Source organism: Dryobates pubescens, chromosome Z (assembly GCF_014839835.1).
Source record: "Dryobates pubescens isolate bDryPub1 chromosome Z, bDryPub1.pri, whole genome shotgun sequence".
In the NCBI taxonomy this organism is placed as follows: Eukaryota; Metazoa; Chordata; class Aves; order Piciformes; family Picidae; genus Dryobates; species Dryobates pubescens.
Window position 1 is genome coordinate 114,441,061 of NC_071657.1, and position 576,716 is coordinate 115,017,776.

The following is a 576,716-nucleotide window of genomic DNA, read 5'->3' on the forward strand; positions in this document are numbered from 1 at the left end:
TTGGAGAAATAAAACACACAAATTAAATTATTCAGGGAGTAAGACCCCAGTATTGTAGATGCTTCCTGAGCATGATGAATTTATGAAAGAGGGGGATGAAAAGCAACTTGAGACCTGCTTAGGAGTGCCTTTGGGAGGGAGTGGGGGATATGGTAGGTACAAAAGGGTTCTTTCATGTAGCAGCACTGAGCAGAGTTAGAACTAACAGAAAAAGCAGAAGCATGGGTAAGGGTCATCAGCATATTGTGCACCTCTGGGAAGCTATGGACTTTCACCTCATCTCCCAGTGGCTTAGAAATAAGACTGAAACCTTTTAGATGCATATTTGTTGACTCAGTCAAGCATGAGATGACGAGGAATCATGTCCTATATGTGAAAGGTGAGACTTGGTGACTGGTCCCCTTTAACTAGCCATTCAAAGGTATGGAGCTGCAAAACAAGCAGTTCAGGGAGCTGTTAAACCCACTGCTTTCTTTCCCACATATCTTCAGCTCTGGTTTTCTACTTCTTTCCAAAATCCCTCCTTCTAACACCTCTGTGGTCACCACCCTGCAGCACCACAAAATGTTTCCAGGCATTAGTCAGAGAGATGTGAGATAGAAAATTTTGCCTGGTATGTTCTCAGGCAGGTTTTTCAAAAGGGAAAATGTCAGCAAAACTTTGTAGCACAAGTTAGCCCACCTTCCACACTGACGCAGCCTCCGTTTGCTGGGAACTCAACAATTTATGCACATCCTGCCAGTGAGATGTCCCTGGAGCAGCCCAAGGAGGCTGGGACATCACTCCCTGAAGTACCATCCTCAGGAAGCAAGTCTCTAAGATTCAAATGCTTCTTTGTTTATGAAATAAAGTCCAACCAGACCTATCACCAATTGTTTATGCTAAAGAGCACACTCCCATTAATGTTAATGGTGCTTTGGAGCATAAATCCTTGCTAATTGATACAGGAATGTATCCCAGAAGAGTTTACTTTACTGCTGATTTAGCTGATAGATATAAATGTGTGAGAGGGAAATATTAGCATTCATGTAAAACAATTAGGTTATCAACAGGGGCGAATGATTCAGAAAATGACTGCAACTTTCCAGCTCCCTTTAATGGAAAAAAAAAGAAGGTCTGCTAATGAGGAAAATCAGAGGGAATACAAATATGAGCTAATTGTTGCTATTACTTAATATTTGTATTATAACAGCAGCCCTTGAAAACCAGAGCTGGGTGCCCACCTGAGCTCTGTGCTGATCCGGGATGGACAGAACCATCCTACCACCCACCAAGGTCAATGCTCTCCACAGTGTCTCTGGTGGAGCAGTATTTTGGGGTTACATGTCTAACAAACCTGGCTGCTGGCTGTTGAACTCAGTAACATTTGCTAAATCCGTATGAATAGCAGATAATGATACAAGCAGTGGATAGATTTACACAATTTAATTCTTTTTCTCCCCTTCCCCCCGCCCACCCCCCCCCCCGGATAATGGCATATGAAAAGTGAGGCAGTAATGCAGTTCAAATGAAAAAACAGAAAGCAACTCCCCCCCTTAACCCCCGGTCTGCTGGATCTTTCTGCCAAAGTTTGACATTATTGACAGTTTGGTAAGTACAAATATGGGTATTCCCATAAAAATCTGACCATTCAAAACCTGCAGTTTTGTGGCAAATGTACAGCCATTGAAGGAATATAATTTTTTTTCAGTGGATTCAACAATTTTATTCAATTATCCCATTTAATTCACAGGTTTTGATGTGAAAATGTTTTCCTATGAGAAGGCTCAGATACAGGAAATGTACAATAAGCCACACATTCACAAAAAGCAGCTTTGACCTCTAGTGCAGGATCTGTGATTTTGAGCATATGGGGTTTCATTTTTTGATTCTAAACCTATCTCAAATCTGGAGGAAAAAAAGTCACATACCAAAAAAGAAGTATAGGATTATTCGTGGAAGAAATAACCATGGTTTCATTGCATTTACTGATTACCACATTTTAGCTAATTCTTAGTGCCCAAGCAAGCACATTTGCTTTTGCAAGTTCATAAAAAAAGAGATGAATTTCTTCATTTTAGTCTTTTTTTTGCTGTGAGTCACTGAAAGGTAAGACTTTTTCTCCCCATACACTTCAGTAAGCCTAATTTTTCAAGTTCTCCATTATTAAGGAAGTATCAAATGAATTGTATATCATTTGCCTGGGCAGGGTTAGAGACCCTGTACCCAGTACATTTTCATGTAACAAAAAGTGCCCAACCCTAGAAACATGTTTGATTGTTTGTTTTCTTTCCTTGTTTTTTTTTTCTCCACTTAATGCTCATAAAATTTTACAGACAACAGAATCCTTTCTTAAGCTTTATTTAAGAAATCGAATACTATTATAGTTCAATATATATAAGACACATCCAGTATTGTGTTCCTGATAGCAAGTGCATAGATTTTGTTAAGATATCATTTTTTTTATATTTTAAAAATTTTTCTTTTTATTTGTTACTCAGTAGCACGTTTCATGATCACACAAAGGGATATTCCCAGTGATTTTGCTAAGAGCATGAGAGAAAAAAACAGAACACAGCAAAGTAGTGAAACTACAACAGAGATGAGGAACAAAAACAATCAGGCAAACTATCAGTACAGTCGATTCCTGATAAGTGAATAATCTGATTGCTTGGTCACAATGCTTTATTCACTTATCAGGAATGATTCACACTACATTTTGTTAAATTGTTTTCCTTAGCCTAATACCTAAGAGTCACACTGGGCAAAGGCACACACACTCTGGCAGGCTATTCTTTAATCAGTGAGTCTTGTGACAGTTTGGTAATTTCCCATGGCGATACACATATAGCTAACAAAGAGACATTTTGCTAACACTGCAAGGTGCCTTACATAATTGAAATTAAAAGCATGCATTTAAGCAGGACAAAGCATTCAGCTGCATTGCTTTAAGGAACTTATTTTTCCCTATTATTGAAATAAATAAATAAATAAATAAATAAATAAACCCCTGTATCTTTTAGCCCTGAGTATTTAAAAGACACACAACTAAGTCTTTCTTTTTTGTTTTTCAGTTGTATTTTTGGAAAAAAAAAGACCCTTCACAAAGCTCTACTTTCTTTCCTAAGACCAAGTTTTGGAGGGGGAAAAAAAAAAAAGAAAAGGAAAACAGCATCAAAATAAAAAAACATGCACAGAAAACAAACAAACAAAAAACCCAACAAAAAAAAAAACAACCCACACCAGAAAACAAAGACCAATTCTGATATTTCATTCATGCAAGTTAAGACTTAACTGGTATAAAAATTATTGAAATCAGGATCATAAACACTAGCGGTGTCAAGGCCCCAGGGGTATGGTCTGACCACTAGTTTCTGCTTTCCTGCCTGGGCTCTCCACTACAGGCTTCTGCTGTTTTTTGATTAAACTTAATGTTGCTTGGACCCCTGACAACAGATTCCTCAAGACAACATTTGAGCTTGTTTGGGACTCCAGACTCATTGCTTTGCCTTTCATGGAAACAGAAAAGAAAAAAAGAGAAAAAAGAGAGAGAAAATAATAATAAAAAGATAATCAACCTACAACAACCAGGCCAACTCATGAGCCAAAACTTGCAAAGGCAGGAGGCAATGTTGCTGCTGACACCACATGGAAACACCCAGAGCGCCATGACCTCATGAGACGTTACTTGAGGGTGTGTGTGTGTGTTAGTGTGTGTGAGCCAAAGCCAGAGTGCCAGAAACACCAAGTGAGAGGAGACAAGAGGGAGAAGTGTTTTTTGGGTCTCATAAGAGCACTTTTAAGTGGTCTTCGATTCCTGAGCATCACAGAAAGTGGGACAAAGGAAAGGGATGGGGGTGTATGGCTTGAATTCCAGACAGCACTTGCCAGTGCTGCTCTCTCCTCCTTAGGTTTGTTTTGGTTATTTTTTATTCCCCCTCTCCAAATGGTAAGGTTTGTATCTGTGATCAGACAGAGGAGAGAAGAAAGACTTTTTGTAAACCAGAACAACATAGATTTTTCTTTTGCAGTCTTTATTTCATCGTGGTAGACTCCAGTGGGGGGAGAACAGAGAGATTCTTGTGAGGAGTTAAAAATGATAGGAAATGAAAGAATAATAATAAAAAAAGCTAAAAGCAACTGTAAAAAATAACAATTAAAAAAGTGCTATAGTATTATTTTTGTCCCTTCTGAGATTTGTTAACACTATTAGCCAATGCTGCGAATGATCTCCTTTGTAAGCCCACAGCAAAAATATCACCCATCAGAACAAGTGGGGATTTATTTTATTACTATTTTTTTAATACTTTCACTGGCTTTAATAGAAAGTCTTCCTGTTCTCGCTTGGATTTGAGTTTTTAAGTTATTATATGTAGAGCTGCACATAACAAGCTTGATCACCTGGTAGGCCTTCGCAGGCTCTCACAGCCCTAGTTAAGATGTGATTAGTTTCTAAGGAGAGTTTGACTAACACCATATGCCATCAGATTACTGTGCAGTTTGGAAGAAATCCCAAGGCTATATCCTCCTTTTCTTGAATGTTTCATATGCTTCTGTGAAGTAGTGGCGGAGTATTTTTTTTTTTTAACAACTAGGAAGAATTGATCGCCATAATCCACATTTTCCAGGCTGCCTGAAATGTCACAGCGAAAAAAAAACATAATCTCTTCAGATGGCTTCTGTGTGTTTGTGTGCAGAAGCTTTTGCAGTCAGAAAGCTAACAAAAGCTACCTTCAATATGACTTTGCAGGAAACTCATTTAAAATGCTTCCTGCTCAGATAGATTATCAAAGTGATAAGGCATGACTAGGGGGAGGAAGAGAGAGAGGAAAAACAAAAACAAAGAAAACATAACATGTCTAAAATGTACAAATCCTCTTTTGCCCCCCCAATCAGATATTCACTTAGGTGGAATCGACTGTATCTTTTGTAGACAACCAACAAAGAGGAAAAAAAGAAAAAAAAAAAGAAAACAGGCACGTGAAACAGTGAGGTGTGCAGATGTATTACCAACACAGAATGACCACCAACAATACAACACACAAAGTAGAGAGACAAGTATTAGGAAAATGGTTTAATATTGGAGACAGAAGCAAAAAACTGCATCACACAATAACATACGTTACAAAAATAAGTCTGACTGTTTCAACTACACGGTTATGTTCACAATGAGGACAGAAGAATCAGAAAAAACTCTGATCTAAACAGCAAAAAAGCAAACCCCTAACGTTTTAACTAATACATTTATCCACGCAAAGTGACCGAGTACTCCTAATTCTAATTACCTTATTGTGTAACTGCACGATACAGAATAAAAAGTGAAACTTACCGCTTTTGTTAAGACAAAATTCTAAACACTAGATATAAGCAAAGGGAAAAAAGAAATCAAGCCAAAGTTTTGAATTCTCTAAACAAAACCAACTCTCTTTCTACTGTCCAGAAATCAAACTTGAAAATCAGTCATGATCGAGGGGGCCCACGAGAGTAAGCCACAAAAATTTCCATTTGTTTTTTAATCTCCAGTATAAAAAATTCCACTGGTACAAAATGCATAAGTACAATCAAGTTGTAGAAATAGGAAAGCCTTCTTTTTTTTTTTGTCTTTTTTTTTTTTGTTCTTTTTTTTTTTTTTTTTGGCTCAAATTCCATCAAACAACAAAATCCAAATGCATCAATAAAACAGAAACAATACTCAAATGGTCTTACAGTTTCCACTAGATTGCATTAACTTTGGCTTTTCTCAGACAATACTTAAAAACTAGTTTGTAATTCTAAACAAAATGATATTATTATTAATCTACAAACAACAATTCTCACAGCACAAAAAAAACACAAATACTTTTTTTTTTTTCCTTTTCTTTTGTATGACATTATCCAAAAAGGTAATGAAACTACAGCATATTTTTTTCCTTTTGTTAATTAGCACTTAAGATAATAAAAACAGAAACAGTAAAATGATTCCAGAGTAGCACAAGCCAAGGAACTGTAACCCCTATGGTGAAAGAAAGATGAACTTGTTACTCCTTTGAGGACTGCCATTTCGTAGCAATTAGCTAATTTGTTTGAAAAAACAACTAGTCTAGTCTTTTGATTAGAATTTTGTAAAGCAATTTCCCTTGTTTTTCTTCCTCTCTTATTAGGCCCTTGCACCCTTGCAGCTTTTTCCTTTCAATATTTTGAAAGAGAACTGGTAGATAATTTATCTCCAAGGAGGTGAATGTTTGGGGGTTTGGGTTTGGTTTTTTTTTTAATTTCATTTCAAGACAGACCCTTTTCTCAGCAATGACCCATTTCAGTTGCCTGGAAGTACAGAAACACTCCTCCTCTTCCACTGCTAAGCCAATGTCCCATGTAGTGTAACTTGGGGCAGCTCGACACCGAGTTACACTGCCTGAGGAGCAAAGGCATCACCGCTCTTAACTGCACTGACAAACCCACAGGACACACTAGGGCATCTAAAAAAGCTTTAGAAATTTATACGGTGGGTACAATGAGGAAAATTAGTGAAACAGTCTAAACAATCCAAATGATGATCTCATATTATATATATATGTACATATATATAATATAACGTATGTGAGATGATACTTTGAATATGCAAAATTGCTGCAAGTAGTACAAAATAGCCCTCAAAGGTGTAGGAAGGCCCCAGTAGTAGTAAAAACGTGTGAGAAAAGTATAGATCATTTATTTATAAGTGCATGTGCTATAAGAAGGAAACTTTTTTGCATCACTAGAGGCTAGTCCTTTCCATCCCAGGGCTCTACATAAAGAAGCATTTAAGTTGGGGATGAGTACACCACCTGATGTTCACATAGGGCTTTGCTTTTAATTTTAGGTGGCTTCAAATGTAACTGGATAGAAACAGGGAGTGGAAGAAGGTATGGCACTTTAGCATCAGTAGCAGGTACTGCTGCTCACACACATCGGATTGGCAATGGATTCTCTATACCGGTAGCAATGAATCAAATTTGGTTGTTGGTCACTACTTGTGCGGTAGAAATGCAATCTAATCAGACTTACAAGGCAGTGAAGAGGGCTACCAGCATCTCTTTTCTGGTTTCTTACACAGAGCTTCCTCCAGCAAACACTCACATCAGTTACACATATACTCCCATGGACTACTTGCATGAGCAAAGCTATTCCTCTCTCTGTGAGTGTCTGCAGGAGTAAGCCAAAATATTGCCGTTACAAATAATGGCAGATAACACCAAACATTACAGTGTATGTAAACTTTATCCATAAAAAGTAGTTCAACTGCAGTGCATGCTGAATTTTCACCCAGGAAGATCTAGTGCATCTGATTTAAGCAAAAGTTCATTTATTTAAATTACAAAAATATTTTTTCTTTTTTTTTTTTTTTTTTCCTTTTTCCTCCTCAAGGTTTTCAAATGGTGGATTTACCACTCCTGTCTGGGAGCAGCTCACACAATAGATAATTAAAGGATTGTTTTCATTTTCTTTTCTTTTATTAATACTGAATAGCATATCCCAGCAGCATATTAAAAGCTCTTTAAGAAAAGACAAAATCCCCAGAATCTAAAAAGGAAAACCACAAGTTAATTAGGTTTTAAATAATTTTAGTTATAGATACAGAAGAAATTTAGACAGCAGTAAAATATTTTTGTCCTTCAGATCTGCCCTGTGCATTGTTCTGATTTCAACCATGTATTAAATAAACCACAAAAAACTAAGTATATATATATTTATAGATATAGATATATATATAAAAATAAACAGCAAAATGGTGAATGTATAAAAGGTATTAACACTCAAGACAGCTCTGGGTGGAAAGGGTTAAAAGTTCAAAACTTTCTCACCTTAGAGGTTTCCATACAATATGAAGAAAATACATAGTGAGGTTTGCTTTCACAGCATTGATGTGTGCAGAGTGGTTAAAAAAGTGAAACATGGGCACTTATACAATGTTTTACAAAAGACATCAAAGAGAAATAACAAACAATAACAATTTCAGGCAACAAGACCACAGGATAGCAAGTTAACAAACTTTTTAACCTCTTTTTTTTTTTTTTTTCTTTAAATATTAGGGATTTATACAAAACACATAATAAAATACCCATGTTATCAAATTACTTCACACAAGAAACACACTGAAGCTCTAGGAAGGAAGTACCTTTGGAATTTGGCACTATAGTTTCACTGATTTTTTTTTTTTTTCTTTAAAAGAAAAACCGATCACATTTTGCTGAACACAAACACATCTAAATTGTTCACAATAAAAAAATGACATCAATGCGTCACAAGCCAACACAAACTTATTCTGGAATATTTTATCAGTTTTCACATGAATTTTTATTATTTTTTTTTTTAAGCAAACAACTTTTTTTTGTGTTTTTTTTTCCTTTTTTTTTTCTTTAAATTTTGTTGGTTTTTTTCTTGTTGTCGTTGTTCAAGTAAACCAATTTTAAACTTGTCCTTTATAAACATAGAACACTTAAGACCGTAAGACTCATGATGAAACCACAACTTAATTCACAGAAGCACCAACGTAACACATTTTACAGTAACCTTTCTTCTGTACATTGAAACAGTATAAAATATAGGTAATTTCATGTGCATTAAACCATGGATTGTCTAACTGTGAGTCAGTTCAGCAAAAGGTGACACAAGTAGGTAGCATTTGCCCTAAAACAGGGTAAATATTTTCTTATACTAATCTACAAAAAGTGGTTCTATATATATACTTTAATGAGAAAGTGAGCCACCTAAAATGGCCTTATCAAAAACTTTACACTGCCTGAAAAATGTAAAAACTATTACAGACCTCTAGAGACTTAAAATCAGACAGTTTTTTTTTTTTTCTCAAACTGTTTTGGAAGTAGTCTGTTAGAAACCAACATTCTGTGCCTCTGGACACATATTGCTATTGTCACCAGTGACCAGGCAGAATGCCAATCCCTGTATAATACTTTCAAGTCTGTTATTTTTTTTTTTTATTTTTTTTTTCATTTTATTTTTTACGAAATGAAAACAAATCAAAACAAAAAAACAAACCAAAAAAAAAAAAAGAGGAAAAAATTAAAAACAAACAGAGGAAAGAAAGAAAAGAAAATATTTTGCCACAGGTTGTTTTTATATCCTATCATTAATTTATCTAATAATAAATTTCAGTCTTGCATGAATGCAGCAATGTTTTTTCACATTGACTTCCCAGAATTCATAGCTAGATGAGGTCACATGCAAATTTCAAAGGTCAAACTAGATCAAAGGTCAGTAGGAGAACCAAATATGATGTGAGGTCAGAAAGACATCAGAAACAATGACAGGACGATGAAACTGTTTTTTGTTTTTTTGTTTTTGTTTTTTTTTTTTGAGACGCCACAGGGACATGCTAGGCAAACGATGGGCTAACGGGCATGGAGATGTCTAGGGAAAAAACAAGGAAGAGGAAAAAAGTTACACAGAATCTATGCAGCACAAACAAAATCACTTTTATGGGTGCAGGAGAAAACTAATGCAAATCTTTGTATCAGTCGAGTCTATGAGCCGTTCACATCATTTGCATTAACTCACAATACTTGTCAACAAGAGCACAATGGAACCCCAAAAGAATCCATCTCAAAGGAGTCAGGGAGAATGGATTTCTCTTTGGGGAGAAAGGAGAGGAAAGAACCAGTTTCTACAAATGTAACAGAAAGGTATGGGTGAGGGGGGGAAAAAAAAAAGGTCAGACAATTGAACTTTAAACTAGATAATGGAAACTACGAACAAAATAACCAGACAAATACAAACAAGAGGATAAAAGCATGAACTGTAAAGGGTGTAGGGTTCAACAGTGAAAAAGCGCCCATTCTTGGCACAATTACTCTAGAGACTACTTCAAAGGATCTAGCTAGCATAGAGAGCTGCTCTTTAGGTATCCAATAAGTTAACAATAGGCAATAAATAACTTCCATTATTTCTGAGGCAGTAAAAATTTTGTATAAAAATAGAAATGCTTTTTACAAATAAAATTTACAGGCCTGTGGCTTTCTTTTTTATTATTATTAAATTTATCTCTCAAGAAACATCAAGTATTGACACTCATTTTATTTTATTTTTTTTTTTATTTTAAACCCTGTAGCTTTAGAAACAGATCTCTAAATCTTTTTTACATTAATCCTTTCCAAAAAAAAAAAAAAAAAAAAAAAAAAAGCCCAAGAATTTAAAAAAAAAGAAAAAGAAAAGGTGAAATATAAAGACGACCAGTGTAAAATCAGACTCGGATAGAACGATACGCTGACTTGAACGGAAAAAAACCCATAATCAAATCTTCTCAAAAAACCAAGTTGACATAGTGGAAAGACTTGTTTCAATTTTTGTTGCAAAATAAGTGCTTCAACTGGCATGAGGCCATTTTGTTTAACCTATAAACTGCTGGTGCCACCCTGGTAAAATACGATCCATCCATAGAAAACAACTTTTATTGTGTGCTAATGGCACCAGGGTTCACAGAGTTAAATTGCACATTTTGTGTGTGTGTGTGTGTGTGTGTTGCTTTGAATTTCAAGACATTTATTTTTGTTTTAAAAAGGAGATAAATTATGCTGCAAAATAAAATACAGTAACACAACTCGGTAATTACTTGGCAAGGAAATGGGAGCCAAACGTAATAAGAACAAGTGGGGAAATGGAAGTGGTAACTGTAAAAACTGTCTCTTGGTGAAGGTTGGCTCTATGTTCTTTCTTAACCCCCCTGCAGAGGACAGGTTTGCTCATGGGACTTACCCTAAGAAAGCTAAAATAAGAGCAGTAAGCATCTGGGGTTAAGATCAGTAAGGTTTGCTGTCATTTTTGGAGCGTTTCAGCTGAACCTTCAAGCGTTTCATGCCAATCTGAAAGCCGTTCATAGCCTGGATAGCAGCTTGTGCAGAGACTGGATTGTCATAGCTAACAAAACCTACGAGATAGAATGGAGGCGGGAGAGAAAGTGAACTACAGGTTAGAACAAATGTCACAAGGTGTTTTGTTAGGATTTTAGTATTGCTATTTATTTGACACATGAACCTCACTTTTCTATTAGTTCTTTGATCACTTTTCATTTCCCATTTTCTCTGTGTTCCCTTTTACCTCCACAATATTTCTTTACTAGTTAGGATGCAGTTGGCTAGTTTTGGTGCAATGCAGCTTCCAATCTGTTGTTTATTTACCTACCTTAGAAACTGAAGATATTTATTACAGTGACACCCTTCAGTGTAATATCTACATACCTTTCAGTCTATTAGAAAGTATTATTAGGCCAGTCTACAGATGTGAAACTGAAAAAGCTTTGTTACAGAAACAACCCCCAAACTTATATGCCTGTATGTGTTTGCACATGTGGCCCTGAGCTCATGTGCCCTGGGTCCTGTGTGCTACAAAACAGTCATCTCCTTGGGCTTAGCCTTGGGCTCAGCCTAGGACAGTTGCAGTATTAATATCTGGTATTTTTACAGCTCCTTCCAGTTCAAGATCTCAAGGTACACAAAATGTTAATCAATTCAGACTCTTGGTCCCCAAAGGGGTATGCAAGCATCAAATTAAGCAGCATTGTAAAGACAATGGCAGGGCTTGACAAGAACTCCAGATCTGATCCTAGGTTGTGAGCACTAACTAGGGGGATAATGCTTGCTCTGGTAATTCAGAATGACTGGCCTGGCTTAGCTTTCTTTTCCTTGGGAGACTAAAAATGCTCTGTTCATAATGGACTCAAATCTCCCTGATTCTGGGAGCTCAAAATTCATTTTCATATCTGGGCCTCCCACTTGTAATTGCAAAGCTCGCCTAACTGCTGCTCTGCCTAATTACTTCTGTACTCAGCCTGCTATTATGCATCTGCTTTGAAATGCCCCCTCTTCTTTCCACTTGAATTTGCCATAACACGTATCCCTTCACTCTGTTAAAGCATGGATCCCACACACTTTGTTTTCAGGCCTAACACAAAGGCTTCTAAGCACCTCTCTGCTACTAGCATTCTTCACTTGTGCATCATGTCTGCATACTTTACCAGTTCATAACCACTTTTTGCCATCATTTTAACCTGTTCTATTACAGGTCTTGCTTCCCTTGCACTGTTGCCCTCTTCCATCTCCAGTATCAGAATGTCACTTTTCCCATTTTAAAAAACCCCACCCTTCTTATCAAGTCATCTGGTCCTTGTCCAGCTGCTTTCCTTCACAGAGCATCTCTGGTTTCACCTTAAATCAACTTCACCAAAGTAAATAAAGACTCTTCCCTGAAAATGAAGGCTCACATCTGTTCCTTCCACTCAAAAACACTTAAATCTCTGCAGACCTTCTCCTGGCCACAGTTAATATGCTCTATTCATGTTGTTTGGTGGTTGATTATTTATTACCTCCTTAAGGGATAATAAAAGTTCCTCTGTATGTTCCTTGATTTTTAGTAACTTTTTGTCACTTCCTTGCTTTCTTCACTAGATCACTTCCTCTTAATAGAATACATAGAATACATAGAATAAACCAGGTTGGAAGAGACCTTCAATATCATTGTGTCCAACCCATCAACCAATCCAACATCCCCTAAACAACTAACCCATGGTACCAAGCATCAAGTCTTCTCCTGAAAACCTCCAATGATGGCGACTCCACCACCTCCCCAGGCAGCCCATTCCAATGGGCAATCACTCTTTCTGTATAGAACTTTTTCCTAACATCTAGCCTGAACCTCCCCTGGCGCAGCCTGAGACTGTGTCCTCTTGTCCTGGTACTGGCTGCCTGGGAATAATAATAATATTACTGCCATATCCTGAGTTGCTTCATTACTGTCTTCCTTTCCTATATTTTCTTCTAGGAAATCTCATCTGTTTGCATGACTGCAATCATTGTATTAGCACAGTACTCCCATCAGCTCACAGATCTCAGCCTTGATCTCTAGGGATCCCCAGGGATAGAGTTGGAAGGCAGTTGTAGCACCTTGCAGGCAGGACTCCATACTGAGATGCCACTACTCTCTTACCTACCTTGACAATTCAGCATTTTCCTCTAATGCTTTCCTGACCTTCACTTTATTCTCTTATGTGCATTCAGAACAGCCTTCTGCTATGAACTTCTTAACACCTTATTTTGTTTTCTTCTTAGCTAGTTTTAGCCACCTGAAACTTAAGCAACTGATCTGAAGTAGTCATTTAGATAGCATCTATGCAGAAGTGGCTTTTCCATCCACCATTCAAGTCACTAATTTACACACCTCCCACTCTGGAGATTCAAACTGAGCTAAAACTAAAATTTAAAGTTGCATTCTACCAATGAAATTCATTTAGAATATATTTGTTTTCCTTTTCACACCAAAACATTCAGCCAGAGTGTTCCAGTAACTGCCCCTTTCTCAAAGGCATAGCCTAAAACGGTCACACCCACTGATGACAGAAGAACAGTTATCTCAGGCTCTCTTTACCTTACAGGGGAATGAGACAGGTCATCTCATTATATGTGTCTTTATCTCCTTCCTTGACTCAGCCAAAAATTCAAACATACAGTCTCTGTGCTGCATCAGTGGCCTCAGCCTTTATCATTCAGTTGTTACTCTGATTCACAACCTGTACCTTTAAACAGAATTCTAAATCTACGTTAGCCTGTTACACTTTCATCTTTTCCCTTATTGGGAACTTTCACTTATAAATCTGGGAGAGGAATCTGGCATTCTGCCACTTTATTTATCTTTTTCTGATTGCATCCTTTTTTGTTGTTGTTGTTTGTTTGTTTGTGGGTGGGTTTTTTTTTTTGGTCAGAATGTAAAACTGTCGGTTACATGAGCATGGGTTGATGTTTCTTATCTTGTTTTAAACCTCTGGCTATCTCTACAGTCAGGGTAAATATTTTTAATCATTTGAGTAGTGCTTTTGCTATGAGGTGGTCTGCATTTATGCATTGACGTCATGGGGTTCCATCTCCCCTGCATTACTTTACATCTCTCATTTCTGTTATTCTAAGGTTTATGAAAGGTGAGAGATAAGCCTGAAGTGTGAAACCCGTTGTCTGCTGAATCAATTTGAGCTCATGAGAAGTCATGGAAGAGCACTTTCATCTGTAAACAGCCTGTCTTGTCATCCTCATCACCGTTTAATCTTTTAAGCATTCATTTGAGGTGGACAAGAAAGCAAATAATGTCCAAGTACATTTTCTGAAAAGAAGAGTAATTTTTCATTAGAAAAGCAGGGTTACATAAAAGTGCATCACTGTGTATCGCTACCCTGCTACTCACTCAGAATGCACTTTCGTTCCCAATTATGCCAGTAGGCAGTATTGGATAATCTTTTTCACCTTTCTGGTATTTGACCTGTGCTCATCTGTAATTTGATTTGCTCCTCCTTTGGGCAGGAGATTAGAAACTACAGTAGAAAGCACCAGGCATATGCAAAACATTATTGCCATTATTATTATTTGGAAAAAAAGACCAAGCCCAAACTGTACCAAGAGCAATGAGCATTGAATATACAGGGGAGAAATGGATTCTTCAGATGCACTATTGTTCTGGTTTTTGGGTGTGAAGGCAGGGGAAAAGTAAAGCTTTTTAAAGCAAAAATAGATTATTCTTGCTAATAAATCTATGGAGGTACATACAGTGTACATGAATATGTTAAATTATCAGGATTTATTCTGGCCTTGCCTGTGATTAGAAACATAATCAATTAGTCATCTACTGAATCAGAAAATTTTAACTTCTCTGCCACTGCAGTACTTCTTGATTTTTTGGTGACAGAATATCTGAGGGCGAAGAATGAGAAACTGCAATATTAGTGAATGCTCAATAATGCTGAAAAGAAAGAGTTCTTCATCCATTAGGTGTTGACCCATCAATTTTCCCTCAAATAATGTAACTTTGGTACATTGCTAAATTAGGTAATTGTGTCCCATAAATCCAGGCAAATTTGTAAGTAGATCATCAAAGAGTAAAAAGAAACCCACAGAAACCAAGGGTGGGAAGCAAGCTGATGAATTGAGCCACCTGCCTAAACTAATCTACACTCTTTCAGCAGTCATCGCAATTGCTGCATTTCGATTAACGTAGCTTGATTCAACATTTCATCAAGATTCCTGGAGACCTCAACAATAATTTTGTCACCTCAACATACTAACTGAGTTGGCCCCAAATCAATGGGGAGTCCATTTCAATTACACTTTTCAAATTTTCGACAGCCTGAGGGGCTGTTTTAACCCACTGCAGAAACATGCTGGCCTATATTGGTCTAGATATGAACAATTTTTTTGCAAAGCTTGAAGAGGTCAATACTTCAAAAATGAACTGAAAGACTGGAAAAATGCAGAAAGAATGTCACACCTTTTCTCTGAACTGAATGAACTTTCCAAATACATCTTCAGGTGAAAAACAGCCACTTTGTGGCAAGGCTTGAATTCCAGCGCAGTAGGTTATTTCTGAGTAATTTAACGGTTTTTTGTTTTCATGTTGAGGCAGTGTTTGCTTAGATAAATACAAATCCTTTCAAGATGGGTTAAAGCCCAATAGGTGTCGAAACCCTGAATGGTCCTAGCAGAGACAAATCCTTAGACACATTTTAACAAAACCTAGATTTTAAAAAATTAATGATATGCAATGATGGTTAATGGGGACACTTCAAATGGGGACTTCTCAGATGGTGCTGGGCAAAGAGTAACACTTATCAGCACAGAGGTGGTTTGGAAACCAAGGGGTTGTCTGGACAAATTACTCTTTTGTCATACATACAATTGTATTCCTTTACTTTGAGAAAGAATTGTCACTTTTATGGAAGCTGAAGCATTTTAGGTAAAACTTTATAAAACTTATCTGTAAGAGATTCTTTCCATCTCCTAGACTTTCCTCATGTCTTGCAGAAGACCGACCAATTCTCTAACTGATCTCCACACTCTGTACTCCACTCCATTAAAGCACTGAACTGATGCATCTATGACATTCAAAAGACAGTAGCCCACTTATCAGCCCTAGAACTTGCTTTATACCAACACATCATCTTCCTGTTACAATATAATTTTCTGGAAGCTCAAAGTGCTCTCCGGGAAACTTGACACTGATCTTGTGAGGCTCCCTTCATCTCTGCCCTAAGCTAAGGTAAGGTAAGGGGAGATGCTACCTTCCATAATACACTGGAGCCCACCTGCAACAGCTCGAGCTGCATATGTAGACATGAACTGTCTGTAAAGCATTCTGCACTACATGTACACACCATTCAACTGCTAATTGCAAAATCTTGTACTTAATTCAGAAGACAGAAATTCCTGTAATGTAGAAGTAATGGGTTAAACACAGAGCCTTTTTAAGTGGCTCAGCTATACAATAGAGAATAATTAGGTATCCATAATAAGGCAGTTTAATAGTATACTAAATGACATTCTCCCACATAGGGTATAATTAGTTTTGTGTACTTGACACATTCATGTGAGATGTCAGACTGGCAGATGATCATTGTTTTGTTTTGTTTTTGGTTTTTTTTCCATATCAAATTTTTAGTTAGAACTAGTTTGTCTGTGCATCTTTCCATTCATTTGAGAATTAGCAGTCCGTTATTTTTGGAATGAGATTCCAGTATGACATTTCTCACAGTGTGGTTAATTTTCTTTCTTGGCCCCTTTTCAGTACAGTGCATGTGGTTTTTACTATTCAATTTATTAAATTTGACATACCAAAGCACTTGCTCAGATTGGTCTGTTTGTCAATGAAGACTTTAGCAGAGATAACATTTCCAAAAGGCATGAACATCTGTAGAATGTCCTGGTCTCCAAACTCTTGGGGGAGGTGGTAAATAAAGAGGTTTGCCCCTTCTGGACCTTTAGGAAAACAAACAAACAGACAAGTATGAAAACACCTACTAGATGTGCTATATTTAATCTATTTTTCCATACTTACTGAAGGTGATGTTCAGAAAGCATTTAGCTTTCCAACTTTGAAGGAACAAAAGCAAGCAGATCATCAATGGAATAGAGCTGTAATGCAGCTCTTCAGAGCATCCAATCTTGAAAAGCGTTTATTTGGTGAGTGCTACAGAAGAAGTTGAGCTGCAGCCTCTTTCTTCAATTATATGGGTGTCTTTCAGTATTATTAGGGTTAGGAAAAGAAATATAAATGCATTACTCTCTCACAATACCCTAAGAACCACACAAGGAGTCCTCTGCTGCCTTGAACATCTGCATGGGTTTGATGGTTTACTTCTAGCTGTGGAAGCTTATGGAAATGCCATGACCTGAGCTCAGATTCGAACAGCACAGCTGTAAACTCGAAGGGCAAGAAACTGGCGGGTATGAAAATAATATGACAAAGCAAACTTTGTGACTTGGCAATCAGTGATGTCAAAGACAGAAAGATGGTAAAAAATAAATATGTACTAATTTCAAAATAACATCTTTTTTTTTTTTTTTAATATAAATTTGCCATAAAAAGCTCTGTTTTCTGTTTAAAAAAGTTTAAAATAAAGTAGCTTTAGACAAGGTCAATTTTGTAAAGAATGGTGCAAACTCAAAGGTGCTTTGAATATTTTTCCTGCAGCCAAATACATGTATGGTGTTGGTTTAAACAGTCATCATTAGTAAGTTATTGGTTATTTTTATCTCTAGATCAATTCTTCTTTTACAACAACATACTAAAAATGAGCAATGGATGCCTGGAAGGACGGAGCCAGAAATGTGTCCTTCCAATGCAGACACCATAAGCATAAGTGATACGCAAAGAGAACAAACATTTCTGATAAGAAAAAAAATCTATGGTGATCTACTTAAGCATTGGCTTGCTTCATGGAACCTAACTCAGATGCCTCAGATGCGATGCCCTTGGCTTTCTGGAGAGGAAGAGGAAAGCATGCATCAGGCTCTTTGCTGATGGTCAGATGCAACGTGCAAACCCCAAACAAAACCAAAACAAATCAGTAACAAAAAATGTATTAACCAATCTCCTTTATCCTCAACCACTCCAGAGTCTTCATCATTCCATCAGAAAAGAAAAAAGACAGTTTGTTAAGAGACAAAAGACAGTTGTGATGGAATTAACTCATTTTGACTTAACCCATTACTAACAGAGACAAGATATATAACAAAAAAGACTGTGTTTTAAAAGAGACTGTGCCAACTCATAACAATAACCTGTAAGCCTACACTTCATATGAATGTTCATAATCAGAAAAAAAATAAAATAGTTAGAAAATAATCAAACTGTCTTCCAATGTGTATCTTACAAGTAAACAATTTCTTTCTGGTGTCAATCTGTTGCCACTGACCAAAAAGAGGGAAAAATGTAAGTCCTCTCACTTTAAATAATTCAAGCTGTCAGCAGTAAATGAAGTAAGGAATTCAGAGAAAATACACATATTAACACCAGTGGTATACAACAGCCAGCTGGGGGAATGCCAAATTTGTCTTCCTAGGAAACTCTTCCCATAACAATACAAGATACTATTTTAAAAGAGGATAACAATTTTTCTTTTGAGGATATTATACTAGGTTTATTTCCAAAGCTTAGCACTGGCAAGAACAGGAGTGACAACATAGATGTAATCTTAGAAAGCTTGCAATTTTTTTGTCCTTCGAACTAAGGATGAAAGAAAGCAATGAAAACAGAAGCAAACCCCCAAAATGCCTAGGAAGTGTGCAGAGGAACGGAAGAGGGGAAAAGGGTAACCTCATTTTCCTAAACATCTTGTAATTAGTATTCATTTATTCTTAGCAGTAACTTCCTGAGGCTTATTTGCTGTTGGCGCAGGGAGAGGGGGCAATCATTCACTTAGTTGCTTCCCCACAAGACCCACAATTAAGCAGAGAACCACTCAAAGAGAAAACGGATCTTGTCATTAACTCAAAATCTTAAATCTAATCAGATTAACTCCACTATCACAGAAAATGGAAACCAGAAGAGAGAATGGCACCCATAAAGGGATGATTTTTGTTAGCAGTGTCTTTTTACACAGTAGTTGATAAATAATTTTACATAAGAAAGGATGGTCAGTAAATATAACTGAAGGACAGATAGTTACAAAATAAATTACATAGAATCACAGAATTGTTTTGGTTGGAAGAAATCTTTTCAAACTTAACCGTTAACCCAGGACTACCAAGTCCACCACTACACCATGTTCTGCAGCATCACATCTACGTGCCTTTTAAATATCTCCAGGGATGATGACTCCACCACTTCCCTGGGCAGCCTGTTCCAACTCTTTCAGTGAAGAAATTTTTCCCAATATCTAACCTAAACCTTCCCTGGTACAATTTGAGGCTGTTTCCTCTCATCCTATCACTTGTAGCCTGGGAAAAGAGCCCGAGCCTCACCTTGCTACAACCTCCTTTCAGGTAGTTGTAAGGAGCTTTCAGGTCTCCCCTCAGCTGCCTTTTCCCTGGCCTAAACAATCCCCATTCCCTCAGCCACCACTCGTAAGACCTGTGCTCTAAATCTTTCACCAGTTTTGTTGCTTTTCTTTGGACATGCTCCAGCACCTCAGTGTCTTTCTTGCAGTAAGGAACCCATAACTGAACACACTGTTCAAGGTTTGCATTAGACAGTAGGGAAAATAGCAATACTAAACCAAAGAAATCCCAAAGATTAGGCCACTTGACTTCCTTTGTTAAGCCTCTGTGAAGAAATAAACCCGCACCACCACTTCCATTTGGCTGTACAATGTTTGCTTCTCTGGCCCTGGTGCTTACCTTCCTTCTGGCTGCCCGCAGCGCTTTGCTGCTGCAGCAGGCTCTGGCTGTATAAGGTGGGCAGCGCGGCGGCAGCATACTGCTGGATTCCTGAGTAGGCCTGGGTGAGCGCATCCATTGTGCCAGCTGTACCGTTCGTCAAGCCTGTTGCGCCGAGTCCTCCGTTCAGGGCAGCCATACCTGAGAGCATTTGAGCAACTTTACAAAAAACCCAACAATAGAGAAAAGAAATTGCACTTGTTCATTAGTGCTTTCCAAAAGTTTTTGGTGTATATGACACTGACAATGACAGCAGTGCATGCAGCTCGGCACTTCACCATATGGGACTGAAAACAAAGAAACACGATTCTGGCATCAGGATCACTTTAGCACAAGGGTTGCACAGTCAAACGGACTCACATGCAGCCTGCTACTGGCAAGTACTACAGCTTGGTGCTTCTGAGAGCCCCACTGCCCACCCTCCTTGACATCTGTGCTTCTACTAACAGTACCTGAAGCTGGGAGAGTGAGACCTATGTGCCCTGTATCCTTGCAAACTGGCACTGAAGAAAAAACAGTCTGTGAGGAAATCCACTCTTTCTGACCGAATTCTTTAGCAACAGGCCATGGTCACACCATATTAGAAGTGCTTTGCTTACACAGAGTTAGCAAAGAATCCCAATTAACGTAATTCTGAAGCAATTCTTTGTACAATTATGAGCTTCATCCCTTAGGTTTGTGGTAGGAAGATGAACTGTGATGACCTGTGCTTCCAACCCTCTTCCTCCAGTTACTCCAGAATAGATGGGACAGCAACACATCTAAAGTGACTAACAGTGCTTCATCCAGACTAGGCATCTTTCACAGAAACAAAAGCATCTGGTTCAAGCAACACCCTTCTTTTCACTGGAAGCAGTTTTGGGTTTTTTGTTTGTTTTGTTTTTTAAGTGATAATACATCCTGATAAATAACAGATTAATTAACTGGGATGACTGCCAAAGAGGAAATTTCAGACTGGATTGCTAGCTGTGCAGAAAATGGCATCCATCATCTGTGCAAACAGTGCAGTCTGAGTCTGCAGAAGTTTTACTACTCTTACTCGATGGTGAACACACTCTTGGGCAACAGACTCTCTCTGTTGCTCCTGTTCTTCATCATGGCTGAAGTTAACAGTGTTAAAAATTACTTTTTTTTCCCCCCAGAAATTCCTGAAAAAGTGAATTTTGTGTTAGAGCTACAGTCTCTTTGGCAAAGACGTGGCAGAGTCCAAAACCCTTCTCATTGCCCGTACCTCTGACTCACGTTAACTAGACTATTAAATGCTCATCAAGACTATGTTTTCTGCACAACTAGCTACCCTGTGCTCACAAACAACTCAAAAGGGCTCAATCAGGCCTCTCAAGGTACAGTAGATCAGTCACCAGGAAAATATGGCATCCAGAACTACCAGTGACCATTCCTTTGACATTGACTGTGCAGTGTTTTGGTTGGCAAAATGACAGGTGAAAAGGTGATAAGCAGACCCAAAAACTCGGAAAACTGAAGAGAAAGAAAAGGTTTAATTTCAGACCAATAATAAGGGGTGATAGCTAAATTGGAGAAAAGTGAGGAAATTAAGCAACAGACACTTATAGTGAGTTAACAATGAAATCTATTAGACTGGGAAACAATCTTCAATGAAAATGGTATAAGCCCCATCACGTGAGTAATTTAGAGACAGAAAGAATACTGCAGGGAATTATTCTGCATTGACAGAGGAGGATAAAGATGCTGACCTACTAGTTTTCTTCCAGCTCTTATGTAGATTTGAAAAGTGTATTCCTATGAGTCTCTGATAATCAGGACAATTGCTCAAGTGGCACCTTTCTGGCTCCACCGGAGTCTGTGCCAATTAAGAGAATTGTACTGAATAAATTATACCTTTTGATATTACTATAATTTGTGTGACTAAACACTTGACAGAGATGTGATATTCTTAAGCCTTTCCTTAATAAAATGTCTTGCACTTTGAAGATTTCTCTTTCCCTTCCACCCCACCTCAGAGTATCCTGATAGGAGGCATTGGCTGCCAGCACTTTGAACAAAAACCTCTGGCAGAGCACTAAAGAGCCAGCTATTTGTAGTGTAATGGTTATAAACCAAAACCCTGACAACCAAGATAGCTTGTGATCCATCTTATATCTAAGATAGAACATTTTGAAAATTAAGATCCAAAATTATAATAACTAGTAACACAATTAAATTATTATTATCATCCTGAGACTGACCTGAACCTGGTCTGATGTTTTTGTACTTAGATTTGTGTCACTGCTTGCATAGGTGTACACACAGCACTGTAAAGGCTCCTGATAAAGAAGCTCGTATCCCTCCTTTTATTATAGTGTTGAAATAACTTGATAATGGAGGAAGCATTAGGATAACATGTTATCTTTTGTGAGTCATCAGCCTATTAGATAAACATGCTTTGTATTGCAGTGGGCAGCACCCTCCCCCTTCTTTCGCCTAGAATCAATAGCTCCTTCCCACCAAATGATTTCAGATTAGCAAACAGCCAGACAGCCCAGGCTCACCCCACTGCTTCAGGGAAGGGCACAGCTACTGCTACTGCAGGGCACATATCTAAATATGCTTCCCTGTGAGCAGAACAGAGCTGCAGAAAGCTCTCCACATTTTTTCTATTCTCCCCTTTTTACATTTTTATGAAATCTACAAGGTCCAGATGCAGTTACACATCTCTGCCATCTCTTTATTATCTCTACCAATGCACCTCAGCCTGATATGGAACACTGGTCCCTTCCTCACTTCCGTGAAGTAACCTTTTGGAGTCTTTCATCTATGGCCTTCTACTTTTTTGAGTTACTCTACATAATACAGAAGTAACAATGCTTGGCAAATCCAAAAGTCTCTTAAAGTGCTTTCAAAGCACCTTCAAATCTGTCACAAATAGTTTTATCTCCATTTTACAAATTTAAATATGAGGGCAGAAAGGCTAAGTGCCTGACCTGGGTTCACACACAAATACTGTGCAAGTATCCTGAATCCATGGTCTTTCTTAATTGCAAATAATCTCTTCCTCTCTCTTTATTATTTTTTCCTCATTATTCATAATTCTTGTTGTTAGGTACATTATTTAAATTTATGTGCCAAAGGATACAGTCTAATGTTTTGTCATTTAAGGTTTTAGATGCTTCAAGTACAACTGAGGAAAGACTGAGTGAATCCCCACATGGATGTGCAAGGGTTTCCAAACCCTTGAAGACAGTTAAACTTACCACCCTCCACTTCTTTTAATTTTTAAAGCCTATAGACATCTTTCTACAATGCTGCTCTCTACAATGAGAGCACTATTGGTCTCCACAGCCCAGCTTCTTTTTCATGGAAACAGCCAGGATCCAGAAAATGGATAAAAGTTTTCTAGTGAGCTGAGTCTTGAATACATTCTCCTCGTGATTCTCATATACAGAGCAGGATGTGGCATCAACAGAAGAGTACCTCTTCCAACACCTCTGTCTAAATCAATGTCCAAGCCCAGTGCCATCTTTTAATTAATTTTTGGGTTAATCTCTGGTTGACTTGTTCTTGTGATCGCTCTTTTAATTTTCCCATTAGAAGCATGCCACTAAATTTCAACTTCTCTGCAATATTACTTCAGGAACCTCTCTGGTCAATGAATGATTTTACTGGAGTGCTTTATGACTGTGGCATAGTGTGAAACATCAGACTCACTGAACATGAGGCTTCCCAAAGGCAAACTCCTAGGCAGGTCTGAGTGTGTGTGACTGGATCAGACACAGTCACTAGAAAAAGCACTGGCTCACCATTATAATAGACATGGGAAGTGGCAGTAATTTGATCAATGCTTTGCTGTCATTAGCATCACAATTACCTGAAACTGATAAACAGTGTGACAACACTATGTTGTGTTGTGGGGAAGCAGTTTCCTCTCTTTAGATCTCTCTCACATATGTATATACACAGACAGACACAACCACATGTATTTTGTAAGTGCTATACACATACAGATATTCTAGGCACATACACTCTCTGTGTCCATAAAAACATCCACAAAGAAGTTTTGAGACTGAAGCCACTGTTAGTGCAAGACCACAGAAGTACTGGTGGCTTAAAACAAGCTGAAATTTGGTACTAGGTTATGAATACATAATTAATACTTTGAATGACACAAGCAGATAAGTTTGCACACACATCATCTCAAAATACTTGCTGAGAACGTAAACTCTTTGCTTGTAGCCTAACAAGAAGTGTTAAAACGAGTGCAACAGAAGGGTTCTCACACAGTCAAGAGCTCATAGGTGGTTTGTTCTTGCACAGCCTTGCTGAAGGGGACTGGAGTGCTCCAGTGTGCCTGGGTTCTCAGTACTTGTGAGAGGCAAGGAGTGAGATGCCATACTCTGCTCTTGATACTGTGACTTCTTACAACCCAAGTAAGGCACAATGACTATTTATTAGGAAAGGACAATTAATGATTTGTTACTTTCGACAGGGTAGCTCTCTTAACACAAGAGCTCATTAGAGGAGGTAAGTTAGCTTTTCATGCATGCCATTTTCAGCAGCTTGCTTTAATACTAATGAAATTATAAAAAACCCCTGCCATTTCAGGACCTAATATTTATTTTTCTTAAGTTGTTCTTGAGTCATATTTACTATGAAGTTGTTTGTGTGAAATACACATATCCTTGCCAGAAGCAAGACCTGTTTTACACAAGACCCCATGCAACCACTTGACATTCTTACATGGACATCCATTAACCCCTTCCTTCCCAACTCCCAACAATGACAACCAGAGATCACAGAACAAAAAGATTGAGTGAGCAGCCAAGTAACAGTGACAAAAAGGACATCATGCAGAGCATCAGAGTGAGCAAGAGATACTGAGGAGGACATCCATTCCTGGGGGTACGTTATGATGGGTCATGGGCTGGCAATGACCAAATAGATTCCTTGCATTGCAGAGGGAAATGCAAGGAGCAATAGCAGCTAAAAAAATGGAAGATGCAGCTGGACAATTCTCTTCCATTGCAGGCAAAGGTGAAGTCATCATAGCAGAAACAGTAATAAAGAAAAATTAAATCATTCTTCTTCTTCAGGGAAATCTTAACCACACTAAGAACAAGGAAGAATGTTCTAACAACTACTGGCATCTACTTAGCTGGAGATGCCAGGCTTTGTTTAAGATGTCATAGGATAGATGTGCATGCTCTGGTATTACAGATGACTGATTGCATCATTCTTTCATCCTTCCAATTAAATGCCAAAGACTTGCCTTCATTTTAAGTTATGTTGTTCTGAAGTCAATTTGATAATTCCTACAGACATTTTTAAAGGCCCGTCCCTGTGGCAAACATCTTTCGTATCACTACATTTCTGAGTGAGCTTTTGTAACATTGGGGTGATATACCTCTTGTCAGACTTCCTAAATGAAAAAAAGAGCCTCTTCTACAATCCAAATAACCCAAATCCTTGGTGACATTTCTTTTACCTTCTGTAAGTCCTCCAAGAAAAGGAGTCTTTGTGCACGGATCCAAGGGATTCCACTTTGCAGAGCAAGCTATGTGAAACTAATAGACTCCAGAACTGCATACATACCATAAACGGAACTAGATCAACTTAGCCCCTTATTTTGTACATAGATTAAAAATAATCATATAATTGCTTTACAATTGATAGATTTTGTGGCATAAATATTGGGGAAGGCTGTCCACCACAGCAATAAATACTCACTGTTTACGGTACCTGCTAGTGCATTAATATTATTCAGTCCAACAGTGGCTCCAGCTAATCCTTGGAGAGTACCCAGAGAAGTCAAAGAATTCATGGCCGCACCAGCTGTGGAATTAGCAGTTGATGCAGCCACTGAAATGAAAAAGGAAAAAAAAAAAGAAAGCAAAGCAAAATTAAGGCCACATTTTGCTTATTTCAGATGATCACAGAACAGCTGATGATAATGCTGAGCACAACAGGGCTAGGGGAAAAAAAAAAAGAAGAAGAAAATTATACCAACAGAATAGTCTTGTCCTGGATACTAATAGTGTGATTGCTCATGGAAAGTGTTGATGAGACTTGAACTGCAAAGACTGGATCGCAAAATTTAGCATTGTGCAAACACAACATAGAACATTTGCAAACATAACACAGAAACTGTAAGTATGGGATCACAGAATGGTAGGGGTTGGGAAAGGACCTCTAGAGATCATCGAGTCAGTCACTTCCTCTACAGTTTGTCAACCAGCCTAGGATCCCAGGCTTACCAGCTAACCAGACTACTAAGATTTTGCTGTATTTTAAACTCCATTACTGAAAAGACACAGACCTACTCATAGTAATTTCATCATTCAACAGCTTTCTGTTCTAGCCTCCAAGTGCTCCAAGAGAAATTTTAATTATTCTAAGTGAGACATTACACCATTATGGCTTTGCTCTAGGCCACTGTATGAGCATCATTTAACGCTTTGAAGTTTACAAAAAGAATGATCCACCAAATACAAAATGTAACTACCATCCATTCTATTGCAGGCTTTTAGACTGGCCTTTGTACATAACTAGTCAAGTATAGCATCCCATAAACAATGCTATTGGTATCCTCAAAGTCTCTGTCAGAAGATAAGCTGAGGCTCAGGTGGTGAAAAAGTCCTTGCTGCTACAATGCCAAGGGAACTGTAAGAGACTAAATCTTGTCTCTCTTAATGTGACTCAACAAAGATAAAATCGCCTTTGCTTCTTGCCCAGACAATAGCCGACATGTATTGGGCAGATGTCACTGGATAACAGCTCTCTGGAATGTGCATAGACAAGACCATCTCTACCCATCAGATGCCCTGTCAAGGGAGGATGGTGCTGTCCTGAAGGGGCAAAAAGCCTCAAAATGCTCTGAACCAGACAATGGGGCAGGAGCCAGCAGGTCTGGTTTTTCAGGAAAATGCCCACGTTGTACAGGCTTGCCTGAACATGCCCTGGCGTCCAAGTGGGCCAGGTGTGTGTGCCTTTGGCCACATTTGGAGAAAACCCCTTCTATAGGTTAGAGTGTCAGGGTTTTATCTCGCAGTCTTTGTTCTTTGTTGTCACTGGCCATTATTGTCTCAGGAAATCTATAAATACCAGCCCAAAGAGCCAGCACTTTGCCTTGCAATTGTCCATGCTCTAGGAGAAATCACAAGCCTCGCTTGGAATCTGAGCTGTGTTTCAGACCCCTTGCTGTATAGCATTGTAAAGCCCAGGAGCAGAATGGACGAATCTCGCCAGGCTGAGAGACGAACCCCAGGAGGAGCTGAGAGTCCCCAGGACAGTTTAGTTTTATTGGAAGAAGTAACGAGCACCGCTGCAAAGATTGCAGCTGAAGAATGTCCCCAAATAGGCAAAGCTACAAAGCCAACAAGCCCTGCAAGCGTCAGCAGCAACCTCTTTTCTACAAAGCTTTCAGCTACAAAGCCTTCAGAGATAAATCCTGAATGTGCCTCAGTGACAAGCTGCAGACGCCAACGGAAAGTGAATTGTTCCTGCAGCTTTCATGTGGTCAATGCCATTTTGATTTTGTCCAAATCCCAACACGTGCCGCGGGGTACCACCATCACTGAGTAATTATGAAATCTGATTTTTTTAAGCATCTATTACAGGTCAGTTGCCCTAGAGAACTCTAGAGTCCCTCCCCACCTTGTGGGCAATCTCCAGCTTTGTTGCCGATGTTCCCTTTTTTCTTTACAGTTTAAATTGTTGTTTGTTTTTTCTGGATTTTTGCTCATATTGCTTAAATAGTTACATGTTCCTGCTGATGAGATATCTGTTCCACAACTGAATATTTTGAACCAGTAAATAGGTTTTATTAATATAGTCCACAGGATTTTTTAATTAATAAAGTTATTAATATTTTTGTTAATTGTTCCACCTACTGAATATTAATAACCTCCTTATGATCACAACAGGTGCAAAGGACAATGGATTCACCACCTGGACACATACCTAAAAAACTGTATAAAAGACCTGAGCAACTACTGGTTCAAAAGAAGGAAAAGACCTGGGCAATGCTGCTCTGAAGAAAACTGAAGAAAATACCATGAGAGTAAAGGACAGACACATCACCATGTAGCCTGGAAGAAGCAGACCAGGAGGAACCCTCTCTGTCTGTCCTAAGTTCTGCCTGCTGCAACTCATGGAGCTGAAGAGGCTGCTCAGAGAAGGACTTGGACTTTGGGATCTTCTCCCTTCCCTCCTCCAGAGGAGGGGCAAGAAGGCAGCAGCACCCTTCCTCCACAGATCCAAACCATCTTGGGGGATGGAGGGTGGTAATATAATTCCTTTCATCTTCTCTCTCCCTCTTCTTCCTCTCTATTTTTCCCCTCTCTCTCTCTCCCTTCTTCTGTTCTGTCCACTTTATTCTGTTCATAAATAGCTTTGCTTTTGATATTTTGGCCTTGTTTGTGCCTCTAATTTCCCAACATGGGTATATTCAAAAGAACTGAGTCTCTTTCCCTCTCTGGACTGAGACAGAAACAATAAAGGTGGATGAGATGAATCCATCTAAACTACATACTTAGGAAGAGAAAGAGACTCAGTCTCTTGACATAGGAAAGTAATAAAGCACCTCACCAAGAGCTATCTTTAAAGATAGTTTGGATGAACTAGAAAAGTGTGCCTCTCTCACAGAAGGGCCTCGAATAACTAGTGCAGATTAAACACTGAATTTACAGGTAGGTAAAGTTATACCAGATGAATCATCCTCATAAAAGGTGCAATTAGGTTTTTAGCTTGTCTCCTGAGCCCTACTTTAGTGCATTAATCATTCCTTTCTTTTCCTCTAAAAAGTTGCATTATCTTCTGAAAAGTGAATGTTGAAAGTCAGCTTTGTTGATGATATATTGGAGACACATCATGTCTACATCATGCTTTTTTTCTTCTATTCATTGCCTAGCTGTGAAATGGTTAAGACCACTTTTATCCTGATGTTCTTTTGAGCTGTCAAACACTTCAGATTACTCAGTGAACCCTCAAGAAAGTGAAATCTTAACAGCTGGCAGGATCCAGTAAGAGAAGTAGGAGACAACTTTTTGTTGTCACTTTGTGGGTAATCCTGAAGGTTTTAACCTACAAATAACCCACCTTTACAAACTTAAGATCCACAAGTCTTCAAACTCAAGAGTCCTCAAAGTACAAAAGACTCTCCTGGCATGGGAGAGTCATCTGCAGTGTTAACATGAATAATTCTACATATTGCAGATAAAAACAGCTTTGAGTATTCAATCTCTCTCCACAATGCCTATAAGAAGCCAATAATGTCTTTGACTGAAAAAAACAGGTAATCAAAAAACCCAACTGGACAAAACCCACCATTGTCAGATAATATGAGCACCAACAGAGAAGAGAAAAAAAAAAAATCGAAGTAAATGAAAGTCAGTGAATTCCCTGTAACCAACACTTCTTGGTATTTCTGCTGATGTTCATTAATAGATCATTTCAATTAAGTATACAAACCTCAAAGCTGAAGGATCTGATTGGTTTTGACCGGGCTGAATTCCACCCATTTCTGTTTCAGAGGATTATTACCCTTTTCTCTTAAGAAAACATGTATTTAAGAAATGAGTGAAATGGGGGCTAGGAAACAGCCTGAATATTACATTATAGCTCTTGGGGGCAAATAACTTCTGTGACTGAGTTGTACTCTTATGGATTGTCAACATGTTTGCTGGAGAAGGCAGACAAACCTGATTAAAACCTTCCCTCTTGCACAGCCCACAGAGCATGCTGTGGTGGCACATACAGCCTCACAGCTCAAACACATACTTCAGGAATGGGCAGTATCCTGGGCCAACATCTCTTTTCTTCTTTTATTCAAATCAAGTTTCTCTGTTCCATCAGACAAATACAGAGCAGGTGCCTCAGTGATTCTACCATTTGAAGTTCTAGTTTGTGAAAATAATGACTTGGCATATAATCAATGTAAAATACTAGTTGGAGCACTGAAGCACCTCAGAAATCAGCTTTTTGTTGTTGCAGCTATTTCTTCTGCTTAGCAGTAATCTGTCTCACAGATCCACTGGGACAATGATTTTTTTCTCTTTGGCTTATTATTTCTTTGAGGAGAAAGAAACTGAACAAATTGTGTTGTTTCCATTATCTTATTGAACATAGGGTGAGGAGAAGTGAAGGGAGCTCCTTTTGTTAGGGCACTTGTAAAAGACAGATCCAGCACCTTGCTGCGTGAGGTTTCCTGAGAGACTCCACATTAGTTATCTCCTTCCCTTTGACTGAGACCTGCATGTCTGAAAGACACTGTCGTGAAGAGAGTGACGAGCTAAAATACTATCATACAGGGGCTATAAGAAGTCCCAGATATTGAGAGGTGAAAATTTCTCAGAAAATGCTGGGTGAAACCAACAGCTGAAGCAAGTGTTCCTTGTCTCCCCAAAATCTTAAAGTTACAAGATGTGTGGAAGTTTAGGCCAGCTGACATTTTTTACCTCTTATGCTTCTAGAATACACAAAATCTATCCAAAGACAAAGACTATCCTTCTCTTGCCCTTTGCCCTTTTCTAGTTTCTTTCAAGTAACAAATTGTAACATACATTGAACCAAAGGGAAAAAAAGAAAAATCAGTTGCCTTTTGGTAACAGTAGGTGACGATGCTACTTTGGGGGCACCTGTACAACTGTCTTATGTCAGTCCTTGGGCTCCATGACTATTCAGACTAATGGCAAAGAAAGTATAATTCACTGTTAGAATAGTGTTATTCTATATTTATGGCTTTTAGTTGTCCAGATGACAAAAATAGATTAGATACCTAAGGAATTTATAGATTGGGTTTTACCAGGTTCCCTTGCCACCACATAAATTAAAAGAAAACATTTACAACTTCCTTCGTACTCTACATCAGAACATTGCTGCTCCGCATCAAATTGTTTCATATTGCTGTTTAATAACCAGTAGGCATCTGTCTCCAGGTACTTAGCTTGATGCATGGAGCTGTACTGCCAACTAGGAATTGCCCATTCTGTGCTAGAAGTGCACCAGCACTTGGTGCAACAGAGAGGAAAATCAAAGCATACAAAAAAAGTGCAAATGACTAGGGTTGCTGCTATCCCTCTGTATAGTACATCCTGTATCCACGACATTTGGTGTATTATTTTTCTCTTTATACTAGGAATTTTACCTTTGCCTTCTTAAAAAGCTCTTTATGTCAGGGAATTGGTACATTTCTGGGGCAGTAGTAAGTGAGTTAGCTTATCCTGAAGCCAAGGGAAGAGATTCAACAGACCAGAGCTCCAGCCTGATGAATGTTGGCTGAATATACAATAGCCAGTGAAGAACAAAGATGGTTTTTACCAGCTGCACCAACTATTCCCTCACAGTGTTAAGCCCTGGATAAACATCAAAACATGATAGATAAGATTTTGTCTACTCAAAAGAAACTTCTAACATCAGTCATTGGAATAAGCTGACAGCTTTCTCAGAGGCTGTTGTTCTATCAGGGACTGCTGGCAGGAGCTACAGGGTTGAATCTTTTGGCTGTTGTTCCAAGAGTTCAGACAAGATGTTCATCATATTCCCCACTGACCTTAACAATGTATTAATATATAAAAATAATATTGCAGCACTGGATAAAGAAGTCAGTTTAGACTTGAAAGAGATGTCCAGTAACCTATAGAAAAATCTGCTCTCTTTCATGCAGGTACACACCAAGATAGTCACTTGTTTCTCCATCCAGGCCACATACAGACACTTTACAGAACACTTAAGCATCTCCAGCCATAAAAGGTGAGAAGAAAAATTAAAAAAAAAAAAAAAAATCCTATTTTACTATTAGTGACTTTACTGCTTCTTCTTCATTGACAATTCTATTCCCACTAAATCTGTGTCAGTCTCACAACCTTCATCCTCTTTCTTCCAAATGCAATTCAATTTTAATAAACACCCAGAAAACTTCCAATAATAAAATTAATACTATCAAGAAGCTGTAAAATGCAAAAAGGCATTCCCCAGAATCCTCTCAAATCATCCCAACCCCAGCCATTTGATCTTACTATATTTCCTACATTTAATTGACAAATTTTATTTCTATTACAGAATCACAGCATCACAGAACTGTAAGGGTTGGAAGGGACCTCAAGGATCATCCAGTTCCAACCCTCCTGCCATGGGCAGGGACACTTTCTACTAGATCATCTTGCCCACAGCCACATCCAGCCTGGCCTTAAAAACTTTCAGGGATGGAGCTTCCACCACCTCTTTGGGCAACATGTTCCTGTGGCAATGCCAGCGACGAGCAGTGTGAGCAATCTGGCAGTGCAGGCCTAGAGCCTGACATGGTGGCAGGCCATGCTCAGCATAAGTGCAGAGCCAGCTAGCAGTGTACCAAAACAGTGCTGTCTTGCAGCACTGTAACTAAAACAAGACGCTGGTAGCTATAAACATAGCAAGTTATCTTGGGACAACAGGACATGCACCTGCATCAACAAACCTCGTGTGTCATCAGTAGTTGGACCAATAATCTATAATAGTGTAATGTGTGGTCACTCACAGGGAACCAATGAGTCCACGCCAACAAGGCACTCCGAGTTTATATAAGTTGTAGCAATTCCCTTGCTACGCACTTCTGCCTGTCCTATCTCTTCTCCTTCCATGCTTTGCTTTACTGTGCTGTACTCTCACCATAGGCCTGAGCCATAGGCCTGCAATACTGGAACAATCAAGGATCAATACCTGATCATATTGGTCAGCCGTATTGATTCCAATCATCTTCGTCGCTAAATGTTCCAGTGTCTCACCATCACCTTTATGGTGAAGAACTTCTTCCTAATGTCTAATCTAAATACACCCTCCTCCACCTTGGATCCATTCCCCCTAGTCCTATCACTACCTGACATCCTAAGATGTCCCTCACCAGCTTTTTTGTAGGCCCCTTTCCTCCCCTTGTGGAAGGCCACAACAAGGTCTCCTCAGAGCCTTCTTTTCTCCAGACTGAACAATCCCAACTCTCCCAACTCTGTCCTCATAGGAGAGGCGCTCCAGCCCTCTGATCATCCTCATGGTCCTTCTCTGGACACGTGCCAGCACGTCCATATCTTTCTTGTAACAGGTGCTCCAGAACTGGACACAGTACTCCAGGTGGGGTCTCATGAGACTGGTGTAGAGGGGGAGAAAGAATCACCTTCCTCAACCTGCTGGCCACACTTCTCTTGATGCAGCCCAGGATATGATTGGCTTTCTGGGCTGCAAGAGTATGCTGGAGGCTCATATTGAGCTTCTCATCCACCAGCACCCCCAAGTCCTTTTCTTCAGGGCTGCTCTCAAGCCAGTCGCTGCCCAGCCTATATTGGTGCCTGGGATTGCCCCGACCCAGATGCAGGAACCTGTTCCTGGTCTTATTGACTTTGCCTGTGGTTAACAGATTCTTTAACAGAGCTCTCTTTGATACACAGGATACATTTTCATTTGGACTCATTGCTCTATAAAGTATAGGTATTTGTGTTTAGCTAATAATATTTCATTCATAGAGACTTTTAAGTCTGGAAGGAGCTGGCATTTTCAACTATTCTCCACATATTTATTGCTACTTGTAAAAGGTTATAGACCTTTTGGGACAGAGATTTTAAAAACAGAAATATAAATAAACTATCAAGAACTAATTTCCCTTTTAATTTAAATTACATTTCAACACAATTCCTAAACCCTATGCCAACCTAGAAAAACAACTGGTATTAGCATGGAAGCTTTTGGCTGTCTTTTTTGGCTGAAGTCATGATAACTTATTTCATCTGGACTTACTGTTAACTAGAAAACTAGGTTCAGAATAACAGCACCTAGGAAAAGTGACACTGTGTAAATGTTTCTTTGGCTTTGCTGTGCATACTGTGGATGGGACAGATTTCCCCATCTTTGCCAGCATCAGTGTTAGATTAAGCTAGTCCTGTTAAAACTGTTCTTTTGAACTGATTCTGACCTTCAACTCAGACACTCTACTTTTACATTTCCATCTCAGGATGGGATGATTGTCCTCTGGAAGTGTACCTCCTTCCACTAATTGAGATGGTAAACTCAGAGTAGATGTAGACCATTGAGAGAGGAAATGTGTTGTGGGTTGGATCTTGCCCTGTTGGTCACATGTGTTAACAAGCCAGTGATGTGAAATCGAGAGATCTGCTTTTATCCTGCATGCAGAACTGATGCCAAGCCATGCAAACTCAGGAATTTGAATGTTATTACTTCAATCAGATCTTGGTCTCAGGTGGGGCAACCGATGCTGGGCAATTTTGAGCTAATCTGCAGAGGATGTGCACTATTCTGCCAAACATAGCCCATCAGAGAAAGGACAGCAAAGACTCACCCAGTGTTACAGTATAGGTCAGACAAAGGAGGATGGCTTTGCGCAAAACATGCAGACTGAGCTAAACTACTACATGCTGTTGATGCCTTTCCTAGTTCTGCCTCAAACATCATGTGCTGTCCTGGATAAAGCACTTGCTATGGTGTGGGGTTTTTTTGCTGCAAGTCAGGGCTAATTCTGCTTCTCAGTTGCTGGCTTGTCTATTAGAAAGCCACATCTTGGAGGAACAGACATGTTTTTGTTATGCCTGTTTACTTCCTACACCTAAGACCAAAAAGTGCCCTTGATAGGCCTTCTAAGTATACAGAAGTAAGAAAATCACATACCTATGTTTGTCTGTAGTACAGCTGTGGGCAAATTGTACCTCTTTCATGTCTCAGGGCCAATTTATAAAACTAAGTCATTTCTCCAACTAGGGAGGTCAAGTGGACAGTCCAGTGAGGCTGCTTGAGCACTTGGTGATGAAACAACTACTAGGTAAACACTTGCTCTCATTGTCACTCTGAAGAAAAGGACTAATTCAGTTTATACACTGCTATGCCTTACCAGACAGATGGTTTGCAGCATGTTGTTGATCCTATTCGTTCTTTAATTTTCCTTGGCAAATGTCAAAGAACTTGAACGACTTCTCAACAAATCATATAGCACAGAAAAAAGTAAACGCCACCTTATATATGCTAACTTGCTGCTATTTTATGGGTGGGGATATGCAGTAGGCTATGCACTCTCCATTCTTCGTCTTGCCCTGTTCCCTTCCTCATATTATAGCATTGCTATACCATTTGAAAATGATACACAGTCACACTGAGGGCCTGGGTAAGTGAATGTGAAAGAGGCATTTCAAAGAATTTAGGTTAAGTTTCTTTTTAAAAACATTATGTTGGTTTTATGGAAGGACTAAAAGGAGAGAAGGGAAAAGAAAAGTAAGGACAGCTTCAGCTCTTTACCTGCACCCACTTCATCCTTGTGAAGAGCAGCTAGTCTTTCTGGAGCAGAATTGGATATCTGGTGCTGCAAGGCTTCATCGCAGCTCAAATACTAGCTTAACTATGCTGGGGCTTTCCACATAGAGATCCGCAACACTGACTGTGTCAGCTGTGCTGACAGCTTTCCTTTAGGCAGCTCTCGGTTACACTCCACAATTGCCTGTAACTACCTAATGCATGACACAACAGGGAACTCAACATTTACTTTGATACTAGCTACCTGCTTATCACTGATTGGCTGTGAACCGCAACTTTGTCCTTGTTTTACTTAATGGAGAGTTATTTAAACTCAGTGTTCAAAGTACATGTTTTACTCCATTTAAGACACAATAGTGCACAAGGAATTGATATTACCAACAAATTTAACATTCAATATCTCTATGACTTTAAGCATGAGAAGTTGCAGAGAAAGCATGTTTTCTTTTGGGAGAGACTCCTGTCAAAAATGTATTGGCAGTTGTCTCAGTTCAGAATCCTCCTCCTTTTACTGAATTTGGGTGTATTTCTGATTTTCTGCTACTTTCCTGAGCTCACCGATAAAATTGATCTGACTAAATGGCTGCCATTTAGAGGGATGCAGATAAGCAGATTTGACCAACTGGAACCTTATGAAATTTAGCAAAGACATATACAAAGCTGTGAAAGAACAATCCCTTTCAGGGGGGGATTGGGTGGGCTGGGAAGAAGCTCTGCTGAAAATGACATGGGGCCATCCTGGTGGGCAGTGACCATGAACCAGTAGAATGCACTGGCTGTTGGAACAGGAGAAGAGCTGGGAGATCAGGTGATGTTTCCTCTTTACTCATCGTTTGTTAAATTGTATCTACATGATACATTCAATTTTGGGCTCCTTATCACTGGGAAAGCATTGATCAGCTGGAGGGAGCTCAGTTTAAGGCCAGAAAGGTGGTCATCCATCGTGTAACAAACCAGGCTTGTTCAGGCTGGAGAAGACAGCTTCAAGTCGACCTAAAGCAGCCTCCAATACTTATGAGGAAGTCATCAGCTAGATAGAGTGCATATGAGAAGATGAGAGGTAAATTGAATCCAAAAATGTCTGTGTTTTCAAGACTTGGCTGGCTCAAGCCCTTAGCAACCTGATCTCACCTCACACCCTGATCCTGCTTTGAGCAAGGGGTTTACTATAGACTTTCTGAAGGGCCTTCCCACCTTGATTATACTATGAACCTATGAAAAGTAAGCAGTGTAGTAAGAAAGCAGAAAAACTCAGGTAACACTCAGGCAGAACGACAGAAAGCTGAAGTATGAACATGTGTTGGCAGAAAATTGAAGAGGAGATCTGGCTTTTGTTCTTTGGTCTGTTTCCATGAAGAGAGGTTGACACCAAATATGCCACTTAACTCTTGGCTGTGCTTCAGATTCTTGGCTGTCACAAATAGATTTCCCTGAGATTTCAGATTTCTCTTAGTTTCCTTTACATTTAGCAATGTGCAACAGAGAATAAAATTAAAGTAGATGAAGGGAAAGAAAGGACATAAAGAAAATTGTCAAAGAGAATAAATGCAGGAAGAAAAAAAAAATCTTAAAATTATTTTAATACTTCTAATATCTCCCCAGTCAGTGACATGGAAAAATATAAGAATTGGGGACAGGAAAAAAAAAGAAATATGAAACCCAAAGTAGAAATTTCTAATTTTAGCAGACTGATTTAAATTTTTTCTGTTTACTACCCGAAACCTCTGGGGTAAACAGAATATTCCATTGTCCATTTGTTAGTACAAGGCTAATAAAGGTAAGAGACAACACTGGTTACATTCTCTGTTTTCTTTCTAATCTTTAGCTGGAAAAAACAATGATGTTTTGAACAATGCCTTATAAACTGCATCTAAACAAAATGAACACCTGCTGGTCTGACTGGAAATCACCAGTCAGATACCACACAAAGTTTGGTTCTGTTAGACCAGGTCTATGCAAAACTTCCAATTTGAATCTGTTTTATAAGATCTTATTTCAGTTGTGGTATTCTTTTAAACAGAACAATGATATCCAATGGTAGGAGGATATCCTATGTAGTAGGAAATCTGGACCATCAACCTGACTTATGCAGGATACTGGCCAGATCTGATCTTACATGTTTAAAGTCAATTTATTAAGGTGTATTCTCTTTATGCAGCACTAAGAATAAATGGTTGTTTGAAAGAGATGGAGGTCTTTTCTGGAAAAGAAAAGTGATTCAAGTATAGCAGTGATGGAGTTTATGAAGTGAGGATTATAAACATGGATGTGGGGGAGAAGTGGGTAAGTCAATCACACCAACCATGTGACATTGCTCTCAGGAATTTGCAGTTGTGTTTCTGTCTGAAATGAGCACACTCTACGGGCTCTGACTGCATAAGGAACATTTTAAAGGGGAAGAATAATTAAGCGATGACAGAGGCATCATCATTATTAGATAATCACAACCCAGGGGCATTAACAAACATTGAGTGTCTCTAATCCCATGGGGTCTAATTATTCTGTGATAATAACCACACCTCCAAGTTTTAATTTATTCTTGTGGAGAATCTCGGGGCGGGGGGGGGGAGGGGGAGGTAGGGAAAAGGGGGTATTTTAATATTTTTGCTGAAAGAAGATGCAGTTGGCCTTTCAAAAGGGCTCATCAGTATTCTAATCTAACTAGCATGTGTGATTGGCATTAAATTGTCTGCCCTTTACAGTGATCTCCAGCCAATCTGAGTATTCACCCTTGCACAAACCTGTGGTCCCTCAGTCACTAACCTAGCACCAACATGCATTGGTTCTGTTTCTTGGGACAATTTTTAGCAAAGGACAGGTGGATTGTCCCTGGTGTAGGGTGGTTAATTCTGTGAGGTCCTCTGACAAACAACATTGTTGTGGAGAGAAGTAAAAACTTATTCATTCTCTGTCTGACATGTCAAAAAGGAAGATTTTAGTAAATTTAAGTGCTCTGCTTGTGCTTGGATGGAATAAAATAGAAGTGACAGACACACTCCAGGGAAAGAGCACCAGAAAAGCAAAAGAGAAAGAAAGAGTCAGGGGGAAACAAAAATGACAATACAGAAAGGCACATACTATTATCACAGCCTCTCAAATAAGTCAGTGTCCCTCTACTTCTTCATTACTCTCAAGTGAACAATTCCTGTAAAAGATTGTCCATATCTTAAGGTACAGTAAAAGAGAAGCACCAGTGAAGAAAAGAGGAAGAGAGAGCAGTATCCACTCGACATTTGACTGCTTCTGTGTGCATATGTGTGAAAATGAGACTAAGAAAGATAGAGGTAGAGGAAGAGGAGAGGAATCTTTCGCAATGGTGAGCCTGGTTGAAGCTGGCTCTCTGAAAATAGCTTTATATTTTACAAAATCCTTTGAGTACATTTGTTTATACTAGAAAAAAAAAGAAAATATAGAGAGGTGAAAAAATTCATTCAGACTCGATGCAAATTCAGAAGACGCCAAGGTCTCCAAGAACTCGAGACTAACTTTAGACTCACAAATACACACTCTTCAATACTACATAGGTCTTTGAGAGCTATGGAAACTGTGAGATTGGGACAAGTGAAAATCGGGGTCACTTATTTTACTCACTTATGTAATTTACTTTAATGCCTAACTTGACATTTCTGATTGCCCTGAAATTGCAGTTTCTACAGAAGTGTAAAGGAGGAGGAGGAAACGGAGCCTACAAAGGTACTACAGATGAGGCAGACAAACCTAGCAGCTGACTATTTCTGTAATTTTCTAGTCTTCTGTTCTGTAAATTTCCTCCAAACCTATCTATTTAACAGAAGGTATTTTAGAAAACAAGAGTTTATTGATTGGGCATTTCTCTTTGAATCTAGGCTATTGTGTTTAAGGGTACATTTTCCCATGAGATAATCAAGATGGAGCGAGAGGTAAAAAGCAAGTTAATATTCAGGGCAATTCCACACTGGTCTTTGTGGTTTGTTGAAATGCGTTGCTTGGTGAAGACCATCCACCTCTAGTGGAAACTGCTCAGCATGGTGCCTGCAACACGTTGTGCATCCTCCCCAGCAGACCACAATAAGAAATTGTTTTTTCTTTTGGGTGGGAACCAAATTGGCTGGGGAAAAGAATAGTAAGGCACAGCTGATTGGCTTGGATAAATTTCATAGCTGACCATTAGGCAATTTCAACTGCAACTCAAGCTGAAATAAAACTAAATTGAAAGGCCACTATATGAAGAAAACAAGGAATTGTTACTGAGCATTTATGACCCTGTTTTACTCAGTGGGGCCAAGGGCTGTGATCTGTGTTCATCAAAGCACCACTGAATTCACATAAAAACCAGAGTATTAGCACTACTACAGAGAACTTCCAGCTGTGCTCTCATGTTTATTACTGCTATCTCACACAATTCAGAGTGAACTATTGTTCAGGGACTCATGTCCTGATGCTGAAATGACCTCCATGTGGGGACACTTCAGTATACAACCACTTCTAAATCACTTTCCAAAGAATTTCTGATCTAGAATCAATAAGGCTCTACTCGAGGCAAGGATCTCCTACTTGGAGATCAGGTTCCTTCACACTGTGACCTATGGGGCTGCAACAATTTTGACATACTTTAACCACTATGCAATAACAAACAACAAGCAGTAGCATCTCTGTAAAAAGAATGTCTACTAGTAGAGTCCAAGTTTATAGCTCAAGTTAAACAATGCTATCCTGTTCTGAACAAAACTAATTTTGTTCAGTCATTTTGCTTTTCAGCTAAGTCTCTTCTGAGTCACTGCACTTTCTAAAGTTAACAGCGTAGTTTTTGCAGACAGTGTCTGCTTCTAGAAGCCTGATGTTGACAGTCATTACCAAGGATTAATGTGCAGAAAGGCTCTTGCTTATACTTGCTCCTGTGGAGAGCAAGGTCACTGCTAAATCTGGTATACCACAATGGGGATGCAGTAAGTAAGAGGTTGCACCTGTGACAGATGATCCTAAAATGACTGAGGAATGTTTTTGTTCCAAGAGTGCTGATCACACGCATATATTGCAATTCAGATTTTAGTACTTGGGAGAGCATGGCCTGATTAATTTTTGTTTTCACCTCTCTGATACCTCTGTCTTAACATCAGGTAAATAGTCCTTAGTAGGTGTTTGTCTTTTGTTTGCAGCAAGATGTCCCTAAAAGACTTGTTTACTTCAGACACATAGGAGTCCTACCCATGATATTTTAAAACAGTAATGACATAAACTATATACTGCATCTGTAGATAAAGGAGTTAGGAATCCAGAAAGAGCATGAATAATAATTTCCATGGAAGAAGGGATTTTAAGAGAAGTGTGCAAACACACTCTCATTGTAATAGCACACTGCAAGATATAGTCATTCACCTCTGTAAGCTGCAGAACTTGAGGGTTACCGTGTCTCATGTAAAATTACTCAGCCAGGTCTTTTGCAGACCATTTGTAAAGTCATACATAGTTCAACATGGCATAGCTTTCATTTGCTTCCAACTGAGTTGGTCTGGCAAAGTTAATGTTGGGGGGAAAATTCAACACACCACACACATTTTTATCTTAAGAACAGCAAAGGTAGTCAAGGGTTTTCTTTACTTGGTTTTAAACACATGCAGATGTTGAAGATATTTTTGTTTGGCCAATGCATAAAATAAATCACCAGCTTCATATTCAAACAACTAGCTTTTTTCAGGCAATGCTGAAACAATTAGGCTGAAAACCTTCATAAACTCTAATTCCCATTATGTTCCACAATTTATCAGGCTTTAAGAAAACAAACCAGGGGTATCCATGGATACCTGCACAACTCAGTCAGGTTGAAGGAGCAGCGTTGACAAGAGTGAACCTTAGATAGTTAAAAGCTCCCTCAAATGCATGAGTTTTCCTAAGGTTTACATTGTTTCCTGAATGTTGTGAACTGCAGCATTTTGTGGACTTGGAACTTCTTCTAAGGTATATAGCACATAAGCTCACATATCTACCTGTGTAGCCAAGCTGATAGTATCATGTTTCTTTTGTAGAAAACAACCCCAAATGAACTTGAACAGAAAGTTCAAATGAACTCCAGAAAGAACAGAACAGAAAGAAAAATAGCCTCTTTTAACCAACTGGAATTCTTGTGCCTTGAAACAGAGATCAAGAGTGGGGTAGAGAGACAAAATATAATGTATTATAAAGTGTTATTTGTATACTGAAAGCAAAGTAAATCCTGAAATGTGATAAGGAAATGGATTTAATACTTTAGGAAGATGCTAATATACTAATGGATCCTGTTGAATTAGACCCTACTAATCCATGGTTTAGTACTGTGCAATGTTTCCTAAAAAAACCCCCAAAACCCCAAAGAATTAACTAGCACAATGCTTCACAGAAAAAAATAGGCACTTATTTCTAGCCTTCAGCATACAACTTCAGTATTTATGCAGTTCTGAAGAAACAGAGATTTCTGTGCTAAAAATTCATCAATTAATAATGTTGATTCTAAAAAAGAGGCAAAATGTCTATTTGTGCAGTTATGGGGCAGTCTCACACTTCTTTACTGATGGGTTCTGCCCATCCTAAGCTCTACCATTAAGCAACAGAACCTCCCAAAGACCTTTTAGTCTGAACTGATACAGCTGTTCAGAAATCAATTTGCTGGGAGAACATACAAAGACTTTTTACATTTTAAGAGACAAATATGCAAAAGGTCATTCCTATTAATTGATGGCCTGTCTGCTGCCATTGTCATCCTTCGTCACACCACTGTCTTGTTTTTCCAAATGAGGAGACCAGGGAGAGACAGCTCTGTTGCAAGGAGGCTCTGTGGGGATTCATCACCCTTCAGCTCTCCTTTCACTGCATTCGGACTCTGGAAGATTTTCAGCCACAATTCCTACCCTTCTTTAGTCATTTAAGACATTTTGAAGCATTATTAAAAATACAAATGTAGGTTAAGAAAGCATGCAAAATTTCCTATTTTTGGCTCCAACATGTGTTTAGATGCCTGCTTAAGGGTAACCTAATTATTAGATGGGCTTACTACCAAGAAGTAGCATAATTTCTGGATACCAAGAGCCCAGCTGACACATGAGATTTTAGAAATAGGCCTCTCTCATCACAGATCTTTGTGAACTATGCAGTCGAGTGACAGGAACTGGGTGGTGGGCACGTCAAGGTAAGATTTGTTTCCATGGCCTCTGTGCAAACACATACTTTTAAAAAGTCAGTGCTGAGATCAGAGTTAAGGTGTTGTGCTGCTCTGTGCTCCAAGCACTAAAATAATGGTGTTAATAATATAAGTAACTCAAATATATAATTGAAAATAATGTATTTGGGTTAAGCATCCATGTATGTGTACTGTATAGGTACTGTATTTAAAAACCTTTTTTTAAAGATATGTGTTATATTTATCCACTGTAACTTTACCCTAAAAATCCCCAACATTATATTAGGGAAGTCCTCTATGTGCTGCAAAACTAACCAAGTTTATTTTACATGATTTTATAATAATGGAACCTGCATTAATTCCAGATGAAATGGTATAAAAATCATCAATTTGTACTACAGCATGAAGAGTGCCATTCTGCATTTTAAATGGATCTTTTCCAATGTGAACCATCTACTTCATTCTTTAGCAAACTGTCAGACCTTCCTCCTCACCTACTGGTAGGGTTATTTTTGGATCATCCTGGAAACAAATCACAGTCATCTCAGTGGGTGTACTGGCCTCTAACAAAATGTCACGGTGGCAGACTTGCACCACTGACTGGAAAAGAACGTATTGTACTAAGTGAACAAAAAGAGAATCTTCTAAAAATGATTATTTGAACATTCTTCACTGCTTCTCAGCTGAAGCATCTAGTATATCTTATAAAATCTCTAACATTTCAACAATTATGGTCACAACATGAGTATCTTCAACTAACAAAGACAATCTTCGTACTGTATTAGGGGGGAGAAAAAATAACGAATCATTGCCACTAACTGGAAGTTATAATTCTCTGCTATTAGCAGGGAGAAAAGATGAACTAATTCTTACAGGACAGGCATGGCAATAATTTTTTTTTCCTCTTTTCCAGTTTATTCTATACTTAACAGACTTCCTTTTTTGTGGGATGTTATTCTTCAACGTTGGCATCTGTCTGAAAATGAGTACTTTTAGACTTTTGTGCTTAGGAGAGATTTTTTTTTTTTCAACATAAGCATTAATGGCTGATTTCTGATATAATGTGGCAAAAGCTGGTCTGAATTTCAGAGGTCGTTAAAGAAAAAAGTCTTACTTTCCACACTGGCAGTAGTTTTTTGCAAAGATTTCCTCTTAGGTTTATGCAGCAGATAAACCTGAAGAGCATTTTTTATTGAAGCATGAATAGCTAGTTCAGCTGTGTGAATAAATAATAGTTTAGAGAATCAAATAATCATGAAAATGCCATGGAAAATCAAGACTCCTAAGTCTGAAACCAAATAGCTTCATGTTTAGCAATTCTATCCCCCTGCAGCTTAGAAGTTACATTGTCTATGTTTATGAAGATGAATTTGGATGTATAATTAGATGTTTTGTCTCTTCATTTGCACATAGAAGGGCTTTCCTACTGGCTACTGAAAAAAACCCCCATTTATTAATGAATTTTAAGAAACAAAATTTAAATGAGCTCAGAGAGGCTGTGGAATTCTTAGAGGTAGTAGAACTTTGACTTGACATAGCTTTCACCAACCTGCTCTGAGTGGTCCTGCTGCAAACAGGAGCCTAGAGTAGGGACCTTGCAGAGTGTCTACCAACTAACATGGTTGTGTGACTTTAATATCACAGCATTAAACAATAATAGTATGTGCAGTGATGTAGAAAGCCAACACGACAAAGTGAACTGGTGTTTGAAACCCAACTTCAATATTCTTCCTATGAGTACAAAACATTTTTCTGCTGTTGCAAAACTATCAGGAGCTTCACAGTTTCTGATAGCAGGAAAAGTTTTACAGTGCCCAGGACAGTGAGAGTAAACATCATTATCTTTGGGAAAACTAGGGCAGTGGATCAACTGAGGCAAATTATATGTCAGGCAGTGTTAGAGGTAGATACTCAGATCCTGAGCTTGTATGTCCCCTCATTCACATCCACCTCCAGGCCTTCCTACCATGCACTGAATTAGCCATAAATCTCTGTATGCTATGGAGCAGTAGCCTCCCTGTCAGCTCTTTGCTAGTCAATCCGCTTGAAGAACCTTTTCAAGGAAGAGACGACAATATCCTGACAGCCATCTGAGATTCATCCTGCCTAAATTGAGATATTTGCCTCCAGCTCAGGCAGTCCCCTCATAGTCCCTTCACAGTTAATGGGAAATGCAAACTTCAGGGGCCTAAATGAAAGGGAGTTGAGACAAACTGGTTCAGACAACCTGGAATCAGGCAAAGGCTATCCCAACTCAAATCCTTACATTGTGAAACACTACAGCTACCTGCCTTTAAACCAGGAAAATATTCTAAGTGAGCACAAGGAAAAGAAAGTGAAGAATTAATTAACTAAATAGAAGTGATTAAAGTAAATAAAGGAAACAATTATCATATCAAAATAAAAGACAAGAAAGATGATTAAATGAGTCTTCAAAAGACCCATGAGAAACTCATGAAAGACATAATATGCATCTACCTGGTTTTTATTCTTTCATGAGTTCATTTTCATTTCTATTCACTACCATCTGATAATTGCAAGAAACAGTTACTTTAACCATGGGCAATTTAAACCATTTTCATTTTTTTCCAGGGCCAAGAGACGAAAGAACCTATTTATTGCCTGAGGGGATTTTTACTAAAATGAAAGCTTAATCTTTCATGTTTTTTTAAGCAAAGGCTTTTAAAAAAATAATTTCTAACAATGCTGTAGGGAGACACTTCCATGGGTATGCAAAATTGAAATTATAAATTTACAATTATAAAAAAACTAATAGTTTGGGGGATTGCATTGTCTCTGTTCTTTCTGAATGAATACTGTTTCAAGCTTTAGAGAAAGCATTTAGGACATGGAGGCAAATGAGTGTTCTTTAGACCTATGCAGTCAAACCTATTTAGTAAGAATGTAAGAGAGAAAGACCATTTGGCGGTTGTTTGGAAATATGTGATTGTATGAACCTTAAAGAAGGACTTTCATACAGACTGAACAGTCACTGTTAGAGGCTAAATATTTTTCTCTGCTTTTTGAATATACTGCAAATAGAATACAGTAACAAAACTTGACATGCCCTATTGGTTTCTCACTCCCTGGGCTGTTTTTCTGTGTTATAGATGCATCAAAGTTGGCCTGGTCATCATGTCTTCCATAACAGTTTGATGTACTGAAAGCTGCTAAAGCTTATGTATGAAAAATTAAGCTGCAAGATGAATTTTAACCGTAACCACCTTTTAGGGCTTTTATGACATATTTCTATGAAGGACAGAGCAAGAGCTCTTAGTCAAAGACTGATTCAGGAGACAACTTCAGAAGAGATATAGATAAGGATGGGTGGAAACATGGATATTATGTGTCTGCCATGGTTTAAGGCATATTACAAGTACATGCTCATGTCTATCTCTGTTTCATGCAATATTTTGGTTTTAACATCAAGAAAAGGATTAAATTTAAGCAGGTGCCTTTGCACTTTCCTAAATTTGGGCAGCTTTCTGAACTGAGAAGTATTAATTTAATGCATTATCTGGAAAGACACAAACATTTCTTTCTGGACTTAGTGCAGGCTTTGAAATCAGACAAAATAATTTACACTTATGAAACATGACAAACCCAAGTGCTCTATTAAAAGAAAACTAGACTGAAAAAAAAATATCCTCAAGGCCTCCAAACATCCACACATTGAAAAGCACATTTAAATATTTTCTGCCAGCATATTTCAAGTTTTAATGGAAATACTTTGAGCTACTATGAAAAGCTTTATAGAACTAAATCCATTTTCCATACAGTAGGGAAGAATCATTGAAGATATTATTCAGGTTTACAAAATATTTAATAGGGTAGAGAATGTGGAACCAGATAAGAAAGGTTAAGCTGAAGGACATTTTAACAAGGCTTGATTTTAGGTTGGTTGTACAACATAAACAGGTCAGTGGACCTATTAGATACAGACTCTGACACATCAAGCTCTCTAATATTAGAAACACTTGTGTACCTGTACTTGTGCGTACATGTAAGACTTTCTAAGGACATTGTTGTTCTCTATACACTATTTCAAAGGCTAAGCATCCATCCAGAGTTTTTTGAGAAGAACATATATTTAATCTCTTTGGAAAAGCCTCGGTGTCTGCTCTAGAATACTACCCTGAGCAATACAAAGCTCTAGTTATTGCAAAGAAGTATCTGCTCACTCCAGCTGAAGGACTTTTCTAACCATGGTGCCCCTGTAGACTTGGACATCAGATGAAATCACCTTCCAGGTACTCAAGAAACCTCAAGACCCAAAAGAGGGAACAATAAGTCAGCCAGGCTGGATAAGAAGATGTGTTGGTGAGGGAGACAGGAAAATGTGAACTTCGAGAATAAATGTGAGTCCCGCGCCAGCAAGGCAAGACAAAGAGCATGGCAGAAACACACTGCTGCCTGAGGTTCTGGAGCCACTTCGCTGCAGAGCAGCAATAACAAAGAAAGTTAATTTCCAGCCCCTGTGCACCCCCTGTATTAATTTCCAACTTCTGTGCAGCTGAGTTGCCATGAGAAGTCAGTGTGGCTCAAGAAATGCTGAGCATGCTTTGGGAGGCCAGGCATTTAACAGCTAACGTGCAGAGATATTACAGACTATGTATGAAAGACAACATTTCTGTTGCTGAAAATGGGTGACATTTAGACAGGAGTACACATAAACATTGACAGTGAGACTACCCTTCTGCAAAACTCTAAGCCCCAGCTCAAGAATGGAGGGGAGAGATGGGCTCAGGTTTTAACAAAATAAAACTTCAGCAAACCAAAATTATTTTCACCCAGCCCACTTCTCAGAGGTGTTGTGAATATTATTTTTATGTTAAGACAAGGCTCATACCAGAAAGAGAAGAATTCTGCAGAGTATTAGCCAAGCTGCCTTCCATTTAATCTCTCCCACAAACCAAACAATTAAACTGTAATATATACAGGAAGCATTGGCCAGGTTTAACACCCGACACCATGCTCCATCCCCATTCTATTGTGCAGTGAAGACTGTTTTCCTTACTGATGAGCTCCAACCGTCTGCCATGAATTACTTTTTCATGGGGAATAAATACACACTTAAACAAGATTAAACACAAATGTTCTTTATTTGTGTCTCAAATAATATGAATGTTTTTCTGGAACAGCAATAAACACACTTCATGATGCAAATAATTGCACCCTGCAGCCTTTATGTAAAAATAAGTGGCTAGATTCTGGACTCAACTACAACACTGTAAATCCAGAGTAACTACAGTGAATCAACATCCCTCCTTGTAGATTTTGGAGATACTGAAGTGCTACTGAACTGTGGATTTGCCCTGATTTCTCTCTAGTGTTTTTCAGACATTCATGGCTTAAAGTCTACATGGTGGTCATAGAGGTACCATCACCACTTAGCCTGTCCCTTATTCCCCCATAAATCTGACTTCCGCTTTGTGTAATGAAGTCAGAATCTGGCTGTGTATTCTTTGGGCATTTGATATCACTTCCGTAATTGTATTCTCAGTTAAGACCAGAAGAAATCTTAACTGAGGCTACAGAAAGACAGAGTAGTGAAAAAGAGAGAAGGACTTCACGGAAATTCATGATGGGTGAACGCAGTATGTGCACTATTTTAGTTAACAAATTCCCATTTAATCTCATGTCTACAATTTGAAAGCAAACACTCTGCACTTACCGGGACTTGTGAGGGCTCCCAGAGCACCAGTCGTTGTGGAGAGAGGATTTGCATTGGTGGTGGTAGCTGAGGTTTGGGCGGCAGCTGCTGCGGCTGCTAAAGTTGCCAAATTCTGTAGTTGTAAAGCGTTCATACCTGTGTGGAGAAGCAACAGGGTTAATTAAAACATGGAGTAACAATTCTAAAAAGTTGTTTTTAATGGGCATGTAGCATGAGATGTACCTTGCCAAGAGATTTAAATTTTCTTTTCACTCCCGAGGATATCTATATTCTGGAAACTACATCTTACAGTCCCTAAATAGCATTTCTCACCTCTCTACCTTGGAGGTGAGAGAATACAACAAAGGTGTCAGCCTATAGTTCAGGAAAATCAAACCTGTTTTGTGACACTTCTATAAGAAAAGTGTAGAACTAAAAGTCATTTAAACTCTGTATGAAGCCTAAGTGCAAGACTATTACCTGACACAACAGGGAGTGTAAAGATAACTAACATTTAAAACACATCCAGGACAGACTCGTATAATGGGGATGAATGAAATTTCTTTCCTGTGTCTCCTCTGAATGTATCAACTAAGACTATACTGTGCAGTAGCCAATAGTTCTGCTGATTTTCCTTTTTATAGCTAATTTCTAAACACACATATGAATGAAGAACATCAAATTATATCAGTCTGATCAGAGAGTCATCACTGAGGTAGAGACTTTCAGGCCTTAAGCTCTAGACTGTGATACTAAGTTACTCAGTCATTGGTCACCTCATTACTTTAGAACATGTGGGAGAAATATACCTGCATTTCAAGAAATGGATCCATTTAAATAGTAAATTCTTTAATTTAGATGGCAAGTTAAAAAAGGGACAAACAATAAATATAATTAATATGAAATGGAAAAAACCTGCTTTAGTAAGTGACCAAAATGCAGAGATGTTAGATGCTTGTTTTAACCAGCCAGGATCCATCTCAGTGGTGATGAAAGAGATTGTTTGGATGGCAGTAAGAGATCATCCTTCTCGGTTTGGACAAAAGGAGGTGTGTGCATCTTGCTTGAGGCCTCAACAGAATTGGCAAAGTACACAAAGCCAAAATGCTAGAAGAGTTTTATTATGTCTTTGTGATCTTGATAATCTAAGTACACATAAAAGATCAGGTAGTAGGAAGAACAATACCTTTATTAGATCATGTGACAGTGCTGGGAAGACTGCATGAGTTTTGGGGAATGGCCAAAGAAGAGCTTGAGCACCTGCAAGTATGTCCATTTTTTTCCCTGAATGTTTGTCTAACAAGAGATATGACTTCTGCCAGCACACTTTGTTATTCAAACCAGAGAAACTTAGTATCAACTTGAAGATGATGAAAAAAGTTTTAAAAAGTGGTCAAACATGTTAACATATTTGAGAAGAAAAAAATGCAATGAAGGAAAGGTATTTTCTAGGAATTGAGAAGTCCTGCAATAATTAGAATAGAATAGAATAGAACAGAATTAACCAGGTTGGAAAAGACCTTTGAGAACATTGAGTCCAACCTATCATCCAACACTATCTAAGCAATTAAACCATGGCACCAAGTGTCCCATCCAGTCTCTTCTTAAACACCTCCAGTGATGGTGACTCCACCACCTCCCTGGGCAGCCCATTCCAATGGCAAATCACTCTTTCTGTGAAGAATTTCTTCCTAACATCCAGCCTAAACCTCCCCTGGCACAGCTTGAGACTGTGTCCTCTTGTTCTGGTTGCCTGGGAGAAGAGACCAACCCCCACCTGGCTACAACCTAAATGGAGAGTGATATTACTTTGAGAATCAACCCTCAAATTTAAATACAGCAGACAAGTCAAGTCTCAGCTGAGCACCTAGCTTGGATGAAGTTCTAACTTTGGTGACTCAGTCAAACATTCAAAGTCACCTCTTTGAGTCAAAGATGGTGCTTTTGAAAATGTGGCACAATGACAGTGTCAGGAGTAAGGTTTTAGTTGACTCAAGATTCACCACTTTGTAGTCTGTACAACACACTTGGAAGAATTACATGACCAAAAAGCTTTCAGGTTTATTTTGAAGGCTAATAACCATGTTAAAAAATAAGGCTTTTCTCAAACATGACTGATCCAAAACATTTTGCAAGACACAATCCTGCTACCCTCGTCACAAGTCATTATTAATCTAGATGATTAGGTATAACTACTAAACAAATGGGTCATTGTTGCAATTTGGTCAGTCTTCTAAACTACTTTTCACAAAATCCAAGTGCTTAAAATACAAAACTCTGAAATGGCAAAACTGTACTTTAATTACACGTATGTGATATAAATACTAAAGAATTGGATATTGGATAACCAAATGAACAGAAGGAAACTGTGTAAAACATCTAAACTCTTGAACAAAATTATATACTAAAGCAGCAATAGGTGACTTAATATTTTAAAATTGCTTTTATTTTTACTGGCAATCTAAAACTAAGTTCTGGAATCAGCATCATATTAACAAGTAATTTTCTGAAACCAGATGGTAACTGAATTCATAGAAATTTTCAAATCCTACTTTTGGTTTAACTTCAGAACTTTACAGTCAAAAAGTACAATTCAGACAGAAATTCAGATAAGAAAATGTAATTTTTTTTTAATTAATTGGTTGATCTACTTGTCTGCCTCAGGTGTAATTTTTATCTTATTTTATTTTAAAATCCTATTTTTTTGATAGATTCTGAAGATTATTTAAAACAAGATTTTAGGGACAGAAGAGACTTAAGCTGGGGTTCATCTCTTTGCAAACAAAGACGACAGTGGTTCTCAAAATGAGATCTAGACTCACTTCTCATCCTGGATTGATATTTGGTCCTCAAATATAATTTACCTTAATCTTTCATAAGAAGTGTAAGTAATTCAGCAAAGAATGTCCAGCAAACATTGCTGGCCTTCACTGAGGCCATATGCCATGCCATTCTGTAACAGAGATCTGTGAAAGCAGTGGGTTGCTCTCCACCATGGCAGCACAGTTTTCTATCACCCACTGGTTAGTTATTCATCAGAAGGATCAGTCATAATCAGCTTATATTTCTCCTGTGAGGAGGTTTCCATTTTGGACTTTTAAACAGCACACATGGTAGGCCTACATAATAGTAAAAACCCCACAGAAAGGTGCTAGAGGAGAAACTGCAAAACAGCTTTGCCTACATGAAATCCCAAATGTTTCTAGAAAATGCACGGACTTTGCTCCAAACCTCAGTTTAGAAGCAAATGGATTTGGAAGCAATTTAATACTGCTTCTTCTATTGCATTTTAATTTGCATGGCTTTGCCCATGCATGCAAGGCTTCAGAAGGCTATGAGTATAGCCTTGAAGCTTGAAGCCCTGAAGCCATGAAGGCAGCATACGTGCACTCTACAGTGCTCAAGGAGAAGTACACCAGGCGAGACGTCAACAGGCACTAGATCAGACTTTCTCTGGGCTCACAAACCACTGCTGTGGCTGTGTGCATGCAAAACAAATACCAGCATTGCCTCATCCCACAAAAATATTTTTTATAGTGGGACATTTCCTGTGGAAGCACAAGAGGAACTCATCAACTTGACGAAAGAGTTTCAATGCCAAATGAAGTTTAACAAACAAGTGTTAGGCAGTGACAAAGTTGTCTCCCCACCCAGTCTGTTTTACTGTAGAGGTGACTAAAAGACACTGGCCACAAACCAGCTCTGCAGATGTTATAGGGTGTCGGTTTTGGTACCTTCAGGGAAAGGACTGCTTGCTGTTGTCGCATGTGTAAGAGAAACAGCAAAGAGCTCCACTGACTTGCACACCCAAATGTGACTGTCAGCAAGGGCTCATGGCACATGCCATCATTTACCATGCTCTAGAGCTATTTATGTCAACAGGTTTACCACTTTATATGCATCCTACTTTGGATCCTCTGTATACTCAAACATATGTAAAAAAATCCTGTCATCACTGCCTCACATTCCCCAGGCATTTTACCATCTCTGATCCCTCTTTATTGGTCTCTCCCTTCAACTTGTCAAGTGTGTCAAAATCCCACTTGCTAGGACAAACCTGGAGAAGGGAAACCAAATGCTCCTAAGTCCCACACCCAGAAAATACTCTGCCTTCAAATGAGGATTTTTGGTTCAAACGAACTTCAGCTAAGGCATAGTTCTGTGGGACTAATCTGCTTTCTCATTCTCTCTCGTTTCACACGCTGTCTTCAGACACCTCACATCTTACAGTTTTTTTCAAAACAGCCCCAAATCCCGCAACAGAGCTGGACCACAAATGAGCAGATCATTTTTATTTGAAAGTGTTGCTCACTCAGCAAATGCACCTCTCTCTGAAGAAATGCAAATTGCTTAACACTGAAGAACAGCCTCATAGGCAAAGCTGCACATGAAAGATGAAAATTCCCCTGTAGAGGGGAAAAAAAAAATTCTGGGTAAGGAATAACTCTTGATCTTCATGATGGAGACGATGATGGGAATTAAAGGGAAATGATTATAAAAACCAGAATCACAATACAGTTTGATTCCATTTTTAATAACATGTATTTACCAACACGCTATCAGCTTGGCAAATATTCAAGATTGCAAGGAAATTCAACTTTCATTTTGTTATCTGGCAGATTAAAAAAAAACAATTAAATTATGTACAAAGCGGATGCAGAGTATGCCTTCCCTGAAATGTAAGATTTAAAAAAAAAATATTTATAAGGACAGGGGCATGAAAATTTAATTTAACGTTCACCTTAGGTAATTTTGTGTCTTATTGTTCACAGCAATTACCATAAATCTACATATCAATAAGTGAGAACAGATGTCAGTTGTTACAAGTGCTTGCCAATCAGGCCTGTTAAAAAGTGACAGATGGATGGTGATAGAACATTCTCATAAGGCCTATTAGCACATTCACAGGAAATTTTTGTAGTGCTGCATAGTCACAGATGCAGTTCTGTGAAAACACAGGGAAATTTGAGAGCACGAGATTTACATTTTACAGCTTCTTGTGCTGCCTTTGACACTAACTTTCATACAATGAAGCAATTTGCCTCATTTCAGTCACCACAGCTTCTCTCCTGTGATAACTGTAAATTCAGAATTATCAGGTATTTGTAGAAGCAGCAACAGTCATGAGCCGTTCCTGAAGACTTCTTAAGCCTCATCAGCTCTTGGGTTTCCAAAACCGATATAAAAGCACATTAAGAAACACCTAAGATTCACTTGCTGAGCAAATTCCGAATACAGATATGCGCTGGCTACACTTTAATGACATTATATGTAAGGACAGTTTCAAAGCCAATGGTGATTATTAGAGTCAAATCTGGGTAGCTCATAAACAGCTGCCACTAACTTGACTTCGTTGTCTTTGAAAATTTTTTTCCTTCACAGTTATTAGGATTTATTTCTTCTGAATGAAATCCTGACTGCAGCTTACAAATTGTGAATTTAGGTAAAAATTTTCCTCTCCAGGTGAAAAAGCAACTATTTACTAATACTGAAATCAGCCATTTTGGATGCTGATGCTAAGAATGGGAGAAAAACCTGTGCGTGCAAGACCCTGGTGTTATTCCAGCAATATTCTAAGAATTCAAATAGACAGAAGACCTGAGTGCTACCTCCATAAAATCATGTATACTCTGCACTTACCCTTAGAAAAGCTGCTTATCTGAATAGCGCTTAAGTTGCCCTGAACATTTAGTGTTTGATTTAGCAAAGTCCTTAACACAACTTTAAAGTCCACATTAGATTTTTCAAGAGTCTATGCTTAGATCCAACTGAAGGCTAGAGTTATTATTTGACTTGTAATATTTCAGCACATTTTCAAGTTATGCATGCTCTATAAAACCAGTCCTGGCAAGAACCATGCTTTTCTCAATTGAAAGTTCCTCAGTCCTAGTGGGAAGGATTCCTCTGATCTAATTTTATCTGAATAGAAGTTGCTCACCCAGGCTTTTGCAATTGTCAAAGCAGAGAGCGCAAGCAGATGATTCATCTGATCCTAAAATAGGTAGACTAACCCTAGCCCTTGGTAGGATGAACTGCAGCTTGTGAGTGAACTGCCTCTTCATTGACACTGCAGGGAGACTGGACACCTAATTTCCAAATGGCTGAGGTGCAGTGGGATAAATTCTATTCGCAGAGGAACCATGGCAATTAAAAACCCTTTCTTTTGCTGTTTATGGAAAGTCAATCCAGAGTTACAGGTTTCATGTCCAGACTTGGCCAAACTTCCACATGGACTTTTACCACCCAAACAAGCACACCTGACAGTTGTTGTTTTTTTCTCTCAAGATGGCTGTCCTTATCCTGTAAGCAGGAGTGATGTGTGGATTGAGAGCAGCCTCACTTGCTTCAAACTGCCTCTTCAAAAGATGTTAATTTTATGGATTAAATGAGACTTTCAATAGAATTACTGTTACAAAAGCTCAATGGTTTTAGTCCCTGAGCTCCATATTTTCAAAACTGGTAGTTATCTTTAAGAAACAGCTATCTGCCTTGGGTTGGAAACAATTTCCCAGTGACTTTTAATATGATATCCCTAAAGAGGTCATAGTTGGAGAAGCCTTCCTTCAGTATGGCTCTGCTGGAATTAAGCCACTAAGGAGTCAGAGGATATAAAGGATCTTTGGGCCAGTGTGAAAGTATAGAGCTTTTGTGCAGATGGTCCTGGCTTCCAACTGGTCCCAACAGATCCACTGAGCCAATCTAACAATTAGAGGAAAATATTCAGAAAGCAGAACCTCGCAGTTTCTCTAACCCATCTGCTCCTACAGACTCTGCAACAGGAGGAAATTTGGCTTGGGTAACTGAGGAAGGGTGAAATAGATTGAACAAGGCTCAGAAAGGGCCAGAAGTTCAACCTGAAATACAACCTAACCATGACAGAGTTTGGAAAGGACTGGAAAAAAACCCATACATTGGAAATCTATAAAAGGTACAGCTGCTGAGGGTTTAGGGATCTGAAAGCTAAAGAAAGAAAAGCCAAAAGCATGGTTTCTTCTCCTGCATGACTTCACAAAGCAAAATACACTGTTTGGTCAAGACTCTCTATGAGACTCTCTATGCGTCTTTTATGAGTGCTATACATGCTTATATGTCTTGGATAGTCATACACACAAAAATATTTCTGTGCAAGTGAGTATTTATTCCTGCCAAAACATTTTACATTAATGGACAAAAGAAGATCTTCGTAAGACTCTATATGTTTGAACATTTCCATTTTCTAAAATCACTGTATGCAGAATAAAACCTCACTCATACTGCCTCTACAGAGCTGTCCTGGTTTAAGACAGCCTGGCCCTCAATCTCTATTCCATTTATATGTCACATCCCTTACTTGATGGCCTGAAGTGAAAGTATTTTTCCAGGTTCTTCTTAAACAAGTAGGCTGGCTTAAAGAATGCAGCTTTTAGGACCTGATGCAGCTCCAGCCAAATTTAATATGAACAATCAAACAAGAACAATCTCCTTTGAACTAAGCTTTCTGTGTAATGCATGTATTTGAAGGAGGAATCCTTTTTGCTTGAAAGGTTACTAGTGCTTAATGTAGCTTGCATTGTCTTTTAAAGTAAGTCAATCAAATCACATAAAGTAATTAATTTCCAGTATTAGCCTTCCCCAAAGACAAAGTACAGGCTAGACACTGAGGCTTGAAAGGCATGTGAGAGGAAATACTGTCTATAAATTATCATTAGCATATACTAAGGGAGGGGAAGAAAAGAGAGGAAATGTTCACTATAAAACATACTTCATGATGGTGTGTATATGAAACAACGCTTGGCAAGGAAGGGTTACTCCTGTAATCAAGACCAGGGAATTACTGCAATATCAAAAACAGCGTTGCCATCTTTCCAACTTTACTGTCAGTTTCAACGTATTACACTGTTTTCTAAATCGTGGCTCCTGCCTGAAATAAAACAATTTCTTGAAAATATAAATTTTTCAATAAAAATGAGAAAAAACTAAACTGAGAAATAAATTACGGAACCTTAAAACTTGGAAAGTAAAATTGCAAGGTACTGCTTTTGTCCCTTAAATTTTAAGATCTCACACATTTTTGGTGAGATAGTTTCATGATTTGCTTGGACTTCACACATGGTTTATGAAAACAGTGCCAGTGGGCTGCTACAGCAAGGATAGCATTAAATTTTGGAGCTGGTGCCCAGCGTGTTTAACATCGGCACATTAGTGAGTTCTTGAGAAAAATCCTCATTTTCTTTTGGACTGATTCCCCAGCTCCCATACCAACAGACAAACAAACAAACAAACTTCAATTCTCTTCAAACAGAAATGCTTTAAACTCCCATTCTTTTTAATAAACCCAAGTAATCTTTATACATAAAAGCTACTTTAACCACACTAAGGCATGATATTAGGGAAAGAGAATTAAAAACTTCACCCTGAAGATCAGTGTCTTTGCTCTGCTAGCACAGAAAATTGTTTTGATATAAAAAATAATGCTGAGGACTGCATGGCAAATATTTCTCTACACATGCAGCAGGGAGCATGCTGTGTCCTTTCTGTTCAATACAGAGTCAACTTGAATTTTAGCAGTTCAAATAAATGCTTGGAGCTTTAGAGGTTCCTAATTTTGGACCAGGGCATGGCTGTATTAGAAGTCCTAATTTAGTAAACCATGACTTAGAATCATAAAATCATGTAGGTTGGAAAAGATCATTAAGAACATAAAGTCCAACTGTTAGCGCTGCCAAGTCCACCACTAAGCCATGTCCCAAAGCACCACATCTCTAGGGATGGTGACTCCACCACTTCCAGCCTGCTTTAATAACTTTCAGTGAAGACATTTTTCCTAATACCCAATATAAAACTTCCTTGGAGCAACTTGAGGCCATTTCTTTTAGTCTTACTGCTTGCTATCTGGGAAAAGAGAGTGACCCTTGCTTTGCTACAGCCTTCATCCAGGTAGTTGTAGAGAGCAATAAGCCTCCTCATCCGAAAGTTAACTGCAGCCTCAGCTGCTCCTCTGACAAGTCTTCTGACTTGTGCTCTAGACCCCTCACCAGCTTCATTGTCCTTTGGATAGGCTCCACCACTTCAATGTCCTTGTAGTGACAGGCCGAGAACTGAACACAGAATTCCAAGTGGGGCCCCAAAAATGCCCAGTACAAGAGGACAATCACTTCCCTAGTCCTTCAGACCACACTGTGTCTGATATAAGCCAAGATGCTGTTGGCCTTCTCAGCCAGCTGGGCACATTGCTGGTTCATATTCAGCTGGCTGTTGAACAAGACCCACACGCCCTTTTCTACTAAGCAGCTTTCTAGCTCTTACTTTTCTTCCCCAAGCCTGTAGCATTGCATGGGTTTGTTGTGACCCAAGTGCAGGACCTGGCAGATGGTTCTATTGAATATCATGCAATTGACCTCAGCCCATTGATCCAGCCTGTCCAGATGTCCTTGCTCATGCCCAGCTTGGTGCCTTCTACAAGCTTATTTAGGGTCTTCATTGAGTCTTAAGCACAAAAGAGATGCTAGACACCTGACATGTAAGTAAGAGCAAAATTTCAGTGGCTTATGTGGCTTTTGATCAAACTTTTACTGTCTGAATTCAATGATAAGTGCACCTATTAACTTCAAAGATAAAAGCTGGACTCTTCAAACTCAAGAGTTCAAAGAACTTGCAAGCTGCAATGACAGATCTTCTTCAGCACCTGAGTTATGCCTACATTCTATTCCTCACCTTGAAATATTGTACTAATAAGTAAGCTATACACATCTCTGAAATATGTATTAGATTCATTTTTGTAAAATGACTGTATAGAGCCTAAGATAAAAAAAACTTGCAAACATTCAAGGGTGGCTTCAGCAGGTAATTTTGAGACCTTGCTGTAGACACAGGGGCATTTTCTGCTCCTCTCATGAAACAGTAAACAGAACTTTAATACTAGATGCACAGCATAACAGTACCCAATGACTTCTGAGGAGACAACATGAACTCTCAGTCCTAATGATGAAATAATGCTTAGTCTTTGACACTTTCATGTAGGGCTGCAGCTCAGAGAGAAATCCCTAATTTGACCTTGAATATCAAGATTTAAGTCTTACATGTTTCAGGGGAAAAAGAGTAAACTTCCAGCTGTCTTGATAACAGTAATATAAGATAAAAAAAATTACATATTTTCCAGGAGAAACAGTCAATCATTAAATTATCCCATAGATGAGAGCATTTCCAACCTAATCTGTAGTCAAGTGGGCATATCTCCCTCAGGTAATAATGATGGTGCCACTACGATTTCTTAAGATGCCTTTCTACTAGTCTCAAGAACATATGATTTTCAGAGAATAAATCACATCTCAGACTGAGAGTCCATCCTAAAATTACTCGACTAAAATTCTTAGTTTTAACATGGTTCTTGGAAACAAAGTTCAATGTACACTAACAGTGATAAACAGGCCACAGAAAACTTCTGAGGTCCACATAATGCAATGGATACCACATAATTTTTCCTTGGTGTCTCAATTCCTTCATTTTCTAGACTTAACCAAATATGAAAACATTAAACACAATCTCTGAGCTCAAAGACATTTCCAAAACTGCCAAGCATAAAACTGTTACTGAATTGCTCTGTTCTGTTTATCATATTAAGATACATTTTTTTTGATGAAAAAATGCTAGATTGCAAGTGTAACATAATAGAGGCAGCAAGCAGTGCCAGCAGGTCTGAGGAATAGAGAATAATTCAGAGATATTGTCATCTGTAGGCCAATTTATATTGTCAGAGAGCAGGTTCACATTAGTCTCTGATGTCACTGCAATAATGGCATAATATAACAATTGAGCAAAGAATACCTGTGGGGTATAGCTATACGGTGCGGTATATCTGTACTTGTTAAAGTATTTCAGGATTCATTCAAAGCAGAACCACAAGCAGCAAAAGACCAGGATTAAAAGACGAGCGAGAAAATGGTGTTCATAAAGGCTTCTGAATATTTTAGTCCTTGTTTTGAGATGATGAAGCATGCAAAATGTTGTATTTCATTGATTCAGTGGGTTTTCATGATTAAAATAAACTAATGTAGCAATTTAGGGGTTTTGTGCTTCTTTTTTTTTTTTTCCCTCCTCCTCTAACAAGAAAAAAGCTTTTTAACAGTTTTTCACGGCAGGCATAATGTGCATCTGTGCTCTGATTTACTGCACATGCTGCCTTCCCTAGCATCATGTTAAGTTAGGGTATCAGCATGGTAGGTCACACAGTGGGAGTGACCTTTTGCTAATCACTACACATCAGTTACTACTGGCACACAGCTCATTACTAAGAAACCCTCCAACTAGCTGGCTTTCAAATCCACTCACACTTTGATTTTTTTTCTCCTTTCTTTTCTTTCTCTTGCCTCCAGAGTGAAGATTATACTTTTACATAAAATCTTCTGTTGTGTAATTTTGTCAACTAGGGTTCCAAAGTCAAAAAGGCACCCAGTTAATTTTCCATGATTATAAGAGAAGGCTGAAAACTCACATTGAAGGTAGGCCTGTAATCTTGGGTTTCATTAAAAAGGTCAGAACGTTTTTACTCACCACCTATTATTAAAATGTTTGAGGGCTACCATTAATTTGATTTTTCAGGACACAGAAATCTCACTGGAAATTAGAATGTAATCCTGCTGTTGTTTTACTGACACTTTTCATAGGGTAGGATACGGCTGCAGGGACTAGTAGCTCTCCTGCAATTTACAATTGGTTACTTTGGACAAATGGCAGGTGACTAATGCAAGACAAACTGTTTGCACAATCTGGGAGCACTGGGTTTAATTTCAGTTTCTGAAAAGAGGGGAGAAAGTGTTTCTATTGATGTTGAACCGTGAGCTGTCCCCTGCTAATAAATCTGCCACATTCAATACACAACACCTCCCCCCAACTCCAACAATGTGATTATTAGAGGTACAGAATTGAATAGCTTAAGAATACAAAACATAGCTGGAGCAAAACGAAATGGTTTTAAACTTACCGGCCATTTGCTGAATGCCGCTGAAGGCACCCAAGTTACTGGAGGAAGTTGCTTGCTGCAGAAGCTGCAAATTAACAACACAACACAGCAATCTATCTGACATTAATGTAACAAATGAAGATAAAACTAAAATGAGCCATCATTTCACATTTGGAGTATCTATGCTTTCCTTTACACTTATATAGTCTCTTGCTTCTGTCTATTGTTGGAATGAACATCCCTAGAGTCAATGCTGTAAATCCATATTAATGTCTAATCTCTATTAAGAAACACAGAGACACAAGGGAAACTCAGTAACATTGCTGCTTTAAAACAATTAATCAATTTATTCTTTTTAACAACCAGGTGTTAAATCTATTTAAACCAACATAGCGTGACTAATTACAACCCTCTGTAGTCTAGTAGTTACCATAACTCATCTCTGTCAATCATGGTCCATTCTCCCCCACCCTTTTGAATTCAGTTCTTTTCTTTAGTATCTTTATGAAATCAGTCACACAGATACTCATTAGACTGGTATTTATATATAACAATTTAGCTTACCTTGGTATTAATTAGCTTACCTTAATATATATATATTTAATTGCCAGGTAAATGGCTGTTTATTATCCTATCACTATACCAAAGCAACGCATGCATACAAAAGATGTATTTATCCATGTACGGACACAAATATTTGTCTGACTCTAAACCATCGGAACTCCTGAGTTATCTAAAAGCTGCACAAGTAGACCTCTAAACTCCAGAGCTGCAAAAAGCAGAAATCCTTTCTCAGCTGTGTTGCAGAGGAGATGCTCTTTGCCACCCAGGACCTAAGGCATGTGGCTGTGGATTTATACATGGGCAGAAGCTAACATCTCTTCCTCACCTTACAAATGGACCAAGGAAAAGACCATTTTAAATTTATGAGAAACAAATGGCTTTCTCCTGCCATCTTCACTTTCTTTATGAGGTAGTATGAACCACACGTGTTTAGCACTGACAAGATCACACATTAAAGTGAAAGTAATTTCCAAATGAAAATGCGGATGATTAGGGGACTGAACTACAACATTCTAGTGTACAAGCTGCACCGTGCAGATATGCCCCCTATAGTGTTCAGCTGCCTATCAGTCTTCCTCTCAGAAAGAACTTAAATTTTATTTTAGCTGTAAAAACCAGACTCCAGCATTCAAAAGAACAATAAAACTAATGGAATCAAATTTTATTTTGCAGCGTGAGTAAACTTTAAAGCTTGCCTTAGACAGAACTGACACATCTTGAAATATTTATTTGAATTCCATTCCTTGTTCACAGAACTGTCAGGGTTGGAAGGGACCTTAAAGATCATCCAGTTCCAACCTTACTGCCATGGGCAGGGGTACCTCAGGTTGCTCAGAGCCCCATCCCACTTGGCCTTAAAAACTTCCAGGGTTGGAAGTTTGTTGTTTATCACCACATGATAGACATACAGATTTTATTTTTTTTAACAAACAAGAAGATGTGCTACATTTCTGGGAGGACTTGGAAGTTAGGTGCAGGGAGATTACTGCAGCTGATTTACCAAGACTGTAAAATAAAGACAGTACAATATAGCCACCACCTCTGAACTTACAGCTAGGTATTGTGGTGTGAGTCCTCCAAGACCTGTGAGGTTTCCCCAAGTGGCAGTATTGAGCTGTTGCATCTGCTGTGCCAACTGCTGCTGCAAACGCCGCTGCTCCTTGTCCTTTTGGGTATCGGCAAACTTCACCACGATTGGCGAAGAGCAGCCCTGTGGTTAGACAGATTGGGAAAGACAGAAGTGTTACATCACACAGAGTCACCCTCATATTGTGAGCTCAGCCATGTCCCAGAGGGCCCTCAGCAAGGGCACAACCCGATCACTCACCCTGTATTTGCAACTGGCACACATAGGACTGCAAAGACTAAGAATTTCAGCTTCTTAGGCAAAGAAACTATGGAGAAATTATTGATTCTCCAGTTCTTTTTACAAAGCACCTCTCCTCAGGCTCTCTTTTCCTTCTAGCTATCAAAATTGCTGCCAGAGACAGCAAAGCATACCATTCCTCTAATTAAGCTTCACAGCTGATGAGATGGATGTGATGCTTTGTCTGCAGTCTGTTTTCAAGGCATGGCCAAAGGGAGAGGTGTCCAACCTCCCTGCTGCCAGGGACCACACAGCCAACGCCGTCCTGCCACCATGGTCTGGCTGTGCAGTCATGCTTGGTGCAGCTGGCTCGCATACTCCACGTAAACAGACTCTGAACAACAGATTTACTGCAAAATCCATCACCAGCAGGCCACTGGTTGTTTTCCTATCAAGGACCCCAAGTTCAAAGTGATCACAAAGGGTGACACTGCTAGGACAATTCACCCACCTGTGGTCTGCTCCCAGGCACGCTTTGTATTAAGCACCCTTCAGATGTGAACAAAGGGCAGGATGCAGACCAAAAGTGACTAGTTCTGGTGATAGCAGCCCACTCCTGGTGCCACCACATCTTCTATTGCTTCTATGAGCCTCTTGTGCACAATATGGGAAGGCTGTAAGATGCCTTAGGAAACAGGGAAGCCGTAGGAAAGCACTAGAGACCTGGTCTGCAGCCTACTCCTCACCTACAGTTGAGGGACCATCAAGAATAAGTATGAGGTCATGGACCAAATGGACTTTAGAGGTAAGCTGGATATTTCCCTCAGACTTCAGGTAGGATATTCCTTGGCAAAGTCCCTGAGAGAACAAGATGTGAATATGAAAGATGTTTCTGTTGCTTTTGCTCTATTTTTTCCCCTGTTAACAAATGTTTTCCTATTTTAACCTTTCAAGTCTTCATTTTTTCAAATCAAGGGACTAAACTATATGCTGCAACGATTCTTCAAATTCATTCATGCATTTTGTGCGTCACAGAAACCGTCAATCTGTTTCATACTGTTTTCCAATTTCATAGGATTCAATGAATAACTTCCCTCCATCCACCATGTTTTTTAATACTAAATTCTTGTCAAATTTCAATCTAAACACAAAGGTAGGAGTGAAAGGTTACTCAAATCAAAAAAGATACAGCAGTTCTTTAACCAAATTGTACACTATGGGATGTGGATTTTGATTATACTTAACTCTTCCCATTGCTGCTCTAACAACATTGTGAACATCTTCCAAAAATGTTCCTGTCCTCTATTATTTACAAAAAGCAGCCATGTACTTTTCTGTGAAGAGTCTCACACCAAGACAAATTATAAGAATATTCACAATCAACAGATAAAATGATGAAAATAATATCATCTCTTATATGAAGATCTCCCATCACTATTGTTCCTTAAGAACCATCTTTGAAAACCATGACTTGTGACTTATTATTCCACCTCCAACTCCTTTCCTGTGTTTAATTGTAAAACTGTCTTCAATATTTCCGTGAGGAAGAAAGGAGACATGTGCCACTCCAGCAATCAAATAAAGATTATGGAGTCAGCTTGCTACACAATTACTTCTTCCTAGTGATTTTTATACTAATATAAGAAAAATAAAGAAAAAGTGTAGAGGAGGTAGAGGGTGTGAGAGATTTTTCTGGTTTCACTAATAAAAACCAAGCTGTTTCTATTTAATATGCACTGAACTAAGACCAATCAGAACTTACTACCTTCTACCTAGAAGTACGGGAGAATTACATCTGTTTACTAAGAAACAGAAAAGAATTTTGAAGGAAGAAATAAATGGCTATTTCAGTTCTCAGTTCAGCAGCTCAGCATTCAACACTACAGCTGACATCATATTTATGAATGCTTAAATGTCACTAAATTGTATAAAAAAAAATCTGCAATTTATGAATCTATAATTATTTTTTTCACTGTCTGCTCTATATTTCATCACTTCATTTTCAAGAGAACAAGCATTCTGAAGACTGAAATTATACGTAGCAAGTGGCTTTATATGAGAAAAGGGTTGTTAATTGTGGCATCAAATTCGCTCCACGATAACAAATTGGTGTCTTCTACTGGTGCTGCATTTGAATGCCCAAAACCAACCAACCAAACTCCACAGAAATTAGAGAGAAAAATAAAATCTCCAGATGAGAAATTATGTTTTTAAAAATCAGTTGATTTAACTAAGTCAGAAAGTCAGGTGGAATGAATAGTTAGAGAATTCATTATGCCAGGAAACACACTTATCCGGACATTAACATCCCCATTGTTCTTTCTTAGCCCACTTTGAAAATTTATCTTGGTCAATGATGTGTGGCAAAGAACTAAAAATAATGAAATCAGAAAAGAAATTCTGTGGTAATTGGGCTGAAGTGTAAATGTGTACTACATATTGTTCGCCAATCCTGCTTTTATTTGCAAAAACCCAAGACACATAGGTGTCTAAGGACAACTGTTTCAGGCTGAGAGTCAAGATTTAACACTTGCTAAACCAAGTTAACTTTTTACTGCAAGAGTATCGGCAAAAGTAAGCAAAGTTTTTTGCATGAATAGTGACATCTCCTTTTTTATCCTCTTCCATTTTCTGTTTTGAGAGGAAGCTCCCAGCACACAGACAAGGTGAACTTCCCTTCCCCATTGAACGGCATGGAATGTTCACCCCATGTAGTGCTATTTTCTTCACAACAGCTGGTGCCACCTTCATATTTTTGTGTTGTTAAAACATTAGGTACAGATTCCTTTGAGTCCCTCACCTACGGAGCTGGTGTGTTTACCATTTCTCTCCAAGAAGGGACTCTCATCCTAGGTTAAACTGACACAAAGACTCAGATGTTCAAAGTGAAACAGATTTGGAATCACCTTGCCAATTTGGGGATGCCATTGATGACATTCTAAAGGTGTTGAGAGCCATTTTGATCCCAGGGTAACTATTCCATATAACTGTCAACAAGTGTATCACATCAAAAAGCAGCCTCTTTTGGAGTACTGCATACAACAGAAGAATGGGAGAATCTGTCTGGGAAGTACTATTTCTTTACTTATACCATTTTCTGAAGTGCAGATGGGTAAAACTAGTTTTGCTGGACAGAGAAATACATTAAAACACATGGATAATATAGGTAAACCAGAGTATTACCGATAAACATTTCCTTTTTACTTGGAGTCAAACCCAGTAAAACAAAGATTTGAATTAATGGAGTAGTACATCGCAGACAAATTACTACAAGTATTATTTCAGAGACTTGAAGTGGCAGTTTGTTCACGATATACTGTCAGACTGCATAGATTGTACAACAGCAGCTTTCTAGTAAAGATAATTTCAATTATTCTCATCTTATTGGCAGATTCTCATCTAAAACTGTATACTCAGAGTCTAAAAATGCATTGCACTGAAAAGAAAACACATAATTATAAAAGATGCTCAACCAAATTCAAATGTGATGTTTGGAAAGACAATAGCTTTGCAATGCTGATATCATTACTTGAAGTATACAGGAAACAATTAGTGATACTTTCATGCACTGGCTTGATTTTTCACATTGCTTCTCTGTCCACCCTCCCACCCCTGGTCTTCCCCCTCGCCTTGTTACACAAAGCAGCTCAATGACATGACGCAATAATGATTGTTTAGCACCCAGCATGCTTTGGGAGACTAGAGCATTGCAAAGAAAAATCGCTGAGAATTAAAAAAAAAGAAAAAGAATTGAAAGGTCTTGGTGGAAAAGTAAAAACAAAAAAAAAAAAAAGAAGAAGAAAAAAAAAGAAACAAGTGCACATAACATCAATGCCACCTCTGAGAAAAATCATCACTACACGAAGATACAGTATACATAATACAGTATAACATGCACTCTCCCATAAGCTAGAAGATCCAGAGTAAAGACTTCATACTTGTGCGGGTTTTTGTGCAAAATTCTGAAAGACCATGACAAAAATCACAGACTGAAAAAAGTTCTGAGATTGCCAGACAAGCCATGGCATTTGATAACCACTCCAGTGAATGGATTGTTAGCCTGCAAGTATGTTCACATTAAGTGAACAAGTTTAAAGTTTTGTGTTGCTCATCAGGATAAAATATGAGCCCATAGAGGCAGTTTGGAAGGAAATAAAAAGTGTTGCTTGAGAGAGGCCATCCATGAGGGTGCCGTGCAGGAAGTGCCACACTTTGATATGCTCTGTCATCTCTACCATGTTTATTTGCTACATGAAGAAGGAAAGATTAACTTAACTTAAAAGAGATTCTTCTTGTAGGAAAATACATGCACTAGTAACCCAGCGTAGCCAGGTTAGATCTCTTGAGCTTTTTCTCAGAGCAGCACAAACCACAACACTTATTAAAAATATTTTCAAGAAACAAAGATTTTTCATTGGGAGTGTGTGTATGTGTGTTAAAATGAAAGGTAATTTACTCATCAGATATACTTTGAGCATGACTGAGGAGTGGTATTCACAGCATTTTTACTTTCTACTGAATGCCGCTGAAAAGAAGATCAAGAGCTGTGTCTGGATACCACACAGCAGCCTTATTGTGAGCTTTCAGGTTATTAAGGAAAATAAGCTTCACAAAGACAGGTAGAGTGAGTTGATAAAAAGTTTAAATCTGTGATTGTCATGTGTCTGATCTGATCCAGGAGAGCATGGCTTTACCATTCGCAATCATTTGCACAAAGAAAACAAAGAAAGGGCAAATGATACAGTACTGTACCTCCATGGTCTGAGACTGGTGCATGGCTTTGATTGCATTCTGTGCCATTGCCCTTGTAGAAAATGTGACAAACGCACAGCCTGTGGGAACAAGGGGACAGGGAGCAGGAAAGACAAAAAACAACAAGACAAAAGGGTTGGACGCTTGTTAAACCAACACAGTCTACGAGAACGGCCACAAGACGACACTGTTCTCAGTAGTACATAAAAATAAACAACTTCTCTAGTTTATTTATTGACAGTGCTGACTTGCTAATCTGACCATAGATGAAAGAAAAAAAAAATCAGGTGGGGATGGGTGAGAAATGGGTTGTTTTCTTTAATTTTTGTTTGCTTGTTTGGTGGGGGGTTTTTTGTGTGTTGTTACTTTTGTTCTTTAGCCACAGGGTTTGAAATAAGTAAGGCTTTTTAATTAGACATTGGGTTGCCTAGTTTAGTCTGTTTGGACCGTGCATTAACAATTGCTTGCTATGGCTTTTGTGCAGGTAAATTTTGAATAGTGAAGAAATGACTGGCATCACTGGCAGCCAAACTGGGAATTTCATATAGTAGTCACATATTTATGTGATGCACCAAGAACAATCATACAAATAATAAATACTCTACTGTGTAGCCTGCAACTAAGTGTGAAAAGACTCAGACAAAATTCAGTAATGTGGGTGGAATCTCAACATTTAAGAAAATAGCATGCTTTAAAAAATGAAAACAAAAAACAAACTTAATCAGTTTTGTTTCCCTGCTTCCTGGGTACAAGTACAATTCTTTGATCAATGAAACCTACCACCAGCTTGAACATCTCTGAAGCTATGTGCATGAATAACTAAAAAAAAAATAATCACATTTTTCCCTTCTCAGCCTTTTAAATCATAATGAAAAGTCAGTAGGCTAATGCCTGGGCTATTTTTCCACCTTTTTACTATTGTCAGTCATACCTACACTGGGCATGGTACAGGTCAGCTTTTTAAGTGCCTGACTCACTGCCCTTTTGACTAATAAAAACATTGCCTTCTGAGACTTACATTTTATTCTTCATGCACCCTTGGGCATCTTAAAGAAAAAGACTGTGAAATTAATGCAGATTCAGGCTGATTTTGTAATAATACCATGGCATACTAAAAGCTTAGCTAAAGCAACACAGACTTATTTCACTTGTGATCTCTAATGACTTTAAAAGTGCATTGATTTTCAGCTCCCTTAGCCTTGCACAGTTTGAACTTAGGTTTCAGAGAATAATTTAGTGTTCCACTCAATTTCCTCAAAACATTATTATTATTACTACTTAAAAGATTTCCAAATGAAGCAAACCTAAGCACTGAGAGGCTAAAGCATATTGTCATTTTAGAGCTAATGCATGAAAGATACATTCTGGCACAAAAAAATACAATATTGTTGCCCCTGTGGCCAATGGGCAAAATAAACCATTTTGCAATCCAACAAGCAAGAAATTGTTTGGTTTATGTAAATCAATTTGAGGCATAAAATACATTTTCTTTTTTGCTCTGTGTGTACCTGGTAAGATTATCAAGTCAAGACTGTATTCACATTTTAATCAAACAACAGTAAGAGAAAGCAATGCCTGATTATTACCCAAAAGCACTACATCTAGTCATGAAGATAAAGTCAATGCATTTTTGCATCATGCAGCATTTTTTTTTTTTAAATGTAAAGGCCCTTGATACAAGAGAACCTAAGGTGGCTCCTGTATCTCTGACTGATAGGTGGCTATCACAAAATCAGAAGTCAGAATTTTCAAACGCACCTTCATGGCAGTGTTGTGACTACTTATTTCTTAGGTAACATAACAGCTGATGATGTCTTATCACTGTTTAGCCACACTACATATTGCTATACTATTCTCATTCAGCAACAAATTTCTGTCAAAGAAAACGATGTAACAAACCACCTTTGTATACAGCAATCTAGACAAAATATGCAGTAGAAGGGTAAACAAACTACAGTACCTCTACTAGATTCCATATTGCTGCTGTGCACTAAAATTAAAGAGGCCCAAATTTGCCATCAATCTCAAAGCAATCTCTCTTAACAAACATTTCTGTTATTATCATTAACAGGAGAAATAACATCCAGGTTTTTCATTTCTTGTCTTGCAAATTCAATGGGGGATGAGCACATACAGAGATATACTGCAGGGCAGGCAAGAAACCCCATACAGAGCCTTGAATAATATTGTTTATAATGGTCAAGAAACTGCTTCATTCACTTTTTTGCTCTCATTATCCATAAATGTGTACCATAGTGACAATTACTGAATGGAGGTTTAGAATGCATAAGAAGTATGTAAAATGTCAACAAAAATCAGTAAGACACAGTTTATGCATTTATCACAATTTCTACCCAGCAGTTTTGCTGTAAGTAACTTACTGAGAGATGTTGCAATTAGCAGGTCTTAAAAGAAATGTGAATCAGCAGACAAAAAAGCTATACTCCTCTCAAGATAAAACAGACTCTCATCCTTCCCATAAGCTTTTTCTCTTTTTAACCACAAAGCTCAGCTGTTGGGGACTTTCAGTGCCCAACACTACAACAGAACCTCCATCCTTGTTCCTCAGCCCAAATCCATTTACATTGATCCTGTTGCCTTTGTCTTGGAGCAAAAAGATCTTTGTAGCAGGTCTCTGTAAAGTGCCATATAGTGAGCTATCAATTTGAAAGAAACTTGTTCAGGGACAAGGGGAATGCCTGATGAATGAGGTTATGTGGCTTGAATGTGAGCGTTTGAAAACAGCATTCCAGAGACAAGACAGGCCTGCATATTAATTACGGTTTGCCAGCCAGAGGCTACAAGGTTAGGTCCCCTTGCTCCTTCCAGTTTCAGGCCATTTCCCACCAATGGACAGTCGTCATTTGCACAGTAAATACCCAATTTACCTCAATAACCATGGCAAAAAATTCAGTAGACAACTTTATTGCTGAATTCCAAAAGTTAGACTTTCAGCTGTTGCTATCAAGTACCTAATTTAAATGCTAGCTAATTGAACCTTCTTTCCAAACACTGCTACATTCAGGGGTTATTTTCAGCAACCAAACCTGGGCATTCAGATGCAAAATCTGTGTATTTATTACCTGTGTACACGTATTTTTGTCTGAAACATGAGGTTTTACATATTTTATTCTGTGTGAACCAAGAAAACCTTTCCTTCATGACCAGACTGAGACATTGGAGGGGAGCTAAGCCTGTATCATAGGACTGAGTCCACTTACCTCAGTCACTGGACTTGCACATATAATTTAGGCAGTCAGAAAAGCTGTTTTTCTGAGATGCTTGTATTCCTTGGCACAGTCAATGGCCATACCTTTATTTTCCTGTATGGGGTACATATGTACCTTAGAAGAACGGTTTTGCTGAGCACCTAGAATTTAATCAGAAGCTGGTGTCTAAGAACATTGCTCAAATCAGATGAGGTCTGCCTGAACTGCCCTGTTCTCTTGCTGCAGCAGTTTCTGAGGGGTTGGGAAAATCCTTTTCAGCATACTCTCCCTCACTGTATCTCATGGATGCAGGTGGTCTTTTGGGAACATACTGCCAGCTTGAGGACCGTAAATCACAATTATAAGAGGACAAGACTAACCAGATTTCATGCCTCGTGGTGCAAGGAAACAAGAAGGACTTCTGTGGCCTCTTACCTCATCCTATGAAACATCACATTGATTGTACTGCCATGGGCTGAGGTCTTCCAGACTAATAGCTACAAGCAAACAATTTTTGTTATACCATACTGTGACCTGATACTTAAATTATTCCCATCTTTTGGGAGGGAGAACTCTGCGACAGAAAACATGGAGAAGGGCTAATGCCTTGAAATGAGTTTGTTTTGTACCACCAGCTACCTAACCACCAAAGAAAAAAAAAATATTAAAAAATTGTAAATACAGCCAACCTGCAAGTCACCTTGCAATTATTTATCACCTCTGGTTCTAAAATGTCAGACATCACTAAGAGAAACAAAAAGGGAGGGAGAAAGGAAGTCTAAGAGGTTTAGTTGTTTCTCCAAGGCTGCTTTCTCACCTCCTACACCAGATAAATGATTGACTGGGGAAAGGCTGCTTGATGTAATTTCCTCCTGCAGGCAGAATCAGAGGGAGGCACCCAGCCCCTATGAAGAAGATATTTTGGAGCACATTATCACATTTGCCATCTCAGCTGAGAGAACATCTAAACTCACAGGCTTGGTTCTTAACCCCCTCTCACCCTGAACTGAAAGAGAATTTTGACGAGGCTGAGAAATTCAATAAGCTTCTTCCTCTACTCATGCAGTCCAAACACAGGGATTGATGCTTGAGCAAATGAATTGTTTGAAATATTTAAAATAGCTCTTCACTGGCCCATTTCAGCTCCTGCTTGACTCAATCCTTCTCATCTCAGGCTTTCATAGACTTATTTGAAATGTTCAGTCAGCAGCTCACGTATGGGCTAACATAACATCAAAACTTGCACATTGAAAGTGAAGTTGAACATTTTTATGTATGGAAGCCTCAAGGTAAGGGATCTGATTTTATATCTAAGTGAGAAACCTCCCACATAAAACTGCCATAGTCTATCAGAGTTTTTTTACCAAACCCTCAGTGAAGCCCAAGGAAGATGCAAAACCCCTAGACATTTTTGAATCAGGCCTAGAGTTAAAAATGGAAGTTTAAAACCATGGCTTTAAAGTTCTGCAGATGAAAGACAGGCAGATACAATCAATTAAAAGAAACCCAACATATATATACAATGAGCCCTCTGACAGAGAAGGCGGCTCAAGATATTTTCAGTCATCCAAGAAATCTGAGTACTATGTACGGTGGCTGCATAGCTGGAGGAGTAATCGTTTACTACAGCTTCCTAGCTCACCATAAATAAGGGTCTTCATTTTTTGTAAAGAAACTATAGTAAAAAGCTGCCAAAATGCTCCTGCAAGGAGTATTTGGGATCCTCTGAGATGAAAGCCCCTATTTTAAAGAGAAGATAAGGCTTGAATAAAAAGCTATGGAAATTGCAATGTGATAAAAACAAGCACTAGTTGTGTTAAAATATTTTTAGCTGGGATGGCAAAGTAGACTTTCCCTTTTCTGCACTGCTAATATAGCACAGCCTGAAGGGAGGAACAGCCTGGGAAACATCACACAAAACCCATAGTGGTTAAATTACATTTCAGCTACAAATTAAGACATCAGATTGTTCATTGTACAGACATTTGGTCATTAGGCATTGCTTAAGACACACAACAACAGGTCAGAGACCAAGTGCAACAATTCAGCCGAAAGTAAAGCATTTTGAAAAAGTCACAGTGAAGCTCTTTAGGTTATGCATATCAGGCACATAAAAGCAACAAGAGGCACGTCCCATAAATGTGTCTCATGTCTTTGACTTTACTGACTTCTCTTGACTATTGACCAGATGACAGATTATAGATTTTAAATTTCCTGAAGTTCGTGGTTCCCTTGAAGCATTTCTAATTAGACAGTTAATTAACCACCCTGCAAAGTACAGACTTCAGTAACTGAAATTTACACAAACCCAGAATCAAACGAGTACCAAAGACCACATTCTAGAACAGTGCCTAAATGACTGTCATTCTGTGACCCTATTGTTGGAATAAAAACTCTTGTAAATGATTTAATTTCAGACTTCCCTCTGGGGGTAGACTGCTGCAAAACTACCATAATGGAAATGTGAGATGAAGTTACTGGCCAGCAGAGACACTGGTCACTTGGATGTTTTTCACTTCTTTCCCAAAAGAGTTTCAGCAGGGGAAAAATAAATTAAATGTGTCATAATAATCAGAAAAAAATAATTACCACATTATGGCCAAAGAAATAAAGCACAGGGGTGCTTCTGAAGACCAGTTAAAAATATTGCACTTCCTCTATCCTCATTTCCCATCACCTACTGTACAGGCTGTTCCCTTGGCTGGCACGTCACATTACTTTAGCTCAAAAAGGAGCAGTATATATCCATATGGAAAACCAAACATAAAACCTCCTCACCTAGCCTTTGCTGCAATTAATTATGATGCAAATACTAATTTTCTTTTATTAATTTATCAAGAAAACCTCTGAATCTGAAAGTTATGAGTAGATTTTCATAAAATCAAATTGCCTAAACACAGTATAACTCTTCACACTATTTTTAACCTGCTCTTAAAGTGAACAAATAAAAGGAAAAATAAATCTTTATAATCAATGTCTGAAGAAATGTTCATTTGTCCCATGTGCCTGGTGATGTTTTGTTTAAAAAAAATCATAAAATTAGGAACCCACAAGATGTAGAAATATGCATTTTGAGCTTTTCCACAATTTTCATGGTATGTCCAATTGTCTGTACATGCTATGGGGTTTGGGGTTGGTTTTTTTTAGTGGATGCTATGAACTTCTTCCTGGTATCTGTTGCAATACAGCAGAATAATTTGCTGCATGGTGTTCCTTTGAGAAGGATAAGAGGATTTTTAAAAATCATTATTATGGATGGTAATAATTCCTTGAGTGATACAGAGAAATTGATCCACTGATCTAAAAAAAGCATTTTACAAAGGTAGAGGAGCATTGCTATCCATATTTTAAGAAATGGGATAACAGAGAGATGATGAAAGACCAACTCACCTACAGTCAATGCAACCCACCAGTGGCATAGCTACAATTCAAATGTGGATATTTCTGGCTGTTTTTGCACACTCCAGCTATCACTGCATGGCTGTCTCTGTTGGTATCTGTGGTCATGTACACATTACACAGTGCTAGGAGTCAGGAGGTCTGAAAGTTTCCTTAAGCCATTTACAATAAGTGATTTAAAATCTTAATCATCTGAGGCAGTTCACTTCTGCTTTTTCATGATAATGAAGCTTAGCACATGATATCACAATCATGAATTTTTGTAAAGCCTGCTTAGCTCTTCAGAAAAAATGCTGGATTAAACAACCCTGCAGGCTGAATCCTTCTCTTTGAATAACAGATATAGTACAGGCAGTGGCATGCTTCTTTAGATCCTCCAATGAACCCTGCTAAAGCGAAGGCCAGCCTCCATGTCTGCTGAGACCCTAGTTTCTTTATCTCCACACCCAACAGAGTATTTTTATATTTTAATACCTTTCACAGCTGGGAATTACTCTCTGCCAGCCAACTAATTTCACAGGGACTATCCTGGAGCCTTTGGAAGGCAATGCATTTTTGTTGTTGCCTATTTCATGTAATTGGCTGCAATATAAGTTAGTTATAGATATAAACAACAATTATTTCTTAAATGCAGGAGTGAACTACAGTAGGCAAATGATGACTGATGGGAAAAAAATATGTTTCTTTAAATTATAACTGCTCCACCACTGGAGCTTTGTATCATTACTTTAGTCTCATTTTACAGATGAGTTTCAAACTGACAATAGGAATTTGGAGTAGAAGTGCTGACGGTCCATTATCAGTAGTGACAGCAATGGGTGCGATGTTAATAAAGTTCTGTCAATTCTTGGCTAGAAGCTACAAAAGAAACAAGTAGTTCAATCTCCCTCTCTCTCTTTATCTTATGCCTTTTATCACACTCATCACAAAGTGTTACATTTTCCCTGATGCCGCAGGATGGGATTTCTCCTTGCTATTGGAGCCATGTGGTACACTACCACCCTACACCTCATCAACGTGAGTTGACAGCAGACAGTTACTGTACTACTAGTAAGGTTGCTGTAATAGTGTAGACATGGCCTGTAAGTCAACTGAGGCCTTTTTAAAAAACTTTTTATTAAGGAAAAAAAGCAGCACAAACCAAACCCATTCTGCCAAGCAGTGTAACTTTGCAACTATTTGCTGGTAATAAAGATGATTTGGCTTGGAGATGCCAAACAGAGTTTATTGGACCATATTTACATCTCACTGCTGTGAGCACTGTAAGTTCCAGAAGGTCCTAGCATAGTGAGAACAGCATTATCCTAAGACAATGACTATTTTTCATTCACTTTGCAGTGTCTAGGAGGGACACACATCCAGACAGGTGCTGGGAAAACAAATACAGTTTGTAGCAAAGGGAATTAACATCTCGGAAATGGTAACGTGAATTAAAAACTTGCTAAGTGTTGGAACTCGTTACACAGATTTAACTGTGTACATTCTCCCTGCTGCTCTAGTGAAGCAGCCTTTCACCCTGTGCTTTGTCAGCCAAGCTGCCTCCACTGCAAATCTCCTTTAGCACTTTTCATCTAGACTGCAATACCAACCATTTTCTCAACACTTTGCCTTCTCTCACGGAGTGGTGGTTTTGTGAACTTCATAAACATCTGCCTGAAAACCTGGTTGGCACAGCTGAACTCATTTTTAAGTGTCAACATGGGTGTGTAGAAAGCAATTCAAGTTTAACAAGGCATGATGCATGAGGGCATGATAGAATATGAGTTGTGATTGTGACCAAAATAAACTTGAGTGGCAGAGGGGATACAACTCTGCTATAGCTACTGGTGTGTGACCAACCTGGACTGAGATCTTCAGCTTCCAGAAAGAGAGTGCACCATATTAAACCTACGGCTCTGCTGCTCTGCTTGCTAGGTTGGTGACATGCCTTAAAAAAACTCAGCTTCAGATTATTGTGAGATTGATACTTAGGGCAGAATAAAACTAGCTCACCAAGCTCACTTACCCTCTTGGACTTCATAATTAGCATTTCCACGCTCAAACTATACCCAATGCCTGTTGAATAAAAGCAAGTATGCAGTGGGATTTCTGTAGATCCCAGTAAAGATCCATTTCTTTATTGGGTGATACTGCAGTCAATTACATCTTCCCTGTGCTACTTACAAAATGAAATCAGTGAAAATCAGAAATATTTGTTTTGACTCGATGTTGGGTGTAGAAACATAGTGACAGCACTCGACTCCATCAGTTGACATTCATTACTGAGCTGCAGGAACCAAACTCAGACCTTTCCCCTAGTCTTCCCCAAGGCAAAAGTCATGATCTGAGGCTTTGCAAGCCTGAAGGGACTGCTGCATCCCAGCCTTGAAAGTTTTGGGATTGCAGACTAATCATGTATAAATGTGTATAATTTTCTTACAGCTCCCTATTTATTGTCAGAGTGTCTTTTCAATGAGTACTCATTATTCAGAAGTAGAATATTAAGTACTGTCAAGTAGTGCCACAAAATAGAGAAATACCTGCAACTTCCCCTGCTGAAATGTGTTTTAAAGAAGCTGGGCTCCACACAAAACAAAAACCCCCCATGCACAAATTGTTGCACAAAACACTGATGATCCTATAGCCTATTGGAAACAAGAAAAATACCTTTATCTATGCCTATACCTATATGCAAAATGGGTACTATTAGTTTTTCTGTGCCTTTTGAAAATGTAATAAAATGCATAAACTGTGCTTTCTATGCAATTTTTTTTTCCCTGTGGAAACAAGTGATGTTTTCACAGCTCCACACTAAAAAATTACTTCTCTTCCTGTGCCATTAAATGGCCATGGCTGGTACCACAGCATCATTCTGCAGTGACAGACAGGACTATCACTATTTTCTTTTCCACTCAGCACCACCTGGCAATGACTTTTTGAGAAGGTTCACACTCTTGAGAATAATTTCAGGTCTATACACCACGGAGTTAATATGCAGCCTGAGTCATCAATATACAATTATTTTTCTTTTCAACATGTTTTCAGAAGGCCTTTCCACAAAAGGCACTTCACACTCAAAAGGCATCACCAGCTATTGAAGCCTGTGCTGCACTTCATTTCCGAAGTTCAGGTCAGACACTTGACCACTCTTGGTGGTGCTGCTTAACTCCTCTGCCCTGGATTTTGGGTTGTGATAGAGGCACAAGATTGAAAAGCTCTTTTTTACAAACTTTTGTCCAGACAAAGCTCTCAGGTTCAAGCTCACCTCTGTTTTTCAGTTACAGCAGATCTATGTTTTGCATATAGTTATAGAAAACACAGGAATAGAAGAGATAGAACTACAACATGGTCCCATTCCCATGACCCTGAATGCATTCAAGCAGCCATTTATAGTCTTTTTTAGGTTTTGGCCTTATGCTACAGAACAGAAATGGGGTCAGGGAAGGACCTTTGATTTTGTGAGAGCAGAGGATTGAGGGTGTTTTCTCAGGATGCAAAGGAACCTTTCCAGCTGACAAACAGGGCAATAACACAAGTTAATATGTTGGCACCAAGACCTTTTTGACACTGGAAATAAAAGGTGATAATTTCAGTCACTGTGAAAAGTTCACGTGGATACACTCATCATGTGGGATGCATTACAGCATAACGTCTAGCTGCAGACAGTGGCTATGCCTACCTTGGCTGTGACACATAGCTCCCAATTAGCACTTAAGGAAAGAGACTTTACAGACTGCACACTCACCTCTGCTCAGCCCATCCGGTCCCCGAAGGATTCGGCATTCTTCTATCTGGCCGAATGGAGAAAACATCACCCTGATATCATTCTCATTACACTTCTTCGAAACCATTCCTATGAACAATTTTCTGTCTTCCACAGCTAGAAGATAAAAATAATGAATGAGCAAAGGCCATTTCATCTTTTTCCTGTGATCAATGCTTCATTACCACATCAAACCAAGCTCCAGTCATGTGAGTCTGGCTCTGTAACTGAAGACAAGTCCTAAGGCAAACACTTTATACTTACAACCTCCCTTCCCCCGCTTCTTCCCCCACCCCAAATCTCTCATTTTTCTTTCTCTCTCTTTTTCTAGTGGTGCATGCTGTTTATATAACATATTAATTGGCTGCCTTAGTCATTCTGCATATACCTCCCCATCACAGCTTCTAAGCGAAAAGCATCCTCTGTTAGAGAGATTTTTAAAATATATCTTTGCATAGATTTTAATTCAGATAAATTCCCTCACCTCCCTCATGTGTGAAAGTAATCATGATGGGGTAAGGATGAAGAAGGGATTGTGTATGTAATGATACGAGCTAATGAAAAATATTCCTGAGAAATGTTTTGAGAGAGTGAATCCTATTTGAGCTTTCAATTTCAGCTAACTCAATGCATGGCCTCAAAAGGCAGATGTGTAACAACTGCTCTGGAAAAAGAATTCGTTACATTTTCCTGCTTTATTCCCCCCCACCCTCAGATTACCACAGCCCTCTCCCCTTCAGGAGCACACAAGGTAGATTTTGGGGCATCACTTTAACAAAGGGGTTGTTCAATGCTTTCCCAGAGCCCAACCCTTTGATTTTTAATGATGCTGAGTTTGCAAAAAGACATGAAAAAGGTGCTTTATCTGAATTATTGGTAGAATATTTCCTGACTGCATTGTCACCAATAGCAGCAAAAGCTTGACAGCTGCAGCAGGACACACAGAGCCATGTTAATCAAACTCAAATGTACTGGTCTAAAGCTGTAGACTCTTAAAAAAAAATAAACCCAATTCACTCTGGCAAGCCTTAAAAATGTTAACACACACTCTCATCGTTATTAAAACAAAAATCTGAGTATTTTTATATAGTATGTACACTAGTGCTTTCTTTTTTGAAATGGCATGTAAATCCAACTCACTGTTAATGAGCACACTGTCAGAGTTTGCAGGGAAGCAAAGAAAGAAGGAAAGCTTTATTCCAGAGAGTCTGCAGTGCACCTACTTATTTCTATTATTGTGCAAGTTATCTTTGTAATGAAAAAAACCCCAAACAAAAAAGCATCTTCCCTTACTTCCCAACTCTTTTGTATTAGTATGAGTCTGCTAAATGGAATAAATTGCAGGTGAAGAAGAAACTGCATCAATTTTCACAGGATTTTATTGGTGTTATGCTCAACAATTAAAGCACATTTAATAATTTCAACAACAAAAAGAAGTTCATGTTTATTGATCACAACAAGCATTTGAAGTTACTTTTTCCTTAGAATTGTTGACTTTAAAAAGAATTTGTAGCTTTTACACAAGCAAGCATCAAGAGAGTGCATTTTTCAGAGCCTGAAACAGAGACTAGCTCCTACAATCCCTACTTCTCACTCTACAAGCTTGCAAGAAAATTGGTGTGGATTTAACAGTTGGGAAAGCAGTTTTCCTCAGCAGAGATTCCTCAAGATGTGACATTTTCATTCACACCCTTTATATTGAGGTTCCATACGCAGGTTAACCTTCCAGAATATATGGGGAATATATGGGATGAGCCAGTTACCTACCTATTAGGTGCTGAATATGTGGGGTTGCAAATAAGACATGCAAGTTGGGATTTATAGATCTGTTTTTTCTGCTCTGTGTTATGAATCCCTTAACTCCTGCTTGTGGGTCAGCTAGTACCAGCCAATCTAAATTTGGGTTGATTTTAGGCTTAAAATAGCATGATAGTCTACCCTAAGGGTGACTAGATCACAACCCTCTTAAAAATAGCTGCCGGCTGAGTTGGACAAATACCTGCCAAGTCATCTCAAAGGAGGTCCCATGGGTCCTGCTTAGGATGAAGACTCAAACCGAAAAGATTCACATGGAGATTGAAAAGAAAAGAGATGCAGACAGAAAGGCTTTATTTTAATTTTCCAAAGAGTACCAGATGACAAACTCCCCACTGGCATCCTTCAGTTTCACTAGTAAACCTATGAATATGCCATTTAACTAACATGATTTGCAGGTTTTCAGCTTGAGGGTGATTTTATAGTAAATTAAACATCTAGCTCCCGTGTACTGTACATCTTAAAAATGCAGATTTCATGACAAACTTTCAGAGTACAGAAAACATATTGATATGATGACATGCTCTGCATTCAGGGCTATTAGTCAGTGCTGATCAGTGTTTAAGCTTAAGAAAATTGCTATTCTTTTTTTGGCTAGGGGCCCAGCATAAAAAACATTTAAAGGGACAATTGTCAGCATCAAAATGACACGTCTTTCACTGAAAGAGCTTTTAACGATATATTGTCATGCAGAGAGAGGAATTTTTCACCCCCATAAGACTTGCTGTCTGAATTTGCTTCTGCTTTTTTGGTCAGCTCTCTCTTTCTGAAAGGAATTCTTACCTGCTATGCAGGCATGGTTTGGGAAGCAAATAGTGGACTGCAAAAACTAAGGATCAAATGTATTGGTGACAGGTTGGACTTGATGATCTCTGAGGTCTTTTTCCAGCCTTATTGATTCTATGATTCTATTTAGAGGTTAGCAAACTTTCCTTTTAAGCAGCTAAGCCTGTGTCCGCTGGTTTGCTCCCACAGACTGTAAAATGAGGAGCCCAATGTTAAACACACAAAACCCAAAAGCACCGAGATCAGGAAAGGTGCTTTCTGCTGCTGGTTGATGGGGTTGCTGGTTAATTCTATTCTATTCTATTCTATTCTAACCCTAAAGGTTCAGTTATTAAAGTGATGACTATGTAAAAAAGATAAAGGAAATTAAAACAATATTAATATTTCATAGGTTAAATTCGGGTTATTGAGCTCATTCTCACTTTGGCCACATGTCTGACCACAGAAGAACTTCTGGATGGCAGTCTAAAGCCACTTTGATTAAGTTTATTTACTAGTTTATTCATTAGGTGTCCAGTTTTAGTCTCAGATAACATTATATCCGTTGTCTGTGGACAGCTCCAAGAGATCTGTTCCTCCAAAGTGTGACCTCACAACTCCCAGCAAGATGTGATGGCTTATGGGAGTCTCCCTGCCAGTTACTGACTGTAGATAGGGTTGTAACCTTCCAGACAAGTCCCAAAACTTGTCATCATGCTAACACACAGATGTCCTGAGCTCCAGCTGCAGGGATAGGAGGAATTAATGATCTCTCAGGGACTTGACAAAACTTTGGAGCTGAGTGCCCACTACAAGGACATATTTAGAATAGAATAGAATAGAATAAACCAGGTTGGAAGAGACCTTTGAGATCATCATGTCCAACCTATCATCCAACACTACCCAATCAACTAAACGGTGAGGTGGCTGAGTGCTCCTCATTGATGCACCAGAAGTAGCCAGAAGGTTACAGTGAACAAAGCCTGAAGTTCTAGTTACATGAAGAAGGTGTGAAACTGCACAGTATATTGGTTAATTAATTATAGGGTTGACCTCTAATCCATCCAAACATATTACAAACACAGATTAGCTATGCTGCCAGGACTGTTAGTGCCACACATTCAGTGCTAAGTGCTTGTTGAATCTCACAAGGTTCAACAAGGCCAAGTTCAAGGTCCTGCATCTGTGTTGGGGCAACCCCCAGTATCAAGACACACTGGGAGACAAAGGGATTGAGAGCAGCCCTGCGAAGGAGGCTTGGGGGTACTGGTGGATGAAAAGCTGGACATGAGCTGGCAATGTGCTCACAGACCAGAAAGTAAAGATATCCATGGCTACACCAAGAGAAGCATGGTCAGCAGGTTGCGAGAAGATCCCCTGTACTCTGCTCTGGTGAGACCCCACCTGCAGTACTGTGCCCAGGTCTGGAGTCTGACTACAGGCAAGACATGGATGTACTGGAGCGGCTCCAGAAGAGAGCCACAAAAATGGTCACAGGAATGGATGACCTCTCCTTTGAAGAAAGGCTGAGAGAGATAGGTTTGTTCAGCCTGGAGAAGGCTCTGAGGAGACCCTGTTGTGGCCTTTCTGTACATAAAAGAAAGATGGAGCAATTTCTTTGCCATAGGACAAGTGGTAATTGCTTTTAAACTAAAAGAGGGTGGTGAAGCAGTGGAAGAGGTTGTCCAGAGGGCTGGTAGAACTCCATTCCTGGAAACATTCATTCAAGTTCAGGCTGGATGGGGCTCTGAGCAACCTCAGTTATTTAAGGTGTCCCTGCTTATTGCTGTTGAGTTGGACTGCATGATCTTTGAAGCTCCCCTCCAACCCAAACAGAATCACAGAATGTTAGGGGTTGGGAGTGACCTTGAAAAATCATCTAGTCCAACCCCCCTTCTAGAGCAGGATCACCTATACCATGTCACACAGAAATGCATCCAGAGGGGTCTTGAGTATCTCCAGAGAGGGAGACTCCACAACTCCCCTAGGCAGCCTGTTCCAGTGTTCTGTCACCCTCACAGGGAAGTAATTTTTCCTTATGTTTACATGGAACTTCCTATGCCTCAACTTCCACCCATTGCCCCTTGTCCTGTCAGTGGGCATCACCTAGAGAAGCCTGACTCCATCCTCTTGGCAATCACCTTCATGTATTTATAAACATTAATGAGGTCACCTCTTAGTCTCCTCTTCTCCAAGCTAAAGAGCTCCAATGACCACATTCTCTCCTTGTAAGGAAGATGTTCCACTCCCTTAATCATTTTTGTGGGTCTGCGATGGACTCTTTCAAGCAATTCCCTGTCCTTGAACTGAAGAGCCCAGAACTGGACACAATACTCCAGATGCAGACTCACCAGGGCAGAGTAGAGGGGGAGGAGAACCTCCCTCGACCTACTAACCACAGCCCTTCTAATCCACCCCAGGATAGCATTGATCTTCTTGGCCAAAAGTGCACATTTCTGGATTATGGTCCACCTTCCATCCACTAGGACCCCCACTGCTCTTCAACAGGTCAGTACCCAACCTGTACTTATCCATGGGGATCTTCTTTGCCAGGTGCAAGACTCTACACTTGCCCTTGTTGAATTTCATTACATTTCTCCCTGCCCAACTCTCAGTCTAAGTCTTGCTGAATGGCAGCACAACCTTCTGGTGCGTCAGCCACTCCACCCAGTTTCTGTAATTCTAGCATTCTGTAATTCTGTGATTTTTAATGCTGCTGGACTTAGGGTGGGAATCTTTTTCCCAAATAGAGGGACCCAGTGTGACAAGGTGAGGTGTCTGTTTCAGAATGAGACAAGTTGTTCTCATAAATCCATTCATCACTAGCTCTCCAATCACTACCTCAGGTGCTCAGGTATTGTGTTTGAATCCAGAGTGCTACGTTAGCCATCAAACATTATCTGAGATAAATCTGACTCTGCTGGGGAAAGCTTTGCTCAAACTGAGCCTCTTGCCTTCTGACAGCAATACATCCAACTTGCAGAATAACATCCTGAAGGGTCTAATTTGTTAGCTTTACTCAATTTGCCTCGGTAATGAGTATTTCTTGCAGGCTGTATTAGATTGCTTGTGGTAACCCAAGAGAATAAAGGAGTAGAGATTATTTTCTCTATGCTACAAAAGAACTAAACCCTATAATAATCATGGGAAATCTCTCTGAAGATTCAACAAAATTTCCTTTTCTCTCCTCTAAACTCCCAAAATTATGTCCTGAAAAAATGAAAATTATATTCCTTATTATAAATTTTTTGAGCTGGTCAGTTAAAGAGTGAGTTTACCATCCAGAAGTTGCCTCCTTTGAGCAAATCAAGAGCAGTTAATTATGTATAAATGGGATTTTTTTTTTTTGGTTGCTTTTTCTTTTCATCCAGAAGGGAAGGGGGGGAAACAGGCATTTTTTTGTCCCTATTTGTAAGCCTGTGAAAAACCCTTGCATACAATCTGCCAAAGTCACACCTGAATCCAGAGCTGCCTGCATTAATTATCAACTTTACTAAGCGTTAGCGCTAACATATGGCATCTAATTACTCCTTCCAAGTGGGCAAAATTGTGATGCTTAGAATTTAAAAATTACTTTTACAAATTTCACTACAAAAATAAATACAAATAAATTTTAAGATCACAGTTATTCCCCCCGCCCCCCCCCCAAAAAACCAACCCCAAACATTTTTTTATTTTCCCTAAAGTGGTGATGTTTTGATCCATTTAAGAGCATACTGTCTCAGGATATGTGCCTGAAAGTATTGATTGTATTCAAATCCTGATCTAGAACACTTGAGTATTTGCTAAATTGTAGCACACTAGTGGCCACAGACAACTTGAAGTCAAGCATGTGTTTATGGGCTTTTATTAACTCTAGCTGCTGAAAGCTTGGTGGAAGAAGAGGCTGAGGAGGAGAGGCTGAGGGAGCTGGATTGTTTAGCCTGGAGAAGAGGAGGCTTAGGGGTGACCTCATTGTCCTCTACAACTACCTGAAAGGTGGTTGTAGCCAGGAAGGGTTTGGTCTCTTCTCCCAGGCAACCAGCACCAGAACAAGGGGATACAGTCTCAAGCTGCACCAGGGGAGGTTTAGACTCAAGGTGAGGAGAAAGTTCTTCACCGAGTGAGTCATTCATCATTGGAATGGGCTGCCCAGGGAGGTGGTGGAGTCACTGTCCCTGGAGGTATTCAAGAGGGGATTAGACGTGGCACTTGGTGCCATGGTCTAGTCATGAGGTCTGTGGAGACAGGTTGGACTCGATGATCCTTGAGGTCTCTTCCAACCTTAGTTATGCTGTGATACTGTGAAATTAATCTTCGCTTCATCTGCACGAGAGATGACTCAGACACATGAGCTACTGTACAAAGGGAAGGAATGAAGATGACTGCATAGATCTATCAGTCACCCAGTTCCTACAGAGAAGAAAACAGATCTTCAGGTTGCTAAAGTCCTAAACATGCAGAAGTGCCCACACACTATTCCATACCTATCTCTCAGCTTCCACAAGGTGAGTTTGACATTTTGTGCTATGGAACAGGTTCCTGAAGGGACACATAGAATCATAGAATCAGTCAGGGTTGGAAGAGACCACAAAGATCATCTAGTTCCAACTCCCCTGCCATGGGCAGGGACACCCCACATTAGATCACGCTGGCCAGAGCCTCATCCAGCCTGGTATGCACCTCCAGGCATGGGGCCTCAACCACCTTCCTGGACAACCCATTCCAGGGCTTCACCACTCTCATGGTGAAGAACTTCTTCCTCACGTCCAGCCTGAATCTCTCCACCTCAAGCTTCATTCCATTCCCCCTAGTCCTATCACTACCTGATATTCTTACTAAGAAGTCCCTCTCCAGCCTTCTTGTAAGGCCCCTTCAGATACTGGAAGGCCACAATAAGGTCACCTTCTTTTCTCTAGGCTGAACAGCCCCAAGTCTTTCAGTCTGTCCTCATAGGAGAGGTGCTCCAGCCCTCTGATCATCCTCATGGCCCTTCTCTGGACACATTCCAGCATGTCCATATCCCTCTTGTAATAGGGGCTCCAGAACTGGATGCAATACTTCAGGTGGGGTCTCACATACATTTAAGGATGGGAAGAGTGATAGAGAAGGAGGAGCATTTTATCCTGGTACTCCTGGACTTAGATGCTCATTTAAATGCTTTTTGCAAGGCACTCAAGATGGGGAGGTGACAGCTTATTGGACAGCAAATACTATTCTTTGAAAATTGTAAGATGACAGAAGAGATCCCTCTCCCTTCTTACCATGGAATGTGAACAGATCTCTCAAGTCTTCACAAATGTGCAAGCTCAGAAGAACTGTAAGGAGCGTTCTACTTTTCTTTCCACAAGCTATCATGAAATTTTTATCAAGAGAATTTCTTTAACCTCTTTGAAACTTGAGAAATATGACTTTACTGATAAAATGTGGGATCCTCCCACTACTCAGAAATCAAAGGGTTTCAATCATTCCTCAAAAACTCAAACAACATCATGAAATCCAAGATGCTCTGGCATGCCTTCTTTTTTTCCCCCTTTGAACTTAACCAATCTGGTCGAAGAGGTACAGTTTACACTTTGCTGTTGCCATAGATAGTATACCTCCTTGCATGGATAACCTGAAGAATTTGGGAAGCACATGCCAAACAGGCCTCCACATCCCCTATGCTGTTCTTTCTCTTTTTTTTTTTCTTTTCCTCCATGTTGCTTGCAAACTCTCACCTCTTCCATGTTTCCCATGTCTATGTCTCATCATTCAGGGGAGTTTTATCATTGTTACTATCATCATGATATTAGGTTGCCTTCTTTCCCCAGTAATTTAAAAAGAAGAGTTCACCACCTCCAGAACTTGCTGACCAGAAATACCTACGCTCTTCAGGAGTCTAAATGTAAAAAGGTATTTAATTTCACAATTACAACCTCTGATCTGTCAAAGTGTTTTCTCCAAAACATAAAGAAGGCAACAACAGCAAAAAACCCCTAAGCCCTCACAATTTTCATGCTAAGGATAGGTGAAAGAAATCATGAGACTATTCTCACAGTGCAGACAGGAATATCATGCAGGTAACCCCCCAGTCTAACAGCAGCAGCAAGGAGCTAACCTATCCTGGTTTCCAAGAAGATGCTACTTGCAGAGCCTACAGAATTTGCACAATTCCTCACAGAGCATTGCCAATATGTTCAACGTCCTTTAGGAAGAAAAACTTCAAGCAATAAATCAATTTTGGCCCACTACCTTATGTTTTTCTAATATGCCATGAAACTTGAGGTGAAATTAGTAAGAAGAACTCATTGAAGCTATACTTAGTTCAGAGGGTCCAGGCCAGTGTTCCTCTACTTAAGGGCAAATTGTGCTCACTTCAAACTCAATATAAGGGGAATGGAGTTTGGATTCCAATAGTGAAGTTCTCCTTGACCACAGTGGGGCCTGAAAAGTTCAGTCCTTCTGCCCATGCAGATGCCTTGGCCTTTCTTCTGAGTATTCAATGACAGCAAGAAATCAATATTAAGACTCAACCAAGGAAGAAGAACGCCACTCCACTATGAATGGGTAACAGCTCAAACTTCCTCTGTGGGTGGCCAGATTTGTTTTGAGAAGTTATCAAAATAGGAAACCTAGCATAATGTAAAGTTTTAATTTCCTTCCAAACTTTATAAATCCTTAGAGAAGCCTGAAAATGGGATGCACTACAATTAGTAAAAAAAGAAGTCTTAAAAAAGCCTTGCGGAGAGATTTAGAGCCCAATCATAATTTACATTTGCAGGTATGTAGATCTCTAAGTGCACGGCTTCTGCCCTGATTACTAATTAATGAGGTGCAAAGATGCCTGTTGGAGGAACCAGCTCTGATTATGTGGGCCTTATGGGAAAATGAAGCTCTTGCAATCTAAGAAGGCAGATGATATCTTTAACGTATATTTTAGAAAATTACAGGAACAAATCAAGGGGCAAAATATACACATGTATATATTTTTAAAGAATCACACACAGCCAGGTTGCGTTACCATCCAATTATCTTATTTCCTTGAATATACAAACCTGGCATCTTTAATAGATTTAGCATGCTGCCTATTTTGCATGTCATATACATCCACTTAGACAGTGCCCTAGTATTCTGAATGGATATTACTGTCTTTAGAGCATTCATTTTACAATCGTTGCGAGGAATAAATATACAGAGAGCTGCAAGGTGGTTTTCCCCATTCAGAACCAAGCGTATGATTGAAACCTAAATTTGGCTCTGATTCAAAACAGCATCATTCTATTAAAAGAGAGTTTAGGCAAATGTTCAAGGCCCAGCAGCTGCTTATACAGTTTGTTAACACAGGAATGGGTTTTGTTTCTCTTCTTTTTTCTTTTCACCATTAACATTTCATCTCTGTCTTATTAATATCGTGTGCTTTTGCACTTCCTCACTGCTAGGAGAATACAAGGGAAAAATGTGTGTAGTGAGGTAGGCTGCAACACAGAGAAGACAGTTTATCAGAGCATTTCCTTCTTTCTTTCGAGAAGAGAATAAATGGAAGTTCAGAGCAGGTCAACATCTTCCCCAGCATGTCAGGTGTAGGGAAAATACCTCATACAATTTTCACCACCCAAGGAGTAAAGCAAAATCTCTCATAATATTGTGTTTGCTTTAGAGAGAGTCATGTTTAAGTATATATAAATTAAATACATACCATTTGACTTTTCACTATCTGCAGGTTTCATCTGAATAGGATGATGCATCTAAAAACAAAGAGGAACAAACAGTAAGGCAGGTTGGATAGTCATTAAAAATAATAATCAAGAATCAGTTTTTTAATGAAGGGCTAGAAAGATACATGATTAATAGCCAACACTGAAATGCTATAAATTCAAAAGAACATTGTATTACAGGCTTTTAAGAAAAAATGAAATGGTAAAGAAGTATTTTATAACCAGGAAGATTAAAAGAACCCAGATCATTCAGCCCACAGGACTCATATAAAACTTTAATTTGCTGTACCTAGTTTCAGAAGACCTCTAAAGTTACAGTCCCTCATTAGTTTATGGCATGTTTGGTTTTTGTTTTACCAACTTTTTCTCCTTGAGCTCAACCACTGCCAAAACTGAGATGGAATTTTCAAGTAATTTAAGAGATATCGAGCATTTCAAATGTACTCAGAGGAGTTCAGTTTGACAAATGAACTATACTCACAACTAAAAAAACATGTGCTGATTCTTTCAGGACTAAAGAGGAAGAGACTTGTGCTTCCTGTAAGAGCTTCCTATAACTCTTTAGTAGTTTTTTTTTTCTCCCCAGGATATGTTATATATTCATTTATAAAGCTTCCATCACAACATGGCACAATTTGGGTTTCCATAAAAACTAATACTTTCTCCTTTTCAACCTCTTCCTCATTTCATATCCCTCCTACTGCAGTAAAGCCACAGAATCATAGAATTGTTTTGTTTGGAAAACAACTTTAAGATCATTGAGTCCAACCATTATTGAACATTACCAAGTCTGGTACTAAACCATGTCTTTTAGCACTGCATCTCTGCATCTTTTAAAGACTTTCAGGGATGGTGATTCAGTCACCTCCCTAGAGAGTCTAAACCAGTGTTTAAAAATCCTTGCAGTGAAGAAGTTTCTTCTAATGCCAAATCTTCTGGAAGTCCCCTGATGAAACTTGAGGCCATTTCTTCTTGTCCTATCACTTGTTACTAGGAGGAAGAGACCAACACTCACCTTGCTACAGCCTCCTCTCAGGTAGTTGTAGACAGTAATAATATGTCCCCTGAGGCTGCCTTTCTCCAGGCTAAGCACCTCAGTTCCCTCAGCTGTTCCTTGTAAGACCCGTTCTCCAGGTCTTGGCTGTTTCATTAGCTTCTTTACGTTTCTCTGGACTCACTCCAGAACCTCAATGTTCTTAAAGTGAGGGTCCCAAAACTGAGCCCAGTACTCCAGGTGTGGCCTCACTAATGACATGTACAGTGAAACAATCACTTCCCTGGTCCTGCTTGTCACACTATTTCTGATACAAGCCAGGATGCTGTTGACCTTCCTGGCCACCTGGGCACACTGGTGGATCATATTTAGCTGGCTGCTGATCAACACCCTCAGGTCTTTATGGGCAGGTTTCCAGCCACTCTTCCCCAAGTCTGTATTGTTGTATGGGGCTGTTTTGACTCAATCACAGCACCCAACACTTGGCCTTGTTGAATCTCATAGAAGTGGCCCATCAACCCAGTCTGTCCTGGCCCCTCTGTAGAGCCTACCCTCAAGCAGATCAACACTTCCTCCCAACTTAGTGTCACCTGCAAACATACTCAAGGTGCATTCAATCCTTTCATCCAGATCACTGATAAAGATACTAAAGAGAACTGGCCCTAGTACTGAGCCCTGAGGAACAACAGAAACCAAGCCTCGTGTGCATGCATGGCATCCTACATTGGCACACTTGCTATGGTGTATCCTCAGCTTCCCCAAATGATGCTCTCCCTTAAACTGTATTGTTGATAACTGCAACACAATTTTTATTAATGGTGATTTCTGATGTTTCAGGAATAACAGCACCACCACAGTGGAGCTCCTTCTGATCAGTGCATGTGGCTTTTCCACTAGACATTGGTTATAGCCAGCCAGGTGTCCACTGTGAGGGATTTGGGTAAATTTTGTTACAGCTTCTCCAAATCTCTCAGATCTGACCTCACATTGAGTTTCAATGTGGGAGACATTTAAGCTTGCTAACCCTCCACTTTTCTTTCACAGAGCTCTGCAGAATTTCTGCGATTTGATTGCACAACCCTTCTGGCAGCAGCAAGGCCACTGCCTTCTCTCTCCTCAGCAACTCCTCACCATTTCACGTGAGCAGGTGAAAAATTCATGCTTTTTCTGGTTTTGTATAGTTTTTCAGTACAGTAGAGCTGAATATTGACTGAAAATGTCAGAGGCAGTTCTATATTTTATAAGAAAAGGCTATTGTGGCAAACTTTGGGAAATAAAAACAGCTGAGCAGGAGAGAATATCCATGCACTCAAATGTGCTTTCAAAGCAGCACAGAAACCCAAATCTGCATTGCTTCTGGTGGAGCCACTTTTCCTCCAGGGACAGAGTTGCTAGCTTCTTCTGAAAAGCTAAAATATTGCTGTGAATGTTTCTGTAAGATTTGTTCAAAGTCCAGAGTGCTCCCTGGCCCTGGAAATCAATGCACTCCTTGTACAGCTTGCAGAACTCCCCACTGAGCCCCAAGGAAAAGGCAAAGCCACAAGGTGGATGTAGTCACCAGGATGCATAAATTTGCTTCGATTTTAACAATTCTGTTCTCTCTGAATCATTTGTTTCCCCATAGGGCTTTAATACCCCAGCACTTGTCTGCCACCGCTCTTATTCGATCTAATTTATATATAAAAAAGCAACTTCTGTTGTACTCTGCTTTAACTAGTGCTTTACACGTATTCTGGCATGAACAATGCATTGGACACTGCAGGTGACTTTAATTTCATGGGAATGTGATGCAGCATGTCTACTCAGTAAGTAAAAAGTGAAAGAATAAAAAAAGGTGTAACTTGCTCCATGAGCCTGTTGCAGATATTGACATTTTTGAACAGCAATGGAGTATTGAGAAAACAGAGGAAACAAAATTTAGTAATGGAAATTTGGGAATATGCAAGTTACAGATGAAAAACCCAAGTCAAATCCAGACCTTTTCTAGACAGACAATCTCTCTCTCTTTATAGCTGCCCCTAAGTGGAGATATTTTGAATAAAGGCAATTCCAACAATATTAAAAGCCTTACGCTTTTCAAACTGCTTGAACCAGTGAAACCAACTTTAAATCAAATTAATGTAAAAAAGCTATTTTTGCAGTACCACAGTCACAAAGATCAGTGTTACCTGACAAACACAGTTACCACATCAGAAACTTCCGTTGTATGCAATTACCCCGAGCTCATTAAGTCAGTAGTCTGTTATTTTCACAAAACATGAAGCAGGATTTAACAAAATGCTTCAATTGAGTTCTGACTTGATTTCAGAAGTTCCTGGTAAAAAACTGTGATGCAAATTTGCATCAGTAAGCTGAAGTCAGGAGTGATGCTGTTTTGCTTAACAAAATTATACCAATGCAAAACTAATAAAAGATTCAATCTGTCCTGGGGAGTTGAAACTCCAAAACACCCACAGTAAAATGGATGCAATACACAAACATGGCTTCAGTCAAGAGGAAGGTGGAAAAATACATTACTGACAGTTTCCCAACATGAGAGGGCTCATGTTGAAGCTTGTTTAACCCTGACCATCACCAACAGACACGTTAACAACCTTTAACACTAGATTCAATAAAACATGCCATTTATAACCTGAAATGGGTTTTACAGAGTCACTGGTTCGCATCTCATTATTAAACTCATTGCTGACCTCTAGAGACAACTACCGTGACAATACATATTATAAGCTCCCTACCCATAAAATATTTAAAAGTAGGTGTAAAAAAGAAAAGAAAAGAATGAATCTTAAAGAAGTGTGCGGTGAACAGGAAAATTAAAGGGCCAGAGACAAAGGCTAAATAGGTACTATCCTTTCACTCTACAATGAGCAAAAGAGAAAATAATCTATGCGTTTTATATCTTGCTTGTATAACTGCAGGCTATAAAATAATAAAATAGCTGTGCTACCCAAGGCTCTCCAAAAGATTATAGACGATATAAACCTTTTCTCAAATTAGATGCCACCCACTAGAATCATGTCATATACTGAAATGAAGGATTTCATGTCTTACTGGAAACCTGTTATTGTAGCTATACATCACAAAGCCATACACTTATGGATCTCAAGGTAAGCGATTCCTCAGTATGTCATATTGTTCACAGAAACCAGGAAACATTTTCTTCTGTGCCTGAAGAAAGCTTTGCTTATGAAAATATGGTATTTGTGAATGCACAGTTGTAACTAATAAATAGGCAAAAGCAAGAAAAACAAGCACAGTAAATAGTTTCAAGGCTTTACCATCTTCTTGTGCTCAGACCATATAGTAAAAATGAGCAACACAGCTCCCAGGAAAGATTTTTTGAATGTGAGCAGCTCCTCCTGTCAAGCACTGTGCATGAGGATATCAAAGCCAGACTGGAGTATGGGCTGTAAGGAACAACCTCTCTTTGGCAATATTTTGGAAAGCTCTACCAAACCTGTGCAACAAGTAACAGCATGACCTGCCATTTGTCTGCACAGTATCTATCCATAGGTCTCAAAACACACCATGCCACTGCTTTACAACCACAAGCAGGCAAAACACCTCTGGCCCCAGGTTGTGCGGTGCCTTGCGGCAGCGCTGGCAGCAACATGGAGGCTCCATCTGCCCGCTTCCTGTGCTGTCACGGAGGCCACACAAAGCCTGAGGCCAAGCATGTCACTGCTTCTCCTTGGGCACATCCCAAGCAGGGGTGCTGATGCAGTCCACAGGAGCCAAAACAGTTGTCAAACATGCAATTCTGAAAATCCCCCTGAAATCAATGAGAATTTGGCCACTGGCTATGCTGAGGGCAGCAGAAGGCCCAAGCCATGGCCTAGAATTACAATTGACTAGTTACATCTTTTTTTCCTCTGTCCTTCTCCTGAGTACATTCCACTGTATGTAAATATAACTTCATTAGAGAAAAAAACACATCAGAGCAACCCAGAGCAACCCAAAAATCTCTCAAAGGCATGCACCCTCTCCAGTTTTAAGAGTCTTAAAGTCATCTTTCCAACAATAATAATGCTACCTATTTACATTCTTGTCAAAGGCATGTGACATCTGCATGGGAGAAAACAAGCCGGCTAAGAGTCTATTTCTGGCAAAAATATTGCAAGGAAATTAGATTAACCTGGGTGGAATTCTATCTGGGAATTTGGAGTCTGTTGTGGTGATTAAGTCATCATTTCTGTCAGATTACTCTAATCGGCTGTCAAATATGATTCCACAACCCCATCTGTAACTTGGCATCCTAGTTATTCAGTCGATGTTACCTTCTGTATACAAAACAAAAACCAAACAAGGAGGTGTGTGCAGCCTAGCATTTAGCAGAGTCATTAGTTGTGATTACTATTGTGTGCTTGCACATTGCGCAAGGCGATCAGCTTATGGTGTGTTTTATTTTGTCTAGGGATGCTTCAAATCATGTGCAATCTTAAAATCTGAGTGCTAGGGGTGTACGGGAAAGAACTGTCTCCAGGCATGGCTGAGCATGGGATTGGCATGCTCTGATTCACCACCGTATCTCTGGCAATTGCTTAAACCTCATTTTAGAGCTGTCATCATATTTGGTAGAAAGGCTTTTGGGCACCTGCTTTCCATCCATTTTCTGAAGAGAAATGGGCACTCAGACACTAGGTAGGCAAAAGACTTCCTGCAAGCAGTAATTTCTGGGAGTGAAGCAATGTTTGTATGCTGAGGCAGTCAGCACTCTAAATGTTTGGTATTGGTTGGTTTAGTAAGAGGTGTTTTGTTACATATGCGAGTAAGTTTGTCTTATAGAGGACTTCAGTGATCAAAAAGCAGGAAATGCTTTTCAGTGAAGATGAAGGACTTGACTTCATCAATTTGTTGCAGCTGTGTTCAGTCTGTGGAATTTGGGTGCCCTCAGCACCTCTGGCCAAGTATTTACACTATGAAAAAATAATTATTTTACAGTCCATTGCAAAACCATCTTCATACATGATTACTAGATCTATTACCAGCTTATTCTCTGTTCCCACCACTGCAGACTGCATGTGCCTCACTCCTGCCATTCCTTGTGCCTTAAGGAAAGAAAACCACTTATCAAGAAAGGACCCTGAATGCACATAAACCTGCCTATGCCTTCACCCATCTCAGTATGTCAAAGACCATCACCTAAAAGTCCTGTAAAGTCAAGCAATGTCTGACTTTACACCATGGGAGTCTGCGGGATGTGTGTGGAGGATGTTATCTATGACGCCTCACTCCTTACCATTCCTCTCATGATTGCTCTACAACCCTTTAAAGCCATCAGCAGATATCTAGAGCTCTTAGCATTTTTAGACTTGTCCCCTTTCTCTCTTCCCTGTCATTTGCCACAGCTATAAGATTCTAGCCATGCCTCAGGTCAGTTTGTCCCTTACCTGTTACCCTTGCAGACTGCATTGTGGGGAAACACAGCACAGAATTGAGCTAAACCTTTCCTCAAACAAAGGGTAAATTTGAAGAAGTTGGGTTATTCACATAACATCCAAATCAAACTAACTGCAATAGGATAAAATGATGACAGCTTGCATATATCTTGTAATTTCAAGCACTTTTGGACTTGCTTCTTGCTAGCATTAATCATTGTTGAAACCAAATGGGACTTTGCCACATTTTGTACATCTCAGAATTGTAAAATGGCAGGAGATTACAAAGGAGAGAGAAAAAGAGATGTAAGACCTTAATGAAATTCTAATATTCTTGGGGAAGAATAATAAATCCATAGAACAAATAGGAAAACCAAAGAGCAACAGAGACAGGCTAAGGGTGTGGGAGAAGAAAAACATCTAAAGAATCAGCACTATGAAAAACAGTGGGAAAAATTTGCATTATTTGCCTAACTCTGGTCTGGAAATTAATGTAAAGTTTTCTTCTAGCTCCTGATCCAATTAGTGAGTGCAATTTAATTAGATCAGTAGCCTAAGGAAAAGAAGAACCCAAATCTGTACCCTCCAGATTCCTGAACACCTTCACTGAGTCTAAAAGTCCAGAAGGAATGTATTGACCCACCAGAAGAATGGGAGAAGAAGAGAAAATCATCCAGAAGTACCAGAGGATTAAGTGATTTTCATTGTCTTCAGAGATCAATTTTTTTCTGACTATTATGTGCAGACACCTCTACACACCTCCCCCAGCCTCCCATTTCAGCTTTCAGTTCCCATGTTTTTCAGTAAGATCCTTTTGGAGGAGCTTCTGAGCACAGTTCTCACATCACTTCAGAGCCAACTGATTTTGATTTTTTAAAGGCTTGCGACTCAGAAGTAATACAAGCTTCCTAGACATGAAAGAATTGTGTTTTCCTACCAAAGACAACTGTTTAGAACAACTTCTCTAGGGTCAAACTAACTTGAATTACACAGTCAATATCTGGCTACAGCTTCAGTGAACCTCTCTGGGAACCAGCATGGTCTCTGAGGCCAAATAAATACTAGTGAATAGCAGAGGCAAGGGACTGCTGTCTGGCTTTAAAGAGAAGTGGTGTGGCAGAGTTTGCATTTACAGAGCTATACTTCTCCTTTCAAAACAGGATGGTCTTGCCTGTACTTCCTGGTCAGAACAGTGTCTAGCCCATGTTATTCCCTTAAATATTCCCACACACCAGACAGGAAAGTGTTAACCAATGCCAAAAACAATGCTGCAGTTCTGTTTGCTTTGCGGTCATAGGCTGAACTTTGGATTCCCAGTATTGGTTTAAATAATATACCTTAGTTTATTCACAGGTACATCTACAATGTAGACTTCCACAAATAAATGCAAACCAGTAGCTGTAACTGCCTGAGTGATGACATAGCTAGAAGATTGTTTGCTGTCAACCTTTCATAAATCCCAATTTAAGGGACTTAAACTGTGTTAGGTATTCATGCAATTTTAGCAGTGGAAGAATGTGATCTGTTATTTGGACTCCTAGATTACTGTCAGACATATATATATATGTGCATGTATTTTGGAAAGAGAGGGAGGAAGGGAAGAAAGAAGAAAGAGAAGCAGAAGAAAATGAGCATTGCTCATGGGTGCTAAATATAGTTCAAGCAATAATGCATCACATCATTATTTTCTATTTAGAGCAGAGAAACAAGCATATAGCTTGCTTAAAACAAGTTGTTTCTTTCACTGGAGAACACTAAAACTGCTGAAATTCAACAACTTTTGGAAGCTTTCCAATTCAGTCATTTGTGATCCACTACACTCAAAGTGTTTTAAATTCAAGTTATATTGAACATTAGCCTGAGAGACTAAAAACAATGTTGTGCTTTAAAATAATAATAATGTTCTAGTGAACCCTTTCACAATCCCCCCCTGCATCCTGCTGTTCCTCCCATACATTTACTAATTAGGCTATGACACTTGGTTGCCTTTAAAAGTTGTACTCTTGTATAGAAATGAAAAAGTTACCGGTCTTAGAAGTGACAACTTCACTTCCTAATGTACAAATAACTACTGTTGCTCTGTTAGCAGTTCTAGTCCATTTATTTAATTTCTTCATTTCTTACCACCCACACAAATGGCAACAACTCCAGGACATATGCAAGCCAAACGGAGTGGATATAAGGATGGGAGGTATGACCAAATTTCTCTCTTCAAAATCACATGGAAACCAAAGCGATTAACTATCTTTTCTTCAAACAAATGAGCCTTTACAGAGCCTAGTCAATCCTAAAAATAGACATTAAGTGGGATTCTATATCTTGTTGGGAATAATGCCTTGGGGATATTTTGTATCATCCATGCTTAAAAAGCAAACCCATTAGACATCTGAGCAAGACATCAGATATTATTTTAACAGCAAGAGTTATCCATCTCATCTGGAGCGGCAATAACTTCTGTTGACATTTTGCCAATTGAAGTTTGCATGTCAGTGTGTTGGATTTTTCCCCTTTGCATTAAAATGATAAGGCACAGAAAGATAACAGAAGTCTCTCTGTGACATTAATTGACTCAGTTTTAGCACCCATTCAAGGTAACCGTGAACAGCAAAAATTGCTGCCTATGTTTCTGAGGAGAAAATGAAGCGTGGTGGAGCAGCCCAGTGTCATGCAGGGAAGGCACTGCGTTGCCCACAATGACTATCTGAAGGGAGGCAGCCGAGCTGTCCGCACCACAGCAGACCCTGAGGTCCTCACGCTCTAATTGATTTCTCCTCCTAACACGACTGTGAGGTGCTTACTGCTGCTATCTCTTTTTAGCAGAAAGGAAGATGATGAAGGAAAAAAGGCACAGAGTCTACATGTGATTCATCTGGAATTATTCTGCAATCAAAGCCAAGTCTCTCAAGCTGAAATCTTGCAGTTTTATCACCAGGTATAGGCAAGGCAGTAATGAGCCTTGTATTCCACACAAGCATTTTATTTTTATAGTCCTACTCCCCAGATACCTTACTCAAGAAATAATGTAAGAACCTGAAGCAATGATCCAGGATAGCTGCAGGAGCCAAATGCCAGCCAAGCCGTTGTGGATTTGGGATCTCAACTAATAATTCAATCTTGTGCTTCATCGGGTGGATTTGCCCAGCATGATCTAAGATGCCAAGACTCAGTTTCCAGCATGACACAAGCCTCACATTCAATGTCCCACTGGACATGACTCAAGTGTTCTGAAGCTGTATTTTCTTCCATCTCCCTAACTGGGCGTTGGGTTTCAGAAGTCATCAAAAGGCTGATACTTAAAAAGGAGTACTCTTCCTTCATATCTAAGAGAACCATCCCTTTCCACGCCTCATATTAATATTTGGAAAACAGCCAGAGCAATGTCAAAACATGCTGCCCAGCATCCTATCTTCTATGTAAAGTCTTCCCATCTCCCACAGGAATGGAACACTTTAGAAGGGGAAGACAGCAAAGTAGAGGCTTATGCTTACTTGAGTGATATGCAAAGGCACTTTTCACGTTCATTCTCCAAGCAAAAGTTCCTTGCTTAGGAAGCACTCTCAGTGCTTCCTGATGGCACACTCAGGGAAATTTGGTCCTCCTTCAGGATCTTTCCTGATGCCAAATGGAACTCTTCAAGTAGCTGAGGCTGTGGGCACCATTTTAGGATGTTAATGTTTGAAGCTGGTCCACATGAAAACTCCTCCTTTTCCATACAAATTCCTCTGATACCACATAAACATGTAGGATGACTTTTAGAAATTTATCAAAAAATGAATGCATCCCTCCTTCTTGTCCCCCAGAAGCACAATCTCAAATAAAACCAAGATAAATTATCTTTTAGGCAACTGATGACTGTGGGAAAAAAAAAAAAAGTTTAAATGAAAGGTTTTTAAAAGCCTGCAATGGCTTTTGTAATGCAAAACACAAACTTGGTTGTGACTGAGGGCATGGCTAGCAGGATATTAAATGCTTGCTTTGCAGAAGTTTTATTCTAAGATTTACGTTGTTCTGTGCTTGCATGTACTGTTTCCTCTGTGAACTATGCTCTGGGAAAAGACCACGTGATTATGCTCAGCAATATCCTCCACATTTGCCAAGCTGAAATTCAGGAAATAACCCTTTAAAGGGAATGATCAGCAACAGCAACATTTCAGAAAAACAGGAAAGCATAGTCAGGGGGCCTCCGTTTCACAACTCTATCTCATCAATACGTATCTTCTCCATTTTTGCCTTTCATTCAATAAGAGAAACAAGCCTCAACCACTCTTTCAGTTTCATGTAACAGATTTTTCTGTTCATTTACTGAGTGGATCTTCTGCCTGACTCTTTCTGCAGCATGGAAGGTCACCTTGATCCCACAACACACTTCATCTCCTCTTCTGACAGAAACTAGAGTCTATTATTTGGTATAAAACTCAAATTCTAGGCTATGGGATTTTTATTTTTTTATGCAAACCTTTTTTCCCCCTAAAGTTCCTGTTGGAAAGCTTTCATATTTGCATTACAATGTACCAGCAAGAACATCTTTTAGCTAAAAAGTGTGACTGAGGTAAGTCTAAAATAAGCCCCCTAAGCATCCAGATTATAACTTCTATTGAAATTCTACCTTTTGAATTAGAGCAAAGGCTACAATTTATAGAAAGAGTTGGCACTTATGATGTGAGGCTGCCGCCATTTTCATCTAGCAAAGCTGCAGAGCAGTTCTGAGTCCAGAATACTTGATTCACAATTCCTGTTTCTCCAGTAGTCAGTCAAATTCCTCCTTACTGCCAAACACAGGGTAATCTAGATTTTTTTTCCAAAGGTCAGATATGACCCCCAGACTACTTGTCAACATCCATGCCTCCATAAATATTGCACAGAATAGCCAAAGCATTCAGGTAGAAAAGGGTTTTTGAGTGAAGATGTCAAAACCCCTACTCTCCTGACTGAGATCAGCTGAGGTAAATAGTACAGTTCTTTTTGTTTAACCAGCAGAGCCATAACATTTTACACCAAATGAGGATATGGCTCATAAATTCTATTTAAGCTCTCCATGAGCTGAAGTTACAGGAATTTTCCACAAATAACCAGTATCAGCATCCAAATAAAAGCTCTCAGTGTTATGCCAATACTCTGCAGTGGCGAAATAATCTGGCTGTAGGGAGAGAATGAAAAAAAAGATAGCTTGATGTTCAATCAATCTATGAAAACAGAATGTTAGGGCAATCTCAAACCACAAACACATGCTGTCCACACAAAAATATGATTGTCCAGTAGTGTATACACACAAACAGCAGTAAGAATCTCAGTAAGGAACCATGTAATTTTTAACCACCTTTTGTATGAATGCCTTCTCCTTAAATCTTTTAGCACCTCTCTAGCTAATGTGTTCTGCCAGTATTTTCTTTGGGATAAAGAAAGCATTTTTTACTCATTCTCAACATGCAGTATACATTTATAATGCTCTTCTTAAAGGAATTGTAATGTATTTAAATATTTCCCTCAATAGGTGCTTGGGAAGCTAAACAAACAAAAACTCAAATGGGCAACATTAGTAAAACATGTATTTTTGAGGAATGAGTCAGTTCCAGCTGGCTATCGTGTTTGGACCAAACTGTGATTAAGCTTTCATTAGTGAAAGGGACCGTATCTGGACCAGTGAGGCCAAAATCAACCTCCCTCCACCCATCTGCAGAGCTCTGAACTAGTATCTGACCCCAAATAGGAACTTTAATGCATTTTTTTCCAGAGACTGGGCCTCTTGATTCCCTTGAAAAGAACAGCAACATGCTTCATCCAGTGACTATAAATGTCAGTATGAGAAAAGCTGTATTCTCTTACTTATTCTTTATATTGCTATTCTACTCAATTAGATGTTTTCTCTGTATTGTGCCCCATGAGTAACATCTTCATGCACAACTTGCCTAAAGGTCAAAGAAATCTCTTTGCAGAGATGGCTTCAGGTGGAACAGCTGGAGGCCACAGAAAGCTATCAGCAAAGTCCTCTGATAAAAACAGCTGAGCTCAAAGCTCTCACATTATTCATGCTATATGCTCCAAAGGTAACGTTTGGAGCTACTGGGAAGTCTTGAACTCTTGGTTTCTTGGCATATGCCATTTTTTCTGAGTGGGGCTAATGCAGCCTGAGGGCTGCTGCAGTTTTGGTGAAGCTAACAGAGGGCAATGAAAGCACAGGGGAGGATGGCATGGATGCAGAAAAGAAATTTTCACCAAGTCACACTCTCTACTTTTGGCTCTCATGTCAACAGGGAAGAAAACAAGTGCCAGACATGAAAGCTGTTAGCTATCAGGCTAGTTTTAAACTGGGACAAATCCATGTCATTCTTTGCAAAATGAATAGGGTTACAAGAGGCAAGGGACATGCCTGCCTGAGTAACCCTCAAAGCCTCCCAGACAAGTGCATAAGCACAGCATTTAAAATGTCCGTAGCTCTTCCGTACCAACATCTTTTGTGGTGGTTTGGGGTTTTTTTGTTTTGTTTTGTTTTGTTTGTGGTTAATCACATGTTTTTGTACAAATAGGAGGATTCCATATTCCCATAAGCATAGCAATTTCTTTCACTTCTTAGTAACTGCAGAAATAAGAGATGAAAAAAATCCAGTAGCTCATCTTGAATGACTTAATGCCAATACAGGATTACTGCCTATCATATATTTTCTAATTCTTTCCTACCCTAAATGCCCCTAAGGATTAGGATTTAACTTTGTTTCTTTTAGAAGATTATTCTAATTGGACGGAAACTGTTTTTATTTCCTGATACTTGCTCTACGTTTTGTTTCACCTCTTATGACGGTAAATCCTCAATTCTGTCTATAACAAAAAATAATTGTTATTTGTCACTGGCATTTGGGCCTGGAGGAAATAAATGCACCATCTACATCCATGGTGCCATGATGCTTGCCAAGGCACTCCTGCAACAGCCTTTATCCTTTCTGTATTCCTTGCAATATTTGAAATGAACATACTGTATAATAATACAGCACACTTTCCTCTAAGGGATTGTCATGAGTTAGACACAAAATAATATTAGTTGCTGTACTTGCTGAAGTGATGGTCTAGAACATAAACTTCCTTCAATTATTTGAGCCATTCACAGCTGAATAGAAATATAAAGATATCGCATACCTCACATCTCTGCATGAGGCTGTAATCCCATCAAGAGATTCTGGCCGTGGTAAGGAGCACAAGTATGTTTTGTTTATTTTCATGGTGGAATTACAAGCTTCACTTATGGAGGTACCTGATTTTCAGTTCTTAGTTTAAAACTAATCTTATCCTCTTATTAGAGTCTTATTTTCCACAATCTTATTTTAGTCATTCCAGAATCCTGTGTTCTCTATCTGGAAATCAGTGATAAGGCTCTATTCATACTTTCTTAAAGATCATTACAGACTTCAAATTACTCTTTTGAGAAATGAGCTTCTTTCTTTCTCAGTTTTTTTAACCTGTGTTTCTTCTTCAGAAGAGAAAATCTCCACTCGCTGTAATTTGTAATGGTTTGCAAGGGGGGTTGGGTGAGTGTTCCTAGGATGAATGAAAGAGGCAATGTATTCATGAGATTCCCTGATACATTGCAAATTCCATTTCCAAAGAAGCAAAGTTGCTTATTCTAACCCCTGCTTGTGTATCTCTTCCCCCTCCCTGCACCCCACTCTCTCCCCACAGTGGGAGATAGCCCATCTCTGAGTTACAATAGGGCAAGAGCTGGGATTGACTACAGACTGCTTTAATGCCATCTTTAATGACAACTTGTGAAGATTAGGAAGTTGTCAGAAACAGGTATCAGCTAAAGCTCCAGCTTGCTTTGTGAAGTCAGTCTGAATTAATTAATGGGTAGTTTGCCTTTGATATTGCTTTGATATTGGGCTGCAGCTGGATAAAAATCAACCACAAAGTAAGCTACATTTTGTTTACCACTGCTTAAGACTCTAGTTCAATGTGCTTTTTCTTCTGCAGTTTTAGCTTTTTTTAACTTCCCTGGCACAAGGCAGTAGAGACAGGTGCTTGCTAATAAATGGAGTTATGGTGGCATGTTTTTCAATGACTGCTTCTCTCCACTCCTGGAGATACTCAGGGTACATTCTGGGAGCAAAGCCATTACTGATTTCAACAAAGCTGTAAGTGAAAAAATGGACTGTTCCAAAAATTAGACAAGCATTATGCTTGCCCACTCTGGTACTGCTTTTCCTGTTAAAAAGTATTTAACACTTTAATGATATTTACTTTCTGTTTTAAAGGGTGCTGATCAATTGTTCCACACACTGAGAGCCTAAAATATAAGCTGTGCAAGTAGGGGTCTTCCTTAACTTTTCAGGGTGGGAATTTAAGGCCCCTTATAATGTCCCCAAAGAGGTGCATGCACCCAAATGAATCCCTGAACATTTCTAGCAGCCCCAGTGACCCTGATGGAAAAAAAGAAATAATTGCTCTGCACACCACTGGTGAACAGCAGACAAAGAAGTGGCTCTTCGAAGTAAACTGATGATCATTTCTTCCACAGAATGAGCAAAAAATCAATTATCTCTCTGGGTCTGCAAAGATTATTTTTAATTAGGCAGAATATAATTGGTCAAAGCATGTTATTAGAGTAGAAGGCTCAGTCAAGTCACCCAGTTCCACCTGGTTTTCCAGAACATATGGGGTTTCTAATGACCACAGAGAAGAAAGAACTTACGTTTTCTCTCAGTATGTATGTTGTCACATACCGCAGCATAGTGTATCTAAACAGTGTGGTTCATTACCTGACTGAGAGGGGAGAAAACTAGCTAGAGATGCCTCAGCTTCCTGCACCACCATGGGAGTACAAACACTAAATGAGACAACATCACATCCCTTTGATAGCAATGCACAGAGACATAGACCACCCAGCTGAGGTCTTTGTAAGAGGCAGCACAGCTCACAGGGCTGGACACAATGGCTGAAGGATGCTAAAGTCTCTCTGCCATAAACACAACATGAAGCCCAGGCTCTTTAGTTGTAACTCAGGTTTGTGGGTGCCAAACATTGCTATTCAAGCAGGTACATGGGATCCAAGGGCATCTCTAATGATGTTACTTCCAGAGGTTGTTTATGATTTGCCTTTCTAATTTCACTGTTTTCCTAACAGTCAGACAGTTAGGAAGGCTCCCTGAACTAGTTTCCATTATGAAAACAATTCTAACAGCTCATGTCATGGTGCTAATGAGACTGACTGAAGTACCTGTACTTTCTGTTCTGGATAACAGAAAACAGCTAACACTAGCAAGACGATAAATAGCTGTTTAAGAGAGTGCCTGGGCTATTACCCTTAGCTAAGCATCTCAACCTAAATCTTGGTGAGTTTTGCAATACCCTACAGTGCTCCAGTCATGGCCTCTCAGTTTTGTTCAGAGATTTCCATTCTGAAGTGCATAGGAAAAGGTTCTTCCATCAGTGATTTCTAGGTGCCCAGCTTGAAAGTAATATTCTGTGAACAGATCCTCCAGCCTCACTGAATAAGATGTTCTAAGTTGGATGCTAAATTCTGGAGGCATTTTGTGAAGTCATGACCTGAACTGTTTGGAATTATGGAAATCATAGGTAAAGCCCAATGCCACATGCCAGAATAGTTTAGGGATGGGCTTCATATTAGGGAACTTTTCTGAGGTTAAGCCAGTATTTTGTGTTATTTAGTTTCCATTCAATCAGGGAAGTGATGGAGTCACTGTCCTTCAGATGTTCAATAAACATGTGGGCATGACACTTTGGGACATGGTTTAATGGCCACGGTGGTCTTAGGTTGATAGTTGGACTCGATAACCTTTGAGGGCTTTTCCAACCAAAACAATTCTATAATTCCATTATACTATGAAGCTGTGCAAAATTAGCCCTGAACTACTCCAGAAAAGCTATCTAAAAGAGAGAGTGCATCTGACTGCATTTGCAGCTGGGCTAATGTGCCCTTGCCTCTCAGCAGATGTGCTGCAGCAGGGAAAAGCAGCAGTCTGATATAATTATCTGTGACCTGAAATAGTTTACTGATGCCCATAGCTGGTGCAGCTCTGCACCTTTCTGACATACCCCAGGGATCAGGCTGGGGCATTAGCCCTCCACCAAGTAAGGCAGATCAAGGTTTAGCCTCCTTCTCCCACTGTTTCAAGTCAATAGATCTTTCTGTAGTTTCCTGTTCTTGTCCAGTATCTTCCAAACATTTGAAGCTTTGCCAAGTAATAAAAGTACTTACGGGATCATGGACTGATATCCAGATATCACAGTTCTCGAGTCATTGCCCTCAGTGCTAGTCAACAAAGTCTTTTCCTTGCTTTCTCTCCATCCCACTGGAGCCTGATTATTTTCATACTCAGTGGAACAGAACATCATTGAGAGAAGAAATGGTGACCTCCATTCTCAACTAGGTCCACTGGTGAAGTTTGTTAGGTCTAGAGTTAAATCCTTACAAACAACAAGCCAGAGAGAACATGAACTGCATTCTCCTGCATGCCAGAACACTATCTTAACCAAATCTGCACTCCATCCTTCACTGAGAAAAAGGGACAACGTAATTATGGATTAAATGTTTTGCTTAATTTAGAGAAGTTATTTTCCATTATTCCCCCTCTCCCTATGCCTGTACAACATACATCGTTCTGTCATTAATCTGCAAGTTCAGCTATTTACAGAGATTTCACTGGGCTCCTAAGTCACTTTCCACTGTTTTATGAATTCATGGCTGGTGATCCATTCTGTGTTTCACAGTAACAGTAGATGCAAACCCATCTGAATTTAATGAAAACATTGATTTTTCATCTAAGTGATGAAGTCAGGGCAATGTTTTTTGAGGGGCAGAGATGGAAGTGGCATTTCTGCATAACTGAAAAAAACAACTTCTGAGCTGGACAAAATGTATCATTACATGGTTCCACTTGCATAGTATTCTACAGGAAGAAATGGGCCAGATGCACTTTCCCAACATCAGTCAATGTCTTATAGCTCAGTTCCTAGGAATAGGCACTCCCTGGGAATTCTCTGCTTTCCCATCTGGTTATTTTTATCATTTAAACAGTTCTAGAATATTCCAATCCTTCATTAAACAGCATTTGGCCATGCTATATGGGTACTGAATGAGTTTAATTTGTCATCATAAATCAATCACTCTAGTCTCTTAACTAACTTAATTGCTCTTTGAGCTCCCTTTCTGTTTGTCCAAGTCTAAGTCACTGATATCTCATATTCAGGCTATTATTGAAGTCATATTGGATGATTACCTTTTTATTACAGGTAATTTTTACATAATATTCATATAGTACTGACAACTCATAAGGCCTAAAGCAGAGAAGGATATGAAAATGTTACTTGAGAAAGGAATATGCCAGGATATTCATCAGGAATGAACTAATGAAATGAACACTTTGGGTTTTTTTGCTTCTTGTTGGGCAAACAGTATTTTATCAGAAAGTGAATGTGGTGACAACATTCACAACAGTATGTTGTCATGGATGCTTGCATTTTTAAACACATTATTCTGAAGGTTAAATAACCTGCTAAACTGATTCTGTACAGTGCTCCCATGTTACAGCCTCTTATGCCTTGTGCCCCTGAGAGGCTTTGGTGCTGCTTTGAGACATCAGACCAAATGTGGTTTACCCTCAATATGAAAGCTGAGCTGGGCTGTATGGGTGAAGGGAAGCCCCAAGGCAGACCAGCTTCATGCTTATGATTGTCAGTCTGGTGCAGGACAGAATAAACCTTACTGTGAATGAGCACCAAAAGATAGGAGTGATCCAAGTTCCTCTTAAAAAATCAGTTTTCATATTGAACACCCTTAGATGGAATCTAAAGTTTCTTTACAACCAGTGCACAATGCTTAAAGTTCCCTCTAAGCCAGTCCTGTTTCACTATCACACAAACAGCATTTCATTAAACCAGTAGTGACTGTTACAGTGTTAAAAAAATTGAAATATCTTTCCCTCAACTTTTCACAAAGCCGCTGATATTTTGGAAGGCAGATATATCCTACAAACTTCATCTTGCTGTTAAAATTTTAAGAGCTTTCTCAGAACTGTATGTCTCCATTGTTAAACCCTTAATTAAATATATTCATACAGCTAATGTTCTAATTTCATGCCAGAACTTCAATACAAAGGGTTTGCTGCAACTTGGAATATATATATCTCACTTGAAATAAGAACCACGTAAACCATTAGTCTGTTAACAGTGTAGGAGTGCTGTGGCCTAAATCAGTGCAGGCTGTTAATTATTTTCTGTGATAACCTTAGCCATGAGGATATATGCAAAATATAGAACCATAGAATGGTTTGGGTTGGAAAGGACCTTTAAAGATCATCTAGTTCCAACACCTTCCACCAAACCAGGTTGTTCAAAGCTGCATCCAGTCTGGCCTTGAACACTTCCAGCTATGAGACCTCCACCACTTCTCTCTCTTCTCACTGCAACTTGTTCCAGTGTCTCATTGCCCCCACATATACCCTCACACTATATACATATAGGCATAACCAATTGTGACCATGTCAGATCAGTTCAACTTCAAAGACAGAATAGACTCCAAAGATCTTTAGGTGGAGATTTTATAAACGGATTCCCATTTACTCTGACTTAAATAGCTTCTGCATGGGACTAAATGTATATTTATACATCTATAGAGAATCCAACCAACAAATAATGCTCTCATGTTACCTATCTGCACTTAACTCTTGCTAGGAAGTCCCACATGATTCATTAGTCAGCAAAACAGAGCACATCAGGCTTTTAAGCTAATGCATGTTAAAACTAAAATAAAAAGCATCAGTGCTAGAAAGGTGGCTAAAGCAGACTGTGCCTACAGCTCTTTGTGGTTTGCTCTCTATACAGAAGCCAATTTTCACTAAGTAGCAAATTAGAGTACAGAGGGACTAAGATTATTACATCTAACTGAAGGTACAGAACAAATTTAGATGAGTAGAATTTATTGGATTATTTTGTTTAGGGAATAGAAGTTAAACACCTCCAACAAAGCCAGGAGAGTCTTAATGAAGATGAGACTGGTTAAAGCCTCAGTTCTACATCTCATCCCAAGTAAGCACTTTGCAGATCATTATTACATTCAAATTGAGCTTTTCCTTTTTCTCCATTCCTCCTTTTAAAATAAAATCCAAACCACTGTTCCAAGACAACGTGACTGCAAGTTGAATAATACAAACTGCATCCCCATGAGCTAGGATCTGAGCTATGCGCTTGCATGTTATATTTGAAAAGACACATCTGGAAATTCATGTTGTTCATTTACAAGACATAAAAGCTACTTGTGATGCCAGCAGCAAGTAAACAGAAGACAACTGTCCCTATTTCATTGATATGTATCATATATACCAATATGCCTGTATTTCTCAAACACTCTGTATCTTTTTCTCTGCCTTGTAGCAATCCTACTACAACAAGTGATATCTAAAGACGTTTTTTGGGGAAAGATAAAAGCTCCATTATACGACAAGGAATAATGTGACTAACAGAGAGATTATACTAATCATGAGTAAAAAGATGTTTGATCCTACTTATACTGAAAGTTTTTAAAAATGGGGGAAAAAAAAGTTCTTTTGAATGAATTTTATCCTCAGGAAAAAAATGATTAAAACCAGAAAAGCCTTGAGATGTCAGCTGGTGACATGTTTTTCTCCTTTATCTTTTTTTGTTGTTGTTGCTGTGAAAAAAATATATCTGAGAGAATACAGCAAAGTGCATCATTAACTTCTTATTAATTTTATAATACAAAGGCAATTCACTTAAAATAGTGGTGCTGCAACTTTAAATTACAGAACTAGCTTGGTATTTAATGAGAGATTTAGCACAGCGGGGTTTCTGTTAAATTAAGTTGTGCCTTCACATCACAGTGGGAAAACAGGTGTATATTGGTTTAGAATTATGGAAATGTTGACTAATTTCAAGGCTTGTAATCAAACAGCAAGGCACCCTGCAATATTTTCTTCCAAGATTCTGAATTAATCATTTATGTCTGGTCTTATTTGCTTCATGTCCACTAAAAGGATACAGCTCAAAGGAAGAGATAAAGCGCTTCTGTTTTCATGTTTCTGTTAAGGTTGAGGCCCATGCAAATAGTAGAGATAGAGCACTGCAGGCTCAAATACCCACCTCAATCAAACTGAATGTGAGGTCTTAGAGGATAGATTTTACACTAAACTCCCACCTTTTTGGCTTCATGAATATTGATTCAAAACCTGCTTACCAAGCCAGGTGGAACGGGTCTGCACTTAAGAAATAAAGTGACTAAGCCCAGCAATAATTTGGCCCCTATCATTTAATGAACATAGAGGTCATTTAATGAATATACAGGCTCTTCTCACTTATTCTCTGTGATAGGACAAGGAGCAATGGATGTAAGCTGCAGCACAAGAGGTTCCACCTCAACACAAGGGGGAAGTTCTTTACTGTAAGGGTCACAGACCACTGGCACAGGCTCCCCAGAGAGGCTGTGGAGTCTCCTTCTCTGGAGACTTTCAAGGCCCATCTGGATGTGTTCCTCTGTGACCTGAGCTAGATTGTACAGTCCTGCTCTGGTAGGGAGGTTGGACTTGATAATCTCTTTGGGTCCCTTCTAACCCCTGACTTCCTGTGATACTGTTTCTATGACAGTGAGTTACATCTGTGCACAGGTAAAATGTAGGTGAGTTCCAAGCACTATAGCATCCCTGCAGCCCCCTGCTCCTGCATCTGCCATCTTTCCTTACCTCACACTAACAAATCACTTGCCTTTGCCTTTGATTTTCTTCCTGGGCCATTTAAGGATGATTCTTACCTGATGCATGGTGGTACTACAGTAAAGTGGAAGGCACAGATTCTTTTGTTTCCAGAGACCTCTTATTACTGAACCTCCTACATATCAGATCTTGCTTATTGGATGCAAGCTGACACTTGATGCCCAAATGAACTTGATCTTTATTCATCCCTTTTTTTTATAACTCTGCCAGAAGATTGCTTCCAATTTACTCCAAAACTGTTTCTCACGCAGATCTATCTACTACTGATCCCTGCTCACTCAGTGAAAACTGCTTAGTGGGCAAGAGCTAACAACAAGCAAATTGCTAAAATTCATATAAAGAAAATCCTGCTAACGTGAACAGTTTTCTGCATGTGTGTCACAACTTTACAGTGTGCTTAAATGTAATTAGTTTAGGAATACACAGATGCAGCATTCCAGTATCACCATATATGCTGAATGTCAGCATACAGCATGTACAAAACATAGACTATGTTGTATAATATATGGTAAATGGTTCCCAAAGAGAAGTAACAGATTTGTATTTGAGTCATGTGCCTTTGTTAGAGGTGTCCCTTTAAGAAGCTGGTATAACAACTCATCTCAAAGTAAGATCTTAACATCTCTGGCAGTATCAGGAATATTTTTAAAGCCCAGAACCCAGAGTCATGGCAATATAATTTTCACATTTCCTTAAAAGAAAAGTCTGTAACCTCACAGTTGGGACAGAAAAACATAGCTTGAAGAAAAAAAAAAGCTTTAAATGACAAAGAGCTGGAGACAGCATTAGAAAAAAATATTTGTGAGCTTTGTTTAAAAAAATCAAAAGATACAGTAGTCTCTTTAGCTGCTGCTTGCTTGTTAGCTGTTCAAAAGCAGAGGAGAAAATGATGCCCTGCTCAAATAAGATGCAATACAGAGCTGAGCCAGCTTTGTCACCTGTATATGGGGAGGTCATGGAAGGAATCTGCCCCTTTGAGTCACCTACTGGGATAACTAAAATCTCTCAGAACACAGCATCCAGCTCCTGGAGCTCAGGAAAGAACACAGGAGCAAATAAAAGGATCCTCTCTGCTTCTAAGTGGAGTGATGTATATAAATCTCACAGTAAAGTTTCATGGTAAGATCCCACACCCTACCTAGATCTGGAAATGCTGGCTGGGCAGGGGACTGCTCCAGGAGCTCAGGACCACCTCTGCTGGAGTGTTTACCCTTCCCAGCCAGTCAGCACAGCTATCTCACTTATAGCATGTTAGAAAGCAATTACACAACTCATTGGATTAAGTGCAACACTAGCTGAAATGGGTTAGAAAGCATTCTTCCAAGGGTTTGGCATTCTCTGGCACTGGGGATGGGAGCCAACAACTGAGGTAACAGAGCCATAGGATGACGAGATTCAACCTGAGCTCCAAAAGAGTATCAAAGGGAAGCGTCCCTGATAACCATCCTTTCTCTCTGAGGATTGCACACCAATTCTCTACAGTCTCAAAAGCCATGCGTGCCATTGTAGGGTCTTGACACTGTGCACTGCAAGGGCCAGTTGCTGGAAAACATAATTCAATCTGAAGTGCCACTATTTTCCTTTTTTACCCCTGTAGCTGGTTTACCTCTGCAGGTTTCCTACCACCTCTTCCAGCATTTTCACTTGCAAATGATCACATAACTACCCAACATACTTCTCTATGTTAGCCATTTCCATGACAGATGAGGTGGCTTTACTAACAGGAATTGCATAAACTCCTGGCCAGATGTGAATTCTGCAAACACACGTGTCCAATTTCACAGCATGTAGGAACTAAAGCAGATATAGGCCATACAACTGTCAGTCCAGTCAATGCAGTGTTGCATTTAGTTATTTATTTATTTATCTGCCTGTAACACTACATTCCAACCATACAGGTGAACACTTTCCCTATATCAGGAGGGAATACACCCTTAGTATTTTTCCCTTCCCATCCCAAATATATTTGGCTACATTCAGCAGAAGAAAGCATTAGAAAAAGATTTCAGATAATTCATGCAATTACCAGTGATAGACTTCTCTCTGTGACTTAAATCTGAACTACTGTATGATAATGCAAACTGCATTTTGTACAACAAAACCACAACTGTTTCAGCCACTGGTGTGAGCCATCAGTGAGAACAGACTGCTCAGGAAAGATGATGGCAAGGAACAGGATGACAGTGTACAAGCAGCTAAATGGCACCATGCTCTACAGTACCCTGATGTGCAGCCACCACAGCAATGCAGTCAGGTTGTTTAGAAACCACGCGGATAAAGGCTTAGTTTAACAAAGTTAGCTGTATTTTTGTCTTTTTCCCTTCTCTTCCTTTTCAAACTAGAAGCCCCAATGGTGCAATGTTTTTCTGCCATATGGTCTTTCCTCCTCCCCACCTTAAATTAGAAAAAGAAAAAAAGAAAAGAAAAAAAGTAGAATCTACCATGCACTTCAGTAACTGCCGCTAGTCAGCGGGAATCAGCACTGTTTCCAGCCAAAGGGCTTTCTACAAAAGAGCAACTGCCTTTTGAGATGATGCCATTGCTACAGCACTGGCACCGTTACAGGACAGATCATCAGGTTAGCCACCTTCCACGAAAAGATCAAGGTCATTTGAAGCACCAAGCAGCATCTTGAGCAAAAGGGCTATTTTTCTGTCAATAAAATACTTAGGATCAAAAAGTAAATGTACTCACCCCAGGTAAAGTTTTAATATTGTGCAGTGCATTCTGTGCCTCAAGAGCAGCTTTTCTTGTATAAAATGTTACGAAACAACAACCTATAGAGAGAAATGAAAAGCTTTCAGAAATTAGTGAGTATGATTTGTGAGAGTACAATAGGGAAGGAGAAAAAAGCAGTGATTGAACAACACGAGAGCTAGAAATGTGAATTATCATGAGGCTGCCTGAATAACATGAATAAAAGAAAGCTTGTATGGTTTAAAATAAAAAGTCACCCCCTGTGCATTGCGTCTATAGCACACCTACATTGTTAGCAAATTGTAATCACTTAGAAATTAGGTTAACCAAAATCCAATTGGCTTTGTACACTGCAAATAAGGTTGTATTTTTCTGAAGGCTTCCCATTATATGTTGAATATAAGCAACATGGCAAGCTCAAGCTGCAGAAATTCATTGTTGCACCCCAGGCAGAAAATCAGGTTAAAGCAGGACCTTATTTGAAAGGCCTTACATGTAAGAACTAAGATTTGTTCCCTCTGTTTGAAACCAGGTAGGACACTCATCTCTGTTGCAAGAATGAAACATAAGCTACAAGAAAATTCACCTCAACACTGGAGACTGCTCATGGTTGCCAGTGTTAAGTGAGGCTCTGCTCACTCTCTACGTCTACCTTCAGTAAAGCAGTTTTAGTTGTCTTAATTCCATGGTTTTTCCAATGGCAGCATGGTACAACTGGGTGGTCTGTGGGACAAAACACAGTTGCTGACACTTCCTCCACTGCAAACATCGAATGTAATTTTACCCACAGCATACACAACTTTGTCAGCTCAGCACAGCCTTGGGGTGAGGTCAAAGCTCACAGGACCAGGATTTGACTTACTGCAATCTGTAATATCCCACAGCAATGAATTCTGTTCCTAGGCACGCATGGGGCACATGCTTACTGCAGGAGGACCTTGCATCCAAGTTGCAGGTGGGATGCTCAATCCCAGCTTGTGACTTCAACTTAACTTCCAGTGGAGGAAAATTACTTTGAAAGCATCACTTACACACCGCTGTGCATAACACAAGATTGCAGGTATTGACAGAATGAAAATTCACACTTAAATAGCTCCCACCCAGCACAGTAAACTAATGATGTAGGAACACACTTAGAGACTAATCTGCTGCTAGTCTGTCCATGGGAGAAATACAGTGGGGCTTAATGAAACCTTTGTCCCATGGACATGGCTATCTCCTGCTTTGGAGCCATGTAACATTAAGAAGATCCCAAAATTCCTGCAGCAACAGACAGGGTATTCAATGACCCAGCCACTATGGGAAGAGGAAAAATGTGCTGGGTAATGCTGGCTGGGAGGCAGAAGTGGCTACTGAAGTAAAAACCTACTCTGTATCAAAGATGATGATGCAAATTTTGCTGATGAATCAGAAAACAATCCTATTCTCTTAAACACAGGCAGAGATTTGTTGCAACTCCAGGGAAATGTCAAAACCAAACAATAAATAGAAGAAACTCTGGCTCTTGAATCTCTGTGTTCCACTGGAGTGTGACACACAAAATAATCTGTCCTTTGGGCAGTAAGCACAGATATTGCTTGCATCAGCTCCCTAAAGCTGACCAAGATGAAACATTGCATCCTGCCTGCTATGCCTGCTTTTGTTCAACCTTGCAGCATGCCCGTAACAGCAAAGGAGAACTAGGAGAAAGCATGCACAGGAGAGTAAACACCTCAAGTAACTGTGTGGAGGGGGCCTTCACCACACCTTGGAAAGAAGGGCTGAATCAAGAAGGCCCCCTCCACTGCCTCTTGCTTGGTTCAAGCTGTGCATTACACTGTGAATGCTCCCTCTGGCTTCTCAGCTGGACCAGCAACGACCATTACCTTTATAACAAGCAAAGGCAATGATGTGTTCCCAGCTGGAATACAGTGAGGTTTTCCTTAATGCAGGAAAGTGTTGTCAGGCAACACAATATATGGGCAAGCAGGTAAAACAAGCAAACATAGCTGAGAGGAACGGTTTCCATACTGCCAAAATGTTCATTAAATTTCAGTTTATGATAGAGATTGTTTAATAATTATTTCAATGAGTCAAACGTTGTCTGGCAGAGATGAATGGCATTGTGGCAACCACAGCCTGTTAAAATTTGTGCTTCCTGTGTTCTTCTATTCCACTAGAAAATGGCGCAAATTTAAATTTTATTCCAGAGTGAAAAAGAGAAACACATCCAAGTTTGTGGCATTTACTAGTGTTACTTTGAGAAAATATTTTTCTATCCTGCCAGCCAGTTCCAAAGTCTGTCTTCTACCATTTCTTCATTAGTTTATTAGCTTTTTAATATAAAGCTTTTTAACCAGGAGAGAACATTCGGAGGGGAAAATATCAAGCAGTAGTCATGACTTTGCTATTACAATGTCCTTTACGATGGGTTTGAAGAGTTTCATTTTACATTTCAGCTCTCTGGGTTCATTCTGATAAGAAATTTGAAATCTATTGGTTTATCATTCTTGGCACTACTTGCAAGAACTGCATTTGAAAGATGAATATACTGTGGAATATCCTTTAACTAGTCATTTTTGGGAAGTAATAATGCAGGAGAGAAAAATGACTCTGTGAATGAGGACTGGGAGAATACAGCAGCTTAATGGTAAACGTGCAGATGTTTCAGGCAGGTCATTGGACCCTGAAAAAAAATGGAGGCTTCTAGGCCTGACAGACTGATACATCTGAAAATGTGTATGAATAATTTTTTTTCTCTTTTTTTTGCTCTTATCTTCTTTAAAAAACCCACAACAAAATGAGAAACGGCTTGCTGTGGTTAGAGGAGAGCATGGGCACCAGTTGTGGACACCTGACTCTGAAGCTATCTGCTGAAGAGGACAGGGCTGGATTGAAAAAAATGAAAGTAAGAAAACAGTGAAGAACAGAACAGGCAAAAGTGCACACAGTCCCAAAGGAAACACTACAGCTTTCCAGAGGTGCTCACTGCCAAGTTACGCAAACCACTATAGCTCCAACTTTGAAGATGCCTCCAGCACATGATCCCTCTGGCTCAGTACTACTATGTCCTGTGGGAGAAAATATCAAATTCAGTAAATTCTACCGAAATTTCAGAAGGGAAGACACCTGTATAAGAGGACAGGGCTAATCTGTGCTTTAGAAGTGGTAGCTGGCCCCTGCTAAAAGACAAGGAAATTACTTTCCTTCCTCCATTTTCCCTAAGAAAATGTAATATTGCCAAAGACAAACCAGTGACACCTCTGGAAAAGAAAAAGTAAGTTTCTGACTAAGAGAAAAGAAAGAAAAACAACTCTCCTCCCTTCAGCCCCTACCCCCCCCCCCCCCCCCTAGAATCTTGGCTTCATCACCAACAAATTTGACAACAGCTTGAACCACAACTAAACTTTTCTGACATCCAGTAACTTAAAGTCTGACAGTGATAACCTTCTCCTCTGTTAGACAGGACAACTAAAAAGGTGAATTGGTTTATGGGCACAGTTCTGCTGATCTTCAATAGCCTAAAATACAGTCCAATTTAACTCCACATGGGTTAGTACCTTCTTGAGCAAAGGAACAGGAGCTTGTGCTGCCAGTCAGTGCCTCCAAAGCAACAAATCTCCTGCGTTTTTGTAAGCTGGTTGTGCTCTACTTGGAACCGTTATTTACTACAGTGTAAGACATTTCTTCTTTGTACCTAGAAAAAATACTGAATGAATCATGCAGATCCCTACAGTCCCTTAAGGACACTGGCAACAACTTCATGGCTATTCTGCCAGATGCTTGAACAGACTGAATAAAACCTGCCACCCTGTGCTGCACAGCATCTAATAGCAACAAATGGGATGCCTGAGAAACAAAGGCAGAAACCAGCCCTACTTCCCAAAGCATCTGATGAAGAAACTCTGCAGTGTGTGCACTACAATGCTCAACTTTAACACCTCATTTTAAAAAAAGGAAAAGATCTCTTCTTTCAGCTTGTTTTCTCTTTTTTTTTTTTTTTTTCCTTTTTCTTTTTTATCAAAGGAAACTTAGTGCCAGAAAAAGACCTCAAGCTCCCAGCCATTGGGAGAGAGTTGACACATTCAATTCTCCATGACACATTCAATTCGCAAGTCCCTGCTCAGGCTGCCAAAGGCACCAATTAGCATCAGTGGTAGAGATTTTATTTATTTAATTTCAGCATAAAACTGTTTAGCAAGACACCGACAGGGGCAAACAGCCTTGTGTATGGCTAGAAACAGCTTTGCTGAAGTCACTGCCAAAGATGGCAGCAATGGATTACATGGCGATCACACAGCCACAGCGTCACTGAAGCAACCATTTACAAGTGAGGGATGGACAAGAGAAAAAAATAATAAAACGAAAGAGCTCACATACTGTGCTCAGAAATTTCTGCTGACAATGAACCTGGGTTTCCAGAGGACATTTGTGGTGCCATAGAATTAAGACAAACTGCACAGTTTTCATGATGAAGCTTCAAAAAAATGCCAATCCTGATATGAGCAAGATGATTTTTTCAGAGAGCTGTTAGTGATCTCTTTCAATGGGGCTTCTCCTCCCATGCGACTTCTGCTCTAGAATCCGCATTAGCCACCTGTGACACCCTTGCCCCCATCCACCCAGCAGCCCAGACGTGGCTTTTTTAGGCTGTCAGACGCAGCCATACAACATTGCTAGGAGCTCCATCATGTCATTATTTTTATCACTTCCTCCCATTTCAAACACATACTAATTACTCTGTGAGAGCTGTTTACACTCCTAATTATGAACAACTAACAAAAGGAAGCTCTCCCCCACTCAGAGATATGGCTTACACAGTCCTCACTGGCGTTTAACATCATTGGGATCTGTGTAAAAGGCTTAATCTCTCAACCAGGATTTCATGCTTGAATGAATGCAGCAACCTCCATCTTGCTTCAGGTGTGAAAAAGTCTCTTACAGTTCCCTAAACTGAATATACTATGTTAAACTGAATGCCTAGGTTAAAGTCACCAGGAACTCCACATGTGCATTGATGTATGAAACTAACTCTTGGATGTGGGTAGGAGTTAAAACATGGTGTTCTACAAGATGCTCTGAGGTTTTGATTTGCTTGCAGAAAAATGTGCTGCAGTTCCCTGGGCCTAAAATTTTAACTTTGGGAATTAACAAAAAGAGAAAAGATATAGGAAAAAGAAAAGTCACTCATATTTGTTTCTCTGATTGATGAGTTTCTATAGTTTTCAACTGTCAAAATTTGTCAGTTTGAATCTCTCCTGTGTTGTGCATATTATCACCTGCTGCCAGTATCTGAACCCTAACCACAGGGTATAGAAATACAAGAGCTTATCAGTGCGCCTCGCAAAGCCTGCAACAACTTAAAAGTATGAAATTTGCTTTACCTTCTAGACTAATAAAATAAACACTTCAAAACAGCTATAATGATTATCTGATGATTGAACTCTGTATTCTTTTAGCAAGTAATGGAATCCTGGCAGACAAATTCAATTCAAAATACATTCACATTCAGGACATCAACAAAGTCATCATGTTGTGAATTGAAAATTCCTTTAAAGGCTGTGTTTGAATTCTGAGGGGCTGACAGATCAAGGGACTGAAGGCCCTGGAAGGCTAAATGAGTGAAGTCCTGCTATGTTTCTTTCTTTCTGTGAATGAAGCTCACTTTCGTGTGTGCATTTGCAAGCAGAACAGGTGCTGGCTTCATGCAAGCTTGGAATCTCAATGGGGATAGTAGCTTCTTGTCAATCCAGCACAGTTCAAGCTAGTTTAAGTTAAGGAGGTTTTTTTCTTTTAAAATTATTTTTCCCCCTCTAAATGCTCCTCTCCTGATTTCCTCATTTGCTCTTCCACTACCAAAATTTAAGCATAAAACTGTGATCTAACAGGGTTGCCTTTTAAAAATATCTTGCATTCCAGCTGTTCACCCAAATGCTGAAATAAGTGCTCTGAAAATCACAGATTGCTGCTGCACAGTGAGATCTGAAACCAAACCCATCGCGATCTACACTATCATTTTCCAAAAGGCAATGAAGACATGAAAAAAAAAGCCACTGAAAAGACCTACTGCTACAGGAGTTCAGCAAGTGCATTGTTAGGCAACAAGTTTTTTCTCATTCATTAAATTTGGTGCAGTGCCATGGGAGCTTTGTCCAGCATTTCTTCTGCATCACAAATTTTAGTGCAATTAGGTATCTTGCATGGAAGACATCAGTCCAAAATTAGGTATTTCAAGTCTGAGGGATTTTGGTTGGTTTCCATACCAAAAACAGAGAAAAGCATGAACCATCTGAATAGCAAATACAGACATTCCTGACAAAGGAAAGCAGAAAAACCTGAATGTTTCCAGAAATAAGGATCCAACTATTTCTGTAATTCTGCTGGACAGAAAATGAAGGTGGCTAAGGCAGGGATGCATTTGATTCCTATCTGCACCATCCTCTTACTCTATTGTATATGGAATCACTTGAGAGTACAGCGTCAACGGTTCCCTCCCAGAGCAATCCCTGATAAAATTGCCATATACTGCAGAAATCAATCTTTAACGATGCTGCCTCCCAATTAGCTCAGGTTTGCTAATAGTTTGATATAATTGGCACCCTGATGGAAACCGTATTACCAATCCTGTCACCAGCCAGGAAATCGCACTGCCGCTCTAATGACAGCACATATTATAGTGATGCCACTTCTAATATTAATACATTAGCTGAATGCAGGCAGTGGCTCTCACATGAGAAGGTTTCACAACCAGGATGTGCCAAATCCCACCCTGTGCTTTATTTTGGCTCCTGGTTGTAACATCCAGGGTGGCCACACACCAGCCCCAGTGTGCCCCAAACCACCCCTGTCGCATTAAAGCACGAACGCTCCAGGCTGGTAACAACCCTGTAAATGGCCAGTGAAAAATGATCCCATGGAGCTCAATTTTTCCTCTCCATGCCTTGCAAGTTATGACGGCCTTTCTGTTAATTGGCCACAAGTCCTAGTTTGCTGTCAGCCTTCAGCTGCACTGGGGAGCTCTTTTGGAGGAGTCGTACTCTGTCATTCTCATACCCTTGTGAATACAAATGCTCTCTATAAATGTCCTCTGCCTACAAAATGGAATTTTTAAATTTTTTTTTTTTTGTGACCTAGATTAAATCTGCTGCATTTTCAAGCCTTTTGGGAAAGTAACTAAGAACTAATGCACTGGTTCATGTGCCACAACACTTTCCTACCCATTATTATGTAAATTTTGACTAAACTGCCACACAGATAGAAAAAGATAGCAAGGGCAAAACTGTCAGAACCTGCTTCTCTTGCTTTCTGAAATAAGCCACTTACAATGTACATTTATTCATATAGAATGATGACAGCTTCTGTAAATTCCTGAACTCTCCTGCTGACAGCATAATGACCAGGAAGTGAACAGCCAGCATGCTGGTATGCTCTGGTTTACTTTAGGAGAAAGGTGCCATGTTCCACATCTGCAGCTCGGTGATACTAATTTGATATTTGCACTAGATTGTGATCAAGGAGGAAAAACTAGCAGATGCAGAATCAGAACCATAGAACTGTGGAGGTTGGAAGAGACATTTGAGATCATCATAGAATCAATAAGGCTGGAAAAGACCTCACGACTACTAAACCATGGCTTCAAGTGCTACGTCCAATCCCTTTTTGAACACCTCCAGGGGCGGTGACTCCACCACCTGCCTGGGCAGCCAATGGCTAACAACTCTCTCTGTGACGATCCCACTACTACTGCTAAAACAGAGGTTATATATGTGGTGGCAGAGTAAATAAATACATAAAATCGTGTTTATAGCATCACGGCAATTTCATGTCATTACTAACTAATTTGTCCCTAAAGAAACCATCACTGCATGCTGGGATATAAGCTGACCTGTAATGGTCTGGGCTGACTAGTGGATGAGAAATGTTGCAACAAACTCAGAAAATGCTGTGAAGACAACAGGTGAGTAGTTGGTGGCATTGGACCTGTGCATCAGTACCGTGCCAACACCCTGATCTGCAGGTTGATGGAAAGAAAGCTGGCCTGGCATGTTCCTCCTCTGCCAGCCCCTCCAAGCACCCACCCAGTATAAATTCCCCGGGAGAGCCATTGCTTTCCCAGCCCCATGAGATGAAAGGTTGGCAGTGAGTCAACACCAGTGAGAAAAATCAAAGTGGCTGCTCAGCATCTCTTGAGGTCATTTTTGATCTGTTCACCTTTCTAGGTCTCAGAGGCACAGAATATTTGAGATGGACACAATGGTCCATACAGCTTGCAACAAAAACTGCCTGTGAGAGCTTTAAAAAAAGAATAAAAAAATTCTCAAGTACATGGGACAGCATGGCGAGCTGCTGCGGAGGTGATATTTCAGTTTCTGGGTTTTAGGAGTCTCCCAGTGGGAAGGCACAGTACTTAATACTTGCAAAATACAGGAAAGAGCACGCACAAAATACAGGTAAAACAAGAAATACATATATTTTTTAAAACTGGAAATAATTTGAAGCAAGGCGTGTCACTACATATATGCACTGTATCACAGAGAAACCTTAATTTGGGAAGACATCTATGTGAAACTACAACATAACTAATCACTTATTTCTCATGCTGCCTTCTCATTTCCCCTTTGCTATTTCATTCCTTGATTTCCTTCTTATTCTTACACTAATTCTCCTTAATCTTTAATTCATTTTCTTCTCCCATCATACAAACCCTTACTCTTTTCTTCCTAGCAGGTGGTTATTGTTTCCTTTTTCCTTGGTCAGGTAACAATTACTGAATTGAGTTTACTGTCTTTGAAATGAATTAACATGTACTTTGAGTTAATCCCGATGTTTGTCCATCTGCTCAACTCATCTTTGGATACAGTAGAGAAAGAGAGTTCAGAGCACACATCCCAAGAAAAAAAGAAAAAGAAAAAAAAAACCAAGACCTCCTTCCTTATTAATCAATTCCTACAGCAGAAAACTGTTGTGATAGTGTATTTCAATTCAAAAGGACTCTACAAAGATCATGTTTACATAAATTAATGTAGGCAGGGACAAATCTTTCCCTAATGGTATTTCAGAAGTTCTACAGTCTCCAACTGCAATATTCACTAGTAGCAAACCAACCTTCCTAGAACACTGGTCTTACAGTCCTGGATGTCCTTTTTTCCCCCTTTTGTGTTTCATTTTTTCCACTTGAAAGTTTGAGAAGGATCACTGAAGACTAGTTTTTCCTGGTAACACTTTCAGATCACCTCTCTGATGAAAACTCTAATTGCACTGCAACTCCTGAGAAGCTGCTCAAGTCCTAGTTCAACTAGGAGGCATCCTGTGGTGAAAAATACTCAGACTGGCATAGCTTTACCGTAAGATTATGAATTTAAAATAGTCAAATCATTGATTTTGAGAGTTAATTGCAATTTATAGGCCTCAAGTGTCAGTATGAAAAACCTATGTTTTGTACTGGAAATGATTTTCACTGGGTGAATGCCAATGGCATCCTGGGTTGCATCAGGCAGAGTGCTGTCAGGAGGGCAGTAGAGGTGATCCTTGCCCTCTCCTCAGCCTTGATGAGACATTTATAGGGTGCTGAGTCCTGTTCTGGTAATACCAGTACAAGAGAGGTGTGGACATACTGGAGGAAGTCCAGTGAATGGCCAGGAAGATGATGGACTGGTGTATCAGTCATATGAAATAAATGGGACTGTTGAGCCTGAAGAAGAAAAAGCTCAGGGGGATCTTATTTATGTGTATAAATACCTGATGGAAAGAAAATGAAGATAGAACCTTCTCCGAGGTGACAAAAGGCCATAGGCACAAATAGAAATGTGAGAAATTCCATTTAAAATTAAGAAAAAAAAAATATTGTAAAAGTGATAGAACATTGGCACAGTTTTCCCAGAGAGGCTGTGGACTCACCAGTTGTGGAGATATTTCAAATCCTTCCTGGATGCAGCCTTGAGCAGCCCGCTGTAGGTAACACTGCTTTGAGCATGGGATGGATGGGACTAATCCCAAAGGTCCCTTCCAACCTCAGCCAGCCTGTGATTTTGTGTAACTGCTGGAATTTAAGTAGCTTTTCCACAAGATCAAGATATTTATTAATTCAAAAGCTGTTATTATGATGCATTTTTAAAATTACTGCTTATCAGGTCCTGTTGTATCTGACATAATGAAGTTTTGTTCAAACCCTAGAGATTCCTTCAGTGTTAGAAGGCCACCAATCCAGCCACAGCTATGACAGATCTCAAACTGAGCTTGTGTCTGCTAAAGACAGCACAGGAAAAGCCGTATCTCGCAGTACAAAGAGATAAGAGGAGATTTAAAAACAAAAAAAAGAAAAAAGGAAAGCATAGGATGGAAAGATGGCTATTGCTAATGCTTAATGAAAACCCATTTAAGTTCTACTTACCTGGTAAGAATCTAGTATGTGTATCCACTTAACGGGATTTGGAAAAGTTACCCTTTTTTGCAAGAGAATCTAAAATTTGACCTTGGATAATTAATTTCTAGGAATAGGGTGTTGAAGTTCTTCTGAAAATAATGTTCAATGCCCATGCGAATCTTTCATTGCCTAACTGCTTTTGAACAATTTGGCCTTTAATCTCTTCATGGCCTAGCTTCTCCATGTGAAATGGAAAGAATAAAATGTCCTGACCTCAAAGGAATATTGTAAAGAAACTATTAAAAATAAAAAAGTGAGGCAAAAAGTTACTGCAATAATAGTGACCACAGTAATAGCAAAGAAATACTTGTAAGCACTGCTTCCATCTAATTCACTGCAGCCTGACATGCTTCCTCCACAAGTTTGCTTACAGGAGATAGAAGAAATCAATATAAGACATTTGAGCTAGCTTAAGAGGCACTTAAACAAGATGGGAAGAAAGCTAAGGTTAAATATTGCCTCAAAATGCCCTGAATTTGAATCAATGAAGACCTACTTGCCCCCTCAACCCTGTATTTTTTGCCTTTGACCAAACCATCTAATGTGGGTTTCCTTTCTCTGCTGGTCAAAGAGCTGACAAAACCTCCACTTTGAGTCCTGATTTTCTACAATATACACACTATTTTCAGAAAGCTAATTTTCATCTACAGGAAAACTATTTTTCTTAGAAATCTTTTACTTTTCCCCATCTTTACAACTTAGCTCTAAATCCATTGTCTGAATACATTAATACTCCCTGCTCCATTTGCCAAGATGCAGTCAATCACTTTCAATTCTTTCTTGACTTCAACATTATAAACTCTTACATATCTCATATTGATTTCCAGGCATTCACAGTTCCACTGTCACAGGGTCACAGCACATGTTAAATCTTTCCTACACTGTGTACATCTTCAAACAGTACTTCATCTAAGGAGCTTCACTTTCCCTGAACTTGTTAGCAGGGACATATTTATTCCTCAGTTAAGCTTTTTTAAATTTTATTATAATAGAAAAGAAAGAAGAAATTCCTGGCAACTCTTCTATATTACTATCTGGTTGAAACAATTTTATGCAGATGAAGATGCAACTCTGTAGAGCCTTTGAACTTCAGGCATCATCTTTACTTGGCTTTGAACTCTCAACAGGGTCCACGATCTTTCAAAGCAATATACTCTGCCTGTGGAAGCTTCAAACAAGGAGGGAAAAGGCATGGTTAGAAAAAAAAAAAATCAAAAGATTTTTTTTAAAAAATGTTTTGATATTCCTGGAAATTAAAAAAAAAAAAACCAACCACACAAAAAACCACACAACAAAAAACTGAGTGGTATCTGAAGAAGTGCATTCAGCACTCAAGTGTTTCCCTAATTAATTGTTTAGATGAGTGCTAAAATAAATGCAGCAGCAGCAAAGATAAACAAACCACTTTAGTAATAAAGCCATATATTTGTGCAGACACACAAAAATAAATAGCAGCATTTAATGAGCACAAGCAATGAGAATGAAGAGCACACTTAGTGTGTGGAATCCATGCTCAGAAAGCTCAAGCTCAAAGATATTTGAGAAGTATCTTGCAACAACCTCCAGCCTGAGTCATGTTCGCTCCTTGTACAGCATCTTATTTTGCACAGATGAACAGTGTAAAAATGAAAAGTGTCCTGATGGAGAATTACAGCTCATATTTCACCTTGCCTGGGCATCCTCATGGAAGCAAGGAAAGCACTTGTGGTAAAAGTTTATCATCCCTATTGTTTGTTAGGTGGTTTGTTTTGGTTTTTTTCCCCTGAAAAACTAATGAAAAAATCAATAAATGGACATGCAGAACAGATGTGCAACACATGTGCTTCCAAAACAAGAGATAAAAGCTAAGCCTTTGTGACTGGAAAACAATCTAATGAAGTATAAACATTCAGGGAAAGTGTTATCTTGCAAATCTAGGAATATAGTTTTAATGGAATTGTGAAACTATTAGAGGCAGGAAAATTCAGCTAAGTTCCCCTCCCAGAGAGGACAGTATTATCCTGTCACATAAAAGTCTTCCAAAACTTTATCTGTTTGTATCTGTAGATTTCCCAGAATCAGACCTTCCCATAATTTCCCAGGAAAACAATATCTCAGTCTCAAAACATTAAAGACACTTTTCACAGTAAACCCTTGCAGCTTTCCTTAATTTCTCATTGCTGTTTATTTCTTGAAAATATTTTAAAATAAAGCTACTACTTTCTATCTATAATTTGATAACTAAAGCAAATCAGTAAAATATCCATGTATGATACAACTAGATATGTTACTCATCCCAGAAGTCTTAATGAAATTGATGGTTTCTTTCCTGCTGCTATCAACTAGGTATGACCCGGAACACTGATTTTAAAAAGCCTTTTCTTCTTTAGGGAAGAGAATATCAAGAGTGTGTTGGACAACCCATAGGACAGATTTCAAGTCCTCTAATTAATACCTGTTCAGAGTAGTCCAAACAAGATAGAATCATTTTATTTATATGTATATATATGTATGTACATATATACATATGTGCATGTACATGTGTGTATATATCTAGGTCCATGGTTCTCCAAAGATCAAGTTGTGGCATTTAATCAGATCAAGATTTAAAATAAATCTCCAGCAGCCTATTTCCAAGCTATGACAAGAAAAATACTTGGCCAGAGAGGTATAGCCTTTAAGAAATGATTGGCATCTTATCAAGACAAGAAGAGAAAGAAGATGGATGATTGGCAACTTAATCAGGGGGAAAAGGAAAAATAGAGAAAAGGAGCACAATGAGTGCCTAAACAGCTGTGTGTTGGCTCCTGCAGTTGTCAAAGGTGGCCTTGAGCAGGCAATGGAAGGAGGGCTTATACTGAAGCTTGTCTACAAAGTAGATAAAACAATTCAGTGTTCCTTGGCATCACTAGCACATGGATCCTGAATGTATCTAATCACATTTGGAGTAGCATGATTATGTACAGTGCTGTCCACAGGTCACCATGGCAGCCAGAGAAACACATCCAACAACATATCACTGATGTGCAGCTTAACTGTGCTTCACTACCAAAAAACTCATAGAGGTTTAGCACAAAGTCTCCAGGCTTACCTAAAAGCTACAAAAACCCATGGAAAGAAAATAAACAGAGTCCTTACACAGTATTTTGTCTTCAGCCTCTGCTATTTTGTTTAATCGGTGTTCATTTCACGTGAAGCCCAACCCAAACAATCAAAATGGTTTTATAGCAGCATTCTTTAGTTAGTGTTACAGTGCACCCCTGTCTTTTATTCAACATGTTAGTATCACTTAAAATATCTACATTAAGCACAAATTATGCAAACCTTTCCTGAAGAAATGAGGACTTGTGGGTTAGGGGTTAGATTGTCAAATGAGCTTTTGTTCACTAATACCCCTGCCCATAGATGACTTGCATTCATCCACAGAGTGCAGTGGGTCAACAGAGAAACTGAAAAGTAATGCCTTAAAAATGCAAAATTTCTTTTTCCACTTGGGATGGGGGTTAGGGGAATAAGGATGTGCTTCAAGGGAAGTCCTGATGAGATAGAGACCCATATCTTCTACAATATTTGGCTCCTGCTAAGCCTTATTAGGGCAAATCTAAAGATATTTCCAAGTAATTTGAAATCCTCTATCAGACTGCAGCATTACTCACTCTTGCATTTTATATGCCAGAAAGATAAACCTTAATGTCTAGAAAAATTATTTCTGGAACTGCATATTGCACGTTTTCACTAGAATTCATATCATAAGCTTTGACACAGAGATAACTAAGCGATTACTTGTCAACCTCTTTTCATTTCATCAGTCTTAAAAGATAGGATAAAAAAAGCTTTTCATGTGCAACAACAGGCAATGTACTAGTCCTGCAGAGTTATCAAAAATGTGGAACTAAATATCAGACAAGCCCAATTTAAAATGATGAAACACTTCTGAATTCTAAAAAATTAGGCTGATTTGCAGCACATGGCCTGATACACTGTAGGTTTGAATCCCTTTTTTGCTTTTTGAAAGCACACACATTTTTTTCATGCTAGTCATAAATTAGTACAATTAAGATTTATTTGTGGGGGGTTTGCTTCATTTTTCTCCCCCCTGAACACCATTCAAGAGCAACTCTTACACCTCCCAGAGATGCTTGTAGAAGATTCATATTTTACCTGGGAAGAAGATATACACACAGGTGAGTTACAGACCTAGGAAAAGCAAATGATGACTATAGCTGAAGAACAGCAAAATCTCCTTTTTCTGTGGCTTTTCAGTAATGCTGTGCTGCAGATTTACTCAGTTTTCATTGCTAGGTGCCTCATTTCTGATTGTAAATCAAGGGCACTGGGGTGCTATGAAGATTAGTCAGGTGAGGCATGCAGTTTTCTCCTCTACTCTTCATGATGGTTGCTTCCAGAAAAAAAAAGTGCATCTACTTCTGATTCCACTGAGGTTGAGATTCAAAGTAAAACTGACACAGGCAATGAAACTCTGCTTCATTATGGTACTAAAAAGTCATTATCTGTGTTTCAATATCAATTTGATTATTACCTGTGTTCTAACACAAATAGAAGCCTGGAGAAACTCTTCTTTCAGTTACCACAAGACAATGCCAGTGATGGCAGTGACATTAGTCAAAACTACTCTGAAGAACGCTTTGGCTCCTCTTTTTACAGAACACTGGAATGTACAAGATAACACATAAACCAAAACGGCACAGAGCATCTACAACACTCTTCTAAGACTTTAACTTTTGCAACACATATGGACAATGTTTTTTTAAATGAAAGTTCTGTTTCTCTGTACTTAAGGGTATTAATATTTCAGTATGACTGCATCTGTGAATGAAGACATTCAAAAAGCCATTATGTTTTCAACTTAGGTTAATAATAAGGCTATTTTTCCACCCACTCTTTGGCACAGCTGTAATGTTCTTGGCCTCAAGTGGGAGGCAATGTGGAACAAGGATTAGCAAGATGGATGATATAAAACATACAGTGCCAGTTCATATAAAATATTACTAGATTGGAAATGACTGTTTACTGTCTCAGTGATTACATGACCACTTATTTTTTTCCCCATCCAAAGATCATACAGGATGTGGTGCTTCCCTATGCCAATAAAGCTTAGTGCATAGCACCTGGGTAATGGCAAATTAATTTTTGAGCTAAGCCTGGTGCAGGGGTCAGCCAAAATCTGAGGCAGAGTTTATCCTCAGTACCATTTTACATGACAGAAAACGCATCCCTCCCATTCATCAGTGATAGCGCAGAACAGGGATTACACAACAGAAAATAAGTGAAATGGGCAGACCAAAATACAAAAAAATAATTGTTTACAATATGATAATAAAACATTTAATCTTAGATGAGGGGGGAGTTGGAAACAGCACCCCATGGTCAATTTCCAAATAAAATTGGACAAAACGTTTAGGAATGCACTAAACAGAACAAGTGTGGATTTGGCAGGCAAAAAGCTGGATGAACTAGCAGGTCTTTCTTCAGTTAGGTTAGATTGCCAAACCTGAGACCTTTGTATCCTGGAACATGAGATCTCTTGCCTGATGTTGAGACCTGCCTCTCTTCACCCAGGCCATAGAAGCACAGACATTAGCAGCCAAGGACACTGAGGCCTGGCCTCCACCACATCCAGGTACAGGCATACCTCAAATCCAGAAAACCACATGGGTGCAAGTTTTATATCTTGTCCAAACATAAAACTTCTTTTACCACAAAGTCAACACAAGTTGTTTTAATTCTGAGTGCTCAACGATCCCCATAATTTGGACTACTGGCCACAATCACTGCCAAAATATCAGCAAGACCTCAGAGTTGAAAAATGTTTACTTTAACAATTTTAGTGAGAGAGCACTTTCATGTGGAAGAGAAACTGAAGTGTTTCAAAATGACAAAATAATTTCTTGTCCCTAAGCAAAGATTTTTCTGAAAGAGCTGTTTGAATCAATCCAGGTACCTCCCTTTTCATGTAAATTTATTGATTCAGTAAAACATATAAACGGGCTTATTTCATTATTCTCCCAGCTGCAAATGATTTGTATTCACTGAGCAATCCGTTCCCCCAAAAAATATTTTCACTGAAATTAATCTTAATGTTCACTCCTTCGCCACAAGCTAACATCTAGGCACTTTGAAATGCACATTAGCTACTTCAATAAGTTGAGCAATTTTTGGTTTTCTTAACCACATCGGGCATAAGTGGATGATCTCTTTACATGCCCTGGATGACAAAAAAGACAGTAAGTACTAGAATTTTTCCTGTTTGAGTAGCCCAGCGAGAGCAAGCCAAATTTGCTGCAAGTTGTCATTTCCAGAGTGTCAGAGTTTCCATGAGCAGTGCCTCCCACAGTCAGGTCACCAAAACCTCAGCCCTGTGCACCCCAGCATTTTTTTTGGGGTGGCGTTGCTCCAACAATGTGACCAACTACCCAGGCTCTGAAAGTCTGCTCCTTCTACACACTGAATTTGTCAAGTGTAGGAGAACTACTGTTAGATAAGAAGAAAAAAAAGAAGGGAGGGAAAAAAAAAAAAAAAAGAAGTAGGCACATGGAGAAGTAGGCACATTCCCTTCTCCTACTCACTCTTTAATGATCATTTTCTTTTAAATCTAACTTAAAGTTTCAGCCCTTTACAGTAAGATCTGCAAGAACAGCTTGTTGCTTCAATAAAGATGCACAAAGCCCTTTTTGTTGAGGACGTGGGTCCAAAACTCTGGCATCTGGGCTGTGCAGCTTTCAATCCTCCTTGTTCATCTATGCTGTCAGTGTTTCAGGACAAAGATCATTTTACCAATCTGTTTGTACAGCATATTGTACAATCTGCTATGCGCATCTGCAATACAAACAGCAAACGATAAACAAGAGCATGTGGACGAGACTGGAGCCTCAGATTTTGGGTCCCTTTGTTATCTGTGGTGCACAGACGCCAATCCACAGGGAGTGCGGCTGCACTCCCGACTTGCTGCACACACAATGTACCATGGGCACTCTCCATGAAATCTAAATGCTGTATATTCCCTATAAAACTATCCCAAAAGATTTCCCCCACGCTCTTTCTCCTATTTCAAGGGAGTAATTCAAAAGTTAAAACCATGACCATACAAATGGGAAAGAGACATCAAATTGCCTTTTGTAATATCCTCCTTAAATACAAAACAAAGCCATGAAACCTAGGGAGAAAGAACAGTTTGTGCCAGATGCCATCTAAGGAATATTCAGTCATAAATACTACATACAAATGTATGAAAAAAATGCCATGCTCTTAAACAGATGGTTCCTCAAAATCACATCTGACTGCAACAGTAATATGGTTTCTTATCCTTACTAAATATTTGTCCTTTTTTCATTTTAATATAGCAAGCACTTCTGACATTTGCTGTACAGAACATTGCACTCGGGCTTCTTGCAGCACAGATTGCTAGTCTGATGCTTTACATGCTGATTTCTCTTTTGTGAACTGAGACCTTGAGTATTTTCACGGGAGAAAAGCAGATCAATGATTTTTTAAGAGAGCTAAACAATTCTGTGTAATGAACATCAGTTGACGTGGGCAATTACTCTTTCTTTTTCCCCCCAAAAAGCCCAAACCACAAAAACAAAGAGCAGATTGTAACTCCTTTGAATGGCATGTGCCTTACTGATTGTACCAGAATGTCAGCTGCATGCATAAACACGGGTGGGTGAAGTCCAGGAGTGATATGTGGATCATTAAAATGTAAGATGCGTAGGTGAATAAAAACTTTTGCCATTTGATTTGGCCAACAATAAAGAAAGTTGCTGTAGAAACTATTCCACTGTTTCCCAATTTCCTAAGAGAGGGGTTCAAAATGCCATTTTTTTTTAGTTCATTTTTGTTGCTGAAAGGAGAATAAAAGATTTTTTTTTTTTTTGCTAGATTTCATGCATTCACTTTCTAAAGAATACATATGAAAGAAAAATACAATAATAGCAAACATAAAGGAGATGTATACTTCAACGGTATTTTTGACATTCAAACATACTCTGTAAAAACATCCAATATATCACATTTTCTGCTGAATGGTTAAAACATAAGAGCAATGTAGAGAACTGGGTATCTTCATCACTGGCTTTAAGCATGTCTCTGGCTATATCACTATGTTTCCATGTGTCTGACTTTTCTGTTTAGATAATGTGAATATGTTAAAGCAGCTTATTTGCATTTCTGCTTTTATGTAGGAAGTAACACAAAATACCTTCCTGGATCTTATTGTGCTATTTCCATATAGTGAGAGAGTGAGAATCCTGCATTGATAACAGCACTGAAAATACCACTAGGAACATTCACTGAAATCCCTCTGCCATCACCATTGGTTACTGCTTTTACTAGCGTAGGGCTCTGAAGCCCTAGAGCAGATCACCTCAACATCCCTCCTCTTGTACACCCAGACTTGAGCTCAGGCTGCCCTTCTCCATTGCTGGTGCATCCGTTATACGTACACTCCAACTGGGAAGGACACTTGTGCCAAAAATACACATTCATTAGACACTTGGAGAACCATCTGTAAGAGCAATCTCCATAAACAGCTTTCTTTAAGTCATTATGCATCGTGTACACAGGCCAACAACCTGTTCCTAGCTTCAAGCCTATCCCTGTCAGCAAAGCACTGAAGAACATGGTTTAACTTTAATAATTTGCCGAAGTCATCAGGACTGTGTGCTTAGTTGAACAAGGGTCTTTAGAAGCCAAATATTATTCTTAGTAATAAGGAGACCTGGCAATACACTAGATGGAGCATTTGATAGTCAGTAACATTAATTTAATTAAATCCTCCTACAGCATACACTCCCCAGCTAATGTAGTTTACAGTGAAATTTTCTCCAGCGCTCATTTAAATATAATTGCTGCACTTATCTTGTCGTGAGGAAATTTCTGAAGGTTACTTGTGCTGTGCATGTGTAAACCTACAAGCTATGCTGACCTTTAGTTGTGAGACTTTTTTTTTTTTAGCTACTTAAACTGCAGCATCTAAATAAGGATGATAATAATAATTATAATAATAATTCTTTACTTGCACACAGCACCTTTTAACTCAATATACACCCAAGTGAGAACTAGCACAGAACAAAGCACAGAAAGGCATTTCATGCTAACAGATCAGGACCGGACAGAAAAGCTAACACTGCTAGAAACATAAAGGCTGGGAGATAGTGCACTCACAAACCAGAATTTTGAGTGTTTTGCTCAATTCTTCTGAAAAACATAAAGGAGTGCTGTATGGAGATAATTTCATACCTACCTTTCATATATAAACTGAAATTATTAATAGCTATGGGGCACTGCAGCATCACACTGTGTTGTCAGAAGAGGTTCAAATCTATTGACCCAATTGTCTGGTTTTGGTGTAATTCCCAGGCACTTTCCTATGGGTAACCCAGTGATATACTGGAGAGCAGCCTAAATCATTTACCAAACTGGAAATGGGAAGGTGTCAGTCAAAAGATACTCCCCAACACCCCCTCACACCCCCCCACCCCCCTCCCCAAAATCAAACCTAAAGTAAAATTTTAGTATCCACAACTACTCACAGATCCAATGTCTTGGGAGTTTAATGAGATTGACACAGGTGTAGAGATAGGACAAGAAACCTGCTGAGCATGATGGAAACAAGCATTTTGGAAAGCCTCGCCTGTACACAGTGGACATTTTAGGTCCTTGTCTGTAGTAAACTTTCCTCTATGTCTCTATTGTAGGCTCTTTTTCTTGTCTTCTCTTTCATACAACAATTACAAGCACTCAAAGACCTGCTCCATTTTTTTGCCTTTATAAACAGGGAAGAAACAGTACATTTTGAACTGCTCAGACAGAGTGCAACCAACCAATCCACCTGAAACTGTCGAGGGCCATGGCAGGTGAGAATGCCAAACCTAAAGGGGAAAAAACAATTTTTCAGGCAAGTCAACCTCTGCCTAGGACCCACCACTGCAAAAGGAAACCCAGCTTCTTAGTTTTTATTTCTCTGTACATGTGCCTAGGTGAATGCTTGCAAGGGTGAGAAATTTTTGACATAATGTCTATTTGGCCATCAAGGCTTGAAAAGGTATTATTTTACTTTTCTTTCTGGAACTACTAAACAAATGAGGAAATCAAAGATCTTTCTCTTCCCATTTCCCCCCTCCTGCTCAAACTCAGATGCCTGTCACATTAAGAAACATCAAGTGATTTTGTTCAGCCCTTACGGCACACATTAGCAGACATTCAAGGGAGAATGTGGGACTGTGAAGCATTTTAAAACTCTTAAATAAAATGTGGGCTACAGGAGGCTCTCATTCAGAAATAACATTTTCCCTTCCACAGAGAGTTCCCCCACGCTCCAGTGAAGTGAATTAAAATTGACACTGAGAAAAATCTAATTGAGCCAGAGACAACACAATACTTTTCACTATAGAAACTGAAGCCCCAGTGGAATTACTCGGGTTAATATAGTCCATTTTAAATCTACAATGATTTTGATATCCCATGATCTGCAAATAATAAAGGAAGTCTGTTGTTTAATACTCATTCTTTTAATTAGGAGAGACATAGGAAGAGTGGGAGCTGATGTCTATTTGTCGGCTCTACACTCCTCCTCTAACTGCAGTCCTCATCAGATCCAATTAATACGTGAATAAACTAATGCAGATCTCACCTGGGCAGTGTTAACATAACAAAATCTTTGTGTCAGCTTGCTGAGGGATTCAAGCACTGCGAACGAAAGGAACAGATTTGATTTAGGCAACACAACAACAGCACAGACAGGACATTATTCTCTGCCTGCTCAAAGTCACTCGAAAATTTTAGGAAAAGTGCCCCCAGACATCTGTATCTCACTTCTTCTATCTAGTAAAAATTGAGTGATGATATTTGTCTCCCTTTGCAAAACATTTGGAGATCTATGGCTGAAGCAGCAATGCTGCTCCTTACAATGCCGCATTCATCCTTGCACCTGAAAAGTTTCATTTGTATTAATCTATGGCCTATTGTGGTACAGCTCCCTAAAATTGCAGTTGAAAGCATGACATCTTGAGCTACTAGGACAGTTTAATTATTGATTGAAGCATAAACTTTCCCAATTCAGTTAGGCAAATAATAGATGTGGTGTATTAAAAAACATCTTCCACCTCTTTACAGCTTGCCTTATTCTTCTAAGAAGAATGCATGACTCATATGTAGTAGTTATTTTAAATTAAAACCACAAGGTAGCAGACATCAAAATTTTTTTCTTCCACAAATAATAATGAATTTATGCACCACTGAGTTTAATCTGCAGAGTGAAAGTCTAACGTCCCACTTAAAACTGCATACTCATGGGCATAGATTAGACAGTAATTAGGTTCAGTGAAAACCTGAAAAACTCCACTGAAAACATTTACATTTAATTTATTCGCTGCCTTGTTTCAGAGTGTTTTTTATAAGCAAATAGAAATGCCTTCTTTCTAGAGGTAGATGCACCAGAAGACTTCTACTGCATATGCAGCCTTCCACCCATAGCTCACTGGCTTGAGTCAAGCTCACACTGAGCTCAGAAGTCACTATATTCTTCTCAAATATGCTGATGGTTACAGTGCCCAATGGAACTAATGTCTTAAAAATAAGTAATACCACAACTGGCACAGCACATCCTTTTCTGGCATCTGTAGAATAGATCTATTTCAAGATCATCACGTCCAACCCATCACCCAACACCATCTAATCAACTGAACCACGGCACCAAGCCCCCTATCAAGTCTCCTCCTAAACACCCCCAACGATGGCGACTCCACCACCCCCCCAGGCAGCCCATTCCAATGGCCAATCACTCTCTCTATGAAGAATTTCTTCCTAACATCCAATCTAAACCTCCCCTGGCACAGCTTGAGACTGTGTCCTCTTGTTCTGGTACTGGTTGCCTGGGAAAAGAGACCAGCCCCCATCTGCCTACAACCTCCCTTCAGGTAGTTGTAGAGAGCAAGAAGGTCTCCCCTGAGCCTCCTCTTCTCCAGGCTAAGCAACCCCAGCTCCCTCAGGGTTCCCCAGCTCCCATAGGGCTTGTGCTCCAAACCTCTCACCAACTTTGTTGCCCTTCTCTGGACATGTTCCAGCAACTCAACATCTTTCCTAAACTGAGGGGCCCAGAACTGGACACAGTACTCAAGGTGTGGCCTAACCAGTGCTGAGTACAGGGGCAGAATGACCTCCCTGCTCCTGCTGGTCACACTGTTCCTGATGCAGGCCAGGATGCCATTGGCCCTCCTGGCCACCTGGGCACACTACTGGCTCATGTTCAGCCTACTGTCAACCAGTACCCCCAGGTCCTTCTCTGCCTGGCTACTCTCCAGCCACTTTGACCCCATCCTGTAGCACTGCCTGGGGTTGTTGTGGCCAACGTGTAGAACCCAGCACTTAGATGTGTTAAATCTCATGCCGCTGGATTCTGCCCATCAGCCCAGCCTATCAAGGTCCCTCTGCAGAGCCCTTCTATTCTCTGACAGATCCTGCCCCCAGCTTGTATCACAGAAGTCTGACACTGAGCAGGTTGTGGAATCTACCAGACCCAAAGTATGGACAATACTGTCTTCTAGCTACTCTACTCCATCAGAAAAATACAGTGACAAGGTCTGGTGCAGGGAAGATGGAAGGAATGAACTAGTAATTAGTTTACACTGCAAATGCTACACATCTGTCCATTTCTTAACATATTTCAAAATTATAGAACAACAAGCATCCTTTCAAAGCTTTCCTGGGGTTTAAATTTCATGTTACGAAACAGCAAAACTACTGGCATATTTATGCTAAAACATTTTACATGGTCTTTTGGTTTTCATTGGGACCCATCACTGTAACATTTATGTGTCTCTTACATCCTACTACCTTTATTTATGAGCAAAACTTCTTACAGTGTAGGTTTTAATTTCAAGCTTTTATTTATTTGTGCATATGTGTGCACGTGCACTTACTCGTGATTTTATTGGGGTGACAGGAGCAGAAGATGAAAGCAATAAAACGCTGCTCTTGCCGTGGAAATGAAAGACTTGGAAGCTGCAGTGCAGCTGAAGTATGTGCTCATAAGGCTACTTCCCAATTACATTTCATTTTTGACATTGCTCAGTTGTCAAATGCTTTCTTCCTTTGAGCTCCATGCCAAAGCGTGTGAAGATTTCAGACAGGTTCTCAAATCCTTTGGAAAACCTCCTCCTATGTTATGAGCAAATGATTCAAACATTGGAACTGAATAGAATTAGAAACACTATATAGTAAGAGAAGGGTTTTGATTTTTTTTTCTTAAGTCATTGTTCTTTAAGAAAAACACACATCATTTTTTACGTGGCAAGCAGATAAATATTGTATATTTATTCATTTAATAGAAAATTGGAAGAGGAAAGTATTTCAGTGCCACAACAACATCATAAAAAGATCGAAACTCATTGATGTGGGCTTTAATATGCAACTGAAGAAATTGGATACCATAAATCTCAAACTGACAGTATCTGGCACTATTACAGAGGTATATATTTTAAATGTAGGCACACCAATCTTGAAAATACTTAAACATGCATGTAATTTTATGTCTGAGTATTATATCCATTGATTAATTGCTGTGTGCAAGTGCGTGCATGACTGGACTGAGATTTTTTTCATGCATTACAATTTTGTGCCTTTAAGATTACAGATTTGAGAGACTGAGGTTTAGCACATTATTCAGATTCAACAATGCAATTTGATTAGCTGCTCTTTTCCATTTTATTGAAAGTTCAGGCTGTTTTTACTGCCTGCCTATGTTGGTTCTGTTGATGTAATTGATGGCATTAGGAAAACACATTGCCCATTTATACTTCAAAAACATTTGGGATTTTTTCATAGAACCATAAAATGGCTTAGCTTGGAAGGGACCTTAGAGATCATCTACTCCAACCTCCCCGCCATGGGCAGGAACACCTTTCAACTAGACTATGCTGCTCAAGGCTTCATCCAGCCTGGCTTCAAACATGTCCAGGGAGGAGGCATTCACAACCTCCCTGGGCAGCCTATTCCAGAGTCTCACCATCCTTGCACTGAAGAACTTCTTCCCAAGATCCAGTCTAAACCTACTCTCCCTCAGCTTAAAACCATTCCCCCTTGTCCAGTCACTAGACATCCTAATGAAAAGTCCTTTTCCAGCCTTCTTGTAGGATCCTTTCAAGTGTTGGAAGGCAGTACAAGGTCCCCCCAGTCTTATCTTCCCTAGGTTGAACAAGCCCAGCTCCCTCAGGCTATCCTCATAGCAGAGGTGTTCCAGTCCTTGGATCATCTTTGTGGCCCTCCTGTTGACTTGCTCTGTGTTCTACTTATTTTGAGGACACTAGAACTGGATGCAGTATTTGAGGTCGGGTCTCAGAAGAGCCAAGTAAAAGTGAAGAATCACCTCTCTTGGCCTGCTGGCCACACTCCTCTTGATAGGCAGCTGCTGGACAGTGTGCTCAAGAAGTCAATATTATAGGAATGAATTGCCTGCCTTTTTTAAACAGTGTGCAAAATAGTCTTTTACTAAATTGTCATGACAAAACCCCACTATTGTTTAAGCTCCCTAATTCTCAATCATTAGCCTCCAATTAGTTTTAAATATAATTTGAAAGAAAACAACAACAACAAAACCCCAAAACAAACAACAACAACTAACCACAAACCACCACAAAACCAAACACAGACATCTTTTTTGTTTTCTTGGCTTTTCCTGAACAGTCTGGAATACCGACCCCATATTTGCACCTATATTCTTAGAGTGGTTGAAAACACCTGGAAAGCACTTGGGTTTATTTCATGCCTGAACTGAAGTTCAAAAATTCCTTTATGTAACTTGCCTTTTCCCCAAGCCTTTATCAGATACGACCATTAGAGATCACATTCCAGTTGTGGTTTTCTTAATTGAAGTCCTACTCTCCTAATGGCTAGACTGCATATAGTTTTTCTATCAGTTTAACTGAATCAATTCATGCAGTTAAAGTTTATTCACTCCTTCAGCATAGATGTAATTAGTAATGTTGCTTACACAGTCTTAGCTTAATTTTAAAACTCATATACAGTAGTAAATCATAGTTAAACTGCTACAAAACTGCAGCCAATGAGCCCCAAAGTGATCTACTTTAATCCCTTAGAAATGTGTTATTTTTTAAATTAATTTCTTGCAGCAACACCTAGAATCTTCACTTCTAGATGTAGCCCCCACAGTGAAGAATACTGTAAAAACATGGAGTGAAATGATGCCTAAAAAGAAAGCTTAATTCTGCTACAACTCCAGTCATTCACATGCTGTATATAGGAACTTCAGAAATGAGGGTAAGGAAGATTTTACATCATCTCCTTTTTTAAGTACTAAAACCAAAACCTACAACCTAATCACTCCAGCATCCTCCACTCGTCCTGTTTTGCAATCACAGACCCCTACTCCTGTTATAGTTTCTTCACAAATACTTTCCACTATTTCTGCATCATCTGGCTGGGTTTGCTGTGATACCTTTTTGGTATTCAAGAGCCTGACTTTCTTGTCATGGTTAATAATGGGAATATACAGTGAGACTGATTTATGTGGGCAACAGGTTTGCATTCAAGTATGCAATGGGACATTATCCTCATCTGCTCCCTCTTTTCAAAGCAACCCAAAAATATCAGGGGTCACCAGAAATCTCAGACCCTCTTCATGCTGGACATAGATGAGTCACTATCAGCTGTTGTCCTGTCCCGTCCCATCACCCTCCCTCCCCCCCTCCCCCCCGCAGTAGCCTTGGCACCTTGTCCTGTTTACAGGGTGAAACTGTACTGGGACAGGGGAAGCAGTCATGTCACATCCTGACACATTATTTCAAAAAAACAAATTGAAGGAAGAAAGAGAAAAGTTTCTTCAGGAACCTTTCTTATGGCTACTTCTGGAAAACTATTCTCTGCTCTTCAAGTGGAAGAAGAAAGCTTGACTTAAGAAGTTGCATTTTTTTTCCGTTGGCCTGCTGTTTCTCAGTGTTAAAGCCTATGCTGTGCAGTCCCTGGGTTTAATATTAATTGAAAGAGTTTATCTATTCCTGCCTTCGGTATGCACTTCAACATTCTGCAGAAACTTCAATTGTATCCTGTTATAACTTTTTCATTCCAAACCAAGGTACAGTCCTGTATTCTTCCTCAGCTTTTCCCCTTTTAGCTTTCTTGTAAGTCAATGCTGGAAGCCCTTTACAAGTGAACCTTCTTAGACCTTTTACCATGGCTTAACCCTTCCTGACTTCATATAAAATCATGCTGCTCTTCTCTGAACCTTTGCCCTTTTCTATAGAATGGTACTAAATATTGGTAACTGTAGTTTAAACATGATAAAAAAAAAAAATAAAAATCCCTCTTTAAGTGGTACAGTATTTCCTTGAAAGCTAGATTCAATGCTTCCATTTATACAGCTCCACATTTTCTGAGCCTTTTGATGGCATGGACATAAAACATCATACCAGTCTTTATGATATGCACACACCTCAAATTCTCTCCTGCTCTGAAATATTTGAAAAACCTACTCATTAAACATATGTGTTCACTCAAAACTCAGATTTAGTCCTCTTGCTCATGGTTCCTTTTACCCAGCTGAATGTATTGGATTGTTTTCTCCAAGTGATCAGGTGGCTTCACCCCTGTTGAGTCCCTTCTGCATGATCCAAAAAGTTGGATAACAAGTTGGTGGTTCATTCTGTCAAAGCCATTTACATAGAGAGTGAAAAATATTGATCTCCAATAACAGTTGCTGTTGCTCTCCAATCATCATTCCCTCTCTTCCCCTGGCCCCTAACCTTTCCCCATTGTAATCTGCCCTCGATCATCTACCTAGCTCCTTTCTCCATCTGAAAATGGGCCCTTCTCTGCTTCACCAGCAACTGTATGTATTAGTCTCCCGTGTGAAACCACGTGAAATGCCCCTGGGAAATCCAGCTTGATTATATACACAATTTCACACCTGTCCACTGTCAGAGAAACCTCTTGAAAAACTCCAGCAGATTTGTTGAATAAGAATTGCCTTTTATAAAAATCAGGTCACATCTATCATATATTTTATAATGCTACTTATAATCCACATAAAAATTATAGAATTAAAGTTCTTTAAGGTTTAAATTTAAACATCCTAAAGTCAGCAAGGGAAAGTTAACAAAGACTCAACTTCATCATTTGCTCTCCCTCTCCATTGCACTTGTACCTCACGGCAACATTTGACTTCTGCCAGCCTTTGTGGTGGGAAACTTTATACAGTGCACAAAGAACCTGCTAAAAAGAAAAATTATGCAAGGCACTTTTTCATTCAGTGCATGAAAGATTTCAAGTTTGTGATTGTAACAGAAGTTCTCTCAGTCATGACCACTACAACATAGCCTAAAACACACATGTATAATGACCGTGGTTCCAAGTCCTGCAGTTTCAACAGAACATGTGGTCATAATGCAATTCAAAAAGCTAAACATCCATGTGGACCTGGGAGAGCATTCAAAATGCAAAATAAGTAAAAATATATAAAGAAACCCTGACTTCTGGGGTACTGGCTGAAGGAAGTTTTTAAAGAACATCTAAGATAGCTTTGCAAACCACAATGTATTGAAACTGCAATCAGCAGTGATGCAAGAGCAGGCAAGGAGCAGTTGGTGTTTGCTGCTGATTAGAAGAGTCAGGATGGGTTTGTGTGACAATCAGAGTGCCACAGCTCTGCTCCTGTGTGGGACTGTCCAAGTTGCATTTCCTCCTCTGGCCACACAGGAAACTCGCACCCACAGCAGGGACCTTCTGAAGGAACATCCCTCTTGCTTTTCTGAAGGGCTAAACTGTGGCCAAAATGGTCCCCAAACAAGCCATATAACTTTTGTCTCCTATATGCCTTGCCCATCCAGTCTCTCCTGTATGCAGCAGATGAATGCCTCATTATCAGATTCCTCTGCTTGTTCCTGGTAGACTTAAATTACCATGTTAAATAGGATAATAATAAACACTGGCCTTTAACTACAGCACATCCTTGTTCACTCAGCAGCCTCCCTCTAATCTGATAAAGGGTCTGTGAAAGGCTACAAGGAAACACGGAGTTAGTTGTTAAACCAGATGCCTCTCTCCTGCTTTCCGCAGTGTGATTCTGATGGTAGAAGAAGCAGATAAGGTTCACAACGCTGGTGGAATCCTTGATCCCTATGAGAATTAATCAAAACAGGGGCAAGATAGCAAAAGAACATTCCAGATCTGGCCCAAGACACTTCTGTTGCATTTCAAAAAGCAAAAGTAGCCCTGTGCCATCTACTTGCTTCAGCACTCAGACTCCAAAACAAAAGCAACCAAGGAAAGCTTTCCATGTTAGGAGAAGAGTAGGAAAGAAGAGAGATTATTGGTGGCAGTGTATGCTGTCTTCTCATAAAGCTCACTGTGTGTGAGGCACTACAGTAGCCCTCTTTAACAACTGCTCTGAAAAAAGTCATCTCTTCACCCAGAATAAGTTATAGAACAGGAGCAGGCTGGATTGTGAACCGAGTGGGCTGTTCTCCCTAGACTTTGAATCCCCTTAGCCCCTTGAAGCTGTAAGTGCCATTTATTTCAGTGTTGCAGGATTTCCTTTATGCCTTTTCTTTTTTTTTAATAATATTTTATTTTTTTAAATTTAGTTTTCCTTATCAGAATTGCTCTTGTTTCAGAAAGAGGAACAAGCCTTATACAACAACAGAGGATAAACACAAAGTCAAATTACTTTGCTGAGCTCTTTCACACATCCCAAAAGAACTCTATAAACCATGAGGAGTTGCCTATCAACAGAGATTATTCTAACCTTCACCCATCGAAATACAGCCATTCCCATAATTCCAAATTTATAAATCCAAGTTCCAACATTTGTACTAGCAGTAATACCTGGAGAAGTAAAATATATATATATATATATATATATATGGTAGCAATGTATCTGTGGAAGTAAGATGGCTTTCCTCTAGTTTTCCAAAGTCAGTAAAACTTGGCTTTCTTCCTGCCTTCTTCCTTCTCTTCCTCCAGCTTCAGCTTTGCAGGGCTGGCAAGCAGTACAAAAAGGAGGACAGACATGAACTAGGCTGCCTGTCGTTGGAGGGTATGAAAGACACTCTTAATGACAGCAGGAGAGAAAGAAGCAGCCTATGGTTATTTTTGACAGAATCAGGAGACACTCAGATTGCAGCTTCATAAACAGCTCATCAGAGAAAAATTCTGTCCAAACTGAAGAAGCCCCTTTGGCCAAGCTAACAGAAATATACAACCTCTGTCTGGTAAGAGAGAAGTCTTTTGAAAATCCAAATGCCTGTCTTCAAAGAACAAAACCAAATTACCACCATCCCATGTGGTTTAGTAACACTAACCTGATGTTTGTCATTTGAATTTATGGCTAGCAGAATATTAAAAGAAAATTTCTGGGTGATACCAGCTTGCAAATGTTCATCAGGGCACACAGCCACAATCATGCAATGAAATGAAAAATGGACTTTTTCCAGTGTCACCTGACCACAAGGTCCCCTGGGTACACTGTTTGGCAAAACTAGATGGGATACAGAGAAGACAGCAGACAGGAAAATATCTGGCTCTACCAATCTACCCAGCTGAAATAAAAGAAAAATGGTTGTTTCATGTGGGTGCTTAAACAGAGAGAGCGAGAGCACACCTCCAAACATAAAGTCAAACTCGGCTTCATTATTAAATGCCAATTAGATAGCACAAGTATTTCCATGCACTCTGATCACAAGACTATGAGATATTTTTCAGGGCAATTTGTTTGTTTGTCTGCTTCTAACATTGTTGACTCTCTCTCACACAGATTAAGGAAATAAAGACCATTCTTAGCTGTTGTAGTGTGGTGAGTCACACTAGCCAAAGATATCCACAAGACCCTCAAGAGGTTTCTATGTCTAGCAACCTTGCTGGCAGACTAACCACGAGGAAGGGTAGAGCTATCATGGAGATACTCTTCTCCAAAGCTTCCAAGGGAAAAGTTGACCATCAGAAGAGTTTACTGCTGTTTCAGGGAAATGCAAGCCTTCAGGCTTGTCTTTCTTGAGGATTGATTTCACTTATTCATTAAAACATATAATGCCTGCAGTGACATAAAGGTATCATCTCTGCATGTCTGAAAAGAGCCCAAGTGAAAAAAAAACAACCAAAACCACCACCACCATGCAAATATCAACCACCTTTCAAAAGAGCAGTGGATACAGGGACTACAAGGGCTCATAATTAGTCAACAAAGATTTTCATGACCTGTGCTTAAGTCTCATGCCTTCCAGCAGCCTGACAGGTACAGTATAATGGAAAACTCTACAGAAATGGGAATCAATGGCTTTCTTCTGTCTAACCACAGTATCATTCTCACTTCATTTACTGCTTAGTGGGAAGGCATTTCTGTGGCCAGGGGATCAGCTCTTTCTAAATGGACGAGACTCAAGGTTCAGCATTTTAGTGGTTTAAACTAAGTAGGAGTTTGCTCATCCATAGCAGCCTGGACTGCAGAAAATCCAGTTGCTTGACCTCTTAATGCTGTCTTCTATCCAGCATTACAAGAAAAAGAAACGTGGTGAGGGCTCTGTGCTAACATGGCAGGGGGCTACATGCCACAATACATCAATACTGGTGAAAGAAGGGAGCTGGAAGCAGAACCACATTGAAACACTTCAACCAAAAATACCTTCTGCTACTGAAAGAAAAGAGTATGGGGACTTGATTAGCAGCAAAGTATGATGAGATGAATCCCCTTCTTGATGCTGGTATGACACCAATGCACCTAGCCTTTTAACCAGAAGTGATATATACAAGCAACCCAAAATGAACTATTATCACTCAAAGCACAAAATTGCTTAGATCACAGAAGCAAATAAGAGGGCCTCTGAGAGGATCCTCTGTCCTATACCCAGGGCAAGGAGGACATGCTGAGCCTTACCAGTGATTTGAACTAAAGCACAGGAGCACCAAAGTTGTGCTGAATGCCTCACATGACAGCAGTCACCTCTCACTGAACTGGAAATCTCAAGTGAGTGCTGTTTTGCACTGCTAGTTAGCTCCTAGCCCATAAAATAACTTTATGGTATTCTCCATAGCATGTGTGCTTTAAAGGTTCTTAGAAGCAATGGCAGGAGTGCAGTAAGAATGACTAACTATATAGTAACCGTACAGCCAGGCATACATGCATATCTAGTTATGCCTCTGAGCTGCACTAATTATTTACAATGCTAGCAACATTTTCATCTACCAAACCTAAGAGTCAATGAAAGTATACAGCTATTGAGGAAGAAAAATGTGTTCTGTGAAACAAAATCTTCATTTCCAGTCTATGTGTAAGCATGTGTTAATAGGTATAATAGAATTCTCACATGCCTAAATATGCATAGATGCACAGTGAAAAAGCAATATAGTTAAGGACAATGCATATACATGCATATAGGAAAAATGTATGAGGGAAAGCCAATCCTTTCTTTTCGAAAAAGGCCAAAAATTATTAAATAATCAATTCTATAACATGACTGCAGAAAAGAAATCAGATTTTGGAAAAAGGGCAGGGTGACTATTTTTTAATTTTTATTGTCTCTGGAGCAATGATGTAGCAAGAGCCCACTGCTATCAATTTTCCTCTTTTGTATACTTAAAATTATTCATTCCCACCTGGGGTGCAAAGTGACAAAACAAAAGGTAGTAGAAAGCTGTACTTTTCATGAATTAATCCTGGGCAAGTGACCGCTCAAGGTTTCCATGTTTCTTGGCAGTAATAATTTAAACAAGAACGGCAATCTTTTGTTATTTTTGCACAGTTCGAACGCATGTTTTCAGATAACAGACATTTAAACTGCAATTTAAGAAGAGGAGGAAGACAGTAATCGATAGGTATTCAGCAGTCCTTTCCTTTCAGGACTGCTGCATAGCTCAACACAGCATGCTTCAAAAGAGACAGCCTAGATGCAAACATCTTTAGCAATCCTGAATGCAGGCAAGAACATCAGAAAAAGAAACAACCAAACAAGCTGAAAGCAAAGAGAATATAACTACTGTACCTTTACTTTGGGGAGGGTTCTGGCTTCTGTCTCGGAGAACATTAATCTGGTAGACAGCTCCATAAGGCTCAAAAAGTTCTTTTAACTCTTTTTCTGACCATGAACGGGGAATCTGTCCAACAAACATCTTAATGGCATCTGGGTCTGGTTGGTCTGAATGATCCAAAGCTCCATTCATCTTGTTAGCTGTGCCGTTACTAGAAAGTGGAAAAGGAGATTAAAAAGAGAAGGCAAGTCAGGAGACTATGCAGTTTTCACGTGCACGAGATGCAGAAGATGATGTCAATTCGCAGAAAGAGGGGGAAAAAAAATCACTATTTAATTAATAGCATAAGTATTATGAAACAAAAGAAAGTGCAATTACATTTTTCATTGAGTCTGGTTTTCTCTGCAGGCTGCTGCTTAATGTCATTATATAAGAAAAGAGCAGCCCAACTCAAAACAGGACTTTTGCATTTTAAAGCAGAGGATAGTTGCAAATAAGTGCAGATTTCTCTCCATGGCTGTTGTAAACAGAACTGCAGTGAATTCTTACTAAACTGGCAGAAATAAGGCAGTGCGTGTGTGAGTGTGTTTTGCAATAAAGTCACATGAAAGGAATATGAAACACTTGGCAATCTGTCAGATGACTAATGCAAGATACCAGCGATGAATTTGCAGATTGTGTGAAGCATCCATGTGTGCATCAAATTAGTATGATATTGCCTAGAATGGAAAACACTCCAGCTATGTGGCTGTTTGCTGCCGATTAGTTGCCTATGCTCTTTAAAATGGAAAAGCAGTCCAGAGAAGCTCCAGTTTAAAGCACATTGCTTATTGCACCCTGGCATTAAAAAAAAAACCCAAACAACAAAACCAACCAACAAAACAACACAGAATTTTGAAAGAGAAGGCAGTGGCAAAACTGCCATTTTTGTTGCAGAAACGTGGCTTAAAAAAGTTTTCTTTAATCCTTGCAAAAAGACATCACATTTTTGGAATTCTTCACACGCTGTAATTGTTACCTATCTGATCTCCAGACGCACATCTAAGCTCAAAACAGCCAGGGGAAAAGACCTTATTAAAAAGATAACCTGCTCTGTGAGACAAATGGTATATAATAGTTTAGGAAATGTTGTAATCATAAGGAAAACAGGTAATTTTAAATGTTAAGTAAAAAAAACCCAACAAACCACAAACACAACCCCCAAAACCCCCCGCCTCACAGTCTTATTGATAATTAAGGACAAAAATTTCAACTGATTACTTGGCTAGAGACTCCATAAGTGGTGATAATTTCTGGATACTTCAGTTCCAAGAAAAAACAGTAATGAGATGCGACTTTTAGAGCATTGTCCCTATCTTTCTACAGTGGAAAGAGGGGAAGTGGTTTGCGTTCAGTAATGTTGAAAGTTGATCTTTGTAGGACTCAGGTATTTCAGAGCTACCTGCCAGTCTCAAAAAAGCTTGGCTTTAATTACAGTTTCTCCATTTGATGATTGTTCAGGAGAGAATGCCCACAGGAGGACTTAGAAGAGCTCAAAACATGCACAACCAGACAAAACCCGTATTTTGCATGTGAAAAAAAGAAGGAAAAAAAATCTAAGACTGGCAAGAAAAAATAAAACCCTGTGTAATTCCCCTGGCTCACAGCTATAACTTGTGCAAAGACAAATTATTTGGTTTCATGTCCTTCATCTCTTTGAAAGCATAATTCACCTGAACACATTAATATGTCCATATTAACTTCAGCACTTTCCCTGATTACAGTAGGAAGGAGAAAATTGTATGAAAGGCACATTTTAAATAAACAATGAGAAATATGATCACTCTTTGTGAAGTCTCTTCAACACAGATCAGCAGACAACAGGATTTTTCACACTCATTTATTAGACAAAATTCCTGTTGATTCTGCAAGTCTTGCCGGATTAAGAGACTGAAAGATTTGGTCTCTTTGTATCATGTTTCATTCACAAATACCCTTTCTTGCACAAATACCCTCTTCATTTTGAAGCTGTTCTACAGGTCACAAGCACACCTGGAAAAATAATTTCTCCTGGCCTTAGAAACTGCATTTTCCATATATATGTAACACTTAAGCCAAAGCAAAGAATTGACCCCCAAACATGTGAAAAAAACCCAGAAAACCCTTGACTGACTCAGCTTAAAATAACTAACTTACACATGGTTTTGGATCTGCAAAGAGAAGAGAAAGGGAAAAGCTTAGCTGTGCAGCCCCCAGCTTTGCCCTGGACTCAGACAACTATTTTATTTCAGAAACTGACTTTACTTTTTGCTTCGTTTATGCTCCACATTATTTACATTAAAAATGAATTGAGTTAATTTTTAAATGATGCCATTCACCTATTCTCTGTTGGATCCCTTCTTTAAGAAATCTGTAAATAATTGTCCCTTTAGCTCAAAATTACAGCTAATGCCATATTTAATAAAGAATAATGAGGTTGTTTGTTTGCTTTTTCCTTTACCCAAACCTCCTTTAGCACCAAGAGCACAACAATTTCCATGGCTAACAAGCCAATTTTAAGGAAACCACAAAACTGAACACTTGCACCCATTTTCTCAGGTTAATGACCTCATTAGCATCAAGTTCCTGATTCGAGCTAAAGGCTTAGGCATAGGCCAAGATCTCCTCTTATTTTACAAAATGCTTAAGCCCTTTCTTTATTTGGTGGAACTGAAGTTGAATTATGTTGATAATATTCCTGAAATACATCATCGGAAAAAATGGCTAAAGGCTCCGACTCCAGGAACAGGCTACTGTAACACTGACGCAAAGCTCTAGGGGACAGGTTTTATGAATCATTGCCAGAATTAATTGGGGTAGGTCATTAAAACATCTTCAGACTACATTCCACCATCCACTGATTGCTCTGCCAATCCACTAATTCCTGCAGATTTAGGAACAAAACCCGAGTGTAACTTACACTTTTCTTTATAATGCTTTCCTGCCACAAGGTAGAGGTTTCACTGAGCTGCTGATATTTTGGGGGTTGATAGGCAATTTCAGTCTGAAGAGGGGGTACTGGTTGGCTTCCTCTTGTAAACTGCATTTCCTTTGATGCCAGTGCAAGCTAAGGCTCTCTAGCACTATGGGAGAGGATCTCACTCTCACTGTCAGGGTTTTGAGGGACACATGAGCACTATTGCACCAATGGGACTTGCAGTAGCATCCTCACCCAGCTTCAGCCACAGCCATCAGACTAAAGTCTGTGCAGACAAACTGAACAAAGGAATAAAACAGTAGGAAGAGAACAACGGGACACCCCCTACCCACCCCCCCACCCCCACCCCCACCGGACCGGGTTTTTAGATTCTATGAATCTAATACCTGCACTGTGCTTGAAGGCTCCATTGAAGAACACAACCACATAGCACACCTGCCTGATAGTTCAGTTGTCACAAAGTTTGTTGAGTCAATACAAAATCCAGCCAGATACTCTTGATGCCTTGCAAATAATCTCTGCTAAAGATTAATTCCCTTATGTTCTCCCACCCTTCATCTTCACCCAAGGGACATTACAGCTCTGCATTGAGACCTCTTGGTTACCAGCAGTTGCAGGGCTTTTGGTTTGTTACTTCTCTTTGCCAACACGAGGGCTCTCAGAGGACATGGCTCCTTCCTTCCCCCATCTTTACCTTCTGCTGTACCAAAGAAATAACCAGGCAAAAAAGAAACCACGTGTGAAACTTTCCGAGAGGAAAGTTTGTAAAAGCTAAAGACTACTTCTTGAAAGTGGGAGCATACAGAAATAGCTGTGTGTAGGGGACACTAATGAGAATGGGATCCCTTAACACTTACTGTCAGTACCCAAATGATGACATAAATTAAAAAAAATAAATAAATTTAAAAGTTACATTATGTGGCTTTCTGTCTCTACACTGCAGCAATCCTTCCCTCCGTGGCCAATTTAGCCTATTGGACTCAGAGCTGACCCAGCACATCGTCTTCACTGACAAGGTGTCATCTGTATCGTAGAGAGCAGCCCGAGGGCAGAGATTAAGCTACTGAGTCGCTGGCAGCTTGTGGTTGCTGCCAGAGCATCCTCTCTCTCAATTTGTGCCAATTTTCCTTCTAATAACCTAACTACCATTCCATCATTTCAGCAAGTTGACAGGGCCACTCTTTGAGGAGCTAGAGATTGTTTTAATATCACTGCTGCTTAAGCAGGAACACCAGAAAAACCTACTAGATGCCTTCTCTGTTTCTCCCATTCATAGCTGTAATTACAGCAAGACTGCTAAAAGCGAACTGACCACTAAAGAAAGACTTCAGAAACAAAGTCGGGATCGAAAGGGACTCTCTTAAATTCATCACTGTTAATCCACATTCATTTCCATTAATGAACTAGGTGTCAAGCCAGGTACTGAAAATCAGCTCTTAATGAAGACCAAATGGGTTTACACGAGATCCACTTTAAAAAATTTGTTTTTAACTCTTCCCAGAGCCATTCTCACTATTCTGTTTTAGTTAATTCATATCTCAGCTTTCGCTTTATTTTAGTGCTTTTACCATTTTAAAGGAGATTTGCCTTTTCCATGTTCTATGGCAAAATACATCTGTAGGAGAACATGATAACAAACAGGTTCCAAGCATAAAGACTACTAAATCCATCCCAGTGCAGAGGCATTTACAGGCATCTGGGTTTTGCAGTAATAAATATTTACATCCAAGCTGGGGACTCGCTGCCAGGGTATCACACAAGCTGACGAAAGGGACAACACCCATTAGAAGGACTCCAACTGCTGTTGAGAGACAAACAAGCATCACCTTACAGTACTTGAAAGATCATAACTGCTGGTTTATGAGCAAATTCTATCTGAAAGGGCCCAAAAGGGCTCACTGTTTAGAGAGGAAAGACTTCATCGTAAGGTGACAGATGGCAGCTGTTTAATGACATGGAGCACAACAATTTCAGCCAGGAAGGGCAGAACAATACCATACTCAATTGAAAACTGCAGGGGGTTGCGATTTATAGGCACAGATCATAATTACCTAAATTGGAGTTTGGCCAGCAAAATAAAGGCTAGAACCTCTGGCAAACAAACCAACCAACCAACCCACCCAAACAAAAAAAACCCAACCAAACCAAACCACTAAAAGAAGCTGTTCCATATTTTTAAGCCATAAATGGTCAAGTCTGCGAGTGTTGGATGATGGGTTGGTCTTGATGATCTTGAAGGTCTTTTCCAACCTGGTTAATTCTATTATATCCTATCCTATCCTATCCTACTCTATTTTTTGCCTATCAGCGTTTTCATGGCAGCGTTGCTCAGAAACAGCTCAAAGGAAAGGTAATGTTTTAAAACTTATTAACTGCTCTCGCTGTAGTGCCTTGTACCGCTTTATGCACAACTTTTAATTGTACTAATATTAATAATTATTATTAAGTAGCACACAACAATAACAGCAATTGCTAAATGAACCTGCAATTATCCCCAATGAATAAAGTAGCATATTGACAGACGTTTGGTCCTATGCATGCAGAAAAACCCACAAAATCATTTTTTTCCAGGCTTCTCTGCACCCATCAGCGAGGCTGACAACTGAGGAGCTATAAGACTTGCAAAGCTGCTATTCTGCTACACTTGAAGGCCAACTGCAATTGCAGGAGAGATACTGAAACTCAGAGCTTACAAAACATCCTCCCTTACTCCATCTTAGTGCCGTTAACAAAGAGCTGAGCAATTCTTCAGCCATCCAGCAGAGAGCAACCACACTTGCGCTCACACGCACATGAACTACAGGAACAATTCTGATGGCTTTTAATACCTGACATCCAAGGTTCAGATTTTATTCTTCTCAGTAGCTAATAACACTCAAGTGCTCGTGTAAGCACTGAATGGTAAATGCAAAGATTTTTTTTCTTGCATTGCCTCCACGCTGGCAGAAATTACCTGTAAAAGCATAATGATTCTTGAGACAATGGAGTCCTTATTACTGCTCTGATAATTTAAAACTCACAGTAATTTTTCTGCTGGAATCAGTGATTAGCAGCAGCCCAGCTTTGGCAACTCTCTGTATATTAGATCATGCAAACCATTATTTCTATAAAGGATACTTCTTTTCTGACTAATTCCAGATTTAGTACCTATGACCACTTTAACACCTTAAATGCAAATTTTAAGGAAAGTAAGAAGGCAGCGTCCTATCACAGAGGACACATTATTTGAAAATCTGGGGGGAAAAATAACAAATCTTTTCCTACTAGATAATCTCCAGAGGTCTCTTCCAAACCCTGTCATTCTATGATTCTGTGAAAAATGTTTTGATGGAGAACAAATTTGAGTGAAGGAGCAGCAGAGAAAAGCTGCCTTTCAAGCAGGTAGGTCAGACTGTATGATACCAATAGATGTATGAACAGGGAAAACTATTGAGCAAACAGATACTGAAGAAACATAAGAAGACAGCTGAGCCTACCTCAGATAAAAACACCTAGTTTTTAGAGGTATAGATGGAGATTCTTCATTAGTATCATAGGAAGAAATCAAGGACACGAAAGGAAATCATAACAAGAACTAAGCTAAAATGCAATTACCCTTTCAGCTTGTAAAATTAGCCCTGAAAGTTCTTCTCACCAGAGCTAGTGAGGGAGGGGTCTGGGTCTATGTAGCCTCGTGGCTAAACATTCACCTCTAGAAGCTGGTGGCTCTTCAGGTGCTCAGCCTCTGTGTTGCTGCACCACCCCTGTTACAAACCACTTTGATTTAAGGCTGGGGTTTTAATCTAAACCCTGGATCTCTCTTGCATGCATGTTTAAAATTACAAAATGAAGTTATCTTTTGGTAATGTTTCCTACAACTGTAGAGTCAAGCAACAGTAACTTTGCAAAAGCTTTGCACATCTGTTACCTCACACCTTCAAAATGACATCCAAATACATCTTTTTCAAAAAAGAAATGTCCAATGCATCTCAGTGCTGTCTCAACTGCTACTGCTGATGTATTGACCTATTTTTAATCAAGCACATTATATTTTAGAACATGCTTAATGATGTGTATGTGCTGTACACAGACACAAGTGGAGTAACTCATACAAGCTAAAATCTGTGTAAACAAGAGAATGAAAAAGTGCAGAACTGAAGGCAAACAGGGAGATGAAGAGGTTTGGTTTAAGTACTCTAGTTTGGAAACCAATTAAATATGATTGTTAGTTCATTCAATAGTGGAAGTAAACAATTAAACACATCATCTGTACAGGTCTGAGGTGAATAGTGTCCTTTTTTATATGCTGATAAAATCCATAATGGTCTATTTTCAGTATGTTTAAGGATTTTCTTGCACTGGCCTGCAGATTTTACTAAAGTGAAATTAGTAGCAGCTCAACAGCCAGTGAGAGACCTCTGTCCTTTAACAGCTGAAGAAAGCCAAACACACCCCAACTCATCTCTTAATGTCAAGTTTATTTGCCCTCTTTAAGTATGGATGAGGATCATAAATTTATAGGGATACATGGTAAAAATTACTGAAGTGTGTGCTTGGAGATTTAAATTAACAGCCTCTGTATTAACCTGCAGCCTTGTTCTTCCAGACTCTCCTGTAGCGTTTAGGAACTAATCACTTGAATGCTAGGTGGAGGCCACCAATAAATAACTTTTTGTAACGTGAAGCTCTGCTTAGGCAACCACCCAATAAGCAATTTTTTCCTTTCTGGCAGATTTTGTTCTTAAATGCTCAAATGAGATGGGATCCATCTTCATCAGATGTAAGGTAGTTACCTTTCTAACTCTAAACAGCAGGAGAAAAGTGCCACAAGACTTAAGACATGTCCAATAAATACTAAAGTAATGAATTTTAAGTATCTGCTTTCTGTTGGCAGCTGCACATCTGGTTTTGACCCAGAGAGCTTAGCATTAAAAAAAGGTTTCTAATTTATAACCTGTCTCTAAACGAATCTTTTATGGTAGCAACAGAATCCTGACAGATCACTACAACTATGACGGTCATAGCTGTGCTTCTTGTGCTCCTCACCAACTTTGTCTTTTGTTGTAGTCTCTTTGAGACAGGGGTTATCCTTCTGCACATATATATGTGCTGCATCTAAAAAGTACTCAAACCGCAAAAGGTGTTCTCTCTGCATTATGGGACTGTAACAGGAGAGTGCACTTACGCACTTGCACAATATTACTATAGTTTTGGAGCACCAATTGATATAGTTCTTCCTGTGAAGTTGAATTTGAAGCAGCTGACTGCTCAGTATTAATGGTGTGGATTATTAATGCCTTGCTTTGCTGATTACACATATTTGCAATGAAGCACACTTCTTTCTGTGTGGCAGGAAACATTTATCGGTATTATTATTTAAAAAAAAAAAAAAAAAAAGAAAAAAGAAAAAAATAAGTATTTGATTATACCCAAATGCATATATATTTGTGACATGTCAACAACCAAATTATAATAGTACCAGGCTTTTAAAATTCAGGACACACAGGACCATCTGTTTTCTTGTCAACAACGTCAGTCTCTGTCTCTCTCTCTCCACATTCCAAACACTGCTCCAAATTTAGAAAATTGTTACTCAAGTCCCTTCTTCTCTGCTCTCCCCCATAAATCCTTCAAAGGCATTAATGAAAGCTTTTTTTTTTTTCCCCACTTGATAAATAATGACATGACTCTTCTATGAAGTTTCATGTCCAGGCTGGAAGTTATCTGTTAGTTCTTACGAGGTTTGCAAGGTCTTCCACAGTTCACAGCAATCTGTGTGCTGGAGCTGGCATTGTGGGGATGGAGAGCATGGAAAGGTGTCCTCCAAATATTTGTTTTAAAACACAGCCATTTCTGTGTGCTAAAGTCAGCCAGTTATTGCAAGAATTAATTTACAGCCTGATGCATTTTAACACTGGCACCCACGTGTGCACACACACACTCGGACCAGCTCCATGAAGTGCAGGGAGCTATTTTCACAGGGTCCAAAAGCATATGTCCAAAGAGAGGGAGGTCAACATCTTGTGTCTGACATGGCTGCTTTACCTAAATAGCTTCCATAAAAAGGGAATGGAAGATCACAGCATTGCTCATATTAAGGGCACAGTTAATTTCAGTTAGCTGCACTGAATTATGTGAGATCTCAAACATTTAAAGCAAGCTTTGACAATCAATTTTCTTACTTAAAACATTATATCAAGCTCCTCTGTACTCCTTCCTTTTACAAATCTGAATATAAAAAAAGATTATTGTCCAAAGTGTGATGCAATTGCAATTTTAACAAGTTGAGCATCGTTACAGCAAAATCCCCCTCAGCAGAGTTTTGTTGTTTTGTTTTTTTAAATCATTTCTTCATTTTTTTCACACCACATCTGGCATATAGAATACAGATGATCATTTGTTTATATATCTGTCTAAATGCCTTTTCCAAACACAGCCAGATGGAGCCTTTCAAAATCAAATTAATTTCAGATTAATTCACTCTGGACCCACTCCAGTTTCATGACTCTATGCTTTGAGGCACCATCTAAATTGATTTAGAGTCACGAACTTAGAAAGTCCTTAGGTACAGAGGAAAGGGCGGGGGGGGATCTTTCTTGCATACTGAGTCAGCAAATAAAAAGGGTCCATGATCACTGCTTTTGGCTGCTTCAAAAAAACCCCAAACCAATCTAAGAATGCCTCAGTCTACACAGTGCCAAAATTATATATTAAAATTTCATATCTCATCACAGAAAAGTCACTCTAGAATTTACATCTTCAATGCAGTCCTTGCTGAGTCCAATATAATTTATTGCTCTAATTAAAAAGCAAAATAAATAAAAAAACAAACCCCAAACATGTTCTAAACCCTGCAATAAGCAGCAGTCATAGAAAGAGAGGAGACAGGTAATAAAAATCTCCACTGCAATGGATTTATCTAAGGAACTATAAACAAATCTAGCCTGCAAACACTGTGGGCTTGCATACTGTCAATCCTCTATGGATGCCTTTATTATCTCACTTGTTTCAATTGCAATTTGTGTTTCCATGGAGATGTAACAGTCAACTCTGGAAAATTATAAGATAAATGTCAGGCAGTGATAACGGTGTTAATGAAGCTTCATTGACAAGCAGAACTATGCTTCAAATAATAGGCATATTTCTATTAGCATATGTATAACCTGTCCAGGAAAGAAAGGGAAAAAAATCCCAACAACAGGAAAAGACAATATTAAAAAAATTAAAATGAAATTGTGTATATAGATATGAGAAGATATGAGACACACAATGTTGCATCTGTGTGAAACGATGAATTCCTAACAAACAGAAGAGATGTGGGTTTGAAATTTAATTGCCTGATTCCTCTTGAAATTTTTGCACTCAGCTATCATGCTGAAAAAAACACTTTGCTGACACGCGCAGACACACTTTTACATGGTGTGACTCTTGTCTCCTTACAATGTGAGGCTGGAAGGATCTGCTTCACAAGGCACTTTAAAGCACGCTATTTTATAATGCGCAAATACAGCTGCAGTGAGCTGTTGAAAAGATGCAGACCTCAGTGGAAACACTAATAGCATATACACAAACACGGCGTACGCTACGAGAGCTCTCGGCTATCGTACGTGCTCAGATTAGGGTGGCCAATCCACCGCATCTTGGTACACCATCAGTTTAATATGATACTGCTGGGGTGACAAACATGAGTATGTCAGACTACGGCATGGTCTGGTCTTGACCTGCTTTCAGGCCAAGCAAGCCCATAGGAAGGATGCAGAAGCTGCCATCATCTCTGAAGGATGTAGCCAACTTTTTGCTTTCTGCACATGGCAAACTTCAAGTGAACTGGAGGTCAAAAAGATGACAAAGCTGATTTCTGCAGCACAGGTGAAAACACAGACTATCATGCTGTATTTCAGTGAATGGGCAAGTGGACTTACACCAGCAGCAGGAGGAAGGGGAAGGAGTTTGGTTATTCCAGTATCCAAGTTTCCATTTTGCCACACTATCAGAATCCAGGGTAGGGCAGGAGTGGAGCAATCCTATCCCAGAGGACTACATGGCAATTTTGCAGGTGGATAAGATGTGCTTACTCATTAGGCCACATTGCATCTGGAGAACCAGGAGGTGCTAACTGCAACTGCAGCGCACCGAGGCAGGACCCAGGCACCCACCACGTGGACCGGCATGTCCCCGCCCATCCAGCCAAGCCAGCTTTCCTCTCCCGAGAGCCCAGCGTGGCGTGGGCAGAGACTGCTGCAGCGGCGATGCTTTCACCAGAGGCAGGGAGGTGCTGAGTCACCTGGGCTCGTTCCTGAATTGCTCTCCAGTTGGGTCCCGTGGCCAGGGATAGGGATGGTTCTAACTCTCCACAAAGCTGTTTTCAAAAGATGTGTCGACCGAGACTGAGGTCGAACTTAAGCAGGCAGGTGTCCAGGCAACTGGCTGCAGAGAGTGCTGGAGCCTGGCACCTGAAATGGAGGGCAACGGAGATAACGCCTGCATTAGGTGTGAGCAGCTCGATTATCTGCTTAAGCTAGTGCCTGAACTGAAGGAAGAAGCTGCTAGACATAGGAATGTAAGGGAATGTGAAAGGGAGTTGGATTTGAGGACCCAGGCTCTGTAGAGGGAGATGACCCAAGATGCAGAAGGAAATGGATGCAGGTCCCTGTTAGGAGAGGCAAAGTAAAACCCTCACGGCTCACCTCACCTTCCCAGATGCCCTTGCAAAACAACTATGGGGCACTGGAAGTTGAGGGTGAGGTGAATAAGAGGACAGAAGACACACCATCTGAGGTGTGGCAGAAAAGGGAGTTTGTACATACATAGAATAAACCAGGTTGGAAAAGACCTTCAAGATCATCATGTCCAATCCATCAACCAATCCAACCCACCTAATCGACTAAACCATGGCACCAAGCACCCCATCAAGTCTCCTCTTGAACACCTTCAATGATGGCGACTCCACCACCTCCCCAGGCAACCCATTCCAATGGGCAATATTGAAAAAGTGCCCAGCCTTTCTGTAGAGCATGTTTCATATCTCATCAGATTTCTAGACAAAAACAAAATCCATAGAGGGTGGGATTTTAAAAGTTGTATTAGAAGCTTAAAAAGAAAAATTCAAAAGTTTCCCTTTTCTGAATCTTTTCTAATGACTCCTCAGTATAACATACTAGAAAAATCTAAGTACCTCATTAGATTACTACTAAAATGTCAATAGTTACAAAGTGATTTTCCCCTGTGAGTTTTAACATACTTCTATAACTCACTCTAGTGCTTTTGAGGGGAGGGGGAAAACCCTGGGAACCTAACATCACTGGTAATTGATTCTATGTTACAGCACAGGTACTTCTACCAGCTTCATAGCAGACAGGATAATGGGTTGCGCTGGAGCTGGCTTCAATGACTGCTGAGCAAGTGTTACATGATATTGCTAGAAAAATTTGGCAGAATCAGGTTCCACTAGAAGTATCACTACCAACACATGCAACCGTGATATGTAGATTACAGAAGAGAAATTTGCCATGAAGCCAGAATACAAAGCAATTCATAATGAAATAAACACTACATGTGCTAGATGGAAAGCATTGCCCTGCACACAACAAAATGGGCCATGTTGTCTCCATTCCACACTTGTTGAAATGTCTAAATCCCATTGCAATGTGTGGTCTAAGCTCTTCAAAGTAGTACTCATTTTCCTTTGTATTTTGGGTCACCAGCAGTTATATTGAGAAAGTAGTTACACAAACGGCTAAGTAGCACTGACACACGAACAGTCAACAACAAACCTAAGCCTTTGAAGTAAACTCTTATTATAGTACAAGAGCTTATTTAGTTTTTATTTTTACCCTATTATCGTAAGGAAGTTATTCTGCTTCACTAGTTATGCTGCTCTTTTGAGGCTCACAAGAAAATAAACAACTAGACAATTAGGAAAGGAACATTCCTCCTTCAAAGGCATCATTCCAAGAAAAAAAGAAACAAAGAATCAAACTGGTTTGAATTTTCTTAATAAACGTACCATGAAAAGCCCTGAGAAAACCACACCCCAACACACACCCTTCCCAAATCATATGGCAGTCATTTTTAGGGACACTTCTGACTTCAAAGACCTCCATCTTCTAGCTGTGAGTTTCCAGAGTGCTCTGTGCAAATGCAGCCTTGGGAAAACAGCAGAATGCTGCCATTCGGAACTCGTTTACCAACTGACAGGAACAGGTAAACACATCTTTAAAAACATAAGTTTTGCAAACTTTTCAAGTCATGGTAAATACTTGCAGCAAGAGAAATTTAAAAGGATGAGGTAACTTCTTAACTGTACATTTTGGGCAAAAACTTGTCCTTGTGGGCTGTTATTTGCTCTGGAGGACTTACTCACAAGTGAAAATAAACCCAGGTCTTGGCAACTTGTTGGCACTTTTCCAGGAGAAACAGGAAAGGAGGAGATGGGAAAAGTGGAAATGCCATTCCCATTCCTTTGGCCATCCGATGATGTACAAAACCTCTTAACTTTAATAGCATTATGCAACAGAGAAGGTACTAAAACACTGGTGGATGTATTTTTAAGTTCCCTGTAATGTACTCAACCAGTGGAAACTTGGCCAGGTCAGATTTGGCTGACTGTCAGAGGCAGTGTGAAACACAGTCTCTGTCATTGCACCACAGAGTTAATTTCTTTCCTTATTTTTCCTTTCCCTCCTCCCCCTGGAAGTGGAAAACTCTGATTTGTGATGACAAGTCTTTGGAAGGATTTGGAGGATTAGCAACACCGTGTGGTTCTCTAAGATCTCTAACTCTCTTTCAACTGTTTTTCCATATGACCCTTCTTTGTGCAGTCATCAGCACCTTTGCACAGGAGATGGAGAAAGGGAGGAAACCTACCCCTGGGCAGGTGGAGGAACCTGGATGTTGTTGATGGGAGAACACAGACTTGAAGCTCACAGGTCCCAATTGCTTGATAGGGGAAACAAGAGGGGAATCCAAGCATCAAATACAGAATTTTAATAATATGAACATTCATTTTAATTTTTTGAAAGCTGAACCTTACTGCACATGTCACTAAGTCAGAGATATGGATTAAAAATGCGAAGCCTGGATTTTCATTCTGACTGCCACCACTGGAGGACTGTGGACTTGTGCTCATTTTGGTTTAACACAAGGAAGGATCTCTCTACCTCATGCGCAGGCAATCATTCATGATAGACAGCAGCTAGCTGGGCAGCACATCAGCTATGAACACTGAAAGCAGAGCTTTGCTTGAGCAATTTCAAGTTCATTGAGAAGGATATTACTTACAGATTATTTTAAGGCACATCAGTTCTCTTGCTACAACCATTCTTCAGAGAAAACAAAATCCAACAAAAGAACAAAACTAGAAACTGTTTCTAACAGTAAAGAGCAGATGACTATGCAACCAAGAATGCCACTTCTCATCTCATAAGTCTCTTCCCTTTGCTGCACTTATCTTCCTTCACCTATGAATCAACACGCTATGTTCCCATCCCAACAAAGGACTCCAAAACACTCAGAGGAAAACACTAGAATAGAATAGAATAAACCAGGTTGGAAGAGACCTTCGAGATCATCATGTCCAACCTATCATCCAATCATCCAACACCACCCAATCAACTAAACCCTGCAACCAAGCGTCCTGTCAAGCCTCGCCCTGAACACCCCCAATGACGGCGACCCCACCACCTCCTCGGGCAGCCCATTGCAATGGGCAATCACTCTGTGTAAAACTTCATATATGTTGAACCATTTTATTATTAAAAACAGACAAAACCCTACCTTTTATGGTATACTTTTTCTCTTAGCTTGATGCAATTCTGATTTGTCTTTTAGAAACATTATTTTAAAATTATGCAATACAGCAGAAGTATTTTCCAAAGCCACTATTACCATTTGCATTGCAGGAGCATCTCTGAGGCCCCAAACAATGCCAGCTACATTTTAAATATCAGACATAATTTCATTTGTGAGTCCAGAAGTTTTCATGCATTAGGAAATACAACACACTCTCAGAGTATTTGAATAGGTCATTAAGACAATACAGCAGGTCCGAGTTCACTTAGCCTACAAAGTCAGGAAATTTTAGTCTATTGTTTTCTAACAAGTTCTTCATTAAGGAGGCCAAGATCGTGAATGCTTCTTTACTTGTCTGTGCTTCCGTCTTTCAATGATTGGACTGAATGTCACCACAGTTCACTGAAACAGTTAATGCTTTACAAAGAACAGTCAGGGAATCCTAAAGGGTCAGTATCAAGGCTTTCCTAGACAGAGTAGGAATGTATTTTGCGAAATTTCAAGACAGAAGGCAAGGCAGCTCTGATGAGTCTGCTCACATCTTGCTTCCCTCCATCTTTTCAATCACTTATCCAGTACCTCTTTTGCTATCCTTTCTCATTTAATTTGATGATGCATTCTTGGACAGTGTTGCATTAGAATCAGATGGTAATTAAAACTACCTTGAATTATTAGCAGCTATATAACATTTGATTGATAGAAGAAAAACAGCTGATTATGAAAACCAGTATTAGCTTTTATATAGAACAAATTATTATTTAATAAATTTTAATCACTAAGGGCATTTTTATGAACAAAAGGGATTAACAAATACAATGTCTATGATATACTTGTATATGCAACAAAGAGAAAAATCAAGCCTGATTTTTTCTTATTTCAGAACACATGCACAGCTCACATGGAAAAGGAAACAGATTACAAAATGCTTTTCCTTAGCCACATGGAGCTGTAAGAAGCTCAGTCGGAAACGACAGCGCACTTACAATTGCAGCGTACGCACCCCTGACAGTTAAATCAAACCAACATATCCTTGAGGAGTCATTCTGTCTAAATCACAGCTTGCGATTTCTCATCTTACCTGGTCAGTGGGTCTGCATTTCTTAACAATGGGAATATTGGTAGAGGTTGGATTGAGACTTCAGGAGAAGTGTTTTGCTAGCTCTGTTCTACGAGTGCTGCAGAAATGTACACAAAGCTTTACAAATGACCTCATTTTTACCAGGAAAGGACAGCTTAGCTATGTTCTATATTTTCCTGAACTGAAAGGAAGGCCCCACAGCCAAAATGTCATGTCTAATCATTGTTTTGTTTGAGAGTGTTTAAAACAAATAACTTCTTTTTTTTTTTTTTTAACTCATTTTTAAAAATAAAAAGCTATGGAGCAATTGTAGTGTTTTGAGAGAGCAGGAGCTGCAGTTTCTGCCACACAACCAATATCACAATAGAAGTTTAGCCCAGTTTAATGAATAAGACTTATAAGGATCAATTTTCACCTCATTAATGATCTGAGCTGATTATTCCCTCCCCCCACTTTTCCTTTTAGATCATGGATCAAATGTGACCCACTTTCCTTGAATGCTTTCCCACCATCTATTTTTCCCATTAAAGCAGAAAGCCAGTTGCTAAGGACACATTACAAAGCAACCATGCAACCACTAAACATCTGCCCCCCAAGCACATGCACACACACACACTTTTTTTGTTCCCTGCCTTTATGATATTCCCCCCCTCTCAGGATCTACTCTGAACAAGATCCTGCTTTACATTCCGGAAAGCCAGCAACAGAACTGCTTATAAGGACAAGCTTAGCACAAGAATAGGATTTTCTAATGACTACAGAGACTCCTGGGGCCCTTCATATCTAAAAAATATAAAGGCAGCGGCCTTGGTTTTTAATTACTCCTAATTCTAAATCTCATGGCCTTAAACACAATAGCTCTTTCAACTCAGAAAAAAAAAATGACACTAATCAGTAACAGAGTCCCCTGTGCAACCTGCTAGTTCTCTGATGGCATTGCAATGTTTGCACTGTTATGATTTTTCAAGGTTGACCAATGAGTCAGCAAAGCCAAAATGACTTAAAAGCATTAAATCATTCAAATAAAATGTTGGATTTTTTTTCCGCACACAGCATTGGATGGGTTGCAATTAGCAAGGGTAATCAGTACAAGGCAAATATTGTAAGAGCAGAGAGATACAAATAGGGAATTAAAGGCAATGGTGTTCATTTTGGAACAAGTGAGCCCCAGATGTTAAAGTATTTGTAGTTTAATACAGCCCATCTCACCAGCCAGGTAAGGAATGTAATTAAAAAGCATTAAAGTTCAGTTGCTGAGGCTCAACAGAAATGAAATGCAGATTTAATTTACCTGCCCTACTTCCTCCTGAGTAGTGTACTAGTACTGAGTAGTGTACTAGTACTTCATGCAAAGTCCTGTGGAATGGAAGACTTGTGTTTTTCTGCAATCCCTTCTGTGAAAATCCTTTTCTTTGTCATTTGTAAAAGAAGTCATTCCAAGTGTCTAGTTGAAAAATTAAACAGAAGCATGTAACACTGCAGCTACTTGGATCTCCCTGACCATTTCAGCTTTCCATGTCATTTATTAACTTCTTGTAGCACTGCTTTCTATAGTTAGCATCTCAGTTCCTCCAGTAATCAGAGGCACATTATTTGACTAAATTTCCTGTATATAGATTCTCATTTAAATTATAGCTGCAGAGTGGACAAGATTGATGGTTTGGTCACAACCTGCATTTCTACCTCATACTACACACACCCCTCCCTCCCCCCCCCCTTTTTTTTTCCTTTTTTTATTTTTTTCACAGCACACCCACAACATACGTTCTTCTAACTCTTTTACAGATGTTAGTAGCCATATCTGCAATAGGGTTTTCCAGTTAGAAGGACAGTGAACCTGTACACGACAGCTGAATTGCACCACTGACACTACAGGAAGATTGGAGCCACCAACATCCAAGCAAAATGAACCATAACTACAATTACTGTTGAACTATCAACGAGCAACCTAAGCATGGGTTTCTAGCTGTATCATTCTAAGTAACAGTCTCCAGAGGAAAAGAAGAAAAAAAAGGTGCAAAGTCCTGTTGATTGTACAATTTTGGATTAAAGGAACAATGCCATTAGTTTTCACTGAAAAATAGACTTTTACTCTCAATATGGACTGAGCTGCCCACAAGAAAGAGAATCTTGACATATCACCAAGGTTTCTTAGCACCCTAAAGAGAAGGTCCATTGAGCTCATTGGATGTGCACTGGAAGCCTGGATGGTGTCCCTTGAGGCAATCCAAGGGAAAAGGCACCATTTGTCCATCCGAAGCAGGCTACCAAACCTATTTTTCTGGGCATTCAGGTAATTTTCTGTAAATTTGACCATATTTTCTTCTTTACACTACCCCTATTCTTCTACTTCCCTTTGTATTCTTGTTTGTTTGTTTTCTGCCACACCTCTTTTCAGTTGTCCTTAACACATCTTTTATTTACATTTAGCTTATTTGCTCTTCACTAAACTCCTGATTCTACTAAAAATACACAAAATACATAAAAATAAGGAAGCTGTGTTAGCTGGCCCTCATTAGTGCTTTATTCCTGGATAGTATTCCAAAAGCAGAGCAAGTGACAGCAACTTCAAGGCACCTGAATACAGGGCTCCTAGCATCATGTGTCATCATTTTTGATCTTTTTCTTGATTACCAAAAGCTCTATTCCAGTCTGAATAACTATTCCACAACAATAAATGTGCTATACACTGCTGATCTCTTTTACCCTTTACTGTTTTGGCTAAATTGCTTTCAAGCATCTTTGATATCCTCCAGCTACTATTGCCTGTTGCTCCTTAACTTTGTGACAAGAAACACACAAGGCAGATGCAGGAAAAAGTCATCTTATCCTTCAGACTTTCCAGTAGCCAAGGCATAGCTGTCCTCTGGGGTGTGCTGGTTATCTGCTCACTTGATGAATTCTGAAAGATGCTTCACTTCCATTTTCCCCAATCCACAACAGTGGCTGAGCTCCATCAGAGCTCCTCTGCAAATCAGAGTACGGACAGGTGGGCATCAATTTTCCCATTCTGCCATATTGTGGAAAAGAGGTATCAGGTATCAGCATTCAACACTCCATTTTGATATTTAGTGCCTTCTCCATTTTGGTATTTAGTGCCTTGCATCGTCATTCCAGTGGTATATACAAGCAGAGACTGTTTTCCAAATGCAGACGTGAGAAGCCAGGTTACAATGCAGCAAATACTCATTGTTGTAAATTAAAATCCTTAAAGAAATCACCAACAGTGAAACAATCTCTGCTTCAATTACATGGGTAGCTAGCACATCAAGTCTTTTCTTGCTTTGGCCAGAAATACTGAAGTCATGATTGATCTAATCTGTAATCATGTTGTTTATTTCAAATCAGAGATAATATAAAAAGCCTAACAGTGTGTATGTATATATTCATTGTACCACTGCAGACATCCAAAAAGAACTCTATTTTATCTTTGCTGCTTTGCATTTTAGCCTCATTTCTTCCCCTTTTACAGTCTATGGTAAATACAATATTTGCTTTTAGAGTTTCTGACTCTCCAGGGATTATAAAGCAAAAGTACTTAACACAGAGATTATCTTTCTGCTGTTGCACTGTATGAATGAAAATTGTTACATTAATGGCACTATACAGTCATATTCAAACACCATTAAGTATCTCTCTAGAAACCCGAAGCAAAGGGAGTGATGAACTCCAGCGCAGTTGTGCTTGGACTGGCAAGTACATTTGTGTTTCTCCCTCCCTCACCATGCAAAGGATTCTCTGGAAAGGGATTTACAGGCTTTCTTTTTCTTTCATTAACACATGATAGCCTGTGTTCAGACTAGCAAGAAATATTAATACTAAGGAAGCACAGGCACTTCCGTAGTCAATACACTGAGCTTGCAAGGTCGATAGTTGGTACAAAACTTTCCATGAACGTCCTGCCCAAATACAGATACACATCAGCAGCTCAAATCACGACCCAGTTTCAAACCTACAAGCCCTAATCCTGAGTGTATCTGCCTACGGGTTTAAAGGCATGCAATAAACTGTTTTCAAACAGAGTAAAACTCACTACTTTGTTCTGTTATACATTCCTCTTCCATTATGGGTTTAAGACTTATTTTTAGCTGCTTTAAACTAGTAGAGGTCAGATGTATATCTACTAATGAGTATCGGTAATTAAGGTTTCAAACCACACAGCAGCAATCCAACACTTTCATGTTGCTGCTATCTCTCTAAGTTTGTGTATGTTTTCAGAGCAATTTCTGAGAGTCCTATTTGATTTAATTCCATTAAGTTCTTCAAGGCTAAAGGTACTACAAGAGCTCAAAACATCAGTAAGCATAGATTTTTCATGTCAGATTTTTGTCAACTTTATTCTTTGAAAACCTTTGCAATCATTCTGTATATTAGACTTCCACTTAACACAAAAATTTAAGACATATATGCTGAGATTATACCTTCCAGGATTTGGTATTTTGCCATGCATTAAAAAATGGAGAACATAAAAGCTGCCTAATAATAATTTATTATTTGACTGTTTAAAAAAATACTACAGTAAGAGCATTTACTCGTGCTGAAGACGCTTGATTAAAAAGCTCGGCAAAACTGATTGGAAAAGCTGTAATAATAGCTCAGTTACTTCTGGGAAACATTTAAGGAAAACTCAGCATCTCTAATTTATATGAGGGGAAAGTGAGATATATGTTTAGCTTTATCAAGTGCTTTGAAAGAGCATGTAAGAAAACCAGAAGTTTTACAGGCACAGAAAATGTGAAGGAATGTAGCAAGAAATGCACTACTTTCCCACAGGTTTCAGTTTAAGTCATTCACAGGAACTGGACAGGCCTACATGAGTAGGTCTGTTCAAACATAATTTCATTTGTCTGTTCTCTCCTGCACAGTGTAAAAAAATAAAGAAGAAAGGAAAGAAAGCCTCAGCATGATCCTGAAATTAATTTTCATGATAGGAGCAATTGAGTCCATCTACTAAGGTACTTATAATTACATTACACTGTTACTTGGAAGAAAAACTGCCAGCTATATTCTAAGAAAATATTAACCCCATCAGCCCAATCACAAATCACCACATTTAATGTATTCTTCCCTTTATTAACACCCACAAGGTGCCCATTAGAGGCACCTTCACTACTATCCTAAATCACTTCTAATTATTGGCCTAGCAAAAACATGATGGAAATGTTATTTCATGTCTCTGACTGAAAGGCTCTTTGCTGTCCAAAAGACATGTCAGCGCTGGATGATTTAGTCCATGATTTTGTTTACTGCTTTCAACTTTCATCAGTGTTAAAAGCACTAAGATTGTTTTCCTGGATGCTGAGATTTCCTAGGAGGGGAATACGGATCCACACAGATCAGTATCCACACAGACACTGAACTCTCCTCTGCCTGCCACAGGCCAGAAATGCAAGAAGGTCCTGGGGTGAGAGGCAGGGTGCAATCACTTGTGCCTTTGCTGTTTCAGGTTGTGTTACCACAGCAATGGCTTTCTAGAAATAGGAAGAGGAAAGGTAGAGGAGCTGTGCCTGGTTTCCCGTGCAGAGTTTGCAGAGGCTGCTATGTCTTACTCCTGCCTTGCCATCTCGCCCATCTCCTGAATCGACGTTGACTCCCTCAAGGTTTTCCATTAGTCCCACATTCCAGCCATCTCATAGCAAAATAAGCAGTAAATGTAAAGACATTAAGTGCCTGAACTGATTATTTCACTCCTGGTAAGCTGTCTCATTGAGGAATTTTGTTCGTCTAAAAAATTACTGAAATAAACTCTTGATTTTTTTTTTTTTTTGTAGAACATATATAATTCCCTGATTTTAGCTCTAAGCTTTTGACCAGGCCTTCAGAAAATACTAGCTGCATTTCACAGGAGTAAAACCTTCTAGCTGATGAAAACAACTGTTTCCTAAAATACCAGTCACCACATAGCTTATGCATGTTTAATCCCATTCAGACATATTAGTATCCTCTCAAACTAGAACAAAGAAGAAAAGTATGACAACAACATATCACTAAGAGGGAATTAGAATTTTTGTCTGTAAGACTACAAGAAGCCCCTGAGCAACCTAATCTCATCAGACTTGCTTCAGAGTTTGGAGGTGGAGCAGACGACTCTAGAGATCCAACCTTACACTACTCTGTGGTCTAGACATCAAGCCTCAGAGGAAAACACACTGGAACTGGAGGAAGCAGTTTAGGAAATAAAACATATTTCCTTAAGCAGAGTTATTTTAAATTTTTTTTTTCAATATACATTTGTCTTTGTAATTGCATTTATTCCCTAGAGGTGGCATTAAATCTGACTCCACAACTTTCACTTACCCTGTGAGGCGGGGAGGTGAGCCCTGAGGGGGCTCTTGCTTCTGGCACCAAGTGCCCGGCGGTACACCCGTCAAAGCGTAACGCAGGTGTCCTAAGGTGAGCTCAGGGAGGATGGAAACCTCCCATGGAGTAGAAGGGTAAAAGCTCACTTGATCTTGATTTTCAGTATGAATACAGATCGTGAAAGCAAGGCCTCGTGATCCTTCTGGCTTTTTGGGTTTTAAGCAGGAGGCGTCAGAAAAGTTACCACAGGGATAACTGGTTTGTGGTGGCCAAGCGTTCATAGCAATGTTGCTTTTTGATCCTTCAATGTCGGCTCTTCCTATCATTGTGAAGCAGAATTCACCAAGCATTGGATTGTTCACCCACTAATAGGGAATGTGAGCGGGGCTTAGACCGTCATGAGACAGGTTAGCTTTACCCTACTGATGATGTGTTGTTGCAATAGTAATCCTGCTCAGTACGAGAGGCACCGCAGGTTCAGACCCCTGATGCGTGCGCTGGGCTGAGGAGCCACTGGTGTGAGGCTACCATCTGCAGGCTTATGACTGAATGCCTCTAAGTCAGAATCCCACCTACATGTAGTGATACCTTTTTTTTTTTTTTTTTAGACCTTATTGCTGTCTCCAACTACCTGAAGGGAGGTTGTAGCCAGGTGGGGGCTGGTCTCTTCTCCCAGGCAACCAGCACCAGAACAAGAGGACACAGTCTCACGCTGCACCAGGGGAGGTTCAGGCTGGATGTTAGGAAGAAGTTCACTGGAGATGTTTAAGAAGCGACTGGATAGGGCACTTGGTGCCATGGTTTAGTTGATTAGATGGTGTTGGGTGATAGGTTGGACTCAAAGGTCTTTTCCAACCTTGTTAATTCTATTCTATTCTAATCCAGAAAAGGTGATATAGATAAATGTTCCCCTCACGGCCACCCCCCTCCCCCCCACATGCTTCAAACCTCCAGCACTGCGCATTTCAACTCCGACCACTGTTCACTCAGTACATACCATACATAGTGGACTATGCCCAGTGATGAGGGAGCCCATGGTACCCATTCAGTCATGGGAAGCAACAGCTAGAATTTCTGGAAATTCTAATAATTTTCTCAGACTTTGGATAAATCATAAGCCTTCTGTTTCTCAGGCTATCTATTCACATCACAGATATAACATAGACCTTCTGTTTAGAAGCTCCGTACTTGAATCATTACCATGACACACATAGAAAGAGATTCCATGGATTTTTTATACAGGAATTGGACTACAGCATTATGTTTTACTAGAGGAAATGCAAACATTATTCTGCTAAAAACTTCTCTGTGCCATTCCACAATGTTATTATTAACATGCACACACAACAATAAAAACTTATGGGCATTCACAAGCAGTTGTTATATCATTTATGAGACAATGACAAAGCTGTACACTATAATCGTAATCTGTCAAAATAGGAAAAAGGGTACAAATTAAACCAAAATCAATTATTTAAACTATGATGAGGTACCAGAAATGAAGTAGCTTGCTATCGAAATGATGCAACTGATGCATGTGGAAATCTTGATATCAAAAAGCCAAAAACTGAAGCCCATCAACCTGCATGTCCTCAGGCTATGTTGGAATGAATGATTATACTTGAGCCAACGTACTAAGAAAAGTATATTTAAAAAACCAACATTGCTAGTGCTTCCTCGTCTCACTACCCTGAAATTGGTGGGTCAGCAAAAGACGGAATCCAGATCCTCAAAGCCTCTCATTTTGATTGCAAATCAAAAATTTGACTTCCGCAACCTCCTTTTAGCTTTTGGTCACTTGTCAATACTTCGTAAGAAATGATAAATGATTTCTAGATGGAAATCATTCCTTGAAGCCAGCAAGTAACAACCTATGCAACTTAGTAACTCTCTTTCACCTCTGTTTCTCCAGGGCAGACCTGGAGCAGGGAATAAAGCAAGCTGCCAGAGAATGAATTCTTTTGGAGACTGTGTAGCATGTGCAATTCATAGGCCAGTCTATGCTTCAATCCTGAAACAGCACCGTAAGGAAACATTCCCTGGCCTGATCTTTTATTTGAGCAGCTTGGGAGCCAGGAAATACATTATGCTGGCTGTATTCCTTCTGCACACAAATAAAATAGACAACACTTAATGCATATATAAACAAAAGAAGGGTTTATAAAAAGTGTTCTCCAAATATAATTTTATAATCTGGTTCCACTTAGAACATAAAGTACACTCCAAAAGTGATTTACCTAATTTTTCAGAAGTGAAAGGCAGCGATAGTATTTAATCTGTTACATATGTTTTAGAAAGCCTTTCAGCATGGTATCCAAATAAGTATTTATCACAACAAACTTTCTCCTTGTTGTTGGCTAGGCTATAAAACCCAACTACAACTTAGAAAGATCTAAATAATAAACAAGCATCTCAGCAGTTTACTATGCACAGAAGCAAGCAAAGCTAAAACCAAAAGAAGTATCTCTCATATGAACAAAAAGCTGGTGCAATTCATGTTAAACATGCTTCTCTTTGGGCTTCTGAACCACCATTTTGCTATTCTCTTCTTGGTCCCTAACTGCCTCTTCACCAAACATAACACATACTCATAAGAGGTTGAAGGAAGAAATAAAACACTACCAGCAACCAAACAACCAACTTACTGCTGCATAAGGAGAAGGACAAATAGTGAAGTTAGATGTAGTAGCTTGCTTTTACTGTCTCCTTCCTCTTGAGAAAATCCAACAGTGGCTTCTGAATATTAATCAAAGAAGGAGCCATGCAAATTCCAGCTGTTGCCTGTGCAATTGGATCTGGAAGAAAGGCGTTTTCTTAGCCCTTGGTTTAATTTCCAGACCTTCAGAAACTCTGCACATATGTAGTCCTAAAAGTTGCACAATTTAATTCTGTAATCCACCTGTGAAACTCCAGTGGCATATCAACATTATGGGAACTGTGACTAGGGTTAGTTTACTGGACAAATGTCCTGCCCTTGATTTTCATGGGGATTGCTACTGAGTAACTTCAAAACGTTACCATTTCAATGCAAGTCAGCACTGTAGATGGCAGTCCTGTACTACCAGCACCCTGAAGCAGGAATGTCAACATAAAGGTTCACATGGGAAGTCTGTCACAACTGGGAAATACTTAATACCCAGACTCAGCTTGCAGGTGTCATACAAGAGGTAGCATGAATTTGGAACAAGTGCTCACCACATGGTTTTTGGAAAGAAGGCAAAAAATTAACCCCAAAGGGTCCCTTTTAGGTGTCCCATGCTGAGTCCTTGCACCACTGACCCATTCTGACCTTAAAGGACATGTGGAAATATAAAAAAGTACAATCAGAAAGGTCTTTAAAAAGACACTTCAAATGACTAGGGCCTTTATCCTGTCACATTTTCTGGGCACTAGTACCATTTAATTTGATTTTAAACTGTACTGTTTGATGAAATGTCCTGTTCTTTAGTTCGGTGAAGTCAAGACACAATAAATGGATTTTTAATGGATGAAAGTTCAATTTCTCTGGCAGCAGAGGCACATAAGGAAAAGAGACACAACGTACAAATGATGCACTCTATGCTGACTTTCGACCCCAACCATTTCATGACAGGTATAAAAATGAAATACTGGAGGAGAGGGAGAAGAGAAAGAAAAAGGAGAGTGCTTAGAATGGCAGCAATGGTAACAGCAAAACAGCATACAAATCATGTAGAATCAGAGGCTGGTTTTGGGGTACATCAATACAGACAAAATCAAGCTGGAAATGTTTTTTTTTTTTTTTTTCTCTCTCTCTTTAAAAAAAAAAAATTACATATGAGCTAATATTTGGCTTTCTACTGAAGGGTGTGTGGCTAAGTAAAGCCAAGTCATGTGTTCAGAAAGTGTTTGAAAGGGGGATAAATGATGTGGTATTATTAATCTCCATATTATGTGAATCCTTAGTAGACTACATGCAAGTAATGCTATTCTTCAGTGTTTTTATTCAGCAGGAAATGAGTTCACCATTAGCGATGTGGTTCAAGGCAGTATTTCCTCATTTTTGTTAGAGAAATAAATCAGGAAACAAAAATAGCTCTGATGGTGCCCATATTTATCAGGACTCGACTGAGCGACATTAATTAAATAATGATTCTTTAATTGAAAATATGATGCACTATATCTAAAGCTCGGAAAGGCTATTACAAATTATTTGGAAGCTCCAAAAATACTTCAAAAATCAATTAAATGATATTAAAATTGAATACAAATTAAAGACCAAAGCACCCATTCCTATCTATTTACTTCAGCTACTTCAACAATCTCCAGCCTCAAAACTTCTGCTCATCTGCCAGATACAGATTGTGGCTTTTAAAATATGATGTCAACAGATTGCAACTACTTACTTCTGCTTCGTGGCTATGGCCTAGAAAATGCTACTTTGAGTGTTTTCCCAGAGAGGAGAATACTAGCATTTAAAAGTATGCCCACAAAAGATTACATTTAAGCACTATCACTGGATCTTCACATGGCCTGACTTACTCATCACAAGGCAGTATTTATTTTCCATCTTCACCTGGGAGGAGTTACACTGCTCTTTCTGTCTTGGAACAGCTCTTACCAAGAGCATTAATGAAGTCCCTATCACCCATTGCTCTGGCCTGCCACTCTGCAGGTGTCCAGATGCCCCTAATCCTGCTGCTCTTTTTGATTTGAGCAGTTGTGGGGTTTGGGTTTTTCAAGCTCAGCAGCTCTACATGTAGATGGTGCCATTTCTGTCCCTCAAATGTGGATAATGCCTTCTTAGCAGAAAAGAGACAGGGCTTGCCCACCCTCAGAAAATCCAACCTGAGGGGCAAGCATTAGCATCTCATCAGCCACACAAGAGGCAACGGTGTCTCTTCCCATCTTCCATGGGTGTCAATGGCTTTAAGGCACATTTTTAATCAAAATATCTTGACAAGGGAGCAGATTTGCTGCTCTGAGAGTGTTGTGGATATCAGATATGGAACAAAATGAGACTTTCTACAGCAAACATCAATAGCACAAAGACAATTTGGTGGACTCTTCTCATTGCCTTATAGTCCTCTGACTCTTCAAGATCCTGTGGCCTTGCATGCACCCCAGTGTTCCTGTAAACCTATTTGTTTAGAGTCTTGTTTTTACTAATTGATTAAAACATTTTCAGATTTTTTTTTCCCAGCAAGAGTCATATTTAGCCTTAAACCTTCATTTCCCTAACTACTCCTTCAAATACATATTGCACTCGATTACAGTAAACCCACAAATAGAATGTTCCCTTTTCAGATGCATTCATTTGCATCTTGAGTTAAATGGTTTATAATGGAGCCATATCATTCAAATGTTAACTGAAAATTTAATTGTCTCACACCTTTATAAATATTTCAGGTCATCTCTCTTCCATTATGAAATGTAATCTGGGTATCTTGCTTTTATTTATAACCAACAAGGTTCAGAAAAGCTATGCATAAGCTCAGTCAATATTTTTATGAGACTTGGTGCCTCCCCTAAGAGAAATTACTGAAGCTCCTTTAATGTTTACAGCTAACTTCTTCACAGTAATGTCTTTTCCCCTGCAGTCACAGCCAAGAGCAACCTTTAAATTGCTGAGGGAAAAACATTTTGAGGCTTGAGAAACATCATGCAGAAGGCACAAATCACTGCCATCCTTAGAATATCTCAGTATATCCCAACCACAGGGAGTTCAATCCTAAGTTACTGCAAAAAGACTATTCCACCGACTCCCTCTGAACTTCTAGTCCAAAAATAAGTATGATCTTTAATGTGCACCTAAGAGTTCACAAACCAGGAGTGCTATGAATGTTGGGAGCAATGGTGATTCTTAGGGATGCTCTAGCAGTGTTGCGGTATCTCTGCTTTCAGGCAGAAATAGAGGGCTGCACAAAATGAAATAAAAAGAATCATTATCCTAAATTATGCAGCAGGTCCTAAGGCTGCTGTACCCAGTATTGTGCAGACCAGTGGCATTTCATATTAGTAACAAGTCTGAATAGATTCTAATGAATCTACACTTTCCAGCAAATGTGAAGATAATCAGGAGACAACAGAGCACTCAAGTGAGCTGCTATATTAATCAGAGAGTAAAACGCCCACTTTTGCTTTAGTGAAGCATTACTAAGAGCTCTGATCTTGGACAAGCTTATTATCAGGGGTCAATAGTAGACAGATGTAACCCCTGGACACCAGAGGAGGCCACAGTTTCTTAGAGGACCATGAGACTTTGCTGCCATCCTTGACGAAATGATCATCTAGGAGAAAAACTAAATAGCTTCCAAAAATCTGTATTTTCTCATATTTCTGGCTTAGAATTAACACTTCTCTATGCAGTTTCTCTTAAAAGATCATGACCATTTAATTTAATTTAATACATTTAATTTAGAAATGGCAAAAGTGTAACACTGTGTCCTAAATATTTCATCACCTTTAAAAAGTAAGAGATGAAAGAAAACATGCACTTCACTACTATGGACTTAAACAAAAAATATTTCCCGAAGAGTTTTAAACATCTTTTGCAATAGCATTATGTGTTTTGCTTTATTTCTTAAGCTCTCCAACCCTGAGTATGGGAATTGTATGTTCAGGAAAATGTAAGAGGAGGTATGCACATATGTGCCACAACTGAATTCAGTTCTTCCCTTTTAAGTGGGGAAGTGTTACTCTTAACATTAGCAAAAGCAGCAATTCCTAGAGACATTCTGTGAATGAGTGCATTCTCTGCTCCAAGTAAAAAGAAAATATGGATGAACATAAAATGTATTTTTCTCTTTATAAAGGCTGTATGTGTTCAGATCTTTAACATCTGTATTTGCCAAAAGGACTAATTTTCTCTGGACCATCAGATTTTGATTGTATGTTGTGCCACTTAAAACACAGTAGAGTGTATATTCCACAACTGGGTTCTCCAAGCAATCAGATGTAGTTCAGACATATTCTGCCAATTATAAATAAGTGTGCTTAACCAAATAGTACTGATGTGGCTAGCTGCTGGGAACAGAACCTCAGATCCCAAACCCGACAGATTTCAGAGCAAATAAGGAATAAGTTAAACTGGCATCCTTGTCATGGACCAGACAGTGATAAAAATTAATCTTAGGATTTCTGTCCAGATTAATTCTAAACCTCACTAGAGACAGCTGTCTATTGAAATATGTATCCAAGAAAGGAAATTAAACAGAGAGATCTGCTTCCAAATTGAAGTACAATGCCTATCCTAAATCAAATCTGTATCTGAATTTTGCCCAGTTGTCTTACTCCAGGCTCTGACATTTAATCCCAAAAGGTAGCTGAGTTAGTCTCCCCCTTGCCCAGACATTATATCTCAGAACACAAGTTGACAGCCTTCCATGCATGAGAAATATTAAACATTTTAGCTCAGGACATGATGTATGGAGCTTCTTAGAGGCAGTGAAAACTGGCTTTCGAGCTGCTAGCAGGAAGATGATGGAAAAGCAAGTGCAAATAGGAACCTTGATAAAGTCTTCAAAATTAAACTCATCAAATCTGAAGTGCTATGAATCCTAGACTCTCTCTCCTCCTCCTGCAATGCAGGGTAGGACAGAGCAGTTCAGAGTCAACACCTAGCATGTGATAAGCCTCCATGCAAAACCCACACACTTTAAAAAGCCAAGTGTCTACAGGTGACTGCCTTTTGGAATTACAATAGTGAAAACTGAGATTGAGGACATGCTCTCCTAGCACAACTTCTGTCAATAACTTACTGAGATTGGAAGTTGTTGGAAAGAAATTTGTGGAGCAATTGCTTTCTGGAGTCATCCTGAATTAATAAATAATAGGTACCTTTCTGAGATAGCTGTTTTAGAGCTGTGTACAGCTGGATGAAAACTAGCACTATGGTCCAATTTATTTACCATTAGTTTATTTATCTCTCTCTCTTTTTAAACTCTAGCACACAATTTCAGACTACTGTGAAAGCCTCCTTAATTTGCTTCTGTATTGTGTATAGCAGATGTCCTGCCTTCGCAAACTGATTAGTAAGTGGTTTATATTATTCCAGTAGTTGTCATCGTTATTGCAGCAATGTTGAGGAGGGCTGCCGTAGGCTGCTTTTGAAAATATCTAGAATAACAGACTGACTGTCTGTTTCAGAAGTGATACAGGTGTGCAAAACACACTTTTCTGAAGAAAATGGACCAAACAATACTCTATGAAAGAGCACATTGTGTTTCATGTTTCAGGTAGAGAGGTCTTCAGGGCCAAGGTAGACTGAGAAAAAAAAAATAACACAGGCAGTGGTAGGTGACTCAGAAGATGTGAATCTAATTCCAGGTCCTGGTACTATACTAAAAATTTAGTCTTTGACAAATACTTTTGTTGAGATAAATATAAGATGTGTTTCTCTGGTGGCATCTAAAACATTTGAGGCAGTCCTCTGTTGGACCCATTCTTTTTCCATTTGCTATAAAAAGCTCATGATTGATGAACACTTAAGACAGCTACAATTAAGTGGGGTGGGTCTTGTCATGAGTTGCACAGGAAGCTGAGCATTTCAATTAGTTGGTTTTGTTGGGGAGGGTGAAACAAAGTCTGCCTCTTATATGTATGTTCACCTAGCAATTGACCTTGATTGAGTTCTCTGAATACTACTGCAATAGAAATTAATGTTAATTATAGCTTGAAAAGATTAGATATATTCAATATGCTCCTAGATGTCCTGACAGTCTTAAAGAAGAAAGGTGGGCATTTAATTGATTCTATAGTCATACTTCACTATTAGCTCACCTCATTCTTTAGAGGATCCAAGTAATTCTTCCTTTTCCATATGCAACAACTCTCCAGCAAAATCAGAGTGCAACAGAGTGACTACAAATACTTATTTGCTGCAAGAACCATAAACTACTACTTCAGTCATTGCAAAAACATAGCTATGTGGTTACTGCTTCTGTAGAATGTAACACAAGAAGTTCTAACATGCCCACTTCTAGCCACAAGTTGTACAAAGTTCAAACTCACAACTGATAAACTTTGTTGTTGCTGTTGCTTAATTTCACACAAATGGTTCTTAAATCAGGAGGAACTGACCTTTTCCCTTTTGTCAGCATTAAAATTTCATGACTACATTGTTAAACAGAGAGAGCTTGTGTCAGCATAGATTCACAGAGTAATTTTGGTTGGAAGGGACATCTTGAGGTCACATGGTCAAGCCACCCTCAGAGGGGGGCCAACTAGATCAGGTTGTTCAAGGCTATGCTGATATTTCAGTATCTCCAAGGGCAGTCCCACTGGGTGCCTGTTACAGTGTTTGACCACCACCATGGTGAAGATACTTTTCTTTATACCTAATCAACATTTGTTTTCTATTCTAACAACTTGTGCCTGTTGCCCTTGAATGCTTCAAGGGTGCAATCTGACTGCTATGCAACTTACTGTCCAGCTAGACTCTCCGCAGGAGCCTTTTCTGCAAAGTAAATGATACCTACATCCCATGGAAAGACAGATGCACAGAAGTTTAGACTATTTGCAATCACTGTTAGAATCAAAATAAACCTACAAGCATTGTGGCTAAATGGTGGTATAATGAGACCAAGGGCAGATGAGGCAAGACAAAGCAAAGTATGTCAACCTGTATCAAGGCTCTAGATCATTACAAATTAAGAAAAAAAGAAAGAAAAAGAAGTGGACAATTTTTGCACCAGATCCCCCACCGTCATACACAAAAGACACCGTTCCATTTTATTGCCTTTGACTAGACTCAAAAATAGAGACTCTATTTTTTTCAGATTCAGTTGAGCACAATAGTGTCAGGTCAAATTATTATTTCTTAAGACAAAGCAAACGAGAATCTCCATCTCTTATACAGACTTGAATCAAAGGCCCAGATTCTGACACACTCTTCATCTCTGTAGATTTTTGGAGCACAAATACCGAGCCAATCTTAGCTTTTTACAGTGAGTCACTCATAGCCAGCAAACAGCATAAATTTTATCTTGAAGCCTTTCAGAAAAGAGAAAAAGTATTTTTCTAAAATAATTCAACACAGTTTTTATCTTGGTGGACTCAAAGAAAGCATAATGTAAAATCTCAGTTTTTCCACTGCTACAGACAATTCACCCCCCTCCCCCCATTTTAAAGGCAAACAAGCCTTCTAGTTACTGAAAAAACCCAGGAATAATTCTAGCTGCTAAATCAAATTTTTGATCGATAGGAATATAATCCTCCAAAAGTGTCAAAGAAAGCCAGCTGAACAGACTCCTGCCTGTAGAGCACTAGAAAACTTCCAGAGTACTGTTGTTTACTTCAAATTAGCAATTTTCTTTGGAAGATTAATTTCTCAATAAGAGTATGAAACTGCCTATTCACTAAAGATGCCAATATGAGTAAATATATATTTTGAAGCATTCCTTTCTCAATTGCATTTTTGGATGTTGGTTTTTGTTTTGATGCACATCAAAATTACATCTATGAACTATTTCGGCTTTTCGCTTGTTAGCGGATAACTTGAGCTAAGTCTCAGGACTGACAACAGAAGGCTGCTCCTAACGCTTCCCCTAATCCAACCTATTGGAAGATCAGCCTGTCTGCAGATGCACAGATGCAAGTGAGCATATATGTTATAAAATACACACAAACAGCCACCTCCACAAAGAGCATACACCTTCCTGGCAACCAGAATTCTGACCCTTTTCATTTAGGGCCAGCAGAAAGCAGCTTTTCCCCAGGCGACTTTCCACATTGAAACATGCTTTTATAAAAAATAAAATAAAATTAAAGACAGAAATTTAAAGACTACTATAAAAAAATTTGACTTTTCATTACCCTTTTGTTCCAAAAAGCACAAGTACCCACACTAGACATTTCAGTGCAGCCATTAAACAGAATGCCTTTTGAGGCAGAATTCTATGAATGCACTCTGGCTTATAAAAAATGTATTAGATGATAGCTCTGAAAAAGGCTCTGAGGCGTAACACGGTCTATCATGTTGTGCATGCATGAGTTAGCTTTTACAAGATCAGAACCAGAAGCAAAGATGAATGCTATTCATTGTAAGCCCAAAGCTTTGAAAGTTCAGTATCACAGTGCTTGGGGGTCAGTACCAGAGCTATTTAAGGGGGGGGGGGGGGGGGGGGGTGGGGGGGGGGGGAGGGGAGAAGACAAAAAAAAAAAAGAGTACATTCTTTAAAAATCGTCCCATTTTTAAATGTTTGGCACAAATGCCCATACTTGTTTCACAATGCCATGGAGCTGGGATTGTAACAGAATAGGCAAAAGACAACTGCTTGCTGCCTGCTTTTCCTTCCTCACCCAGCCCCATTCAGCACCAACTGAAATGGTTACGAGAAGGTCAGCAATGTTCTTGTTAGTGGGTTTTAAAAAGTCAAATATCACTTGGTGGAATAAAAGCAATGACTTCACACAGGGTGTAAAGAGGAACAATTCTGGCAAGGACTCATCCACTTACTGTCAAAGAAAATTACATACAATTTACTATTTTGACATTCTGGAGTGCGTTTGACGCATTATTAGGATTTGGAGGTCTTAAAGAGAAGCATTTCGAATGAACGCTAAACTAAATGGATTTTCTTTGATGAAATAATGATAACTAATAACACAGATAACTTTGGTTGTTTGCAAAATAGCTTATTCATCATCAGTTGCCCACACTATTTTGAAAATATCCCAAAGCTCAGGACAAACCTTTTTTTTTTTTTTTACAACCAGATGCATTATAGAACTGACAAAGTTCTGTTCTTATTATTCAAACTATTACATATCTTATGTGAGAACACGCTTGAGAAATATTGTACTGAATCCTAAAAAAATTTGTACATTTCAAAAATGATCTTTGCATTTTTTCCTCTTGACTCCCAAGTAACACAAGACCATGGTTGGCACGAGTCCCAATGTGGCAGTGTCCCTACTAATGTACTCTCATTGTATGCCTCCTCTGTGTTTTCCCTTCTAAGCCAATTGCTCTTCTTTGCCACCAACCTGAAGTGTCAGCTGTGACTTTCTGAGTAGCTCTGAGTAATGGGATCAGCTAATGTTCGGCACATGGAGAAATTCTGTATCATTCTCTCTAAAAATACCGCCTTCTGCCGCTAGAACCACTCAGTGGTGATGAATAGCTAAAGGGACAAGCAGGTCTCTAAATTTGCTACATATCTGACAGCCCTTCAGCAGAGATGGGTAATGGATCCCACTTACTCCAAACTACTGCTTACTGCAAGGCACTTTCCCACCGTGTGAATATATATACTCAGTATGGGCTTCCTAATGATTGCGATTTTTTTCTTCCCCATTAAGTCAAGCTGATTACACATTAAAAAGCTGTTAGTAAATTTTGAAACGTGTTACTAATTCAAGCAAAAAAGGCATGTCTGGTCTTCAAATGCACCTCCAAGCCTCTCTCAGAGAAGGTCTCAATTGAATTCTAGGGATTTGCCTCAAGTGTTGAAAGTGTGCACATCTTATAACTGCACACAGCTAATTACCCTCAATGACTCTAGCTGATTTGCTCACTTAATACACGGGTATGTCTTTTCGGGGTATACAGCATCGTAGACTTTTATTTCCTGAAGGTCATTTGATGACTTTATGTGGCTTGCTTCTATTTTCCTCTTCCCCTTTGTGTGTGTGCATTTTTAATAATGTCCCATTTCTGAACAGAGGAAAAGAGCCTTCGATGAGACAAAGGGTATTTACTGCATATCTAGGGATCTCTAGATTGGCAATTATATCATAATTGTTTTTAAATTCTAAAAAAGGGGATGGAACAGGGAGGTAAGAGATAATTAAGTCACATGAACAGGACCCAAATTGCATTTGCTCTCAGTTTTGCTGTTCACAATATCAGTTTAATTGAATCATCTGTAATTCTTCTCACTGATGGTTGGGGTTTTTTTTTGGTTGGGTGTTTTGGTTTTGTTTTGGTTTTTTTTTTCCCCCCCCAGCCTGCAGGAACGCACACAAGACATTATGAATGAGAGGCTGGCTGGCAAATTTCTTAAGAACAGACATCCCAAGTATGTATAAGATTTGCCAGAAAACAGTAGACAAGATTATATATATGTCAGTGTGTGTATGTGAGCACATAAATGTTCCAGGGAGGGTAGAGAAGAGGGATGGCCTCTGGCAAATTGATGTCTGTCAGCTAGCAAACCTTGATTTCACTACTAATGTCATGGTTCACAACACAGAAGCTTTCCGCATTGCATCAGCTGTGCTACACACATGCATGGGTGCTTACACAAACACACACATTTTATGTACATACACCGGCTGACTTCAATCAAACTATCTGTCGTAGTCATCGAATCACTGAAACAATGGAATGAGCAGAGTCTCTTCTAACAAAATTAGCACTTTTTGAACAAAGCACATTTTTGGCAACAGTGAATTTGAGTAACATTTGTTTGTGTTTTTAAAAGAGAAAATCTTTGGGGTAACTGAAAAGATACTTGTTTATGTGAAATCAAATCATGTTGCTTGCAGTTAACACTGGAATTACGTAAAACCACCTAGGGAACTAATAGCAGCACCTAATCCATAATCTTCCTAGCACAAAATGAAGGATTCCAGTGCATTTAGGGGCTTCATGAACTGAAACACCATCCATGAAAAAAAATGCAGTGCTCACACTTAAAGATATTTGCTCTAAGTTTTCTTTGATATGACTATTTTTCCTTTGCTGGTTACACCCCTGAAATCTTTGCACGCATCCATACAAAATGGCCTTTGTTAGAAGCAGTATTGGGGTAACCCATAAGCTTGATTCATTTACCTTGATGTTACCCTTCGAGACAGGAAAAGCATAATTCTTCTTTCACAGAATTAGTGTCCTGACCAAGATAATACTGTGGGTCTGTGGCAGAGGAGGGAAATTAACCTGGGTCAGCTAAATCTCTTAATAGCTCTATAACCACCAACACTCCTGTCCCTGTGTGTTTTCATTACTTTTCATCTCCAGCGCATGTATTCCGTTTCAGACTGTGGCATTCTCTGATCCCCAGACAGCAAGCAGCAACCCAATGAAATATTTAAAATAAAAAGCACATTTCCTTCCTTTCCCTTGAAGAGCAGTAAAGATTCGGGGAGTTTTTCATTTCCCTACCTAAGAGACTTTTAGGAAAATTTTGCCTGTTATTGGACTGTTTGGGGTTTTTTTTGCTGTTCGGTGATAAAGACATGAAGCCAAATTTTGTTCTCTTACACCCAGATAAATTTATAGTCACCCCACAGGTTTCAAAATTTGACCAGATTGAGCAATAGTCATTGGAGAAGTGGTAAGTGCTGCCAGCCTTACTGCCACCTCTGCCAGCCTTACTGCTACAGGTGGATTAACTTTGCTTCTGGCAGTCCTAGAAAACTCTGCAGAGAAAAGGTGCACAGCACAAATAGCTTCTGGGACAATGGCCTATTGTAAGTGATAATGATATGACTATTTACAGGTTTCAAACCTAGGGTAAATGATAGATTCCTTGCCAGCTGCTAATACTTGGCATTGCTTAGCGTATGGGGAAGGAGGAAGTGAAGTTCTCAGCACATTTTCACCTTTAGTCTCTGCTGTCAGCTACCGGGCAAGGACTAACCACTGAGCAGACTAATGGTGAACAGGATGACGTGCAAAGCCTAGAAGCCTGCCTGGTATGTGGACCGACAAGCTGCATTTGGAGAAGAGGAGATCCTGGAATGGATTTTCACTAGTGACAAGCACACACATCCCAAGCTAAATCAAACATGCTCAGCTCCCATCTGAAAGACAGAGTCAGGTCATCAGAAGTGTTCATCACAAACAATTCCAACAAGATCAATTGAGTCTGCTGGATGCCAAATGATTTGCAATACTAGATTGCTTATTTAGGTGCCTAAATGCAAACCCATCAAATAATGGGCTCTTTTGATGTCTAGCCTTTTGAGTTTCATTCTCCAAACCCTTGCACAGATACTCCAATATATCAATTCCCAACATAAAACTAGTGCTGTTCTCTTAAACGGATGTGCAGAAAATACTCCTCAACTTTCTACATTAGCAAATAATCTTTTGACTCATTAGACACGTCACAAAATAGCAAAACCTCCAAGCAAACACTCCTGAAATCATGGGATGGACAAATCTGGTCTTTGCAAGGAAAAACTACTGGAGTGAGTGGTACTTACAGAAGTTGCAAACCCAGGCATTAAGTCAGCTCTCTTGCAGTCAGAATGAACAAAGGCTTTTTGCTACACTCCAATACACATAGATAATATGACTAGCTTTATTAGAGTCTTTTGAAATCACGACCCTTCTAATAAGAGGCAACATTGCCCAGAAAGCAACATAGACAAGAGCTCAAAAACCACACAAGCATGCTTCTATGTCCTTCAACAGCCACAAATAATTTGCCATTTTACTCAGCTTAATGAATTTTACAGTGCCTAGGAGAATAGAAATGATGTGTTCTGAACTCAATGATATATTGACAGATTCTATTTAGAAGGGGAGATGTGGAATACTCTGTATATCCTGTGTTTATGTGCATGCATACATATATAAACACACATATATATATAATGTATGTATATGTATACAAATATATTTACATCAGGACCCACATTCTAAGTTATGACAATACAAACACTCTTTAAAATCACAGTCATCAAAATGTATTAGAGTGATATAAAATAAAAACAAATATAATAAAATAAATAAATAGTCATTAGACTTGGTTACCATGCTAGCTTGATCTACCTTAGATATTGAAAATCACCCTGAAACCCTCCAAACACCTAATAACATCATTCTTTTTAGTGCAATGCTTAAGGAAGAGTTGAAGCAGAGTTGTTCAGACAAACAGTTACAGTGGGCAGGAGCCCAAAGCATGTCAAAGTGAAACAGGAAAAGAAGTCATCCCATACAAAGCTCTGTTAATATTTGCTTTTGCCTTTTCTCCTGCAGGCTGAGGAGGATGCTGATACAGCTCATTAATGCTCTTAAATTGTCATCACATTAATGTCAGTAGTGGCATGTGTTCTTGTTTGATCATATCATGATCAAATGCTACTTAAATGTGCTGTATCTTTTTCATTTTTGGATGCCTGGTTTCATTCACCCTTGACCGTCTTTTTTTTTTTTACCAAATCATAACAGAGATGGATTGAGGGAGAATGAAACAAAGTCCAAGGTAGATCTGCTGCATCAGAGACTTGGACAGTGTTGAAGAGAATGCTCACAAAGGTGCTTTAATTGCAAAAAAAAAAATAATGACAAATACACTGAAGCCCCATGAACACCCTCTTGTTCCCCTTTTCTGTCCCTGAAAATGGGAAGTGATTCCTGAAAAAAACCTTTTGTCTGTGGTACCAGGGTTCCTGATGATTTATAAGCTTTGCAGATGGCTGAAAACTCTCCAAATCTTACCCAAGAAGAGAGTCAAGCCAAAGCACGACCACTGCCTACAGAGTACTTGGGGCTTGCACTGTGGCTGAAGCAAGAATACCTGACATGTTCAAGGAGCCAAAGAGGACAATTTCCCATGCAGAAGAGTGTTTAACACCTGCAACAGGCCACATCTTTGCTATCAGACTGCTGTGTTCCTGTGAACACACACACAGGAGATAGAACTCCCTGGGTGCAAAAGAGAATGCTTGGGAGAGACTCGCCTAGCTACTGTGGCAAGAGCATGATAGTCACAGCAAGGGACAAGAGGGACAGCAGCGGACAACTGGGAAGAGCAGGCTGCAGTAATGGTGGAAGGACAGACACACTGAGAACCAAAAGGATTCTGCAAAATTTCTAGTGACCCAGAAAGCTACTCTGTGTACTGAAAGGACTCAGCCCACAAGACTCATGGAGAAAAGTGAAGCTTGGTTTATATCTCCTGATGGTTTCTGGTCCATCTTTGCTTATATGATTTAAGAAAAACAAACAGCATGTAATATATATTCTAATAAAACATGAGGGCTTTAATGTAAAATTCAGAGTTTTGAGAATGCTTGCTTTAGACAGCCAGCAGACTCTGATTTACTTGAGCTCATATCAAGGCATTAGCTCAGTACTGAATCCACTTTGTGTCTATCAGCTGCCATCAGCAGATACATTTCACAGGTGTTTGGTTTTGCTCACCCACATCTAAGCAATTTCATTTGATTTGAAGTCAAAGCTGATTGACTGAACTAAAGTCTGAAAAGGTCTCATTTTTCAAGTTCATTGCAGAAAATTTCCTTGTCTTTCAGGAAGCAACTGCTAATATGCAAAAATAATTTCCCAGTTTCAGGAAAAGTTAAATCCCAAAGTGGTAAGAATTGCTTTTCATAATCCAGAAGACATACCTTCTAACCCCATACTCATTCATTATGGTAACTGTAAAAGCCTTAATATGTAAATCATCATAATTGTTGATTTTAACCTCATCCCTGAGGTGAGAATGCAAAAATAACATCAGATGGTTTCATCCAATGTCTAGGAATGCTTCTTCTCTACAATATGCTGTAATACACTTCACAACCATATTCATTCCCCATCTTTGATTTTAGAGATGGTCATGCTACCCTCTGTAAACCTAAGAAAAACCCATATTAAGACTAGCACTGCTACAATGAAATCTCAGAATCCCAGTAATACTGCATGCACATCTGTACCCCAAGGGTTGTTCCTAACTCTGACTAAACCTGGAGTTTTAAAGATGGTGAAGTTCTGTTATAACTTTGACAATCCCACCAGAGAAACATCCAGGCATTATCCAAAACCAAGTTAGTCCTTGCACACAGCTCTGTAGGTAGACACCCTCATCACAAATTCACTACTCGTGATGGTAATATCTGGTGTTCAGCACAAAGGGTTACGGAGTGTAGAAAAACATCTAAAGCAAAGACAGGGCAAAATAATATCAAATTTCCACCTGTCTGGTTAGTAGTTCTCAGAGGTTTAACCACGGCTTCATTACCAGTATGGGATACAGCAGAGTTGGAGTAAGTGATTTTTACACTGTTATTTACTTCTGGTACAGAATATTGCATGTAAATACTTTGTCTTAGCTGTAATGTTCTTATATGACTGGTATGATAACCACTGATGCAATTTCCTAGTTTGCTACTGACATTTCTCCCATCTCTACAGCCTCTAAGTTCATTACTCATTTTTCTTTTATTACTCCTGTTTCTTCTGCTGCCCAGGATTATCTGGGAGTAGTTATTTGGCTATAAGAAAGCAAATAAACTTGAATGAGAGGTCAAAGGCTACAACTGACAAAAGCTGTGACAAAACTCAACTTTATCTAGCTAACTGTTGCTCCAGAAATAAGTAGACACTGCATAGGTAGAGTCACCTTTTCTTCCTTGCCTCCTCTTCCCTTGAAGGCTAAGGTTTGCCAGACTACAGCAGAAACCATGTTATGTGTGCCAACTACAATAATAAGGGACTCTGTAGCTGTGACCAAACATGGGAAAAATTAACCTGAAAAAAATTATAACTGATGCTTTGATAAAGGCATAAAAATGGTTTTATTTGGATTGAGCTACTCTTCTCCAGATAAATTCTTCTGTCTCCTGGAAGTAGCCAATGAGTAACTCCTAGTACACAATAGCTCCTGACTGCAATGGAGCAAGAGCTTGATCTGATCAAGGTGGTTGAAGCAAAGCTGAAAGCCACCACACTTAGCAGCTAAGCACATAATTATTTCAGGCTTTCTTACTTAACCTCAAACTGTTAATTTTGCAAGAGCAGAATCACATGTGACTCTAGGTGGAGCCAGTAGAAAAATGTAACAGAAAATACAGCATCCAAACTTTGATGTATGTCACTCAGTACACATGTTTTCCTCTAGTATCAGTACTATTTCCAACAGCTCTGAATTTAACTCTTCCAGCTCCACCAAACTGACAGAAGAAATAATGGCCTTCCTCCAAAAGATTTATTCTTTACCCAGTTTAGTTGCCCCCTTTTGTGCACTCCGGAAGAATGTTCCCACTGTTGGCAGTCAAAGATTGACTGTGCTATACAATTGTTGTTTACTGCACACCATTTCTTAGCAGAGGAATGGGAAATATTCAGATTTAAAGAATCTGTGTGGATTATAGCATGTTATCTGTTCTTTGACCAATTGGCAGAGGATTAAAATGGTTTGTAGCAATATAAAAGATACAGTCAGATAAATGAGCACAGATGCTAGACTTAACTCCTTACATACCCTGAGCTTTCAGAACTCATTCATAAAACACTGAACACAACATTATCTGAACATAAATATAGCCTCAGCATACTTTGTTGGCAGTGATAGGCGAGATCAATATTGGAGACCAAAAGCCAACAGTAAAAGGGTATGTCAGTCAGTATTTCACTGACTAACTGCCCTTATCTGAAGCTCTCATGCTTCACTGGGTGAAAATACAGCCATTGATCTTAGTGTCACAACTCAAATTCTTCATATATCAACTGGGTGGTGTTTTTTTTTCCACCCCTTTTCAGCTGCATTTCTGGGCCACTACTTATTTTTATAATCAATATTTCAAGCACTCTCGCATGGACTACACTTTTCTTATATTAACCTTTGAGCACAATTTTTAACATATCTGTTTGGTATAATGTCATGTTTTAACTCAACATCTCCTTTACAAGTGTCAGAGCTACAGCTGAAATTCTGGTTTCTTAAAGCATGCACAGCAAAACTCTGATTAGTAGATAAATCCATCTGATGCAGCACTCTCAAGGAGTTCTCTGGGGCTGTGGAGCTGTGCTTTCAAGGTTTCTGTTTCTCTTTCCAGGAACACACAGCTTAGCTGTAAAAAATTTCCTCTGAAGAACAGTTTTTGCTAGCAATTGATCTAACTACTTTACCTTAAAGCATTTAAGTGCAAATTAGCATAACAAAAATCCATCCATGTAAACAGTCCTAGGTTTGTAACTGAAAGAGACATTTTTTTCTGGAGGGGGGTTAACATATATAGCATATAAAGATCAGGTCTCTGGCTTGCTTTATGGTCTTGGTGGAAGCACCTGAAGCTCTCCAAATTTCACTCTTCCTGTTGGTAAATTTGAGACAGGAAGGGCAACCTACTTTCATTAGTTTCTTTGGATATACAAATGAGACTGCTCATTACTAAACTACCTGAAGGTAAATGTTCTGAGTTTTTTAAATTAAAAAAAAGCATTAGATGGACAATAAAAAAAATACACAGATGTTGTAAAACACGTTACTATCATATGGAATAAGGCTTAAGCTAAGGATTTGAGGGAAATTATTAAAAATACACAATAAAACTCTGGCCTCTGTTAGCATAATGGAAATCTGTCTCACTGAGCTCATATATTTGGCTTAGTGAAAATTACAGAAAACCATCATTCATGTAATGTCAATCTTGGAACTAATACAAACAAGGTAATTCCTTGATTATTTGATTAGCAGAGACAGAATCCTTTACCTGTGTGTTTTACTGATCCAGAGCCCTTTTCAACTAAATTAGGTAGGAGACACTAAGTAATGCAGTCAAATACTGTATTTTTTTAAATTCTTATTAAAGATTCAGTGTATTATGCTATGACTACAATTTTAATACAAAAGTTGGTGTCTCCCAAAGGAAATTGTTCTACCCCAAAATGTTTCATCAACTATGGCATTGCTGCGTCATTATCCAAATTGTCAAAGCAATTTCATTATAAATCCCACATAAAATAGCACTAAGGGGTAATGGCAAAATGGCTTTGGTCCCAGTAGGACTATCGCAAGAAAAATAATTTCAGGCAAAGAGGAAACAATGCTTTGCTCTTGTGCTGTGGGAGGGAAGTTTGTCTTTCTTGGCTAAGGCTCCAAGACAAAACAAACAAACAAAAAAAACCCAGCCCATACCAAACCACCAAAAAAAACCCCCAAAACACAAATGGGGAGCACTTAATGCTGGGAAAGCAATGCATTGTACACAAGTTAGTTCATTTAGGCATCCCACAACATGAGTTTAATGATAAAGGGATTGACTAGAGCTAGATATATAATGGGACTTAATTTCTTAGAGAGAGCTCTTCAAGGCAAGTATGCAGTGGGAGGATGGGAGGGTAAAAGAGTGCTTGCCTGTGTGCACAGATGAGTAGGATGGTGGCGCCCAATTGTACATAAATAACTACACAATGACAGACAAAATTCCCCTCTAGCTGTCAGAAATTGTGTGTGCAGCATTAGTATATAGGCTTCAGATAGCAAGGTGTCAGGGCTGCTTTCTCCAAGAGAAGATAAAAAGGTATAAGGTTAGGACATTTTCTTCATAGGAGGGAGAAGTCACAAAAACATTTTTTTAAACTGTGTGCAAAATTAAAATACTCATTTCAGAGCATCGCTGCACATAAGTCCAAAGGACAAAACACATAGTCCTTATTTATGCTTAGAAACTTTGGTGGGGAGGAAAGGCAGAAAAGGGGGCAAAGTGGAAAGAAATAAATTTAAATAAAGGGAAATAGCACAGACCACAAAATATCTCCTCATAACTATACTATACACTAGATAATATAATTTCTAGAGAGCAAATGGTTCAGAAGAAGCTTAAAACATTTAGATTAAACAAAGAAAAAAAGCAATCATATTTTAACAGATGAACATAAAGAGTCAGTAAGAGGGTTGTGGGTTGGGGGGAATCTTGGTTCTATTTCTGATTCTTGTAGAAAGAAAATTACTTCATTTCCCTGTGCCGCTGCAGAGGAATGTGAAAAATGACTACAGAACTGCATAGAGAAATTTTTGAGGCTTACTTAACATTTAATGAAGGGTTTGAGATTCTTGTGTGAACACTACCACAACAGCAACTAGTATCATTAAAACTAATTAAAGAATAATTTTTATATGGCTGAATTATGATTTCATGCAACTACACTTAGTACAGTTTATTCCAAAGATATATACTGCCAAGTTTACAAGCTACTGAAGTTCACTCTCTTAAAACGTAGGATTTTATTAAAATGCACTAATTAAATGTGCCAGATTTTAGGCCATTACCACCAGTTACAAAGAAAAATTCATTTTATAGCAATGTTCCATGCTGTAAAAAAGCTCAAGGTAAAATGAAATTTTAAGTGACCGGATCAGTGAATTGTAGATTCTTAAACGTGTTCTGCAATTCTGAAATCTGTATGCCTTTCTGATTCAGTTTTTGTCCTTTTGCTGTATTCTTCTCTCATCAGGGAGACACAGTATTTAAATCTAAGAACAGGGGAATCACTATACTCTCAATATAAAATACAGCACTACCAATGACCACATCCATATACCAGCCTATCTCATCAGAAAGTATTATCCTAAATACCAAAATAAAAAAATGCCTAATACAGAGTGTAGAAAAAAACCCACCTAATTTGAGAAAGAAATTCTTAAATTTTATCTTCTATTCTGTTGCCCATCTTTGGATGCCAGTAGAGAAAATATCAAGGTCTTCAGCATACTGTCATTCAGTGCCTTGTTTCTGCCAAAAACAGCACCATCCCGATCAAGAGATATAGACAAAAGCTCTTATAGTACAGCTGCATCTTCCTGAAGAGTGACAAACTTTTCAGTCTTCCACCCAAGGAAGACAGACATTTCATTTTGGTACAGATAAAAATTTAAAACAAAACAAAGAAGACCAAAACCCTTCTTTACCCAAGTTGCACTGTTCAGTACAAGTTCTGTATCACTGTGCATGGAACTCACCTTTACACAGTCTCCCCTCACTTTGAAATTACAGAGAGAAACTTAACTCCAGATGCAAATCTTTTTCTTTTTTTTGGACTTGGATGTCAGAACCACATTCAACATTTGCAAGTCATCTTTCAGTTCACCTCTTGTTTTTCGAGTCATTAGGACTTTCCTGCCACTACGCTATCAGTTGGTCCACTCCAAACCACCATGACTACTATGTGGCTATGGATATATAACTGAAACTCTCCAAGAGGTCCATTTCTCTGGAATAGCTGAAAGCAACAGCCTGATGATCTCCATCATTTAAAGCAGCCAAAGCGCACCCTGATGAATATAGTTTAAATACAGAATCCATTGAGCAAGAAAGGAGAAGAAATAACTTACAACTAACCAGCTGACAGTGTTCATCAAGATACTTCACCTGATCCCTACAAGCATAATTTTAAATGAAAAAAGTAATGCATGCAGCAATTAGGTACCAAGTCACATGTGGCAGGTCACTAACCAAGAGCAGATTGTAGTGAAAAGGCAAGACAGATTACAAAACATCAATAAAACTAATGTGACTGTCATTGTTGATGGGATTAACTCTCTCAGCCCAACAGCAGCAGCAAAAGGGAAAGCTGATATTCTATTTACTGTCAGCTTCCTATCCGTACTTGTCATATGAAATGGTTGCTTTGCCGATTTTTTTTCCCCTACAAAGAAGGAACAAGAAACAATACTTCAAAGAGAAAACAAAAAAAATTCAATTCTGACAGTGGCAAGGACAGGTCTCTGTCACAGGTGATAAGAAAAGGGCATTAAAAATATCTGGATATTTATATCACATGACACAAAGCACTTTTATACAGACATGACCAATCTGAGTTCCTTTATTGCACAGTTAAGGTGATGGCATATATTATCATTTTTCCTGAACAGCAGAAAAGATACATTTCAGCCTGTGAAATAAGCTATCACCAAACAGGTTGGATGGAACCGTATTCAGTTTCTACAACCAGATGTTCACAAGTCTGCATTTCAAGCACCCTAAGCAAAGGCTGAGCACAGTGCATCTAGTTTCACTGCTTTGGTTACAGGTTTTCAAGTCTGTGGAAAAGAAGCCCGTAACACTGGTGCTAGATTTTGGTCAAAAGCGGGGCACAGAATTTGTTACACTTCCATTTTGAAATAAATGACCTTAAAACCTACCCTCTAAGCTCCTCTCTACCTTCCTGGAGTACTGGAATGTGGAGAATATACTCTGAAAATCCATTTCTAAATGCAAAGCATAGAGAGGAAAACAGAAATCCTTTTAATTAGTTCTTAACTTGCTTTTTTGAGCAACACATGTGCAGGGGTTTCAATTGTGTTTTCTCTCATTGTTAGTACTTCTGAACACTTGTGGTTCATTGACTGAGCCTCATTACCCCTGGAGATTGTTTGTTCATCTGTTTGTCAGAATTTAATTACTGGAGCACAACCACTGATATAAGGACATTCATGCAAGAGCCTAATACTTTTTTTCTCTTCTCCATCTACTGTAGGTAGCTTTATTTTCTCGCTAATAAATTGCTCTTAATCAGCTTGTCACTGTGCAGAACAACAAATTTCATAAGCAAAGGAGGGGGTTTATCAGAGGGACATGTATTGCTCTGCAGCCATCTCTGAAAATCTACTTTCAAAACCAAATGGATGAAGAGCTCCACAATTCCCAAACTTCTTATTTAGAAGCAGAAAAGGAATACGCTTACTGATTACAGATTCTGTTTTCCAGCTGCACCACTGAAAACCTCAAAAAATATATATGTAAAGCAACACTATAAGTGTCAGGAAGGAATCACAAACTGACTTCTTAGAAACAGAAGCAGTACACTAGCTTGCCCACTTGCTCTTCATCGGTAATCTCTGCCCATAGTCCCCAAAAGAAGATTTCTTAAAAACTGGGGGACACCTTCTGTACAGTTTTTGCCTATCTCTACAAAGATGACTCTGTATCATGCATATCTGTACCTTCAAACAACCATAAAACCATAAGCTCATAGCTTCTTTTTCCACCCAAGACAAACATCACAGGCTCACATTTCATCTAGCTGTTATGCAGTTTGAACTATTACCTGTGAATATATATGTCACAAAAAGGGCAAAATATGCGAGATCCTGCATAACAGGTTTCAACTGGTAGAATATCTTTAATGCCCAAATTTCCAGAGCTCGGACAAAGTATTTATATATATAGAAATATATATATATATATATACACACACACACATATATATATATACACATCTTTTTTTTTTTTATTAAACATCCCAAACCACTATTTTCAGATAACTCTTTCTTCATAAGCATGCATGTAATAAAAAGTATTTTATTAATTAGTTTTTTTTGGGGTGGTGGTCTTAAACACCCTCAACTAGCAAAACTGCTAAATCTTTAAAGAATCAATCAACAGAAAATTAATATTTCAAGTAAAGCAAAGCCATTCTTCAGCCACAATTCTGACTGTTTTCTGGTTGGGAAGATCCATTTTTACAAACATTTGCTGACACAGATTAACATAGGAAAGTCAGAGATGTTATCAATACGTCAACAGGGCAAAGGGAACATTTTGGTATCCAGAGACACTATTACTTTTGCATTTATTGTGGAAACATTTCTCTCAAACCGGATCCAAACTAGTGTCTTGTCCCTGTTTTACAATCTCCATAAATGAGAACAGTCTCCTAGCATTGCTGATTTAATGGCACTACTTAGCAGTAGCATTCAAGGGTGTAGAGTAGGACTCAAGAGGCTGAGAATCCCATTTGAATGCATAATAAAGAAGCTTCTGAAGTTTTACTAGGTTTATTAAATTGTTTATGGCTATTTCAGTAGCAGTTGTTAAATTAATCATCCTTAGGAAAAAAAAAGGAGAGACAAAATAATAGGTAACACTGGCTATTATGACAAATTCAACAAGAGTATAATTTTTGAAGTTTTGATTCTTGATATCCTATTTATATGGGTACCTTGACTTTCATTTTTCATACAAAATGGCCATTTAATAAAGCTTGGAGTGACACAAATTGTTAAGGTTCATATGTCAATAAGTAACTAAAAAGAATGCAGGTATTTAAAAAAAAAAGATTCTCACTTTCTAAGCCTCTGAAAATCTTGTGAAGGCTGATTCATGAATTTCAGAGTAGCTACACTGACATCACCACTTCAAAGCTTTCTTTTTCCCCCATATATCTAGAGTACAAAAATTAATTTCCTGAATCTTCTGAGTCATTTCATTTAACGATTTAAGATGACAACAATACAGACAGCCCTTCTACTGCCCACTGTGGCGAATAAAGTACAGATAAACAGAACAATTATCAGGACATGCAGGAGGGATAGAGTCAAAGAGCTGCTTTTACTGGTTTGTTAAAAACAATCAAATTAATGACTGAGTAGCTCCCTGCTCTACCTGGTCTCAGTGGCGATTTGCAAACACAAGGATACAATGTTATCCTCTGGAACTGGCCAGGCTGAAAAATTTCCTCTTCTGGTGCTGAGTGAAAAGGACACAGCATATTGCCTGCCTTGGCATGGGGCACAGAGTGAGTCAGAAGGGGATCATAGAATCACAGAATGGGTTGGGTGGGAAGGAACCTTGAAGATCATCTAGTCCAACTCTCCTGCCATGGGTAGGGACACCTTCTGTTAGATCAGGTTTTCCAAACCCCCATTCAGCATGACCCTGAATGTTTCCAGGGATAAGGCATCTACCCCCTCTCTGGGCAACCTCTTCCAGTGCTCATCATCCTCAATGTAAAGAAATTTCTTCCTAATCTAAATTTTCTTTCTTTTAATTTAAAACCATCACCCCTTGCCCTAGGCAAGGCCACGCTAAAAAAATCATTCCCATCTTTCTGTAGGCCTTAAATACTATAAGGCTGCAATAAGGTCTTCCTAGAGCATTCTCATCTTCATGCTGAACAGCTCCAACACTCTCAGCCTTTCTTCATAGGAGAAGTGTTCCAGCTCTCTGACCATCTTTGTAGCCTCCTCTGGATCTGCTCCACCAGGTCCAACAGGCCAATATCTTTCTTGTACTGAGGACTCCAGAGCTGGACACAGCACTGCAGGTGAGATGTCACCACAATGGAATAGAGAGGCAGAATCATTTTCCCTTGACCTGCTATCCTGTCTCAGGGTTATTGTGAATTTATCTTCTACCACAGAAGCAGTACAGCCACAGACAGGCAAAGGCTCATTGCAATAGCACAGATGTGTCCATCCACTTTTTGAAAGGTTTGGTCTTGGTGGTGGTTTTTTGTTTGTTTGTTTTGTTTTCCCCAGGAATCATGTGTTTTATTAATAATTCAAGCCACATATTCATGTTTCTTCCAAAACAAAATGATATAAACTGGAGGCATTTTAAAAAAATTCTCATCCTCAGCTAATTACTGATGCTGAGGATTAACATTCTATGGCACTTCAGCTTTAGTTATTTTCCTTAATTAATGTCATATTTGCAAAGTTCTATAAAAACACTGTTTAGATAAACGATATGCATTCATTAACTATTTAAAGCCTGCATAGTTTTAATTCTCCCCCCACCTTTTTTTTTTTTTTACAGTATTTGGAACGCCTCTTGTAATTCCTCCAAATAACTGTTAAGGCCTCAAGGATCTGTAGGTGCTTCACAAAAATGCCAAAAGTTCATTAACTGTCAGGAGAAAAGGTGCTTGTGTCAGGCACGTTGAGAGCCGCTAAAAACCACAATGTGTAGGTCATGATTTTCTAAATACTTACAAGTGAAAAATTTTACCATCGCATGCAAAGACAAAACTTACAGTGCGCCGCACAGTAATATCTAATTTGCACCATGCTGTAATAACATCTAAGCTGTTATTAATAGGACTGTGCGGCTAAGGGTGTTTTCCTTCCTCTGGGTATGCAGAGAAACCATCTCTCTTCCTGTACCATAGAACACAGCCCATAAACCGAACAACATCTTTTTGTGAAATGTGCTACACAGAGAATCATATTTAATGACAGCTAATTTTCTACAAACCAAAGCATAATGATATTGCTATCACAATGGAGTAAGATACGTTTTAAAAGAACGTCTATTTACAGCCCTAGTGTGGGCTTTGGCTGTTTCAGCATGTCAATAAGTCAGTCAGATAAATCACAGGAAACCCTCAGTATTTGTCCTTGCCTGTTCAACTTAAATGTCAATATTTATTTCAGTAAATACTTTTCTTGGGAAGGTTAATAAGTGGTATTGTTATGGTCCCATCAAAGTTAGGATGTTATGTCTCTATTTCCTTGGAGTTTTTATAGCAAGCTCGTCTTTTTTGGCCCCGTTTTTTTCTTGAAATGCAGTTTTGCTACTGCCACAGCAGACAGTGCTGCTTTGATAGTTAGGGACATACAAAGGGAGAGGATGTGCTGGGCATGAGGATGTAGGTGACAAACCCTAGCCATGAAAGACACCGTCAAATAGACTGGCTTTGAAGGCTGTGATGATATCAGCCGCCTTTGGGTGATGGAGCCAGACAACAACCACAGGCCCATGATGTACTTGTGAACACTGAAACGTGAGTGATGGGTTGAGCGCAGCATGTACTCAACTGTGTACAGCTTGCATTTTTGAAGTTTTTAGGGGGAAAAGCTGTGTGTGCTCCCCACCTCTGCCTGTGACATACACAAAGGAAGGAAGTCACACTACAAAAGATCCTCTGACTCCTTGATTTCTGCCTCATTGCAATGGTAAACAAAATTCTGTTACTGGCTGACAAGTAAGCAACTATTTTATAGATAAAATTTTAGGGTCAAATTCACACTCATTACTCTGACATTCAGAGCATAAACCCACTTAACCTCCTATGCTACCACCAAAGACAAGGACACCAACATGAGATTAAAGACATATTCCATCTCCTACAGATTAGAAATACCTTTTTTTCTTAATAGCTTGTAAAATAAACTTCACAGCAGGATGGCTTGGGAAACTGGAGTTAAATGCCCCTGTTGTCTACCCTCCAACATAATGCAAATCACTTCATCCTCTGAAGCTCCACCACCACGGCAGCTGTTTCTGCAGAGAAGCTCAGGTATCACTAGTAACTTGGTTTTGACATCCATGTTGGCCCTTGTATTGTTAAGTACCCATGTTCTTTTCCCAACCAGCCATCTACAAGCCAGTTACATCCACTCAATGTCAGGAGACTGCAACCAGTTTCCCTTTTCACCCCTTAATGCCCAATTCCCACTGTAGACCAAGCTTCAGCCCTCAGCAAGTGCACAGTATTATATGTAGCATATGTTGCAAAGTGAGTCTTATCGAGACTGCAAAAAACAATAGCAACAAAACCAGTTCTGCTGAGAAAAATGAGTTGCAGGCATATTTGTAGGGCAGGGTCCCAACAAAGTATAAGTTGCAGCTAAAAATTAAATAATATTAGTGAAAATATAAATTAATATAAGGTGCATAATTAGGAGAGAGAGCACTGTCATAATTTTCAACCTTTGGAAAATGTGGAAAATATTCTGTGGAGAATGGAACAATTTAGCACATTTTCAATTTTGAACGTGTTCCTTTACAGAAACAAAGGAAGAGCAATCACATTGAAGGGTATTTTAAAAGAAACAGAGTTTATGCCTGACCTTCCACTGCCTGTTAATCAAAGAGAACTGAATGAGAAAAAAGATAACTATGGGAATAAGGATAGATAGAATGAATAGCTTGAAAGATTAAAAGCAGATCAAATTCTGTTATTACTTTTGCATAGCATAATTATGCTGGTTTTACACACCTTTATTTGAATTTCTGATGAATTAAAATGACCACAATTAATAAACAGCAAGTCTTCAGTTAGAACACAAGCACAGGAAACCTTTCTACAATTGCAGCTAAATTGTTGCAGTGCTTTCTCCACCCTTATATATCATTTGTATCTTGAATATATTAGCTTTCAGTTAGGCATAAAGCATTATTGTCAGTCACATAAAAGCAGACTCTGTATAAATATGTTGGATCACACTGGCAGATACAAGATAGGCTGCAAAAATTCAAGTGCAGGGTACAGAATGGCATGAAGCACACTCCTTACAACATTCAACTCTCGATCACCATTTAATCATAGTGTCAGCTTGTTTTCCTTTTCTCTTTCCTTCTTCCATCCCTTCTACCAAGACCCTCAGTGCAACACAGACGTAATGGTTTTAGTGGTACATTAATTGACTTGGGGCCATTTCTAATGCAAACACTCAGCACACCAAGGGAGGTGATGTTCACCTGCTTCAACCAACTGCCAACACCATCACAGCATGACAAATAATGAACTGTGTAGAAATGACAACCCTGGGCTTCTGTTTATACCTTATCTGCCCACCAGAAAAAGCCAGTGATATATCTGACCACTATGCAAGGCATTTGCAAATTTTTTTTTTTTTTTTTAGTCCTTAAAGCATTCAAATTTACTGCTATAATTTGTAATATATATATATATATAAAATTTTAAGGTATCTTCCAGTATTATAATTGACCTCCCAATGACTTTAAATTAAACAGCCATCTGACAACTGCAAACGTACTTTTGTTTTTTAAAATGACTCACAAAGAAGGGGGAAAAATAGAAAGAAAAGGAAAGTAAAAAAGTTAAACCACCTCTATCTAAACTCCTTACAAATCTCTAAACACATTTTCTTCTGCTTACTGGTTCTACTTTCGAAAATCCCATTCTACTTTCTATGTACAATAATACTATCTTCTTGCCATTAATATTGTGTTCAGTGAAATGCTAATATTTTTCAGTGCACTGTCAGAGAGAACTAAATCTACAGCAAGCTAATCTGCCATAAAGTCATGTTTTATACACATGACTACAAATTGAGTTTTACACTCCATGGAAAGCAATCTTCCATCTTTAAGGGTATCATGAGACACAGAATTAGATCTATTCTTCTGGCATTACTAAATCATAAGATGAAATATAATTTGACGTGCAAATGATATTGTAAACCCAAGGCAATGAAGCACTGAGAATGTTTTTAGTACTAAACTTACTTGTTTGCTCAGTATTAAAGAGTCTTTTTGAGAAAATTAGTCTCTATTTATAATGGAAACAGCATTACATATATTTTTTTTTCACATAACACAGGTCCTAGTCTAGAGATTGAAAGCCTGTATGAATTTATTTCTAAATTGGGTATCTGAGTTTAAACATGTGTTTCTCATCTTTTAAGCACTGGAGATGTGAGCATAGGGAGTCTGTCACAACGACAACTTCTATTTCAGATACTCAGAGTAACATCTTTTGAATCTGGAGGTTGTTTAGAGCTGCTTTCACTTGTCAAATTTCCAAACAACTTAAAAATAAACCTGCTAATGCATTTTTTTTTTTTTGTTTACACTGGGAACAGCTTTTTGGTCACTTGATCTCAACAGTGCAAGCAGAAGAGTAACAGCTAAGTGCTTATGGAGATGTTTTCTCAGGTAAAACGAGAAAGCAACTGGAACAGTTGTTAAGTGCTGCCTCTTCACAATTCTAGATGTTACCTTGGAAGATGGAAATGTGCCCTCCAGCATCAGCCTGGACACTTATTTACTTGTATTTATAGTCCCATTTTAGCAAGGCCTGGAGGGAGATTGGTTTCTCCTTGTAAATCTTGTGTAATTAAACTCAAAATATCTTAATACAGTGCTGTCCTCTCTCTTTCCATTATCAATTAAAGAGGTGCAAAGATATCCCCATATTCATATTCTAGACTTGCTTAACTCTATTTTCTGGTACTTTAAACCTAGAAGTGTTAAGCCTAGTGTATGGTCTGACACTGGGGGCCAGATGCCCACCAAAGCCGCTCTATTATTCCCCTTCTTAGATGAACAGGGAAGATATGAGACCCGTAGGTCAAGATAGAAGTCGTTTAATAAGCCAAGAGCAAATACCTCACACTGAAGCAAGGGCAAACAAAAATATTATTCTCTATTTCCTATCAGCAGATTATGTCCACCTCCTCCTCAGGAAGCAAGGCTTCAATACACATAGCAGCTGCTCCAGAGGGCAAGTGCCATTAACAAATGCCCCAACACTTCCTTCTATAACTGAGCTAAAGTCATATTGTATGGAGTATCCCTTTGGTCAGTTTTGGTCAGCTGGCCCAGCCATGTCCCCTCCCAGGATCTCACCAACTCCTCAGTCTAATCTTGAGAGGGGCAATATTAGAAAAGCACATCCTTGGTGCTGTATGAGCACTGCTCAGCAGTAGCCAAAACACTGGTGTGTTACCAACACCTTATGAAAGATGCTATGGGGAGAACTAAGTCCATCTCAGCCCTTAGTTTAAACCAGAAGGGTCAGTGTTCCCTTTTACACCACTATATTAAAAAAAAAAAAAAAAAAAAAAAAAAAAAGAGAGAGAGAGAAGAGTCTTTCTAAAGCCTCTTCAAATGCAAAAACACAAGAGTATCAGTCAGACAGTTCAAACAACACAAATGCACAAATGTCCTTCAAGACTTATATTGTCCATGGTTACTATGAACATTCTTGGCATTTATTCCTTTTCAACCCAGATGAGTAAGTTATACCAGGGCCACCTTCTACTCTACTTGTAGAAGAGGCATCCATACTTGGAGCATATCTACAGGTGAAGTGGCACAGTCAACTTCCACAGTGGAGCAGACTCCCTGCTCAGAGGCAGTCACAGCACCTTGCAGATGTCAACAGGTGAAGGGGATGCCATGCTGCCAGTGCCCTTCCATTAACTACACAGTAGCTTCCAATGCAAAGAAGCTCTTCATTACCCATCTTCCTCCTCTTCTTCCAAATGCCTCCTAAAAAAATGCACTTAGGAAAGAGGTATTGACCTCTAACTTGCTGCACTGGGTAAATACAGAAATTGGTCAGACCGCACTCCGCAGTTTATCAGAGAGAGAAGAGACAGAGATCTGAGTTCATGTGGCCGAGTTGAGACTAGCCAGAGGTAGAAAATTTCAACAAGTGTGAGAAATACTAAAATATGTGTTAACCCATTTAAGAACATGCCACATTTTCCACTTGCTTAACATTTTTTTTTGTGTTGGTAGCCAGACAGTATCAATCATTACCTGAAAAAAAGCTTTTTACATTAACTTCTAAAGAAACAGTCCATAGATTTTGATAACCTGCTCCAACAAAAGATGACAGTACTCTCATTTTTTCAGGTGATTGCAAGCAGCATTATCTAAAGGCAAGTTCAACCATGAAAACCAGCCAGTCACAACCTGGACTGCAAAACTCAGTCTGCTCTCCAGCACTAGCACTGATTTCTGACTCTTTGGAGGAATCAGCCAGGAAGGGCAATGGAAGTAAAATTATCACAAGCAACTGCACATCACTTTGCATAGTAAATTATAGCCAATGGCAAACTGCACTTAGTTCTGCTGAACACATGGACGTTGATGGAGTTGTATCACATGGGAAGTAAATGAGAAAACATCACTGAGACACAGGAGCACCTTATGGCAGACTAACACAGTACAAACAGCCCTTCAATGTTTGCATAATGTATTTTTTCAAGAATAAGCACATTCATTCTTTCATTAAGAGTAACACTTTGAACTTAAAGTAACTCTTTTAATCAGAACACCGTGGAACATTTTGCAAAGATTGTAAAGTAAGGCCATGAGAGATTAAGGGAGTTACTTCAATTTTTTTACAGACAGTTTGGAATACAACTCATTTATCCTTATTCCAAAACTATGCTTCAGACCACCAGACTGTGCTGATATCAGAAGAATAATTTCAAGCCAAAATGCACTACTGTTTGACAGTGTCTTAGGAAATGCTTTGCTGAAGTTTGAAGAAAAATTGGTCTAAACACAAAAGCCAAATCTACAGGATCATGAATGTAAAACTTTTAAGATGGTGGTTTTCTTCAAATTTTTTCTTCCCTTTTGAGAACTCCTTGGAGGTAAGACCCATTTGTCACCTCTGTGCCAGAAGGTACTTTACCCATGGATATGATTAGTGTGTATGTATTTAGGAACAGAGATACATGTGCATTACAGACTACTAATGGACTGTGATATATTATAGATACGTTATTGCATTCATATGCAAAAGAATAAGGAAGCAGAATTGCCATAGTAATATGCACAATAATTCTTGGAAGAAGTAGATTCAAATTTCAAAGTTGTTCTTATTTCAATGCTGAAACAATGATACATGTTGTCTTTTCTATTAAATTTGAAGGAAAATTAATCCTGAGTACCTGCTACAAGGAGTGGAAGAGGAGCAGTGAACAAGAATAATAATTCCTTAAAGTAATTAATTTGTTACTCTTATAAATCTTTTCCACTAACACAAAACTACTATTTTAATGCCCCAGGTCACAGGTCAAAATCCTTGGGTTTTGAGAAGCTTTGGACACATGGAGAGAAGGCAAAGAAAGGCAGCAATATGGGGATGCAGGCAAAGATGAGGGCAATCAAATCTTGTGCTTTGTACTGTATCAGAGGAAGGATCATCTTTGAATGCAGCTTTACACTTCTGAAACTTCAATCAGCAAGCATCAAGCTAAGGTCCACTTCTATGGAAAAAACAAGTTCTTTTATTCCCCTCCTATATTTACTTCTGTCAGCACAATTAGCTCTAAGATAACCACAGTATTTGGTCTGCACATTTTGCAATCCAAGGTCTCTTCCAACCTGGCTTATTCTATGTATAGTCTATGTATATTCTATGTATTCTATGGGCATTACAGCATGTCTGTTGTTCTTACTGAAAGGTTCATAAACAATCTTACTGTAAATACCACATCATTTACAGATCTCTTACACTGCACTGGCATATTTAAGGTCTAGTTGAGAAAACCTGATAATCAGGTAAAGACCACATCAGATCAGAACTGTGCTTGTCTTTGACAGCTTTGGGTGCTTTCCAAAGGAAGGCTTTGAGAAGTGAAAAGAAGAAATCAGTAACATAAATTATAAATACTAAATGTTTGGAATTCATGATACTTCTCAGCTGCTCCTACTTTCCCCTGTCTACATTCCTTAAAGAGCATGCACGAAGGCTGCAGCTGCAAAGTCCTTTACCTCCCTGGCCAAAACTCTCAGGAAAAAAAAATTCCTATCTACTTTAGGCTATAAATAAATTAATTCCTTGATTCAAATAGAGACATCAGAAACGGGGAGATGAGGTAGAGGGAGAGAAAGACACACAACAAAACCCAAACCCCAGAAAAGATGCCACCACCTTTTTACAAGTCTCAGCCCCACCTGTTTCGGTCCAGTTCATTGTTATTCATACACATCCTTTTTCTATAAATATTTGTCTTGCATTTGTCAAGACTTGTATTTTTTAAATGAAATTCTATTTGGGGTTTTACAGTACGGGAGGCTATTATATATACATTATCCTTATGTGCACGAGTGGGGAGAATAGATGATTTGTGAAGTTATCTATTATGGGGAATAATCAAGATTAATGAGCCCTATGGCACTTGCTGAATGCCTCCAGAGATTTATTACTCAGGTTGTTCGTTTTTCTTGTTATGTTGGTGCTGTCAAGAGTCCTATAACAAATGCAAACACAGACGTGTATTAATTGCAAATGTGGAACAAGACTACTGTGATGTTGCTAAATACTTACAACTCTGCTGCTTGTACATCATCGGCACTGGCTCTAAGATTTCTTATCTGCCTGGCTTCTGATGAACTCTGTTTTGCAGTATAATGCCTCCTTTTTTTTCTCTTCTCTTTTTTTTTTTTTTTTTTTTTTTTTTTTATAATGTCTACAGTGATAAAGCAGGAGGGGACTCAAGAGGAAAGGGATTTCTGTTTCCATCTTACTCTAAGCAGAACTGAGTCACAGGCCCTGGGCTTTTCCTGAATGGCTGTGTAGACAGCTCTGGAAGACCTGGTTTTATCCTTGGTACCTTTCAAATCAAGACCTGAAAAATTCCACTAGTTGTAACATAAAATAACTGTCTTAAGAAACATAGGAGTTTTGGTTTACTTCTGAACCTGTCTAAAGATGCCATTATAACACACATCTGTCAAAATGCTAATGCTGCTTTCCTCAGCTGACATTGCTGCTTTTCTGCAAAGGTGTCAGCTACCAGAAAACTCCACAGTGTCAACAGGAGGATCACTGTGACCCCTGAGCCTATTAAATTTATTTACTAAAAACTCAGTGTGTTCTGCCAAGTTTAGGTAGACACACATCTCTGAATGCAAAAAATGTTCAAGGAGAGCACCTCATTTATTTTAAGTAATCTTTTTCCTGTATATAGTTTCTCTTCATCAATGCTGACCAGGAGCTGCCATGCTTTAACACAAACCATTCATGCTGACTGGACAAAGTAAAAAACTCTAAAACCAAAAAAAAAAAAAGGTAATTGAACAATAAATAAATCAGATGGGAAGGATCAATGTTACCTTAAATATTTCCTGTGCTGAATATTAAATTCAAGCAATGCAACACTGACCTAAATTAATGACAAAGTTGTTCATGAATTTTAATGAAATACACAGCATATGTGAATCACGGTGTCACAATATCAGTAGCTTTACTCTTGGAGGAAACAATTACTCTGCCAGTTTTCTTCTTTATTAACACTGATGTGGACAGACAACTTATCCCTTCCAACCTTCACACACAGGATCTGCACAAGGGCCAGTTCCCAACCACAGCCGTTCACAGGTCTCTCCTGTGCTCCCTGATGTGAGTTCAAATCAGAAGGTGTAGAGTTTTCATGTTTATGCATTCATACATAAAACCACACTTCTGCCTCCAAGGCAGATGTTTTTCTGATTCACCATGCTGGCATAAACTAAGAACGTGTGGGATGATGCTAACAGCTCAGCACTGTTAATGTACAGGAGGATATAATAATGTAGCAGACAACAGTGATACCATGAAAATATATTGAGCTCCTCTCTATCAAAATAGCACAGTGTGAGAGGACCTGGAATGATTCTTCCCCAGTGGAAAAGAAATCCAACAAAAGCTATTTAAGACAAATATGTAAGTGCAATTTCAGGTTCAGAAGTCACTGTTTTACAGTTTGAAAACATCTGGGAGAATTTAGGAGGGGAAAAAAAAAGTCCCTGAACACTGTCACCATTATCATGCTTAATTTTACTTACACATTTTCTATGGGCTTCTGTGGAAGACAGGCTGCTAGGTTAGATGGACATTTATTCTGGTCTTGTAAAGCTATTCATATGCTTTTACATAGCTAGTGTTAAAGTTTTAATAGCTTTTAAAAACATATATATAATCTTCTTTTTTTCCCAGTCATATCTTATGCTAAAAAACATTGTGGTTTGTCTACTAAGTATTGCTCCTGGAACAGAAATACTCTGTCTCACTTAGAAAATAATTTCCCATAAAGCCTCAAATCTTCCCCTTTCTCTGTTCCCCACTCCTTACTTTCATAACTCTCCAGATTCAGGAGATAAACTTGGGTTTGGATGAGAAATTGTTGTGTTTTTATGAAATCCTCAGGCATTCTTTGGAGGCATTGCAAGTAATATCAGCAATAGTAAGAAACAGCCCAAAATGAGAAATGCAGCAAAACCTTTGGAAGAACTGGAAAAGATATTATTTTCATTAAATAAATACATGTATTGGTTTTGCTTCTGATCAGAAATAAAATAGAGCAGACGATTGTTTTAGCTAGGTCTGCAGTTAATAGCTAAGTAACTTGCCACGGTGGGGCAACAAGGTAGTGTGAGATTTAGAGACACAAATTTCTAGAACTATTTCTGACTAGCAATTTGCTTTTATTTCTCTCTTAACATTATGGCAAAAATTTGCAAAAACCTGGAGATGCACAACAAGGAAATAACAACATAGTACCAAATGTGTTGTAGTTTTTGTTTGTTTGTTTTTCCTCTAAAAACACCAAACTCAAATAGTGTATTTATTTGCACTCTTTAAAATAAATTTAAAAAATAAAAGAAAATGTGTTACTAAATGGCTAGAAAACCCTCATTCTTTGCCTTTCGGTGCTACTCTGCCTCACAATGAGACAAGTTTTTGTATATACTTGCTAGCCAGACTGATAGGTACTGTCTGAACAAGAACCAATTTCCCCATTTCCTGAAGTGTTAACTATTTGTAGCAGTAACTTGTATAACTTCAGGCAGTAAATTAACAAGAGACAGCTAGTGGAGAGAAAATTCAGACATGCAAAAACTGAGACAACTGTTCCTGTAACGTAAGTGTTGGCAGTCAAGGGGAAAACTTGCTCTATCTGCTGAGAAAACCTGCAGCAAATGAAGTCTCACTGCATCTATTAGCAGACTGCCAATAGATTCTGGAAGCTCAAAAGACTAAGGCAATGCATGTAACTTCAGTCACAAGACAAGCAAAATATCATAGATACATTAAGTCAAACACCGATAGGAGAACCAAAATCCCTTAAATTCACACACATGGCCAACTGGCAAAAACTATCAGTAAAAACTATCAGTTTTCTTTAAAATGTCTTCTCCTGAAGACTTCTCAATGAGGGAACAACTCCAGACCAAGCTTCATTGACAAAATGGTACAGGAATGCCTACAAATTTGAGAGCTCCTCTGATGCCTCTCCAGGCTGAATGATACCAGGTCCTTTGAGTGGCACAACAGTGGGAAGACAACAAGCAATATATAGTGGTTAAAATAACAGAATTTTACTGGATGAAAAGGAAGATATTTTCCCCATGAGGATGCTCAGTCATTGGAACAGGATACCCAGAACTGCTATGCATTCTCCATCTTGGCAGGTTTGCAACACCCAATTGTATCAAGCCCTAAGCAACCTGGTCTGACCTCACAGCTGACCCAGCTCTGAGCAGGTACTTGGACTAGAGATCTCCAGAGGGACCTTCTAACCTGAGTTATCACATGATCTTATTACTACTAGCAGGAGGAGTACCTAGTAATACCATACAAAAAATGAGAAGTGACAATAGAAAGCCATCACATCATGAAGAAATGAAACTGATATATCAGAGAGTACAAAAAAAGGCAAATTCTTTTTCCAGGGGCAGCATAACCTTCTCTCTTGCGCCACAGCAGCAGCTCAGTTTTATGTGACAGGATAGAAAGTTTCAAAGTCTTTTGGTTCTGATAAATTATGAGCCACCTACTAGCAAAGAACAACTTTCTTGCAGAGGCTAAGCATCACCAGATCATCCGAGATTTCATTCAGAAGACCTGTTGCACTTTGCTACAAATTATAATTTGCAGCCAGAAGGGATTAAGAGTTTTGCTGTCTGCATATGACAACGTAGTGGATGTAGGAATGAGTGGTGGATAGTATGTAGAGCCTGATAACATCAGCATCCCAAGAAAGTAGCTCCTGAAAATAGAAGAGAAAGCTCTTCATATATCAAATCACAAACTCAACTCAGACTTTAAATACAGGAAAGTTATTCTAGAATAACTGGCATTATATAGATGCATGAAAAATCTATAAGAGAGAAAACTAAAAAAAAGATAATGCACATTTGAAGGGAAAGATTTGTACACAGTAGGAATAAAATTATAAAAGTAAGTAGTAATATGAAAGTAAGAGTCATCCAGAATGCTGCATCTCAATGGCTGAAGTCACAGAAGACTTTTAGCAGCCCCTAAGGAAGTGTTAAGTTGGTATTCAGTGCAGGATCTGTGAGCGCCAATGAGGTCATCCTTTACAGACCCTATAGTTCCGTTTCCATAGAAGTTACTGCAGACAAAAGGAAAAACCTCAAAAATGAGCACTAAATATGTAGTCCAGAACTGCTTCATGTGCACACAATTTGAAAAACAGAGGGTAAATTATAAACAACCTAAGGCAAAAGCTACTAACTTGTTTGATTTGAAAGGTTCGACTCCCCATGTTAAGTAGTTCAAAAAACAGGTAAGATGGTAAGACATCAACAGAATATCTGTGTAATGATGTGCTTCAAAGTCCAAGAACAATCAGTGAACAACTAAAACTTACAGCTCATCTCCAAGCTATGAGTCAATAGAGTAAAAAAAATAAATAATTTTTTAAATATACTGAAGAAGATATTCCCAAAATCTAATCACCATAATACTTGATCTTTTTTACTATCTTTTAACACTTTCACTATAATTCAAACCCTACAATGGGGTAACACATCTGGCAAGATGGACAAAGGAAAATGTAAGACATGTGGCACTGGAAGCATAAAAGGCTCGTACGTGTCAGAAGGGAGTTCTGTGTGATTCCAGAAAAAACCCAAATGACACAAAGATGTGGCTTATTCAGACAGGCTCCATTTCATACAGAGCTCTGAAGTTCAGAGATATGTCATTTGTTATAATACTTGCAAGAACAACTAGTAGTTGATTCTGCAGGCTGGCTAACTGTTGTCTGCTGACTGCTTAATGATGCCTAATAAAGTCATATAGCATACAGCTTTGCTGTATACATTTGAATGGATATTTCAAAGATTGACTGGAAACATTTCACTGCTTTCCAGATATGCCTAAGAATAACACCTAAAGACATCACTGCTCAAAGAAATATGGCTGATAACACATCTAGTGCTAATTTATTTTTCTGTGCTGCATTTTCATGCAGCATATGTCCACATATATGTCTGTGTTATACTCTCAGGCTGTACATTTCAGTTTATAGAGTAAATACCACACTGATCAGAATAGCACCTTGTCCTTTAATTTTGCCTTCTTTCTCCAGGCATTTTGAACACAGAAGTAGTAAGGATCATGAATGCACTGTGAAACATAACCTGTGTTTCACAGATGGAAAAATTAAGGCACTAATGCTCAGACAGATTTCACTGAGCTACAGAAACCTCAGTAAGTACCACATTAGTAACCCAGCCACTTTCCCTTCTTTCTACAGTCAATAATAAGAAACAAGGGGACCAGATGGCCCTGTCAAGGATTTTTAGGTAAAAGGACTCCTGTTTCATGTAGAACGTTAACCCTATTTTATACACTTGCTGTACATAGATGCCTCTAGGAGAACTGGTTAACATTACCCAGACATTTCTTTCACCTACCTAAAATCTGACGTAGCTCCTGTAAACTTTATCCACTGCCATAAATTAGGACAAAAAGACTATTAAATCTGTAAACATATCCCACAAGAAACAAAGTGCTAGGTTACTAGCAGATACAGGAACAAAAGGAGGATTCAACTCCCAGACTTCCGTTTCAAATGCCAGATCATGTATTTTTTAAATCCTCTTTAGCTTCTATATTCATCTTCATGCCAAATGGTACAGTCTGACTGACACTGACCTTTCATGTACAGGAAGACAGGTGGAGAGAAATGATAGAGACAGTCATTAAATACCTAGTTTTTAAAATTTTGGCTGGAATTGAGATTCAATATTAAATCAGTTAAACAAGATTGTCAAAAAGAATGAAACCCAGACTAATATCTATTGAAAATCAAGCCTTTTCTTCCACTTACTGGGAGAGCAAATTTTCCTGTCTGTTCTTGGATGTGGTAAACATAATTCTCAGTTTTCTCAGCAAAATATATAGTCTCTCTCACAATGTAGACAAAAGACATTTCGTCTTTCTTTCGGGTGGTTTGGTAGACTAAAGAAGAAAAATTACTGGAAAATGTCTGCCTGCTACTGACAGAGGGGAAGAAAAAATGTGGGCAGTCTGAAGAGGAAGAAAGTATCATGAAAGTGCTGCAGAGTCTTTAAAAGGCAATCGAAGGCTCAGAGCAAGAGTTTTGAGCCTGGTGCACACAGGTCAGTCAGCACTTTCCAAACTTGACAAAAGTATTTTAAGCAAGATGAAATAACTCTACCATGACACTGTAACAGGCACTATCTGTTTCGTTAGAGAAAGCTGAAAAAAATGTTTTGACCAAAATTGTTTCCTCTTTCTATACTTGCTATAGTTATTGAAACACAGAACAGAAGGGGAAGTAGTCCTGGCTTGCTCAAATATGCAACACTACAAAGCCGGCTTGAAGCATTAGTAAGTTCTGCTGTTTTGGGGTGCTTTTCTGTTACTTTGGTTTTTTGTCTTCAAGCATCAGATACTACCTCCATCCACAGTCTATGCCCAGTTTGAATGCAATTCAGCTGAATTCCATGGAGTAAAACATTTGGCTCTTAACATGTCTCAAAAGTACTGCAAAGTACACAAAAAACCCCTCACAAACATGAACTGAATAACTCTCAGAGGACCCTTGGGGCTTTTGCCACTGTCTCTAAGTAAACTGAGGCACAAACACACACAAAAAGCCCTCCCTAAAGCCTTGTGAAATCTGCAGGTGGAACTGCAGCTAGGGTGCACTGGCCATTTCTACTTACTATATCTCAGGTTTCACATTATAGGCTTTCCCAAAAAAATCATTCACAAAAGCATAAATTTTCTTAGCTTTCATTCATTTTCAGGCCAGAATTCTTTCTATACAACGACCAAGCCAGAAGACAGATTGGTAGCCTACCATATTGAGTGTTCACTGAAACAACAACAGAAGTATTCAGAAGCTGGACAAAGTGGGAAGCGCAGAACTGCAATCAGAATCTGTCCCAAGGCAGAGTGGAATAGACCCAAAGCACAGGAGATGCCAGGCCTGATTTTTAGTGCCTCACAAAGCAGGGTTATCATGGTCTTCCTCTTAATCCCATTTTTAAAATACATGCAGCTCAATTTATTAAATGCTCCATAACCTGTGACTTAATTTCTTTAGTGTAATGCTGGCCAACACAATAAGACCTCAGTGATCCCTTCTTGAAGCCCCTCAGAGCTATCATAAAACAACAGTTTTAATCTGTTTTATTGAGTTCTAGTGAATGAAGCATTAGAGGGTATTTTTTGCCTGCTCTGCCAACTAGATACTTCATAAAGTCAAATAGAATCTCTGCTTCCTTCAGGGCACCTGCTTTCAATTACAGGAAACATACGGCACCTTCAGATTTTTCAGCTTTCAACATCTGTGCTTTGCAGGTACAATTTGTTGCATTCAAATTACTGCTAAACCTGCAGAATGGTGTCGAGTTTTTGGGGGCATGCTTGAGAAACATGAGAGATGGACAGAAAGTAATGGCATTTGCAATTGCTTTTTAATGACTGATTAATGACTGGTCTGAATGAAATCCTTTAAGTTGTTTAGAAATCTCACCTCACGCTTCTTTGAAAGTCCATTTAGCCCCAGCTTGATTAGAAACATTACCTCTACCCTGTAGTAAACAAATGTACTGACCTTGCTATCCAGCCAAAACCACCAATCTCACACCTTCCTCTAAAAGATAACACTATAAATAATACCTTTAAAAAGGAAAAGAGCTTGTTACAAGCAGCCAGTCACAGCTGTTCACTATGCTGAGATGTGACAGTAACAGCTACAGGTTTAATTCCGATTTCTGCATTAGGTTAGACATGTCACCAAGGAGCACACATATGCACATGAACTTTTACTCTCCCACCTTTTCCAGACAGCACTGGTCCATACAAAACAGATCAGCACATCTGAATAACCCTTCAGGACTACTGCAGGCTGTCACAGTATGACACAAAACTGAGTGCCTGTTCCTAGACAGACGCCCAGGCACATTAATAGCAGCAATCTCAGTTTAACCATCACAGTGACATTCTCTGTTACTAGGTTCTTGCTGCTAGCCTACTGGCTCCCTATTTCATCTGTCACTGCATCATAGTTGCTACTCACCAAATCACGTAAGTTAAAATATAGCTTGCTTACTGCTTCTACTAGGTCTAGCTCAGGAAAAACTTGCTGGTTCTAGGGAACACAGACCAGCAGCCTCAAGGTCTAATCAGGAGATAGAAAGTGATAAGGAGAAGCAGCAGAGTGAACGATGAACACTACTGTTACAAGGTAAAATGGGGAAACATTTTCTAATTCTAGACCTGCATAGTGGGTTGTTTTTGTGTTTGTTTTTTTTATGGGTGGATGGATGAGACATCTGTGGTGGAACAGACTCATAGGAATACAGCCTAGAAAATACTCTCCAGGATTGAATCCAGTTGGTTTATTATGTAGTGATGGCTGCTAGAGTATTCAGGTATTTACACTATTATGTCTGTATTCTTTAGTTGACCATAACAATATTACTTCATATTTATTTATAAGGATATTCCTTCTGCTTAAGGTGAGTTCAGATCCAATGCTATTTCCCTTAACTGGCTTAAGATCACGTGAGACCTACTATGAAGAGATCTGCATTGAGTCCTCCTCCCTCACCTGTTTGCAGTATCATATACTGTGAGGGCCATACATGTGAGAGAAATTAAGAAGGTAGAAGAAATTAATGATTATGCTAAGAGAAATCAGGTCTTAAGAGGAGACTAAACTTAAAATAAGAAGCTAGAAATCAACATATTGTTTAGTTAATATAAGGAAAACATCCCAAATCAGTGCCATACCAACCTCCACAAGCTTTGGAGGCTTCCTTGCATTCCAGATGTCTTTTACCTCAAATCACAATTTTGTGCAAATCTATATCATACTAATGAGCACACCATTGTGATAACTAATAAGCTGCTTTACACCTCTTAACCTGGAGTCAGCTCTGAACTTCTGTATCCTACTGTTCTACTTCAGGAGAAAAACGGTAGGATGGGACCCAGGTTTGTCTTTGCATTTCAAGCAAAATACATCTCCTATGTTTGGTGCAGGGCTTTTTCTCATGTAATTATGCTTGCACTTGGATGTAAGTTAAGTCACAGCTCAACCATTAACCATGCCCTGCTATGCCATCCACCTCTCTATATTTGACTTTGCTAACCACTTAATGTTTTGCAGTAAGTTTTTGATAAGTATGTGTTTGCAGATTTTCATGACAGACTAATAACACCAAAGGAGGCTGCAGGCACGTTCTAAGTAAATATTATGTGTATATTTTCTCAACAGTGTCTGCCTACCAAAACTTTCAGAGCTTCATAATCTTATCCAGAATAGTTTGCATTCTATTTGCACTAACCAATGTGGTCCATACTACTAAGCAAACTGTTACTTGATTAAAACATTACGCATAACACAATCCCAGGACACAGTCATGTGGCTCTGAAGAGGTAGCAGTCTTGTAAAGTTATTCTAGCCATCAGTAAGCATTTCTTCATCAATCATAATGAAGAAAGAGTAGATGCAGGCTCTTACCTAGGCCAGGAACTTCTGAAAGTATTTTAAGAAACTATTTGTTCTGCTGTCTTTGTCTTCTCATCTATTGTTATTCCCTATTTAGGCCTAAAATTCACAAGAGGATGGATCCCTGGAATGTAGGTCCAGCTGCAAATTATTTGAATTTCCACAAACTTCAGAACAGGCATCTTCTCTTGCTCTGTCAAGAGATGACAGAACATCAATACAAGGAAGACGCTCAAGCTCGGTGGAGAGCAGATGTTACGCATCTTAACTTTTTCTAGTAATTTATTATATTGTCATCTTTTTGTCTGCCAGCAGCAGATGGTTTAACAGTTTGAAGTGGAGTCAAACTGAAAAGAATTCAGTAGTGCTGCTGACCACATTACATGGACAAGAACTCATTAGGGCATTATCTTCTCATCTGAAATATGAGAATTGAATTCTATGCTCAGCCATAGACTTCCTGTGGATATGCCTTGTTTGAGTCATAATAACAGTACAATCTAAACTACACCAGTCGCCTGTATAAAGCATATATGAAATAAATTTAAGCTAAGCTAGTTACTAGTAACAGCTGTGAAAGTACAGACTCTGAAACTCATCTGCTGCAGACAAATCTCTAATCTCTTTGGCTCAGATTTATTAAATCTATGTGTGCAGGATTTCCTGTTTAGTCCATGAAGAGATATAATCATTTTAGAGGGCAATTCATACTTCAGGTGGACAGAAATGGAGGCAGCAATTTTTTTCCACTGACTATAGAGGCATCCTAGGACAACTGCAGGTAAATACTGTCTACCTGTAAAGGGAGTAACAGCTTTTTCACAGCAGTGTCATGAGCAGAATATGTATGGCTTGGAATAATGACAGCAATTACCTACCTCATTTAGATCAAGTTTCTTGTTTTCTCTTCAACTTCTCTAATAGTATGCCAATACACATCTACTCTGTAAAGTATCCCCTTTTTATTTCAGCAGTTTAAGGTGTTGCTAGGGACCCAAGACCATCAAGGACATCCCACGTCACTGAATTTGTTTCTCAGTCAAAATGGGTCAACCCAAAGAATGACTTCACTCAAGCCCTGTAGCCCAGCCCAGTTGCTGGTGCCAGCAGTAGCCCACAAACTTTGTGCTGAGTCTGCACAGCCTCAGAACCCAAGCATATCAGACTTGCCTGTACTTGAGCTGCCCAGTCTGGAGCTTCATTTTAACTGCTTTAGCAGCATTTTTCCTAATGACCAGGTGGCTGCTGCCTAATTTACTTTACTTTTGCTTATCTTCACATAAAGATATGGTTTAAGTGTAACTTTTATATAGATAGTCACAACAGGTAGTTACTCTGAGTTGGTTGAAATATTTATGACACCAGGATAATGACAGTGTAGATGTTCACATACATAGTGTCATAGCAGAGGCCTCAGAGGCAATACATGCTGCAGTGCAGAGAAGCAGAAGCACAAGCTGATATCAGATGGGGCACAGAGTGACACTCAAGACCCCAGGGCTCTAAAAAGTCACCTATAGATGGCTAAAGAAATGCAGACCTGTGGTTTTGGATAAGAAAGAAAATGTATCAGACATATCTCAGACACTGGAAACACATTGATTCCAGGGCAATGTGGCGTTGCAACCCAATGAAGAAAGAACAAGGTATAAAAACATCTCAGAAAACATAAAAATAGCCAGAAGCACAGCCCAAAGCAAAGAGGAAGCAAACATCATCATCATCATGCTCCTCATGTCAAAGACTAAGAAACCTTCCACTACTAACATACCCCTCCCAGGAACGCCTTTGGTACCTTACAACTTTCTATAACTGCCCCTCAGTTCTAAAAATTAAAGAAAACAGCCTCACAACCTAAGGACTATGGGGTGAACAAAATACCTCAGGAAAGGATAGATACTCAGAAGCATGTGTATAGAAATTTAAAAGGTATAGCTGAAGCCTTTTCCCCCTTGCAGGTGTATTCTTTGTTTTCCCTTAACATGTAGATCTGGGCTAATGACCTAATCAAATAATTAATATTAAGATTTTAATTATGCTAACAATAAAATTTTGCCTTTACAGACTACACATTCCATCTCGCCTGTACAAAGACTCTGAGTGTAATGACTGTCCATACTACAGTTACTTATGCCTTTTGTCTTCATTCCTCCAAGACAGCCAGTTTAAAAAAAAAATAAAAAAGTCACAGCTTTGATCATGGGGGGAAAAAAAATATCTAATTTTTAGTGTGAATATGGCCAATTTGTGTACGCCACTGTCCTGTGCTCCTTTGTAGCATTTACTCTTTTCATACGTTCCTGTACATTGGTTACACTCATTTAGGTCATGCAAAGACTAATCACAATAGTCTTTCCAGCTTCACCTTGTGGGACAGTCATAGCCCCTCTCATCTTTTCTCACTGTAGAAATGACAGCAGAGACACACAGATTACTCAGGAAGCTTACAGTGAGACCTCACCCACCAGTTAAGTGGAATAACAAAAATGGAACAACTTTGTGCTAATTTCAAACATTGGGGTTTGCTACAGTAGTTTTTGAGTAGAAACACGACTGTATGTGTATGTGTTCTAAGAACAATAATGATAGTATGTTGATAGTTTTAATTGAAGTAATTCCTGTAGACTATAAGAATTATACTCTAATGTGTTAATTAATATGATTAGGAAACATTACAAAAAACTAATATGCAAAATGATATAACAGGATATCCAGAAAGGCATGTTTTACAGGGGATGGTTCCTCTGAGCTCTCCTCAGGGTGAGATTTATGGATGTTAACACACAAGGCTTCAGCAAGGTAAACAGCTGTTTCGATTTTAGTTATAATGAACATTAACTCTACATCCCTATTTCTGCTTAATTAAACCTCTGACTCTGCAACGAATCAAGAACAGAACCAGGAACAGGCACTAATTGGGCCCTGGGCAATTTCGGCCTCAGCTTCCAGCCAGAGTGGGCTACCTAAACTAAAAAACTCCCCCTAAAATAAGTTGCTCTTCTGCCAGCCCACCCAGCAATTTCTTCACTTCATCATATGAAAGCACTGCAAAATGTACAAAGTGAAAAATTAAATTAAATGCCTTTTTACTGTTGTCTGTGTAGTCACTTCCTTACAACAGTAAAAACCTCCAAAACAAACTAAGAAACTTGCAAAAGACTTTCATGAATCCTCCTGCAGGACAGATTGACAGCAAACTTCTGTGCTTTTTGATTTATCTTTACCGTCCCCTAAAGAGGATCATATTTGTGCCAGCACAGAGCTAAACAACAAACAAGCACACCGAAGAGAGAGTGAAAGAGCACACAACCTGCTTTATAAATGCACACATAAAGCCCACCAGATTCACCTACTAATAGAAAAAAACACCACAAACTTAAAACCCATAATGTGACCCAAACATGTCTTGAAGAGCACACACACTGCCTTTACAAAATGTCCCCCTTTCCTCCTCATGACATGTGTCTGAGAGAGCAGAGGCAGCTTCATCCGAGAGGAACCAAGGACTCGGTGTGACAGGGTGCAGACTTCTACTATGCTTACAGAGGAGGAAAAAATAAAACAAAGAGGAACTCATGCCCTAAAGGACACAAAGTAATTTCACATTATTCTGTTAATGAATCTTTAAGACAAGATAGGATAAGAGAATTGTTGAAATACCTCACAGCCCCTTAGATCTGGAACTGACAGCTGCAGCCTCTCTTGAACCGCCTCACTTCATGAGCATGCTCCTGAAGGTTTCTTTCTGACTTGCAACCTTTGTCTGAGCTTCCTTTGTGGCTTAGCAATATAAAAAGTGTCGCTTAATTGTTACGCTTAAACCATTCGCTCTGGTTAACTTTTTTTTTTTTTCCCCCCTGCAGCTGAAAGCTGCAAGTTCCTAAGTCTGCAGTAGGCAAAAGCTAGGAAAAATATCCTGCAGTTCACTATGAACACACAATAAACCTTAATATAAATACACATATTGGCTTGCGGTGCAGTAATAGTCAGTTGGGATTTACACACACAACTAGGTTCGTCTTCCAAAACCACCATTTTGTAGCTCACCAAGGAAGTGGTAAATAACTGTGCAGGCTCTTACCACTTCATGGGAGGCTGGCTACCTAAGCGCTGTAGTGAGAGCAGACCTTAAATATAAATCACTTAATTGCTCATTTTATTTGATACCTAAGTACTTCATGCTAATAAAGTTGAGCATTAAAGGATTACAATGTGACAAATTATACGCCCATCTCATAAAAAAATATTACTGAAACAGAGCTGGATCTGAAAGGCTCTCAATAACATACAGTGTACATCTAATTTTAGATGATTCCTCAATCACTGGAGAGTTTGCAGTGTACACAGCCAACCCAGTTCAATCAACTGACTTCTATCTCCATGACTCCGGGTCACATTATCTCATGAATGAACTGTTATATAGGTCAGTCAAGAGCCATCTTCTAATCTAATTCACATTTCAGCCTTGGCATTTATGCTCTACATATCAAGGCTGTAGACAATTGGATAAGTAAGAAAGAAAATATCGAGGATGGGGATGTAATAATTAGGCTTTGTTTCAGGCAACAAACCATGGGAAGAAATGCTAGCAGAAGCCTGCTTATAGCTGTTTTTTTTTTAACTGGATTTAATACAGGTGAAAAACACAGGAGCAACAGGCTCAGAGGAGAAAGGCTTTGTTGGGTCACAGATCAGATTTTAGCCACAAATCAAGCACTGCCCTGCTATTCTACCTCAGCTTGGCTGGGAGGCATATTGGTCTCTGCTGAGACATGTGCCAAATATGTGTCTGCTTACTTGCAGTAACTGATACCACCAACTCAATTCACATAGGCCCCCAAATGGTCATCAGGAAAGAATATTTTTGGTTGCTCTCAAATCCACCTTGATTTGAGACAACAACAGAACCGAAAGTTTCCATTCTTTCTTGCCAATCTCTTGAATCATACTTGTACTTACACATTTTACGGAGTAAAGTCTTTGGGGAGACTTCCCAAAATATAGTTCATGAACTGTTTATTTAACTTTGCAATAGGGAGGCTGATGTAAAAATGCACGATTTACAGCACTAGTAATATTTGGGTAAAATGAAGACTATCAGAGGGCAGATGCTGGATGAAACTAAAGCAAGAGAGTTATTGCTTTATAGAATACTTCTGATCAGCTTTTTTATTTTTTAATTTTTATTTTTTACTTCCTGCTCAATCTAAGCTATTCTAGTTTAGATGTAAAACCAAAATTGCAACTGATTAAAATTGGGTCACTGGTGTTTCCTGTACGAGGAAACACGTGGCTCACAATAAGATAAAGACAAGCTGTCTGAAAGCAGCGCTGCCTGTGGCTTATATAGGTGGCCCAGCAGCTAATTACTAGTCACTTTTTTAATTTTAGATTTTCAGAAATAACTCACAAAGATTTTGTCCTCCTTTCTGCTTCTCCAATTTAAAAATTGTTTCTGGTGTGTAAAGGGTTACAACCACTGAAGTGAAAGCAAAATGCCCAAGGCCAAGCTTTCCTTTAGCCTGTATACTTGGTTGCATTTTCATCTCCTGTGTCCTGACAGCTGTTACCTTCAAGTGTGCTTCGACATGCCCATTGCTGTTGTAGTAGTCTTTTTGTTCAACTCTGAGCTAACTTTTGAAGCTTTAAAACCTCAATGCATGCAGGATGGAGAAAGGGGATACAGGAAGCAGCATCTATTACATAGGAGATAACTTTTGCCATCTCATGCCCCACCTACTTCAAAACAGCTAGTTTTTAAAAAGATACCAAAAAAAACCCCCAAAAACAAAACCCAAACAACCTAATCACAAACTCCTCTATTTAACCCTCTCCCCACTCCAACATAGCCTTTGCTCTGCTGGTGTTCTCATCTCCCAGCAACAACTGCTTTGCATTCATGTAGTGCACAAGATGGATAATATACTAATTTTACAAGTGCGTACATGGAATCACACAACCCTGGATGAAGCACAAGTACATGAATGCAAGCTAGAAGAAGAGAAACTGCACTTTGCTGGTTCTGGCTACTATTTTTCTAAATAAAGTAAAGGCCATATAAGTGCATCCAAGATATCGATGGCTTTTATTTTGCAAAAGACAACAATTTTCCAGAAAATAAACACAGATATTCATACAGAAATCACAAACAAGTTATTGATTAATAATTGCATCAGGTCCAATTTGCAAGAAAGAATATTAATGTATTTTTAACAGCTGAGCCAAAGGAAGGTCACTATACAATGTTTTAATTGTAGTGCATTACCGTTGCACTTAACATGATAATGTCAAACTCTCCACTAATTGTAACATCATAAAAGTTGTTTTAGCATTTTTTTTCCCCCCAAAGAAAAGAGCTATTACTACGCTTCCCTACTACAGTCATTGGCAGAATGTTTAACTCCTATCAATTTTACATGCAAGGTGAAAACTATTATGGGAAGTCAACAGATGTGAAAAATGTAAATCTTTGGTAAAGTGCACAATCAACAAAGGCAAACAAGATTTTTGATGTTGGTTTTGAGTTGGGTTTTTTTTTTGCAAATGAAATCATTTTGATGCTCCTTGACCTGTAAGTGCCATTTTTAATGGAATGCAGAAAATAAACTAATAGATGAAGTGACAACATAAAAATAAATCTGAAAGTCAGCTTGGAGAAAGAGCGTTTTCAGCAGAGATGTTATTTTTTGATTCTTGAAAAGTCACAAGCAACAATCTGATGCTCAGCACTATTACAGTAGGTCAATGCTGCTCAAAGCTAATTTTGGGTAGGTCAAGAATAGAATTCAATGTGGTGTGTCCCATATGCGGACATTGTGTAAATCCTAGGAGGATACTTTGCCATTGGTGGATGAGCACTTAATAGAAATTGAGTGTTTTCCTGAGGATCACACCTAGAGCTTCCTTCATAAGACTTCTAAATTGAGATGGGTGTTTATCATGCTATTAAATTTGTGGTTTTAAATTTGTGGGGTTTTTTCCTCTCTTCCTCAGTCACGCTCTATAGATTAACATTTAGCAAAATGAAAATTTCCTGAAGGTAATTACCTGGCTGCAACTCAAAGCAATCAAAAAAAATTACAGTTCCCTTTGGCAAGAGGTTACAGAGGGGAGGAGGAACCATAACAGGGCAGCAAATCCGAATTTCAGAGCTTCCAGAAGTTGAAACTGTCACAGGGCTCCACCACAGCCCTTGCTCTGCTTTTGACCCACCTTGTTTCCTACAAGTGCATTTGCATTTGATTCACACAGAGGTTTTGCAGAGGCCCTGTGTTTCTCAGTAGTTAGGTGCTGCCTCTTGCATTGACCTTTTTTTTTGCCTCCAGAGCTGTGGCATTATTATCCACTGTAGAGATGATACCATGCTCTGTGCAGCTTGGCTGTTTGCAAGTCCTGCCACACGGTTGAGGCTTATAACCTCTGCAGGCACATAGTGGTAATTTTGCTAAGCAATGTCCTAGCAAGAAAGGGGAAACCAAATTTCAGGCTTTGCATTCACTAGTAATCCAGCGTTGTTTTGTTCACAGAAGCACAAAATAGTAAGTGTTAGAAGTGGCCTCTGAAGACCATGTAGTCCAATCCCCCTGACATTTTGTTTTCCCTGCAACTCTGTCACCTCTTCTCAGGTGTTGACCCGATTTACCATTGCAACTATCACAGCTGACGGCACATTTAGCTTTGCTAAACTTAGTACTTTGACTAAGTACTTCAAGAGCATTTTACTACTGTGCTCAGGGCAGTACAGAGCTGATTAGAGCCAAGAGGCTGAAACATTCCTGTACCACAATCATTGGTGACAAAGATAAAAAAAAGGCTCAAAACAACAGTGGAACACACCTGGTTTTCTTCATCTTCAGATGTGTGACTTTACTACCACTGATCACAAGATGTGGGGAATTTTTTACTTCATTATACGTCTTTTCCCCAAAAATCTTAAGAGCTGTTAATTGAAAACACATCCATTTTCATGAAATTTACATCAGATTTCACATGATTTACCTGGTTCATCTTTCTCCATACTGTTAAAAAAATGCCTTGTTCTCAGTACAGCCTCTATAGTTCCCAAGCTCTGCCCATACTGATTAACTTTCTCTTTTTTGCCTGGTTGTTGTTCTTGGGTTTTTTGGTTATTTTAAAGACAGGTGCTCACAGACTTACAGATGTTGAAGAAAGTTGCACCAGTATTTTGAGGACTCTTTGAATCTCAGTTTATGTGTATAGAAGAATGGAATATTTCAAGGATTTCTTCTTTTAAAATGGATATACAATGTTACTATCCCTTCTTTTAGGCACTGAACCCATCTCTTTCCCCTGCTGGAAGAAATTACACTAACGTTCATCTGAAAAAGTGTGGAGGCTTATGTAAAATTAAATAATGTAAAATAAAATCTATCAGTAAAGGACTAGCTAATATCTTCATGGTGACCACTAAACTATTAACTAAGCATGCAAATGGACAGTGTATAATAAAAGACCTTTGGGGACAATTTATGCAATTATGAATATGTAAGTTATGTTCTCATGTTCAGGTTTTACCTCTGCTTACTGAAATGCTGACAAGGACACTCATATTCTGACTGTAAGTCATGTTTTTGATACATCCAAAAAACCTAGTACAAATTGAAGTCAAAACTGAACTCAAGTTAGATTACAGGGGCTCCTCGGTTTCACTTAAAATAAAAACCACCACACAACCACCCAAAAAACCCCAAACAAACAACCCCCCCCACACACCACAAACAAAACAAAAACCACAAGAAAGAAAAAACTCCAAACAACCCAAAACAAACTAAGTTTTCAGTCCATCTGGCTACTAGAAAAAAAAAAAAAATTAAAACATGAAATGAGTATCCCAGAGGTTTATGATTCTCAAAACAAAGAATTATGTACGTGATTAGGTTTTTAGGTTCTGTTATTTCATGCAGTCTCACATTTTTCAATCGCAACTTGTTTTATCTTACTCTAAGGCTTTTGACTATTAATTTACATGGAGATAAGCAAAGAAAATGTTTGTTTCTAACTCACTGTAAGCTTGATCCAACATAAAGATTAGTGCTAAGAGCTGTTTCGTGTCAAAGTCTGAAGAGAAAAGTGTCCTAGCGGGCCTTACTGTGGAAGAATTGCACCTACTATTCTCAGACTAATTTGTCCAGCTTTTAAGTACTTAGCTTCATGGAAATGGAAAATTGGCTCTGAATACCTCCAGAAGCCAACTGGAGATGGCTGCAGTTTCGCTTCCAAGGCAGTTGTATAAGGATCAAGAAAACATGTAGGCAATGAGATGTGCTGGACAGTTGTGCATCTCACTGCTGACTTTCTCCAGTACTGAGATAGCCAGGAGGGGGCAGGGGAGGGGTAATAACACCTAAAAGAACTCAGAAAACAAGGGTCTGAAAGGTAGGAGGACAAAAATAAAATAAAATAAATAGATACACATTCATCCCATCCAAATTGCTCCAATTTAGGCCTGGCTCCTTTTACTCTTCAAGCTTTGCATCAGAGCCATTTGTTGAACTCTGGAAAATGTAGCTGGAAGAGAGATAAGAAAGGCATGAAAATGGAAAGTTTTTTTAAAAGCAAGCTTGGCTTTCTATAAGGATCATGTTACATTGGATAAATCAAGTGTAATGGTATGCAATAGGGGCAGGTAAAGACAGGATCACTAAGAAGTACAGCTGTGGTTTAATGCTTTCCTCGGCACACTGGCTGCAGGGTTTCGTTATCAGCCTCGACTCACTGACTATCATAAACCTAAGCCAAGCAAGAAAAATTTCCATCAACCAATATTTATAGGGCAAAAGGTTAACTAATACAGAAGAGTGGGACTGAACTCACTGCAGAACACAGCTGGGAAAAGACATTTGGGAAAGCTGAAAAGGTTGAGTTTTGATACAGATGAAATGCTGGAATTAAGTTTTAAAAAAAAAAAAAAATTACTTGGACTTAAAATTCAGATGGAAAACAGGAGCTTGCATGAGGGGTGGAAGGCAAAAAAAATTCCTAAAACCAACTGTAGTATCAAATGAGATTATTGAGTATCCGCTCATGGTAAACAGTGGAACCATGCAGCAGAATCAGATGCTTGAAAAGGGCCTGAGAGGAGGATGAGCATTGGTTACCTACTGCATGAAAACTGACAAAAATATGAAGCCTTTAAAAATTACATATGATATTTTTAAGCTCTCTGCATTATTTTATGAAGGGTAGAGATGTTAGTGGAGTTTATACAGAATTAGATTCGTAATTCTTCACCGTAATTGCCAAACCTCATTCAGAAGACAAACTATAGCAAAAGGAAAAGATGTACAAAACCTTATAAACATGGGATAATTTGGATTAGGAATCTATTGGAAATTATTAATTTTATTAAAAACCCCAGCTTAATTAGCAAATTAAATGTTAATATCTCCTACCTTAGGCTTTTTAAAGCACAACTTGGGTACAGAGTACTGAAGTCTATAAAATTTTCCAATTTTGGGACCAAGACACTTGTCAGTTTATTTAAAAAAAGGGAAACACTACCTTTCTTCATTAATGTACTTATACATGTGAAATACATACATAGCACATATCAAACTGTTTTTTTCCCTTGGGTCTCCCAACAGCTGGTTGTTGGTTTTTTTGTGTGTTTTTTTTTAAGAGTCTATAATCTTACAGAGAAATGAATACTGTAATGGAAACATATTATCACATTTACAAAAAGAAAAGTTTTAAATGATGAGACTGAGACAGGAAGTTTTACATTCACACTGCAGTCTGAACCTAAAACTAAAACCACAAAAGCATTTTTAGTGTCTCCTTGGTAAGCCTGATAGTTTTACATTATACAGTAGGAATTGCTGGGAAAAGATCACTACAGCATTGTCTGAGTACCAACAGGTGAACCTAGGTGTCAACAAACAATGTTTAAATTTCTGAATTTTCACATATTTTATATATTGCCAAAATGCCTAAATGTTACTTTATTGTAATGAAATTTAAGTTCATGTGGGGGTAAAAAATTATAGAACTGTAATTGCAAATAGTGGTATTAACAGGAAAGAGGTGGCATTTAAGTAAAACAAAACAAACAAAAAAACATCCCCACTGCATTTCAGGGATGGCTGGAGAAGAAAGCTGTTTACAAGTCATTAGATTCCCAAAGTTTTGATGCAAAATTTGTCAGTTTGTACACATTCTGCAAAACCTTCCCCCCACACCAATATAAACTGATCTCTTATCATTTTTGCCTACCTCTTCAGATTCTATAGCTCAAACTGAGAAAGGCACATGTACATGGTTGCAAACACCTGTGCCATGGTGCACTCTGTATCCTCACTTTAATGGAGCTTCCTACATGAAGGTCATGGCAACCAGCAGCACAAGACTCCTGTGATTCACCACTGCAACAGCAGTCTCCTTTTTGTCCATGAAATCTTTTGATTTGAGGAAAAAGCAGTTCCCAGTGTACTGTACCCAACAGGCCTACTCTGTAAGCTGTTCCAACATATTTTGAGCAAGGTTTTACCCTGGGAAATACCCATGAGTTGAAATCTAAAATCATCTGAAGGCATGCCTCTGCCATCAATTCAGGTTTGTTAGAGATAATTTAAGTGTTTTCTAGTTTTGGGTATTCTCCTTTTCTTTCACTGAGATTTCGAGAATGAGAGCAAGAAACTCTGGCCAGCTTTTTAGGAAGGAGGCGGTGTCCCATTCACTGAGGCCAAAGCAAGACCAAAGGTGCCTCTCCCTGTACTTTCTTTACTCTGCATAATGTTCATATGGTAAAGTACGGGAAACCATATTCGAGAAAGAAATGCTGAAAGAATCTGAAGAGGAGGGAGCTATTACCTTTCCTAGGGTAAAGTACTGCCAGCTTTGAAAGATTCAAAAACATGGGAGGAAAAAAAAAACCTGTGATACTGTGAAATTTAAAAGCTCAGAAATAAAAGAAATACATGGAAAAAAAATATGAAGGTATTTATTTTAAAACTCAGGTATTTATTCCAAAATTTTAATTACTAAAGCATCAGACATTACCAACTTTTGTCCCCTCCAATTAATGAAGGCACAGGCAACATGGGCTGCCTCTTCCTAGCCTCTGCCTGCAGACAGGCACCAAACAAGTCCTTCTGCTCAGCACCTTCACCTCCAGGACCCATTACAGCAGAGAGGTCCTGTCCTCATCACCCAATAATTTTGCTTGTTGCCTGGGGTCTAACTGAGAACAAAATGAAGGGGAGAAGCAGTTGTGGAATATCTGCTCAAGATGTTTCATTAGGCCTGACAAATCAGGCATTTTGAAAGGGGTAAAAAAAGTGTACACTAAAATCCAGACAGCGGGCCTGGCAAGTTCGTCATATCTTACAACTCTTCTCACAGTCTTCTTGAACTGTACTTCCTTCAAGAATGGGCCCTAAATCATAAGATGCCTTTTAATAAGAAGTCTAGCTCATCCCAACAGCTTCACACACAAAAACCACCCCAACATACAGACATGAATGATTTTGTGACACGCATACCTTCCACAAACACTAATCTCATACCTACTGTAACTCCAGTTACTTGCTCTGTGCAGAGTTTTTGACCAAGCCTGATCTAAAGCACCATGGAGCAACAGAAACACATGATTTTACCAAATCTGGTCCTTCCAAAGAGTATTTGCTCCTAACCCCAAACCAACTCATATATCCTCACATAGATGCTACCTCCCAACACAACCTGAACAGTACTGCATATGCTTTGGCGGCCTTCAAGCTACAACTTGGAGCACCTACTACACCCATGGTACAAGTGTGCTACATGGTTCTGGGAACCCTGAGCAAGAACAGCAGATGCAGTGTGAAAAGGAGCAAAGCTGAAGAGCAGAATAATGTAAAGCAGCAAGTTTGATTTTGAGGATAACATTTATAATGTCTGTTTCAGTGATGTTGCATTAGTTTCATGCATTAAAGTAAATGCACAATGTCAGGAAAGAGCATTCCAAGAATTATATGTAAAAATACATGATGCAATTCAGTTTAATTAAAAAAAGACAAGCATAAATCCACAAAGCAACACAACTGACAGGCAAATAAAACATTTCTTGGTGAGGTAAGACAGACTATAAAACAAAACCACCACCACCCCAAACTGACCCATTGAACACTTATCTCAACAGACTCAGACAGCAGCATCTGTCCTCGTCAGGAGCTATCACTCAATCTCGCTCATTCCAGTCCCTACCTTGAGGCAGTGGAGCAGACACATGCGAGGCACAGCAGCCAACTCTTCAGAAGTCGTACTCAAGGCTACTCACTTCCAGCCTTCCAAAAACCTCCCCCTCCTTCACCACAGGAAACCAGAAGTATGACACTGACTCCTTGATTATTTTTTTTCCACTACCAATGTTTAGCACTTCTGAGAAACAGAACAGTCAGTTGCTTCAGAAACTGCTTGTTACTTACTTGCACTATCCTCCAGCCAGCAGGGTAATAAGTTACACCCACAATCCTATTTAGAAGTTTACATAATTCACAGTTTCTCTGGTTACATACTTCGTAAACTATGACATCCAGCTGGGAAAGTTAGTCCACTTAATTGTCATATGGCAGTTGCTTGCTTTATATAATCCAAATATTAATTAAAAAGTAAAACCAAAACTGTAAGGCAGATAGCTTTGTATTTTCATGTCACACTTGCATACATGCACAAAAATACTTTTTGTTATTCACAGAAAAAAAAAATAAATCTTGCCTGAAATGTAAACTGACTCTGCAGTGCTAGGCATCAAGTGTAATTCTTAAAAACCTTGAAAAAGACAACGATGCACAGACATGCTTAAATTCTGCATCAGCTATTTTAATGGTGCAGTTTTTCAGATAACTGAAATTAAATCATACTATGCTCTCAAATTACAGATCTGCATCCCAGAAATCAACATGACTGCCTTTTCAAAATACAACATATGGATACAGAGCCTTTGGTGATACATATGTACTTAGCAAATATTAGAAAAATCAATCAGAATCAAAATGCAAGCTTGCCAAAATGACTAGATGCCTTGTGTTATCAATTTCTAATCCTAATTGCTTGATTTCATTCATCAGGATTTATATATGCACCAGTACACTACTGAGGCAGTTAAAATTAAATACATCCCATTTTTTCCCCAGAAAAGTAATGGACTTTAACAGTCCTTTTATTGCAATGAAAGATATTAACATACAATTCTACTCCTAACTCCAGGTTATAATGTAAGTTGATCCATTGATCACTTACAAAAGGCAACAAAAAAAATTTTTCTTGGTGCTCAGGGCAAATAAAATGCTGACCAGACTGTCCATTATTCCCCATAGAAATCCATCTAGTGTCTAAATACTACACAGCTATTTTACTATTGAGTAGGTCAGATTTGTGACATACAAAAAACAAACATATACCAGGAAAGGCTGCGCAATGAATCTACATCTGTGCTGCACCAAACCCATGTTGCTCTGTATGAACACAGCAAATACACTGTGAAGGATTTTAGCATCCACAAAATAAGACAAGCACCAAGATAAATATCACAATAGTTACCTGGGGTTTATACACTATTTTTCATGCTTAAGTCTCATAGCAAGGTACAAGTGTAAGTGGCATGCTCTGTAACCTACAGGTGGAGGGAATAAGGTTAACTAGAGCAGCAAAGAAAGTCAGCAGCTTATTTCACCGGAACAAACTGCCTCTAACATGCAACTGTATTAACAAAAAGCAGTACTACCTTTGGAAAAAGCTCATTTAACACCCATTACAGGGAAAAAAGTTTCATTTATCATTACAGTCTACTACCCTTCATCTACTAGATTCAAATCCCTATGGTTTAAATCTAAGTTGCATATGTATATTGTATACATGCAGAAGGAGGCAGTTTAGAGGTTAAAAATGCAAATCAGATTAGGAAAAAAGTGTGCTCCATAACTCAAGTATTAAAATCACTACAAAAGAGTAACAGCTATGAAATATTTAAGAGTCAACATTAATGTCATTAGACTTCAAAGGATATCACCTTCTCAGTGCCAGCTTCTCTCATTGATCATCTGTGGAGTGAGCAGCCTCACATCAATTTGTTTACAGAAGCTTCTTCCCAACAACATCAGCTAGAAATAAAGTATTTTAATTCCCTAAAAGCCATAAAATTCCCTTGCAGACATCTTCTCTACACCTCCTTGAGTCCACTCCTGGATTTCTTAGTAACTTTGTAAATAATTTAATATTTCCATGGGGAGAATAAGAATGCTTTTTAAGAACAAGAAGATATTAAATGCTAACAAAGATGTAAGAGGCTTTTGAACATGAAAGTTATGTATTTGCAAAGGCGGCTTCCAGTTTTCACAGAGTCTCTTCTCTATATGTAATTGTGATGGGTAGAACAGCAGTAAACATTTAAACTGCATTGCATTATTGTGTATAATAAGAGCTTGACATTTTTATTTTCTCCAAGGAGAAGCACTGCCTATATGCTCTCTAGTGGATGAACAGAGCTTTTACAAGGTCCCTCCTTCCCCCTCCTTTAAATGTTATCAAATATGAATTGAAAAGCTTTTATTCTGCCAGAATCCCAGGCCAAGGTTTTGTGTTTCTCTAGCAACAATGACACACTAACAACTGAAGTAGGGCAGAGAGCAGCTTCTTCTCCATCTCTCTATCGCGTCAGGTGCCATCTGTGTCAGGGAAGTGGGAACACCATGCAACTTTTGCCCTCGACCTTGGCAATGACTAAGGCTAAATTTTTTAGTTTAAAATTCTTTTAAGGCACATTTTGAAGTGTATGTTTCTCATAGGTACCCATACAGAAAGTCTTTCAGATGCAACTCCAGAATTTCATGAGTAACTGTATTCTTCCAGAAAGCAAATATCAAGTTACTATAGTATGAATTCACTGAGGAAGACTTTTCAGGAACCCTGCCTTACAACTCTACAGCACTACACTTCTTTTCTCTACTGCCTGTATAAGTCCCATCTGAAATGAAAAAGGTTCACAGATTGTTTCCTAGAAAGCCTTCATTTTCCAACCTGAAAGCATGCTGGGGAGAGAATCACATGTTTGACCATCATGGTGTCACAAAGAACTGCAGACTCATGCAGACAAAGTGGCCAGTATTCGGCAAATATATGCTCATGACCAAAGACTAAGCACCACTGCAAAATACTGGTCTCTGCTTTAGCCAGTTTTGGGTAAATGGAGGGCTTCAGGGTAATGACCTTTCATCAAAACTAAGTTAAAATAAGTTCCCTAAAAGATTGTCAGTCTTTTCCCATTTTGGCAGGGGAATCCTGCAACAAAGCCTCTTCCCTCTCCGACAGCAGGTGCACAGGCTGCAAGACCCCATTCTCCTTTAGATTAGCTGTATGCATCACTTCTTAAAAATTTATAATTCACTTAGCTTTCCAAGACCCATATTCCCAGTAGAGTAACCAGAATTACAGTCATGCTAGCAGTAAAGGAGGAGAGAGTTTGTTAGAGTTGGCATAATACAATGAACTATACTATAAATTACTTCAGGAAATGGTTGCTAATGTCTTCTCTAAGCAGGCTTGGGGGAAAGTCACTCTCCCTGCAGTCCACTTCTGTGGAAATTAAAGAAATTTAGTCATTTGAACAGAGGGGATACAGGCTTCTGCTCATCTGAAAGCATTTTTTTCCACCTAGAGGGCATAATCACCAATTACATCTATATAATATAAATTTAATTGTTTTTATTGGCTAATACAGTCTCTATCAGCAAGGAAACAAAATAACACTTTCATAACTATGATTAGAAATTAGCATATTCACAATAAGCAGCTAAACCCTGTGAGATGAGATGCTTTCGGGGGACAGTTTCTTAGAGTCAACTGATGGAAAGCTCCCGCAGGAGACTTGGATGAGCAGAAAAGAACCCCAAACAAACAACAAAAGCCAAACTCAAACAACAAAGAAAACCCTGAAACCTCTTTGTTCCTTCTCAACTCACCTTTTCTTTTCTTCTTCCCTTTCCTTCTTGACTCTGATTTCCGAATTTTTTTAAGCCTTCAAAAAAAAAAAATAGTTCTATATATTGTGCATTCAGTACACTGAAAAATGTGCATTGCCTATATTTTGTCTTTTGAAGTGTGGCATCTTTGTAGACTGCCTTATTCTGGGACTTCAATTTTAGTTAGCTTTGAGAGCATTCATTAAAACAGCACATTTTTTTAAATGCCCCCTTTCCTGGTTTCTAGTTATGTCCCCAGATCTCTCCGTGTATCACCTTGTCCCTTTTCAGAGGCATGAAGTCCTGCTGTTTGAGGCTGTGTAGGTCACGCCATTGTCTCCGCCTCTCATCAACAGACACAAACTAGCCTTCTAAGGTCATTTGCTCAGGAAGACTTGAACATCCCTGGAGTGCCCCTTCTGCTCTGCCAAGGAGCACAGAAGAGCCCAAGGTTATAGCCTTGGATTTCCAAGCACCTGCTTGAGACAGGGCTTGGTAGAGCAAGTAAGCCTGACCTGTAGGCTATGGTGCACTGTGATTCAGGGATCCCTATGTAGAAAACCACCTTTATAGTTCAACTGAGCACTGCATGGGTTGAATGCCAATGCCACTGCAGGGAGATGGCATTGCAGTTGGGCAAGATATACATGTGGTATGCCGAATTCTGCTAATTACTACCATGATCATAGAAGCATTCAGGTTGGAAAAGACCCTCAGAATCACCAAGTCCAACCAATAACCCTACTCTACAAGGTTCACCCCTAAACCACATCCCCAAGCACCACATCCAAACGGTATCAACTGCAATAGCAAAGAGACACTAGAAACTGTATTCTGCATCATGTACCACTGTGCTGGGGTCTGGTATGTGGGTGGCTTACCCTGTGATCTCTGTCATTGTGCCTTTTTTGTTAGCACAACCCATAGCAGACAGGATTGAAGCCTGTTGGAGGTGTACCTCCAAAAGCAGCATGGAGTAAACCTCGCATCTCTTAAGTGACAGTATCACCTGCCTTTGCATTCCATCCTCTTGCAAATACAATCACCCATCAGGTTTGCCTTTTTCCTGCAAGCACCTCTAAGGGAAAGGTACAAACATGGGTACTGCAGTGTCACCTTCCTGAAGCTCCAACTTTTTCCTTTCTCTTTACTTCTCTGCAGCTCTGCTCAGGAGAGGAGTTTGGTGCTGCCTGACCCAAGAGCTGCAACCAAATCAATGCTGCAGCACCTGGGTGCAGGGTGAATCAGCAGCTTTTCCCCCAAAAAAAGGCTGCTGGGAGTGGGAGAGCTGGGGCAGTTATATAAGGCTGCAGCAGCCTGGGAAAGTTGACGTCAGACAGAGATGAGGCAAGAGCAGCACCAGGAAAGCTTGTCAGGAGTCATATATGGCTCTCACAGAGGACTGGCTAGGTAACCCTTTACAGTGAAATGCACAGCTCAGGCTGAGCAATAACACATTTCTTGGTTCTCTACAGCAGGTGCCAAGCAACTGCTGCCCCTAGTAGAGGTGGAGCTCACTTTCAACTCATGGCCATGCACAGGAAGTAGCCATTAATTGTCTATTGGCTCTGGGACATTCAAGGGGGAAAAGGGGTGATGAGGAGGGCTGCTAGCTCCTCTGAGGATACCCCTGACTCCCCCACACACTGGTGAAACAGAGGAGATGAAAGGGAATCAGGCTACACTTGGCTACAGGAGCTGTGTTACTCCTTAAGCATCCCTGAAGGCATCGTTATATCCACTGTCATTAGGGCTCTCTGCAGTATAGAAAGGGAAAAGGTAACTAATGACCTACCATAGGAGGACATCCAACTAAGTGCTATACCTTACCCACTGCACTCCAAGCTATAGCTGGATCATTTGAAAACATACAGACTGTCAACTCCCTATCACATATAATTTTAATTGACTGCCATTTCAGAAACCTCTTCCAACCTGGGAGTTCACATCCTATTTCCAGTCTACAAAGCCATTACAAATCCTCTTGAGCATTTTCCATTTTTCATACTCCTCGGTTTTTGGAATTTGCATTTATATTTCCAAAACTTGTCTTAAAGCCCCCCTCAAGGGAGATGGAATTTGCTAGTCAGAAGCATGGCATGCATATTTGTATAGTAATACTGACCATTTTCACAAGGGGCTATGTCTGATCAGTAACAGAAAAGAAGAGCAGGGAGCATTTTGCTGTGACTTTTTTGTTTTCTTTTTTGCGTTGGACTGACTTTTGTGCTTCGTTTAATCACAAACCCTGAGATCTATCATCATCTGTATTACTGTCTCTACCACTACCCTTTTTTGCAGCCCCAAACACATCCAGAACACCCGTTCTTGATTCCCTGACAGGATCTTTCTGCTTCAGCACTTTCAACATGTTCCTTTTTTTATCACTCATTTGTTTCAGTACTTCTTTCAGAGAACTATGCGATTTTTCAAACTGTTCCTTTTGGAGGGCAGCACTTCCTTGACTATACCAAAATCCCCCGTGAAAACACATCTGCTGAACTGCTCGCAAGAAATTAGCCCTGCAAATTGTGCCTCTCTTTACATGCATCTGCATGCATGTTCCCCAAGCCCAGATTCACCTACCCAGGAGCACAGTTACCCTAGACTTCAGCTGGGAGCAACGGGGGGGAGGGGCAGGGAAGCAACACCTCCAGAGAACCATTCTGAGCACCTAAGATTTAATGTAATAGAACTATTAATAATACATAAGAAAAGAATTATCCAGAGCTCTTTAGTCAGAAAAATCTACAGCTTGAGTCCCATCTGAATTGAATAGAGATTTTTTTTCTGTTCACCAGAACATGAATAAGTACCAAATACATAACTTAAATTTCCAGTTGAATGTGCAGTATTGCATACAGCTCTTGCTTTATATTTTAGTTCCTTCTCTAAGTATAGCATCTTAAGCACGCACTAACATGCACTTGTCATTTACTACCAATAGTGTCAACTGTCAAGCCTTTCTAAAAGAAAATAATTAATCTTGTTCCCTGTCATTAACTCTGTCTCAAATTTTAGTATTTACAACCTTAAATTGGATAGAGAGCTTGTTTTCAGCACAGGCACCTAAATTGCAATTGTTGGTGTGTTTCTTTCCTTCCTTTTTAGCATTATATGCACAGGGTTGAATTTTCCAAGTGGTGGGAGACAGAGTACTTCATGTACAAACCAGACCATGTCCTTAACCACAGACTCAGTGAGACCCTATACTGTTAAAATCAGGCACTTAGTTAAATGCTTTGCTGAGTCAGCATCAACATACCCAGAGATTTGAAGCTCTGACCACCTTACTTAAAACCAGATCTCAGCCCCACTCCTATTCACTCCAGTGCAACCCAGAAAGTTTCCATCTCATGCCTTGCTCTCCCAAATAGTGTCTAATTCAACCTTCTAATCTGTGCATTTTTATCTCACTCATTGCTCCTGAATGTGGAATTCACTATCTATTTTCAAAAGGGAAGTAAGTACAACCACTGTTTCCTAGACAACAGAAGAGCAAAATTAACTCTTCCCCCACCCCTCCCACAACAGAAACAAATATTGAATTTTGCTACCTGAATCATATTAAAGAAGAGCTGCCACTAAAATAATCAACATTATAACGCAATGCATTGAAAAAAGAAAAAGGGGGGTGGGGGCGGAAGTGTCAGGCTGCTATGTCACAAAAACGAATCTTGACTTTCACTCCACATCATTTCCTAAAACAGAACGCAATTAGTCTCAGACACTGAATCTACAGACTCATCTTGAGTTATGGTAATAACAGCAAAGAAATTTGAAAAATTTCACAAATCTAGCGTGGGTAAAACCCTCTCCTCTTCTCAGCAGGGCGCACAAACAGAATTTTGCAGTTGATTGCCTTTGCATGACATTTCAGTGGGCACCAACAGGACTTAAATCTTGAGAGTTTGCAAAAAAAGACAAAGCACAAAGTCAACACAACAGATTCAGATTAATCTAACATGCTACAATACACTGAGGGGTATTTATCTGGCAGGATTACTGGCCTGGCTGAACCTGTTCATCTTTATAACCTGGAATCCAGGGATCCTTCATGCTGGGTAACCTATACCTGCTTTTACAATATTTCCTTGTAAAACTGCTAGACTGCACCATGCTAAGGTGACATTAAAGAGGAAAAAGGATTCTTAGACACTAATAAAACAAAATTATTTCAACTTGTTTTACATTTCAATACTTCATGATTACTTCTATGGAGCCTGGGGTCTAACTGCAGTTGTGTTTTAGAGGTTTTGGGTAGTCATTTGTTTGGGTTGTGCCCATGCAATTTGGGTGCACAGACTTTTAGCACACAACCAGAGTAATTCCCAAAACGCAGCACAACACAAACAGAAGTGATTTGGGGGGATCATATGTTTATATCATATCATGTTTATAACTGATGTGAAGAAGAGATTTGTCTTCTGTGATGAGGGAAACCCCAAAGGCACCATATGAGTCGTCCGTAGGTGCATATCATAGCACAGTTTGCAATCCTACTACATTATCGTAGCATGGCTTGTGTAGCTCCTGGATGTTTTTAATATAAAACATCCCTATGACAAGAAGAATTTGCAAAACGACTGGGACCAGCAACATGAGAACATTCTAAATAGTCACCAAGTTCTCAAATATAACTACTGAAGAGGACCTATAGGTACCTTTTGGATTTTCCAGGCCTCTGTACCACATCATATCCAGTGTGTAGAAGAGGATTCATAAGTCTCTTTCTTTAATATAGGTATGTTTGGGTTTCTCTGCTTCCTTCCCCTGGCCCCACTGTATAGCAGAGCAATCCATCATGCCTCCAAGCCTTTTTCCCTTCACCAAAAAATGTCATTGCTTGCGTTGAGTTGCAGTGGCAGAGGAGGAAAAAAAGCAAAGGAAAAACTAAACCTATACTGTAAAAGAGGGGAGAAACAGGATTCTTGATAATTAACCTACTCACGCAGGATTTAAAGACATGGTTGGATACAGGACAGCCACTTTATATATATATATACACACACACAAGTACTATAGGCCAGTTTATATATGCTCATGTACATTTTTCTCTTTTCTAGGCTGTGCAGATCTCAACTGCCCTGAATGTCAGAGACATCCAGGGAGAACCACAGAGAAGAGTTTTAGACTTAAGAGTACAAGTCACAAAGTGCATTATTTGGCTGTCAAACCAGGACTTGCTAAATTAATGAAGCATTTTAATTCCCAGATCAACAGAAGCAAAGTTAATTTTGTGGAAGTGTGTTAGATTCCAAACCTATTACTATTAAGGCTAACTTAAACCTCATCTACATTCTTCAGGGAACAGGAGAGGAGAATAAACAGAGGTGAAATTAAGCACAAATGTGAAGTGGTACACTACTTTTTTTTTTTGACTGCAGTAATTTTGAAGAAATAAACTTAGAATCCTGTTAGCTCTAATTCCTAATAGACTGGCCCATTGTTCCCACAGCCTACCGGATGTCATTTTCTTTATGCACACTTCTGTTTTTGCCTTACACCCTTCAACAGCCAGCAAATACATTTGTTTTTTGCAGGGGTTAAGTCTATATTTCCCAAATGATTATTTGCACTGTAGGAGCTGTTCAGATCTTTCATGGATCAGGGTCCCCAGAATTAGGTTTTATATAAACACAGTACAAGGAAATAGTCTTTTCTCTAAAGACCTTGCACAGGCTAAGATCTCAAATGAGTCTGAAATGAGAAGCAAATTTATTCAATAAAAGGAGTTTAGGACAGAACTGAGCTCTTGACTATAAGTGGTCAGTTTACAGATCATCATCATCTAGGTTTTCTACACTGCAAAGCAGACTTTGATTTGTACAGCATATTAATAAATAGTAAGATTACTGTACTAATTACCAGAGAAGTACAGAATTGGATCTATAGCCTTTCTCTAAAGGAACAATATTTACTTTAAGAAAAGGTATGTATAGATCAACTGGATGTTCTATGACAGTCACTATTGGGAAGGGGGTGCAGCGAAGATGTGAGATGAGACTTGCACACAAATAAGAATTACTATGATCTCTACAGGCCACAAAGCATGTAATTTTGAAGATCAGGTTTGTATTGCACTGCTCTTATGAGTCCTGAGCTCAGCGGTTTTGAATATGAGGAAGAGCTTTCCACTGCTGCCTGGTGATTTCCTATGCAGTTTGGCAGGCAGGAAACTCGGGTTCATGAAGGCTCAAGCTTCTCACCCAGTTCAGTCTAGACAGTGGTCCACTTGATAGCTTGTTAGCTAATCTACATCAGTCTCTTTTTTTATCCACTTCCACTCCCGAGTGAAGGACTACTCCTTGACAGAAAGCTGGCATACTTCTACAAAAACAACTGTGATAACAAAGACTTGACATTTTGCATAAAGAATATTTTCACTGGAAGTTTCCCAAACCACATAGACTTAAATCTCCATCCTCACTTTCAGCATTTGATGGAGGGCTGAGACACGCCTGCATTTGCGACAATCCTTTCCCTGTCTCTGACCTTACTGCCTTCTAGCTGACTTGGATGGAGCTGCTGACAGCAACTCTAGGGCTCATATGGGTCTAGCCAATTAAAAAGATTTCTTTACCTGAATTGACTCAAATCAGGATGAACTACATAAGAACAAACTTGGTGGAAAAATTTGGTCTCATTTTTGTGCAACACAAGGGTGTGTCATCAGACCCTTCAAAGTAAAAATCTTATTCCTGAGTAAATTCCTGACAAAACCCAAGAGTAATCAGCCCCGCTCAAGCATTCCATAGGGTTTCATCTGTAGTTGTCCCAAAGAAAAACAGGACATGAAATAACACAAGTCCTCCAGGTGGCAACCATGGAAGAAGCATTAATCTCACAAAAGAAGGTACTCAAAGTTAGTTTTAGCTACCGGAATGCAGTGCTCTGCATTCCCTTTACAGATACCATACAAAAAGCTCCTCAGACAGATGATGCAGAGCACTGACATCTTTGCTCCAACAAGGCATCTCATGAATGAAGCATCTCATTCCCCACTGATTATGGAAGAAACCAAGAGAGATGATCCTCCTTGCAAATATCTCTAACGGCTGAAAGCTGGGTTGTAAGGACAGTTTTATATTAAGATGAGAACACAGATTCAGTTTCACAACGTTTCAATATCAAAGTTTCATTACCAAGACATTGACATACTTCGTAAAAACATTCAGAGCTCCTCAGAGAGAAAGCACCAAGTTAAAACTAAACCAACTTCCACAGAAAATGAGTGTGAGGCTTTACAATATATTTCTGTGCTTGCAGAAATGGGTAGGGAGACTAAAATAATTGGCCTCATTTCCAGTGCCTAAATTTAGATACCCAAATTTGAAGGTTTAGGACATGTGACAATCTATACTATTTAAATCTGGATTACTGCAACATGAACCCACCTTTTATTGCTCCTCTAGTTATGATTTTCAAATAAAAACTGTTCAAGGTAAGAAGACCATCTTCTCTGTATGAAAATGTACTCAAAACAACATCATTGTATTAATGCTCAGAAGGAACTCCAGCAACTTTAAACTCGGTGCATTTTATTTTCAAGAGTTAACCATTAAGGCGGCTTTTGCACTCCTGGAAATGCAGAAACTTTGCCAGGTTCATCAACGCACAGAGGCGAAACTGCTGTCAACCTGACCTGGACAATTGCAAAGGGTTCATTATTCATGCTTGTTCAATTTCTGGCCATTTTACTGAAACAAGGATGCTACTCAGTGCCAATTGAGATGGTGGTTTTGAGATGGACGCTTTCCCACTGTAAACTGGATCACATCCACTGGCTTATTTCATGCACTGAACAGCTGTTGCAGGGGGAAAAAAAATAAAATATAAAAATCCAGATCCAAACCAGTGTCCCAGAGGTAAAAGATCTTGTAGGGAAAAAAATGGTATTCAGTTGTAATGTTTGTAAAATTATGTTTCAATTCAAATGTTGGTTTGGGAATAGACAAATACAACCCCCCCCTTTTAACCCCTTGATTTCTAGTTTTGAAAATAACCAAGCTAATACAACTTTGACAAAAAACCCCACAACAACCAAACCAACTCACCAAGCAAACCACAGAATGTTTTTTCACGCCCTTTGCTATACAAAGTTTGAAGCAAAAGACAGAATTTCCCAAATGTGTAACCATGACACAAGGGTAAGGAGGAAGTACAGAAAGTTTGAGTGGTACTCTTAAAACTGCACTGTGGTAAACTGAAAACATTTTAGTTAGATGTGTCGGTACTATATGAACATCATCTCAACTCTGTTGTATTGATTACGTAAAAAGATACATAACAGATTCCTTCAAATATTTGCAATCAGTGTTTCCCACCATTAGCAAGTTTGGATGAGGAACTAGGAACATGGTCTAACAGTTGTGTACAGGGTTGAACTCTATATTAAGGACTTTTTTCCAACCAGACAATTCCATGAATTTAAGTCTCTTTACCCTTAAGGGTACTGAACAAGCATTATTTATTTTGGCTCATCTGTTTGTCTCTTGGGAGAAAAATGTCACATGCAATTAAAAATTTTCAAAACCCTATTCTGCCTGCATTTTCTAAGGATATTTAGAGAACTTCCCAAGAATACAGCAGCCTGAAAATGGAAGAAATCACATTTCCTGTAGTTCTACTCCTTGAACATTTACATTTTCTTCTTTAGTAATGTTTCTTTGTGTAATAGACTGGCTGCTGTATCACAATAGCATCACAATACTTTGCAGAATTCAACTAATGTCAGAGACATAGGACTACAACAATCCACAGCTTCCCTATTTAGCTTGATTTCAGAAATTTAAGTATACATGATGGCAGTGGAAAATACCTTAAGTGAGTATTGTTATGCTTGAAAATGGCTATTCTGTTGTGTACAGTCTTCTTACTGCTCTAGTTTTTATATGCTTAGCTGGTCACTCATGTACAATTGCTGTGGTAACAGATGCTCTAAAATTATAGCTAAGGATTTGTCCTTTTTTTTTTGTGGACTTCTAGGGCTTAAGCAGCTGAGCTGCAGAAAGGCTTTCTCTGAACACATCTCAACAAACTAGGACTTGATGAAAGTAACTGGGACTTAGAAGCCATCAAGTGCCTTCTGAAGATGCAATTAGGCCTCCTCCATTTCTGAGCTCCAGGAAGCACAACCTTTATCAAGCTATGGCCACATAAGATTGTCATTCCCTGAATCATTTCACAAAGGAAAACTGTGCAAGAAGGCTTTAATTACCCATGCAATATAATGCATACTTATATTAATGATGCCTTTACACCTGCAACACAAAAATAGAAGGTGCAGAGAAACTGAGAAATGCTGTTGAATTTCATATCAAAGTTATCAGCTCAACAACACTGCTATTCCTGAACAGACCAGCCACCAGCTCCTCAGAAAACCAGTTTCCTTCTTTGTGGCATCTGAATTCAGATGCCTATATGGGACATACTTTTGAAATGAAGGGGGAGAAAAGATCCCCAAATTCAAAACACATTCCCTCACCCAGCATCTGCCAGTTTATCTGCCTGTGGCTTGAGCTCCTTGGCAGAAAGTATCTGCAAATATGTGGCATATATCTAGTGCTATCACAAACCAAACCAAAATCCAAGTCTATTGAAAGGGTGCATGACCAAGAGACAAAGAACCAGGCAACTCCTGACCTCTGCCAGCGCTATCCAATGAGTCTGGACACACCTTTTGTCATTCAGGTGTACTTCCACTTACATTTTCACTTTCCAACTATATTTTTTTTCATATTGTTTAAACTGTATGCTTGTTAAGACATGCTTGTGGGTCTTTGTAGTATGTTTAGATGGGATGAAGAGCAAAAGAAGTCAATAGGTAACGTATGGCTCTCAACATTCAAAAAAAAAAAAAAAAACCACTCCATAATCAGTCAGTTCAGTGGCTCCCAATATTCCAGTCTAGTCTTCGCTGAATAAGGACAAGTATCAGCAAATTAGAAGAAAAAGAAAACTTCTGCTCTAAATTGCCCTAAAGCAAACACTAAAGCCAAAACCAAGCATCTGAATACAACTCTGTAAGTTGACCCTTCTTAGATCCTCCAAGTAGCAGATATTAAGATAGGGAAGAGAGAAGAGAAGTTAGTGCACTCCAAACAAACAGATGAAATGTAGATGCTATTATCAGGATTATCTTTAGGTGTCACATATATTTCTGAAAAGAAATATATCTTTCACAAATGCAAATATTCCCTTGCAATGCTATACTTGTTTAACATCCACTGCTGTACATTAGTCATTGCCCACCTATTATAATGACACAGTGCAGTTAAGTAAACACCACTGCTGCATGAAAGAGGTTCAGCTTTAATACATGCAGATAAATTAAACTAGACATAAGCAGGTTATGAAATAATGAGAGAGTTGCCAAGAATCAAAGAAGAGATTGAATTTAACCATTATTAAAATGAAAAAACTTGGGATCACCAACTGTAAACAATTTTCATCACCTAATTAAACAGCCCATTAGTGTTTTCAAGAGAGATGTCTGGCGGTGGCCACTCAGAAAAACTGTTGACTTTGCAATGGTTTGTGCTCCGAGTTAATGGAGTTGATTTCAAACAGGCACTTTCCCTATGCAGTTCATTATGATTGCATCAAATCCTCTATGCAATGCTGTTCACTCTGGAATCAAAACATGAGCCTATATTGCCCAGCACAAGGGCAGAAGCCTGCTGCAGTGCAGCTCTAACTACCCCTGGCATGCACAGAGCACAGAAAAGAGCTGAAAGCAAGGCACTACCCATAATCTGAACAACTTCGCTGGATTAGGATTATGTAGTATGCAGAGTAATTAAAAACCAAACCAAACTAAACAAACCACACAACACAAAAACCCCCAACAAAATGGGCTAGGGCTACAAGCAGGGGCTAAGCAAGAGAAGAGACAAGGAGCCACCACTATGCATCTAGTTTTGTTTTCATTCTTACCTTGAGTTAAACCATACACCTGGAAATGACAAAGCAGTACCTAAGGCATGCATTAGAAAACTGCACTGCTCATGAAAAATGAAAATCCACAGAGAATAGTCAATTTCCCTGGATAGGAGATCCCCACTGACAGGGCACTTCACAGTTGTGAAGAAGTCTCCTGTCCAAAGTTTTTCAGAGTTCTCTAACCACAGATTCACATAAATTGCTAGTGAAGGGCTTGATCAAGATTCCCTGAGTTTGGGTGTAACCTGTCAGCTGCCAAATTGATTTGCCAAATGCTTCAGTGATCAGGGGCAGAAAACTCAAAATGCTGTGATTCTCTTCTGCAACACCACCCAACACTGAGTGGAGCAAGACCTGCCTGCAGCTTGAACAAGATATAGTAAAGGCTTCACATCTATCCATAGAAAACAAAAAATTAAAGAGGGTGAAGATTTGTTGAACTGTTCTAAATCATTGCTAGTCATTGTTTAGAACAGGCTCCTTTCTGTTTTTATCTCTCTTCAGTAGAACTGTATCTGGAGATATATTTGTTTATGCAAATTGGACATCCTTCTCCTATTTGAATTAGCACCATTCTATATCAGTGCAGACATACTCAATGTATTTAATGTCAACACTGCTAGCAACGATGGAGATTGGAAATATTGCTCTGCTTGTTGGCCATGGAATAAATTTGCCAAACAGAATCAGTGTAGCTCTAGAGTTTAAATTAAAGCAAGCAACACTGTTATCAGTAGTCTTTAGCCTGCCAGTCTTCGCTTTAACAGAAACATTTAGGAATAGGAAGCATTACATCTGGCTACAGATGCATATTACATGGTCCATTGAGACTTAGATGCTGATGGCTGAACTGAATAACAAACAGCTGGGTATAAATGCAAAGATCAGGGAATCATAAGAAAATGCTTGTATAGTATCTTTGAAGCCTCAAACACAATGATACTGTATTAGCACTATTAGCATCACAGAATAAAATAGCCTGAGGATCAGCATTCAACTGTTCAGTGCGGGGTAGCAGCAACTCCAAGGCAGGTAGCAGAAGACTCTTTTCTGACTACTGGAATATTTATATTCCAACAGTGTCTTTCATTTAAAAGTTGGTTGCAAAACTAACATCAATCCTGTCTGCTGTGGCAGGTAAGAGTCAGCCTGCTGCAGGAGTTATGGGACATACTTCGTCTCCATCCTTGGGAATGCCTTGAAAAATCTTCTAAAACTCATATACATGGTATTTCCAGTGCTGTTTGAAATTTAAGACACAAAGATCTGAAATGAGACACATGCTTGATTCAATACAGGAACAAGGCAATTTAGTGAAAACTGTGTTTTACTCCCCCACAGGTCTAAAGGTTGCCAAGAAGGGAAAAATCAAGTACCAGAGTATTGATGTGGTCAAGTGATGGGTCTTCTCAACTGTTCTTCTGGTGTTCACACAAGCTGCTGTGCAATCCTTGCAGTTCAGCAGCTTCTACTGAATTTATGTTTTAAGAAAAAGAACAAATGAGTGTCATCCTATTAAATTTACTATGACTGTTTGGCCTATGAAGAAACAGTACAGAAAGCATCAAGAGACCTCTCTAAGGCAACTGAAGAACAAACACAAAAGGAAAGGAAAAAAAAAAAATAAAAATCTGAGTGTGGAAGAAGAAAGGACCTAAAAACTGTCACTAATTGGCATAAGGGAACAAAAATATCCTACAGTACATTTTTATAAAAAGATTAGTTGTTCAGGAAGTGAATGTGAGTAGACCTGTAAAACCTAGAAACCCATTTTCCTGCCTGGTTTGAACTCTCCATACCTATCTAACTGGATGCCCTACAGTTCAAAGGACATTTATTAACATTTGTACATATACATCAGAATTAGCAGCAAAGGAGATGCCTTGGGAAGAGTGAGTACATAAGCTATATATCAATATTATATTTTATATATCAATATTATATATATAGTATGCTATTCAGTAGAGCACATGTCTCCCTGTACTGAAGGTCCTCAAATCTATTGAAAGTTCCTGTCTCAGGAACACAGTTGCTCATATTTCCAAAGTAGCTTAAAGGCCAAGGAGATCTCCCCAAAGACATCATGAAGACCTGAGGAGACTTTTTTTTTTCCTTCTATTCATCAGACGAGACTGAACAGGCTTGAGACTGCTTTTGGGATTCGGTGGAGAAACAAATATTCGGGAATATGGTGGAGATGATCTTTTGAGCAAATGTAACGTTGGATGGCATTGCAAGCAAAAAAAGAAAATACATTTTCTACCTTGCCAGAGTTAACACAAGAGGAAGAAAATTTAAATCTTGAAAGGGAAACAGCTATATAGGCATGTTACAGCTCTTGAGCTTCTGGAACTGGCAGAATGAAAGGTGACATGGCATAGAAGAACACTACAGATAAGAAGTGGGCAGAAACACAGAACCTTGCATCTCAGTAGAAATTTAAAAATAAAATCAAAGGTGGGTTATTTTCATTAGTTGCGTACTGCTGCCCTGTTATGTAAGAAGAAACTTCCATCACCGTTAAGACCAGAGTGAGTTTAACTTCAGCAAAGAAAATTGCTTCAATTTCTCTACTGGAAACACAGCCTCTGCCAATGTTGAAGATAGCTTTGAGAATTCAGGAGTATTAAAGAGGCTAATGTACTTGAGCTTTGTTCTAATTACTTTTCTTAATAAGTTTTGCTGGACCACTAAGAATAGATGCTGTCCTGGGAACTCCAGCACTCAATCACAATGGTGTTCCTCTGCATAACCTGCGGCAGTCAGGCAGCAGAACTTAAGAGGCAGAATTCCCAACTTGGGCAGCAACTGCATATAGCACATAGATCTTATTGTCACTTGGCTGCAATATGAAATTGTCCAGTGTCCCTTCCACTGAAAGCTAGGCAGTCATAAATGGATATGTACCAGACTCATTATTTCATCCTTATTTTTTGTTTGCTTTAACTGCTTTTAAAAACACCCTATGAAAAGCATCCAAATTTTTTTTTTTTTTTCAGAATAGCAAAGACCAACCAGAGTAAAAAGAAAGCAGTAGACACACTAATTTTATACTATGATTCTGTGAATTTCTACTCTGAAAAACATACTAAAGTTCAGGATCAGAAGTCTCCAACGAGAAGTTTTGTCTAAATTTCTAGTTTTACACAACTAGCATTCAAGATTATCTATCTCTTCTACTTCTTGTTCTCCAGCTACTGGAATGGAAGGTGTTAACATGGTGATGTAGGGAAGAGGTACTTTAGTTAAATGTGTGGAGTTTGAGCTGCAACACTAAAATTCCTTGGTGTCTAGGAGAACATCATAAACCCAGTACTATTGTTTTCCTCCTGAAAACATGGCTGTTCCACAACACAGTGTGGTAGGAAGCTTCAACACCCATATTATGACTCATCTACTAAATCCTCAGTGTTACTACCAATCAAGAATTTCAATGAAAATAATATTATAACTAAGAAAAGGGTAATTACTCCAAATTTATTTATATCCCTCTCGATTACAAATTTTAGTTTGACTAGTTTCAGTGGCAAGCTATTGGAAACAACAGCACTAGCTTGATCATCAAAAGGCCATAATTTTCAGTGAAAAGTACTCTAACAGAAGCTAACAGTGCTGGTTTCCTGTATCTGAAAGCTACGGTGCTGGGCCTTATAGTTTCATTTTTATAAGCTTTATAATGAGGGTGGAGAGGATATGCATTCCATTCTTCAGCTGCATTTTTGTTCCACAAAGACTGCAATTTTCAGTCTCTTGAAAATGTAATTATAGATAATGTTTGCATCAGTGGCAAGGACACAATGAGCACACGGGGCATGAAAACTCCACTCAAATCACATCCTCTTAGGTTACGAAGATTGTCTTCTGCCAACAGTGGTGGCATTCCAACAAGCTAACATTCAGCTACTGTGGTTTATACTAAGCCATACATACATTTTGCTTTTACTTTTTCCCTTATTCCATTCTTTGCATAGGGAACCTACATAAACAGAACAAAGATTAATTTGAGTCACTTTGAAAATCTGATGTCTATAAGAATTTTAAATACATTAAATAAAAATACAAAGATATACCAGTACCGCTTGTTCAAGTGACTGCGCATTTTGCGCTTGTAAATCAGCAAACAAAAAGGTATCAATGCTGCAAGAGTGGAAGTCACTCTGAGACAAACTAGCCAGGTTCAGGTTCAGTCTTCGGACTGAAGACTGCTTCAAAGCTAACATGATCAGGAATTTTAGGAAAAGAAATTAAGCATTTTACTTGGTCAGAAGACCCACCCAGAGTAAATTATTTTTAGGGTAATATGAAATGCATGTATCTGATATTAAAAACTAAATCTGTATCAGAAGAGTTCTGCTTCATACAAGTTAATCCTATCCTAAGTAGAAGTGATTTGTACTTCTATATTCACTGTAATTACTGGTCCATCTCAATAGTAAACCAGAATCAGCCTGAGGTATAAGTGATCTTGATGTTGCTTTGGTGCTACTTTCAAAATATCCATCCCTTAGAGAACACTGAGCTCCTTGATTAAGTAAATTAACCTGCTTTCTAAAGAGAACAGTTTTACAGGGAGAAAAAAAAGATGATGCGCATTTTCACATCAGAACAAAGAACCTGCACAGTATCCCAAAGTCTTACAGATGATTAGGTGTGAGGGGTAGGCAGACCTACAACTTGATGCCACAAAGTAGTCTCCAGTCAATACACAGGAGTGGGAACAACAGGCAGTCAGCGAGCAGAGAACCTCACCTCACTAAAGCTCACAATTTAACAGCAAGTCTTTTGATGCTATTAAAATTATTGCCACAACAGATAAAGACTACTTTTTTTAAAATAGAAAAAAAAAAAAAAAAAAGCAGATAAATGAATGCCTTAAGACCCTGAAGGCAAATCAAGATAACTCCAAAAATGTGTTATCTACTTAACTTTCTCTTTCACAGAACATTGTGATTCATAGAAATAGGAGCAGCAGTGGCACTAAGTGGGAGTCCTAGCATGCAGCTACCAAAATACTTTTATTTCAGAAACCATGTGATAAAGCACACAGTTGTACTTCAAAAGCATAGAGGTAAATCAAATTTAAGCTCTTGTCACACTGAATATGTCCAATCAACATTAATTCTTTGTCTTTATTTGTCCACAGTGCAGTTGGATCACAGATACAGAACGCCTGGAATCAAAGGGAGTCTGATGATCGACCCAACAAGCCTTGGATTCAGTCCTAAGTTATTCACAAAACTACTTCTTTCTGGAATCAGATCTTTGAGTTGTTTCTAAACCATACATGTTGGTTGAGTTTTACCACCAGGTTCATTGTATATAAAGTCAAACACTTAAGGAAAGGGTCATAATCTACTGAAGCCTGTGTATGTCTTAATGCTTCATCTAACATGCAGACACATGTACTTACTATATAGGGGACTAGTGTCCCCTTAGAAGTTTCACCTAGACACCTCAACATTGAGGTAACTGCTCACACACAAAACCTGTCAAAGCTATCATTTGGGAGAATTTCCTAAAATTTTATTAAATTTAAGTCCTACAGAGCTTAACCAGGTCTTCTTTCAATACTCAATATTCCTGGCTGAAACTCCCAGCTTAACACATGGAATTAACAGATGTCCTTCAGAAAGGCATAGTACATAGATTCATAGTGATTTACATGGGGTAAGTAGGGCAGCTTGTGGGAAAAAAAAAACCACAACCATGACAGTGCATTTGGTTCATAACTGTTGTATGAGACTTAAAAACAGAGCTGAGAGAACCTAATAAAATTCCAATATGCTGTGTCAGTGAGCACAAACTAAAAAGAATGGTCATACTTTCACCGATTTTTAAAGATGTATGCCGCTAGCTGGATAGTAAGACTATAAAATCATTAAGCAGTTCAGATCTGAATTTGAGGTGGTTTTCCACGTTCAATAGGTTTCTCTTACCTCTCTTATCAAAGAAGGGGAAAAATAAAGTACAAGTTTTGCAGGTATTGATAGGAACTTCTTCCACCAGAGAAGCTGTGTAGGAATCACAGAGGTGTCTGTCTGAATATTGAACGGATGGAGATAAAGGATAGCAGAGCAGGGTAGTTCTTATCTTGCAAGGTAGGAAAGGGAGAAAGGCTTCTTGTAGGCATACAAGGTGGAGCACAGCATGCTGAAGGCTCCCAGCATTTTAAACAGATACAAGCAGGGCAAATGGCGTATGTCAAGGACAGGGAAAAATATGACATGAAGTAGTTAAGAGACTGAAAAAAGTAATTTAACTATGTTGGTGGATTTTTAAAGCACCAGATGCTTCACTGATTAAAATAAAAATAAAAAAAAAAAAAGTTTTTCAGATCGATCTATGAAGGTTTTCATTTATCCAATCCTATAATATGCTATAAAAGGGCTTTGTTTGCTGGTTCTTGGCAATGTGATTATTTGCTGTTAAATATTTACAGATTTTTTTGCCCAAAGAGTTTTGGAGAAGGAGAAGGAAGTAGATTTTATTTCCTTTTAAGTTTCCATGAAGCCTTCCAGGTTCACATTCAGAAATTATCAGCAGAAATTTTGCATTTTCTGGGATTTGAGGCTTTGCTCGGCTTAAAAATAAAATCTTCATTCCTGTTAACACAAATGATGCTCCACTTTTTAAATATAACATTAATTTTAAATTATTATTTTCTCTGCTAAGTAATCCTGAATTTGCATCTTTTATGAAAGTCTGCCTGAATACATACCTTCCTCCCCTGCCATTTTCTTCTGCATATCTACCTTCTGCAATATTCATATTACCCAGGAGCTGTGCATCTTTCAGCTAAAAGTTCCGTATCTGTGGCTTCAAACTAAACAGGATAATCAGAGACCTGACTGGCTGAAATCAGCAGCAGTCCTCTGCATTTCCTTTCCCACTTGAGTAGAAATGGAGTGCCGAGGGAAGCTCAGAGACCTTCAAATCCTCTGAAGGCCAGCAAAGTAAAGAACTCTAAGTATCCCCTGATGTGGAGGTGAGGACAGAGGAAGCAAAGAGGCACAGAAACGGACAGAAAGTCTCTAGCTCCTGCAGAGCTTCCAGGTAGCAATATGAGCACCTTAGCAAGCTGAAAATTGTTCCTTTCTGAACCCTGGTGTGTATCTTTTGCTATGAGCAGTCTACTGTTCCTCAAGAAAGACACAAACAACAATGATAATGCTGCAGGACCTTTCCCAAATCTAATAAACTGTACACTCGGGGGGAAGAAGAAACAATCTAAAGAAGCCTGAAATAATGCTTTGAAAAGACAGGGATCAGCCAATGCTGTTGAAGACTGCTTGGACCAAAGTAAGCCTTGTAAACAGTAGTTCTGGCTGGAAAACAGATTCTCACTCCTTACTCCTGCATCACTGCATGCTTGTGCCAAGGGAAGGTTTTGCAGAGAACACTGAAGAGTTTCTTCTTTCTTGACAATGACAGCTGGGAACCCTATGTCCACATATAGGGCAGTGCTGTAACAGCCAGAGGAGGGGGGAAAAAAAGGTCAAAATGACACAGATTCTATTTCTAAGTCATCATGCTCTACAATACATAATAAAACATACAAAGACTCATTCCACTCCAGTGAAACACCCCAGGAACAGCACACACAGAAACGTGGTAGAAAAAAAATGAATTAAAACTCTGAGGTTTGCCTTTTCTATGCAGCCTTGTCTTGAAGATAAATAAATGTGGTCTAGCAAGTGAGATACCAGACTACACTTAAGGAATAATGAAATTGGGCAAACACGATTGTTTTACAAATCTGTAATATAGTGTGAGACTTTCTTTGACTATATCTGAGCACTGTTACGAAGCTGGTGCATTTACTCTTTTCTCCACAGACAGTAAACCAATTTAAAAGGAAAAGTTGTACTTTGTCTTCTGCAGCCAAACGATCGAGATGTATGTAGGTGAAAGCTGTGAGCCCTCAGGCGCTGAGATGAATCCTTCTCTCTGGCAAAGGGGAAAAGGTTTGTCAAGAACAAAGGAAACTCCCTGCCCCAACCTGAGATGCATGACATCCCTCAAAAGAATAACCTGCCCAATTAAGACTGACTTATCTTGCACTTCTTCATCAAAATGGCAAAGCAGTCTGCTAGCAAGGTAGAATAGTATCTGAAATGTTAGTTGACTTATGTTTCTATGTTGAAGTTCGTTCAGAAGTGAGTGATAGGAAAAAGACTGAAAAAGCCCTCATTTATACAATTGCAATTCATGGTTCAGTGCTGGACAGCCTGGCATGGGATGCAAAGCCCCAGCATTATGCATTCCTCATTCAAGCCAAGCTCCTTTAAAACCATTGGAAGTTTGGCTTGAACATGGATTGCAATCTATAGTTGGTAATAAAATATCAGATAATGGTGCTTTATGTGTCCAGAGATTGCCTGTTTCTAAGAATTGCTTCCCTTGTCATCTATTTTTTCATGTCCTGCAAAATTATGTGCTAATTTTATTTCTTCTTCTTCTCCCTCATCCCCTCCCACTCAATACTGATCTCTACAATAGGCTAGCAACTCCGAACCTGATGGAGAAAGCCAGTGCTTACCCTACAATCCTAAAATTTCAGTGCTTCAAGAAAGAAGTTGCATTACATGGGTCAGTTTAGGACAAGGAGAATGACTTCTGCAATTTTTCCCTGAAGCGATCACCTTGACCAGAGGCTATCCACTGATTAGGCATTTATGGTTTTGCAACGAAATCTCTGAAGCAGCCCCCAATCAGGACATTTTCAAGAATTGATTTTAAAGACCAAACGCATACTTAAGTAACAGCTACTGTAATTTCCCCCCTTTTTGTTGTTGCTTGGTTGTGTTTTTTGACAGCAGGGGGTAAAAGTCATTTGAATAGGCAAGTTGAAATATTAAAACAAAGTTTCTAAACAATAAATGCTTGAAAGAAGAACCTGAAATAAAGTAATTCAGAAGTTCATTTACTGACTAATGACATGATCAATTTTCTACAGGTTTCACAGAATGATAGGGGCTAGAAGGGACCTCTGGAGATCAGCTAGTCCAACCCCCTGCTAAAGCAGGTTCACCAAAAGAGGCATGTACTCAACAGCATCCAGACAGGCTTTTAATTACTCTAGAGATGGAGAGTTCACCAGCTCTCTGGACAGCCTGTTCTAGATGTTTATACACAAACATTGCAGAGAAAATGATAGGTTATTTTTTAGCTCTGGAAGATTTCCCAAAGGGATCAAGTTGAAATGTTGAAATCAAGCAAAACTGCAGCCATCTCACTCGCGATTTCTACAACACTGTTCGAAAACCAGGTACAGAATAGAGTTTTCTTTAAGTGATAGCCACTGGGCATGGAGAGTATTTGACAACTATTCAGATTCCCAATGCTTGTTTGATAATCCATCTGTAAAATATTAAATAAAAAAAAAAAATTAAAGAAGTGCCCTTATTGATAAAGAGTATAGCTAGATGTCTCTCCCACTGGCAGCAAACTGCAGGGGAAGGCTAACAGCTCCAAAAAATTGAGTGAGTCAGGAAAAAAAAAAAATAAAAAAAGGAGAAAGGAAGAGAACACTTGATTTTACAGATTTTCAAATACAGTTTTCCTCTGCCAGAAGTTAATAACTTTCAATTACCTGGGTCTGTTTCATGCAAATAAAGTGCACTTATCTCACACCAGGCCAGGCACCCTTGCTGCCACCAGAGCAAGTGCTACTGAGGTCTGGAGTCAATGACACAAAAAGTGGTGGGTCAAGAAATACGAAGAGCACGTGCATATTAAGCAAGACGACGGCAACATGGTTTTGTATTAAGATGATGAAAGATTAAATTATTTTTCAGGGTTATGAAAGAAAAGATAACTCCTGTATGTGTGACTCACAGTCAGACTGGAACTGTTTTAAAGGCTATAGGATGTAGAAACAGTGCATAAGAAAAATCACAGTACCGTCTGGGACAGAACGGGTCATGCTTAGCTCGAAAGGAACTGCCTGTTCTCCCATCATGGAGATACCCAGCTACACACACCAACTAAGGGGTGTGTGCACCTGGACATTTATCTCTTACCCATACAGCAACTCCACTGATGTCTAGAGGCCAGTACATTTAAGGGGAAAGAAACTTTAGAAGTTGTAAATTAGCATTGCTGGGAAAATAGTCACTGTTAAGCCCTTCTGTCAGGACTTTATTTTCTTAATGATGCTAACCTACACAAAAAAAGGAAAATAATAATGATTGGTAGATCACTGAAGTAATTTTCATAACAGATCTTTTGCTGTATCTCTGAAACAGCTATGGTAGTGAACTTTAAAACCCCAGAGCATAATCCACAGAACAGCTTAAGAAATTAACAGAGTTCTGAAAAGTCATAAACCAAAATACTCAGGTTGTTGTTGTTTTTTATAGCAAACATGAAGTGGCTCAGCTCATACAGACTGACAGGGTAAAAAAGGACATGAATTCCCTGTGTACTCCTTTACACAGGATGAGTGCATCCCTGGTGGGAGCAGGGTGAGCTGGGCACAGCTGGACACATTTATCTTCTTTTTGACTAACCTGGGCACAGCTGGACACAATCTCATTCTTTCAAGCCTAACCAAAGGCAGCAGGGCTGGAGCATTTACAGGCACAGTGTAAGTCTTTCCCCCATCCTAAGACATAAGTGCTTTCCTTCTGCCCCGATAGTAAGGAGTAAGTAAAAAGAAAAAAAACACAAAAAATACCCCAACATTCAGGAGGTCAGCATGGATTCCTTCTTGTTGCTTTTGCACCAGTGGTTCTCTGGAGCACTGCTTTTGAACTTGACTTCCTGGCACCCTGGCCTATTATCAGAAATAGCGTGGCCAGCAAGACCATAGCAGTGATTGTGCCCCTGTACTTGACATTGGAGAGGCCATGCATTCAAATGCTGTGTTCAGTTTTGAGCCACTCAATACAAGGCCATTCAGGTGCTGGATTGTGTCCAACAAAGGACAGTGAAGCCGGTGAAGAATCTAGAGCACAAGTCTTATGAGGAGTGACTGAGGGAACTGAGGTTTAGCCTGGAGAAAAGGAGGCCAAGGAGAGACCTTACTGCACTCTACAACTATCTGAAATGAGGTTGTAGCGAGGTAGGAGTCAGTCTTCCAGGTAACATGAGTTAGAAAGAGAGGAAACAGTCTCAAATTGTGCCAGGGAAAGTTTAGATAGGACAACAACAACAAAACCAAAACAACAAAAAACCACACCACCAAACCAAAAAACCCACACCAAACCAAAACCACAAAACTTTCTTCCCCTAAAGGGCTGTCATGGACTGGAACAAAACTGCCCAAGGAAATGGTGGAGTCTCCATCCCTGGAAGTACTTAAAAAATATGTAGATGGTTCACTCTGGGACATGGTTTAGTGGTGGACTTGGCAGTGTGAGGTCTGGCATTGGCTTGATAATCTTAAAGGTCCTTTCCAACCTAAATGACTCTGATTCTGCTGCTGTCATTTAATAGGCAAGGAAGAAGCTGTCCCAAGGCAGAGAGCAGGCTCAAGACACTTGGTCATCTTCAGATGAGTTGTAAGAGCCAAGAGAACATAGCAGTTCTCCCCAAAATAAACTGGGTTGGTTGGTTAGGGTTTTTTTGTATTTGTGTAAATACAAAGGAAAAAAAAAAATTAAATCACCAAAAAAGTGCTATTGGTACAGTAGGCAACTCCTTTGTGAATTGACTCATTTAGGCATTCATTTAAATACAGTAATTAAGATTTAACACAAAACAGAAGCTGCTTTCAGATGTCATTTTGAAGGCCAGATGATCTCCACTTTAATAATGTTATAATTTTTAACTATTGTCAGATGATTTTTCAAGGATCAAGCTGTGAGCAGAGAGAATACACTGCTGAAGCGTACCCTATTTACGTACCAGAGTCTCAATGAGAATGTGAGCTTGATTATTAATCTGTGATACAGAGAATGGAATAAACTGCACAAGGGAACCTCAGGGTGCTTTAGCTGGACGATAGGAGAGAAATTATAGCTTCAGCATCTGCCATTCACCTTTTCTATTTAGCACCATATGGACAAACACAACTGAGCTTAAGGTTGAAAACTTTTACAAGAAAGCCAGCAGCTTACAGCAAATGAAAAATGAAATCCAGGAGGGAACACAAACACTTCTCCTTTCCATAGGCATGCAGAATGTGGGAACCCAGGGGAAAGCTATTAAAGTATGATGATTCTAAAGGGGAATAATTATTTCACAATTACTTGAGAACATCACATTTACTGCTCTAATTAGTTTTTATTTTCTGAATAGGCATTCTTGTTCCTTCATTTTTCTTACACCTATGAAGGTTTTTGCTGTTTTCCCGCTTAGCTTAAGAAAGCTTAGCATTGCTCTCCATGTGTAGTCTGTATTTTGTGACTTAAGCCTTGGGTTAACCTTGTCCTGCCACCAGTTTGTTTTAATCAAAGGAAAACATATAATGAGATGCAATATACTTTGCAATTATATGAACATAGAAAAATAATCTGCTGTGGGAAACAGTTTTTAGAAATTAAGGAAAAACAAATAAACAAAAAAAAAATCACCTTACAAGAAAAGGTTTTTATATGTTTAAACTATAAAACAATGTTTATTTCTCTAGAAGATGGTCTTACCAAAGTATACTCCTTGCATTCCAGGAGCTTTTAAAAACTAAAAGATTTTGTATGCCTTTCCCCTATGGGTCAAATACTTTTATTATTAATCTATGAATTAATTATGATATTTGAATAGTCCAAATACTCATAAGCTATCAAACATCCTAAAATGCCAATGAAATATTTAGAGTTATCAAAGTTTTTTAAAGCAATCATAACTGATGATTAATTTGGATGATGAATACATGTGGAGGAGGCTTAAAAACTTGTGAAATCATATCATAGGAAGTGGAAGATATATTTAAATATTAATGTGCTGAAAGTTAAATACTGAATGGGGGTCTAAGCAGCTCCTAGAAGAGACAAGGAAGAAGGAGCCATGAAATCATAATTACTCTACATTCTAAGATACATTTTCTTCTCTGAAGCTCTATGTCAACAATCAAGAATTTTCTTCTCCTTTTGCTTTGTTTTCCCTCTGCAGTGGCTCAAGAAGTCTATCATGTTAGTAACTTAAGTAACATGTCATAACACTTAAAATAAAGCTATTACTCCATCAAATTTAGAATAAAATGCTAAGGTGAGGATGAGTCTATGGACTGAAAAACCTACTGATACCCAGCTATCCATTTTCAGTTAGCAATTCATGGCTTGATATTCTATGTAAAAAACCCCAAACATATAGTTGAAAAATTATTTTTGACAGTAACTTGAGTGTTCCCTGTGGTGAAATTTAGAGAAAAAAAAAAAAAAAGTTAGTTTTATTACCTCCAGTTTATGCTGGGAAAGAAGTCCTGTTTTGCAGGTTTAGTGCAGAAAGGAAAGGTTTTGGTTTTCTAATGTACAAGAATGCCCTGTGAATGACATCTCTTATTTATTAAACAATGAATATAAACAAATGGAAAGCATTCAAAATTGATCTTTACTGCCTTTTTAACCAGCATACTACAGATACATCTGATTTTGTATCATCTTGGATTAAAAGAGGCAGGAGTTTAAAGGCTAAACACTTTTACACATCATTGCCACACAACCCATGCAGTTGCACACACTGCTTTAAGCATCACATCTTTTATTGGCATTATACCCAGCTATCAAAAAAATAAAGCTAAATTTTTGTTTGTCTCAGTAGTAACAAACACTATTACTCATTTACATTAAAGGCAATCCCAGGCAGTGAAATGTCTAAAATGGAATGGAAAAATCTTTGGTGGTATTCGGTCCTTGAAGACCCTTCCAACCCTAACAATTCTATGATTCTATGAAATCACTGGGGGGGGTGGGGTGGGGGTGGGTGTGCTACAATGATCAGTGTTTAATTCTCAAAGCAATCACTTTACAGCCATCCAGTTGGCATGTACATTTAAGTCAGTGAAATTACTAAGCAAATTACATTGAACTCGTTTTATAACTGCACTTAGTAATCATTAACCCTCTCATACCCTGTCAAAATATACACACACATTTCCACTTCTATTTTTTTCCTTCAAGCTTACTTCTTCCACAGTTAACCACACAGGCCATGCATAGCATCTCTCAACTTCTAAGCCTTTAACTGAAGCACTAAGCAGCCTTCTTGCAAGCATTTACGAAGACTAGAGTATTCAATTTGCCATCTGCCCTCAAGAACAAAAGTTCACGCATCTTTAGGCTTTGTATAGTAGAGTATCTATTTTCCTATGCCGTTTCATTCATTATTTTTTATTAGTAAAATTCAGTCACCGAGTACACCGATACCATGCAATTTAATGTTATAAATAGTCATCCTCATAGAGTCTAATGTTCTATTTTACTTATATTTAGCTATATAGTAACAGCAGTAAAATTGGGAAGGAAGCAACACTTAAGAGCAATTAAGTCTCACAGAGGTAAGAGCATTTTAACTTTTACTATTATCAAGCTGGCAGTTAACTTCTACAATAGATATGCATTGGAAGTTACTCCTTGAAAAGTCTCCTTCTCTGTTGCTTTTTATAAGAATGGATGATTCTGAAAATAATATCCTTTACAAAGAACTTTTAAACATGCAAAGAATGGGAAGTGTAAGTGATACTTTATAGTGCCGATCTCCTAGAACATATGACACGCCACAGGCATTAAAAAAAATAAATTCTAGTTCTGCAAATTTTTGCTGTGAAAGTGTTTTACATATATCTTGGCAATTGCCTCACTCTAAAATAGGATATTCCTAAGACTTAACTAAGCTATGCTCAATGGCTAGACCAGGTGGTGAGGTTAAAAGTTTTGTGCAGCATTGTAACTTGGAGCATGCTCTGCGCTGTGCCACCCTGCTGAGCACTGCTGGTGTCTTGCTGCATGTCTGGGGTGGGCCAGCTAAAGGGTAAAGTGCATACAAGCCCGTGACCTCTTATGCATAATCAAACTGCATTCTCATCAGCACCGATTAGTCCAGAGAGCTGGGGACTTGCAAATAGATCCATGTCACCACTTGACTAGAAGGACAAAATAAAGATGTTCTTCAGTAATGAACTACAGAGTTGTAGAAAAGCACTGTAGCAAAGCTTCCACAGACAGCATTTAGTTTCAAGATTTTATTTTTTTAGGAATAGAAGCTCCCTTAGTTAATAGCAATTTAGCCTCAATATTAATTTGTATGCATGACACATGATCCTTCGAAATCATACATCTTCACAATTAATTAGATCAGCAGCAAAGCAAAGCTTGGTTAACACAAGGAAGCACATCACAACACAACCACTGACAGTGCAGGAGGTAAAGTGTGGGGGTTTTTTCCCCCTTCAAGAGATTACAAAGTCATCCCCCCCCAAATTTATGAGAAACCAGCACCAAGTCCTACAAGAACATGTGTATTTGCAATTCCATTATTAAACTTCCATATTTAGAGATCCACTTGGAAGTTGATATAACTCTAGAGCAATTTTCATTTCTTTGGACACACATTAAGATCTGCATCTGACAAACACTGACTGTGTCTCAAGCTGTGTTAAAATATATTAAGGATGCTTCCCACAGAAAAGAAGTATAAAGATAGCAATACAGACGGAAGAGTTCAACATGATACTTCCCCCTCGAGGAGCAAGTTGGAGATAAAGTTATATAAGCCTAAGTGACAACAGGGTATCATCAGCTGCAGTTAATAGTGCCCCTGAGCTTGGAGATGTTTGTTAGCAGTATCTTTTCTGACTGCCTGGAAGGACAGCAGGTAGAAAGTCTAATCAAAGCTGAGATGACAAAAACAAGAGAAAGCTCAGCTGTGGCAAGTCCCTACAGAGCACTGCAAAGCAAGCGGTAGGTATCTTCAGCTGCAATTTTGTACCCTAACACTAAAACCTATACAATTTCTATGCAAAAGGTGAGAAATAGCACGTTTTTCAAAACCAACTGCTACCAATAAAACCAGAGATCTTACAATGGGAAAAGCAAACAGCAGAGAACTCATTTTAAGATCACAAAACAGAGACAACCTTCAGTATTTACACAGACCCTTTTCAAGGACCATAAAAATAGTGTAAATCACCCACACCATGTAGCTTCTCCCCTGCCCCTTTTTTTCCTCTCCCACACACTTATTAAATCGAGCTGTCTGAACAGCTGGCCACTACTGACTATTCACACAGAACCTCGCTGGTGCAAAGGAAAGCACTTCGCCTCAGGAGAAAGTTTGGTTGCCAGTAAAGAAGGTAATAAAAGTCTGAATAGTCTTAGATGGGGGCACAGTATGCAACCTGATTTGTGCAAATCGCAGGTGACAGTCTCTGGAGCACGCACGGGTTTATTTACACTTGTAACTTAAGGGCTGCCTCAACCAGAATAGCTCCAGTACAGAGTCAATGCCAAAGCCTCTCACTTCATTCTAATGCAACTCAAACCACATCTGTCACCTTGATGAAAGAAAAAGCAGCTAAATAAAAAAAAAAAAAAAAACCAACACCAAACCAAACATTTAGGATACTGTAAAAACCCAGCATAGTCCTCAGCCTTCCTATCTTACAGCATGTGACTGTTTCCTCATTTCCAGCTTTTATTTTTTCATGTAAGGCTTAGGTTACCTGAAAATCCCTGTCAATGCCCAAGAGAGTGATAATAGAAACTTTCAGATTGAGATTAATGAAGCAGAAACAGGCTAGGGAGAATACTTATTTCTCTAAAATTCCAGCATCCAGCACCTTCCGATATCCAGCACCGTATCCCCAGTTTAATTGCATGTAACACGCTCATCCTTGCCCTAATTAACACACTCCGTACCAGGCAGCTACCGGGAACAGGAAAAAAAATAAAATAACCAAAACAACCAACCAACCTTGCTTTCTGACTGGTCTTACTCCCTGTGGCTGCTTAGCGTTTCAGGGCAATTTAGAAACTGACGAAGCTTTTTGACAGGGGATCTTTATTCTGCCGGGGAAGGGCTGGGGCAGCTCGGGTGGGTCCGGGCTGCGTGCAGGGCACAAGCGTTTGCGGCGGAATTGCCGCTGGGCACGGAGCAGCACTCAAAGCCCTGAGCTCGGCGTTGCTCCACGTTGCATCAGCAGCATATAAAGCCTCCCTACTTACCCTGCCGCCCCTCGCCCGCCTTTGCCGACCTGCCGGAATACTAAACACGCAGCTGCCGCCTTCTCGAGAGAGGGGAGGGGGACGACGACATAGAGACCACCAAGTGACTTGGGAAAGAGATGGGAGGGAGGGGGGAAGAGGGGGGAAGGAGGGTGGACCCCCTTTTCCAGCAGAGGGGCGGACGGTGCTGGAGGGACCCAACCGATGCCCCGCGGCAAGGGATTCGGTGCCGGGCGCAGGGGGGTACCCGGAGTCGGGGCAGGGAGCGGGGGGGTGGTGTATAGCCGGTGTACAGCCCCGCCGCCACTTACATTCTGTCAGAGACCAGCAAGCGGCCGTCGACCATCATCTCCGGAAGGAAATCCAGCTTGAACGAAGAAGTCATGCTGGGCTCCAGGGACGCCGCGGCGGTCTGGAGGGAGGATGCGGCGGTGCTCGGCGGATCCCACAACTGCGCCGAGCGGCGGAGAGGCAGGCACAGGTGCGGAGGCCTCCCCGCGGCAGCCGCCAGCCCCGGCAGTTGTCACATTTCTCTCCCCCTCTCGTTTTTTTTTTTTTTTTTTTTTTTTCCGCCAATCCCCTCCGAAATCGACTGCTGAGGCAACTGTCGGTGGAGCGCCAGGTGCTGAGCGGGGAGGCGGAGCCATCTCCCCGCTGCGGCTCCCCGTTAACCCCTGCGCCCCCGGCGGGGCTCGCTGCCCCGGGGACAGGCCTAGCACCGGCACCGGGGGAGCACACTCCGACCGGGACTCCCCGCGATAGGATTGGAAAGTGGGGCGTCGGGGAGCACCCTCGCCCGCGGCTAGCGCCCTGGCAAACTTTGTGGGCGGCGGCGTGGGATGGAGGTAAAAGGCAGCCGAGCCCCAGCGCCCGCCCCCCCGCAGCCCCACACTCAAGAGTTTCATGTGGGCACCCAGCAACGTGTGAGGACGGGAGCATTGCCCCCGCGGAGTTAGCGATCGGGACAGCGGCGGAAAGCCCTCTGTTCAATTTCTACGAGCATACACAGATCCAGTCCTTCCCGGTATGCTAGGAAAACGCAGCCGTCGCTGCCAAACTGGGAGCACTGGGAGCATTTAGGCAGGTTGCTCAGTACGGGTTCTCTGTACTCCAGTTCTTGCCATTCAGACCTTGGCACCCATTAAACGCTCCGAGTGATATTACTGACTCGTGAGAGACTGGTAGTAACTCTCTCCTCAATGATCAAAATTAGGGATTTAAATAAATAACGACGGTAAATCCTTCCTCATGTCTGTAACCTGCCAACCCCGCTTCTCCCAGAGCTGGCCACAGCGACCACACAGAAGCGGCACCACCGAATTCCACACACACAAATAGCTGAAGCCACCCCCCTACCTCTCCCCCTCCCTCTACCACCCCCTGAAAATATGTAAAAATTTTCCTTTGCATCTCCAAAACCTCCTTGCTTCAACAGAAAGCAGCTCCAGGCAAAAGAATATTAACATATTTACGAAGATTACTGGATGATCTGAGCAGTCTAGACAGACAAAACGTTCCTCTGCATTGTGTGTGCTTCTCCTTCTGAATCTCCCTCTCCAGGTTTTGTAATTTGATTTGTTCTGGATAATCCACACTTGGAAAAAAAAGTGACAGATGCAAATTAAAAACTACTACACTTAAACTTTTCAAAGAGATTTCTGAAATAAAATTAAATTGACCAATAAATAAGTATGCTATCAGTCAGGCCAAGTTTTACTTACATTTTGACCAATATCAATTCGATAATAAAAATACAGACCTGGTGAATTTTCCAAGCCCGGTTTATTGCAACTAAGAGACTTTCCATTTTAAAGAGTTAAAAGGAAGTAAAACCCCTCAGGCTGCTAAAATTTTTGTCTACTTTGCAAGTCTAAAGAAAGAAAAGGTTGACTTGGCCCTCAACATAATCCCTGTAGGACAGCTGCAATCCTAAACAGATATCTACAGTGGTATTAAATCTGCTCTGTTCTATATGTTCACATACTGTCCTCATCACCATGGCACCTAAACATCTACGTAGAGATGCACAGAGCATCCCCTTTACTCAGTTAACGGCAATTCCTCCACACCACCCATCCATTACTACGTAAGACTGTACAGCAGACAAAAAATACTTGAAAAATGGCAATAAAAGGAGAAACCAGCACAACTTTTGCCAGCTGGATGCAGCCACCTGGGTTTTGATCTGAGGCATCCATGGTGCTTAATCCAGCCCAGAGCAGAGTTGGATTAATTTTCAATTTCAAAATCTTGCCACTGCAGAAGGGGCAGGTTTTAGCTCGGAAGAAATACAGGCAGCTCAGTGAGGATGAAGATATTCTTCTAAGTAAGAAGTCTCCACCCCCACTTCAGCCTGTGCAGCTGGATCCGTAACTCTTTTTTTTTTTTCTTTTTGGGTACATGCTTCAATCTAAGGGACTTCAGTCTCAGCAGCCTGTCACTTTTAAGGACCACAGTCCCACTGCTGCTGACTGGAAAGTAAATCCATGCTTTGCACAGGATGCAAAGGAGTGAGGAGGAGAAGAGAATCACAAATATTTTGCTTTAAATCTGCATATGGAATAGTGAGATCTATATAAATTTTCCTGATTTCACAAGGTGTAAGCGCTTAAAAATGCTTCATTAAAACATATGTTCTTTTGAAATATTTATTTTCCTTTTAATTACATGTGAATTAGCTGGAAGAAGCTGTAGGGAAGCCCTCTTACTGACTTAAGCCTTCTCAGCAGTTTGTTAAATTCTAGCCTCAAATCCCTTGAGGGAATAGTGGATTCAAAGCAGCTTTTAATCATACTATAAGGAGGGTGAAGTAGTATGTAAGTAGGTCATAGAGAAAGCATTACAAGTGCATAGGTTATTGCTTTAACAACTACAATGTAACACACTTTTCAAAGCACATTTGCTTTTGCCATTTAAAAGTTGGAGGCAAGAACAGGGTCAAATGCAAAAAGAAAAACTCTCTATGAAAGATACTGAGATATGACTCAGGGAGAGCTTTGCATTCAAATAATTGGGTTCTCAAATATAAATTATATAGTGTCTACATATGAATTAATTCTTGAATGAAGAAGGTAAGTAGTGAAAAGCAAAACCCAAACCCCTGAATGTTTCACGCGCTGTTACAAGCTCAGTCCTTTGTAACATTAATGCCAGTTTCTTGACTGGCACATGTGTACTAAATAGCAACTTTTATTAAAAATGAAGGGGAAAATGGAATCTTTGGTCCGTTACAGAGGGAAATGGGGAGGGGGAATGGCAAATGATGCTGCATGAATTTTCACAGCATAAATCAGACAATAGATCTAAACACTGGCTTAGAGGAGCTGCATTATTGCTGTGCTATTGCTGCCCACCGATATTAAGCTTTTTCAGCTGGTGGAGCATATGGCAGTTTTGAGGAAGGAACCTGGAATTTGGAATCAGCAGTTCTTTGGCTTTAATCCTATTCTAGCTACAAATGTCGCCTCCTGTCCATCTTCCCCTCATTTTACAGGCCCAGACCCTGCTTATTTCCACGTACTTTCCTCTTCGTGCCTCGGTTTCTCCGTGCGTGTAAGTGAGGCATATGAAGCAATTCCACCTCAAATTTGCAGATTAGTCACCATTCCAACAGCTTCTCAAACACAGAGATATAAACAACTCAACCTTTGAATACTGAACACCTCTTGAGGAAAAAAAAATACAAAAAGTTCAGCAGGAGAAAGCTGGGCTTGAGTGGTTGTTCTTGAGTGTATGAGCTCACTCTGGCATCACTGCCCATGGCTTTCATTGAACGAGTGGCATAGAGAGCAGACACCTCCTTCCCACCCAGATCCTACAGCCACATCCAGTGTGGAGCTCCCATCACATCCCCTCTCTGGACCACCTCCTTACCCTTACCTTAACTGCCGTTCTTTTAATCAACTCAACCCCCCAGTACTGGGCCAAAGAAATGCTACTGTTGGAAGCACTTCAAGGGAAAGTTTCTGAATGACTTCACTCTCTCCCAAGCCTGCAAGGCAGTATGAAGAGAGTTCAGATCCTCTGCTTTATTCCCCCCTAAGCCAATGAACATGCTTGGGATTCAGCTTATCTCTGGCATCAAAGCAAGTTTGTAACAGAGGCAGCAGAAACAGAGCTCAGCGATGGTATTGTAAATTTGGAGCAGGCTCAAATGACTTCAGCAGAATCACTCAGGATCTTCCAGTAGTGCAGGGGGGAAGACAAATCTGGTCCAGATAGTGTTAGTGGGTGCAAATGAGGTGTTTGTTATCTTTTGCAAGGAAATAACCTTCCGAGGCAGTGATGAGCCTAATAGTAGTAGCATGGCTGATAGCAGAAAATACAGCATAGTGCAGTGGGACGCAAGCCTACCTGCCTATGAGGGAGTGAGGATGCCTATCATCTTAACTTTTAGTAGCAGACTTCTGGAGGAACAAGAAAAGGAGGGGGGAAAAGAAAAAACAGAAAAGCAAGGCACACAAGCACAAGTTACACAAGGCATTTGGGTAGAGCTAATGAACAATGTGTGAAAACTGGTAACAATTGAAGCAAAAAGTAGTGTTTCTTTACATGGCAAAAAGCAATGAACCTGATTCTGCATCATTTTACCATCTGTGATTTTGATTGTTACAAGTCCAGCTTGGCCAGTTAGATCTAGCACTGGAATAAATGTTTGCATTGTGAAATGTTAACCTTTCAATAAGGATCTTTTATTTATGGAATCATACACACAATAATCTCCTCTTCAGTTTATTTTAAGAGCAAAAATAATTTGCACATAACCATAACTCTTTAAAGCTACAATTACATTATTGGTTAAACTGATCAATGAATTTTAAGTATTAAAATGTAAGCCTCTTGTGACACTTGTCCCCCACTTCTAACTACAATAATCAGTAGATTTCTAAGCAAACTGTACTAAGCTAACTAAACTAACTGTAGCTAATCAGGAATTTTCAGAAATAAACATCATTTAAAATTAGCCCTGTGAAAAGGTAGCTCAAATTAAGCATTTCTAGATCTTTCACTTGAAGCACATTGATATTATGTAAACTTGGTTGCTATAGTAAAACTTCCCACTCATTTCTTTTTTTTTTTTCCTTCTTCCTATTTTATACCACTGAAGAGGTGATTTCATCCCACTGTGGGTATAAGGCCTTTGTTCCATTTTGTGGGCAACAACTCAATCTTTCTGAAAATTATTAGGCAAGATTTTATGGCACAAGATGTGATAGAGAGCTTTTAGGAAAGGCCTTTAATTTGGAGGAACACCTTACTTTGTTAACAGCATACAACTACTTGTGATATTCAATCATGACCCTCAAGTCTAACCTTGCACAGTTTCTAGTTCTGGACCTGCCCAGTGCCATTTGATCCAGTTGGACAATCCATGGTGTTCAGCGCTGTATTTAGCAAATACTAAAGTAAAGTAGTAACAACTAAGTATTTGCATGACCAAGTCATACCATCCTGTTCTGTATTTACAACCTTATTGAAGACATCACTATTGATCTGTAGGTATTTCCTTTGTGTGGTGCCTCATGCGTAGACACACAAGACCAAAGTTTTTGTCAACCCAGACCTACCTCAACTTGAGAATAGTCATTGATTGTTTTCTTCATTTTATCCTTGTCTATTTTTTTTACACACACACACCTCTCCCCCCTTGTTTGTTTTGGTAGGGTTTTTTTTTTAGTGAACTGCCTTATCTTCTTACCCACTGATTGACACATTAACAACCACTACCCAAGCAGGAGAGAAACTGGGGCACTGCACACGCTGGGCAGAGCTGGTTTCCTACTAGACAGCAGATGGTCAAAAAAAAACACCTTTGCAAACAATCTTACTTTTGTTGGTTTTGACTATTATATTCAAGAAGAAAAGTATAATCTTGTATTACTTAGGACAGGAGGAATCTCACATCTGGTGTTCTTGTGTGTGTTGCTCACTTATGCCTTCACGGGGCAGGGGAAAAGCCCAATGTAACAAAAAAACCCCTTCTGCCTTGCATGTAAAACTACAGGAATGACTGCTAAGAGCAACAGTTTTTAGGAGGCTGAAAGACTTCCCTCATTTTATATAAATTAGAGAATACTGAAGATTTGATTTGTGCCCAGCTGGTGAGGCTGATTATTGGGAGAGATGCAGGATCACAGAAGCGGGTGGTTAGGATGGGCTGAACACAGCAAAAGGCTGGATTCTGAAGGGCAGCTCCAACTCCAAACACAATAGGCAAAGGCAAGTGTGAAGTTGTAATGTGGCATCAGCAATGCAAGAAGTTGGATAAGGGACATCAAAAGAGACATGAAGCCAAAAATAGACTTATTTTAAAAATCAAATGTAAAGAATTCTGAGGGATTTATTATGTTTTTCACTGCAAATGACTGAATCTCACTTTTCCTCAAATTATAACATCTTAAAGGTAGGAAATTTCACAGGTCTTTTTTTTCCAGGTGTTCGTTAAATGCCTAGCATACATCTCAGTCCTCAAAAATAACTAACCACCACTTTGATAATATGTGAAGCAACGATCTTTGTCATCATTTCCCACAGACAGAATGCATTAAACCTCAGACATGAAGAGACTCCAGAAGAACCTGTAAGGCATTCAGATGTGCAGAAAACTTCACTGTGCTTGGATTTCTTGGTGTTTTCCCTCCCATAAATGAACAGTGTAAAATTGGCCACATAGGTCACATCAAAAGGTCCACCCTGCCTCAAATAATGGCTTGTAATGAGTGCAAAGCAAAAGCATGAGTATGACAAGTACATTATGAGCCTTCTCATCTTCCAGGAATGAGTGGCTAAGGGACTTCCTGCAGTCAGGGACTGCACCTGAACCAAGATGTTTAGCAGGCTCAAAATCACTGATTCAGTTTTGACCCCAAATTCTCTCTCCAAAGGGAACACTGATAAACCCAGAAGCCTATTACTTCCAGAGCTGCCCATTAAATAGGCTGCTCTTAACAAATTCAGAGATTTGGGGCTCAGCATAGCAAGCACTTAAGAAAACAAGCCATTGGTAACATAATTTTCTAAGGGGAAGAGGCTGAAACCTGTGGTTCCTAGGGCAGGCATCCAGTTTGGCGCTTTTTTTCCTTTTTTTTGTGAGAAAGGTTCTTTAGGGAAAATTTTGGTCACTTTGGATTTCTATATTCGGGGGTGGGGGTTAAGTGAGTTAAATGTATGTTCATTAGCAGTGCACAGACAAATCTCCATATGATTCATTGGAGCAGCACTGCAGAACACCTGGTGTTGCCGATGCAGTTCTGTTAGTGTTTTGTTATTTTTAAAGGGGGTTATATAACTCTCATTAAAATTAAATGTGGGCAGAAATGATGCAGGCAAATTCTCAAGCTTTAGAGTGAGCATCTTCCTCACAATTTAGCTGAAAATAGATCCTTTTTAGGCAGAAGAGAAGGAAAATGAAACCAAAAGATTGTTACAGTTGAAAATTGATTCTTTAAGAACTTGAGTTTTCTGATAATTTTCTGTTTCCTTTCTAGAAGGCCTCAATTCTTCAGATGCCGACCTGCAGCTTCCAGGAAGAGCGGGTGCAGAATTTGAATCTTAAATTCACTCCATAGCACAGCTATCGTATCATCCACAGCTATCTACACTTGCAAGGTTCAATTTCCAGATGATCTATGTTCAGGTGCCCTTGCTTTTCTCTTCACTCCTCTATTTGCCTGAAAGGGATAGTAAATTCCCATATCCTTTCTCTGATTTTCTATCATCTTTTCCCCCCCTCCAGCCCTCTGCTCTGTCTTCCTCCTGGTGACAGACTGTTGTCTGGCATCCTCAAAGGCTGCTCTTGAAGATGACCTGCTGATTTGCTGCCATGGGAACTCCAGAGCGAGGACAGCATTTACCCCTTGCACACTGAAGGGCATGAGCAAATGTTCCCTGTGCCACCCCTATTGCGAGTAAAAGTTTGCCCTCCGCTATTTCTGAAACCTTACAGGGTCATCAGAAGGCTGTGCCTTAAATGACAAGAGTCCTGCAGCCTCTCCAGCATCCAGCAGTAGCCACTGCTGAATTATTTGGAGAAAGGTGAAAAAGTCTGATAGCATATGTGAGCATGCAAATTGCTTTTTAAAACTAGTGGAGAAAAAGCTTAGGCAGCAAAGCATGAGACTCGAGAAAAACCCTCTCTAATGTAATGGCAGGAGGTTCTATCTTCATGTAAGTGCTATATTTAAAACTTCCTAAGCAATTTTATTTGCAACCTTATTCCTTTGAGTCAGAGAGAGTTAACTTAAAATTAGGTTATTCTACTTGAATAAGGGACACAGGCTAGCACATCAACCACTGAGTATGCTACATGGAGAGACAAGCAAATAATTCTCTCCATTCCTCACCCTCAAACACAATTTAGGGTGTTTTAATTGAAATAGAAGGATCATTTTTACTTGGCTGCATTTTGCAGGGCAGCTTGTGATCCACACTATGTCAGTCTTGTCAGTGCACTGGCAGGTTTACAATCCTACAATACTTTCCTACTAAGCAGCAACTCATAAGAGTCTAATCCGGTAATGTGGGCTTAATGCATAATATAATTTCATGAACCACCTAGAAACTGAGTGCAAATTTGGGAGCCAATGCTTTCCAGAAATGTCTGTATAGCCATTAGTTCAGAAATGTAAAAGATGGATCTGTCTGATATTAGCCCATGAAATGGTAACTGATCCTTGGATTGTCAGAGAATATAAAGGTGTGCATAGAAACAGCTAAAATCTTTTATATATCTTTCTTGAGCTGATTATCAGTTATGCGATCTCTGTATCTAAACTGGAGTAAAAGATAAGAAAACTAGGTTCCATATCAAAATTTGTGAAAATTCATGCCTCTTTTTGTCCAATAAAGATAGTTAACCTTCAGAGCATCATTAACTTGCCAAGAACAGAACTAAAGTGACTTTAATTGATATATTTACTTTGCAGAGTGAAACAACCCAAAAGCAAAACAAATGTTAAAAAAAAAAAGCCTTTTGCTACAGTGAGGGTATTAGAGGAAAGAAAAAAAAATCCTGGTTTTGTTTCCTCTGTGAGGATGCCAGCAGTTCTGTTTCATAAACTCCAGTGATTCATCACCATCCCAGGCAGCCAATCATTCGGCAGGTCAAGTAGAAATGGGTTGTAGAGCCAGCAACTCCTCCTGCCCTGATAATGCATGTCATTCCAGGCATGGCGACATGCTTTCTCAACAGCTGCCATTTTCAGTTACCTTTTCTATGGCTGACATACAAGTAAATGTGTTGGAAGCAGTAAAACAGTCATAGGAAAGCAGTTGCAAAGATAAATAGCACCTGCATGTGATAATCTCTAATGTCATTAGAGAAGAAAGAGGGATGTGTTTTGAAACAGAATTTCTCCTGAAAGCACCACTTGACTTTGGGAGGGTTTATGCACGTGTATGTGCATGAGACTGAGAGGGGGATTTTGGTGATTTTTTCCCCCCCTAGAATAAACATCCAGACATTTATCTTGGTTATAATGCTAGTAAGTACAAGTAGAGGAAAAGAAGGAGAAAAAAAAATAGGAAAATGCTTAGCATTAAAGAAAAAAGTCTTCCTGCAAGTCCCTCAGGATGAAGATTTTTGTATAGCTAGATTTTGTTTGAATTCAGTAATGCTCACCTTAAACACAACTGTTCAAATGAAAGGAAAAGGAAAGGGTTTTCTTCAACCATTTCTTGTCAATCTTTATTCCTTATACTCTAACTTGAATTTCATGAACTACTTGTTCAATAACTGTCCTCTGAATTAGATGTAGTTGAATACCTTTTTTTTTTTTTTTTTTTTTTTCAGATGGAAACTGAGTGGGAGGTTTGAGGGCACAGGACTGTAGAAATAAACACCATCAGTGAAAAAGTGTTTAAACTTATGTGCACATGTTTCTGTGTGCACATCTGCACACAGATGTGTACCTGTGCATTATATACAGAGCATGTGTAATTTATGTATGTATGCAATGTAAAAATCCCATGCCTGCATACAAATGGTGAAAAAAAAACAAACACAAAAAAACCACCCAACAGCCCCCCCCCCGCCCTGTTTCCCACAACAGTGCTGGAACAAGATTTCAAATGCAGAAGATTATCCATATTAATTTATGGTAATCTACAAATGAATGCTGCAGAGACAGTACAAGTTATCCAAATGGTACTTGCATTTAATGAGAAAATGCCACAAAATATCTTCAACACAGATCTAGTTGAATCTTCTAGTACCCCTTAAATTAATACAACTCAAAACATGAAGCACAACCTATGTTTCCCCTTTGGAGCAACTGGCTCTTGAAATGCCAAAGGAAAGCCAAGCTTTCCTCTCCATACAAAGTCCTCTTAGCCATCTTGCTTTTAGATTTCATCAACTTAGGTATTTTCAGGGCTCTGAGCAGTGAACTTTCCATCAGCAGCATCTTCAGCTAATTAACCCTCCTGATTATAATAATTAGTATTGATTCACTCTTGAATGACTTCTTAAGTATTCAAGCACAATCTACACTTGCAGTAAAACTTCTAGATATGAATATTAATTGAATGCTCTCCTTTGTTTTCAGCCCCAAAGGTATAGTTGGCAATACTATGTAGAATCAGAGAATGGTTTATGTTGGAAGAGACCTTTAAAGGCCATCTAGCCCAACTGCCCTGCAGTGAGCAGGGAGATCTGCAACTAGATCCGGTTACTCAGAGCCCCATCCAATCTGACCTTCAGTATTCCCAGGGATGGGGCTTCTATCATCTTTCTGGACAACCTGTGCCAGTGTTTCATCACTCACTGTAAAAAATTTCCTCCTTACATTTTGTTCAAGCCTCCCCTCTTTCAGTTTAATACCATCACTCTTTGTCCTGACACAATAGGCCCAGCTAAAAAGATTGTCCCATCTTTCTTATATGTCCCCTTTAAACACTGAAAGACCACTATAAAGTTTCCCTGATGCCTCAGCCATCTGATCAGTTTTGTGGCCTCCTCTGGACCAGCTCAAACAGGTCCATGTCTTTCCTGTGCTGAGGACTCCAGAACTAGACACAGTACTTGGGGTAAGGTCTCACCAGAATGGAACAGAGCAGCATCAACGTCCTCAACCTGCTGGCCACCCACAATTCTTTTGATGCATCCCAGGACATGGTTGGCTTTCTGGGCTGTGAGCACCTGTTGCCAGCTCATGTCCTTCTCATCCGGGCTGCTCTCAACCCTTTCCGTCCTTAAATTTGGTAACAGAAACACTTCAACTTTATTCTAATTTAACACAAGAGTATTAACATATTGATGTTAGAGACTGTGGTTTGTGGGGAAAAAAAAAATTGGGCAACTCCAGACTAATAAATAAATATAATTAATTTCCATTTCCTATGGCAGCATGAAAATGCAGTTCTCAGGTTAAGACCTATCCTGTTCTTGATCTGACAGGTTAGACCTAGGACAGTCTTTCTAATTTGACATTACACCTGGTCATTGTAAGAACAAATAACAACTCATGTAGAAGCTAAATTAGCTCTCATAGCACCGTTGCCAAATTTGACAACTGCAAGGCACCACATTGTTTTGTGAATGGGAGATTCAAAACAGGTAATATGTGATATTCAGGCATAAGATCTCTAAGCCTATAGAGTTTCTCAAAACCCGACACTTTTCTTAAAGCATTCTGAGAAATGGCTCATGTTACAGATTTGCTTCACTTTCTTTGATGTTAATAGTAATTGTTATGGCTCAAAAAGCAATAGTTCAGTAAATATGCATAGAAAGAGGGGTGTTTTTTTTGTGATAGAATTCACACAGAATATTTCAAAAATTAGTCTTTGATGTGAATGTAATGTCAGAAGGTACCTTTGGAAAAGAACAAAGTAACTGGCAATCCAAGACACAAAATCTGTAGTATATGTGTTTTATGTAGCATTTTATCGGAAAACATAGAAACTATTTTAAGGTTAGTATGAACTCAGCAGTGTGAATAGTCCTTGAGAGTGGCAGTTGGGTTATTCTGCCCAGGTGTCTGGTGTTGACTGCTCCAAAAGTACCACTAACCCTACTCTGGGCAATCACTAAAGGGACATTTCCAAGTTAGCAAGAGCAAAGGATTCACTTTATTACCGCTCACAAAGGGCAGCAGCTGCTAGAAAGCCCAGGCTGCAGGAGGATAAATAGATTAAAAAAATATTCCTCTGTTTAGTTTTGGCAGAGCAGAGCAGAGGAGTTGTGAATGAGTTAACATTTGTTTTGGAAGAAGTTCTTCCAAGAAAGTGAATTATAGCCTGGTCCCATTATATTAAACACTATTCCTGCTTTCTTCATGTTTGTGCACAGCACACACCACACAAGCACTACCTGATAATACATAACCTCTACGCTTCTAGTGTGTTTTATGTGATATTACCTTTTCGTTCACATAAACTCTTTCCTATTGATTTATATCATCTCAACACACAAGGGAAAGATTTGCAACAAGAAATGCAAAACAGCATAGCAAGTACTTAGGGTCTCCCCATAGAACATTTTTTTTTGTTGAAAATACATGCTTTAGAGAGCTCTGATGACCACCCATAAATGTTTAGCATCTTTTATATATTTTTTTTTTTAATTAGGGGGTTCAAGAGACCACTCAGCCCATATACCTCATACAATAGAATCCAGTTAAAAAAAAAAAAAGTGTGAAATCCCTACAATTAACTGATCTGAGCAAAAATAGAACCCACTGATAAAACTCCCTCTTTTTTCCCCCCCAGAAAATGACTACAGTTATTACTAAAAGTAATGCATTTTCTTAGCATGTAAAGTATTTAAAGACTTTAAACAGGCTCAGAAACTCCAGTCTGATGACAATTCATTTTCTTTAAGACACAAGCTGCTGTCCAAGTAGTAACTCAAAAATTTTCAAAAGCTTTAAACCAATTTATTTTCATAATGCATGAAGTACATGAGCATTTTGCCAAATTCAACCCCCAAATTGTTAACTATTCTAATGCTAAACAAGGGCTGTCTAAACAGAAAGACAATTAATGAAATGTCATATGAATAATTTGTAAGATTTTGGGACAGGAATCATTCAGGTAAATTATTCTGCCTGACCTTAAAACATTCTAACATATGCTAATATCTGGGTTGTAAAAATGGAAAGTAGCATTGGCTTCCACTTTGAGATCTAATTTATCATTTTTATTGCATTTTCATTACCTAAACAAAATTAGAAACAGTATCTTCAAAACAGCAGTTAAAGTTGATATGATCAGGCATAAAATCAGGCAAGGACACATTTGGCAACTGTATATTTGCCAGATTGACAGCAGTATTGTAAGCTTTCAGAATCAATAAGTTTTCTCACCACAGTTAAAGGAGAGGTTAGTAATAAATCTCCAACTTAATGCAACAGACATAATTGTAAGATACAAACCTCCCCCTCCCTGCAGTATTAGCAGCAGATATCAAATTAAACAACCCTCACAAAATAAGCAATGCACTTCATATTCTTTCGTATATGCAAAGAGATTAAGGGAAATAAAAAAGAGGCTGAGAAAAGGAAAGGGAAAAAAAACAAACCAAACCACCCCATCACCAGACATACATTAAGCTAGTTTGACAGCACCATTGTTCAGCTGTCCCATTGTCAGACCAAAAGATGTATTCAATGCTACAATGTCTGCTAGCAAATAAACAAAAGACTACATTTTTCAAAGCGGGGTGCCAATTCGAGCATAATTCTGTGTGTATGTGCGTGTGTGTGTGTGTGTGTCTCTCCGTGTGTGTTTGTGTCTCTGAAAAGAGTAGTCGAGGCTGGTCCCCCACCAAACCTTGAAACATTAGAGAATATATGTGTAATCTCACATAGGGGAGTATTTAGATATTTTAAAAACATCTTTGAGTAGTAAAGACTAGGTAAAGCATTCGTAACTATTTACATAGGCTAAGTGAAAATTAAAGTGGTATTTAGGGCACTAGCTCTAATATGGAGTCTCCCTGAGCTTTTTTCCATGCTTATTCCATGCCCAGTGCATAATAATGAAGCAGGCAGAAATATTGCAAAGGAGGTGATAAAAGAAATACCTGATGTTATTTATTAAAAATTTTAAAAATTTTAAAAATTTTAAATATTTCTTGGTTTTTTTTCCCCCTTCTTGCCCTCTGCAAACGTTTGTCGTCATACATGAAATGTGCAATTCTAACTAGTGGAAAATGCTACTTGCACACAGCAATGTCTGTCTTTTCCTTTAAATAGGTAAACTACTTAATGCACAGCACGGTTACAGTTTCAGCGGGCCCAGGCAACTCGAAAGCACGCGTTAAAACAAAGGAGACAACATACCTTAAAAGCAGCTCCTCATTTCTCATAGTAACAGCGGATTTGGGACAGCGCATGCTTTCTGCACCGATATTCTCAACAAAAGCCAGTTCAGAAGTGCGCTCAAACATCAATGCCACAGTAGCTACTCACTAATGGCTACTCTTTCTCTCTTTCTCTCTCTAGTCAGACGCTGAGTGGTGGAGCAAAGGGGCCCCTGCAGATTCACTAAGCAGAAATAATCCTCTCTGACAAGTTATGTTGTCTGGGCATATTTTACATTAATGCACTGTGCTGCCTATAGGGGTCTTGTTTGCGTTCACTCCAGCCTAGCTGGTGTTAGTTCTCTTAATTACCATCCAAAAAAGCATTAGCAACATCTCCCCAACCCGCATCTAAAAAAAAAAAGGAAAAGAAAAGAAAAGAAAAGAAATTATATATAACTGAGAGAAAAGGGAGGAATCTCTATGGGTGATTGAGGGAAGGCTTTCCCCTTCTGGAATGATGCATGCTTGATATGGATCTTTTGTTTGCCCTGAGAACTCAGTGAATACAGTGGCAAATAGATGCTGTGGCTCAGGAGGCTTGTGCACTTTCAGGGAATTGGGTTAGAGGCTCTTTCTGGGGCTCTGGAGTCGCAGCTGGAGCTCTTGCTCTCTCCCTCCTTCCCTTCCCTGTTCAAGGCTGAGTGGCTTTATGGGACCTGCCAGCTCACATCAGAGTGACTGGGGAGTATTAATACAGGCACCTGGGGATCTTCAACTTTTCAGCTTTTCCTGGCAATTTTAATCCCTCCAAAACACAAGTCCGAAATCCCTCCAATATTAACCCCTCTAAAACTCAATTCAGTTACCAAGTAACTGAGTTTGCTTTAACCGAGACCCATACTCTTGGATTTGACAGTTCTCACAGACAGGAGAGGGTGTTGTATTATTCAGTGACTTAAAAACTTCCTGTGTATAAAAGGAACTATAGTGTGATGTTAATTTCAGGGGAACAGCCTTTTTGATTCTATTTAGGAGATCCACCATGTAGTTTCTAGAAACTGATTGTGGTCCTCCTAGTTACCAAGGTAGTCCAAAAGGGGTTTATTTCCACATCTCAATTTCAACTTCTACTGTGTATGTCTTTAAATTCTGAAGCTACTTTGGAAGAAAGAGGATGACTGAGGATTTTTTGTTTGTTTGTTTTGTTTTTAAAAATCTACATCAGATACTTGAGTAGATGCTTATTTAGCATACTGGCAAAGACAATAAGACCATGATGCTATTTTCAGCCAAATGCTTCTCTGCACCACTGTGGCAGAAAAATCTTAAGAATTATTTTCATTTCCTCAGAGGTCCTGTTAACATAAATATATGCAAAACTCAATAAATGCAAAATGTCCAAAATCCACATCTAGTCAAACAGCCCAGCAGGTGTCAAATACACTAAGCTAGAAATAAAGCTGTACCTCAAAACTTGAAATCGAACTTTCATAGACTTCTGGTTATGGCCATAGTTGGTCTGAACTTCTTTTCCTACATAATATATTACAACCTTAAAATATAATGCTACGATATCCTAATGCAGTGCTACTGCTTTTAATTCCTTAACTGAAGTTGGCACTTATGGGCTTGATCTTTTCGGTAAACTTTAAGTCTTGGAATGAAGGCAAAGAGGGAGCAATCACCAATATAAGTATACTGAGAGCAAGATCTTGCCTTTCTGATGGCAGCTGTAAATTGTTTGTAACAGAAATGATCCTTTTGTTCTACACTTCTCATTCAGCTCTGTGAGACCTTGGGATTAGTTTCAGTCATTCTGATATAATATTTGTCAAAGGACAAGTTAAAAATCCAAACCTAGGCATAACCTACTTTTAAGATGTAAAAATGGTACTTTAGGAAAATATGGGCATCATGAAGGACTACAAAAGAAGACACATTTCAATTTGCTTCCCTTTTCATCTGCAAAACATGACTGAGATTCTACTTCCTGTTGTAATAAAAAATATAGTAAATAATTTTAATGATTAGCAATTCAAACCAATTCTATGTTAAAATGTCATGCTCCAAGGTCAACGGACACAACATAGCTTGCACTTCATGCTAAAAATATCTGAACAGTCATGGAAGGCAGCCAGGAAAATACTCAACCAAGATGACAAATCCCATACCTCCTGCCCCAAATACTGAATCCATTACTACCATTACAGCCATGGCCACCAACAGTCCAGATTCCACCTTTTTCATTGCTCATCTCCAAATTACTTGTGCCCAGAGTAATTCCCCACAATTCCTGGGCTGCTCCAGACAGTCTTGCACTCATGAGACTGATGTTTGAGAAGAAACAAATACCAGAGTATACTACAGAATATACAGCTGAAGGGGAAGTGTCAAACAGTCTGATAAACTGCGACAGTTTTCCAAAAATATGGCAAGGATCAGCATCTTAAGACACTAGCAGCTGAGGGAACAAAGCTTTCTTTTCAGGCTGGAGTAGAATGTCTCACACAGAGGCCTTTGGTGGGGAATCAATGGGCTTCTGTTGGGCAGCTCCACACAGTTGCAAGTTCCTGATCGTTGCTGTACTTAGAAAGAAGGCAAAGCAGCAGCAATAGGAAGCAAAGTGAAGTATTATAGAAGGACTCATCTACAGCCAAAGGAATAAACAAATTAAAAAAAAAAAAAAAAATCAGCTCTACAAAGTGGTAACATAGACAAAAAGAACCTCTGCTTTCTATTACATGTAATAAAATGTGTGACAGAACAACATCTGCAGAAGGATCACAGCTGCTGAGGATGAGAGGGAATATGAGTATTATTTTTCAATTGCAAGATGTACTAAGCAGGAGTGCTTTTAAAATAATGTGGCTGAAGCGAAGATTAAACCAGATACACAGGGCTCTCTGGCTTCTTTCAAGATGAAAGTTCAGCTGTGGAGTTTAAATTCAACATTTAACATGAAAATTGATTGTAGATTAATAACTGATATGTACATATTGCAGAATGTTCTGCACAAATTACAGAGTAGAAATGTAATCATTTCATTACCCTGTACTTAATGTAAACCCAAGCCTTATATGTATGGCCTATGAGTTTGCTAAACTAATTATGTGATGTTGCAAATCTCTGAAAGGCCCCAGGAATACCAATAATTTACAGAGACAAAATGATCAAACCTTCTGTGGCCAACCAGTAACAATGAGTAAGTTACTCAATCAATTGAAAATATGCCTTCTGCTTTCTACTTCTGCTTCAGATTATTCTTTGGCCATTCAATTTGATTACAATATTTTCAAAATACTCAGAAGCCCAAAATGCAATATCATTTTGCTACACTAAACAAGCAACACTAGCAGCCAAGCAATGAACTACACTTCATGACAGAGAAAGTAGACAAGTGCCCAGGACAGCAGCCCAAAAATCATGAGTGCAATCATGAGAGGAATTTAAAGCCTTGATTCATTTTCCCATTTCACCACATGTCCTTGTGGCAGGTTGTATGCAAGCCAATTAACCTCTTGCTCACATCTCCATCTTTAAAATGGAAAACCCCAATAAACTCCAGAGCAGTGCAACAACAATACAGAACATTACAAGCTGTATAAACCAGCGTGTTATTGCGAGTTGCACATTTACAATATGTCATGTCCTCACAACAGAAATTTGCAGTCTAAGTCTGTTATCTGCTCTTCTGTGCAGTTATTTAGGTTCAAATCACATTTGTTTTGTATAGGTGTGAAAAGCTACTCTAATCTGATAGCATTTTACTGTTTTAGACAGCTAAATCTCACCTTTGAAGTAGAGCAATTAGTCTAAGCTAGTCATCTAGTGTTTCTCCATTGTCAGTGAGGAGAGATTAGTTATACTAAAGAGCATTACCATCTATCCCCACTGACTACAATGGGATTAGATCCCTAACTTTTAGATACATACATAAGGCAAGATGAATCCCACCTATGTGCCTAAAGCAAAGATGAGAAATCCCACGTTTCTGTTTCAGGCTCACCAGCATGTGTCTCTGTGCTCCAGTGTGACTGCTGTGCAAGTGCAGCTCAGCTACCTTGAGCTTGTCTGGCACTTCCAGAAGTAGCTGTAACCTGCCTGCAGGATGTCTACAGCAATCAAGTTGTAGCTACACAAGACTTCCAGGTCTCAAGCAGACCTATATGCTACACCTAGACAGAGTTTGAAGTAGAAAGGCAATTTGCCTCAGCTTCAGAATTAAGGCATGTGGAGCTTTTCGAGCATGCTTTGAGAAAGCACACTTCAGTTAGGTATCTCCTCCTAAAATTTCCTAGAGAAATGAGTAACTCATTGCCTGCAGCTCTTTTGTTGTTAGGAATTGTGGAACACAAGACAAGGTATTGCTAGAACCACAGTACTCTGGACCACTTCACTGGTGAATGTGAATAGCAAGAAACAGGCTATAACTCAAAAGGCTGTATCTCATTAGGCTTTGCACTTACTAAGGTTTTGTTATTTTTTATGTAGAACAAATTACTGCACATTTTTCTCTGTTGATTTATTTCATCTTTATATAGCATTTATGATAGCTGCATGTGAGGTATCAAATTTAGTCCCAAACTCCATCAAGCTGGTATCAAAGATACTATTTTTGTCAGAAGAGCAGTAAACGTGTATTAGGCAGTCTTGCATTTCTTATTTGCACTGCATGGAGAAGTTTCTTTACTTTTACAGGCTGTGAAAACACCAGGCACAGAAACAGAGTTCCTCTCAGTAAAACCATATTGATCAGCTGTAGAGGCAGTTGCATGTGATCAGACCACGCTGTCTTCAGGACAGATACTAACTCTGTATATTGTGTGCATTAACCAAACCCATGGTATCTTTGGGTGTTATATGGGGTGCAGGAAAAGGGAACTTATTCTCAATCACTCTCAGGAGAGATACAAAAAATCATAGTTTTTTTGTTTGTTTAAGCAGGCAACAAAACAAAGCTACTATTTGCCCACATCTCCTTTTGTCTGTTTTGGTAGATCTTTTAGATTCTATGCCTAGCTTCCCATTCTGAGTCATGGGAGTAGCAATTACTTACAGACCAGGTCAGTCTGGATGATGCAAAAAGTCTTTTACAACCTTACTTTTTCACTTGAGAGCATCCAAGCAGTATCATGAAAATTAAACAATGCAGACAGAAAACACAGAAGTACAACATGTTGTGTAAATGGTAAAGATTAACATTTGGGCAGCAGGGGAATAAGAGGTTTCACATTTAAAGCATTACAGGACTGGGGTCCACTGCTTCTCTTCATTGGAAGAGGTATGCACTGCCTCCTTCTAGCATCCAGCAGCACTGCCTCTGCATCTTAGCATCTAGAAGACAGAGGTACCAGAAGGAACAACCCTTTCCTATTTACTTAATGTTCTCTAGTGTTTCTCCCACCATCAATAGGGAAGGGGCAAATACTGCAACATGTGCAAATCACAAATTCTTACACATAAACACACTCAGCGTGTCTTTAAAAGACAATACACGATTTGACCAAAATTTCATCTGGCCAGGTTGTGATTGCAGATGTAGGTGTTACAGAGCAAATAATTTCTTTGCAAAGAGCCATGTGTCATAAGAGCATCTGGCCAGCAACTAAAGGGAAGGAGGAAATAGCTGGTCAAAAGACCAAAGAGAAACAGAGGTGGCAACAGAGCACCAGATCTGAGAAAAAGAGAGAAAAGAAGGGAGAGAGAGAACAAACACAGCTAGTTACAGAATAATTTGTTTTCTGCTTTAAAATCTGCTTAATGTATAAAAGTAGAACCTGCTCCAAACAGAAATGCCTTTATGTTACACTTGTAGTAGAGCCAAGATCATCACTTTTAGACATGCCATGTGGAATATCAAAGACCTTGTGTTCTTGTGAGTACAATTTAAAGAAAGTGAACTTGCACATTATATACAAATGTATAAACTGTGTATATTAACAAATATGAATATGACAAATGTTAACAATTGCAGATGAGAATTTAATGGCTATTCATCCCCCTAAGTTAAAATTAGAAATGGAACCATATTTAACATGTTTATTCTATTTTAAAATGATATTATGGTGCTCTAAACAGAAGGTTCATTTCACACATCCATGAAGTGTACCCACACTAGGGATGAATGTGGATATTTAAAAACAAGATACCACCACAGAGTGATGTTCATCAGAAACTCACATACAAGTGAAAATGAGGAAGAAGTTTACTATTTTAAATCTAGAATCCAGATGATTGGATGAATTTACCAAAAGAACCTTTAGTAGAAAAAGATGACATGTGGACCTTTCTCATACACTATCCAACATGAAATACAGGCTTACTGGAACAACTCACCAACCATACAGTTGCATTAAAAGGTATGTAATAGGATATTGTCCTACATGGCAGGGAAAGAAATGGAAGGTTATAGAATTCAAATCAGATTAAATGAACTTTGGTTGCAAATACTGCTGGAGTAATCTTAATTCTTTGTCCAATAATAGTCAGACTTTGAAAAAAAGAATGAACAATGTCTGTACAGTTGCCATAAAAATAAAACTAATAACTACAAAGCAATTTTTATTACTTTATCAAAGAATTAGCACAAATATTTGTTTCAGTAGTGTTTACCCTCCCTTCATTAATTTTATTGCATGACAGGGGAAAAAAAAACCCAACTATCAGTTATTTAAACTCTATAGCTAACATTTTTTATCCAAAAAGATACTCTTCCTTTCTGTGTTCATTTTTTTTTTCCTTTAAAGATCTATTAGCATTGATAAAAAAGGAAGAACTAGGATATAAATCTTCTGCTAGATTTACTACACAATACATTTTTCTTTGATCTTTCTCATGTCATCCATCACTTGACATTGTACAAGGTATTAAAAAATTACTAGTGATTTTTGATGATTCTAGTGCCCAAATTCTGAGATTTTTGTAGGGCCTGTAGTTCAGAGTTAAGATGGTGGTTTGTGAGGAGGAAGAAACAAATGGATGGATTTTTGTGCTAGTTTAACACAATCTTTTCCCTACAACACACACACACACACACACACACACAAAACCTCCAGGTGGAGAAAAAGAATTGAGATAAGAGTTTAATATAAGTGAGATAACATAATGCACAATTACCTTGGCTTATTTGTAGAAAAAGCACATCAGAAAGCAGGAGCAAGCAGAAAGCAGGGAGCTAAACACCCAAGCCAGGGAACTACTCCCCCATCCCTCCTTGTCTGGCTGCCATCTGAGTGGAAGAGAGCCAACACCCAAAAACCTGGAACCCAAAAGCAGCACCCAGAACAGGAAGCCTCTCATGTTACAATCTAAACTTCAAGCTCCATAATACATAGAATACATAGAATACATAGAATAAACCAGGTTGGAAGAGACCTTCAAGATCATCGTGTCCAACCCATCAACCAATCCAACCCACCTAAACAACTAACCCATAGCACCAAGCACCCCATCAAGTCTCCTCCTGAACACCTTCAATGATGGCAACTCCACCACCTCCCCAGGCAGCCCATTCCAATGGGCAATCACTCTCTCTGTATAGAACTTCTTCCTAACATCCAACATAAACCTCCCCTGGCTTAGGTTTAATACTTTGCTCCAGCTAACACTTTCATTTTGAAGCTGGCATGAGGCAGGATGGTATGAATAGCAGCAGGTTAAACTCCAACTTATGACAATTTTAGAACCTTTTATGAAAAGTCTGGCCAAACTGAGGTTCTAGGCTAAGGGATTCCTTAAATGTCAGAGCACAAGCCTTTGAAAAGAAAGGTATCTTTATTAACAGTGTGGATGAGGGGATCAAGTGCACAATCGCAGTGAGTTTGTAGACAACTCCAAGTTGGGTTGGACTGTTGATTTGTTCGATGGTCAGGAGGCTCCACGGAGGGATCTGGACAGGCTGAATGGGCTAAGGCCAGGCGTATGAGGTTCAACAAGGCCAAATGCCAGGTCCTGCAGTTGAGTCACAGCAACCCCATGCAATGCTACTGGCTTGGGGAAGAGTGGCTGAAAAGCTGCCCACTGGAAAAGGACCTGGGGGTGTTGGTTGACAACTGGCTGAATATGAGCCAGCAGTGTGCTCAGGTGGGCGAGAAGGCCAAAAGCATCCAGGCTTGTGTCAGGAATATTGTGGCCAGTGAGGAAGTGAGGCTGCACTTGGAATACTGAGTACAGTTTTGGGCCCCTCACTACAACAAGGCCAGAGTGTGTCTAAAGAAAGGAAATAAATCTTATGAAGGGTCTTGCACGGACTGGCTGACAGAACTGGCATTGTGTGGCCTGGAGAAAAGGGGCTTAGAGGAGGCCTTATCACTGTCTACAACCACTTGAGAGGTGTTTGTATTGAGGTGGGGGTCAGTTTGTTATCACAGGTAATGAATGATAGGAAAAGAAAAATGGTCTGCCAGAAGAGGTTTAGATTGGCTAATACAAAAAATTTCTTTACTGAAAGAGTGGTCAAATCCTGAAACAGACTTCCCAGGGAAGTTGTAGAGTTACTGTTCTGGAGACAATAAAAAAATCCGTAGACATGACACTCTGGGACCTGGTTTAGTGGGCATGCTAGTGTTGGGCTGATGATTGGACTTAGAGGTCCTTTCTAACTTTAATGATTCTATGAGAGATATGTTTGGACAACAGATGTGTACAAGGCAGCAAAAGCATCTTGCGATTATCCTTTGTGAAAAAAACGGGTAACAAGAGGCTTAGTTACACCTTCTATGCCATACAACTGATAAATGCTTTTTAGTCAAAGAAAAAGCCATAAGCACAGCTATATAAATTTTATCTACTCCCAAGCACTGCCAGATGCTTCATCATCTCATTTCTCATAACTATATATTCAGATATCATTTGTCAAAAACCATTTCTGTGTCTCCAGCAGTGGATATCTCACAACATTTACCATGTTGCTATCACCAAAGGCTCATGGAGCCCCAGGAGACTGTGCAGTGAAAAGGCAGTGGAGTGAAAGGCTGAAGGACCAAATGGGTGCAGAAGAAAATGAGTTATTTGCCCAAACTCCTCCCCCTTCAGACCTCAGTAAGGTAATACTGTGAAGCTGTGCAGAGATCTGTGGGTTTGGGATATCTGCTTGGGTTCCTGAGTCACTTGGCACAGCACATGGTCAGCACATTCAGCCTCGTGGGACTCTACTCGTGTTCAGCCAGACACAGCCCTTCAGTGCTAGCAGCGTGTTCCATGCTTCAGAAAAACCTGTGCTCTGATCTTTACAAGTGCCAAGAAGTCTGTTAAAAGGTTTACATACTGCAACATTAAATGCTTAGTAAATTGCCACATCATTTTATACTTCCAGTGTTCCTAAACCCACATCATTCATCTAGCTTCTGCAAGGCCAAACCTTGCAAAACTTGCTGAATGCACTTAACTCCAAATTAACACCCTGTAAAAACAGTTCCTCCCTTCTTCTCATACCCTGTTATATGTAAAATCTACACCCAAATTTAATTTCTTGATGACCTTGTGCTGATTAATGCAAATTAAATTACTTGCTAATTGCCCCAAATGGTTTGCATGCAGCCCAAAAATCAGTTATTTTTGCTGGTGGTAAAACACATTTGTGATTTTTTTTTTTTTTTTACACAATGGCTACATTAAACTATTGTTAGTCTTGTGGCATCTTCGAAAAAGTCAGATGTTTTTGTAGCACCTTTTAGAAAACAAGGGGAAAAAAAAAAGAAAAGCATTATTAAGTTCTGATCCAGTCTTGTAGAAACCTCACTTCTACCTCATGGGAGGAATTTTATGGCTCGTTCAGAGCTCAAGCTCCAAGATGCATTTTACAAAACCTTGAGCCAGTTTTGCTAAACCCATCACTCCCTAATCCCCTTGTGCTTGTCAGCAAAGTACACAGAAGCACTTGATTTTGGATGTCTGATTTGATAAGGGGTACTGGAAGAAGGCAAGGAAACAAGGACTGCTATTTTAGATAGATCCCACTATATTCTTGAAATTCAAGAGAGACCAAGGAATTATTTCAAAAAGTGATACTGGGCACAGAAGCTCTTAGAAAGGGGCTGTGTATTGTGTTCAGGATATCAGGGTTCTTTTGGCATTGAATCTGAATGCCAGCCATCGGACCTGATATTGTCAGGGCTCTGTTTGGCAATTGGCATAGGGATCAAATAGAACAGCAGGTAGTACTTAGCTCTTCAACAGTCCCTGGAGTGGCTGACATTTACAGTACAAATGCATTTTGCATTTATATCCAACAGTGGGGATAAAATTTGATTTATGTCATGAAGATAAGGAAAAAGTAACCCCAAGCAACTCCAGGAGAATAGTGGTTTCTTCTTCACAACCTCTACCAAAGTGAGTATTCACACTCTACCCCATAGTTTATCCCAAAGTAGGTAAACAAGATTATGAACATTTTATAGAAGTGTCTACATAGAATATTAAGTGAATTGTCTAAATTTAGACATGCAGCATGAGGCAAAGCTGAAACCAGATTTGTTGAGAAGAGCAATGCACTTGGATATTATTCTTACCTGTGTGTTCAGATCTAGAGACCATTTAGTCTTTTCTGCCCCATTCATGGGCAATAGGTACCCAGATCATAAAGGCACACACCAGCTGATCTCCACAGTCCAAACCATGCAAAATATCCTTACCCTGACAACAAAGCATGCTACCTGGCAGCAAACGGCCCAACTTTTACAATACTAAAAGCTATAAACATTAAATAGGGAGAACAGGGGAGGCTGAAAATACACATCATTTCTATTTCCATTCTAGTCACCCAAAGATAAACAACACATCTTAGGAATCTTTTTTTTTCCCCTATAGTATTTTCCATGACTGTTTCACTCTTGATGCTATTTTGTCCCTCCTTCCCTAGTACCCATGTCCTGGTTTGGTGTGATTTTAATATCATCTCTCCTTTTTTAGTTATTCTTGACTTTGACTTCTACTACAAGCTGAGACTGCCAAAAATCCTAGCTCCCAGCACTAGAGACAGTACAATTCACTCAGTTTTAACCACGAGTTCAAAGTCAGTATTTAGGAAGCTTAATAACCAATATCTGAATGAGTAAATTTCCTCAGTTCAGAGACAAAAGTGTGAACACCACCATTGCAGCCCTAGCCCTAAGGAGGCTGTGCTGCTGAGTAATAAAAGTATTCACCCTCCAAAGTCTCTCCTGAGCAGAGATTGTTGTGTCACACTCAATTAAATTATGTGTGATGGGCCTGTCGTTAGGATTACTGTGTAGAAGAGACAGCTTGGAGGCTGCCAGATTCATTAAACATCTTCAGTGGGACTTCATGGGGCCTTTCACTTACCCTGAACAAACAACAAACACACCCTTTGTGCTCAAGAACAAAGGAAGTTTTTGCACTTTTGTTTGATGTCAATCACAACTGGAGATTAAAGCTTCTGCTCTGTGGATTTCAAAGATGCCTCTCCCCCTCCAAAGCTGCTCCTCTTGCTGTTTGCTAGGCATTTCAAACAGGTTTACAGCTAAAACACCCCAGACAGAAAAATATTAATAACAATCAGCTTCAGAAATGCTGTGTGATTTTGGCATTTCAATGCATTTCACTTGTACTCACGACTGAGGAAACAAAGTGCAGGAGCAACATATGCAGAACTGTGTTTTACTTTGCACCAGGGATTGTATAACTGGATTCATAAAGAGAACTTCATGTGTTGAGATCGAAGCACAGTAGTCTCTGACCCACTGAAGAAAGATGTACCCCAACTAAATCTGGATTTGGGGAAGAACAGCTTCTGTTTTCCTAGCAAAGGATGCAAATGGGAGAGCTTGTATCAAGCCATCACTAAAGCAAGTCATGGCTTTTCTATTCTCTGATGTAAGAGATGGGTGTTCGCAGATTGCTTGATTTGGGATGCCTTTTCTGAAATCTGTAATATTTACCATGAACATCCTTTTTTTTTTTTTTTTCCCCTTTTCAGAAATGGCATTCAAACAAAGCAGAGTGATGTCTAGGTGAAGGTTACAACTTTTGTCTTCTCAGGGACAACTCAACACACATTCCCATGTGACATTGTACCCTAACAACAGTCTACCACCCTCACATGTCACTTCAGCGTATCTAAAGTGAAACAAGGTGAGCTGCTTTAAAAGCTACAAAATTAAGAACAAGTATTACTCAAATCAGGAAATAAAGAAGTCATCAGAAAAAAAAATCAAGAGAGCTCTCTGGAGTGTTGCAAGATTCATCCAAACTTAATGCTGCAATTATATGTGAATCTCTTTCTCTTCTGTATCTCTAAAGTCTCATCTATAAGGCAGAGGCTGGCAGCTGCCTCTCTTTTCAAAACAGCCTAACTTGATTGTGTGCAAGAGTTTGATCCAACTCAACTCTTCCTAACCTGTGAAATAAGGTTTTTGCTTGACTCAATTTTCTTCTTCATACCTCCAGCTATAGAAATTTCTTAACAGAAAACAGAATATAAGCAAAGGGTTCTGATACCTAAATCAGTGTTGCCAAAAGATGAATGGGACCACTCTGAACATGAGTCTTCCCCTTCAGATGAGATATCAAACGTTGGATGGTAGAACAGCAAGGTGAGAGAGAGACATAAGAGAGACTGATGGAAAATGCCTTTTAAAGGAAAGAACTAAGTGTTTCTATAGTTTACATGTGCAAGAAGGTGAATATTTTAGTGCTGCTGGATGTAAACTGTCTTTCAATGGCTGCATGAAACATGAGCTTTATTTGGTGTCTTTTTTTTTTTTTTTCCTGAAATCATCTTTCTGTACTGCTTTTCAACTAAGCGCATAGTCAGTCTTCTAGGTCTTCCTCACACTGACACCATCCACCCCATATACTGATTTCTTGGACAGATGAAATACATGACTTGGTACACACTTTTAACCAAATGCCTGAGCATGGCTGAAGGCTCAGCATATGTGTGCCACAATTTAAAACTGTTGAAGCGTGTACAAGAAATGTGTGCAACAACTCAAAATGTGCCAGACCAGAAGTTAACAGAAATGCACGTGAAGGTTTGATTTCTCATTTAAATCCCTCTATGCTTCAGTTATGTTTAGAATTGTTGAAACTGTCAAGACATTGTGGTATTTGGAACTTCTTTTGGGGCCTAACACAGGTCTTATGTAACTCTTCCAAGAAATACTGTGGGAAGTTTTACAAACCCAAGCAACTTGGAGATGATTAGGCAAATATTGTGAGTTTGGACACCGTTTTTGCTTGCAAGTTCTTGCAGTGGTTCATTCGATGCACCCAAGATTCCTACTTACAGTATCTGGATGCTCTGATGACACCATATAAAGAACAAGCTAAAAGACATATTTCAGGTTCTTCATGTTCATAGAATCAACAAGGTTGGAAAAGACCTCAAAAATCATCAAGTCCAACCTGTCACCCAACACCTCATGACCACTAGACCATGGCACCAAGAGTCACGTCCAATCCCGTCTTGAATGCTTCCAGGGATGGTGACTCCACCACCTTCCTGGGAAGCCCATTCCAATGGCTAACAACTCTCTCTGTGAAGAACTTTTGTGGTAGGTTGAGAGAGGGCCTAGCTGTCCCTCCCCCACAGAGTAAGAAACCACGGCTAAACTCAGTCGGAGAAAGCAGACTATATTTACAAGTATATATAGGAAGCAGATTATATGTAACACAATATATACAGGTATTTTACAATATAAACAGAAATATACAGCAAAGAAACACAATCAGAAACCAGACCCCCAACAGAGGGGACTTCCCCCTGTGCCCCCTTCACCCCCCTACCTCCCTTCTTCCCCAAAGAGGGTTAGAAAAGAGAAAAGGGTGGTTAGCAAGGCAGACGGAGGCCTAGGTACAAGGAGTTAGTATCTCTTATCTGTTATTTGGCCAAAAGCCCAGAAGCAGTCCAGCTGTAAGGGAGAGCGAAGGGAGGAAACTGCAATGAAAGTTCCAGCTGCTCTGGGTCTAAGACCTCACCTCCCCCTTAATTCACCAATGAAATTCGTTTAGAATACAGAATATTTTATAAACATTTAGCCAGAGTGCCCCTTCCTTAAAGGCACAGCCTCAAACGGTCACAACTTTCTCCTCACTACTTAAGAAAAGACCTTACCTTTAAGAGTTACTCAGAGGCCCACCTTGCTACAGTTGCTTATGAAATCATGTAATTTTTGCAAGCTGCAGTAAATATGGTTAAATCCTGACTTTAGTGTCAGCATACTCTCCTTCAGACATACGCAGAAAGCCTCATCAAACGTTACATGCTCATGTGGATCACTAGCACAGTGTTTTTGTGCACAGCAGCCCCAATCCTTAATATCAGGTTTGCTTTAAATAATGAAACAAACAAACAAAAAGTATTTCCCAGAGGACACAAACTGTAAAGATATAAAGTTGTGGTGTGGGTAAGCAAACAAATTGTGTACTTTAGAGCATCTTCAGAAGTCTTACACGAGCAGTCATGGGATGTACTCATGGGGTTTCTATTCCACATGAGCTTTCTATTCACTTCTATGTTGTGTAATACTAGAGTTGATCACGGTTTAGTTCATTGTTGCAGTCTAAGGCAGTGTTACAATTACTCATGTGCTGCGGAGTTCTTACTGTACCAAAATGTTTCCACCTCCCTAGTTCCAGTTCATAAAGCTACACTGGGAAGGAGAGAAGGTAAAATCCTACTTACAAATGGTACCATTTCCCCAGAGTGCCTGTTAGAGGTACAATAACAGGAAATGTGCCTAAGCCCAAGTTGCCCACGTATGATAATCCAGGGAAGACAGATGGCAAGTGGAACAAAGAGATGAGAACATGTACTTTAAGAGTTGTGTCCTGACAAAATCATGGAGCATCCAAGGAGGGCAGACAGATGTGGTAGGAAGGAAACACTCTGAGACCACACCATTTAAATGCTTTCTGGGGTGGAAGGGCAGTAGTGCCAGTAGAGACTTTTTACAAGTTTTCCAAGACCATGTATAATTTCTCTCATTAGCTTTGTCAGTTCTCATTGCTTCCACCCCACTGCACTGCTAAGCCATAAGCACAGGAAACTCACACAGAATAGATGAAAGCTGGCACCCAAAAATCAAGTTCTGTACCAATGCTTGAGTAGCCTTCAAGGTTGGCCCAGGTGACTGTCCCTCTGGCCTGAAATGCCTATGGCTAGAAGGCATCCAAGTTCTCTCTGCTTCATCATCTTTCAGATGCAGAAAAGTCTTTCAGAGCAGAAAAATGTGCCAAGTGACTGGGTGGAGGCACAGTGCAAGGGAATAGAATAGAATAGAATAGAATAGAATAGAATAGAATAGAATAGAATAGAATAGAATAGAATAGAAAAGAATGGAATAGAATAGAATAGAATTACCATGTTGGAAAAGACCTTTGAGATCAGCAAGTCCAACCTATCATCCAGCACTATCTAAGCAACTGAACCATGGCAGCAAGCACCCCATCCAGTCTCTTCCTAAACACCTCCAGTGATGGTGATTCCACCACCTTCCTGGGCAGCACATTCCAATGGCAAATCACTCTTTCTATGAAGAACTTTTTCCTAACATCCAGCCTATATGTCCCCTTGTGCAGCTTGAGACTGTGTCCTCTTGTTCTGGTGCTGGCTGCCCAGGAGAAGAGACCAACCCCCATCTGGCTACAACCTCCCTTCAGGTAGTTGTAGACAGCAAGAAGGTCTCCCCTGAGCCTCCTCTTCTCCAGGCTAAGCAACCCCAGCTCCCTCAGCCTCTCCTCATAGGGCTTGTGCTCCAAACCCCTCGCCAACTTTGTTTCCCTTCTCTGGACATGGTCCAGCAACTCAACATCTTTCCCAAACTGAGAGGCCCAGAACTGGACACAGTCCTCAAGGTGTGGCCTAACCAGTGCTGAGTACAGGGGCAGAAAGACTTCCCTGCTCCTGCTGGCCACACTGTTCCTAATACAGGCCAGGATGCCATTGGCCCTCCTGGCTTCCTGGGCACACTGCAGGCTCATATTCAGCCTACCAGCAGCCAGTATCCCCAGGTCCCTTTCTGCCTGGCCACTCTCCAACCACTCTGACCCCAGCCTGTAGCACTGCCTGGGGTTGTTGTGGCCAATGTGTAGAACCTGGCACTTGGATGTGTTAAATCTCATGCCCTTGGACTCTGCCCATCTGTCCAGCCTGTCCCTCTGCAGAGCCTTCCTACCATCCAACAGATCAACACCTGCCCCCAGCTTGGTGCCATCTGCAAATTTACTGATGATGGACTCAATTCCCTCATCCAGATCATCAATAAAGATGTTAAAGAGCATGGGGCCCAGCACTGATCCTGGGGGACATCACTAGTGACTGGCCGCCGGCTGTATGTGGCACCATTCACCACCACTCTCTGGGCTCGGCCCTCCAGCCAGTTCCTAACCCAGCACAGAGTGCTGCTGTCCAAGCCACGGGCTGACAGCTTGGCCAGGAGTTTGCTGTGGGAGATGGTATCAAAGGCCTTGTTGAAGTCCAGGTAGACTACATCCAGAGCCTTCCCCACATCCACCAGGCAGTCACCTGATCATAGAAGGAGATCAGGTTGGTCAGGCAGGACCTGCCCTTCCTAAACCCATGCTGGCTGGGCCTGATCCCTTGGCCATCCTGTAAGTGCTGTGTGATTGCACTCAAGATAATCTGTTCTATAACCTTGCCTGGCAGTGAGGTCAGGCTGACAGGTCTGGAATTCCCTGGCTCCTCCTTCTGGCCCTTCTTGAGGATAGGCATCACATTGGCCAGCTTCCAGTCATCTGGGACCTCTCCAGTGAGCTAGGACTGTTGAAAAATTGTGGAGAGTGGCTTGGCCAGCTCATCTGCCAGCTCTCCCAGTACCCTAGGATGGATCCCATCTGGTCCCATGGACTTTTGGGGATCCAAGCAGCTAAGGAGATCTCTAACTACTTCCTCCTGGATCACAGGGGAACTATACTGCTCCTTGACTCCATCTGCCAGCTCAGGAGGCCAGCTGTCCGGAAGACAACCTCTCCTGCTATTAAAAATTGAGGCAAAGAAGGTGTTAAGTACCTCTGCCTTTTCCTCATCTTTTGTTACTATGTCCCCCTCTGTGTCCACCAAGGAGCGGAGGTTGTGCTTACCCCTCCTCTTGCTATTAATATATACACAGACAACAGCATAACATGGAAAGTCCAGTTCTTGGCCTTGGTGCCAAGCAGACTAAAATACATCCTATGCTATTCCAGAGCCTGAGATTCATACACCATGAACCTGTTGAAGGAGTCAAAGAATTCTGGCCTTCAGGAAAGGGTTATCTAACATTTTATTACAGTAAAGAATCTGTTCTGTATTCTGCCCTGCACAGTTCAACTTCAGTTCACCACAAAGATCTTTGAAGCCCTTGACCTCTACTTTCTGAAACAGAAGAAGAGTAGGAAAACATACATTCAAAACAGATTATGATATCCAGCTGCTCCTAGGAAATTCGCTATGCAGCCCCAGTAGATTAAATTATTTTCATTATATCATTTGGTCACAAAGAATAGTGACATAATTAGGAAGCTAAATAGCAACAGTTTCCTTCTGGTAAATTTGCTGTAGCTAATTTTGTTAATAAGACTGATAATTGTTTTACGCTCATTCAATATGTTAAGTTTACCTAATACTAAAACCAATCAGAACCTTTAAATTAATTTTTGTTTCATTTCTAGAGGAATCAATGTCATTATTAATCATAAAAGGAGTGCCGAGTCAGAGGATGATAAATCTCCTTTGGGCTTATTTGACTTTCATATTTATGGTTTGGATAAGGTTATTATGAAGGAATTCTCAAGAAATGATTGAGGAGGAAAGGGGCGAGAGTGAGCTAGGAAATACTGTGCTTGAATGCTGTGCTGCTATTGACTTCAGCAGAATGCATGCAAACAGTGTAATTTCTTTAAGTTCTGCAAACTTAAGCATGGCCAAAGTATTCAAAATACAAATAACTTCTCAGACTGCCAGGCTACAGAGCCCCGGGATGTACAATTTCCAAAGCAAGATGTTTCAAGAGTGGATTCACACGAAAACAGGCAAAGAGATCTGGGACACAGAACTCATTGGATTTTGCATGCCTGGCACAGTGGTTTTGCTTTTAAAGCATCAGAAAAAAAACCCATTTGCTCAGACTTCAGTTACTTTTGTTGCATTTCTAGCTTCACTGCAAAATTTCCAACACAGAAGCTAATTTAGCTACACTTCTACAATTCAATATACAGTGATGTGGTGAAATGTCCTAGATAAATGTGTCCAGTCTTCACAAAGCCAGTGTTGCCCACATCGCTTTTTACATGCTTTGACAGGATAAGGTCAATGCCCATTGGCTGTGCAAGGAACAGAGAATGTCATCAGTGTTGCCATTGTCATAGTAACGTTCCTACTCAGCTCTGGGAGGTGGCAGTTCTCGGTCACCATGCTGAGTAGCGGAATGCTTACACCCTCACTATTAATTCAGTGTCTTAAGAGACAGGGCAGACAGTTTAAGCCCTGTATTTTACTGTTATCTTGAAAGGGAAAACACACTGTATGTTATGCTGAGGAGTTAGTAATTGGAGGTTTATTCCTAGAACTTATAACTTTTGCTGAAGAGGATTTTAATAACACCTGAAAGTCAAACAAACTGAATTATGCCATTCTCTTCCTTTGATTACTGATCTCTGAAACTTTGAGGTCCATGTAATGTGCAGAAATTTTCTTGTGTATCCATCTCACCTGATTGCTGAACCCACAGAAACACAACAAAATTCAGACATCACCTCAACAACTGTCCACCATCAAACACCAATTAAATGTTTTTTTGAACATAGGTGGTGGAACACATTTTCCTCTTAAAATACATGAAATGTGAATGACTAAACCAGTAATAATTTCAATACGAGTCTTACAAAGGTATTCTTTGTCTTTCCTTGTATCTTTTAAGACAGACCTATCAAAGGAAAATGTTATGATAATGTATTACCATGCTGAGTTAATTGCCAATTGCAAGTTACTTAAGCATACTTTAATGATAAGTTTAAAGCCTTATTTTCAACTCTAATAGCTATTAATGGTAGGAAGAGAAAATGAAACCAATTTTCCCTAACTTAGAGTGCTCTATTAAGCATAAGTGAACAAAATCCTAAATTTAACATTTTTTTTAGATATTTCAGCAAGTGGGAACACACACTGTCCATATTTCAGTCTAGCTACATACCACCTTTCAGGCAACACTTATATAAGATCATGCAGTGTTGAGTATGTTTGTGTTAGAGAAGCTGGATTCAGTTCTTCAGATTGTGTAAAATAATTTCCAAAGACTGAGATAGCTGAACCGATGACAGAATGACATTCACAAAGAACTAATTCAGTATGAGAACCCAAAGATATATTAAACTTGGTTTTCAAGTTGACTCTATGGATACAAAGCCAAGTATAGCCTAAAAATTCATAAGAGCATTCAAAACATCTGGAGTTAAATATTTTCAGGTGCCAGAAATTCTATCCATAAACAATTTCCATTTGCATCAGTTGCTCTAAGACACTCTCCACCCAAATGAGTGGATTTTGCCAGTCTTGTATAATTTAAAAGAATGTTACAGTCTTGAATCATCTCTTGTCACATAAGTCAAACAATATGACAAATTTAAGACAGAAAATCATTAACCCAGCTAGTACCTTCTGTCCTGGAGATGCCCTGAGTGTGAATAAATAATTGCAAGGTGTTTGCAGGTTATTCTAGAAAAGACCTTCATTCCTAACTGATAACCAAAGTAAATAAGATTGAATCTTTTATGGGAAACAGCACAAATGACAGCATGATATCCTCCACACTTTCCCATGCTGGTCATATTAAATATGATAATCTTATTAAGGTATTTGAGTGTCAAATAGTTTAATAATGAAACACACAGAGTAAATTGTTTGTAATCATAGAATGGTTTAGGTTGAAAGGGGCTTTAAAGATCACCCCATTCCAAACCCTGCCATGGAGAGAGACATCTTCCAGCAAACCAGGATGCTCAAAGCCACACCCAGCCTGCCCGGAGTGCTTCCAGGGATGAGGCTTCCAGGGCTTCTCTGAGGAACATGTTCTAGTGTCTTACCACACTCACAGCAAGGAATTCCTCCCTAATATCTAATCTGGGTCTGCCCTCTTTCATTTTAAAACTGTTACCCTTTGTCCTATCACTACACTCCCTGATCAAGAGTCCCTCCTGATGTTTCCTGTAGATCCCCTCTAAGTACTGTAATGCCACTATAATGTCTTCCTGGAGACAGACATTCTCTTCTCAAGACTGAACAACTCCAAGTCTCTCATCCTGTCCTCATGGAAGAGCTGCTCTAGCCCCTTGACCATCTTCATGACCGTCCTCTGGACCTGTTCCAACACATTCGTGTCTGTAGTGGGGACCCAAGAGCTGAACATAGTTATCCAAGTGAAGTCTCAACCAGAACAGAGTAGAGGGATTTTGATCACTTCACTTGACCTGCTAGCCATGTTTCTTTTGATACAACCCAGGATACAATTGGCTTTCTGGGCTGAAAGTGCACATTGCTGGCTCTTGTTCAGATTTTCATCCTCTAGCACCTTCAAATCCATCTCTGCAGGGATGCTCTCTATCCTCTCTCATCACCCAGCCTCTATTTGTGTTTGAGCTGTAGTGTGTCATTACGTATTCAGTAACTTTCCTTTACATGACAAGAAAAACCATCTGTACATTCATTACTGATTTGCTTCTTGTGTTAGCACTTCTGAAACAGGCCTATGAAACCTAATTCCTTCCTATTCCATTTTCATTAAGAAAAAAAATTGCAAATCATCTTCTCTACCTTGGGAGCAAGGTACTCATTAGGAAAAGCTGTTCCGCTCAATCATCAGGTTTCAATATTCTTAAATTAAGCTACTCCTAAATCATACAACTATATGCTTTACTTTAGCAAAGTCACTTGAAAGAAGGAGATTTTTAACACTGCAGTATTAAGTCTCCTTTGTGACTATTTTGTTGTGCAAGATCCCAGAAATGGGGTACGAACCTGACAAATGTCAACATGTGTTCTTGTTTATGGCCTTTAAAGCTAATTTTTTGGTTGTTGTTTTGATGTTATGGCATTTAAAAGCAACCTTCATATATCAGCAGATATCTTTATAACCAAATGTCTTTACATTTACACAGCTAAAAGAACATATGTTTAGTTGTTTCTTGCCACCCTCTAAATAAACAACATAACTGGAAAGTTGTGGCAAAGTCCCTCTCTTATTTTTCAGAAAAACTTCCAAAAAAGAAGGTAAACTCTCCAAACTTTAATAATCCTACCACATGCACATATAACGGCACATGCTGGAGGCAGTAGTGCCTGGATGAAACAGTAAATAATGAATGGGCTTCCTAGAAGTCGGGACATACCCATATTTTTATTAGTAGGACTCTTGTGTTGACTATTCTTCTGGTGTAATATTTTCAGTATATATACTCCCAGTATTCATTCGGATTAATAGACAGTAGTCAAGCACAAGACATCTAGCATTACCTCCTAAATTACCCTTCACTTTGTAAGGAAGGTTTCAACTGAGCAAGGATTTTAAAGTTGAATGTTTATGGTAAAAATCTGATGGGTTTGTTAACTAAGCTTTCCATGTTTATTTGTACTCTTGCTGGGGTGGTGCTTGAAAAAAGTGGGTTGAGGAGGAAGCTATGTAAACAAATATTCTACCTGAAGGGGAATAACAAAAACACCAAAATCATAGTAAAATATTTACACTTGTGAATCATAGAATTGTTTTGGTTGGAAAAGACCTCTAAGATCATGGAGTCCAAATGTTGACCTAGCACAACATGGCCATTAAACCAGAAAATTCAGGCAAATCATCAAACCAAGCTGTACTGTTAAGAGTCCTGTCTTCTTCCTCTTTATTTTTATTTATTTTGCTTCCTTCTGTATGTGCTCTTCTGCTGCTCCTCTCTGCATTGAGAGCTGCAGCTGCAAATAAAGATCATCTACAAAAGTCTCAGAGATGGAGCTGGTGGCTGGCTGCAGACACAAGGATGGTGAGGAATCATCCTTGTGGAAGGAGGTACAACAGCAGTGCTGAACTTTGCAAAATCCATTCATGTTCCTAAAAGCAGATCCAAAATTTTTGAAATCTTATGTCTTATTCCACCCCACCCCCACCTTGTATGTTTTATAAAGTGATATCAGTATTTTCATAGCCCCATCATTCCTTTAAAATTAGTCTTTTGTAAGATCTGATTTTTTTCATTGAATTTTGGAAAATTGATCTTAAATCTTCAGGGTACATCAGCTTGCATTTTAACTAGACATTTATTGCAGAAAAGATCTGGAAAGAAGATACCCAAAATACTACAAAATTGTCTTAAACTCATTCCATATAGTGCCTGTGTGTCTGGTAATCACCGTAACACAAACACTTTCCTGCCTGAGTCTGTGTCTACCACCTAAGTTCATAGTAATTGCTCCTCAGCTGAGGAAAGAATGAAGAAAACAACATAGTATTATTATTATTTTAACTCAAAGGCACTAAAATCAATACTTCACAATAACAGTATCAAACAATTCTTGACAGAGGGTTATACTCTCCTTGAGCAAACCAGCAGCGTTATTTTAAAATCACCAAAAGAATTTGTCCTGGATTTGTTTTGGGGAAATATAAAAATAAACAAGTATTTTCAGTTGTTTCCCATGACAATCTATTTATTTTCCTTATCACTGCTAATTTTAAGAACATTGTCAAGTAATTAAAACTGTCAAAAGAATATATTTAGAATATTGTCACATAAGAAGATGACATCCTACAGAAAGGCACTTCTCTGTATATTCAGCTAATTGATAGTTTCCATACCACCAAGTCTGCCTCTGTGTTTTTATTCTGAAACAAAAACTAATTTTGTAATAAGCAGCTAAGTGTTTCAGTGGGTCACACTTAATCCCTTTTCATTTCTCACCAAATCAATCACTTCCTTCAAAAAATACTTAATTGCCAAAACCAAAACAATTAGCAACATAAACCAAGGCATTTTATATCCACACTCTCCCTCTGGTTCATCAACATTCATCTGCCTACCTCAAAGATTTTCAGATGCTCTGACCATCCACTCCTGTTAAAGATCAATGAAAGCAAAAAATTAGTCAGAAGATCTGAAAAAATGAGGCCCAACTGGGCATCCCTAATTAGTGGACACTTCTGAAATACTGTGTCTCTCAAAAGAGTCTGGCCGGAACCATGTGCTGCACAGTTGGTGCACTTAAAAAGCAGAATTCTTGTGTTGTTTTTTTATTTTATTTTTATTTTTACTCTTTATTTTTTTAGTGAAGGAGAAACAACAGCTTTATCCACACTGGAGAATTTCAGGGTGAAATGGCTATTAGAATGCTGCTCTGGATAGAAAGGCTGCAGATCTTTTCCTTTTTTTGGTAACATAATAGATGGGATTTTCCGTAGAGCCGCGACAGACACAAAAACAAAAAGGGAGCAGTGTCACCAGCTGCCCTACACGGCACACATGAGCCTTCACAGCAGATATTCTGCCTTATCCACATCGCCTGGCCCCAATCTGAATCCTTCCCCCGCAGCATCCTCAGATGCACCTGCGTCAGGAGCAGCTGGTAGCTCAACACCCCAGATTTCTCTTTGTAGAGCTGAATAGCTTGCAAGAAGAAAGAGAGGCCACATTCCCTTCTCCTCCTACAGCAGCAACAAAGTTACTGGATTTTATTTCATGATGCCTTAAATAAAGTCACTCCCAGGAAGGGCACAAGCACAGTTTGGGGGTTCACATGGGCAACACCCTGTGCTCAAGGTTTTCCTGTGTGCATTGCAAAGTAGAAAACCCCTTTTCAGCACTGAGATATATGTGTCTTGCTCTCACACAACATATCCTCTCTCTGCTGCAGACATCTTATGCAGTGAACTGAACATGGGTGTAAATTCTTTCCTATAGCTGCTTTATATTCCAGAGATATAAAAATACTTCAGTGTAAAAGATAATTACTCTTCTCATTCCCACTCTCACATGTATATTATGTTAACATGCTCCTGAGAAAAATGTGTTATTGATGCTTTATGTGTTTACCAGCTTTACTCTTATCCCTAGAAGAGCTTTACACCAGTGTCAGTAACTTTCTTAGCTATATTAGTTTTATTATTGTACCCCCCATTGGCCCTACTCATGCACAAGAATCATTTCAAAGACCAAAGGGCCTACAATCTTCCTTAATTATATCAGTATAAATGAAATCAGAATTTGGTTCTACTGTTTCTTTCCCCAGCACACAGTCAGCATCAACTTAGGTAACTTTTCAAGCAAGTGATTACTTTTCAATGAAATTTAATGGATTTTTTAAAGTTCAATAGATTTTAATAGTATACTTTCAAGAAAGGAGCAAAAGTATTTTTCTTCTTAGATGTTTTGGTTTGTAGTAAATGGGCTGCCCCACTTCAATTACAGTGATGTAATGGCTGTAATATTGTCACCTTCTCTGAAGAAAAAAACAACCCAAAAAAAAGAATAAACATTCCTCAGCACAACACTCTGAATTTTTATTCCCCCAGTTATTCAAAGTTATCCAGGTATCCTGAGATTTCACTATCCATGAAACCTAAGGGAAATTATACAGTGATTGACTTCATAGTTATTGCAATTGGACATTGTGCTTTTTAGCCTCCAGAGTCTCAATTCTTACTTAATTATACAGATTAAGTATAATGGCACTAATGAAATCATTGTCAGTTTGTAGAGGCATAAATCTAAGAACAGATTCTGCCCCAAAACCTAACCATTACAAAGACATGACTCTATCAGAAGAGGCTTAGTCTTTTTCCATACACTATCTTTATTTGGCAGAATAAATTGCTTTCAAATTGCACAAACTCAATTTTTAGTTTTATTTATTTAGATAGATATAAACATTTTAGCTGTAAAGAGAGATTTGTATCATTAGATATTCTCTGATTGCTTAAAATCAGATAAAGAAGATGCATTAGCTTTTTCAAAACTCTTCTTAAATGAAATAGGGATAATATATGTAATGCATCATCACACCTGATGGTTTTATATAATGCAGCCACTCATTTCTTCAGATTTTCACGAAGTTAAAGAAGGAAAAAAAATCCAGTCTCTTTTTTTTTACTACCCACCTTAATTGCTTAATACTTTCAATAGTCATTCCCTAGATCTTCTCATTCTTACCTGTAGCAATGAGGAATAAGGCAGCCTATATTAATCTCATTCAGGCATCACTTACTGCCACTTATATAATTGCATTCTAGACAAGCAAAAGGATTTTGGAGTCTGAAAGTCATCAATATCTCATTTTTATCCATGCTCCAGACATGAGGAGCGTCACTATGCAGGGCTAAGAATAAAACCAGCATTAGAAATAACAATTTGGCCTTTGGTCTGTTACATACCCTTCGCCACTGCAAGGTCTGATTTTTTGCTATAATTCTAAAAGTAAGTCTCTGAAGTATGAAGCCCAATTAGAAAGCTGCAAAAGAACCCCAGCTGTCTAGAGAGCAGCTACTGCAGATTACTGCAGGTAGTTTAAGGGTAAATACAGCACCAAGAGAATGCAATTCCATCATAATCACAGCTGGATTTCTTTACTACCTCCCTCTCTGTATTCTGATGAAAACTGCAAAATAAAGTTAATAAAACTATCATAAAACTTGATACTTTAAAAACTAGAAAGCAAAGGACCAATCCCATGTATTGTGACTGACTTAGCCGTCTCATTTCCCCTGATGCTTGTTGACTTCACTCACTGTGCTGAACTCCCCAGACTTTGATCCTGACAGCATCTCTCTCAACCAGCTCTCTAATTTTACCAGGTGGATGCATACATCGTCTTCAAACTGTTGATCAAGTACATGGCTGTTGTCTGAATATAATCTTAGATCTCTTTGTAGGGCAGGTTCATATTATAATCATGCAAAGCACCCTGGAAACAGTGTTTTGAAGAAAGAAGTTTTAATAATTAATTCTGTCTATTTAAGTCCCCTGCATCACTTGTAAAATCAGTGTATTAATTAGCACTGTTTGTGGCAGTTTTACAGGAACAACAGCTTTCTCTCCCTGGGCCTCTCTCTTATGATGTGTGCTAGTAGGAAAGCCTCGTGTCTCTCTTCTGTGACTGCACCCCCAAAACACATAACAACTTGGTCTTGGAAAACTACTGCACTGAGAAAACAATGCTATGAAATTCCAATGCTCAATTAATAATTGGGAAGTATTCACCAAGACAGTAAGAGTCACCGGAAAGACACTTACAATATAAACTGGTTAGTAGCTAAATCAAAAATAGCTTTTATTAACTGTCATTTCAGAAGGATACAATTTCTGTTGCAAGGACCCTTATGTTTATGAATGTACTACTAAACCCTGAAGCAATTTATGTTTATTTATGTCCAGAAGTTGCTATAAATAAAAAAAAGTTTCTTCTGAGAAATAACACTGCAACTGCTTTTCTCCAGCAGCCTTCAAAATCCTCCAGCATTTTAATTGAGGATGCTTTATTGGGGATTTTTTTTTCTGTTGTGCTTTTGTTGCTGTTGTTGTTGGGTTGGTTTTCTTTAAGCTGTATATACAATTATCTTTGTAGAGTGGCACAAATGCAAGAGAAAGAAGTTGAAGGCAAAATGTTTGCTCAGTTCAAACAGCATCACATGATGCCACATTCAGGATGGCATGCCTTTGAAAAAGGCACCATCAAAAATCTGAAGGCTTCAGTATATTCTTCACCTAATATCTGGTTTGGATAGGACTTAGAAAAGACACTCTGTGCTTTGATCAGGGAGCTATATTTAGAAAGGACTACACAAGCCAAATGATTTTTCTGACAGATTCATGCCTTGTTTTAGGTCCACTGACTATCCAAATAAGTCCCTGGATGCTGATAAATGAAGACACTTGCTTTAAAAAGGAAATAAAATAAAAAAAAGTAGCATAGCCCTTCACTAATCAGATAAACCAAGAGATATTATTTATACTGAGATTGCACTGGTTTTGCATAACTTCAGAGGCCTGGGTTTCTCAAAATACCATGCTCATCTAAAGTCAGTGAGACTTAAACAGATGCTGACACACTTTGCTGAAACATGGCCTTGAACGAACATTCTAATTAAACAAAGAAAAAAGGGGGAAAAGAGGACAGAAAACACCAAGCACGCCTTGAGTTTCCTATCTGCTTCAATCCAAATGGAGTTAAACTTGTCTCGTTCAGCCCATAAATCTTTAGATATGTTTTTACTTTATTTTTCCTTTATTTTGTTGTTTCTCCTTAGTCTTCTAATCCCATTAATTCTTATCAAGACAGCTTTGTATGTATGTATGGGTTTTGTTTGTTTGTTTTCTTAAAACCTCACATTTGTATAGCTGTACTTAGGAAAATGAACAAGCCTCTAGACTCTTGTCTAAACAACGCTTTAAACACAGGTCAGAAATGTAAAGTTACAATTCTTCAAAGCCTGTCTTGCAAGAAAAATTGAGAGCAATTTCACACCGTATCTGGCATCGAAGTATGGCAGTGGTTAATATATCAAAAATCCCTTCAGTTACTCAGAAAATCAAATTATTTAAAAAAATAATTTCTAATTTTTATATCAATTTCTTGGCACATGGAAATACTTGAACTATTTATTTTAGTGGAACACTTTACAGCAGCCTGAGGATGTGACAGGTAGGAGGTCTATTATTTCACTAGAATTTAACCAGATAGAACAGCTTTCAAAGTACATTACTGGTAAGGAATGGTTTGATACAAACAGCCTAAGTTTATTAGAGGCTCATCTGATTCAGAGGCCCAGAAATAAGGTAGCTGAAGATCCCTCTAGTTCTTTTATAACTTCAACACTGTTTAAGAACAGGAGACTGATGAGTTGCTGATAAATAACAACCAGCATTAGAGGAAGGAAATCAGTTATGTACATTGTCAGGAACAGATTTTCCAGCTTTTGAATACGAAGATATTAACTTTCTAAATGCAGGCAAATTTGAAAGCCCAAATCAAGGAAAACTCAAAAGTATCTACAAGCACAGTAATCTCAACATGGTATTAAAAAAAGAACAAATCACTCCCTTTTTGTGACAAGCATTTCCAAGGTTTTATGACAGACTGGGTGAGAGGATTCTTACCTTGCTGTCTTCACTGTATGTATTTCGAAGCTCAGTTGGATATGGTTATTAAACAATTCCCACCTTTAACAATCAAAACTCCACAGACCCATTAAACTGATGAAGTTAAAGACAACAATCCTAACTGTGAAACATTAAAAAAAAAAAGGGAGGGGGGGAACAAAAGAAAAAAAAAGTTGCACTCTTGACTAAAGCAGACAGAGTTACTTACAAGGAAGGCTAATCCATTCAACCTGCTAAAGCTATATTTCACATTTGATTAAAAACATGCCACTCTAAGTACACAGAAAAGGCTGGAGCATGACAGAGTTGGGCCACTCCTGCTCTAGCCAATATTTCCTGTGAACTTGCAGGGAACTGGCAGAAACATTAATCTTCTTTCCAACCCCTCTCTGCCCCCCCCCCCCCCCCCCCCCCCCCGTTAAATCCGCTGCTATGAAAACACTCTCTCGTGATGCCCATGGGGAAGATGTCCCTGCTGAGACAGGATAAAAGACTCTTACATGACTTTTACTAGCCTGTATGGGTCCATCAGTGGCTCATATCCAGGAAAGCAATCTTATAGTCTGTTGATCTGTGAAAGAGCCCTCTACAGATTGTGAGAGATGAGCAAGCCCCATCTAGTTCCCCTTATAAACACACCTGTGCAAAATAAACATGCTACTGCGTTTTTGTGGCTATAGTTTACTGGATTCTGTTATCAATGCAATCACAGAGATATAAAAAGATAAAAGGGACCATGGAGAAAAATATATAATTTTTTTTTTTTTTTCAAGTTCTTAATTCTCTTTCCAATCCCCTGGTGTTGTAGGACGCTAAATGCACTGGAAATTTAAATTGGCATCCAGCATCCAAATCACTGAAAGAAGTGCAGCAGACTAGAAAATGAAAGAAGCCAAAAGGCAAAGAAGTCTAAGCACAGCTGCTGGCATATTTCCCCTTTCTCTCCCCATTTTGCAAGTCAGACTATTTTCTAATTCACAAGGAAAGAAATTAACCTGTAACAGAATGTCGCAGTCTCTGCCACACAACAGGGGTTTATGGCATTTAAGCCTCAGTAAAAATTAATTCTAACTTGTAAATAAGAAGTGGATTTTCTTAATGATATAATGGGCTCAGGTCCTTCTCTTGTATTAAGTGTCTTGAGCAATAAAGCCTATTTTAAAACCACTAAAGAAACTTTTCCCAACACTTGAAAGAGTGGATTTTTTTCTTTTATTATTGACATGCATCTTGGGCCATTTCATAATTTAGTCCTTTGTGGCATTTCCAAAGCTTCACATCCTTCAATCTGGTCTGGTAGTAGATGTATTTATTATGGGATAGTGTTGTCTTGAATAGAAAATGATAACCATCAGTGTACCTACGGCATAAAGAGTGCATCTCAAAAATCAACAGAAGTTTTACATTTTTGGGATCTACATGGACAGTGTGAAAAAAAGAAGCCAAAATCTCAGCAGGCTGTGGAGATTGCCCTGTTCTGAGAGACAATTCACCTGGTTTGAAATGGAGTTTGTAAGACAGAGAAAACATGAATTGCCTATATACACCTAATTGCCTCCAATGCCTTCATTCTGACATTTCTCCAAATGGGTAAGAGTCTACTATTTTATATGCATTTATTTCTGAAGAATGATACCGGGAATTTCTGTGACTATGTATAACGCACCCTCCCTCAAAGTCTCAAACTATGTAACAAAAAACTACAACCTCCCAGCCCAAATTCTGGCCAAGTGCTACTTCAGAACACTAATTATTTGTGGGTTCTCAGAGCTAGAATAATCTAGACTAGTTCAGAATTGTCCTCGACTTTGCTCTGTTATTTAATTAAGCAAACATTAACAACTGGACCAAAGAAATCAGTGTTTGGGAAATCTCAAATATGTAAACCGTATCAAAACTGCACAAATCTCTGTTGTAGGATTCCAAATTACAACTAGAAGAACAATGCCTTCCTGTGAAAGGACCCTGAAAAAAAAGCCAAACTATGGGAGCATCTTCTGTTATGTATGTATTTAACATTTAATTGTTTAAGGATTTATTTGACTTAAAGTTGTCATATATAAAAGGAAAAATTATAAAGAAGAAGGGCAAATTACATGGAACTGTTAAGGAGATCTAGCCCTTTAGGAATTGCATGTTTTTGTGATGATACACAAAGGTCTTTATTTCAAGATGAAACCCAAAAAAAAGACTTCTTTATTTTTTGATAAAAGAATTAAATGGTTTTGTTTCATCTATGAGATTTGGTGAGCAAAATATAGATTTTTCCAAAGTACTTGGGTTACTAAATCTTCTGGGAGACGGAAATTTATCGGTAGTGGCTGTGATATGAGCCCTTAAATGCTTAAACTTTTTTTGGTTTTTTTTTTTTTTTCTTTTTTTTTTTTCTTTTTTCTTTTTTTTTTTTTTTTCTGATATTAAACCAAGTTGTTTGGAACACTCTACTAAATCCAGTGCTTCTCCTTCCTTCTGTGAAATGTAATTGCTACAGGCTCACTGGCTCACTGAAGAGAGGTTATTTACTTGGCCACAGTTTAGTAAAGCTTATCTGCACATACACACAGGTAAATTAAGGCAGTTTGACTTGGAAAAGAACCACCATATTTCAGTGTAAGCACCTTTTAAAAGCCCTTTTGTCATTATAGTTACTAATAGAAGATGCAGTGCAACACTGCAGGATGAAGTCAGCTGAAGCAGTGTTTTATTAAGGTATAGCAAACATAATGACACAATGAGAAACTGAGGATCAAAATGATGGAGGGGGAATTACTCACTTTGATTTGCAGCAGTTCTGATGAGATAAATTCAGCCCACTACATCCTATTCTTATATTTTTTAATTTACAAGGATGAGTAAAGAGTGAAGTTTTGTATCCTGCTCTGATCGACTCTAGACTGCTTGCATTCACAGCATCAGTATGGAACACTTCATCAATGCATGCTATCAGACAAAAGATACCCCCCACACACACTATTTAGACTATATTTTATACAATCCTAGTGTTACCACTTACCCATACATACTACCTTGCAATACCTGAGATATTATTGGATCTTTTTATGTAGCTTTTGTTGCTCAACAATCATTTTCCTCTAGCTTGTAAAGATTATCTATGCATTCATATCCCATAATTCTATCTTCCAGAGCTATAAGGAGTTTCATTTTGATTTCTTTGAAACCAACTTCATGAAAATTGTTTGACCATAAAAGCTAATTAGTAAAGACTCTCAGTGTTAATCATGTGCAACTGATTATAGCTGGAAGATGCAAAAAGACCATTTCTTCCATAATAACTGCTGCATTTAATCATCTTAAGCTACACAGCAATGCAAAGGTAATGACATTTTTATTTTATCTTATTGTGATGGGACTCATCAATACCACTATCTATTTTCTTTTTTTTTTTTTTTTCTTTCTCTCACCTAACATCTGCTTGCAATATCCAAGTGAAGTCTCTGGAGAATCATACAATCATTTTCAGATGCTAGTGCAGTGAAAATGAGGATTTAGAGATCTCAAGATGTATTCATGCCATGCAGCCTAATAATACAAATGTTAGCTCTCCCTGTAACTGACATTACAGGCAGGTAAAAAGACCTGCTAAGAATGGTGCAAGACAAAACAATTGGCTCCTTTCTTAGAGGCAAGGGAAGTTCTGCTTTCTACAAGGGTGGCCTGTGAACAGAAAAGCCGGTTTGCTTTGTTTGTGCCAGGCTGATGAACCAGCTTTCTAGGAACATTCAAGGAAGAAAACCCTGAGTAGAAAACCTGATACAACTCACATCCTCTGGGACAAACAGTGTTCAGTAGGTAATGACAATGATTCCTGGCTGACTTATCCTGAAAGAAAAAGCAAAGAATGCTGCCACATTGATCTCAATCTTTCTGTAGCTTGTATGCACTTTGGTGACTTAAGGAACTGAAGTTACATAATGCTATTGAACCTGAAATTCTCATTCATGAAGACCACTGTACTTCAAAACTACAAACTTTTATTGGCTGCCTTAGTAATGAGTAAGGAAAATTCTGAGAAGCTTCACTAACCATCATACAATTCATATGTTGCTTGCAATCAATTCTTTTTATTGCTTGATGTTTGCAAAGTACCAAGTGTTCTGCACCAGCAAGTAAAGGCATGAAGAAAAGTTTCCTGTCACAAAGAGGCTGCCATTTAGACGGACTGTGTATGGACAAAGGAGAGTGCAATGGGAAGCAAAGAGTGAGCAGAATAGCTGAATGGTGCGTTTAAGCATATATTTTGTTATCTCTGTAGGATTTTATGTTTGTTTTCTTCTTATTGAATTCAGTGTTCATACTTTTCAATCATTCATTAGCTAAACAGTTCTCTTGTGGTTTGTCTAGATTAGGAAATGAGGACTGGGACAAGCTAAAACTAGGGAAAAGGCGGCTATTTTGTTAAGTGGAGACAGCTTACATCACTTCTGGAACACCTATTGCTACTTACTCCTTATCATTTACAGAGAGCTTCCTGGTGGGGGCTACACTCCACTGCATTTATTCTTAATACCAGGCAGCAAGGCCTATACAGGCAAAATGATGATTTGCTGCAGACATTGCAAGTTGGCCAGCCAAAACTCAGCCAACCATGGGGATTTGGAACACAGAAAGAACATAGGCACAATCTCTCTAATCAACTTGACACATCATTGGAAATGGGAGATCTTAACTTCTAATGGACTGGGAGGTGCTATTCTGTGTGACAGCACATAAAGAATCAAGGAAAAGTTGGTACAATGCATTTCATATGACTTTAGACCTCTTCAGGGAAGGTGTCCACACTTGAACCACTTCCTCAGGCAGTGATGCCTGGTTTTCCTTATTGAATAGGAATCCATACAACCTCTTTTAAACAGCTATCTTGGAAAAGTTATTTGGAAAAGTGCCTGCTTTTCACTGCTGGCCATAAAGGGAGCATTGAATGGCCAACCCAGATGAGGACATCTGGAGTGTTGCTATCAATATGTAATTGCAACGTGTTTATTTAGGATCCATCTAATGTCTCAATCAATACTCTACTGGAAAAATGCCAAATCTACATAAATTCTTTCCAGTGACGGTATCTGTCTCTTATTTAGAACTTCCCACAAGGAACCTAGTGATGACAAGATCTGTGAAATATATGATGTTAGGAAAACAGGTAAAATTAAAAATACACAAGACATTTAGAAAATTACAAGTATTTAAAATGAGTGAATTTACAGACAGATTTTACATAACTCTATCCTCATTTAAAGGAAGTTAACAGTAAAATGAAGAGGTTGAGCATACAGAGTTAAGACAATGTGACTGTCTTGCAGATAGGTCAAGAAAATATTTATAAGAGTAATTTTATGCCATTTTATCACAACAGTGCAAGTAAAACTTCTCCTTAGCAAGGTGAGCAAAAACTGCTTGCTGTAAGACACTTTTCTTCAATATGAAGTGAAGAAAAGAAAAAATCTATTAGGGGATATCTTTAATTAGCCAATAAAGTTGTGCTTGTGACTGTAGGTATTATAATCTCTTGGGGTGATAATCACTTGTGTTTGTCCCTTACCAGGAATAAAAATATCCCAACCCACCAATTTGACTTCAGTTGGTTTTCTCCACCCCATTACTGAAGTATTATTGTTAGCAAAATTAAAGTCTGAATTCTAAAAATATAACCACAGTGTACATTCAGGATCTCCAAAAGCAGACTGAGATCCTGTTAGTCAATATTATTCCTCCCTGTTGGAGCAGAATACTGAATAATCTTTGTGTCCTCAGAAATGTCAGCTCAGGTTCAGTTCTGACATTTAAACAGCAATGATGCCCAAGCTACCTTTTAATTCAAGCTACATTACATTCAAGAATTGAGAAGTTTTGAGGACAACACCAGTGATTTAGATACAACTTAAAATGGAAGATGATGAAATCACCTACATTTATATTCGATGCTAATGTAAAACATAGCATGTAACGTTTCCAGTTGCTACACATAAATCTATCTGGACATTTGGTGGACTTTCCTGGCCATGCTTTGTTTCAGGGGCCAATTATAACTGGCAAGGTGATTGTCATTTTAAGTGAAGAGGTCCTTAACTAGTGCATTAGACTGTATAATTGAAAAAAAAAAAAATAATTCTTCTACATTCTTAGATATATATTTAGGATAACAGTGTCCTTTCAACTATCCTTGCGACATTTTGTTTCAGCTACACCATGGATCATGAAGCAAATCAGAAACCACAGCTATTAGGAAATGCTTATCCAAGAGGTTTAAGATTTCTTCTCAGAGAATCAGTTTAATTAAGTGTGGGGGATTTTTTTAATCTTGTTTCATAACACTTTGTTTTTTTATGAAGAGGAAAAAAATAACTTGCAAAACAAGTATCCCACATTCTGAAAGCGCTTTTTGGAACATATGGTCTTATCCTTCAGAAATTATGAGTTCTCTTGACACAGGCTGTGACAATCAAGTTGCATATGAAGAACTGCTATATTATAATTATTCAGTTATGCCAGGCTTTTCAACAAAACTTCCCCAGAAGTTCCTGTCACTCAATTTTGAATACGAATTCAGAGATTTGAAGCCTTAATGAGCCTTGATTGAGTTAAGTAAAGGCCCCACCCAGCCTGTGAAGGCAATCTCTGCTTGCTCTTCTGGGTGTTTTGTCAATACTTAGCCCTAGGCAATGAGTACCAAGTCTCAAGCAACTTCCAGAGAATTCAGAAAGCTTCTACCTAGAAATAAAAGTCTCCCGTGAAAATAGTGTCAACACACTCTCATGTCCTGGGAACAGATGGATCCATCACATAAAGCTTTGTGAAATGAGAAACAAGCCAGGCTGGAAGTGTGGTACCATACAAATTCGGCTTGCATTTCTTCAACACCTTCCTATAAAAAGACTTGTTATTGACATTATGTTAATACATTTCATGGGGTCACCTGATAGTCTCTTAACTTAATAATGGAGCAAATTCAGTGGGTGTATTAGCTGATGCCCATGTGAGCTGCATTTTAATTGTGACTCTGAATTTAGTCTGGATAGAATTTCCATCTCTTCCAGATCAGTTCTGTACAATTGCAAACCCTGTACTTCATAAAGAGCTATGCCCAGTCACTTTTCAGTTAAGTGCGCAGTTTATGATTTTCTCAGCTCTCTCTTTGCCATTTCTTTTCTAAAATCCAAAGATTTCTCTCCCAAAGATACATAGAAAAAAAATATTACAGTGATAAGCTCTGACAGCTCACTTCAGCAAGGCAAACAGAGCTACATAAAGCCCATGCATCACCAGTTTAAGCCTGGGTACATTCAGAATATGCCTCTGTTCATAGCCTATGTCCTGGTCCATGGCCTGTTGCTGCAGAAAATGGGAAACGTTTCAGCCACCCACCAGACATCACTGCAGCATGATGGATCCACAGATGGGAGCTCTTCATGGGTCAGCAACCTCCAAACCTCCCGCTCCACAACATGCAACTAGATCCTCTAAACACACCAAGCAGATTAGCACAGAAATAATTCCAGCCTGTGGCCAAATACTCATTCTGGGGACCTGCCAGACTTTCCACTCAGCCAATCCATTTTTAAAGACAGCGTCTTATTAGCACCTTACAGTTCCCGAATTACTTTGTCGAGTCTTTCTAATGAGACAGCAATCTGTCCAAGGGCATTAAGAGAAGTAAATGATAGACCTTTATTTTCTGATTTGATTACACAGGTGTATTCAAAGGTTAAGAGGATGGCAGCAGCGTAAAATTTGCACAGAGCAGTTGTAAGCTGCAATACACGCAGGAACAGTCTTGTGAATACAAGTTCTTTTGGCTTTGCAGAGAATAATCTTTTCTTCTACCTTCTCTCTCAGGCCATAGCCACAGTGTACTCATTTTCCCCTTTGAGTTAACCCCAGTATAACTTTCAGCCCTACATCATAGATCTTTCTGTATTTGTACCTAATCTAAACAAACTCAAAACATTTTCATGAGCCATTTTCCTACCATTTTACTGACCTCTAATTAAATCTGTCTATCAAGGTGCAATTTTAAAATGCATTTTGCTAGTTCTGCTTCCCCACACACAAACAATATCCAGAAATGACAGCTGCTTACTCCACGAAAGACGATGAAATATATTTTGCTAGGCAAAATGTAGTCATTAACATCTAATGCTCAAAGCCACACAACACATTCTTACATAACAGTAGTCTTCAGCTCATCAGCCTGTCTTGGGTGGTTTGCCAAATGATACCATGCAGCAGGACACACATCACTATGGTTCCCCATTCCCCATGTTATTTGTTTCAATAAAATGAGAATTCTAATCCCAGTCTCACTCAAATGCTGCCAAAAAACAAAACAAAAAACAACCAGTGAAACTTTACCCCCTTAACTTCCCTCGTCTCCAATGTGGACTTTTCCATGGGAATCCTGTTGTGTAGGTACCCTTCAAGACAGCAGTGAAAACAGACAGGAATGATTCATCTCACTCCAGTATGGATCTGTAAAGGACTGTGGGATGAATCCCTTCACCTGAGAAGGTGGGAAACTGTTTCAAAGGCAACTGGAAATAACACAAATACCACCAATGAGTCATGCAAGAGAGGAACCACATGGAAACTCAACATGTTTCCAATGGAAATGAGGCTGTTTATATTTTCCCTTCCCTATAGAAATTTAAGATTTTATATTTCAAATTTTGATCAAATTAATTTCTCCTCTTTTTTTTTTTTTATTTTCTGTGAACACTTCACATAGAAAAAAATTAGAAACCTTCATTCATAGATCAGCTGAAAAGCAACACCCCCCCCCATCTTCAACAGCAAACATTTTGTTTAATGCACAACAACAAGGATACACTGAAACTCAGAAGCTTCTACTCAAAGACCATATGCAGGACCTTATGTTTGGTTAAGCTTGACACGGTCCTGACACCTTCACGAGCTGGGTTCTGCCTCCATGGGTTGTGCATTTTGGTCATATCCATGAGGCACCACACTTAAGGCAGCACAGCCTGCCTGAGTGTTGCTGCTTGGAGAGATGATCAGAAACCATGAAAGAGCATTGCAGTCCTACAATTGCCTCCCTGAGGCACAGCATGTGTCTAGGTTCCTTTGGTCTGCAGATGTCATGGTTTGTGAAAAACAGACTGTAACCGTCATGTGTCTTTCCTCCTTTTCCTGCTGGTCATGGGAGCACAAGTCACAGGTTATAGTATTAATTCATACAACCTCTGCCCAGATCTAAGACAATGACACAAACTCTAGAAGAAAGAAACTACTGAAAAACAGAGAAAACTCTGTGTCTCATCCATTTGATGCCCTCCATCAATCCAGCAATACATAGATGATAACATACTGTGTGCAGTCACAAAAGAACATACTTTAAATGGTAGTCTTGTTTACAAATTTGTAAGCACAGATAAGAAGTGATAATATCTTTCTTCATGGTCACTTACAGAACAGCTCTGTCACTGTTGCATACCATCTGCAGATAGCAAGGTAACTTAGCAAATACCTGCAAAATCCCTCTGCTTAATGAGTCGGTAAGGAGTGACAATCAAAACCAGAGCTGCAACAAGAGATTCTTATGCTTCTGTATTCCCACACTTCTATTTCAAATTTTTGCTGGTGAATCGAACCTGGGTTGGCTGAAGCTGAACCACTGAGATTAACATTGCCAAGAACAGTCCTGCCACTTACCAAAGCATTTCCATAAGCACCAGAGGGATGATGTCTAGATCAATCACTCTTTTTATTCTTTAAAACATGCTTGCTTTTATTTTTAAATATAAAAATCAGACATTTTCTCCATCTGATGATTGCTCTCAGAAGATCCAAACTCACTGCTTGGTTTATTATTGAGCTTTCCTGAGTTTGGAAACAAGGTTCATCCTCTGGATTTTGGTGCAGGGCAAGACATCCTGATGACTTCATGGGAAATGAAACAGATGAGCTCAAGGAAAGGAAAGGGCTGGGATGTGTAGAAAAGTGCTTGTTGTATGGGCAGCAGGAGGCAGCTCCACATGTAGGAGGTGAGAGAAGGCAGCACGCTGGGAGTGGGAGAAGGCTACAAAGAAAGTCATCTCTCAGAGAGGAGAGTGAGGAACATAAGGAATATCACTGTGTGTGGGATGAAATGAGAACAGAGATGTAGGTTTTTAGAGAACTTTAAAACAATTATAGGTTTTTACCATGGGAGGTTCTGTTTGACTAGATCAGAGCTTCCTTGTTACGTGCCTAGAATTGAAGCTTTCTTTGAAAGAGCTTGCTAACACTATTTCATACTTCCAATTAACATTTTATTTAAATGCTTTAAGATAGTTTCTAGATATATTAAAGACTTGCTGATGAAATCTTGAATATAATTTACATATTTAAGTCACATTTGCATTCAATAACAAGACAGCTTTCCATTAGGGAACATGCCATCAATAAGTCCCTTTACTAACATCTTGCTGAAATTCCTTGGCTACAGTGTTAACTTCAGATTCAAAAGGCTACAGATTTAGCAGAAAGAAAGAAGACAGTGATATCCTCAATGATCTTTTTCCAAATTTCAGCCTGATACATTGCAGAGTACATCATTCAGCCACCACTCGGACTTATCTTCTGGAGTTTTACAAAAGGCACAAGTCTGTTTTTCTCATTTAATATTCTTTTCTGTGAAAAAGAAGGGCAGAAAGTGTTCATATCCTTTCTACAAATAAAGTACAGAGTGTCAGCATCTTTCCATAGTTTATCCGCATGCTTCCCTGGGGAATTTTTCATTATAAAATGATCTTAGTTATCAAGTCTCAGCACCATAAAGCACATATGGGGTAAGTGATAAAAGCCCTGTTTTCTCTTCCTCAACCAGGAAATACCAGTAAGAGAGATGGGTGGTTGAAGCAGATTTTTTTTTTTTAGGAAGCACATTTTGAGAGTTTCTGCATGTAAGAAGACTGAAAAAAACACGGTGAGAGAAGTATAAGATGACTGATGCATTCCATGGCTGAGAGCAGCAGCCCACTGGTGAACCACCGCATGGGTAGTATTGGATGCTGGAAAATCGTAAGCAACTATCTCCAGTTACTCTGAGAGGTTCTGAGATAGGTAAAATAATACCTAAGATAGGTTTAGTTCAAGTTTTGGCATTTTGTTTTGTGTGTCTTTTTGGTTTTGGTAGTTTGATTTTTCTTATATTAGATTTAATGCTTTATCATAAGATTTATAGAGATCATCATTCTTATAAGCGTGTAGAAGGTCAGAAGATAGCAGCTTTGATGCAGGCAGAATACAGGGAATCAGGGAAATAAAAACACCAAAACCACCACAAAGTGATTTGGCAGTTTTGTTTCTTTATTGTTAATAATTATTTCATTTTTTGTGAACTCCAAATGTAATTATTTAAATCTGTGCCTTGCCTCACAAAGTGAAGTTAACTCAAAGTTGAATTTACAAAAGGGAAAATGTTTGCAGTTCATACAAAGAAAGCATCACTGCTGAAAGTCAGGAGAAAAGTGGACATCCGTCTGTTGAAAGGTATCATGAGTTATAAAAACCCTAAAAAATGCAGCTAGCAAGGATATAAAGCATCTCCTTATTTCTGTAGAAAGAGGCTTGTGAAGAGGAGAGGCTGAGAAGATTTTTCTGCAGATATTTCTGTAGCTGCCTCTTCTTTGCCAGCCTGTCTGTCAAAGCTGCTGCTGTATAATACCAGGTGAAGAGATGAACCACTGGCTTCCTCCTGAACAACAACTCTTATACTGCTGTAAAGATAAACAGCTCCTGTCACGGGTTTTCTATTATTCAGCACCCACTACCAAGGCCCCACCAGCATTCCACAGGTTAATAAAATATCACCTACATAAGATTAAAATTTGACAACCTGTGCTAGAATAGCAAGCCAAACTTAACTGCCAGATTTTCAACATCTGCCTGAGCTCTGAAATTTTTTTCAAATGGGTGAATATCTCAAGATGTCTGTTATGTGTCTGGCACTGTGAGACAAATTCATGATGGGAATTTATTTCCCATCTATATCACATTACTTGATGGAGCTGCTGGAGAAAGTCAATCACTCACAAGATAAGATGGAAGGCAGAAGGAATGAGGTAGAGTCTCGTGCTGTCTTACTTTAGCTATACAGCACTAGAAGAAAGTACAACTGACAAAGTTTTTCTCAATGTAACCTTTTTTTTTTTTTTTTTTTTAAATCACCTCAACTACTTGCCATTCATCAGAGTCACTGTTTTTACAGAAAACCTTCAAGCAATCAATCTAAAACCTCTGCATTAATTCTAAGAGGTTCAGAGTGGAGAAGTACTGGGGTTGCTGCATGAGTTCATGCATAGCTCAGCCAAATCAATATCTCCTTTAAACCACATCACACTTTTTCACCTTGCAGGTTTCGAAACAGAAGATATAAGTTGGTGCTATAACTGAATGCTTTTCTTATATGATTTCTTTTCCCATTTCTGCACATGCAGTCTAATCCTGAGGGATACTGTAGGGTTTTTTTCCTGCTTCAGCTACTGAACTGTTACGTCCACAGGCATTCCCCATAACACAGAGGAAAAGCACCATCACGGCACCATTTCTATAAGAGAAAGCTAACATGAAATGCCAATTAAAAGTTTCTGCTTCTGTATGCTCACAGTGGAGCCAATGGTTTCTTTGGAAGTAGGAGCCAGCTGTCAAACACACAGCTCAGGACACAAGTGTGTTCTGAATAGGTCATGGGGGTGAAATCAATAAATAGAGTACCTTCATCATTAATCATTTTCTGAAATTTTAAATCAGACAGAACATTTACAAGTTGTATGCCATTTCTCTTCTTGCCACCTTTCTCCTTGTACCACTCAGCACACAGCTCATGCTTTGGCTGCACAAGTTTCTGCTGATGCCAAGGCCGTCTGCTGCACCAAGCCCAGAGCTCCTCTGAGGTCAGAGGTGCAATATCTATTCTGTTATTAGAGAAATTACTCAACGCAATTTCACAGTTCAGCAAAACAGTCTTATTGCTTGTATGCACTGTGAGTGCATGCCTTAACAAGCACTTTAAAGTTTTTCTGCTTCTGTTCCTTTGTGGAAACATTCATCTTTAACAGCTTTAGAAATGTTAGTGAGCATGGTTTCTTTTTCTACTTTAATAAGGGATTACCTTGCATATAATAAGGTTTTTAAGGAGCTGGACTTCCCATCTCTGCTATAAATTCAGAAACAAAAAAGTGAACTCTATGCTTTAGATAAAAACTGAAGAAAGTAACAGGTGGCTTTTTAGTAACATGATTACTTTTATTATTACATTCTGAATATTCAATGTTAGCAGCAGTCATCTCTTCTTGCAAATGCCTTTCCAAATTCAATTGCTTTTCCTGAGCTAGCTCTGTTTATTTCTGCAGGGGCAGGACCAAGGAAAAGCAAAGCTATTTCTGCAATATTTTATTTTATTTATTCTCAATGAAAATGAGAAAGTCTTTTTTTATAGCTGCACAGCCTGTAATGTCAGCTCCAAGCAATCAGCTATAAAAAAAGAAACCCCTTCCAGTCACTTTGCAGGTTTAAAATAAAAATAAAAAGTAAAAAGAGAAAGAAATCAATTCATGTTGTCAGAGACTATCTAGAGTGATATTGTCCCCAGTCATTGATACAGAATGAGAACATCTGGGGACTCAATTACTCATGACATGAATAATAATATTTCATTTTCGTTAAATAAAACTTTAGGTGCAGGAAGTTTACTTCACCATACAATCCTGGGATGAAAGATACGAACAGCTGAGACAAGCCACATTCTCTTGCATCCATGAGCACATGAGTGTAGATGCATCTGTACCCCCAGCACAAAATCATCATAAAGAAAATAACTTTTTAACATCTAGTTAAAAACTCCAAGCCTTAGTGAATTTGCTAAATGTCACAGCCCCCTTTTAAGAACTTGAATTAAAGCCTGGTTCAGAAAGCAGACTTGTCCTTTGAGCCAAAGTCAGTGGCACCTCCAGTTGTCCTTTACTTCTGATTAACCTGAATTGTATATCTCAACAGTATTGGAAGCAACTTAGGCCCTTATTTTAAGCTTCTACTTTATGGTTCTCTATTCATGTTTCAAGAGGATATTACCAAACCCCAGTTTCTATGCATATGTTCTTTCTTGATCAAGTAGAGGTGTCTGTATTCTTAGAGACAAAGCTGGGATCATATCGGATGATATTCATTTCACAGCAATGAGTAAGCAGCAACACTCATGCTAAAATTGCAGTGACTTGTACAATCACTTTGATATCAGCAGGACCGTTCTCCAAAATAAGCATGTGAACCATTGCGAGATTAGTATCTGAAAATTTAGAAGTTAAATAATCAGGAAAGGGCTGGAAGTTAGTTCTCTGTGGTTTGTGGGTTTTTGTCAGGTGAAGCCTAGTATCTTGTTTTCCCTACTTCTTTCTTCAGGGACATTCATTAACATTAGATTATGGGAAACAGCAGAATTTCCATCCACTCTACATCAAAAGCTCTAAAAATTCTAAAGGTCTGAATTAAAAATACTTTCCATTATAGGCCACCTGAGACGAGTGCTGCGCTGGCACTTTGCTGTTGTAGAAGTGCTGTGTGGGGCGCAACTTGCCAAATACGTTGGGAAGACATACAGAGAAAGTGGGGTAGGTCCTCAGTGGCTCCAAACTGGCAAAACATCATCACTAGTAAGAGAATTACAACAACACTATTCTAAACATATCAGTTTGGGGCTCACAGTCATCTTCTGCTGACCACAGAAAAACTTTAGGTGCTGCCTGTTTCTAAAGGCAAGGCACAGATGGGAAATTTTGTGTCATCTCACAAGAGGAATCTCAAGTCAGTACCCTCAAAACAATAAAAAAACAGTCACCAATTACTGTTTGCAAGTCTTGTGTTTAGCTTTGTGTAATGTATCTAGTCCCACTGTGATCATTGCCTTTTAAAAATGTGCAACATTTATGGACTCCAGTAAAAATGTTTTTAATACAATGTAGATGGAGTGTAAACTGTTAACCTTGAATACTGGGGAATGTGTTCATTTTTGCTTTTTTTCTTTATTTTTCTTTTATTGGGGAAAAAACCCCTAATGCCCCCTACCCTCCCCTTTATACATAGAATACATAGAATAAACCAGGTTGGAAGAGACCTTCAAGATCATCGCATCCAACCCATCAACCAATCCAACACCACCTAAACAACTAACCCATGGCACCAAGCACCCCATCAAGTCTTCTTCTGAAAACCTCCAATGACGGCGACTCCACCACCTCCCCAGGCAGCCCATTCCAATGGGCAATCACTCTCTCTGTATAGAACTTTTTCCTAACATCCAACCTGAACCTCCCCTGGCACAGTTATGTAATTTATTAAGAATTGCCCAAAACTTCCTTGTAATTAATAGCAAATCTTTTGGAATCATTCAAACATTTAAAGTTTTTAATGTTAGTTATTATTCATAAATAGCTATTATTCATAAATAAAAGCATTGCTCAGAAGGCAGAGAACACTAAAGAGAGCACTAAGCTTGAGTCTCTACTGTCCTATGAGTACCAGTGTGGGGTTTCCTAACACTATCCCATCTACATTTCATCCTTTGCACTGACTTTCTACATAACATTGTTCCGAAACAATGCTTAAACAAAGGATACACACAAATTACTAACTTGGAGCAAAAATATTTCTACTGAGCTGTGAAACAAAGTGAGGAGGGGAAAAAAAACTTTGTATTTTAAGTTGCTTTGCTCTTTCTTACATTGGAGTGGCCTCTCAAAATCCACCTGTAATTGTAACTTTCTTTATCTTTGTTCAACCTGCTGTTCAAAAGCTCTCTATAGTGCAAACCCAAGAAATACTCTTCCTCTGGTCAGTCAAATATTCTCTGCAGACCAATGTAAATTTAACTTAAACTATTAAGGTATTGCAGTGCTATTAAATGGAACAGACAATGAACCAAAATAACCACTCAATCTTATTAGTGCAGCCCTCATATACCTTCCATTTTCCTTCAAACCCTGCTGCTTAGCATTCATACTGCCTCATTTGAGAATAAAATTAGATTATAGAAATGTGTGTTTTTTACAAGAGGTCTTTTATTTGTTCCATAAAGCATTTAGCACTCTTTAGGCACTGTATAAATAAAAATAATCACGATCTTGGAATTCACCTTCAGGAATGGAAATGAAGAGATCTGAGTCCTTTAATTTCTGCTGCACATTATCCTCATTGGGCACATTTGGATGGCAGTGCTTTGTAAGACAAGTTAAAAAGATGCTTGAAAGTCTGGTAAAGGTGAATAACAGGGGGGAAAAAAGAAGGAAGCATGTCTATAGTTTCAGAGTTTTACTATAGAGAATAAAAATAAAAGCCCTGTCAGACTTTCAAGATAAAGGGTCTGCTGTCAAATTCATTAGTGTTTGTGGGAGCCGCTAACAATTGATGGTGAAAAATGGTTGTGGCTTGAAAACTCAGGTCATTGAATAAAATCACTTTCACTCATTTTAAGAATACAAGGATATGTTAAATTAGGAGCCATTTCATGACAATGAACCACAATTTGTGAGGACTCTGCACTACAAGAAGAGTTACTGCCTTTAAGAAGAGTTACTGCCTTCTGGGTCAGAGCCATATCAAATCTAATAATCATTTCTGTCTGACATTCCTTCTGCCTTCCCAGGGTCTATATTTAGAAGTTAAGCACCAAATATCGAAAGGTTTTTGAGGTTAAGGATGCCAATGTCCTCAAAACTTCAGTAGGAACTGGCTTACGTCACCTGGCACCTTAGCGCTTATAAATCTCAGGCTGCTAGGACTTACCTTAAATTAAAGTTATCATCAGGTAAAATGTCTAGCGTATGCTGTTCCCAAAGGCTCCACTTTCAGACAGTGAAGAAAGACACCCTGTCCTCAAATCAGGCACCTATTTATTTTAATTTCTCTCCTGGTTCTTTACAATGAGGACTTATGTGATAGTTACACTTAGGCAATGTGAATCCTGCCATTGGTATCTTAGTAATTTTTAAATACAAGTCATCTGTAAGCACATATGGATAATTACGTCTGTGCTCCTTAGGCTTCTCTTAAGATGTAAAAATACCTCATCGGGAAGAGATCAGATTGCACATAAGTGTGTTTTAAGATTAACATTAAAAACCATATTTTAGAATGGATGTAAAACAACAGCAATAAAAAAATGCCAACAGCTACTAGAAGGAATAACTCCATGTCATATTTTAATGATGTTGAATCTTTACTTGCAAAAAATAAAAATGTCAATAATGAAGAGACAATTTGTGTATTATAGCCTCAATAAACCCTGATACACTTGCACTACCATCGAACTTGTTACTATCCCACTACCCCATATCATTACTATAGTTTATATTGCAGTACCTTTGAAAGACCAAAAAGCATCAGGGTGTTCCTATACAGTGAAAGGATAATAGGAAGTCCTATTTGCAATATAGAAAAAGAGCTCAAATTGGTATTTAAAAATAAGCATTGAAGCCATAGAGAAAAGTCAGACATAACCTTTTTTTTTTTTTTGTGATTAGTTAAATTCAAGTCTCAGTTTAACGCTTTTCTTCAGACAGTAGCAGACATCTAAATTATGGGAAGCCTGCTCTTTAAGGCAGTTGACTTGAGAAACCTAAATATTCTTTTCTCTTTAATGATGTGGTTTCAGAAAAGATAAAAGATGATATAATATCAAAAGACTAACTCTGGTTAGCTGCATACAGTTTGACATTCAAGAGATATTAATGTTATCAGCTACCACTGCCTGTCACTTGGGATGAACAAGATTTTCTTGACCTATGATTTCTATGCCTTTAAATGAAAGCAAATTTTGAGAAGGGATTTGGAGGTGGAAAGCAGAGTTTCTCCACTAGAAGAGAGGGTTATAAGTGGAAAAATCCCTGCTTTATTTAATAGAAAATAAACCATCAGTATATATCCATAGAATGGTTTGTTTTGAACAGACCTTAAAGATCATCTAGTTCCAATCCTCATTATATCAAGGTAAGGAAAACTCTGTTTTAGATTGGCAGAAACATATGTATGCTGTAGGTGGATGGGTGTTCAAGCCTGGCATGACTGGCAGAGCAGCAGTGGTGACATGAGAGGACATCCATAGTATATGAAACATGAGAGATGAAAGGCATAATCCTCTGAGTGAGACAAATTGCTTGGCAGAAGACCTCAGTGGGAAGGGAAACAGAAGAGCACACACACGAGATAAGTCCAGCTCTTGCCACTCATGCAAAACCAGTTAAGACAGCAATTGAGATGTCAAGTAGGTATTTTAGTCCATAACCCTATTACTGTAAGGAAAAAAAAAATCCTTTTCATTTTCTAGTAATTAAAATGCTCATAGATGTTTTATTAACTCTCTCTACAGAGCCACATAGATTTTATAATTCATCCAGGCACTTACAAGTAGTTACTTGGGTTAGGCTGTCAAGACAGAAATGATTCAAAATCTTGTGTACTTAGCTCCTTGGAAGACATATCATTCTCTAACACAATGGTATTAGAAAGACTGCTGACAGTTAGTGATCAAGAGATTTCATTCTGCTTGTCATATGGTGGGTTGTCAATTCTTCTTTTCCCTTTAGATAAAAGCTTTGTTGCATCAGATTTAAATAATGGTGAAGTTACAGGTTAACATTTTTCAGAAGTAACAAAGTTACTTCAGTACTTAAAATTTTGTTTTCAAAATGCTGTAGACATGCAAGAACGGAAGTCTTTACAACAAAGGTATCTTTGACACATTAAATTTATGGAAAGTGGAGAATAAAACTCCAACTAGCAGAGGCTTTAGATTTTTACCCTACACCAAACCACTTGTTTAAAATATATGAAGTTTGCAAATTATTACAATTGTAAGACAAGCTAAAGATGTAAATTTCCGTTTTGAACATACCTGATCATTTTCACATCAACGTATCCATGCCATTATATTATATGGTAGTTTTCCTCCCACACTTCTAAAACAAATTCTGAATGACAGTTTTAAGATGGGGACAATTTTTCCTGAGTTATGTTAATGATTTAAGCCAGGGCTGTAGAGATCTTTCCACAGATGCAGAGATCTTTTCTATGAAGAACATTTATGCAAATTATTCTCCTGATATTTTTTTTTTTTTGAGTCAATAAGAAGAGCTTTGAGGAGTAAATGACCATTTAAACCTTACCCCTCCTTCCCCTTTCTACTGCATGAAAGTGGAAAAGTAGCCCAGATTTAACATCTATTATCATTACCAACCTAGTATTAAGCAAATAAATAATCCATGCACTTAGTCTATATTTAAAATATTTGTACTTCTTTAAATATAAAGTAACATTCACAGAAACAAACACAAGTGGTTAGAGACTGAAATAATTCCTTTGATATTGAAGCTGAGTATTTTCTCATTTAAGCTCCAAACATCACCTCCCTCATGCCCATAGGGCTTTGCACTGTGCTTGAGCACTCCAGCTCACTAATTTCCTGCTCCCTGTTTCACTTGGATTCTGGTAAATGAAAAGGTGGTTACAGGCTTAGGTACCACAAAATTTTAGGAGCTTATCTTCATGCATTAATTGTTCTGTATCATGTTTAAATGGTGGATTTCTCAAGTTAAGCTCTTCTGATACTTTGGTTTGGTCTGCTATCACATGTAGTGTCTATGTAATGTCGAGAGCAAATACTGTTTGAAATAGGACTGCCACAGCAGCTATAGAACATCTAAAAGGAATAAAAAAATAGGCCAGACCTTTATTAAATTTTAAAGTATGCCTTCACTACACTCTTGTAAAGATCCAAATAGGGTATTCAAATCTCTAGAGATCACCAGTATAATTTCTTTATCATGTTCCATTTAAAATTTAATTATGTAGTCTACAACAAGAAGTATCTGAGTACTCTAAATAGGTCATGCAATGAGCAACTTAATATTATAAAGTTTTCCTTGTGAAGATCTGTTCTTTGATGTGCTGTTGCACACAGAAAGCCTTTCTTAGAAAAAAACAATATACATTCATTGATATAATAATGTCATTTAATATAAAAATTGTAAAGCTCCTTTATCATATTTTAAGTTTAATTATTCAATTCCTTGTCTAGCCTGAGCTTCTCAAAACCATCAGAAATAACTGGTAAATCAAAACTGACACAATATAATTGTACTGAATATTTTTATATCTTTCTACAGGCAAAGTTAATCTATTAGCCTTCCTTCTAAATGACATCTACCAACTCAGATTTTTCTACTTTTGCCTATGAATGATACATATTCTTCAGTGGCATGAAGGTAATTCCTTCTTCCTCTTAAATATGGTCATTAGAGAGCAATCAGCAAGCCTTAATGGAAAATGACAGTACTAAAAAATTATCATTTTTCAAGGCACTTTGTTATATTTGCCTTTTTAAAAATGCACATGCATAACCTCTAATGGTTACTATAGGAGAAGCAAAAATATTAAAAACATTTTATTTTGTAACTTCTGACTATTTACAGGGCTTTCTGGGTTGCAAATTCCTAAATTCTCTTCTTATAATTGGACTATGTAAATTTCAGGAGAGTTTTTTGAGAATTTTTTTTCAGAAGTTTTTTGGTTTTTTGAAAACGAAATATTAGTGTCCCCAGTGCTTAAACATTCCTGACACAAAATGTTCCAAGTACAAACATATTTTCTCATGTTTATACTTCTTGCCAGAACACTCCTTTCACCAGGTTTATGAATGTCTGGAAAGAATTTGATCAATCCTGGCCATAAGTATAGCCATGAGTCATTATTGCCTCGAGAAAAGGCATCATGTTTGCTTGCAGAAATGAGAGGTTTCTAGTACCAGAGAAGGCTCTTTCTATCCCATCAGGCAAAATACAGGAATCACAGTGATCATGGGAAAACAGACATTAGTTTCACCACTTCAAGGTACAGCACATAAAATTTTATATCCTATAGAGTAGTTGCAGGGTGAAGGTAGAAGAAGATGTGGTGTCGGTGGGAAGGTTTAACTGTTTCACTGTTATAAATTAATAATAGTAAAATTTTTCACTTGAAGTTTGAAAAAAGAACAAAAAAATATTACCTTAATACATCACAACATAAGATTAAAACCCCTAAGGAACAGCTTGTTTAGAGAAATGCAGAACCAGGTGAATTCCTGAGAAGGCTCAAGGACTAGCCAGCAAGTGCATAGCCATGAACATTTGTTTCAAATCAAGACAAGATCATTTGGTTTAATATTTATAACACGATTAAAAAGCCTTGTGCACGCTGCTTGTATAATCTGATTTTTCCTTGTGATATCTTGCCTCAGTTGAAATTAAAGCCTTGTGGTAATAATTCAAACCCCCCCACATTTAGTCAATCATTAATGGCAAGTATGAAACAGGGTGTTTATTCAAGCAGCTATGTATCTCATTTTAACTTTAATTTAAATCAGAATTCATTTCTGCAGTAGTGAGACTTCATGTTTCCAGAATATTAGTCATATAATACCTAATCAATTGGGGAATGCAGTCAAACTGGAAATATTTTACAACTAAACCCAGTAAAAGACAGCTAGAGCATTATTGGCATTCCTAGTCAAGTAGATAGCTACTCTGTTGAATATTCCTTTATATGAAGAATTGTAATTCTTTTGCAATGAATATGAATAAAATCTTTTGTGTGTCAGACAGGCTGATCGTTGGTTAGCTCTGCGAAGACTTGGTAAAATTTCACCAGAATATTTGCTTGCACAACTGAGTATGTCAAGTACCAGTAAGTCATAAAAAGACAGAGATCTAATAAATTAACAACTGATATCAGTCACATAAGTTTATGCCCCCAGAACAAAGCCATACATTTCAGAGGTGGGAAAATAAGTCATAGCATACAGTGAAAAATCTACTTTTTTCTCCCAATTTATCAGTACAGACAAGATAACTAATACATACTACACACACCACAAAGACAGCTAGACTTTTTTGTCTGCCTTAGAAGCAGAAATAGCATACTTAAAGAAAACTGACTTTCCTGTTGAAATTATTTTCACATTATCTATTGTGTGAGCTACAACACTGCTATTAATCACAGGAAACCAAAACCCCCCAAAACCATGACCCTGTTCAAACCCACTGCACCTCTAGCAAAACTGGTAGCAGAAGATGCAAAGGGACTGAGAGCACCATTATTTTTGCTCACCATGTCTCTCTGTCAGGTGTCAAGTTACCATATCAGGTGTTTTTTTGTTTGTTTGTTTGTTTCCCTTCTTTTCACCCTTTTCTCTGTCTGCATGATTACACCATTTTATTGCATCCTCTGACAACATATAGACAGGTCTCACTTCAGAAGTCTCTCTTGCAACCTGTGAGTCTTGTCTAGTTCCATTACTTTATTAAAAGCTTTCTCAGTGTAGAAATGTTTGGTCTAAGCTGCTTTTCTGCTTTCCAAATGAAAGTGCCTTAAGATCTCAGTGTTTTTAACTCCTACATCCAAGTTTCCTTCCCCTCATCCCTCAGGTGAAATCTGAAGCAAAAACCAGACCATCTGAAATGGGTATAATTGCACAGCTGGAAGAAAGTCACATCAGAATTTTTCTCATCAGGTTCACAGCTGTGCTAATCCTCAAAGCAACTACAACATGGCACTTTAAGTGGTATAGTTTTGGTTGTGTCAGTATGTCACAGTCATTTGTCTGTGTGTTCTCTCTGCAACTCTAGTTCATAGTATCTCAGTAGTTCTCCTTGGGACAAGGATCATGTTCTGGCTGAAAAGGTCATGCTTCTTTCAGCACCTTCCAGACACTGAGACACAGATGCAGTTTAGAGTAACAGTGCTTACCTTGGTAATGTTCCAGATAACTCTGTGGCAGTCTCTCTGAAAGACACAAAGTGAAGAAAAATTAGTTTGTGTTTAACAAAGCTCTAAAGTAGACGTTTTTATACTGCTTAAATTTTACAGGAGTGCAGGCACATATACAGCTTTGTACACAAATGCTTCATCTGCATGATTGTATACACAAAATTGCAAAAAAAATTCAAACCCAGATGATGGGGTGTGATCTCAGTGGATCAATTACTAATTTTTTTTTAAGCATAAAATTATCACTATTTCAAATGCCAACACTGTATGATCCTACATAGCCAAAACATATCACTGGGCTAACATTCCAGTGGAAAAAGTTCCCTTTTCTCAGTTCTTCAGTAAAAGTAAGACAGACAGATTTGTAACCATATCATACACTGAAAACAAAAACATGTTCACGTTAAATGCTCCTGTATTGGGTTTCAACAATAGTTATTTTCCAAATATGTGATTTTCATTCAATTTGCTTGGTTAATGTGTCTTGTAGGCTTCTAATTTCTTTGAGGTAAACGGTGAGATATTAAAAATGGGCCTATGTAATAGGCATGTCACATTAAAGTACAATTAAATAATCATTAACTATATACAGAGTCTTCAAAATATATCCCAGATCTACCAGCATTACATGTCCTTGCTCCTCTGCCCATCATGTTTGCTTAGTCCTTATCTAAACATCAGGAAAACAGCTTCATAGCTCTATTGCTTCTTTCTCTTCCATGTATAAATTCCTTTAAAAAACCCAGCAAGCTGGCATAATGAGGGTTTGTGTGTGTGATTCTTTCTACACTTAACCAGAGGTCCATCTCATTTCACATTTCGCTTGTCCAGTTATTGAATCTCTGTCCTAGGATTAACTTTGTTGCATGAAAGATAACTGGTTAGTTGGTACCCTATTTGCTCCCACTGAGATCCAAATTGGAAAATATTTCTCATCTGTGCTTTTAAAGATGTGGCACAGAACAATCCTCAACGTACTGCTCTCTTCTCTTTTTCTCCTTGTTTACAGCTGAAGGAGAGAAAGCCCTTCCATCCACTTTTACATACACAGGGGATGGTGGTGATGAAGACAGTTCTCCACATCTTCCTTGCCTTACTAATTCTCAAACCTAGTGATCTCTAAGTACAGAGTTAAGCCTACACATTTTTCTTGAGAGGTCATAAACCTTATAAATGCAGGCTGAACCCCCAAGATAATTTGTTTCTAAGTGCAAAAGATTTTTGTTTTTAAATACTTGTAGAGCTTTACAGTGTTCTGAAGCCACTTTTTTTTTTTTTTTAAATTAAGTGGGGCAACTACATAGTTGTTATATTAAACCCAAAAGAATTCAGAGCTCCTCCTTAGTCCTAGATCCCCCACTACATAAACTATGAGCAGCTACAAAGATCTTGTTTTTTTTTTTTTAATTATTAATTTATTTATTTTTTAAATTGAACGCTCCATAGTGACACCCAGGCTTTTGTTTTCTCATGGTTACAGTAGCCATTGTAGACTCCATTACAGTGTCAGGGAAGATAAAATGATCTGTCTAAACATGCATGGCTTTGCATTTTCATTGAGCTCCTATCTTCAAGCTCTGCAGCTTACTGGTCACAGAAAGTTGCCTTAAACCTCCCAGTGTTTTGCTTCAGAAAGCACAGAACTGAACTGTGTTCAGTGGTTGCAAAAAGGAATAAGCTCGGAACTATTTCTTGCACACATCATTCAAGAAGAGACCAGCAAACGTTTAAGCCCTCTCAGAAAAGCCAGTTCCCACCCCATCAAAGGCGACAGGTATGCATTTAACAAGTTCTATGATGAGCAAAGTCCGTGATGTAAATGACATCAAAGGTGAGAGCCAGGAGCAAGAGGAGGAAAATGTAAAGAGATAAGAAAATGAAATTAGAGTGGAGCTGTGCAGACTGGGTTCCTATGGTGTAATTTGGTATAGCTACACATTTTAGATATTTTATTTTCATTAAACTCCTGCAAATTGGTATCATACCACCTTATTTTTGAAGCCCTACTCATAACTTATGCAGTTCAAAGAATTAATATGATATTTTGTGTAGCCTGTCAAAGAACTACATCACTACATCACTCCAACAGTCAGGAAATTTTTTCTCTTTAATTACTAATCACAGGTATCATCCTGCATGGAAATACTTTTTATTTTTTTTTTAAATACCCCGGACTGAAAAGTCAGGCTGGGCATTTCTTTGTTTCTTCTTCTAAAGGGACTCCCCTAGCCTTTAGCTACCTATTATCTCTCTAATAACAGAGTAGCACAAGCCTTATTGCTCTAGGGTATGAGAGCACATTTTATAAAATAGCAGTTGCTCATCCAGCTTAAACAGACAACCAGGCAAATCGCAGGTGGGTATTGCAGGAAACATCAAGGGGCAGAAGAAGCTCAATTTAGAAGAGGATGTTAAACTAGAAACACACTGCCTGCTTTTGAGTAGAGCAGTGAGCAATTGGTGCATCTAAATTTCTAAAGATTTTCATTTCTGTTAAATAATCTTCTCTACATGAGATGGTGGCCTTATGAAAACAATTACTGAGTAGTCAATATGGTGGTAAAAAATCTGAATGCGATAAAAATATTAACCAAAGACACTTCAGGCCTTTAGTATATACATTTTTAACATAATTAGTTGTATTGTCAGTTTCACATTTGATCAGATCACATTCCGATTTACAACAAAAAGAGTAAGGTAACGATTTTTTAAATACAGATAAAACTCAAGTGAAACTCTAAACCTCACAAGTGAAAGAGAAACAACATTGGCCTGCATCAGAAATAGTGTGGCCATCAGGAGCAGGGAAGTCATCATGCCCCTGTACTCAGCACTGGTTCGGCCACACGTTAAGTACTGTGTCCAGTTCTGGGCCCCTCAATTTAAGAAGGACATTGAGACTCTTGAACGTGTCCCGAGAAGGCCAATGAGGCTGGTGAGAGGCCTCGAGGACAAGCCCTACGAGGAGAGGCTGAAGGAGCTGGGATTGTTTAGCCTGGCTCAGGGGAGACCTTATTGCTGTCTACAACTACCTGAAGGGAGGTTGTAGCCAGGAGCGGGTTGGTTGCTTCTCCCAGGCAATCAGCACCAGAACAAGAGGACACAGTCTCAAACTGTGCCAGGGGAAGTTTAGGCTTGAGGGGAGGAGAAAGTTCTTCACAGAGTGAGTTGTTAGCTGTTGGAATGGGCTGCCCATGGTGGTGGTTGAGTCATGGTCCCTGGAGGTGTTCAAGAGGGCATTGGATATGACACTTGGTGCCATGGTTTAGTAGTCATGAGGTGTCGAGTGACAGGTTGGACTTAATGATCTTTGAGGTCTTTTCCTACCTTATTGATTCTATGATTACTTCCCAACTATCCAAAGATTTCACTCTTTGTCATCAACTCAGTAAACATTTAAACCATTAAAAAAAAAAAAGAATCCCTTTAGATTATTAAACTAAAAATATTATTTTCCTGAAATACTGATTATCCCTGCAATGTCACTGTACATGAACTACTAAAGATAGTTAATGTCCACTGTAAGTGTCCTATAAATATCAGGAATTGAAACATTGCTCTATAAATAAATTTCATGGGAGTTTAAAAAAGAAAATCTTACAGAGCAAATTACTCATCAAGAAAGCCCTTAAAGTTTATTTAAAGGTAATGGATACTCATTCTGCAGCGTTACAAGAAACTGAAGCTAGACTTATACAACCAATTTTCAGATCCCTAGTACTCCCAAATGACACATGCAATAAATATAACTCATAATTTACTGTATCTACAGAAGAAAAATTTTTTTTTTCTTGGATAAAACCAAAAGAAAGATAATGCTCAATGGGAAAATGAACATAAGACCACATCTTTTCATGTCTTGCCTACGCTATGAAAGAATGACCTTGAAAAAGAGTGCGAATGGAAACCTAAATGCTTTGTCAGGGCTGCCCTGAATTCCACTGGAATCCATGCCAGTGCAAATGGGGTAAGCTTGTGCACAACTATGCTAAGGACAGAAGAGGACAAGGCCAAAGGCCCTAGAAAAGCTGTTAGGTGACATTACAAAGTGCAGTTGCAGCATTTCAAGGAAGGTCATGTACTATTTCCAAGCATTTTGGTGTTCAGCTGTGCAGGATGGATCAGGAGCAGTATGGTCTGTACATACAGAAGATGAAGGTGCTGTTGAAGCCAGGAGGGTGCTGGGTGGGAGGTCTGAATTTTCTGCATCCCAAAATACTACCTTGTCACATGAGGTCTTCCAAAAAAAATTCAGATTGCAGGTTTACAAATTCCTCACTAGACCTATGATGAGCTTTGACCTGATGAAGAAGCTCTGTACCCTGCATAGTTATTCTGAAACCCCAGAAAGCCAGTGTGGGTGAACCAAGCACCACATGCACATTTTGTCAGGCTGAGAAATCCTCCCGTAGGATTGGAATAGGATGTGTACCAAAGCAGAAAAGTATAAACATTTTAGTAAAAACCTTATAGTGAAGTGGAAGTAGGGAGATCTGCACTAAGATCAGCAAACAGACTTTACTGCCTATTAATTTTAAGTAAAGTTGTTTGGGAAAACTCTTCAGAATATTTGGGAAATGTTGTGTTTGTATTAAATGTTTTGTTCACTGAGAAATCATATGGTGCTCTTCTCTCAGAGGCTGACTGGCAGCTGTTGCTACCCACCTACATGCAGGGTTTGGCACAATGCAGGTCTGAGGTTTAATTGCAATTTTTTGTCCAATTTAATATCCTGCACTGTGCTTCTGCAGAGATGTAAACTGAGGCATAAGAGACAGGGCAGGGCTTTAGAGAGCAACTGAGGTAATCCTGTGTATATTTTGTTAGATTCATGGCAGGAAACTTACCAAGTACTGAGTTCAAACCATGCGAGTCAAGACTATGCCTAGAAACATTTTTATCTTCTGCAGGATCATGACCCTTAGTGATTTAGAAAGCCTTAGATCTCCATCAAGAACAATTTTTGTTGTGAAAATGAAAACATATGGATTCAAGCTAAGCAATCTGTCAGGGTGCTGGGGAAGATGCAAAAGGAAAGGCAGTAACACATTCCTGCAACTGTGTCATCGTTCTTCCTTTTTCCTTCTCACACTTTGGAGAAAGGATAAAGCTCGCCTACAACACAAGGCACATGAGGATAAGGACATAATGATAAGGGCAAAGCTGAAGGAAGAATCTCTATGGTGTGCTATTAAGAAAACAACATGAATACAAGTAGAAAATCCCCAAGATATAAAATACAGGAGTCTTCCAACTTGTGAAGAGAACTGTCCAAAGCCTGAGGCCATGGTTGTAAGCATCAGAGCCAGCAGGCACTGTTTCAGCCAGGAGGTTTACAAGGCCCTGTCTTCTCTAGAACAAGGGATCATGACCCATTTAATTCCCTGGGATGTGTAACAGCAGTTAGTTCTATCACCTATGCTCATTTTCCATGAAACACAAAAATTCCCCAAGTGTTAGTCTGGCATTTCTGGTTTGGGTGACTCTTTCAGCCCTTTACTAAACAGGATCCTATGCCTGGCGCAAGCATTAATCATATAGGAAAATACATATTTGTGACCAAAACCAAGTACAAGTTGAAGAGAAATGAGGTACTTGAGAAATACCCAGAAATATCCAGAAATGGGGTATCCAGAAATATCCACTGCGGGCCTAAGTGGATCTGTTGTTGGTGCTGATAAGGTGTGTGTAACAAATTACAACCATGTTGATAACTAGGAAGTTCTATCTTGAAATATTTCCAAACATTCTGCAACTGTGAAGTAGTTCTTCATTTTGCTGATGGGTAAATCTGTTTTGCCAGAACAAACCATGCACCTGATGCTTTGACCACTCTTCTCTGGCTTTGCCCACATGAAGACAAAGAGCAGACACTGTACCACCAACTGTCTACACTCAACAACACAAGAAAATCAGAGTAGAGAGGGGTCCAAAATACACCACTGAGCAAGACTTTTCAGCTACAGCATTATGGCTCCTGTAACCCGCAACTCAAAGGGATACATACCATTATTTTAAATGGATTTTAACCAGACCATCAATAAACAGCTTTTTAAATTGCAGGAGTCTGTGCTTGCACACATGCTCACTGCTACTGCATAGACATGCATCAGTGATGTGCCAAGAGTAAAGACTAATTGTCATTGTAAAGCATGAGTAAAGAAAAGTTTATAAAGGGAAATGAAGGATTTTCCTCTTAAAGCAGGGGAGACCATCTGAAGAGGAACATTAAATTAGCTTTAAAAGGAAGGATGTACCATGAAGAATATAGCTACTTAGCTGGAATTTCACCAAGACTTGGGAGTCAATGCAGAAAAGTGGCATGGGATTTTTAATGACCACAAATGGTCAGGACATTGATTTCACATTTCAGTTGAAAAATGGCACCCCCAAAGACACATTGTTGTCTCTGCTCTTCCTAAAATCACATGGGGGACTATGTCTGAGTGAGCAGGAAGAATTTATAGCATGTATTGAAATACCATTGTGAAACACAAAATATTTCATTGGTCCTAAATTGGATAGTTTCTCAGCTTTGTTAGAATGCATCAAAATAAACAAGCTACATCTGGATAAAATATGTGGTTTAAATTTTCACTAGTTCAGTGGATTTCACAGGAGGATTTGTTTTCTCTGTATCACATTCTTTTAGCTTATCTTTTTTTTTTTTTTTAACTGAGACCATTAAAAATCAAAATGGTCAAAACCAGTTCCAACTTTTAAAGAAATTAACATATTTTTAAAAATCAGAACAAAAAATTCAAACTGATACTTTTGTAAGTATTTTATCTTTCACACAATAACCAGCAAATAAATGCATTGCAGTTTTAAAACTTCACACAGAGATTAGCTACCTAACAACGATCGTACATTCACAGCAGAAAAACTGCATAAACACTGTCTGAATGTGCTATTTAAGTGCAAGCTAAATAGTCTTTTTTTTTAAGGAAATGATGTAACAAGTTCATATGTAAAAAATCTATTTCTATACAAGTTGGCATTCTGCAAGATTAGCTGACTGAGACAGAGGGCATGAGCAAACATGTTTGGTTTTTTTCTCTCATGATTATTTTTAAAAGGTGTGTTTTTCACTATTCTAAATTTGCTACTTCTGAATTTTTCATTCCTCCTTAGGTAAGGAGAAAAGAGAAAAAGTCACAATGTGTTCAGCGATAAATGCCTGCCACCAAAACTGTACAGGTCCAGTGTACATCCAGTGGACAAATAATACCCCAAGTTAAACATGTCCTTGTCAGTGTAACTATCTTCTTGTTGCAAAAAATTATTAAGTTCCTGTTTAACACCACCCCAACATCTTTGACGACAGCAGTATTACAACTTACAAGTTGAAGTATAACTTAGGCCAGATCCTCTCTCCTTGAAATTTGTCCACAAATCCCAGCTAAGATCTTGGACTTTTGTCTAATTACCCACCAAGGACGTCAGATGAAAGCTCCTCTCTCTTACATGTTCTGCTCTGGTATTAAAGAGCAAGATGAAAATGAATAGGTAGAAGAAAAGCAGCAGTGTACCCATTTTGTAGACTGATAACGGGGGCACAGATAGGACACCATTTAGGCAGAGTCATTAGGGAGAAATGCCAGGGCATAGAGAAGAAATGAAGAAAGATCCAGCTTTAGTGTTCTGCTCAAAGATCAGACCTTGCCATTGTAGACATGCAGATACAGTTGTTGTAGCATAGGGACTGCTGTTGTGTGTTTTCTCAGAGCAGTGCTGCATTTTGGAAATTATTGACTCAGAAACGAAGGAAGGAAGCACCACAGGTACTGAATTTGGCTCTCTGGAGCACAGCAAGCAGCAGGAATAACATGCAGCAGAATCCACCAAGGTACCAACTCCTACATCCTCACCCTGTTATTACAGGGAAAAAAAGAAGTGATGCACACGCTCTCACCTCAGGGAGTTGTATAAGCTCAGTGGGAGAAAAATACCCTCTGTCTTTCCCCCAAATGAGAAAACAGATCACCAAAACCAGAAAAGATATTCCTCCCCATATGCTCATTAAAACTACTGCAATGTTTACTGGAGTGTTAAAATACTGAAACAGGCTGCTGAAGGGTGTGGTTGAGGCCCTGTCCCTGGAGACAGTGAAGATCAGACTCGATGTGGCCCTGGACAGCCTGATCTAGTTGGAGTTTCCTTGATGACTGCAAGGGCATTGGACAAGATGACCTTCGAGAGTCCCTTCTAATCCAATGCAATCTGTGAATTTGTAACTTCCCTGGGTAGAAAATTTTGCTTGCTTGGTATTTGTTTGCCTTTAACTACTTCAGGTTGCTCAAAGCCCCATCCAACCTGGCCTCAATCTCTTCTGTGGTAGGGAAGGCATCCACAACTTCTCTGGGCAACCTGTTCCAGTGTCTCACCACCCTTGAAGTAAAGAATTTCTTCCTAATATCTAATTTAAATCTATTCTCTTTCATTTTGAAACTTACCCCCCTCACCCTATCACTACAGTCCCCAATAAAGAATCCTTCTCCATCTTTCCTGTAGGTCCCTTTTAGGTACTAAGAGGCTGCTATAAGCTCTCCCTAGAGATTTCTTTTCTCTAGGCTAAACAAACCCATAAGTCATATAACCAGAAGGATGTATAAAATATATGAATAAAACCACAGAAAATTATCCAAGTACTATAGACAATGATGGCTTACATTCTTTCTCTAGTTTTTAGGAAGTGGTACAGGGCTGCAATAAATATCTTCTGATATTTAAGACTAGGGTTCAGGGAGTAGTTTTATGTTCTACCTACACAAAATTCTTTTATGATGTAGCAGCTGCTGGTTGGGTCAAATGTTGATGTCTTCAGTGATGAATTACAGAAAGAAAAAGACACCCTAACTGTTTTCCATTGAATGCCCACACCTCACTTCCCCCCACTCCAATTTCACGTGGTAACAGTTCAAAATGTTGGTGTTCCCTCGAGTTGGATGTTTTCACTAATATACATGGACTTGAAGTCACCTTCCCAAAGACCTGGAGGCTTTATTCAAGCTTATTTCAGAGAACAAAATCTTGATTCTCCACCAAGAATTACCAAGCCTGGAAATGACCTCTCAACCTAGGTCCCAAACTACTTTTACTGCATTGGAAAAACTTGAATACTTCAGCTATTGTGTATTCGGATCATTACTAATTTTCTTACCCTAAGCAGGCTTGTCAGAGACTGGCATTTAGGAACCTCTGAAGTTTTGTGAAACTTCTGGAACAAAGTGAGATCCTAAAATCTCACTTAGAAGAAAATCTCATCTTAAAAGAACTAACATGAGTTAGTAAGGGGATGACCTTGCTTGCCAAATTCAGCGAATCTGTTTTCTACAGAAACTGCACTGGCAGCCACCAGGCAAAAACAAATGCACAAACCAACCAACCAACCCCCAAACCAGCACCCCCAACCCTCCTACCCTCCCTGCTGAAAATCCCACAGATTTCCTGGCTTTGGGGTCTTTATATTTCCAGTTTTGTGAGCAGAGAACTCTCACTTTATTTTTCCTCTCAGAAAGCAGCAAATACCAGAAATTTCACAAGGTCAGATCTTGCAAAAGTGTCATGCAGTAGGATGGATACTGGGCATCACCACATGCCCTACTGCTGGCAGATATAAAGTTCTCTACCTACAATTTCATCAATGGAAACAGAAATTTCCTTTGATAAATGCTACAGCTACCTTAACCCATCACCAAGGAACTATTTAATGATTTTGTAAAGACCACTTTTTATTTCTCAAAGGTTTCAGCAGATGGATACAGAAACTAGTGAAAACAGCTCATCTCTACCTGAGAGACCAGTGTTGCCAACCTCTCCTTCAGACATCTGTCCATATTGTCTTTTAATCCACCTGCTGAAATAGTTACTGTCTGTCTTTCTACTGACTAGCCAAGGATGAAATCACTGCTTAGCTCCTTGTGATCCAAAACCTGATGATGTGAGGTTGAAACATGGCATGGAGTAGAGAAACTGTGGAAAGGACTCTGTGAACAAGCCTGCCAGACACCAGACTGTGTCCCATTAGCTGAAGTTCAAAATAATCCTTATACTATTTCTATAAATACTGCAATATCTTCTGAGTATCTCAGTACCAATCACAACAGATGTTGGACAATTATTTCTTCACTCTTGTTCACTTGGTGTTCATCTGGTTTTTGCCTTTTTTTTTTTTTTCCTTTTTTTTTTTCCTTTCTTTTACCACCTGCCTGTCCAAGAATGAGAACTGTTTAAAAATACACTCAGGCACTTTTCTTATTAGTCCTCTACCACTGCCCAAAGTTAATAGGACAGGAGAATAAAGAGGATAAAGATCTAATTTGCTGCCTTATTTCTGACCCTAAAAGGATGAGTTGAGTGTATTTTTGACAGCCCTAAGCAGACCGAATAAATCTGCTGAGCTGGCCACTTCAGGAAGCTGAAGTACACAAGTACCACTGTTCTTGAATGAGTTCATTAATGCTACTGAGCAATATATTGATGGTGTTGTGAAATTATTATTTAAAGTGTTTTAAGGTGTAAGTTACCAGTGATATAAATCTGCAAGCAAGTCCTTTTCTCCCCAGCCACATTCAAACCAAAAGATGTTAAGATACTTCTTTAATGGCAAAAACTATTAGGTTGCAATGTATAGCAGGTACATCTATTAATCATCAGACCATTTATGTTCTGTAATTCTACCACAGTTAAATAACATGGACTACTAAGTACCTGAGTCCAGCTATTAGCAAGCATTCCTGCTCATTAAAACTCACTTATTTAGACTTTAGCAATGGTAAATGTAACCAGCCCTGGAGGAGTGTCACAGTGCTTGGAAATGGCACATTAAGCTTCATTTACCCAGCTACACTTACGGGCAGAGGGGGAAAGGAAAAGTAGAATGACGGTCCATAACGAAGCTCAGAAGCTTTTTGAAGCTGCATTAAGAAAATGACAAATCTTACAAAGAAAACCATAAAGCTTCATCAAGTACAACAGTTCTGCGAGGAGCTATTTATCACAGTTTGTTGAAAAGACTCCTGCGTTTAACACTATTGGTCTAAGAGTGCTGATTATTAAATGTAATTACAGAAGCAGCACAGAAATAATAGTTTATTGCAGAGCATAAGCAACACTGTACTAACAAAGAGGAGTGGGGAATGTGTTCAGTATTTGGAATAGTATCATTAGCTTTCTTGGGAATGCATACAGAAATGTATACACATTTAATTCCGCATTAGCTTCTACTAACCAGAATTATCCTTCAAGAATTTCTGACTGGGGTCAGTGCATCCATTTATACTTGGAATGGGAAAAGAGAAGCCAAAATGGATTGATATTTGGGTTTCAGCTTTTATTCCTTTTCTACTTAACACAGATTTATTAGAAAACACCCTCAACCTGTTGTCAATAAACATTGCTCACATTTTTTTTTTTAATTAGCAACCCTGTAATAGATACATTTTTCCTACTGTGCTGCCATTTGAAGCAAACATTTTATTTAAAACATGCCATTAATCAGGAGTTTTTCCATGCAGCAGACCTCCAGAAACTTCAAGTTTTGATTCCTTATTGCTGTATGCAAGGTTGAGTTTAACTTTTATTATACCTACATCTTTGCATGCTTGCTTGTTTATCTACCCATCTATTTACCTTCCATTTTTGCCATGAGTGATTTCACCCAGTTTCTTGATGCTGCTTCTTACTTTCATAAATCTGGCATTCACTTCTTGTGCATCATCATCCTTTTGGCAAACCCTTTTTTTTAAAAAAAAAACAAACAACCAAACCAAACCACAACAAAACACAACACAATCCCAAATTCTTCTGTAAAATCTTCTGTACTGTTCTGAGGTAAGCATATATACTTTTCCCAAACTATAAAGCCAAACAAATTTAGAAGTACAGCTCCTTACAAGTGGGACTATAGTTTGTGTCAACAATCAGGGCAAAAAACCAACACTACCCGAGTAGTCTAAAAGATCCCTTCTGGTCCATGAAGTTTAGGCTGAATCAGTTCTGCTGCTGGTCCAAGACTGAAACATTTTGAAAAACCATGTTTTGGATGGAAGGTATGCAGTGACAGATGGATTTTATTTATTTCTGAGTAAAAGGAACAGCTTAAAATATGTTGGGAACATCAGAGAGGATCCTGGCACTTCAAGACAAAGACTGGATGTATCTGAAGTACTCAAAGAATGCAGAAATTACCATCACAAGAACAGGTACACATTCATCAATAATATGGTGCACATTGACCCTCACTCTTTCAGTAATGAACTGTAGAAAATATAATCGGTAGTTCTGAAGCTCGACAGCCTCTTTTAAGCATCTGTGTTCCTTCTCTGAGTTACTGTGTAACATCTTCATATTTTGCAGGCAAAATTGAACTCAAATACAGTGCACACAGATGAAAAAAGAAAAGTTAGACTGTAAAACAAGTGCGAAGAGAAGAAGTCAGAGTCTACCTTTAGGCTTTCACATCCTTAGATTTTGTTCAAAGCCACGTTTTCATATGGGTTAAAGACTCACAGGTAAGATTTTCAAGGGTTTTGAATGAAAAAAAAAACAACAAAACAACTTGTGGATAGATTACTAACAAAGATTTCCTGCCAAGCTGCAAACATTTTGGGAGTTCAGTGCTGATTATATTGGGATGCTCAAAAAATAAAAACTAAAACTCCACTAGCCGTCTATCTGCATCAGTAGGCACACAAGGGCATTTCAGAAAATCCCCTCTGGTCACATCACATCATTGGTGCAAAGAAAACAAGTTTTCCTTTTGAAGGTTTTTGACTCATTTGGAACAGATAAATCACTGCAGCAGCACTTTCCAAGTGACAATTATAAGAATAGCTATAAAAATAAAATAAAATCAACATGGATGGAAACCAAAGCAGGAGACCTAAATTATACATAACTGCATTCATAAAACTACACCTCTGCTCAAAGTTGCTCTGTACACTACACATACGCCAGGATCTCTTAATCTGCTGCTGTTGTGCTGCATATTGCAGTCGTGTGCAATTACAGTTAGCTATAATTAAGAACAAGTACAGCTTTTATTTCTCCACTTGTTCTTTAAAAAGCACAGTTGTAATAAAACTTTTTCCCCTCTATTTTTTAAAAAAGGTGAATATAATTATACATCCCTATAACATCTCCAATAATTAGTTTGACTCGAGTTTCTTCAGGAACAATTTTCATTTTAACTGTCAGATCTGCCATCTATAGTCAATAGAACACATTGTAAAAAATTCTGTCATTAACCTTGTTTCACCTCATAAATCCGCAAAAGAACTTGAAGAAATTGAAAAATTCATTGCTTAAACACTTAAAGGCCAAATTCGACTAACGCCCCTTCCCCAGCAGTACCTTCTTAACCACACTGAAACATTATAATTATTATAGCTAACTATAACAATAATAAATTAAAGCTGGATATAATATGTATTTGGCATCTCTCTATATTTTATAGGCTACTTTCCAGCTCTATTCTCATAAAAGAATCTCTCTACTGTATCTTTGTTTAGAATCTACCCAAGATTACTAACCATGCAGACTGCAGGGAAAAGTAATTAAGTTTAATAGAAGTCACCCTCATTTTTGAAGCTGCCCTCAATTTAAGCCATAGAAAGAGAGTAATTAAATTTAATGTGTGCCACAGCTTTTAAATTAAGATATGGCATGTAAAATTCTCTCACTCTGTAATGCAACTTTTCCAAACACTGCAAAATAAATGTTGTGATGCAATAAGATAGAAAACTACAACCACTAAGTCATGTTAAGCTTTCTTTTTCTATAGCCACTTCTTCCAAGGGGTGAGGCCTTTGTACAGGTTAAGAACAGTGTAATATAAACAATAGGAATGGGAAAGCCTGGCGTAGGGTTACCGAGCTGTTTCCATATCTGTCCTTTGTCCATGTAATCTGCTTGGATTAAGTTTAGGGGAAGAAGTTCTTGTGATAGGGTCCATCTTTTACACACTTTGAACAAATGTAACAGGTCTCTGACTACAGCCACAAATCTCTACAGCAGAGATATTGTTCACCAAGAAGAGCTTCCCTTAGAAGCAGGGACTCATGAAATGCATTTCAAGACACAGCCACAAATCTCCAATGTATGTCTTCAGTCTTCAAGACATCAGGAAAAACCAACCAACCAACACCAAAAACCCAAACCAAAAACCAGTGAAATTATCCAAGACTCCATTAATTTTCCAAGCTATTTTCTTAACTACTATTACACATAAATACAAGTTACAAAGCAGGGATAATGAAAATATTTTACTCTTGCAAAGTTGAGCTTAATGAATGAGGATCTCTCAGACAGAAAAATATTTCCCTTTTCCAGCTCTGTAGGCTCTCTCTGTATGTATAAATAAACATTCCTTGTAGAGGAACAGAGAAGTTTCATCAACTGATTTCAGATAAAGGGGGAATTTGAAGACATGAATTACATTGCAAAAGGGAAGATGACTGCCACGGTTTGTTCAGGAGAAGGTTAAATTGAGATACTAAACTCACAGTTGGTTCACACAAGCACTGACAATGTACTTCCCAGCAGCCTCCTCTCCTGAACACAGATTTTTACCTACTATTACATAAATTCTACACTAACACCAAGGCCAGACATGAAGAGACAAAACATGGGACAGTTTCAGAGGCTTTTATGTCCCAAAGCTCCCTCAAAAAGCAAGACAGTGAAAAATGGAGAAAGAAAGAAGAAGGGGGAAAAAAAGTAAAGAGGGAGAAAGTAAAGAGTGAATGAATTTATTTCAGTTTTAGACCCCATCACAAACCTGCCATGTGCTTCCCCAGGATAGGGGTTGAATATTCCTTTTGAAAAGCACAAAGAACTGATGCCCATATTCCTGGTGCACACCCTACATTGCAGGAACCCATATGTACAGTAACAAGATTCACAAGCATTTCACCTGGCTTTCATTTCCTTGAAAAATTATTGAAAGTGAACACTCATAATAATAAACAAGAGGCAACCAGTGTTTCACATCTGTCTGTCTCCCTGACAAAGCTCACAATCATATATACAGAAGTTCAGGGTCCATTCAATAGGCATATTCACACTTCAAATCTTGAAGCCACTGCTAATACAAATTGCAAGCAATTTGGGAAAGATACTGCATTTATAGATATTTTTAGTTTTATGAAAGAAAGAAGAGATTTGTTTATACATATCATGACAAAACGCTGGATTTTTCTGTTTTTAAGTAGGAAAATAGGGACAAAATTGCTGCTTAAATTCTAATTTTTACTCAATTATACTTTAAAGTGATCCTACCAGATGCTGGAAGTAAAGTGATGTGATTTTGCTATATTTATAACTAAGCTGCAAAACATTTCAAAATTTACGAAAGAAGAAATCTGTCTACTAATGCCAGGAGAAGAATTAGCTCAAATGCTATTGCACATGATGGCTCTTAATAGTTGGCACAAGGAAAGGAGAAATGTCTTTATAACTACACTATCAAGGAAACTTGCATTGCAAATATCACATCACAAAACAGGAAGGAAAAAGAAAAGAAAAAAAAAAAAAAGGTTTGTGGAGAGTTTTAACATGAGGACATGTACTCCCAGTACTCTGGATGGATGTAAACCAAAATGTTGTGGTTTCTTTCCTCCCCATCCCTAATCCAAAATCCATCTTACCATTCAAACCACCTGCTGTTCATGCCTTCTGCTTCACCTTAGTAAGCAGTATCTTTTTCTCACACATTTCTCAACCAATACTTTGACCCTTCTGCTCTTGGCGACCAACAGGATGAGTCCCACTGTTCTCTAGTGCACCATCATGCTTTCTCCCAGAGGCTTTGGCAGAAACTTGGGTTGTGGACCACCTGGCCAGAACCCTAGGGGAAGAACTTCTCAAAGTAAAATCTTCAGAAGCCTCTCCCATCAATTCCCACCCACAGTGATACCTAGCCTTATGATGCAACCTTCATGACCAGCACCAAAGACAGAAGGGTCTAGAGCACAAGTCTTATGAGGAGTGCCTAAGGGAACTGGGGTCATCTAAGCCTAGAGATGAGGAAACAGAGAGAATAACCTTTTCACTCATTACAAGTGCCTGAACAGAGGTTGTAATGAGATGAGCATTGATCTCTTCTCCCATGTTACAAACAAGAGGAAACAGCCTCAAGTTGCTCCAAGGGAGGTTTATGTTGGATATTAGGAAAAATTTCTTCACTAAAAAGTTTGTAAAAACCCTGGATTAAGCTACTGAGGGAAGTGGTGGAGTCATCATCCTTAGACGCATTTAAATGTTGCGTAAATGTGGTGCTGAGGATCTGGTTTAGTGGTGACTTGACAGTACTGGGTTAATGCTTGGACCTGATAATCTTAAAAGTCTCTCCCAACCATGCCTCATCTCATTCCGTCTTAGGAGGCTGTAGGTCTTGTAGGGTCCTGTCTCAATTACCAAGTGGTCCAAGTGTTGGTGGGATGAAATTCATTCTGTGACACTAGAGCAGCAAGGCTCCACCAGGGCTCCAGCATATGCCACTCAACTGGTTAAAAATTGAAACAGAACAAGTGGGAAATTTTTGAACAAATGCTTCAAAATTATGGAGTACATATTACAGCTGTAACCACCCACAGTTCCCTCCTACAGAACAGAAATACTGAAAGCAAAATCCATTCACTGCAGAAGTTGAAAAATAACATATAATGCAACTGTAGGTATGAAATTAAAGCCCATGGGTATTTCCTGCAAGAACTTCTGTAAAAAAGAAATAAAAGAGGGGAAGTCTGTAAGACACCATAGAACAAGAAAATGTGGCCTGGGTTTACATGTTCATGAGAAGTGCCAGGACTAGGCCCCTTCTATCCTGTGATCCTGTGATCCTCTGACTAGTGTTCAGGCCTGCAGTAATTATTAGGTTCATCATTCATTACTCACTCAATAAGGAAATTATGTTTTACAGTAAGAAGGTGCCATAGTGTGTGGGATGAGAAGGACAGCCTCTTTCCATTATTAAAAATAACTAAACTAGACAAACCCCCAGATAACCTCACTTAAAAAATTTCCCAACTCTCTGGGGACAGCAGAGAGAAGAACAAGAATTCAACGTGCCATTCAGCAGAGTAAAGGGCTGAGTACTCTGAAATGCTCTTGAAAAAGAAAAGGAAAGATAAAACAAAAGCAAAACTACATGATTTCCACCATGGAACTAATTTTTTTGTGTTCACTACTTGCAGTGATCATTCAGATCTATGGATCAAAAAAGTCCTACTGATAGCAATGTGCATGGTCAATCAGCAGGATATTCTGTTTCAAATAGGAGATCTGAAGTAGTTTCTTTGATTATTTTTCAAAAGTGCAACAGAATTTTCCACTTCTCCCAGTGCCAATCATGTTCAGGTAAATGTTACAGATTCTAAAAGTGCAAATTAAAGACAATTATAACCTGGCTAACCTACCTCATCATTAAAATGCCTGGCACAGCTCATTTGTCCATGGGATGGAGATTTGCTGCTATTACATTTACTCAAGTAAGGAAATACTCATCTTTAGATGCTGTAAGCATACTGATTGCTCTGCTCAAAGAAAGTGAAAATAGAGATGTCTATTTGTCCCTCTAGGAAGGAGTTCTGTGGTATAGGTGGAAGAACACATTGTCACCTTAGTTGGTAATAACAGATGGGCAAACAGTTTCCAACAGCATGGTAATGCAGGTGTTTAGGAAAACTGAGGATTTAATCTCTCTGGTACCAGCTGCTCACAGAGACCCTGCTCACTGCAATAGGGAAAAAATAGGACCAGTGAAAGAAAGTGTTAAGGGTCTTAATACACAAACCTTAGGGGGTACTGTATTTCAACTGGTATTAGGGACTTCGTACGTATGAGATTCAACTTAAGTCATTGCACCTCCAAGGCAGATGGAAATTGGGTGCAACTACAAGAGCTGTAAACAAATCAATGCCAAAGTGAAAAATACTGAGAAGAATAAAGATAGCTATCAGCAGAAGTCCTTTAAAAGCAGTTCTCAAAAGCAGAAACCTCTAACCCCGCTGTCCAGAACAGAGATATCTGCAACGGCTTATTTCCAGCTGGGGATCCTGTATTAGTGAGAATTCCCCCTAGTTTGTTATGTATTTTATACATATAATAAATTCTTTTTGAGCCAGAAGTAACTGTTTTTCTTGCATTTACTGACAGCACAGAGCAGAGCTAGGGCTCAGTATTTCAATAGAGAAAATTGTGGAATGCTTCAATACAAGAAAAAAATATCCTTATTGAAGTTTTACCCTATTTAAAATTCTTCCTTGTTTAGGTTTAAAACTTTATAGCAGAGACAGAAAGATTTTTCTCAGGTAGATAGAGATCTTAATGTTTTCCCCCAGCTGAATCCCTCGAGAAGGGAGAATATTGGAGCAGTTCTGCCATCCTACCAAGAGGTGCAAAGCTTTCTTGGATATTATTCATTTATGAAGATATGGGGAAGGCTTCGACATACAGAGGGAGGGTACAGAAGGTGTGAAGTGAACTGGCATATTCAAACAACTGGGACAGATCAGGTGAATGAGTTGTAACCACCCAAAATCCTTACAAAGCCCTGATATTTAAGAGTGAAATATAAGCCAAGAGACAAATTCCACAAACAAAACCACCATTTCTTTTTCATTGAAATATGACCTTTCTATTTCCTGAGATTTTTGTCAACTTAAATCTTGTCAGCCTGACCCCAATCTGTCCTATTCCCCAAATCTATGGAGCTCTTTGCAGAAACCATTCCCACTCCAGGCTACAATCTCGTCAGATCTCATAAGTGAAACAGGGCCAGGTCTGGCCAGGACTGTGGGAGACACCTCTGAGGGAACCCCAGATACTTCAGGAAATCCTTGTTGGTGACTGTTAAGTTACAGTCCTTGAGTCAAAACTGAATTCACACCCCACAGTGACATTAAGGCTATTAGGCCCCTAAAAAGCTTTGTATCTTATATAGAGAGAAATAGAAATTAGAAATACTTACATAAACTCCAGGGAAATTTCCCCATGTGCACAACAGTGACAGTTACAGTGACAGCTGACAATCTGAGCTCTCCCCTCATACTCAAATACTATCAACATGCATGTGATTTAACCATTAAAAACAAACAAGCAAAAGACAAAGTTCAGTAATCTGACTAATATTCTGATGTTCTTGCTGTTTCCTTTCCACTGCTAAGGTTTATCTCCATACTTCTGCATCTTTTCCTGGCAGTAATGCATCTTTTTTAGCTTCTATTTTTAAATCTCTCCTAATGTGTTTTACTCCCAGTATTCAGTTCACAGTCACCTCCTCTTGCTTTTTACTCCCCCCTTATATTATCTTCCCAGCTTGCTTTATTCTGGCAATTCTGTTCTCTCTGTATACCCTTGCCTCCAGAAATATAGTCACCTCTTTCACTTCCTCTATTACCAATTAATAAAATTCAAACAAAAGTATTTTATCCATTACACGGTTTCCAAACCATGTAGAAGAATGAGCCGGGAATATACATAACTCAGTGTACTCAGTTAACCAATATTGAGCTATAGCTATTTGTCACTTCAGTCACTTCTTGATATGCACATATTTGTGTTTATGTGACACACACTGCTTAAGTAGAAGTTATTTTGACCTAGACTCTACCTTCCTTCTTATGTAGCAAGTGACAAAACCCAAGACTAATCACAAAGCTGATACATGAGGATTGGTCAGTAATTTTACATAAGACCTTCCATTATTGACTTAACACAGGCATTAGTTATGCTTTTAATGGTCCTAATCTTTCAGTGCTGTTTACCCAAAAGGTTCTCATTTCACTGACTTAGAGTGGGTTAAAAAGATTAAACTGCCTAGTGTAATAGGTCTTGTATATTCAAAAAGAGTCTACAGTAGAAAAAGGTGGGGGGTGGGGGGGAGGGAAGGAAGAAAAAACACTGGAAAGGATCATCTTTCAAAGTGGATGATGTAAATCATAAATTCCTGCACTTCATTTTAAAGTGTTTTCTACTGCAGCAAAAGCACAGGTACATATCATTGAGCTGTATAAAGTCAGCTTTTTTAGCTATCACAGTATAAGCTTTACTTGTTAGGTTTCTAATCACAGGCTTTCTGATATTTTCTTTGACTATTGTGCAAGATGCATTTAGAGAGATCTCAAAGAATGGTTGGAGCACTATAGATATAGCACATGCGTTCTCTGAAATTTCATTATGTATAGATTTAACACCTCCAAAGAGGCGCCATCTCACACAACAGCAGCCAGAAGTAGAGAGCAACAAAAAAAAGCAAATCCACAGATTTCAGCCAAAAAAATCTTTCTTGGCTTAGATTTGTTTTTAGAGTTGAATTCACACACATGACAAATTTAGACCTTTTGAAGTTTGGTTTTTTTTAAACAAGCTGTAGATCATTCTTTTTTGCTATTGTTTCCCTAGAATTAATGGTTGATTTTTATGCAATGAATATGAACTGAAGCGATATGCAAAAGCAGATCATGCCTTCAACACCCTGCTGTGTTTTCATTGAGCAAATCACCTAGAAGTTCATAAAACTTCCACTTCTGCTCTGTTGTGTGGCTGCAAGAGCTGAGAAATAACTTATCGAATAGCAATATTAGCATTCACAGGCAGCTCCAGAAATTACATATACACACAGAGGGTTATTTAACTGCACATCCTTTCATTTCCCCTGGATGAAATCACTACCAAGCTACAAAGAAATGTAATTAATCGGCTCTGCAAGCCCATGCAGACACACAGAGGCAGCACTAGCCTGCCTGACCCGCTCCCATGCTCAACCGCTTTAAGTGCACAAACCATCTAGGCAGGGCCATTTCCTTGCTCTCCCCAGCTCTGAAGTCCATCCAGAAATACATGAATCTGAATTCAGTTTTCCAACTGCTTCTTTTTGTTCAATGTAACATTACTGCAGCTCACATTCATTTTGTCTCACCCCACAGTGTGCTCAGACAGAGAATTATGCCATATCTGCTCCTAATGATTCAGCTAAATGTAGAGGTGGGAGAAGAATGAAGGGTTTGGTGAGTGGCAGAACTGAAGGGGCCTCGTTACCCATTGATTTATGCCTCGAAGTTGCCCTCCCACATGAATATTTTAATACCTAATAACAGCTGATCTCCTGACTTTCTCTTGTAGAAACAACTTTTTATTTGCTGTAATGCCCACTATTTTTATGAAACTGGCAGAAATTAAGTCTGAGACCTCTGTTCCTGTCAAATTTGGTTAAAATGTATTCACTGGCATAAAAAAACACTGATAAAAGAGGTGAAAAAACAGGGGTTGACAGACAATTCAACTATGCATTCTTTGTTTCCTGAGCAAAACAGGGGAAGAAGGAAGGAAAGAAGGAAGGGAGGGAGGGCAAAAGGGGAAACGGGAGGGCAAAAGGGAAAAGGGGAGGGCAAAAGGGAAAACAGAAAAAGACAGAGAGAGAAAAAACAAAAAAGGAACAGCAACCTAAAACCTGGGTCCCACAGCATAACAACAGCCACACATCACAGTTTTCCTGTGGTCATTCATTTACAGCAAACTCTTCATTGCACAAGTCAGAGAATGTGGAATATCTTGCAGGCAATAATGACAACAAACTAAACCTCAATAGAAGAAAGAGGGCCAAAAACAAACCCAGATTTCCAATTGCACAGAAAGACCTAAAATTCTTCCACGGCTGACAGCTGACATGTTTTAGATCACAGTTCATGATCTATGCTTCAGGCAAGCTGTGGAGAGTGTATCATCAAATAAAAATTGTAAGCAGCTACCTCAGGTTAACTATGAACTCTGCACACCCAAAATTTTACCCATGGTGCTCTGGAGCCCCAAACAATTGCAGCCAGCAAAACCCTCACTGATTGTCCTCAGTTTCTGTTCACTTTTCTGGAAATGAGTCAGATATGCTGGAAAGTCACCTCTGCTCCAGAGAAGCAATTAAGCACATGGTTAACTTTAGACATGTGAAGAACACAAATGATGGGGGAAAAAGTAAAAACACTTGTGCACTTAAAAGGTCCTGGTGTGTTAATCTTGCTGCTGCCTCTGGGCCTTTGTGAAGGGGGGAAAAAAGTAATTTAAAAGGAAGAAAACCCCATCACTTTAAATTCCACTTTTTTTCCTATGAATATGCAGCTGGTTACTTTGAATTCTGCTATAAAATTTGATATTCCTATACCAAAAAAATGAACTCCAGGCAAACACTCTGCTTCATTCCATGCACCCAATTTAATCAGAGGATCCACCTGCGCATGGGGGTACTGTATGAAACCTCCCACCAGCAGTAAGACTCAAGCCCGGATTTTTGGATTGCAGTGGATCGGCAGGACTGCGAGAAAGCTTTGCTGAAGCTATAGAACAAAAGAAAAAACCCTCATTATTTTAAATCCAGGCTAGATCAGAAAAAGGCTAAAGAATTTACCCCAACTTTCAAAAAGCTTTGCTTAACAGGCATCGGCTTCATACGCCTCAGCTGGGCCAAGACATGCCATCTGCTTCCCAGCAGCACTCGGTGAAGTCCGTGGGAGTTCTGCCTCCAAAGTGACAGCATGTTGTGGCCCATTGTCCTCTACAAAGCTAGTGCCTACACTTTTAATGGATGCTGTTTCAGGCAGGCATTTGAGATAAAACCAAAAAACCCTCAACAAAACAAACCAATCAACCCAAACCAAAACCAAAACCAACCCACAAAAAAAACAAAAAAGGAAGGAAAAAACCCCACCCCAAACCACAACAACCACACTCTTGAAGATTTGATCAGCATTCAAAGTTCCCAGAGATGAAAGATTATGCCCATTACCCTGCAGCAATTTGGACCTATCTCCACGTGAGCTCTATATTACTATCTCTTATGTCTGCTTCATCTTAGTGAGTGCAACCCTCACTTCAATTTACTAATAGAGGGAAAAATTTGATGTGGATACATTAGTAAGCAGATTTAAGACTTGCAGCTCTATGATCATACTGCAAATTTCATAAATAATATACAAGTACTCAATCTGGCCAGAAAATTTCCAGACAATGTATTTTATACTTCAATTTCCAGGTAAATCTCTCAGGAAGAGAAGGTGAGTGCAAAGAAACGTATACCCAGCCAATATAACTATGTATACTACTCTTCTATTAGATCAATTTCTGAATCTACTAGAACAGTGTAAATTATTTCAGCAAAGTATACAACATTGTAACACACATTATAGGATTTCCTGTATACTTAAAGCCAGCCTCAAGACAAAATGCTCTGTATGTTTCTGATTAGTTTGAAGTTAAACTTTAAAAATTTTTATTTATGCTTTACTATATTCATTACTGCTTCCCATCAGTGCATCTGATATCAGCTGTTGCACTACATACACCATCAGACAGACTCCTACACCTTATGGACTGCTGCCTACATACCACAACTGTTTATTATTCTCAGTGTGCCAAGTGCCAGTTAAATCAATAGTTCAAAAGCCTTGTTCAAGTCAAATGGACTTTACGAAGTACTGCACTGCAATAAACACATTCAGGCAGAATGTTTTCCCAATTGCTTACATGACACAACTCTTACTGCATATAGTAATACAACCACCACATTTTTCTTGCTATGCAGAGTCCCAGTTAAGTCAAGAATGAAATTATCCTATTAATCACAGATGAATGGGGTGTACTGGCAATGACATACAGTAAATAGTGATAAAAGAGAAATATAGTGACAAAAATCCTCACAGACATAACTCCTAATGTATCAGGCACTGTAGCAATTTGAACCAGTCTCCATTTCTTACTCAGCAAAATTTCCTCACATAATTGGTTTTATAGGTTCCAGATAGTTTAAAGAGCCATCAAGACAAAGATTTTCTACTAAATTGTAATGAAAATAATAAATGTGCTTCTCCTACGCCTAGGAGGACCATTGAATTTCCTCTGTACCACCATTAATGGTCCTAGCTGACACAAACCATGCTGTCCACTTGCACAATGTTTAACTAAACTGAGACCAGAGATACTCAGCGCTAGGCTAAGCTCTCATAGGAACAGGATGAAGGGGCCAGGCAAAAAGATGACACTTCTAACATGACCAGCAGTGTAGTCAGTAGAGCTTATTTACACAGAGATGATGGAAGGTCTTAAACTTGTGCCTTAAGTCTTTTTACATCATTGTCATAGTTCAATTTTTGTCCCAGGCCACCTAAATGTTTAAAGTAAAATGGATCACTCAGATCCTTAAGACGCAAGGATTTGCTCAAATCTATTCAGGCTTTACTAAAATTCCATGCAAAATAGGAAGAATAATTACCACAGGGCAATTTATCCTCATTTCTTCTTTCCACTCTATTGGAAGAAGTCAGTCAAAATAGAGCAATGACTCCAGCTCTCTTAGAAAAGGTGGCAAAAGAGTTATCAGCCAAGGATGGTATTGTAAGTACCAGCCTGCCCACTTTCTATCAATCAGATACAACTAGCAGAGCAATAGAGAAAGAGTGAGATAAGAAGGAAACATCTGTCAAGCAACATCCCAGACAGACAAGAAAGAAAGAAAACAGTCTGGGAAAAGAACAGAATAACAACAAAAAATTACCAGCAAGTAATTTTCCCAGTGTTGTACATTCCTTTTCTCCCACTCTATGAACAGAAAGCGGTCAGATAGCAAACTTGCTGCCTGGGCTATTTGAGGCAACTTCTGACTGAAAGGATTTTTTAGTGATAGATCGTGTGTGAGGAGCAATGCTTTGGCTGCTTTGACAGCTTTCAAGGCAGTTTCCCAGCACTTGAGCCATTTGAAAGACTCATGACACTTCACATTTACAACTTGCACCTTAGATAGCCACAGCCAAGCTGATATGTGCAAACCACAGTGGTCTTCCCACTTGAGAGGAAACAAAACAAAAAGAAACCAAGCTTCAAGGCTTTATTCACTCCTATGGGCACTTACAGAATCACAGAATGGTAAGGCTTGGAAGGGACCTCTGTAAATCACCTAATCAAACCCGCCTGCTAAAGAAAGTTCATCTAGGTCAGGTTGCACAGGAATATGACAGGCAGATTCCAGATCTCTTCAGGGAAGGAGACCTCACAATATCTTTGGACAGCATGTTCCAGTGCTTTGCCACCCTCATAGGAAAGAGGTTTTCCCTCATGTTCAGATGGAACCTCCGGTGTTCCAGTTTGTATCCGCTGACCTTTGGACTGTTACTGGGCACTAGTGAAAAAAGCCTGGCCCCATCCTCTTGACTTCTGCCCTTTAGACATTTATAAGCATTGGTAAGATTTCTGCTCAGTCTTCTCTAGACCTCTCTACCAGGCTGTTGTAGATAATCACAGGATGAGCAAACTATTGAATGTAAATACTAGTTTTCATGCAGTCTCTTGGGGGTTATAGCAGGAATAGAGATTGAGTTGCCCAAATACAGAGATTAAATGCTGAGAGAGTAAGAAAAAAGAGGTAAACTTGTGAAAAAGATGAATTGTGACAGAAAGCTACACAAGCTTCCAAGTGATTACCACTAATACTCTTTGCACTATCAAGCTCATGTTACTCAAGTTTATATATTTGCCTAAGAAGACACAAAAGGCTGAAGTTGCTACAACACAGGAAAGGTGAGTCTGTTAAATTCAGAACTGTGCTCGTTACCTTTTCTTCCTTTTCATAACTTTTCAGGACATGTTTTGTTTGGGTTTGGGTTTTGTTATTGTTATTTTATTTTGTTAAAGAAAATATAACACCTGTGAGGATCAAGAACAGCAAGCTAGTAACAGCAGATGAGGGGAAGGCTGAGGTTCTCAACTGTTTCACCTCAGTCTTCCCTGGTAACCTCTTTCTCACACCTCCCGAGCTGAATGACTACAAGATGGGGAGCAGGGGCACAATGTTCCTCCAACTGTAAGTGAAGACAAGGTCTGTGACCACCTTGGGAACCTGAACATATCCAGCTCTAAGAAACCTGATAAAAGGCATTACAGAGTCCTGAGGGAAGAGGCTGATGTAGTTGCCAAACACTCTCCATGATATTTCAAAAGTTCTGACAGTCAGGTAAAGTCCCTGGTGACTGAAAGAAAGGAAATACTACATCTGTTTTATAAAGAGTAGAAAAGGAGGGCCCCGGGAACTACTGACCTGTCAGCCTCACCTCTGTGCTTGGGAAGATCATGGAACAAATCCTCCTAGAAGCTCTGAGAAGGCACATGGGAAGGGATGCAAGACAGCCAGCATGGCTTTTTAAGGGCCAAGTCCTGCCTGTAAAACCTAGTGGCTTTTTACAATGGAGTGACTACATCAGTGGACAGGGGAAGGGCAATGGATGTCATCTATCTGGAATTCTGCAAGGCATTTGGTATGATCCTTCAAAACACCCTTCTCTCCAAATTGGAGAGATATGGATCCTAGGGGTGGCCTGTTCAGTGGATGAGAAATTTGCTGGATGGTCACATCAATGGCTCTGTGTCCAGATGGAGACAAGCAACAGGTGCTCAGGGGTCTGTACTGGGACAAGTGCTGATTAATATCTTCACCAATTACACCCCCAGCAAGCCTGTAGATGACACCAAGATAAGTAGTCTGGTGGATATGCCAGAAGGACCGGATGTCATCCAGTAGGACCTGGACAAGCTGGGGAAGTGGGCCCAGGTGAACCTAGTGATGTTTAATAAGGCCAAGTGCAAGGTCTTGCACCTGGGTAGGATGATCCCCATTATCAATATAGGCTGGGGAAAGATGTGATAGAGAGAAGGACAGGACCTGAGGGTACTGGTGGATAAAAAGCTAGACACAAGCCAACAATAGGCACTTGCACCCCAGAAGGCAAATTTTATCCTGGGCTGCATCAAAAACAGTGTGTCCAGCAAGCCAAGAAAGGGGATTCTGCCACTCTACTCTCTCAAGACCTCACTTGGAGTATTGTGTGCATACCTGGGGCCCTCAGCAAGGATGTGGACCTGATGAAGAGGATCCAGACAAGAGCCAGAAAAACAATCAGAGGGCTGGAGCACCCCTCTGTCCCAGGTTGAGGCAGATCTTCCCTTGCCTCCCACCAGGGCAGAAAAATGAGACTCAAACAAATGGATTGCAGAAGTGATGGAAAGTTTAAATGGAAAAGCAGTGAGTGTTTTACAGAGAAGGTACAAGTACAGTGACCAAAAGGATCCCAAAGCATACAGAGTCCTTTATAGCATACTCAGAAGCCTCCCAGCATTTCCCTTCTCCCTACCTGAGGGTGTACCCAAAACCCCCAGGACTCTTTCTTCCTGCCCCCCCGCCGTTAGGCTGATCTCAGCTGGCCAGATCTGAGATTGCCCTTTCCCCTTCTCCTCCTGACCTTGCAGATGGATTTATAGGGAGCAGGACATTATGAGTATGAAATACCCAGCTTCCTATGTCCACCCACTGGGCTGGACACCCAGGGCACCAGAGGTGCACCGCGTATGGCAGCAGCAGGAGGCATCCAGCCCAAACTGCCACACCCTCCTATGAAGACAGGCTGAGAGAGTTTGGATTGTTGAGCCTGGGGAAGAGAAGGGTGTGGGGAGACCTTACAGCAGCTTTCCAGTACCTGAAGGGGGCCTACAGGAAAGGTGGAGAGGGACTGTTTACAGCAGTATGTAGTGCTAGGACAGCGGCAATTGTTTTAAACGAGAGAAGGGCAGGATTCAGGTTGGACATTAGGAGGAAGTCCTTTACTAGGAGGGTGGTGGAACACTGGAGCAGGTTTCTTAGGAAACATTCTAGATTGGGTTGTTTGGGGCTCTGAGCAATCTGACCTAGTTGGAGACATCCCTGCTTACTACAGGTTGTTGGACTAGATTAACCTTTAAAGGTCCCTTCCAGCCCAATGCATTCTGTGATTTTATGATTCCTTGCAGTATATTCCTGCAATCACTGGTCCTGCCCTGTCCATTCCTGAGTTGTCTCCAAATTTGTTTTTGATTAGGACACAATTATACTGGAATCTCTTATGAGTATCATAGACCACTTATATATATAAACAGACTAAGTGAGAATGAACTACAGAGGGGTTCTATTTCTCATTTGCAGTTTATAAGGAAACAAAGAATACAAAGCATTATAATTTCAATATGGCAAACCAACCCAAAACTTTAAGAACACCTAAAGTTCATCTGCCAGCTCACCCATAGTGTAATTAAAAAAAAACCCAAAACACACAAGCTAGAGTTGAGTAAGATTTTGTGCTTACCCAAGTAGAAGTAGTAAAACTCTCAAATGTATATTTTGGAAAGATGGGATACAGGATTATCAGCTCCCTCACCTTTATTGCAATTTCCATGACAGCACTTTTTTTAGCAAGATGCTTTTTCAATTTGTTTTACAAATAAGTTCCTAAGCTTTGCTTTAATGGAGAGGAAAAAAGACCCACAACCCCCAAACCAACAAACCAAACAAACAACTTGTATACCTTGGAACATTCCAAAGACCACCCTCCTAGTTTCTTCTGAGGACCCATAATGTTTTCATAAGGGTCTCTTAAGTATCTGGTTACATGTGCTTGAGTGGATGAATTCCTGTACTCATCTAGATAATTCCTTTACTCATCTCAGTTTTTGCTGTGCGATCACCTAGGTAAAAAGGTGTTTTGCTGGATATTGAAGGAAACACAGTAGCTGGTTTTCAATGTGACAATATCATAGGGCGTGCCCACGGCTGTGAAACCTGGATATGAGCCATGAGGCACCTAGACCCCAATGTGCTGCAGTACAAGTGCTGCTTGAAGGAACTAAACCACTTCTGGCATGTATTTGCTGGTTGTCTAAGAGTGTGGACGTGCAGTAAACCACAAATTGTACCTTAAAACACTCATTCCTCAGAGTTTACTGGATTTATTGCAGCAGTGTTTTCCATATCAACAATTTGCATGTTTTGACCTATTTCCCCTGAGAGATAGCAGCTGGGAAATAAAACATAGGTTTAGATCTCCTCCTTGCCTCACTCAAACCCCTCACCTCTCTCTTTCTCAGAGAGAGAAAAAGGAATGCAATATGGCAGCTGAGAAATGCCTGTGTCCATGATTCCTTTCCCTGGTGTTTGGCTGCATTATGGGAAGCGACAGTATTTATTTTCCATTAGGAGGAAGTGCACTGCTGTGCACGGACAGAATTAATTGCTTTCAATGGATTACCTAAAGGCTGACCACCTGTGGGTACAATCAGCATTGTTTTCTTCTCTTGGTGTAAACAAGAAAGTAATTGAAAGCCTAATGTGCACCCAGCAGTAAAAAAGAAGCAAGCAAGAAAGACCAGGCCTGTAGCAGCACATTTAGCCTTTCTTATTCTCACCAGTTGCTAGAGGTAAAGAATAACATGTTTCAAAACAAAGGAGAAATTTTCTTATAAATTGGGGTGATCTCAGTTACTGATTCTGCATTATGTTCTTGAAACTCTCTGAATAAGGTCAGCATCCTCTTACCCACAAAGTTGTGTTTAACCACAGGCAAGCTTAAAAACCTCCCCCACAACAAACAAGCAAACAAACAAAATAACAACAACAACAACAAAAAAAAAAAGACATCAAAGCTCAACTCAGACTCTTGCTCACTCACTACTCAGGAGGGCTTGCTGGAGACTCATGCACCACAAAAAAGTAAGTTCACAAACTTTTGAAAGCTTTTACCAAGATTTTACAAAGGAAATTAAAATTTACAATTCATCAGAGCCTTAATACATAGAGGCTGCCCTGGGACATTAACTGTGAAACCCTTGAATAAGCTGACAAATATAAGACTGAAGTTGGTAAGATATGAAACCCAGCTCCATTTCCTTCCTGGCTCCAATCACAACCTATTGTTCAGTCAAATTAAATGGCTAATTTAAATGACTGTTTCATATCACAATCTAAGAGAATAAAAGTCATGTATAAAGAAACCACAGAATTTGCAGAATCCCCCAGAAGTATTTACTGACAAGCATTATTTTTTCAGCCAAGGAACTTATCATGTATAGGTACACACTCTCAATACGGCCATCCCATCTTCTGGACAGTAAATTCTGAGTGCAATAAGAGAACTATGAAAAAATTCTCACATGGAGATTTCTTGGGAAAAGGCAATGGTTCTAGATATGCAGATAATATTTAAGCACAGATTGGCTAACTATAAAGATACCAAGCTACTCTTCTTTTATTGACTCATGAGTAAACCAGATGGATAGGATCTTGCAACATCTACAGTTTTGGATGCTCTTCTTGAGCTTTTCCTACATCAGCAATTTCAGCTTCCAAAAAACAGGCTACAGGCACATGATTCAAAGTTTTGCAATACACCAACTTCAGAGAGAAAGCATTGAAGATAAATTAACATGTAACTGGACAATATTAATTTGTCTTCAATACAGCTTAGTCTATCCAAACTGAAGGAGGCTTTCTACGGGCAGTTAAGTCCAAATACACCACTGCAGCATGGACATGGTGGGAAGAGGGTGTTTTGCCTTGAAAAGAACATACTGAGATGTGAAGGGGAAGATGGGATGACCACAGGAAAGGTAACACAAAGTCAGTGTCTTCACCTTTATGCAGTCCAGTGGCAAAAGGGAATTTTTGTTCCACCAAAGTAACTTCTAATGCAACACGCTCTACTCAGGTACCAAATGATCACAAAGATGTGAGACAGCTAGAGAGAGCCCAGAGAACAAGAGAACAATCTTAAGTTTCAAATACTATGACCAAACAGAAGAAAAAGAAGGAAGAACTGAAGTTTCTGGGATCATCTGCAGAGTAGATGTCTGAGGGAAATGTCAACATATTCAAAAGCTACAGATAGGATTCTGTTTCTTTCAAATACAGAAAAAGCTGCTGCATACAAGAGGACAATCATATATTCTCCATGTCCAGAGTGAGAGGAACTCGGAATTCACACTATATGTATTTAATGACAGATGTCCAACTTGCATACTGCAAGTGTCATAGGTAAGCATGAATGTCAGATCAGAATAAACATTAACTGTCCTTATAGTCCCTTACTTAAGAGTATGTCTCTAGCTCACATGTAGAAGAATGAAGTAAAATCCTAGAGTTCAAGGAAAGGCTGTTGTACTATAAAAAGAGGAATAGAGCATCTAAAGAGGATAGTGCTTAGGTTTGGTGGTTTAATAGATGTAGGGAGGCATCTACAATGTAGACAGACTGCAAAAAAGGGAAGAAGTAGTTGCTCAGCTGCAGCTCAAAAAATGTTCAGATTTTATAGGGCATTCTTCAGAAAGGTGAAAAGTTACAGCAGGTGCCAATACCCTTTGATCATGGTGGCATGGTCTTTTTTTTTTTTTCCTGGTAGAAAACTATTATGCCTGGAAGCTGGATCTCTACAAAGCTGCTAACAAACCCTTTGCAAAATTCATAGATCAAATTGTAACTTAAGAGGAGTAGCAGGAGGAAAGCCTGGTGTCCAAATGGGAAGATTGTAATATACTGTCACATTCACAAGACAAAAAACACTGGTCCACAACAAAAAAGTTCTTAATCTATAATTAAGGTGGTCTGATTATTAATTTGTAAGATAAATGATTGCAGAGTCTTATCAGAAAACCTTTTCATGGATGCTGAAGTAGTAACCATGGACAGGACAACTTTGTTATTAAATGTGCTATGGGAAGTACATACATCATATTTGATCCAGTATGGTTGTTCACAGTTCCTTCCAATACTGCTTTCCTGCCAACATTAATCTTTTGCCATTTATTTTCCCTGAGCTGATTTATTCACTCAATGATAGATCTTTAAGCTAAGCCAGAATCAAAGTGAAATCTCTGCTTCTTGTATTTCATCAGTTGTACATTCCAGTTTTTCTGGGGAAAGAGGAGAGAAAAAAATATTCCACTGTGGTCTGCTAAAGGTAAGACATCTTACTGATAAGAAGCACCTTCAACAGGCATGGTTAAGTCCCTTATACTTTCTGCAAAACAATCTAGTGACAGGTCAGTGAATCAATTTTTACTTTGTGAAGGACAATACTGAGCAGTGTAGGATTTGTACAGGCAATCAGGTAGTTGATTAGATGCAGTGGTGATCACAAATGCTTAAGCAATTTACCTTTGAGGCACTGCTTAAAGAGAGCTGGAAACACTCTCATGTTGGAAGGAATCATAAGACAATATTTTAAAAAATGATCTGACATCCTGCACTCAGAACTTTGAATAAAACTGTTACATGTATTTTATATTTGAATGCCAAGATGAAAAAGATTTTCATTCCTCTCTGGACCAGGAATTCAGAGAGGGGTAATATTTTAATAGACTGATCTGATTAGAAGAAAAAGAAATGGTCAAACTCTGAGGTGTGAGTTATATGAATGTACTCAGAGTTTACCTCACCTATATCCCTATAGGCTAGCAAGGTTATAGACATCCCAGTTTAACAAAGTGAACTATTGCTTCAGTGTAAATAGCAGCCTCTGAAAAGGCCCTGTGTTGCAGCTGCACTCAAAAACAGACAAACTGAGGCACAGGAAATTAAATTATTCTGTACAGATCACAAACACTGTTGTGACATTTGACATGGAAATCTGACCTTGTGTGCTGGTCTAGGAACACGAGCCAAGAACTTAAGAAGTGTTTGCTAAGGCTCTCAGCGTGCAGGCACTTGGACGAAAGGACCTCTTCACCTTCAGGGGAGAATTACAGTTTTAGCTAATGCCTGTGTCCAATTTCTGCTGAAGTCAGTTACGCACAAATAAATGACCCTTTTAGTTCCACAGAGAGACTGGAGTTTAAAATAAAATAAAATAAAATAAACCCCAAAGTTGTTGATGGAAGGAAGAAGAGCAGACAAAGGCCATCGTGTAGCACTACGAAACAGAACAATTAAGTTTTACAAGCTTCTTTTCCCCTGCACCCCCTCATGATTAATGACCATGCTTTACTTTCCTTAAGGAGTGGGCCCAAGGCTTGTGTATCAGTTTTTACAATCTGTTTTTAATGTGGAAAGATAATAACTGTGCAAAATGGAGCAGGCTGTATAAAAATTCTCTCTGCAAATGTGATTACACATAAAATCCATAAAAATTGTACAAAGCAATAGATGAACCAAAACTGAACAGCTGTAGTTTTTCATTATTTTGGAACTGAGCAGAAAGAGTGTATGTATACAGAATGACTTCATTTTTTGTAATCTTCTGTACTTAATTGAATTATACATCTGCTGGGAATTTAAAATTTCAGAAGGAGTATCACATTTCTGCTAAATTGAATTCTATGTTGCTGAAATGAAGAACCGCCTGTGAAATATTAGCAATAAGGTTGATATATTTCAATAAAACCCTAGCAGTATAGTTCAAAATAATGTGGCACATTATATATATATATAAAGTTATTACAACTAAGATCATGGGTAATCTCAAGACATTTTTAGCACAGGGGACAAATTAAATAAAATATCATGGCTTTTATGTTTACTTTAGAGATGACTCGAGACAAATAAATTAATGACTTAACCACTTCCATGACTGCTGCAGAGCCATTTCTTGCACTCGTCTAATCTATCTCATGAAATGTTTTTACTTCTGAAGAAGCCAAAAAAAATAAACCAAAGCACCATGAAGTGCTCCAGTTGAACTCTCCAGATGGAGAGTTCAATACAGTCTAGGAGCAAAAGTAGAAATAAAATGTACTTGAGCAGTTCTCAACTAGTAGAGCACATGGATGAAAATGAAAGGGTGAACTTTACAGACTACATACAATTTTGGATATGGCATTAAGTGCTATCACAGAAATCTTTCTTGGCACATGTATTGAGTTATAGTGTGAAGAAGTCATCTTAAACCCACTTAGTTTTATTTGAGTGAAATGTAACAGGGAATAAACAGAGAAGATAGAATATAACTGCACTGAGAGATTAACCATATACTTCAGGTGACAGAAATAATCTCCTGGATTCTTTCAAATCAAATTCTACATCTGTTGGTGAAACAGGCCCTGGTCCTTGGTGTCTTTCCATCACTGCCAGCCCCTTTGGTAGTGCAAAGATGTCAAAGCTACTGCTTTGCATGCAATCTTGATGAACCAGACTGATCTGACCTGTGGCAAGGTTACTTGAAATTCTGTTCCTGACCAGTTCAATCTTGCAAGAACATTTGGACTGAAGGGTTACCTCCCTCCTCTGATTCCAGTGGAAGCACCCAATGGTGTTGTAGGCTACAGGGAAAGCATCTTCAGCATAGGCACATCTGTGCCTGGGGCTAAAGTGCTGACCCTTTGTGCAAGACATGGTCTGATTCAACAGGTCCAGAAGACACACATCAAGTAGACTAACGATCTTGTCATCTTAACGTGTGTCAGCTGAATAAATTCAGCTCCTACCCTGCATTCTGCTGTGTGCAGACCCCATGAATGTGTAGGAAACTGGATTAAAGCAAAAAAACCACCCACACCAAATGTTAGATTATCTGCAGTGCGTCAGTATGGCTGCTACAAACAGCTGAATTGCAACACATTTTATTAAATGCCCTGGCCAAAACCCAATTCTCTTATCAAGTAGTGTGTTTAAATAGAAGATGTCACTAAAAGTTGTGTTTACTTGAAGAGAATGCAAACAAGTAATGCAAAATGTTGCCAACACTATTGTTAATCACGTCTCTTTTTTTTAAAGGGTCAAAAATCTTGCTAGATACTCTCTGAAGACACATATACACCAAAAAGAAGAAATTGCTGTTGCAACAGAACAACTTAATTAATAAACATTGATTGTGCTCATTGACTGCTGCAAATTGTATTAAATATTAACAACAACATTTTGTATATTTTATATTACTCATTAAAGTTTTATACCTTTGCCCTACAGCAGCCATAGATTTTATGTAAGCTTGCAACAAAAGTGACAAACTATTAAGCAGTACAGAGCAGTGATTCTATACATATTATTACCTATAGATACAATGCCTTTACCTATACCTACACATACAAGAAGGTTATCTTCAAAACTAACTGACTTCAAGTCAGCAGTTGCTGCCTTGTGATGGTTGTGCAGTAATGGAGTCCTTGGACACAGATATGACATTTGCAAAAGCTCTAGCTTCACTTTTTCTTGTCTGCTGTTATTGTCTTTATTGGTCAGTGTTCTGGCAGATTACTCGTGTGATGGCTACACATCTGGTTGTGCATTTGGGTTGGTCTCCTTTTGGTTACTTTATAGAAGGGTACTGCACTATGCTTGGATGGAGAGCAACCATAAATGGGACACAAGGACTGCTGAAAGACTATGGTCCACCCATTCAAAACAACAGAGTGTCTTCACTGAGCTTCAAAGATGGACAATATTTTTAAAAAATATCACCATTTTGGACACTGCCTCTCCATTTCTATATTTTTCATTAAAAAGTACTTGAAGTATTTCTGCAAACAGCAGTATTCACAAAATGCCTCTGATGAGAACAGTAACAACTGTTTGACCATGTACAGCCATGCGAGATGAAAAAAGTTTACAACAGCAAGAGTAGAAAAAGACTGTATCTAATCCAGACGTATGGGAACTGAGATAGGGAAATAATTATCCATCCTGGAACATTGCCAGGACTTTGCAAGCTTGAGTGTGTGTGTCAATGTGTTAGACACCCACCATCGTACCAAAATAAAGAGGAATTTTACTGATTAGATGTGATCAGACCTTAAAGCATTCACATCTTGGAGACTGACAGCTGAAAGGAGTGTTCTTGTTTCTATTATCTTAACCTCTTTTAATGGCAGTAACTGGAAAAGTTGTGCTGTCAACATGATTTTTAGCATCTACAGTTCCAAAGGAGTAGTGTTAAAGGAGAAACAGTGGCATTCAGGTTTTATTAATCATTCTGGAAAAGCAATTTAGGAGATGGGACATCTGCAGATGACAACACCGCATTTAATGCGCTCTTCATAAATGGAAGATTTCTCTCCTCTCTCTTCCCTTCAACATTTTTCACTTCTACAAGATGATTTCTCTCTTAAAGCTTACAGATTATTTTTTACTTTTTAAAAATACAACAGAAACTAAAGAATTCACAACATACTAACCTGGATCAATTAAAGTTTTATCTAATGAGTACAGATCAGAGTCAAAAGCATTTTCCTTAAGTGATATAAAACTTAAACTTTAGACATGATAGATTCCAAAAGGCTCAGGTAAGCAGTCAGGAGGTATTACTGACTTTTTACCTTGGTTTTAAGTCAGATATAAGCTAGACTCATGTTTTAATCACACTCATAATAATACTGATTCTCCAAAAAGCAGTTTTGATGTGACATCCTCATTTGAGATGTGGCAAACCTGTTCCTTGGTGATGAGGGGATGGTTCTGCAGAGCACTTCCTTGAGCACTTCTGAAAGTCTGACTTTGGAATGAAGCAACCAGCTCAAAAGGCTGTTGCCACGGCAAGCTGCAAGCCACACACATTTGGTGATTTCACATTTATGATGAGTAATTTGTATTTTTATTTGCCTGCACCTCATTTCACAACCTGAACCTCAGACTAAAGTGCCTTTCAGCCCTATTGTCTATTACCATCAATATCCTGGCAGAGACAGTTACTTGTCACCTTTCCATTTAGGTGATATAATTTCACAAGATTACAGAGACTAAAACATCTCACACCATGCTCACCCCTGAGAAATACCCTCCCCCCCAGCCCCAACACATAAACCATGTGTCCATTTCTGGTACTGCATGTATGATTCATTAGGTCTTTTACCTACTTCCACAAAAAGTATTAGAAAATACATTACTCCCTACTGCTTCAGAACTGAAAGGGAACTGTTTCATATAAGCACACGAAGCAGACCAGAGGGCATGCTCATTCCTGGCAGAGGATTTGACAGGTTCAGTAAACTATTTATGTACCCATACTCAACACCTTCAGACACAGACAGTGAACTGAACAGATTCAACCATACTCCTGGACTGTAAGTAAATTAAATCTGCATCTTGACCATGTTGCCTGGAAGAGGTTATTCAATTATTTACAGGGCAATAACAGGTAACTGCACTTTACAGCAGTTTGTAGACAGCTACTCTACAGTTTTGAACAAAGAAAATGTGGAGTGTGGTAGTCAGGATATATGACAAAGAAGAAAAATAAAAAAAGTCTTGCAAGCTCAGGAGTATTTCTAACTATGTTTTTCTCCAAGGCTTCTCAAGACCCTATGTCATAGCTGCTCTTGTCATCTATTCAGCAGAATATGTAGCACCTGAAACCAGTTTATTACTGGAATACCAACTGATCTCAGAATTTGAAGTTCACCCAGTTTTATCTCTAAAGCAAACTTTCAGGGGCTCATGTTATCTCCCAGTCTCCCCTTTGCCTTACTCTAATCTCCTTTTAAAGCTTTTCAGTATGGTTTTAGTTCAAAGTGTTAAGAAACATTGATATATGTAGTAGAAAGAAACTGTCATCATGAGCAGGTCAGGAGTTTGAGAGTCTGAAAGAATGTGTCAGGAAAGTAATTTCAAATAGTCCTTTTGCCACCTGGACAAGTCTTTTGCTTTCTCAACTTGAAATTTTCTTAGAGCTTTGCTCTAAAATAGTGTTTATCATTGGAAGATGCTTTGGAAGACTGTTTGCATCAAAATTTTCGAGCAAATCTATGCTATTGCTTTGCTTAGACAGGTAGGATCCCACACAGAATCATAGAATGTTTGGGGTTGGAAGGGACCTTTGAAGATCATCTAGTCCAACTGCTCTTCAGTGAGCAGGGACATCTTCAGCTAGATCAGAGCCCTGTTCTATCTGACCTCTAATATTTCTAGAGATGGAACTTCTACCACCTCTATGGGTTTCACCAACACATTGCAAAAAGTGCTTTCCTTAGATCCAGTCTTAATCTCCCCTCTTTTGGTTTAAAACCATTAGCCCTTGTCCTTTTGCTACAGGCCCTGCTAAAAAGATTGTCTCCTGTACACATGCAAATCAACATGCCTTTACAGTGGCCAGCTGGAACTGGCCACACAGGGATTTGCAAAGTGCTTTGAAGAATTAACACGCTGGTATGGAATGCAAGAATTACTCATATATTAGAGCAATGGAAACTGTGAATGCCTAAAGCCACAAGAGCTGAAGGTCTCTGCTGGCTTTCAGCCCAGGATTCAGCACAGGGAACCTAATCACATTAAACACAATTAGCACTGCTCTCACTGACAAGCAGAGGCTCCTTTTACTTACTGAGGATTGCTGTTGAACAGCAACTTGCAAGCAAATTAGAGGTTCAGACCTGGCTTTGGATTTTGCTAATGAGATGTATCCTTTGTTTTGTGTGACCACTAGCTGATCAACACAATGCTGTACACATCAGCTAGTTTGTACAGCTAAGAGCCTGCCTATGCTTGGCTCTCATCAGCTAGCTCTGTAGTGAGCCATTATGGACTTTGGCTCTCTTACCTTCAATTTTGCAGCTTTAGATGTATAAAAGTGTCACTGGCTGTTGTGAACGTTGTCTCTAATTCTGATCACAGCAGATTCTCAGCCCTGCATGTCAAGTCACCTGTATAGTCCATGTCAAGTCTCTGTATAGTGCGTTTAATTAAAGGGCATTGTGTGAAAGTAAGAGCTGGAAAAAAATAAGCTGAATTTGTCCTAATTGCACATCAAAATAAAAAATTATTCTCATTGAAAGAAATCAATGTAAAAGCCCTTTCTCTGAAGAGTGAACATGAGGCTAAATCTTTGGCCTCGTTTATTTCAACCAGGAAGAGCAATGATTGTTAAACAAAGTTCCCAAAGTTCAATTTTTTCCACTTTCCAATAATAACATTTTCTCATTGCTAGATGAAGTCCTGCAGAGGGCCTGTGATTTTCCAAATTACATTTTTTGGGAGGCTTATTTGCCATTCACAAAAAATTATCACTGGCTTTCTTGTTAGTTTGCTATATAAGAAAAGGTTTTGGGAGTTCCAGAGTGGGATAGGTCCTCTGCTCTTGCTGACCATGCAGGAAGTATCACCTCTTTTGCAGCACTGCACCTTTATATATCTCAATGCTCGTGTACTTGGCCTTTTTAGACATATCAGTAATGCCTAAAGTGTTTTTCAGAATTTGAAACAGTGTTTCAAAGATTTTAAACAGCACACATTTTCCTTACATTAGCAAAATATTCACTATCCTCCTAGATCATATAAATGTCCCTCTCCTATCAGTAGAAAAAGTTTTCTAATCAGTATTTGTTTTGACATGAAAACATCGATTATAATGACCATCTGAAAACTAACTGCAATGAAGACGTTCTCACCATGACCAACTGACGGCAATTTTGCCCAGCTTCAGCTGTTCAAGTTTGTAGTAACGGTCATTGTTTAAACCAATTCTTTTTGGAGCAACTTATAGAGTTATATAAAGTCAAGATTCACAGCTCTGGAAGAAGAAAACAGTAGTTTTACATAATATGCTATGTACCCTAATCACAAAGGCAGGCAAAGCTAAAAGATGTGGTGCAGGCTGCAATATAAACTGTCATTTTGCCTCCTCAAAATTGTAACAATATCAAGTTAAAGCATCTAAAGCCCTTTGATGTGCTTTGTTTGTGAAAACTAAAAACATGCAACAGTTAGTGAAATCATTAATTAAAACCAGGTCTCATCATACCCTTTCTTTTGGTGTATGATAAGTGAAAGCATTTAAGCAACATTCTACACTGATAAAAAATGTGGTTTATTTAATAAGATATTCCTACTACTCAGGCAGGGTCCTCTTGTGTGAGACATTCTTCAGTTCTTAATTTAGACTATTTGGATATGATACTGGAAATAAGTGCTGAAAACACGGTAATGGATTGCACATGGAAGATAAAAGACTGTGTGCAGTCACTAGATTTGAACTCACTCTCTTTGAAATAAGATTGCTTTATCTGCCTGGATTCACAGGACTTGGTTAAGAGCTGAGTGGGCTTACAGGTGTTAAACTAGCCACTGGCAGGCTATCATGGCTTCTTCAAAAGAGAGGAAATATTTTTCTACTTCTCAGCAGGAGCTGCATGCATGAATAATTTCATGCAAATTGGATTTATCTGACTTTACTTTTCTTCAGTGAAGATGTGAAAAGATGATGATTAAGCAAGCAGTTTCCTCCTACATTTTCATTCCAAATTGTTTCCACAGGCTCAAGTCTCAAATGACATGTGCCTTTTTTGGCTGGTCTAATGTTGGAGTAAGTAGATCTGTGTATCCCTCTCCACTCCCTGAAAGACTAAAATTAGGTTTCAGGGCTGGAGATTGTCCAGATAGCTTAGATTCCTCTTCACCTCTTTTTTTTTTTTTTTTTTTTTTTTTTCCTCCCCCATAGATAACTGCAACAAGACTATTTTCTAGGATGGACTTGACACTTTGAGTTTCTAAGACTCGTCACAGAGCTGCAAGTGAACCATTACATTGAGTCCAAACCAGACAAGTTTAGAGAGAAAATGACACTTGCCTTCAGATTGTTTGGGACCTACCACTACAATTCCATTTTAGAACGAGGGGGGGAAAAAAAAAGCAGCCTCTCAAATTGCAACACAGTTTAAACTATTTGGCCTGTGGCCTGTTCACAGATGCTCAATATTACAAATACAGCCACACTGGACAGCTCTGATAAACAGAGGCTGCAAGCCTGCTAATGTCTGTCTCTACAAACAACCTAAATATTTGGCTTTTCCAATACATCAACACTAATGAAAACAGACCTAAAAAGTAAAAACCAATCTAATAAGGAATCTAATTTTCCTTCCTTAAACATGCGTAACTCTGAACAGAAAATAAGCTGCAGGTAAAAAGGAAACATGTGTTTGTGATTTACAAATGTTACATGAATGTATCCTGCTTTTAAATCTGCCTCCTGCCCCACAAAAGCAAGATTTTGTACTAAAAATCCTGTTTTCTTGGACAACATAACAAAATACTACAAATTTGTGGATTTTTACAACTGAGCTGTGAACACTTCAGTGTAAGAAATGAGAGCAAATGTTACTCAACATTAAAATGTAATGACTTAAGCCCAACTCTAATCCTCACTTTTGTTTTAAAGCATCGTATACAGTCTCCACTGTCAGAAGCTATGTTCATTGCTCACTAATGTGCTTCGCATATAGGTAGTACAGTATCTTACTACTTCAAAATTGAGTGTCTGCCTCAAATTAGTTCTTTGGGAAGGGACACAACTACCTGTATCTGGTTAACTGGACTTTCTATAACCAGCTCACATGCCTTGGAAAATTTTGTAGCCTTTCAGCTACAAAAATCCCCCCTGAAGCACAACTTCTGGGATAGGAACTATTAATTGGAAGATGTTAGCAACTTCCTATCCTACATATATTTACTTATTTTAAAGACATGAAACCCCCAACTTATGCTGAAAGTGCTTCCAAGTGACAAATATGATTAATCTTCATTGACTCTTGCCTTTTGCTTTTCAATAATTTCCATATGCTCACTGCAGTTTATTTTAATTAGATTATAATACGGACTGAATTTAGCTGATTTTGTCTGGGATTTCTGAGTCTAGTTGCTTATACAAGAATTTATAGAAGGAGATACCCCATTTATAGTTCTCTCTAATATTTCTCCTGAAGGACCTTTAAGCAAAGCAAAACCAAACAAAACCAAAACCAACAAAACTCCCACCCCAAAGTAAATATCTAATTTTAAAAAAGGTTAGGCAGAACACATAACCACCAAATCAACCTCTTTGTATTAAGTTGTCTTCAGGGAATGGATTTTTGTGACTGTGAGTTACTGTTTTTAATATAAAACCATAATTGTGTTAGTTATTTGTACAAAGAAATTTAGCTTGCATGATACATGATTTCATTCAACCCAAGTACAGTGGCCCTCATTTCTAAAAAAACTTATGCTCCTACCTTGTTAATAGAACGGGCATAATCATGGAAAACAAAACAAAACAATCCCCATACCCCACTATGTTCACATTTTTAAAGCACACAGAAAACTGGACTTGGTAATATTGTGGAGGACAAATGGATCCTTGACTTGTTTTACTGTAGTCATACACTTTCGTCTTTGCCATGCCCGAACCCAGATGACTGCTAGTGAATTATATCTTCATAACATTCAAATTTATTTATCATCCTGTTTTTCTAATGCTGCACAGAGTTCCCCTGGAAATTAGAAATTTTCTCCAGGGTCACACAGGATGCTTATTGCCAACCTGGATAGGATCCTTGATTCCTATGGACTTGAAGTCCTATGTCTTGACCTTGTTTGACCTATTTATTAACTATGCTCCTTTGTCTCTTTATCAGGCAGATAAGCAAATGAGCTGTGGCCCTTACAATGTGAGGAATCCAATGTAATTTAAAAACAGTCGACCTTATTTGGCTGTTGCTTTTGATGTTTGTTCCAGAGGAGTCATGAAAGCTTGAAACTCTTAAAGGAAGGTTTGAGACATCTTTTTTCTCCAATGTAAACCATTGTGTCAGGCCATACATTAACACATACAGAAGAACCCCTTAGCAGTCACATAAAAATCAATTGCATGGCAATGCCTGATTTTCACTCATCAGAAATATGGAAATCAATTTAGAAAAAAATTATAATTATGTTGCATGTTAATAATTTATGCAAACAGGCTTGAGTCTTCTTGGCTAGGGTGTTTGGGAAAGTTTTCGTTGTCACAAAGAGGTTTCTTTTACTTGTCTGCGCTTGCTCTGCATCAAGTGAAATGTTAAATCCAAATAATAGCATTGCCAAAAATTTAGTTTTATTCTGATACTCTTAGAAGTCTTGGTGACTAAAGAAAATCTTTCCTGTATAGCTGATTTCCCGTGTTCTGCTTCACAAAGTTATAATCCATCATCTCTACAGCACAGACTTTAGATATCAGAGTGTTTTAGTCGTCGTGGTGGTTTTTGTAGTTTATTCGTTTTCAAACATAACTGTCAGGAACAATTGCTGCCAGCAATCCAAAGAAAGAGAAAAACCCTCAGATTTTGGAGGCCCCAGGCAGCAGCCCCATTCAAAGCCAGTATTTGAACCAGATGCTTTCTTTAGATTAAAGAAGTTTGATTTAATTCTTGTTCAGGCTTCAAATAGGTGCTGCAAAGGGAATCTTGCTCTCAATTTATTTTTTTGGTTTTGGAGTTTCAGTCTGTGCTGGAACCAGCTTTACTTAACTTTCATTGTGCAAAAATTAGATGCATCCTCTCTAATTAATTTCCTCTGTCTTTCCATATGCAGGCCAAGGCATTTGCAGAGAGAACAGGTTGGGTTCACTTAACGCTTCCATATCTAACTTAGGGCAATAAGAGGCATCCAAGAAAGTGCTGTTCACTTAGAATTTTAATTCTCTTCCAAGTAGTGGGGATTATGCAATATTTTTGGTTGCCATTTAACAATAGCCAAAGCCACAAGGCTAAGCAAATTTGAAGCGATGTGAACAGCTTTTCAATTGTTCTTTGAATAACTGCAGAACTGCAGTTACAGTTGGAATTCTGCTCCGTGTCCTTTGCCTACATTTTTTTCACTATGGCCCGTTTGGTCTAAATGCTTTGAGCTTTCATTCTCTGGGATCTTTGGATTCCCACACAATCACTTGTAACTTCACACAAGTTGAAAATAATTGTGTTTGGTGGAGGGTGGGTAACTTCTGAAAGAGGACAGAAAACAACACAGACACCCGTCTACTCAGCCACTTTAGAAGCCAGCAAAAATAGGCTGCATAACTACAAATAAGCCCAGGCTTTATTTGTAAGCTTAAATTTGAACTGGAAATTACCGGTGGATTCCATCTCTGGTACACCATGGGCAAGCAGCAAAGAAATGTCAATGTGTGCAAGCAGCTAAAAACCCTGACTTTTGAAGCAATCCATGCTTGGTATCTCTTCTGAGTTTGGGAAATTTATTTTGTTTTTCTGATTAAAAACCTCTAGGACAGCACTGAGAGATCACATTTCACATGGTATTACATGCAGCTACAACTACCTGAAGGGAGGTTGTAGACAGATGGATGTTGGTCTCTTCTCCCAGGCAAGCAGTACCAGAACAAGAGGACACAGCCTCAGGCTGCGCCAGGGGAGGTTCAGGCTGGATGTTAGAAAAAAGTTCTATACAGAAAGAGTGATTGCACATTGGAATGGGCTACCTGGGGAGGTGGTGGAGTCGCCATCACTGGAGGATGGGGTGCTTGGTGCCGTGGGTTAGTTGTTTGGGCGGTGTTGGATTGGTTGATGGGTTGGACGCGATGATCTTGAAGGTCTCTTCCAACCTGGTTTATTCTATGTATTCTATGTATTCTATGTATTCTATTCTATGAGGTCTCCATACCCAGTCTCTGCAAAATTTTCTCAGGTCTATCAGCTTGTGAAACCTCTGCTGGCTAAACCTCTCTAGCTGTTTTGGCTTGTGCTGGATGAAGAAGAAGATGGCTGAGTTAAACCACTTTTTGCTATCAGGCTCCCCAGGCACCAAAATACAAATGCATACTATTAAAAAAAACAAACAAATGAAAAAACCCAGCAACAATCACCTCCACAAAAAAACCCCAACCAAAAAACCCTAGTGTTAGACTCTTAATGTTATAAATCAAAATATTTCCTAACTCCTACTGACTAAATCATATCTTCTTACCTCTCTGATCATTTCTTCCACAAGTATTTAGTGCTTGTACCCCTTCCTCATCTGCTGGGAGGGCCAGCACAACACACAGTATTTGCAGCAGTTAGCTCTGCACATCATTTTGTGAAGTTTCTCTATAACCAAGACCTGCCTTCAGTGGAGCCCTCTAAGCAATCTGAAATGCAGCAGTCCCATTAAATTATTTTCAGGGTCTGTTACCAGAATGATTTCCTGGCAGCAACCAATAAAGCAGCAATGTCTTGTTTTCTGCAGATTTTGACGTTGACAGCTGGAATCAAGTCGCCTCCAGCAGGCTGGCTCCGAAACAACTCCAAAGTATGAGCAGAATCAACAACAGTGCATGCCCATGCCAAAAAGGAGGCAAAGCAAGGAAACATTTACCAAAAGACATTAAAGTTACCTCCTTGCTGGTGAACCACTTCTCAAGGGGGCATGGGTACCAATAAGCTGTGTATGGGCAGCAGTCATAATACAGCAGGAGGGGCCATCTTGGCTGTGGTAAGTCCATCCTATGTGACAGCTATGTCACTTCTGTGCTGCATGCATCTTTTACACCTGCTCACACTTGTTGACACACTTGCCAAAACAGAGCATTTGAATAGGTAAGAAAAGGAAGAGAATGAGTGCCTGTATAAACAGGGATGCCAAACTGACATGTTGCATGGCAGCAGGGGTTAGAGAAGTCTTTCACTGTGCATGTCCCAAGGATAAATAGAAGAACATACATGTGGTGCAACTGCTGACTCCTATTCTATTTGCATGCCTGACTGAGAGCTGCACAAAATGTCAAAGGTAGAGGTCATCTGGCACCAAAAAACCAATGAGGAGCCAAAAGTACTCAGTTGAAACTTATTTGATTTCTTATCAACATCAGAAGAGCAGACAAGTGGATAACAATTTCCCTCATGACATTCTTCTCTGGTATTACCCACAGTGGGTGACACACAACTCTGCTAACGTTGGCAATTTGTTCTCACAGTATCCTGTGCCTTTTCCCTGCCAGTTTCTAGCCCTCATTATTTGCAGGACAGCAGCCTCCCTTAGTTCTTGTGCTTTTATTAAGGGAACAACACATGAGTAGTGTATTGCAGATGGAGAAGGTAATTGCTATGGATTCCCCACATTTGTGTCTTTGAGAAACATGACTACCTGTGAAGTTTTCCCCCAAAATATATCATGTTGACCTTGTCTTTTGATTAATCTAATTGTGGGGTTGATAATAAGGCATTCAGATTCATTCTTCACTGGGGGGTAAATTCCTTAATTTTGCCATAAAAACTGAAACACAAGGAAAAACTAAACGAAAACCCCGAAATTAACTACAAATTTCTGGGCCTAGCATGCTCAAATTGTAACAGAAAAAAATTTCAAACAATAGTAAGTAATTTACAGATGGCAAAATCTAACTCCAGATTAAATACTAAAATTAAAAAAAAAGACAAATCCCAAATTCAATCTTTCAAGGCACAAGCAATAATCATATTTCTGTACCACAGACCTTGTTACTATATAGAATAAAATGATTCTCCCTATATAATTATATAAGATTATATAGAGACATAACTCAATGATTAAAACAGAAGTTTTAGAACAAGAAACCCACCTGCCTGAAGAAGTGTGTTTTTGTACAGTAACTCCATGTTATTCACCCTTGTGGATGAAGAGAGTCTGGGACTAAGTTACAAAAGTCCACATATTAAAGAAATAGTAATAGCAAGTAGGAATATGTTTGGGGTGCCAACATCTACAGACCTAAAATGGGAACCAGATCTGATTGTTTTAATTGATGTATAAAACAAATTACAGGAGAGTCTTCATCCATTGCAAGTTTAATGGCAAAGAAGTGAAACAGCTCCCCCCACCCCAAAAAAAAGGCAAAGACAGTCGCTACATGATGCATACCAGGTAGCGGCTAAACCGTGACTGGATGGCATAAAGGCAGCTGGGATTTTAAATCATTTATATTTATTAGATCATGTATTGCTAAGATTACTGTCTCATGGGAAGGAAAGCTGAGAGATGTAATAATGCCAGTGATGATTAAAAAAAAAATAAAAAAATCCAGCTTGACATTGAGAACCCAGGCTGAACATGCAGAGCTGGCAGTTAAAATAGGAACCTGGTGTAACCTGATGATCCCTTACATATTCAAATTCCTGTAATAGCACAATAAGAAGTCTGAGTCCTACTACTTCATAGCTTCAAAAGCCTCAAGTTACTTTATTTTCCAGACACTAACACTGTACCATCACAGAACTTTTAGTGCATGTGCAAACTACAAGGCATTCCTTCAGAACAGCTCATCATAAAATATTGAAATGAGATATTTCATTTGACCATTCTCTGAGAGGCAACTCCTTCACATCCTGAAGCACAAATAGTCTAATCAGGCCTGTAATCTGGAAGTCCCCTTTATGAACCCAAAATGCAAATTTGAAAGCAAAGCTATGTTTCCTGTAGGATTCCCTCCCAGCACAATACAAAATATAACAGTGAAAGAAAATCCACAATTTTTCTATTTGTTGATAGTGTTTTCCTTCCCATACTGCAGATGTTAAATAAAGTCAAGTTCAGAATTTGAAATAAAAGCAGATTAAAATTAAGCCTATCCCTCTTGAAAAACAAACAAACAAAACCTATCACCAACTTCTTATCCAAGAAAAGATCAAATAAGAAGAGCTTTTTACTTATGATGTACTTAACAGGGTGATTTTATGTAGAAAGAAAATTAGTTTTACTCGCAATGATTTAATTCAAGCATATGTGCACAACATATTGCAGGAAACTGCAGTCTTCATATCTCTGATACACCCATAGAAATTTCCCCAAATCCAAAGTCCTAGTTGGGATAGCGTAAACATGTACTGTGTTGTACTGACATCACAGAATCTCAGAATCACAGAATATTAGGGGTTGACCTCAAAAGATTGTCTAGTCCAACCCCTCTGCCAGAGCAGGATCACCTAGAGTAGATCACACAGGAACATATCCAGATGGGTTCTGAATCTCTCCAGAGAAGGAGACTCCACAATTCCCCCCACTCCAGGCAGCCTGTTCCAGTGTTCTGCCACCCTCACAGTGAAAAAAAATTTTCCTCACGTTTCCATGGAATTTCCTATGCCTCAACTTCGACCCATTGAAGTGTCCTGTTATTGGGCATCACCTAGAAGAACCTGACTCCATCCTCTTGTCACTCACCCTTTACATATTTATAAGCATTAATGAGGTCACCCCTCAGTCTCCTCTTCTCCAAGCTGAAAAGCCCCAGCTCCCTCAGTCTTTTCTTGTAATGAAGATGTTCCACTCGCTTAATCATTTTTGTGGCTCTTTGCTGGACTCTTTGAAGCAGTTCCCTGTCCATTTGTTCATCCAGGTCATTGAAGAATATGTGGACTAGTACTGGTCCCAGTACTGACCCCTGAGTGACTCCAATAGATACAGGCTTGCAACCAGACTCCATCCTTCCTTCAGCCAGTTCAAAATCCACCTCACTACCCAATCGTCTGGACCACACTTACTCAGTTTAGCTGCAAGGATGCTGTGGGAGACGGTGTCAAATGCTTTACTAAAATCAAGATAAACCACATCCACTGCTTTACCATCATCCATCCACCTGGTTACGTCCTCATAAAAGGCTATCAGGTTGGTCAAACATGACTTCCACTTGGTAAAACCACGGTGACTGCTCCTAGTGACCCTCATATCCTTCATGTGCTTAAAGACAGGGCTGAGGATAAGTTGTTTGATGCCCCAAAAGCTCTGAATATTTACTTTAAAATATTCAGAATTGGCTGCAAAGTCTGTCTTTAAAAGATGCCACCAAAAAGACCAAAAAAGTAACAACACAGGTTGGTATTACTTAAATTTTGATTTAACAATGAGTAGCTTGGCACCAAAACTCATTCTGATTTCATTTCGGTAGTACACAGCTTTCTATCAGATCCCTTTCTAATCTTACTTCAATAAAATATGCTTGACATCAAGATCCATATACATTGCTTTCAATACTGCCTATAAACACGTCTCTCTGCTTTGCTTTAAATGGAACCTCAGGGTACAAAGCAATACAACACAAAAATAATTGTGCTATTTTATGGTTGTGAAAGCCATGCAACTTTAAAAGCACAGCTCAACAAATTGGAATGATAAAACCATCTTTATTACATACAACTTTAAGATATATATGTATTTTTAAATTCATGTCCTCATGATGAAAGAGCTAATGAAGAGATGAAAGGAAAATAGAGGTTATTTTCAGAGAATTAAAATGCTCAGCACAGCTCAGAGACAGCAATAACATAAAAATGTATGTCTAGGGACTTAGTAAATTCACCTAAACAGGCTGGCATCTGCATGAATGGAAACACAATTGCTTTTAATATCAAGCCGTCAGCCTGTTGTGTTTTATAATGACAAAGGAAATTCAAACAAAACAAGAGAGTTGCTTTGTAATTGCAGGGGAAGCACAGGCAAATGCTGCCTCCATTTTATTCAGTGCAGAATTGCTGGAGTTTTTGCTGCAGAGGAGTCTTTTCCATTCTAAAGAAATTCAAGTATTAATTACAAAATTAATGGATAGTCAAAAAGACCAAAAAAACCCGACAACCTATGATGGGCCTGTGGACAAATTGATGATAAGAAGCATTTGTTCTATACACTGCCCATGGTCAGAAGCTTAGCGTTACTAATCCTTTTTGTCGAAGCACCTCTTTTCAATCATTCTGTTACTAGAGGTAAAACCAAAGTCCATGGCCCTGGAGGAGAGGGCTTAGGTAGAAAGCATCAGCTAGCGGAGGAAGGGTAACTTTGTGTTTATTGCAGCAGGCTTTTCTCCACAAGACCTGGATTTTCAATTTCATTTTTGACAGAGGATTTCCATGTCACCTTGGGCAAGGCACCTAATTATACCCATTCATATCACAGTAACAAGTATCTCTTTCTTTTTTACCTCCACCAGCCACCCACTCTCACAGAAGAGCATGTGTTAAAGCATACACATAGGTTGCCAAGTGCAACGAATGCTGTGTCCACCTCCAACCCCCAACATCATGGTTTTGGTCAGTACCTCACATCTGTGTGTGCACTCAGGGCCATTCAGGACAACTGATGAAATAGAATTTAAAAAAACCAACACTGAAAGAAGTTTATATTATTTTGTTATTTTTTATTTTTATTTTTAGTTGGTGGAATGAAGAAATTGAAATAAAGAATAAACTATTCCTGTGAAAATATCAGCCACAGTGTTCAGCCGCTAGTCTCAGTCCCACATTAGCTGGATAACAACAGTCCTCCTTATATGTCCTATGGCTGATGTCATTATAACCTTGGTCCAGCATCAGCAGCTGTCTGGTCTGATACCCACCATGCACCCTTTTCACATGCACTGTTTTCCCTCATTTACTTCTTCCAGTGTGCAAGCCTCTTACATATATTGTTGATTCCACTAACTAAGGATGACTAGGACACTGCTTTGAAAAAAAAGACTTAGAAACTCACAAACTCATGTATGATGCAAGACGACAATTTGTCTTTCGGTGCTTCGGACTAGAATTAGACATAACCAAGCTCCATACTCTATCATATTTCCTTTTCACAACCCACTCAAGTCCAACAGAGGTAATTATGTGTGAATTGTCTGTGATTTTTAAGGGGGGCAAGTTTCTGACTATGTAATCATCCTTTGAAGCACAACTGAGCTGCTTTTGCATCTAGCATACCCCAGAGCTCTTATGTGTTGTTGGAACAACCCGTCCTGCATCTTCACAGATCTTGCCCCATATATCAATAAGTTGTAGTTTCCTTTATCCCACTTGGGACGAAACTGTTCAAGAAGCATTGATCAAATGGAGACACGATAAAAAGAAGTGACTCTGCCTCTTTTACCACAATCCTCTGTACTGTTTAAATTGAAACAGCTCAGATTTTCCATTTTTTTTCTTTTCTTTTTTTTTTTTTTTTTTCCAAGAGAAAGCAGCAAGAGAATCATTGTTTTGGCCTCAAGGCATTCATCAAGCCCTCTCATTTCTTTCTTGAGTTCAGCAGAGTAGCCACTTTATCTGGTGTGTGATTGGATAGTTTTGTGGTTTGTTGGGTTTTGGTTTTTGTTTTGTTTTGTTTTTTTTTTCCCCAGGAAGATACTTCATTTTAGTGTATATGGAACGTATATTGCACATACAAACCAGGGGAATAGACTAGCGAGGCACTAAATCTATCTGCTAAAGAACATTTGTTCAAAGAGAACCACAAGGCTCAGTCTAATTGACAATTTCTGCTTGGGGCCCGTGATTAAAATACGAAGGCTGCTGCAGGTAAGAACAGGAAGGAACCAGCACCGCCACTGGCATAAGCTTGCACAATAGCTGTCATGACCAGCAGTTATCACCAATTTGCTTTCAGCATCTAGTATTAATCACAATGTGATGAAAAAAGGCTTCAACTCAACAGCAGAAGAGAGCCCAGGGGAAGAAGGGGTTAGGGAGAATGCAAACAGAGGGTTTGTAATAAGTATCCTCTGGAATGCATGTTGGATATCCCAAATGTGCAGGTGCAAATTTCTGGGTTTTACAACGCATTTCAGGCACACTAATCCATAAACTGTTTCTATTACTGTTTTGTATAACCTCATGAATTCAGTGAGATTCTTCAGAAAGATTTTCTTCCCTTTGTGTCATCTCAATACAAAAAGGAGAAACTACACAGAAGACTTGAATCTTTCTGTTTCTGAAGAGTTTGCTGTCAATTAACCCTGACAGATGGTAACTGTTCTATGCATTTGGAGTGACCTGCTGAACAAAGCTTTTTGTGAATCCATCAGTTGAGACAGCAAATATTTGTGGTTTTTTTATCCAGCAATCAGTAGAGAGGAGATTTGATACATTAATTGTGATAATACAAGCTTCAAACACTTCACACCTGCACCAGCTTCATACATGAGTGGGAAATATCCTTGTATGCAGTACATTCTTTATCATGTGCATTTCTGAGTGGTGTAACCTGTTGCAAATGTTGGTACCCCTCCACTTTAATAGTGTATTTACCTGGACATCACCCCTGCAAACCCCTTTTACAGGTAAATAGTTGCAGCACAGCTAGTAAAGATACACCTAGTTCTGTCATCCTTCATGAGCTGAGTCTAACTCATTTAGATCTTAATGTATCAAACTTACTTGAAAATAGACACAGTATATTTATTTCATTATGTATATGTTTTTTCTTTTTTATTATTTTAACCAGTGAAAAACTGAACAAACTGTACAAGTATTTGCCAGGGTTTTTGGCAGACTTTGAAAGTCATGCTGAACTTATTGGGGCCACTGTCTGCTCAGGCATCTCTCTAAAAATCACTGTAAATTAAATTGTTCTTGTGTTTGTGTCTTCATTTGACAGAAAGAAATTACAGTCAGACATTTGGGCAGCAATTACACAACTACAAATCTCTAAGACGGAGGTTGCACAAAGGAAAAAAACCCAACTAATATTTCACTAGAGCTGTGCTTGTGGTTACAGAATAGCTTCACTTGACCTATTCTAAAAGGTCTTTGTTGTTAGACAGACATATTTATGTATTTTAAAATCTAACCTCAGCTGTAGTAGCCTCAGAGCAGATGGTGGTTTGATTTAAGGGCAAGAACAGTTTGAGAGTTAGGTGTCTCAGTCATCACATGAGTTTAACTACAATCTCTTCCAACTCTATGTACCTGAAGCTATACCAATTTCTGACTGTGCTTTATATAAGACAGTTTGAGTTCCCTGTGTATGACTGGAGATCAAATGATCCTGTGCCTATGTTGTCTTTGCAAGACTGATCTTTTTCCTCTGCTTTGCCTAATACAGCTACTGCATGTCCAAGCTGCCCTAAAAAATGAAATTGAGGGGTCTGTCCTTTGGATTCTAATTTCCATTAATATTTGGAGAAGAAGGTGAATCAAATATGGTGAAGAGCTGGTGGCATGAAGACAGACTTCTCTAACTTTCCAAACCATTGGTGATGAAAGCTATGAGGAGGACACCTAAGACAGGAGTTTCAAAAACCCTGAGAAAATCAGTTATACAATGGTTTATTAGCTTCCTGTAGAAAGGTATTCAAATCATAACTATGCCTGTCATCCTTTGTTCCAGCTGCAAGATACAGACTATGGGTTTGCACCTACTTTTTTACATATTTCCTATGTCAAGTTAAGCTGCTTAAAATAGTTTATAATTTCCTTCACTTCTAGTAAGTGCTCATTTTTTAGAAGGTACAGATATCCTATTCATTTAATTTTTTCCTTAAAATAGGTTGGCTACAAACTGTATACACAAATAACTTGTATCAAAAAGACTCAATAAAGGCATGGAAAGTTTATGTCTGTACTTACTAACAGATGCAACTACCCTCCATTCATATACACTTTTTTAGGAGAAACCAATTATGTCACTGACTTAATTCCCATCTCTGAGGACACTCTTCCCATAGCTACCAGCCCTTGATAGATTATTTGAGGAAAAAGGAGAGTAGGATAGCTTGTACCCAAGAGTAGTAAAGAAAGCTAGAAGGTGATTAGAGTGACGTTTGAGAGTTCAAAGTAAATATGTTATTTAATTATATAAAAAGTCATTTATATTCAAAGATTTAATTGGGAATGTGTGTGATGAATCCTACCCACTTTCCATAGTACCATTTAATTCAAAATGTTTCAAGCTTATTTGCACTTTTTGGAAGTGGACTTGCATTGAAATGACAACCACAATCTCCTCCAAAAATACATATGATTACATTGCTGCTTAGAGTCCCACAATCTACTATAAATAACATTTATGGAATTAGTATAATTCCAGTTCATCTATGAGCCTGTATATCATGTGCATGGATATATATATATGCATGAAATGTTTAAATCTAGGAGTCAGAATTTATTTTGTGCTTTAAAGAGTGCTCCATACCACCATCTAAAGAATGTCCTTATATATGCAGGCTTGAATAACTCATGTTTCAGCAAACCATTCATAGCAGTGCAAAGAATTGTTCAGGAAGCAAAGCCATTCAGATTTACTTTACCTGATCACCTCACATACTACGTTTAAGCTACATCACAATGTATCAACATCCTGGGTCTGTGAAAATTGGATAGGACACTGTGTTGGTCCCCTTTGTGTCATTGCATCCAGTTAACCATGCTGGGCATCACTACTCAATGTCTCAAGGCATGCCCCAATGCTCATCTCTACTTATGTTCCTCATCTCCAGGACTTGCTTCATATTCCAGCTTTTTTCCTTCAGTTATGATCTTCATCTTCTTTCTAAGCCTCCTTCTCCTCCTTATCTCTAGTTCCACTTTTTTCCTACAAACCCTCTTTTTAGCCTCCTCTTCTTCTGGGTCCTCCAAACTGCCCATTTACCAATCAAAATAGAACAACAAGTGATTAGCCTGATAATTTATACATCAGTGTCATCTCTCTTTAGTTAACTTAGTACATGACACTTTTTCCATACGCACCCCCACCCCGCTCCACTCCAAGTGTTCACAAAATTTAGAGCCAGCCTGTTACTAGTGGTAGAGAGAAATAAGCGGGCTTTTGTGCTTGACAGTTCAAAAGTCAAAATTTGGACATTCACCCTTCTGCACCCCTATGGCAGCATTTTATTTTATTTTTTTTGGCTGCAACTGTCATAAAACATATATTAACTCATCTCCTGCAAATGCTTCGCTGTATAGTCACATCATGAAGCAGAATGATGAAAATCTATTTTGTATATGAATACAACACTTGTTTACTGATTACAAGTATGCTGATAAGATTGCTATTCGCTGCTATTTTTATTAAGAGGTGTAAGGCAGGCACTAATCTACTGATTTATGAAATTTAGCCATATACATTAATTTTCCCTCTCCTACTCTCTCTTGGATAACCTGTTGCATTGCTGCTACATTTCATAAGAATCCCCACCAGGCAGCAAACATAATTCACAGATACATCCCTCTCCTCCAAAATACCAAACACATTTAATCATGCCCACAAATATTAGCTTTAGCCTTATGTAAGCCTCAAATGAGCACACAAATCTTACTATCGCTATTTGAAGTCTAAAACACTGGCAAGATTCCCAAGCAAGACACTGTGATTTTGGAGACCATGAAATTCAAGCAAAGCAGTAAAACTCAGCCTGCCCCAAACAAGCAAGTATGTTCCTTTGCCAAAACAAAAGCTCACAACACAGTTAAACAGTATTAGAAACAAGCAAGATACACAGACAAGAAGTGATGAGAGAGGTTCAAATCCTAGTGCAAACATACCTCCCCAAACATGAGGCTTGTTTCTGTTTTGAAATGACCATATGGAACTTAATCCTCAACACTCTTTGAAGTCTAGAACAGTTAAAGTTGGTTAGTACCTTGAAGGTGATCCTATTACAGGGATGGCTTAAAAAACTTCCCAACCTAAGTATTACAGTTTAGATGGTGCAGATTGGAAACAAAGTCTCAGTGCTTGGGGTAATTTCAGGACGCAGGCAAAAGGCAAGACTCTCTTAGGAGCACAAATTCAAAAAAAAGAGAGCACTGAGGATTTTTTTAAGCACTAGCCATCACTTTAATTGTCTCAGTGAGTGCCAGTGGGCCAGAGGATCGCTTGAAAACTTGGCTATGGACCTCTAATTCTTATGTTGTTTCTTTAAAACAAACAGTTCAGCCTAACGACCTCCAGGACAAACACAGCTAAACAAAAAGGATCTCCTCCCAGCAGTCAATGATTAGTAAGCCTTTGGTTTGGCTTAAAACTCTTCTTTGACAAAGAAAAACATAAATACATTGTCTTGACACAGTCTAAATGGGAAATAACACAGCTGAAGCAGAAGTGAAAATTTGGTTTGAAGCTCATGATGAATTTAGAAGAGCAATTTCTGTTACCTTGTGAGGTCTTCATTTGCTTCCAGTTTCAGAAACTCATGGAGTGGCAATTACAAAAGAAATGTAGGTCTGAAAGCATTGTTCAATAATCTTAGAGGAGAGGCAAAGAAAACTCCACTGTATGATTTTGTGTATAAAAAATGCCAAATTTGTGCATTTTTATCTTCTGACTGAACAAAAGGTTATTGGCTTTAAAAGTCTTTGTGCCTTTTCCCTCTGTTTTTATAAACTAGAAATCCCCATCCATCCAATAATTTTTCCAAGAGCCAAGGACATTTGTATGAAAAGCGGCAGCACTGGATTAATTATTTTTACTCCTAGAGATTTCCCAGTACAAGGGTGATGAACAACACCTTATTTCCTTACAAGTATCAAACTCATAATAATGGACCTTGGGTTCCTGTTTCCCTCCCCACCACTGACATCACTGCACAGAAAATTGAAGTTCATAGTTTTCATTGTTGCACTCTCAAATAAAAATGAGAAACTGAAAGCTTGAGAGGGAAGGGGGGAAAAAAGGCAGAAGAAGGAAACTCCCAAATTTTTCCCAACCTTACCAATTATATTTGTGTAAAGGTTTAGTCCTGGTTTAAGGCAAGGGTTGTACTTGTTTTACAGAAGGGAGGAGGTAAAGTTCAAAATTGGTTCTTTTTAAAGAAAGAACATAAATCTGAAAATAGCAGGAGTTGATCTGGCTAATTAAATTTCACTCCTGCAATTTGATTCAGTTCACCACAAGCTTAAGAACCACTCTAAGGTTCAACTCAGGTTTTGATGCTCACGTATCCAAACCCTTCAAATACAACATTTACAGACCTAAGTTGACTACTGTTGATTTCAAAGTAAAGTGTATATCATAGCTGCTTTCAATCCTCTTCAGAAAACAGATGTGTAAGTACAGTCACATACAAATGTTACCTTAATCTCTCCCACCTGTTTTGAACTTCTTGCTGAGCTTCTGAGATGCAAGGCAAGGAGGAGGTAATATAAAAAATACTAAAATTACCCTAAGCCTCCAGAAAATAGGCTGTCAAGTAAACACAGAGAGACTCTCAGGTACACCACTTCAGACAAGGATACTTTTAATCCTCACCACCAAAAAAAAAAACCCCACGCAAAAAAAGCAAAAGCAACAACAACAACAAAAAAAAAAACTAAAAAAAAATCCCAGTCAACAGCAACAAGCCAACACAAAAAAAAAAAAAATACTCCCCCCCCCAAAACACCCCAACAACCAAACCAAAACCACAAACCAACCAGATTTCAAAACAAATTAATAAATTAATCCCCACATGAAAAGAGATGAAATAGAGGGGGGAAACCAACCAACCAAAAACCACAAAACAACAGAAATGAAACACATACACACAAAATCCAAACAAACACCCCCTTAAAAACACTGAAACCACCAGAAATATATTAAAAAAAAAAAAGGAAAACAGAGCAGGACACCCCCCACACCTGCAATCCCTTTCTCAGGGCTGAGTCAGCATCTGATTCAGCAGGAGGATACAAACCAAGCTATGTATACACAATCCTCAAACAAATGAAAGAGATTTCAAGGGTTCCAGCTCTTATAGAGTAAGTTTTTAATCCCTAATATGGAAAGATCAAGTAGCAGAAAAATAACTTGCAATCCCCGATGAATAAGGCTTTTCTAAATACAAATAACAATCTTGGTGAATGTGCAGGTCCTTTCACACAAAAGTAGAATTAAATAAAGATCAAAGCTGGTCCAGATTACATCACAGCATGTTATGCACCCAACGCTGTTCTCCATCTATATGTATTTTCATGCACACTATCCAGCTTCAGTAAGTTTGAATTACAACATACAAAAGATCTTATGATCTTTAAATCTTCAGGACCTTGTCTTTTCTGGTCTAATGTAATCCTTTACCTCAGGTACACATCTGAATTTATCTTTGATCACCATTTCATCAAGCTCCCAGGAATTAAATGAGAATCATGTTGCATTAAAACTAAGTTGTTTATAATCAACCATCCACAAGCTGTTGTTATGGCTAGCTGCCACACAAATCAAGGTTAAACCAGGCCAGACTTACAGATGAAATATAACTAATATGACATTATTATTTCAGACATTTGGTTATACTGACAAATTTATAACTCTGTCGTCTACACAATGTCCCCGTGACATGTGGCAGTACAGCTACTGTACAGAGATTTCTGTCATGGCAAGGAGGAGGGAAGAAGCTTACATTTTCCAAACTCAGATCTCTCCCACAAGAATTTCAGAATGGATGCTGGTTTGCTAGAATGTACAATTAACTTGTAGGACAATTTACAATTCATCTGTAGGACGCTACAGTCAAATAGTGTTAATCACTTTAATGCAATGCAAAATTACCCTGTGGAACTCATTGGTCTAAAAAGTGGTTAAGATAGCTTATTTAATGGCATATTGTTAAATAAAAGTATGTACTTCAGTAACACAAGGCTCGAAAGAATTATTATTTTGACTCATGAAGTTCATCAAGAAATTAAATGATGTTAGATTTCAGGATTAGGAAAAAATTCAATTAGCGGGATTTTAAACACGCTGGTATAACATGGGAATTGTCTCATGGGATCAGTCAGGAGTTTTTTTTCTATGATCTTGCGTCCTCAAGAGGTATAAAAAGCCTACACGGATAGGGGTGCATTTACCAAATAAGGGAAGATTCTTCTCAGCCTCAGATAGTAACTGGCCAAAGTGGTGAGGACTTGTATCTTTCCCCATCCCTTTTAATCCCATCTAATTGTAGATGTTGTCATCATCCATATAATTAATTTCTTTCCAATTCTAAGCATTTGGCCTTGAAGGTATCCACTGACACAGTATGTTGCAAGCTAACTGTCATGTGTATGACTGGTTTCAAGTATCTCAGAAGACTCTTTTTCCCCTTTTGTGTTATGACATAATTCAAACAACGGAAAGCCCTAAATCACAATTTCTGAGAAGTGCTTGTTACCCTGTACAACTCTGCCTCTGTAATTGAACACTGCTCATAAGGAAGTCCTTTTATGCCTGAAGTTATTAACTAACTTTTGCTGGAATCCCTCACCTAAAGCATATTTTTAACTGTCTTTCTGAAGGAACTAAAAATTGGCTGTTTCTGCTGAGAAGATACAAAGATACTATATATAGGTAACTTCTCATTCCAGGTTATCACTTCTTAAGAAACCATCATGCACATTGATTATACAGCTTCCTCTCAGCAAAGCTGATTTTATTCAGTAGAGCCACACTAAGCTTTCAGCTGCTGAAGAAAACAAAAGTGTTCAGCTCTTTGCACTTGAATTAGTTTGGCTTTCCCATCCCACTTTCACCATGTAGACTTGTGCAAACTTCCTGGGTGGTCTGACTGCTGTTGTATATTATAAGAACAAATGGGAGGAAGTGATATTACAACGTGGAGCTCAACATCGTTTCACATCCAAATCATAATCTCACTTGTATACATGGCTCATTTTCATCAAAGGAGGTTGTTTTCCTCCTGTTATAGACTGTTTTCATAATATCTGCTTAAATTTAATCCACAATCTGAGTTGCCAACACACGATGTACAATCAACTCTGCAATAACTTGCAGAGAGCTTAATGGAAAAACAAGGCAATGATTAGTACAGTCAGATTAACACAGGTATACAGTACATTTGTGATAGATTTCTGTACGTTACAGGCCATTTTGTTTAAAGGTTGTTTTATTTTTTCTTAAACATGGCCTACATTGTTTTTCTGAAAATTAACCAAAGTCTTTTCCTAGGATGTTTCTGCTATGATGTCTGCTCAGTAAACAACTTCATCTTTATTATTTTTCCTATGGTTAAAGATAACTTCTTATCTGCATGTAAATGGGATGAAGTTACACCTCCTGTAATAGGACCTGCAGTTTCATCCATGCATGTTCTTCTTGTTGCCTTTACTCAGTCACAGCAATGTGAATAACAATTTTCTTTGCAGTAGATGAAAGTCTTTGTGCTATTTTGTCACTGAAAGATTAATTGCCTGTTTTTATTGTTGGTCATTCTGCCCTGCATGGTTGTGCAGTATCTACAGATAAGACAGACAAGAAAGGATGTAACATGCAATTACTACATTTCAGATTCATGAAACCAGAAAAATTCAGATTGTATCTTACTATAGAAAATATTGCTAGAGAGGGTAATTTGCAATTAGGAGACCTCTTAATAAGAGAGTAATATGCTTTTTTTCTGGGGTGTGGAGATAAAGAACTGAGACTGCTTTAAAATTCTTCTTATGAGAAGAATGAGATTCAAGATGTAAGGGAAGACCTCAAAGTCCACATCAAATAGGCAGATAGTCAGCTTTGAGTCATCATGTAACAACACTCTGCAGCTGCACTTTTCTAAGACTTGTGTGCATGATGTAAGCTCTCATTAACTGCAGATTTTAATGAGTCTCAAGGCAAACGGAGCAACTTCCTGCCACAGATATAGCTGCAGATCTCAGTAGGGAGATATGAACTTCATCTAAGAGCAGTCCCAGAATTATATGTGGGAATCACATTGTTTTAGGTTAAAAATCTAAAGTGCTTTTGTGGGAATTGAAAAAACAAACAAACAAGCAAAATTAAAAAACCCCCACACAACCCTTTGCAAAAATCAGGAAATTCCAGCTCAAGCGGGTGGCCAAAAAACCCAACAAAAACTAACCAACCAACAAGCAAAACAAATCAAAAAACAACCCAAACACCACCACCCCCCAACCCACCCCAGTTCAATACGACAGACATGTTTTCTCCTATTACCACTTTCCAATGATTTACAGTTACTGTGCAACTTACATAGTTAATTTACACAGCTTGTCTGCAATCTAAGATTGTGCTAAATTTATTAGTCTACTTAAATGCTGACTAAAGAGCAAAGACCTAGGTCAGATGTTATTTTTTCCTATACATAAAAGAAATTATAAAATTAAAACCTAAATGTAACTTAATTCCCAAGACATTTTTCAAGTCCAGACTTCAGAGTAAAACTGTGTAAAAAGGCTGCAATTAATTAACACAGTAAGTGCTCTGACTGTAACAATTTTTCTCATATTGGATCCAGAAACTTTATGTATAAGAAAAAACAAAACAAAACAAACACCCCAAACAGCCCCCCCCCCCCCCAACCAAACTGAAACATGTCAAGTCTTCTGTAAAATACATGGTATCTATTCCCAGTTACTCTAAATCAGTGGGTCTTGCTCAATGGAGCTTTGTCTGTTGGCATCAGCTGGAAATCTGACCCCAGAAGTCACGTAACAGACCCTGCCAATTAATTTATCTTGGATTCAATGAATATTTACTTCAATGTTTAAATACTTTTCTCTTCATCACCCAGGTCTTTTCCTTCTGTGTTTTCATTCTCCTGAGCCAGTAGTTGCTCAGATCTTTTATACAGTTTTTAGGTATGAGTCCAGGTGGTGAATATGCATATTGCAGAGATTTTCAATAGCAGTGACCTCTGCCAATTGTTTCCAGGGCAGCTGCAGTCTGATCAGCAATCTTTAGCTATGCACCTTTCAGAGATTCATTCCAGTGGTGTCTGCCCAATATACATCATCTATTGTCCGGACAAGCAGCAAAGGTGATTTCATCTTTGTTGGGTCACATCAAGAGAGACCAGATTTAGTCTCTCACAAAGGTTCACCTCCAAGCCATATCCCTAGGCATGACATCCAAATGACCTTTAAACACATCCAGGATTGGTGACTCAACCACTTCCCTGGGCAGTCCATTCCAATGCCTGACCACTCTTTCCATGATTTTTTTTTCCTGATGTGCAGTCTAAGCCTACCCAGTAGCAGCTTTAGGCTGTTCCCTTTTGTTCAATCACTCCTGACCTGTGAGAAGAGACCAGCACCAGCCTCTCCACAATGTTATTTCAGGTAATAATACAGCACTGTTTTCTTTGGTACCTGGAAACCAAGAACCCTGTTTAAAAAATTGTTTTTAAAGTAAAGAAAAAAAAAAAACCCTAGTATTTTCCCCCTTTTAATACAAAGCTTTCTATAATACTATAATAATATTGGATGGAATATGCTTAATGGTATCATTCAAAGGTCAACCTGGTTTATTCTATTCTATTTCCAACTCCAACTAAATTCTGGCTCCATTGATCTACTAATTTAATACACAAATGTACTCTGAAATTCAAGTTTGTCAGGTGGAGAATCAGTCTTATGCTACTGAACCATAAGGGGTTGGTCTCTTGTCCCAGGCAACCAGTGGCAGAACAAGAGGACAAAATCTCAAGCTGCACCAGGGAAAGTTTAGGGTCAAAGTGAGGAGAAAGTTCTTTCCAGAAAGAGTAATTGGCCAGTGGAATGGGTTGCCTAGGGAGGTGGTGGAGTCACTGTCCCTGAAGGTGTTCAAGAAAAGATTGGATGTGGCACTTGGAGCCATGTTTTAATTGTCAGGAGGTGTTAGGTATTGGGTAATAGGTTTGACCTGATGATCCCTGAGGTCTTTTCCAACCTGGTTGATTCTTAATTCTGTGAAGACTTTCACAAAGTTACCAGAACAAATAAACAAATTTTTAATGGATGCAACTTATCTGTATAAATAATTTCTTGGAGATAGCCAGCTACAGACAATTTACCTTGACATTTCAAAAAGAAAAGAGAAAAAAAAAAAAATCTATCACAACAGACATCACAGATTTTGCCCCACATTCTGAGATCCACTTATTCAAAAAGAGAGGCAGGACAATTACTGTGATAACCACTGGAACCTTCCAACATTTCTACCTTTAGATAATATTCATTTTAAAAACTCGTTTAGAAAAAAGCAAATGCACAACAAAAAGCTAGTATCTGCACAAGAGCAGGAGTTCAGTAATAAAGTGGTTGCCTAACATCATCTTAGGACAAAAATCAAGAATGGGTATCCAATAATGGGTCAGCAGAATGAACTCTGTACTCAAGGGATGCATGAACTTCCCTTGATGAGGAATAAAAAAACGAGGAACTTATTAAACTTGTGATGAAACATGGGGAAATGCACAATCAAAACAAACAAACAAAAACCCTACCCACCCCCCCCCCCCCAAAAAAAAAAAAATCACCCTAGTATCTGAGAAAATTACACAGAAATTAAATTATTGTAAGATTTTTTGTTTGTTTGTGGGTGGTGATGTGGGTTTTTTGTTGTTTTGTTTTATTGTTGTTTTTGTTAAGGAAAAGTGCAACCAGTAGGAGAATTTTCAGCTGCTCATATGAAAGAGATTGGATGGTGACAGGCAGGTTATGTTAAGAATTTTTTAGAGCTACATAGCATATTTCAGGAATATTAGAGCTTCTCAAATCTGACAAGACAGTGATACCCAACAGACAACACCCATAAAGAGCAGACAGAGTGCTTTCCTTACAGGTTAGAATTTCAGTTCCTGCTCAGTTCAAGCAAAGTAAAATCTTTTGAATCTTGGTGTAAAGGTCCAGCAAGAGAGATTGCAAATCTCTCTGGTTTCACCTTCCTTTGATCTATCCTTGGAACAGCACCTTGAGACTAGCAGGAGTGAAAGAGATCTTTAATAAATCTCTCTCAAGTGAAACAAAAGCCAGTTATACAGACAATGCTGTAAAAATGACTACTGGAATAATAACTGCTAGAGGAGTTTCATTGCCTTGATGACATTCCTCCACAAGAACAGTGGGATATACTACTGATGGCTGGGAAAATGTCATGTGCTACAGATGTCACTGAATGAAGGTGATTAAATGCATGTGAGTGAAGTCGCATGCATATCAACCGGGGAAGAGATTAAGAAAATGAAGGAGAGCGAGAAATGAATGAGTCAATGAAAAGAATTATTCACATGCGCAGCTCTCAGACATGCAGAATGGCTGTGCAAAGAACGAACTGCATACCAAAGGAAAGAGAAACTGCAGAGGGGTTGAATAAAGCAGAACAGTAAGTTTACAATTTTTTATTATAAAGAGTTATTGAACAGAAGCATTACAAACAAAACAAAAACCCCAGACACTTAAACAAGAAAATTAAGAAAACACCCTTCTTACAAGGAAAGGATCAGAGACCATGGTCTGTTTAGCCTGCAAAAGAGAAGATTAAGAGGGGACCTTCTCAACGCTTGTCAATATCTAAACGGCAGGTGTCAAGAGAATGGGGCCAGACTTTTGCCAGTGGTGCTCAATGACAGGACAAGGGACAACAGGCACAAACTGAAACACAGTAAGTTCTATCTGAACATAAGGAGAAACTTTTTTGAAGGTGATGGAGCACTGAAACAGGTTGCTCAGAGAGGTTGTGGAGATACTCAAAACCCACCTGGACACAATCCTCAGTACCCTACTCTAGGTGAACCTGTCTTAGCAGGGAGGTTGGACTAGATGGTCTAGAGAGGTCCCTTCCAATTCCTAACATTCTGTGAAACCCAAACTTCCAAGATAAGTAATTTGACATTAGATAAAGCTCAGCCAGACTTTTCAGCTCTGGATTCCAGGCTTTCACCAGCTTCAGCCTAAGACCTTCTTGGATAAAGCTGGTGCATGTGAAGAATTTGAGTGGCTTGTCTGTGCAACTGCCCTGCAAAGGCAAAAATACTGAAAAAATGGTTTCAGTAAATGCACAAGGAATTGCTTGTTCTCAAAAAGTTAAATTCTAATTTCAATCAAGTAAATTATTTTTATGAGGACAGATGGGGAAAAGCCCAGCTGAAAGCTGAGCCCTCACTCTTGTGGGCTCCATACAGACAGAGCCCTACATCCCCACAGCCATGAAAAGTTTATAGCCAAAGTGGATAAGACAAGTATTAACAACTCCATTTTACTTCTGAGAAGTGAAGCATACAGAAGTTAAGTAACTAATCCAAACTGACACTGGGAAAAGCTCAAAATTACAACCTTATCTTTGAAGGCACAATATAACACTGCCACTGTCTGGTTACCTTTCTATGGGCAATTTCCTCCTTATTTCAGTTCCACTGACTGCAAAACTAGACAAAGCTTAAAATTTGCAATGGATTAGTTATAAAGAAGCTGCAGAGATCTACAGAAGTACATTAGGACTCTCACTGATTTAAGAGGTGAAGGTGATGAAATGGTAGATGAAAGCCATATGACTAAGTATGACATGTAGGAAAGGATGATCCTTGTTTTAAGTGCATCCTTCAACATATGCATCTATCTAACTGGATGTCACTAATCACCAATAAGGAATGAAATGTTGATGCCCCACAAAGAACACAATCTCACCCTCCCCTCAAAGGAAAGAAACTTGAACTCATCTCAAGGCCTTAGCAGGGAAACAAAAAAAGAGCTGCCATATATCCCAGAACATGGATGCAAGATAAATTTACACACACACACACAAAAAAGAGCCCTTCCAGTGCATTACTCTGATAGAATAGATGCAACCAATGTGTCAAAACACAGAATTTCTTTGCTGCAAGACATTAAAGACTCAGAGATAAAACAGAAAATCAGTCAGATGCAGGAAGCATTCGTCAAGAAAGTAGTAGAACTGGTGACATAGGAAATCCCTGAACTGAATCTCAGGTGGCTGGGAGAGGGTCATTACACACCGTCTTAGACCCTTGCTTGGCATCTATGCTGCTGGTGCAGTAATTTTATAAGTTTTAAGGGTTAGGGCAATTTCATAGACTCATTTCAGCTAGAAAGGTCCTCTGAGATGGTGAGGTCCAACTACATTTAAACAATTAGGCAAAAGAACATAGCAGCAATGACAAGTAAATCTCTTTGTGAGAGAGCATTCATTTGAATTGGATGGTTAAATCCTCCATTAAGCACCTGGAAGATTTAACAACTCCTGTCCAAATGAACAAGATGTAATAAGCTTGTATACAGGCTTGATATGAAAAGTGGATTGTGTTTAGTAAAACAGTGGAGAATAACCTTTTATTGAAAAGAATTATACTGAATTTTAATCAGGGGAAAATAAAGATGCAAGAATAAATCTGCAGAGGCTTAAAGGACTAGATGACTTTCTTAGCTGTCAACAATGGATGCAGGAGAGTGTTACAATGTAATCTGCTGTTTTCTGTTATCATTACTTTTTCAATCACACCATATATCCTGCCTTTTTAAGGGAAAAAAAAAAAAAAAAAGGCAGCCAAACAAAAACACCTGCCAGTACTGTCCTCTGCAAAGTGCAAAGCAATACTGACACAAAAGATGAAAAAGTGATTAAAATCTTATACTTCGATATAGCTGGCCCTAATTTTTCATCCTAATATTACTTGAGTGATTATAGTTACATGTTTGAATTGAAAGCAGATGAATCTAGCTGATGTTTAGCTGGTCATATTTTATATATAAGAGCTTAGGAACAACCATCACCCCCATGCTGATATTATTCTGTGTCATGACTTGGGATGTATCTGACCTTCAGTACCATCCTTTTCAGTGCCATCTCTGACATAACGTGTATTTTTAGAGAGGTTAACTGGAAAACCAACTCTAAATTGTGTTTTCAGCTATTACAAGACACATTCCCCCCCTTCCCTCTCTTTTTTTTTTTTTTTTTAATTAATATTTTAAACAAGCATATTGTGGCAATTATGGAGAAATTTGTATCCTCCACTGACAACTGAAATTCCGTTATCTGTGTTGCATGGTGGCAATAGAGTCCAGCATTATGACCCTGGACCAAACTTTCAGGGCTTGCTTTCTTTTTGCTTTTGAGCAGCAGGTGTAGACAACACTGTTTGGGTCCTCAGAGTACAGAACACATAAAATAATGTTTTTTCCCCATTTCTGAACAGCAGTTCTGTGTTGGGGGCCTATGTACTTAATTAGTCTGTTAAGGTACCGAACACAATACTGGATTCCTTATCTTAAGCTTTGCTAAGATGGGAAGGCAAAAACTATAACAGGAACAAGACTCACATCACTACAATGGTCTTGGTTTATTGTTCTGTGCCAACATGGGCATTTGTTTTGTGTACTTTCCTTCCCTGACTGAAACACGTTGAAGCCATTTAATCTGTCTTAATTCACAGGCAATCACAGGAGCAGGATAGGACAGAGTGGAGATAGAACTATTTGCCCCAAAATAGCTCATAATACAAATACCAACAAGGCTGAAATTGTTCCTTTTGGACTGACTTGCCAAGGATGAAAACCACTTTTTTCCTGAGAAGCCAAACCATTTACAGGCTGTTCAGATGGCTTCTGTGGTGGGAAAAGGCACTTCAGAGAGAAGATTTGAATTGCTACATCCTCCCAACACACAATGCATTCCAAACAAATGCTCCCAACTCCAGTAGCCAAGTTGTATGGGCCAGTTCAATAAGACTTGTGAAATTCAGGTCATCTGTATACAGAGCAGTACAACAAGATTTGTTGCTTTCTGGACTTTAAATTGACCGCTCCACTCTTTGCTTGGATTTCACCTTGAGGGTGTGAAGTCAGGTTAAAAACAGCTCCCCCCACTTCTTTTCTTCTTCTTTTTTTGTTTTGTTTGTCCCCCTAGCAATAAGGCCTAGAAAGGTCACATACTCCTTGAGAGAGGAATGTAAAGGGGTACAAGGTCTTTCCTATACAGGTAACTCATGTGATTTATAGTATGGCATTCAGCCTTGTTGAAGCCAAATTACAGCCTCCCTTTTGACAAGCTAGTTCTCTTGGTTTGCTCCTTTAGGGGCCCAGAGCACAGGGTCTTGCTTCTGAAACAGCAAACAAAGCTGTCCCCATCATGTATGAGGAACAAAATCATGTCTAGTACAGCAGAAGTTTTGAATAGGGATTAGAGGCAGCTCTGGAGTCACAGTAACTGATCTGAGCCTCTCTTACGCACTTGAGGGGCTAGATCCCAACTCTTGTATAATTTTGGAGACAAGTAAACAGGATTTCTCTGTCTGCAGAGGGCTGGGTGAGCAGACACAAACATCATTTGTGGGTAGGGCTCTGAAGGGTTTTTAAAAAGTCTGAAGTTTTGCCAACCTCTCCTGACTCCAAGGAGTACAACAGACACAGCAATTATTCTAGTCACTCTATGAAAAGTGAGAAGGCATCTATAAGGGAAGATAGGCAGCAGCGTGTTAATGTCAAAGCATAGATCATATGCTGGGGGATTAGATGAAAGAAGCCAACAGAAGGAGTAAAAATAAATCCATGAGCTCTCACAGATTATTTTCCAAAAACTTTACTATTCAGAAAACTATCAAAATATCCAGTGAATTAAAATAGTGGGCATTGTTCTGCACATAACTGTGTTTAGAACCCGTGAGTTCCTCCCTCCTTGCTGTTACATGAAACCAATGGATGCCGAGACTTGCCATAAAATATTGTAACTGCCTCTGTCCCACCCCTGATAGACACAAAGAAACAGGGAGGCCTCATGTAATATTATACCTACACACTGTATTGCCATTTATTTAACACCCCTGCTAACTCTCCCACCCTTGCTGGGAGAAGTCCAGCAAAATTGTCTGCCATCCTCCAGCATTACCTCCCAGCTGTCAGGCTCCAACACCAGCCATTGCCTTGTCTGTTGTCATATTATACCTTTCCCTTTATTATTCCTTTATTCAGAGGGCAGAGGACATGCTTCCAGAAGATTTGGAGACTCCTGGGAATTACTAAGCCTGAATGAATTTATCCTCCTACCTCGAAGATCCGCATCCTTCAGTCTTTTCCTAGATAAGCAGGTCTCAAACTGTGAGTGAGTCACAGAATAAATTACCAGGGGTGCACAAGGAAAACAAAATTGAGAGTTTTCCAACTTAGGACACTACTTGAGTGGAGTGCTGCATTTAAAACCTGAATGAAAAATGGTAGCAAAGATTTGCTTTGTGCCACCTAAGAGAAACACACATAAACACTATTTCTTATAATCTGTGAGCTCCCTAGGTACATGGAGGGGTGAAACAAAAATGGCAAGCTTAGAGGTATCAAACAGCCCAGAAATCAGCTTGCAGAATATGAACTAATAATAAAAGGTAGAAGTGGCATTGAAATTTAATGTCACTATCCATGAACTACATGTTGACTCCTGCATTTTTCCACCTCTTAACCCTCTGCTTTCTGCAGTTTGTAAAATGTCATGCCTGTGCAGAGCTGCTGCTATAATCACACACAGAAGAGATGCCCAGTAAAATTGACTTAATCATATCTGACCTACTCTGTGTCCACACAACCGTAATCTCCAGGTTCACAGGCAAAGTTGGGAAACTTCAGTCATGCTGTAGGTGAAAAGTGCTAAGGAGTTATCTCTTCTGCAACAATGTAAACATGTAATTTTGGTAAGAAAACAGGTTTCTTCAAGAGAGGTCCTCCTCATATCTTCTCAACTTTCAAGTCCTCTGTGTTTTCCCTTGACTCAGCAAAACCCAGGTGTCACCTGACTTCACTAACAGAGCAACCAGAAATCTCATAGAGCTAGACCAACTTTTAAAATAATTTCTAGGATAATTTTTCTGGAGCATACATGTTGCAAGACAACACATACTGCAACAACTCTGCAAAAGCACTTTACTGGCATTCTTTGGTGATGACTCACTGAAGTCACCCTGGCTCTGCTTCGATGAAACGTGACCACCCGCCCCAGATGCCAGTCACATCCCTGCACTCACCCATCCCACACCACACTACATGCAAGATAGTGTCCACACTGAAGTTCGAAAAGAAAGCCAAATAGAAACTCATGATTCTATGCTGACAGTCCTAAATAACTTTAAAAAATAATGTCAAGTCTCATATCATAGACCAGAATAAAGGACATTATTCCACATTCCTACAAAGAGCCTCAGAAGATGTTTAAAGAAATTTAAACTCCTGAAAAAAAGAAAGTTCAGCACTCTGCAAATAGGAGGTTAAAAAAAACCCAAAGCCTAATAGTGTAAGTGCAGTTCATAGTTTGACTTTTGTTTTTCCTCTTTCAGCTCAGGACACATTGAATTCCTTAAAACATTGTAGCAAAAAGCTAAAGCATAGTTTAAAACACTGTTGCTGTTATTATAATATCATAATAATATCACAGTTCACACAGACCCTTAAAACCTTCCATTTACAGCTTTAAAAGCCAAACTAACTGAACAAAAAACCACCACTATATTTGATGCAGCTTTACATATTTTGCTTTGGAGCCAAAGGAAATAAACTTTGTATTTAACTCATTGTATAATTTCATCATATACACTTCCAGATGGTTCTGATGTTTTATAGTGAAGTTTCTGCAAACCATCTGCAAACTTTTTACACAACTAGATTCTCAACAGGGAAAGCCAGGCACTTACAGCAACATTAAATATAGGCATTTAACAATGTGGAATTGAAGTATCTGCAGCAGGCATTAACAGGGAATTTTTTTTTTTTTTCTTATCCTGCTTTTCAGCAGTTCAAGTTACCATTTTTCACTATTCAAAGAGGGGAAAAAATAGTGCTGAAGATAAAAATCAGTAGCAACTTTTAAGTATCAAACACATGTCTTAGAGGGAGTACAAACTGTGGAAGTTCTAACAACAAAATGGAGCAAGCACACTTGTCCCCCCTTCCTTACCCCAAGACTAATTTTCCCCTTCTCGATCAACTTTCACGCTGATTTTCTTGCTCCTCTGAAGTTTCCCACCCATTCCCCTCCAGAGTACAGCCAGGAAAGCTGAGTTAATCCTCCAGTTTCAACTGGTGTGAGCCTTTACTACTTACTTGCATTTATAGAGCAATCTCTCCTTAAAAAGAAAAAGAAAGAAAGAAAGAAAAAGAAAAAATTCTCACTGCACTGTAACACCAAGAAGTATATTTTAAAAATCTCCCTCGGGTCTCTCTAAACATCTGCTTAAAGGTTTGCTGTATCTTAACAGGGTTCTAATTACCAGAAACTCCTCTCTTACTTAAGCCCAGGGCTCACATTTCGATTATAACTCAAGCACCAGTTAACTTAGGGGTAAACCAAAAATGCCTGTACCAAATAGAAGAAAACATAGGCCTACCTTAACACTTTCCAGCTTTTCAGAGGATCCAAGTCAGAGATTATAGACACCATTGTAGAAATAATAACAATAAAATATATATATGAAACAACAACAAAAATAAACTCCACCAAACAAAACAAACAAAAACCCCCAACCAAACACACAAAAAAACCCCAACCAAAACCACGGCAGAGAAGCCTAACCACAAAAGCAGCAAGTACTCTACTCAGTGTGGGAATGACAACAAACCCAGTACAGCTCTTCCTCCTTCTCAAGCTGATAAGCACTTGTCCCAGCTTCTCTCCACCCCCAAAATCAATCTTGTGCTATATTGCTTCACAGTCCCAGTTTCATTTCTTCACCACTACCTTTTAAAGCCCTTGTAATCTGCTCCAACTGATCAAATTTGACCTTTTTGTAGCCCACTTTATTCCAAGCACAGCCCTCAGTTAAATCTCTCTTTATTAACACCGTCCTTCTTGGCTTTCTTTTGGAACAAACACAGCTCAAGCTTGAAGCCTCCAGTCTTTGCCAGCAATCATTTACAGATTACTGCAAGCTGCAGTCTTCTCCTTTTGGGTATTTTCCTCTGCCTCTGAGGTTTGCTTTCATATTATTTTCTGAAGGTTGTTGGGGTCTCCCTTTCCCTGTGCTGTGCAGGTTGGACACTTTTAAAGGAGGGACTTTCTAATACAACTCCTCTCCCTCCTCCCTTTACCCCTCACCTCCATCTTGACAGACAGATACATACATTAAAAACAATTCAGATCCTTTTGAGTATAGAAACATCTTTCTCCTCCCTTATTTTTTTTTTTTTAATCTATCACACAATATAAGCTTAAGCTGTGACTGAAAGCAGGCTGATTTAGAGCAAGTCTGCTATTATAGTGCTATAAAAACTTTAATAATGCAAAGACAGATATAACCCCTTGGATATTTGAAAGGGGAAAGGTGTCTATATAATTCCATTAAATCCATTTCTTCTTTCTGTTGATGCTTAAATAACAACAACAACAACAAATAGTAAAGCATCCTTTAGATCACTATGGTGACCTGAAAAGTGGTATAACTGTTGCTAGTGTGTGTTTATTTAGGAAAATGTAAATCATTGGCTTCTTTCACATTTCTGTAGCACCTGACATTTATTTCTCTGCATTTAAATATTTCTCTTGCATTTTTTTCCCCTTTAAATGTTTTCTATTCATCATGTGAATGACTACACCTTTTCTTTGAGATCCACCATTTCATCGGCATGCTGGAAATTCACAAACTATTTATTTTTACTTTTTTTTCCCCTTTTAATAGCAAAATTGTGCATCATGAAATATTCAGTCAGAATCAAACTACCTCAAAGGACAGATACTTCTACTTTGCTATTTATACCATAGGCATATGCTCATAGTTTCTCTCTGCCTCTAGAGCTCAAAAAAAAAATTAGTTAGGATCAGCCCTTTTATGATAAAAAGCAGCAGTAACATGATGGTCACACAGTGATTGGATAGTGTATGACATCACAGAGTCATGGAAACCAAACAAAGAGTATAATAGGCATAATGAACTTCTGAGGCTGCTTTAAGTCTTCCACCACCTCCTCCTTTGGCAAGATAAAACTAGAGCTATGTCAAAACTGTTTCCAGGCCTCCCTTGTAAACTTCAGGCTGGTTTTGAGTAACCTGAACCTCTGCTTGCTTGTGTCCCTATAATGCAGAGGCAGTACGCTCTTGCCTTTTGCAAAAAGTGACATTGAGGCTTTCCACTGACCCCAAAAGATTCTGTGACCACTTTGCCTGCCTGTCAGCAGATAGTAGTCAGAAAGAAACAACCACTTTTAAACTACCTTGGTGAAAAATATGTTTTTTTATTCAAAGGCCAGCATATCATCGACCCCTGATTTAGGGGATATGTTCACTCCATTCTCTCACAATTCTTTTTCCCCTGCCTCACCCAATGAATCTCCTGGCTCAGCTCTTGGGACAGCATCATTTGATCAGTTGCTAAAATGCAAGTTCAGAGCTCTAGATTTTATATTATCCCCGGGCAATAGCTCAAATAGCTTTGTTTTATCTGCAAGGGGTGTGTCAAAGATAAGCACATTGGAGACTGCTGATGGGGAGATTGCAGGTGCAGATTTAGGGGAGGAGAGTAGAGGACAACTGGGGAATTACAGGTGCTCTATCTCTGGTTTGGCAGCCTATATGCCACAGAGTGTTTCTCACCTGATACACATTAACTCTGAGCATTTCTTTGGAGATAAGGCTTGTTTCCACCTCTGGAAATTTTTGGGCCATGTATTTGTTTACCTACAATTAGTTTCTTGCCATGGAAAATGGAACTCATCAATCCCTTATTTAAGTTTTGAAGCATACTTAGCGGTTACAGTACACTGCCTTTCCTCTTTCTTCTCTACTGTTACATTTGTTTGGTTTAGAGCTACATGTCTGAAAGGAAAGCCAGGTCTCCATTTTGTTGGACCTGGCTGGCATTTTGCCAACTTCTCCTAGACCACTGAAGAAAGTAAGCTTTCTAAAAATAAACTGAGAAGATTAACTTTAGTGCAAAGAAAGTTGTGATAGGCAATGGATTTTCCAAAACAGTCTCACTTGTTTCATACAGCATGTAGCTATCGTAGGAGAAAACAAATAAAACAGAAAAAGAAATCCACTGTAAAATTATTTTAACTCTTGTTCTTGGAGAGCAGCACTCCAGCCCAACTTTTAGCTAAATGTTTTTTCTGTTGCAGTTAAGGACTGTGTCTTCAAATCTTCTATTTCTGTGCTCGAAGTGAAGAAATTTCTTATGATCTTTGGCTTGTTTTTCAAGAAACAACCAGCACATCTGTGAAATATTACTTAAGGAAATTTATTACAGTTAGCCAGAAGGCAACAAACACCAAAATTTCCTCTACCTGCTGAAATCCAGCCTATTGTATTACTGGTGTCTCTCATGCTATGACATGTCCCACTAGCAAGAGCTTAGCAATTCTCTGGTAACACAGTAATGAAATACAAGCTCTCCAAGATTTTGAGTCATGTTAAAGTAAATATGCGTATATACTTTTGAAAACAAGAGTAGTATACACACAATAGAATCTCTAAGCAATCCTTAGTTTAGACAGCTGTGGAATCAAAAATATTCCAGATCAGCTAGCTACAAACAGTTGAAGGTCAAGTACAGGACAAAACATTTAAATAAAAACATAAGTAATAATAGCTACTGAGCATTAGACAGATGATTTTATGTCATGAGATATTTTTTCCCCAGATGCTTCTTTACTAAATACCTATTGGACTGAGGACTTAGTCTTGGGCAGAAAAATAAACAAAGTATAGTAAGCATTTTGGGTTGATTATTTAATCTTCTTTCAAGGGTGTTATCTCATTCAAAATATTTTAGGAGCTAAAGAAAGTCTGCCAAAGCACAATCTCTTTAGTCAGAATGCCCAATATCCTGGTTATTAGACAATAATAGAGAAGGAAATAACCTTCTAACATCTTCCCAACACCTATTTTGCATCCTTCTTTCATACAAAACAATGTCAAGTTATTTGCAAGAAATCCTGATCTTTCACCAGGAGAATCTCACTCTCCCTGCAGAGCCAGAGTTTGTTTTTAAACAAAAGCTTATCTATTAAAGAATGTCCTCTAACTTCAAGGCTGCTATGGGGGACTGATAAAGGCTCTTCTTCACACTGTTTCATACTGTCCCTCCGCACTAGCGATTCCACCCCCCTGCCTTGCCTCCCAGTGTCTAATGCCTTGCCTTTTAAGCAATGGAGTGACTAATTGAAAATGCATTCCAGTGCTTTACAAGCAGCTTTTCCTTTCCTACTAACAGTCAAATGTTTTATAGTTGGCAAAATGCTGGTTTAAGTGAGAGCTTGGGCACTTGTTTGTGACCTAGATGTGTGAAAAAAAATCTGGCTGAATTCTATAATTCTTAAAAAAAGAGAAGCCACTTCTAGAATTGTTATGAGTAAATCCAAGTGTTACGGATCTTCTAAGCTGAAGAAATGCACAAAGTTGTGTACCAGTGCTTGGACACAAATACAGGAAAAAGCAGTTGCAAACAGGCATAAATTCAAATGACAATTGCCCTTTGGGAAAGAGTACTGTAATCCAAACACCCTGGAGACAGTAATCGCAGATTCATGGCCAGTCAATGACCAACCAGTCTGGGATTCAACACATCTTATCACACACAACAATTTAGTAGTTGGCTTCATCTAGCAGCTGCAGATTTAAAGGTTTTGTTTCTTTGCTAAACAGCAGGACTGGTTGTACAAAGCTGCACTTTAACAGTTAATTATTAATGTTAAATTACAGAAATGTGTTTCTTACTTATTGAATTCTCACTTTTACAGAGTCTACAAAGACAAACTTCCAAGAGATTTCTTTATGTATATATATACTGATTGTGATTTAATGGATTTTCAAGTACTTTCAGGTTTTACTTGTGACAACTGCTACAATAAAAAGCCTCATGAACAAAGATGTGTTTTGTGCCTGTTCACCTAGTTGAAAATTACTATTACGACATGCTTTATTATGAGAGTGATGCTTTCCAGACTCTCTGAAGTGACAGTTTTCCCCAAACTCCCATCATCCTAATTGTTTTTAAGGTGTTTGTAGTTTACTTGAAACAGCATACAAGCCAAACATTTAGGTCCTACACTAAATTTCTCTTTACTGGCTAGCAGGAGGGTTTCTTCATTCTGCAGCCTTGGCAAGAGTGAGAATATTTCTGCAGTCCAAGACAAGTCTTGCCCTTCCTCACCAAAAGGAAAGAATGAAAGAAAATAAAAGGTCCTTGTATTTGCCAAGCATATTCAAAAAGAGCTACTTGCACCCCCCAATCTGCTTCTTTCATTCCATTCGGGAGAGTCATGGGTCAAATTTGGTAGAGAGGAAAATAACAGCCGTTAACTGTTTTAGCACTGCAGCAAACTGAAAAGCCAAAGCTGACACTGTCTGTCTTTTAATTTCCATTCTTTTGGTGTCAGGTCATACAGTGAACACCAAAAGGCCTTTATGAATCCTTATGAAAAGGTTATTGTTCAGGCTGCCTCCATAACATAGTCCAGAAAGCAAAAATGTCGGTAATGACCTTAATAAGTGCTTTGTTAAGAAGTCCATGTTTTCACATGGACCGCAGCTGCGTTTATACAATCTGAATGCCACCTCATGCAGTGTTCAATTATGCATCTAAAAATAATTATATTATGCTGAATGCATAGTGTAAGATGTTTAGGAAATGATTTCCAAAGAGACAAAGGTAAATTAGTGGCTCCATATCTGTGTAGGTCTTTAATAGATTTTTTAAATATTTACCACTGGTTTTCTATCCATCATGGAACAGAGAATGTCTAGAGAATGTAATTTCCAGAGACCAGGGTGATTATTGGTAAGGGACTAGATATTCAATTAATTCCTCTCAATGTCTTTCTTCTTGACATTGAGAAAACTATTTTTTTATCTGTGCCCTACTTTCCCATCTGGGAGGAACAGATACCACCCTAGCAATCTACAGAGCAGAACACTAGGAACTTAATAGAAGACACAAATATTGGCAGTTTTGTAAAATTCCTTCCTTTCCAAGATTAAGTCTAAATCAACTCAAATACTGGTTTGTCATTCAGTGTAAAAGAACATGATCTGTTGAGACAGATGGCTTCTAGCACTTCAAAAAATTAAGAGCTGTAAGGAATCCCTGTAGCTTTAAAATTAGTCACTTATACAATAGATTTTAAAATGAAAATAATTTTAAAACTCCAAAGTCCTAGAGCAAAATAAGGGGAAAATAGATAAAGGGAATAATTATGAAATGAAGAAAATGGTAATAGATCTCCATTAATGAGATTAATCTTTACAATGAGGTGTATGATTTTAGAAATACTAACCACAAACACCTATTTTGCATTTGGAGTTTATGTGGTTTAAACAGAGAGAGAGAGAAGGTTCCTTGTGACAGTGTGCTTTGCCTTAGATCTAAATATGATGACATGCAGGTAGGGAATGCTTTAGATGCCAGAGCAATCATGTACATATTTCATACAAAGGCCTGGAGAAGCATGCTTTTAGTCTGTGTATGAACTGTACCAGCACAGGCCGAGTTTACCTCTGACACTGGTCAGGATTTGAGATTTGTGGAACTCACTAGAAGTAGCACTGTTTCATCTTCCTTTCATATTATAAAAGCAGGGGGAGCTGACAAAATGGGAAGACTACTTTTGCCATAATGGCTGGCAGGAGATTTTTATAGGCACAAAAACCAGTTAAGTGTCCAGATTCTGGGCATGTAACTCCCCTGGGTCCTTTGTTTAGAAGTGCTTATCCGCTTGCATAGGCACAAACATCTACAAATCCATATACAAGTGTGTGTGTCTACCTAAACAAAGCACCATGGAGCATACTGAAATAATCTGTTGCTCTCCTGAGGGAAACCCCCCACATGTTATCCTTGTGAAAACAATACTGGAGAGAGTTTTGTAACAGTATTACTTCATCAATAGAAGGCTGGAGTGTTGTGGACCTCTAAAAAGGTCCTTTGCCTAATTAATAAGAAATCATAGAAAACTTCCCTCCCCCCTTAATTTCTGAGTGCAATTATTTGCCTTTATTATTTAAAGAAACATTTTTTGTGAAAAAGCAGAACCATGTTTTTTCTATTTCTGAGGCTACTCATTTAAAAACACAAACACGTAACTGTTCATTCATTCATTCCCATGTTGGCTATTCCATTACTTCCTACATCTCTTCATGAAAGTTTTATATCTTTCACAGCGTTAATAGATGCTGTAGCCTAGATGACATTATTTATATACACAGGTCATATTCACACATACAGTTTGTTTACAAAAGATCCTTTCCTTCTTTTCAAAAATATTAAAAATCTCATGTCACACTTTTCTTCTTGCTGACCTCATTTACAAAAGCCCAAGAATGTTAGTGATTTTTTTTTCTGAGACAAGGCCTAGGCTGTGATTCCAATAAAGACAAGCACAGGTCCCCATGTTGAAAATAAAACATTTTTATTACTTTCTAAACCTCAGGCATAAACATTCATTGCTTCATCTGACAAAATCCAACCAATAAAGACCGTAAAAAGAGTTAGATTAATAGGACCTGCTTTCTAGAACATTGCACTGCCCTCTAGACACTGGATGTCTTGAAAATTGCATATTGTATCATTTGGCCCATAGAGGAACAAAGAAAATATCCTTTTCATAGACTTATAGAATAATTAGGTTGGAAGGAACCTTAAAAATGATCAAGTTCCAACTTTCCTGCGATGGGCAGGGATATCTTCCACTAGACCAGGTTGCTTGAGGCTTCATCCAGCCTGGCCTTGAACACCTGCAGGGAGGGGGCATTAACAACTTCCCTGGGCAACCTGTTCCCTCACTGTAAAGCATTTCTTCTTAATCTCCAGTCTAAATCTGACCTCCACAAGCTTCAATCTATTCCTTCTTGTCCTGTCACTACAAGCCTTTGTAAAAAGCCTCTTCCCAGCTTTCTTGTAGGCTCCCTTCAGGCAGTGGAAGGCCACCATAAGGTCTCCTCGGAATCTTCTTCTCTTCATACTGAGCAGCCTCAACTCGCTCAGGCTGTCCTCATAGTGGAGGTGCTTCAGCCTTCTGATCATAGAATCATAGAATCAATAAGGTTGGAAAAGACCTCAGAGATCATCAAGTCCAACCTGTCACCCAACACCTCATGACTAACTAAACCATGGCATGAAGTGCCACGTCCAATACTTTTTTGAACACCTCCAGGGACAGTGACTCCACCAATGGCCAACAACTCTTTCTGTGAAGAACTTTCTCCTCACCTCAAGCCTAAACTTCCCCTGGTGCAGCTTGAAACTGTGTCCTCTTGTTCTGGTGCTGGTTGCCTGGGAGAAGAGACCAACCCCCACCTGGCTACAACCGCCCTTCAGGTAGTTATAGACAGCAATAAGGTCTCCCCTGAGCCTCCTCTTCTCCAGGCTAAACAACCCCAGCTCACAGGGCTTGTGCTCAAGGCCTCTCACCAGTCTCATTGCCCTTCTAGTGACACCTTCAAGTGTCTCAATATCCTTCTTAAATTGAGGGGCCCAGAACTGGACACAGTACTCAAGGTGTGGCCTAACCAGTGCTGAGTACAGGGGCACAATGACTTCCCTGCTCCTGCTGGCCACACTGTTCTTGACACAGGCCAGGATGCTGTTGGCCTTCTTGGCCACCTGGGCACACTGCTGGCTCATGTTTAGCCAGCTGTCAATCAGCACCGCCAAGTCCCTCTCTATTTGGCAGTTCTTCAGCCACTCTGACCCCAGCCTGTAGCTCTGGATGGGGTTGCTGTGACCAAAGTGCAGCACCTGGCACTTGGATTTGTTGAATGCCATCCTGTTGGACTCTGCCCATCCATCCAGTCAGTTGAGGTCCCTCTGCAGAGCCCTTCTACCCTCTAACTGACCAACATCTGCTCCCAACTTGGTGTCATCTGAAAATTCTTCTGAAATACAATTGGCCATCTGAGGCCTGCTTTCAGATGTTAACTTGCCTGTGTTGAATCTGGTTAACCTCTGCTCTGCTAGTAATGAATAGCCATCATCTTCCCTAGACTGCTAAGGAGAACACCTATTGCATACCTCTGTCTTTCCTGCAGTGATATTAACAACTTTATCTCCTGATAGTTATGACCTATGTCAAGAGTTCATATACAGAAGGTGATATGAAACTGTTTTAAAATAAACTATCTTAAAATGAAGCCCATCACAGAAGAGCAATAGCACTTTTTGTCCTCATCCTTACGTGCTGAATGCTACCCAGCCCTTGTTGAATCAAATTCCTACTTCCCAGTTCCCATCTGGCCACCATCCCCAGCTGTCAGATGTGACAATTTTAGCAAAATCACCTGAACTGGTATGTCTGTCACAGTTCAGACTGTGTCGCAGCAAAGTAACTGCTATGGGAAGTTGTCTTGACCTGGGTGACATGACAGCTCTTGGATACCTGGGATGGAAAACACTTCAGCACTAATATACCACAGATTCTTTAGTTTATACTTCAACTGCAACTTCTTCAGCCATTGAGCTTGACAGAAAGGAGAGCTTTACCAGGATCAATGAAGTGTTGTGGATCATGATTAATTGTGGAGCTCTGCTTGAGGGTGGAGAAATGGAAGGTGTTCCCCCCTTTGCAAGCACTGCTTGTGGATTTATTGAGATCTGTCATCCAAAGCTGAGAGACAAAATTCAGTGTGTATGGATACACTTTGAAAGACTGCCAAAGGCTTTAGAAATAACAACATAAACTGAAGATGAACAAAGCTGCAGTTGAAACTATCTCCAGCAAATATAATTAAAACAACCCAGTGAATGAAAAATACATTGGATTTTTAGAAATTACGTGATTTTCAATAATACAAGAAAAGCTGTCCTAAAGGCAGGAAATCCCAAATAAAGGAGTGATATAAGAACCATTTTCAAGTAAATAGGCTGTCCAAGAGACAAAAACTGTTACTGCCTTTCCAGCAACAATATCATATGTGGTGATAAATGTTCTCAGTCCCCTGAGCTACAACACTGCTCTTTGCTCCTGGCACTTTCAGCTTCTCCCACTTATTCTTAGTCCTTGCAGCCACCTCTCAACCCTGCTGCTATGACTTTGACTTCTCTATTGCAGCCTTACATATTTAATAACTCTTTCCCCATTTCCCCTTCTCCCCCATTTTCTTTTGCTGCATCTCTGTATATGTGTAGCTGATGTTTATACCAATGAGATGGTGTAAGCTTTCAACCTGAGATATCCTCTGTCCTCTCTGTGGAATTATGACTATCTGATAAATTATCAATAAAGAACTTTCCATTTTTCAATCAGTTTCATTCAGAATTTTCTTGGAAATTCTTTGGAAAATTATGTCTTTTAAAGCATCAGTATATGTATGACTAGCAGGGATGCACTGGTTTTGCTATGCCGAATGTAATCATGTCATAATCATTCATCGTTAGGCAACCACTAATTTGCAGTCTAGTGACAAATTTGTCTTTATTCAACATAGTCCAGAACAGACCACAATATAATTTATGTTTGAAACTACTTTCCTTAAAAAAACCAAACAAGTCAGCCTTGACATTTTGCTACCAACTGCATGTATACAGTAGCCATTGTTCCAAAGAACTGAAGTCTCTCATTCCCTTCTATGCATTACAGACTGCTACATATAGAATAATGCTTTTTATTCTGAGATTTGATTTGTGTCTCTTGTTGGAAGTAGTTGAGAGAAGATGGATTTACAGATCTATTAATTACATCATTGATTGATGTGTGCTTTCAATCCTGTTGACACAGATGAGGTAGTGATTTTAGTACCAAGTACTGCCTCTTCTTTTGAACTTGCACAAAGTTCCACAACACCAAGACACTGGGCATCGCCTATTACTTCCACTGATCCATCGATCGATCCATCCATTAATTTTACATAATATCATACTTTATTTATAGCAAGTTTATATATATCAAGTCCACTTTTTTTGAGCAAACTGGTGTGACCTCAAGGCTGTTCCAGTTTTGACCATGAAGTTTGACTAGAGACCTTCTGATGTCCTTTCCAGACCCAGTCATCCTCTGATTCTAAAATCCTTTGTTCTTCTTTCTTCCCCCCACCTCCACATTTTTATTCAAGTTACAGGCAGAGGTACTAAATCTATTTATTCAAATCAGCAGTCATTCAACAAGATGACTACATCTGATATTTCTGTATAAATTCCCAGTTCTCCTGATTTTAATTCATAGAACTTGTCCTTATATGTAAACAATAAGGAAAGGTATTTATTTCATATTCTTTGCTGAGAAGGTTCAATTTTGAGTTTGGACTGCCTGGGCCTTCAGGGTGTCCTACTAAACAAGCTAATTTAAAGCCCTCTTGGCTAGTCCAACTGTTATTTGACTGAAACATTAGTATTGTGCTGTACAGTTCAACAGCTGAGGGTCAGGCTGTACTAACAGAGACAGACAGCTTTCAACCAGCCCTGGCCACAGGTATGACCAGCTGTCTAGTGGGGAATGGGAGGATAACAATCTCCAGTAGGTCTCAGTAGGTGATGTTTTTCACAAACCTGGAAAAAATGGCCTTTTTCCAACATGCCAAAAACATTGACATTTCTACTATATTGTTACTGTAGCCAGACAGAGTCATCCAAATGTACCCTTCCTTTCCTTACAGCTTAGATTTAATAGGGGGTATATCCTTCCAGGCCTCAAGGAGGAAGAGGCAGTGATGAGATTATTAAAAAAACAAACAAACTAAAAAAGCAATGGTATAAGCCACATGTTGGGATCTTCTGAGGATTATGTAGCAGCTGAGGCCCAGGGAGCTGGGGGATGAGTCATTTAAGCCAGACACAAACTTTCCCCACCACCTCCCCACTTCACATGAAAGGAAAAAGGGTATGAGCCAGACCATCTGGACAACTCTGTGGGAGTAGAGGCCTGTAGAGAGGATTGGGCCACCTGCAATGCTTCGAATAAAACAAAGCAAATCAGCTTGCCCTGTAGACCTTCCTTGAGCATGCTCATCTCAGCCAATTTTATATCAATAAGCATTTACAATGATTTCTACTCTCCAAATTGGAAAGAATATTAATATTAAAAAAAAAAAAGAAAGAAGTGATTATGAAGGAGATGACACTGTGGAGAAGATGATATGATCATGAGGATGACATTAAACTAAAGCTGTGACAGTATTTTAGAGCCATTGCCACTGAAACGAAGAAATTTGCCGCAGAATATGCAGCACTGGTTGGAAAGTGTTACAAGGATTCAGAGTGTTCTACTGTTGTCACACAGCCTTACTATATTCACAGATGGTTTAGAAGTTAAATTTGAAATGGAAATTCATAGAAGAGGCAACTGAACAAACAGGATAATATGTTACCAGAAAATGTAGATTTAAGGAGCTTGTGAATTTGTATGAAAACCCCAAGACAATTTCTTCATTGATCAAATTTCTATTGCTGTACAACTCTTCCCTCATTCAGATTACTGCAACGCAGTCAAAATTAAGATTTTTTTTTTTCATTTTTTCTACTAGACTGGAAAATGCCCAGCTCTTATATCTTCCCCAATTATCACTTTCCATTAGCCCCATTACCCAATCTATTTCTTTTTTCCCTAGGATGATTTCAGCATTTTGAGTATTGAATCACCCAACAATAAAACATACAATGGAGAGAAGATGACAACTGTTACATAGTTCTGCTGTTTATTCGGAAAAGTATGAGCCTGTCTTCTACTAGATATACCCTCAGAAGGAAAAAGGGGCTTAAAATTTCTCTTAGGGTGACGACACCTGTTACCACATGAAACAGCATATTCCCTCTCAATATTGTGTTGCCTGAGGACTGTTAAGGAAAGATTTATTCTACCTGACACAGCTAAGGTAAAAACTGTTGGCTAAAGCTACAAAGTACTCTGTTGCTGAAAGGACAGTTCCACAAAGCTTAACTAGTTACAGAATTTCATATTGATTTCAAGTAGATGCACACAAACAAAGGACTGTTAACTTTACTTATAAAATGTGTGTGTATATTTTTGGGGGAAATTGCAATGAAATGTGACAATCACCACAGTTTCTTCCTCTGGACTGGTGCATAAAGTGACTATGTCTGCTTATACTGCTGGAAAATAAAATAACTCACACATATATCTGTGGAATTTCCTCAAATAAAAAACTTAAGTAGGAAAATTAGTATACAAATAAAAAAATATTTAAATTACCTCTGAACTGATAACACAAAAACCATTTTAAGGTATTAGAAAGTTTGGGAGTTTTAAAACAAAGGGAATATAGAAGTCAGGACAATCATCTTTAGATTAAATGACTGTCACAAGAACATATTTATCAGAGAAAACATTATAAGTTCTGTATAACTAGTTTTTCTTCTAACATACATGTTAAATTATGAATTAAACTGGGTCCCCACTGTTCTATATACCAATAAAAGTTCTGATATGTGTCAGGATAGAGGAAAACTTCTGTCATCTCTAATTTGGCAGAAATATAGGAAATGTAGAAGAGAAGTAGACAGAGCAGAAAAGCCTCACTGAGAAACTGGGCAATGGTACAACTCCAAATCTTAATTAGTTTATTGATTAACTCTATGAAGAGGATGCTCTGTTAACAAAAAGGATATGTTTACCCATTCTCTGCCTATTGCAGTGCTGCAGTAATTCCAGCAAGCTTAGTATATAGATTTATGTACTTGTCTCTACAGTCCATTTGTCTAAACAAGTAGCTCAGAGGATTTAGCTAACCCCCATCTGGTTACTTTAAAAAAGTAAAAGCAGAAATATAAAAAATCAGAGTAAGAGCAATAAAAATAATTTTAGCTGTTGTCCATCTGTCAATTTTGATAATGGAAATACAAAGTTATGAAATGTGACGGCCATCCAGGATTTGTACAAAAACCAAAATGGTGATGAGAAACGTTTTAGAAAATCCTATACAATGCAAGCTGGCTAAGAGTTAGGCTGAGATCTGGCTAACTTTGGCATTGCAGGTATTTGGCTCACAGTTTAGCAAGAAGATAAGCACTTTTTCTCAAAATTGTTGCGGTTTGCGGAAATGCATAATTACGCCTTGTGATGCTGGGCCAAAGGTTAGAGTAGATGATCTTGAAGGTCTTTTCCAGCCAAAGATATGCTGTGATTCTGTGTAAACCAACATGAGAATCAAAGTCCCGATGAACACTAGGCCACCTTTCTTCAGTTTGGAGACTAAGAATGAACAAGGAGATTTCTAAATTTTCTCCTTCTGCAACTCATGATATGACATTAATCTAAATTTTTAAAACTTTCATACATTGTCAGAAATATTTTCTCTTGGTTGACAAGTTTATTAACTAAAAGCATAAAGTTTTCATTTGGAAGAAGGAAAGAGACAAAACCTGAATACAGAGTAGAATACAGAACTAACCAGGTTGGAAAAGAGCTTTGAGATCATTGAGTCCAATATATCACCCAGCACCATCTAGTCAACTAAACCATGGCACTAAGTGTCTAATCCAGTCTCTTTTTAAACACTTCCAGAGATGGTGACTCCACCACCTCCCTGGACAGCCCATTATCCCTGACTTTTAGCTGAATTCTGCAGGTCAGACTTGCATATTCTGTTAAGAAACTTTGATCCGAAGACCATCAGTGCTGCCACATAAATTGCACTATATTTTCTAAGTTAGTCTAAAACCTTTCCACAGCAGGTCTGGAATGATCATGGTTTGCAGTTTTCTTCTTCTTCCCTTATTTCTTTTGTTCTTCCCACTTCTCACTTTTGTTTTGTTCCACTTTGAATACTTCACAGTGTTTGTATTTGAAAGCTGGCCTATTTTCCCTCACAAAGCAGCAAATTCAGTTTGTGGTTTAAATGCTAAATCAGCATGTGTCAAACTTGTTAAACCTTTTTTATGCCAGGACTTGAAGGACCTGATAAAATAAAGCTGTAAATATATACATTTTAATAAAACATTATTCATGCACTGTTAGTCCACAAAATATTCTCACACACTATATAGAAATGAAAAGCAACATTTCTCTGGCCTAAAGCTAACTTTTTATGACTCCCTTGGTAATTTTCCTATTCTTTAATACTATTTTATTTATTTATTTTACAATAAGCTTTCAGAAAAGAGATGACAATTTTCTTAACATCTTTGCATTTGTTTTACTTATTTTATTTATTTGTTTATCCCGGCCCTTCCCCCCACCCCAACCTTTTACATCACCTGCAGAAAATTTAATGGTGATATTGAAATCAGACAAGGTAAGTGCTGGAAGCAATATTTGCTGATCAAACCATAGAGACAGGAGCTCATTTGAAAGCACAATTGTGGTTGTGTGGTTCAGGCACCGGCCTGGGAGTCACAAGATCTGGGTTTTCTTCTACCTGACTCCTCTCAGTGGTATCATCTCTTTGCCCAACAGGAATGAAAATATTTGCATTCTCCTATTCCTCTGTCTATTTAAATGATAGCTGGCTTGAGAATCCTACTGTCTTTTATAGTGCTGGTAGAGTGTACAGTACAGTGCAGTTATTTCACCTGATGCTTTTTCGATCCACTATGAGGTAAAAACAGGCATCAAGGACCTAAGTATGATGCCCTAACATGACCCTGCCTTGCCTGCCAGTCTGAGAAAGAAATGGCTGAGACAAGTAGGACTTCAGTGCTGGCTTGTAGGCAAAGTTAAGCCTTTGTGTGCTTAAATACTGAAGCATGAAGGGTTTATGCCACTCTGCTCTGGTGAGACCTCACCAGGAGTACTACGTGCAATTCTGGAGTCCTCAGTGCAAAAAAGACACGGCTCAAAGGAGGCCCCAAAAGTGAGAAGAGGGTTGGAACACCTCTCCTATGAGGAAAGGCTCAGGGAGTTGGGGTAGTTCAGCCTGGAGGAGAGAAGGCTCTGGGAAGAAAACCACATGGACTGCAGAAGATAATTAACTTTGAAACAGGATGACAAAGTGTTGTTTTATTTTATTATGCAAAAAAATGAGGTGCATGGAGAAAGAGGAAGAACTGCTGCTGGGAATGTAGTTTAGCTCCTCCAGTGCAGGCACTGGTAGCACAAAGCAACTTATTCTTTCTTTTCTCCCCATGTCTGTATTTTTCCCCATCTTGAATGAGTCCCACTGTTCTACCCTGCCTTCCACACCTGCTTTCTTTGTCTGCTGAGATACAAAGTGAAACAACAAACACTCAAGGTACAAAAATTCATGTCGTTGGGCTCACAATACCCAGAAGCTGATGAAACGAGATTTTTTTTGTAATGAAAATTTGAGTTCCTCCTTCAGCAGGTGAACTGCTGAAATAATCATAGAATCACAGAATTGCTTTGGTTGGAAAAGATCTCTAAGGTCATTGAGTTCAACTGTCAGTATAACATCAGCGTGGCCATGAAACCATGTCCAAAAGTGTTATGTCTTCACAATTTTTGAACATCTCCAGGGACAGTGTCTCCACCACATTCCTGTGCAGCCTATTCCAATGCTTGACAGCAGTATCAGTAAAGAATTTTTTCCTAATATGAAATTTAAACCTCCCCTGGCACTATTCGAGACCATTTCCTCTCTTTTTATCACATGATAGTAGGCAGAAGAGATCCCACACCTCACTACAAGCTCCTTTCAGGTAGTTGTAGAGAAAAATGGTCTCTCCTAAGCTTCTTCTCCAGGCTAAACAGTCCCAGTTCCCTCAGCTGCTCCTCATAAGATGTATTCTCCAGGCCCTTCACCTGCTTCCTTGCCCTTCTCTGGACATACTCCAGCAACTCAATGTCATTGCAGTGGGGCACCTAAACCTAATCCAAGTGTTTGTGCTGAGTGCAGGGGTAAGATCACTTCCCTACTCTTGCTGATCCCCCTGTTGTGTGGGGTTGTTGTGACCCAAGTGCAGGACCTGGCACTTGGCCTTGTTAAACCTCATATAACTGGCCACAGCCCATTGGCCTGCCCAGATCCATCAGCAGAGCAGATAACACTCCCACACAATTTGGTGGTGTCTGCAAACTTACTGAGGGTGCACTCGGTTCCCTCATTCAGATCATTGATAAAGAGGTTAAACACAGCTGGCCCCAAAATTGAGCTGTGGGGAACACCAACTGGATTAAACTCCATTCACCACCACTCTTTGGGCCTGGTCATCCAGTCAGTTTTTAACACAGCAAAGTATCCACCATGAGCAGCCACTTTCTCCAGGAGGATGCTGTGGAAGACAGTGTCAAATAGTTTACTAAATTCCAGATAAACAACATCCACAGCCTTTCCCTTGTCCACCAAGTGGGACACATTTTTATAGGAGGAGATCAGGTTTGTCAAACAGGACATGCCCTTCATGAGCTCATGCTGATTGGACCCAATCACCTGGTTGCCCTGCACATAATGGCACTCAAGATGATCTGCTCCATGACGGCCCCTGGCAGTGAGGTCAGACTTAGAGGTCTGTAGTTCCCCATGTTCCCCTTCTCACCCTTCTTCTAGATGGCTGTCACATTTGACAATCTAGGATAAACTGGGACCTCCCTAGTTAGCTATGACTGGTGGTTATGAAAATAAAAAGGTTTTTGGTGAGCACTTCCATCAGTTCTCTCAGTATCCTTAGGTGTGTGACAACCAGTCCCATATAACGCTTGTATATGTCTAAGTGGTGCACCTGGTCACTGTCTCCTCTAAGAATACAGGGGCTTCATTCTGCTCCCCATCCCTATCTTCTAGCTCAGGGATATGGGTATCCTGCAAACAACTGGTCTTATTACTAAAGACTGAGGCAAAGAAGGTATTAAGAACCTGGGTCTTTTCCTCATCCTTCACCACTATGTTACCTGCTTGCATCCAGCAAAGGATAGAAATTCTCCATGGTCTTTCTTTTGTTGCTAATATATTTGTGGAAGGATTTCCTGATCCCTTTAACAGATGAAACCAGATTAATTTCCAGCCGGGCTTTAGCTCTTCTAATTTTCTCCCTGCATAGCCTTACAACAACTTCGTAGCCCTCCTGAGTTGCCTGTCTTAAGACTTCCTTTTTGAACAGTGTCCATCCTCCCTGGAATCCTTAGCTCTTCAGGACTATCTCCTAAGGTTCTCTTTAGACCAATTTCTGAACAAGCCAAAGTCTGCCTGCCAGACAACCAAGGTGGCAGTACTGCTGACTCTCCTTTTTGCTTCTCCAACAAGTGAGAGCTCTATCATTACATGATTGCTGTGTCTAAGATGGCCCCTAACCATTTCATCACTCATAAGTTTTTCTTGGTTCACAAACAGCAGGTCCAGCAAGGCACCTTCCATAGGAAGCTCCATCACCAACAGTTATCCTACACATATTCTAGGAACCTCCAGGACTGATCCCTCTCCACTGTGCTATATTTCAGCAGACATCTGGGAAGTAGAAATCATTTCATCCTGGTTCAGTGGTCTATAACAGGTTCCCTCCAGGATATCTGCCTTGTTTGCCTTCCCCCTGATTATTACCCATAAACACTCAATTGTATCACCACCATCATTAACCACAATACAATCAAAACACTTTCTGACATACAGAACCACTCAGTCATCCCTCATTCTTTGCCAATACCTTCTGAAGTGTTTGTAGCCACTGATTGTGGCACTCTAGTCATGAGAGACAACCCAACATGTTACCATGTTTCTGTGAGGGTCGGTCACTATATCATAGTTTTCTTGATACGTAATGGCTTCCAACTCCTTTTGTTTGTTTCCCATGCTGTGTTCATTAGTGTAGATTCACTTCAATTGGTCTAAAGTTCTTGTGACCATTTTGTAGGGTCCTAATTCGTGGCTGTTCTCAGGTGCTTCTGTGGTTGTTAATTCATCTATGACCCTAGAAGAATTAAATTCATGTTCTGCCATATTTGAAGATACATTAGGATGAGGATTTCAGTGGGATTCTTGCCAACAGAGCAGACATAGAGGGACTTCTGGCTGGTTGTGCAAAAGCAAGCAGAAAACTATCCTAGGATTTAGAATGTGGGTTTTACTTCATTGGCATGGTGGGTGATTAATGCAAGCCACTTAGCATCTCCTTCCTCCCCCTTGCTGTGTCTTAGTTTCAGGAGGAATGATGACATTTTTTTTCCTTTATACCGATTTGAAAGTTACTGATGAAAACTGCTGCTTAAGGATTAGTTAGTAATATAGAGAGGAAATTCTTGGGGGGGGTGGGGGTGGGGTGGAAGAGAGTAAATATGCTTTTTAGTTGGAATGTATACTACATGGTTTTAAGTCCAGGAAAAAAAGCACCTTTCTCATAAAAATGACATTTCCAGAAGAACTTTTCATTTTCACATGCAGTGGTGTTTTGTTTGGTTTTTTTTCCTACTGAAAGGATGTAGATGGAAAATTTCCAACAAGCTCTGAAAACAAATTAATTCTTTATTTTGCTAAACATTCCTTTATTCTATAGTTATACCATTCACAAGCAAAGAGAATCATAAAAGGAAAGACTAGTCAATTTCCCATAACCCTACAAATGAAGCTGTTGTTACCTTCGCTGCTGCTGCTCAGAAAAGTCTCAACAGGTCATAATGTTCCACTGTATGTCTTAGATCTGAAGGAGCAAGGGGATTCACATTCATTTAAAGATACTGCAGTACTGCCTCCATAAATCCCTTCAATGGGACAAGATGTAGACCTAGCTTGATGAGATAAAGGTAATGTCCTGTACTGAGCTTTCAAACTTCATTCTAAATAGCCATTGATTTTGTAGGTATACATCAAATTTTTATGTTCTTCTGGATATCATTGTGTACAATTTCATCCTTTACTTTAAAAAGAGCAGCAATTGACTGACAACACCCAGAATACATCCTACAACCTTCATCTACTGTGTTTTAGGATCTTGTTGTAATGTAATAAAGCACTTTTATTTCATATGAACAATGATTTATACTGAAGTTAATGTCTTAAGTGCAACACATCCACACTGGATAATGTTATCATAGTCCATATTTCTTCTGTAAGAGTTAACCTACTATTCAACTTGCTTTTGCAATGAATGTTTGCATAATGTAAAACAGCCACTTTGATACTAATAGAAATAAATGGCTGAAAGAACACAAAAAATTGAGAGCCTTTGTTTACTATTTAAATTCTTTCAAATAGCAGTGCTGCATAAAATTTTAATACATTCTCTCTGCAACAGTCAGATGTTAAAATGGTCCAAGGATTAGAAAATCACTTAAAAATATAATTAATACAGTGACACAATTCTCTGTGGTCTGTAAGACATGATGCATTTAGTGTAGCAAATAAAACATAGCATAGGACAGTCATCCACATGTATATGATATAGTCGCCATTTCAGAAACATGGTGGGACAATACACATGATTGGAGTACATAGAATATTACATAGAATATACATAGAATAAACCGGGTTGGAAGAGACCTTCAAGATCATCGCGTCCAACCCATCAACCAATCCAACACCACCCAAACATCTAACCCACGGCACCAAGCACCCCATCAAGTCTTCTCCTGAAAACCTCCAATGATGGTGACTCCACCACCTCCCCAGGCAGCCCATTCCAATGGGCAATCACTCTTTCTGTATAGAACTTTTTCCTAACATCTAGCCTGAACCTCCCCTGGCGCAGCCTGAGACTGTGTCCTCTTGTTCTGGTACTGGCCGCCTGGGAGAAGAGACCAACATCTGTGAGTACTACACTGGGAGGTTACAGGATCTTTAGGAGAGACAGGTGAGGGAGAAGAGGAGGAGGGATGGGTCTGTATATTAGGGAGTTGCTCGATGCCACAGAGCTTGAAGTGGAGGATGAAGGGATTAAGAGCCTGTGGTTTAAAATCAGAGGGCAGCCTAACAAATCTGACATCCTGGTTGGAGTCTGTTATAGACCACCCATCCAGGATGAGGAGGTGGATGAAATATTCTATAAGCAACTGGAGGCTGTCTTAAGATCATCAGATCTTGTTCTTGCGGGTGACTTTAACCTGCCAGATATCTGCTGGGAACTTAATTCAGCAGAGAGGAGGCAGTCCAGAAGATTCCTAGAGTGCATGGAGGACAGCTTCCTGATGCAGGCTCTGCTTGACCTGCTGTTCTCAAATAGAGAAGGGCTGGTGGGAGATGCGATGGTGGGAGGCTGTCTAGTGTGCAGTGATCACGAGAAGTGCAGTGATCAAGTGAAGTTTTCAATATGCAGGGAGATAGGGAGGAGCACTAACAGAGCCCTCACTTTGGACTTCCGCAGGGCAAACTTCAACTTGTTTAAGAAACTTATTTGGAAAGTTCCCTGGGTAGCAGCCTTTAATAACCAAGGGGTCCAGTATGGTTGGACCTACTTCAAACAGGAGCTCTTGAAGGCACAGGAACTGGCAGTTCCCATGTGCTGAAAGATGAGCCGGTGGGGAAGGAGACCAGCCTGGATGAGCAAGCAGCTCTTGAAGGAATTAAGGGAAAAAAGGAGGCTGTATCGCCTTTGGAAAGAGGGGAAGGCTTCTAGTGATACGTTTAAGGATGTTGTTAGATCATGTAGGAGAAAAATTAGAGAGGCAAAGGCGCAGTTAGAACTTACGCTGGCCACTTCTGTGAAAGGTAATAAAAAGCATTGTTATAAATATATTAATGTTAAAAAGAGGAGCAAGAAGAACCTCCACTCTTTATTGGACCTGGAGGGGAACACTGTAACTAAAGATGAGGAAAAGGCTGAGGTTCTAAATACCTTCTTTGCATCCATTTTCAACAGTAAGGCAGGAAGAGTTCAGGACAAGTGGCCTGGTGAGCTGGTTGATGGGGTCAGGGAGCAGTGTAGTGACCCTGAAATCCAGGAGGAATTAGTTCAGGACTTGCTGAGCCACTTGGACACTCATAGGTCCATGGGACTGGATGGGATCCATCCTAGGGTGCTGAGAGAGCTGGCAGATGAGCTGGCCAAGCCTCTCTCCATCATTGCCCACCAGTCCTGGCTCACTGGAGAGGCCCCAGATGACTGGAAACTGGCCAGTGTGATCCCCATTCACAAGAAGGGTCAGATGGAGGAACCTGGAAACTAAAGACCTGTCAGCCTGACCTCAGTGCCAGAGAACATGATGGAGCAGATTATCTTGGCGGCAATAACTGTGCACCTGAAGGATGGCCAAGGGATCAGGTCCAGCCAACACGGATTTAGGAAGGGCAGATCCTGCCTCTCCAAACTGATCTCCTTCTGTGATCAGGTCACTGCTTGGTGGATATGGGGAAGGCTGTGGATGTAGTCTACCTGGACTTCAGCAAGGCCTTTGACACCGTCCCCCACAGCAAACTGCTGGCCAAGCTGTCAGCTCGTGGCTTGGACAGCAATACTCTGTGCTGGGTTAGGAACTGGCTGGAGAGCTGAGCCCAGAGAGTGGTGGTGAATGGTGCCACACCCAGCTGGCGGCCAGTCACCCGTGGCATCCCCCAGGGATCAGTGCTGGGCCCCATCCTCTTTAATATCTTCATTGATGGTCTTGATAAGGGGACGAGTCAGTCATCAGCAAATTTGCAGATGACACCAAGTTGGGAGCAGATGTTGATATGTTAGAGGCCAGAAGGGCTCTGCAGAGGGACCTTGACCGACTGGACAGATGATCAGAGTCCAACAAGATGACATTTAACAAGTCCAAGTGCTGCATGCTGCACTGTGGCCACAATAACCCCATCCAGAGCTACAGGCTGGGGACACAGTGGCTAGAGAGCTGCCAAACAGAAAGGGACCTGGGGGTGTTGATTGACAGCCACCTAAACATGAGCCAGTAGTGTGCCCAGGCGGCCAAGAAAGCCAATGGCATCCTGGCATGCATCAAGAATAGCGTGGCCAGCAGGAGCAGGGAAGTCATTGTGCCCCTGTACTCAGCACTGGTTAGGCCACACCTTGAGTACTGTGTCCAGTTCTGGGCCCCTCAGTTTAAGAAGGACATTGAGACACTTGAAAGGGTCACTAGAAGGGCAGCGAGGCTGGTGAGAGGTCTTGAGCACAAGCCCTGTGAGCTGGGGTTGTTTAGCCTGGAGAAGAGGAGAATCAGGGGAGACCTTATTGCTGTCTGTAACTACCTGAACAGAGGTTGTAGCCAGGTGGGGGCTGGTCTCTTCTCCCAGGCAACCAGCACCAGAACAAGAAGACAGAGTCTCAAGCTGCACCAGGGGAAGTTTAGGCTCGAGGTGAGGAGAAAGTTCTTCACTGAGAGAGTTGTCATCCATTGGAATGTGCTGCCCAGGGAAGTGGTGGAGTCACCATCCCTGGAGGTGTTCAAGAGGGGATTGAACATGGCACTTGGTGCCATGGTTTAGTCATGAGGTCTGTGGTGATGGGTTAGACTTGATCTTTGAGGTCTCTTCCAACCTTGGTGATTCTCTGATTCTGTGATTATACATCTAATCCACCATATATCTTAAGACACATCCTCTCCCCCCCGCTCCATCCCCTCCTTATTCAGAGCTTTTAGAATCAGAAGTTGGAAGACACTGTAGGGTGGTGTTTAGTCCAACCTTCTGCTCAGTCAGTCAGGTTTACTTTTCCATGGACAATGTCTTTGTTTTGGTGTCCTAATGTTCATACTGATATTTGGTTAAAGGTTCAAAACTAGGAAGACACCCTTGCTTTCAGCAGCCAGCACCATCCTGAGCATATACGTTCATTTGAAATGATGGTCTGTTTCTTTAGGGATCTCAGTTTCCGAAGCCATTATTATGTCTCTGCTTCATGAAATTTTTGCCATGAGATGATTTTTTTTTTTTACTCATTTTAGAGGAACTCAGTTTTCAAGGATTTAAAACTTGTGAGCACTACTAAAAGTTTGACAGTTGCCTGAAGTTACTTTACATAAAGATTGAAATGCTACCAGAGTTAATACACCAAAACCTTAAGGTCAGGGTAACAAAGCTTTTGTGAGTGACCTGAATCACACTGTATAATCCTTGGATCTCTGCTTTCCAGTCGCATGCACTGATCTTCACATGTTCTAAACACTTTCCATATCTTTATAATCCAGTTTCTGAGTTCAGTGTTGAAGACAAGCATCAAAATACTGAAAAAGCGATTACTACAGTTTCCCTAACTCTCAGGAAAGAGTGTTATGAATCCAAGGAAGACATTATGCCACTAAGTTTAAAAATCACACTGCAGAATTTCATAATGTTGACAAAGATTAAGCCTCTTCAAACTTTTTTGAAACCAAGTCTTTAATCATTGAAGGTATTTATTCAGGTCAAATAATCTTCCTAAAGAAATCATGGGCAGAGTGATGAAGCATACGAAGCAGGTTATTGAAAGACTAGGTCTGAGAACACACTCAGAAACCTAATAATTCCTTTTGACTGGACAATGTAGAGATATGAAGTAGTAATACATAAGATAATTGAAGTCAGCAAAAAGGAAGAAAGTTAATAATGGAAAAGAAACTAGAAAATAGATTGTGATTGGGAAATCACAAATAATTGCATAATTAGAACTACTTTCTGGGACTTACTACCTCAGTGTTTTAAGTGTGGTGACAAAATAACGGGGTGTTAGTAAGGAATACAATTAAAAAGAGATAGACACAGTTTGTCAGGTACTTTACATGATCTAGTTAGTATTACATAGCAAAGCAGAGATAGATGTGGTACTTGGAGGCATTGGCCTTGCAGATCAGTAGGAACAATCCAGCTGAGATCTGGACCACTGTGGTCACACCTCTGCACTGCTGCTGCTACCCAAAGCTATTAAAACTTTGAGGAGCCTTGTCTGACCTCACTGCTGCCCCTGATGTGTGCAGGAGCTTGAATGGATGAAATTTCTTCTAGCCTGAATTAAAATACGAGCCTATGATCTTAGAATCCCAAGAAAAAATTGTATTAGACATAATATTTGACACAAGATTGCAACACATGTAAATGAACTGAAAGTCCATTTAGAGTTGCACCTAAAAGAAGGACAGTAGTGAAGAGTAAGGTAGACCTAAGAGTGGCCTCTTTTCCTCTTTCTAGCCATTTACATGCTTTCATGAAGGCCTTAATTATAATATGTTCAATGCAACACTAATTCTTTATGAGCTGCTGTGCAATGGGCAAGCAATACTTTCCCCTATGGTGTTGGGGTCAATGATACGAATAATTAGCTAGCAACGTGATTCAATACATTAATTCTCTCTGAAACAGTTGTAAGACATATTTTGACTCTTGGTAACCTTGCTGGAGATTTTGCAGCCTTGTAATGAGTGTGGATGCAATAACCTGCTTAAGTATATCTACTTGAAATAAGGTGTTTTCTTAAGTGATGATGATGAATGCTGCTCTTTTAGGGAGCCAGAGAGTGTCATTAAACTAGCTAATATTTTGCTGCCCTCCCGTGTAGAGCAAGTATTGCTAAAGGGCAACAGTGCTGTGAAATCCTTATAGGCTGGAGCAGGGAATAAAGCAAAGAGAAAACAGGATGATAAAAGTAGATAAAGGGCCTAAGGTGAATTCAGGCCTAATACACAGTACATTGAGTTGTTTTGTTTGCTCACTTTTTTCCCTTCCTCAGTAAAAGAAGTTCAATAGTTATGTTTTTTCAGCAGCCAAACCTCCCTCAACTCTCCCCACACTCCTGAGTCACAAACTGAGTTCATCATCTATCAATAAAAGCATTTCAGATCTCTCTAGACCTGGAGACACCAGGCAGAGTTATTAGTTCTTCTCCAGCTTATTCCAAGGTGCCAGAGTTCAAAATGAAAATGTACAGATTGCTGGTAGCCATGCCTGAGCTAGAGAACTGTACAGATCTATCCCTGCATCAGTCTCTGCATCTATATGAACATAAACAAGCACATGCAGGGATATTAAACTGAGAATAAACATCTGTGCCAAAGCAGTTTTGTCTGTGACAGGCCTTTAAAATCTAGAGGGCAAATTCTCTGCTGATGTAATTAGGACAATGTTGTTAAACTCCACGGACCTGTACCAGTTTAGAGGCACATGAGATTTGACCCCATTACTTTATTTAGTGACACTTATGGCAATTTCAAATTGTCAAGCCTGCATTGCTGTATTCCAACAAGTAACATATTTAAATTCTGCTTATAACTTTTCCTTCTCTAAATGTTTTGCAAGCAGTTGTGTTTTCTTTATGATGAAACCTAAACCATCAAAAATGTGATTTTTCAGTTTTCTCAGTTTATATCCTGAAGAACATCAACATGGTTTAGAGACTCTGAGGTGCAATTATCCACTTTACAAAGGTAACTGCAGCTGAGAGAAACACAGTGATAATTTCATATTGATATGAGACAAATAAATTTAGATAGGAAATACAAACATTTTTTTCTCCTTGACATTCTAAGCTTAAATAATCAAGAAAATCTGCTAGTATTGTGTTATATTTTGTGAATTTAGAAGAAAGGATTTGTTCTCTGATAACTTAGAATAAAAACATTCCTTGTAAGGAGTCACTGGCATCTTGCTACATGTAGGTTTTCTTTGGCTTGTGATCATGGTAAAGCATTCTGGTAACACCTAGACTAATTTAAAAGATGGAGTAGGCTCATATCTGATGCTATGCATTTCCTTAAGAAGCAAAATGGGCTACCGTTAGGTAAAACCTGCCTATTTAACCATGCTTCAGAAAGGAGTTTCTAGTTGCATGGGAGCAAATTACAATAGATTACATATCTGCAAGAGAAGAAGGGCCTAGTGTAGACTAGGATAATAATGGTGCACAGTCACTAACTGAGGAGAAAGAAACCTTTTTATTGCACAGAGAGCTGAAGCCATATTATGGAGCTCAAAACACACTGCCTCCTCATGAGTGTTGTTTTATTGTTCTTCTGTTGAATACGCTCTTGTCTCCAAGCTGGACTACTCTAAATGACAGGTAACTTAAAAAAAAAAGGTATGCTTTCCTCCATAATTTTGAGTGGCGTGAATGATGTTACATACTCCTGGGATTTTGAATTATAAGTTGGAATACACCCTAGTATGTAATTGGGTGGTTTTTTAGTTTTTTTATTACTCTCCACTCCTCTCCAGCCAATGTAGTCATTCAGTTGCACTATAATAAAGACACAAGACAAACTTGGACTTCTGTATTTCTGCTAAAGAATGACCCAAATTCATATAATCATCCATGTTAAAAAGAATAATAAAATCATCTGTCTTTTTCTAACAGCATTATGAGCATTAGTGTGGACTCCTTTTTTCATGCTCAGTTTTACCATCATGGGGGTCTGAATAGACCCTTCATATGTCTTATGAACAAAGTCACCTAAATTTTCTAGTTTACTAGCTAGTCAAGCCAACACAGTAAGTATTTCAAGCTGTCTTTGTTATCATTCTTCTCATTTACTACTCTCAAAAATTCCTCTGAGTAAACTTGAACTAGAGAAAATGTTCTGTCATCTGCCAATGTCCTGCTTATTCCATTGTGTACATCATTAGCAAATGCATTCAGCTCTGCAGCTCTGAATTGTGACCCTTTATGCTCCATCACATTAATGTTTTGGAGAAATAAAGAAAGATTGAGTGGAAGAAACATAAAGGGGTCATTCTTTTACCGCAGGCTGGATCAGCTCTCTCTGAACTATTCTTAACATATGTTTATCTAAAACTGCTCTTAAGACCTCCAGTGATGGAGACTCACAATCTTCTCAGGCAATATATTTCTTAATCGTTCTTACCATTAAAAGGTTTTTCTAGTGTCTAACATAAATGTCCCTTTCTGCAAATTAGATCACGTTATTTCTTGTCACATACAAAATGGCCATGTGGAACAATTCAATCTATCCCCCCTTTCAGCAACCTTTTCTGTATTTGAAGACTACTAATCCTGTCTCTCCTTGGTCTTTTTAGCTTGAGGAAGCAATCTCAAACTCTTTGATTACTAATAGGTCAAGTTTCTACACCCCTAATCACTGTGCTCAGCCTTCAGCTGACCCAAATATTTCTTGAAATGCAAACTGCAGAGGGAACACCAAGATTCAGCTACGGCTTCATTCATACCAAACAGAGCAGAAAGATTACATCATGTATCTGGGAGGGATTCTTCCAGTTTGTACATCCCATAATAGCATTTGGCTTTTCTGCAAAAGTGTCACTTTGTTGATAATATTCATTTCAAGGATCCTCTCCTATCTTATTGTCCACCAACATTCTTTTTCTGTGGATGTGCTGATTAGCCAGCCATTCTCTGAAGTCATCTTAGATTTTTCAGGCTGTTTCTACAAATTGTCAAGCTCATTCTTAATCCTCATCCTCCCAAGTGGCTGGACCTTTTTTCAGTTACTTGTAAATTTTTTACCTAATAAGTACACTTTATTTTCCTCTCTATGACTTAAGTTTCCAGCCATTTATCTGCTCATCTTATAGCAGTTTAATCTAGCCAAATTTTCCCTTCATTACTATGATGGTATCAGGTAAACGTTATTACAACATTTGTCTTCTAGAGTAACTGCTATGCATACTGAAGCCCTGCTTCCTAGAAAGTGACTGAACATCACCTGCCGATGTGATGTAGAAAATAAATGTTTTGTTTTACTTTGCTTCCACATGTGACTTTTGCTTTTGTTTTATTCAACTTCCTTTACCTTCATAGACTTTCCCCATCTTATTTTCTCTACTCCATGTCCTACTCAGGAGTGAAGTGATAGGCCAGATTGGTGGGTGCCTGATATTTAGCCAAAGTCAACCCACCACACTGAGAAGTCCATGCTGGCTCTCACTCATATTTTTGTTATCTTCTAGGGATTTACTAACTGCTTGCCTGGTTATTTTCCCTGGGATTTTTCTAGGAATTGAAGTAAAGCTGACAAATCTATCCTCCTTTCCCATGGTTTTAGAGATAGGCTCAATAATTGTACTTTTCCAGTGTTCGGGACCACCACACCCACAAGCTCTTCAAGATAACCAATGACAGTTCTAAGATTGTCCTGATAGCTCTTTTTCTTACTTTGGGGTGAATTTCGTAAGGCTCAATGACCATGAAAACATGTAACTAACATAAGCACTTTTCTTAACTTCAGTTGTTCTCATGCACTCATGCCTTTAATTTCTTTAGCCATTTAATCACATCAATCTCTTTAGTGGGGCAGTAGAAAACGTGCCTTATTTGGGTGTTTATGTCCATAGATTTCCCACTCCATTTGTTAGCAGAAACATTATTTTCTTACTCATTTTGAATTGCCTGACTTTCTAACAGTATACCCTCGTACTGGATTCTGTCTTTGACCTAGATATTTGTGATATAGACCATGATTACTTTGATATAGCCCATGATTACTTTTTTTGTTGTTGTTGTTGTTTCTGCCCCCTCCTCCCATGGTATCTAACAAAAGTTTTTGAAAAAGCCAAATGAGTTGTTTCAGTTGTGTTTATAGTGATATTGTGCACTGATGTTAAAAAACTCATCTGCCATGTTTAAAGAGTTAATGCATTTCATGCATTGATGTATTCCTACCTAATATCAAAAGGCATTTCTGAACACACAGATCTTCAAATATTTATTTATATTTACTTTTAATAAGCACCATAAAACCTGTTTCAGCAAACAACAATTTAATTGCATCATTGCATTTGATCAGATGAACATCCTGTTCTTAATAAAGCCTTCCCTATAAATAAACATAGAAAATACAAATTAAACTTTCATGTTAAAATGCATCCAACTTAATGTCTCAATTCTATTTTTACATGTGGTGAATTGAATTTTCCTCTGGAATAATGTGTACACTGAAATGTTGCTATGAATATTTACATACTCATATAAATTCCACTAATACATTGCCTATGTTGGGATTTGTCCCCATTTCAGCCATCGGCATAACTACAGTGATGTAAACTACTTGTATTTTAGCAAAGCCGATGAGACAGCTGAAAACTGGAAGAAAACATAAATGAAGCAGAGTTCAATTTTGCTTATAAAATGGACATTCTTATTCAGTCCAAGTTTTGCATGAACATGTCAGTTCACATTTCCTAATTTTAAGTTATTGATGTTTTTGTCCCCAAAGCAGTGAAGAATTTTTAGCGTTCAGATGCACTAAGCACTTATCAATTGTAACAGTTGATATTAAAACATTTTACACGTTGTGATCTCTAAACTGCATGGATTATGTAGGAAAGACTGAACACAAATCTACGCCTTCCAACAGCTTTTAATGAGGTAGAGTGAATACAGGAGTGGGATGCTAAACCACTCAGTGTTATTGAGCATTGGTGAGTAGAAACCACTATATTAGCTCCTAAACTGTGCAGTGATCCATGTCTTCTAATTCTGGAAGATAGTTATGTTAAATTGATTTGAAAATAAGTAGATGAAATCATTATGCCTACATTTATTGCCAAGCTGATGGAAATCAGATGGATTTTAGTTTTGTGACGCACCTCAGAAATTGATGCTGAAGATCCCAATAGAGACTTAACTGCTTGCTTTCTGTCCACCCGATAAACTGTGATTATTGGATCCTGATGACATCTGCTGAGTCTGTATTGAAATGAGTTGAAAAAATCCTACAGGAAAAGCATGTTGAGGCAATTTTAATATGGAGGAAGCTGTAGAGCTTGTCACTGAGCTATGTGGTCCAAGGAAGGAGTGTCACGGAGCTGTAGGTATATATTGGAAACCAAGGTTTCTCAAAACTTGAACTCAAACCCACATCAGGCATTGCTAAGGATTGCTCCCAGAAAATACATTTCTTTTAAAAGAAAAAAATAATTTTGAGAAGAGAGCAAAACACTGAGTATATGACAAAAGTAAGAAAATGGAATGTACTAAATAATAAAGGTGTGCTCTTGTGGTTAACGCTCTGAGGCTAGTTTAGTTCTGAGACACTAAAATACCCTGGCCTCCCTGCATAACAATGAAATTTATTTTCCAAGTCATACTTTTAAGCCTTCTCTCAATATATATGGCCAGAAAGAAAGAATGTTTTGCATTTTAGAGCTTGCCATTTCAGCTTTGATTTCTTATAACATAAGTAATAATTAAAGATCTTTTGTGCAAAGAGTTTTCCTGTTTCCTATAGGCAGTTCACAACCGAGGACTATGACTATCAAAGCAGAAGAGAAATTGGTCTGCAGCAAGAGATTTAACATAAGACACTTTTCAAACAATCCACACTTTCTGCCCTCATATCCTTCTCCTTCCCATAGTACCAATGCCTGATTAAGCAGATGTACCTTTCTCCAAAGTCTGCTTTGGCTTGGATCTGGAAATTCTCAGGTTCACACAAATAACATGAGTTCAGATGCCTTTCTGGTACTATTAATGCTGAAATTAATGGAATACTGCAGTTTTCTTTCCTGTAATATCTACAGTGCTAGTGCCCATCATATCTGTCAAGTAAGTCTAGCAAGAGAATTAATTTACAGTTCTACAGCTGTTGATTGACAAAAGGTCTTTCCAGATGTTCATGTTGAGGAGACACTGAAGTAGGGTGTATATCAGAAACTGCACTGAGATGAATCAACCATTTCCCAAATTATCTGAAATGCTGAGCTAATCTTCTCTCTATTCAATAACAATACATATTTTTCAATAGGATGACACAGAGAAACTTACTGGTTTAACCACATGCATTAGGCAGCATCTACCTTATTCAGTTTGGTGTAACAGATATAAAGTCACTGGAACAGAACATGTTCACAGGGTAAATATCTCCCACTTTGAAAATAAATATCTTGGCATTGGCTCAGCATCTATTTAACAGTGGGGAACTCTGCCCTGTAACGTTCTATTTCATTGATGGTATCTCCTAATGATAAGTGGGGACAAGTTAACCTCAGAAGGTTCAGAGGTTCAATTTTCATAAAAATAAACATGTCAAAACTTTGAGGCATATAAGGTATTATTCCAGCTTTGGATGTTAGACTTGTTTTCTAATAAGCGCTTGTTTTTCTTGGTCCTAACCACCCCAAAAAAATTCTCCCCTCAGGTAATCTCTCTGTCCCTGTTTCCTACTAGAATATGTGCCTGGTGTGGCTCAGTGAGGTCCTGAGCAGGTTCTGGTTGCTGAGGCCAGTGCATTTCCTTGAGTTTGCCCGTGCAATAATAAGTAAGATCACAGAAGCATTTTCTCAAAATAACCTTCAGTACAAGGCCACAGTACGGCCATTTCCTGCAGCACACATGGCTGGTAACATTCACAGATGGCACAGGGTCGATGCCTTGGTTTCAGGCATTTAGCATAAATGAGTCATTTAGGATCCTTTTGTAACTACCAGAAAGATTCAGCTGATGCTGGAAGGGACTCCAATTTACCTGACCTTGATGGAGTTTGTCTGGAAAGGTTTTGTCCTGGTTCTCATATTTTCTTTTCAGATAGGTTCATCTACCCATTGTGTTCTCCAGGAGACTCATTACAGTTCAGTAAGATGACAGCCTTGAAACTGTCTGCCAGTCCGATACCTACAGATAGCAGATTTATCCTCCTTTTTCTAGCTAATGCCTTAACCTTTGTTCTTTTCTCTGTCACAATACCTTTGCAGGCTGTATATTCCTTTGCTTATGAACAAATTTAAGAAGTTTCTTCTCTGCTGCATTTTCCTCTGTTTTATTTCAAATATCATACTTTTCAACCACCCACTTCAAGTCTCTTCATCCTTTTGGCCAGATCCTCACTCAGAGTTTACTTATTTTTTCTGTCACAAATTAGAAGTAATAGAATTTAAGCAAGATTATTGATTTAGAGTGTCTCAATTCTTAGGGTTCCCGCTTGTGAAATATGAAAATTGCTTAGTACTTCTCATCCTGACCAGCAAACCTCTCATAATCTGAAACTGGCTATCCCAGCCAGGGGGAAGCATTAAAAATATACAGATCTCTTGGGAAAATTAGTCTATATAACATCTTCTTACTGTTCACTTTGTTCTGTAAGTTTCTCTCCCACACAGACATTTCACTCTTAAGGATGCATGCATTAATCAAAATAAACATCTACTGTATGGGGCACACTGGCATAATAGATCTACTTAACTCCAATTAAACCAAGCAGTGGGCAGCATAACCTCTCTTTGCCACTGCTGCAGCATTGCATACAAATGATGGGAGTCAGGTTTGCTGCTGACCGTTCTTTTGTGTTGGACACTTGAGTAGGATAGTAGGATCCTTTTACAGTATTATTGGGGGGGAGGAAGGAAAAAAGGTAAGAAAATACCTAATGACCTAAAGCTTGATGCAAAGATCCCTAAATAAAAGTCTTTAACATGACAGTCAAGGATGTGTTCAAAAACAAGTGCTCCTTTCTAATATTTGTGATGGATACCTACAATTTAATAGCAATATTACCAAGTCGTGTGATTTAATATGAGTCATATGAAAATAAGAAAGCTCATCTTTTATTAAAACTGTAAATTTTCAGGTCTGTAAGACCTTGATGAAAAGCATGAAAATGTGACACAAGTGTGCTCTATAGATTCAAAACCCAGCTTTGTCTTTAAGTCTTATGATCAATAAAATGCAGCCCAATGCATACTACTACATGTACATAAATTATATATTCATACTGGAATATATATCCATAACAATGACACATTATTGGTCTGGTGTATGACCTGGGCGTTGCCAAACACTGTGACCATGGCACAAACTGGTAACATCCTCTTATTTCTTATTTAGGCAGTTCAGTTTTTCTATTACCCCACCTCCACCTCTTGTGCTTACTGTGAAATGTGGTCTCTTTCAGCAATAAAGATTCATACACCTGTGGGGTGTTTGTCATTTATATAAAGTTCTCTAATAGCTTGTTTTAATTTCTGTTTTAGGGAATGTACTGTTTACTACAGTGCAATGATTTTTGAATTAAGCTCAGCAAAAAGTGTTACTACATCAACTATATCTTTGAATATCTGAATATATTTGTTTGCTTAAACATTGGCTTAGTCAGACACCACTGAGGATTTGTTTTTAAGCACAATGTTTGCAATTGACAACTGACTTTTCTCTTGGTAGATTCTAAATACTTGTGAAGCACTGGAAAATGCTTATAATTGTTTGTATTGATTTTTTTTTTTTTATAAGGAAGCAGTGTTTTAAGAAATAAAACAAGAATTAGTACTTTAAACACCAGTACTCAATCAGCAAAACCAGTTGGAAGTAATGGAAGTATAATTTTGAAATGATGTCTGTAAGACATAGATTCAGAATTGTTTGATGTGGTGGAAGTCTTAACTGAAATACTTGTAATGCCCTGCAGAACATATTGATAAAACAATAAGAGCAGTAACAAAACAAACAAACAAACAAGCAAAAGTTTTCAATATGGAAAGAATACCAACCAGTTTTCTGTAGATGTGGTGATTGTGAAGAGTATAGTGTAAAAGCAAGGTATAAAGTGATTGCAAGGAAATGAAGCTATTTTGCTATTCCTCATGTTGATGTTGCATTTACAGTAGTAGTGCATAACAATATTTGCTTTGATTTTTTAATGCACACACTATTTTTGTACAAGTGTATATTGTTTTTAATGATACTTGAAAATTCTAATCTTAAGCAAGAGCTTGTGACAGAAAGTATATAAACTGCCCAAGAGTAAGAATGTAAAAAAGGCTTCTTGATCTTTGCTTTCTAAAAATGTACATAAGCATTCCACCCCCAAATTTCAGAAATAAAGAAAAGAGAGAAAGTTCCAAACAACAACTTGCATCAAACAAAAAGACAGATTACACTGAGATGCTGTGAAAAGCTGGAATAAAAAAAACAGTGCTGTTTTCTCTGCCTCAAAACCCAACAGCCTGATTTTCCTATAAACACTAACCATGTATATATTATGTTATTACATTGGAAGCAGAGGTTTTTGGAATAGATTATCCTGGTCCCACCATTGCTTACTTAAATGCTTATTCTGAACCATTCCTTTTAGGCTAACCAGAGTCTGAAATCTCAAAGACTCTTTTTGATTTTTGAGAGCTTTTATAGGGTACTAAGAAGGTATGAAAAAAAATACCGAAAGCTTGCTGAAAGCAAATCTTGTGGGGTATATCACAAGATTCATAATCCTTTCTGTAAAAGGAAGGGAAAATATTCAGGGTTTTGTTTGGTTGGTTGGTTGGTTGGTTGATTTTTTTGTTGTTGTTTGTTTGCTTGTTTTAAGTACTTCAGAAAACATGCCAAAGATTCCTACAGATATTCAGAGAATTATGCCTGTCATTTCTGTAGGTTTCAGTGACACCTGATAGTTTTTAACAAAGAGGATATGGCACCTTTAATAGACTCTCAATCGGAATGAAAAAGAATTTAGTGACTCTGAGACCCATAGCAAATGACATCGAATAGCATCCCGTTATATCAGTATGACACCTTAACCAATTCTAGTCTAACTAATGATGGATGAAGAGACAGACAGGTGACAATGCCATGCTCTTTCACTTTATCACAGGCGCTACAAAGAAACTGTCATGCATAGACAAACCTTCTGACTAATGCTACCATTGTGTATTTGCATTTCCATTCCACACAAGTCAAATTTGTTTTACTTCATGAAAATTATTGTGATTGTATGTTCTGCTGTAGCACATGTGCTCGAAGCAGATATTTCTTATATGAAATAATTAAAGGTACAAAGACCTAAAGTGGAAATGTCCACTGAATGAATGACAGCTTAACATGACAGAAAAAAATATCACTTCTATTTAAATTTATCATGACTGTCACTTTCAATTATTATGTTTACTTGGTTTTTTTTATAGGGGTGTTTACATTTTATTCAAATGTTTTGCACCCTCTTTTAAGGCACTGAATACCATTAAAATCAATGAGACTGAAGGACATGGAAGGGATGTTACTTTCCTTCAGGATTAGCTCTTAGGTCTAAGAAATACTAAAGAAAAACTGCTGTAGCTTCACTGAATTGTTGGCACTAGGCAGGTGGAGCATATAGCCTTGTGTTCTCTCTGAAATCCAATTTTCTCCTCTACCAGTGGGATTTCTAATATTTATCTGAACCCTATTTAGTCAGAGGCAAGACTCAGCCTGGATCACTGTAGTACAAGTTATAATCAACTATGAGTTCTTGAGCATAATGTTTTGTATTCAAAGGTCAGTCGCTACTGCATTGTGTTATCATGCAAAAATGCTGTCCAAGATAAAAATCCATCATGCAAGGCACATGCACTAAAATAGAGCCCTTTCGCTGAAGTTTACAACTGACGTGGGACAGATCAGAATGGGGAAAAAAATGTAAATTTAATATTGGATGAAACCCACATTGTGCTGATGACAGATCTTTGGATGGAGATTGTCTTCTTCAATCCAACAAGCTCATCCTCTATTCCTTATCTTAATATGGCTTGAGACAAACTGGAACATTATCTTAGATAACTAAACTCTAAGTAAGGAACAGTACATTGCATGTGCAGGGACATTTAGACTCCTGTTGCATACATATTTGTCCCTGCAAATGCCCTGTTCAATGTTAAGTCTGACTATCTAGGCTTCTTCAAAACCTTAGCCTATTTTTTGTGTTCTCTTACATTTAATCCCAGTCTATCTGAAGTCTACAATGTTAAACCATGTTCACTTAAGCTGTCGTAAAAGACATGTATGTCTTATATTTTTGTTCTAGAACCAAGAAGCCCATTTTAATATAAAGCTGCCTTCATTAAATACCTTTATAAACCTAAGGAGAATTGAGTTGCTGAATCTTCCAATCTTTTTAAAAATTTCAGTGCTGACTGCATTACCTTAAGAAAACCCTGCAGCAGCAGCTTTTAGACTGGTTTTGCATTTCCAGTTCCACTTTCAGAAACTAAAAGTTTCTACCCTTTGACACAGTTCATAAAAAGGTCTTTAAAGGCAATTTCTAAAGAAGACTTGCAGTTTAACCTGTACAGAGGTACTGGGATTTAGAGAGTCTAACTGATAAGATTAGTACTTCTCTTTAGCTATTGATGTTAAGACAATGAAACCAGGAAATAGCAGAAAAAGAGTAAGGTAGAAGATCCAGGGAATAACCTCTTAAGCTTGTCTACCAGTTTTTCCACTATATGTTTTTCTATCTACATCTTTTATGAACAAAAGGCTAGGCATAACAGAGAGTAAAGTAATTTGTATCCTAAGCTGTAATACATTACAGTGAAAGTGCAAATGACATGGTTAGGGTACAAGAAATGTCTGCAGGTAAGAGGTGGACAAAATTAAAGAGTCTTGCTGATTGGAAGATGAGATCTGTTAAAGTCTCAAGAGCTTCCTCAGGGACCTGGTGGGAGATCTGTAGCTTTGGTAATTTAAATCAGACCAAACATTTTATCAAAGAATATATTTCAGGGAGCCATCAGTGATATTTAAGACATTGTTTACAACATGTGTAATACACTAGGATTTTGTAAAGCCAACATAAAGTAGTATGTGAGAGAAACTAAGAAAGAAACTTACCTGGAAACAAGTTTATACAGAATCACAGAATCTCAAGATCACAAAATCCAACCCCCTTTTAGGTAGTTGTAGAGAGCAATAAGGTCTCACTCAGCCTCCTCTTCTCAAGACTGAACAACCCCAGCTCTCTCAGCTGCTCCTTGTAGGACATGGCCTCTATGCCCTTCATGAGCCTCGTTGCCCTTCTCAGGACACACACCAGCACCTCAATGTTCTTATTATAGTGAGAGGCCCAGAACTGAACACAATATTTGAGGTGTGACCTCACTAGTGTCAAGTACAGGGGGATGATCACATCCCTGCTCCTGCTGGCCACAGTGTTTTTAATATAAACCAGGATGTCTTGGTCCCCTGGGCACACTGTTGACTCATATTTAGTAGACTATTAACCAATAGCTCCAAGTCCCTTTCCAAGTTGCGGCTTTCCAACCACGTGTCCCCAAGACTGTATTTTGCCATGCAGTTGGTGTGGCCCAGCTACAGGACCTGGCAGTCGGTCTTCTTGAACCTCATACAATTAACCTTAGCCCATCAGTCTAACCTGTCTAGATCCCACTGTAAAACATCCCTACTTTGAATATAACCACCCTGCTTGGTGTTGTCTGCAGGTTCCAACTCAACAAAACACTAGAAAATCGAGGCCCTCTCCTCCTCCCATCAAATTTGCAAGGCTGTCCTGTGATGATAACACTGCTTAGCTCTTGGTGACCTTCCTACACATCCTTGTGCTGTCCCCAGTCTTGTCTGTGAAAGGATGTGGGACTTTGGTAAAGCAGCAATGAAGCTTGAACATACTCTAAGAGAAATCAGAACAACCATTCACATATTTAACTATATGGTCATGAAGTAATACAGAGAGCTGTAAAACTCACAATTTATTCTACATTTTTAATGATCTCTGAGGTCTTTTCTAACATGGTTGATTCCGTGATTCTGTAACAAGATCTCTGTTTCCTTGGAGTTCAAATCGTTTGGAACTACTCAAGCAGTATCACAGTCTTCTGCCTGCAATACCTTAATCTTTTCCATAGAAAACACTTAATATATTAAGATATCACAAGAAGGATGTAGTCTTTATAAAACCAATAAATCACAGATAATTAATATCCTACCATTTTGGTTTCATGGGACTAAGGCTGAAGCAGAGAAAAAGGGACCAAGAAGCTATTATCGGAACTTGCAATTTTTATGCTTGAAAAGCTTTTACCTTCAGATTTCAAGATAGTGTAGCATTTATAAATAATCAGCAGAATATGCAAAAGATACTCTATTCAAGCAGAGGAATAAAAAAATGCATGTAAGCTTCCTTTGAGAAACATTTCATTATTAGTCTGAAGGAAAATTAATTTTATTAATATCATATGAGATCAGATGAGAGGAAGCATACAATTTCTTGGTTTTATTTGAGCACAGTCATATTATTAAGCACCACCGAGAAATCTCCAGTGAACTACTATCTGAAGGAAGCTTGAGGCAGTTTAGCCTGGGTGCCTCCTGTTGCTGCCACTCAGGTTACACCTCCAGTGTCCTGAGTGTCCAGCCCAGTGGGTAGACACAGGAAGCTGTGTATTTCATACCCACAATGTTCTGCACCTTATAAATTTATCTGCAAAATCTTTCACTTCCTCTTTCTTCCCTCTCTGCTCCCACGAGAGATGCTCCCTATCTGGTAATGATGGGGAAGCATCTCAAGGCCTCTTAGGCCTGGCTAGGCCTAATGCCAGGAGGAGAAGGGGTAGAGGCAGTCTCAGATCTGGCCAGCCTGAGACTAGCCTAGCAGTGGGGAAGGGGGTTCTGGGTATAACCTCAAGTGGGCAGAAGGGAAGTGTTGCCAGGCTTTTGGGTATGCTGGGATATGGGAATCATAGTGAAGTTTAAGTACTTGCAATTCATGAGAATTCAGACTCCCTCATGGCTACAAACTTAACAGCTGCCCAAGGAGTGTCTGCAAAATTCAAATGACCTCCCTCAAAAAACCAGCAGATGTAACTGGAGCCCAGTGTGAAAAGGGTGACTTTTGCACCCTTTTGCACCGCTGCCTTTTGTCTGCAGTGTTTAGATTCAAAGGCATGACCAAAGAAAATGTCCCACTGAGGCCAGCTGTCTGGATTCGTGCCAATGATTTACATTTACTTGTACTGCTTATGGGAGAAAAGGCTGATACAATCTGTTACGCAAAATACGTAGTCCTATCACAGAAGTTATTGTTTACTAAGTATTAATAAGCACATTTTGAAATTTTTCTCTATTTTCCAGATTGTGTCTGAAAAACTAAAAATTTACTGTCTGATTTTCTTACTCCCTGCCCAAATCTACAAATTTTACCAAATAGGTGCATTCCATTTTACTGAAACGAGCTTACCATCAAAAGAGAGTTTCAAAATGTTTGAACTGATTTACTTAGACTCTACTAGGAATTATTCTAAAAAGCCTGCCTTACAGCTACAGAAAACTGCATTAGTGAACACTTGTGTGCTGTAGTCCTTCTCACACACCCTCATGTAGCCTCAGCAAAATGAGAGGAAGTTTGTGTTTTGTTGTTTGTGCCTGTGTTTGTCTACAAATCTCATTCACTGATCATGAGAATATGCAGTTAGAAATTAGTGCTAGTTATTAGACATCTTTAACCAGATGTTAAAAAAATTCTCCAACTAAAGGTCAGCTTGGGCTTCAGAACCCAGTGGCCAGTGCCCAGTGAGGAAAATGTGAGATGATACAATGCCAGATCACCACGCAGACTCCACTGATCCTTGCTTCAGTGAGCTACCTGTGGTGTCTAGACATTTTACATAGCTTGAAAAATATATTTTGTCTCTAACTGGATGGATTTTGAGATATAATGGCAGATACCATAGAACTGATGAAGAAAGGACCTCTGGAGGTCCATTATAGGCCTTTTTTTTTCTTTTTTTTTCCCCTTCCTTTTTTCTTTTTTTTTTTTTTTTCCCCCTGTTGGGTCCAGTTTTGTTCAATATCTTTATTAATGACTTGGATGAGGGGATTGAGTGTATCCTCACCAAGTTTTCTGATGTTACAAAATTGGGGGGGGGGGGGGGTGGAAGGGGAGGCTGACACCCCATTAGACTGTGCAGCCATCCAATGAGATCTGGACAGGCTGGAGAGCTGGGTGAAGGCAAACTTCATGAAGTTCAATAAGGACAAGTGCAGGCTCCTGCATCTGGGAAGGAATAACAGCAGGCACCAGTACAGGTTAGGGGTTTCCCTACTGGAAAGCTGCTCCATGGAGAAAGACTTTGGAGTCCTGGTGGACAGCAAGTTTTCCATGGGACAGCAACGTGCCCTTGTGGTGAAGAAGGCCAGTGGTATCCTGGGGTACATCAAGAAAAGTGTGTCCAGCAGGTCTAGGGAGGTTCTCCTCCCACTCTGCCCTGATGAGACCACACTTGGAGTTTTGTGTCCAGTTTGGGGCTCTCCAATTCAAGAGAAAAAGGGATCTGCTAGAGAGTATCCAACAGAAAGCCATGAGGATAATTAGGAGACTTGAGCATCTTCCCTATGAAGAGAGATTGAGAGACCTGCAACTGTTTAGTCTTGAGAAGACTGAGAAGGGATCTGATCAATGTCTATAAATATCTGAGGGGTGGGTGTCAAGTGGATGGGACCAATCTCTTTTTGGTGGTGCACAGTAATAAGGCAAGGAACAATGCATACAAACTTGAACATAGAAGGTTTCACCTCAACATGAGGAGAAATTTTACAATGAGGGTGACAGAGCACAGAAGAGGCTGCCCAGAGAGGTTGTGGAATCTTCTTCTCCGGAGACTTTTAAAAACCTTCCTGGATGCATTCCTGTGTGGACTGCAATCCTGCTTTTGGCAGGGGGTTGGAGTCTATGATCTCTTCCGACCTCTAATATTCTGTGATCCTGTGATTTTATTTGAATTTGGCCAAGAGCCCCTTGTTCATCTATATTGGCCTCCTGGCCTTTCTGCTATTTTTTTTCTTTAGGACTATCAGACTCTGTCAATTTTGAGTCCGATATTGGTCTTAGTACTTACAGAAGTATTTTGTCTCAGTTTGGTGAAGCAGTGACCTGACAGTTTGAGAAAGGGCACAGTAGAACTAACCCAAATTAGCAGGTGCAAAAAATAGTCCAAGCTGGTTAACACAGGAGGGATCCTATTTTCAATCAATTCAGTAGACAAGGTAATTTTTTTTCTTCAACCAAAAGCTGTAGATAATTTTTGTTTGTGCAGATAAAAAAAATGATTGGAAAGTTCAATATGAATACCCAGGAGCTTTCTTGTTTCTGAGGCATTTAGAGACAAAGTGAACATCCTTCTAATCATGCCCAGGAAAGAGAAAAACAATTAAATATGGCTCCAGCTTGATTCTGTGAATAAAGTTATGCCAGGTTCACAAATAGCTTCATGAGCAGTTAGTGGGGATCTCAGCAGAACCCTAGGCAAGCCCAGGTTACATCAGAACATGATCCAGATTATGTCATACTGGTGAACTTTAGAGAAACTTGGCAAAAAGAAATTAGGAAAAGGAAAAAAATGTATAACTGTTTTCATCAAGTAGGTATTTCTCAGCAGTTCTGATTTCCAGACTGTTGGACTTGCACATGGAAAACAAGATATTCAATCAAGCACTGTTATGTAAGTGCAGCTCTTTGAGATCACTCCATATACAGTATGAATTCTACAAGAGGAGTGTTTTAAGGGCTTGGAAACTGTAGAAGATGGATATGGACTTTTTCTAAATCCATATAGCTCTGAAAACAGGAATAAAGATAAGTAACAGTAGAAGAATCATTAAGAGGTGAGAGGCAAGGTTTACAGGGCAAGGTAATATCTTTTATTAGAGTAACTGGTAGTGTTGGAATAAAACAATCTTTCCAGGACAAAAGCAGCTTAAAGCTTGTCTGTTTCTTTTAACTTCTATTTATTTGTCTTGGAAAAGACATTACTTCTACCTACAAGTCCTGTCTCTCTTCTATGCTCAGACAATCACTTAAACTAATGTATTTCACTTCATTTAAGTGCTTTTGTATAATGAAAGCTGTGTTCCCTGCTGCCCAGAGTGAGTAAGAGTTTACACTTAGTCAGTGCACTGTGGGTAGTTGTTTGAATAGGACTGGGATCTGCCCTTTAAAGGGCAGTGGGGAAAATGGAGGGTCAAAATGAATTTACAAAATCTTATTTTTCAGAACTAGTTTATCTGCTTCCAGGCAAACATTTTCCCATACCTCCACTCATATTTTCAAGGTAATACTCCTCATGAGAGAAGGCCAAAGGAACTAACCCTGAGTATCTTTCACCCAGTGAAACTCAAAACACTTTGTAGAGATTAATTCATCAAGTTCTGATGTCCCTAGCAGACTTATAAGTGTTTTGCAAGTGACACTATGGTAACAGAAGTGCTGAAACTCATATTTCAAAGAACATTACACAAGAGCAACAGAGTACACAAGAGTATATTCTTGGAATCACAGAATTATTTTCATTGTAAGCAACCTTTAAGATCATCAAGTCCAACCATTAATCCATCACTGCCAAGTCCACCACTACACCATGTCACCAGCACATTTACCAGGGACAGTTACTCCATCACTTCCCTGGGCAGCCTGTTAAAATGCTTGACAATTTATTCTGTGAAGAAAATATGGCTTAATTAATTCTCCTAAAGTGTGGGGAAAATCAAATCAAGCTTCTCATAAGAAATGGAAACTTTCCATATTAGTGTTTTTTTATGCATTTATTTTCTGTGATTGTCTCACTGGCTGTAATGCTTCAGAAGGCAGGGTTACAGTATAAGGACTGAAAAGCCGCTAAGTGATGGTCTCTGTGAGTGGCATATATTTCATTTGCTTTTTCACTTTTATCCAGCAATGTCTACATCTGAGCTAGTCACCAGAGACTCTCCACAGAGCTAATGGTGAGGAACAGGCTTTTTTTTAGACTGTAAGTAAAAATGAATCTATTTCAAAGATTTATTTTCAGAAGAGTTAAACTGTGCCGAAGAAGCATCTTCTACTTTGCTGTCTTTAAGGGTGTTAAAGAGTGGGGGTGAATAGCTGAGATGCTTTCCATACATGGTAGATGCCAACATTGATCAGATGAAACCTATCTTCTACTGCCAGACTACATCAGCCCATCAAGGAATGATTTCTTCTTTACAGCTCAATCCCTTTTCATGTGCTCTGTCTGTGGTATTCAAATGTTTTAGGCACACTGTGTCATCCCGCTGAAAACCTCATGAATGTTATCTTTTATTTATGCCTTCAGAATTGCTGCTGATTATATTATGGCAATGTCTTGAAGGCTTAAACAAGATCAAGGCCAAGTCAATGTCCAAGCAAAGTTGCTGCATCAAAGGCAGGGATCTGTTGTCTCTGAGCTCAGAATGCATCCCCACTTCACACTTGGGTAAGACCCAAATATGTGTGCAACAGCCTCCTCACATCTGCTGCCCCAGTTTCCACAGGAAGGAGAGTTTGTTGTGTGGGTCAGGCAGAAGCTGTAACACAGACCAGTCAGGCACCCAAGATATGTAAATGCAGACCAAAATGTTGATCGGACACAACATTGTTGTGCACATCAGCTCCAATGTGGTTGGGAATGAGACTGTGCCCAGGAGAGAAAATAAGCTAAATGATTAGATTATGTCACCGTGCTGTTTGTGAATAGGAAAAGATGAGGCACAAAGAGACTGATCACCTTGCAAGCCAATATAAGAGTGAAGTAGAAGTCATCTCTTAACCTGCAAGGAATTCTTTGAATGTATAGATGTTTTATTGTGTAGTCTTAGACACCTTGCCCACAACCATAGAGCAGCTGTGAGACAAAGCTGTAACCCAGGAATTCTAACACAGAGTTTTAGCTGAGACTTGAGAGCTGTAAAATCTACAAATATGCAGGAAAAGGGTCTAAAACATACCAAATGCATCTGATTCCTGCATTTGCTTTGAGAGCTGAAAAAAATACTTCAGTAACTGTCTTTAAAAATAATGCAAAAATCTTGAACACCTATGCTGGTATGTTAAAATATGGAGTTCAGAACTATAACATGATCTGTTGTGCACAGACATGAATGACTCTTGATATTTGATTGTTTTATTAGTTCCATCTGAGCTAACCTTCCTTACTTGGATTTTACAAATTTAAGGACTTGCCAGCATGCTTGCCTGTTAAATAAAGGGCACAGATAAGGTCTCTGAACATCTGGTCCAAATACTTAATCATCTTGTTGCATGAAGGCTGGTATTTTTATCTTGTACTCTGATTGGGTCTGCATAATTTTTTTCCACAAATTGGTATTTAAACCTCAAAACCTTTAGCTAACTACATCTGTCATTGATATTTTATTGTTTAATTTCTTTTTATAGAGCCAAATTACATCTCTCCCACATACAGCCTGCACTTTACATGTCTAATTTGTCGACATGTTCTATAATGATAATTTCATTGATTTAGAAAGTGACATTATGAGCAACATATGTTCAGTTTAGCAGTAAACCTTGTTAAAGCAATAATGTCCCATTCTTTGCTCCACCTTCCCCAAATTCAAATATAACCCACATTAGGAGGCAGCTGAGTCATTTAACTGCTCTGATTCTTGTAAATATAGGAACCTGCTAGCTGTACAGCTTTACACTTCAGCTGCATATATTTCCTACTTTGGGTTGCTAGGAACGGACAGTGCAGAGATTAATTATGCTATAGTACTTTGTCTAAAAGCATGATATGTGTTAATTACCTTTGGAAAAGACACTCAGAAGGCAAAAATTCTCCTTTAAAAAAAGAGCAACCAAACAAAAAGAGCAACAAAACCAGGACATTCGCATAAAAAGGATATAATTGAGGAACATCAATTCATAGACAATAATGAGAAGATGTCCTATTACTTTCTCCTAATTATCCTTAATATAATCATGAAGAAACAGACCTATTTTCATAACACTTGTGAAACAGCTGAGTAATAAAATGGTATTATTTTATAGACTCCAGAGCTAGTCAAATGCTTTGCCATCTGTACTAGCGTAAGGCCTTTCCCCAAAGTGTTTAAAAGCTGAATACATTTTGATCTGGTAAAAACAGAGTTTACTGGTTTCAGGATTAGTCTGAAAGTTTACACTGGAATCTCCTCATCTCAGTTTTTTGCAGAGACATTTTACAAACATGCTACAGATCACTACAAAAACCACTGAAGCATGTAATGCATTTTACTAAAGAAGACAGAAATCTCTTCTGAAACATGGAAGTAAAAGGAAAAACGATAAACAAAAAGTTAAATATTGTTTCTGTTTTCAAAAGGGAATCCACATTAAAAACATCTAGAGAAAACAATTATTGAAGTGTAGTTGTCTGAGAAGATGCCTGAGTCAGCAGACTTATCAACAGAGATGTTATATTCTGGGCTGCCTGGGGAGGTGGTGGAGTTGCCATCACTGGAGGTTTTCAGGAGGAGACTTGATGGGGTGCTTGGTGCCGTGGGCTAGTTGTTTGGGTGGTGTTTGATTGGTTGATGGGTTGGACGCAGTGATCTTGAAGGTCTCTTCCAACCTGGTTTATTCTATGTATTCTATTCTATGTATTAACATGCTTGACCTCCACAGATCACTTTTATCCTGACATCGTGTCAAAAACAGATGATTAGAGTCCTATTCCTCTTTTGACCATCCCACTCTGTCACACAACAAAAAATACCATGTTGATTTTCTACATAGATACTCCCTTCAAGGGATTTTGTAAGGATCAAATTTCATATTAACTTTATAGGTGAAAATCTATTAATATATTTATGAAAGCTTCTTCTGCCTATATTTTTCACTTTAAATGGGTTGTTATTAAGTGGAATAGACATGACTGTACTTCATTCACCATCTGGAGTAACACTGTAAATTTTCTTCCAAGATTTTCAGATCTCTTCATATCAAATTTGAATGAACCAGTAGCACATATACAGGAAAATGTTTCTCCACATGCAGTTTTTGAGGTTTTATTCATTCTAATGAAATTTCAAATGTATCAGATCATTTCACTTTGATGCTTTCTTCTTTCTGTATTCTTTTCATTCATTCTTTCTGTTTTTTTTTTTTGTCTTTCTGCATCTTTGCTGTTGTTTTTTTTTTTTGTAATTAAATAAAACATTTCTAAAGAAATGTGGTTTTTTAAAATTTTTTCTTTTCTTTTTTTCTTTAAATAGTGCCAACTGTATAAGTGCTATACTTGTTTCTGCCAAGAGCATTCTACAGATTGTAGAATAAATCACACATTTCTTTTCACATTTCCTCTGAAAAAAATGTTTTGTTAGCCTGGAATGAAGATAACAAATATTTCTCCACCACGAAAAGAATTGACTTTTGTTGTGTTCATATTAGAGAAGAAAAAGTAGGCTTACTTTATGTTAGTTACAACAAAGGTAGCCAGTGATTTTCACACTGAACATGTAAGTCTGCTAACTTTCATGGGGATGGATGAACAGCCTTTCTTTTCATAAATTCCTCTCAAATTCGTTGCACATGCTAGCAGATTTGGATAAAGAATCTCGCTTTTTTCCTTAGTAAATGTGAGGCCTTTGAGAACAAAACATTTTTCTCTTAGTGTATTTAATTCCAGAAAGATCTCAATAAGCAGGGTTAAGTCCTTCCCTGAGGCATGGTATACTGCAGTATTAGTGACACATTTACATTGATAATTCTTGCAACTCTTCTGTGACATTATTCTTATTCTTAAACTTTACCATACAAGAAGCTGAACTCACATTGGCTGTAGATATTGTTTTTAGGGACATAGCTTAGTGGTAGATTTGGCTGTGCTAGATGGACTCATGATCTTAAAGATCTTTTCCAAGCTAAATGATTCTGTAATTCTATGATTCCTAAGTCAATGGAACTCCTTATTTGAAGTCTTTCACAGTACATATAAAAACTATTTAATGACATTACTGTTTATTTGGTGAAGTTGTCTAAATGTGATATCTATTTATTACCCTTTGAAGAATATGTCTGAAAGTCTTCATCACAGATCTTCAAAGCATTCATATGATGAGTGCTAGAGGGGACTCTCGGGAGCCCAAGTTTAAGAAATCCTCCTCCACTTCAAGAGTAGGTGTGATTTTTCTGTCTCTGATGGAGTCCACCCCCTCTTTGTCTACAGCTATCTCTTTGCTAGAGATGACTTATCCTTGAGGTTCTGAGATGTACTTTTGAACAGCTTCTTTTTTTTTTTTTTTTGCCTTTGGAATAGCTACCCCACATCAGTTCCTACTTTGCATTTAAAGTGTATGAGTGAATTAAGCAACATGTTTTATTGAAAGGCAAAATAGTCATAGTTGAAGTGTGGGGATTTAATCTGTTCGGCAAGTTGCGTATTTGTAGCAGAGGTCTATCACAGTTATGAGATATACTCTGTATGTCTGTGCATGTGTTTGTGAAGAAGCCCTTAAAAAAATAGGCAGGAAACAAGCAGTAAATCTGCATCACCTTTCATTGTTCAAAATTTTTCTGTGATATAGCTGTAACACTAGTTCATCTATTCTTCCAGTTCCAAGATCTTGACAATTTTTTTATGTTGTATAATGGGAATACTAAAGGCCAATATCTTTATAGATAACTTTCATCCAAAGTTCTTGTGTCCTGTAAAACTATATTGTCAGGAAGATGTGTAATGGTTGCAATGTTTTTGAATAGGTTCAGCTTCCATGAAACATTTCAAACAAAGCATGCTTTTATTAAAAAGTTTACTAAACAAATGGAACTCTTTTCCCTGAGATTTTAGCCAGATTCCTGTGTAATACTTCGAATCATCCGATCTGAATGTTTTTAACTGAAAATCTACAGTCAGATCAACTTGAACTTTGTTTTACAAAGTCTTTCCAGCTACATTCATTTAAGACCAGATCACATTTGTGTAAGAGACTACTAAGAAAAAATTAAGCCATAAAAAAAAGTTATAGATGTTTGGATATTTGATATTATTACTTTTATCCCTTACCCAGTTCTGGCTGGTATGAGAAAGACATCTGATTGAGTCCTTCTACCACAGGACTGAGTCTTACATTTGTACATGGAATATTCAACCAGTCACTTGAAGGTACAAGCGGAGTTTCAACATTCAGCTGACATTTCAGCATCAAGACTAGGCCCAGTGCTTGGTTCTCTCTGATGTTATGGGCATGCATAGAATTGCAAGTTCTTACAAATTGGCTTTTATTTAAATATCCGTAAGGATGGTCTGATGAAAAGCATTTTCCTGCCTTTCAGCAGTGCCTAGGTCCAGAAAAGGACATAAAAATATATTTTCACTTCTTAAATCCTTTGGTCTCTTCATCCTCTGGTGTTGATTGGAACAGTTTTTCTGCTGCTCTAACCTGTGTCTGGCTGCAGTAAGACTTTTGCAGTAGCAGCACACTTCCACCAATTTACCTGCACATCACATTTCTATGTAAACTTTTGTCCTTATAATATGGAAGAATTCCTTTTCTTGCCATGAAAAAGGCCTGAAAGGCATAAAGAGGTTATCTGTCTGCATAAAAGGAGAAGAAAAATCATTGTAGGATGCTGATTTAACTTCAAAACTTTAGCATAAAAACATTAATCAGAGTGTGCAAATAGCAGCTCCAATATAGATATATAGAGATAAAAATGAATGTGTAGTTTTTATATATATATACACACACACACATTTTTCTTTCCCTGGAACAGTTACTGGGCATTTGATGCTTGTGTTTAGATTTAACTTTCAAGTTATTTGGATGTAAATTAATGCAGATAAATGAGATTAACTACAAGCAAACACAAAATTAATGTTTTAAGAGTTGTGAACTTGTAAGACTGGCCTACACCTGCTTTGACCCTTCTGAATGGAAGATTTATCTTACAGCATTGTCAAGTGAAGAATGTCAGGTTTCAAATTACATGATTTCTTATTATTTCAGGTTTTTCCCTTGCACTCTTTGAGTTGTTACAAAACACATAAAACTGAGATCCAGCAGGAGTGACCATGACAGGCTAGATTCTTATTCTAGTCATTCAACTGTCCTATTGCCAACAATAACTGTAGTTAGTTAATTTGTTTGTCTTGCATTAATTGATTCATTATGTACACCTCAATTCAGTGTCCTATTAGATGAAATATCTCAGTACCCTACACAGGGCAGAAGTAATACCTTTACATGCCTCTTCCTCATGTAGTGTATGGCTGTTTCACCCTGGAGCTGTGGCTTTTTGTACTGAAGTGCAATTTCAGCTTTGGCCCTGCTTTTGCTTGAGCATGGCTCTGCAGCATGAACAGCTTTATTTTTGCAGCTAGTGAAGAAATAGCAAAGAGTCTTCTGGCTCTTATGGAAGGGAAACTTAGTCATCAGATGAACCACAGCCAAAGGAGCTGCAGAAATCAACACTCAGAAAGAAAGCTGACTGCATCACCATCCTGACAGTGCTTTCAGTCTATAGATTAATGTTCAGCATGGGGCACGATGCGTGCTGCAGGATGTGAACATAAACCATAGCATATATCCACATCGACAGTACGAAGAGGAAAATCTCCTGGTCATTTTCTCTTTGAAGCTGCAATAGTGCTCAGACCATGCTGAGGCAGAAAGTCCCCCTGTGAAGGGGGGAACTGCATATGGGTTGGATAGGGGTTTCCCATATGCACCCACTTCATATGGGTTTCTCCAATACAGCTTCAAAGAGATCCCTCTGGAAGCTAATAATATTATATCATGGAATCATAGGATGATTTGGTTTGGAAGGAATCTTAAAAATCATCTAGTTACAACCTACCTGCCATAGGCTCAAGGACCAGGTTGCTGAGAGCTTCATCCAACTTGGTCTTGAACAAGGAGGTGGTATTGAAAAATTCTCTGGGCAACCCATTCCGTGCCTCACTACTCACTACTTACTGCTCTTAACTACAAGTTAAGAATTTCCTTTTAATATCTGGTCTAAATCTACCCTCTATCAGTCTCAAACCACTACCCCTTGTTCTATCACTACAGTCCCTGATAAAGAATCCTTCACAATCTTTCCTGTAGACCCACTTTGGGTGTCCCCAGAACCTTATTCTCTCTAGACTAAACAATCAGATTTCTCTTTGCCTGTTTTTAGAAGAGAAGTGATCTAATGTTCTTATAATTTTGGTGACCCTCCTCTAGACTGTCTCCAACATGTCTATGTCCTTCTTGTGTTGGGAGCTGCATATCTAGATGCAGTACTCCAGGTGGGGTCTCACAAGAGCAGAAGAGAGGGGCAAAACCTCCTCCCTTGGCCTCCTGGCCACACATCTTTTGATGCAGCCCAGAATGCAATTGTCTTTTTGGGCTGCAAGTTCACATTACTGGCTCAGACTCCTATGTATATGAATACATATATGTATACTAATAAGAAGCTTTCAGTTCCCATGAAAATAGCTGTCAAATCTGGGACAAGATTTTGCCACGGAGAGCATCTTCTGACATGGGCATACCTTCCTTGAGCCACCCAGCTCCCTCCTAGGCAGGATACACATGAAGAGCTGAAGATGGGATGAGAATATGGTGGATGTGAGATGAGTGCTCTGCTTCTATCAGCTTTCACTTAAATGCTACCCTCTGCTTTTTCTACTTGCTTTTCTCCTGTTTTCTATACATTGAAACACACAATGAGTTTGTTTTCTACAGTTTAATGTGCTCATTTATTAATCTTGAACCCAAAAGATGTTTTGAAGATCAGGATGGATTTATGCTTGTAGAAGATGGCAATGAAACCTACTGTTATTCTCTGTAATACTGAAATCCCTACAGACATCAAGTCCTCCTGCTCAAAATATGGACATACTTACATTTCTCATACATATTATATATATCTGCAGTTATCTAAATCCTTGGATGTCTCTTGAATTAAACAGTTATTTTGCATTATAATTCATGTACATTATACTTTATATTTGCTGTGCAAATTAAACTCTCAAACCAATGTAAGGCTACAGCATACCAAGATGTCAATGTTTTCTACATATCCCAGTGGAATATGTTGCAAAAACATTTGACTGTCTTCCAAATAAATAGGAAGAAGTGCATGAAAAATTATATATTTACCTACATATCCATAAGGTAGAAAGACACCATGGCATGAATTTTATCTATGGGCACCCTACAACCCATAATAAAAATTGGTAATGTGCTTGCTGATAAGGGACAAAGACTTGAAAGTGATTTACCAGACAAATTTATTCATGAGTTTGAGACACTGTTTAGTCAAAGTAGTCAGATTCATTCTTACTCTCTTCCATCTTCCTAAATCTATCAGTTGGCCATTTAATAATTCCTACTGCTTTTATGAAATGTTTCCCAGCGTGTTCCTGGCATTGTGCAGCCCAGGAGGGAAAGCATTCTCCACATTGCAATGTTTGCACAGCACACTTGGTACAATCCAGTATTGTTTATGTATTCAAAGTTAAGTTCAGCACCTAAACAGTCTGAAATATGGTGGCAAGACTATATGAAGATTGCCCAAGATCCTGCAAATACTTAGACATGTGGAATCTTTGATGATTCACTTTGATCAACACTTTAATGCTGATGCTCATAAAAGAAATGCTTCTAGAATATGGATTAAGAAGCGTCAAGCATCAGAGGAGGGAGTGGTTACAATATTTACAGATTATGTTCTATGAAGCTATGGTATGTATTAAGAAGTATTTATGAATTTTATTTTCATTGATGGTAGAGATTATTGAGTTATTACTTGGCAGGCACAGCCTGATTTTGGCATTTTTATTTTCTGTACAGTAATTTACAGAGTGTCTAGGGTCTGAGACTGGGACCTTCATCAATCAAGAAAAAAAATCAATGTGAAATGAATAGAAGCCATAAAAAGTAATATAAGCACAAGGCAGATCATTAATGATATAAAATCCTGCATAAGTAGCAAAAGATAACTTCAATGCACTGCATAAACATGTTTTGAAACTTTGGCTACACTTTTCAAGAGTGATGTATTTGTGATGAATTTCCTGAGCAAAATTTTACTGTGTACCACTTTCCTTCTGTCCCTCTGGCACATATAAAGAAAGCTGGGGCTTTCACCCCTGAAACTTAGTGGGGTTGTAACATCTAGAGAGGGACGGCAGCTATTTGCAACAATCAAGTTGTATCTCAGCATATGAGAGAATTTTTTTTCAGAGGCTTGATCAATGCATATTTCTGAATATTTTGGGATAGGAATAAATGAAATCAAAATATTTCATCACTCTTAACATGTAAGGCAAATCAGATCTGAATCTTAAATTTTTGGTTACATTTCTATATAGGTCTTGCACATGAGTTCAAAATCAAGCATACCCTGAGAACATTGATAAGGGTGTGTTTTGTCGTCTATCTAGAAAGGCTGAAGGCTGCTAATGAGGACAGTTTTCCTTCCCATAGGAAATTGAGGTATTCCCACTACTGACCTGGCATTGGACAAACAAGGTCTGTGGGTAAATTTTAAACAAAATTAACCTTGAAAAGGGAGTTTTCCAAGCTTTCATCAAGAAGGAAAGAGGGGAAGCATGTGAGGAATGATCCCTTGTAGTGAGAGCCCTGGTTTAGGTATCAAGACACAGCAAAAGTTAACAGTGGACAAATACCTGGATTGCCTCATAGCTCTGTAACACTGCAGTTGTAGCTAAGATACAAAAAAAACCCCTAACAACCAGCCAACCCAGTCATGGGCCCACTTTCCAGTGATATGCGGGAATCAAAGAGGGACACAATTTCTACTACTGTTAATTTCAAACTATGAGTCAAAGCATAGTTTCCAATTTCATCTGTGCTGTGTTTTCACAACCATGATATTCTGTCAAAAAAAAAAAAAAGAGACAAGACTAAGAAATTCATCTCATTATCTTAGCTGTTAAAATATTTGGTGTTTCTTTTGAGGTAACTGCCTAGGCTTCCCTTGTAGTCAGTGGAGAGAGATAAACAACTCTGGAAGAAAATAATTTCATCTGTATCAGATGTGTCCTAGCAAGGGATCAGCTGTCCCTGTGGAAAGCTTAGATTGCTCGTTTACTCCACATACAAACTTCCAGATAGTTGAAGTGACGTTAAATGAATCCTGAGTGACTATACAGGGGAGTTAATGAAAGTGTGTAAGCACAAAGTTCTGACAAATGCTCAAAGAATACTGAAAGATTAAAGAGGTAGGTTTAAAAAATACATTAAACTTTCAGTTATGGGAGTCTTAGGTGTTATGTGCAGCAGAAGCTGTGAGAAATGTATGAGAGAAACGGATGTTTTATAAAGTTGATCATGCATTTTAACAAGCTGCAAATCACCAGTGTTGACAATGTTGTTAAAAAGTCTTTTCAGCTCTGTATTTGTTATTTGCATTAGACAATTTCTTTTTTAAACTATAAAAACCAAGTAGAAAAGTATCATCTAAAGAATCAAAAGCTCTGCTGTTTTGGGTAAGAAAGTTCAATCAATTGGCAGCTAAAGTAAAAGGAATTGTACTGGAAATAGGACACTTCAGTCCAGCTTCTTATAGACTTCAACTTTTCTTGAGCTTTACCTTGCGACAGACTGAGATACCATTATCCTTTGAGGGCTTGAACCAGAACAGGGACTTTATTGTGCACTATATGTAAGCAAGAAAATGTAAGTATCTGGAGTACTTTTAGACCTAGAACACCAATAGCATAGATGTCATCTTAATTATTTTTTAAAAAGATATTTTTAAAACTAGTTTTTCATGTCTGCTAGCAAGAATTTTAACAATTGCAATAATTACTAAACAGTCTTATGAAAGTAAGATTCGTTATCTTGCTGATGTAGATAACATCAGGAAAAGGAAATGTCACAATGTAAAACATAGATTTTGAAAATTTTTCAGCAGTTTCAGGGAAATAAGAGGGCTGTTGTAAGAAGCAACGACCGAGGATGAGAAAACACTATCCCTTGCATAGGAAGGGAATGTTCTGCCTGCAATTACAAAGAAGCACTAAGGTTTTTTGGTATCCAGTTTAACATGCTCAGTTAGATGGTACGTGATCAAAGGCATAAAAATAACTGGATCAACAGCAATGAGTAACTAATGAACTGTGATAGTATAGAAGACAAAACATCCTTAGGGAAAATAGTCAACAATTAATTATAAATTAATGTATCATGCTCATTAGATGCAGTGGTGATTCACAGTTAAGATTCTGATGCTGTAATTTCTCATTTACAATCACCAGTATCCTACCACCTGTGGCAACTCAACCTCAGGAATTTATATTCTCAGACTTTCCAGGCTTATCGGGATTTACAGATCATATAGCTTGGTGGATATGTGCATGGGGTCTTCTCTGTAAGACAGAGCACCAAAATGGCTGAATTTAGCAGGCAGCCTGTTTCTCTGTGTTGAGCCTCGTGTAATACCTACATTATTAGGAGACAAGAAGCTTCTAAAAAAGTTTTTAGTAAGGAAATGGAACAGAAAATTGGGCATGCAGTACTGAAAAAATCTGTATTATTGACCTTCTCCTACAAAAAGGCCATCTAATCCAACCCCCTTTGCAGTAAGGAAGAGCATCCTCAACTAAATCAGGTTACCCAGAGCCCTATTGAGCCTCACTTGGAATATCTCCAGGGATGGGGCCCCAATCACCTCCTGGGCAACCTGTTCCAGTGTTCCACCACCCTCATGGTAAAGAAACTGTTCCAACATCCAATCCAAATCTGCTCTTCTCTACTTTGAAGCCATTGCCCGTCATCCTATCACTGCAGGTCTTTGTAAATAGTCTCTCTATATCCTTCTTGTAGGCCTCCTTCAGGTACTGGATGGCTGCTGTTAGGTCTGCCTGGAGCCTGCTCTATTCCAGGCTGAACAACCCCAGCTCCCTCAGGCTGTCTTTGTCGCAGAGGTGCTGCAACCCCCTGATAACTTTTGTGGCCCTCTCTGGACCAGCTCCATCAGCTCCATGTCCTTCCCATATTGAGAGCTCCAGACCTGGACACAGTACTCCAGGTGAGGTCTCACCAGAGCAGAGTAAAAGTGGCAGAATCACCTCTTTGGATCTGCTGGCAACATTTCTTTTGATGCAGGCAAGGATGTGATTTGGCTGCAAGCGCACACTGCCTGCTCATATCCAGCTTCTTGTCCATCATCATCCCCAAGTCCTTTTCCTTAGGGCTGCTTTCTATCACCTCATCCCCCAGTCTGTTTTGATAGTGAGGTTTGTTTGGCCCAGGTGCAGAATCTTGCACTTGCTCTCATTGAACCTCATGAGGTTCACCTGGTCCCAACTTTCCAGCTTGTCCAGGTCCCTCTGGATGACATCCCATCCCTCTGGTGTATCGACAGCACCGCTCAGCTTGACATCATTTGCAAACTTGCTGATAGTTCCCTCAATCCCACTGTTTATATTGTTGATAAAAATATTAAACAGTATACGTCCCAGTATAGATCCCTGAGGGACACCACTTGTCACTGCTCTCCATCTGGACTTTAAGTCACTGAGCACTACCCTCTGGAGGTGACCATTCAGTGAATTCCTTACTCACTGAACCATCCTCCCATCAAATCTGTATCTCTCCAAATTAGCAAGCAGGATGTTGTGGGGGACCATGTCAAAGCCCTGCAGAAGTCCAGTGGCTTGCTGATTCCTACTACTAACACAGAAGTTGTGTTCATTTCCCATCCTAACTGGTGTCAATGGATGAGGCTTTTTCATAAATAGATGCTATTTACTCCCTATCACCTCCTGACTGTGTCTCAGGTAAGGCAGTCAGCAGAACTGTGATTATATTACACACATATATATATATATAACATTCTTTTTAAATTTTTTTCTCCAGAGCAAAGTACAAGACCTCTATGCCTCTCTCATCACCCTAATCTCCTTCTGTAACCAGTCACTCTAGATTGTGATGCAGGAAGACACAGGAGGAGATCTGTCAGACTACCCAGCACATCTGAAGTCAGTGGCTTGCTGAATCAGCCCCTCATCTTTGCCTTTCTCTCTCTAAAATTACAGTTGAAGTGCTCCTGTTCAGCACTACTGGATTTTCCTACCTATGCCATAAATTCCCCGTGGAAAGAATTTTCTTGTGTCAGAATAGTACTCAATAACATATTTGCCTCCAGGTTAGGTGTACTACCAATGTTAGTATTATGTTTATTGACTTAATAAATCAGTGTTGTCTGAGGTGATGAAATAAATGACTATTATGTCATTTTCCAGATGGATTCTTTCTTAATTTGTGTTTTAACATAACTAATTCTACTGTGACAAAAAGCAATAAGAAAAGTTTGTTGAAAGCTCTATCCTACATTTCCACTGGCCTTCAACAAATGACAGATCCAAAGGAAGAACAACATTATTCATAAGATATCTGTCCAAATATTTAGACTGTCCCTGGCAATCCCATTGCATCTGATTGGCTCCATTTTTCTACACTGAAAGGTAATTGTAGAGCAATGACCTTTAATTTTTCATCCAGGAGTTAACAACAACAATTGCTAAATATCAGTTGGGAGAAAAAAGGTGTAGAATAGAGCACATGAAGCCCATACTCAAGTGTCAGAGCATACCTACTAAAGAAAATAATTCTACAAAATTTTGAAGGGATAAAATGACTTAAAGTGAAAAATCTAATACTAGGTCTGACACAAATCTGTTTCCATTGTAAGTGCAAAAGAACAAAGCCCCCAAAACCCTAAACACCTATGTACCCATGGAATGTCCTATCTACTTCTCAAGACAATTTTTTACCTAGGTTTCAGAAAGAGCATTTTTAACAACCTCAATATGAGTCCTTGAAGGCCTGGTGTCTTTCTGAGAGTCAAAGATACTTAAGCGTCTTAATTTATCTGGCATGTCAATCTTATCACAGTTTTCCCATATATGCATTATCTTCATAGAACCGTAAAATTGTTCAGGCTGGAAAAGGCCTATAAGATCATAGAGTTCAACCACCTAACACTACAAAGCTCACTTAGAAACCATATCCTTGAACTAGTACCACATCCACATATCTTTTAAATACCTCCATGTATTCCTTCATGCTTACATCTCATGCTTCCTTCATGCTTACATCTCATGCTTCCTTCATGCTTACATCTCATTTTCAGCCTCAAGTTTCACTCTCATACTGTATTTATAGATTTATAGTATGTAGGTTTTATTTTCCATGACTATAGCTGGATCTCTTATCACTATTTATGTATCTACCTGAAGGGAGGTTGTAGAGAGACGGATGTTGGTCTCTTCTCCCAGGCAGCCAGTACCAGAACAAGAGGACACAGTCTCAGGCTGCACCAGGGGAGGTTCAGGCTAGATGTTAGGAAAAAGTTCTATACAGAAAGAGTGATTGCACATTGGAATGGGCTGCCTGGGGAGGTGGTGGAGTCGCCATCACTGGAGGTTTTCAGGAGGAGACTTGATGGGGTGCTTTGTGTCGTGGGTTAGTTGTTTGGGTGGTGTTTGATTGGTTGATGGGTTGGACGTGATGATCTTGAAGGTCTCTTCCAACCTGGTTTATTCTATGTATTCTATGTATTCTATGTTGCTGTTATACCATTTTTTTCAAGACATATTCTTTTTCAGTCTCCATTGCCAAGTCCTTCTACCATACTGCCTAAGTCACAGAAGGCAAAGACAAGTTCTGGCAGAATGAATAACCACCTACTTATGGAGAAGTTCAGGTTCAAGACCATCTAAGCACCCTGAAGGTGCACAAGTCCATGGGACCTCATAAGATGGATCTGTGAATCCTGAGGAAGCTGGTGGATGAACTGAGAATTTGTGGCAGTCCAGTGAAGTTCCCACTGACTGGACAAAAGGGAAATATAACTTCTGGTTTTAAAAAGGGAAAAAAAGGAAGACCCGGGAGAGCTACAGGCCTGTCAGACTCACATTTATGCCCAGTAAGATCATGGAACAGATCATCCATAAAACTCTGAGAGGAATATAGGAAATAAGGACCTGACTGTGCCTAATAAATTTGGTGACCTTCTATGACAGGTTACAATGTTGGTGGATAAGGGAAGAGCAACTGATGTCATCTGCCTGGAGTTAGGCAAAACAGAAGTTAAAATATTTAAAATACTTTACATATTTTAAAATGTTTGCAAAACCTTGTCATGTGCTACACAACTATTCAGTGTGCTGACAAATACAACCTCATTGTTTCCTCATATTCCACTATCTAACTGTGGACTATTTTTATTTTTGAAATATACATTTTCTTGGGGGCATCAAATGTCTTTTTGTTCTCTGTGATTTACTTTGTATGGCAAGTAGTCTGCATTGAGTGTTCCATTTATTTTCATTTTCTGATATCTTTACCTTCAAGTTTACAAAAAAAAAACACACCAGAAAAGTAAATTATTAATTCTGTTTTAGGGCCAGTGGGGAGGACTTCTACATTTGTATTACTATCCACTCAAACAGGACACCCATGAGTACAGAATTAGATATAATGCAATGGAATCAGCCTAACCAGAATATCTACTTATAAAATGGAAAACAGTCCACTGGGACACTGAATCCAATCTACTCATCACAGGCACCCACACCATATAATCCCTTTCAGAAACTATTTAATACTCCTTCTTAAAACCAGCTAGATTCCTTATTTCCTGTATTGTTCTTACTGGAAGAATAAGGTTTCAGAACCTTGCTCACCAGAGAATTAGAAAACTTTATCTAATTTCCAGCCTAAATTTATTCATGGGCAATTTATAGCTATTTGTTCTTGGACCAATATTGCTCTTTAGTTTAAGCAGTTCTCCTCCCTGGTGTTTACCCATCTGATAAGTTTATAGAGAGCAATCACATCCCATCTTCATTTACGTTTTGCAAAGTTTAACAAGCCAAACTCTTTTTATGTCTTTCTGCAAGGGAAACACTTTCCTTCTGTGCTCATCCTAGCAGCCTCTGCTTGTGTCTGTTCATATTTGAAAGCAGTTCCTCATGCAGGAGAGATCAGTGTTGCATTTTATTTTCCTGCTGAGGTCTTAACAGCGTGGCAAGCAGTACAAATAACTGAAATACTTCTCACATCCTTTTTCACAGTTGCATTCAACCACTCTAATAATCCTGTAATCCATCTACAGCCTTTTGCCAATCCCATTGTTCTTTCACTGTATTTTATTGTATTCACCCACTTTATCATTTTTTAGTTGACTTTCCTTTCGGTTTCTGTTCAGTTTCAGGTTCTAAAGAATTACAGAATTTCAAATATATAGTTTTCCAAGGTCTAGGAGTCAATTATTAAATTAATTTATAGCTAGTTTCTACTTGTATGTTACTTACCTAGATTAGCAGGTTTCTCAAGTATGATTGTATGTGTGGTTACTATTAGAGTTGTGAGTTGCTAAATATAACCAAGTGACCCCTCAGCTGGGGATTTGTTTCTTTCTCAGCTTTTGTAGTTACAACTATTAATTTTCAGATCTTCTATTCATCTTCAAAACCTGGATGGACAAATATCTGTGCCACCTGTTCCAGTCTTGTGGTTAATTCTACTTTGAATGGTAGGTGTTACTAGACACCCAGTGAAGCTTCTACGCACTAGAATTATTTTAGGATACTACCAAGGTGAGGTATACACCCACTCTTTATAATTTTTTTTTGTTTCTTTTTTTTCCCCTTGTGTTATGACCATCATCTCTCTTATAACCATGGGGAGATGGACTGCACGTGAGAGCTCTCAACAGGAGGAAGCATAAGGTAAGTTTTAAACTCTTCAGAGAGTGGTGAATACATGAATATTATCACAAACATTGGTGTCAGTGTCGAGAGACCTGTACTGCAAACTTTTTGGCATTACATTTGGAGATAATGCCTAGAAACCCAAGCTCTGCTCAATTTGTTTGAGCCATTTGGAAGAAACCCTCCAAATAGCAGTATGTCCAGTTGGTGGGTTTTACTAGTCCATAAATTACTTCTGAATTCCCAAACCACTTATTTTCGTTCTTATGTTAGATTGTTAAACTACTTCTGGGAAAGTTAAGAAGTAAACATCAAGTTAACATGAATTCTTCTACTTGAACTTAGGTTAGGTCCTGGGTACAGAAGAGGAGTTAAAAAAGGTGACCCCCAATGATACAGTTGAGCATAGAGATTAAGTGAATTGTTGACAAGGCCAGAGATCACATACTTCCTTTTATATGGGATCCAGATAGACCTCAAGGTCCTGGGTAGTTTGCCTTATGTAAGAACTTTCTATATGTAAAGAGTTTTGCCTGATTTGTTTGGCAACACCTCAGGCTGATACCTGCTCTTCAAATAAACCAAATAATTTCATTATTTTTTTTCCTTTTCTCAAGCTTTATAATGAACAATGCCAAAATAATTTTGCCAAGTGTTTCAGTTGTTTCAGTCACAGATAGTGCACCTGGAACAGTCAGGATCAAGGATAGACCTACAGATGATTAAAAAAGGGTAAAAATATATCAGCTTTTAATTTATTTTATAGCTCTACATTACTAAATCAATACAAGAGGGACTTAATTTCTCCACTAACCTTGTCTAATGAAGATTGAAATTTAATAAACATGTAAGAAAGCTGCCTTACCATGAACTAAGAGACTTCAAAATATGACATTTAGTTCATTATTTATTAACCTATCCCCCAGGATCATGACAGAGGGAATGCAGATTATCCATATTAGAAGCTGTTTCATCTTTAAGAGATAATGGAGACTCTATTTCCTTCACACAAGATTTATATTCTAAAGAGGAAATGAGATCTAAGATGCAAAATTTATGCCACTCTTGATTTTTTTTTTTCTTTTCCCCCATGGAAGGTAAAAAGAATATTCCCTTATAGACTACATGTACACTACATCATGTGCTTTAAATGTACATGTTTATAACAACCAGAATTTCCTATTCAGGAAAAAAATGTGATGAAACAAAATCAGTAGAATGATGTCCCTCAGATATTAAAGAAGCATGAAAATCCACAGTTAAAAAGATGGAGGTTGAACAACACAATGTGCCAAAACAGCTATTTACCAAAACTGAGAGAATTACAGATAGAAAAATTTTCTCCAAACAGATGCAGTATGGATATACCTATTTGTCCTCAATGTATTTAATCTTAATTTCTCAATTTAAAAGAATTTTAAGACACAGACTGATAAGAATCACAGCCTATGGGCCATAACCATAAAGCAAAATAATTTCTACTCATTCTGGGATGACTCCCGATTTGTGTATCTTAACTGGGGTCAAGATCTGGTGCACACACATAATTTCCATATCTGTAATGCTTTTTTTCCAAATTACTGACTTTGGCCTGCAAGCTGAGCCCAGGTGACAACCTTCATGCCTATTGGGACTACCCCTGAAATCTGCAGAGTTTCAACAAAGAGCCAAAATGATTCTTCTGACATGCACTAGCCTGCAGGTAGCAGCCTAGACTTGTTAACATATTTGGAAGTGATTCTGTGGCTTTGTTCAAGTAGACATGGAATCTCAAACAAAACATATTTTGTATCATTAAAATGCAACCTCTAAAACATGACTTTGTGTCATTGGAAGTAATTTCATGCGTACACATGTGCTAGATTTCCTTCTTACAAAATAAAGACAGTTCAGTAAACTACTTCAATGATATGGTCCATAAATGTACTTGACTTACCTTTTCTCATTTACAATGAAAATGAGACAGCAAATTAAAAGTACAATTGTAAGAAAAAGTTACAATGGCAGGACATGAATTATTTTAATACCTTACCAACTGAGCCAGTGGTACTTCACAATTCATGAACAAATTTTCTATTACTACAGAGTCATGCTTTTATTGACTGGTATAAAAAACCCATTTGTATCTTTTTTCATCCTGCTGTGTTTCTATTTTATTGGAAGTGTCCTGTAACAGGTATAACATCAGCTCAGATTACCAAAAAATCTATAAAATAGCTTCCTGCTACTACCTTTGGTGCAGACTGAAAGAATACATTATGATCCCACTGAGTAAATGATAAAAGCTGTTATTCACAGGCAAACATGATTTATCCTCACCTGTTCGAAATTCTGAACATACTCACTTTATTATTAAATTATGAAAACATTTCACTCACATTGATTAGGAACACAGATGCATTATTAAAGAGAGGCTATTAGAAAACATGTGTTCAAAATTTAATTTCTGGGGTTTGTGATTCACGGCAGGACCACAAATATTTCATACAAATAGGCACAGAAAGATACATCTTCATGAATGTTCTTCCACAGCACCAGAAATACATGTTAATACTTTCTATTAAAAAACTGAAAAGCAATATGCATCTTGTGCATTAAATACAAATAAACTTGTAAAGAAATTTGAGTGTTAGAAGATTATTATATCTATTTCTTTATTACAGATAATTTTAAATGTTTTGTGTTTGTTTCATAGTAACATAGCATCAGTCAGGGTTGGAAGGGACCAGAAGGATCATCTAGTTCCAACTCCCCTGCCATGGGCAGGGACATCCCACACTAGATCAGGCTGGCCAGAGCCTCATCCAGCCTGGTCTTAAACACCTCCAGGGACGGCGCCCCAGCCACCTCCCTGGACAACCCATTCCAGGGCTTCACCACTCTCATGGTGAAGAACTTCCTCCTCACGTCCAGCCTGAATCTCCCCACCTCCAGCTTCATTCCATTCCCCCTAGTCCTATCACTACCTGATATCCTAAGAAGTCCCTCCTCAGCCTTCTTGTAGGCCCCCTTCAGATACTGGAAAGCCACAATTAGATCACCTCGGAGCCTTCTCTTCTCCAGACTGAACAGCCCCAACTCCCTCAGTCTGTCCTCATAGGAGAGGTGCTCCAGCCCTCTGATCATCCTCATGGCCCTTCTCTGGACACATTCCAGCACATCCATATCCCTCTTGTAATAGGGGCTCCAGAACTGGACGCAGTACTCCAGGTGGGGTCTCACCAGAGCTGAGTAGAAGGGGAGAATCACCTCCCTTGACCTGCTGGCCACACTTCTCTTGATGCAGCCCAGGATCTGATTGGCTTTCCAGGCTGCAAGTGCGCATTGAGAGCGTCTCGTCCACCAGCACCCCCAAGTCTCTCTCCTCTGGGCTGCTTTCCAGTCAGTCACTGCCCAGCCTGTATTTGTGCCTGGGGTTGCAGGACCCTGCGCTTGGTCTTGTTGAACCTCATGAGGTTGGCTTGTGCCCACCTCTCCAGCCTGTCAAGGTCCCTCTGGATGGCATCCCTTCCCTCCAGCATGTCTGCTGCACCACACAGCTTGGTGTCATCAGCAAACTTGCTGAGGGTGCCCTCAACTTGCTGAGAGTGCACTCAAAGAGTTTGTTTTCCCCTGCAGGATTATAAAGCATCCCTTTTAAAAGGTATAGTTTTGTTATTTTCCAGTTCTATGCCAGGCTATATTAAGACTGGTTAGCAGCTGCAGAACTAATTTCTCTGTACTGCAGAGAAGTATTTGTTCAGCATCTAAAATAATTTTTAAAAAATCATAAAATATATGAACACAAATGGAACCTGTTGATCTTAGTGCAATATAGGATAGCTAAAATTATGGAAGGTACTTAATTTTAGACAAATTTTTTTCTTAAAAAAATCAACAGGCAAAATCTGAAAGGCCTGAAAATCCTACCATGAATACCTATTAGTCAGAAGATGACAGCATATTTTTCTGGCCCTCTACTTATCAAATACAAAAGGTGGTCTATTTGCAATAATGACTTTGTACAGAGAATTGGACTAAGTATTTGGACTATATCTGCATGATATTGCTTTCAAATATGCTCAGAGCTGAAGGATTCATACAAAGCATCTGTATGTGTGGGTGTGTATGTGTGTGCTCGCAGACACTGATTTTTATATTAAAAATGGAAATGTGGAAAAATCGTCTCCCTGTATGCTGAATAGTTGATGTCTTGCGTGTCTTCTCCTGGTTCCCCTCATACTAATGACTGGTTTAATGCTGATGTATATCAATTTAAAATGTAACAGTGTAGCTTTGCTTCACTTGCATGTCCAGAATGCTTGAAAAAGCAATATGAATACATAGAGGCTTAAGATCTTTGCAACTAGCAGTGACAACTCTACAACTACCTGAAAGGTGATTGTAGCCAGGCAGCGGTTGGTCTCTTCTCTCTAGCAACCAGCATCAAAACAAGAAGACATAGTCTCAAGCTGCACCAGGAGGGGAAGTTTAGGCTCGAGGTGGTTCCTTTCATTAGAGTCATTAGCCATTGGAATGGGCTGCCCAGGGAGGTGGTGGAGTCACCGTCCCTGGAGGTGTTCAAGAGGGGATTGGATGTAGCACTTGGTGCCATGGTCTAGTCATGAGGTCTGTGGTGACAGGTTGGGCTTGATGATCTTTGAGGTCTCTTCCAACCTTGGTTATACTGTGACAGGGGTTCATACCAGTGCCTGGACAAATGGTACATTATTAATTGTGAATTCTCTCTGGTTTTATTGAAGACATCTTTTTAACATTGCATTGGTTTTGAAGGAAAATTTGTGAACTATATTTTTAGCATTTTCTTCTACATAGGAGCTGCTCAGAAGCTGGCCCTTGTATTCACCTCAACTCCATGCCTTCTACCTGGCATCATCAACGTTTTGTGTCCCTTCTTCTAAAAGCCAACTATTAAAATTCTTTCTAGGCACCTAATGTAGGTAAATCCCCAAAGTTTCTAATGCTCAATGCCAAAACTATACCTACCTCTCTGTAATCCTTACAAAATTCAACTGACAAACTCTGCTGACCTTCTTTTTTTTTATGTGAAAGCTCCTAAATTTGTTTGATGACATCCCCTGGAAGTTATGTCTTAACAGTCTCTTCACAAATGAAACATAAAAACCTTCTCTAGTTCAACTTACAAAAGGCAGAAATATTGCTCATCATTTCTATCAACAGAGACGTATTACATTTACAATGATTTTATAGACCATAATAACTTCCTTAATTTATTGTGCCTTTGGTACAGTATGAAGAGAATACTAAAAGTCATACTTCATCTAAAGTCATACTTCATGTTTGAAGCTAGACTTAATCTCTGAAAATGAATCTCTGAAACATACTCTTGTTCATTTCAATGATTACAGTTTATTGCTTTTAGACTCATTTAATTCACCTGGCACTGAATAAAGAGTTCTGGCAAGATGTCTGCTATTTCTACAACAAAACCATGTGTTTTAATTTCAGTTTGGTGAAGTGAATATCACAGCAATCCTGCACAAGACCACTACGAAAAAGGTACTGTAACAGATGAAAGTCTCTGCATCTTTAGAGGAGTGACATTTTGACTTCATTTAACCTATTTTATGTTCACTCAGAAAGATCATTTTTCAAACCCTCTACTAGAAAACAAAACAAAACACATCTACATAGGCCTACACAAGTCACTGTGTGTTGGTTTAAAAAGTTTTCAATTCATTAAGCACATCCTACAGCAACAAAGAAGATTTAATCCCTCCCTTTTTTTCTGCCTTTGCCATTGTGGTTGTGTGATGCACATTTCAGTTCATTATGCCTCCTCCCCATAACAGTAACAGTGACACAATCACAGAATCACTTAGTCACAGAATGGTGAAGGGCACAAGGAATCTGAATTGTTTCACGTAAGGAAAGGTTAAGGGGAAGAGAAGACACATAACTGTCTCCTCCTCAACTGGCAATTCATACTTAAGGTCAACAGTAAGTAGGGTGCTGAACTATGTGTTGTCTTGTTGTCATTCATATATTTTTTTATATGACAGGAAAATTACACCTTTTAAGCTCAAGCAGTGCAGAAGGAAACAAGTTGTCATTACTGGCCTCCATTTTCTGTATTATCTTTGGACTTCTGTGGGAGAGCAGGAATACTCTTCCAGTTTGCTGAAAATTATTCAGTCATTATTTTCCCTTATGTTAGAGAAGTGACTGTTCTGTAACAACATTGTAAGTCTTAAAAAGCATGGTCTCTGTCTTTTGTAACACCCTCATGACAAGGAAAATTCTTGTCTTGCTTCTACATAGAATATTATGGCATGAGTGCAATATTTCACATTCCACAGGAATGACAATAAGTTCCTTCACTTCAGAAGAAACTTTTGGAGCCAAATATTTAGCCAATGCAAGTCTGGCACAACACACTTCAATGAAACATGGTGGTTTATACTAGTTGAGGATCTTTTCTTTCTCAAAAGTGAATCCTTTTAGGGTTATGTAACTCAATAAATCCAGTTATGGTTGTTGCCAATGACAAAACAGAAGTATCTCTACACTAACTAAAAATCTCAACAAAAAAGAGTGAGTAACCATAGTTCTGTATACTTGAAGGAGACAGAAATCAGACAGAAGAAATGAATCACAGAATCACAGAATCACCAAGGTTGGAAGAGACCTCAAAGATCATCAATCCAACCTGTCATAAGTGAAAGAAAAAACAGCCAAACCACATTACTGAAATGTACACCTCATATATTGTCACATTTAAGTAGAAATAATTTTCATAATTTTTATTGTTTCTGTAAATTGACAGTGCTCCAAAGACAAGATTCTGATCCTGATCATAATATCAATTAGTGGAAAGCCTATTTTCTATGCATGGATATATATAAAGTTTGGTAAAGTTGATAAATTCAATGTATTCAAGTAGAAGGTACAATTTTCAGTGCCAGGTTTGAAACAAAGGAGCACAGGTATTTGGAAAACATTGAGCTTACTAAAAAAATGTTAAAATGAGTATGTAAGAACAGTGGTATGATTGAAGCTGGTGAAGAGGGTTTTCGTCTAATCTGGTTAATATTTTTGAATGGGGAAGCTCCAGGCTACTATGACTCTATGTTCTAACCCAGGCAGCAATCACAGAATCACAGAATCAACAAAGTTGGAAAAGACTTCAGAGATCATCAAGTCCCATCTATTACCGAAGACCACCTGACAATCCCAGGCTACAGAAGTACTTTTGGGACATCTGAACAAAACTGTCATGAAACCTGAAGTTGCTATTCCTAGAAGTACATCCCCAGTAAAAGGAATACTGCTACTGAATGTGGTAGGGTGTCTGATGACAAAGGAGATGGAAAAGGCCGCGGTACTCAATGTCTTCTTCACACTTTACTGGTAAGATCAGCCTTCAGGGATTCTAGGTCCCTGAGACCACAGGGAAGCCGGAGTGAGAAAAGCTTGACCTTTGTTTTTCACTAACCAGAAAGCCTTCTACAGAGAAATTACTAACCCAGTGAGGAGAGAGAAGTGGACATTGTTTATCTCAGCTTCAATATGGCTTTTGACAGTGTTTCCCATAACATGCTCATATACAAACTGATGAAATACTGGCTAGATTAGAGGACAAGGAGGTAGAGCACCAACTAGCTGAACTGTCAGCTTCTGTGGGTTATGATCCAGAACACAAAGTTCAGCTGGAGGCCAGTCACTTATAGGGAACCTCAAGGTTAATATTGTGGCCAGTAATGTGTATCACTTTAATTAATTACCTGGGTAATGGGACATAGAGCACCCTCAACAAGTTTGCAGGTACTACAAAGCTGAGAATAGTGATGGATACACTAGATAGTTATGCTACTGTTCAGAGGAACCTCAACAGACTGGAGAAATGGGCTAACATGGACCTTGTGAAGGCTATGAAGGGAAATACAAAAGTCTTCACAGGAGGAGGAATAATTCCAGATACTAGTACATGATGAGATTCAAATGATTGGAAACCATCTTGGAAAAGAAGGACTTGTGGGCCTGTTAGAGACTCCAAGTTGACCTCAAGCCAGAGGTGCACTCTGATGGCAAACAAGGCCACACATAGGCAGAGCATGTCCAGAAGGTCAAGGGAGGTCGTCCTTCTGCTTTGCTCAGGCTTGGGGAGACACTTGTGGAGTTCTGTGCACAGCTCTGTTTCCCAGTACAAGACAGGCACAAACATACTAGAGAAGGTCCAACAAAGGGCCATAAACATGCTTGAGAGAGTGGATCATCTATTGAATAGGGAGAGGACAACACAGCTAGAATTCTTTAGTCTAGAGAGTAGAAGTCTCAGGGAGATGGCATCAGTGTATATAAATAGTCAATGGAGAGGAACTAGACCTTTCTTGGTGGTGCCCAGTGACAGAGGAAGAGGCCATGGGCCCACATTGAAATACAGGATATTCCATTTAAACTTTTTTACTCTGAGGGCCACCAGACACTGGAACAGGTTGTCCAGAGAGGCTGTGGGGTCTTCACCTCTGGAACATGTCTGCACATAATTTTGGACAATTTATACTATTTGATTCTGCTTTGAGTAGGGCATTTGAACTAGATGATCTCCAGAGCTCTCTTCCAACATCAACTATCTGGCGATTCTGTGGTACAAAATATGTTGCTGTGAGGAAAATAATTTAATTTTTTTTATCTCCAATTTGTTACCTTCTTGCTAATGTTTTGTTATCTCAAAGATTTTTGTGTTTCAGAATGTTCTATGTAAAATCTGTGGGACTAATTCAACATTTCAAAACCATATAAATACAACAACTTTCCTCTTTGAAAGGATAAAAACACATGGACCATTACCAAACAATTTCTCTAATAGATAAAATCAATCAAAATTTAAAAAAAGTTAATGAAGTTCAGGATGACAATATGTTTATGGAGAATCACAAACTGTAGAAAGCAAAAGACTTGGTGCAAGTTAAATTTATTAGATCGTGTTGCAGCCATACCAAATTTACTTAAGGTTTAGTCAAATTTAGTCAAAGTTAAATTAGGCATGCATCTTGATTCTTGGTTAAAATTCTTCAGCTGCATCCTCCTAAACTAGTATAAGTAATTATAGTAAAAAAGTCAGTAAAAGCTGAAGCCTGCACCTTATATCCCATTATGAATTTCCCTGAGTACATTGGAACCTTTATTAACAAGTACATGAACATTGCCAAGAGATGCTACATGGTGTTGCTTTGTAGCATGATAAGGTATGAATCTGATAACATCAAAAGATAGTTTCAACAGTCAAACCAACACAGAAACTCATAGCTGGGTTTCATATTGTGTTAGTAGATCCTATCCTTAGGAAGTTTTCGCTCTGCAGCTGTATAAAGACTAAAAGTCGAAGCCACTTACTCCTGATAACCCATTCAGAATTACAAAGTTGAACTGAATTAATTTGCTTTCAAGACACATGTAGTGAAAGATTTTAAATTTGCAATAAGGTGAGACAGTCATACCTTGGACCTCTTCCACAGTAAAGGACAATGAGTGATAATGTTCATCCTAGGACTTATCTGTTGTTTTCACCCTCTTGCATCCACTTTCTCTCAGTTGTGTCAGAACAGTCTCAATACCCATGGCTCTAAACAGCATGCTCTGCAATGCCTACACTTTTCCCATCTTTTATTCCTTATTGAAGAAGAAAGCTATACTTGGAAGCTTTGACATTCTCTTCCAAATTGATTGTTCACTTAAAAGTCCTGTTCTCTCACAAAGAAAAGCAGCTGTATAACCTTATGGATAACATCTTTTCCCTTTGTCCTCATCTATTTGTTGTTATACCTATAACCTAGAACTTTTCCAGGATCTGAACCCTAGAAGCACTTTTTCAGTAAGTGGGGTGGGATGTAGGTTCCTAACATTCGATCAATTAAAATGTCACTTAAGTACCCAAATGCCATACATGCTCTTGTGATAGTTTAGGCTGTGCCTTTAAGAAAAGATAGCTGCAGATTCTCTAGCTGAATAGTTGTGTGTAAAAAGGAAAATAAGAAAGATAATTCTGAACAAATTTCATTGGTCAGATGAGTGGGATGTAGTTTTACGATCTTACATTCTTGTCTCACTCCGTCTCTTTCTGCTGGCATGCTGGCTCTCCTGGACAGAGAGAGACCGCTTATCAGCAGAACTTGAGATAAGCATTACTGACTTACTAACAATGCTTTTGAGCTAACTAAAAATCCTTCTAACATTTTCTCCTTTCCTCTTTTCTTCTAATTAACCAGAGGAAAAATGGTGGGGAGAAGTTGGAGGAGAGGGAAGGTGGAATCCCCTGCCCAAGGAGGATTTATGTGCTGTTTCTTCTTTTGTAAATACCTGTATAATATTGTAAATACTGTATACTCTGTACATATTCATTACATTCCATTATTGCTTGTAAAATACAGCTTCATTTGCTTCTCCGACTAGGTTAAGCTGAGCTTTTGTTGATGTGTGTGGGTTTAACCATCACAGCTCTCCAAAGCATAATTAGCATGTTGGAGTTCTGAACACTAGAAATACTGACGGTGCTTCACATATGATGTGTTATTTTAATATTAAAGTTTTATTCAAGACAAATGTTCTGTACAGTGTGTTCAAAATTTATTTCCTGGTTTTTTTTTTACTATTGTGTAACACAAGTATTTTTTCCCCTGAATTAAAACGGTAAATAAATGATGCATGTAATACAATCAAGAACTAATTTGCTGCTATTCTGAGATGTATTCTGAAATGTTACTGAGTTATGTCTGGTTCTGTTTCATCCTTGTTAGTTTGACCAGATGAGGATGCTCAGCATAAGAAGTTTTGGAGGGTTCATCTGACCTAGTCTCAAACATCTACTCTCAGTATCTAAACTCTACCTAATTTTGTTAGGTTGGAATTTGCAATTATAGGGAAAAATAGGCATAATCACAATGCAATTCATATATAGCAGTACATTACAGGAGATGAATCATGCCTTAGAAAAAACTTTCTTTTTCCTTTGGCTCTAAAGAGAATTGAAGATGATTGTCCTGAGAGGCCTACAATTAGTCTAACAATTCATTCCAAGATTTTTAAAAGAACCACCTTACCTAAGAAGAATGTAGTTGCTCTCTACAACTACCTAAAAGAAGGTATTAGTCAGGTGGTGGTTGGGCTCTTTTCCCTAATATCAAGTAATGGAGAGGAAATGGCCTCAAATTATGCAAGTGGAGGTCTAGATTGGACATTAGGAAACAAAATCTTTACCAAAAGAGTGATATGGCATTGGAATAGGCTGCCCAGGGATGTGGCGGTATCATCAGCCCTGGAGGTGTTAAAAAAATGTGTAGACATGGCACTTTGGGACCCAATTTAATGGCTATGGTGTTGTTAGGTTGACAATTGGACTTGATGATCTTAAAGGTCTTAAAGGTCTGATCAAAACAATTCTATGATTCTATGAAAGGGAAGGCTAGAGTATGGTTAGGGAACACTCACAGGTATTAAGTGAGCAAAACATAAATGGGAAGTTGTAGTTTTTGAAGTACATCAGAGATCTACTATAAAGCATTTTGCTGAAAAGTAAGTAGTTACCTAAGTTAGGGGCTTAATCTCTTCAAATCATTACACAGTTAAAGAAAAGAAGCAGCCTGTTTCAGAAGTTGATTCTGGTCCAGGACTTTGATATAAACCTGTAAATTAAATAGGCAAGACCTCTCTCTGGCAACATTTCTCTGTTGACTATATGAAGAATATTTTGGCATAACTTGAAAACGGGTTCAATGTAAATGTCTAATCTGCTGACCTGAATCCCACTCCTAAAGTGTATGATGAAAACACTCCACTGGTTTTGTCATGAGTAGAGACTGTTATCACTAAATTCTTTACATCTAGGAAGCAAATACACATTGATACTCTAATTTTAATCGATCTATTGGAGTATGGACCATTCTTTGTCAAAATTAGGCTGTTTAGGAGAAGGCATTTGTGTCTTTGTACTGCATAATACTGCAGGTACATGCACATTTTAGCCTAATCATTCTATTGTATGTTACTATTATTGGTCCTATAGGGACCTATAATCCATTACAGGGATGCAAATCAAAACTTCTATAGAGGCCTTGCAGATAAAGTAGAAGAGTGTGGCCTAGCTATGTGGAAGATCTGATGGAGACTGTGAGGGAATTGGCAGGATTCTCCTATAAATGTAAGTGAAATCCAACAAGGCTTGTTATAAAACTACTTGTTTGCTCTTTTATACAGTACATATCAGGAATTTCAGCCTAGATATTAAATTCTATTTGAACAATGCAGTGTTGTCAGAAGATTTTTAATACTTCAAACTTGCAGTCAGCAAAGAATCTACCACATCCATAGGGAAGTCGCAATGGTTAATTACACTCTGAATATTATTTCTACATCTGCATTTTTTATGCTTTATCTCCCATTGCCTGGATCTTGTTATATATATTTTCTGCTAAATTAAAGAGCCAATGATTGTCAGAAATTCTTCCCTCTGCCAGACTCTGCCAGACTCTGATCAAGTCAGTTAACTTATTAAGTGAAATAACTTGAGTTTTCCTGTCTTTAATTAATGTACAAGCTCATTCTACACACTGAGCACCTGCTATAGCAATTCAAATCAACAAAAAAACTTGCAACAATATGAGCTTGTGTACTATCAACATAAAATGGGATAAGAATAAAAAGAATCTTTCTTGAAAGTCAATCTTCTCTTTTCTGAACAAAAGAAAATGTATGTCATAAAATAAAAATCACAGCGCTGACAATAAATTACACAGGCAAGTTTAGTGTGCACACTAATTAATGGAAAGAGAGTCAAAGTTTGCAGCAGAACAACACAGAAAAAAAAATATTCTTGAAAGTCCTCTTCCAAATTAGGATACAATTCTTACAATGACAAGTAAAATGTCTCTGAGAACTCTGTATTTCTTAGAAGTGAAATCACAAGATAGTGGTGTGCATAAAGGAAAGCTACAACACTGAGATAATTTTTTTATGAAATACACTTTTTTTCCCCCAATCTGATGTCTAATACCCACTTTAGAAAAAGCTGCAAATGATTCAGGAAAACACAGGCATGGAGTGTCTTCAAGATCTGATAGAGAGATGGATAGAAGCAACTTATGTTCACACCCCTAAATTAGTGGAGTAGAATGTATCCCTGGGTTATTCAAGCTAGAACAGACAAACACCTGAAAATATGTAGTTGCCATTGTCCTGCTACCATTAGTCATGTTTTTCATAGCCTGGGTTTACAGGGCACCAGTGTGCTATTTTAAATCTTAAAATCAGATAGATTTTATTTATAATTAGTCAAAACTTATTATGGCATGAAGGTTTGAGTTTCATGTTTTAATTAGCATTTTATAAGTGCTTTTTTTTTCATTTTTTTGACTGTTGTCACTGGAATGAATAAAGGAGAGTGCTGAAGTTACTAAGAGATACTGAAAATCAAAGACAAACAATTATATCTGAAGAGCACATCAGCACAGAGTGAGAACATTGGTTAGAATCTCAGCAGGGTGACGGATGTCAAGTGCAGGTTTTCCAATGGCTGCATCCAGAGCCCACAGTAATCAGTGGGAATCTTCAGTAAGTGCTGCTTTGCAGGGGGTGGCTATTGGAAATGACCATGAAAAAGTAAAAAATAACCCAAAATGTATGGAATCATTTAATGCCTATTTTATAATCCTGCATTTACAACATTGAGAGATAAGCCCTAGCATATAGCTCAAAATCCTTCATAATTTGGAGCCAGTTGAATTTTGGCATTCATGAGCCACATAGCACTCCGTCATAAAGTTTTCCAGTGGCTTAGTATATGTTTGGATCAATTGCAAAAACCCATTTTAACCTGGAAAATAAGTTGGCATTATGGCAATAACATGCCTCTATGAGCATCTGTGTAGCGATTTGGCTCCTGGAAAGGGAGGGTTGGTAGTGAGCAGCCTCAAATGACTGACCTCCTTCTGACATGCACATTACAAGCCATCATCAAATTTAATTGTATTTAAGTGCCAGGCCTTCCAACAAGCTGTTCTGAGATTGTTCTGTTGGAGTCCAGAATGAGTAACTTTAGTGTGGCTAATTCTGACAGTTTCACATATTTTTGAGCAACTAACATGGTTTGTAGGAAATGCAGAACTGTACACAGGTAATTACACACATTGGAGTTCCCCTGTTATGACAGGCAAAGTGATTTGTCCAGAGAGAAAATGTGAGACAAGGTCTATAAAGAAAATACGGATGGTCAGAAGACAGACTTACAAGGTTTCATGGGTTCAATTTTGCTGCAGTATTTGATTTAAACCTGTTTCTATATCAAGTAGATGTACTAAAAAATTGTACACATCTGTGTTTAATAGTCAACAATATTTTCAAGACTGTCCATCCCCTGCCCCAGTCCCTGAATTTCTTTGGTACTATCCCTGGGTGAGACAAACAGCAACATTAATACATAATATAACTTGAAGTTTCTATTGGAAAACAGTTGGAAAATACATAATACACCTAGAAACTCTTTCTAGACACTTTGTAACTGGAGAAAGAAGAACAAAAATGTATGTATACAGAATCTGTGAACAAGATTGCAGGAAATCTGAGGCACAACAGAGTGGCTAAAATAAGACCACCAGTATTCACTATACTGTTCCGCATTTAGCAGTGCAAACTAAAATGTATTCAGCTTAAAAATTACAGAGTTGCTTCTCCATTTTGCATTGGAATAGAACAAACTACTTCAAGTGCCTGGGGTAAGAAGGTGGTGTTAATTCATTTATTCTATGAGAATATGACACTGGATTCACAAATAGCGCTAGAGACGGATGGGTGGGCAAATGAATCAAAGGGTTACATTTGGCTCCAGATTTAGACTTTAAATGTTAAAAATGTGGAAGTAATTCAGATAGATGTGTAAGTTCCCATTACACCCAGGTAAGAGGCAGTCAGCAGTGTTGGTGCAATTTACATTGAGTGCAATAGCTTGTTAGATAGCTGCAACTGGATGAAAAGTGTATCCTAAAAGCAAAATCTTAATCTCACTCTGAATCCTAATCAAAAGTTTGCCACAAGATGGAATGCATCATTTATCTTAGTTTTTTCACTGTAGATAGACAGGACTACTACTACCACTACTGTTGTAAAACTGGGGACCAGGGGATGTGTCTACCATGTAAAATTGATTTATACTCTGTGGCAAACCACTGTATGGAAGCTGGTGTGGTGGAACAAATTTGGCCTTGACACAGAGCTAAAGTATAGTTTATCTCTTAGAAATACTGTCATGTTTCCATTTCAGCACTTATGCTGAACCTAAAGCATCTATCTTTAGGTGTTTTAGGTTCTTTAGACTTAACAGGCCTACCTTTGCTACTAATTGGATAGTGTTTTTCAGATCTGGGTTTGTGTTATGTTTTTGTATTATGCCTACCATATGCCCATGAGTTCACAATGACCTGCAGTAATAAAAACTATGATTAGAAACAGTGGACAGAAGAGGGGTTTTAACATCAAGAGATATTTTGGTCAAAGGCTGTGTTGTATTGGTCCTCAAAGTCTGGGTTTATAAAAATAATAACACTTTAATATAATAAGCTATATTAACAACAAAAATAAATATATCAGGTAAACATCTATTTCATAAATCATGGCTGAACTGTGATAATGTAGAGCTGAGAAAATACTGTCTATTCTGCTTAAAAATCTGGCCATGCTCTATGCACTTGCAAGGATCTCAAGCAGGAAATGATGGAAAGCTCCACTGATCTCAAATAACTCAATTGTTTTTCCTTTTCTAATCAAATATATTCATAGTGAGGAAACAGAAAGGCTTCATTCAGTAGGCAGTGTGGTTGTGAAAGCATGAAATGTGGCACTTCACTTTTATTGTAACATTAAAGATTAAAAACATTTATTACCTGTTATTCCTCTATTAATCGTTTTGTGTAGAGAAAAATAGATGTTGCAGCCCTCATGCATAAAAAAATCACAATGTGCATTCATAGTTGAGAGCAAAGGGTTGGAGCTGTGAAAATTATGTAAATGATGAATTCCAATGAAAGAACTTTCAAACCCTTAGGGTCTTCAAACAGCATTAATTCAAGAAATTAGATACAAAATTTAACTTTTTCATGCTAATAATGATTTCATAAGGAAAAACTCGTTAGTAAAGGTGACAAATATGAAGTTCTATTGAACATTTAAATTCAGGAATCTTAGTATGCGCCCCTGGGATATATTTACACAGGCAATGACTCTCTGATGTTATTAAGTAATTTATTTGAGAAAATCTCCATTCATGAGTTTACATAAGAACAATATCAGATTTACAAAGGCTTGTGTTGTCAGTTTAACAAACACCTAATTCACAATGACTTTTGCTTAAGATTTTCTTTAGGTTGTTCGATATTGTTTGATCCTTTAATGTCAGCTTCATAAGATCATAATTTCCCCTATATGAAAAGAGGAAATTAAAAGGAAAAATAAATTGGAAGGAGTCAGCTAAATTTAAATTCAAATTGGCCTCACCACAAAAGATAAGAGAGCAATGCCAGCACTTGTGAGTATACTTTGTTTGGGCACAAACTATGTACATTTGCAACGCTGTAGTATATTTCTGTGCTAGCAACATCAAAAATAATCAGGAATGTTGTGTATGGTTTACTTGCTTGGGACTGATCTCTGATGTGACAGTATCAGTTTCTGACAGCATCAGTTAAAGGGGCCATCAATTAGATAGGCATAGAAATGAAAACACCTTTGGTCTCTTCATTTCTATGCCTACTTATGCTGTATTTTATGGCCTGCAGCCAGTGTTGCAGGCAATGTGCAAATATGTCTAAAGATGACAATTCCTGCATCGAGGACCAGAGTGGATATGACAGAGAAGCAGCACAAGATCCCTTGATGCTAAAAATAGAGCTGATCAAAACTGTCATCAGAGTATTCATCTTACAGAAAAAGCTGGTTCATCAATACAAACTATTTCCCAGAGAATGTGCTAATTTTGCTCCACTTTCTAATGAAATACAGGCAAGTCTTAAAAATCTTCATTGTCTGCTGACTCAGTCAGTCACCATCATTCCGCAGAGATCTCCATGATCCCCAAACTCCATCACAGGGCTATGCTGGAGGAGGTTCGTTTCAGTAAGTGTTTGAAATCACAGCTGGTTCCTGTTACAACCTGCCTCCAGCACTTTTCTCCATCTCAGGATGATTCAGGAGAAGAATCATCAACAGGTTTCATGTGCTCAGATTCTTCCCATCATTGTCTCTCCTACCCGTTCAGGCTAAAACGGCAACACATGGTGCTCTCTATTTCCATGGGAGGGGTCCAAACTCTGCTCCAAGGCTTGTCTCTACCCCTTCCCATTGCACATGTCCTAAGACAGATAAAACTTAAAAGACAACCTGTCTCTGTGTTAAATATTTTGCTCTGAGGAACCATGAAATCCTTGCCTACATGTAACCTTAGGCCAAAAATAAAAAAGTAAAAAATTCAAAAATTCAAATCAAAGCCAATATTACAGCATCAGTTAAATTGTGTCATATTTGACTGGACTATGAGCTGCCTGGAGGGTCTGAGTCAGACATGAGAAGGCAAAAATCTTTTTTGCGGCAACATCTCCCATGAGAAATGAAAATATGATTTACAAATAAAACATAGAGCATTACACAATTATTATCTTGACTGAAACCTATCTTTCAACAGACCTAGAAGATTTTAAAATTTTCACTTTTTGTGTTTTGCAGGCAAGAAGAGATCGTTATATTTACTGACACATGGCAGACAGTTGTAACTCCATTTGTTTTTCTGACTAAGTAGTTATCTGGTGTTTTAAAGACTTCTGAAATGCAGAAAGACTCTCTATATAGATAAGGTCCATTAGTAAGGAGGATAGTCACAGGATAGGAGTAAGGCCAGAAAGGTAATAATATTGGAAAGAACTGTCTTACAAGGTAGGAGTTCTCAAGCAGAAATCACAAGGTCCTTATTGGAAAAGGAGAATTTAGGAGTTGAGAACTGATGCAAAAGTAGGCATGTGTTCATAAGCAGAGAGTGGTGGTGCTATGCAACAATACCCCAAAATCACACATATTACAAACCCAAACTCACGCCCTACACTCATGTACTAGAGCATATTCAGGGTTTAGCTCTACCTCCCAGAATAACCTCACACACCTAGTATTCCTCTGGCAATATAAAGAAAGCTATGACAAAAGGAAAGCTGATATGGTAGAGGAAGAAATAACTAGAAAATTGAGTGTCCATATCTGCAGACAGGCAACATAGCATTCAGTAACAGAAACCTGGAAGCTCTGCAATGGGTGACTGCAAAAGGATACAAAAAATAAAAAGAGAAAGAGATTTCATGTGTTGAAATTATGCAGTTGTTTTATTGGATCAGTGTTAGGTTATAATTTTTCTGAGTAAGGGAAGGAAGGCAGTTAGGGATGTTTTCCAGATCAAAACATGAGAGAGAAGAGGGATTTGGCAGCATAATCTTTGAAAGGAAGTGAATAAGGAGAAATGTCTGGAATCAAATTAAAAAGTTTTAGTGTAGGTAGTGTTGAGAAATAAGTTACCTTTCATCAAGAAAAAATACTATTCTCATGATTAGTTGGCTGTGTAGTGAAAAACAGAAACAGAAAGCAGGAAACAAAGATGAAATGGATCAATACTTATAAATGTCTAAAGAACAGGAGTCAATTGGATTGACCCAGTCTCTTTTCAATTGTGCCCAGTGACAGGACAAGGGGTAACGGTCTGGAACACAGGATGTTCCACCTAAATACGAGGTAAAAGGTCTTTCCTTTGAGTGTAGTGGAGTACTCAAACAGGGTGCTGAGAGAGGCTGTGGAGTCTGCTTCTCAGGAGAGATTTCAAACTCCTCCAAACATTGTGACCCTGGATCTAGGTGATCCTGCTTTACTAAAGGGTTTGAACTAGATAATCCCCAGACATCAGTTCCAACCCCTGTTATTCTGTGTAGTATTAGTGTAATAAAAGCCATCCACACATTTAGGACTATTGTATTTATTTCCCCAGAAATTCCATTGAAGTTTTTTTCTGTTAAAGCACTAGGTTTGTAAGTGATCACATCATTATGCCAGCCTAATTGGACTGTAATGAGCTCATTCTCAGACTCAATATGGTAGGATTCATTTAAGTGGAAGACACTGAAGCATAGTGCCTGGCACCTCTCTGTTCAAAGCAACTCTTCTTCTTAGGTTCCTCATTGTAAGGTAGAATTTGATTACCCAAACCCGAGACTGTTTCCATTTTCCTTTGTTTCACAGAAGAGAAAAAGGTGGTATAAAAGTGTCTAGAAGACTGAGTCTTCCTCATGAAACTGTCAAAATTTTTTTCTAGTGTTGTCTTTCCATATGACACTGAGACATTCACAGATCACAGGGTAAGGAGGAAGCAGCGCAATTCCTGCAAATGAGGTAAAACAATAGAAAAAGAGTAACATTGGATTGGGTCCATATGAAGCCTGTGCAACAGTATCTCCATGGTGCCTGGGTCTGCTCCTGAAGAGGTGGGATGAGGTGCAATGGTTTTAAATTAGAGAAGAGTAGACTTATGTTGGATGTTAGGAAAAAGTTCTTTATAATGATCATGATTGAGCACTGGATCAGGTTGCCCAAAGATATGGTTGAAACCACACCCCTGGAGATAGTCAAGATGAGGCTCAATGGGGCCCTGGGAAACCTGATCTAATTGACCATGTCCCTCTCACTGCAGGGAGTTTATAGAGTCACAGAATCAATAAGGTTGGAAAAGATCTCAAAGATCATCAAGTCCAACCTGTCACCCAACACCTCATGACTACTAAACCATGGCACCAAGTACCACGTCCAATCCCTTTTTGAACACCTCCAGGAGCGGTGACTCCACCACCTCCCTGGGCAGCACATTCCAAAGGCCAACAACTCTTTCTGTGAAGAACTTTCTCCTCACCTCAAGCCTAAACCTCCCCTGGTGCATCTTGAGACTGTGTCCTCTTGTTCTGGTGCTGGTTGCCTGGGAGAAGAGACCAACCCCCACCTGGCTACAACCTCCCTTCAGGTAGTTGTAGGCAGCAATAAGGACTCCCCTGAGCCTCCTCTTCTACAGGCTAAAAAACCCCAGCTCCCTCAGCCTCTTCTCATTGGGCTTGTGTTTTAGGCCTCTCACCAGCCTATTGCCCTTCTCTGGACATGTTCAGGAGTCTCAATGTCCTTAAATTGAGTAGCCCAGAACTGGACACAGTCCTCAAGGTGTGGCCTAACCAGTGCTGAGTACAGGGGCAGAATGACTTCCCTGCTCCTGCTGGCCACACTACTCTTGATGCAGGCCAGGATGCCATTGGCCTTCTTGGCCACCTGGGCACACTGCTGCCTCATGTTCCGCCTCCTATCAACCAGTACCCCCAAGTCCCTTTCTGCCTGGCTGCTCTCTAGCCACTTCGACCCCAGCCTGTAGCACTGCACAGGGTTATTGTGGCCAAAGTGCAGCACCTGACACTTGGACTTGATGAATGACATCATGTTGGACTCCACCCATCTGTCCAGCCTGTCAAGGTCCCTCTGCAGAGCCCTTCTATCTTCTAACAGATCAACACCTGCTCCCAACTTTGTGTCATCTGCAAATTTATTGATGACTGACTCAGTGCCCTCATGTAGATCATCAGTAAAGATATTGAACAGGATGGGGCCCAGCACTGATCCCTGGGGAGACGCCACTAGTGACTACATCCACAGCCTTCTCCACATCCACCAGGGGGGTCACCTGATCATAGGAGATCAGGTTGGTCAGGCAGGACCTGCCCTTCCTAGATCCATGTTGGCTGGGCCTGATCCCTTGACCATCCTTCACGTGCGCAGTGATTGCCCCCAAGATGATCTGCTGCATAATTTTTCCTGGCACTGAGGTCAGGCTAACAGGTCTGTAATTCCCTGGCTCCTCCTTCTGGCCCTTCTTGTGGATGGGCACCACGCTGGCCAGCTTCAAGTCATCTGGGACCTCTCCAGTGAGCCAGGACTGATGGAAAATGATAGAGAGTGGCTTGGCCATCTCATCTGCCAGCTGGTCCCATGGACTTGAGAATATCCAAGTGGCTCAGCAAGTCCCTAACTAGTTCCTCATGGATTTCAGGAGCACTGCACTGTTCCCTGACCCCATCTACCACTTCAGGAGGGCAGTCATCCTGAAGTCCTCCTGCCTTACTGTTGAAAGTGGAGGTAAAGAAGGTGTTTAGTACCTCAGCCTTTTCCTCATCTTTAGTTACAATGTTCCCCTCCAGGTCCAATAAAGAGTGGAGTTTCTTCTTGCTCCTTTTTAGCATTAATATAGTTATAAAAATGCTTTTCATTGTCCTTTACAGAAGTGACCAACCTGGGCTTTTGCCTCTCTAATTTTTCTCCTACATGATCTAACAACATCCTTAAACATATCTTTAGTTGCCTCTCCCCTTTCCAAAGGTGATATACCCTCTTTTTCTCCCTTAATTCCTTCAAGGGCTGCTTGCCCATCCAGGCTGGTTGCCTTCTCCACTGGCTCATCTTTCAGCATGTGGGCACAGTCTGCTCCTGTGCCTTCAAGAGCTTCTGTTTGAAGTAGATCCAACTGTCCTGGACCCCTTTGTTCTTAAGGGCTGCTACCCAGGGTACTTTCTGAATAAGTTGCTTAAACAAGCTGAAGTTTGCCCTCTGGAAGTCCAAAGTAAGGGTTCTGTTATTGCTCCTTCATATTTCCCTGCATACTGAAAACTCTACTATCTCAAGGGCGCAACATGGTTGAACAAGATGACCTTCAGAGGTCTCTTCAGACTCAGGTGATTCTATGATTCTATGATTCCATGTTGACCCCTTGGTGTAAGCTGTTGCCAAAATCATGCAAGAACATTTACTACTTGGGTTCTCATGTTCCCACATAAAATTAAGCATTTCCTACACCCTTCACAGTTGTGTGTCTTGACTCCCTATAAACTTGTTTAGTTCCTTTTTAAAGCCACTGCTTGCTTCAGTGACATCCTAGTTAAAGGCAGTTAAGAAAGAAATAGTACTGTAATTGAATCTTTCACAGCAGTAAATTTTACTGTTTGATACAGAATGTAATCATGTAATATACAGTTAGATAATTATGTCAAACTCTGATTTCTTAATAGCTGCACAGTATCTTTCTGCTGTTTGTTAGTAGTCTTGCAAATTGCCCAGAAAAATAAAGAAAATGTATTTCTATTCCTTAAATGTAATGCAAACAGGTCTTACATGAAATTTCTCTACCTTCAGATAAAACAAAAACCATTAGACACACATAGCAGGGATATGAAACTACATGTGATCTTTCCTAACTAAATTGCCAATTGCTCAAGTGTTGATTAAAAATCTGAACAATCATTATCATATATCTGTAGTAAAGGATTTGAAATTTAATTTTGATTATATTGTAGACATTTTAAAAGTCCTAAAATTCGTATTGTTTATTGACCTCTGGAGTCTGACAAAGTTTGGTCTTGCAAGATGATTTGCATTAGAGGGGGCAAGCCAGTGATGTGGACCAAGACATTTTTAATACTGACTTGATTCTTTCTTTAGAATCACAGAATCACTATGTGCACATAAGCTCATTTCCAGAACATTAAAGGGTGAGACTAATACCATTTTTAAAATTTTCTTTTCCCTTCCTTTTTTTCTCAAAAGTCTATAATTTGAGCTTTTTACTCAAAAAAATTTCCTTGTTTATACTTCTTAGAAACAGAACTTCAATATATATAGCAAAAAGACAATGTAGGAAAAAATATCCCTCAGACAACTTGATTCTCACATAGTTTTTTCAAACAGCCCAATAAAACTTGCTGCTGTACTTGAAATGGGCACAAGTCTGTAATTTTATCATTTGGAAACCCAATGTAAAGAAATCAAGCTTACCCATTGGATGAATTTATCAAATATTTTTCTGCAATATTCATCCCAGATATTGTTAGACCAGTTTCCCTTTCTGGATTGATCAATCTTTGTGTATATTTGTCTATGTATCTATGTATTTAGGTGTGTATTTATGCATCTATGTATCTATGTATTTAGGTGTGTATTTATGCATCTACCTATGTAACTACACATACAAAACACACACACATGCACACACACCTCCTACAAAGGTACCGAGGTTTCCATGTAAAGTAGGAAAGAACAAAGAGCGGTACAGCAGCATGTGTTCACAGAAATGTGATGCTAGCTAGGTTATTATAGCACCTTATATAAGGAGATTAACTATGAGTTATAGCAGCTAATGAAAAAGACAAAGCTTGCTTAACATATCTCAGCATTAAGTCTTTCCTGCATTAATTGTCTCCAAAGTCTGTTCCATTTGTTATCTAACAAGGTGCGCTCCATTATTATTTTTATCCAGTTCATTGCTTGATTCTATCTGTCCTTTCAAAATTAGCTTGTCTAATCAGAAACCACTTTTGCTGGCAGTTCATTTCACATAAAAAGGAGGACTTTTTGTTTACTGAGAAAGTAATTGGATTATAATTTTGAATAGAAAGAAATATGAATTGTAATAAATTATTTCTTAAAAAATACATGGGAGCACAAAACCCAGCAAACCCAAAACAAATTAAAAACTCTAATAAATGAAAAGGCTATAAATAGAATATGAAACTCAAAAGAATAATTTATCATTTTAACTTACCCACTCCTTTTTATTCTGTTGAAAAAGGATGAATATCTAAGGAAAGAAGATTTATGTATTTACTAAACAATGGTCAAGTAAATGATTATATTAGCTGCCATTTTTCTTCTAGCTTATCAGTCCTTGTAAACAGTAATTAAATCTTTCTCACAGAAAGAAAAAATATAATTTAACCACAGTCTGGGAGTCCACAATTCCATTTCAGTTATTGATTAAATGCTATTGATAAAGTGTTCATGACCTCAGGCAGACTCTATTAAAGTTGCACACATTATCTTGTTGAATGCATCTGTATATTTTTAAGTCAAGGTGAGAGAATGTAGAAATTGTATTAAAAACCCTGGGCAACATGCTTTGGAAGGTTATATAACTGATCTATCCCATATATTTTATTGCTTCTCAGCACTTCAACTCATGTAATACCAATGAGATCACATTTTCTTGACATTCTTCAGGGCTGCCTAGAAGAAAATAAAACAGCTAGAATGTGCAGAAGTAGTATAGATATTAGTCTGGAAACTGGAAACAAGGTCTGATAAGAAAATTATAATCTTATATTGTAACTTTTTTATAATCTTGTATTATAGAGAAATAGAATAATTAATATAAATTCTGAACTCCTAGAGAAACCTTAATTCTTACCTCTTCTGCTGATTACCAGTTTGAGCTCTTTCTATTTATAGACCTAATAAAGAAAAATACAAAATAAAATTAAATACAGTAAATGTAAGAAATACGGTTATAGATTTGCAGTGATTTAGGATGATTCTATTTATCTGAAAATGATTCAGGATTTCCTTGTTTTTCAATTGCAGTTATGATAGCAGTTCAGGCTTTGATCCTTAAATTACATGTCTGGGGTCTGAAGTAATAGCAATATGGGATTAAAAGGGTTCAGTTCTTATCACCATTACCAAACAGGTTGTTTATAATGCAGCTTATTCAGTGAGTATACTCAAATTTAGTGCAGAGAGACTGATAATCACCAAACACTATGTTGGCTTAGAATAAAGATGAAAACAAAATGCACCTGACTCATCAAAACAGGAGTTCAATGCCAGATTATCCACATAAGTGTGTCAGTAGGAGAAATTTCATGCATGACAGATGCTAGAATGGGCATTAAATATATTCAGGTCAAAAATCATTAACAGTTCCATGAAGCATATTATTAAAAGTATATGTACAGTGTCACATCCAAACTCTTTACAATTTCAAAAGGTCTGTTCCTGTGTGCAAAATCAGGTTTATGATAAACAGTTAAGAATTTTCTTAATAATTACTTGATAGGTCTACTTGAAATTTAGAAAGTTTAACATGTTACCAGTACCATAAAACTCTAAAAGCCACATGGAAGACAGGGAGGCAATCAAATACAGACAGTAAGGCTTCACTGAGGGCTAATCCTGCCTAACTAACCTAGTGGCTTTCTATGATGGAGTGATCACAACAGTGGACAAAGGATGACTATCAGGATTTCTGCAAGGCCTTTGACATGGTATGCCACACATCCGACTTTCCAAGTTGGAGAGATACAGGTTTGATTGGTGGGTGGTTTAGTGGATAAAGAATTGGCTAGATAGTTGCATCCAGAGGGTGGTGCTCAATGGCTTGAAGTCCAGATGGAGATTGGTAGCAAGTGGTGTCCCTCAGGGGTTTGTACTGTGTTTAATATTTGTATCAATGATAGAATAGAATAGAATAGAATAGAATTAACCAGGTTGGAAAAGACCTCCGAGAACTTAAGTCCAACCATCAACTAAACCATGGCACCAAGTGCCTCATCCAGTCTCCTCCTAAAGACTTCTAGTGATAGTGACTCCACCACTTCCCTGGGCAGCCCATTCCAATGGGCAATCACTCTTTCTGTGAAGAATTTCTTCCTAAGATCCAGTCTAAACCTCCCCTGGCACAGCTTGAGACTGTGTCCTCTTGTTCTGGTGCTGGTTGCCTGGGAGAAGAGACCAATCCCCACCTGGCTACAGCCTCCCTTCAGGTAGTTATAGACATCAATAAGGTCTCCTCTGAGCCTCCTCTTCTCCAAGCTAAGCAACCCTACCTCCCTCAGCCTCTCTTCATAGGGCTGGTGCTCGAGGCCTCTCACCAGCTTTGTTGCCCTTCTCGGGACACGTTCCAGCATCTCAATGCCCTTCATAAACTGAGTGGCCCAGAACTGGACACAGTCCTCAAGGCGTGGCCTAACCAGTGCTGAGTATAGGGGCAGAATGACTTCCCTGCTCCTGCTGGCCACACTATTTCTGATGCGGACCAGGATGCCATTGGCCTTCTTGGCCACCTGGGCACATGACAGTGGGATTGAGTGCACCATGAGCAAGTGTGTGGATGACACCAGAGGGAGCAGTATAGTTCCCCTGTAATCCAGGAGGAAGTAGTTAGAGACCTGCTCAGCCACTTGGATCCCCAAAAGTCCATGGAACTGGATGGGATCTGCCCTAGGGTGTTGAGAGAGCTGGCAGATGAGCTGGCCAAGGTGCTCTCCATCATTTTTCAACAGTCCTGACTCACTGGAGAGGTCCCAGATGACTGGAAGCTGGCCAATGTGATGCCCACCCACAAGAAGGGCCAGAAGGAGGAGCCAGGGAATTACAGACCTGTCAGCCTGACCTCAGTGCCAGGCAAGGTTATGGAACAGGTCATCTTGAGTGCAATCACACAGCACTTACAGGATGGCCAAGGGATCAGGCCCAGCCAGCATGGCTTTAGGAAGGGCAGGTCCTGCCTGACCAACCTGATCTCCTTTCTATGATCAGATGACTGCCTGGTGGATGTGGGGAAGGCTGTGGATGTAGACTCCCTGGACTTCAGCAAGACCTTTGATACCATCCCCCACAGCAAACTCCTGGCCAAGCTGTCAGCTCATGGCTTGGACAGCAGCACTCTGTGCTGGTTTAGGAACTGGCTGGAGGGCCGAGCCCAGAGAGTGGTGGTGAATGGTGCCACATCCGGCTGGTGGCCAGTCACTAGTGGTGTCCCCCAGGGATCAGTGCTGGGCCCCATCCTCTTCAATATCTTTATTGATGATCTGGATGAGGGAATTGAGTCCATCATCAGTAAATTTGCAGATGACACCAAGTTGGGGCAGGCGTTGATCTGCCAGAGGGTAGGAGAGCTCTGCAGAGGGACGGAGAGCTCTGCAGAGGGACCTTGACAGGCTGGACAGGTGGGCAGAGTCCAAGGGCATGAGATTTAACACATCTAAGTGCTGGGTTCTACACATTGGCCACAACAACCCCATGCAGTGCTACAGGCTGGGGTCAGAGTGGCTGGAGAGCAGCCAGGTAGAGAGGGACCTGGGAGTACTGGTTGACAGTAGGCTGAACATGAGGCAGCAGTGTGCCCAGGTGGCCAAGAAGGCCAATGGCATCCTGGCCTGTATCAGGAACAGTGTGGCCAGCAGGAGCAGGGAAGTCTTTCTGCCCCTGTACTCAGCACTGGTTAGGCCACACCTTGAGTACTGTGTCCAGTTCTGGGCTCCTCAGTTTAGGAAAGATATTGAGTTGCTGGAACATGTCCAGAGAAGGGCAACAAGGCTGGTGAGGGGTTTGGAGCACAAGCCCTATGAGGAGAGATTGAGGGAGCTGGGGTTGCTTAGTCTGGAGAAGAGGAGGCTCAGAGGAGACCTTATTGATGTCTACAACTACCTGAAAGGAGGTTGTAGCCAGGTGGGGGTTGGTCTCTTCTCAGGTGGTGGATTCACCATCACTGGAAATGTTTAGGAGGAGACTGCATGGGGCACTTGGTGCCATGGTTTAGTTGATTTAGATGGTGTTGGTGATAGGTTGGACTCGATGATCTCAAAGGTCTTTTCCAACCTAGTTTATTCTGTATCCTGTATTCTGTATTCTGTAAAGTGGTGCTGTTGATATGTTAGAAGGGTGGGATGTCATCCAGAAAGTCCTGGGCAAGATGGAGAGGTGGGCCTGTGTGAACCATCTGGGCTGGAACAATCTTCACTACTGATAGAGACAGGGAGATGATGTGATAGAAAGCAGCCCCACAAAAAGGGACTTAGAAGTTTTGGGGGATGAGAAACTGGACATGAGCCAACAATATACTCTTTGAGCCCAGAAGGCAATTTGCATCCTGAGCTGCACCAAAAGAAGTGTGGCCATCAGGCTGAGAGAGGTGATTCTATCACTTTGCTCTAGCAAGACCTCACCTGGAGTACTGCGTCCAGCTCTGGTGCCCTCAACACAAGGACATGGACGTGATGGAGCAGGTCCAGAAGAGGGCTACAGAAATGATCAGGGGCTGGAGCACCTCTCCTGTGAGGACAGGCTGAGGGAGCTGGGGTTCTGTCTGGAGAGGACTCATTGGAGGCTTAAGAGCGGCCTTCCAGTACTGGAAGGGAGTCTACAAGAAGGCTGGAAAAGTTTGCAAAGGCCTGTAGCACTAGGATGAGAGGCAGTGGTTTAAAATTAGAGAAGACTTAGGTTGGATATTAGGAGGAAGATCTTTACCATGATGGCAGTGGAATACTGGAACAGATTGCCCAGGGAGGTAGTTGAGGTCCCATCCTTGGAGATATTCAGGGCTCTGAGCCTACTCACAGCAGAGGGGTTTGACTAGATGACCTTTGGAAGTCCCTTACAACTTGAACTATTCTATGATTACAAAATGACTAGAATGAATTTTATTTCTTGTGGTCACCACTGTTTATGTAGCTACTGAGGACCATAACTAACCCAGGTACTAAGCAGACCTTGCCCATCCAAACTGCATGGAAAGAAAAATATTGATGTACAGTGTGATATGTACTGCTACTATTCCTCTGGTGACTGGATCAGTATCTCATTGCAGAAAACAGTATTATACCACCTGAGAAATGAAGTTTTGATTGAATCTGAGCCAATGGCTACTTAAGGATGGTTATTACTTACATAAGGTAGGAAATTATTAGTATGTAGATAGGAAAGACACAGAAAATGACAAAATACAAAGTATTTAAAACAGATTATTTCCTTTTGTTCATCTAAAGTAGTGTTGTACCTCCTCATAAGAAGCTGCAAGAAGTAGGCAGGGTAAACCATGACCAGTCTCACAAACATTTGGAGTTTTGCTGTGTGTTAAAGTGATCCAATCTGAAAATGTTAAAATGAAGGCAGAAGTAGCAAGGATTTTGTTAGTGAACAGGTGATATTAACCTCAAAATTACTAGCTTATAAAGTTCTGTGTAATGTGTGGTGGGGGTTTTGGTCTGTGTGAGGTTTTTTTTGTTTGGTTTTAGTGTTTTTGTGTGTGTGTGTGTCTAGGTACACCAAATTAAACCAAGTATGTCCACACTTAAGTTCTCAAGCAGTTTATTCCCTTTAGGTTTAGTAGTTTGATTGTTGTCTAGGATAATGACCTTGTAACAATTTAATTCTATGAAGCCAGCTCTCTAATAGTGTTTCATCTTCTATCCCTGCTGTTCAAGTTCCATTCAGGTTTGGTCCAGAGATCACTTGTGTACAACACACCTACCTGTCACAGTAGGTATTTAAGCAGAAGATAAGCATGTGTTAGGAACAAAGCCAATTCCTATTCATCCCAAATAAGCTGTTAAAGAAGTGAGATGGTAAGGTGCTTCTGGTATGATGCCTTTGAGTTGTTTACTCCTTTATCAATTAAACAAACCAAAAAGATTTTTGTCTCCTACTGGCTGTTCACATTGTGTATATCCATTTCTGAGCTTTTCCATTTGTCTCCTTTCTGTCTGCTGTGTTCTGTTATCTAACACAATCTTCATTGCCCGCCTACAAAGAACCAGACTGTCAAATGAACTCTTCAATACCAACATAATGGAGGTTAAACTAAGCTAAGTAAAAGCCCCATGAAACAAGTATGAACTGTTTCTTTTGGTGTAGTTCAAGTCTTGACAGGCTCATACCAGAAATCAGATGAAAGCATAATTTATCTTATTAATACATTTTTATTTATTTTTTTAAAACCAGACAATACCAGGGTCTGAGATTTCCTCAAAAAGTTTATTTTCTTTGTCTGAATGGAGACATTGAAAATAAATTAATTTAATTTGTGACTCACCCTGTGAACATTCCACATATGATTCTGAAGTTATTGAATCTTAGCCTGGAGAAGAGGAGACTCAGGGGTGACCTTATTGCTCTCTACAACTACCTTAAGGGAGGTTGCAGACAGGCAGAGGTTGGTCTCTTCTCCCAGGCAACCAGCACCAGAACAAGAGGACACAGTCTCAAGCTGTACCAGGGGAGGTTTAGGCTGGATGTTAGGAAGAAGTTCTACACAGAGAGAGTGATTGCCCATTGGAATGGGCTGCCCAGGGAGGTGGTGGAGTCACCATCATTGGAGGTGTTCAGGAGGAGACTTGATAGGGTGCTTGGTTGCATGGTCTAGATGATTAGGTGGGTTGAATGATAGGTTGGACACAATGATCTTGAAGGTCTCTTCCAACCTGGTCTATTCTATTCTATTCTATTCTATTCTATTCTATTCTATTCTATTCTGTTCTGTTCTGTTCTGTTCTGTTCTTTTTAAAATAGATAATAAACCCATCTTAACTTTTGCTTAACTCTGCAGAGCATGTATATTAGTAATTCTTAATGAACATGAGATAAGGAAGGGTTACAGGTCCAGGACTAAGACATCTGAGTCATCTAACTTTCCTGTTTGTTTTATGCTTCCATTTCTGCCTTTGATAGGAAGATTCCTGGGTTTGGATCAGCCTTCATAGTTCAGACAGATAAAGCCAGGCTTTGTTTAGAACTAGATGAAACCACTGGTCTATAAAGAAAAAAAAAGGTCATGTTATTATCAAATATAGGTTGTCCAGTAATGAATTAGGAGCTTTAAACTTATAAAGCCTACCTCCATATAGCCTCTACTTCACTAGTAAGTTTTGCAATATTCTCATTTCCATATCTCCCTCCTCAACAATTGGTTCTTGCTCCAGGTAAGCTTTAAGGGAATCTTTGGCTGCATGCAATTCAGGGACATAACTGGTTAACTAGCCTCTGCTACAGACACTCCAACATAACCTTTTTGTGCTAGCACCTTATTCATTGGTGATTGAAATCCCTTTCCTTTCCCTTTCATGAAGAGTTCCTTCATGTATGATGTATCATAACATTAGTATAGTGATGATAACTCCAGCTGAGATGTTCTGCTACTTTTCTTGGCTATAAGAGCTTTGCACTACTTGCGAATATTTGATACAATTATTAAATTATGTAATTCATAGAAATCCAGTCAAAAAAACAGGGTAGAAAGAACCTCTGGAAGTCATCTAGTCCAGTGCTCACATGTTGCTTTCTGTAAATTAAGATTCTTTGATAAACTTCTACTGAATTTGACAGTATGTGCATTTGTCATTTCTTGTAAATGCAAATTAACATGTTAAGCTATCCTGATGGTGATCTAAAACTATTTGAATTGTTTCACAAATGGGACAAGAGGGGAGCATGCAGAAGGTCAGACAATGTGAGTCATCTAGCAAAAAGTATGTCAGCTGAGTGCAGTTGGTCAGACACTAGTAGTCAGGTAAGCATGTCAATAGCAAGCACCTAGGGAATTTGAAGATGAGTTCTCAGGCTAGACACAAGCAACTCCATAGTTCTAATAATGCATAGCTGTTAAAGGTCAAATTACTAGAATTATCATGACACTGTCCTTAACTGCTTGAATTTGGTTAATTAACAACTTCAGCACTTTGTGAGAAATATAAAATATGCTGTGTTGTTTGGCATTGTACTTGAACAGGAAATTACTTACTCGTCCTCTAGTCCTTATCAAAGGGACTGTATGTTGGATACAATTGCTATTGATAATTATATAGGGGCTTTATAGAGAACACCATTTTCTAGGCTGACACTTCAATGTATTTTCTATGCTTACACACCAACGAAAACAGGGGAAATGCAGAAAATGAAAGTGTTTTTATTACTGATTTTGTGCATGACATAAATTGTCACCCAGATATGAAAGTGAGAGACGGAAATGTGTAAGGCTATGTCACATTCAAATCATACAAACAGGAGACTCTAAACCATATTTTTTTGCCCATAACTAGAAGGCTGAAGAGCAAAATTTCAGTAAGACTGGTACATGGAAGTAGGTTTAGTAGCCATGAATATCTATTAATAGGTTAATTTAAATGCCTGAGGAACAGATGTTTTTCAAATATCTGGCTGACAGCTTTGGGTTCAGAAGTACAAACTAAGATGAGCTGGAAACTTGATACTGAGAAATAAATCTATCTGGAAATTGGTGTTATGAGGAAAGGAATCTAAATTCTAGAAAGAATGCTTTTTAAAAACCATTCTGATCTTCCTATGATTTGGTGACATACCTTTATCCTTGGCATTCTGGTGGATTTGGATCTAATGTATGTGCTCTCACATGATGCCTCCAGAAGCCTAATCTGCATGAAGTGTAGCTTTCATAAGGTATTTAAAAGATTTGACAACAGGAGGACTATTACTGCTGAAGGAATATTCAAAAGGCTTAGACTTTCATGCAGTGCATTCTGTAAAATTAGACTTACATGCTCATAAAACTAAAGTACATCTTTCCAGTGTATATTTGCAATAAGAACTAGCTGGTACCACTTTCTAGTTTAGTTCAGTCATGGTGCCTATCATGGTGTGTTATATACATTGCCCACCCCTGCTGGTTTCTGAACCCATTCAGTGCTATATAGTTGCATACGTGCAGAGAAAAGGAGCAACATAGAAATCGCCCTTGATATTTGCTGCCAGCCTTTAGTTTTGTCCTTGAAACTTGGAGGCAAAAAAATCCGATGACTAGTTTCTGTTGAATTTGGTTTTATATTTTGAACTGGTGTCTCATAGGTAGATATTTGATAACTCATATGAAAGATAAACAATTAGCTTATTGAATGAAGCTCTAAGTAGTTCATTGCTGGCCTGTATCCTAAGACCATATTGGCCTTGACTGGATATAGAAAACAGCATAGATGTAAGAATTCATTTATGTACTTATTAATTCAAGGTTAGAGCAGCAATACAAAAGTCAACACAGGTTATTGCTATGAAGATATGAAGCAATATAAATATGTTGGTTTTAAACTGAATCAGTTGCTAATGCATAATACAGAACATAGAAGAGCAAGAGGCAAAATCATTGTAAATTAAGCCTATTTTTCATTAACTTTGTCACACATGAACTCAGCAAAGTTTGAACTTTACAGTCATTGTAGTGTATTCAATACATAATAATATAAAAAATTTCCATGTCTTCAATAGAGTCCCTATTGCATTAGTAAGTGAGCTCTCCAGTGGCCAAAATAGTATCTGTAAATTCCCATGAATTTTAAGCCAAAATGTGGCAGCCTGGCATGATTAAAAGCTCTAAATTCTCAAAGAGCAACATGATTAAGCAGGACTACCGTTCTTGAGTGGCACCGCACTGGTTTCATTTGCCAGTATTGTTATTTTCCGAGGTAATATTTGATTTACAAGAAAAATGCTTTTAAGTCACACAGTAAGTCCTACAATGTATCCACAAGTATAAAATCCTCAAATTGCCTTCATTTGTCAAATGCTAAAGCCTTACCTGAGACTATTCAATGGCAGAGCAGGAATCTAATGATGGCAGTAGGAAGGAGGGAGGTTAGATTTATAGAGATTTTAGAGGCTATACGTCTTGTGTCTCCTCTGTTGTCCCTCTCCTGACTCCCTTTAGTTCAGTGCTTTGACCACAGTAATGCAGTTAAGCTTCAAAATACGACACAGACAGCTCATAAGTCCAGTCACCATGATATTATTGAAACCTCTCTTGTGTTAGTAATTTGAATCAATTTAAAATTCCAAATGATTAGTGAAGACCATGAAATAGTAAGCTTGAATGTTAACCCAACTTTCCCTTTGTGCAACACTTTCCCTCCCAAACTGCCATCATTTTTCCCATGCTTATACTGTATGTCTCCTTTTTTTGTTGTTGTTTTTTTTTCTGCATATAGATGAGGTTCAAACAGAGAGAATGAAGGCATTTTTTAAAAGAAATAATACTGAATGCAGCCTGAGTTAGAAGTAAATGTGATCAACACTTTCCAAGTAGGTGATTAACTGAATGCTTTCTATTATTTCTTACTTAATTACAAAACCCAATTATCAAATACTACCAGTTGACAAATTTTGTAGTGGTCATACATAGACCATGATAATGGAACTCTCATGGTGCTTGTCAGACTACCATTTAAGTCACTGTTGTACAACAGTTATGGACTGCTAAGTGCAAGTATCTGATTGTCCTAGATAAGCTAAGTATTGTTTTTGATAGTTAACTTCATTTTGTAAAGAACCCAGCACAAGTACAGCCAAAGTTTTGTCTACCATTAGTTTCAAGAATCTGGATCAGATCCTTAAATCAGAGCCAAAAATGAATAAAAGCAGTAAATTCATGGGCAGTAAATCTTCAGTGATTTGCGTTACTCAAAGATAGGACCTGCTGGAACAGCTTCCTAACATTCTTTTTCCTTCCTTCTCCTCATGCGCAACATATTGCAATAATCAATTAACATGATGGAATATTCCTGTGCTGAGACCTTCTTGTAAACCCCAGATGGTCAAAATTTGTTCTTAATAGCTCCATTCTTTTTTTATTTTTTTTATATTTTAAAGCTGAATTCATACTTTGCGTTAGTGATGGTGTTAAAAAATAAACCTATGATTTCAGAAGTGATCCAGCCTTTTGGTCCTGAGTCTAAATATTTTGAAGAAGTGTGTTACTCAGAGAGGTCTGAATATCATTTACCTGTGATTAAACCACAAAACTGGACAAGCAGATATAGAGGTGATCAGATTTAAAAACACAGGACTTGTTATACCATTTTGGAACAAACATAAGCAAAGCTGTTGATCTCTCGATTTAGTTTAAATAATATATCCCTGCCTGCCTCATTACACCTTTATTTGATTTTGTAATTCAGAGGACTTTGATTTCACTGTAACAAAGCAGGAAATTCTGGCCTATAACTGGAATAATACCAAGTAGATGGTGGTCCACAGAAAGGACAGTAGCTGACCTTGCATCTCTTTCTGCTTTTAGTTGCTCTCTACTGGGGTTCAGAAGCATTGCAAAAAGTCATAACTAAAATTCCTTTCATAATGCTTATAAACTCTGATGCCACCAAGGAATCCTTAGAGGTCCACAGCTCTGCAGCCAGTAACATCAAAGCCCCTAAGCAAACTCCACCAAAATTCTACTTGTCATTACTTCCTTTGGACGGGTTTTAGGAATTGAATTTTATGTGCCTAGTGCACATTGATCTCACAATAAAATTTATTACAAAACAGATTTAAAACCTTCCTTTTAAAATTTTTTCTTGTTTTAAGGCAAATTAACCTTCCACATTCCTCAATTTTTTCTAAATCTGAAGAGCAAATATGATGCAATCCATACTGTTCTTTCTAAATAGACATGTGGAGGAGGAGAAATTGCTTGGTCCATGTATATTCCAGCAGAGGGTGGCAGTACACTGCCACGCTCCCACAGTAAATTTGTACAGTAATATTTATTGCTTATGTCATCAAAAGAAGAATTAACCATACAGATGGATATGTTTTGGGGGGAAGATGGCAATTGAACTGGTAGAATAATCCCCAAATCACTTTACTGACCTTGCTCAATCCACTCAATCTCCATCTCTCCTTCATCTCAAATATTTTTCTTCCATAATTGCCATCAGCTGAAGGCTACAGACCATTAGAATACTCCTGAGGATAATAATCTAGGAGAATGAACACTAGGATGGGAATCTCTTCTGATTAACTAATAATACCAATTCCTCACTCCAGTTTTGCTGCTTTGGTAGCAAATTATTCTTAAAAATTTGAAATTTCTTTTTGTTATTTCAATAGAATTCAGATTTGCCTGATGCTTTCTGAGACTTCTTTTTTTTTTTAACCCTTCCCCTTTCCCCCTCCCTCCCCTCCCCCCTTTCTTCCTTCTTATTTCAAAGTAAGAAGCAGCTAGGAAATTATACATTGGCAAGCAAAAAAAGGAAAAGGGCTGCCCCCCCCCCCCCCTCCCCCGTCCCCCATTTGTAAATCTTTTATAATTTTCTGGTTGACAGAAAAAGTAGCAATTGGTACACCCTATTTTAAATTACTGCAGAGGAAGTATTTTAACACTTTGTCAAACTTTAGACCTTTGTGATTCAAAGCTACGTATTTTTGGATGTGAAAAAATATTTCAGTACAAGAAAAAAGCAATGCATGATAGGAAGACTTCTCTTTCCTTATGCAAATACTGAAAAGCTATTTGTATACAGAGCATGAATTCTTTAATACTCTTTTATTTTCCCTCAAGAATTTAAACCAAAAGATTATGGAGGTCAAGAGAAACCTGAAAGAACAAAAGCCATTCATTATCAAGATCTCAATATAGTCTTACATTAGTAAAAACATTTGAATGACATTTTTATAATAGTAATCTAAGTAGCTTATGTTAACTTCTTTAGTAACTGAAGCCAAGTATAATTTTTATGCATTCTTTTAGACAACATGCGTTATTTAAAATACGTGAAATACAAAAACAGTGTTCTGGAACATCTTTCTATTAAGAGGAAAGAAGTTGGAAATGATGCCAGGACTTTATGTGAGGAATGACAGATCTCTTCTCAAAAAAAAAAAAAAGCACCAAAAAACCAAACAAACAAAAAAAGAAAACAACAACAACAAAAACCCCCCACACCACCAAAACCAACTAATCAACAAACAAACCAACCCACCAAACCCCCAAACCCCCCTGTTTTCAAGGAATTAAGGGAATTAAATATTTTTACTCAAAAATATTTTAATTCATAGTTCTTTACAACTGTCTTTAAAGATTTTTAAGGTGTTTCAGATCCTTAACAGTATCCCATCTGTCATAAGCAGATCTAGACTGGGATCCTTGGATTTATTTATACAGCTAACTCACTGTGGAACCATTAGATGTTGAGTGCTAACTCTATCTGAAGAAATAGAACTTGTGTCCATTTAACCATCATGTGATTTTCAGAGCCAAGAACTAGGTTCAGTTCTTCTACAGGACTTTATATTAAGTGGTGTCCTCTTGAAATGTCTTTGGAATGTCTCTAGAAACCTTACACAATATCAAACCCTAAAATATCCAGAAAGTACTTCGACTTGTGATGGAGAGATTGTGCCTAAGGGTGGGTTAGAAGGATCAGTGCTTCCAGACAGTCTTTGCTCAATTATTCAATTTTCTTTTGTAATCAGTTCTCCAGTTCTCTTGTAAGGTTTCCCAAAATGTGAGAACATTTCAGATATGTTTTCTCACCCACAAGTAGCTTTCTTTAAAACTTCTTGTAACATATTCTTCCCAACAATTCCTACAGGTGCTGACATGGTTTTTAACAGAGTTTTTAATTAGTAATTAGCTAACATAATATATCAAAATATGAAAAAAAAAATCATTAGAATAATCAAACCATCCAAAGCACTGTTCAACAATTTTTAGGATTATTTTCTGTATCAGTTTAGAGGGAATACATTTCCATAGCTAGGGAAACAGTTCTCCTTAAAAGTCACTGCCACTTTTTGCTAATGTTGTAGGGACTATGGGCTAAGATGCATTAACCACTGGGCTTTCTGCTAGTAAAAAAGAAAATAATCTTATTTCCCCGTGGGAGTGGAAAGATGCTACAGATAGATGAGCCATACTCTTTGATCCTTCATTTTTCAGCTGTGTGTATGAGGCTGCAGCAAGCCCTGGTAGATGAGCAACATTCATGGAGCTCATTGGAAGAAATGTCTTCCGGCTATTGACATCCTTCATACATTTGACAGAAAAAGGGCCAAATCTCAATAGATATTTATGCAGCATATTTGTCAAGTGGGAAACATATTTGCTCTCCATAGTAATTTTGCCCCACAGCACTGATAAATTTTATTATGCCAATGCACCATTCATAATAAATCATTGGATGAATGTCCTGGAGGATGATCTGCAGATGTTCCAACTTGTTCCCATCAGGAGGTATCTCCTGGGAAGACAAATGTCACAGGCTGCATCTACAAGTATGCCCACTAACAAATGAACATGTCTTACACATTTTCCCAGTTCCTTCTTTTGGCGAAATGCAGCAGAGAGGATCTGAAAGTAGTATCTACATGAAAGGTTTTGCAGTAGAACAGAGGGGATAACATGTGCAAGATGCAATAGTAGCAGGAGGATATTATTATATCTATATATGGTGTAAGAAAGGTACAGGGGTCCTCAAGGAGGGAACAGGGTGTTCAGTGATGATATTCTGGAGCCCTGAATGGCCCAAATATAATTTTGATCCAAAAAAAAAAATTAAATCTCAGAGTGAAATGTTCATCAATAAACTAGACTATAAGAGAAAAAGGAATTGTTTGGAACATTTGTTTTAATGAAATAATTGGGAAAGATGGAGAGCATCTTCAGGAGGACCAGCTTCTCTCAGAGTAGAATAGATTTAAAATCTGTGTCACTGATAAAAGTCTGAAAATCCATGACTAAAAACTCTAGTCTTGAGAAGCTGCAATACATTGTATAAAAAAGGTGAGTCAACATAGGTTTCAATTATAGGGTTCTCAAGAGTACACAGGTGGTGTAATACGTAAGGTCATGGTCTTTTCACAGAAGTATCCCTGTTATTTCTGCAGTTGCCATGAATGGGAAACAATAATACTTATGACTGTGAAAAGACCAAAGTTCAGAGCAGATTGATCTAATGTTCTAAAAGGTAAATAGATAAAGATTTGTTGTGTAACAAATGCCTATGGTATTTATACTGTCTGGTCTATCTCTATGTGGTGGTTGTCAAGGCTGTGGGGATGATCAATATATACAATACTTGGTAGTAATGACATTTAAAATATCCTCCCCCACCAAGGACATCATTATTTGAAACAAGAGACTTTTAAGACCAGAAGTTATTTATTTATTTATTTATTTAAAATCTAGAGTGGTTTGTGAAAGATCAACTAATTAGATAGGTTCCCAGTATGACCACCCACCAAACCTGCTAGATTGTGCCCTGAACTGGGAGTGTGTGGAGCACATTCTGTTCCCAGCTTTGTCAGCATTTATCTGTACTGTGCTTGTCAAACTATTCCCCTCATCTTTCCACATCTGTCTCTCAATTCTCCATCTTTTTTCCCCACTTTGATTTGTCTATATAGACTAAGCTCCTGAAAGCTTTGACTAGCTCTTGTCTCTGTCTGCCACTTTGTCTTTGGCCTAAACACTAGTGTTCAGAGCCCTCACAAGCTACTTCCATTAGGAAGGAAAAATGATTGTAAGTTCAGGTGCTTTGATTTCTTCAGCTCATATATGTCTATTACTGATGACACACTGACATACACAATGTCCATAATGACCTATATATCACCAATGTGATATGTATTAGTGACATCACAGAGATTTTACTGGCACAAAAAATTATTCAAGGGTGAAACAATTGTACTTCAATGGAGTAGGAGTTATAAGGACCCTAAAATAAAAGGGGCTCCTCGAGAAAATGTCTGCATGATTAGAAAGGTAGGAACACACTGAGAAAAGAAGCACTAGGGAATCTTCATTTTCCATTCTTATGCTAGTCTCCTTTATTTTCTAAGCACTGAGGAGATTCCAGAAAGAAAGTCACTGGTAGTGGAGGAGCAACAAACTGGCATTAAAGGAGACATAGCAGTTCAACAAAGAACTCTACAATGACTCTGCAACTACCTTGCCTAAGGGATGTTTCACTCAAAGCAGGACAGATTCATAGTGTCAATGATTGTCTGTCCATCATGATGATCCATTTTATCTTCTTTCTCTGAACTCTTTCTGAATCTGTTAATTCTAACACTGAAAGTGAAAATTCTTTGAAGTGCAAACTGCTCCAGTGTTTTCTTCATGATGTAATTTCATAGTGAGCTTCCGGAGCAGGACTACTCCATTTGTTTAGTGGACAAGACACATGGAGAAACTATTCTCAGAAGATTTGCCATAGGCTATGCAACAACTTTGAGGGAAATGCCACACTGTCGTTTCTATTCTTTCATATTCAAAATTGTAAATATAAGATTTATAGAAACTTCAGACTCCATGAGCCTAATCTATTCCTAGCAAATGTAGTTGGCTCATTATTTTTAGTCTATTTTCAGTATGTTCATATATAACATTCATCACTCAGGTTACTCATTGAAAACACACACTTGAAATGAATTACTACAACAAGAGTCTTAGTTTTATCATTTCCGGATTTTGTGCCTTAAAATTCCTAACCTTAATGTTGTATTAATATGATTATTTTTTAATTTGTATTTTCATATTCTATCTTAATTTAAAATGCAATGACATGAGTTGCTCTAGTTTATGCAGTAAGCTAAGAGTACATGAGCCAGCAGTGTGCCCAGGTGGCCAAGCAGGCCAATGGCATCCTGGTCTGCATCAAGAGTAGTGTGGCTAGCAGGAGCGGGGAAGTCATTCTGCCCCTATACTCAGCACTGGTTAGGCCACACCTTGAGGACTGTGTCCAGTTCTAGGCCACTCAGTTTATGAAGGACATTGAGACTCTTGAATGTGTCCAGAGAAGGCCAGTGGGGCTGGGGAGAGGCCTCAAGCACAAGCCCTACAAGGAGAGGCTGAGGGAGCTGGGATTGTTTAGCCTGCAGAGGAGGAGGCTCAGGGGAGACCTTATTGCTCTCTACAACTACCTGAAGGGTGGTTGTGGCCAGGAGGGGGTTGGTCTCTTCTCCTAGGCAACCAGCACCAGAACAAGAGGACACAGTCTCAAGCTGCACCAGGGGAAGTTTAGGCTCGAGGTGAGGAGAAAGTTCTTCACAGAGAGAGTTGTTAGCCATTGGAATGTGCTACCCAGGGAGGTGGTGGAGTCACCATCCCTGGAGGTGTTCAAGAGGGGATTGGATGTGGCACTTGGTGCCATGGTTTAGTAGTCAGGAGGTATTGGATGACAGGTTGGACTTGATGATCTCTGAGGTCTCTTCCAGCTTTATTGATTCTGTGAGTATTATCAGATTCACTGGGGGTCTTCTTACCTCTAAGGCTCTTCTCCTGTGCATTATCAAATGAGAGGATACTTTTAATCACCTAATTAAGTCTAGCAGTGTATTCTTAGCATTAATTACTATTATATTATAATTCATAACAAATAAAAAAATAATGTTTTGTAATTTTTGATCTTCTATATCACCAAATCCAAAATATTCTAAATTATGCAGAAAACTAGACACAGCTAATACAGCTACTTGGCGCCATCAGATTTTTCCAGCTACTTTTTCTCTTTCTTACCTGCTGCAAAATCAAGCACTTTCATTCTTATAAAAAATACCCATCCAAACTCAGGGAAAGCCAATAGCGATGGTGTTGTCCAATGTTACCTACCTGTCATTAAGATTTTTGAAAGGAGACAAAATTGTTGAATTTCCTTTGACATATTCTAAATCATTACTGATTTGTTGACACTCACATGGTTGCTTTGGTGGCAATAGAGGAAAATTTTCAAAGTGGTTGTCAGACAAGAGAAAGATGTATTTGTGAGTGGAAGAGACAAAGGGGAAAATAGATTTACAGAATTTACAGAAAGCTGCTTGCTTTTTTTTTCTTCCTTTGGTTGGCTTTTTCCTTTTTTTTTTTTTTAAAATTCATGTTTTTATTTTATTTTATTAAAGAAATGCTTCATACATTAGAGAAATGTGTGAAGCAAACACAAGTGATCAACACATAAAATTCCATTTTTATATTTCTGTTCTAGGGACACTTTCCTCATCACAGGAGAGTTTATTTCATCTGGTTGACAGCTATGGAAATAGCCTACATATTTAAACAATGAAAACAGAGGTAAACCCACATTCACACAATGAAGTCTGTTTTCTATTTGAATCTAAAATCTAAGTGCTGTCCCTTTAAAGGAGACCTTGCTGTCTTGATAAAGAAAACTAATGAGGTGGCCTTTCTAGGGCTAGTCACATAATAGCCATGGTGACAAGGACCTCTATCAAGAAATAAAGCACAAGATAAATGAGATTTTTCTAATACCCATTTCACCCATTGTTCACAAGTGTCATGCAATACATCATGAGATAGTAGATACTGGCCATTATTTTGTAAAGGAAGCCTAAACTGCAACATTGTGTTATTAACAACCCATAAACGTTCTTTATACCTTCCTGTTATTTTTGTAACTGTGCAGAAACAAGTGATTTTTTAATATTTTTTTTTTAATGGACTTGAAGGACATCACTTATATTTGTACTGGAGGTCCACACAACACTTAACAGTAAAATGAAAATAGATTTTTCAATTAGCTTGCCTGAAAACTAGTCACACACCTCCCAAGAAGAGTATTGCGCTTAGACCACCTTTTCTCAGCTTTCCAGCTTCCTTTATTGTACATGATATTTTTAATATAAAGTCTCAGACTCTGACATGGCTTTCACCCTTTCTCCATGTTCCAACCATACTGTACAAGGAGATTGTTCTCCTTCAGGGACATTTTGGTAGGTTGGAAGTGGTGCTGATTTCTCTGCAAGTCTCCCCATTGGGTTCTCTCTTTCAGTTTGGAAGTAACTGTCTTCCCAGTTGTATCTGAATTGTCTGAATCTGACGTTTAGGACAGAGATTGTGTGTTATGGTGACCTGAAAAAGCAGGGGACTGAACTCACTTGCTCTGCATGTGCCCTTCAGACCATTTTTTATGGTATTCAAAACTTGCATGTCTTCCCTTCTACTCCAGTGTGATATGATAATATACTTTGGTTCCCAGAGGAGACAGTTAAATTGAATTTGATTTTTCTCTGTGCTAAACTATTTTATTTCATAGAAACATAGGATGAAAAGTTGGTCAAGGTTGCAAAGGGACTCTGTAGCTTGTCTGGTTCAAACTTCCTATTCAAAGGAAGATCATCTACAGCAGGTAGGACAGAGACATCAAAACCTTTCTTGACAGCATGTTCCAGTAATCAGCCTCAGAGTAAAAAAGATTTTTTCTTATGTTTAAATGGAAGTTCCTCTATTTCAGTTTGTGCCTCTTGTCCTGTATTGGGCATCACTGAGAATCACCTGTCCCTCTTTTTCTTTACTGCCCACTAACAGGTATTTATAGACACTGATAACATCTCCTTGAGCCTTCTTTTCTCTAAGCTGCACAGTCTCAGTCTTTCAGTCTTTCCACATACAAGACATGCTCCAGTCCCTTAATTATCTTCATGGCTTCTTGGATTCACTCCAGTATGTTCAGCTCTGACTTATACTAGGGAGCCAAGACCGGGATACTGATTAATGCAGCCTAGGGAGCCATTGATACTTGGGTAGTAGAAACAGATTGTACTGATTACCAAGACTTTGACCACTGTGGGAGATGGCACAGAAACCTTTGATGGATTAGGTGCACAGGAAATGCTATGCAAAATCTTATCCTTCTAGTAAGAACATTCCTGGTCTATATCCAGTGGCATATTATGTTTATATGGCCTCCAAGACCTAAACAGTGCAAGAAAAATGTAGCCTTCCATGCAAAGTAAGTTTATGATAATTATCATGTTGCATTTCAGTTATATCAACAGCCTGAAAATTTGAATCAGAATTTTTGAGTACCACAATCTTTACTTAATCTATGGAAGTCAAGGAGCTGTATTGATAAATCCATATCAATAGTATTATGTAGACATTGATAAATATCAGTGAATGGAATGGGACTTGACAGCAATAATGAAACATATTAAGTTGAAAAGGGATAGTAGCATGAAATTTTAAGAGAAATTCAGAAACAGGAGAGGTAGAGAGAAAGTAGTGGTGAAAAGAAAGAGTAGCCAAGTAGAAAGGAATTGCCTGATGTGTATTGTGGTAACAGCAGTTAAATGTGCAATTACTACATTATACCGCATTTGCCCCTTGTTCTCTGTGTAGAAAGTGACAACGAAAGGAAGCTGCTGTGCAGAATAGGGAGGATTTATGCCCCAGTCCACTGACCCAGTTTCAAATTTTGATTAATCCTTTGTCCTCTGAATGGGCATGTTTTATCCCTGGGACTTTTCCCAACCTCTGGCACCTTGCAGCAAGTACTGAGTTTCATTCTGCTGCATCTTCCATTCAAACAAATGGTTGGAAAAACTGTGTAACACTTTGATTACTGTTTGATAGGATGAAAGGATCTGTATAATTTACAATCTGTGCAGCTTTACTGCTATGTGGTCAAGTCTGGAGTTTGAAGCAGACCAGCAAACTATTAGCAAACAATTTTCTGCATAGCTTGAGAGAAAGAGGAAAATTCTAGCCATGGATATTGGCACAAATACACTCTCATGAAAACTCCCACTAAATATTTAATGTTCAGGGAGAACACCTGAAAAAGTCTGAGCTTAAGGCACTGATTTGCAAACTGGATCCCTGGTTTTGCTACAAATTTCCATTGTGACCAAAGAAAATAAGCTTGATTTGTGTGTCTTTTTCTCTAGAAAGATACCTCTATTTCCTGTTTTAAACTGAAAGCACCTGGCAGTTAGGGGTGGAAAATATTTTTCCCAAATAAAATCCTGATAAATATAATCATGTTTCTCAGGCAATGCTTTTTGTCTGGAGATAGTAATGTAGTCTACAAAGTATCCTTATTTCAATTTATAAAAGCAGAAACTAAGGCACAGAAAAGGGAAATTACATGTCACCGATCCAATATTCCATTTCTGCACTTTACTTAGTATGTCCCACAATGATGCGTCTTTGGGGCATGTGGAGTAATAGTGATTGTAATGAGCACACATATATCTCCTTTGAAAGATCTCATCACATATCTGCCTGCATACAATTCAATTTGTACACCTCAGAAGGATGATGGGTTCAGTCAATACAGCATTAATGTAATATCCCGATGGCTGTTAGCTTCAGAGGCATTTTATCCCATGTTTCTTGAGAAACAAGACTTTGAAAGGAGAGCAGTCATGATACATGTAAGTGCCATCTTTTAAATTATGATCAAAGTTGAAATGTGCTATAAAGTTGCCAAGAGACCTATATATTGGCTTATAGACTGTACTTACTAAGACCCATTATTGCATGCATGGTGTTTCTAGCCTTCATGCTCATGTGATATGAGAAGACGAATTGTCTCTTTTTTTCTCTTGGGACATGAAATGGAGCAAATGACAATGTTGCAATTGAGATGCTATGATGAACAAAAGAGACCAGTAAATTGCTAGTACTAATCTAGATTTACAGGGGATCACCAGAGCATTAATAGGCATAAGATTCCCATGTACCTTTTGGATTTGGGCCTTTACAGATGCTTTATGCTTTCCTTAAAAGCGCATTTAATTACATTACATTCAATTCATTAAAAAATTTAAACAATATTTTTGAATTCCCCCTCCTCATGGGCTTGCTGTGAGGACAAATGCTGTAGTCATTTTGTAGTTACTCAGATTCTATGGTACTGGAGACCATGAAACATAAAAGTAGGTGGGAAACATGTTTTGTATGAGTCGAGACCAGCTTCACATAGTTTCTGGTAGATACTTGTCTAATCTGCTAGGAACTCTACTCACATCCTTCTCAATTTGTTCCAGAGCTTTAATGATTTCCTTGATAGAAACTTTTGTACTGTCAAGACAACTACTAAACTATGTCACTAAGCAGCATGTCTGAAAGTCTTTTAAATACCTCCAGGGATGATGACTCAACCACTTCCCCAGGCAGTCTTTTCTGGTGCTCAAAATCCATTTTGGGGAAGAGTTTTGTCATAGTGCAAGCCTATGATGCCTTTTTCTGTCTTTTACATTAGCTTCTACTTCTAATAGCCTTTCATATCTTTAACACTTATCATATCCCCTTTAGAATTCTTGGCTTTAGGTTAAATAAACCCTAATAAATTTAGATATTACCACTACTATCCTTTGGGATCATTCCAGAATATCTAAAACCAGCCAAAGAATTGCAGTTGGGATTTTTATGGGTATTCTATTGTCCTTCAGAGTAGTTTCTGTCCTTCTGGGATTTGTGTCATCTGCAGTTTTAGTGAACACAGTCTTGGGTCCCTTGCTGAGGTTTTAATGTAGACTGTCAATACAAAGCTAAAACAAAGATGAACTCCCTAGAAAATCTTGATATTTTCCTCTAATTTGATACTGTTGAAATACTGAAGTGATTTTGCACTTTCTCTCTCTTAATTTTCCTTTGAGGACATCACATAAGGCAATGTCAAAAACTGTACTAAAAGGCCAAATGATCTCTCTTCAACCATTTCCTCTCTGTAACCAAATCTTTTAATTCCATTGGGTGGCATCTAGATTGTTTTGATGCAATTTCTACTTGGTGAATTCACCCTGACATTAAGTACCTAGATGAGTGTGTTTACATTAATATTTCTTAGAGGATAATGATGTTTGAGGTATAGTAGGAGATGCCTTCAGCAGCTGAATCTGGAGTTATTTAAGACTGTCCAGGAGAAACAGAAATAGGAAGGGTGAGGTTGGAGCACCACAGACTGACAGGGAAAAGCAGTATTCACCATTTGGCCTGTCATAAGTTGGGTAGGGAAAAGGACCTTATAGCATCCTTCCAGTACCTGAAGAAGGCCTACAAGAAGGCCTTAGAATGACTGTTTACAAAGGCCCATAGTGATAAGATGAAGGGTACTGATTTTAAATGTGAGAGGAGTAGATTTAGATTGGATGTTAGGAAGAAGTTCTTTATCATGAGGGTGATGGAGTAGTGGAACAGGTTGGCCAGGGAAGTAGTTGAGGTCTCATCCCTGAAGATATTCAAGGTGAAGCTCAACAAGCGCTGAGCAACCTGATCTTTTACAATATGTCCCTGCTCACTGCAGGGAGGTTGCACTAGGTGACCTTTGGAGGTGCTTCCAGCCCAAGCCATTCTCTGATTTTATGAGGGAACGTGCATTTGGGGCTGCTTTAGGAGAAGAAAATAGGAGCTTAATTTTTCTGAAGAACATTATTAAATGACCAACAGAGAGTACGCTAAAAGAAAGACTGTCATTACCAATGATGTAGTAAGTCTGAAAAACTAGTTCTGATGACTGCATGAAATAAATGGAACTTCAGTTACTGTCTGGTATCTAAATCACAATCCCATTAAAGCAATAGGCTTTCCATGTGCAGCATGTTTCTTTGAACTTTGCATCTCTAACAAAAGAATCACATAAATTCTATTTCCTGTACATGTATATTGCAAAGCATTCTACTGCATATTCCTTTAATTAAGAGAAAGAGATGAACATAAAAAATACAGAAAAAAATCATAATACTACTGCATACTGGACTGGGAGGCTCTTGAGTATTGTCTTGGATGTGGTGTTACAGATATATGAAACAAGAGTGCTGTATACATCTAATTTCTAAATAAAACTTCCCCAAGAAAAAGAAAAAACACAGTAAAAACTAGTTTTAAAAAACTTTTTCTAAGATGGTTTGGAACTCCTTGCCATAACTACAAATACAGCATGTCATGAATGGAAAATTAAATTAGACATTAAAAACAACTCAAGATATTTAGGTATCATATTTTGTTACCCAGGGAAACTTTCATAACCTTCATGCCAATCATCAGTAGGCAATATAGGGAAAATAGTATTTGCTTCTAGACAATAGATTTTTGAGTGGTTTAGGACTAATTATAAACTAGGAAAGGTGTTGTATGTAACACTATTTTATGTATATCATAACAATATCAGAGGGAGTAATGTCTAGAAATCTAGTTTGTTATTTGCTATGTCTTGAGTTATAAAGTAGACTAGCTAACCATTTTGAGAACCACATTTAGTTTGCACAGACTTCTGCTGATCACAGAAGAAATATCATTACAGTTTACATGTACAATATGGCCTGAAGAAGTCTCTTGGTAGGGCAAATGAGTTCCAGGCTACCACAGTGGGGTTGTTATGGCATCCAAATGACTCATTTTAAAGCTACCTCTTGTGTATCTATAGTATATACTAAGAGCATTCTGCAATTCTCTCTGTGATCACAAGGTAGACAGGAGTTAATGGCCTTTCAGAGTGCACCATTGGTGATGTAAAGCACTGTACACTGATATTTCTAGGTAAAGAAACATTTCTAGAAGGCTGCCTGAAGAAGATTTACTCTTATCTGCATGAGATATTTGTCTCTGTAGGTGACTTACTGGGATTTGAATTTAGGATGATCAGAACTGAGACTATGAATTGCACTGACAAGCTGTAACAAGGCAAAGCTCCATGCATGCTGTAGCACATTCTCACTGTTGCCTCTCCATAGAGCTTAGTACAGGATTTATTTACATGCACTCAGCTGATTAAACAAATATGCATAGTAGGGGAGAAAAATGAAAACAGAATTCAGATGGAATTTTGTTTGAGATTATCATGGCAGATATATTCAGAGATGTATTGCAAGATGCCTATTACAGTGCAATAAGAGAGACAGGGGTTTCTCTGCATGGAGTTTGAGATTGAGTCTTTTCAGAGCTGACTATTAAGAGAAAATAATGCCATGCTAAAAAGGTAAACAAACAGCACTGTTAACTCTCATGGTTTTATGTAAGGTCTTGAAATATTTGATTTTTTTTCCCTTTTTCCTAGCTTAACTACTTCTCTGACTTGAAAAGACTATCCATTTTCATTTCTTTATGGTTGGGAGAAAAATCTTTTCTCACCCCAAAGAACATTAAAACTTTAATGTCCCAAGAACTGGGCAGAGAGCAGAAAGACTGCACATACGAAAACAATACTATTATAATAATTTTTTTGAGCTAGCTCATGATTTTTTATTGCTTGGAGTCAAAAACATAGGGGAGGTATTTTGTGCTTTTTCTGAACTAACGAACAATTTCTCTCTGTAGAGACCCGAGTGGTTTTTTTAAGTTGCTGTCTCTGAAACTGATAATAAAGCATTATCCCTCCAAAATAACTCCACTGTAATTTCAGTTTCCCTGAAAAATACACCTAAATTTGTTTTGAAAGAATGGGGAATGTGGAAATCACAGTACCTGTGTTGGGCTGGCAGTGCGGTGGCTGAGATGCAGCTCATGTCTTTGGTGTGAAAGGGTCTGAAGCCTCTCGAGATCAACATGGTTAGTGAGCCACAGTGGTCACAAGGAGAGCCTAACAACCTGAAATCTGCTACGCATGGGTACGTAGATGTTGTGAGGATTTAATTAACACTTGGAAAGCATTCTGAGGTCCTCAGATGACAAGGTTTACAGAACTCCAAATGACTGTTATTATATCCCCTCTGTGTTTGTGGTGGCAGATAGCCAAGGAGAAGAAACATTCAACCAAAACCAGGCATTTTTCCCAAAACCTTTGTTATTTCTAGACTACTGTTGGAAATAAAGGTGGACCTGTATCCAATTTATTGAGTGCAAGTTACAAGTGGCTTTGTTGGGATTCCTTTGTCCATTTGGATATGATGTATGTAGCCAATAACAAGCTGCCTTACTTTCTGAATATCTACTTACTACCCAGCTAAATCAGAAAGTCTGCAAACTGATATTTGACTAAACCCCATCTATCTGTGACACTTCTTTGATACAGAATATCACAAACAAATCATTTCCTCCATTTGCAACTTTCCTGGTTTTGCAAACAGTGTCCATCTTGTCAGACCTTAGCACATATGTTGAAAATAAACCCAAAACAAAATAAAGCACTCTCAAAACAACACACTGTATTTCACACTCAAATCTTCCTTAGGAGTTGAGCATTTCAGAGAAGTTGAGAATTTCAGATCCTAATCACAGATCTTAAGGATTGATATGAAAAGTGTCCAGATATCATTGTGATGACTATAAGCATTAAAATATGTCTTTAATAGATTATTTTATTCTAGATGAGTCTTGTACACAAAGAGTATATTTTTTTAATATGGGAAGAATATATATTATTTTCTGAAAAAAATAAATATTTAACCTATGGCATGTTTCTAGCTGTTTACTCAGGAAGATTTTGTTGTGAAGGACAGGTGACCTCCCTTGCTAGATTTCCAGTAAACTACACTACAGATAGTAGCAGAATGATTTGGATCACCAGGACTGTGCTGGTTTTATTTTTGTTTTGTTTGCATCCTGACATATTGGTAACCTGTTTTATCTTGATCTGTTTCATCTATGATCTAAAGTGATTTTGGCTCCTACAACCACAGTAACACAGCAGACATGGAATAAAGAATAGCAACACTGTACTGAGAAGTCACTGCAAAAGTTTCTGAGCAATATTAGCCTGTAGTGACTCATATAGTCACACATGAGCTGGGTTTACACAGCCTTGGGCCTGTCAGCATCACAGTCTTTAGCATGCATTAAATATTTACACATTTCCTTTATTTTCTGATCTCTGAGCATGCAATGGATGCTGACCTTAGTGGCTGTTCCTGAGGGGTTTCCTCACCCAAGATTGCTCATGCAGTCACAGCCCAAAGTAATCAGAGATGCCTGGGGAATATTATTGCAAAACTGTTCATATGAATAGTAGTGTAGTGCTGATGCGCCCCACCTGGCTTTCTGGCTTCCAAAGTCTCAGTAATGACATTCATACTCTATTTGCATCCAGTACCTTTGCCAGGTATCCTTAATATTACAGTTGTAAGGTCCAGTGTCAGTCTTGGAAGGTAAGGAGAGGAGACTAAAAATCCTATTGCATCTGCTGGTTTCTGGGTTTCTAATGGACAGATATATTAGCTAGCAGAGCTAGTGATAAAACTGGCTTCATGGATGGGCGCTTGGGCCTCCATTTTGGAGTGGCATAACCACATTCACTAACCAGGAGGTTGAATAGATTGCAGTTTTTCTGAAGTTCTAACTTTTTGCAAGGCTTCAGGAGAAAGACTTATTTAACTCATAAATATATACTATCATATGCTATAAAGACATGTATGTAGAAAACATCAAATCCTTCTTTCCACCAAACTTGCTTTCACAGTTTACCCAGCTTAAGTGATACTGATGTGAGTCATATACTTCTATTGTGGTTTTATGCTAAAAGCATTTCTACAGTGTAAACACATACAATTATATTGCAGATGACTGATTAATCTCTTTTTCCAAATTGATCTATGCCACTTTTATGCAAGGCTCTGCATCTGGCTTTATTGCAAAACTCAAAGCTGCTTTAAAAAAGTTGATACAGAAATGTTAATATATGCAGCAGAAGGTATTTTAAATAAATAACTGTCAGGTAGTTAGATCTGTGTCTCCTCAATGTTAATTATTGAGCAATCAGAAGAGGACAAGAAAAAGAATATTTATTGCAGGTTGAAAAGCTGCTTTTTAAGTCTGTATCCCAGCAAACCATGTGAACTTACTTTTAGCAATTGTCTTTCTCGTGATGGATGAAGCTCTTTATACCAATATTTGAATTAAGGATAGCAATAACTAGCAGGGAACCATTCAAAAGCAACAGACAGAAAAAACCTTGGTCTAGGGCAAAGAATGTAACCATTTGCCCAGATACAAGAATAAAAGTAAAGTCTAGGGTCAATGAAAAATCCAACAAACTGAAAGCTATAGTTTCATGCAGCCCAAATATGAGGTATTTAGACAGATGGTTCCTGTTGATTTCCATGGAACATAGGACTCAGCAGACATGTATGGATCCCATCTTGAAAAGTTTGCTAGAACTGAGATTAGAAAAAAATTGGTCAGAACTGAAATTTTCATCTATGTTTATGGGGTTTTGGAGTCTAATTCCCATTAACCCTTAAGGGAAGTTGAGCATTAAGTTACCAGGTCTTCTCTAAAATTCTTGCATGGGTATAATTGCAAAAGGAATGGTTAAATACACCTACCTGTTGTTCCATGATATTCTTGTATGTGTGTTTTAATGATCTCAAAGGAACTAGTGTGAAAATACTATATGCTAAATGCCTTGTCTGTGATCTGCTTGTAGGTTATTTATTAATGGGTTGGAAGGCACACTCATAGGTCATGTTCAATTCACCATGCGGTGAGCAGGATCACCTCCAACTCAATCAAGCTTCCCAGGGCACATTAAGTTCAATATTGAATTGATGATGCTTCCTAACCTGTTCACCTCCTCTGGGATCTCTGTCACTAAACAGAGGAGGCCCTCCGCCTGGGCTCATCTTCTACAGGTGTGATCATGGTTGCCTTCCAGTACTGGTGTAAGAGTAGCATGGCATCTGGGTGGCAGCATGTTCTCAGTGGATGACCATCAGTCATGCCAAGTGCTGAGCTTAGAGAGGCCATGGATTTCTGCCTGGTGGAAACCATCCCTTCTTGGTCAGAGCTGGAAGCACTTTCAGCACCTTCCTGCATGTTCTTCCCACCCAAACTGCCATGCTCTGACCATGCTCCCCAAAGTGTGATCATCATTGCCTTGGCAACACCCAGGCCTTGTCAGGCTTTCCCATGCAAACTGCTGGCTCCTGGTGGGTGTCTCCATTCCGCTGCCACTTTCCTACCTCAGGAAAATGTCAGAAAAACCCTTGTAGGCTGAGATGTACCACTCTGCTACAGGCTGCTCTGGTGTCACAGCAGCTTCCCTCAGTGATACCCACCCCATCCACTATACAGACATCTGGATGAACAGAACTGAGTTTGGGAAATCAGCAAAGGGACACAGTGATGGTTGTGTAGTGCCTGTGATGAACAAACCCAGTAAAAATTCTCAGTTGGTCAAACAGAGGTAGTGTTACTTTACAGAAGGAAGTTGAGATGTGCAAAGAAAAGTTTAGTTTATTACTGCCCCTGAAGTCCTATATACTGCTTATTTCTACTTGTGTGAGCTTGTTAACAACTATCCTGAAATGTGTATCAAATCTGGAGAGACAGAAAAATAAATATTTCTGGCAGAAAGTGAAAAAAAAATTAAAGACATGAGGGTTAAGGGGTTTATTTTTGGAAGTATTGTGGTTTGTAAAAAAACCAAACATTAAAAATGAAGTTACTGTAATTGCTGTCTTCTCAGACTAGGCCTGCTCACAGTGAAAAGTGAAGTGCCATGTTCTTACATGGTTAGAACGACCATTGACACTAAGAGGAAATGAAGTGCTGTCTTTACATCTGAGTTCTCACCAGAAAATAAGAACTGGTTACAGTGACAAATGCACTCTCCCACTCCTGTACACTCATTTTTTTAAGATCAAAGGCATGCAGTGAAAAAGATCTCTTTTTGCTTTTCCATTTCCATTAGAGAAAAATGTCATTCTTGAGTATTCTGCAGCATAAGAGTCACAAAATTCAAAAGTACTGTATCCAAAACTATGAATATAATGCATAGTGATTTCACAGTGCATCCACACTCCCAAACACAGTCTACTTATGCTGATAGAAAACACCACATGTATAGAAATGGACCAGACTGTAGGGTGCCTGGCAGCAACAACATTTGATGATTTTGGTCTTTCTGAGCACAACTTATGCCAGCTGATACATTGGTAAAAGCTTTTTACATTGGTAATGGCAATGTATCTGTATTTTCTCTTGTAATTTGCGCTTTCCCAAAGTAGAGTTAGCATTAAAATAGACATATTGACTACTATCTAGGTTTACTATTCTTTTCATGTGATTCGTCTCCAACATATAAATGACAAGTTGTTGTTGTCATGAGTCAATGTTCAAGCCAAGGATGAGAGAAGTTCATTTTTTTTGAGATGCTTTTTTAATATAGTTTTCCAGGCATCTCTGGCATTAAGATGTTCCTGTTGCAATGCTAATTCACTCTTTTGGATAGAAAAGCAACTAGTGAGGCAGGAATTGCTAAAATGCCTAGCCACCTGCATTTTAAAGGATATCTTGTTTAACATGTACTTCTTTTATGGTTGAGTGTTTGGTATTCTTACAGAGTAATAGAATCATTTTAATTGGAAAAGATCTTGAAGATCATTGAGTCCAATAACTATCTAACTCAACAAAGTTATGTGTGAGAATTAAAAGAAGTTGGATGATTTTAATTTGTGAGTGTTAGACTCCACATAGTGCATGCACAGGGCAGCCTTACAAGCATCCATGATGTGAAGTGTCAATATGTGAACAAGTAACATCTGTCACAACTAGGTTGCTCCTGGTAAACTTGGAATTAAATGGAGTGGTTTATGAAGGAAGTCTGATATTTTCTACAGTAAGCATGTCCCTATATTTTTGCCACATAAATATAATTGTTTCCTGTGAAGAAAGGGAGGGGAAGTTATACATCCCAATTGTCTAAGCAAGCACAACATTGTCACCTGAACCTCCAGAAGCAGAACCACATTGATAATCTGAAAAAAAGATTCCTAAGATGCTTCCATGGTATCACTAAACTAAAACAGAGTATGTCTCACTAAATATGCCAGATCAGAACTGAGCCATGAAATACTAGTGAAAGCAAATGTGTGCCTAATCTTCCACTTCACTACTATTTCAGGTAAATGCAATTCCCAAAACTTAAGTGAGAATGAAGTGAAATGATCATTTGGATTTTTGTTTGTTTGTTTGTGGTTTTTTGTTGGATTGTTTGTTTGGTTTTGGTTTTTGTGTGTGTGCATGTATTTGTTTTGTTGTATTTGTTTGTTTGTTTGTTTGTTTTTCCTGAAATACCACAGTTCGTCAAAAAACTGTAGCAGACTCAAGTCCCACGTAGGGGCAGAAAGTAGTGTAGAGGAAGATGGGGTTAAGGACCCCAAGGAAATTAAGTTCTACATGAACATATCTTGCCTATTGCTTGAAATTAATAGGCTTGTGAATTTTAAAGCTGTAGAGGACCATTATGATTAACTAGTTTGACCTCTGTCTAGTCTGAGATCTGCATAACACAGGCTATACTTCATCCAGGGATTTCTGCCTCAAGCCCAGCTGTATATTCTTAAACTAAGATGTATGTTTTATAAGCGTATCTGATCTTGATTTAAGGACTACAATGACACTTCGTAATTTGCCCTAGTAAGTTAGCTCATTAAGCAGTTAAAAAATAAATGAGTTTCCTTTTAATTCTAGTTTGAGCTTTTTTGATTTCAGCATCCAATTATTAGACCTTATCCTGCCCCTGTCTGCTAGATTAAAGGCCCCTCCAGATTCAGCATAAGTACGTGTGCAAACAGAGACGACAATTTAAGTTACTTTTAAATCTGTTCATTTGAGCAGCTAAACAGAGAATTCCTTTAAAGTTGCTGCTAGGATTGAGTTGGTTTCATTGGTGCTGTGGAGATAAGTAATTTTTCTGAGGCATTTTGCAAACAAAATACTGTTTTAGGGAACAAGATAGTGTCCCATTTATCAAAATTTCCAGACAGTCAGATTAGTCCCACAGCTTTCAGCAGAAATGCTACAGTCACAGCCTACTGAAAAAGGCACCCCTGGATTGTCTTATCTGCCTTCTAACACTGATAATGAATAAGAGGAATACACACTTAAAATGTGGAGCTTGTCTAGAGAGGATTATATGAGAAGTAGCTCATGTCATGCAACCAGAGTTCAGTCAGATTTCGATATTGGATTGACTCACAGACTGAGGCACTTACATGTGTTCTAGTTACCAGAGCCTTCACAACAGTTAATGGAGATCTAGGTTACAAAATCATGTATCTCAGGTGTGATTCATCTATTGTTATGAAGTATTTCTTGTGGCATTTACTTTGTGATTGTTAGACTCCAGTAACTGTAAGAGGGGTTTGATCCATTTGCCCACATATTGATGTCAAGGTTACTGGAGATGCCACAGGTGCTGTTCAGCTACCGTCCATCCAAGTATTGGTCTCTAGTAAGTCCTACATCACAGCCAACAAAATGTCTGAATGTATAAGATACACTTGAGCAGCACAGGTTGCAGAAGATAGCAACTGGTAGTCATGAGAGTTCAGCTACCCATCTTACAGATAAATGACCATATGCTGACATCCAAATTTCAACATCTTAACTCCAAAACTACTGAATGTAATTTGCCTAATCTTAACCTGGTACTCTGGGGAGAAAACATAATCCTTCATTCTCTCACCCATTTACTGGATTCATTCATAGTGGAACGTATGTCACTTAAAATCAGTGATAGAACTCAGCTAGCTCAAATAGACATTTGACATTCATTGCGTGGTGGATTATCCTAACTGTTCTCTAGCTGCTAGTTTAGAAGATCTTAGGCTATCTGTGGGCCCTGCCACATTGTGTATGTGCCTTGGATACCGGAGTGCACGTCAAATGACTCAGGGCATCTATTTTAAGCAACCAAATCCTACCCTATGTATCTCAAAAGCGAGTTGCTGAGGGCTGAGCTAGGCAATATAAGCTCTTTCAGGAGTTACTACAGAGACAGGCACCTCCAGAGGATAATCCATCTGACCTAGCAAAATTGACTATTTGGGAGAAAATTAATAACTGTTAAGACCCTTAATAACCATAGTCTGTAGACTATGCTGGGAACATGTGTAGTTCAGATTGAGAGAAGCAATTTTTAGAGGCCTAAGTCAAGGCATATGAACATGGTCCCCAGTGAACTTCACTTGGCCCTTTGAGATGAAATGACATCCTTTACTTGAAAGGAGCATTTATAGAAGGTTTTTGTCCTTTTGTGAAAGGGGTCATGATATTAAAACATAAGCAGAAGAACTTATTACAATTCATACTTGGCATACATTATAACCTCTCTGAAAATTAATGTACAAGACAAAGCATGTTATATAGGCTGTCAATATATTCAATTTAAAATGTAACACATATGATCAAAGGAAGTCACCCAGAGGATTACACTGCCTGAATTCCTCAATAAAATGGCAACCTTTAGATGTATTAAATATTACATTTGGGGAAAAAAGTAAGAATGAAAATCTATAGCTAAGAGAAACACAAGTCCAGAGGGAGAATTCAAGATCTGTGTATGTGTAATTTGGTTTTGCTTTGTGGAGGTCTTGACAGATAGAAGAGCTGCCTTTCTTGCATGAGACTGTTAATCACATTCATGGATCTACATGCTGCTAACTGCATACTAAATTCCATGAGATTTACAGCCTTTGCACTGGTTTTACCTCATTTACACCACACATTGCCCTACAGAATTTGCTAACCACATATGGGGATTGAAATTTTAGCGTCTCCCTATCTTAATGACTAATCCTGAATGATGATGCTGTGAATCCAAGCACTGTTGCACACCCAGAAGTAATTTAAGTTATGACAGTTGTAATTCATACTGCAAATCAATGAAACAACTGACATATTTTATAATTTGGCATAAGCACTTGTGTATGTAAGATTAATAAAAATTACTACAGATAGATAAAATTTTCCAATAACATATTATTTAGCATAGTTTTGTAATCAGTAGTCTACAAGTTAAGTTATGGCACATTTATAAAGAGAGGCTGCATTTTCTGCAGCCTGAGCAGAAAATGAACAGCACTGTGAAATATTGGTATATTATGGTCCTTCTGACTTGAACAGGAAAAAAACAGAAACAAAAAGTAAACATCAATGATATCTGAATCGGACAAAAGGAAGCTTCTCCTTTCAGTGTCTCCTAGCTTATTATTTAGTCTCTTCCCTTTCAAATTCTGAGCTATATGTCTCTGTTAGCCTTTTATTAACATTTGCTTGCTTTGCCTAAAATACCCTTGCTTTCTCCTCCCTTCCATTGCCAGCAATGTGCTCTTGTGGCTAAGAAGGCCAATGCCAATCTGGGATATATTTAGAAGGTGCATAGTTAGTAAGTCAAGAGAGGTTCTCCCTCTACTCTGCCTTGGTGAGGCCACATCTGGAATATTGTGTCCAGTTCTGTGCCCCTCAGTTCAAGAATTACATAGAACTGCTTGAAACAATCCAGTGCAGAGCCACAAAAATGATGAAGGGAGTGGAACATCTTCCTTACGAAGAGAGACGGAGGGAGCTGGGGCTCTGTAGTTTGGAGAAGAGGAGTTTAAGGGATGACCTCATTAATGTTTATAAATATATAAAGGGTGAGTACTAAGAGGATGGAGACAGACACTTTTTGGTGATGCCCAATGACAGGACAAGAGGCAATGAGTGGAAGTTGAGGCCTAAGAAATTCCATGCAAACATGAAGAAAATTTTTTTCATTGTGAAGGTGACAGAACACTGGAAAAGGCTGCCGAGGGGGGATGTGGAGTCTCCCTCTCTAGAGATAGTTCAATCTATCTTTGAATGACCATTTTTGAGGTTTTGGAATATTCTAAGTGAAAATATCTTCAAGATGAAACATTGTTTCCCCATAAGGGTGGATCATGGTCCAGAAGTCGGAGTTTATGAGGGAAGCTCTCTTAAAATGGGTAGCCAAGGGATTTCCACCTTTCCTTGGTAGTTTTTTTATCTTGTATTTTGATCTTACAGTAATGTAAATAGAGAAATGGAAGGCATTGTCATACAGAATGCTTCATGTCTTAGTATTATCCAAAGCTATGCAGTACTTGCGCTCTTGTGGTCCTATTGTTTTCCAACCTTGGATCTTCTCTGGGCACATCTGCACAGTGTGCATGATTGACTAAACTGAAAACTACACCAAGAGATGTTTTCCAACTCTGCACAGCAAATATTTCTGAGCATATTTGGGAAATTAAAATTAGGTCCTGAGAAAGGAGAGGCCTAATGAGTGTGGATATCCTTCCTGTAGACTCCCCGGGAAATGAAGCAGACTGTATCACTGAGTGGGATTTAGGTTTTGAAGCCTTAGTCCCAATTTAGGTGGAACAGGGATTTAGGCATTCCATTTCACACTGTCTACTTAGAAAATAAGCTTCTCGCAAGAAGAGTGATCTTCAGATTTGAAGACATCTGTCAGTATTTAACAAGTAAATAGAAAGCTCTTGTTTAAAACAGGAGGGCAAGAGTAAATCCAGGATTCCACACTAGATGAGAAGCAGACTTGTAAGATGCTGATGTGTATTCTGCCACATGTTGTCTGCCCAGCTTTGGGAAAGTCAGTTTTCTTTCTTATTCCTCAGCTTCTATGCATAGACTGAAGGCAAAAAATATCATTCTTGCAAGTGTCATGTGTATAATATATGTATTATTCTTTAGAAATACCAACACACTAGAGAGAAGCAGCTGATATAAAACCCTGGATGAAAAGCTTTTATGCTAAACAGAACTTCAGATTAGCCTCTATGCCTAAATTTCTAAGTGTAAAAAATGGAGATAATACTGCTTGCTTATAGTCTACAAGGGATTTTTAGGTCTGTAAAGGATGCCAGCTTATGTAAGTATGATACATGTAACATAAACAGAGCCTACATAAGACTTTATGAAACATTTAGATCTACACATGGTAGGTACACCGTGCCTTAATTTCTTTTTTCTGAATTTCACACCAAACTGTGAAATTTGTGTCAGTGAAGATTAAAATATTGTTGTCCTGAAATCCATTAAATACTAATTAAAAACAGGAAATTACTTAGATTAGGCAATCCTTTAATTCAATCAATTAACAAAGTAAATCATAAAGCTGTCATAATGATCAGGGCTGGAAGCAATTCATTAGCTATTTCTGATTTTATACCATACAGTATATTTTGGGTTAGGTGTTTTTTTTTGTTTGTTTGTTTTGTTTTGTTTTGTTTTGTTTTTTAATCTCAGATTTAAGAAGTGGATATTGACATTGAAGGTTATTGTGGGCAGGCCGGACAAAAATTGAAGGACAATCCTGTCAGCTGCCTAGCCCAGGACTATAAAGCAGAACAGTTGTTAATTTCATAGTTATACACTAACATAATATTTAAAATAAACACTTTTTTTTTTTTTTTTAAATGGAACTTAGGGCTTTGAGCTCATGAATATAGTAAAATGAGGAAAGAAATCATAGCAACTATTCTTTTGACTTTTGGTTTTGTTTTTTGATATTTTTGTCAATAGCAGAATGCTGTGATGCAAAAATCTAACGTGTATAAATTGTGTGCATTTGTTGTTAGCTCTTTAACTCAGCATGCACTTAACTTTGAACATATTTATATGTAGGCATTTTTTCTTCCAAATGAATATGTTATAATTGCATTTTTTAGTACAGTTTTAAAGTTATCCCCAAATAGAAATTATTAGGACAATGAGAAAACCTAGGAGAAATATGTACAGTGAGTTAAGAATCACTTAAGTGAGTGTTACGTAAGACTGTTCCTGCAGTCTTATCTTTGCAAAATGTATCTCCAGAAGGTGCTTATTGCTATCCATTGAATACAAAGGCAGCTCCACAGTAACAAGCTCTGTAAGTTTTAAAATATTATATTAACTCCTGAAGCTCAGGTGGTATAACTCAGCCCATGCTCTCTTTTGTTAGATGCTTTACACATAGGACACTGGGTACATCCTTGCTTCAACAGATAGCTTGAAGGATGAAGCCAGAGTAACTTGTGAGAAATGCAGCTTTGAAATGAAAAGTGGCCCATAGAGTGAAAAACTATAGAATTCTTGAAACACAAAGTGCTTTTGATAGGAAATAAGCTCTCACAAGATAAGTAAAAGCAAATGTCACTCCAAATCTGTTAAGACCATGGGGTGTAAAAATCTTTACACTCTTGTTTAATTCTTGTTTGGAACACATAAATTTCTGGATTCTCATAACTTCTTTTTCTCCATCATGGTTCCTGTTTGATGTAATCATAACTTATCAGACAGTCCACAGGGGGAAAAAAAAACCCCAACCAACAGTTAAATTCTACAGCATCTGGAGAAGAAACACATACTGAACTGACCCCCAAAACACTTAAAAGCATGAAACATTTTACAGAATTGAACTGTCCAACTATAAATTCCACACATATGCACACAATGTTTATAGATACGCAATATTTAAGCTACACCAGTCTTTCCAAAATATCAAGATGTACATCACTCTAATGGAATAATTTGGGATAAAAGTAATGTCTTCTTTTTTATCTTAAATATCTCTGCACACCTAAAATGCCATACCAAAAAGCAGAGATAGCATATTTATATACACACCTATTCATCAAGAGTAGAGTTTATTTGTTTATGCCAATGAACGACAGGGAGCAATATACATATGAACAGGCATATAAATTCATTAAATTGCTTTTTATGTGCACATCCTAAAATGTAAATTTGCAATTTGACAATCCATCTTCCAGACTCTCTCCAAAATTTCAGCTGTAGAGAGAAATTCAGAAATCATTATCCAGCTTTCAATCAGTATCTTATAGGCCAGGGTAACTTGCTTTATCTTAATAGTAAGATAGTGACTGGCAAGAGCAATAACACTGAGATAAGACTGGATTTATATCGCTTCTTGTCAACATTCTTGGCACACTACTCGTTTTTTATTCTTGAATAGAGACTCAGTCAATCCTTACGCACAAAATTACTAGTGGCAATGCCTGAAATGTTGTAGAAGCTTTAATGATATATCAGTTTTAGAGACATTCAGCTCTCATAACTTTTTATAGAACAGTTTGCAAAAGGATAAGCTTATTTAATTCAGACAGAGAAACATATTTCAAGAGGTGTTCTCACATCACTGAAGATATGTGTGAAAGAGTTTGTCACTGTCATCTTTGCTTAGTCCATTGCAAGGGTAATGTGTCTGCCCAGTGTTTTGATACTGCCTGAGGGATGTTCTAGGGTTTAAAGGTGAGCCTAAGTAGATGAGACCCTTCAGTTCACAGAATCACACAATAGTAGGGGTTGGAAGGGACTTATAGAGATCATATGCCTAACCCCCCTGCCTCAGCAGGTTCACCTAGATCAGATTGCACAAGAATGGATCCAGGTGGATTTTTAATTTCTCCAGAGAAGGAAAGCCCACAGTCTCTCTGGCAGCCTGTTCCAGTGCTCTGTCACCTTTAGAAGTGTCTCCTTATGCTCAGATAGAACTTTCTGTGTTCCTGTTTGTGCCTGTTGCTCCTTGTCCTGTCACTGAAAAAAGTCTGGCCCCATCCTCTTAACACTTGCCCTTTAGATATTGATAAGCATGGATAAGATCCCCTCTCAGTCTTCTCTTCTCCAGACTAAATAGCCCTATGTCTCTTAGCCTTTCCTTGTGAGAGAGATATTCCAACTGCCTCATAATCTTCATAGCCTTGCATTGGACTCTTGCTAGTAGTTCCTTGTCTCTTGAACTAGGGAGCCCAGAACTGAATACAATACTCCAGACATGGCCTCACTAGGGCAGAGTAGAGGGGAAGGATAACCTCTTTTTAAAGCACCCCAGGATAGCATTGACCGTCTTGGCTGTGAGGACACATTCCTGACTCATGGGTGCCCTGCTGTCCACCAGGTCTCCTGGGTTATTCTCCCCTAACCTGTACTGGTGCTTGGAGTTTTTCCTCATTAGATACAGGACTCTGAGATTGCCTTTTATTGAACTGCACCAGGCACTACTGGTCATTGGATCTGGATGCCCAAGGATGATACATCCTGAGAGAGATCATGTAATAAATATAATCATGTAATAAAAAACAAAACAAAAACAAAAACAAAACCAAAAACATCCTATGGGTTCTGTCTGTGAACTTTAGGAAAGTGCACTGTGTTTTGGTTTTCTTTTTCTGAGGAGTAGATTGTTATGTATTGCAGCCAACCTGTTAGTGAACAAGTAACATGCCAGTCATCAATGGTGTTGGAGGCTGATTTGACCAAATACAAAGAAAATAATAGTTGCACTTGTTAAAATAAATTAAACAAATTATAGTGAAAATAAGGAAAAGAAATGACTTGTCTAAAATACAGCATGAAGCATATATCTAGTAGTCATAATGCCTGACGATATTTGCTAAAAATGCAATGTATATCCAGACCAACTTCCTTCACAAGCTCACGTTTAGGATATTAGAAATACAAGTTAACTCATAAAGACAAGCATACTTCTCACAAGGATTTAGCACAAATTTAGGACGATCTTTTGCTTTGCATATTCACCTTATGTTTGTTAATGAAACTTTCTTTTAAAAGAAAAAAATCTTCATGACTTTTTTGTAGAAGCCAGTATTAGTCTTCCATCATTTGAAAGGAGAGTAGAAGTAATTAAATAAAAAAAAAAAAAAAAAAAAGGAAAGAAAAAGATACAAGAGTAATCTTCCTAATTAAACAGTAAGACTGCAGTATATGGTTTCACACCACATTGTAAATACAAAATTAGGGATCCTAGATGAAATGTCAGAAGCTTTTTCTTATGAAAGCAACTTGATTATCATATTGATTCTGCATATCAATGAGATAACATCCCACTGTGTTTATTCTTCACCCAATTGCTTTCTTGAACATAATAAAATTAAATCCAATATGATATTAAATGTAAACATACAGTGATATTATATGTAAATATCCATTTAGAAATCTCTCTGCTTATTGATATTCAAATTCTCTCTGCAAGTGTAACATTGCAAACTACAATAATATATTTTTCAAGGGGACTGGAACTGAAAAGAGGATAATCTTTTTCTATTCCTTTCCATAATAACATTGCATTATTTATGTAGAAGAAAATGAAAATACTAAGTCTATTCTGCCTGAACTATGCTCCTTAGCTGATCCCTCCTGATTGGTCTTGGAAAACAGAATGGAAAAAAAGAATGTGATGCACATGCTAAACCAGTTCTGGCCAGACTGAACAGACAATTTGTACCCTGCCCTCTACAAATCGAGAGCTATATTTAGATTGTAAACTTCTGACCCAGGCAGCCTCTTTGTTTTGTGTTTGTACCAAGACTAGTACTGTGGGGTCCTTGTCACTGGCCTCTTGTGCAATAACAGTAACACAAATAAAAATTACATCCTTTCTGTTTTATAGAATCGAAGGCCTCAGTTTTATATTTTTGTGTTTAGTGTATTGCATGTTGACAGTGGATCCAGCAGTGACTCAGAATATGACCCTGTGCCATTAAGAAACCATCCTTTTTGATGGTTATACTTGCACACATTTGGGAACCCAAATCCCTTTTTTTCTTAACTGGTGCAATTGTCCTGTTATTTGTTGGTGGTAAGTATTTACAGTAACTACCCCATGTCAGCTTCCTAAAAATCCCTGTCTCCCAGTCTTTCAATTTCTTCCATGCTGATTTATTTTGATGCCAGTCACACTGCTGGCTAAACATAAGCAAGCAGTGTTCTCAGGTGGCCAAGAATGCCAAAAACATCCTGGAGTGTATCAGGAATAGTCCAGCCAGGGAAGTGATTGTCCCCTGTACTCATCACTTGTGAAGTTGCTCCTCGAGTACTATGATAAGTTTTTGGGATCCTCACTACAAGATACTGGAGTGGGTTTGGAGAAGGGTCTGGAAAGGCTAAGGGAACTGGGATTGTCTAGTCTACTTGTGCCTGAAAGGTCAGCCAGGTCAGGTAACCAGGTCAGTGTTAGTCTTTTCTCCCTATTAACAAGTGATAGGACAACAAGAAATGCCCTCAAGTTGCACCAGAAAAGTTCAAGATTGGATATTAGAAGAATGTCCTTCACTGAAAGGATTATCAAACACTGGCATAGGATCCCCAGTGAGATTATAGGATCCCTAGTGAGAATATAGGATCCCTGTACCTGGAGGTGTTTAAAAGATGCATAGTTATAGTACTAAGGAATGTGATTTATCACTAGACTTGGTAAGGTTAAATAATGGTTGGACTCCATTGCCTTAAAGTTCTTTCCTAACAAAAACAATCTTATGATTCTGTGATTCTAAATGTTTACCTTGACCTGTAATTATTAATATAAAATAAAAACTTAATGTTTTTAATTATATATTAATTATATTAATTATATATATATGTGTGTGTGTGTGTAAACCAATAATAAGTATCACAATTACCAAAATGTTAGTTGTGGATAGCTAGCCAATAAGGCACTGATTTGACATGATACCTGTCCAGGTGCCAGAAAATTTAATGGAGTTTTCTTATTCACCAAAGAGAACAGAATAAGGAACACTTAGATCTGTAAGAAACCTTGAACTAAATTCATATTAACTAGATATGAAACCCATTTAGCCAAAATACTTGACAGATCACTGAAATTCTCATTCCAAATGAATGGTCACTCAGAGTAACAGAATATTTCTTACTTGAATTGCCCTCATATGTCTGATTTGTTGCATGGATATGGGGAAAGTTGAATCAATCCATCAAAACTTCAGAGCAAAACTAAGCAATATAGCTGTTTATTAAATTTTATTTCTATTCAGAACTGAATCCAAAGAAAGTGATTTAACAAGAATTAATCACATAGATGGAAAAAAAAAGGTTTCTTCTTTTGTTGTGTGTGTGTCGTCATGTAATTACATATCTGAAACAAAAATTATGGCTGTGGCCTCATGTTTGCTACTTTGCTTCTTAATACATGATATTACACTTGACTTCTCCTTTTGCAATTGTCAGTAGATAAGAACATAATTACTTTCTTTGTCTAGCCTTGCTTTTGTGCTAAAAGCTCTCCGTTTTACACAAGACTGTTTTTCATGTTGTAGTGGTTGATGTGTTGTTACTTTAACAGACCTCACAGTTTACTATCACTTTCTTCTACATGGATGCTAAATATCACTTTCTCTCAAATGCCTTATTTGATTGAATATCTTAATTACAGTCTGTGAAATTTATACATAATCTCAATTTTGTTGTTAGCCCTGATGCAGAGATTTTTTTTTTAGCCTGAGAGCTATTCTTTTCTAAGAACATTTTCTTTGTTATAAACTACTCTTTTAAAATACTTGATGCTTTGTTTTAAGAGATATCACCCTGCTTTCAGGTTCATGGAAAACTATAATGAGTGCTTACCTAATTCACATCATGGAATCACCGAATCATAGAATGGTTTGGGTTGGAAAGGACCTTTAAAGATCATCTAGTCAAAACCCACTTCAGAGAGCAGGGACACCTTCAACTAAACCAGGCAGCTGATACAGGAAACTATGCAACAGAAAATCATTATTTGCTGTTGCGGGTTGTGTAACAGAAATTTGGCAGAGGTAAATTTATTTTGCCAATGTACAGTTAATAGAATGACTGAGGTTTGTTAGTCTCTATATCTCTGAAACTGAAAAAAACCAACAACACACACAAAAAACCCCACCCCAAACCAAATAAAACCAAAATAATAAACAAACCAAACCAAAACTAATGCTTCCAAATAGTAGAGTCTATCTTTTGATTGCTAGGTCTCCACGTAAATATGGACAGTTCAAGATTACCCAGATGAAATATTTTATTATTATAGAGAATGATGAGGCTGCTTTAAATGACTGGACACTAAGAAAGAAAAATAACAGTATTGCATTGTAAACCATACAAGCTTAAAATGATAAAAATTTCATCTTCTATGTGTTAAATTTATGATATCATATACCTATCAAAGGAAAATTTATGACAAAGACTTGCTCCTAAATACTTTGACTACAAAGCAGTAAAAAGGAATTTAGTTCATTGAAAGGTTTGGCTTCACATTTTGATTTCAGCAAACTGAATAACCTCACCTGAACCCTCCACTTTCTTTGACGAAGTCTTGACTTTTCATGAAATTGTGAGCATTATTGAAGGATTGAAATTTGATAAGGTGTGGGGGATGGGGGCATGGATTGTTTGCCTGAGGAGTATTGTGTACTTAAAGATACAGCTCAGGGTGTGTATGAGATGAGGATTGCTCTAGAAAATAGCCAGTAGTTCTGTCTTCAAAACTCATCTTTGGACTTTTGAAAATGTGTGAGCTTTTATTTGTTTCATTCCTGTTTCAAATGCAGCAGCAAGAATATATATATGTATTTTTTCCAAACAGATTTGAATAGGCTGGAGGAACCAGTTGAACATTAATGGTTAAAGCCATAATAAAAATTAAAACTATTTTCAATTGCATCCTTTTCCGTTTCAGGAGAAGTGATTAAAAAAGTATTAAAGTGTTTGAAAACATAGGAACAATTTTAAAAACAAAGCTAAGCTTGTAAAATGTAGTAGAACCATCAAAATCCATAGGAATGAAGAGCTGAAAGATAAGCGTGAGAGAGACCTTGTGAAAGTCAGAACACTATCCCACATTTCAGCTTTGGAATGCAGATCTCAGTAATTCTTCACAGCATGGGAACACTAGGAATGGTTACTGATTATGGATATTTTTCTGTGTTCCCAAATCTTCTCTGATGACTTCTTTACTGGTAAAATAATGCGGCCTGAAACCAGATAGCACTGCATGGCTCATGTCCATACATTTGAATTATATCACACTCCCAAAATGTCATGGCTGCACATCAGACTATCTCAGCACAACTGTGTCCAGGAGTTGTTTGCAAGAGCAGAGGCTGAAAACACAAAATCAAACACAAAATCAAACTCATCCCATATCTGAACTCAAGTATTCTTGTGCGCCTCTGACCTGTGGAAAGAAATGGATTCTCAGGGAAGAATCCTCTCCCACTCTGACTCTGATAGCCCAGGCTTCTCAGCTACCCATCACTCAGCTCCTACTGCTCAGGTCCGATAGATATAGATATAGATATAGATATAGATATAGATATAGATATAGATATAGATATAGATATAGATATAGATATAGATATAGATATAGATATAGATATAGATATAGATATATCTGGAAAGTATAGAAGTCAAGTGAGAAAACATATTTGAGGCACTTCAGAAAACATGGCATCTTGAAACACTGGAAGCATGGCATCCACAAGCTCTGTCTTTGCCTGGAGGTGGCATGGAAACCTTCCCCAGTAAAAAGGTGTGATTTGAAAACTAATACGGATAATCATTAAGTGTGGCTTAGTTGTACAAGTTGCACTCACTGACATGTGGGATATAAAAACCAACCAGGTAACTATCACACTGTTTTCAGCATATGTTTTCAACCATATTCAATCAATGGGAAAGCTGAGGTTAGGACTTCAGCCTCATGGTTCTAACTGATGTGGTCCTGTGGATGGAAACCTTTACTCAGAATAAGAAAAAAAGCTGGGGGGGAATAGTTCTCACTGCAATTCACTGTCCTCTTTGTTCATTTTTCACCTTTCAAAGCTGTATGAAAACATCTTGGCTTTTTCAATATGATCAACACAGCTGTAGAATGGATTTGAAGTCAGTGTGTACCTTGGCCTAAGATTGCTTTTAAGGCATAACATATATTGTTTTAAGGTGTCAGTAATGTTGTGTATCACACACACTAAGCTCTCCGCTATCTTCCTGTGTTTAAAATGATTTGAGACTAAAGATATTTTAACTTCAGCTGCAGAAGTCAGGGTTCACATGTAACTTGTAATAACTTGTTACAAGCTGGAACAACACAGAGAGACACTGGCAAAGAGGTTTTACTGGGTCTTAACAGATTCAGTGCCTGATCTGTACAGGCTGGAGGATGATGAAATTGAGAACAGCCCTGCAGAAAAGGACTTGTAGGTACCAGTGAATGAGAAGCTGGGCATGAATCAATGATGTACACTTGCAGCCAGGCCAATGGCATCCTGGGCTGCATTAAAAAAAGAGTGGCCAGAAGGCTGAGAAAGTTGATTCTGTCGCTCAACTCTGCTCAGGTGAGATCTCACCTGAAATACTGTGCTCACCTCTGGAACCCCCAACACAAGAAGGACATGGACAATCTGAAGCAGGCCTAGAGGAGGGACACAAAGATGATCTGGGGTGTGGCAGTTTTAGGCTGATGCCTAGGAAATTTTCCACAGATCTTGAGTAGGAAGTGGTAGAATATAAATAAATTACCATTGGATGCATAAGAAAAATAATGATAAGGTCTAAATAATCCCATTAGTCTGATAACTAACATAAAGTTAGTTGTATAATTTATTGTTTTTTTTTCTCAGCTCTTTCCTCTAGCTGATACTAGCTGGTGCTTTTGCTTGGCTGCTGCTGACCTTGGCTGTGTTCTTGTTGTGGCTAAGTACTAACAAGCTACTCTCTGCTTTTATCTTCTTTTCCCTTGCACAGGGAAAAAAGGGGGCAGAGAGGTGGAAGCTATTGATAACCGCCTGGTTTTGTCCGGGGGAGTTCTTGTGTTGTTTATAAATTGTAAATACATGTATATATTGTATACATTGTACATATTAATTCCATTTCATATTTCTGGATTTTCATTTGCTTGTAAATATAGCTTCATTCACTTCCAACTGAACGGGTCTGTCAATTTTTATTTTTGGGGGTAATTCTCCAAATCAGTTGGTGGGTGATTTTGACCCACCACAAGGGGGCTGGAGCACTTCTGGTACAAGGACAGGCTGAAGGAACTGGGGTTGTTCAGCTCAGAGAAGAGAAGGCTCCCAGGAGACCTAATAGTGGCCTTCCAGAACTGGAAGGGGCCCTACAAGAAGGCTGCTGAGAGACTGTTTACAAAGGCCTGTAGTGATAGGATGAGGGACAATGGCTTACATTAGAGAAGAATAGGTTTAGGTCGGACATTAGGAGAAAGTTCTTCACAGTGAGAGCGGTGAAATTCATCAACAGGTTGCCCAGGGATGTAGTCCCTGGAGATATTCCAGATCAGACTTGATGTAGCCCTGGGCAGCCTGATCTAATTGGAGTTGTCCCTGCTGACTGCAAGGCAGTAGGACAAGATGACCAACTTGATGCAATCTGTGAATCTGTAATATGTAAGCATAGAGAAGACATACTTGTAAGGGCTGCTTTAAATGCACCTTCATTTGGACTTTGTAGTCCAGGCTATAGTTCAGTGTATAACTTCTTACGCACTTACTCACTCCATACCAAAGCATGACCAGAACAGTTGAATGTTTTTCAGTAAGATATTTAGGGAAAGATAGTAAAATATTTACTATGACACAGATTTCAGAGAAAAAATCCTGCTGGCTCCTGAATGAATTTGGATTATGACATTGTTTATGCCTTCCTTGCTGCTCATCAGATATGGCAGGTTTCAGATGAAAGTCCTGGAAGTAATGATTTCTACTGTAACATCTTCATTATAAGTAGCATTGATAACTTCACTCTAAGACTGAGAAAACACAAATAAAAACTGAGAGAGCCAAAAGACAGGTGGCTTTGAACTACAGAGCATATGACACCAAATAAATTAATAATTTTATGTATGTGCTCTGTAACACCTGCTTTGCTCACCAGTAGTAAAGGTTAAAGATTTATTTTCATATTCTAAAAACTGATTTGACAAACATTTTATACAAAGATTCTTGAACATTAGGGATTATGAAGTTCCACATCTTAAGGAAAACTACTGTTGACATTAGAGTCAATCAAACAGCCAGATGATGTATTTGAACAGTTACAAATATAATATTTCCTTTCAGTTGTTTTTACCAAAATAACCTTTTGTGACTATTAATAGCTTTCATGTAGCATCAGTTTCAGCAGCCTGACCTGACTAGACAGAATGCTAAATGTAAACTAATGAGCACTTAACTCTCGATCACATAAATGGACATTTATCAGATGACAAATTGAAGCCAATAAGACACCAAGACAAATGTGCTGTCAACAGCATTAAGATGGGTCATTTTCACTACTCCCCTCAACTTCACATTAATAAGCATTCCCTATTGCCGTGCATCCTGTTCTTTGATATTGATTTTTAAAGAGGTCCAACACAAGTCAAAGTTCCTCCAAGCAGCATGGCATTAAACCCCACAAGAAATATGATAAATGTGAATGTTTTTGAAGCAGGGATGACTGACAGGTCTATAAAAGATATTTCAAGGCAACATACTAAATATATGCTCATGATTTTTTTGTGTGATATGTTCAGTTTCAGAAAGAGGTCACTGGATATTTCAACATTTTGAGTGCAATAAATATTAAGGCAGCAAATTAAAATGTACAGGTGAGACTTTGTGCTCAATTTAAAAAAACAACACATAAAAGTAAGACAGTTTGATTTAGTTGGCTTTACAGCTAATTCATTTAATGCATGCCTGGTATGTTAGTTTAACTGGGAACTTAAGAAGTTTTCATTTTTATTTGACAATGCATTTCATTTCTTCAGGAAGGAAATTTTAACATGAGATGATCATTTTAGTCATGCTTCAGAGTGACATTTTTGCAGAATGAAAATATAACTCCTGATGTTAACCCTTGCCTGAATCCCAGGAATAACTCAGACTTAATGAACAAATGCCATAAATGATAAGAAGTTTCTGATGATGAGCAGCAAAATACAAGTGACTAGGTTATAACTGAGAAATGAGATCTAGCAGAGTGAAAGTCATTCATTGAGTGGATTGTGGGTGCAGCCAATGATTCTCAGTATTCACTGCCTGTGTTCATCATGTCATGAAAATGCAGAGTTCGCTGGCTACCAGAAGCACAGGATTGAGAACTCTCATTTCTATGGGAGAAAGCTGATATGTGGGCTTTCTGGTACTGACTCATTAAGTGAATGTGTGAAATCACTTAATCTATTATTAACAACAAAACTGTATGAACAGACATTGATGTTTTCTAACTTATTGTCACAATTTAAGACAAAGATTTGCATAAAAATCTATGTATAAAGACTGGGAAAAGGGGAGAGAGGAAAGAAGGCTGAAATCAGCCTGCTTGATACCAAGGGATAAGGAAAAAAATTCTGTGTGGATGAAACCCAGGCATACAGGTGAATGAGGCCTGAAAAAGCACGAGGACTGGTATAACTACTACCAGCTACATCTGGTAGTATGAAGAAATTCACAGTAAAAACTTCGTTCTTCCTTATAACTGGAGAAACCTAACCATGGGGAAACAGAATAAATTGTAACTTGCATGAGGAAAAAAAAAAAAGAAAAGCTTTTTTTTTATCTTGAAGTTTAGAAAAATGTTAAATCTGAGGTCCAGAAGCACAACCTGATATTCATCTGACTAAAGGTGAGTATACATTTGACTTCAGGCTTTGGAGCTGTGAGAATCTAGGCTCTATAAGAGTCAGTGGCAATTAGGAGAGACTTACATAATGAAATGTATGTCTAAAATAAGGTGAGCCTTTATTGAGTGTCTCTCTAGAGGGAGTTTGGAGTTACTTCTTGAAATGTTGAAAACAACATTTAACACATATCTGTGTACACATATCTGTGTATATCCAGATACCCATGTATGGTCCTATGAATTCCACCCTGTGCAGTACACACATTAAAAAAGATTTTTAAAAAAACCAACAAAGTAAGTTTTGCATTTCTTTTGTCCTATAGATAACTCTGGAAACATTTTCAAGATCACTTTATATTTTTCAGTTTGCATTTACTATTCTTAGGCTGAGATGTTTCAGGGGCCCAATAATCAATGGGTGAAGAACAATAATCTTTTGAAAACCAAGCCTATTTAAGATATTTCCAGGACTTTCCAAAAGAAAAGAACTCCAAAACAGCAATCAGTTGGACAGTATAAATGAAAACACTAAAATTCTTCAAATGCCTTGTAGGTTTTCACATTAATCCAGTTAAGAGTATACATGTACCATCCAAAATGAGTTACTGGAGTCTGAAACTATGACTAGCTTTGTGCAACTATGTACTGTATGAAGTTTTCCCTGTAATTCCAGTTTCACATAAACAATAATCTTCTTTCTACTTGAAATTGCATAGCAAGAGATTGGTTTAATCTAAAAAATAACTGAAAAAAATACTCAAAGGAAATAAATTAATCACTCAAGGTCTGTGTATGATGTGTGGAGGGAGTGAGAAGTTTCAACTTTCCCCCTCTTAGCCTCCCCATGATAACAAACATAGGAAATACTTCCCATTATCACCTCAATTCCTGTCAAAACTCAACGTCATTCTGGAATTAATTAGGAAAAGGTGTATAAATTGCCCTAGATTGACAGCATGTTTTCAGAGAAGATGGTCAGGCATCTGTTATTGATGAGACACAGGCAATTATTTGGATGGTTATAGTCCAGTGTGCTGGGTTGCACCCATCCTGGGTGGGGGGCTGAAAGACCCCAGCCCCCAGGAAGACAAAATAAACTTGATCCAGGTGGGCAGAGAAGGACTTGGTTTCCCCATCCCGGGAGGAGGAGTCCCCTGGGTCAAAGATGGTCTATTTCATTCTCCCTTCCTGTCCAGCAAGCCTATAAAAAGGGGGACATTTGCTGCTGTTGCCTTCTTCACCTGCCTCACAGGCTGAAAAGAACATCAGCTGCTGCTGGTTTCCTGCACTGGCCACATAGTTGGGCCTGATTCTGTTTCCAAGCTGCATCCATGCTCTCCAAAGGACTTGGATCCACTTACATCCAGTGAAATACAAGGCCATCCAGGATTGCTTTTGTATATTTTCCTGTTTATCCTTATCCTTTAATGTTGTGAACCCTCCCTGTTACTGATTTATATATACATATTTAAAAAATGTACTTCTCCTACTTCCAAACTGAGTCCAAACTATTTCTTTCATCAATTCACCTCCTTCCCTTTTCCCTAACCCCTCTTCTCCCTTTCCCACCCCCCACCCCCCTTTTTTTTTTTCTTTTCTCTCTTTTCTCCCTTTTCTTTCCCTTTCCTTACTAGGGAAAGGGAGGGAGGCAGGGAAGGAATTCTCAATCTGTTATCATCTGAGCTCTTAAACTCCAGTTAAGGTTCAAACCAGCACAAGATTTTTGGTGCCCAACGTGGGGCTTGAAAAATAATATTTTGTTTGAAAAGTAATACTTTGTTTGGAAAGAAAGGATTGGAACTAGAAATGTTAATTTTGCAGACTCTGATGTTCCAAGTTTTTGACTGGATTTTTGGCTGGACCCATACCTGTAAACTAATGACTTATCATGTGGTTTGGTTAATGATGGAGATGCTGCTCAACTGGGTAAAAACTTTACTGATGCAGTTTTGTATGTACCTCTTAAATTCTATCAACTTTACCGGCAGTGGGAACTTCCAAACCTCTCTGACATAAAGAATTTTTCTGAAGCAGTCTATGAAACTAACTATGTAGTATCATAGTATCAGTCAGGGTTGGAAGGGACCACAAGGATCATCTAGTTCCAACCCCCCTGCCATGGGCAGGGACACCCCACACTAGATCAGGCTGGCCAGAGCCTCATCCAGCCTGCTCTTAAACACTTCCAGGGACGGTGCCCCAACCGCCTCCCTGGACAACACATTCCAGGGCTTCACCACTCTCATGGTGAAGAACTTCCTCCTCACGTCCAGCCTGAATCTCCCCACCTCCAGCTTCATTCCATTCCCCCTAGTCCTATCATTACCTGATATCCTGGTAAGTCCCTCCCCAGCCTTCTTGTAGGCCCCCTTCAGATACTGGAATGTAGATAAATGTTTTTGAAGGAAAATTGCCTTATATAACAACATGTTCTATATGCTTAAATGTAATCTTTATAGTTGGATTAGGTTTGGTTGCATGGGGAGGGGGAGGTGCTAACCTATTAGGAACTCTCTGCAGAGGGACAATGGGCACAAGGCAGTCTTTTGTAAGCTCTGAGGCCAAGGGCTGGGAAGATGTGAACACTGTAAACACTGTGAAAACAAAGTCCTAAAGGGAGAGAGGTCTGGTTGCAGTGACTGCTGCCCAGCAACACACACCACCCACTCTCAACCTCAGCCCTAGGCCTGAGGGTTTGTCCCCCCCACTGGGACTTAATACCTGATACTCCTACCAACCATGTCCTGGAAGAGGCATTAACAAGACAGCTAAATCTGGATTGAGGTTGAGGAGCCTAATAGGCAGGCGCTGTTAAGGCTGCCTGGGGGAGGGTAGAAGCTGAAGCAAATATACTACAAACCCAAAACATCTCTTCATCCAGCAAAGGTTTTGGTAATTAGCAGCTTGGTGGTTCGTGAGTAAAACACACTATTTTACCTGATTATTTCTGAGGTTTATAGCTGGTTACCTATTAGTTAGCTCCATTGTGAACTCCAGGTGGTCAGTCTATGCACCTGAGGCAGTATTGCTGTTTGGTTTCACATAGGGAGATTCCAGTTTGTTCCTCTGTATTCCAAGTTCTGATTGTTAGTCTACTGTTATTCTACTGTTTATTAGCCTTCTACTGTGTGTAAGCAACCTGTCACTGACTGGGCAAATGAATCTGAATAAAATTGGCTCGGGAAACCAATTTTTGATATTTAATAAATAATATTCATATTTTATCACATTTCCAGCCAAATTTATAAACTAAAACACACCACATGCCAGAAAAAGAGGCAAAAATCATCTCCAAACACAGATGGGTGAAGAAGGCACTTCTGCAGGACCCAGCACATCTAGTGAAAGCAGTGTGTACTGTTTTCAGCATCAGGAGTTTGTATTTGCCATTGTAACTTGCTTTACATTTTATTGTTAGTTCTTTCACTTGGAAAGTTTTAAAAGGAATGTTAGACTGAAATAAGGGGTTTTGTTTACATTTTCTTATTTGTAGAAATGTAAGTTGTTGATTGATCCTTTCTATGTTTGGTTACTCCAGATAAAAAAAGTGTGAAGGATGCTGACAGGATGAAAGGTATCACTTGAAAGTGAGTAGTTTCTCTTTTGCTTTATTCTGGAAAAGTGTGCAATCTACATCAATGTCCTTTAGTTGGAAAAGGAGTCAAGAATTTTTTTTTTAGGAAAACCTCATGGTAAGGAAGTTCTTGTTTCTACTTTATCTTAGAAAGTAGTAGAGTTTTCTGTCCTTTAACAGTTCTGCAAGTCTTTGGCTCCTTCCTTTAAATCAAGCCATTTGTCCCAAAGCTAATGCCATTCACTGGACCAGCTGCAATGTGCTGAGGAGTGTTCTTGGAAAGAACTAGTAATATATCTATTTTTTTTGGCCAAGCCAATGGCAGTGCTAGTGGCCTTGCTAAGGATGATGCCTACCAGGGGAGACATTAAAAACCTTTCTAAAGAGCAAACATCTTCAAAACGGGTTAGAGTACTAGGGATCAGACGTTAAAAGTTTTCCTGAGGGAAGTTTTTTTGGGTGCTGTGACTTTGTAGAACACTTCCATTTCAATGAATGCATTGCATCCACATTTGTGCTCAGGAGATGCATAGAACTGTCTCTGGAGAAGGTTGTGATCTCATGAAGAGATGTCTCACAGAGGACTTAATGCAGAGAAGGTTAAAACTGGTGAGGCTTTGAATGGTTCTGCACATTCCCAGGGATGGTTGGCATGCCCCTCTTTGCCTGTGGGTAGGCCTGAGAAAAATTCTTTTACCTTTTCCTCAGCCAGGATAAATTAACCTAGTAAATGGAGCTTGTCAGAGGCTGAAGAAAAGTGGGCCACTTGTTGTTACAGTCATGGCAGAGAAGTAGTAAAGGCAAGTCTTTTTCTAGTTGTCCAGGTCCCAGGTGCTGCGCTTAGCTCTGCAAAAACTGGCAATGCTTGGATGAGGCTTTGCACAGCAAGCCCTGAAACTATATTACTCGCTCCTGAGTATCTGTTGTAAGTGACTTTTCCCTTCCCTATTTACAAATGCACACAAGCCTTTCTTTAAAAGGCACTTCAATTCTTCAGTGAACTACACAGCCTTTTAAATGAGTGGATGACCTTGACCTTCTTTCTTCCAGGCCCTTTTTGCCCTTAGTGAGATCTATCTGGTTTTTGCTCTGTATCAAAAGGATCATCAATACTTCTTAAAATATTTTCTTAATTTTTGGCAATGCTGCCATTACTGAAGGAACGTGACGTTACTCTTTTGTCTCACAGATGCCTCTTCAGGGGTTAGTTTTGAAAGGTCTCCTCTCCAGTCACTGGCCATAAGTGAGAAGGATTTCTTTGGCTAGCTGTCTTCCTCAGCACCAATGTCAGTTATCCTGGAGAGATGTTTTTGTAGTCTCTGAAAAATCTGGAGTTTCCTCTCCTCATCTGAAAGACTGATTTTAGTGATCTGAAGGCAGTCTCCATTCAGACGCTGATGATTTTGCAAATCAATCAGTCAACACATCTTAATGAACCAGTAAATATTACCATAAGTCATTATAAATTCCCACTAACCACAAAACATTAATATACTGTGACCTCTGTGCGGCATATGTACAGATACCTATTTTCCAGACTACTCTTCTGCTTTCTAATGGAGCACCATTGAGTCATACTGATGTCCAAATTGATCACACTGAGTATCCACAGTATCTCAAAATCAGAAGGAAATAAGCACAGCTTGTCATAAGCACAGCTTTCTGTGAACTCTGGTCTTTCCATATTACTTGGATATTTAGTTCTATTCTTCAAGATAAGCTTCCTAAGGCAAATATCTTTGAAGTTAAAGCAGAATATGGGAACACAAACCTTTATGGTCTGGATTTAAGTCCATCTAATTTACTGGATAAGAAAATATTCTGGACTGGACACCAAATTAACCTCTCCCAGTGTCTTGTCTTACCAAGACTGGCACTTGAAAGCTTTCCTGGAAGCACAGGAGCAATCTCAGAGTGAAATGGCAAATGGAAGGCAATCTGCTTTCTCCTCTAATCATTAATTTGCAAATAGATCTCCATTAATGAATCTGGAAGCTTAAGATTTCCTCACCTGTTCCAAATATTGCTAGCATTTATTATTATTATTACTACTACTACTACTACTACTACTACTACTACTACTACTACTACTACTACTACCACCACCCTAGTTAATCTTGTTAGTTTAATGACTTATCTAAACACCCCAAAACAATTTTGGAGGGAGTCTGAATGGAAATGTGAGGAGTTTTTTTTAAATAATTATTTTATTTTATTTTATTGTATTTTAAATAAGGATAAGCTCAGGCACTGGAAACAAACCATGTTTTCCTAGTTTGCATATCAGTCTCCAAGCATCCTCCTACCACGATCTTACAAACTCAGGCTGACACAGAGCTGATAAATTGACAGAAAGTATCAAATGTCAGCTAGGACTCTGATTCCCTCTGGAGGCTCTTGGGAACAAAGTACGAGCAGATTGTTCATGCCAGAATACCTCATTATTTTAAGCAAATTGACTTTCTTATTGACTACATTGAAAGGTTGTACACTAGTTATAATTACCAGTTCTACTTAATTTTCTTTTATAAAAAGGTCTATACTCTCTACTTGACAGTATTATTTTGATTAACCTACTTTTTGCCCCAAGAGGCTGTTTAATATTTAAAAAAGAATGGCTTGATTGTAGAGATGTATAGCACGTGAACATGATTATTGTGTTATAATCACCCATATCTAATCTGAATGGTGAAGTGCATTACACTACATTTTGCAATGAACTATGAGATTTTGTAGAGATGGTGAGGTTAACAGCAGTATGCACATTAAAAAGAAAAAAGTCCTGCCACTGCAGGAGCACAAAGAGCACTTTGCACAATCTACCATAAAATGCAACAGTGTGATGTGAAGCAAGAAGATTAAAGGATTTGTTTCTCGCCCTTTGATTTTAGTTTGTGACTATTTTATGATCACTGTTGTTAATAATAATATATGAACTTTTACATTATCTCCTCTACTGCTGTCAAATCCAGCATTCACCTACCTGTAGTTTCAATAATATGAAATGGCTACAGTTTGGCCTGCTCAGATATGGTCGAGGTAATTGTTTGAAACAGTTTCTTGGCTTTCTGAGAGATGAGGGAGGGATTGAAAAGAGCCTACTGATGCAGAAACATCTACCTGGAATGAGGGCCAGTGAAATGTCACTTGTAATCCCATTAGACTGATCCTGGTTGGCTACCCTACACTGCCCTGAAGGAAGCACTTGGTCTCCACAGTAGTTCAGCAAAAAATAGGGGGAAGAAATGATGACTGGTTCAATAAAAATGATGCTGTTAAAAGTCTAAAGCCAAACATTGCACTCTCCCATGTTCTTTAAAAAAAATATTTTTTTTTCTTCCAGATTTTTCTTTCCTTACAGTCTTACAAAGTAGCGAGGCTCCCTGCTGACATCAGAGTCCCGTTCTGATGTTATTTCGAATTGATCTTTCCAACCAAGAAATTCAGAAACAAACTTTGATATCTTCCACACAGCAATTTCTCTTAACACATTAACAAATCTCTGTGAAATGCTGTTATACTATGACATATGACTTTGTAAAAGTGACCTCTTCTTATTCACATATTGGCCTTTACTGTGTTTATCCTGTTGACAGGAAGGATGCTTGGCATGATTAGAGGGATAATGTCAAAAGTGAGTAACAAATTAGAATGTATTCTCATCATTAGAAAGGAAAAACTCCAGTTGCAGAGCCTTTATTACTGGTAATGAGGCAAGAGGCAAGAAGAACCCCGTTTGGTTTTCAGATCATAGGCTATGTTTGCAAGTGGGAGAAGAGAAAATAAGCATCTTTTCACTCATGAAGTGAGAAAATTTGATCTAGAATCCATTGGGAGAAGACATATAGGAATCTACAATGTTATTTTGACTGTCACTTTTCAGACTACAAACACTTCTGGGGAGCTCCAGTCAGAGCCTGAAGGAATAATCTAATAAAACATACACTCTATGGGGCTGTTGTGTAAGGGAATGAGTGACCACACTTCAAATGAGCCTAAAATGCTTCAGAAGAAGATTTCAGAGACCTATAAAGAGAACATTTGAAAATAATAGGGTGCTTTTCCTGCTGCAGAATGATTAGTCCCCTCCAGAGAAAGGAAACAAGACCCAAGTATGCCCCGTTTAAGCAAAGGATTAACTGAAGACACAGGGCTGTCATTTTGATGTCAGAGTTCACTAGCCATTGCACGGGAACAGGTTTAAGAAACCCATTATTTCTCTGCTACTATTTTATCACAGAATTCTAAATCCAAATTTTAGTGAAATAATTGTTTTTCAGTCATTTTTTTAATGAAAATGAGACAAAATGATAAGTATTGTAATTTCACACACATTTATTCACTTATACAACTGGCTAAAAAGAAACCTGTGGAGATGGTCAGAATCTTCTGATATTTAAATATATGCAATCCAAACCTGGGAATTATATAAGCATGTAGGATAAGATTCCAAAAACGCTGCAGGCAGCTAAATTGAGTTGTGGGTAAAATTTATGTGCTGGGATGTCATAGTTCACTGCCTATCCAATTCAACAGCTACTTAACGTCACTATTTGCAGAGTTATTTTGCTGAGGTGATTTCTCAATAGTCTGATATTCTCCTTTTGAACTAACCCAGAAATACCATATGCAGTTATTTTCCATTGTCTGAACAGTTGTCTGCTGCCTAAATTCCATGTCAACTAATTGAACACTTGTTACTCCTTCAGTAGTCAAGGTTGATATGTCCATGGAGAGTGTATTTCACTCACATCAACATGATAAAACTCCTCACAAAAATAATTAATATAAGTAAATGTTTGCTTGTTTGTTTTTAACTTTTAAAGTTTCTTCTACAACCTTTTTCCAATTTATTCATCCTCTGGCCCACAAGGTTGTAAGAATCTGGAGAGTAATTCAGCTCACCTGGAAGCAGATGAAGATGAACTTGCTTAAACAAAGGTTTCTAGTAACAGTCGGTGCACCCTTGAGAATATGAGTTGCACCAGGAGACTAACATGAAGTATAAGATACTCTGAACTTCCTGGAAGAGTGTCTGGAGGATAGATTGCATGCCTGACTCCATCCCAAACAACACTGTATCGGATCCCACACCTCCAATAACTATAGTGTAAGCATAGGTACTTAGCTTACTCATAGGTATTTGTAGGTGTCTTGATCTGAACTGAATCGTGCTTGCCTTCTCAGGGTTGTGAAGAATCTGAACTCTGCAATCCCAAATGCATGGCAATGCTCACCTGCATCTTCTAAAGAGTTTTTTGAAAGGAAAAGCTCAGGCACATGTGTTTGCTTATGGCAGCCATAATAGCATTTTCCTGGTGGGAGTTGTACCCTTGAGAGTAGGCACCACCATGCAGTGCATTGAGATCACTGTACTGAAAATATCCTAAATTCTACCTGCTACTTTGAGGATTCTAGTACCTTTACGAAATGACACGTTACTAATGCTAAAATGTATTCTGCAATTGCAATGTTAGGAACTAGCAAATATATAAATATATAAAGTAAGTATATAAAAGCAAGTATTTCTGATTGAATATACAAGAAATTATTGTCATCTAGAGTGCAACAGTATTTATTTCTTGTATATATCTCTACGTACACTTCTATATGAATATAGAGGTATAACTATGTATTTAAAAAGAGAAAGATAGGCGCAAGTGTAGTAGTTAGAACTATATGTAAGATTTGTTAGGAGTTGCTAAGAGCTAAAATTAAAAAAAAACCATCTCTACAGAAGCAAAATGGAGCAGTAATAAATCAGCTTAGCACAATTCATTATGCCCTCGCTTTACTTCTTCAGCAAGACAGCACTGCTCTTTGCACTTAAAATGTTAATAAGGGAATGATGCTTTTACTACAGCTGTGGTCAAAAAACGTGTGTGTGGAGTAGTTACATAACTCAGCAGCTCTGAATGGGGATGTGCAATGACGCTCTAATGGATCCATCTATGCTTTCTACCATTGCACCTTCTACCCATACTTGTTACTTTCAGAAAGGAAGAGCCAACATGTTAGAAAACAAAGGATGAAAAATCAAGTTTGTGAAAAACCTGTTGAAGAGGTTAATTAACCTCTTTCTATGTGGAATCTCTTTTGTGAACCTATAGCTATATATAGGTGTGCTTTACATGCAGAAAGATAGGATTCTGTTGTGTGATGGTGTCTGATGGTATTGGTGGTAGAGGCAGACATGTTGCTATCCTTTCTAGTCTCAATTCCTTACTGTGCTCTGCAAGCCATGTATATTGTGGCAAGTGCTCAGTTACCCACACTGGTATGTCAAGACAACTCAGCCTTGATATAAAGACATGGTCTCAATGGGAGAAAATTCAGGTCATTTCTATCTCTGAGTCTTGAGGATGGCAGCAGGAGTAACAGCACAGCATATACCACAGTTACTAGGATGTTCTGCCTACAGGGATGTGGACTATTTCACTTACTTTCCTAAATAGCCACCACACAGTAACAATTTCTGACTGATTCATAGCTGTTGAGGTCCAAGTATCAATTTATTGAGTAGCTTGGTTCCTCATGAATTCATAAATATAGTATAAGTGACTAAAAAAATGCCTTAAATGTATTCTTCCCTTTTTTTTCTGATTTCTCTTTTTTTCTTTCTCTGGCATCAGTGTCTTTTCACAGACAACAAAACTGGGGATATTCCAGGGTTTGGAAATGTAGCAATTCCCTTCACATTCAAAGCATTTCACAGTCCTCAAAAAACCTAATATACCATAATGGCATTTTATTATGGGTACTTTACCCATTGTACAATAAATCTCTTGAGGACTGCTTTTGTACATGTATTTTTCTCAAGTGAAGCATTATGACCTTGCTTTCTAGTTCCAGCTCAGGAGTTGGATACGGGTAGATGAATAAGCCAAAGGAAAAGTATATGGTGAAAAATTGTCTCTTCAGGAACTGTGTAACTGTGGATTTGAGAACTGGTCAGAGATATTTAGGCCCAGGAACACTGTATTTTTGGCAGGAAAACAAGTTAGAGAGTATTAACTATACTTTCAGGCTTTTTTTTTTTTTTTTTTTTTTTTCCCTGAGGTTGATTTTATGGTCTCCTTCCAATTTAGGCAACTGATTTGCACTTTGAAAGCAAACATTCTTAGATTCAGGTTTCAGATGAACTGCTTCCATCACAACTGCCTTGAAGGCCTTTGAATGCCGTACAGAACAGTGCATTTTAAAAGCCCAGTTGTTCTCCCAGGGTATTTGCAGGAGATGGTTATGACCCTCATGGTCTCCAGAACACAGTGCAAAGCTTCACCAGAACCACATAGCATTTGGCTACACCTATTCCTTCCTATATAGCAAATTTCTGTAATTAAGAGCTAGTTATCTTGCTACATCAACCATTCCCAACCTCTGCTTCAGTTCTCAAGTCTGAGAAATTTTTAGTATGATTTCTGACCTTAAACAAATCCAAATAAGCTGAATATTTCTTATAAGTAGTTTCGTTCCTTCTTTCTGACATTTTATGCAACACATCTACCGACTTGATCACAGATAAACTAGCACAAATCAATGAAAAAGATTTCAATCTTAATTGCCTCTAATTCGCAATGGAATAATTAATTGAATGTATTGTATCCTGCAAAGCTTCTGTCCTTTGTTCCGCAGTTTTACTGTGCCATGTTTAATTGATTCTGGTAGTAGCTTATAATGGACTGCAAGAGCTCTCTTCATGAAATAATAAAGTAAAAAAACATTGTGAAAATGACTTACTGAATTGCCTGTGAAAAAAGGTACATTTGCAGCAGCTGGGTGGTCTGTAACTTGTAAATTTTACCTGGGTTTGTAAAGCAAAGAGCTCTTACAACAGTCTCCTGTACCAACCCCTCTTCCAGAAAACCAGCAGATAAGATTTATTGAAGAGATGTAAGAAAGAGATAAGGATATATTTAAAATTTGCTTTGAACTAATCTGGGATAATAATAGCAAGAGTATCAAAAGAGACAATTGTCTGAAATACATCCCAGCATCATCAAAGTTATATTATTTTGCTGCTTTAGCACATGCCCATTCTTGTTGGAGAAAAACTCAAGGAATTATTCATACTTCTGAATACTGCATCAATAGAAGGATAAATGATCTTTTCATTATGGCTCTGTGGTTTATTAGGGCATTCAGACTTTTCCATTTGTTTTTTACAGATTTTAGACAGCTCACTACACTGCCTATAATTGAGTAAAGTTAGTTGTCATTTGACACCTCTTTTTCTCAATTTGCCTTGTGCACTGCTGGCTTTGGTTGTAGTTTCATAAGAGCTTGAAAGTTCCATTTTTCCCCCCCAGTTTCCACCAAATACTGTGCTCCACATTCCTTATTCCATATGTCATATTTCTTTCATCACATCCTCTCCTCCCCTCTCCCTCTCCCTCTCCCTCTCCCTCTCCCTCTCCCTCTCCCTCTCCCTCTCCCTCTCCCTCTCCCTCTCCCTCTCCCTCTCCCTCTCCCTCTCCCTCTTTTGAACTAAGACTCTCTCCTTTTGTGCTCTGGGGTTTTTTTTGGTGGTGTGGTTTTTTTTTTCCCTTTTTTTTTCTCTTCCTGCCATCTACCTTGTCATATTCAGATCATGCCTCATTTAGCTGAATTACTCAGGTCACCTTAGATTAATCGTGCAATTTGGCACTGATGCTGCTGATATATCCTTATCTGAGTGCTGTGTCAAAGAATTCATAACAAGCAAGATTTAAGAAGTTGTCTGCTGACAGACAAGAACAAAGGCAAGGAAATCTGGCATTTGCCATCACCTTGGGTTTTTTATGATTAATTAATGAATGTTTGGGAGTAATAATCCTGCGTATGTGCAAGTTTGGTCTACACGTTCCAAGCCCCATCCCTTCTATTCATTCTATCATCCTCATTAATTTTTAGTGTGTGGTGGTGAAAAAGTTCCCTTCCTACAGCACCTTTGTCTTGTAGATTTTTTTTTCTAAATTAAGAATTTTGCAAACAGGATGTCAGTGGGACTACAAGAGGTGTTTCAGTTAAAATTAGTCTAATCTGAAAAGCTGGTGTTCATATTGCATTTAAAATCAACCAGTATGGAAAGAGATTAAACTGAAAAGAGATCCCAAATATTTGCATAGAAACCTATGCTGTACTAGAAAGACTTTGAATAAGAGAAAATGATGTTGTTTAAAACATTATCTTCTTTTGTAGACATTGCAGGTCAACCTGTCCCCAGAAACCCTCATCCAGCAATACATTTAAGCATATGCTTACTTGAATCAGCTACAGCAGTGAATAGGATTCTTGAAAAGCTTAAATTTCAGCATATGCTTTAGTTTCATGCTCAGTTAAATTCCTGGTGTATTATGTCAATGTTAAGAAGTGTCATAGCTTAGAACATCATGATCACATTAAAGCTAGATACTTTATTTGCTTGCTTTTTTATCACATGTTCAATATATAACATTAATATTTATAAGCATATGGAAGGCACATTTATAGGCACTTTCCTGTAAATAAAATGCTTAGAATTATTACAGCATCTTTTGGTTTTATTTTTGTTCATCATTTTATGATTTCTTTTTCTGCTTTCATGATTTTTTTCCTGATATTTTCCACTTTAGGTTTATCATTCCTTTAATACACTGAAAATACACAGCATCCTTCTTTCTTTCCTCATTTTAAGCAGTCATCTTTAGTATCTTTCTTTTTTTTTTTTCTTTTTTTACTTGTTTGTGGAATTTTTTGCTTGGTGTTTATTTTGGTCAATGTTTTTCTGCATTTTTCGCTTTCATTCAGGTTTTCTTTTACTTTGTCTTTTACAGATCTGTCTCATTTGTTTCTAGCTCCACTGCTTTGCCTGGTTTTTTGCTATGTGTCAGGAGACACAAGGAATGGACAAAAAATGTCCACCAGGAGAAACTCCAATTTGTCAGTATTTCTGACACAGTATGCAAGGAAAATGGAATGCAAGGAGCAACATACCCAAAGGATACTTTTCAGTACCAGACTTGCAAACATCTGCATATCTAGTTGAGTAAGGTTCTTAGTTCCAAAGCATAATATTTACACACTCACTAAGAAGCACATATAATTACCTAGCAGTATATACATTTCCTGGGAAATGTTTTGGAAATATTAGAAACCCACATTCACCAGTTTCACTGTTTACTGCCTGACTTTGAAGCTGTAAATGTTAATATTCTTATCTTACCAATAATCTGAAGAGAGCCAAAAATAGTAAATAAAATCAACATGGTGAAGTGCATTGTCTCAGTAAAAGCTCTAACTTCAGGAGGATGTTTTTTTTTAGGCTCTGAGGGAACAAGAATCTTTTAAAGTATCTTAATAAATTATTTTGATGCTTATTGAGTTGGAATTTTTTGGACAAAGTTGTTAAAAAAAAATTAGGGATCTCATCCCAGACACAGCCCTCTGTGAGTAACCACTGATGCTAGTTTAGCTGTGAAGCAGAATAGCACCTAAAGGCAAACACTGTGAAGATATGAGGTCCTCACTTCTGGGACTCTCTTCCTAAATTATTTGCCCTAAAACCAAGGAGTATATGAAATCACTGAATGTAGCCCTTGAAACCTGATATCATTGTAGAAATACACATAGCCAGACTCCCAATTTCAGAGCTCAAGAAGAGCTTCTACTCTGCAGAAAATTCTGGCATAGAATTTTCAGACCAACTCAGTATTTTTGAAATGGACAGAAATTTTCCCAGATCTTGGAAGCCCAGCATTTTATCTGAATTATCATTAACACCACCCATTTGACTATAAGAAAAAGTAAAAGAGCAGCAATAGGTTGTTCTAATTCTACCCTTAAGAAGGAGATGATGATTGTCTATATACCCAGAACAAAAAAAGCCCAACAAACTACCCAGTCCTGACTCTCCCTTTAATATGTATCTAGATTAAACTGTATAACCTTTCTATCCCTTAGATTAGCCTTCTGAAAAAGTATGCAATACTATGTTTTGAATTATTTTTCATTAGTACTTCATGATTAAAGTGTTATTGTAATGCTTAAAAATGCATTTATTTCCTTTTTTTTTTTTTTTTTCCTTACAAGGAAGATAGAAGTTGGTGAAAGGATTTTTTGCTTTGTTTTGTTTTATAATTGACTAGTCTTTAATATGACAAGTCTTTCAGTGGAATCCTAATCTCAAATGCTGGTTCTCCAAAAGGATTACTAAGTGCTGCAACAAGCCTAATTAAAGCAAATACTAAATCAGACAAGATTTACATGGACATATATTGTATTTAATTTTGATTACTCAACAAGAAGTTCTACTAACCTTGTTTTCACTGACTTGTAAGGAAAAAATGCCTTCCCTTTAGGTTTACTGTAGTGAATTTGCATAATTCCTTATTTCTGCACACAGATATCCACCTATTCCCTGAGAAATCCTTGTAGTTTATGTAGAAGAAAGTACCTTTCAAAGTCTGGATTGAAATATGCAGGAAATAGAATTTTTTGCACTTGAAAGATATCTGGAGTTCAAATCATGGTTCTGCCTATGTCCAAGTCAGCTATAAATGTTTTGACCATGAATTCAGTGTAAACTATGTCTCAAATGGAAAGTATGTCTGCCTTATGATAATACCTGGGGTTTAGTTTGCCTGGCAGATGAGGATAATCAAAGCCTTGTTTTGGATGGATCAGAGGAACAATCCATATTTTGTCACTGTTGCTTCAGTGCAAATAAGCAAGTAGGACATGGAGGCATTACTATCTTTTCATTTTAAAAGGTATGCTTTAGAGCTGCCTGACACATCGTTTAACATCCATTCAGGAATGCAGTGCTCTTTGCTTAACATTGAGCATTCATTTCTACCTGAATTTATCTGAATTTTGTCTTCATCCCAAGATTAACCTGTATTCCATTGTGCTGGGCAATTTCAGAGTGCAAATGTTTCTCCCAAGTGGACTCTCTCCTTTAGAGCCTTATGCACCAGCAAACAAAATAATCAGTGTCAGAGTTACAAGACAATAATTTTGTCTAAAGCCACCCACTTCTCTTTTGTTTTCTGGAGAACATGGCATGAGTTGGGTGGGTTTTTTGGTTTTGTTTTGTTTTTTGTCATCCTGCTCTTCAGATCTGCAACTTTAAATGCAGGGTATTAGGAAAAAAAAAAAAGAAGAAAACAAAACCCAACAAAACAAACAAACAAAAATAACAACATGAAAATTACAGAGCTTTGCAGTCAAGCACTATGTGTGTACAATTCTACAAGAATAGTGGAGATAATTTTGCATGTTACTTACAGACATCTCTGTGATAAAAAGAAAAATAATAATCTTTTTCACAAAAAAATTACACAGACTGCTATCTGTATTTAATACCAAACACTAGAAAATGGAATGTCCATTAGTTTCCATGAAATAGATAAGCCTTTAAAATGTAGTTCTAGAGGAGCATTTCTATAAATAAAGGAAAATGTAAACAATTATCAGACAATGCTTCCTAGCTGCTCGATCTAGCATAGGTAGATAGGAGCAATAATACAACACAAACTCTAGGCTTAAGAGAAATGGGCACTTCATTAGCAAACCAGCCAGAGGAACAATTCATAATAAAATACTTTAAAACCTAAGAAAAGTCCTGTCCCTGTCTAGTTCTACAGTTACCTGACAAAAACCCTGTTACTTTGCACCATGCCATCACACCTTGCTCTTTTTGGGTTTAGTAATAGATTGATCTTAAAATACTGACTGAAAAATCTCACTTTTCCTTTAATGGGCTAGAAGTTCTTCCTCTGGTACAAAAAATAGTATGCCTGGTGTAGGGCATAGCTGGTCTTATAACTAGCATGCTCAGAAATAAAAATGGGTAGCTTTTCTCACAATAAATGTCATGTTTATTATAAGCATAATACAATATTATTAATTGGTTTCCAGTAGTATTTATAAGTACCAGCAGAAACTGAAGCACAAAGGAAGACAGTTTGTCCCAGAGATCCAGCCAGATGGAGAAAGAAATTTATCTAAGACTGAAATTAGTAGATTAGCTTGTTGAGACATTTAGGTATTCTGATTCCCCATGAACTTTCTGTAATACACCTTTCCCCCTCCCCCCCCCCCCCCCCTTCTTTATTTAATAAAAGTGTTTTGTGCCTTAGAAGCACAGGCAATGGGGCAAGGTCTAAAATCCTGGAGAATAAATTTACACATAGGTCAAGAGAGATAGACTAAAATGCACACAAAATCAAAAGCAGATATAACATTCATTGAGACATTTTGATCAACGTAAGACACGATCAATACATAACCCCTCAGCAGGAATAATCATCTACATCTGCATCTATCATGAAGAACAATTGGTTCTGTGGCAGTTCCATGGATAAAGAACTAAGTTTTATAGTGTCTCAAAATGGTCCAGTGCTACACTAGGAAATATGGAGAGGAAAATAACCTGCAAGGCATAGCAGGATTCAGTTGCCTAAATGTAGGTATGTAGTGCCATTTTAGATGCCATGTGATACCTGAGACCTCTGTCAGAGAGTTATGACATGTAGGAGCTGTGTGAGACTGAAGATGAAAATAGCCTATACTATCTGTAGGAATATTAGATGGCTAAATGTGAGCAACACGTAACTAAAAGCAATTATGTCTGGAATCACTGCTGAAAATTTTTTATATTCTTCTACATCTCCTACAAGGTGCCAGAATCACCCTGTTGTGGCATCTACAAGATGAGCTATCTACAGACCTACTGTGCACAAATGAAGCTACAGGCTTTGGACTCCATAATGCAATTCATCTTCCCTGAGCAAGCATCCACTTTGTAATGAAACCATTTGTGCTATGAACACTGCTAATTTTAAAGAGGTGATGAGCTGTTTGAGGAATTTAAAAAGAGCCTGTGGTGACTTGCTTAACTGTAGACATCTGCATCATAGAAATTGGAATGAAGTTCAGTGAAAATCAAATCCCATGTATTGTTCACATTTTGCTCATATGTCTTGGGTCAAATTAGAGTACCTTCAGAAGAATACAGAAATATGGCCTATGAGAAATGAATGAAAAGAATTAATAAGCTGATATGAGAATGGCAGCAGTCTTCAGATACAGAAATGACTATTGAAGTGTGAAGGGGAACAATTTATTCCTCTGGCCAGTACCACAAAGCGTTAGAAGCAATGGGTTTCAATCACAAGAAAGACATTAGGCAAAAAAAGGCCACCAAAACCAAACAAACCCTTCTTCGAACAGTGTGGATTGCATAATGCCGAGTAGCCTGTCTGGAGTCATGATTACTCCATCACTGGAAATCTATGAAAAAACCTTAAATGAACATCTGTCAGGACTAACATGATGCTTTTTAGGATGGAAGGACAGATGAGATAGCCTCTGAGTTCCCTCCTAACCATACGAGCCTAAGACACAGAAATGAATAATTCACTTTTTATCTTTGCAGAGATGTGGAAATAAATAAAAACTGAAAATTTAATCTTAGAAAAACTCAGAAGACTAGGACAAACACATATAAATCATTGCTAATCTTGTGAGATAATTTATACTGCATTGCAAAAGTGCTCAGCACCTAGACAGTTAGGCAGCTTTTCATAATACCTCAACTACAATTCAAATGTCAAGTGAAAACAAACTTGCCAAGTCTACCAACCAACAGTTTAGAGAATATCTAGGCAAATTGCCATATGAATTTTGAAAAATAGAGCAAATAAGGTGGAGGAATAGTCCCGTCTAACCTGTAAAGTGTCAGATCTTTGACTGTATGTGATCCATCATTGTCACAAAGACAACATTTGATTAATTTACAGTCAGTTTTATTGCTGAATCTACTTACTGCATAGTCTGTGTTATGGTTTAGCAGAGTCAGGCACCCATTTACAGGGAAGAAATGGGCATTCAAAGTGTCTTTCTGCCAAAATAGCCCACATTATATATTAGCATCAGTATTATTTACTCTGGGATCATGTGCTTTAAAAAATGGTCTGCATACAACAGATAAAAACCGGATTAAAAACATTTGTTTTACAAAGGTTAAATGGTGTATGAATAATTTATTCCAAATGCTCCATGTAATTAGCAGTACAGGAAGAATTTGGTAATAACAAAACCATTACTGTGCACTTTCTGAATTAACATAACAACCTCTACACTCAGTCTGGGAAAATGGTATAAAAAATCACCAAAAATTTCTCAGATAACTGCTTTTACATTAGCAGCTTCTGAAACTATTTTGTCTGAATTAAAAGCCTGAGGTGCACTAGATCTTATATTATTATTAATTGGCTTCAATACATCTTTCTCTGATTAGTATCAGTGTCAACCCTGTCCTGAAGGGTTTAAACAGCCTGAAGCATCAAAGTTACCATTCTTGGAATGTCACTAAAATAATGCATCTTTTCTGCTGTCTTACCCCATTTATCACAGGTTCTGAAACAGTCTTAGTATGATGTACTCATAATTTAAGAGCTGCTTTCTCTGGTGACCTTCACCCTTGGATTGATGTGGCTTTCATCGTGGTATCCCATTAGAGGTAGTCAGTGGTTTTGTTCCACCATCATTCATTGTAGTTGTGGGTTAAGGTGTTAACATAAACTTCAGCTTGCTTCCTTTGCTCCCATCTATGCTTTCCAGGGTGTACAGAAGATCAGAGAAATGACTGAAGGGTAAGGACAGAGTACAAGTCTGAAACCCTGGACTGAAATTTCTCAAGAAACAGCAAGTTGCAAAAACTGAACTGAGATCCAAGACAAATTCTTTTAATCATAAAATAAAGCTTCTCATTCCAGAAGCAGAGACTTCTGATTGTCTCTGAAACAGCATTGATTATGAATACAGAAATTTTTGGATATTGCTTTTCTATCTCCCTGTGTTTGTAGTCCAGCAGAGACTTCACCATGCTTGACTGAAGCTGTTTGTCGTAGCACACCAAAATCCTTTGTTATTTGGGTGCTCAGGAAGAGTTTGAAGTTTCTAAACCTCAGATCTCTGGAAATACACCAGTGCCCAACTGTTGATCTTGTTTCAAAGCAGTCTTACCTGTTATGTGTGGTTTGGAGGTGTTGGATCAATGTCACAATATGACTCTAAAGCTTCCTACTCTAAGGTGGAGAGGTCTAGACACTAACACTGATGTCTCAAAGGAAGAATTCTGAGTTAAAGCTGCACATTGGAGAAAGGGGAAGTCAGGAATGGAATGATCAACCATATAGCATAAAAATGAATGAAAGGTGGTAGAGTAAAACCCAGACAGCTGAAGACCAGATTTGTGGCTGAACACTAGCATGGGACAGAGAAGATACATATCATACAAATTTGCTCTCTAACTGTGGTAAAGTTGACTGGATGGAAAGGGCAGAGTCTTAATTGTGCCTCTGATTCTGATGTCTAGTGTAGCAAAGAGGATTAGGCATTGGTATGAAATTGTAGTGGTTTGAACCACAAATTATTCCCCACTATCAGAATCATGAATTTACAGCTGTGGCATTTATGGCTATACTGTATTATGACCTTAAAAAAACATAAGAGTCTTGGTCTTTCTCTCACTTTTCTGCTCCTTGAGGGGGTGGCTGCGTTTTTTCTTGTTATGGGATTTGGACAGGTATTTCTTTCCCTTTTCCTTTTGTTCTCTATATACTGATGTAATCTGATAACTTTGTAGCAGAGGAGTAAATATATTCTGTGTAAACCAACTGAAAACTATCCCTCTGCCTTTTTTTCCCTCTACCCTTCTTATCTCCTGGTAAGGAGAGAGAGGAGACAGGAGAGGAAGCGGGGGAAGTTTAGCCCTTATGTTAAACTGTTACAGAGATGCATTAAAAAAGCCCTTAAAAATCAGACAGAACAGGAACTGAAACCTGACTTTTACTCTTCCCAGTCCTTTTATCCACGAGGTGTTGCCAACAAAACAGAGATCAATTGCTCTCCATCTATTAAGGTGCCATAAATGAAAAGTTTCCACACAAACATTTCTGAGGAGCTGTGAACTGTACTTCCGTTGTCTGCAAACTGAAAGCCCTTGGTCCTTCTTGCTTCTTGTTTTTTGTTTGTTTGTTTGTTTTTGTTGTTGTTGTTTTGGTTTTTTTTTAATTTTTTTTTTTTCTTCCACCTATGCATTGCAAAACTGTGAAGTCCACATAAGAAAAACTTACTGGGTACATCTCTGCAAAGATTTAGGACCAGTTGGACTTGTGCATCTTGCTCTATGTAGTCCAAAAAGTTCTAACCAAATGTATTTCTAGGATCTCCTTTGATATCATCCATTTTTCATTGTCAGCATGCCTGAAAAATATTTTCAAAATATACATGAGCTTGTGATGGGTACCTACACAGGCCTGCTGATTCCAGATGGCTGAAAACCTTTAATGGTCATTGAAAGTTCAGGATGTAATAACCCACCGAACATCCCCAAAAGAAGCAGGCAACATTGATGAACATCACTAAAAATGTCTTTGTTTTTATCCTCATTTCTAATACTCATACCAATGACACTTAGCCCTCTCAGGATATTCATAAGCCTAAACTTTAAAATGTAAAGACCTACAGACAGATATGCTAGAAGAGGACCAAGGAAGACACGTCAGAGTTCTCCTTTGGAAACATGCAGTGTTACTGTGTCTTGCTGTCAGCTTTACATTTCAGAACAGAGCATGACACCCTGAGCATGCCTGCTAAACTAAATGTGAATAAAAATTCATATTTCAGCAGTTCTGTTACCAGGAAACCTCTATTAAGGATGTCCAATTTTGCTCCAGTATACGTATCCCGTGCTTAAGTGTATTGCAGCCTGTATTACTTCTGTGAGTTTTTGTATGCCTTGTAAGATTTATAGTGTATAACCACTGAATTCACACTGCATTGGAAAAGAAAGCTCTGCAAATACAATGGATGTACATAAAATCTCTCCTGTAAGAAAGAAGATGAAATTTCTTTCTACAATATACGGTATGCAAAGGACAAGCTGATGCTGCTTTGAATGTTTCATGGGGTTTTTGAGAGTATCTAATTTGCCTGTTCTATTTACAGCATCAGTAAAAAATGTTCTTCATTTTAGAAATGGAAAAATGTCAGAGAATTGCATTGCATATTTGAGAACAGCAAAAGATTCCCTTTTGTAGTGTCAGGGAAATGCATTGAAGCAAAAAAACTTAACCCAAACGAAACCAAAACTAAACCCATAAGACTAAACAAAACAAACAAATCAACAACACAAAACAAACAAACAAAAAACCAACAACAAACAAACAACAAAACAAAACAAAACCCAACCCAACCAACCAACCAACCAAATCAGTCTCACAGAATCCTTCCAATCTCCTTTTCAGATCATCTTAGCTTTCCAACCTATGACACATAGATTTCATGGTAAGGAAAAGGGCTTAAGCCTTATTTCCTCCTCATGACCACCTCTGTCTGGCCTCTTGAGCAATTTTTTGTCTTGAGAGATTTCTGTCACATATGAAACATCCTGTTTAGTTTAATGGGAGTAAAGATGATGTTCACACTCCCTTGCGAAATTTGATTCCTTATGTTGCGTGCATCTGGATCACAGAGAGCTTTCAGGGCACACCAATAAATACAATTTTGCATGTGTGCATCTCTCCCAAAATACCTCAGTATTTATCTTTCCTCAACATATCTCAGCTGAAATAACTTTCTACATTCTGTGTTAAAATAAAATAATAAAATAAAACACCAACAAATAAACATATATATTTTAGATAATATATTAATTGCTAGTAAATGCAATAAAAATTATAAAAGTTAATTGTAGAGAATTGTCTTGTATTACTGGTGGTTAAAATAATAGCTATGTACTACTTGGACAATCCAGAAAAAAATGAAAAGCATTTCAGCCCTTCCTGCTAAGCATTCAGTCTAAGAAACATGACAAATTGCCTAACACAAGTCACACATGAGAGATGTTAAAAGTTTGTCTGCTGAAAAGCTGATGAGAAGTACTAAGTGAAATAGTAATTCCTTGCATTTCTAATTAATTTGATTCTCTAGCAAGATGTCCTGGTACCTTCAGCTTCCTTTAAACCCTTCTGTTGTATTTCATCTAAGCTACCCTTGTTTCCGTACTTTTGTCACATTAGATAGGTACGAAGGCACATTATATATACTTTGGTTTTTAAGCAGCTTCATATTTGTCCAATATAAAATAAATAAAATACTCTATAGTCCAGACTCATAGCATGATTTCAGTGGCTAGGTTCCAGGTTTGTACTCAAAACACAATGCTTCAGATTTCAGTGATAATGGATTGTTTTCTAACAAGCATTCCCTGGTTCTAAATATTCAAGTATGTTACACACAGTGACATCCCTCCCCAAACTACAATGCTTCATCATGCAAGAGCATCTCACTCACTGCTTACAACTTCCACTCGTATTGTTAGTTTTCTGACTGTTCAAATAGAAACTGCTTTGATAACAGCTTGTTGAGAGAACTCCATGTTTTCCCAGTATGTATTTGAAGAAGATTAATGAGTCTTACTAACATGCCAAGTCAATCTGTTCCCTTCTGTCAATCAGCTGCCATAGAACAAGTATGTTGGTCTCACTGGTTATAATATTTTCCTGCACATACACTGCAAAAAGTTTAATTAAAACACTATCCACAACTGATCATGAAATACATTCCAGAACACTTATTTACGAGACAATTGTATAGGTATTAGGGAAGCCTTTTTATGAAAAACTCTTTCTTCAGGGGTCAGTGAGGATGAAGAGAAGACTAAACAAGGTGAATAATATGACAATAATTCTTATGATTGAATTTTGATTTCTGCTGTCAGTTAGTTCTGCCTGTTTGAAAAATTGACATCTACTTGCAACTTCCTACTTGACTGTTGTCCAAGAATAAATAATTCACATTCAAAAGGAAGCACAGTATAATTTTTATCTTGTTGGCTAAGGGGGAAGGAGAAGATTTTTTACAAATAGGGACAGCAGATGACAATTTTTGTGACTTTTTATGTCACAAGCAATAAAACATCAGTCTACTCTATATGTTTTAAAAGAACAAAAGTAAGAAACAAGATGCAGATTTCTTATTCCCTTGAATTCCAGAGTTCTGATGTGTGCAAGATAGTGCCATCATGCTGCAAGTGAAAAACTGTGGAGTGGTATAGAGCTGCCTATCCCACATGACATAAAATCTGGAAAACTGTAGACTTCAGGTCTCAACCAGTTAAACTGGCCATATAAAAGGTCAGCTCTGAATGAGAAAGTGCACAGATAAATTAGCCAGAATAGTTAGAGGGAGGGAGCCGTCCTTTGAGAAGGCAGTACTAGCAGTCAGTGGAACACCCAAAGGACAAATCAGTCATGTTGGAGGAAAAATATGAAAGAACGAAGCAGAAGCAAAGAGAAAGAAGATCTAAGTTTATCTGTTGAAGACAGAGTACCACTTAGAGAGAACAAGAACCTGAAAGTTTGAAAACCATTTCTACTTTCACTACTTATGTTTTGCTTTCCTCAAAACATAAAAATAAAAAAACTTAGGATATAAAGGTATATAAAGATATACATATATATGCCTCAAATAGATTGCTAACAACTGTAATTCATCTTATCAACCAGAATAGGCCAACTTCTAATCTCCTTTCTAGTCAGCAAAGTGGTCCAAATGGAAAGAAAAATCACTAGAACCCAGAAAAATATGGAGAGTTAAGGCACTGCAGACAACTTCAACAGCTGAAGTGCATTTATTTTTTCATAAACAGTAAATGTTGTTCAGTTAATCTAATTTGAGAACATTAAGAAGGAGGAACTATTGTGCTTCCAGAAGCGTACATCATCAAGGCAAAAATAGCAGTCACATGGGCTATTTCAGAGAATATACATGTGGACCCTGCCCATCAGTCATTGAAAGAGTAGCCAGACTAGTAATTGAAGGTATACCCCAAAATATGAAAGTAAGCTTTGGTGGACAAAATTTCTACAAGGTCATGGGGCTTTGTCCCCTTCCACGACCAGTAATAGTAGCAGGTCCAGCACTGACCAGCACTTAAAAGGAGGTGTTCTGGCTTTTCTTTTTTTTGTCCTTCCATCACAGGTCAACAACACCTGGTAGATCCAGTCTCTTGCCAGCTAACTTAAGGTAGATCCTTATAGTCCTTCTGGATGCAGACTCTTACTTCAGTCCTCTAGCTGTCCTGCAATTTCTCTCCATATCATCTGCTCTTGGTCCACTTGAACAGGTGGAATTTGTAACTTGCATGGTGAACCATTCTAGACCAATGTCTTTATCTGTATCTGTGAGAAAAATAAAAATAAATTCAAATTAAATAAATAAACAGCAAGCAAACCAATCAACGACAACAAAAAAAACCAATAACCAACCAAAAAATATTAATAATTATGTAATTCCTTAGCACGATCAGGAAGACAGAAGATAATACACCACATGAACATGCAGACATGGACTGCTGGGAAATCTACCTACAGGTCAAATTTTGTAACTTTGCATCTGGAGTCCAAATCTGATTATGTTATACCTTGGAGATCATACAAAGAGGAGGACATCAGAAAACTACAAGTAAATGTCTGAGGTTCTTGTAGAAATGACCAAGAATCTTTTGCATTTTTGGTGGTCTATTGATTATAGCATTGGGGATGGAGAAGAAAGTGAGAAAGCTGATCTTTGTGGTATGAATATACTATTTCAGGAAGAATCCACGAGAGAGAAGCTATCCCCCTCACCCCTCAGCAATGTTGTGCTGTTAGCATCTCACTGTTCTGTTTTTCAGTAAAATTGCTGCCCCATTCGTGTAGTTATGCCAAAATAGTCCAGACTAATCTGGATCCTGCCACAGAGATAATATGTACAGACAAGGGAAAAATGGAGGATTGTGATATGAAACAGGATCAACACCCTACTCTTATTTGCCAATAGACCTGGGAACAGGAGCAGGGATGGAGTTTGATGTGCTGCATGAGGTACATGAATGAAGCCTGGATAGAGTGGTAAGAAAATAGGGTGAGAAAAGGCTGCTACTACTCTGTTTCACTGAGTAATAATCTAAGTTCACAGTTAACTGACTTCATGGACTTTTGGAACTCAAATTTCCCTCTCTTAGGAGCTTTGGTGGGCAGAACCAGGTGGCTCAGCTCAGACATTCTTTTGGTGTTGGGAGACACAGGAGGACACTTCAGGCTAAGGTCTTCTACTCAGGTCAGAAATGAGCAGACGTTTTACAAATGCATGCACTGAGTGTGTGCAGCTGGCAAAGTCAGGGTATAACATACTTGGTCATGACAGAGCTGCTTACTGTTTATGTGCCTCTACTGTCCAATTAAAGGGAGTTTCTGAGTCTATGTAATTAAAGATCTAGAGCAAGATGGAGGGCATCAGCTCCTGAAGTCATGGTGGAAAGTTTTAAGACAAAAGGGAACTCTAGCATGCTGCTGTTGCAGTTGTTGTGCTCAGAGTGCCATGCACATCGTCTGGTCCCTTGGCAGGATCCATATGCCCCCCGTTCATATGTCCCTCCATCAGAAGTGTACTCACCAGAGGATAGTACTTGGGTTGTGGAAGGTGTCTGGCTGTGCCTGGAGAGATCTAGGAAGATCACGTCTTGCCAACAGGTCTGAGTTTGGAAGTGGGCTGAGTCTGAGGTGTGTTGAGGACCCCTTGACAAGGTGACCCTGGGATTTCTGTTGGACACTCAGCTGTGCCCTGCTGACAAGTGTCTGTGAATGCTTAAGTGTTCCCTGGTGTCCTGTCATCCAAGCGTCTTGTGAAAATCATCTTAAAAAGGAAAAATGCATCTCATATCCCTAATTGACTTGGTCCTTCCTCTAAGGAAAAATCTTTCTTCACCTTTAATTTTTGACCTAAGTGCATCTCTTGTGATAAGCTTCAGTCTGGCTTCTTAAAGTAGTGTTTAGTTTTCCAGAGAAGTTTTCCATAGATATTCTTAGAGAGAATTGTAGACCGTGGTTCCATCTAAGGGCCTGTCTCGGTCCTTCTCTGTGACATGTTGTAGCAGGGTGGAGAGTTTCTTCAAAGTTATGGATCTTTTCTGGAGTTCTGCTCCAAGCAGATAGTCTTGGGATGGGGGGACCAAGAGGGCATGAGAAATCATGATGATACTGTGAGATCTACAGGACAAGTAAAGACAGAACATATTTACTCCTCTATGATGAATGTCATCCGATTTGCCTACCCAGGCCACTGTGGGCTAAAACTGGGAAGTGAGCAACTGGGGAATTTGGACTTCAGTGCAAACTGAAACCTAACAGTGTGTGATGGTGTATATATGATTCATATTACTTAAGAGCCTGGTGGCATGTGCCCACAAAGAATGAGAACGAATTGCCTCCTCAGATGTCCCATGCATCAGAGATGCAGAGCAGGAGGTTGCCATGTGAAATCTTAGAAGAAGCTGCAGAGTCCACAGCAGTCTGTTGATTCCAGTAAAGAAGCAACTTCCTCTCCTCTGAGGTTCTCAGGACTAAATGAACTAGTGGTCTCCTTTCCATGGCTATAGTTGACTTAGTTTCCTTTAATATTAACACTCATAAATTCTTCACTTTGAGGGTGGCAGAGCACTGGAACAGGCTGCCCAGAGAGGTTGTGGAGTTTCTGTCTCTGAAGGCATTCAAAACCCGGCTTGGATGTGTTCCTGGATGATTTACTCTAGGTGATCCTGCTTTAGCAGAGGGGTTAGACTAGATGATCTTCAGAGGTCCTGTCCAACCCCCACCATTCTGTTTGATTCTGTGCAATTCTCCTGTTGAGTGTAGAATGACATTTCAAGATTTTATTAAGTAGGTCTAAGTATGCATTTCTTCACTGATATTGCAAGTAGAATGTCCTGAGACAGTACTTAGGAAGGTTTGGTTTGGTTTGTTTTTTTAAAATATTTTGGGTGCTTTAAACTGAGGCTTTTATTGCAAACACAGGATATGACAGGTTCTTATTCATAAGAATGCCTGAGGCACAGAGCATTAGAAATACCACATACATTAGTAAAGAGTTTGATAATTTAATTGTAGTGTTGAATAACTTCAGAAGCCCAGCACATGCTTATATAAACTGCCCATTTGTGTTGCATGGTGTGGTTAGGATAGATATCTGGTATACAAGCTTAACATATGTATTCTTCTTTAAATTGCTGATTATATCCTTAGGCAGATTTTCGTGAATTAATGGGACTTGTTGACTGGTAAAAGAAATAATCACGAATCCAGATTTTCATGGTACTGTCTAACATAAATATTTGCCTTAAAGGTAGTAAATTTTAAATGAGTGAGTTAGAACACATAAAACATAAAGTATAGCATGAAGAAAATTAGCAAATCTAATTTAGCATTAAAACACTTTTCAGAAAATTAACCCTCATTTATGCTCACACTATTTAACAAGGGAAGGCCAGCTGTTCTTAGTCATTCAACAGGTCATAATAAGAAGTATCAACCTCTCATCCTAAAACTCTTTCTTGTTCTTCTTGAAAGACACTTTCTTTATATTCAAGCAAGATCAATACCTTGATTTATCAGAATGACACATTTAAACAAGGCACAAAACTCTGCAATAAAAGTTAATGAAGATGGAGTGCCCAGGGGATTTTTAACAATCCATTTTTCTTTACGGAGGTGAGAGTGGTTGTGATTAATTCTAGCTTTTCCTTCTCTATCTTGTATCAGATCAAGTATATGAAAGTGACCCAGAGGTAACTGTTCTACTTAAAAAAAAAAAAAAAAAAAAAGGCAGAAGCAGCCCTCTACACAATAAACAAAAAATAAAAAATAAAAAGAATTCAGATGTGACCGTTGCTTTTCTGTGAAATGTGAAGGCAGTTCTTTAGGAAAGGTCATTCAATATATATCTGCAGAACCTAATCAGCGGTCTTAATGTTAAAACTAGCTGTCCATGTCTGCAATGTAATAAATCTTATAGCTGCTTATAACACCCCAGAGTTTCCAGTACTTGTGCTCTCAAAGACATAATCAAAATATGTCATGAGGTGTAACTTGCAAAACTTTGTTTCCTTAATAATTAAAGAACCTTCTCAGACTCATTGCACATGCTCCAGAATGAGTGACGCCACTCAAAAAAAATTGCATGTCTAAGCTTCTTCCCTAGCATTATTAGAATCCATCCAGCAAAATGATACAAACTAAATTTACCATAGTGCTAATTTACATTGTTGTTAATGAGAATACAAGTTTTAAACCACAGACATAGAAGTATTATTGTGCATCCAGCTTATTTCGGCTCTACTCAGGGTGATAAGGCATTCTCTAGACAATTGTAATTGTGAGTAATTTATAAAAGTAACAAGAACTGCTTTTTATTATAGGCAATAAAAAATAAATTCTTCATTCAATTAACTTTCCTGGCTATGATATGGTATCTGCCCCGAGTAAGTGTGACAGGAAAAAAGTTGAGCTGAGTACTAAGGACAAGAATTATTAAAGAAAAAGACAACAGTATATTAAAAAAAACAAACCCAAAACACTCTACCAAAATTTAATCTCTATTTCAAATTCTTGTCATAGAGACAAAGTCATAAGTATCTGGTACTATTATAGCAATCCTTCTTTTTCTTTAAGCCCCCAAATTCACATAGATTCATGTAAATTTAAACATAAGAAAGCTTTAATTCATTTAGTGGGGTAATTCTTGTGGTTATGGTAAAGCAAAAATATAAATTCTGTTGAATCAGAGTGGTGGTGAAAAAAAAATTATCTTTTTTAGCATGTGATAAAACTTTATAACTCAAAGTTAAACATTAGCTCCATTTTTAAAATTAATTAGAGCATAAAATCACAGATATAGTCTATTTAATAATACATGCTTTATACACCTCAAAGAAAGGTGTTTGTTTAGTTCGAATTGAGTCAACACTGTAGAGAGATTTTTGGACAAACAGGAAAGCATTTGGAGACAAATCCTTGGGTTTGGTTTGTATTTTTCTTCATAATTTCAAGCTTTTCAGTTCAATTAAATGGGCATGAAAATAAATTCAATATTTTGCGTATTTTGATTTTTCTCATGCACTTATGGTTCCGGGAGAATTAGAACCAACAAGCAAGACTGGTGAATTTTGTTTAATGAATATTTTTGTTTAGTATCATAGGCTCCTAGATAATCTGAGGGAAATATGGGTAAAGAAATGTATGAGCATAAAGATAATCAAGCACACAAGTCTGATTAGGTGCCTTGCTGTGGTAGTACTTGTTTCTTTATCAGGTGGACATGTGAGATTTTCATGGAAGTGAGAAACTGAACCTACAAAGCAGAGGGGATTTGATGACAGGCCACTTAACTCCACTACGTTTGGTCTTCCTTATTAATAAGGAGAAGCCATGGTACATTTGATTGAATTTTGATTCAGAACAATAAATATTAACCTCACTGAGTCTGCACAAAGTGAACCACCTTATAAAGACTGCTTAATGGGTGAACTATTCAAGGATTAGATGAATCTAAAAGCTTTATGTGGAGTTCATTTTTTACAACCTATCTAGTCTAACATAGCACTACTATGACAGGAACAGATGTCAGCTGAAGTCAGGAGCCATTTGTGGAACATTTTATAGGAAAAAAATTCCATATAAATGTATGTGCCACAGCTGATTCTTCAGCCTTTTCCAAATTGTCATCTGCTCACTTACCTTATATCACCTTTTTCTTTAAAATAGCATTTATTTCAGGAATCTATCTTGGTGAGTTCTTTAGAAGAGATAATAAGACCAATAAGAATTTGTTTGATTAATAATATTTATTACAAAATTTCTAATTTGTGAATAGTTTGGAAGAATGATTTTTATTATATCATGGTAACCTCAAATTTGTAATCAAGATTTCAGATCCTTCTCTGAAAAAAGCTGTGCTAGCTGGCATCTAGTGACAGAAATAGCGTGTCTCATAGGCAGAAGTCACAAATTTCTTATTTTTTAAAGCTGGTTGAGGAGAGAGGCAAGAAGATAAATCTTTCCACATTCAGCTGGGGATTTCAAGGTACCTTGAGGAAAGAGATCCACCTGAGAATCTATTTCTTCCACTATTCTAGTTCTACATGAAATCAATGCCATTGAGTAAGGCTTCACTCTTGCCGGTTAATAACGCACTTCAATGAGCTGACAGCATATCAATAGGTTGGCAGCTTTGAGACATACCCTTTTAGAAACTCATATAACACTTACATTCAGTAAAACAATTAGCCAAATCCATAAATTACCATCTCAGATATGTGTAGGTGGTTTATCTCAGGAATTGAATTTAGTGAAAGCCCTCTTGCTTTTCCAAGAGATTCCCATTTCTTCCCATTTTAAAGAACTTATGTTAGGTATTTAGATATTTAATTAACTTTTAATTTGTCATCTTGGTTTTCTTCAAGGTTAACATAAACATGTTTAAATCAGTCATATTTAGGAAGAATACTAAAGACTTTGGAAAGCAGGTGCCTAGCACCTCCAGTTTACCATATCTAATTTTATATCAGGCAAGTAAACCTAATCCACTACTTCTTTCTAAGAAGTAACATGAGTTTTGTTCAAAAAAAGCAGCATATCATCTGCATGAAGAACAGCATCATGTTTACCCCCTTGTTCAACCTTTACTCTTTGATGAGAGAACTTTGCTGATTCATGATGATCTGGAGGTGAGAAGTAAAGTGACATTATACAATCAGAGCCCTTGTCCTGCTGATATGGTCAGACCTTCCTCTGCTCAACATAATCATTCTCAAGCAACTTTTAGTGTTGCATTTCCTCATGCGAGGGCTGGCTTCATTTATTCATAAGAGCTGCCTCTAAGTATCGCAGAATTCTTCTACACTGTCTTTTCTGCCATGGCTTCCACAGCCCCTATTTTTCTATACACAGTCTTTCCTTTCTTCCTCACTACTTCCCAACTACTATATTTTGCAGATGTATTTCTAATTATAATTTTTTTTTTTCCAAATTTGTCTCTAGATTACTGCCAATTATTTTACCTCATTCTATCTTGATGTCTAGGGGTTATGTTAGAAAAGTTCTTTCCAAAATTAAATCACTAGATTCATTAGAAATTTTTAATCCTTCCCCTCTTGCATCTTCACCATTCTGGATACCTTGCACATTCTCATCCTTCTTGGATTTCCATTATTATGGATACCTTGCACATTTTTAAGTTACAATTTCCAATCATAATTTTTTTAGGAATAGCTTCTCAAACCATTGTCTTTAGAGGAACATCCAAAGAGAAATTGAGGGAGTTGCTTTTAGGAACAAAAAAAGAGTCAGAGTATTTGGTACAGAGATAGAGACCAAATGTACTATCAAGATCATCAGACACAAGTTGATTTCCTTTAATCCTTCACAAGATTCTGACTTTAATGAAGTAATTTTGGAACAGAACAGCTGGAAAACATCAACATGACCTATTTAGGCTTTTAGGAAAAAAAAACCAAACCAACAACAAAACCTATTTTTCAGTGTGCCTAGCTCTGGTGTTAACAAAAGGGCATGCTACCCTGCCTTCAGCAGTGAGTCTGAAGGGGAATGACATAACCTAACCCCAAAAACTCTCTAATGCAAACTTGCTGTCATAAAAGTGGGTGTTCCTTATACTGGCAAGATTCAGTTTTAATGTTGGCAGGTGTAGTGCAATCATACCCTGAATTTCAGTTCCTCAGTGCTGAGCTACACCATCCTTGCTATTCCACTAGTGAAACTCTCTTAAGTAGAGAACATAGAATTTGCATAAACTCCCTGAGGATCTAGGAAGAAAATGTTCCAAGGCCCTCCGGGGCAAAGCATGTGTGGTGAAATATATGAATAAATCTGTCAGTTTTGAATCATTAGGAATGAATGGCTTTAGGGTTGATTTTAAATGGGTGCCAGGATATCTCAGGGTTTTGCTAGTGATAGAGGATGGGCAAAATGAAGCTTATATTCTTCTTCTTGTTTGGAAAGGGTTAATGGCAGTGTTACCAGAGATTATGTGGGCGTTAATTGTATTAACAAAGAAAGAGAGCTAAGCAGCATCTGCTGAATGTCATAACCATTTTTTCTTATTGTATTGCAAACAGTCTAAGTGGCATAAATCAATACTGACTCTCTTTGATTTTATAAAATGACTTGCAACTGTCTCTGAGTATTTTTTTTCTTTATTTCCTTATTTATTTATGAATTAAAGAGAAATTATAGGGGTGGGTAGAAAGCAATGTGTTAAAGTACTGAGTTTAGATAAATATCTCAAATGTGTATCTGTAGATCTTGTTTGTGAGAATATGGATATTGATACAAGTCAAAGGGAAGTAAATCACTTCCTTTGCCTTAGACAAAGCCTTGAACTTTTCAACTGAATTACATAGACTGTGGCCAAAATTCCTTTCAGTTCCTAAGATAAGGCAGGCTAGTCTTGTATCGTCACTCTTACCTTTGAATGAGATGTGCCTCATTCAAAGCTTAGATTCTGTGTGTAATCTTCTTTACATTTAGGTGAATAGCCTCAAAAAAGCCCATGAGGTTTGCTATTGAAACACCTGAGGTTTGACTGGTTGAGTGCCAAACACTTGACTGAAAGTCAGGTTGTTTGACTGCTTGGGTTCTCAAAACAGGGGTAAAGGAAAGGGCCTTGTATGACCATTTAGGTGCCCAAGAATTCTTAAACCAGCAGAGCAACCAGAAAAATACATTTATATCTTGAACTAAAAAGTAAAAGCTCTAACTAGGAGTAAGGAAAAACTCTTTATCTTCTGTGGATCACACTGGCACTGAGGAAGACCAGTAACACATACTTGCTCTGCCTTGACTTCAAAGTCTGTCTTAGATTCAATATATTGGATCAATGATACTTAAATACTGCCATTTGTGAAGCTTGACAGGTTGTCATCTCCAGGATGCTGCAGAAGGCTGGGTATGCCACTGTGCTAAGTAAGTGAGAAAGTCTCCAGTGTGTCTAGTAATCCAGAGGATGCACTGTGAAGCTGCATTCTCTAATGATTGACTCATTGGATACAATATCAAATACATAATTAATAAAAAAAAAACCAAAACAACAAAAAACCACAAACCTGAACTTGAGCAAGGAAAGAGAGTATAGATTGTCTCTGAAACACTTTGTGCATTAGTCTTTTGCATAAGCAAATGTCAGAGGTCTTGTCCAAGCATAAGTGATAGCCCCTGTTTGCTTACAGACAGCAGGTACAGATTCACCTACCAGCAGTCAGACCCATGGATACAATCCACCTTGGCCTCAAAGGCAGACCCCATACTGTTGCACAAGAATAACTATTACAGTGGCACGTTACATCAAAACTGCTTCAAGGTACTAATCTAGAACAGGCTTTTTGTCTTTTGACATTTTCTCACCAGGGAAAGGTACAATTCCTTGCTAACTACACAGCTTTGCTGAAATCAGGTATTTCCTTTTCCTAATACTGCTACACTGAAGACTCCATTTCCCTTAAAGAAACCTCAAGAGGGAGTAATCTAGTTTTGAACTATAGCCATCAACTCCCTTAACAGCAGACTCTGATATTTTTGCTGTTTTAAACACATGAAAAGTGAGTAAAAGCCAGAGGTGCAGCAAAAACAAGAAGGATTTAGAGATGAAAGCAGTGATAGTAAGTGCTCTGAACTTATCCAGTCTGGACTTTTCCTGAGGTACAAAAATAGACACAATTGTAATAAGAAAAACTGAAATCATTTTTTTCAGGCATATCCTGTAAGGTGTTTAATAGATCTCACATTCTCAATGGAGAGAATGTAATATAAACAAGCAATATGCATGCTTCTATGACTTCTTTTTCTGTTTGGTTTTTGTTATATCATTAAAGAGAGATTTCTCTCTTGACTGCTAGACTCTTAATTGTGTTCTGACATTTTGGTCTCCTAATTTTTTTCAAACAGTTTGCTACAGCAGTGAATTTTCTGGCAAAGCAGAGTTCTGTGGAAAAATGCCAGTTCTTAAATATGGTACTCCGTGAAAATATCTTCTTTTTCTCCTTTTCTTTCTTGAAATTATACTAACACAGGTTTCTGTCAGAAATGAGCTTGGCCTTGTGCCAGATTATCTCACAGAAACCCAGACTTTCTGTGGCTCTGGGATGCATTACTGCATCACCTGCCTTCAAAGCAAAGGTGTTAGGGCTTTCAGCACCCTCATCTTCAGCACGATTGGGAAGACGGCAATCTAGAGCAACTCAAGGTTTTAAAAAGTTCTGCATTTCCCAGGAAATGCCAGAAGGCTGGCAACTGAGAAATGCCTCCCAAACACCTTAAGAATTGAGTGGGATAGAGGATATGAAGAAGGAAGGTAGTCAAGAATGAATCAGATTCAGAGAGTTTCTCTCAGCTGGACAACACACAACTCAGAAACTTGTCACATCCTGCCCTGGAAAGCCCTTAAGTTTTCCTGTTCCTTTATCCATGTCATGTAGTAACTTTCAGTTTTTTTGGAAGTCCTGACAATATGAAGGTGAGCTTCAAAGCCTGCAGCTCTAGGGTGTATCAGCTTCAGAATCCCTTAGACTGTCCACACTGTCATGTATAGAAGACCTAGACACCTCTATTTCTATTACATTGTTTGATTTTAGGTATATATGTAGAGATTTTTCTCTTTAGTTTTAAAAGATATCAATCTTTAAAATAAAGAAAGAAAAAAGAAACAAAGAAAAAAGGAAAAATGAGCCAGCCACTGGTGACTGATTAATTTATTTTTCATACATTATTTTCCTAATATTTTATTGGAATAGCATAACATTTGCATGAACATGAAACCCAGGAACACAGGCTTTTAATAATCAAACTGCTAGCTTAAGTGTCATAGAAGTATTTAGGTGATTAATGAAAGGTGTTTATACAGCCACTCATTCTGTTTCATTTCAGCAACTGTGCAGAACTACTCACAGAGAGTATGACATGTTGCTCCCTTTATGAAGCAGTCTCCATATGTTCATTAAGGTGGAAAAAAAACAGGGAAGCTAACTGCAGGTGTCAGCTGAAACTAACAGAGGATTACTGCTTCACCGGATTGTTCTTTCCTCTTTGATTTGCAATTAACATATTTCTGGACTTCAGACATATTTTGTCTATTGTCCCTGGGGTATCAGCATTTCATTTACATGGCTTGATTTCTTTCTTGCTTTTTTTTTTTTTTTTAAATTTATTTTTAATATATATATGTTATTTTAGGGGTTACATTTTGACAGGCACAAAGAAAGATATCTGAGAGCAGCAGAACTTTCTGCTGCATTTGACTGGCAAGGGGATGGCACCTTACAATATTTGCTTCTCTTCCAGGTTTGGGTTTTGGGTTTTTTTGGTTTTTTTCTGTTTAAAGCACACAGTTATCTTTGTGTTGAGGGCCTTGAAATCTCTTGGGAAGACCATCTTAAATGAGGAAGCAAAACATTTCAGGATTCTCATCACAGCTGTGAATTGAAAAATAAGTACATCTACAACATGTTCACTCACCTAACTGAGGGACTTCTATCAGCCTGCATTTAATGACCAAACGTAGTAGGATTTTTAGATCTTCACCATTAGTGACAAGTTGCGTTGCATGAGGCTAAACTATGGCAACCATCCCAGGAAAACCCAGTACAGAAAATTTAGAGAAAATCCTCTGATCACACCTTCTCCATCTTGCCGCCTCTTCTCTGTTACATTAGCTATCTCGCAAAGGAGTGAGCAACATTAACATAGTGGAGCTCCTGCTTTGCTTTATGAGGTTATATATCAGAGAAAAGGAGGTCAAAACTTTATTCCTCTCTACTGGACTCCAAATTCTTACCTTCATGAGAGCGTGTGGTGAGAATAGCTGATGTCTGAACATAGTTGCCGCAGGTCATTATTTCTATCCCCAAGCTGGCCAAAAATCAAGATAAAAAGTTGTTTGAAAGATCTTGGCAAGATTTGTGGTGGTATTTGAAAGGAGGTACTCGTCATGCTTAGCATTTCCATATTGAGAAGCTAGTGCTCTACTGTAGGAGAGAAAGTTAGTCATCTAAAATCCTGGAGAGAAGGGGGAAGATATTTCCCAGATTAACATTAACAGGAACCAATGTGCTAACAAAAACCTCATGGAAATAGATATGGATGTGCCATGAGTGAGTGAAGACATTTTTTTCAGGATTCACTGTTATCTCACAGACGTTCTTCATCCTATCCTGCTTATCCTAGTAGAAATGTCAGTACATCTTGGTTGATATATGCATCATCCATTTCTTGGATTTGATAAGCTATGTACTTCATATGGATTCCTTTTGAAGTTCAATGTCTCATATTTTGAATATCAACCTTGTCTATTAAAATGGGACCGTATTGCATACTCTCTTGTATATACACACACACACACACATATATATATATAATTTTATTCTTGTGTCCTTTGCTTCTTTATTTGGGATTATGGTATGACCAAGGAAAGAAATCATAGGAATTGTCCTACCATTTTCTTTTTCATGACATATCCTCACACAGTCTAATCCTAGGAGCTTCATAAAAACAGTCAAGCAACTGATACTTGGTGGAGATAGCTACCCCTTCCTGAAACACATTATTATTCTCCTAACTCCTTGTGACTGGAAGTTGATTTAAGAGCTGAACCTTCTAAGGAGCAAAATTTGCCTTGACTTTTACCTGTTATTTCCATGAAGGTAAGTAGGCGAATACATTTAAATAGGGAAGAACTTAAACCCTTCTTATTTAAATACAGAAACTTGTTCTGTTTCAGGAAGCATGCAAGTTAAGTAAAGGACAGATTTGACAGCTCATTTGAGCTAGAGATGCTAGAATTCAGTATTCCTCTATGGTGTCTGGTTTGTGTTTATACAGAAGGTCCATACTGTAAAAAACTGCTCTGGATATCATGATGCAGGCATATTAGTATGGGAATACTCAGTATTGCAGTTGCTTTTTGCAATCATAGTTTTGCACCTGATGTATAATACCAAGTTCAAGAAAATAATTAGGCAGTAATTCAGGTAAGAGTTCTGCATGTTAAACAGCTGAAGTTGCATTGGGCTACTGTATCTGTGAAGAGTTTCTTTCTGGTGAAATGAACTCATGTACTAAATCTGGGAGTTTTCCTTCCTCCAAAAGAGAGAGTATAGACCATGAAAAAAAAGATATCCAAGTCTGGGTATTTTTCTCTTCCCAGCTTATGAAGAAGAACCTTTGCTTCATATATGTTCAAGCATGAACTTAATCCATTTTCCTCATAATGATCTTCCAAACCTGTCACTTTGAGGAAAGCCTGATGGAAATCTCTATATTCTTTATTGCATCTTTAAAGAGGTGTTAACCCTCTAATTGTTTATGCTTCTTGTCACCTCGCATACCAGCCGAAAACACCTTACTGCTCCTGTGCTCAAACCTCTCTCTTTTCCTCTCATCTGACTTGGTAAGGGGGGTGAGAATGAAAATGGAGATTAAGAAAACAAAAAGAAAACCAAAACTGCAAATTCGTTTTCAGAGTATCTTCTTTATGGGGGAAATACCTATTGGTCAATGATAACTGCTCTTACCACAGCCAAAAAATATAGAAGATCTCTTTGCATAAAAATATCTTAAACAGATTTCAGAAATGCAGTATGCATGCAACAGCATAAGCCTGGGTGCACTCAGCTGTCTGCAATACACTTTCATATACACTTTTCCTCCTTAAAACAAGTATTTAAGTATACAGTGACCACAGTAATTTATGGAGCAAATGCTGAAAAATTCTAAATCAGGATTAGTGTCTATTAACTCTATTAAGTTCTATTTGGCAGTTAACCAAAGTGCCAACTGAGCTCACATTCTTCTTTATCCAGTCACTAAGGCACATGTACAACATCAAGTGGAAAAAGGTGTCCAGTGCAATACCGAAACTATCAGGCCAAATTCTCTGCTGGCATAACCCAGTATTTCCAAGCCAGGTCTTTCAGAATAGCTTGTCTGTCTTGAGGTTTTGTTTTTTTTATTTTGGTATGCACTTTTTAATAAGCAACTTTCCAAGCAAAGAAGATTTTTTAGCTGCATGACTTCTATTAAAGTCAATAGAAGTCATGTGGCTAAAACTCTCTGTGATGCTTGAATTTATTGGAAATTGGCATCTCGTGTTGAGAGGACTTCTATTGTTTGTTTTTCTGCCCAGTCATTGCTTTCCCTGGTCTTACACTCCTACTTGCTGGAACCTCCATGCCTAACCTTTCTATTCCTTTCCCAATATCCTTTCACACTAAAAATAAAAGAACTTCCTCGGTAGAATCATTATTGCCTCGTGCCCTTTTGTTTGGATTTTCTGTATGCAGCCGCTTTGTTCAGCCTCAGCTGTGGCTGAACTTTTGTTTGTTGGCTGCAGTGAATCATTGCATTGTTCATGCAATCACTTACTTTTGCACAATACTTTAGGATCTGGTTAGATGAAAGGTGCTCTGCAAACAAAAGCTTGTCTCCTTACTATTTTCTTCTGAAATACTAGAGGTTGGAATACCGTCAAGTGGGTCTGATGCCATTGCTTTACTAAAAAATAGTTTCTAGCAAATGTTATCAACTATTACTTGATAATTTCCTCCTCCTGCAGACTATTATTCCACTGAAAACAAGGGCAACATTTAAATAGTTATGAAAGATGCATGTTAACTCCAGATATGTTTTAACTGGTGTGAATATGGGCTGCAAAATTCAACCCCAGGAACATTGCCATGGGATTTACTTGTCAGTAACTGAAAGCAGTGTATGTATTGCTGAAGACACAAAAAGTTTTTGTTTGGTTTCTATGTGTTTTATATCGATGTGTATTTGGACAGTTTACTAATTTCTATCTGTATCTGAAGGGTGGCCTCTTTAAAAATAAATAACAAAATTCTAGTTATTTTTTACTGAAAAGGTTAGGGCACCCTCCCAAATTGTATCTGGGGTGCAACTAAAAATACTGGCTCCTCCAGGTAGTAGTTTTTAACCAAAACCAAAAACCTTCACAAGTGAAGAGTTATTCTTCTCACAAAGGTGGCTATGAGCATGTGAGTTTGAAGAAAAGGCTTTATTAAATGGCAATGTACTTGAATTTGAATACAGTTTTAGAAATGTTTATTAGGAAAGTTATTAATGATTGACACTGTATTTTACGGCTTTGTAATAAAGGATAGAGGCTGTCCAGCATCCTGGGAAAAAAATCACATTTTTTTAGGATCTATATGCATTTTAAAAATAGACTGAGAACAGAATATCAAATCTATCAAACAACACTAGTCAAGCAAATTGTGGCTGAGCCAGCCAGCATTTTAAAGTATATCTAAGGTAGACTGAGGACTGTCTTCAAAGAAGATCTTGAAAAGCAGCAGAGCATTGAATGAGTATGAAACTGTTTCTGGGACAGATGTCATTGAAATCCTCATTAAATCATCATTTTTGACATGTAAATACTACTCAAAAGAGCAGTGTTTCTGTGCAAGACAATTTTGCATTTATTCAGTCAGCAAGAAAGATATTTTACCAGAAAGATATATGTTTTTGCTTTTCATTGAATGGCCTTAGCACTCATCTAAAGATGTCAGAGCTTCCAAGGCTTTATTTATCTATGAGAGGTCCAGCAGATGCAGGGCAAATGTCAGTCCTTGAACATCACTCCTTGCCCTCACTCTTTAGGGCTGATCTTAGAGATAAAAGGAGTCTTTTTGTAATGTTTCTTTTCACCTTAAATCTTGCTCCGCTTACAACAAAAATAATGCAAGTTAGTGGCAACTACTATGACGATTTTTCAGGGTTTATGTTCTTAGTACGTTTTATGGTAAGACTACTGCTGTCCAAGCTAAATTGCAAGTGTGTTTCCATTTGACAGGGTTCAGAATGACCTTTGCTCATTTTCCGGAGGATTTTCTGTGGAACATTTACCATAGCTGTGTTTATCAAAGTATTTTTTTCAGATTTTCCACTTTTTTTAGAAGTCCAGTGTTTGGCCTGGAAAGTGCTTTGTTATTAAACAAAAGTCAGAAGCAGTAGAAGATAGAGTGAACAACACGAGCATGCAGAACAAAAGTTCTAATAGAAATTTTAGCATTTTGGAAAGGATGAGTGCATCAGAGCTATGTTTTTGAATAAAGAAAGAGAGACCTTTCATTAAAAATAGTATAGAATAGAATAGAATTAACCAGGTTGGAAGAGACCTTCGAGATCATCATGTCCAACCTATCATCCGACACCACCTAATCAACTAAACCATACAACCAAGCATCCTGTCAAGCCTCGCCCTGAACACCCCCAGCGTCGGCGACCCCACCACCTCCTCAGGCAGCCCATTCCAGTGGGCAATTACTCTCTCTGTGTAAAACTTCCTCCTAACCTCCAGCCTAAACCTCCCCTGACGCAGCCTGAGACTGTGTCCTCTTGTTCTGGTACTGGTTGCCTGGGAGAAGAGACCAACCTCTACCTGTCTACAACCCCCCGTCAGGTAGTTGTAGAGAGCAATAAGGTCACCCCTGAGTCTCCTCCTCCCCAGGCTAAGCAACCCCAGCTCCCTCAATCTCTCCTCATAGGGCTTGTGCTCCAAGCCCCTCACCAACCTTGTTGCCCTTTTCTGGACACGCTCCAGCAAGTCAACATCCTTCCTAAACTGAGGGGCCCAGAACTGGACACAGATATATATGTATATATGGAGTATACACAGTATATATGGAGTAAACTTGATTTGAGTTGTTTGAACTGCCCTGGAGAAAGCAAAAAACTGTGTCACTATATGGAACATCCAAACTAAGCAATCCCTCAGCTAAAAGATTTATCATGAAAAGTTAGTTTTAAACTAAAGAAGACCAGCACTTTAATCTTTTTGCTCGATTTTCCTTTCAAATGCAGTCATCCATTTAGCTCCCTGCTGTCTTCATGAAGAATTTCCTTACGATGAAATCAGAGTTTGGAGATTTATTATGCAAGGAGCAGAGCAGGTTCAAGCTGATAAAGGCTTCCCGGGTGAGTGAAGGATACTTAATACCAGGAAAGATACTCTTTTAATGTGAGGTTCTTGACCATTTATTACATAAAAATGTTAATCTGATAGTGTTTTTAATCTGCTTGTTATCAAGCAGGGGCTGCTTTGTGTTAAAGACAAGATAAAAGGAAAAGCTGAAGAAGTAGATTTGGGGAGCACTCACTCAGTGCTGGATATAACACACCTACTTCCCATTTATCTGCTCTTACAGAGTGAAGAGGAGGGGGCTCAGGGCTGCGATAAGGTAGCAGCTCAGTGCTCTGATTGGGCAGCACTAGAAGGACACTCTGTGAGAGATAAGCCGTGATAATGACTGGGACAGTTATTTCCCAGGAAACTCTGCAGTGCAGGGGATTTACTTTATGCATCATTTTGAAGAGTTCTTGAAATACAAAATATTTAATCCCTTCTCACCAGTCCACATCTCCCTCCACCCCATGAGCTGATGTGTGAGCTGTAAGGTTAATGTAGCCAAACATCCTGAAGTTGTGCCCTGGGCTAATGTATGGGTAGGTCCTCCATGTGAAACCAATTACTGGTGTAAAATACAGTGGTTGTCAAACTGGACTGAAATATGCTTATGGACTCAGAAGTTATTAGTTATGGTGGCCTGGAGGACAAGCACTGTTATCATATAAGACCAAGACAAAGGTTACCTCTCTCTTCAAGACAAAAATAAAAACTTTTTCCTGAGGTATTTACCTCAGTGGTAAATGATATTAGGTTGATGGGGTTTGTTTGTTTGTTTGCTTTTGGTTGTTGTATTTTTTTAATGTGACACAAACATTTGCAGTCAGTGACATCGGTGAAGTAGCTAGGTAGGGAATTTCAGAAATTGTGGGGGATTAAAATCACCTGCTATAGGATGAAACCCCTTCCAGTCCAAGATTTTTGTGCCTAGGGAGGCTGAAACTCCTATATTTAGAATCATAGAAAGGTTTGGGTTGGAAGTTACCTCTAGAGATCATCTAGTCCAACGGTCCTGCAGGGACCAGGGACATCTTTAACTAGACTGGATTGCTCAGAGCCCCATTCAACTTGACCTGAATTGTTTCCAGGGATGAGGCATATGTCACCTCTCTGGGCAAACTGTTCCTGTGTTTCACCACCCTCATTGTGTGGTTAAAAAAAAATTAAAATCTTCCTTATATTTAGCCTAAATCTACATTCTTTTGATTTAAAGCCATCACCTTTTGTCCTGTCATAACAGATCCTAAAAAAAAAATAAATACAAAATATTGTCTCCATATATCTCACAGGCCCTCTTTAAGTACTAAAAGGCAAGAAGAAGACCTTCTCTGAGCTGAGCAACATTTCTCCCAACCTAGTAGCACACCATAGCAACCGGCCACATTTTTATTTTGGAGTGGCTGCTTTTTAACCAAATTAGTTATCATTATGAGAAATCAATTTAAAAAGACTCTACTTTGGCCATGCAGTGTCTCCTAATGCAAACACACTGTTGGAAAATTTCCAGCAATTTTGTGAGCTGAAGGTAGGCTCACACAGCAGCTGCTCTGAGTAGGTAAAGACTATGTGGGCACATGCATACAGGAGTAGGTAAAGACTATGTGGGCACATGCATACAGGATTTATTGTAACTTATGGAGAAGCCATGGACACACAAACTGGGTGCATCTAGGAACAAGCTATATATTAGGCAAATAAGGCATCTAAAATGTGGAAATCAAGCTACTTCAGAGCTAACAGGCTGAAGTCTGTGCATGTATTGTGGGTGTGACTTGGTCAGAAATAGACAAATGAGTAGACCTAGGTGGATACTCTGCAGGTGTTATCCAGCATCTACATTTTGTTATCAAAAATCCTGTACCACATCTTGTAGTCAAGTAGCATTTCTCTATCCAGGTATGTTAAATCCTAGGGAGTCACATCCTAGGGAGCCACGTCTTGACAATCCTGTATCATAGTCATATAGTTTTATGAGGGAAATTGTGGTTAGGGTGAGAGGAGTTCTTAAAGGCAGAACAAAACTAATGAAACATATGTTGCTTAGTCAAATATTTGTTTGCTGATCCTCATAACCTCATTGATGAATGTCTGTATTGAGGACAGGTACAGCTAAAGCATGAAACATCTGAAACTCTACATTTCCCCATAAAACACAAAAAATAATAGCAAAAGAGCTGCAAATTTCCTCTAAGTGACTGGGCAATACTTTGGTGTACAGGCTATTTAAATGTTTTCATTTGAACTCAGATCTGGAAACTCCTCGCTCAGATCACCAAACAGATAGATGCTGGGTTTAGGTTGAGAACTTCAATTCTTTCACCACAGCAATTGAAAAACCATGTATCTAACAGTAGCAGTGATTACTGCTAAAATGACTTCAAGATTAAGACCTAAAGCACCATCATAATCATTTGTATTGCAAAACAAACCAAAAATCTACCACAGTACAAACCTCTGGTCATAAGTAGAGAGATGATGAGAATGATTGCACATCAAACTAAAAAATATCAAATAATTAACTCTTACAGATGATCTCAACTCAGCCTATATTAATTCCTCAGGTAATCTTTGAGAGTAAATAGTTTCTGTACCAGGCATTAAATGGGCTAAAAATTATTGAGAGAGCAGAAGTACTTTGTATAGCAGAAGCTTGCAATGATCAAGGTGATTGGTAGCAAATGGATCACAGCTGATCTCTGGTGGCAGGACATAGGAAGTAGCAAAGAGGAAAAAAAATCACAGGCACAAAACTCATGGCTTTATACATTAAATCCAACATCCAAAACCAAATTGGAAGTCAGTGAAAGCTACAGAGAATAGGTGTAATGTGCGTTGTTCAGTATTTCTGCTAAGTAAGGAATCAATATATTTACTCCCTGGATAGAATACAATTTTGCTGTTGTGACAGTGCTGCTTCTACTACTCTGCGAAGAAAAATGACTCCATGAAGTCCATGATTCCTATCTGGTCAGAGCCTCCTCTCTTCAAAAGATATTTTTAATGATAACTGAAAATCATGAAAAACAGACTTACTGAACATTTGTAGTACAACAAAGCCAAGAAATTCAGACACAGAATAAAATTCAATGGCTAGTGATTAGCACAATCCATTTTGCTGAGATACTGCCAAGTTACCGGGATGATTTCAGCAGCATGCAGAACTCCTGCAGGCCTTGCATGTAACAGACAGGGTTCAGGATGGATTAAAGCTTTTTGCTGAAGTTCATTTCATATGGATTGTTAAAGGAAACTCTTATCTTGTCAGCGGGCTTTTTTGTTTGGTTGGGTTTGGTTTTTACGTTCATGCTTATTCAGCTATCTCACTTTATGTCACTGTTACAAATGCAAATTCACCTACTCATGGTGTTCAGTTTCAGGCTAATCAGCAGATAACAATCACAAGTTACAGCTCTGGTCTGTCTCATTAACTATAGGGAAGAATAAAAAGCAGGAGCCATAAGGAATGGCTTTTGACTTCCAGCTAAAAGAAGTCTCCCATTGTTACGCATGCATTCAGCAGCAGGTTGCTTCACCTTGTCTGAGGCACAGCCATGAACATGTCTCTTTCGTTTGCTTTCCTAGCGTACATAGAGTATATATATATATGTACTCTAATATCGAAACTTGATCCAAAGAAGGTATTTCTAAGAGTCTAGATTATTATCTTTTTCCTTCTTAGCTTATATATATATATAGTTGCTGAAATAAACATAAATAGTGTAAAATTGATAAGGTATAGTTTTAATTTTTGCTTCTCCATAACATATAATTTTTATATGTAGTTGTCTTGATTTTGCCTTGGGAAAGCTATACAGGCTTTTCTTCCATCCTCAATCACTTTATCTAAAGAAGTTAATGAGCGAATGTCAGATGGCCACAACCACTTCTGCTGTCAAAGGGAATGCACCCAAAAGAGGTAGAGATAACAGCCTAGGTGGTCTCATCTATGCTATTATTCTGTTTGAGAAAGCATCTCATATTATAAGTCAAACACACAGGAGAGTGGACAATGAGCTATCTAAACATCTCATCATTATGGACAGCTTGCTTTCCCACAGAGAGCCTGTGAGAAGAAGAAATCTTAGCTGTATTTTGATTTTATACAAAGATGAAGGATCAGATAGATTAAGTGATTTATTTAGGGTCACTCAGGACATCTGTAGTTGAATAAGAAACAGAGCTTCAGTAGCAAAGCCCTGCTCCAGTTAACAGTCATATCTGCCCAGGTGACAGACTACACTTTCACTCTACAGAATAACAAAATCAACTCTCCTGAGCACAGCCTGTTAGAAATGTTGTCCCCTGTAGCAAGATTGCAAGAGATTCACATTTCCTACATGCACAGGGGCCAGAATAATGCTGCCAAATGCTGTTCTAAATTATTCTTGTGTAAAATTAGTTGGGTACAAACCAGTAACAGCAGGAAAGGAGAAAGGAGAAGAGCTGTTCTCGAAAGCTTTTTCTTATTATGCAAACAGAGAGTCCAAAGATTTTCCAGGGAATTGTTGTGTTAAATAGCCACAGTTGTAAATGGTGATTTCATAAATGAATACAAATATGTAGCTGTCATAACTGGCAGATGACACTTCCTGAAGGATGAGCTTGTACTCTTCCCCAGTGAAGGCGGTATGCAAGAGTTGCATCTCCTGAGACTTCTAATGTACAAATTCTTCAGCAATTCTTCCTAAGGCGGAACTGTTTTTAATTTAGAAGACGTCAACCTACTTGTACTAGTGGGAGAAATTAATAAGCCAAGGATGCAGGTCGGCTGTACTGTAATACTGAGTAGATATGTCTCCATTAATTGCAGGATTGTCTGTGCTCACTTAAAAGCTGTTCTGTCTCAGAGCTTGATCCTATTGCCTTTGCTCAGATAAAATTCTCTCAAGCTTCTAACACCTTTCTGCTGCTGACCCTTAAGGAGTGGTTTTGTTTCATGTCTGCATTCATCAAGTGCTGAAGCACGTATTTCTTCTATCGGCATAGCACAAATATGAATGCAGATAATCATATATCCTCTAACATTAAGATCTATTGTGTTTATCTGACCAGGGCATTTAGAAAGTGCAATTTTGCAGATGGGAAATGAAAACAAAGAGAATCCAAAAGACATATTCAAATGGTATGCATTGTAAATAGGACTTTCTCCTGGCTGCTCTAAGAACCCCCCTACGATGTGTTTTACTGAAGTATTTGCTGTTCCTCAGAAGCAGCTAATGGTCTCCCCTGACCAGATGTGGGCACTTTATGCTGCCCAAATATAGCCCTGGGAGTTTGCTAAAGAGGATACAGTGAGTGACCACAAAATGAAACCAAACCCGAAACAAACCAAAGCAAAAGTTTAAATCTGCATGTCAAGTCTTAGTCTGGTACTTTTCTGCCAACTTTCTGACCCTTCTCCTTTGCAACTAATCCAAAAGGCCCAGTGCAGGAGATTAGAGGCCCTACTGGAGGTATCAAAATCAGTCCGTTAAGCAACAGCATGGAGGAAAGCCCTGGTCTGAAGGAGTAGATGCAGTGTTTAAACTAGCAGTTATTCTAGCCAATGTACAGCACGTGCGTGTACATTGGAATAACCCAGTCCTTCATTTTCCCCCATCCACTTCTGTTCATGATTATTCCACCTCAGTAAGCAGTCTATATACCCCACATCCAGCAACTATTCACACTATTAAGTGGATGACGTTCTCTGAATACCAAAGACATATTACATGCAATAAGACTTCCTAAATCCAATTTTAATTTAGTAAAATTTGTCAGAATAAATGCTATGGTCTTCATCCATAATACCTGAGTAAATATGTCTAAATGAAAGCAAATAAACAAACAAATAAAAACAAAAGAAGCTTTCATCCTTTGGTTAAATTCTGTACAGTTCTGCACATTGCTAGGCAATGGGCATGGCTTGTTGTTGTTTTGGGGTTTTTTTTTGCATCAGTTTCTTTTTTTATCATAGAGAGAAAGTTTTACCCTGCATGCAATAGTAGCAGATACTAAGTTTTGGGCACTACTTGTATTTAAGAGCAGAATTCAGAAGATGCACTAGCACTGGAAGTTCACCAGGAGTTTTTATTTAGCAAGTGAGTAGCTTCTAATAAATTCACTTTTCCTAAGAATAGTTTAAGCAAATGGAAAATATGCCATACTTAGTTGGAATCAACTATTTTAGTATTATTTAAAGGTAGTTTTTGTTGAGGAATGATGTTATAGGATAACTCTCCCCATGTTACTAATAAAAGGCCTTTAGAAAACATCCTTATTCATGCTGTAAGCCCCATGAAATAGGAGCAATCCTTCTTTTTTTGAAAATGAACAGTATTATCTTCATTAATAAAACTGACAGCCTATCAGGTCTGTGACTATTACAAGTGATGGAGGGAATGTCACAGTCCTAAACAGGAGCTTACAGTTGACTTATAAGACAAAAGTACAGCGTAGTCTAGTATTTGATACAACACTAGACCAAGACTCCGATGTTTCATTGAATTATTTATAACCCAGGGCAGATACACCTGCTCTCCTTGCCTTTCTCACCTCTCATTCTTTGCCTGTCTCTTTTTTCAGTGGAAATCTCTTCTTCCTTTAAGTACAATGTTGAGCACCAAAAAGGCCTCCTTTTAAACAGAGACTTTAAAACAGTAATATTAATAATAAACAATGTTTAGTACACAGTACAAATGGCCACAAAATGGTGTACAGAAAAACAATATGGAAACAAATTAATTTGAGATATTTAAGGTTCAGAAAATTTGATGGTTCAGTCTAATTGGGCACATTAAAGAAACTATATTCAAGGGTTATGCTCCTGGCATACTGGAAAAGCTTTTTTCCCCCTCTGTTTAAAATGAGAAATTTGGTTAATTAAATTTACTTACTAAACAGCTTGTATTACAACAGTAGAAAGTGACAGATGTCTTTCATAAAATTAGTCATATTGTGGTAATTTTACCCTCTCCTCCAAACATTGTGTGATTATGGATATATTTTCTCTTGTTAAAAAGCTATCTGTCAGAATTGCTAACGAATTCAATGCAAAAATGTTCTGAATGAAAAGGTGTTCCACTTGAAATGTGGAAAAGTTTTTCTGTGACCCATTTTTTCATTGCAACTTTAATCTGTGGGCTGCTAGCTGCTTGCAGAATGCTGTGTAATTTTAAAGGCTTATACTTATAAAGGCCAATCATGTATTAATTTGGTATTCATTGAGAGACCTTTAATCATGATGGATTAATTTATTATAATGCAGATATAATACATTATTTCATAATATCACCACTGTAATTTAGCAATTAAACAGTCTGTTATTATTTCAATCACTGCCCAGATCTGTATCATGATACAATGTTTTGCTCCATGGTGAATTATTTCACATTACGTATAAGACAATGGTTTTGTCTGAAGAGTAAACCTTTGGGGAAGTGAAAATATGTAAGATAATACTTTGCTCTGATATTCTCCTTTGCCTCTGAGATGATTTATCCGAAATACTTAGAACCAGCTAGTCAGAGGCTTGAAGTGATTACGGGTCTGAGCCGAAGCTTGCTGAAGTCAGTGCTGCACTCAGCATCTCAGACCCTGTTGTGAGTATAAGGGGCATGAATACTTATAAGGAAAAGGAGTGAAAAACTCAGACAGGTACACCAGTTAAGTGCAATCTGAGGAAACAAGTAGAAATGGTTAGATACAAGAAAATTTTTTCTTTTTTTGAAAGCTGAACAAGACTCCATTAGTGCTGACTGGTACTCCTGCTCCCTAGATGGACAAATAAAGGGCTTCCCAAAGGATCTGGGCTGAGGCTGTTATACCCTGATTGTTGAACTACATTCTTGCACAATATTTAAAGCTTTCTGACACTTTCAACTCAGCAGAAGAATTAGGGTCTACTTACGCTGATGAACTTTGACCAGTGTCAGATGTCTAATTGTTATGGTGACCCACATGGAATGACCCCAGAAAGAATCTGTCTCGAGTATAATTTCCATATTACAGATCTGCAAACTGAGATACTTGGAAAAGAGACAATTTGCTTTGGTACCTAAAGCAAGTGTGGCAAGACAAGATGTAGAACACCTGGAAAGAGATTTTTGACAGAACCCCTGGAAACAGGTTTTCAACTGTTTCTCTTTGTTCTAACCATTTGGTCTCACACCTTCTTCCAGCACATGTTGTTGTCAGGTTTGAATTGGCACCACAGCAACAAACAACTGCACTGCTTGCTAAAGTCTAAAGTTTTGTTTGTTTGTTTCCTAAATTCTTGCTAAATTCTAAAGGTTTGGGATTTTTAATTTTTTTTTTTTGAGAAGGGAAAAGATAGCACAAGTTACCAAGTCTGTATCTGTGACTGGGTGCTAGAGAACAAATTGATCTGTAACTTTGTGCTCATTTTTAAACTCCTTCTATTGACATTTAAGTAACTGATTCTTCTCCATCATTGTTTGCTGTCTTTTTTCCTGCCTGTCAAGAGCTTGCTAAATTAAGATTCACAAGCCAGGATAGTTTTCATATGAACCCAAAAGGAGTCAATATGTTTACTTAGATAAATGGTTATTTTACAAGGTAGTGTAAAATGCATAATTTTCTGTGGTATATAAAGCCGTGAAGTGCAATCCATCATGAGTGACTCATTTAATCTCTGATGTATCAGTAGATGCCTTCCTCAAAGACCAGTCTGGAATAAATGATTCATATTGAGAGATCTGGAAAAATGCTTCACAGAGAGTGAGCAAAGAGATCAGGATCAAAATGATGATAATGTATACTCAATCATATGACAGAGATCACAAAATCGTGTTAAATCCTTCAGTGTATCACCCTCCCTGTCCAGGACTCACCCCCTCAAGAGCATTTTCTGCAGCTTTTCCTTATCACATTTGGACTGGATGACAGAGCTATCTGCAACAGGAGATGAAGAGCATTTTTACAGGCTAGCAAATCTACTAGAACCAATGGTTTTAATCTCTCCTTGGCTGGAGAATCAAAGCCAAGTTCTCTGCAGGTGTAAATGGGATCTGCTCCACTGCCTTAGGTGGAGTTTCACTCATTTACACCGTTAAAGAATTTGGCACTAAGGATGTTGAGATCAAAAGGTTCCAATTGGCAAAAGGATGTGCAGAAGAGAATCGATCTAAGGAAATATTCTGGGAAGACTTATCTATCTTTTGGAATGAGGGCTTGTTTTCCCTTACATGAATGTGGTATCGATAAATTCAAATGACATTAAATTTTGGGACATCTCTTCTCACCCTGCTAATTCTGAACTGGCCAGCTACATAAGAAGCTTGGCAAGCCCCTGCAGAAGTAAAGCACAATGATGTGTAGGTGTATTTTCACATAATCATATAGTATGTATATTTTATATTTTTATTTTCCATGGACATAACACTTATTGTTGCCTTGTATTGCTCATTTAATAAAACAAAGACTGGAACTTGTTCCACATACACCAAAAGAGGAAGCATTATTAGTACACGTGTCTGCATGGTGCCACCTGCTGCATTGCCAGAAATAATTTTCACCTGAACTGCAGCTCCTGTGTATGCAGTGAAGCCTTTGCCACTGTTATTTCAGAGACAAGTAAGAAAGATCTGTTTATTTGTTAATAATTACTTTGGTAAATATAGAAAGAAGTGAAATATCAAGACTCAATTAGAGAAATCATCTAAACTGACATTTCTAGCAAGTAAGATAATAAAACTCCCATCCCCTCACCCTCTCCTGCTCTGTTAAATGTATGTAGCTAACTTTTCCAAAGGGCCAGCATGAGTATATTCACACTTCTATACCTTTGGATGCTTTTTCAGTATCCAATTTGCCCCCAGACAAGGATGTATTGAAGAGTACCTGGCATGCTTATTTAGATGGGTACAGACATGCTTGGTTTGAAAGCCAGCTTCAACCCAGCAGCCTTTATCAGGTCTCATTCGCTTGGTAAGAACAGCCAGCCTTCTTTCTTCAAATCAGGCAGATAATTTCTTGCTGCTCCTCACACCACTTCAGGTGAGAGGAAGATTCTACACCAGGGTGGCACTGGTTAGATTAGATGTCTATCCAACTCAATGGTCCTGTCTCCATCAGTGGTCACTAGTGGATGCCAGAGTAGGCTACTAAATCAAGCTTCCCATCTTCCAAAACTTTATGGTTCAGGGATGTTCTCTAGATATATGCACAATGAAGTTTTGTTATACAAGTTAGGGATACAATGCTTTCATATACAAAAGTGTAATTAATCTATACAGTGGCCTGTTAGAAGCTATTCCCTGTTCTCTTTTCAGGTCCTCTATAACAGGCATGGCAAGGTATGAAACCACATCCATCTGAAGTTAAATTCAAAGTGGGTGAATACTCTGGAGATTCCTGTTGTTTTGTATAGGATGGTCCTTGACTGTTTTACTCCATTTTACTGGCATAATCATAGGGGCATGCCCACAAGTAAGGTATGGACAATGCAGTAACATAAACCACTATAAAAATAATTTTTTTTCTTTTCTGTTTCACTTGCAAGTCCTGAGAACAAATTTTCTGTACTGGGAATACTAAGGAGTTCCCAAGGTAAGTTTTGCAGTGTGAAAATTAGTTCCTTTTGAAGTGTTTCATCTCTTGCTTCAATGTAATTTAATTTTTCCTAATGTAATTGGTGAAAACTATGCCGAGACATAAGTTTGTAGAAGAGAAACCATTACTAGGGATCATGGATTGACATTTGTGTTCTGGTAAAATCTTTGATTACTAACCCATAAATTTGTGAATCCCACCTCATGGCAAAGACTTGACTGAGGTTTTTAAGAATTTGAGGTATGGAATTGCTTAGAAATAACAGAAAACTTCCCCCACTTCTGTATATTCACTACCATGTTCCAAAAAAGACAGGAAATGACACCATAAAAGTATATTCTTTTACTGTGGAAAGAAGGACAGAAAGAAAATTAAGTATTACAGTATTTTTCTGGTTTATGGTGTTCAGATTGTCTTCACCTATGGAAGAGGTTTATTATCCTTGTTCTAAATCATACAGCTTTTTGTTTAAAAAAATACATGAAGTGATCATATTTCCATGTTAAAAAAAAAAAAAGTAAAAAAAAAAGTGCTATCTATGCAATAGATTTCAAACTGTCCTGAGAGACTAGAAAAGTGTATGTGAAGGAAAGGAGTGCATGGACAAAGCATTGCTTTCCAGAAAATCACTTCATTGGCTTGTGTGAACTCAGAATTTGAAATTCTACAAGCAGCAGCATCTGGAATTTTGTTATGCCAGCAGTTAGAACTGGGAGAATTTCTGATGCAGAGATACAGTGCAGAATAATATAGAGACCTAATTCTCTTTGGTATATTGGCTACTACCTCTCTGCACAAAAGTCTGAGCTATTGCATTCATATAAACAGGGCTGAAACCTCTGAAACAAGACAAGATGCTTTGCTGCAAACTTAATCTGTACTACAGCCTTACCGAATATGGTTATCCCAGGTACAGGAATTCCTGGCTAGGTATATGTTGCATCAGTAACTTGTATCATCCTTAAAGATTACTCAGAGACTATTATTTGCCTTTTTAGGACAGACACTCAGGGGTCATTCTGACTTATATCAGCAGGCTTTGGTTATGAATGGAACTTAAATCATTCTTAAGAAAACAAAACTGAAATCAGCACCAATGTAAACCCCCTATATTTTAATGTAGTTCTGGTGTGGCTATAAATATTCTTGTGTGTACAAAACAAGATGGTTGGTGGATTTAGTGAAGTGTGCCTACTTTTTCTATCTTTATTCATAATTCATTTATTAATAAAGATTTCAGATGTGGTGGAGTCTTTATCCTACCATAACAGGAGCTCTTGGCTTTGTAACTTCACTGTAGCAACCCAAATGATGAAAATGAGCTAAAGAATAGAAGCCAAATCCTTCTAGGCACTGTATATTCATGCTTGCCAGAAAAATCATGGCCAGTTGAAGGAGCAGGAGATGGAAAGTAGCCACCTCTGTTTTGGCACTTCTCAAAGTCCACTGAGGCCACTATGCAAGCCTTTCATACTTGGACCTGCGTAAGCACCTTCTGAAGCTTGATACAGGTATTGGGGGGACAGCAGAGACTGCTTATTTTATAAGTTAGTTAGGAGTCCCTGATGTGGCAGCTGCCATAATGCATAGCCTCAATGCAGCTTATTCATACTCCTGGCAAGAATTATCCTCATGGGGAACTGTGCTTTCAGATGTTGCTGGCCAGAATACGAGCATACTTTACTGCTTCTCTTGCAGAGTATGAGTATATTCACTCTGGGGGCAGTTTTAGCATTTGGCCCCATGCCTGGACATCATTACTATTGGGCACTTAAACTGCATACAGTCACGCTGACCAAAGCCTGTCCTGAAAAGATTACATTCTCCCAAACTGATATTTTCAATTTGGCCCTCATGCTTCTGACAGCAGGAAACTTTTGGAAACATCATAGGCAGTGTTTGCTGTAAACAACATTACCTGAAAAACCTGGTGAATATCACTGGTTTCATGAAAGCAAGATAATACAGAAATACCCTCTAGTTAAACAGGATGAGTTGAAGTGAAGTAGTAAAACAATATGTGCGCCACATGTCACAAGAGCTCTAATTGCCTTTAAGCAGCTACTCTGAGCAAGCACCTGGTTAGAGAGTTTGGGGCACACTTACAGATTGTACTTTGACTACAGAGAAGTGTATTTTCCTACTTACACTGCAAATAGGTTTACTTTTACAAAAAGTAAAAGTGTTATTCCATTTAGAAATGGGACTGACAAGTAGGTAGCAACACCACATGTGAGTGTACCCTGAATCTAAAATGGCAGGGAGCTTTGAGTTTCAAGCTGCAATTCTTCCTATTCATATCATAATTACAGTAAAGTGTTTTGCTGTATTTGGGCATAAACAGCTAAAAAATTTGGGTGCAAATCTTAATATCACCACATCTGTGACAACTCAAGGTACTGGTTTTCCAGAAACTGTACTTGTTAGTTTGCTTGGCAGAGGTGATTGACTGAACAAAACCCCCCCCCCAAAAAAAAAAAAAAAAAAAAAAAAGGAAAAAAAAAAGATACCCCAGCAACAAAACATTTACTTACTTGCAGAACTTAAAACATTTCTGTGGTTGCAGTGGCTTCTGTGGTACTATTCCCATTCCACAATCTTGAGCACATAATTAAGGGCTTTACTGGATCAGTGCCTGAACAACCAATGTTGATTTCTGTTGAATGCACATTATGTTTGGGACCAATTCTAAGCTCATTAAAATGAACAGAAAGGATCCAGCAGACATTGGATCAAGCTTCATCTCACGTCTTTCATCAGGGAAAAAATATTGTCTCTTGTTTACTCTTTAGCAGGTCGGTGAGTTCCCAGACTTTGAATCATTGATTACATTGTATTATCAATGAAGTTTGAGCTTTGCCATCAACTTATATAGGTACCGGATAGGGCATGGGGAAAAAACAAAAAGCAGAATCACGTACAATTTGTGATTCTATGTATTGGGTCCTTAAAAAGCAAACAAGAAAGCAGACATGCTCATGAATTCATGGACAGAGAATAACCTCTCTTTTCGAGCACTGTGTGCCAGGTAATGTGTTTGAGAATGTACATTGCATTTCTTTGAAATAGCACTGGATAAGACTTTTACCCTCCCTCCCTTTCCCTCAATGCCCAGACTAATAAATCTCCCATTTGTCTCACCTGTAGTTACAATAAAGCTGTTCTCAACAGTGTTAACATCTGCCATGGTCATTCTTCTGGGGTGAGAAAGGCAGAACATTTTCATTGCTCGTTCATTTGTGAACACTAGTTAAGTAAAGCTGTCACTTGTGTCCAATTATGGGTGAGGATTTTATTGCACAGTCTCCTTCCTGAAGCTAAACAGACATGGCCAAGCCCCATTTTATAGGCATTCTTAAATTCTTTCAGCCATATTTAAAATCCTTATGCTAAGAGATGGCAGGTGCCATGTGTTCTCACAGCTACATTAACAAATGCAATTTTGTGGCAACTTGACCATGCCAGTGAAGCAGTAAATTTCTGTAATCTCTATGGTTAAGAATTTCACACAGGGCTTTGCTGGGAATATGTAAAGCACATTAGTGCAGGAGCATGATGAAGATAAAATTAAAATACCTTCACAGTAAAATCCAGAAAAAAAAGAGTAAGGTCTGAGGATTTTTTTTCACTGCTGAAGCAATGAAAGGTGTCAGAGGAAAATGCTGAAATAGAAGAAGAAAAAAAAAAAAAAGAAAAAAACCAAGCTTTGAGGGGCTCACTCTACCTACTCTTTTTAAAATGACTACTACCAATTTAGGTGAGAAGTGATAATTTGTCTTACACAAATGCTAACACAGGCTTACCCTAAAGTGTAACTGGGATGCAAAACTTTATAAATCTCTTTTACAAACC

At 38.7% G+C, this 576,716-nt stretch overlaps 1 protein-coding gene across 13 annotated transcripts; it reads right to left on the reverse strand.

Annotated features, from left to right (window-relative positions):
* Window positions 1–9,012: 9,012 nt before the first annotated feature.
* Window positions 9,013–473,298, reverse strand: CELF2 (CUGBP Elav-like family member 2). Of its 13 annotated transcripts, none has more exons than XM_054178211.1 (14): window positions 269,017–269,226; window positions 143,006–143,202; window positions 110,618–110,700; window positions 86,804–86,852; window positions 76,549–76,683; window positions 66,217–66,296; window positions 61,210–61,368; window positions 59,616–59,679; window positions 47,678–47,812; window positions 25,323–25,454; window positions 19,602–19,799; window positions 16,596–16,739; window positions 10,708–10,879; window positions 9,013–9,366 (listed from the first exon to the last, which is right to left on the reverse strand). In XM_054178211.1, the coding sequence occupies exons 1-13, from the start codon at window positions 269,121–269,123 to the stop codon at window positions 10,752–10,754; spliced, it is 1,611 nt and encodes a 536-aa protein (XP_054034186.1). In that variant the 5' UTR covers window positions 269,124–269,226; the 3' UTR covers window positions 9,013–9,366; window positions 10,708–10,751. The 13 variants fall into 13 exon arrangements, with proteins under 13 accessions (XP_054034186.1, XP_054034197.1, XP_054034189.1 ...); XM_054178222.1 differs by lacking the exons at window positions 9,013–9,366; window positions 269,017–269,226 and adding exons at window positions 319,857–319,892; window positions 473,267–473,298 and having other exon boundaries at window positions 10,165–10,879; XM_054178214.1 differs by lacking the exons at window positions 9,013–9,366; window positions 269,017–269,226 and adding exons at window positions 319,857–319,892; window positions 390,164–390,239 and having other exon boundaries at window positions 10,165–10,879.
* Between the last annotated feature and the right edge of the window lie 103,418 nt (window positions 473,299–576,716).

Excerpts from the sequence above, each read along its gene's own strand:
- CELF2 (XM_054178211.1), bottom strand. The coding sequence starts at position 269,123 with ATGTTTGAGCGCACTTCTGAACTGGCTTTTGTTGAGAATATCGGTGCA. Across the intron at positions 110,701-143,005 it reads GAACCCTCCCCAAAGTAAAG|GTTGTTGTTTCGTAACATTT; the intron begins GTACAGTAGTTA and ends TTCTCTCTATAG. Across the intron at positions 59,680-61,209 it reads TCACACCACAATACCTAGCT|CTTCTGCAGCAAGCAACTTC; the intron begins GTAAGTTCAGAG and ends GTTAATTTGCAG.